Raw genomic sequence first — 576,716 nt, 5'->3', positions numbered from 1 at the left:
GAACAAGAGAGCTTGATTTAAATTCATCATTAGTGGCTATTAGGGGTGTAACGATACCCTCATGTCACGATTCGATACATATCACGATACTGAACTCACGATACAATATTATTGCGATTCTCCAAGACATTTGGTAAAAGGTTAACAAAAAATGTCCTGTTGAATAAAAAACTAAATTTGATATTACATTGTGGGTGTAAATGAATAGGTTTGGACTTGGTGCTGGAAACCCAATCCAAAGGACAATAGAGACACCAGAATAAAAATAGTCATGATTCTGAAGCTGATAATAAAAAAATTTTTTAGACGAATATTGCACTGTCACTGACTAGATATATTTAAAATAATGTAGGCCACTTTTACTGGTAACATCAGATATTTGGCATCATCAGGACACACAAATATTCCCCCATTGCATTATTATACATTATATTCAACATTATATATAGTAGTTTAATGTAGTACTAACACTAAAACTCTGAAAACGTGAATTTTTTCTCACACAGTAATTTTCATATTGGATGAACTATCCACAATACAGATTGATGCATTTTTGTATTGCTGTATATTGTGACATGATATATTGTTGCACCCCTAGTGGCTAATATGTAATTAAAACTGATTGAGTAACTGTTGCCCTTTCGTTATCTTACCGGTGGTACGGCCAGAAGCGTACAGGGACAGGACGGCCTGGATGGCCACGTACATGGCGGGGACGTTGAAGGTCTCAAACATGATCTGGGTCATCTTCTCACGGTTAGCCTTGGGGTTCAGAGGGGCCTCAGTGAGCAGGGTTGGGTGCTCCTCGGGGGCCACGCGGAGCTCGTTGTAGAAGGTGTGGTGCCAGATCTTCTCCATGTCGTCCCAGTTGGTGATGATGCCGTGCTCGATTGGGTACTTAAGGGTCAGGATACCTCTCTTGCTCTGAGCTTCGTCTCCAACGTAGGAGTCTTTCTGACCCATGCCGACCATCACACCCTGGAGGGGAACAAGAGTGACAAGATCAGAATAGCTCAAAGATAACATGTACAATTTCACCTTGTGAAGACTAGCCCAAATCCAGCAAGGATCTCTGTTTGTACCTGGTGACGTGGGCGGCCGACGATGGAAGGGAAGACAGCCCTGGGGGCGTCATCACCGGCAAAACCAGCCTTGACCAAGCCAGAGCCATTGTCGCACACCAAAGCTGTGGTCTCTTCGTCGTCGCACATTCTGATGGGTTCTAAGAATAGACCAAGTCAGTGAGAAAACAAAGTTGAAGAGGACACTACTCACTCAAAATTACATTTGGTGAGAGCTGAATGCATTATCCAAACCAACCACTGACAAATGTTCAGGTCACACGGAGAAAAGCATTAATAAATAAATAAATAAATAATATGTATTCAGTTGCCTTACACTTAAATATCTGAGTGGAATTTGAATTAAAAGATGTGAAAGACATGTAATTTTTTATTGTATTTCATTTGCACCCATGTAATCATATAACATCAACATCAATGAATTCAGCATTACTGTAAAATAGTTGCTGCGTTAAATTTTAAAAGTACAATCAACTTAGATGTTTAACTCATTTCAACTTAAATTACATTAAACTGACTTAAAAAATAGTTGAATCGTGTATAACTAAACTTAGTATAACAAAAGTTGAAAATTGGTTGACCTATTTTGACTAGTTAATGCAATGTAAAAACATGTTGTCATAACTTATTGATAATCACATTTTTACAGTGAATTTCGCGTTACGGATTAGTTACAAAATAGCTAGGTAAAATAATAAATACACTCGGAAAAATTAAGTTTACACTTAAGATACACAGTCAGAGCAAAGTTTCCATGATATCAATGCAACAAAAAAGTTTTGACTCCTCTTCAACGAAAGCAAAACCGTTGTAAAAACAAGATAAGCGTCTAATCCTTCCGTTCACATCTTAAATGTTCCAGGTCTGAATCGTGAAATAGTAAATCCGCTGCTCAATCGTATGGGTGTGTGTGTGCGTTCTGGTGTCAGCGCGCGCTTACCTGTGTCTGCTCGTGCTTAGAGTCCTCAAGTCAAACTGAACTGCCAATGGCTCCTGGTAAGTTACACAGTGAGACGCGCGAACTTATATACCCGTCCCTGGTTTTACAGCTCTTCGGACAACCATTAAGGAATGTCAATGCATTCGAATGGAATTCTTCCCGATCCTCGTCCATATTTGGGTGTCGTTGGGTCGAGCGGTGGGTCTCAACGCCTCGCCGGTGAGCCGCACAGCGACGCGCTCCGGGCGCGCGGGACGGTCCATATATGGCGCTCTAGACCCTAAACCACAGCGCGCGGGGGCAGGCCCGTGTAAGGCCAGTCCGAGGCCAGCGCCACCAATTAAACCAGTGGACACTGAGAACAGCAGCACTGTGTGTTTGTGGTGGGCTATATACCAATATAAGGTCATGGCAGTGGGTTATGATTGTTTACCATTTTCTTTCGTGGGGCATTAATTCTCATATAATTATTTTAATTTCAGATATTATAGTTAAGTTAAAAACAAAAACAGCAAAGCCAGGAATAAGTCTTAGGTGCAATATATTTAATAGGGTGAAATCAAGTAAGTTTGGCCAGTTTTCAAAAGTCATCTTAATGTCAAAATGCATCTCAGTTTGCATGAATTAACCAATATATAAATGTGTGTGTGTGTGTGTGTGTGTGATTAGTATAGCAGCATCTATTTCAACTTCCATCATACATTCCTAAAATGTATGAAGGGGTAGGAGAAAACAAAGTTAACACTTTACAATAAGGTTCATTAGTTAACATTAAATACAATAGTTAGCATAATGAACTGTACTTGTACAACATTTATTAATCTTTGTTAATTTTAACATATACAAACACTTTATTAAAATCTTGTTAACATTAGTTAATGCACTGTGTACTAACATGAACAAATAATGAACAGCTGTATTTTTATTAACTAACATTAACAAAGATTAACAAATACATCAACAAATGTATTGCTCATGGTTAGTAAATACATGAACTATTTTTAAGTAATGAACCTTATTGTAAAGTGTTACATAAACACCTTGGAGAATCTCCTACTTGAGTCGGTTTAAATAAACAATGTAGTCACCATAATGGTCATCAACTGGAATTATAATAGTAAAGCTGTGAAGTCATGGCAAATATATCACCAATGACCAATAATATCAAAATATCCACTTAGCAAAGCCTTTCAGAGAACAGGATTACTAATGATGTTTCCGTTTTTTTACTTGGAGACTATTATAAAATTATTAGACAATCAATTGACGGCCATTAGACAATCACAGCCCTTTGGGCATCTCAATGATATTCAGTGCCATGGCTAAATGCCACATCACAAACAATGAGGATCATATTTCCTAGACAGTTTATCTAGTGTGGTTAGAGCTTCCCGAGGCTCCCAGTCCCACCCCATATAGGGTGTCAGAGAACCCCCATAAAGTCCAGCATATTTACTGTGGACAGCGCTAACTTTACCCTCCCTTCACTATTTTTAGGAGCTCAGGGGGACATTTGCTTCTCCATCAGTTCAGCTGCTCTCTTCACACCAGCTGCGGGAGGAAGAAGAGGAGGAAGACTGAGTGGGAACGACAGATGAGAAACAAGGAGTAAAAGAAAAACAAAATGATGTCAAAAAGGTCACATAAAGCCTTTTGTGTTTGGACACTCTGAATGTCTGTATTTCACTGCATTAGATACCTAACCAAGCTGTCTCTGCATACAAATCCTGCTAAAATACATTTTTACATTTGATAAACGGATGTTTTGGTGATTTTTAGCTAAACATGGTCCACTAATGAGAAACACAATGCTTTATTTTGAACACTAAGGCCTGGTTTCACAGACATGGTTTAGATTAAGCCAGGATTAGGCCAATTGGTGCATTTAAGTAGCTTTTATAAACTTGCCTTAGAAAAAACTTTGCTGGTGTGCATCTTGAGACAAAATAATGACATTGATATATTTTTGGCAAGTTGCTTTCAGTTAAACCAGCTCAAACATGCATTTTAGTCTGGGACAAGCCGTAGTCCCGTCTGTGAAACCGGGGGTATGTCTATAATTTTAAGGCCTAGTTTCACAAACTGGGTTTAGATTAAGCTAGGATAAGGCCTTAGTTCAAATTAGGACATTTAAGTAGTTTTTATAAATGTGCCTTAAAAAAACAAAACATTACTGGTGTGTATCTTGAGACAAAACATTTTAAGATAAATCACTGCAACGAAAACAGCTCAAACATGCATTTTAGTCTGGGACTAGGCTTAAACCTTGTCTGTGAAACCACAAACCAGGGGTAAATGTTTTGCTCTAAAAACGTGCATGTGCTTCTTTAAAATAGTCACTTACACGGCTGAGTTAAGGCTGCTCTATGCCTGCTGAAAATTCAGTGTAAAGACGTACTGCTGTGTAAAAGCCAGACTAAACTATGCCAGCTCTGACCTGCCTCAGCCCCTAAAACAAAAGGATACTATTATAATTGCTGTGTAAAAGCCACTTTTGAAACGCTTCAAACAGTCTGTGTTAAGTGCCACTTCAGAAGCGCTTCTGAGCCACCTTTACAGCCATTTCTTTTGCCAAATTTACACAGCAAAGTGATGCCTTTTGTCTTGCAGCAGAAGAACACCATTAAAAATGATCTGCCTGTAAATTACAGAAATACAGTTTATTCAGAAAATGTAAGTGTTGGATCATGTAATTTATTTTATTTTATGAAACAATACAAAAAGTTGTAATATTAACAAGGAAACACAGTAGAAACGTGATGTCATATCTGAGCTTTCAGGTAGTGCTCATAATTGGCCCGCAGGAGGAACTCAAAGTACGGCTTTGATTTCAGACTCTCCAGCTCGTCTTCCTGCAGGAGATCCTTCACGTCAGGCAGGTACGACTGCAGAGAAACACCTGTGTGCACAAACACCAAACACACTCGCACTGTAACATGTAGTAAAGCAGGGCTCTTCAAGCTTCGTATGTCAGATACTTCATATCTGCTATAATCAAACCCTAAATAAGCCCTAAACCGTTACAGATTTGCACAAAACTTTTGCGAGATTTTCTATATGTCGATAGAAAACTATTGTGAAATGAAGGCGTTTCCATTAACCGATGTTATGCGACTAAAGCGTAATGTTTTCCTCTCGCGATAAGTCATTCCAAACATCATGGCAATGGATGCTCGTAGGTTTACGTATATTCCAGCCACCGCACTAGCCATTATTTTTAAAGGATACTTTTTAAACTATCCAAGCTTTAATGGCAAGGAAAGTCCCTTATACTTGGGAGCGGCACATATGAGGTGTTTCTGGGTGTTTCTCCATCATATCTGCTTCAAGGTCTTGATAAATTGTGACATTTCTTTTGTGGTTTAGAATCCTGTATTCCTGTGATACTCTTGTCTACTCTTTATGAGTTTAATGAAGAACTCTCTTGTCTTCTGTCCAAACACAAAAATTGGTCGACTGTTATGTACAGTGACCTGTAAATGTGAAAAAAACCATTGCAGTTTTGGGAAATATTCCTTTTTCGAATTGCCTGAAAAACCACCTCATGCGGGCGTAAAAAAAGTAAGGGAGTTTTTGCGAAATTGATGTGTTTCCATTGGGCGTATTTTCGATTCGCAATTTCAATTTGCGCAATTTGAAGGGTAATAGAAACGTGGCTACTGATATAACAGTCGTCACCATACCTTCTTGAATGAGTTTCTGAAGGATCTTGATGAAAGTGCTGTCTCTGGCTGCTTCTAGAGGATCGTCATTATCATCAGAAGATGACCAACTGCAATCAAGAAATTGATCAGTTAGTCAATGCAAGACCATTAGGCGGCGTTCACACTGCAAGCCTTAGTGCTCAGTTCTGATTTATTGCTCATATAAGATCTTTTGTCAGCTTGTGATCACATATTCTTGAAAATGTGGGAAATATCAGATTCGAGTGTGAACAGATCACGATCCCGAACTGACCCACATGGCAAGAAGTAAACACAGAGGTTACTGGATTTAGTCAGAATTTATGTGTTGACTTATAAGGGAATGTGACACGGAAGCCAGGGAATTAGGAGGATGGAGATGAGGATGAGGAGGAAGAGAGCAACGTTTTTCTCATACGGTTTTTCCTCAAGGTTTCATCGTAATACTGAGTGTAACAGCTCACCGTCCCTCCACTGGCTGACTTCGCTGACATCTTCTATATTCACCAAGTGACCAAAGAACTACCGGTATGTAAAATCTTTGGAGGAGTGTAAAACATCTGACCTGTCTCGGATTTAGTACCACATATGGAAGTGGCCCAAATCAAGAGTCGAAAATGTGGTTTGTGCAGTTAAAACGCTCATAAAAAAACAGATCTGAGTCTCAAATGAGCAAAAAAAGCAAACAAAGTGGGATTTAGGCAACTTTAGGATGAGTCAAGTAAAATCAAACATTCACCCACACGCATCTCATTTCAGTGAGTTTTATGATGCTCACCTCTCCTTCCAGTCTTTCTTTAAGGCTTTACTGAAGATCTCTCGTTTCAGGGCGTCAATATCAACCAGATCCTTCTACAGATGATGAAAGCAAATAAGAAACACAGGCTTCTGAAAGTAACTTCTATTTAAATGCTGTCTGTTATGTATTTACAGATACCTCCTCCAAGTACTCCAGCAGATCCAGAGCTTTCTTAAAGTCGTACTCGTTGGCGCCGCGGTTCTCGTCACAGATGTACAGCTGGAGGAAGAGAGCAATGAGGTTGAGGAAGCCTGAAGGAATTACAGCGTGGTACAGCGTGTGTTTTACTCACAGTAATGAGGTTATGAGGGCTCAGCAGAGGCATGCTGTCTGGGTTCAGCTGCTTCTCGTCCAGCAGCTGTTTAGGAAGAGTCTCCTGATGAAGCAGAAACCGCTCCTGCTCCACTATATCTACACCAACACAACACAGTCATTTCAGAAAAGGTTTTTGCCGATGAAATAACGGGGGGCTCAGGAGATTATTTGGAGAGGGAAATGCAGGTCAGATTGGTACCCAGCCGAATATGCTAACCATTAGGCTAGAAGTACTAAGCAAAAACTACATGTCTGTCTCTACACAAGGAGGAGAAAATACAAAGAGCCGTGCATCATTTACTCCTCGTTTTGTTGATGTACTAACACTAAAAATGCATATCAAGAAGAGAATATATATATATGCAATCAATTTTATATGGACTAAAGCAGGTTTAAAAGTCACCATGAAATCAAAATTATTTTATTTTATTAATGGAATATTGCAGTATTTATTATAAATGAATTATTTGTGCACATTCATTTTTTTTAAAATTCATGTGCCTTATAATCTTTCATCAAAATAACTTCCCCTTCCTCTCACAGCATCTTCTCTCCTCTGATGATGCGTTTAGTGGCGTGAGGGCGGGGCAACTTGTCACTCACATGAGATCCACCAATAGCAAACCACAACCATCCAATCAATTCCCCATGTACAAAATCAAGCCCCGCCCTACATTTGTTCTTGTTCGAGAAGCCGTTTCACTCAGATATACGTCACAATAGTGAAGAACAGACTCTCAACTTCTGTTTCATGCAGTTTTCCGAATGCATATGAAGGCACATGACTGACCGGTGAGCTGTCTGCGGTGAACGGCTTCAGGCATGTCTGACGCGAGAGCCGTGAGTTTGCTGAGGGCCAGCAGGGTCTTCTTCTTGCTGAAGTATCGTGTCTCTGTGTTGGCCTGACTGTACAGGGTACGATGGGCCTGTCGTGAAGAAAAAGCATTTTTAACACTTCAAGTTAAGCCCATGGAGGCACACATTAAAGTGAACCCTCTGAAGAAAACGTAATATATATTTATATATACAGTCAAACTGTTGTCACTGTAAGTAGAATATTTGGGTATAATGTATAATATTTACTTTATTTTGCTATCCTCGCTTACATAAATGAACTATAGTGTCCTGCATCCATATATATATAAAAAAATAAAGAGGTGCTCTTACTCTCTGATAGTCTTGCACATGTATGTCATGCAGCCAGCTGAGGTGATCGTGAGCCTGCAGGAAACTGGCCAGCTGATGGTGTGTTGCGATTGGCTGAGACAGCAGCTTCCCTCTCTTGCCTTTCTCCATGTACCATCGGAACAGGAAGTCAGCGAAGTTCTACAGGGAACAGAGAGGACTGTGGGTGAAGGCATTTGGCACAGGCTCTTTAATATAACACAAGGACAGTTCTACAAATATTTTAATATTGTGCACTAGTCAAAAGCTACTTCAACTATACTATATAAACACATCTTCTGATAATACACTAATGTTCAAAAGTTTGTTCAGTGTTCACCAAGGCTGCATTCATTTGATCAAAAACACAGTAAAAATCATAATATAGTGAAATTTATAAAGTTTGTTGAATATATTGCTTAATCAAACGTAATACATTTTTCAGACACTTCAGTGTCACATGATCCTTCAGAAATCATTCTAATATGATGATTTGATGCTCAAGAAATATTTATTATTATTATTATTATCAGTATTGAAAACAGTTTCATATTTCTGTGGAAACCATGATACCATTTTTCCAGGATTCTTTGATGAATAGAAAGTTCAAAAGAACAGCATTTATTTGGAATAGAAATCTTTTGTAACATCATAAATGCATGGGCGTCGGAACCATTGTATACGGGTGGGACAAGACCCACCCACTTTTTAAGACCAATGATATTGGACCCATTTACTTTTACCGTCTCTGATTCAGCGCATTTGTCTGTTCGCTCTTCAGAGCGCCGTCAGTCAAATCCATTCCACTTGAGGAATTCCCTAATAAATTAAACTCCATTTCCGCTGAATCGCTACATTACATTTCTCAATGAGCCGCAACTGACGAAAGTAACCGCCCGTTGTACCCTTCCAGTCAAATATTGCGTTGCAAACATCAATAACAGCTTTAAGTTGTCATTGCTGCTGGCAAATGTCCATGGTATTAGCCGGATAATCCACGGATAGCTGTGCATTTAATGTACGACGTGGAGGCAAAGAACCGCCCGACGTGAAGTGGAGTTTAGTTTACTTGTTTTAATTAAAAGGCACCAGAATACATGAAATGGTATTTACTCCAGTAAAATTTTTCTGGGGGAGGACCCACCCACTTTTTTTTTTCTTCCGACGCCCATGCATAAACAGGGTGTCTACAGATATAAACAAGTTAAATTTAAGACTTTTTAAGACCTTTTTAATGCCACTTTGAATGAAATTTAAGACCAAACCTGTGATGGAAATGCACATTATATTACATGCGTATATGTAATATTTAACCTAAGTAATTGAAATAATTTAATATTCACTCAGGGCCTGAATTTCATTTTGGAAAATGGGGGGGGGGGGGGGGGGGGGGGGGGTTTAGACTTTTTTTTTATTACATGTATCTCGCCTAAATGTATGCTAACTCATTGCATTTTTACAATGGGGTAATTTTGGACTAAAGAATTTACACAACACAGGGAAGCTTGATTTCAATCTTTGAATTATATTGAAAAAAAGTAGCACAAATAAATACAATAGAATAAAGATACCAATAAATAGAAATAAAGAGAAAAGTTTTTGTTTAGGTCTAACACTAGTATTCAGAAATACTACAGAGACTGAATAAAGTAATCAAATGTAAAATAACACTGGGTAGTATTTTAGTCCTGACTAAATTAAATACATAGGCTATTAATCCTGATTCCTTAAAATGAAAGCTATGTTTTGTTGTTTTGACAACCAAATTAATGACAGACACGTATGGCTGCTGTCCCTTTAAGAGCTAGTGCACGGATTCTGTTTTCATTATAAGGTCACGTGCGATTTATGCTTATTTAAGACATAACCGACTGTGTTTAGAGGATACTCACCAAGACCGAAATTGACATCATTTTCGCATGTTTTTGACTGTTAAAGCGATAAAATCCACGAAAAATAACTTTTGTTACCCGCGAGCTGTGTGTGAGGCGGCTTTACTCTATGTATGTGTGCAGAGAGAAAAAAACATCTCTCAGACAGCGCGCAAGTACCGAATAGTTTCAAATCGCGTGAATGTTTAAACTGGTAAAACTTTAAAAGACGTGCAAATGGTAAACTTTAGTTACTCATGATGCAATGCTGGCCCGATTATGCAAGTGACAATTCCGTCTATCCCAACTCCCGAAACGCAAGAGTATTATCGCCGCCTGCAGCTCTTAACGAGCTGATAGAAGACGCAATTAAAACTAGATGCGAAAGTTCGTCGCAATCCCGCGCCGAAATTCGAGCCCTGTCACTACTTGTTTATTGAACTAAAATCAATGTAACATTTGCAATCGTGAGAATATTCAGCAAAATAGCTCCCGTCATGTTATATTACTTAACTATATCACGTTATAAATAAAAAAACTCAACATTTTGAATTTTTACCTCAGTATGTTTCTTCTGGGAGTTTTTTTATGTTTGCCGTTATGCTCATTTGTTTTGATTTCTTCCTATAAAATCTCACAGAGACAAGCAGCGCGAGCCTCAACAGCATTACCAGAAAAAGCCTACATTATCATTATCAATAGCTGTTTACGTAATAAAATCTGAATAATTCTCGCGATTCGATGCTTCACTGGTTATTTGACAGATATTAGGTCCGTCAGACTGGAGAAATTTTAGCGGTAACGTGACCAGAAATATTTAAGACCTATCGAATCTGAATTTAAGACATTTTAAGACTTTTTAAGGCCTTTTATTAGGAAAACTTTATTTAAGACATTTTAAGACTTTTTAAGGACCCGCGGCCACCCTGATAAATGTCTTCACTGCTCAGAAGTTTGGGATCATCAAGTGACAGTAATGCATGTGTTTGGGTTTGTTACCTGATCAGCGAATTTGACCATGTACTGCTGCAGTCGACTCTGGTTGTCCGTCCGCTCGCACAACTGCACCAATATGTCAAAGTCACAGTATTTCTCCGCCAGCGCTGCGACCCACTGATGCTGACCCAACTCCACTGAGAGAATCACACAACAACACACACACATGCATTAATCATACAGTCTGGCTCTTATTCTGGCCATTTAAACAGGAAAAGACCATCTGACCGACAGGTGAACTGACCGATCCCAGAATCACTCACAGAGAGGTGCGAGCAGCTCGGAGCGCTTCTGCGTGTACTCGTTCTCCAGCGCGTCGTAGCGCTCCTGTTGTCCGGCGCGGCGGAGAGACGTCAGCTGAGCCACGTACCCGCTCAACAGAGAGTCCAGCAGCGCCACCAGCTGCTCGCTTAGGACGGCGCGCAGCTCTGCGTCAGCGTGAGGATACGCCGCGTGCAGGATCAGCTCGTGCTGCCGAGTGATGACACCCCGAACCCCACCGACTCCTCCCGAGGCTGAGGGGATAATTATAATCATTTGTTACATTTATATCGCGCTTTTCAAGGTACTCTTGAATGCTTTGAATGATGGGACGGCAGCCATACTGCGCCAGAACGCCCACCACACACCAACTTACTGGTGGAGAGGAGACAGTGATGAAGCCAATCAGTAAATATGGGGATGATTAGGAGGCCATGATGGACAGAGGCCACTGGGCAAATTTGGACATCCTGGGATTTTTAATGACCACAGAGAGGAAGATGGACAAGCTATGACATCCATGTTGATGGAGAGCTGCTTTAGTATTTGTAACATAAAAAGCACAGGAAGTGCTTTTAGTGGTGTGTGTGTGTGTGTGTGTGTGTACCTGTCCATGGGATGTACTCGGGCTCAGGGCTGCAGTTCTCTGGTCCTCTGTACAGAGATGCTTTGGATTCTCGGTACTGTGCTGCTGCTTGAAGCATTTCCTACCACACAAAACACGATGATTACTCATTTAAACAAACTCAGGAACCGGGAAGATGATGTGCAAAATATTCTCTTGGACCTCGTAAGTGTTTGTAGCTTTAAGTTCATGTATATAATGTTTTCAACATCATTTTTGCAGCATCATAATGTTTGAAAACACCTGTGGCTTCCAAGCGCTCACATAAAACATTTAGTGCAAATGTATGCGACATGAATCCGGACAGATTTGAAAACGTTTTCGTTTCAAAATGCTCTCAGTCCACATTAGCGTTTTCCAAAGGTTTCTCATCCACACTGAGACGTCGGAAAACGCTCAATTCTCACAGCGCATGCGTAAACCCTTATAAACGCTCACTGAGATGATATAGACAGAAAGAAAACAATCAAGTTCTCACGCAATTCTTCTGACAGGATCATTTTATTTAGCTGATATCTCATTCACTGATGTGTCATTATATGCAAATGCAAGTGAATTTTCTGTCATCTTTACCGGACTGTGAAATGAAGAGTGTGCAAAGTAACTTATTTTAGCAACTGTGTGAAAGTGAACAGCACTTAACAGGCACAATACCGGTATAAACATGAATATCTATGGGCTCAATATGCGTCACATGACTAAACATGCGTAATCGTTTTCAAATACCTCTGTTTTCACAGTCCACAGTACAACGCGAAAACTGCGTTTTCAAAAAGCTTTGTTTTCGTGGCTAAAAACGCCGTATCAGTGTGGACAGAAGGCCAAAATGGAGAGAAAAATATGCATTTACTTATATATGTTGGACCTGGCACACTGATTTGACTGCATGATTTAATGAAGAGGTGAAAAAATCTGGGCACCTTGACAATGTCATTGACGTTGAGAACGACCTCGGCCCACCTGGCGGCATCCGGGTGCTCTTTTAAAGCTTTTTCCTCCTCATCCAACAGACACTCAAAGATGGAGGAGATCTGAGACACCTGGAGGGACACATATGAGATAAATACGTGTTCTTCATTGGAGTTTCGATGAACGTGGGGCTGAAGTCTCGCACCTCTCTGAAGAACACGTCTGCGGGCGTGAGGTTGGCTGATATCTCGGTGTTGTTCTTCTTCAGGGCTGATAGGATGGCTGTGTTCAACAGCTCGGGATGCTTGGCATGATGGTTCTTCAGCACGATGGCGGCCGAGAGCTTCTCTGCATGTTCGCATAGCAAGAGTCGCGTGGCCATCGGGGACAAGCGCACTGTTGTGGAAGTGAGGCGGTCTAGAAGACCTGTCTGTAGAGCAGACGGAGAGAAAAAAACACTGCTGAAAGCTGTGTGAGGGATGGAAGGTGTCTCACAGATTGTGTGTGTGTGTGTGTGTTGAGGAACCTGAAGCAGGAAGTCCATGAGGCAGCGGTGAGCTTTCATCTTATCCTCCAACTGATGCAACAGGATCAGTGACGTCAGTGTAAATCCAGCGCCCTCTACAGGACAAAACACACCATCGTTTACACATTGACCAGGGTCCAAAATTAACAAATGTAACCCTTGGATTTACCTTCTTAAATTTAACTTAGAAGTTTGTCTTTTAAAATCCATGTGACAACACATGTGAGCAATACCCTCCACAAAAAGACAAAAGAAAAATACAAGTTTTCCTGATTTTGTGACAGGTGTATTTTGACCAGAAAAAAAAAGCCAAATAGTTAATAAATAAATAATTAATTCCGCAAAAAAAATAATAATATATATATAATGTACTTTTTGTATTATTATTTAACTCATAATAAATAATATATAATATATATAATTTTGGACTTATTTATACTTGTATTCTATTTTAAAAAAGTAATAATAATATGAATTATTATGCATGCATTTGTTGTTTAATTCATGCAATTAATGATGCATTAAAATATTTAATGAAAAAAATACTTTCAAGGTTGGCAAGAATTATTTATGGTTTGGACGGTATAGATTTCCGGACGGTTGCAGTGAACTTATTTATCAGGCCAAACTGAAAGGCTTTGTGCCCATCTCTCACCGTCAGGAACAGACTCAGCCCAGCGGGGGTCACACGCAGGGTAGTCGTCCACTAGATCCAGATCAATCTGGGTCACAATCGCATCCAGCTCGGCAGCTCCCTCTCCATCGCTGGGGAAGAGCTCGTCCACCATGCTCTGAGCACCAATCAGATCGTGCCTGCAGATCAAACCACAGCGAATGATCTGTGAGCTACAGTCACTGGACAGAAGCGTCTGTGACATCATGAAGGAAACTCACCGGCAGAACTGGAGGAAAGCTTGCTTCAGCAGTTTAGTTTTGTCCTCCTGTGCCACCATGTCTATTTTGGGTGGCGTCTCTAACGGAGTGCCCTGAAAAGATGAAAAATATACATATATTTAATTTAATGTATAATACATTTTGAATACACACACTAGAGCTGCACGATTCTGGTTAAATTGAGAATCATGATTTTTTTGTTTCAAATAAAGATCACGATTCTCCCACTATTCTGAACAGAACAGACAACTAAACAAAATAGCATGTAATTTCCTAGAGGTTCTGACAAAATGATAATTGCTGCGGTCTATTTAAAATGTTTAATTAATCTGAATTAATAAAAAAAATAGGTTGAATGAATGATTCAATGACTCACTCATATATACTTCACTTGTTTCATTACTGAATGAATCTGCAATTTTGAACGAATCTCCTGAATCAATGATTCAATGAGAAATAAATGTAACAGTCACTTGTCGCCACCTACTGGTGTAACGATGTAATTAATACAATTGTTATTTGAAGCATCAAGTTACTTTCAAAAGTTGATTTACTCTATTTTGTTCGCTACCGTAGACATCAGTGTTTATATCCGAACTATAAACTTATATCCCAGTAATTCTGTGATACTTCGAGTCATTTAGGAATAAGATTCTGTGAGCGTTTGAATTGAGGTTGTGATCTTTTAACGACTAATCGTGCAGCTCACACACACACACACAAAACACACACACACACATATATAATATTATGCCCGCTTTAAGTAAACTGACTCCAGACCTCAGGTCCAGGTCCAGCCACTGAGGTGCAGAGCGAATCCTCCATGGTCTCAGGCAGGATGGAAGCGCTTTCTCTGGCTAAAATGGCAACCAGTCCACTGTTCTGAGAGAAAAACACCGGCAGACCGGCACACACCCCGCCGCCACGGATCCGGTCACCTGGAGAACAGAGCGAGATCAACTACAGGAGGAAGACTAGCTTCTTCGTTTGGTCTGGCAGTCCGACGGATGTACCTGGAGAGTTGAAGGAGATCTTCTCCTCTGCAAGACCTCCGCGTCCCGTTCCAGTGCTGCAGGCGAACACCAGCTCCTCGTTATAGAGGTACGCAGCGGGACTCGACGGCTCAGGCAACACCAAACGTGTCTTCTGCAGCTCGTCTTCGCTCTGACGGACAAAACCGGTACAGAATTCATTCAGTTGTATTCCGTTCTCATGACTTTAAAGGAGTAGTTCACTTCAGAATTAAAATTTCCTGATAATTTACTCACCCCCACATCATCCAAGATGTTCATGTCTTTCTTTCTGCAGTCGAAAAGAAATGAAGGTTTTTGAGGAAAACATTCCAGGATTTTTCTCCACATAGTGGACTTATATGGGGTCCAACAGTTTGAAGGTCCAAATTACAGTTTCAGGGCAGCTTCAAAGTCTCTACATGATCCCAGCCGAGGAATAAGGGTCTAATCTAGCCAAACCATTGGCCATTAAAAAAAAAAACGTTTATATACTTTTTAACCACAAATGCTCGTCTTGCACTAGCTGTGATGCGGCACATATTACGTAATCACGTTGAACGATCACGTGTGACGCAGGTGGAAGTACCGACCTAGTGTTTACAAAGCGAATGTGCAAAGACTAGGTCAAATGCCATTTACAAAATAAATAAATAAAAGGTAAAACAACAATGTCAGACCATTTTGGAGTTGGAGGAGAAAATGAGATGGAGTTGTTCGCCCTACCCTACATTTTTTAACCGGAACACGCGTGACCTTTCAAGGTGATTACGTAATATGTGGCGCATCACAGCAAGTGCAAGACGAGCATTTGTGGTTAAAAAGTATATAAATGTTTATTTTTTTAAGAAAACGGCTGATTAGACACTTATTCCTCGGCTCGGATCGTGTCTAGAGGACTTTGAAACAGCAATTTGGACCTTCAACCCGTTGGACCCCATATAAGCCAACTATATGGAGAAAAATCCTGGAATGTTTTCCTCCTTTCAAAAACCTTCATTTCTTTTTGACTGCAGAAAGAAAGACACGAACATCTTGGATGACGTGGGGGTGAGTAAATTATCATGGAATTTTAATTCTGAAGTGAACTACTCCTTTAATTCAAGATGCTCACAGTCTACATATTCAGATGATTTAACTATGGTTGAACGTGTACCTGGAAGGGCGGGTTGTATCTGGTGACCTCCACAGTGAGCAGGTCTGGGGAGGGCGCTGCGTTTTCTGCAAGAGTGACCAGACAGAAATACGCCACGCAAGGAGTGTCGCCCGGATGCCATGCTGCCGCCAACACCACCGGCCCCGCGCTGAGAAACACAGAGCATCAGCTGTTGACGTACTATATGTGTACATTAGTTTCATTTGAACATTATATTCAGCACTCACTTGCTGTACTGCATGTCCAGATAAGAGACATTCACTCCTTTCTTGATCTCGGAGTAGTTGCTTTCTGAGTCCTAGAAGAGAAGTAAATAATATTATTACACCTATATATGTCATATGTCATGTCACTAAATTGATCAAAAGTGACAGTAAAGACATTTATAATAAAATAAATTCTATTTCAAATAAATTCTGTTCTTTATAACTTTCTATTTTCAAAGAATCCTGAAAAAATTGATCAGTTTCAACAAAAATATGAAACTAAATGTGATGACTATATTCAACATTGATAATAAAATGTTTCTTGAGCATCAAATCATTATTAGAGTGATTTCTGAAGGATCATGTGACACTGAAGACTGGAGTAATGATGCTGAAGATTCAGCTTTGATCACTTATTTTATCATATATTCACACATAGAAAACAGTAATTCGAAACTGTGATAATATTTCACAAAATACAATATCATCAGTCATCACATATAGCACATTTCTATAGAATTCTAAAAGCTTCCAATAAATGTCTCTGACCCAGATGGCGTCGGTGATGCTGTCTGAGATGATCTGATTGGTGGTCCAGCTCAACACCTGCGTCTCACTGTTCTCATCCACCTCCCATTTACTGAGGCCACACGAGCTGAGGGAGTACAGACCGCCGGTCTCCTTCGCCCACAACACACTGAACACCTGAGCAGAGAAACATCCCGTCACCGCTTGAGCAAATCAAAAGCAGGATCTGGATCTAGCGGATCTGGTACTGACGGTGAGGTCGGCTGGCTGGCCGCGGATGCCGAACAGGCTGGAGACTCTGCGCCCGATCCCCGACAGCATCCCCTGGCCCTGCTGAACCGGCCTCTGGTGCAGTTTACCGGAGGAGTCCGGGGAGAGCCGGAGCAGGTGCCCGCGGTACGATGACACGATGAAACTACCGCCCTGAAAGAGCAAGAGGAACAGTTAATGGAAGAAGAGAAACGAAAATAAAAGTCCTATAATACAAGTAAAGGATATTATACAAGCACGATCCCCACATACAAGTGCATATATATATATATATATAAACTAGGGGTGTCACAATATATCACAATACAAAAATGCATCAATATGTATTGTGTACAGTTTTTAGTGTCAGTACTACATTAAACTACTATATATAATGTTGAATATAATGTATAATAATGCAATGGGGGAATATTTGTGTGTCCTGATGATGCCAAATCTCTTATGATACCAGTAAAAAGTGGCCAACATTATTTTAAATATATCTAGTCAGTGACAGAGTGCAAGCATAATAGTCTAAATAATTCTGTATTTTCAGCTTCAGAATCATGAATATTTTCATTCTGGTGTCTCTATTGTCCTGTGCATTGGGTTTCCAGCACCAAGTCCAAGACTATTCATTTACACCCACAATGTAATATCAAATTTAGTTTTTTATTCAACAGGACATTTTTTGTTAACCTTTTACCAAATGTCTTGGAGTGTCACAATAATATCGTATCATGAGTTCAGTATCATGATATGAGGGTATCGTTACACCCCTACTATATATATGTGTGTGAGTGTGTGTGTGCACACTTTGAGATCACACAAAATATTTTGATTGTATTTATGAACAATATGGACCTCTTACAGGACTCTTACACTGCCTGATTGCCCACCTTAACAGCTGCGGTGTAGTTGCACAAGTGTCCACCCAGGTCCAGTGAGATCTCAGTGTAAGTCCCCTCGTGAGCCAGACTGGGCCAGAACCGGGCCGAGCCGTCCGGAGACACCGCCAAAGCGCTGACGGACTGTGAAAAACACATTAGCATAGAGTTGCATCATAGGGTTTAAAACACACTTTATATTCAGTAATATTATGTATTTGACTGCACTGACACTATCAATTAAGAACAAACCTTGAAGTCACCATGAAATCAAAATGGACAATTCTTGCCATTTTATGGAATATTGCAGTATTATGTGCCTCGTTATCTATAATCAAAATAATTCCCCTCCCTCTTGCATCTTCTCTCCTCTGATGATGCGTTTACTGGCATGAGGGCGGGGCAACCTGTCACTCACATGAGATCAGCCAATAGCAAACCACAACCATCCAATCAATTCCCCATGAACAAAATCAAGCCCCGCCCTACATTTGTTCTTGTTCGAGAGGCCGTTTCACTCGGATATACGTCACAATAGGGAAGAAAAGACTATTGCAACCCTGACACAATTATTAAACTAAACTAACACTGAACTGACATGATCTAAATAAAGGCACTATTTTGTTCTTTAGAGCTGCTTTACAGCTGAAATTGAATTGATCTCATATTTAATGAAGTTTGCATTATTGATTCTGTTATTGTCCTGTATTGTATAAAGCGCTATATAAATAACGGTGACTTGACTCTAAATCTCCTGTGGTAACGTTCAGAGATGCGAGATCTCACCTGTATGGTTGCATGATCGAGCGGACCGGAGGAATTGATGGAGATGAGATCAGCGCTGTATGCAAACTCACTGGACGGCAGCTGGAGGTCTTTACACACTGACAACTGCAATCACAGCAAACACATAAAGTTCATGCAAACTGTCATGGCAGCAAATTCAGCACCAAACAAAACGTGTCTCTTTCTGACCTTTGCCACAGACGTCTGAGACACTTTCCAGACGACCAGATGCTCTCCACAAACCATCCACGCCCAACCGGACGCCTCCACCTTCACAGAGATCTGATCGTCCACTGCAACAGACACAATATCATACATCAAGAAGCCTCTGAACCAATATTAACAATGAATCTGCTTTCAAAACCTAGTGATCTGCCTTGGTCCAGTGCCTAAAATGCCACCCAAGCAGACAGATAGCCAGGTTTTGTGTAATGTAAATTTAAAGATAAATTTAAAGACACCAATCTTTACCATCAGCCATGGTCAACGCCTCCATGACTTTGACAGGTAGAGATGATCCGAAAGTCTGAACGTCAAAATTACACGAATCAACAACGGCATGACTCTGAACTCGCGTGGGAGTAGATCTGGAGAAAGAAGAGAGATGCTCTCACAAATCAGCTCGAAAACAAATGCAAACTTTTTTTTGTACATTATGGAAACTGCTGGTCATATTCAGTATTAATCGAAGAAAAAAACTATCGCAACTGGATATTGAATTGTATTTATGTATTTTTACATGTTTCGCAATCATAAAAGTGCAGAGAAACCAGATTAATTTGCTAGTTGCTGGTCACTGTGTAGTTTCTAAAAAACAGACTGAAACTTGAATATGAATAATAATTAAATTATATATATATATGAATAATACTAAGCAAATAATTACTAATAATTGAAAGAATTTAATTATTTGCATAATTTAAAGATTTAATGCATTACAAAACTCTGTTATAACAAAAAAAGTGCAGTGATGGTATCACATGATAATACCATGGTAACTCGAAATATACATACATACATACACACACACACACACACACACACACACACACACACACACACACACACACACATACACACATACACACATACACACATACATACATACATGATTACATACATGATTACCATATTTATGTACTACAGTGTTTACATGATCATCCAACATGTCACACGAGAATATAGATACCTTTTTGTGGGAGAATATTTTCAGAGAAATGGTTTCTCAAGGTTCTTGTTCAGATTTACACGTACACAACGCAATCACTCAGTGTGTTTACTGTGTTTTACCTGGCCGTGACAGCGGAGCGGCGTGGAGAGAACAGATGCCCGGTCTGGACGGCGCTCACACTTCTCCGACCCCCGGTGCGAGGCGGCTGTCTACGGCCTGAGCTCGGTGTGCCGCGGGGAGTGAACATACTGGACCCACGATCTGTTTACCAGGGACAGAAACTCATTCAAAGGCAACGAAACACGATAAAGTTTGGAAAAACCTTTTACCGCGCGCTCACTACAGTCAAGCGCACACAATATGCGTCACTCAAACGCGCATGCGCTCCTGCTGCTGCTACTGAGTGTGTGTGTGGTTGAGACATTAAACTGATCCTGGGTCAGCGTTTCAGGACAAGCGCTTGAAAATCTCACATTAAATGTGAGGTTGTGTAGTTTCACTTCACTCTAAAACAGTTTTAGCTTTTTATTGAAATTCAAATATGCAAAATATTAATCTGGAGCATATTATAATAACTCATATGTGTCTGCACCAAAATGAGTCAATCTCAGCATGGTATTAAATATAATTTCTCATTTATGTACTTTATACTACAGTGAAACATATCTCTCCTTTTTCAATCTCCATGGATGCGCATGTGTCTCTAGTTGGAGATTAATATTTTGTAAATAAAGTGGTAAATTGTGTATTTTTTGTCAAACAAAGCACTCGAGTTGTTTCATAAAATTGAGGTTAAACCTAAACCACTGGAGTCACAGAGATACTTTAATGATGTCTTTACTACCTATCTGGGGCTTGAAAGTGGTAACGTTAGTTGCGTAGCCTGTCAATGGAGGGACAGAAAGCTCTCAGATTTCATCAGAAATATCTTCATTTGTGTTCCGAGGATGAACGAAAGTCCTACAGGTTTGGAACGACATGAAGGCGAGTAATTAATGACAGCATTTTCATTTTTGGGTGAACTATCCCTTTAAAAAAAACCTTTCAGTTCCTTACAGTAGTTTTTATCGGATCGACGCGCTAGAGGGCGCTGTGCAGCGCGTGCGATCTCCGCGCGCAGTCAGTGCACGCGCAGAAGAAGAGGGCGCGCGACCAATGGAGCAGCGGTGGAGAGTTGCGGTCTTCTCCTGATCACCTCATCTATGGCTTAAACGAGGACTTTTCTCTAGGACTGTCGTATAAGGAATATGCAGTAGGTGTTGACAATCTTTACCAAACTGTAAAGCAGATATAAACCGGAATGACTTAGGTGTATTTGAGATTAGACTGAGTGTGCAGAAGTGTGATGATGTGCTCAGTGATTGAGGCCGCGCGTAAATTTGGACCTGCAGGATTTATTACATTTATAAATCTTATCTAAGGATAACTAATGAATTGATATGTGGTTTGGCTTGTCCGCTCACCTCCCATTGAGTTACCAGTAAAGTAACCAGCTGTGAATGGCTGTGTCACAACATCTTAACGAGCTGTCTTTCGACACTCTGATAATTTTTTTATAATTTTTTTATTAAATAGAATGTTCGAATATGCCTATGATACGCAGACATTCGATCGAAAGATTGATTCGAATGTATGAACGCGCCGCGCAAAGTAACCGAATGTTCGAACGCGCTTATGATGATCAAAAATGAATCGAACGTTCACATCGAATGTTAAAACACGTATGATGCATTCAAATCGAATCAAATATTCACGCATACTTATGATTCTCTAAAATTCAGTAAAATATTCGATAATGTTTATGATTCTCTAACATCAAATCAAATATTCAAACAAGGTTATGATTCCCTAGAATCATATCAAATGTTCGAGCATGCTCATGATTCCCTAAAATTAAATCAGATATTTGAGAGTGTAATGTATGATGCTCTTACTGTACATCGAGTCAAATATTCAAGCGTGCTTATGTTTCTCTAAAATTAAATCATATATTTGAGCATGCATGTTTGTGATTAATTAAAATTGAACTAATTATTCGAGCATGCTCATGATTCCCTAAAATTTTATCAGATATTTGAGTGTGTATGATGCTCTTAAATCAAGTCAAATATTCAAGCGTGCTTATGATTCTCTAAAATCAAATCATATTTGAACATGCATGTTTATGATTCATTCAAATTTAACCAAATATTCAAGCATGTTTATGATGCCCTGAAATCGAATCAAACATTAAAATTGATATGATTCCCACTGATGTGTTTTGTGAATAATGTGAATTCATGCATTACTCTGCATGTTGTCATTTTTCTCATTGTATGGCCTGCAGTGAGTGGCTGTTGTGACTGCAGATGCATGATTGTATGTGTTATGATCTCTCTTCAGGAGATGAAGCGGGTCCGGACGGAGCAGATCCAGTACGCGGTGACCCAGTACCTGAAGAGGAGACAGTACACAGACACTGATGGCTCTCTGAAGGGGGCCAAACTCTCCCAGTCCGCGGAGGAGATGGCTGCCAGTCTGACGGGTGACTGAACTTAAACCCTGAATAATAGTAATAGCTAGTGGCGGGCAGATCGAGGCTTCGAAACAATCACCCCTAGTGGTCAGAACAGTGTAAATGCAGCAAAAACTAAGGCCAAACATGCATAAAATACCTTTTACAAATCAAATGCATTTATCTAATCATCTAAAGATTATCAAGTGTCTGTTCTTTTATCAACTGTCAGGGTTTGTTTTATTTGTTCTATGAATGGCTCTGCTAAACTGGCCAATTAGAGACTTTTAACTACCATTATTATAATAATGTCTAATTAAAACGTCTACAACTGTATAAAACTGATCAGAGATCAGGTAAAACCCACATACACTTGTTCATTGGTTCTCAGTGACTCCTCATAGTTCATGGTTTGACAGATATAATAATCGGCCCTTAAAATTTCGAAGTGTTTTGAAACATTTATGAAGCCTCATCATGTGACTCTGGCAATTTGATACACGCTTCGGACCATTGATTCGGAACAAAAGATTCGTAAAGGTTTCGAAGCTTCATGAAGCAGTGTTTTGAATTTGCCATCACTAGTAATAGCGATGCACATCTTCACCGTTTCTCTCTCTTCCTGTCGTGTGCAGTTCAGACGGAGTCGAGCTGTGCGAATGTGGTGTCCGCCGCCCCGTGTCAGTCAGACCCGCAGCAGTATGAGACCCAGTTCTCCAGACTGCGCTCCTTCCTGCTGGGTGAGACATGATGAGACGCACACAATGCTTTAATCCACAGGGGGAGGCGCTCTGGTTTAACAACCATTCTCTGTGTCTCAGAGGCCGAAGCACCGTTAGTGAAGGAGGTGAGCGGCGTCTTGTTTCCGCTCTTCCTCTACCTGCACTTGGACATGGCGCGATGTGGCCTGAAGGGGGCGGTAGACTCGTTCTACGGGCGCTTCCACTCGCTCTTCCAGCAGGACCCTGAGCAGAAAGCCATCGTGGACCTGCTACGAGGAGCCCTCACACTGCAGGTCCGTTGGTTTTACAATTAAAAAGTGTGTTTTAGTTGTTAAAGTCCCTCTGCAGTCAATCATTTTATCCCTTAAAACTTATCTTTGTTCACCAAAATTACACTTTTAGATGTTTTTTTCCTTCTTCATTCCTTAAAATAGCTTGAATGTAACTCTACACCCTTGCCTCATTTAGTATACGTGGTTCTATGAATATGCAAATGAGCCCCGCCTCCACTCACTCACTCCAGCTCAGAGATCCACTCGTTGACGATCACACGTTGATCTGATTGGTTACAAGGTAGTTTGTGACGTCAGAAACACCAGCCATTTCAAACCGTGTTTTTGAGACTGTCTTTGGTTCACTGCAGTTTTAAGGAGAAAATACTCAGCAATGATGTCGACTTGTGAATTTACACATGATTTGTCTTAAAGCATATTAAAAACTCCACATAGACATATAAACATCATTAAAAGCTTGATTTTCACCACAGGGGGACTTTAACAGTTCACTTAGTTTGCAAGCATTTTGTTTTGTTGCTTTCTACACTTTCTGTGTTTTGCTGCTAAATTATAAACAAACAAAAAAATTCATTAGACAATCCACATTGGAAATGTGTCAGATAAGAGCACATTGCATGCAGTGTTCCGATCCAGAAGGGAAGTTGTCATGCTGGAACCTTTTCTTTTGTCTTCCAGGATGTGACCTCAAACCCTAAACTCTGCTCCCTCCTGGATCACAAGTACGTGGTGCACCTGACGGATCAAGCGTACAGTTACCTTCTGCGATACCTGCAGAGCGACGACAACAGCGCCATCTGCTGGGTGCTCAGCACACATGTGAAGGTATGAGCAGCACAAAACACTGCCTGACAGGAAGTGCTCAAAGCACCTGACCTACAGTCAAACCAAGATGTATTCAGACACCTTCAACATTTCTCACATTATCAAAGTTTATTCGCTAAAGTTTAGAAAATGGTAATAAAATATGACAAGAACTCAGAGTTATTAAATAAGTTGATATTTCACTGGTTTTGTCCATCCTTCTGTTAGACTGTCTCACAAATGAATTATGTTGAATATCTGCCAGCTGTTAAATTTAAGATAATACCAATTAGATAATACCAATTTAGGTCAACCAATTACCAAGCGATGCTTAATTGTGTTCAGTCTGTGTGTAAAAAGGTTGCATTAGCAATTAAAGAAAAAACACTTCAGCAAAACATGATCAGGTCAAAGTGTCTGAATAATATTTGGTCCTACATTTTTATAAATTTTACAGGTATAAAGAATTTTTTGGTATAATATGTCACAGTTTATTTTGCTATCCTCACTTACATAAACGAACTATAGTGTCCTGCACACACTAGTAAAACAAAATCAAAAATGAAATCTGGTGTGTGAATAATTTTTGGTTTGACTGTACAGTATTTGGGCTCATGCCTGTGTTTTCTCAGGTGGAGGTGACGGCATCACGCCGAACCGACTACCAGCTGTACGGCGCAGGGATCGGAGCGGGAAACACCACCTCCACTCCCTCTTCCTCCACGACATGGGCCGCCCTGGATGGGTCTGAGGGGGCGGAGCCTGTGGAGGTCACTGCGGGGTTACCGCAGAACGAGGCGGCGCTGGAAACGCTGCAGGACTGCATAAAGCGCGTGCGAGAAGGTCCGCCTTCGCTCACCACCGTCTGCTTCTACGCGTTCCAGCACACGGATCAGCTGCTCAACACGGCCGAGGTGTCGGCGGACAGCCGTCTGCTAGCGGCGGGCTTCGATAACTCTGCCGTCAAGCTGTGGAGTCTGCGGGCCAGGAAGCTGAAGGCCGGGCCTCACTGGGCCGATGTGTCCCGAATAAGACTCGCCTGTGATGTGCTGGAGGAGGAGGTGAGTGACAGCTGTCAATCTCTCTTGTTTTGGCTAGCTGATGGTGTGTTCATTCATAGCATCAGTATGTGCACATCTAATCAAGTTCAAGTTGGTTTGCTTTTTGAACACAATTAAAAACCAAAGACAACAATGTACAACAATAGAAATAAAAATACCCAGATTGCAGATTCTACACAACCTAAAACAAGCCTTGATATCCATCAAAACATCTCTATGAACGAGAGCATTGTAAAAGCGGATAAATTAACTCATTAACTTACTTGTAAGTCTCCTTGGCTTTTGTTGCGTGTCTCAAACTGGCAGTCTGAGGAGGAGGGGAAACAACGATCTCTGGTATTTTGAAACTGGACTGCAGTACCTATTTCCACCACTAGCTGTCATTCTTACAGACTGCACCTTTAATTTTATTAATGGAAACCCTCGTTTTGACCAGACTAGTAGATTAAAAACGTTTAAATAAAACACAGGTGTAATATACAGTTTAATTTACAATAACGTTTTTGTTTAATTAAATGAGCAGTGATATTTTATTGAATTATTTTTTACTAATATTAACATGAATGCTAATAAATTAAATAGCAATATTTACATACATAAATGTAAGACATTAAAGCTTTCTTTATTTGCATGAATAAAAAAAAGGCCATTAAGATTCTCTGCGTTGTGATGTTTTATTTCATTCTCAAGGCCTCATTTCTTTAGTGAAAAAGAAATTACAACGAGATATCAAAATGGTAAAGAGTTTATCCTGTTAGTATTTGTGTACAGCTTTTAATTTGTTGGTTTAAATAAAGTACCCCCACCCCCATTTATACTTTATTTTATCCAAAGAAATTTTAAATCAAAAACTCTTTGTCAAGTAGATTAAAATGTTAAAGTAAAATAAAGAGGTAAAATACAGTATAATTTAAAATCAACTTCAACACAGTTTGCTAACTATATGAACGGTGATATTTTATTGATTTATAAATTTTTAAACCTTGTATTCAAACAAATATTTAATATTAATTTGATGTTTTTTATTTCATTAACATAATAATAAAACACAAATATTTTGTAATGTTGTAAATATATAAGGCTCTCGTTCTTCCTTTACAATATTTGCTATTATATCAATTATTTGAATGTTTACATCCACATTAAGTAGGGATGCATCAATATGAACATTTTGGCCAATACCTATAATTCTTAATATTTGAAAGCCGATAACCAATAAATCTAAATCAAAAGTTTTATATAATTTTGAGAGCCTGATTACAAAAATAAGTCTCATCATTAAAAGCCATATCCAAAAACACTTATGATGTTCTCTTAATTTTCTTATCAGGCCAATAACGATAACATTAAAAATGACCGTATATTGTCCGATACCGATATGGTGGCCAATATATTGTGCGTCCCTAACTTTAAGTCATTGACATGTATTTTCGTTTCCAATCAGGCAGATGACGAGGACGCCTCGGGCAGCGAGATAAAGACCCTGCGCGCTCACAGCGGCCCGGTGTATCGCACGGCGTTCCTGACGGACGGCTCCGGCCTGCTGTCCTGCTCGGAGGACTCCACCGTGCGCTTCTGGGATCTGACCAGCTTCACGAACACCGTCCTGTACCGCGGCCACGTGTACCCCGTGTGGGACGTGGACGTCAGTCCCTGCAGCCTGTACTTCTCCACGGCGTCCCACGACCGCACCGCGCGCCTCTGGAGCTTTGCGCGCACGTACCCGCTCCGCGTGTATGCCGGACACCTCTCCGGCGTCGACTGCGTCAAATTCCACCCCAACTCCAATTACGTGGCGACGGGTTCAACGGATAAAACCGTGCGCCTGTGGAGCACCCAGCAGGGGGCGTCAGTGAGGCTGTTCACCGGGCACCGCGGACCCGTGCTCTCGCTAGCGTTCTCGCCCAACGGGAAGTACCTGGCGTCGGCCGGAGAGGACCAGAGACTGAAGCTGTGGGACCTGGCGTCCGGGAGCCTGTTTAAAGACCTGCGCGGTCACACCGACAGCATCACCAGCCTGTCCTTCAGTCAGGACAGCAGTTTGGTGGCCTCCGCCTCCATGGACAACTCTGTGCGCGTGTGGGACATCCGTAACGCACACGGCTCCGCCCCCACCGACGGCTCCAGCAACGAGCTGATTGGACAATACACCGGGAGCACTAGCAATATCCTCAATGTGCAGTTCATGGCATGCAACCTGCTGCTGGTGACGGGCACTGCGCTGGAGAAACAGGAGCAATGAGGGAGCATCACTGTCAGCTAAACATGTCCAGGGCATATTTCACCCCAAAATCACATCAATTATATTTTATGCAAGTAAAATGACACCTTTTAGCACCATTTAAACATCGCACCATGACAAACTCATTCCCAAGTTATCATAGTTGTAATACAAGATGAGATATTCAAATGGTCAAGTGTTTATGATGGTGTAATTTGATTTAAGTAATCGAGCTCATAGCCCTCATTACTTTTATATATATATATGTATAATACAATAATTGTGAATTAATTTTTACTGAAATTCTGCTATTATTTATAAGTTCATAACAATTCACTGTATTTTTCTAATCTTTAAGGCACAAAAAATACTACCTTGATGTGTAAATATTTATTATTATTAATAATATTAGAATGAGAATTTGGTTGGCAAATGTGTTTGAATAGTCACAATCTTAATGATACTACGAGGCTTCAAAATGTATTTTCTTTTTCTTGTGAAATATGTCCCGGACAGGTTTAGTGAGATTCTCCCTTGTGTGTTTTGTAAAGCCGGAGTGTTTTCCTTCATTTTTGGTTCTGATGTCTGTTAATGCCTCTTGAGGTCAGAGGTGCATCCTGCTGTTTTCATATAGATGTAAATATTAGATAAGTTAGGTCATTATTTCCATGTCTGGATTTTTCAGCTCAGCTAATCTCCGTTGTGATATTGCTGTTTTGTTGATGGCCCATGTTTATAAAGGTAATTCTGGAAGAACATTCAACACTTTTTCTAGATCTTCACCATGAAGCCAGACAAACAGGATTCATTCTACTTGATCAATCCCTATATCCTTGTTTTGTTTCACATGGCATTTGTTTCACTTGTTATAGTTTAACATGGCATCTACCCAGAGTATGTTCCCTACAGATTGAGTTTACCAAGTTTTCTCATTAAAGGCAAGTTGAGATTAGTTTTGCTACAACAAAATAAAAACTTCCCTATGAAGGTTAAAAAAAACAAGATTAATTGACACGCCAGTTTTGTCTGTTGTTGCCTGTTGAACAGAGTAACTCATGGATGAATGATGTATTGAATCTGATTTAGCAGTTATGCAGTTGGTTTTGTATGAAGTCGAGTTCCTCCGCCTCCTGCACTATCTTTTTGTGTCCCTGGTGGTCAACAACACAATCATGGGATGTTTGTCTGGAACTGCGAAGACAAACAAAAAAAGACTTTTGTATCTTATTTGTATTGCTTCCTTGAAAAGAAATGATTTTGCATCATTCTGATTCTTGTAAATATATTTTTGTAACATTTCTCAGCTGTCCGGATCTCATTTCTGATGTTGCAAATCTGATCATTACCATTCTAGTACAGTAACACCATAGTGAAGTCCCGGATCCGCCTCCTCACAAACAGGCGTGGTTGCTTTCACCCTAACCAGTTTCTGCTCTGGATGGGTGTGACGCCAACCTGACAAGCCTGTCCACCGGCCGGTGTGGCTGAATATCTCACACACACACACACACACACACTTCCAGCTCCAGTAGAGCTAGTGTCCTCTCTGGTTTTGGAGTTGATTTGAAGATGCCCTACGTTGTGAATCAGGCGAGTGGCTCTGGGCAGGCGACCCTAGTGGAGAGCACGCAGGCGGACGGGAAGACCTTCGAACAGCTCCGGCAGGAGTGTTTGAAGAAGGGGAAGTTGTTTGAGGATCCCGATTTCCCTGCCGTGGAAGACTCGCTCTTCTTCAGCCAGAGGGTCCCGGTTAACTTTGAATGGAAGAGGCCGTTGGTAAGTGAGCACTTCATGACACTTGGATAAGGTTCCTGCAGAAATCTGAGTTGGTGCATCTTGGGAATGATGAAATGGGGTAGTCTGGGATATCTGAAGCACTTCAATAATTCACTGCAATATCGAACAAGAATTGTTCATGCACACAAAAGGAGACTCCAATCACATTACAAACTAAATGGATTTGATGGAGCAAGATGTCCCAATGAAGCAATTACCCTAAATGGGTTTTTACTATAATATCCTCCATGTCATTACATTATAGAGCATAAGAAACAAATGGAGAGAAAAAAAGAAGCATTTTTTAGAAAATGATATTTTATTCATGTGTTGTGCTCTGTAGTGGACACCAGGACTCAGTTGTTTAAAAATAAGGAGACAAGAAATGACATGTATAGGCAAAAACAATGGGTTTTTATTCACCAATCAATTTTTAAGTTTCAGGGTTTTTTTTAACCAAACTTTGTTATGAAATATATAATAGAATGAATTGTATACTTCATGCAATATGTGGGTAAAATGGCCATAAATGTCATTCCAAGTTTGCATATTAATGTGTTCATTAATGTAATGAAAAGGCAACATTTTCATAATATCTAAAATTTCATAGGAATATTGATATATAATTTCTTTCCCTATTCACTTGTGTTTCCCAAAATGCCTGATAAACATGATTTAAGTCCGGGTGTTTCTACAGTGGACATGTATGAAATCAAGGCCCTCTTTTTTAACAGAAAGTCATATTTTGATTGGAAACCCCATAACATTTCCCTGAAATGTTGATTTATGACAAATAATTTGAAAATGAGTCAGATTTAAATGATAATGACAAAATACTATCATATTTCCATAAGAGTGCGAAATGTGATCACTAAATTAATGTCAGCCATTTTTAAAGACCAAGGAGGAGGAGTTGTTGTCCTGGTGAAACCTCCATAAATTTGGAATCTCTAAAACTTAAATATAATGTCCACTACAGTGGACAAAAGTCTGTTCATGGGTCCCAGGAGGATATATATGATCACTGCAGAGGGAATTGTGAGTGAATTTGAGGGTATACCCTGAAATCTATAGGATAAAGCTGAGCATAACCCTTAAAGGTGGACACAAATGTGTGGAACTGTCAAATCGTAAAATTTTCCTCAATACTAAAGTAGAGGATGAAATGCTGAATTTAGTCACTTTAGTGGCTGATAAAGGCACTAAATAGTTTTTGAATGGGGTTGAAGCATTTCCTTCTTCCAGTTCATGTATACATGTTAGATGAATGAATGGGAGTGGTTTTTACAGTTAGTAATTACTAACTGAATTGCTAATTGAAAACGTTGTCATGATTTTTGATTATGGCAGACGACTGATTAAATGTTGCATGGACTTTACATGTTTTAGAATGTGAGTATGAACATTTTAAAACCTGTGGTGCAAGTTTGCAGAGTAATTCCAGGCCTCGAATCAATCAGAGCTGCGTTTCCCAAAAGCACACTGTAACAAGCCTTAAGTTTGTCGTACAACAATTGCCAAAAATCACTCTTAAAAATAAAGATTCTTTATTGCCATTGATGGTTCCATAAAGAATCTTTGACATCCATGGAACCTTTCCATTGCACACAAGATTCTTTAGATTTTTCAAATGTTCTTCACACTAAGAAAATATGGTTCTTTTAAGAACCGTTCACTGAAATGTTCTTTGATTAACCTAAAATGGTTCTTCTATGGCATTACTGTGAAAACCCCCTTTTGGAACCTTTATTTTTAAGAGTGCAATCATGATGCTTTTGGGAAACGCAGCCCAGGTTGTCAATTTTATGAACACACCAGTGCTATATTTCCTGACATTTCACTTTCCTTTGAGAGTAACACAACAAAAAGTCATATTTGTGCATTAAATACATTTAGGTCAGGAATGTAAGCATGCATGGAATACACATAATTTATTTGGTGTTGATTGTTGGAATATGAAGTGGATCCTGGTTTTATTTAGTTGGAAATGGACTATTGGGCTGAGTTTAAGAACAGTTATAAGTGGTTATGACAAATGATGGGTGAAATGCAGAGCACAAATTCTGAGTGTGGGACACCATTCTTGGCTATACATCACTTCACATTTGATATAAGATTATCCACACCCCTCACGCTTGAGAGACTTAAAATGACCTCTGAATGAAACTACAACTGCATTTCATTCCAGGGTGTTCCCGCAGAGCGACCTTAGATATGCACCGAGTGAAGAGTGAGGGCTTGAGTTATGTGAACACACCTCACGCAGGCATCATGGGCGTTCACACATCTCCCTCAGTCTTCAATCAAACGATTCATTAGTAACTGCTGGTCATGTGATGTGTTGTAACTTCTGGAAATGTCTGTAAAAAAGTAGCTTAAAGTTTAACAACAGCCAGAATTGATGGGAGCAAAGTTCACTGTTGTGAATACAACCTACACTAACCTTTTTTTCTTTCAAAAATACTTAAAAAAAATGTTTTATGGATGGATGGACGGGTAGATAGACAGACAGACAGACAGACGGATGGATGGACGGACGGGTAGATAGACAGACAGAAGGAATGGATGGATGGATGGATGGATGGATGGGTAGATAGACAAACAGACGGATTGATGGATGGATGGATGGATGGGTAGACAGACATATGGATGGGTAGATAGACGAATGGATGGATGGAAGGGTAGATAGACAGACGGATGTATGGATGGAAGGGTAGATAGACAGACGGATGGATGTGTAGACAGACGGATGGATGGATGGAAGGGTAGATAGACAGACGGATGGATGGATGGAAGGGTAGATAGACAGACGGATGGATGGATGGATGGAAGGGTAGACAGACGGATGGATGGATGGAAGGGTAGATAGACAGACAGATGGATGTGTAGACAGACGGATGGATGGATGGAAGGGTAGATAGACAGACAGATGGATGTGTAGACAGACGGATGGATGGATGGAAGGGTAGATAGACAGACGGATGTATGGATGGAAGGGTAGATAGACAGACGGATGGATGTGTAGACAGACGGATGGATGGATGGAAGGGTAGATAGACAGACGGATGTATGGATGGAAGGGTAGATAGACAGACGGATGGATGTGTAGACAGACGGATGGATGGATGGAAGGGTAGATAGACAGACGGATGGATGGATGGAAGGGTAGATAGGCAGACGGATGGATGGATGGATGGAAGGGTAGACAGACGGATGGATGGATGGAAGGGTAGATAGACAGACAGATGGATGTGTAGACAGACGGATGGATGGATGGAAGGGTAGATAGACAGACAGATGGATGTGTAGACAGACGGATGGATGGATGGAAGGGTAGATAGACAGACGGATGGATGGATGGAAGGGTAGATAGACAGACGGATGGATGTGTAGACAGACGGATGGATGGATGGAAGGGTAGATAGACAGACGGATGTATGGATGGAAGGGTAGATAGACAGACAGATGGATGTGTAGACAGACGAATGGATGGATGGAAGGGTAGATAGACAGACGGATGTATGGATGGAAGGGTAGATAGACAGACGGATGGATGTGTAGACAGACGGATGGATGGATGGAAGGGTAGATAGACAGACGGATGGATGGATGGAAGGGTAGATAGACAGACGGATGGATGGATGGAAGGGTAGATAGACAGACGGATGGATGGATGGATGGAAGGGTAGACAGACGGATGGATGGATGGAAGGGTAGATAGACAGACAGATGGATGTGTAGACAGACGGATGGATGGATGGAAGGGTAGATAGACAGACAGATGGATGTGTAGACAGACGGATGGATGGATGGAAGGGTAGATAGACAGACGGATGGATGGATGGAAGGGTAGATAGACAGATGGATGGATGTGTAGACAGATGGATGGATGGATGGAAGGGTAGATAGACAGACAGATGGATGTGTAGACAGACGGATGGATGGATGGAAGGGTAGATAGACAGACGGATGGATGTGTAGACAGATGGATGGATGGAAGGGTAGATAGACAGACAGATGGATGGATGTGTAGACAGACGGATGGATGGATGGAAGGGTAGATAGACGGATGGATGGATGGGTAGACACAGATGGATGGACGAGTAGATATAGAGAGATGGATAGACAGAAGGATGGATGGATGGGTAGACAGACAGATGGAAAGCTGGATGAAGGGATGGATAAACATAGATAGATAGATAGATAGATAGATAGACAGATGGATGGGTGTTATTAGATTTGATAAATTGATTGATATTTTTTTTCTGATCTGTTCAAATTCAGGAAATCTGCCAAAACCCACAATTCATCACAGGAGGAGCCACCAGGACAGACATCTGTCAGGGGCAGCTGGGTATGTTTTCTTCTTGTTTCTTCAAAACACCTTCAATGACCAAAGAATGTCCATGCAGTATGCATAATATATGAGTATATATTCAGTCATATATTATATCCTTCATATATGGCCGCACAGGAGACTGCTGGCTGTTGGCAGCGATCGCCTCCCTGACCCTCCATGAGGAGACGCTGAAGAGGGTCGTCCCACATGACCAGGGCTTTGACAGCGGATATGCCGGTATCTTCCATTTCCAGGTGAGTCTCACTCGCTGATAAGAGGAGTAACAATATATCGTATAAGCATATTCCTCTAAAATAATTCTGTATTTTCAGCTTCAGAATCATGAATATTTTTATTCTGGTGTCTATATTAGGACAATAGAGACACCAGAATAAAAATATTATAAAAATATTATAAAAACAGGACGTGCACTGGGTTTCCAGCACCAAGTTCAAACCTAATCATTTTCAATGTAATACCAAATTTAGCATTTTAATCAACAGTGCATTTTTTGGTAACCTTTTGTCACATGTCTTGGAGTATCACAATAATATCATACCGTGAGTTCAGTATCGTGATATGTATCGAATTGTGACATGAGGGTATCGTTACACCCCTGGTCCCCTACTCGGCGACGGCCTACAGGTTCACAATGGCCAGTGTTGCCAGACGTCCGATAATTATCGTATTTGTACAATAATTTTGACCTCTGTAAGATGAATAATGAAAAAATCCTATAATGTACGATAATTTCAGAATTTTGTGACATGTCAAATGATGGTCGTTATAATCATAGGGCTTCTATACTCATAATCTAGCTGTGGATTATACGTCTACCGTCATGATCGTGAGGAGAACGTGAACGTGGTGATACGCATGTCTTCCATCTCTTCTCATTTATTTCTTCTCGGCCAATCATCGTGGAGAATGACTCTCTCACACAAGCAAAAGTTAACGTTCCTTTTGTATATTGTATACAAAGTTTTATATCATAAACATGTCATCTCTGTACGTTTTGCAAAAAAAAAAAAAAAAACGTTGTTTCCAAGCTGAGGTCCATAGTTTAGCAATAAAGTAATTTGCAGGTTGTGTAAAAAAGTTCTAGATAGATCGCTGTATTCTGTACGTTTGACTCGTGTACGATAATTTTCTTCCAAATACGATAATTTTGAGCTTCTGATACAATACTTGTAAATTTCCAATCTGGCAACACTGACAATGGCCTTGAACCCTAATCAAACTCGCCTTGTTCACAGTTCTGGCAGCATAATAAATGGATGGATGTGGTGGTGGATGACAGACTCCCATGTGTGAGGAGCAAGCTGATGTTCCTCCACTCCGCCGACCAAACTGAGTTCTGGAGTGCGCTTCTGGAGAAGGCCTACGCCAAGTATGTACTTTAGTTCACAAAAACAAAATGTAAAATCTTAGTTTTGAGATGTCAAACTCATTCCTGTGTGTCTCTCTCAGACTGAACGGCAGCTATGAATCCCTGAAAGGTGGAAGCACCATGGAGGCCATGGAGGACTTCACCGGTGGTGTGGGCGAGATGTACGAGACGAAGAGCGCCCCGAACAACCTCTTCATCATCCTCAAGAAAGCCGTGGAGAGAGGGTCCATGCTCGGATGCTCCATCGATGTAAGCCAAGCTTTGCTGGATTCATAGTGAGATCAATAACCCAATCTTCCGTTCCCGATTTCCACATGTTTGTGTTTTCATGTCGCTAGATCACAAGTTCTGCTGAATCCGAAGCCCAAACCACTACTGGTCTGGTTAAAGGACACGCTTACTCCATCACTGGAGTGGATGAGGTAAACACAGCAACGCTCATTCAAACGAGATGTTAGTACTGGGCAGATTAATCGCATCCAAAATAAAAGTTTGTGTTTATGCAATATATGTGTGTACTGTGTATAATTAGTTTGTAAATATAAATACACAAACATGCATGTATATATATAAAAAAAAAAAGATTTGTTATATATAAAATATTTCTTAAATATATACATACATGTGTGTGTATTTATATATACAAACTAATTATAGACAGTACACACACATATACGTATTATGTAAACACAAACTTTTATTTTGGATGCGATTAATCGTTGCCCACCACTTGTTATCTTCTCTTCTTTTTTTTGGGCTCAGATTCACTGTTTTCCTCTCTCTATTTTGTCTTGTTTCTTCAGGTCAACTACAGAGGAGCGAAGGTCCAGCTGATTCGTGTCCGTAACCCCTGGGGTCAGGTGGAGTGGAACGGGCCCTGGAGTGACAAGTAAGCAACCATGATGACATAGTTTGTTTATGAAATAATATTACAAAAAACATCTTCGAGATCAGACAGTCTTGTGTCATATATCGTTGCAAAGGTCTAGTAGAATGCGATGTGAAAAATGCACAGGATGAGTTATTGCATGCAAAAAAAGATGGAGCAGAATGCAGACATCTTATTATTCAACAGAGCACTTTTGTGTTACTTTACTGAGGAACATACACTTACGACACGGGTCTCAGGACGCAAAGCTGAACAGGCAGTGAACGAACAACGCTGAACCAAGTTTTTGTTGTTTACATGGAACCCGATTTTAAAAGTTTGCATTTGCAGGCACTCAAAACAATGGTTGTGTAAACGAACGACCAAAACACATTAAGATTTACGTTTTTATTTTAAAACGGTGTTGTGTAAAAAAAAATCTAAAATGGCTGGTGTTTCTGACGTCACAAACTACCTTGTAACCAATCAGATCAACGTGTGATCGTCAACGAGTTGATCTCTGAGCTGGTGTGAGTGAGTGGAGGCGGGGTCATTTGCATATTCATAGAACCATGTATACTAAATGAGGCAAGGGTGTAGAGTTACAAGCTATTTTAAGGCACTTTTTTAAATATGTAATTTTGGTGATCAAAGATGAGTTTTAAAGGATAAAATTATTGACTACAGGGGGACTGTGTTTTAGGGTTTCATGACCCTTTAAAATTAAAAATGTAGTTCGTTAGACTAGTTAGGTTTTACATGCACATTACAAAAAAGCCCTGTAAAACAATGGTATTAGCAAATATACCACGAAAAAATTTGCAGTTAAAGGTTTCACTATAAATAATAATTTAATTTGACCATTTATCAGTAAATAAATAATTAAGTGTCTGTCAATAAATGGTGCACCTCTAATATTTATCAGTTATTTAGTATTATTTGCAGCTTGTTGATAAATATATATAATGTGCATTTAAATTCTTCTTAAATACACTTATAATGAATAATTATTACATTTATAAATAAATACATCACATTTGTTCTTGGGATGTCACTGTAAATGCTCCAAATCTTGTATTTTCAGCGCTAGGGAATGGAGCATCATTGACAGTGCAGAGAAGAATCGATTGCTGCACAATTCCCTGGATGACGGAGAGTTCTGGTACGTACGACCCATCGGTCCAGTTCACATCAGGCTGATTCCTCTTAAACAGCTTCACTAAAAATCCTCTGAGAAGCTTCTGCTGACCAAGCGTCCAATATCAGACCTGCGATACTAACTTGTATGACTTGTTGTGTTGCAGGATGGAGTTTGAAGACTTCAAATCCAACTACGATAAGATCGAGATCTGTAACCTGACTGCAGACGCTCTCTCTGATGACATCACGAAGAAGTGGGAGGTGAACCTGTTTGAGGGAAACTGGATCAGGGGCTCCACTGCTGGCGGCTGCAGGAACTTCATCGGTCAGTATCATGAAGCCAAATTAGTGTAGATTTCATCATAAAAGCATGCATGTTTATTAGGGGTGTAACGATACCCTCGTGTCACGATTCGATACATATCACGATACTGCACTCACAATACGATATTATTGCGATACACCAAGACATATGGTAAAAAGTTAACAAAAAATGGACTGTTGATTAAAATGCTAATTTTGATATTACATTGTGGGTGTAAATGAATAGGCTTGGACTTGGTGCTGGAAACCCAATGCACAGGACAATAGAGACACCAGAATAAAAATATTCATGATTCTGAAGATGAAAATACTGAATTATTTTAGACTCTGTCACTGACTAGATATATTTAAAATAATGTTGGCCACTTTTTACTGGTAACATAAGAGATTTGGTATTATCAGAACACACAAATATTCCCCCATTGCATTATTATACATTATATTCAACATTATATATAGTAGTTTAATGTAGTACTGACACCAAAACTCTGTAAACTTGAATTTTTTCTTACACACAAATTTCCATTTTGAACTATCCACAATACAGATTGATGCATTTTTGTATTGCCATATATTGTGACACGATATATTATTTGTTACACCCCTAATGTTTATTCATGCTATCATTTATACATGAGGCTACAGTAATTTCAATCTTTAGCGTTACATAGTCCTACATTTGTGTTCCTCTCGATCTTGATCTTCTCAGACACATTCTGGACAAACCCGCAGTTTAAGCTTCGTCTGAAAGATCCAGATGATGGCGATAAGCTGTGTAGCGTCATCGTGGCCCTGTTGCAGAAGAACCGGCGTCGGCTAAGGAAGGAAGGGCTTGACATGGAAACCGTCGGCTTTGCCATTTACGAGGTAAAAGAGAGATAAAATGCTGTAGACAAGTTTGGAGAACTTCTTGTAGTGCTTCTAACTCACCTGGTCACTTACTGTACCCATAGGCTCCTGATGATCAAGACCACCAGGGGAAGGACTTTTTCCGCTACAATGGCTCTAAAGCGCGGAGTCGTAGTTACGTCAACATGAGGGAGGTGTCCGAGCGCTTCCGACTCCCACCAGGGAATTACCTGGTGGTTCCCACCACCTTCCAGCCACACAAGGAGGCCGACTTCCTAATCCGGATCTTCTCTGAGAAGAAAGCTGGAGCTGTGTAAGTCTATCCAACCTACTCTTCAGTTTTATCAGCCAAATTTTGTATATAATGATAATAAACTAAAAAATATTGTATGTAACTATAACAGGGTTCGTACAAAGTGCTTTAAGTGCTTGAATTTGACGTTTTGAAATTTAAGTCTTGGAAAAGCCTTGAAAATAGCCATATTTATGAAAAGGTACTTGAAAGTGCTTAAATTATTATTAGGCAATATATGTGAAAATAGTGTTTCATTTTATTGATTAAACACAGAGGTGGACAGTAACAAAGTACATTTACTTGAGTACTGTACTTAAGTACACTTTTTGAGTATCTGTACTTTAAACTTTTACCTTTAACTTCACTACATTTAAAAGACAAATATCGTACTTTTTACTCCACTACATGTCTGTCAAGGTCCTTGAGTAGAAAGTTTTTGAAAGATTTTGGTTGCAGGGGTTGCATTTTGGTTGGAAATGAAAGTCGGGATGACGTCAGAACCAGACATCAGATTGACATCAGATTGACGTCAGAACCCGACTGATGTTGGTTTCTAACATCAACCCGATTTAAATTTTTAACCACAATACAACGTCTGTCCAACGTTGGAGATTAACGTCAATCTGACGTTGGATTCTGACAGCAACCTGATTTTCATTTTCAACGTTGGGTTTGGTCTTCTAAATGTGAATTGTCATTGTTTTGGAGCACACTAGCTTATAGATAACAGTAAGGCTAACGTATTCATACTAAAAGCCAAAAAAAATTAAATAGGGAACTATTTGAGGGAACAGCCATTTAGGTGTTCGAAACCATTGTGGACGTTATTGAGTGCACTTATTCAATCTCACATTCAATCCCACCACTACTGGAACTGTGTTCTAGACGTTTGAATAAGGAATATCTTTGTCATAGTATCCTTTCAATGGATAAAGTTACCACAGTCATTGCTTGTGCTGCACTTTATTTGTACCGTTTTGTTTTATTAGTTTATTTTTGTTTATCTGTTTACCTTAGATTTAGAATTTGTTTCTTAGGCAAAAAAACAACAACTAACATTTATCATTATTTTTGGTAAGATGGTGGACAGTGAGGACAGTGAGGTAGTTCCTCAAAGCAAATTTTATCAGTAATGTATTTTTACAGCACATAATTGCATAATGGAATATGTTTTGTGTTTGCAGTGAGATGGGAAACACCATTCAAGCAGATTTGCCAGATGTGAGTAAAAAAACCAACTCATTGGTTCATGTGTGTTTTGTGTGTTTGTGCGCTGGGAAAGACTCAAATACAGTAGTTTAGGTGTAAATAGTTTGACATGAACTGATGTTGTATGTTAAAAGTGTATGTTTCTCTTTTTTTTGTGAAGCCACCGAAGCCAAACCCCCCTGCTGAAGAGACAGATGAGGAGAAGGGCCTGAGGAGACTTTTTGAACAGATCGCTGGATCGGTAAGACACGGAAAACTGCGGAAGCTTGTTTTCTTTCCCCTACAGAATAATACTAATAATAAACAAATAAAAAAGTGAATTGTGATTTTACATATTACGGAGCCCCTGAAGTGACATGATGAAGGAAAAAAAATATGAAGTTGTTATTTCGTTTGCGAGAGAACGCAAAAGCATTTACTGTTCCTCCCATGATCTCATATTGTTTTCCACCACCATGTCCCTTTAGGGGCTCCATAGATCTCAAAAGGTTTTGTTTCTCGGGGGAACGCAAAGTTTCTCTGGGTAAGCAAAAGTTTGGCGAGCGAACGCAAAGTTTCTCGGGGAACGCTAAACGTTTAACGCAAAGTTTCCCGGGGGAAGCGCAAAAGCATTTACTTATTATCCCCCCTCCCGATTTTTTTCAAACCACCTTGCCGCTTTAGGGCTCCTTACCTCACAATTTTGAGAAAAAAGTAATATCGGGATATAAACGTCAATAAATTCATATAAATGTAGATAATCCGATATACTCTCGCAATTGTGAGATAAAAAGTCTTAATTAATTACCTTCCATAGAAGCGTCCATCGAAAAATCCAGTCAAGTCAACCGTCTATCTACCGTAAGGGTTTCCCAAAGAGAAATATGCGAGATACGTGAGATGATGAAAAACGAATAATTACATCATATTTTTTTATTTTATTAAACCAAATAATTACTTTTTTTAAATAAAAAACTATACAAAACTAAAAGATTAATAAAAGAAGATAAAATATTTTATTTGTTTACCTGTATGTCACGTGACCAATATAACCGCGAACACGCTAATGAGTTGTTAGATTTTTGTAATATTAATTAAAAATCTTACAACAAGTATGTATTTTAGGTCAATGATTTTCGGCTGAGAAACAAATTTGTGAATCCCTGGTTTATGCGGAGTTCTGTGGCGATACAGTGTTGGCATAAGATACTTATGAGCGCGCGCCCTCGCCTGGTTACAGTAAGTTTTACACTCTTCCCAATGTGTCTGTAGGATAAAGCCATCAGCGCCAGAGAACTGCAGCACGTGCTGAACAGTGTTCTGAGCAGAAGTGAGTCTGTCACCATATTTAAGCATTTTAATCCAGGAATATTGTTTTTGTATTCAGTGATAAACATGAATGCTAACCACATGTCATATCACCCTGTCTCTCTGCAGGGAAAGAGGTGAAGTTTGATGGTCTGACTCTCAACACTTGCCACAGCATCATAAACCTGATGGATGTATCCTCTCAAGGGCTGTACATGTGTTATTATTAGTATAAAAATAAAACTTAACTAACCCACTGGTGTCCCAAGCTTAATTTTAAAAAACTAACACGTAAACTTGTGAAATATAATAAACTGTTGTCAAGTTTGGTATGTAGGGATTATGACTATAATACTTTGAGGTGTAGGCCTATAATTTTGTGGCTCAGTTTTCCTGAACCGAGTACAGGTGGATGGCTCAGGAATGCTGGAATTCGAGGAGTTCAAAGTTTTCTGGGATAAGCTGAAGAAATGGATCGTGAGTTACAGAATCATGCATTCACTCGTCTGTTTATCATGAGTCAGCATAGTTCTCAGAATGAAGTTTCACCAGAGAAAGTTGTGTCTTGTGCTGTTGTAGATGCTGTTCTTGTCTTATGACACGGATCGTTCAGGACGCATGTCTTCCTACGAGCTCCGCAGTGCTCTGACCGCTGCAGGTAAACACACCTGATGATCAACTATAGCAGTGCAATCTTAGAAATAATTAGTACTAGAGTAATTACTGGTATATGATTTAGATCTTTTAGATGCAACAGATCCCCAAAATATGTTCATTCAAATTATATATATATTATTAGGAAATTAGTTGAATATTTACCCTTTTTTTTTCTACTCATTATAGCACTCTACTGTTAGATGCCTTATTTATTTGCATTATTTGCTCATTTTATTAACTTATTTTCTTATGTTAATCAAATTTTTATTTATCTCTTAATTTCTATTTTTTAATCGATTATTAATTCTTATAATTAATTCTTATAATTAATTGTTTATATATATATATATTTTACTCTCTTTTTTTTCTCTAATTACCATGGACCCCTAGCACTCCCTTTTTGGCCCCTGGACCCCACATTGAAAACCCCTGATTTAGATCTTGTTTGTGTTTTCTTCATTCAGGTATGCAGTTGAACAATAAGATCTTGCAGTTGGTGTGTCTCCGGTTCGCAGACGATAATTATGAGATTGATTTCGACGATTACCTGACGCTCATCGTGCGTCTGGAGAACATGTTCCGTAAGTGACAGCGGTGCATTAACATGCAGGCCATTAACCTGAAGGTCTTAGTCTTAGACTCAATAATACTGGAAGTTTCATTACTGATGTTTCACTGTAATGTCTGCTTTGTCAAGCATTTGTTCTGTGCCTGTGTGATTTATTAATAATATTTAATCTTCTATAACATGTGGGTGTTGATAAAACCTGAGCGCTTAAACACAGATTTTGGCATTTGTTACAGGAGTTTTCCAGGCCTTTGATAGCAAAAAGACAGGAGAGATCAGTATGAACATGCAACAGGTAACACACCATTTTATATTTACACTAGTAAATGTAAAAAATGCAAAACAGCATTCATTTATTTATTTCGCAATAGTCTCTATACATTGACTTGAAAATAAGAACGTAAAGCATGTAAACTCACATACGTCTTATATGTGTCAGTTGTGCCGTTGACAATTCCAGTATTTCTAACATGCAGTCAGGTCAAAATTATAAACAAATCTTAATTTCTTCACAGTTCCTGATGTTATCCATGAACGTCTGAGGATTCAGCAGGAACAGTGTGATGGATGGAGTCACTGTTATTCTGAACAGTTCTTCGCACACACACAAAAACACTCACTCTAACACACACACACGCACTCACTCACTCACTCACTCATGCACACACACACACACTCACACTCAAACAGGGTCTTTCCCATTGCTACTGACTATGGATTCATGTGAAAGTTTTACTCTTGATTGTTTTGTGAACAAAGTCTATAATGTTGTGTTCTTCTTGGCACATGTTTACTGTTATTTTTCTGTGATTTGAGGCATATTCTCTCTTTATGGATTTTGCAAGAAATTGTGATAATTGCAAGATTTTGTATTCTTCACAGAGCTGCTAAACCACCAAGTTTTCATCTCGAAAGGTGCATGCGTAATGAACAAAATCAGGGCTTTAAATTAATAAAAAATTTCAATAAAAAAAAAATGACTCTGGCTTTTGTTATTGACAAGCTGTGACAGAGAAACCAATAATTAAATATGTTAATTGTACAAATAATAATTTGTTAAATTTTAAACAAGGTCTATGCATTCTGTCAGCGAATCATCCCTATGGAAAAAAAAGAAGAGAAAAGCTAAATGCATTCATGGTTAACCCTTGTGTAATGCTGCGGGTCAATTGCAGGGAATTTTTAAATACCGCTCAACCTGTGTTTTTTTTTCTTGACATTTTGTGACTTTTTCTTATTTATGGTCAGGAACATGCATACAAAGTTTGAATGCGGTGATGAGTTTTGATGCACACACATAATTTATATTACATATCTGATGTTCATGGGTAATTTTGACCCAATTATTTAATATTTGAAGGCAACTGTACAGACCCAAAATAATAACATTGCTTGGTTATATTTTGTTATTTAGTTTGTTACTACTTTTGTTAAGGAGCTTTTACCCACTTATTTCAAAACGGAAAAAATATATTTTGTCAGCACAGATGGTAAAAATGAACTATCATTTATTTTTTCAAGATATCTGAAATACTGTTTAACCTGTTGTTTTTCATGAAATGTTGTGACTTTTTCTTATTTAGGGTCATGAACATGCATGCAAAGTTTCAACACGCCGATGTGAAATGTGCATACGTACATTTTTGTACGAATTTGATGGTCATGGGCCAATCTGACCCATATAGGCAGTATTCAAAATTAACTTTACTGACACAAAATTCTTTGTTGTATATCAGAGCTCTTCAAATCTAGTCCTTGAGTGCCAGTGTCTTGCTGAGTTTGGCAACTTTTTATTTTCAAAGTTAGTGAAAACAAAACTGTTTAACCAAATTAAATATGTTATAAATATTGAATAGCCTACTTCGCAGCACAGACTTAAGTTTGATATCTTTTTAAAGGCGAAACGTCACATATTATTGTAGAAGTAAAAAACGTTAAGTATTCAAAGTTCATAGAAGTTCAATATATATATATAATATATATTTTACAAAGCAACAATGGGCATATTCATTCATATAATAAGAAAACTATTTGGTAAATTACTAAATAAAAATACAAAAAAGCCGATGTAATGTATGTTAAACATACAAGTTTGCCATTTATTTTCAACGAAATGCAAAGTTTGCACAGGGCAGCGTCGAGCGTCATCATCATCATCATCACCATCACGTGACGTCCCCCTAGACTAAACCAAAAGTGAATCAGGGGTGTTTCTGGAACTACAATGGTTGCGTCTGTATTTCCTGCCATTTATCCGCTCACTTCAGTATTTGATTCCAATCTTTATATATAAAAAAATAGCCTTATATATGAATATTAACTTGTTGTTCTTTAAGGCAAAATTATCGCATAGACTGTGCTGCTCCCCTTCACTCCGTCGAGATGGTCGCGTCTCAGAAATGGCCGCTGTTGTCCATGTGTTTTGAGCTGATACAAGAATCTCTAAGATTTGATTTCACGTTGTTTACTTTTGACAACATTAATGCTATTTAGATCTAAAAAATACTAACGACCAGATAATACATTAACTTGCAAGAATGGTGAGTAATGTTATTCGTATTCACATTTTTAGCTGTCATGCTAGTAAATCCATGTGTATAAGTTACTTGTAACGTTAAATCCCGTTTCACTTTTAATTGTTTATAACGGTGTAATTTAAACACCAAGTACAGTGACTATGCTCTAAAAAAAGACTTGTTGATGGGTTCAGGTTAGTTCTGATCACAAATCTTTTTGTGTTGCGTTATCAAGCTTTGTTATCATAATAATAATAATGAATGTGTTTATTTTAAAACAGTTGGTCCAAACACCCTAAAGATTCACTAACATTCATCCTAAAGTAACTAAAATGATCCTGCAGTCACCGAATATGGCAGATCTGTGTGTTGGCTGTATTTGAGTTGTGATCTGTGTGTCTCCAGCCTCACAGAAAGAAGAAAGCCTTCATCAATAAGAAGAATGCTGTGTCCTTCCACCTGGTGCACAGAAGTCAGAAAGACCCGCTGGCAGCAGACGAGAAGGCACCTCAACATGTCCTTCTGCCTGCTGCCAAGGTAAAACAAACTGATTAAACTGGTTTTGTGCCGTTAAACAGTCACATCATCCATACATCGGCCTCTGGAGCGTGTCACTGAAGTCGCCGTCTGTTCCTGCAGGTGGAGGTGGAGAAGAGGAGGGAGGAACAGCGCAAGTTTGGAGTGTTTTTCGATGACGACTACAATTACCTGCAGCACCTGAGGGAGGCGCCCCAGCCCGTGGAGCTCGTCTCCACCCCTCGCGTCCACAGAGACGCTCGCCCGAAGCCTGCTGAGGATGAAGAGGACATGGAGGAAGAGGACGTCCGTGTAAGGCTGAATGGCAACAGTTCCTCCCTGCAGCTGCCAGATTTACACATCTGATAATGTTCTCACACTGATTAAATCACTAATGTAAAGTGTATCGCACCTTCTGTGTACATATTGCGGAAGGATATGAATCAGGGTTCATTACTTGTTATTACTAGTCACAAAGAGATGATATAAGGCCATGTTTACAGCTGGTATTAAGATGCGTTTTGGTCGATCGGATCACAAGTGGATCGGATCACAAGTGGACACATACTGCTAAAGGTGTAAATGGGGACTAAAGAGTTTTGAGCTTGTCCACTTTCCGCCACTTCCAGAGGAAGTTGAAAACACATTCGACCGGATTGCTTTAGTAGTGTAAAAGCTCATGTGGTCGATTATGTTCAAACAGCCACAAAAGACAGTCTTCTCTCCGTCTACTGATCTAATGTGTGAAGATTATGGGAAGAGCTCTAGCCAGACGGGGTTTAAACTGTCAGCTGGAGACTCGAGTTTGGTCTGAAGATGAAAAACGTATTAAGCACAATGTTCTCTCATCATTCCTGATTTCTAACACATACTCGCAGCGTTCGGCTGATCTTGCGTCTGTCAGAGCAGAAACTAAAGCTGATGATCTCCGTGTGTTTTTCCGTCTCTCCGGTCGTGTTCATATGTTAATAGCGTGAGCTTATTTCGTCCATTAGATCGAAAGATCTGAAAAAACATAAATGTACCCGCCCATAGACCCTCCCCTTGAAGAAATCAGGACAGAAGTGGCTGAAAGTGGACAAAAGAGACGGATTAAAACACCAGGTGTGAACGGGAATGTGTCTCCCTCGTCTACTTGTGATCCGATCGACCAAAACGCATCTTAATACCAGGAGTAAACAGGGCCTATAAGGACAAAACACGTACCTGTAGACTTTCATTCCTGTCAAATATGAAATATGGCGCTAACCCCTTGATTAGGGTTCATTTTCCTTGAAGAACAAGGTTTTAAATGTTAAATGTTCACTGAAGTGTTTAGTAGTGTTTGACAACAAACAGTGTTGCGCTTCAGTTGTGTCTCTTGCGGATGATAAGCATCATTACGCTCGTGTGTTTGATGATCTGCTGAAGTTTTTTGTTGATTTTATGTTGTGCAGGTGGTTTCCATCAACCTGCCCTCGTCTGTGTTCGCGTCAGAGTTCGAAGAGGAAGTGGGTTTGTTAAACAAAGCAGCTCCTGTTTCAGGTGAGGCGGACAGAGATCAGTATCAGTCCTGCTCATGTGGCTGCAGAAAACACTTCTCATTTACTTTATTTAAAATCATACCTCATTAAATTGATCAAAAGTGACAGCAAAGACATTTATGATGTTACTAAAGATTCTATTTCATATATATGCTGGTCTTTTGAACTTTCTATACATCAAAAAATCCTGAATAAAAGTATCTTCCATTCAAATATGAAGCAGCACAACTGCTTTCAACATTAATAATAATCATAATGTTTCTTGAGCATCAAATCATCATATTAAAATGATTTCTGAAGGATCATGTGACTACGAACTGTAGTTTTAGTGTGATTATTTTTTGCAGAAGTGAATGTTGTTGAAGAAACTGGCAAATCCAAATGAGACTATGCTAATCTGTAGTTTTGCATCATGTTTTACAGGGCCGCGGCTGGATTTGGATCCTGACATTGTTGCTGCGCTGGATGAGGACTTTGATTTTGACGACCCCGAGAACATGCTGGAAGATGACTTCATCATCAAGGCCAATGACTTCACGGGCGACACGGGGTAAAACTGACAAATGACAGAAAATGTGTAACGGGAATAAATGAGCCAGATCGTTGTTAACTGGACTGAATATGTTAAATGTCATAATTTACTCACCCTCATGTCGTTCCAAACCCATAAGACTTCCGTTCATCTTCAGAACACAAATGAAGATCTTTTTGATGAAATCTGAGAGATTTGTGTCCCTCCATTGACAGCTACGCAACTACCACTTTGACGCTTTAGAAAGTTCATGAAGCGATCTTAAAACTAATCCATATGAATTGAGCGGTTTAGTCCAAATTTTCTGAAGAGACACGATCACTTTATATGAAGAACAGATTGAATTTAGGCTTTTATTTACATATAAATATAAAAATCACAAACTCTTTATTCACTTTCTGAAGCGTTAAAGTGGTAGTTGCGTAGCCTGTCAATGGAGGGACAGAAAGCTCTCAGATTTCATCAAAAAGATCTCCATTTGATTTCTGAAGGTGAACGAAAGTCTTACAGGTCTGGAAAAAAAATTGAGGATGAGTAATTAATGGCCGAATTTTCCTTTTTGGGTGAACTAACCCTTTAAAATGTTGAGTATGTTTGGATTTGTGCTGGTACTTTGTAAATGAATTTGAGTCAGTCAATGAGTTGAATGCTTGAATCTGCATAACCACGCCTACATCAGATGGCATCACCAATTTCCTTTATTTTTGACCTCAGTGGTGCTGATGGTGATGATGATGATGATGAGTGGGAGGACACGGATGAGGAAGATGATGAGGAAGATTATAACTCAGCTGGTCTGTCGGATGAGGAAGGCGCCCGGAGAGAGTTCATGTTTGCCGACTGCGAGACGAAGAGTCGTTTTACAGAGTACTCGCTCACATCCTCCGTCATGAGGAGGAACGATCAGCTCACGCTGCTGGACGACCGCTTCGAGAAGGTCAGTATGAAGATCTTCCACACAGATAGTGAGGAACATGAGGGCCTGTTCACATTCAGCGCATATCTCTGTCATAGTACTCCTTACAACACAGCAAAAAATAAATAAAAAATAAGCAAAAAAACGTCACCAACCAATGTGATAGTATGGTTTTTCTTTTCTATTAAATGTAGTATTTTTTATCTCTTAGTTTGTATATTGCACTAAACCATGTAAAAGTGATACTAAAGTGTTTATTTGTGCTGAGCTTGATTAAAATTCATGTCAACATGTAACAAGCAAAAAATATATTCCTTTTTCAGTTGTACAAGCAAAAACTGAAACCATAAACTTGATTTATTAATGTAATAGGAATTTCTGAAGGATCATGTGACACTGAAGATGCTGAAAATTCAGCTTTGATCACAGGAATAAATTACATTTTGCAATATATTCACATAGAAAACAGTTACCTGAAATTGTAATAATATTTCACAATATTACTGTTTTTACTGTATTTTTGATCAAATAGTTGCAGCCTTGGTGAGGCTTTCAAAAACATGATACACAGATTTCTTTCTCAATCGTACAAACCAAAACACTGAATGACTTAAACCATAAACCGGATTTATTTTTAATGTACACTTGTATTATAAAGCATGATTGCGATGATCTAAAAACAGTGATTAAGTGTTTGTTGTGTTGTTGAATAGTTTTTCGAGCAGTTTGACGATGACGAGATCGGAGCGCTGGATAACGCGGAGCTGGAGGGATACATTGAACCGGACAGCAACCGACTGGAGGAGATCATCAAAGACTACTTCATGCAGAAGGAGAAAGAGTGAGTGTGTGGGACTGTCACTGTGTGTGTGTGTGTGTGTGTGTGTGTGTGTGTGTGTGTGACTGTCACAGCATGTGTGTGTGTGTGTGTGAGACTGTCACAGCATCTGTGTGTGAGACTGTCACAGCATCTGTGTGAGTGACTGTCACAGCATGTGTGTGTGTGTGTGAGATCACTCCTCTCATCATTTAATGTGTGTGTGTAGATGTCAGAAACTAGATCAGCTGGGTCCTGCAGAGATGCCCTCTGTGAGAGAGGAAGATGAAGATGATGAAGAGGCAGCGATTGATAAGATGGTCGTAGAGCCGTCTGCAGAGCGCTGGGACTGTGAGACCATCATCAGTGAGTCCATACGCTTTATTAGTGCACTACACTTTCTGATGCCTTTTAGATATATTTAATGGCCATACATCGCATATTGTAATACATAATGTATATATACAAATTCAACAGTTACATACAATTAAAAAATTTGGGGTCGTTAAGATAAAAATAAATAAATAAAAAAAGATTTTAAAAGAAGTCGTTTATGTTTTAAGGCTGCATTAATTTGATCAAAAATACAGTAAAAACAGTACAAATTTGAAATATTATTACAATTTAAAATAATTTTTTCATAAATGTCATACTGTAATTTATTCCTGTGATCAAAGCTGAATTTTCAGCATCATTACTCTTTACAGTCTTCAGGTCACATGATCCTTCAGAAATCATTCTAATATGATTTGATGCTCAAGAAACATTTCTGATTATCAATTTTGAAAACAGTTGTGCAGCTTAAAGTCCCCCTGTAGTCAAAAATTGGATCCCTTAAAACTCATCTTTGATCACCAAAAGTACATGTTTAAAGTCTTTTCCTTAAAAATAATTCTCCATGCCGTAAAAGCTTCAAAGCTTGAATGTAACTCTACACCCTTGCCTCATTTAGTATATGCAGGTCTATGAATATGCAAATGAGCCCCGCCTCCACTCACTCACTCCAGCTCAGAGATCCGCTCGTTGACGATCACACGTTGATCTGATTGGTTACAAGGTAGTTTGTGACGTCAGAAACACCAGCGATTTCAAACCGTGCTTTTGAGACTGTCTTTGGTTCACTGCAGTTTTAAGGAGAAAATACTCAGCAATGGTGTCGACTTATGAATTTACACATAGTTTGTCTTAAAGCATATTAAAAACACCACATAGACACATAAACAATATTAAAAACTTCATTTTCACCACAGGGGGATTTTAATATTTGTGTGTAAACAGTGATACATTTTATTTTTCATGATTCTTTATTGAAAGTTCAAAAGAACAGTATTTATTTGAAATAGAATTCTTTTGTAACATTCTAAATGTCTTTACTGCCATTTTTGATCAATATAGGCTTGGTTTCACAGACAGGGCTGAGATTAAACCAGGATAAGGCCTTAGTTCAATTAGGATATTTAAGTAGCTTTTATAAACATGCTTTTGGAAAACAACATTACTGATGTGCATCTTGAGACAAAATAATGGCACTGATATATTTTAAGATGCAAGTTGCTTTCAGTTGAAACGGCTCAAACATGTATTTTAGTCTGGAACTTTAGTCTTAATCCTCGTCTGTAAAACTGGGGGCTAATGTCACTTTATTTTCATGATCATCCAATTCTGATTCTATTCATCTGCCATATTAAGATATCGTGTCCTCATAGTTCAGAGCCTGAATACCGAGAGATGCTGGAGTTTGAATGAAGCTGTAGATCAGGTGATTGATCATGCTCATCTTTCTCTCTCAGGCACTTACTCCAACCTCTACAACCGGCCCAAACTCATCCAGGACCCTCCAAAGGTGAAGAAACCTGCCTCACGTGTCTCATTCGGGCCAAGGATACTTCAGAAACTGTTATTTCTTTACACAGATAAAGAAGGCTAGGGTGAAATTCAGTGGAAATTAAATTTCCAATTCAAATCCACACACATTTTGCATGCGAACCAAATTAAAGATGTGGTTGGAGTTACATGTCAATGTCTTCACCTACAGCAAAGACACGGAAGCAAACACTATATTTGTACTGAGATTGTGAAGTTTGATCTGTGATTTGATCTTTTATTAATCTATTGATATAAATCTTAACAAATATTACCCCGCCATATGAATTCATGTAGTTAATGCATTTTTAATGCATTAATTCATCTAGCTCATTCATAGTATATGCGAATAATAATGCTATTATTATGGGTCACACGCAAACCTATGCTGTTTATTCTCTCTTTACAATAGTTTGCATGCAATGTATCGTAGCCAAAACACATTTCAGAGGTCATTAGGACAAAATATGTTTGTTCACAGGGATGGACAGGGTTACAAAAGGATTTATAGAGATTTAAAAACGCATTAGCTGATAAACACTGAAAGACGTGACACGCAATGCAAACAGTAGACCAGTGCATGCCGCTTGCAACGCCAAGGTTATGGGTTTGATTCCAAGGGAATGCATGAACTGAGACCATGTATTTTTTTTACAAAATGCATGTTGGTTTGGATAAAAGCATTTGCCAAATGCATTAATTGTTAATATGTGTTTGCAGCCCAAGCCGATCCAAGTGTCTGATAAGACGGGGATTCCTCTGGACGTTCTGGCGAAACGAGGCCCGACGGCCAAACAGGTGGAGAGGATGGAGAGGATAAACGACACGGACCTTCCCAGAGCCTCAACGCAGCCCCGCTCGCGGGACGAGAGCATAGAGGAGAAGAGAGCCAGGAAACAGGCCATCAAGAGCGAGAGGAAGGTGTGTACGGCAGCGTCTCGTTAGTCGAATCTGAGGCGTCATTCTTTTAAAGTCCCCCTGGATTCAGTTTTATCCCTTAAAACTCATCTCTGATCACCAAAATGACATACTAAAACAAGTCTTTATGCCTTAAAATAGCTTGAATGTAACTCTACACCCTTGCCTCATTTAGTATACGCGGTTTCATGAATATGCAAATTAGTCCCGCCTCCATTCACTCACACCAGCTCATTCATTCACTCGGCCAACTTACTGAGGTGAACGCTGCACAATGGTGTCGCTCTTTAAAACATCGGACACAGAACAGTAATTAATATGATTAGCCTTTTGCTTGACTATGTTATCAAACAGCTGATAATGTGTTGCTAATGTTACACAAACCATGTTCCCGTTCGCCATCTCAGTCTGCCTTCTAACAATCTTAGGAAACGCTTTGAACAACTCAGAACGTCAGTAGAGAAAGGCATATAGTTCATCATAACATTGTAATATACATCATACACCTGCTATATTGCTAAATCTACCTGATTTTTCATATCAACAAAACAATATACCGGGAAAATCTGGTTTCTCTCCAGACTCCCTTGCTAGTTCGCTGTTAATGATATGCTAAATCCCTCCGGCACAAATATTTCTTCATGCCTAAAAATAGCTTGAATGTAACTCGACACCAGAGATGGCAAAAGAACTCACTTCCCGTACCCAAGTAGAAATACAGATACTTGTTAAAAAATACTCTGGTAAAAGTAGAAGTACTGATTTAACTTCTTTACTCAAGTAAAAGTAACAAAGTACAGGCTTGGAAATTTACTTAAAGTATAAAAGTAAAAGTAGCCTTGCAATTGACAACCATTTTTTTATGCAAAGCTACTTGGACCACACAAATGTTACTAGAGTGTAAGCTGAGAAACTTAAGTGGATTTGGAAAAAAGGTTCTTTATATGCCATTGCCTACATTTTAAATGGATGTCTGCCAATAGGCCTAAAACATCACATAGCCTATATGATTATTGTGACAGACAGGGATTCCAGGTTAATACGATTCTGACTGAGTAGCAAGATATGAATTCAATTGTGAATCTGTGAGAATTCACAGGTCCAGTTTCTCTTTTTTAACCTTCCCCTTAACATTTAAAGGAATCTACATATATGTAATGATTTGCCGCGAATGAATGCCGCAGAATCTGTCGAGTCGTCTTGTGGTGCATCAAGTGCAACGTATATTCCCATCCAATCGACTGTTCGCAAAGACCCGCCCCCTTTAGTTACCGTTGCTATGTCCGACAAGCGACGCCGCTCTCACGCCACACCATGTTCTCACGCAGTGAAAAATACATCGCGGAGCAGAGAGGACACTGACAACACACTGACAGACAGGACAGACCAGGTTATTTTTTATATGAAACACAGTCTCACCTTTCAAATTAAGTCATTTTTTCAAGAAATTTAACAATAAATACCATTTTGTCTCTTTAATGTGTCGTGACAGATCGCTCAGTTAAAGCTGCTCGTGAACCGATCATCTCTTCCTTCTAGTTAATTTATAGTATCAAATAAACATGAATGAACATCAGAAGGAATGTTGTTTTAACCGCGGAAAGACGTCGGTACACTTCGTTTTTCAAGTTTAAATCCTCCAATGTTAATCTACTAACTCTCCTGACTGCTTTGTTGGACAAAATGGCGGATTCGGCGGATTATGTTTGGTCAGATCGCCTGTCAATCAAACTCCCTGCGAAGGGTTGATGACGTGAAAAATAATAACGGTAACTCCACTGAAATTATTTGAAACTAAAGTAACGAGCCAATTTTGTAAAATGTAAGGAGTAGAAAGAACCGATATTCGTGTTAAAAATGTAAGGAGTAAAAGTAAAAAGTCGGAACAAAAATAAATAGTAAAGTGAAAAATCTACTTAAGTACAGTAACGAAGTATTTCTACTACCCATCTCTGCTCTACACCCTTGCCTCATTTAGTATACGCGGTTCTATGAATATGCAAATTAGCCCCGCCTCCACTCACTCACTCCAGCTCAGAGATCCACTCGTTGACGATCACACGTTGATCTGATTGGTTACAAGGTATTTTGTGACGTCAGAAACCGTGTTTTTGAGACTGTCTTTGGTTCACTGCTAGCCAGCTGAACTTAGCCACGCCCACAACATTTTTAGGTCGAGAAGTTCGGTCTGGACTTGATCCGTTGTGGAGCTATTATGCTCGAACCAGAGCTGTTCGGACCAATTAAATTGTCAGTGCGGGCTTTATACGATGATGGACAGATGATCAACAGTAACGTAATCATCCACGTCACCAAAGAGCGCTTAGGTTGAATTCGTTTACAACAAAGATGACTGCCGCTAGAGAATTGAGATTTCATGAGTTCACTCTTACAAACAAGTCAGATAGAATAAATGCATATTTGGCGTGCTGTCTGAGGAGAGGCTCATGGCTCAGTATTCGGCCCGAACCCAAAGTACTCCCCCCGTATTCCTGGCTGTGGAAGAATAAGCCAAGAGTGAGTAGAGGGATGCTGAAAACTGTCAAGGAATGTTAGGTGAGTTGACAGAGTGAATAAATATGCTTCCTCTCATGCTGATAGGGTAGACATGGTAATTGTTTGATGACAAGTTGATTGGATTGATTATTTGAACGTGCTCCTCCCAAACTTTGTTTATAAAACATCATGTGTAGATTCCGCCATCGCGTCTGTTATAGAAGATATCGACAGCGCATCAATTTTAAAAGAGGAACAGAGAACCGCGATCAAGGCATTTGTCGATCGGAAAGATGAATGAAGAACATACGCCACTTACTCCGTTGCTCTGATTGGTTGTAGGTCTATCCGATTGAGTGCAGAGGCATTTTCTTTCCTGGTTCGGTTGAAACGCGCCCCATTATCACAGCCTAATGGAGCAGTATCATACTCACATTCTGACTAGAATCGGAGTATGACGACATCAGGCTAGTTCACTGCAGTTTTAAGGAGAAAATACTCAGCAATGGTGTCAACTTGTGAATTTACACATGGTTTGTCTTAAAGCACATAGACATATAAACAACATTTAAAAGCTTTATTTTCACCACAGGGGGACTTTAAAATATGAATCTGTTGCAGTTTATGTTGTATTTAACAGTGATTATCCACCTTGTGTAATCGCCTGTCAAGCATTATTAGCTTAAGGAGACTTGGGATTTATTTTTCTTGTTTTACAATGAAACGGGTGGGAATAATCTGTCAGAACTACATTGGAGGAGGAAATGGGCTTGTATTTAACCACTTAGCAGCATATATAGCTAAAAAGCACCAAACATTCACAGTTTTTCCTTCATCGTTTCAGGAGAGGAGGACAGAGAAGAAGGCAAACAAACTGGCGTTCATGCATGAGAAACAGATGCAGGAGAAACAGATGGTTAATTTAAGAGCAAACGTTCAGGGCATGAAGCTCTCGTAGGACGGCAGAGACTGTTCCCGACACCAGCAGAGACTATAGGACCTTACTGAAGACTTGTCTGTTGCAGTACATGATAACATCATTTACCTTACCAGGACTTCCATGTTTTATTTTACTCATGCAGTGTATAAGCAGTTCTAAATGATACTTATGAATGGTGTTGCCATGGATACATCACAATGAATGGAATGTATAGAACTGTTATTTATCAGGCGTGACTGTTTAAAGGTAAATATGTATGTACAAAAATTGAATTAAACCTATTCATCACATTAAAAAAAGAAAGAAAGTCCAACCATTTTTAAAAACAAAAATCCCAATCCCACTTTTAATAAAAACACTCCATCGCTTTTTCACCAGTGGCACAATGTTGACCTCAATGCAAACTATCAGATGCCTGTAAGCTGGACACGATGGCTTCTCAATTCATTATAGCAAAAAAGCTCATGATACAGTATGTGCATAAATGTCATTCACAACATTGAAAAATAAACAACTTTGACCTGAAATAAACGTTCCTGTTTTCATCTGGATGTGCGCTTGAAGATCTGCTACATGACGGTCTGCTCTAAAGTTCCCATCATGTCAGAATTACAGTAATTATGATCAGTGATTATGATCTATGACCCGGTTGTGTGTTCACATTTTTGTTGGAAATTGTAATTTGCAAGCTGGAAGTATTTTATAGGAGCTCTAGCATGCAAAAACAGAAGTTAACTTATACATACACAACCAACCAAAAGTTTGTCGTCTCTCCTGCTCACCATGGCTGCATTTATTTGATAAAAAATACAGTAAAATTGTGAAATATTATTACAATTTAAAATAACTGTTTTCTACAGGAATGTTAAAATGTAATTTATTCCAGTGATCAAAGCATGAATTTTCAGCATCATTACTCCAGTCTTCAGTGTCACATGATCCTTCAGAAATCACTCTAATATGATGATTTGATGCTCAAGAAACATTATCAATGACGAAAACAGTTGTGCTGCTTCATATTTGCGTGGAAAATATGATGCATTTATTTTTTTCAGGATTAAATGTGTCCTTGCTGAATAAAAACAAACTGACCACAAACATTTGAACGGTGTGTGTACATTTGATGTGCCATTTTATTACAGCTCATGATACCTGGTGTATTTCTAATATTTTTAAAAAGAATAAATAATGAGGTGAATTAATGTTGTATTATTTTTCTGTCAGCCTCAACAGAACTGCTTAATGAAGGATCCGTTTTGTGCTGTGAGTGAGTGTTGCCATAGAAACAAACAAAAAACAACAGTTATTCAGCCATGGCGGTCGTTCTGACGAGACGTGTGAGAATGACACGAGTCACATGACCTGAGCAGAACTTGTACATGATGTTGAAAGTCTTTGTTCAAAGACCAAAGGAAATGATTCTGGCCGACCTGAAGATAAAACGACCGCACGTAGCAACAAATGCCAAAGGGGGTTCGATTCAAATAAAAGGAGTGTCATTGTAATGAAGACAAAAGCCAAACACGTTTTTCCATTCTGCCACAAACCGGAAAAACTCGGGAAATTCCTTTTCATAATGTCATGTGAGGGCTTGTATTTGTATGAACAGTCATAGCCTATGTCATGTTCCCAGAACTTCCCGGAGACAGGTGCTTTTGCTGTCTGTGTGGGACTTTCCTTCACTTCTAGACCTCGGGAAGCAATACAAAGAGTACCTTAGGGAGTCTCTAGGGTCCGTAACCTTTCACTATATCTCCAGGCAGTGTGCTTGTGGCCGGTGTGGGAAGTCGTAGCCTTCCCCCGAGTCGCTCTGATCGGCTTCATCAAGGCCATTATTCCTGTACAGACTTTCACTGTTCGAGTCTTTGCTTCCCACATACTCGTCACCGGAGTTCAGCTCCTCATCGCTCCACATCTCTATTAACGTGGTTTGCTCTTTGGGTTCGATGTGCAGATCAGTGGTCACAGCGTCCGGGTGAAGTCTCAGTGGTTCGCACAGGTGTGTTTGTGTTAGCTTGAAAACCTACCAAACCAGAAGGAGACCAGTTACAGTCACAGTGCACTATGTGGGAATGCTGTCGGGCAACATGTTCACACCAAAGACATAAGGACTAATCTGATTAAAAACAGACTAGTTAAAGGGATAGTTCACCTAAAAAAGATGTTTGGGAGAACACTGGGAAGCAAACTACATTGGACCCCATTGAGTTTTGTCGTAAGGACATAAAAACATAAAAAAAAATGTTTTATTGACAGAAAGTCACGTGAGGTCGAGTAAATGATGACAAAAAATTCTTTTTTTGGGTGAACCGTCCCTTTAAATCAAAGATGCGTGTGGTTTACTAGCTCAGGTTTGCCAGCCCATATTGGAATGGAGATTAGTGGGGGGGGGGGGGGGGGGGGGGTTTAGCATCATTTATATACTATACTAGTATTTAGTAATTCTTTGAAATAGCTTTTATTTTTATATTTTCAGTTTTCATTAGAATTTTAGTAGTTTGGCTATAGTTTCACAAACAGATTAGCATGATCTGCTATATTTGATTTGAACTTTTATATCAGTTAGTTGCTAAGGCAACATGTCTAGTTTTAATATATAATAATATTTTATTATATACTATTTTGAAATAGTGTTTATTTTTATATTTTCAGTTTTCAATTAATTTGAGTCATTTTGTTATGCCCTATTTATATTTTATTAGCTTTCTTGTATTTCTATTTAGTTTTAATTTATGTTTTATTTTAGTTTTAGTAATTAATTACTTCAGCTTATTTTATTTCAGTTAGTTGCCAAGGTAACATGTCTAGTTTTCTTAAGTTTTTTTAAGTTACATTTTTCGTAAAATGTTTATATTTTACCAAAACTTTATTTAAATTACCAATTTTTTGTATCTTTTTTCTCTTTTGTATCTTTTTATATTTCTATATAGATTTAATTTATTTTCATTTAAGTTTCAGTCATTTTAGTACCTCAACTTAAAACTTTATTTCAACATTTCTCATTTAATTTTTCATCTAACATTTATACTTTATTTGATTTCAGATTTTTTAAAGTATAAAAAAAAAAAAAAAAAAAACTTTAATGGTTTTAGTTTAAGTTAATAATAACAACAACGCTGATGTTGATCGGTTGCTTGTTTATAGTCGTCTGGAATATTAGACTGATAGTAGTCAACTTTCTATCCATTCTTTATCAATTTTACACCAAATGTACAAATTATACAGTCAACATTCAGAATTATAACTTTATTTTGACCGCTCCACTATCACTTTACTGTGCTTTAAAACTTCTGCCTTGATTTTTTAACTGACACGTCCAAATTTGTAAAGTCTGAACATTCATTTCATCAATATTTATGTCTTTTAACGTCTTGCATAAACTGGATTGTGCACCAGTGATGTAAATACACAGATAAAGAATAATTATCCTTATCCTAATCCTAATTAAAGGATTATTTGTGAAAATTGTTTGTGCAACTATTCTTACACAATTTGGTGCATTCAATTTAATCCAGCAATTACGTGAGAATGTTTTACTGAACAATTTACTCATAAATATTGAGAACAGGTCAAACAGCAACTTACCGATAACTTGGAAAACGCATCGATAGCTTTCTTCTTACTTTCCGAGTTGATTTTCGTCACTAGCAGCATAATGATGCCGGTTATGAAAAGCAACGATAAGACGACTCCCAGCACTGGATACAGGTACACGGTGAACGGTGGATCTGTGTGGAAGAACGAAAACATCATCCTCAGCTATGCATCTATTTATTGTTGGGTTTGTCTATCTATTAATATTGCTGGGTTTCAGTTTCATGCCTAGTACCCGTGAGCTTGTACAGTGTCTGTTTTGTCTCATGTGTAAAAAATAATTTGCCTTGGTAAAATCTGCTTTAATTGGAAATCTAATTTGTTGTAAGTCAAAACAAAAGTATGGATGCATCTACTAATGTCTAGTTAGTTATGACTAGTTTCTATATTTTGTAATAGGGCTGGGCATTGACAAATTTCAAAATTCGATTTCGATTCACAAGCTTGCAATTGGATTCAATTCCGATTTAAATTCTATTAGATTTGATATGGATTCATTTGGATATATATCAGGTACAGTGCATGTGTATTTTTCTCAAGAAAAAAAATACTTTTTTTAAATGTTTTTTTTTTTTTGTGTGCAAATTTTAACAAACATAAGCTACAAAAACAGACAAACTTTCAGACAATAAACAAGCTATGGCTCAATAGTCAACAAGAAAAAGTATATAAAGAAGCCTATTTAACTTATTTAAAAGTATTTGCTAAGAAATGTAAAAGAAAGAAAAGTGACAAATAAAATTAGTAAAAACATATTATGAAAGAATATTAAACGTCACAAATTCTAGATGTTTTTATAAGGAAAAAAACGTACAAACATTTAAATTGCACACAAGACTACTACAACTCTTTTTAAAAAAAAATATAAACATTTAAGCAGTTTAAACAGTTGATAAAAACATGTATTTTTGTGTGACGTATTTTCGTGATGGATTTATACAAAGATATTAAATATCGAAGAACAGGTTATATAATATAGTGCATATATTTAGCAAAATGCTCCTCGATAGAGTTAATGTTTCTAGCTGTCTATCAAGCTTTTCTGAAATGTGACGTTACGTGACATTGTTTACAAGCTGATTTATTGACATTGATTTATTGAAGTAATTACATGAGACATGAAACATGTACTGGATCTTTCAACATAGGCCTATACCTTCTGATGTTCATTCTTGTTTCTCTGGTGCTATAACTAGTAGTAAAGCAGAAGAGATGATCGGTTCACGTGCAGCTACAGCGATCTGTCACGCCACATTAAAGAGCGCCAAAATGGCATTTATTGTTTGAATTTCATAATAAAAATTGACAAAATTTGAAAGCTGGGCCTCTGCTTAATATCAAAAGTAACAAAGCTCAAAGCTTAATGTGATTTATTGGATAAGTGATAATGTTTTGTTTACGTATCACCTGAAAACAGCTTAGACTAAAAATCAATTCTTGGGATTTAAGGATCAAAATCGGTTTACAAAAATGAGAATCGCTTAAAATCCAGAAAACAATATTTATTGAATACTTTGAAATAATAGTAGTCAACATAGATATGATAAATAATAAAATATATGTAAATGAAAAACTCTTGTATCTGTCTATATTTCAAGCACTGTTTACATGGATGCTGCATTTCTTCTATTATCTGCTGTTGAAATGAGTGGAAGTTTGTTTGGTTTACTTACAGATTCTTATGTCTCCTGTGGAACAGCTTCTTCTTAGATTGAGTTTTCTGCCCCATTCGATTTCTCCAGTCAGATTGACGCAGTAAACTCCTCTGTGCTCGGAAAACTCAATGGACGTCTCGCATGTTTTAGCCTTCGCATCACAGGTTGTATTATTGACACGCTGCGGGGAAATAAAACAAACAATTCACTGAGACTGTAAAGATATTCACAGGAATAGTTGAATATATTCACTCGCACAGGATTGACAGAAGACGCGTTTGGATGCGTTCAAACTAAGTTTTAAATTAGAGTAATTCACACAATAGAACAATTCACACAAAAGATTTGTATTTAAATTTATTAACTGTATCTCACTATCGTTAAAAGGTTTTTAAGGAAATTAATACTTTTATTCAGAATGGATGCATTAAATTGATCAAAGTGACAGTAAAGATATTCTGTTCTCAAAGGATACTGGAAAAATTGATCAATATTAATAATTAGCAGCACAACTGTTTTTAACATTGATAACAGTAATAAATGTTTCTTGAGCATCAAATCATCATATTAGAGTGATTTCTGAAGGATCATGTGACACTGAAGACTGGAGTAATGATGCTGAAAATTCAGCTTTGATCACAGGAATAAATTACATTTCACAATATATTCACATAGAAAACTGCTTAAAACATTCAAAAAATTTACTTTTTAAATAGTAGTGCACATAAATAGCTTTCTTTTTTTGAGTGTGTTACTAGGGATGCACCGATATGAAAATTTTGGACGATACCGATAACCGATAATTCTTTATATTTGAAAGCCGATAACTAAATTTTAATGTAATTTTTGATACTGCGCATCTGAAGTGTCTCAGCGGAAGGAAATAAACGGCTTTAATATATCAGCCAAATGTTCTTATCGGGCCAATAACGATAACATTAAAAATGAACATATTTCGACCAATACCGATATATCATGCATGCCTAAATGTTACCTCTTTCGTTTTAACAGTGTATTCCAGATCATCTTGAATATGGAGGTTCCTCAGAGCCGGCGTGTTTCTGTACAGTTCCAGAGGGTTGATGAACTGGATGTGAAGTTTGCCGTCTTTGGGAGAAAGTTCAACCTCGGGAAAATCCAAATAACCTGAAGGCACAATAGTACTGTTAGATCATACTGCATGTGTTTGTTATATGACAGATTATATTTCAGAGTTCAACCAATAATACAGGCTAAACATACACTTGATGTCGGCAGTGGCGTCTTCATTGAAGCTGAAAGTATCTGATTTGCATGAATCTGACTTCTGTCCTCCCCGCACGGCAGTCACAGTGACAAAGTGGACCTTGGTTGGTGATGGAACCAGCATACTGGATATGTTTAAACTTAGATTAGGTGTGGTATAATTTTTCCTGGAACACAAATAAATAATAACAGTAAGCTGACAAAACTACAACTGAACAGCCTTATGGGTTGACTAATACTTCAGCAGTCATTAAATCAAGTTCAAATTAACATTTAAAGACTATAAAAGGCTCTTAGTTGCTGTGAAAGAATGAAGCTGTTGCTGTCTGGCGGGTTTTTTAATTCAGATTGTTTACCTTTCTTCGGGAATGCGATCTTCCACCTCCACAAAGAAGCGTACGTCCTTACTGAGATCCGGATATTCCCATCGCACTTCAACTCCATAGTTGTCACACTGTATGGACACGTTGACAGGAGGAGACGGCCGACTCACGGCTAAAAGAGAGTTAATCATATTAGAGTCTGACCACCTGATTTTCATGCATGTTACATTTCTTATTATGCTTATTATGCCTATTCAGAGTAGGGACAAAATCCTATGAATACTGTCACATATGAGGGTAAAATTTCAGAAAAAATAAGGATTCATTTTTTTTTGTGTGTAAAATTTTGTCCGTTCGCAAAGACCCGCCCCCTTTAGTTACTGTTGATATGTCTGACAAGCCACGCCGCTCTCACGCCACACAACATGTTCTCACGCAGTGAAAAATACATTGCGGACTGAAGAGGACACTGACAACACGTTGACAGACAGGACAGAGCTGGTTACTTTTGATTTGAAACAAAGTATCAGCTTTCAAATTTGGTCATTTTTTTTACGAAATTTAAACAATAAATACCGATTTGTGTCTCTTTAATGTGTCGTGACAGATCACTCAGTTAAAGCTGCTTGTGAACCGATCATCTCTTCCTTCTAATTAATTTATAGCATCAAATAAACATGAATGAACATCAGAAGGAATGTTGTTTTAACCGTGGAAAGACGTCAGTACACACCGCTTTTCAAGTTCAAATCCTCCATCGTTAATCTACTAACTCTCCTGACTGCTTTGTCGGACAAAAATGGCGGATTTGGCGGATTATGATTGGTCAGATTGCCTGTCAATCAAACTCCCTGCGAAGGGTCAATTGTCTATTAAGTATAAATAATGGTAGTATTTGTTTTACTGAATAAATATACACTACCGTTCAAAAGTTTGGGGTTGGTACAGTAAAAAAAAAAAAAAAAAAAAAAAAATAATACAGTAAAAACAGTAACATTATGGAACAATTTTCAGCATCATTACTCCAGTCTTCAGTGTCACATGATCCTTCAGAAATGATAATATGATGATTTGATGCCCAAGAAACATTTATTATTATTAATGATTAACATTAAATTGAAAAATTGATCAATTTAATGCGTCCTTGCTGAATAAAACTGTTCATTTGTCTAAAAAATTATAATCTGGACCCCAAACTTTTGAATGGTAGTTTTTTATCTAATTATTTTTTGTCCATAAAAATATTCTTTTCATTACTGTTTTACAGTACAAAGAAGGCTGATTTTTGAATAAAAAAAATAAAAAAGTAAAGTGAATTGAATTGATAGGAAATGTACTTAATTTTCATGAAAATAATGCTGGAACAAAAAAAAAACGTAATAGTCTTAAAACAGGCTTATTTTCCTTCTTTTTTAATTTTTTATGTAAACAGCCACAGTTTCAGTAGTTTCTGTTGTATTGTTTCAGACTGAGCCGACACACCAACAAACAACGACTTTCAGCAGTTAGTGCTGGATGATTGTTGGTGTTTGTTGGGATAGTTTGAACAAGTCTTTACAGGCTCCACGTCCCCAGTTGACCTTCCCCAGCGTTCACTGTCTTCAGGGTCTCATGATAAACCGTCATACCTCTTCCCGCTGGCTCTACAAGCTAAACACCCACTCACACACACGCTCACACTTGCTGCGTGACACGCACACTATTATTCCCGTCAATCAGGCCAGTTTCTGTCTGCATGTGTGTGTGTGATGTTAAAATCATATCCAGTCTTTCATATATATATACCTCAAATGCCTTCAGATATGTTTTAAAAACCTATAAAGTCATTTGATTGTGGTAATGTGACATTTTTATGAGTATTTAGCACTGAAAAAATTGCGGGGCAGCCGTTTTATTCTCCTGACTTGGTTTGCCCTCATATTTTTCTCCTCACTCTTAATTTGTCTTTTATGTCAGATGTAATGAGAACACAGAAAAATGAAGTGGAGTAAAGATGCTGAAAAATCAGCTTTGCATCACAGAAATAAATTACATTTTACAATATATTCACAAAGAAAACAGTTATTTTAAATTGCAATAATATTTCACATTTTTACTGTTTTCACAGCAGAAGCGAGCAGAAGAGATTCTTTCAAAAACATTTTAACGACCCCAAACATTTAAAATGTCTATCGGATACATGTTTCTAAAATTGGACGGAGGGCCAAAATGGAGAGAAAAAGAGTTGAGTTAAGTGCTGTTCACTTTCACACGGTTGTTAAAATAAGTTACTTTGCACACTCTTCATATCACAGTCCGGTAAAGATGACAGAAATTCACTCGCATTTACTGTCCTGCGGTAAAACATGAGAACAGTCGCGATTTAGACCAAACATATAATGATGAGTGAGAGCGACCTGAACACATCAGTGAATGAGGAGATATTTTGCTAAATAAAATGATCCTGTCAGAAGAATTGCGTGAGAACTTGATTATATCTTGTTCTGTCTGTATATCATCTCAGTGAGCGTTTATAAGGGTTTACACATGCGCTGTAAGGAGAGTTTAGCGTTTTCCGACATTTTAGTGTTGTTGAGAAACTTTAGAAAATGCCTGAAAATGCAAGTGTGGACGGAGAGCGTTTTTAAACGAAAACACCGTTTTCAAATCTATCCGGATTAATGTAGACGTGTACCCTGGTAATCCAGAATTCTCGCGAGAGCACAAGTTAAATATGCTTATTAAATATGCCCCTCGCTCTGAGCTGCACCAATCACATCGGGTTATCTGATATAGGCGGGCCAGAGGCGAGCTAAACAGATGACGACAGCGCTGTGATGTCGAAGTCATCAGTAAACATTGCAAGATGGCTATGGATGAACACCAGTTGTTTGAAACGGCTTTGGCCGCTACAATGAACGAGTTAAGGCCAATTTATACTTCTGCGTCGGGTGCGCGTAGAAGGTACGGCGTAGCATACGCATTGACGTGTACCATACGTCGTACCCTTCGCCGTACCCTGACGCGCACCTCCTCAAAAATGTAACTACGCGTCGCGGCGACGCGAACCGCAAGATCTGTGATTGGTCGGCTGGATAGCATCGCGTTTCCTCCTACGCATTTCCGGAATGATCTTCTGCACTCTGCAGCGCCCGCCCGCCATTTTTAAATTCCGAAGATCAGTGAAGAGCCATGGAAATAGACCAAGTGACCGAGAGATTGCTTGAAGAAGTGCGGAAATACAGCCATCTGTATGACTCCTTCAGTCGCCATTGCTCGTAGAATCTCAAACTCAAAACAGCCGTGAGGAATGTAAACACAGTGGAACTGGAACATTAAAACCCACCCGCGCCAACTAGCGTTTCGGCGGTGTAACTGCAGAGCAACACAGACATTCGCAGAAGTATAAATGCTCACGACGGCGTCGCCTACGTGCGTAGCCTACGACGTACACTACGGCGTACACTCGACGCAGAAGTATAAATTGGCCTTTAGACTTGGCTTTTTATCTAAAACAGGAACAGAAGACGGCGCTCGAATCCTTCCTTTGCAAGAAGGAAATTTTTGCTGTTTTGCCGACCAGATACGGCAAGAGTATAATCTACCAGTTAGCTCCGCTGATAGCTAAACGTATGGGGTTTGTTGTTGTGATTGGTCGTAGTGTTATCCAATTGCGTGCAGTGAGATTTTCAAATGCATGCTTGGTGCCGCCCCTCGAGCTGGCCGATTTTCATTAGTCGACGCCAGGCCATTAATCTTTTAGATTTAGGTCTGGATTTCCAGGCTAGTAGACGTGGCCTGAGTGTGGACAAAGCCCTGATCAGCCTCATCAGTCAGTCGCTTGTCACATGTGCTATTTTTGTGGTGCTTTTTTTTTTTGGGTGTAATGACGCTCTCAAACATGTTTTCCCAGTTTTGACAATTGAACAATAACCACGACTAGCCTTTCCATCACTGAAAAGGAAATGTGACGAAAACACCAACACACACACATCCGCCCACTTCTCTCTTCGCTGACATTATTTTCTGAGAAATCACAGAATAGAACAAGATCCCTGGTGTCAATCAGTGTTAATGCTCTTTTCATGAGAAAGACTTCAACTTCCTTAAAACTGCCAGAACTTCTGAGAACTCTACAAGCTCCCACCCAAAACATCTCACATTACAACATTACAAAACATGTGTTTTACTTCCGGGACCAAGGTTTTTTTTTTTTTTTATAGAGTTGAAATTGGGTTCAAACTGAGTTATGACTGAAATCAGATCTATTTGTGTAGCACAATCATTTACTCAGTCTACATGGAGGCTTTTTACACCTGCCATTTATCACATCTGCAACTTCTAATCAGATTCATTTATTGAGTCTAATCAGGTTTATTTGCAAGTCAGCTACTTGAACTTTTACCTGTTTTATGGATTTAGTTCAGTATGTCTGTCATGGCTGTACTTCAGGCCAGATGTCTCATTTTTAACCATGCATTACAGGAATGTGTGAAAGGTTTCAAATTTGAATGACAGGACTGACAGTAAAGAGAGAAAGGTTTGCGTCCCTCTCGGATGAGTTTTTCAAACTCTTGAGTTTGGGATTAATCTCAAGTGTGAGTACAATAAAAAAAAAAATAGCCCTTTGGACCACATAAAACCATGCTCTTATTCGTATCATGTTAAACAACACTGTAAAAACAGCTCTAAGAGCAAAGACCTTTAGAAATCCAGATATGATAAGATTCAATGTGGGTTTTTCCAATGAATGATTCATATTCAATCCTGAATATGTGCATGATGCCATTTAAAGGCAACTGGAAGAAAACATATAATGTCACTGTAAAAAGATTTTACATTGCTTTAAATCATAAAAATAAGTAAAGCAATTTTCCTTTTTTTTTTATAAGTTATACAATATTCAACTATTTTTTAAAAAAGTCAGTTAATGCAGTTTACGTTGAAATGACTTAAACATCCAAGTTGATTGTACTTAAAGTTAAAGGCAGCAACTTTTTTTCACAGTGGGTTTAGTGATTAGAATATGTCTGAATATACATTATACATTTGGAATTCACTTTTAGCAACCTACACTGCATTACCATAAATGTATATCAGTTCTTGCATCGTCTGGGAATCGAACCCATTGACCTTTGAACTAATTTAAAGTAAAATAAAGATTTCTAATATTTTACGGATAAATATTTTACAAAGTAAATAATAATTGTAGCCATTCCAATATTTATTATTAAAATGTAATAAATAATAACACTTCAAGCTAATACATAATAATATTAGGCTATATGAATACGGCTACTTATAAAATAAAATCCTCTTACCCTCTGAGGTGGATTTCTGGATTAATATCAAGATGACACTGATATAGATCCGTATCCGCATTATTGCCTGCGAGTTTTAATCCAATATTCACATATTATATCTTCGAGTAAAAAAAAAGAAGTAAATCCTGTCGAAATTATTGTTCTTCAAGTGTTGTAAACCCCATATCAGAATAATTTCATTGCGACTTGAGACATTGACGAAGCGTGCGGTAACAACGAAACGTCGTTGCTTCTTCAGGGAAATGACGTGTGTGTGTGTGTGTTGCGCTCACTCCCTCGGGCACGACAAAGGTGTTTACAGGTATCCACAGGTAACTCACTTAATCACTCCACGGAGTGTCACTTGTTAAGGCTTGACTCAAGCTCAACTGAATTCATTACAGTAATTAATGAGAATAATTTCGTTCATTCATTTACGCGCGTTTAATTTTAAAAGTGTAGGACTGTAGGCTATATGTAGTTTATGTGGGATGGGATCAGATTTAATCTCTCGGTTTAAAAGAGATGGTGCCCTCTAATGTTATACTACTAAATTACATTAGGTTACATGTGAGACACACAGTCACTGTCAGATGATTCTACTTCACTGATTTATTGTGCCTGTTCTATGGGAGTGAGAACGATTATTTACTTGGATCTGTGTGTTATTGGTTTCTCATCTCTTTACTGGGGCGACCTGTCACTCATATGAGATCGGCCAATAGCAAACCAACAACCATCCAATCATCCAATCAATCCCCATGGACCAAATCAAGTCCCGCCCTACATTTGTTCTATTTTGAGAATCTCTTTCTTTGTTTCTTTCTATAATATCGTCTCTCTTTTTATATATCTTTTTTAAAAGATGCTTTATTTAGTAACAAATAACACAAAAATGAAATACAAAATAACAAAAGAGCAAGAAAATCTGTAAAATTATCATAAAATATTTAATAATAATACTAAATAAATAAATAAACTAAATAAACAAAACTGAAGAACTATATATAGGGGTATTGAAATCAAATCCATATCTCTGATTACAAAATAAACACAAAGGTCCATAAAAATCTACAATAATCTATAGTCTTTTTTTCTTTTTTTTCTTGGTGGTCCTTCACCCTTCAATGCTTTAAGATACTGACAAAGCTCAAACTTAAATCGTACAAAACTGTATTTTTTGACCTCGAGAAGCCGTTTCACTAGGCTATACATACGCCATAATATGGAAGAAAAGACTATTGCAACTTCCGTTTCATGCCGACTTTGTCACTCTTAAAAATGCATCAAAATGTACCAATTGGCAAACATTTGATTGCAAACACTGTTATAAAATGTTGATAAATATCCAAGAAATGATGTTGAGAAGCACTAAAGCACTGAACGCAAGGCTCCTACTTTAACCTGTAATATCGTCTGGCGTTCATGAGAGCTGTACATCAGACATGGAGAGAGATTACTCTGGAGCGAGTGACCCTTCCCCTCTGGATTTGAAGTTTTCTGCGTCACTTATAATACAGCTGGATCTGGAACAGGCTACAACTGAACAGAAAATCACTTGAAGGTGATTTTGTTATATATATATATATATATATATATATATATATATATATATATATATATATATATATATATAATTTTTATATGGCTCAACGTTAAAAGTTTGGGTCTGTACACATTTTCAAACTTTTTGAAAGTGGTGTTCACCAAGGCTGCATTTATTTGATCAAAAACACAGTAAAAACAGTAATATTGTGAAATAATATTTCAATTTAAAATGTTTTATATTTGAATATATTTTAAAATATAATTTTTTCCTGTGATCAAAGCTGAATTTTCAGCATCATTACTCCAGTCTTCAGTGTCACATGATCCTTCAGAAATCGTTCTAATATGATGATTTGCTGCTCAAGAAACATTTCTGATCATTATCAATGTTAAAAACAGTTGTGCTGCGTCATATTTTTGTGGAAACTGACATATTTTTTCAGCATTCTTTGATGAATATAAAAAGTTCAAAAGAACAGCATTATTTGAAACAGAAATCTTTTGTAATGTCTTTACTTTCACTTTTGATCAATTGAATGTGTCCTTGCTGAAGAAAAAAAAAGTATTAATTTCTTTAAAAACATCTTAAAGATCATATCAAGCATCAACAGTGCAACGACAGTGACAACACGTCAGCTACAATGAGTAAGATTGTCAGTCATCTCTTTCAGTTTCTTCTTACGTGTGTTTATGTGTGTTCGATGTATTGGCACTTTAGGGTTTCGTCTTAATCCCAGACAGCAACATATCGGCCCAGATCCGGCCCACATCTGTGTGTGGATTCAATGCGTTGCATACCAGATGGGCCGTATCTGGGCCGATATGTTGCTGTCTGGGATTAAGATGAAACCCTAAAGTGCCAATACATCGAACACACATAAACACTCGCAAGAAGAAACAGAAAGAGGTGAGTTAAGCCTCTTAAAGGATTACAGCTGCTGTGCTTTGTGGAAGCAGATGTGGAGCGAGTGATCACTGAACAAACAAGGTGGCGTGCATGAGGAGACACTCATGTGACTGGATGTTTATGATTAAAGTGTGTTGTTTTTGTGCCAATACTGTCACTAAATGTCATTGGGTGAGGCAAATACAATAGATTTTAATTCGCCACTTCATCTCATATGTATACACAGACGCAGAGTTTTCAAACTATTAACTTCTTTATTAACTGAGTGCACCTTTATGAATAGGCTATAACTGTGAAGTATCAGGTAAATATCAGGTAAAGACTTAAGGACACTCCATACAAGGGTTTTTATTTGTACTCTCACATTTAAGTACACAAAATACATTTTTACATTTTCTCTCTAATAGCTGAAACATGCACTCCGCCCCATTAACTTACTATAATACCCTTACAGAAAAGCCATTACAGATCTTCAAATAGCTGCAATATGTTGAGAGCTCAGCGGTTGGTCTAACCTCCAGCAGAAACATGGGTCAAGGGCACATAAACACACACAACGCTAAATCATCAAATCCCTGGCCAATGTCTCATCCTCCCTTAATGCCCTTCATATAAGCATCACACAGACACACCAAAAGGGTTTTTTTTCCGCAGTGTTGCAATAGAAGAACCATTGTTGCTTCTCCAAGAACCTTTTAGTGGACAATGTAAAAAAAAAATTTTTTTTGAACAATTGTGGAAACTGACAATTAGGCCTTTACATATTGGATCAATAAATGACTTCCAAATATTTTTCCATGCAAAAAGATGCACTGTAGCCTACTAATCATAGCCTCAATCCATCCTAGGTGTATGACATTCTTCTTTCAGTCGAATACAATCGGAGTTAAAAAATGTCCTGGCTCTTCCAAGCTTTATAATGGCAGTGAATGGCCGTTTATGTTTTGAAGTCCATAAAAGCGCATCCATCCATGATAAAAGTAATCCACACGGCACTGAAGCAAAGCAATGCGTTCGTGTAAGAAAAATATCCATATTTAAAACTTTATCGACTAAAATGGCAGACGGCCTATAGTAGGTGTCCCACATTAGGCAGTGTCCCACATTAGGGCAATTCACCCCCTATGTGAAACGGGCGTGACACTGACGCTTTTTCTGTCAGTGGTAGAGTACCGGCTACATGCGAGAAGTAGCGGTACGCAAGAAAAAGTGTAGGTACGCTTAACGCCGCCTTTCACACTGGCAGTTGAAATCAGCTCCGTAATACGCGGACAGCGGACGTCGTACTACACCACTGAAAAGCGTCGGAAGCGAGTAGAACAAAAATGGCAGCGAGATTAGAACGGTTGATTTTGTCAGTGTCAGAATGTACAATATAATTGTATTAACTGCCCTAATAACGTTAGAAAATCATGAAAATAAAAAAACGACATGACAACTTATCGTTAGAAAATCATTATTTATTTTATTAGAAGTTAAAGGGTTAGTTCACCCAAAAATGAAAATTATGTCATTAATGACGCAAAAAGTAAACAAAAATAAAGACTTTATTCCACTATTCATTTCCTTCTCTCTGGGCCTTGAGTGAGTTCACGTAGTGTAATAGCGTAGCGCTTCTGTGTTGTGCTTCACACGCATCACACACATGACCAGCGTCGGCCAATAGTGAGCCTACGTGTGACGTACAACACAGACGCGCTACGCTATTACACTACGTGAACTCACTCGAGGCCCAGAGAGAAGGAAATGAATAGTGGAATAAAGTCGTTATTTTTGTTTACTTTTTGCGCACAAAAAGTATTCTCGTCGCTTGATAAACTTAAGATTGAGCCACTGTAGTCACATGGACTATACTTTGATTATGTCTTTATTACCTTTCTGGACAGGGACAGAATAACGTACATACATTTTCAATGGAGGGACAGAAAGCTCTCGGACTAAATCTAAAATATCTTAAACTGTGTTCCGAAGATGAATGGAGGTCTTACGGGCTTGGAACGACATGAGGGTGAGTCATTAATGACATAATTTTCATTTTTGGGTGAACTAACCCTTTAAGAATTCAGGTTTGTTTATCAGTACCATAGCAACGCTAACTTCTGCTGGAATTGTCGGATAGGAACCGTCCTTTCGCAAGAGTTCAATTTTTTGAACGCATCCGGATGACCAACTGACGTGATTTTTTTCGCACCACACTCGTTCGGACCCGGTTCGGACCCATTCGCGTGCGGTCTTCGAATCTCCATTGGAAATGAATGACTTCCAGTCGTTTCGGAGCCGTATCGGAGCTGATTTCAACTGCCAGTGTGAAGGCGGCGTAAGTGTAAAATGCAGAAGAAGTACCGCCCCACTTCGAGCACTGCCACTGAGTCTTTTCCCATTTACCAGTAGGCCTAATGCTTATTCAACTTCCCGTGTCTACTACCTGCGCAGATATCGACGGCACAACTGGGTTGTAGGTTGCCAGGTTGAGCTCACAAATGGGTTGAAATGTGTATGATGTGTTGATTGTGCGAGTAGGATGGGTTTCATACAAGATCTGGCAACTGGACAACCTTGGAATAATATATTGATGTGATTATTCATACGTTTGGGCCATACAAATTACGGGACTTTCACGGGAGAAATAACAAAACGGGAGGGGGGCGGGAGATGGGTGTGAAATACGGGAGACTCTGGGGAAAACTAGCCTAGAAATCTAGACGCACCCTAGCGGCAGCAAAATGTATTTGTACAGTATGTAGGTCTGGCTTGCCAGGCTAGGGGAAAACGGGAGTGTTGTCAGGTGACTGAGGTATGTCGTATATTCCACCCCATACCCGCTACAATTGAGAATCACTTTTGATGTATTTTGACACAACAATTTGATGTATTCTACTAAATACACAATTATAAAACAATATACAAGAAGATTCGTTAACGTAGGCTACCTCCTGGTGTTCTTCTAAAATGAGGGCGAGCCACAAATCCGTGAGTACAGTTTACAAACCCGTGGGAACGGATTGCGAAAGCGTGATCACGTTTTATGAATTTGTGGGTAATGTTACAGATTGCAAAAACTGAAGGCACGGTTTACAAATCTGAGAGCGCGGATTAGAAACTCGTGGGTACGGTTTATTAATCCGTGGGCACGATTTGTTAAACCGAGGGAACAGTTTGAGAATTCCTGAGTACGGTTTATAAACTGAGCGGACGGATTGCTTTTTTCTGTCCAACAGGTGACTTCCCGGGCTCCGTAATCATATAGATATTCACACAAACTGCCAGCGTCTGTTCTACATTATAACCCTCCCAGCTAACACAGTACGTTGTGACGACGTCGTCAGTTAGTCGTCATTTGGTCAGCGTGACATTACTTTATGACAACGTTGTGAGGACGTCGTGGTAAAGTTCCATTTTTTTAGAATCTTGGCTAACGTTCCAGAAACGTTGTGGGCACGTCCTCAAAAGACGTCGCTAGTTTATCCCATGGAGAACGTTGTAGAGACGTGGTCCACTGGTCACCAGATAACTTAATAAAATCTTTGATGAATTAAGTAAATGTTCCATATAATATCCAATTGGCATATTATCACTAGGATAATATTTGTAATGCATTTATTTATATAATTGAAATTATCTGGAAAGTTATCTGGTGACCAGTGGACCACGTCTTTACAACGTTCTCTATGGGATAAACTAGCGACGTCTTTTGAGGACGTGCCCACAACGTTTCTGGAACGTTAGCCAAGATTCTAAAAAAAATGGAACTTTACCACGACGTCCTCACAACCTTGTCATAAATATAAACGTTTGTATATAATTATTATTATTATTATTTGTATTATTATTAAGGAGGTTGGGTGTTCGTAAAAGCAACAATTAAAAAAATCTTCAAACTGAACTTCAAACTTGAAGAACTTAAAAATGAGTTTTAAATTCATGAGATTTGTATTTATGTAATGTGTTAATTCTACATGTTTATTTATGTAAATAATGCGTGACTGTCACTGACGTGTTTTATGAGCGTGCGGGCTGAACATTTGAGTAGCTTTCAAACCCTGGAGCGGCGCAGAGTTGCCATGGAAACGGCGCCGCAACAAAACGGATATCAGCAAAGCTCCCTCTCTTGCTTTTGTTTTCACTGCTTTCAGGTGAGTTTAGTCTCTAAAATCACACACATAATATACACAACTGTTCCTGACACTTTTCTTACGTGTTATTACATCTGTTGAATATTTAGGCTACTTTGTAGAAATGGTTTAGTGTCTTCGAAAAAGTCCGTTAGCATCTCAACCGTTTTCAGAAGAGAGGCTAACCTAATCTTATTTACAAAAGTTTGGGCTTATAATCACATCTTTGTGTAGATAAGAGGTTATGATGTGCAGTTGAATGTGTGATTGGAAGTTGACTAATTTATTTAACAAACTGATATAACATAAATGTAGCAGCTGTGCTGTTAATCGATGACGTCACTTACACTGAGCTAAAATTGTCTGAAACTAGTTTAGATGCGTTTTGATCTTTCACGGTAAAGAAATATTGATACATGTTATGTTATTTTAGCAGCGACAAAATAACCCCTCTACAACAGAGGGGAAGCTCTACGATTTCAACATTTCTTAAGGAAGTTGCTGACAGAGAAGTGGGAAATTCAGGGAGAACTGAGGAAGCTTATCCATTTTCCCCCACCATTTTTTTACCTATATTACTGACTCATTTATTTGATTAAAAATACAGTAAAACAATAATATTGTGAAATAATATTAACATTTAAAATAACATATGTGAATATATTGTAAAATGCAATTTATTCCTGTGATCAAAGCTGAATTTTTAGCATCATTACTCCAGTCTTCAGTGTCACATGATCCTTCAGAAATCATTATAATATGATGATTTGATGCTCAATGAATTTTTTCTGATTATTATCTAATATGTTGAAAACAGTTATGCTGCTTCATGTTTTTGTGTACACAATTCAAATGTTAGGGGTCAGTAAGATTTTGGAAAACAATAATAGCAAGAATGGATTAAATTGATCAAAAGTGACAGTAAAGACTTTTATAATGTTATAAGATTTAACTTTCAAACTTTTCTTTGAACTTTATATTGATCAAAGAATCCTGAAAAGGGCATCATGGTTTACACAAAAATCTTAAGCAGCAGCTCAACTGTTTTCAACACTGATAATAATCATAAATGTTTCTTGAGCATCAAATCATCATATTAGAATGATTTCTGAAGGATCATGTGACACTGAAGACTGGAGTAATGATGCTGAAAATTCAGCTTTGATCACAGGAATAAATTACATTTTAAAATACATTAAAATAGAAAACAGCTATTTTACATTTTAATGATAGTCACAATATTACTGTTTTTACAGTATTTTCGAAAAACTGCATTATATTAGCAACATTAATAAAGTACTCCTCTGTTTTAGCTGCCTAAGAAGGACGATGAGGTGACAGTGCAGCTCGGGATAAGGAAGAGGAGGAGGAGGAGGAATACGTAAGTTAGACAATTTTCTTATTCCTTTCTAACAAAAAACTATAAACCTGACTACAATAGTATGGTACATTTTATTTTTATTTTCCAGCAATATATAGAGAGAGACCATCCTCCTCTCCTCTGCCCTCCACTGGTGGGGTAAGAAAGAAACTCATCCTCTTCTCCCACAGCTCTCCATCATATCCTTCTGCCTCCTCAACACTGTCTGAAAGAGTGGTTTCCACAGCTGGGACGCAGTCATCATGCTCATTTTCTTGAACAAAAAACTCTTTATGTATATTTTGGTGGGCGAAATAATACAGGAGAAATGCTAGAAATCTATATTGTTCCTTTTACATATCTTTACTCTTTATGAGCAATATTTGTATTTTATTTGTTAGCTTCAGAGAAGCTCAAGGACTGTAGATCTTTGGTAATATTCGCATTGTTCAGGTTTAGCTACTGGTAGTGAAGCAATGAAGCACATCACCACCAGACATTTGTAGCAGGAGCCTCATAGGACACTACAGGAAACAACTGAACCTATTTCTGCAAATAAAATTAATAATAAAGAAAATGCTGAATCTTTTCATTTCTTTTTTTTAAGGTCTTTATTGTTTATCCGCCAAATTATAGAGAGTATATCAATAAGAATATCAAACACTTTTTTTTTTCAGTAAAAAGAATAAAACATTTTAATAGTTGGTTACATTATTCATTGATTATGTTTTTTGATTAATTAATTGATGTTACATTTCTGTACTCATTACTTGTTAACATGGTTAAAAAGTCGTTAATGTTAAAAATTTATTGGTTTAGTTTGTACAAAGAAACACTGAATAAATGCTGATTAATAAATTAATGCAGTGTGGTTTTGGGCCATTTTCTATTTAGAATTTAATACAAGTTTGTATTGGTTTCCATTACATATCTGTATTGATCCCTAAACGTATTAACAGAAAACAATACACAATTCCCTATTAGAATGTATAAGGTTTTACAGCAGAGAATGAAATGTTTGAGTTTATCAGTTCTATGTGGATTTCAATGTTATGGATCAAGCACATCTTAATTCCCAGGACTAAAGGTGAGAAGTATATTTAAAATAAATGCGGACGAGGTATTTTGGTCGTTAGGAAGTACCTGCCACGTTCCAGCGACGTACCACTATAACGTCGCCACGACGAATACAGGAATCACAAAGTTACGTCGCTGGAACGTTATGTGGAACGTCGCAATGACTAATATGGTCCTTTGATGTTACATCCTCGCAACGTGCCAGTTTGGTTATTAAGACGTACTCATCACGTTCTTGCGACGTACCACTATAACGTCGCCACGACGATTATGGGAATCACAAAGTTACGTCACTGGAACGTTATGTGGCACGTCGCTACGACGAATATGGTCCGGTCCGGTTACGTCTTCACAACGTAACTGTGTTAGCTGGGCTATGGAGTGAACCGTTTTTTCAAAAAAGTCCTGAGCGCTTTTTTAGACGCCACCACCGGCGTCTTTTTCTGCAGCTCAGAGCGTCTTTTTAAGTTGAAAAAAGTTCAACTTTTCTGAAAAGAACGCCCTACGTCAAGCGCCTTTTTGACAGCTGACCAATGACAAGCGAGTAGCGAGACCTGTCGTTTCCATAACAACAAGAACAACTGTCTGTCGTGCACCCACAAACGTCTTTGTGAACCGCTCCCCGGTAACTTCAAAAGCCAACGCAAGAGCCAACTTTCTCTTTCTCGACATTTTTTGCATCACACAGCACTAGGCTACTGTTGCAGCTGTTGTTATAGCAACAAAAGACGCGCTCGGCTGATATTTGTAACCGAACGCTGCCAGCGTTTTTTTTTTTGCTAAAAAAACGCCGTTGTCAACTTTTTCTTGTCAAAAAAGACGCTAAGTGTGAACATGTTCACACTTAGGCTATGTCTTTTTTCAAACTGCCAGCGTCTGTTCTACATTATAACCCTATGGAGTAAACCGTTTTTTCAAAAAAGTCCTGAGCGCTTTTTTAGACGCCACCGCCGGCGTCTTTTTCTGTTGCTCAGAGCGTCTTTTTAAGTTGAAAAAAGTTCAACTTTTCTGAAAAGAACGCCCTACGTCAAGCGCCTTTTTGACAGCTGACCAATGACAAGCGAGTAGCGAGACCTGTCGTTTCCATAACAACAAGAACAACTGTCTGTCGTGCACCCACAAATGCCTTTGTGAACCGACATTCTCCTCCCCGGTAACTTCAAAAGCCAACGCAAGAGCCAACTTTCTCTTTCTCGACATTTTTTGCATCACACAGCACTAGGCTACTGTTGCAGCTGTTGTTATAGCAACAAAAGACGCGCTCGGCTGCTATTTGTGTGAACATAACCTAATACGCAGTACACGCATGCGCAAAATGCGCTTGAGAAAAACCGTGCTTGAGAACGAGCGGAGCTGAAGATCGAAATAAACATTCCTAATACAGATATTCATCGTCACAAGTTTTAAAACGTTAGGGTGAGTAGGCCTACTGAAAACCGAACTTATTGTGCAAAGTTTTGCTTTAGGACCCCGGTATAAGGATTAAAAGGCATTTTGTAGAATCGCGAGTTCATGCATTCATTGGTTTTGTCGTGTTTTCACCACAGAATTATCTGATGGTAGCCAATAGTTTTCTTTTCTTCGTATCATATATGTCTAAAATACTGTTTGATCGATTTGTGTGATATAGATGTGCGCAATGCGAATGCTGAAAGTTCTGCCGTTAGATTGCAGTTGGCGTCGGCCTCTATCGGGCCTTATTTCCTTTTAATGTACGTCAAGCTTGTGGTTTTCTTATTCATCCATTCATTTTCCTTATCGCTCGTGTCAGTAATTTTAAGCAGTCCTGAAAACCTGGATATTTTTACATACCACGAAATAAACGATAAAGCAAACTCTTCATCGGCTGACAAAAAGTCTCATCCTCATTAGGCTATATAGTTAAATAAATAACTTAAGTCCTGTCACTTGTGATGCAGGGGATCTTTGTCATTAAAGGGATAGTTCACTTTGAAATTAATTTTTGGTATGTTTTAGCTTACCTCAAAGGCATCCAAGATGTAGGTGTCTTTTTTTCCGGAGTAGTTTCAATTTTGATATTTTTAGGTCAAACCGTTCTTGTCTGTCAGTCATATAATGCAGGTCTATGGTCACTGTCTCAAAACAGCATGCACAAAGTCCAAATTAAACAATTCCCCATCGTCCAAATTAAACAATTCCCCGTCGTAAGTACACATTGATGGCTTAAGACACGAAACGAGCGGTTTGTGTGAGAAAACGAACAGTATTTATATAGTTTTTGTCCTCTTGTAAACACACACACCCAAATGATCAGAGGACGCGGGTGCTTCGGTCTGCGCAAGCGCCGGAAAGCGCCGGAAAAGGTCAGAGGGCGCGGGCGCTTCGATCTGCGCAAGCGCCGGAAATAATCTCTCGCGCGTGTACGTCACTCATTGTTTACACAGAACAGAGATTGTAGGTAAGACGGCTAATCGAAATGGTTCTAATTTGCGCTTATCCAGGATGTTTAAACCGACGTAAAAGAAAACAATTTCGTATGCTCGCGCAAACTCATCCGGGAGTGGTGAGTTTTCACGAATTCCCAATTTATAATCCTTCCCTCTTGAAGTTATGGTTGATCGCTCTTCGGCTGGATATCAACACACCCATAAACGTACTAAAGTTGAGGAGGGTCTGCAGCGATCATTTTTCCCCTGATGATTTTATAAACCAAGGAGAGGATCGCATAGTACTGACATCATCAGCTGTGCCTATGGTGTTTTCTCATCCAACGGAGGTATGTGAACAACGTCTTTGTATGTGTCCTTTGTATTTGTAAAGCTGGCATTACATGAAATGAGCAATAAAATGTATTTCTGCACCATATAGTTGGTAAGAATGGTTTTACATGAGAGAGTTATAAGATATGTTATAAGAAGAGAAGATATGTGTAGCCTATACTAAGCAGCTGCTAGTCAAACCAATGTGAAACTATGTGTACTACTCATAAGGGTGCAGTCAATGATACTACTACTACTACTAGCCTAATAATAATAATAATAGTAATAGACAGTGTGGATTCACGAGAGATAATTTCCGGCGCTTGCGCAGATCGAAGCTCCCGCGCCCTCTGACCTTTTCCGTCGCTTTCCGGCGCTTGCGCAGACCGAAGCACCCGCGTCCTCTGATCATTTGGGTGTGTGTGTTTACAAGAGGACAAAAACTATATAAATACTGTTCGTTTTCTCACACAAACCGCTCGTTTCGTGTCTTAAGCCATCAATGTGTACTTACGATGGGGAATTGTTTAATTTGGACGATGGGGAATTGTTTAATTTGGACTTTGTGCATGCTGTTTTGAGACAGTGACCATAGACCTGCATTATATGACTGACAGACAAGAACGGTTTGACCTAAAAATATCAAAATTGAAACTACTCCGAAAAAAAAGACCCCTACATCTTGGATGCCTTTGAGGTAAGCTAAAACATACCAAAAATTAATTTCAAAGTGAACTATCCCTTTAATGTAAGTTTTTTATTTGCAGGTTTTTAAACTATAGGCTACAGTGTCGCTTTTGAAAGTTTTCTTCACCACATCAAGACATCCTGTTATGCAGAAGACTTCTTGAATGTATTAAGTGTTTTTCCTTATTTTAAATAAGGTATTTTCACCAAATATTCTGAGTTAGAATAGGGGTTATGCGGAACGCCCAACGTTCGAACCCGGAAAACGGGTATAAGCATTTCCGGTTTGCACTACCGTACGCATCTGCAGCAGTAGGTGATCTCTGAGGTAACTTATTTTTCGCTTTTTTAGAAAACAAATCTTATTTCTGTTTTAATTAAAATGTCACGAATGCTTAAAGGTATAGCGGAGGATCTTTCCAAATTTTAGATAAGACCCGCCCTCTCCACTTTTTGAAAAGTTTGATTGATTCACCAGAATATTTGACAATTAGGAGGACCAATAGTTTAGACTACCCACCAGGAAGTAAAACATCCTCCGCTATACCTTTAAGTATCAGAAAAAATTTTTTTTATAAAAAAAATAAAATGCAGTCTTCATTTGATTGTTTTAATCGTCTGCAAGCAAATAGCCTATAAAAGGTTAAACTACTATGATAGCATACAAGTCTAAACTAACTTGCTGATAGTTAGCTAACTCTACATCGGGTGCCATTAGCAAAAGCTACATACTAACTTACATACCTTCATAATCATGAATAAATGAGGAGGTGTAAAACTTAAATCCTTTATCTAACGGAGTACTCGGGGCTCTGGAAGTCCGTTTAGCAATACGATGTACATCTGAAATGGATAGAATGGGTAGCTCCTGTAAACACCGGCTATAAAAGGTCGCCATTCCTACGCTGTGTTTACCACAGTAGCTGACGACCGGAAGTAGTTATATCTGTTTTGTAGAACCCGGAAGTAAGTTGCGCATAACCCCTATTGATTTGTTAATAAAGTGATGTGATAAAATGTCAACCCTGTTGTCTGTGTTCTGTATTTTGCTGAATGTATTTACATTTTTCATAAATTGTTTCTTTTGGGACAGTGAGAAATAAAATTGCTACTACAATTTAAAATATTGAATGGGACCAACAGTTTGGTAAACTATATTTTCCATTGGTTCAACATATTATTTCTGATTGAGCCCATGTTAACAGACTGTTGCCACAATTGAACAAATTAAATTCACAGAAATTCAATTTAACCAACTGAAAAATTTAAATTTGACCAGTCACTAGAACATTTTCAGTGTAAAAGAACCATTTACATTCTTAATGGAACCATAGATGCCAATAAAGAACCTTTATTTTTAGGAGTTTAGCTGGATCAGTGATAAAAAGATGAGTTTTAAATGTTTTTCGTTTTTGTTTTTTATTTCCAGGGCTTGCTTCTGCTGTTGTGTCAGGAGCAGAAAGAATCAACATGATGCTGTTTCATTCACAGAGACTTGCAGTGGACTAAATGCAGTGTTTTTCTCAAGGGGAAACTCTACGTTATCATCCCAGCTCCCTCACAACTAGGCAACCAGCATCCCAAATGTGTCCTCGGATCACCTCCACCTCCACAACACCAGTTGAACCAAACTGTGGCCTATCAAGAATCTACATTAAAACGGTAATGAAAACAAGATTTATACCTTTGCTGAATGTTTTCCTGTCTTTATCCCTTTCTTTCACATATTCCATTTCCTTGCCCTGCACTGCTCACAATCATTCTCTCCACTACACACACAAACACTTACAAACACACACACACACACACACACACACACACACACACACACACACACACTCATACTGAAATGCTGAGGCATGTCGTGTGAGATGTCCTGCATGGCTCAGACGGTCACCACTCACTGACTGACACGTGAGAATAAAAGTACAGCTGTTCGGCTCTATGCGTCTTAGTTTTAAATCCCAAACACACACACACACACACACACACACACACACATGCTCACAAAGGTCTCATAGAAGTGTTGTCTCTGACTTGTGAATTTAGACAGTCTAAGTTGAATAAAAATGTATATGCATGCATGTATGTATGTGTGTGTGTGTGTGTGTGTGTGTGTGTGTATGTATATTAGTGCTGTCAATTGATTAAAAAAACTAACTAGATTAATCACAAATTTTTTTCTGTGAATAATCGCAATTAAAAACAACAACCATTAAATATATTTTAGAATATAATAGTTTCACAGTTAATTACATAAATTAACCTAATTTTCCATAAGTATAACTAGGTAAACACAGACACACACACAAATGTTGCTGAGACAGATGTCCAGTCTAACAGCTGTTTTGTGAATGTTTATCCTGATTGAAAGAGAGAAAATAAAGCTCTACTGAATTTTAATTAACAGAAAGAAATAACATGAGATCTGATCATTTTAGATTGCCACAAATACAGATCAAATACTTTTTAACTGTAGCATTTGAAAAGAATCTGATAAAAAGATAAAAATTATATATATATTAGTAATTAGCTAATTTATTGTATTAATTATTTTGAATAACCATTAAAATGATCATAAGTCACTTCTCTATCCAGTTATTTTATTTTTGTACATTTTATTAATAATATAAAATTATATTAATAATGTAATTGAAAACAGCTTGAAACATGGAGGGACAAAGATATTATTGTAGAATTAAGGACAGTGTCTGTAAATCTTCAATAAAAGTGGTTGCGTAACGAAACTTATAGAAATAAGGCCACGAGAGTGAAAACACAAATGAAGACTTTATATTATGGCTTAAAAACTGAAACAAAGGCATCCTTGAACTGACCCCGACGGATTCGATTTTGATATTTGAAGAATAAACTGTGGGATATCATATTAACTTTTCACTGACAGCAGAAAATGAAAGTGGTGTCAGTGTAGGAGATTCTCCGAATTCTTTTATTACCAGATTGGGTCACTTCCCATCTGAATGTAGTTTAGGAGATGATCAGTGTCCTCTTATTCAGACTCTGGTCTAGACGTGGTCTCTGCTAAAGTGAGGAGGAGAGCGTTCGCTGACCCCATTTTGTGTCTGACATGGCAAAGCCTCATGCCATGTGTGTGTGATTAAGTTTGTGTGAAGGGCTAACGTGACCATGCATTAGCATTAATATAAGGCTGGCTGACACATGACATTCATGTTATTTTAGGTTATTATACTTTTTACATTTATTATAGTGATTAATTTTGTTTTGCATTTCATTTATTTTTCATTCTGTTAGTTTAGTTTTTATTAGATTGAGTTTAGTTTAATATTTTCTGTAAATTATTATTTATTTTTTATAATAGTTTTTTTTATATATTATTATTTATTAATAATCTTATTTTTAGGAAAGGGTTTTTCTAGTTTGAGTTAGTTTTAGATTTTCAGCATATTTTTATTTTATTTTATATATTCTATATATACATATATATATTATGGGGTGGAACGGATCACAGTTGATCCGTGATCTGTACGGACCAGGCCCCACGGTTCGGCACGCATGTGATTCGTGGATTAACTGCTAAATTGAACCATCATAGAGTTAAAGTTTATGATTTGGACATGTTTTGTCTTGCCAATTTACACATTCAAACTATTTTAAACGCGGAAGAAGAGGCGAAAATCGGGATTTGTGCGTTATCTGTGCGCACACACTCGAAGCGTTTACACACTCGAAGCGCACGCAGAGAGAGAGAGAGAGAGAGAGAGAGAGAGAGAGAGAGAACTAGACAAATACAGACTCAAGACTTGGGTACAGAACAACCAAACGTAACACGACAACGACAGACAAGGAACAGACTAAAACACAGGGCTTAAATACACATAGAACAGATCAGAGAAACGAGACACAGCTGGGACAAATGAACTCAATGACAATTTAACAAGACAACAGGTGACAGGGATAACATCAATGAAACACATGGGACAAACTGGGTGTGCCACAGGCAAACACAACATGAACACAGACACTAAACGTGACAAACGGACACATAAACACAAAATTATGTCAAAATACCCGTCTAAATGCCCGTCTCGTTAAGTATTCTCTTGACGAGACCCAGGGAAACTAACATCGACTGTAGACGTTCGGGGACGGCGAATTTAGACGAGACCCAGAGAAACTAACGTCGACTGTAGACGAGACCCAGAGAAATAACGTTGACTGTAGACATTCGGGGACGTCTACTGTAGACGAGACCCATAGAAACTATCGTCGACTGTAGACGAGACCCAGAGAAACTAACGTCGACTGTTGACGTTCAGGGACATCGACTGTAGACGAGACCCAGAGAAAACTAACGTCTACTGTAGACGAGACCCATAGAAACTATCGTCGACTGTAGACGAGACCCAGAGAAACTAACGTCGATTGTTGACGTTCAGGGACATCGACTGTAGACGAGACCCAGAGAAAACTAACGTCGACTGTAGACGAGATCCAGAGAAACTAACGTCGACTGTAGACGAGACCCAGAGAAATAACGTTGACTGTAGACATTCGGGGACGTCGACTGTAGACGAGACCCAGAGAAACTAACGTCGACTGTAGACGAGACCGAGAGAAATAACGTTGACTGTAGACATTCGGGGACGTCGACTGTAGACGAGACCCATAGAAACTATCGTCAACTGTAGACGAGACCCATAGAAACTATCGTCGACTGTAGACGAGACCCAGAGAAACTATTGTCGACTGTAGACGAGACCCAGAGAAACCAACGTCGACTGTTGACGTTCAGGGACATCGACTGTAGACGAGACCCAGAGAAAACTAACGTCTACTGTAGACGAGACCCATAGAAACTATCGTCGACTGTAGACGAGACCCAGAGAAACTAACGTCGATTGTTGACGTTCAGGGACATCGACTGTAGACGAGATCCAGAGAAACTAACGTCGACTGTAGACGAGACCCAGAGAAATAACGTTGACTGTAGACATTCGGGGACGTCGACTGTAGACGAGACCCAGAGAAACTAACGTCGACTGTAGACGAGACCCAGAGAAATAACGTTGACTGTAGACATTCGGGGACGTCGACTGTAGACGAGACCCAGAGAAACTATCGTCGACTGTAGACGAGACCCAGAGAAACTAACGTCGACTGTTGACGTTCAGGGACATCGACTGTAGACGAGACCCAGAGAAACTAACGTCGACTGTTGACGTTTGGGGACGTTGACTGTAGACGAGACCCAGAGAAACTAACATCGACTGTTGACGTTCAGGGACATCGACTGTAGACAAGACCCATAGAAAACTAACATCGACTGTAGACGAGATCCAGAGAAATATGTAGACATTCGGGGACGTCGACTGTAGACGAGACCCAGAGAAACTAACGTCGACTATAGACGAGACCCAGAGAGACTATCGTTGACTGTAGACGAGACCCAGAGAAACTAACGTCAACTGTAGACGAGACTAGAGCTGCACGATTAATCGTTAAAAGATCGCGATCTCGATTCAACCCCCACGCGATCTTAATCCTGCATTTCTACGATTCTGCCAATGATATTCAACGAGATAACGCGCTAGGGGTGGAACGGATCGCACTAGATTCGGTTCGGCACACATGTGATTCGCGGATTAAATGCTAAATTTAACCATCATAGAGTGAAAGGTCATAATTTGGACGTGTATTGACTTGCCAATTTACACATTCAAACAATTTTAATCGCGGAAGAAGAGCCGAAAGCCGGGACTCGCGCGTTATATGTGCGCACAGCCACACACACTCGAAGCGCAGTGAAAGAGAGGCGCGTTTGACAGCGCTCGAATGCAGAATTGATTCCTCTTTCGCGTTTCCTTGCCCTTGAACGGACACATAAACACAAAATTGTCAACATACCGGTCTAAATGACCATCTCGACAAGTATTCTCTCGTATATGTCATATGTGAACAGCTGAGAAAGAAACGGCTATTTGTCCGTTTTTTTTTCGGTCCGTGCAGTCTGCTTTAAAGTGACAGCACACACTTAATATTATGTATACTGTTTTCTGTGTCATTGATTTAAATAAAACAATAAAATACAGCTTTAACAAAGATTAAACTATATTCAATTTATACAATGACAAATGGTGTTATTTTACATTTAGGCTTAATTATTTATTTATGTACCTGAATATACTGTTAGACTTTGTAAACTTTGTTATTTAGTATTCATGTTATGTAATTTTTGTATTTGTTCTTATTTTATTACTGACTGTTCACTTGTTTTAAATAATGTGTGAACTTTATCAGTTAGGCTAGTAGTTTTTTAATGTAGTAGCTATCGAAAAACTTCAACTGAGCTTTAAGTAATAAATGAAAAGCAAAGTTATTATAAACTTATCTCAATTAAACTACAGTATGAGATGGTTAAAAACAAAACTGCTCAATCACAAAGTACCAGCGGCCAGACGAAACAAACGTCTATAAAAGCAACGCTATTCAACGCAACGCCATACCCAAAAATGTTGATAGTGTTTCTTGCTAAGAATCTTTAATAGGTCTAGCCTGGCGTAATACCTTTGAATGATGTCAATGTTTAATTGTCATTTTTTATTTATTTAAATATTACATTCTTTTTGTTTACTGCATTTATTTAAATTTGACTGAAGCAAGCGTTTTTTTATCTATCTTGTTTGGTAACCTAATGTTCAGGATTTGTAGATCTTTAAAATAATAAAGCTTTTCAGAATCGTGAGAGAATCGTGATCTTGATTCCAAGCAAAAAAATCGCGATTCTCATTTTAGCCAGAATCGTGCAGCTCTAGACGAGACCCAGAGAAACTAACGTCGACTGTAGACGAGACCCAGAGAAACTAACGTCGACTGTTGACGTTCGGGGACGTCGACTGTAGACGAGACCCAGAGAAACTAACGTCGACTGTAGACGAGACCCATAGAAACTATCGTCGACTGTAGACGAGACCCAGAGAAAATAACGTCGACTGTAGACCAGTGGTTTTCAAACCCTGGGTCGCGACCCACCCGAGGGTATTAAAAAATGGGTTGCCAGGATGATTTAAGGAAAATATAATTAAATTAAAAAACAAAATTTGTTTTCATAAAATCATAGTCTATAGGCCTATATAAAAGAAACACGCGAAATATGGCTATTTAAACAATTAATAGATTAATAAAATGAAAGAAAAAACTGACAGCATGCTGCTGAGTTTGGTTCATTTTTGTGAGGCGCGGCGCCTCACAAACAAGTTGACGGAAAGGAAACCGAGACGGCAGTTTGTTTGTTTTCTTTATTTTACAAAAGCACAATGTTGTGCTTTATTGCGAGTGTCCACAAATATAAATAAATACTTTGCAGATTCGAATGATGTCCATTGCGCCGGTGGCGCCTCACACGCACACAACATATTCCAGCATTGCAATCTTTACATCGCAGCCGATTCATTATCAAAATAAAATAGTCAACCTCACATAAAAATTACACTGCTCTGTTTAAATAGTCAGTAGCCTACAATTCGTGCCATTCAGCGTAAGCACTGCTCCACTGTGATGTTTCCAAGCACATTTTGCGCATGTGAAGAGGGTGATTTTTTTTGAAGAGGGATCGATATTGGAACGTGAGTGAAGTACAAAGAAGTGTACTTTCCTCCGTAATTTCCTATGGGGACGGGGGGACATGTCCCCCCCCCCCCCCCCCACACTTTTCAAAATCCCGTTTGCTATTTATTTATATAGTGTGCACGCGATGTTCCCGGACGCGGACGCGGACACGCGCGCATCGACATAGGCTAGGTCCTGCTCCTCCGTGGTATCGCGGTTGCGGCACAGGCAATGAAACGTCAGAAACAACAACAGGTGACTAAGCTATCGTTATATGATCCCGCTCTTATTCATGCAAATGCTTTTAAACCATTCGTGCGCGACAAGACAAAAGAGAACGCGCTGTCAGTAAATGTCCTCCTGACACACACACACGACACGACACGACCCACAGATAGACGTGCGCCAGTATCAAGTTCTCTTTCGCGCTAGAACGAACAACACACATGTATGCCAAAATGTCCGTTTTGTCGAGTATCCTCACAAGAACAGTCTTAAATTAGTTAAATAAAATCTTAAATGAAAGTAAAGAGTAGTGAGAGAATGGGATGCGTGAGATCGTCAGCTGTGGCTGGTCCTAAAGTGGCAGCAGCTAATTCTCTGAGAAAATTACTAACTGCTCTTGACTAAAGAATGCGTGTAGCTTTAATACGGATTTCTCTATATTTAGTTTATAATTTATGCAGTGCGGAATGTTTTGATAACCTTATCCAATTTCTGTATATTTCATATCTGTTAGACAGGAAAGGCACAGGTAAATATGACATTTATAATGGGTTTATGTAAGGTTTGTTTTAAGTTAACTTAAATTAAAAGTTTTAATATTTTTGGAAGCCTAATAAATATTTAAAATTTGGGGGGATAATCATTTTCATTTTTTCTTAGAAGCCTATAATAAATAATAGTTCAGCATCCAAATAAATCGGATTTGTGCGTTATCTGTGCGCACACACTCGAAGCGTTTACACACTCGAAGCGCACGCGGAGAGAGAGAGAGAGAGAGAGAGAGAGAGAGAGAGAACTAGACAAATACAGACTCAAGACTTGGGTACAGAACAACCAAACGTAACACGACAACGACAGACAAGGAACAGACTAAAACACAGGGCTTAAATACACATAGAACAGATCAGAGAAACGAGACACAGCTGGGACAAATGAACTCAATGACAATTTAACAAGACAACAGGTGACAGGGATAACATCAATGAAACACATGGGACAAACTGGGTGTGCCACAGGCAAACACAACATGAACACAGACACTAAACGTGACAAACGGACACATAAACACAAAATTATGTCAAAATACCCGTCTAAATGCCCGTCTCGTTAAGTATTCTCTTGACGAGACCCAGGGAAACTAACATCGACTGTAGACGTTCGGGGACGGCGAATGTAGACGAGACCCAGAGAAACTAACGTCGACTGTAGACGAGACCCAGAGAAATAACGTTGACTGTAGACATTCGGGGACGTCTACTGTAGACGAGACCCATAGAAACTATCGTCGACTGTAGACGAGACCCAGAGAAACTAACGTCGACTGTTGACGTTCAGGGACATCGACTGTAGACGAGACCCAGAGAAAACTAACGTCTACTGTAGACGAGACCCATAGAAACTATCGTCGACTGTAGACGAGACCCAGAGAAACTAACGTCGATTGTTGACGTTCAGGGACATCGACTGTAGACGAGACCCAGAGAAAACTAACGTCGACTGTAGACGAGATCCAGAGAAACTAACGTCGACTGTAGACGAGACCCAGAGAAATAACGTTGACTGTAGACATTCGGGGACGTCGACTGTAGACGAGACCCAGAGAAACTAACGTCGACTGTAGACGAGACCCAGAGAAATAACGTTGACTGTAGACATTCGGGGACGTCGACTGTAGACGAGACCCATAGAAACTATCGTCGACTGTAGACGAGACCCAGAGAAACTATTGTCGACTGTAGACGAGACCCAGAGAAACTAACGTTGACTGTTGACGTTCAGGGACATCGACTGTAGACGAGACCCAGAGAAAACGAACGTCTACTGTAGACGAGACCCATAGAAACTATCGTCGACTGTAGACGAGACCCAGAGAAACTAACGTCGATTGTTGACGTTCAGGGACATCGACTGTAGACGAGATCCAGAGAAACTAACGTCGACTGTAGACGAGACCCAGAGAAATAACGTTGACTGTAGACATTCGGGGACGTAACCTGTAGACGAGACCCAGAGAAACTAACGTCGACTGTAGACGAGACCCAGAGAAATAACGTTGACTGTAGACATTCGGGGACGTCGACTGTAGACGAGACCCAGAGAAACTATCGTCGACTGTTGACGTTTGGGGACGTTGACTGTAGACGAGACCTAGAGAAACTAACATCGACTGTTGACGTTCAGGGACATCGACTGTAGACAAGACCCATAGAAAACTAACATCGACTGTAGACGAGATCCAGAGAAATATGTAGACATTCGGGGACGTCGACTGTAGACGAGACCCAGAGAAACTAACGTTGACTATAGACGAGACCCAGAGAAACTATCGTTGACTGTAGACGAGACCCAGAGAAACTAACGTCGACTGTAGACGAGACCCAGAGAAACTAACGTCGACTGTAGACGAGACCCAGAGAAACTAACGTCGACTGTTGACGTTCGGGGACGTCGACTGTAGACGAGACCCAGAGAAACTAACGTCGACTGTAGACGAGACCCATAGAAACTATCGTCGACTGTAGACGAGACCCAGAGAAACTAACGTCGACTGTTGACGTTTGGGGACGTTGACTGTAGACGAGACCCAGAGAAACTAACATCGACTGTTGACGTTCAGGGACATCGACTGTAGACAAGACCCATAGAAAACTAACATCGACTGTAGACGAGATCCAGAGAAATATGTAGACATTCGGGGACGTCGACTGTAGACGAGACCCAGAGAAACTAACGTCGACTATAGACGAGACCCAGAGAAACTATCGTTGACTGTAGACGAGACCCAGAGAAACTAACGTCGACTGTAGACGAGACCCAGAGAAACTAACGTCGACTGTAGACGAGACCCAGAGAAACTAACGTCGACTGTTGACGTTCGGGGACGTCGACTGTAGACGAGACCCAGAGAAACTAACGTCGACTGTTGACGTTCGGGGACGTCGACTGTAGACGAGACCCAGAGAAACTAACGTCGACTGTAGACGAGACCCATAGAAACTATCGTCGACTGTAGACGAGACCCAGAGAAAATAACGTCGACTGTAGACCAGTGGTTTTCAAACCCTGGGTCGCGACCCACCCGAGGGTATTAAAAAATGGGTTGCCAGGATGATTTAAGGAAAATATAATTAAATTAAAAAACAAAATTTGTTTTCATAAAATCATAGTCTATAGGCCTATATAAAAGAAACACGCGAAATATGGCAATAAATTTGCTATTTATTTATATAGTGTGCACGCGATGTTCCCGGATGCGGACACGCGCGCATCGACATATGCTAGGTCCTGCTCCTCCGTGGTATCGCGGTTGCGGCACAGGCAATGAAACGTCAGAAACAACAACAGGTGACTAAGCTATCGTTATATGATCCCGCTCTTATTCATGCAAATGCTTTTAAACCATTCGTGCGCGACAAGACAAAAGAGAACGCGCTGTCAGTAAATGTCCTCCTGACACACACACACGACACGACACGACCCACAGATAGACGTGCGCCAGTATCAAGTTCTCTTTCGCGTTAGAACGAACAACACACAAGTTATGCCAAAATGTCCGTTTTGTCGAGTATCCTCACAAGAACAGTCTTAAATTAGTTAAATAAAATCTTAAATGAAAGTAAAGAGTAGTGAGAGAATGGGATGCGTGAGATCGTCAGCTGTGGCTGGTCCTAAAGTGGCAGCAGCTAATTCTCGGAGAAAATTACTAACTGCTCTTGACTAAAGAATGCGTGTAGCTTTAATACGGATTTCTCTATATTTAGTTTATAATTTATGCAGTGCGGAATGTTTTGATAACCTTATCCAATTTCTGTATATTTCATATCTGTTAGACAGGAAAGGCACAGGTAAATATGACATTTATAATGGGTTTATGTAAGGTTTGTTTTAAGTTAACTTAAATTAAAAGTTTTAATATTTTTGGAAGCCTAATAAATATTTAAAATTTGGGGGGATAATCATTTTCATTTTTTCTTAGAAGCCTATAATAAATAATAGTTCAGCATTCAAATAAATCGCGAATATGGAAAAAAATTGATTCGAATGAGAGAGTTACGTGAGCCCAAAGAAATTATTTCGTTTTGGCTTGTTTATAGATATTTTTTTTCATTCTTGTTCTGTTCTGAATATCATTAAATTTAATGGATTTGTTGTGGAATATTTTTTAGTGAATTTTTTAAGCATACATCAAACGATAGTAGGCTATATTAATTGGTTAAAATTCTTACAATGGTTAATGGTTAACTGGTTAATTAGCATCCCTGTAGCTTTAGCTAGATCAAAAGAGTGCAGAATCAACTTTGCGTTGCGATCGCGTCACGGATAAGCCACTGCACGTGCATCATCAAAAGCGGTTGTTAAGAAAAGGCTTAAGAATAGGCCTATAAAGGCCTATGGGTCGCGTCAATAAAAAAACATTAAAAAAAGGGTCGCTCTTGAAAAAGTTTGAAAACCACTGCTGTAGACGAGACCCAGAGAAACTATCGTCGACTGTAGACGAGACCCAGAGAAACTATCGTCGACTGTAGACGAGACCCAGAGAAACTAACGTTGACTGTAGACGAGACCCAGAGAAACTAACGTCGACTGTAGACGAGACCCAGAGAAACTAACGTCGACTGTAGACGAGACCCAGAGAAACTAACGTCGACTGTAGACGAGACCCTGAGAAACTAACGTCGACTGTAGACGAGACCCAGAGAAACTAACGTCGACTGTAGACGAGACCCAGAGAAACTAACGTCGACTGTAGACGAGACCCAGAGAAACTAACGTCGACTGTAGACGAGACCCAGAGAAACTATCGTCGACTGTAGACGAGACCCAGAGAAACTAACGTCGACTGTAGACGAGACCCAGAGAAACTATCGTCGACTGTAGACGAGACCCAGAGAAACTATCGTCGACTGTAGACGAGACCCAGAGAAACTAACGTCGACTGTAGACGAGACCCAGAGAAACTATCGTCGACTGTAGACGAGACCCAGAGAAACTAACGTCGACTGTAGACGAGACCCAGAGAAACTATCGTCGACTGTAGACGAGACCCAGAGAAACTAACGTTGACTGTAGACGAGACCCAGAGAAACTAACGTCGACTGTAGACGAGACCCAGAGAAACTAACGTCGACTGTAGACGAGACCCAGAGAAACTAACGTCGACTGTAGACTAGACCCAGACTGTAGACTAGACCCAGACTGTAGACTAGACCCAGAGAAACTAACGTCGACTGTAGACGAGACCCAGAGAAACTAACGTCGACTGTAGACGAGACCCTGAGAAACTAACGTCGACTGTAGACGAGACCCAGAGAAACTAACGTCGACTGTAGACGAGACCCAGAGAAACTAACGTCGACTGTAGACGAGACCCAGAGAAACTAACGTCGACTGTAGACGAGACCCAGAGAAACTAACGTCGACTGTAGACGAGACCCAGAGAAACTAACGTCGACTGTAGACTAGACCCAGACTGTAGACTAGACCCAGACTGTAGACTAGACCCAGAGAAACTAACGTCGACTGTAGACGAGACCCAGAGAAACTAACGTCTACTGTAGACGAGACCCAGATAAACTAACGTCGACTGTAGATGTTCGGGGACGTCGACTGTAGACGAGACCCAGGCAGACTTAGGTCAGGTGCGAAATAAGGAGAAAATATCGACCACAGCCCCCTTGGTAAATATGATCAAAGATGGCTGTAAAAAATTAATCTGCATTGTTTATCCGTTTGATAATTTTTTTTTTTTAAATGCAAAAATTTAACCTTTTATTGAAGTAAAAGAATTGAAAGTGGGGGGGAAATCACATTATGAAATAAATGTTTTTCTCCAAAACAAGTTGGGAAAAATTATTTGCCCCCTTTTATTAATAGTTTTTGCAACCTCCTTTTTCCAAGATAACAGCACCAACATGGATCTGGGAATCTGAAGGATCTGGAGAGATTCTGTTTGGAGGAATGGTCTCTGATCTCTTGTCAGGTGTTTTCCAAACTCATCAGGCATTATAGGAGAAGACTCAGAGCTATTATCTAATTTTAATAAAATATCAAAAGGATTAACAATGCAGATTTATTTTTTACAGCCATCTTTGATCATATTTACCAAGGGGGCAAATAATTCTTACCAGCACTGTGTGTGTGTGTATATATATATATATATATATATATATATATATATATATATATATATATATGTATAATTATTGTTTTTTTGCTGATCCGATCCGTGGCTCAAAAACCTTATATGGTCTGAACCGTGCGTTTTGTGATCCGTTCCACCACTATTATTAATTTGTAGTCGGTTTGTTGTTTTTGTACTTTCAGTTTAGCTTTATATTTTCAGTGTATTTTTATTTTTTTATATATTTTATTAAAAAAATATTCTTATTTTTAGTATTATTAATTTGTAGTCAAATGTTTTTGTAGTTTCAGTTTTATAATTTAAGTATATTTGTACTTATTTTTTTATATTTTAGAAATTTTATATAATATGTATATATTGTTTTTTTAAACTAATTTTCTTATTTTTAGTAGTTTTAATTTGTAGTCAGATGTCTTTCTACTTTCCGTTTAGTTTTATATTTTCAGTAGATTTTTATATATTACATAAATATAGTAAAATATAAAACAATTATTTACTAAACATTTTATATAGGCCTATTTTTTTATTTAGAAATGTTTGTATTTTTGATTTGATTTTTAGTCCAAATAAATTGTGGTCATTTTAAAAGTTCATTTCTGCAACATTAAAATGTATTTTAGTTCAGGCTCAGTTTTTTTGCCGTTCTTTTTGTTTTTGAGCAATAGTGTGTGTTCATTTAAATGAATGTGGTGTTCACGCTCTGCTGTCATCATCCCTCTGGTTTGTTTTGTCTGGTCATGTGATTAAAGTGTCTCGATAATAAACCTCTTTTTGCATGATTGCTTTATCCACGGCTTCACAGGACGTCCAGGAAACTCTCATTAATGGTCAGTGAATTTCTTTGGAAAACCTTCACGTGTGCGTCACAGATTTCGACTCAATTGCACAGAAATGTCCATATCTCTTATTAAAAACATGGCATCTGCTAAACCTGAAATGCTCAATCCCAGCTGTCCCCTACAAACCCAGATATTAGGATTGTTCTGCTTCTGAAATTCATCCGTAAAAACAGTTTGCATTCATATTAAGCATCAGTGCACACAATTTTATGTTTCAAAGGAAAAAATCATGCAGACAAATGTGCTTCAGGTTACACCAACAAAAGTAGGTCAGATAAGGTAGTAGCTCCTTAAGATCACAATTGCACATTTTCACGTTTTGAACCTTCTAACGTTATAATATTGGGGATATAATAAGTCGATGAGTAGAGATTAAATTTCAAGTCATTTTAATGCCAATATAGTAAAAACCAAACTCTAGTGTTCACGTGAAAATGTTGAGAAATCAGAATCCGTGTTTATTTTGTTGTTTTGGAGCAGGATCACAGACATTAATAAAGCAAATGTACTGACAGTGATCCACGGCATATCAGTAATGAGCTTTAGTCCTAATGAGACTATCGCATTGATGCCGCTTTGGCTTGTACAGAGTTTTATCTCTTACTGACTGTGGTTCAGCTCATTTCACACAACCAGACTTCACATCTGCATGTTTCTGTTGAGTTTCTCCTACTTTTTTCTGAACCCTATACTGTATCATATTTGATATGCACATTTATTTGCATATTTGATACATAAATATTACATTCAAATGATCAAAACTTTGCTGAAAAGCCTTCTGTCATCTGAACATATCCTTCTGTCATCTTATTAATAGTTTATACGTTTTATTTTAAAGACTTTTTAGTGTCATTGTAAAATGTCCATCTTTAAATTGTGTCTTTTTTCTGTGAAATCTTTAATCATTTTTATAAACACAAAAATAACTTTCATTTTGTTAGGACCATTTCAGTATGAACACTTCCCGGACTGAAGCAACTTAGGTTTACTTGATTATCCATCATTTATTTTTTATTATCCAATATGATCCATCAGGCTTTTGAGTAACATTTATTTGTTCATCTCTCAATCATCATTTTATTGCAATTACATTATATATTTTACCCCCACGATTAAAACTATAGAGCTTTAATCATAAAACTAAGTATTTAAATATCATCTTACTAATACATATTATTGGGAGATATGCAGTGACAAATGATATTTATATGCACTTTATTCAAGTAATATATATAAAATAACTACTGTTATAATTTTCTTTACATTTTCTTTAAAGCTGCTTTGAAATTATGTGTATTGTGAAAAGTGCTATACAAATAAATGTAAATTAAATTGAATTGAATAAAGAATCTCATTGATTTACATTACAAACTCTCAGAATTTCATCTTGGACATGCAAATGCACCAAATTGCATATTTTTATTCCTCGAGTGTGAGCTCTATATTCACTATAGGACATAAAAGTCTGATGAATCAAATATCATACAAAACATAACACATATGCAAACTTTTTTCCGTTATGTTTTGCCTAAGGCTCAATAAACTGCTACGTTTAAATTTTTTTATTTTTTTTATTTGCTATATCAGGCCTTGCAGGGTTAAGTTCCTCCAAAGCAAAAAGTATATCTTAAAGCAACAGCTGCCTCTTCTGAACCATTCCTAGATGTTCATGTTAACGTGCATCTCACACACACACACACACACACACACACACACACACACTTCATCGCACGCGCCTGCTGCCCTAGCAGCTCTGAAACTTGTTTGATTGACAGCTCTCTGCTGTTTATTAAATATAGGCCAGCTGCGCACAGCACAAATCTCCGAATGATTGCCTTTCGGGTGTTCTTTCGCCCCGCGCCATTGGCTGACCGCTGGCCTGATTTCCACTGATCTGCATGTGCGAGCATGTGAGATAGTACTTAACACACACAAACTCCATCTCTCTCTCTCACACACACACACACACACACACACACACACACACACACTCTCTGAGTTCAGACAGACACAAGATGCAGCTGTTATCCCGCTGCGCTCTTTAGACAGCTGCTGGATTGTCTCTCATCCGCGCTCTCCATCATCAGCCGAAGCTCTTCTGTCAACGGCAGAATGCGACGATTGTTGGACAGCAGCTGGATAAAGTTTGGACCAGCTGGAAGAGATGACTGGGTTTCGGGGTCTCCTTCACCGCCTACGGTGGAACAACGGCTACAGGTATGTGAGCAATCCCATTAGAGAAGTAGCACAGAAATGTTCTTTGAGACACAGAAAAACTCAAATTACACTCTTAAAAATAAAGGTTCTTTATTGGCATAACCGGTTCCATGAAGAACCATTCCATTGGACAAAAGGTTCTAGATAGTGGAAAAAGGTTATTTAGATTATAAAAATTTTGTCCACACTAAGAAAATTTTTTATTTTAAAGAGAGAATTCAAACAAAAATGAAAATTCTGTCATTTACTCGCCCTCAGGTTGTTCCAAACCTGTATACATTTCTTTGTTCTGCTGAACCCAAAGGAAGATATTTTGAACAATGTAACCAAAGCGTTGTGGGGCACCATTGACTTCCATAGTATGGGGGGGGGGAAAAATACTATGGTAGTCAATGGTGCCTCACAACTGTTTGATGACAGAATTTTCAATTTTGGGTGAACTATCCCTTTAAGAACAGTTCACTGAAAGGTTATTTGCATGGGAACCAAAAAAATGGTACTTCTGTGACATCGCTGTAAAAAACCCAATGGGATCCTTTATTTTTAAGAAAGTAAGCGTGAAAAATGATGAAAGCTAAAAGGACAAATTGAAAATAATAATTTTAAAAATTATAATAACTCTGCCCTGCAGTACTTCTGGCTTCAGTCATTCAGTTCATGTGAGAATCAACTCAAGACATTTGTTTTGTGTTGAATTTCTGGTGAGGATGTTTTGAAGTTTCAGTTGTGATCTCCATAGGGGTTTATTTGAGGTGACGGTGCTCTGGCATAAACTAAGGGGTTTAAAGCACCAGAATATCTAATCTGGCTGAAAAGCAGCATTATGTGATTAGCATTGGTAAAACGGTGGAAGAAGGAACAGATTTTGGGATGCAGTCCAGTTATGGTGGACACACTGATTCTGGATTAGAAAAGCAAGTTACCCTTGTGTTTTTTGGGTGCTGTTTACAGATTTGGCCAAGAGATGAGTTGAAGAAACTTTCATTGAAAGAGGTTGTGGAATGAGGCCATTAGAGAAGTTACTGGATCCATTCGTAGATATCTTCTTATCTGGAAAACTTTCCAAGACCACTTTTCACTGTAGTCTTGATATTGCTCTGTTAAGGCTTAAAATGCTCTGATTATGCGTTGTAGCTTCTTCAAATCATTGATTTCTTGGTTCTAGCATCAGTACATATATAGTTCTCTTTTTTTATGGAACCAGAGAATAAAATGTTTGGTTTGGAATTCTTTAAGTTTCTTATATGAAATGTGTGAAAAGATCAGTCTTCACTTTCATCATATTTCATGTCTTTCTGGTTTTATATATTCAGATGTTATCTCCCTACTGAAAACTGCTGGTTAAAGCTTTTCTCCCAGTCTGGCCTTATCTGGTTTTAGAGGGTTTTGGACACTTTTCAGCTGGTCAGGCTTTGAAACCAGCCTTCCATGCAGTAAAGTAAAGGAAATACAAACCCAGTCTAATGAAAAAAATGTAACTTACCTTTGTGATTTCATATGAAGTTTGATTTGTATGAAAATGTATGATTTTAAAGAGAGTTCACCCATAAATGAAAATTCTGTCATTAATTACTCATGTTGTTCCAAGACTTTTGTTCATCTGCAGGACACAAATGAAGATAATTTTTGACATAATCTGAGAGATTTCTGTCCCTCCGTTGACAACCTATGCAACCACCACTTTGATGCTTCAAAAAGTTCATAAAGAGATTGTAAAACTTGGATTAGTGGTTTAGTCCAAATTTTCTGAAGAGACACAATCACTTTATATAACGAAGAGATTTAATTTAGTCTTGTATTCACATTTAAGCATTCATCAACTCACACATCAATTGTGGTAAACGAAAGCTCAAGCATGTTCGGATGACATGATGCGAGAACCAATGAGGTTCATTCTCATGTTACGCAGCACGTTTGAGCTTCAGCAAGAGATGTTCTCGTGCGTCAAGCATGTTCGTTTGAGGTTCTGTTTATGTTTGCTGAATAATGTTTATATGCGAATAAAAAGCCTAAATTCAATTTGTTCATCATATAAATTGATCGAGTCTCTTTAGAAAATTTGGTCTAAACCGCTCGATTCAAATGAATTAGTTTTACGATCTCTTTATGAAATTATGAAGCATTAAAATGGTAGTTGCGAAGCCTGTCAACGGAGGGACAGAAATCTCTTAGATTTCATTAAATATATCTTAATTTTTGTTTCCGAAGATGAACGAAAGTCTTACAGGTTTGAAACAACATGACGGTGAGTAAATGATGACTGCATTTTAATTTTGGGGTGAACTATCCCTTTTAAGGGTTTTTAGGACTATGCAGGCCTTCAAATACAAATGTTCAAAATCATGTCCTTTATGCCCCTTTAGGGTTACCACTGGAATGAGCTTTCGATGGAAAACAACGGGAAATCAGAGCTCATCCTGTACGTCGTTCTCCCGCTTGTCACTCTCATCGTGTTCGGCATCGCGTTTGTCCTTCTTTACCGAAGATTTAGACAGAACAAGCTCGGACTGAGCAACATCATCGCACTTGACCTGCAGGACCCGGAGCGCAACGCCGAGATTCTGTCGTCACTCACCGGGAATGCGGAGCGGCTAAACAGCATGAGCTCGGACATGTCTGACGGGGTCTTCCTCATGGTCTACCTCCCGCCGCCCTACGAGGACACGCTGACGAAGATCACGCGGGCCGCCAGCCTCACTAGCGGCAAAGACGTCGAGTCCATCAAGATCGAAGACCTCGAGGCCAAACTGTGTCCGGAGCTCAAGGCGAGGGGGGAGTTTGTCTGAGAGAAGTCTATTGTAGAGACACTGGGGCTAGTTGTCACGGATGATCTCAGTTACACACATGCTTATTTTCTCCAGAACTGGTTCAACTGTCTGTTGAACAACGGTGAAAAACGTTAAAGGGGTGGTTGATTACGATAACACTATTCTAACTTTAGTTTGTGTGTAATGTTGCTGTTTGAGCATAAACAACATCTGCAAAGTTACAATGCTCAAAGTTCAAAGCAAAGGGAGATATTTTATTTTAAAGAAATAGCTTTTTAAGGACTACAACAAACTGCGCGTTTTTGCTCACCTTCAAAAAGTGACAATTTTAACATGCTATATATAAATATCTGTGGGGTATTTTGAGCTAAAACTTCACATACACACTCTGGGGACATCAAAGACTTATTTTACATCTTGTGAAAAGGGCATTATACACCCCTTTAAGGTATGTGCCCGAGTTAACAGACGTTTTTCACAGACTGTGATGACGCGTTTTAACGGTCATCAGCATCTTAAATCCTGCAGTTTTTTTATATTTAAATTTTTTGATGTATGTATATTTATTACACTATACTTTGTATTATATTACCTTTGCATCAAATCACTGCTGTGAGCGTGACAGTAACGTAAAACAGTAAAATCTTCTGACTGCTGGTATCAATCTTTTTTTTTTTTTACCCTTTTTTTTTAAGTTGTGAAAACACTATTATGGAGTTTTTCTTTTGCTATTTGAGCAAAAATATATTTAATTTAGTCTTTTTTTCACCGCTATAGAAGTTTACCCAACCTTGACGACTTCCGCTTCTGAGAAACCCGGAAATGTGAAAAGGGTCTATTTTCTAAAAATATGCCTAGAGTGAGAAATATTTACTTTAGTAAAAATGTGACAATTAGCCCCGGTCCTCCCTTAAAGTGAGGACCTCATCTAAACTGGATTTGGTCTTTTATACGGCAATGTACTAAAACCATACATAGAATAAAAAGATATCTCGATATTCATATTAGTTTTGAATTTAAACAATGTATTATACATTGTCATGAGAGTAAATCTTTGTGCTTGTACAGTATTTACAGATGTAGGCTATGTGTTATCAGGAAGTAATCACCATGTGTTTTACTTTGAAATACTGCCTAGTTAGACACACTTTATGTTGTAGCACAATTAGTAGAGATCAGTCAGTTAACATGTTACTTTTTTTATATCTGCATGACTGCATCAGTCCTTGTTTGTATTCAGACATAAATCACAGTCCCGACAGGTTTTGCATTATCATCATCAGTCATGTAGTCTTCTAAAGTATTTCTAATAAAGACCACATTAAAGACCACTAAGTGTCACTGGACTTTTTTTTGTTTACATATTCCCATTGCCTACAATACACAGAAAAAAATACTAAAGGTCCTCTTTTAATATTTCAACAACAACATTTGTTGAAAAAGTTGTATATACTAGTATGTGTGTGTTGTATGATAGTATAGTTATGGTTGTATGACATTTTGACTTGAGCTGAAAACCAGTTTGAAACCATCCTGTTTAAAATGTATTCATTCTTTGAAGTGAAGGCTGGATTTGTCAGTATCAATAATAAATATCTGACACAACTAATGGTGTTGATATATGCTGACATGCATTCTGTGATGAATGTGGAACAGATTTTTGTAAAATATTTGTATTATCCCAGTACTACTCAAAAATCAAGGGTGCCATTTATTTAATAAAAACAAGCACGCCATCTAGTGGATGTTCTATGTTATATTCTATTGCCCATTAAATCTTTAACAGGAGGGGAAAAAAATTGCGTGTACAAATATCGTAACTTACTCATCTTAACCACTGATAAGAAAATTAGAGAACCACCAATCCGTCATTTCACTAAACCAACCATCAACCTACACACCTTCTCAAAAGCCATGTGTTTTACATCTGATTTGGGTTGTCCACAATGTACATGACTGAAGGAATGAATTAAATTCATTAGAACATCACTGCGTTTCAAAAGGATTTAATGACTCATACAGAATAAGACACACAAGCTGTGCCAGGATTTGATGTTTAAAGCTAAGTTAATAAATGTGAATAAATGTAAAAGTAAAGCAGGGGAAATCAAGGTTCGGGATTCAAATCAAGAGGTCTAAAACTCAGGATTATGGACAGTCAGCGAAGTATGTAGAAGCCTTTGCATTGACACACTCTGGCTGGTAGATCAAAGAGATCCTGTCAAAGGAAAGTATTAAACATTAAAGACTGTATGCGTTTTAGAAAATAAATTATCCACAGCTATTGCTATTGTAGAGACCGTTATATCAGTTTCTAATATTCTTACATGCAAACACAGTAATGCATCCATGTTTTCCATTAATTGCTGTATTGAATTGGTTGTTGTATATTAAACGTGTTTTAAGTTTCGTTCACTTACATTTTACGGATGTGTTTAGCAGTTTTGTGGTCGGGAATCACTGCAGTCCTGTGATAGTCAGATGAACACAGTTTCAGGACACTTGCATTTGCCTGCCTTATAAGGATTCACTACTTATATAATTTCTATGTGGAATAAATGTTGACACTAGGCCTACAGTCTGCAAAATTAACAATAATTCAAAACGTCTGCAAGCACATTTCAGGAATAATGTATTTTTTTTGTATTATAGCTCAGATAATTAAAGTGTACAACACTAGAAATTAAGATGTAGTGTGAAAATAGCTTTATACGATAATAGCATTTTCCTGATATTTGTATGTACTATTAAAATACATTTTACTCACATTTTATTTATAAGGACCTGGACACAGGCCAAGTCATCACTGATGTTATCGTCAAGCAGCTCTGAAAAAGAAAAAAATCACATTGATTTAAGAGCACACACACACACACACACACACACACACACACACACACACACACACACACACACACACACACACACACACACACACACACACACACACACACAGACACACACACACACACACACACATAGATTCTATTCTGCTCATCAAGGCTGCATCAAGTTCATCAAAAATACAGTAAAAACAGTAATATTGTGAAATATTACAATTTAAAATGCCTATTAAAATACCTATTTATTAAAATACCTAAAATCACATTTTCTCTAGTCTTCAGTGTCACATGATATTTTTAACATGCTGATTTGCTGCTCAAGAAACATTGCTGATTATTATCAGTGTTGTAAACAGTTGTGCTGCTTCATATTTTTGTGAAAACCGTGATCATTATTTTTCACGATTCTTCGTTGAGCTGCACGATTCTAGATAAATTGAGATTTTTTTTTGTTGTTGTTTCTAACAGATCACAATTATCCCACGATTCTGAACAGACAAACTAATCAAAATAACGTAATTTACTAGAGGATCTGACAAAATTTTAATTGCTGCATTCTATTTAAAATGTTTAATTAATCTGAATGAATTATTTAAAAAAATTTGGTTGAATGAATAATTCAATGACTCGGTCAGATACTTCACTTTATTAATTACTAGATGAATCAGTGTCTTTCTCTTGAATGAATGATTAATTGACAAATATACTTTTTTACAGTCACTTGTCGCCACCTACTGGTGTAACAATGTATTCAATACAATTGTTATTTGAAGTGCCAAGTTTACTTTCAAAAATTGATTTGAAGTGTTTATATGTGAACCAATTTTTTCTTTTTGTACCAGTACTTCTGTAATTATTTTAATATATTTGAAAATAACATTCGTGCTGCTCTAATTCTTTGATGAATAGAAAGTTAAAAAGAACAGCATTTAATTTAAATATAAACCTTTTGTAACATTATAAATGTCTCTACTGTCACTGGACACTTTTGATTAATTTAAAGCATCCGTGTTGAGTAAAAGTGAATATACTCACTGTTGCAGGTCAATCCGCAGAGGTTTAGTGAATGACTTTGGGTGGAGTTGCACACCACATGGTCACTAAGTTGGAACAAGCCGTACAAGGTCCAGACCTCATTTTTGTCCTCGGCACTTTCCAAGTGGGGTGGAGAGGTGACTTTACTGGAGGGGCGGCCTTTATTTTTTCCTTGGCTCTTGGCAGACCTGCCCTTACGAGGACCGTGACTTTCACCTGAATTTTGTGGCTCAGTGATCGTCTTTATGGCGCTGGTATTGAAGTTAGAGGTCAGCTGGACATGGCACACGACTGTAAAGAAAGTTTCAGATAAGGCAAGTTCACAACAAGAAAAATAAACGATAACGATGACTAGCATCCACACCAACGCACAATGTTGTTCTGTTTATTCTAAGCATGCGCTGCAGTTTTGTCTCCTGCCGCTTCAAAAGCTCAACCATTTCTGTTTGGCTGTTAGTGCTTTAATCATTTTTGAGCTAAAAATAATTGTCCTTGAAAGAGATTCCAACGATATCGTTCCTCAGCCGTTATCGTTATAGCTGTGGAGTGGACTTTAAAGGTCCTTAATTGGAATCTATGGTTCCATAAAGAACCTTTAACATCCATGGAATCTTTCCATTCCACAAAAAGTTCTTTATTGAGGAAAAGGTTCTTTAGATTTTTTAATTGTTCGAAAAAAATTATTCTTTTAAGAACGGTTCACTGAAAGGTTCTTTTTGGAAACTTAATTTTTAAAAACTATATCTTCATCATTATTGTTATAATTATCATCCTTGGTGTTTATAGCCTAAGCCTTTATTCTGTGAACCTGAAGGGTCATTTTTGAAGAATATCACCGGCACTTTTTTCCATATAAGTGACCAAAAAATCGATATGCTCACCTGCAAACTGTGAAACAGTAACTATATTAATACACACAGAAGCATCAGCGTTCGGTATCTCAAGTCAGATATTAAGCTCTGGATTTAGAGATGGACACTTACTCTGCGCCAGCACGTCGGTCATATTCGGAGGCAGGGTAAGGCCTGTCTGAAGCTGCTGCTTCAGCTCACATTTATTCAGAATCACGCTGTCACTCATGCCGACCGCCAGGAATAAAACAACCACAGCTGCCAACATCTTCATGCCTGGATGGATACTCATGATCTCTCTTTGTTTCTCTTACCGGGAGTATTTGCAAGGAGAGGATGAGCCGAATGTGTAGATATAGCCCCACATGTTCCCCTGAGATGGTCCGTCTATTACACCTCAAATGCGTCAGTGGCTTGTGTGAAGTAAGAGTTTGAAGGGTTTTGTGTCAGTGTGTAGGTGGTTTTATGCCACTTTATGTTCTGTATGTAGTGTTACGGTTTGGTTTCAGTGCACAGATTCAAGAAATGAAGACAATGAAGTTTTTTGTGCAGACAGTAATATCTGAAAACGTTTTTTGTCTCAGAAGGGATCAAATGTCATGTACAGGTTATGTGACGCCTCTAGACTACAGCTTAAAGAGATCTGGACAGACTGACTGGTACACGGGACAATGCTGGGAGGAGAACTGAGTTTGTCACGTAGGAAACATAGGCCTATATTAGAGGTCGTCATGGGTCCACTTCGATACGAAAACCCAAACAGAATGATGTAAGCTAAATTTTGCTTTACTCTGGATCAAAAAAACAACTAGTCTGGTTAGTTTGTTACCATGCAGGGTGGAAAGTGTGGCAATGCATTTCAGGTCAAATAGGTTGGGATTAAAATTAGTACACGTTATAGTACATAGTACACACATGCAGACTTTCCTTTTTTTTTTTGCGCATTAAGATCTTCCTGTTAAAGTGTGTTTCTCACAAATGGTTAAAACTCAAGAAACAGTTAAATACAGCCCTAGACTATATGCGATCCTGTCTTGGACCTCCCGTTTGTCCGGTATTTGCATACAAATAGACAGGCTGCATTTTGTTATGTAATTAATTGTTTCTTATAGCCTTAATAGTTTAATTGAGCCACTTCCTCCAACCTACATTTAGAAGAAGTTTTAGTGCACAATTATTTATGCATCAACAATTCTGCATGAATACAGATTTTACTAACAAATAAGCTATGTGTGAATCAATGCACTATTAGACCCACCCTCCTCATGTTGTGCAGAAATGGGTTTTTGTGTTTCATTTTATTGTTATCAATTGTGAAAATTGTATAGTTTTATAGAAAAAGGCAAATGTTTTGATGTTGCTTTGCATTTATTGAAATGGAATTAATTTAAACATGAAACATTCCATTTATACATTCAGAAGATTTGAACAAACTGTATAATTATGTCAGAGAAGAACCCAAAACAAACAAGAAAAGTTTACTAACATTAAGTTGATGTCAGAGAAAAAATACAATACAGTGTATGACATGAGCCGGAGCCCTATAACCATTCATAAATTACTAGGCTATTTGTTCATTTTATTTTCCTGCAGGTGATTGTAAATTGTGATGGAGCCTGTGGTGGAGCTTAAAGATGGATGTTAAGGTGGGGCTTGGGATAGGGCTTGTGAGGAGGCTTGTGGGGTCTGGTGGTAGAGGTTTTGGTGGGTATTGGGGTGGACGTTATGGTGCGTGTTGAGGTGGAAGTTGCGGTGGGACTTGAGGTGGAGCTTGTGGTGGGAGTCGAAGTGGAGGTTGCAATGGGGCTTGAAGTGGAGGTTTCAGTGGGGCTTGAGGTAGAGGTCTCTGTGGGGCTTGAGGTGAAGGTTTCGGTGGAAGTTGCAGTGGGGATTTCAGTAGAGTTTTGAGTTTTTTAGAGTTGCCATCAAAACAAAAATACTCTAAATGTATGATTTTTGAGTGCAATCAAAGCCAAAAGTAATTGATAATACCAAACTATTTGGATTATTTGAATTTGTAATTTAGTAAGGCAACTTTAAAAGTTGAAAATATTATATATGATTAAATATTCAATTATTATAATTTATTTTTAAATCTTAAATCGTATCTATATTAACAAACTAAATATGAACTAGACTTTTATGCATGTAAACAGTCAGAATATTCTGGACGAACAATAGTTATAGAAATAATACCCCTTTAAATTAATACATTTGCTTTTATTTCTTTTAATGATTCTTTATTAATTTATGTTCTAAAATATAGTTTTGGAAGCATACTGTAATTTAAAAAATAATTGTATTTGTGTATGATACTGAAAACCACTACACCAACTCATTACAAGAAACTGGGAAACCCTTATTTGATTTTATTATTTACTATATAAAATGTATTTAGTTAGAAATTACACGTCTAATCTGGTTCTCTGTGGTGTCACATAACCTGTACATGACATCGGATCCCAGCTGAGACAAAAAGGACTCTTTAGATGTGCTCTCGACTGTCTAAAAGATGCACAAAGTCACTATTGTAATTTACTCAGAACTTGCTGTCACCCAGTTCCACGAAAACCAAACCGCAACGTTTCATACTCAACACACAGTGTCATAAAACCGCCTTCATACAATAACCTCAAACTCTTTTATTTCACACAAAGATGCGCCTCTCAGGGGAACACAAGTCAGTCTATAAGAGTGACCAAACGTCCCGCATTCCAGGGACAGGTCCTGTTTTTGGTGGCTTGTACCTGTCTGGAAATGTCACCTGAAATGTCCCAGTGTTTTTTAATTATACGTTCAAAAGTAAAACAATACCGATTTGAAAGAAGCAGAGCACAGGTTCACTCCACCAACAGAGGGCGCTGCGAAATACACGACGTCTCAACAATCATACTAAAATATGTTTGAGTGTGTTGAAAGTTGTTATAATGTTACTCTGTGCGTTCGGTGGCTGTATGAGACACTTGTTGCTCACTGCAGTATCGTAGATCGAAAATACAAGATCATATTAACTCTTTCCCCGCCGGCTTTTAAAAAAAAATTTTCCAGCCACCGCCAGCATTTCTGATCATTTTTACAAAAGTTTCATGGCCACCAGAATGTTTTGTCGTATGAATATGTGAACATGCAGGAAGGGGACACTTGTGCTTTATAGGGAGCACACTTTAACATTTATCTTAAAGTTATAGTTCACCTAAAAATGAAAGTTCAGGCATCATTCATTCTTATGCCATTACAAATATGACTTTCTTTTGTTGAACATCAAAGAAGATATTCTGAGAAATGTTTTTTTCATCCATACAATTGAAGTCAAGGGGCACCGAAACGGTCTGGTTACCAACATTGTTTAAAATATCTTCTTTTGTGTTCAACAGAAGAAAGAAACTCATACAGGTTTGGAGAGTGAGTAAATAATGACAAAATGGATTTTTGGAAGTCATTTTTACTGGGTCAAGTATCACTCTGCAATCTATACACATGAATTAAAATGATTTCAAGTTCTTTATTTTTTCAATTAATCTTGTATTGTAGGGTGATATTTAGCAGTGACTTTAGATACTTTTAATATCTTGGTACTTTTTTCTGCAAACTTGTCACACTGTATTACACAAAATAAAATCTGTTGCATAATCTTACAGATGGGCATAATACAAACCATAAACATAAATAATAATGTATCTGTGATATTATCATGCATGCTCCATTTATAATAGCAAAACTAAACCAATTATTTTACATGTTATTTTGTTCTCTGATTGCAGACTCTATGTAAAGTTTGCATAGTCATGATTGTTTCATGTATTGTTTAAAAACAAACATTTAATACTATATTAACAACACTGGACAATTTGATAGATTAATAGTAAATATCTCACTAAATGTGAATGAAATGAAATATTTTCTTTTACTGGTGTCTTTTCTCTGGCATCTCTGTGGTGAAATCTCTGTGATAGTGATAGGTCGCTCATGAACAGTTTGTTCATTGCGTTGGTCATAATTTATCTTTGGCTGCATTATAATTTCTTCCTAATTTGGAAAATTATCAAAGATTGTGTATGTGGACGTGTTAGAAGACATTAGCAGAAAGCTTACATGTATAATCAAGTTCCTAGTGTGGTGGAAATTTCCCTACGCACCTGATTTAAGTTAGCCTGTCTCCAGTCGTCACTTAAAGTGTATACTCTAGTCTAGCGTGTCTCCTAATTGACGGCATCTGAGTCGGATGACGTCTCGTCCCCTAAATGAACACTAGCACTTGGGATTAAGATCTCTAGTGTTTAACCTGCTGTGCATCAGTAACCAGACAGACTCCAGACAATGCCTTTCAATAGGCTTTAATCACGGCCGGAGGATCTCAGACCAATTTCAGAGAGAATAAAGAGTACAACAGATTTTATAGAATAAGAGCATGGCAAAGGTGACATGATTCATTGCATGATTTTCTACAGTATGATTGGTTCTTCATATGTATAATTCAGCAAACCCCTCTGTTACTAGGTAGAAGTAAATCTGGATTTCTTGATTACTTCACTCAGTCTTTACTCAGTCACGAGTTTATATATTTAGACATCTGTCTAGTTTAATTTCCCCTTTTGTTATGTTCAGACATGATTGAGACACACTTTGGACCAAGTGTTGGGACATTTAGTTTTCAGAAGCATATACATTTTAATTCTGCAAGAAAATAATCAAGTAATTTATTCTTCTCAGAGTTTAAAAGGTTTTGGCACAGTAACTTACTATTTTCATCACTACCACCAGAGAATAAACTGCACATTGCACCGTTTCAGAAAATTGTTTGGTGTGATACGATTCCAAATTTAGGGGAACCGCCCCTTATGCTTATGCTATCGCTTGTTTCTGCTGCTTCTTCGCCTGTGTTTAGATCCGGAGAATCTGCTCTCTTTCAGAAGATGTGTAGCACCCCCTACCATATAACAGTGAAAACACAGAAAGCCAGAAATTTATGTCAATGGTGATGAAAGAGTTAATAAAAGCTGGATGCCTTGTGTTGCTTTATGGAATGCAATTAATTTAAATATATATTGTATGGTGGAGAAATTACTATAAATAGCTAAAGCTCTTTCTGATTATGCTGTTAGCCAATGACGAATAGTGTTATCTCTGAGGTACAAACATGTCACTCGCGGTAAATCAAGAAAACAAGAGATTTAAACAATAAGAATAACTGTGTTGAGCTTTATAACAATGATTAGTTTCTGTCGATAAATGTATCCAAACAGTTGCGTCTGGTGACGTCACTGACAGGTGACCCAAGGACACGGTCCGTAACACTGGTTAAAATAGCTAATTTCTCTGTATTTAAACATTGTTGGAAACATTTGGGAAAATGTAAGTACACAAGTGTTATAAACCCAGTATGGGTTATATTTGTGGGTTGTTTGTTTTTTCCTTTGTTTGGATTGCAGGATGGAGTTAGGGTGAGTGACGTCATGATGACTGAGGAATTACACCTGTGTTGGAGCTGATGCCGGCAATTAAAGCAGTTCCCTTCAGCTGTGACAGGGCCCGTTCTCCCATCCTCGTACCGTTTTCGTATTCGATTCAGTTTTTTGTTTTCGTCTCGTCTTTTTCCCATTTAATTATTCTTACTTTAATAAATGTGATTCCTTTTGAGCATTATCCAACGTGTTATCTCCTTCTTTGTCGCGGCTTGCGAGCCGGCCGCATGTGTATTATGTGTAGCTGCTCATTCCCTTTTGGAACAAGTGGGTGGAATGTAACTTTTTTATTTTTGTGTGGTGACCGTGAGTAGAGTTGTTTTGGGTGCATATACGTGGTATGAGTGAGTCGCCAGGGTGCTGGTTGCTTTTCTTCGTACTAGCGGGAGTTGGTGCTTAAATACCCCTCATCAGTAACCACATGAAGATTAGGGGTGAGTTAGTTAGATTTATTTATTTTAAATAAATAGACAGGGAGAGGGAACTATTTTATTCCTCCTGCTGGGGTTTGTAAAACACCTTCTATTTGTAACGTGTATTTAAGGTCGAAATATGTCTAATCTAGTCGAAGATTTTATTATTTCTCCTTCTGAAGTTTAGCTTGATTCGTTTACAAAAGATCAGTTATTCTAAATTGTGGATCATTATGGAATTGAACTTGGAGAGATAAGAGGTTAAAGGATAGTACAGTTAGAGAGACCCTTAAAACAAGACTGATAGAACAGGCCGTAATGTTTGAAATGTCATATACAGCTACTACCGGTCAAGTTAAACCTCATGTCGGCTCTTTAACTTTTGAGCAACAGGAACGATTATTGTTGTTACAGCTTGAACAGGAATGTTTGAAATTGTAAGTAGAGCGTGAAAACTAGAAATGAACGGACTAATGTTGAAATGCCGAAATACCGGCATCAATCTCTACTGCAGAAATACCGCTTGGAGATAATAAGAGACGGCAGGCTAAATGGTTCAGCTGATGCTTTGCAGGGTGCTTCTCAAATGTTTGACACTGCTGGAAATTTGAGGTTAGTGCCTAAGTTTAATGAGCGAGACCCAGATACTTTTTTTTATATTGTTTTAGCAAATAGCAGAGGCAAGAGATTCGCCTAGTAAGGAACATACACTGTTTTTACAATGCATGCTCACTGGCAGGGCTTAAGAAGCTTATTCGGCCCTTTCACTCTTTGACTGCAACGATTACTATACCGTTAAAGCGGCAGTTTTAAAATAGCACGAGTTAGTACCAGAAGCGTACCGACAAAAATGTAAAACGTTTTCCAAGGGTGTTAAAGGAACACGCCGACTTTTTGGGACTTTAGCTTATTCACCATATCCCCCAAAGTTAGATAAGTCCATACATACCCTTTTCATCTCCGTGCGTGCCGTAACTCTGTCTGACGCACCCACCGCTAGCGTAGCTTAGCACAAAGACTGGATGTAAATGGCTACAGCTAGCATACTGCTCCCAATAAGTGACAAAATAACGGCACCATTTTCCTATTTACATGTTATGATTTGTATAGTCACAGCGTGTACAAATAACAAGGTCACATGAGACACAGCCATCTTCTAACCGTATACATACTGGGAACTATATATTCTCAGAAGGCGAAGCACTGCTACTTGGGTGGAGTGATTAGCACAACACTCTGAGCGAACTCTCTGCTAGTGTTGTCAAAAATATCGATATTTCGATAAATATCAATACTGAAATATCTGAACGGTACCAATACTCATTTCCTGAAGTATCGATACTAGCCGAGCTGTCACTTTCACTTCTCTCCAAAGGCGCGTTGACAAACACCACACACGCACTCGTCTCATTCGCTCTGATTAAATAGCAAAAGTGAAGTAAATGGGGCCGATCACACCTGACGCGTTTTTTGCAGTGAGAGGCGCCTATTTTAAACTGGTTTCCAGCGAGCGTTCTGCACCGTTTTAATGATGAAAGCTAGTTGCTTGAACGCCCGGAGAGTGCGATGATGGAGGATAAACTTGTGGTGCTCTCGCGGGTTACCAGGAGCTTAACGACTTCACGAACCGTAACTACCACAATGTTAACAGAAAGTAAATAAAGTTAATAAAAGGCTGATTTGACGTTTACTTGACTGACAGGACAGCTGTTTCAGTGGTTGCCGAGCAACATAACAAACGCAGCGCACTGCTCGTCCTGTGTGATGGTAAGTGCAGCTGTGTGCCTCGCGTTTTCGAACCTGAAAAACGCGTTAGGTGTGATCGGGGCCTAATATAGCAAAGCACCTGAAAGACCGACACCGGGATCTATATAAATAATTTCGAGAGGTTGGTAACTCTTCTCATTTTAACATTTCTGAAACATTAACCAAGATGGCCTAGTATTGTTGTTGATATGAGTGTGTGTTGTCTCGTTTTTACACCGTAATTCTTAAAGTTAATATAATCGGACTGAGAAATCTTAGAAATCTTAGACAAGTAACGTTAAATATTTTAACTGTGGTCAAATGTAAATTAACTTGTGCTTATTTAACTTTATTCAAAAATTTGTATTTAATTCTGCAATTTGCCTTCATATCTTATCATCAATTTGATTACACAGATACTAATTAAACTAAACTGAGCTATTGAATGACATCTTTGAATTCAATAATGCAATGCCTTTAACTGAAAATGTAATGTTTTATCTTATTATTATACATTACTGACACTCTATCCTCCGATTTGATACTGTTAAGTGCTTTGACACAATCTGTATTGTTAAAAGCACTAATAGCATTGTTTTCGCGTGTAATGCACACACGTTTGCATTTAAATCTGTTCATCAAAAAACGTTAATGTATTAACCAGCATTAATGCTTTTGAACCAGTGCACTACTTCAGGACATTTTTGTTCATGTAAAATATACCTCATTGTCATGTTCTAGACTTGTTATATTTAGCTTTAAATAAAAAAATAAAAACGTAATATTGTGGCAGTTTTTTTCTCCGTGGTATCGAAAATGGTATCGAATATCGATATTTTTCAAGGTATCGTATCGAAGTTAGAAATTCTAGTATCGTGACAACACTACTCTCTGCTCCTCACCATGGCGCTTCTCAGGTGCTGCGAGCAAATCACTCCGCCCAAGTAGCAGTGTTTCGCCTTCTGAGAATATAGTTACCAGTATGTATACGGTTAGAAGATGGCTTTGAAGAAGGATGTGTCAAAGTATATCAAGACGTCATACCTGTCAACTAACAGGCAAGCCAAATCAGAAGATCAAACCTGCTCCACTGTTTCCTATTCCTGCTGTTAGTCCACCTTTTCAGCACTTGATTATTGATTGTGTTGGCTCGTTACCTAGATCAAAGTCAGGTAGTATTTATTTGCTCACTGTAATGTGTGCATCGACTCACAAAATCAGTGGTGAAGGCCTTGAGTCAGTTCATTTCTACTTTTGGCATTCCGAAGATTGTGCAAAGTGATCAAGGTTCTAATTTGATGTCTCATTTGTTTTCTCAGGTTTTGAAACTGTTGCACATAAAGCACAATAAAGCTTGCGCTTATCATGCTTAAAGCCGGGGTGCTTTGGAGCGTTTCCATCAGACGGTAGAGTCCCTACTGCGTGCTTATTGTACAGAGCTGGAGGGTGATTGGGAGCAGGGATTGCAGTGGTTGATGTTGTCAGTAGGGCTGCAACAAACAATTATTTTGATAATCGATTAATCTAACGATTATTAGAACGATTAATCGACAAATCGTCGATTATTTCACCGGCTAATCAGTAAGTTTGGAACGATTATTCAGCCTTTTCAATTAGTTAAAACACTGAGTTATACATATTCTAACTATAATATAAAAAGAGAAAATCACTTCAGCTTTTGAAATGGTTGTTTTAATGAACTTTGAGACAACTAAACAGGTCATTCTCTTTAAAGTAACACTATGTAACTTTTCAACCTTCATAATATATTTCCAAGATCCTTGTGATGGTACATCGACTTACAATAGGTTGAATGACACGTCTGCCATAGCCTGACAGGGTCTGTATCGCTTTTACTGGCACTATGTAACTTTAGGCTTCGGGTAGTAACCAGAGCACAAAAAGAACTACAAAATTCGACTGCTTTACGGCATACGTCACTTCCCCCACCACTTCGTCAAATTTGGACGTGAGAGGCCAACCAGCATTTGTTTTCAGCTTTCGTGCGTATGTTTTTGTCATGGGGGTTGTTTACACCTGGCCACTTAATGCATTTTCTCAGATCGGATAGCTATCCGATCGTGAAAAGTCCAGGTTTAAATGCCCTCCGAAACGCATTTGAGACGGATTTGAATCCGATCCCTCAAACCACTTCAGGAGGAGGTCTGAGACGCATTCCAGACGAAACTGGACAAGTGTAAATGCATATGGTTTTTGAAACCACATGTGTAAATTGTACTCCTCCCAAAAATGCTAAAAAAATTAATAAAAATAAAAACGTGTGAGAGCGTTGTATAGGCTATATGTTATATCCAGATATGACGACGCGCTGGAACACGCATCACCGCAGATGAGCAACTGCATCAAGCCAACGTGCAAACTATAGCAAATCAAAGTGAAAGTAAGTCGCAGACGCTTAACACACAATCTTCATCATTAAAAGTAAAGAAACGAAATGATCTTACCAGGGCTGTTACTGCTCTCTCTTATTGCGGTCTTTGATTTTGAAATTTTAGCTGATGATCTATAAAATGCAGCTCATATCTGTTGCATATCTGTCCATTAAATCTGCATTTAGCGCGAGAATTGAAGATCGAATATAAATCCGTTTCGCAAAAATACATTTATGTGATCAGGTGTAAATGGAATCGTTTTGATAAATCAGATAGCTATGCCTCACGAATTAGTTTGCCAGCTGAACTCAGGTGTTGTGAGGTGTATTTATCACGTAGTCCTCCTGAGGGATATCAGACGACGCTTTTGACGTTGATTCCTGCGATTATCATGAGAACAGCTTTCAATATCTCACATAATTATCATAAATAAGCCTAACGTAGAGGTTGTAAATAGTGTAAACGAGCACAATTTGCAAACTATTATGATAAATTGCAATAATCATGTCTAATGACATCATAACGGCCAATGTTATGAAATAATGCGACGTACATTTAACTTAATTGATGTTATCTGGCATTTTGTAATGTTTACATTCCAATAAAAACAACACAAATTAAATTATACAGTAGGCCTAGACTATAGACTATTTACTTGTGATTTAGCTGCAATCATGTAAAAACGTTAATATATTTACGACAGTGCAAGTATTCCACAGCGACTCTAGGGGTCACTGTTTGACAAAAACACAATTTCTACTTAGTGTGGCTTTAAGTTTTCAGATTTCTGTCCAACTCAAATCACACACAAATGCTCTCTAAGCATTGTTTAAATATTCTGTTCTCTTTCAATAGAAAAAAATAAACAAAAAATTATCAGCTGCATTACAGACAAACTTAATCTGCAAACAATTATTATAAGAATACATTTTTTTTTTAAATTGACATGACAATTGAGCTGAGCTGACAGATATTCACCTTTTAATTTACAGTATAAAAAAAATAATTGACATGATATTCTTCATAACATCTCCTTTTGTAAGTCTTCAGGAACAAAATACAGGCAAGTGATAAGACCGTTATACCTAATAGTGTTACAATAATAAAAACAGCCCTGACTCCTAAGCTCGATCAAGCTTTATTCTATGCAAAAATAAATCATCACATTACTGTAATTATTATATTATTATTGTTAACATTATTGCTATTATTAGTAGTATTGCATTATCTAATAAAGAGATTTACTGGTAGTTATTTAGCTCCAGCTGGAGAACATTCACCTCTCACCGTCTCCTCTTGTTTCCTCTTTAAAGGGGACATATCATGCTAAATGCACTTTTTTAGCCCTTAAATGCATTTTGTTGTATATTTGGAGTGTTTAGAAGTACAGAAAAGATGAAATTATTCTCTTCAGGTGCTTCGTTGATATCTTTATATTCTGTTTTGGTCATATTTTTCAACCGGTTCAGATTTTTCTGTTATCTATGACGTTTTTTGAACTATCACGTCACAGTATTTGCAGCGGAACTGCCAAATAAGGACATTGACTTCTGGCCCAACACTTCGAGCAATCCGCCATTATTATTTCTCGCTGCAATTTTGTAGTCCAAGCTAAAGGATGCAGAAGTTACGAGAGGGTAAGTTAAAATGTTCGGTTGTTGGATGTAGTAACCCACACGCTTCATTACACCGTCTAATTTAGATGAACTGCCGCGCTTGTGACAGGAGCATGTTTAACTGAAAGAACGAGCAGAGAGAGAGACCCGGTCGCGCGCGCGCTCACTCTCTCTCTTCAGAGCCAGGCGAAAGTGTAAACAAGACATCACCGTCTCCAAACTAGACGCTGTCTTGCTCTCTCTCCCTCGGACATATTAATCAAAATAAATCGACACGGTGGTAAAAGGTCGGAAGACCAAAGTTTCATGTGTAAATACAGTACACACCATTGCGATACATCCATATGAAGACGTTGTTCTGCAGGTTCGTCGTCTTCATTTTCATCTCGCTCCGGCTCCGACTCTGGCTCGAACATGTAAGGCTGGCTGGACAAGTCTTCTGTTGTTGACATTTTGTTAATAACGTGTGTATAAAAGTTTCTGTGCGCTAGATAATCCTATCTCTGCTACCAGACTACAAAAATGGCCGAACGGGGTGGAGTTGAACCGAGTGTCACCGCTACAACCTGGAGAGGGGGCGGGGTATGAAGTGTCTCAATATTATTTAAAGAGACCGCACCAAAACGAGTTGCTTTCAGAAGCACATTAGAAAAGGGGTAAAAAAGGGGCCTGTGGAGCTATAATAATGAGGAATTCAGACCCAAGCATTGCAGTTCCGCTTTATATAGACTACAAATGTATGATTTATATGTAAAAAGGAACAATTTAAAAGCATGATATGTCTCCTTTAAGTGCTTTTACATGCATGTTGTGCTCCCGTGAAAAGCAAGTTCCGCCTTGCATGTATTGCACACGACAGTAGTCTTGGTTTGAAGTTTTGTGAAACTTACACACACCTTGCTAGTTCGGATTCGTTTGCACTCCGTCATAATTCGCGCTGTGTTTTCTTCTACCGCAATGCATTTGTAATGGCTGCATTACTCTCTAGCGCTACAGCGCCGTAGCGGTCAAATCGCGATATTGCAGGCTCTTACATTAGGTCACGTGAGATCAAACGACTACTCGACAACAAAGATATTTGTCGACAATTTTTTATTGTCGACGTTGTCGACAATGACGACTAATCGTTTCAGCCCTAGTTGTCAGCGTGTGAGGTAAGCCAGGAGAGTACTGGTTTCAGTCCCAATGATTTGGTGTTTGGGCACACTGTTCGGGGACCACTGGCTGTGCTCCGTGATAACTGGACTGAAGAAACACCACCTCAGAATTTGCTAAGTTATGTGAACGACTTTAAGCGCAGATTGTATGAAGCAGGTAAGATGCAAAAGAACAATTGCATTCTTCGCAGAGACGTATGAAGTCACTTTACGATTGGCAAACTGAGAAACAACTATTTGTGATGGGCGATCAAGTGTTGGCTCTGTTACCTGTGGAGGGCACACCATTTCAAGCTCAGTTTACTGGTCTGTATGTAGTGGTGAAACAAGTTACTGACTTAAACTATCTGATTGCCACCCCAGAGAGAAGGAAGTCAACACAGTTGTGTCATATTAATTTGTTAAAGCCCAATTATTGCCAATGTGAAACCTGCATTGGTAGTGGAGAGTACTTCACCTGTTCCTTTGGAAGAGGGAATTGATGAAGGAGTTTCTTTCCCCGAGGATACAGAGCTGTTTGGACGTCATACAAATTCAGAGACTCTTAAAATTTGCATAAAATGTTGACCCATTTAACAGAGAAAACGTGCCAACTTGATTTATCTTATTAATCACCATGTCTCTTTATTTGGTCATGTACCTTCATGTACACATTGGGTGGAGCACGATATTGATGTTGGGGATGCTGAGCCCTTTCGCCAACATTTTTATCAGCATCTACATCTTGTTGCTGAAGTTCAGTATATGCTGGATCACGACATCGCACGGCCATCATTTTCCAGCTGGGCATCCCCCTGTTTGCTTGTTAATAAATCTGATGGAACTTATTGGTTTTGCACCGATTATAGGAAACTAAATAAAGTGACAAAACCAGATTCATTTCCACTCCCTCGTATTGAGGATTATGTTGATCGGGTGTGGGCGGTGAAATTTGTAAGTAAGTTCAATCTGCTCAAGGGCTACTGGCAGGTTCCGTTGACCTCAAGGGCTCAAGAGATCTCTTCCTTTATTACATCTGAGGGGTTATTTTCTTATGTTATGAGTTTTGGCCTCAGAAATGCACATGCAATCTTTCAGTGACTTGTGAATTAGGTTGTTTCTGGATTGGAGGGAGTCGCAGTTTATTTAGACGATGTGGTGGTTTTTAATGATTCATGGGAGCAGCACTTGAGTTGGATTGCAGACCTGTTTTCTTGTTTTGGGGAGGCTGGCCTGACAGTTCATTTGGCCAAATGTGAGTTTACCAAGGCCACCGTGACTTACTTGGGTAAGGTCGTTGGACGGGGTTGTGTGCGTCCAGTTCGGGCCAAGGTTGAGGCCATTGATCAATTTCCTTCTCCTTTTACCAAGAAGGAGTTGATGTGTTTTTTGGGGTTAGTGGGTTACTATCTGGGATTTTGCAGGAATTTTTCCACCGTGGTAGCCCCACTCACTGATTTGCTGAAAGCAAAAGCAGCTTTTGTCTGGACGTCTGACAGGAAGCTTTTGAGGCAGCTAAATCACTGCTCACTTCCGCTCCTGTGTTAGCAGCTCCCAGATTTGATCGGCCTTTTAGGTTGTGTGTAGATGCTAGTAACGTGGGGGCGGGAGCTGTACTGTTACAAGCCGATGATGGGGGCATTCACCGTTCCGTGTGTGATTGAGAAGGTGTTAGCGTTGATTTGTGCCCTGCAACATTTTGAGGTGTATGTGGATATCAGTGTCAGATTCATTGGTTGTGTATACCGACCACAATCCGCTCATTTATTTACACTCTTTGCGGTGCCCAAACCAACGATTGGCTCGTTGGTGCCTCTTCCTGCAATCATATGCCCTTGAAATTTGACATATTAAAGGTAATGACAATGTGGTGGCAGAGCCATTATCTAGAGCTCCTTACTCTTCTAAAACTGTTTACTAACCATGTTTTGTTTTGCTCTCCTTTACTCTCTTAACCCTTGTGCGGTCTTCGTATAGGGGTATACATACACTCATAATCTTGGGGTCTCCAGAGACCTCAGTCAACAAAATGTAATTTTGTAACAAAATAATAGTTTTTATCTAAACAAATGTAATTTTACTCTGTTTATTACTGTTTTTACTCCACATTTGTCCACATTTTCTATAGCATGTTTAGGCCCTCAAAAGCGATTCACTTTGGAGAATAATAATAATAATAATAATAAATGGAGCAAATCCAATAGGGTCCTCTCACCATCGGTGCTCGGGCCCTAATAATACATGATACATAACAAATAATTTATTATTATTAATTATTCGCAGTCAAAAATTACAGATTTAATATTTTGTATTTTTAGGGGATTTTATTGTACTAAATTATATTTACGCTGTATATTATGTTATAATCCATTTATTCACTTTTTGAGCATAGACCTAAAAATTTAATTTCCAACTTAAACTGTCATAAATATTGAATGCTTTAGAGCACAGACTTAAGTTTGGTCTCTTTTCAAAGACGACAATTGGCAGATCATTGGTGAAGTGAAAAGACAGAATTGTACTTTTATTATGAAAAAATATGTTCAAAAACACTTTTTTACTTTAAAACTGCAAGAAAATCAAAGCAATAAATCTAGACAAGCTGTGTTTCAAATTTGAGGTTGATATCTCATAAAATGAGCTTTCAGTAAGATTTTGTTTTGCCGCAGTACCAAACGTTTCCACTAGATGAAATTCGTCTCCCATTCATGTCATGAGTTAGGTTTGACTCTTTCTCACTCTTCCCACTCCATTCCCACCTGTTTGCTATCACAATTAGCGCAATCTCTGATTGAGACCGCACCTGTTCCTCTTTGTGTTCGTCTTTCGTGTGGCATAGAAATTTTAAACTGTATATTAAACTAACCATGTTTCTAACATCTAAACTTATTTATTAACATCTAACAATGGAACAGGATGTACTGTACCAAACCAATGGAAAACTTGTGTCTTTGACTGTATGTGTATGTAAAAATAACATAGTTTGGGAAATTAAACTAGACAGTTTGTTAGAATCTTGTGATTAACAAATGAAGTCATCATTAAATCAGAGTTTGCTTGTGCCAGTGACAGAGGAAAAAGGTTGGGGCTTTTGAACCAATTGAACCAATCATATTGAAGGTGACATGTTAGTCTTATTTGTTTTCTCGATTCTATAAAAACTGTTGTATCTGTGTTTTACGGTGGGATTCTCAATGGAATTTGTCTGAGATCCTCCGGCCTTGCTTCTTGGGAGAGATTCCCTGAGAACTGCTCGGGAAGATCTCCTGGCCATGAATAAAGCATTTAGAGGACATTTGCTAAGGTCTGTTTGTCAATTATTACTGCTGCGCAGCAGATCAGTTTAGGGAAGTAAGTTAGTTAGAAACTCGGCCAGTTGTCGACTGAAGACGCAAGAGCTAGAGTATAAAGGTTATTAAGTGTCGATTTGTAGACGCTCTGTGTCGATCAGTAGACGCAACAGTTTTATTTATTAAGTGTCGATTTGTAGACGCTAGATAGTCGGGTTTAGGGGAAAAAATCCACTACACGTGCTATTTAGTGCCTTCTTGTTTTTGGCTTCTTTGCCAGATTATTGTTGAATGCTTCTCGCTCATGTTCACATCTCTCGTCTGTCCTACACATTTTCTAGAAGCCGTTTTGCCTTGTCGGATCTGTATTGTCGTGTTGTTCTCACCTGTTTTTCTGTCCAGTCTCCTGCTGCACGTGAGTTGACCTTCTGGACACTTTCTGTGGTGCTGAATGTATTGACTGGAGCTGCTTCGCTCATCGCTGCGATCACAAGATGTTTGCCTGTAAATGAAGACTTTCTTTGATACCTGTGTTTTGCTCCAGATCTGCATCACCTTTTCCGGTGATCGGCAGTCTGCCTTAGTTCCTTTTGTGACTGAATAAACATTACTGATCTGCACCTTTGTTTTTGGGTCCTCTTTACGTTTCGTGACAATTCATTTCCTATGCGGTCATTATTGACAATGCAAGTGTGACTATTTTTTTATGGAATATGTTCAAGATTTTTTTTTTTTTTTACACAGCAAGTGCCAAAACATTTCCAAGTTTCGTTCCATTCCGATGAAGTAAAAAAAAAGAAGGAGAATTTAATAAAAAAAGTATAAAAAAAATTGGCAAAAAATGACCAAAGAGAACCAGAGTGTTTTCGTGGTGAAAATAGTTGTTTAATGCTATCTCAGGTTAACTTTATTAGGTTAATCAGTGAAGATGTCTGATGTTCTGTGTTGTTTAAGTACATTAAGTATATTTCCAATTTTTATATACAGTGAGGAAAATAAGTATTTGAACACCCTGCTATTTTGCAAGTTCTCCCACTTAGAAATCATGGAGGGGTCTGAAATTGTCATCGTAGGTGCATGTCCACTGTGAGAGACATAATCAAAAAAATAAAATCCAGAAATCACAATGTATGATTTTTTAACTATTTATTTGTATGATACAGCTGCAAATAAGTATTTGAACACCTGAGAAAATCAATGTTAATATTTGGTACAGTAGCCTTTGTTTGCAATTACAGAGGTCAAACGTTTCCTGTAGTTTTCCACCAGGTTTGCACACACTGCAGGAGGGATTTTGGCCCACTCCTCCACACAGATCTTCTCTAGATCAGTCAGGTTTCTGGGTTGTCGCTGAGAAACACGGAGTTTGAGCTCCCTCCAAAGATTCTCTATTGGGTTTAGGTCTGGAGACTGGCTAGGCCACGCCAGAACCTTGATATGCTTCTTACAGAGCCACTCCTTGGTTATCCTGGCTGTGTGCTTCGGGTCATTGTCATGTTGGAAGACCCAGCCTCGACTCATCTTCAATGCTCTAACTGAGGGAAGGAGGTTGTTCCCCAAAATCTCACAATACATGGCCCCGGTCATCCTCTCCTTAATACAGTGCAGTCGCCCTGTCCCATGTGCATAAAAACACCCCCAAAGCATGATGCTACCACCCCCATGCTTCACAGTAGGGATGGTGTTCTTGGGATGGTACTCATCATTCTTCTTCCTCCAAACACGGTTAGTGGAATTATGACCAAAAAGTTCTATTTTGGTCTCATCTGACCACATGACTTTCTCCCATGACTCCTCTGGATCATTGGCAAACTTAAGACGGACCTTGACATGTGCTGGTTTAAGCAGGGGAACCTTCCGTGCCATGCATGATTTCAAACCATGACGTCTTAGTGTATTACCAACAGTAACCTTGGAAACGGTGGTCCCAGCTCTTTTCAGGTCATTGACCAGCTCCTCCAGTGTAGTTCTGGGCTGATTTCTCACCTTTCTTAGGATCACTGAGACCCCACGAGGTGAGATCTTGCATGGAGCCCCAGTCCGAGGGAGATTGACAGTCATGTTTAGCTTCTTCCATTTTCTAATGATTGCTCCAACAGTGGACCTTTTTTCACCAAGATGCTTGGCAATTTCCCCGTAGCCCTTTCCAGCCTTGTGGAGGTGTACAATTTTGTCTCTAGTGTCTTTGGACAGCTCTTTGGTCTTGGCCATGTTAGTAGTTGGATTCTTACTGATTGTATGGGGTGGACAGGTGTCTTTATGCAGCTAACGACCTCAAACAGGTGCATCTAATTTAGGATAATAAATGGAGTGGAGGTGGACATTTTAAAGGCAGACTAACAGGTCTTTGAGGGTCAGAATTCTAGCTGATAGACAGGTGTTCAAATACTTATTTGTAGCTGTATCAGACAAATAAATAGTTAAAAAATCATATATTGTGATTTCTGGATTTTTTCTTTTTAGATTATGTCTCTCACAGTGGACATGCACCTACGATGACAATTTCAGACCCCTCCATGATTTCCAAGTGGGAGAACTTGCAAAATAGCAGGGTGTTCAAATACTTATTTTCCTCACTGTATATGACTAAAAATGTCCCCTATTATAATTAAGTGGCTTTTTGACTGGGGTGAGACTGATGGACAGTGACGGATGATCATACTGCTTGTCGTCATGTTGTACTTCAGCACACTATCACAGTGTTTGCAATAAACAACTTGAACCGTTCGTGCCCATCATTTTTAAAAGCATGCTCTTGATTGTCTTTATCATATACCATAACCGCACTCAGCATCAGCACAGTGTGATTCAAGGAACGGAGACAGTTTTATTTCAATTGTCGACAGAAATGTAAAACACCACCAAACATTTACAGTATTACAGCGATAATATAAAGTTTGTTAATGCACAAGCACCCTCTGTTCAGAGCCTTAATATGTTTAAACTCACACTGGTCCCACCACCATCATAGTGACCTCATTACCATTCAATCAAAGCAGTTGCCATGGGAACATCAGACTGTTGTGTTTTTAGATTGATAGAAATCATGTAGCTGATCAGAAGTGCTATTGTTAGGAAACGGTAGTCAGTTAATATATTGATTCTGTAAATCACTGGTACAAATCTACAGTTTAACAGCAGGTCTGAAGAGTAAAATCACACTGTTGTTTCACCAGCTGATACCAATACACACTTGTTTAGTCATTTTTGCAGTCAGACACTCAGCGAAATAAGGAGAGGGAACCACAGAGTCACACTCCTTCACCAAAATAGTGTTCAACCTGTAACGCACAAAAACAGCCGGATTTTACTTCTTAAGCCTTTATATTTGAGGTAAATAATTATATATAAGTAAATCTATCCATCTATATTATCTATCTATCTATCTATCTATCTATCTATCTGTGTGTGTATGCTATACAGTATATATATATATATATATATGTGTATATATATATATATATATATGTGTGTGTGTGTGTGTGTATATATATATATATATATATATATATGTGTGTGTGTGTGTGTGTGTGTGTGTGTATATATATATATATATATATATATATATATATATATATATATATATATATACACACACACACACACACACACTTATTTATATATATTTCCAAATTTAAATGTGACAAATTTAAACAGCACTGGGTTTACATGATTGCAAAATTATAAATAATATAAATATGCAAAAATAATCTCACACACTATTGTGATTATTAAAGAGACAGACAATAGTGTGCAAACTTCTTTTTGGATATATAAAGGATCATACATTTTATTATTTTCAAATTACGCTGCAAGTGTAAGAGTGATATCAGAGGAGTTTTTGGGTTTAGGTTTACTGATTTTTTTTTTTATGAATGTAATAATACTTCTATTGAATGTTTATATATTGTGCACATTTTTATAGACTTAACTTTCCCTTCGCATGCGCTTTTGCCCAAATGCCATCCAGTAACTACACTGTCAAAAATGCTTTTTATTTGTAGTTGTAAATCAAACAGAAATACCATTTCAGTCTTTCTACTTCAGAATGTGTTAGTTGCCATTTCTTTCTAATTATGTGTGAAATTTAGCATTTTCGGAGTGAAATCAGTTTGAAAGTAAATCCTACATAAAATGTTTTTCAGCGTATGAAATGACATCTAGATCATTCAATGCAGTGTCAATAGTGTGTGTAGTACTTACATGCTGTCAATCATGGTCTTCAGACAGGCGATGTCATCTGTGATGTCATCATCAATCAAAGCTATTGGAGGAAACAGAAAAGAGTCAAAATCTTCTTCAAACTGGCTCACTGTGAATGCTTAGAGAGCCATAGGAATCTGGAAGTTTTTGAGTCCAGAAATTCACAAATCATTGTTTAGGATATAGTGTTATGATTGGTGTGGCATTTTCTCACCAGAGCAGCTCATTTTGCAGACATTGAGCGACGGCATCATGCCAGAATCACAGGCCAGCTGATCACTGAGCTGAAACATGCCGTACAGCTGCCTGACGGGCCGCTGAATTTCAGGCTCAAAAGAGTTGGGATTAAAGGGCTTCATCTTAGGCCTGGCGCCGATGGCTTTGACAAAGCTGGTGTTGAAGCCTGAGGCATTGGCCTTGCAGACAACTGCCACAGAACAAAGGAATAAAGGGTGTGAGGCTGATCAACCTTTTATCTGCACATCATGTGACATAAATATATGGATCGAGAATCTGTTACTCACGTCTAGCGATGAGATCATCCACGGTCATTTTGTCTCCCATGGCTTCAGTCACCTTAATCTGAGCCGCCTCGAGTTCAGCCTTCAGCTCACATTTACTGAGAATCCGTCCCTCAGTTGCACTGGACACCAGCAGAACCAGAGCCAACGCCGCCAACATCTTCACTGGGAGAACGCTCTTCATCTCTGATATCTGGAGGTTAAAGACAGACAAGTGAAAGCAGAGATAAATGGGAATTTATTTTTAGTTAGAGTTTAGTTATATTAATTTGGTTGCACATGTATGTAATGCAAAGTAGCCCATTTAAAATGGCTCATTATTTTAGTCTGATTATGCAAACAAACAAACTATTTTATTTTATTTGATATACACTTCATCAAGGATGTTTTGATTGATCAAAAGTGCAACTGTTTGTGCAGTGCAGAAATGTTGTCATATTAGAGTGATTTCTAAAGGATCATGTGACACTGCAGACTGTAGTAATGATGCTGAAAATTCAGCTTTGATCACAGGAATAAATTACATTTCAAAAATATATTCACATTGAAAACACGCATTTCAATATTTCACAAAATTACTGATTTTACTGTATTTTTGATTAAATAAATGTAGCCTTGTGAGCAGAAGAGACTTCTTTCAAAAACATTAAAACATCTTACCAACCCCAAATTAACTATACAGTATATTTGTTGCAGTCACAATGACCAGCAAGGCATTCCCTACCAGTTTGAACACAACATGCAATCAAACTGCTGGAAGAACCATATTAAAATGTCTCTTACCAGATGTTTTGTTGTTGGATGTTTTGTTGTCTTCAGATCTTCCTCAGTCTTCACTGTCCTGTACTGTGACCTATCAGTCTTATATATGTTAGAGTCGTCTCCACCTCAGCTGCACCTGTGCTTTTGGTTCATCCCAGCATTAATACTGAGATTAATTTAACAATAAGCATAATTTTTTTTGGTCTGAATGTGTGCCAGGGGAAGATGGTCTCGCCCTGTTGAGTTTTTGTTCCTCCTAAGGTTTCTCCATCCACCCAAACCAACTGTCTTGAGAAAGATGTCTTGTGCCTAAGACACCCTTGTTCCTATATTAATTAAGAAAACTGGCTCGTGTTTAGTGTGACGTAACTTGCAGGTCATTTTAGTCTGTATCTTTCATATAATTTCCAGTAGGGATGGGCGATATATTATCGTTTGCGATATACCGGTAAAAATTCTCCTCACGATAAGAATTAGTCTTCCCGCGATAATAACGGTAAAGCCTAGTTGATGACGTATTTCTGTTTATGACCCATTCGCAGCTCACGTGCAGAGGGAAAACAACTATGGCGGAAGGCGGACGTGAAGCTGAGGTGGAGTTTATTGCTAAACGACAGATATAAACACATATATTTTCACTCGCCGAACACTGACTGAGCGCTTAAGACTTTCGCTCTCCGTCAAATGATCCGTAAAGCGCACTGTTTCTGTTCATCCCAATGAATTCACAGTGTATTTGACGCACAGTAAACACTAGTGTGAGGCAGAGATGCTCACAAGTCTCTGAGCTAGAGTCCAAGTCAAGTCTCAAGTCTTTGAGCTAGAGTCCAAGTCAAGTCTCAAGTCTCTGAGCTAGAGTCCAAGTCAAGTCTCAAGTCTTTGAGCTAGAGTCCAAGTCAAGTCTCAAGTCTATTGTGGTTATAATAAGTGTTGCATCACGTACAGCGACCCATCCAGGCTTAGAACACTGCATAGCTATAAGGAATTCAAAGCATGTAATATGTTATTATGACTCCTTTATTTATTACAGTATCAGCTTTGATATTGGTATATACTCAATGTAAACAGGCTATTGCAACATGACAAAAACACAAAGGGGACATTCTACCAGAAACGTACATTTCCACTTTAAAAAATCTTGGGGGAAAAAATATATTTTTCTTAAATCTGAACGTTGAGACATATGGAGGACATGTTAAACTATGAGAAACACATATCATCCCATCTCAGCATGTTTTTATGATTAAATAAAATACATTTTTATACGCATTTCACCCCTAAAATGTCAGGCCCTGTCACAGACAAATTTGTATATGTTAGAATGGTTTCCTAATGAATTTCTTTGATACAGATAGCATTTTCTTATTGATCACATGTCCCTGATTGTATCTAACATGGTTTTATAATTCCTTTAAGAAATATAAGTAACTTTTCGGTCAACTGTAGTACACAAAATCACAGAATACCCGCAGGCACTCATATAGTTGTAAAATAACTACCTTTACATAGGAGATTTTTATAAAAACATAGTAGTGGATATATACCCCCACCTTCATCTACACAGTTAAAGAGATTAATTAATTAATATTTCCTCAAATAGTACACTTTTATCATAATTTCCTGTGTGACAGGACTGACCATGGCGTGACAGGACTGACGGTACTGTGACAGGACTGACTTTATGGATTTTGATGATGCAGAAAAAGTTATGTTTTGTGTTCTTTATTTAAGTTTTGATTGGCATTTCTTTTTTAAATTATTATTATAATTTTAATGTTAAAGTAATATTAGACTATGGTAAAATTCAGCCAAGGACATACATAATATTGCCAAAAGTATTGGGACAGCCCTCCAAATAATTGAATTTAGGTGTTTAAATCACTTCCATGGCCACAGTTGTATAAAAATCAAGCACCTTGGCCTTCATTTTACTATTGCATGCGTTAAATACATAACATATGCAATAAATGTAATAAAAAAGAACAATAACATTAATTTGTAAGGCCGTGTCACACAGGAATGTGACAGGGCCTGATGTGACAGGGCCTGACGGTTGGCCATTGTAAACTGCCATTACTCAGCCTGCTAGCATGCTAGCATAAAAACTGTTAACATGCAAGCAAGGAATTTCAATAACCTTTTTAGACATGTTTTGGATTTAAAACATTTTCATTATTTTCTGGAATGTTTAACCGTGACAGGGCCTGACCCTTTAGCTCGTCTTCCTAAAAAAAACATACAAAAACAAGCTTAAAATCATACAATTCAATGAAACAATTCAGCCTTAATCAATGTAAGCTTCACCTGGGTCAAATGATGTCACTTCCTCTGAGTGATACCCTTAAAGGTGTATTTCACACATTTTATGTAGAGTTTTATGTAAACGTGACAGGACTGACCAAAACATGGGGACAGTTGTAAAATAGAATTTATTTGTAGAATTTATATATAATTTTATGTTTTTGATCAGTTGATGTGAATGATAACAGCTTAAACTTGTTATTGATGAGTTTTTTTTTTTTTAATAACAGTTTGTAGCATAACAAAACTATGAAAGCTGTAGCTCCAATTTGGCTGAGGACAAGGGCATGGACAGGATTTGTAATTTTCAAAAGTGTTTTTAATAAAGAAAAAAATATCTGAGAACCTAATGAATGACATATTCCTTTACAGAACAACTCACAGAAATCAACTATGAGCCAGTTTTAGAAATTTTTGGATGAAATACTTTTTTATTCACTGTAACAATTCAAGGACAGATAATGTACGTTTCTGGTAGAATGTCCCAAAGAATGCTTTACTTTTAAGTTAATATCTGTATTTTGCCTTGTAGCATGAACATACAGTACAGACCAAAAATTGAGTTTCTGAAGAAAAAGGACTCCCTTGTCTGTCGCTGAATTATAATGAAAGGCCTTGGCTCCCTCCTATTGTGCTGGCTCTGTGGGGCTATAAGACCAAATATATAAAAATGTTATACCTTACACTTACAGCACAAAAATTGACATAGGCTACTCCTATTTAGTGCAAAACTGCAAAACATCACATTGTAGCTAAATGCAAAACACTATTGCAACGAACCAAATGATTGAAATATACTATTATAAAAATATACTTTTATTGACCCATTCCGTGGATGAAAAACACTGAAAAACACTGATTGATCGATATCATGTATGAGGAATATACATTTCGGCAAGTTGTACTGTATCTTTCAACAGCGTCGTGTTTATTTACTATTAGCTAATAGAAAGGGTCGGTTCACGTGCCGTTAGGGATCTGTTTATATACTGTCTATGGATCTGTCACGTCACATTTACAAGCGCCAAAACGGTATTTATTGTTTGAATTTCGTAATAGAATTGACAGAATTTGAGAGCTGAGATTTTTTTTAATATCATAAGTACCTGCTCTGTATAGTCTGTCGGTCTCCGTGTCCTCTTTGCTTCGCGATTTTTCTGTGCGTGAGAAAATGGATGTGTGTCGTGAGAGCGTGTGAAAAGTGTCAATCGCGTGAGACTCGCGGTGAATGCGTGACAGTTGGCAGCTCTGTTGAAGTTTTTAAACCCAAAGCTTACGATGAATGGCACAGCAGCCAGCAGCCGGTGCAGTCGAAATGTTTGTCGTCCTCTCATGTGTGGCCGGCTGGCCGCGCGCCGCAGTTACGTAGGCAGGTTATAGGTAACGGAGGGAGGGGAATAACGAGCGAGCTCGTCAGACGTTTCCTAATAATAAACATTGTTCACGAGTCCCGCAGCTCGAGTCCGAGTCGAGTCTGAAGTCTTTCGAGGACGAGTCTCAAGTCAAGTCTGAAGTCACGCTGTGTGCGACTTAAGTCGCACTCGAGTCCGAGTCTCAAACTCGAGTCCCCATCTCTGGTGTGAGGCGCCCTACTCACCGTCGCTTTGCTGAGAGCGCTTGGTGTTTCTCTGTGTTATTTGTTGTATTTTTCTGTAAAAATAATTTGGTAAAGTTCATTTGGAATTATGTAAGGGATAATGTATTGCGAGGCGGTTGTTATAGCGAATAACAACCCCGACAGGCTGAACTGGTCTTGAATCAGCCTGAAGGGGTTGTTATTCACTATAACAACCGCCTCGCAATACATTATCTCGCTTATTACATGGCTACCTACAAAATAAATCAATAATTTGACACAACATATTGATTTAAAAACGATTGTATTGCTTCCGCTAAAGAAAATAGTCCGTTCCGCGTCCATAGCAACACTCTGTTTTTCATGGCAACGGTGTGTTATACTTCGCAGCGGTCTGTTATCAAGAAATAACAGACCGCATTCTACATTGGAATTCAACCAAGCCATGTGAATAATCAGCCTTAATGAGCAAGCAGAAACTAGTTCGCAAACGCAGATGTGATTAATATTCATCAACCTTGCAGCTCATCCATCCTTAGTTCGGTTTATATTCATATTAGTAGTAGAATCCGTAGTAGTATTATTATCTTATCAGTATTATTGTTAGTCTTTTACATTTCAAACTTGTAATTGATATGAAATATTATTGTGTGTAATTATTATTGTGTGATGTTTTTCAGTACAGTTGCACTATTTAAACATTATCTGCACTTTTACAGAATAAACGTATATCTGCAACTTTTCCATTTCTGCAAGGGCTGGTGTTTGAATTTTCACAGTTTTTTTAATATTTTATGTAAATAGTATATTATAGCCTATTTGATGGTGGGTACGTTTTACTTTAGATCAATGTTTGTTTCTGAGGCTCTCAAGAATGCATGCAGCTTTCAGTTTGTAGCCAAAAACAGTTGTGAATGGTACTATATTTATATCGTCATTGATATCGTTATCGCAATAAATACCAGAGAATATTGTGATATAGTTTTAAGTCCATATCGCCCATCCCTAATTTGCAGCTGTGAGAGTTTCTGGAGCTGATGTTTGTATGACTGCAACAGACATATAATTGTCACACAATAGATGTCACTTTTTAAAGCTTTAAATCCTCACTGTCTTTTTATTGGGTGTATCTGTTGTTGGCGTGAACCTGACGATTCTTTGTGAAGACTTAATGCTTTTGTGCAAAAATGCTTCATGGGCAAGGCGCTGTCATTTAAATAGCCGTTTCTAAAACTCACAATGGCTTAAGTCAAGAAATTGTTTCAACCAACCTAATTCAAGGATAATTTAGGACTTAATGAATTATCCGATTCAAATCAGACTTGTTCTTCAGCATTGGCACACTAAATGATTTGCAGCTTACGTTAAAGTGTCAAAGGCTCATGCAACTTGGAAATTTATGTAGGAACAGTGATGCTTTACTTGGAGAGATTGCCCAGTATATAGTAATTCAGTTCGTTTTTGGGTGTATTTATACCTGTCTTGTTTGGTTCGAGTGAATCGAACTCAAATTCGTTTCCCCCCTTGCTGCGGATCTTTTGGGCAGGTGTGAATACAGAAACGCACTCGGGTGCGGACCAAACAGCCAAACCGAGACCCAGCTGAAGAGGTGGTCTCGGTCCGGTTCCAAACTGGTATAAGTCTGATGGGTCACAGACAGTGAAGACTGAGGAACATTTAAAGACTCTCATTCATCTGTATCTCCAACAACAGAATGTCTGGTAAGAAATAAAATGTTTCACAAAATGCATTGTGGAACACAGACGGAGTAGATCGAATCCACCAACACCCACAATGCTTCACAGTCCTGTAGCTCGTCCTGGGTCGACATATGCAGATCCGTGGCGGTTCTAGACCATGATAACGGGGGCCCAGGAAGAGGACACTTGTGCTTTTAGGGGCACACTTTTAACATTTATCTTAAAGTTATAGTTCACCTAAAAATTTTTATTCTGCCATCATTCACTCTTATGCCATTACAAATAAGACTTTCTGTTGTTGAACATCAAAGATGAATAATTTTTTTATCCATACAATTGAAGTCAATGGGCACTGAAACGGTCTGGTTACCAACTTTGTTGAAAATATCTTCTTTTGTGTTCAACAGTAGAAAGAAACTCATACAGGTTTGAAACAACATGAGGGTGAGTAAATGATGACAAAAAAAATCATTTTTGGGTGAACTATTCCTTTAACCTATTTTTTAGGATTATTTGAAGTAATTTTTGGTCAAGTAATAATAATAATAATAATACATTTTATTTATATAGTGCCTTTCAAGAACCCAAGGATACTTTGCATAATATTGACAGTTACAAATATACAATCAGGATATAACAACATGAACAGGCAGACAGACAGTGGTCATATTACATACGAAAGAAAACCAAACTAAGGCATGCATGGATCTGAAATTTAAACTATACAATCAGTTAACAGAGCGTAGTTCAGTTTTAAAGGTCTGGAGGGAGGAAACAGCGCTGAGGCGTTGTGGTAGTTTGTTCCAAAGCTTAGGCTGAATGCCCACAGTAGAAAGTTTAAACTTAGGTAGGCTACTGCGAGCAAGTGTTTAGAACTTGATCTCAGCCTAAGGGCAGGGACATATGGGTGTATTAATTCGGAAAGGTAACAAGGTTTTAACAATTATTGCAAGCCTTGAAAACTAGGACAAGTATTTTAAAGTGAATGCGATAGATAACAGGAAGTCAATGCAATTGCTGTTGGATGAGTGTGATTTGACCTGATTTTTTGTTCAATGTGAGGGCACGAGCTGCTGCATTTTAAACTAGTTGAAGGCGATTAATGGTTTTAGTGGGTAGGCCATAGAACAAAGGGTTACAATAGTCCAGATGTAAGGTTATAAAAGAATGGACAACAGTTTCAGCATCTTTGAGATTTAACGAAGGTTGTACACAGGCGATATTACGGAGATGGAAAAAACAAGACTTAACAAGTTGATTGATGTGGGGTTCAAGACATCATTTGGAATCAAATAGTATCCCAAGATTGCGTATAGAAGGTGAAGGATAAACTTTGACTCCATCAATATTAATGGAGAATTCATGTTGGGAGGAGACAAGGGATTTAGAGCCAAGTAGCCAACTAACAGGATTTCAGTTTTTTCAGTATTCAGTTTTAAGACGTTTTGAGCAATCCATGCTTTGAGATCAAATAAGCAGGATATAATGGAGGGTGGAGGAAAAATAGAATTGGGCTGAGCAGAAAGATATATTTGTGTATCATCAGCATAACTGTGGAAATTAAGACCATGGTGCCGGATCATCTGACCCAGAGGAAGCATGTAGATTAAAAACAACAGTGGACCAAGAACAGATCCTTGAGGTATGCCACAGAAAACAGCAACTGAATAAGATTGGAGTTTATTAATGCTAATGATTCATTGCCTGTCTGAGAGATATGAGCTGAGCCACTGAAGGACAGTTCCATTAATAGCAATATCAGTTAGATGAGATTGGAGTATAGAATGGCAAACGGTGTCAAAAGCTGAACTCAGATCTAAAAGGATCAAAAGGCTGAGGGCGCCAGTATCAGAGGCAAGGAGGAGTTCGTTCTCTCGTCTACTCTAGAGCAGTCTCTGTACTGTGGTGTGGAGAGGAAGAAAGCCAGACTGAAAAGGCTCATGCAGGTTACATTTGTTCAAATGGGATTGTAGTTGTGTGGCAACCACCTTTTCTGAAACTTTATACAATCAAGTATCACACTGCAATCTCTACACGTCAATTAAAATGATTTATTTTAATTGTAGTGTGATAATTAGCAGTGATGACATAACACTTTTAATATTTAGGCACTTTTATGCATCTTTAAACTTGACACACTATATTACACAAAACAAATTGATCAAAAAAAAAGACTAAAAAAATCTGCTGCATGATCTTACAGATGGGCCTAACACAAATCAACTTAGGAAAATTATTTATCTGTAATATTATCATGCATGCTCAATTTATAATAGCAAAACTAAACCATTTATTTTACAAGTTATTTTGTTCTCTGATTGCGGACTCTATGCAAAGTTTGCATAGTCATGATTATTTCATATATTGTTAAAAAACAAACATCTGTACTGTATAAGCAACACTGGACAATTTGATAGATTAATATTATTTCTCACTATGTGAACATGACTGAAATGAAATATTTTCTTTTAACAGTATCTTTTCTCTGGTATCCCAGATAGCATGTAATCATTGAAACAATGTTGAGTCAGTGTTGATGCGTCAATGCTGATTACATTGAAATGACGTTAGAAAGTGATGTTGCTTTAGCATCACTCTTGCACCCTTGGTTAATATTGAAATAATGTTCAGATTTCAACCACAAATCAATGGTGTTAATATTGCTTCAACATTACAAAGTGATATTGTTTCAACGTCACTTTTGCACCCACATTTGTTGAAACATTATTAATACTGGAGACAAAAACATGCAAACATAACATTGAATCAATATTCAACCAACTATATTAATACAAAATTAAAAACACTGTTTCAATCACATTCCTCTTTATTTTCCAGTCTTTGTCCTTTTAATTCATTCAACTCAAAGCACTCAATTCCATGCCAAGGGAATAAAAACATCATACAGACTCAAAAGTAAACCAATGAACAAATAAACCAATGAACAAAAAAACAAATTAATTTGTATCTGGAGGCACCGACGGAACAGTGCAGTTCCACCCACACGGTACGGAGCATATCAGAGCCATTACTGGACTGCCTGAGTATATTCATACTGGGAAACTTTTCCCACACCCATCTGCAAAGTCATAGCATCAAACAGAAGAAAAACAACAGGATATGAAATGTATGTACATTAATCGAGGAACTGGAACAGGGAAATATTGGATGAAGTAAGGTCAATTTCTGGGAACACAAAAGGCAGAATGACAATTAAAATCATTGATAGTAATAACTCACCAAATATACACATATTAAAGAACGTATCCTTGAATGCCCTCTTTTGCCTTGACTGCTTTTTAACCATCTTCCCAGCCCAATTTAGTGATGATGCCTGCTCATTGGTCAGTGCATAAGAAAGCATGCGACGGACCCTAACTTCCAATGAGGTTCCTCCAATTATGCTGAAGTGTTTTACCGGCCATACAAAATGTGTACACAAAGCAGAGAGAACATGTAAAATGTAAAAAAAAAAAAACTGGGTTAACAACAAAATGGTCTACATAGAACCACGAACCATTATTGTCCTTGCTTCACTGGATGCTAATATCTCCTCTGCACTCTCAAGGTCATATTGTGCAGAGGGACTGAGACAGGCAACGGTTGCAGCGGTTTCTTTGAGGGCAAGGACTGTCTGAAGAATTCCTGACATTCCTCACGCAGTTCCTTGACTTCTTTTACAAGTTCAGTTACAGTTCCGATCAACTTTTGTAAAGCAACATCTTGTGGAGAATAAAAAAGATTACTGGTCAAAACATATTTAACATGTATACTGTATAAGGAAAGTAGGAAAACTTCTCTGCACTTGCCTTTCATTAACTGTCTTGCAGAATCCCTTGCATCTGCAACAAGAAAAACTATTGCTAGTGAACAGACTCGCACATTAGAAACCAAATTATATTTTAGGATTAAGTAACAGTATTGTATATTGGTGTAAACTGCCTGAAATTAGGAAGCTGGACATTAAAATCAAAGCAAATATTGGTCTCATTGCAAAACTGCCAAAGCACTTCTGGAATTGATACCCTCATGATCCTTGGAAGATGGTTCCTGGCAGGGGTACATGGCAGGCAGGGCTGATGAGTCACTTGACTCAGTCAAGTATGGAGAACTGCTGCACATCTGGTCAGAGGACTCAGAGGGATGGTTAGGCACAATTTGAATAGAGGGCTGGACAAAGGTCTGGACTCTGGAAGCTGATTGAACAGGAGCCTGCATTTTATTGGGGACTGCAGTGCAACAGATTTTACACGTTAGCAAAATTTGGGACAAATTTACACATTTTCGGACGTCCACGTAAATGGAACAATTGCATATACTGTGCCACTCAGTCTTGGTTACATAACATCACTGTTATACCTGGAAATAGAAGTCTGGGAGCTGGGCAGAGTTTTCTTTTTTAACTTCCTCTTCTGTATCAGATGTTGTGTTGTAAATTGGATTGGGTCTAATAGAAAAATAAAACTTCAGATACATCTAGGAATTTCATGTTATAATCATTCTTTCCCCTTGCCATTCATTAATTGCGTTACCTGGATTTTCTTTTTTCAAACTTCGCAGTTTTTACTTCAGACTGAATGTCACTTGTGTCGCAGTTTTCCTGTAGATATCTTTTCAAACCCTTCTCAGCTTCTTCATATGTGGCTGCAAGTTATATGTTGAGTGTAATAAAGTCCACAATAATTTGAATTCCAACTCATATTAATTTATACACTTAGCCCGACTTGCAAGGTGTCTAACATGTTCAAATAGGACAACCATTCCTCAGAAGGCAGCTCATATTTTTTCACTGCAGCCTGTATCCTGGCTGTGTCTTTGGGTGGATATGGTGGCCAAAGAAGCTTATTTCCAATCAGCCAGCTGTGTGGCACAATTTCTGTGCCACCATTTTGAAATTGAAAGATGCATGTTTTTTTTTTTAAACAAAATAACTCCCCTACAATACAAGATTAGTAATGTAAACTTTCCCTTGGAGATGGAAAAGCAGGAACTAATTATGTTAAGAACAAGCTTTTCTTACAACAGCAAAATCATGTTTTAATCTACAAACAATTAATTATGTCATATGGATGAGTGGCATGGCAATGAAAACATTCTTGTCAAGACAGAGGAAATATTTCAGCTTAATATCTTGGAGCCTGGCCATATCAAGATTGTCATGCAACTCCCAAACTTTATAACAACCTATGCTGGTTGACTCAAATGGGTAGGAGAAGAATGACTCTTGATTGTGAAACTTTTGAAACAGGACAAAAATCCCTACTCCATCTACCTTAATGATATTTCTTAAAATAGCAATGTGGCCAACTATTTGCACACAATTATCTCCTTGCACTATTGACAGAGTGTACTTTTCAGTGACAGCTTTTCTTAACTGTTTGGTAAGACTTAGGCTATGGAGCACTGGACCGTCAAAATGTGTCTGACTTAAGTTGCACTTGTGAGGCTTTGGTGACTCTGGACTTGGCATCTCAGATAACCTTTTCACAACTTGCTGTAAGGGTAAGTGAGGCTTAAACAAAAGACGTTTTATTTGTCCTAAATAATTCTCAAAAGGAAATGCTGACACATTATCCAAAGGTCCAAAGAGACGATACTCTTCAGCCAGATGAGTGAGTTGGTGTATATTGTAGACTATTTCATGTTTATACAGTTGTCCAAAGTGGCATACAAATGAGACAAGAAATTCATGGGCACAATCGATCATTGCCTCTGGGGTTCCAGAGGATAAAAGCAAATGCATTGCAACAGAAAACAGCATAAAGTTCTCATACATCGGCATTTGAATGCTATTCTGAAGCACAACAGGGCCCGTGTACAACATAAAATGGCGCAGCTCAGTCGCTTTCCAGCGGTCAATTTCTGATAACCCTCTTGGTTTCCGACTAAACTCAACCGGCGTGTAGGAACTCAGCAGCTTTAACTTTTCAGAAATTTCAGCTACAGTTTGAGTGGACAACCTAGTAGTATGTGCTTTACCTCTGATCCATAATTTCAAAAGTTTCCTTGTGACGCCTAGACAGCACAAGTGCATATAATCTAATGGAAACATGGTAACCCTTTTTTACCAAGCCAGCTAAAGGAGAACGTTTTTGGTTCAAGTGGTGGTCTTCATTAATCATAATTAAAATCAGAATCCGTCCTCAACTTTGCATCAGTTTCTGGGTATGTCATTTTATTTTGCCACTTAACCACTTGAACACATTTGTCACAGCCTGAGTAGCCATTGTGAGATTTTATATTTTTAACAAAGGCTCTGGCAGGGGCATCACACACAAAATAGCTTACTTCTACCAATATGTTTTGACCATTGTAAACAATACAACCCATAAGAACATCAGCTAAATCATCAATAAATGGCTTTAAGAACTCAAATATGCACTTGGGCTTTTTCATACCACAGTAAAGGCCAGTTAGGAAGGGATGTTTAGTATAGTCACAATTGACAATGGCAAGAATTTGCCAGAACTGAAGTGTACAGATTTTGAAAAGTGAAAGGCCATCTAAATGGAACTGTAATTTAACTATTTTCAATTGTTCAGGCAGGATTAGGCTTTTCAAACACGACAATATCCCCTTTGCCAAGCCAAAATGATGATACTCCCCACCTTCCATCTTTATGGTAGATACATGGATTTGGGTCTTAAGAATTGTCCTGGCATCTGTGGGCAATTCTGGATGAAACATTTGCAAAATACTTAAAAGTGCACTGAGTGCAGCAAGTGAGACTGAGAAGGCTGAGGCCCAGTATCGCAAACTCCTTAAAAGAAACTCACTCGTTGGAGCTTCTGATTCAGTATCAGAGTCAACGTCTGATGATGTCATTATTAACATTGTGTATATTGGTTGGATGCCACAGAACCTCATCAGACACCCCACCAGGGAACTCATCTGTGACTGAATCATTACAATCTGAACCAGCTGAGTCTATAACAACTTTAGGGTATTCAACATAATCCTTTACTGCTTCAACATGATTTTCTTCTGACATAGAATTCTGTACACTGGTTTCATTGAATTGTTGTAGTATTTCTGACTCTGTGGACTTAATCATTCATTTCAATTTACGCCTCTTTGACCACCGTGAAGTCATTATGGCTGCAAGTGGTGCAACTGTTCAATTTGATCAAAACTGGCTTTTTTCCAACCGTCTCTTTGGATAAAAGGGAAGTGGAAATTAAAATCAATAATCGGCTGAACTTTACCATTATAATATGTCCGTAACATTAGATGTCCGTAGATGACCTACCCATAACTGTTACATTAGAGTTAGGGGATCACACAGTTTGTACAGTATTAAAATCATTATGTCTACAGTTCATATTAAACATGAAAACCCAACAACCCAATGGGAATATATCCTTGTTTTCAGCCACAATACAACGTCTGTCCAATGTTGGAGATCAATGTCAATCTGGCGTTGGATTCTGACATCAACCTGAATTTAATTTTCAACGTTGGGTTTGGTCTTCTAAATGCTAATTTTGTCATTGTTTTGGAGCACACTAGCTTATAGATAACAGTAAGGCTAACATATTCATACTAAAAGCCAAAAAACTTTAAATAGGGCACTATTTGAGGGAACAGCCATTTGGGTGTCCGAAACCATTGTGGACGTTATTGAGTGCACTTATTCAATCTCACATTCAATCCCACCACTACTGGAACTGTGTTCTAGAAATAAATTTGATATTGATATGAGGGTAGGAAGGCAGGGATAGATTCAGAGGCATAAGGTACACTAAGTATTACACACAACAATGCAACAATAATAAAACAATACATTGACATTTACTTTTGATACTTAAGTACTTTTAAAAAACAAGTACCTCTGTATTTTTACTCAAGTAAAAATCGGTCTTTACAACTTTTACTTGTAACAGAGTAATATTTGACCAGTAGTATCTGTACTTTCACTCAAGTAAGGAAGTTGTGTACTTTGTCCACCTCTGAAAACATGATTACACAATTCCAATACGAATAGCACCGGGAGGAGTCTGGAAAAACTCTGCACTGATCAATCCGCATTTTTAAGCCAGCTAATTTTACAGTAGGCTCATATACAGAATGCCCTTCTTGTATAACGCCAACGACCACACAAATGGGCTTCCTTTGTGAAATATAGCAGACCACCGTTTTAAATAACAGTTTAAAAAAGGTGGTCTGCTATTTTTCACAAAGGAAGCTCAGTCAGTCAGTTAGTCAGATAGATAGATAGATAGATAGATAGATAGATAGATAGATAGATAGATAGATAGACAGACAGACAGACAGACAGACAGACAGATAGATAGATAGATAGATAGATAGATAGATAGATAGATAGATAGATAGATAGATAGATAGATAGATAGATAGATAGATAGATAGATAGATAGATAGATAGATAGATAGATAGATAGATAGATAGATAGATAGATAGATAGATGTTTAAATGTGTTAGGCCTATACAAATTTCGGAACATAACAAGCATTACAAAGTACAATAGCAACCACACTAGAACTACAATAGAAAGAGTAGAAAACACTATTTATTTACCATTATCCTGTCGCCCCCTCTAGTGGACAGCATTAAGTAGTATGGCCTTCATTGCTCAGATAACACAAGTCAATGGATTTTTGGGGAAAGTAAGTCTGACCAGTTAGAAAAGATATAAGCGAGTCAGACCAGTCTGAAGGTCTGAGCTGAATTTGGTGAAGCATTAAAGTTCTAGGCGGAGTCAATTTATTCATAATAATAATAATAATAATAAATAATAATAATAATAACCTAATGTTTAAATATATGCTGGCTTTCTTAAGCCAACATAATAAAGAAAACTCAGAGAAACATCAACCAATTCAGTATGTAATAAAATTGCATTAGTCTTATAATGAAACTAATAACATTTTAAAGGTATGCCGTGCTCTTCAACCGAAATTTAAAAGTCGCATTTAGAAGACCAAACCCAACATTGAAAATGAAAATCAGGTTGATGTCAGAATCCAACGCCAGATTGACATTAATCTCCAACATTGGACAGACGGTGTATTGTGGCTGAAAACAAGGATATATTCCCATTGGGTTGTTGGGTTTTCATGTTTAATAGAAACTTTAGGCATAATGATTTTTATACTGTACAAACTGTGTGATTCCCTAACCCTAATGTAACAGTTATGGGTAGGTGTTACGTCCCTAAAATGGCTAAGGGCATGAGGGAACACAACATAAAATAATAGAAATAATTCCCGGATTAATTAACCCGGTTAACGTGATTAAGGTGCTGGTGCAAAAAGGACACAAGGACAAAACCAGGATTTGAGTTATGAAAGTGCATATATTTATTTGTCGCACCAGCGTGCACACAAAAAAAAGAGAGAGAGACAAAATACCGTACCTAGGGAGTAGGAGCCTGAGCGGGGCTAAATTAAAGAAATAAACAAAACAAAACCCACACTCTAACTACATTCCCATCCCCACTAAACTGCTACAACAGGAAAATAATACAAAACAAAGTTGACGGCACTCAGCACGTCCTACCTAACCTACACTACGTAAAAACGAAAACATACAACAATAGCACCCGCTCCTTACCTGATGTACTAACACGGATTTCCCTAGGTGTTGCATGAATGGAAGTCACGTGACATACTATCCTACTCACTACTCCCTGGCCGGTTATAAAGCAACATACAAAAAGAAACGTATGGACTCAAGTCCAACGTAAATCAAAAATAACCAACACTGAGAGAAAATAACCAAGTAACTCAAAATATAAACAACAAAACAACAAAACAGGACACGCCGCCGCGTGAACCAAAACGAAAATCAAACAAAGCTCCTTCTCTCTCTCCCGCTTCCGGTCTACGTCAGCCTCTTATAGTAAGGAATTCAGGTGTACGTCGTAATGATGATGATGATGGACGGCCGGCAGCACCGCCCTGAGAGATGACAGCGAAGAGAGAGTGACAGCAAAAACAACAACACAAACACATATCCTCTGAACACGTAATCCATCCATCCATCCATCCATCCATCCATCCATCTTCTTCCGCTTATCCGGGGCCAGGTCGCGGGGCAGCAGTCTAAGCAGGGATGCCCAGACTTCCCTCTCCCTAGACACTTCCTCCAGCTCTCCCGGGGGGACACTGAGGCGTTCCCAGGCCAGCTGGGAGACATAGTCCCTCCAGCATGTCCTAGGTCTTCCCCGGGGTCTCCTCCCGGTGGGACATGCCCGGAACACCTTTCCGGGAAGGCGTCCAGGAGGCATCCGGAAAAGATCCACCCGAGCCACCTCAGCTGACCCCTCTCGATGTGGAGGAGCAGCGGCTCTACTCTGAGCTCCGCCTGAGTGACCGAGCTTCTCACCCTATCTCTAAGGGATCGCCCATCCACCCTGCAGAGAAAGCTCATTTCGGCCGCCTGTATCCGGGATCTTGTCCTTTTGGTCATGATCCTCAGCTCATGACCATAGGTGAGAGTAGGAACGTAGATTGACCGGTTAATCCACGACAGACCGGTACATCGACTTCATTACTGCAGAAGCTGCACCGATCCGTCTGTCAATCTCCCGTTCCATCCTTCCCTCACTCGTGAATAAAACACCAAGATACTTGAACTCCTCCACTTGAGGCAGGAACTCTTCACCAATCTGACCACCCTTTTCCGACTGAGAACCATGGCCTCGGATTTGGAGGCGCTGATTCTCATCCCAGCCACTTCACACTCGGCTGCAAACCGTCCCAGTGCATGCTAAAGGTCCTGGTCTGATGGGGCCAGCATGACAACATCATACGCAAAGAGCAGAGATGAAATAGGTAGGTCATCTACGGACATCTAATGTTATGGACATATTATCATGGTATAGTTCAGCCTATTATTGATTTTTATTTCCACTTCCCTTTTATCCAAAGAGACGGAACTATTTGCACTGTATTTATCAATGGGAAATACATCATGCTAAAATAATCTGTCATAGGCTATACTGTGGCTCATATTAATGGGGTCACTTGCAAGTAGCAGCAGCACGAATTACGTGACCAGCAACATATTTCTGCTTCAAATATTGTGCGTAGTTAACAGTGAGTGGTGGTTTTAGACATTATTTTATTAAAGTGCATTTGTCAGTGCCACACTCGTACTGACTCTTATTCTGCCTGACAGAAAGAAAAGCTTGTAGCCTACTGAAGGCGGAGCGTTTTGACCAATCAGATGAAAGGGGCGTTTCAGCGCTGCCCACGTGTGCAAATGAAATATCGAACCCATAAACCGATTTTTAGTAACAATAAATAAAATGCAAGTAAAAAGCATGCTAAAAACAGAAATATATTATATGCACCATTGTTTGAAACTCAGAGAGTTCATGCATGTCAAACACACAAGACTTCTGTATAGGACGCACCTTGTGTTTTCTCTCTAATAAGGAAGCATCAATTAACTACTGAGAAGCCCACATGCAAAACCAAAATGGGCGTATACCAGTTAGTGCCAATTTTTTTCAACCATTTTTCAAAAGACTTGCAAAAATCATGAGGGCCCACCCCTAAACCAAACCCCCAGTGAAACACATAAATTTCTCAAAAATTACACACCTGACTTAAGTTAGCCTCTCTCCAGTTGACACTTAAAATGTATACTCTAGCGTGTCTCTTAATCGACGTCATCTGAGTCGGACAACGTCTCGTCCCCTAAATGAACACTAGAACTTAGGGTTGCCAACTGTCCTGAAATAGCCGGGACGTCCCGTATTTTGGGTCTAAGTTATTTGGCCCGTACGGGACCTCCCTTGTCCCGATTAAATAGACAGTTACGCTGATCTAACCACTGACTGATACAACAGCAACATGACACTTGAGAATGATCACGACACCGCATCATCCAATCACAGCCCACACTTATCAGACCATACGAATAACAAACTCTAAATTGAGAATTAATTATTCTTCTGGGACAAACATCCAGCCACGCAAGAAAACATGAAATCCTTCTGAGGGAAAAGTATTTACTACATATGCTATTACTTTCTTTAATTTCTTTAAAATGTAGTGTATGATGTTACAAAAGCTTTCTATTTCAGATAAATGCTATTATTTTGAACTATGGTTTGTGTGTAATGTGACTTTTTTGTGTGACCTTAAAATTCGTTTTAGAATTAAATTGTAAATAAATAGGTTAAGCAAAACAAATGTGTTATATCTGAGAAAATTTTAAACACATACGAACCTGAAATGACATAGGCTATGTGTGTGATACAGTACAAATATTTTGAGTGTCCCTTATTTTCCTGTAAAGAACCACGATTGTCCCGCATTTTTCTTTTCTGAAGTTGGCAACCAGCACTTGGGATTAAGTTCTACCAGAAAGACTCGGGAGAATTATTTCAACAAATCGTACATTTATTGACAGCTCAGCAAGCTGATAATATACAAAGTCATTTGGCGTAGGCCCCGTCCGTAGTGCATAATCCGAGGGTATCGGATCTGCAATTCCTGCCTGAAGACGAAGGCAGGGGCGCAGCCGACCCCCCCGGGAGGTATGGACAGGACCATCCTGGTGGTGGTGGGGAGGATGGGGGTAATCGTCGCTTCAGTATCTGCGAACTCAACATGTGTAAGTACCAAGCTTTTATACAGTGAGCATAAGAATAAGATTGGATAGAAGTGAAGGCAATAGGTGACGTAGTAATTGAGTCTTCCCGGCAGAACTTATGCTAAAGCTTTCATATCTCTAGTGTTTAACCTGTTACGCATCAGAAACCAGACAGACTCCAGACAATGCCTTTCAATATGCTTTAATCACGGCCGGAGGATCTCAGACCAATTTCAGAGAGAATCCCTCCGACATAAAGAGTACAACAGTTTTTATAGAATAAGAGCATGGCGGTGACATGATTCATTGCATGATTTTCTACGGTATGATTGGTTCTTCATATGTATAATTCAGCAAACCCTTCTGTTACTAGGTAGAAGTAAATCTGGATTTCTTAATTACTTCACTTTGTTACTCAGTCACGGGTTTAAATATTTAGACATCTGTCTAGTTTCATTTCCCCTTTTTGTTATGTTCAGACACAAAAGCATATAAATGTTAATCCTGCAAGAAAAATAAAAGTTAGTTTTTCAACCATAATAGTCTGAGTTCTACAACTCTTTGAGCGAACACAGACAGCTGCTTCTTCGCCTGTGTTTAGATCCGGAGAATCTGCTCTCTTTCAGAAGATGTATAATAGCGCCCCCTACTGCATAACAGCGAAAACACAGAAAGCCAGAAATTTCTGTCAATGGCGAGGAAAGAGTTAATAACAGCTGGATGCCTTGTGTTGCTTTATGGAATGCAATTAATTGGGGGCCAAGCACAGAATGTGCGTAGGCACCTATTGTATCTGTTGGCGTACCAAAAATAATTCTTCTTTTTCTTCCGACTGGGCTTATATGGCAGCCCATAGAACCGCTTGCGCTATGAACAGTCACCATAGCAAATTTGGAGTCTCCAGCTCATTCCCTCTAGCGCCACCAACTGTCCAAAGTTGCACTCATGTTTATGCTAATAACTTTTGAACCACATGGGCTAGAAACAAAATTCTTTTTTTCCTCTGATTCCCTAGCTCAAGACGATTCGATTGCACCCTATAACGTCATTTTCCGTCATGGAAAGTTTTCCGCCATTTTGAATTTTCCAAAAAACATACTTTTTCGAACTCCTCCTAGGCCGTTGCTCCGATTTTCACGAAAATTGAACCAGATCATCTCCAGACCGCGCCGACAAAAAGTTATGGAATTCGCGTTGATTCGTCAAACCGTTCTCAAGTACCGTGCAAACAAATTTTACGTTGTGCTACAGCTACAGATCATTTAGTGCAAAAGCACTAAATCGCTCATAACTCCTAGACCGTTTGTTCTAGACTCAAGTGTCGCACATCACTGCGATCGTTGGCTAAAGACGGACAAAACGTGTATCTCCGATTTCGCAAAATGTTCAGTTATGTCCAATTTTGTCCAAAACCTACTTTTGCGAACTACCCAGCTAACACAGTTACGTAACCGGACCGGACCATATTCGTCGTAGCGACGTGCCACATAACGTTCCAGTGACGTAACTTTGTGATTCCCATAATCGTCGTGGCGACGTTATAGTGGTACGTCGCAAGAACGTGATGAGTACGTCTTAATAACCAAACTGGCACGTTGCGAGGATGTAACATCAAAGGACCATATTAGTCATTGTGACGTTCCACATAACGTTCCAGCGACGTAACTTTGTGATTCCCATAATCGTCGTGGCGACGTTATAGTGGTACGTCGCTGGAACGTGGCAGGTACTTCCTAACGACCAAAATACCACGTCCGCATTTATTTTTAATATACTTCTCACCTTTAGTCCTGGGAATTAAGATGTGCTTGATCCATAACATTGAAATCCACATAGAACTGATAAACTCAAACATTTCATTCTCTGCTGTAAAACCTTATACATTCTAATAGGGAATTGTGTATTGTTTTCTGTTAAAGGTGAACTAAGTAACTTTTTTTTACCTTAACTGAACAGCTTCGGAGTCATTGGAATGGTTATATTACTTATTTCGGGTTGAATGGTGGTTGTTTCGCACCCCCCTGGTGCCCGTGAGCGGAAAATACGCACTTGCAACTTTGAGCCGGCGGGCCGCCGGCCGCTGCGTCAGGAAGTCTCGCGTGATATCAGGTCTCGCGATGTAAACAATTGCTTTACGGCCAAAAGAAATCTGCTAAAATGCTGTCATTATTGCGCTCCCTCACGCTGTCCGAACCCGAATGAAGAAGACGTTTTAAAGAATGTCCCATCTGCTTTGATGTCGTTGATCTATAGGGATCTCCCAGTCACGTGACCCCTAGCCGCGTGTCAGCCATTTTGACGGATTACTATACACAAGCGCACATACATGAGAATGCGGATTATCACGTTTTATGGCTGCGAATTGATTAAAATAATGAATAATGGTCACTGTATAATTATCTTGAGCCTGCTGAAATGTTCCTATAAATATATTTTCTTTCCAACTGTGCAATCTTAATAATAAATAGGCTAAATATATTTATCCACTAAGCTGCAGCAGTCTATGCTCGTCTTCCCATTAAGTTTTTTTTCTCTTTCTGACATTTCATACCTGTTGTTACATTTTTTTTAATTAAATTGACTATAAAAAAGATTGCTTGTGTGTGCTGGTGTTCATTCCAGTCTTTTAAAATAGTTGAATGAATGAATGCTCGCGAGGTGCCTGTAACGATTTAAATAGGCTAACGTTAGGCTATTTAATCAATAATGTACACCGGGTAGAGGAGAACGACAGTCAACTACTTTGAATATTATAGCATTTGGGGCATAAACATGTAAATAGTGAAAAGACTGACATTGAAAAATGACACAGAATGATTAAGATTTAAATATTTAATCAAAATAAATAAATGTTCGTGGTTCGCACTGATGTTATTCATTTGTTCTCACACACTTCAGCGTCGCGGTCACTGGCCAATCTATTATTAGCGCAGCGGCCGTCAGCTAACTCTTCACGTCACGTCATCATAAAAAGAAATATACAAGAGGAAGATAAAATAATTAGGAATCATAGATCCATATGAAGCACCACGAGTTCTTTTTACAGGCATTAAATGTGTAGAAAAACTTCCTGACATTGAGTTCGGTGACATTTACAGCTACCTTATTCACTTCCCATCACGCTACACCGGAGCTTCATTAAAAGCATACAAAAGCTTAGCAGGCTATCGGTATCACGAGTCCGGATGGGTCAGCAACTCTTTGATTTGGACGCCAGCGGGGAAAGATTTTTCAATCATCACCGCAAAGGTTGGTAAATAGATGAATATTTCGCGACGAGCTGTATTATCACCAGCGGTTTAGCATTTTCTATTCCGTCAAGATGGCTGCTCCAAATGGCGTGACGTCACGCGGGACGTCCCTATAGCCTCTGGTGTCTGAGAATCACCAACGAGTTTTTACAACAGTGTTGTCAAATATCTATTCCGAAGCTGTGGGGGGAGCTCTAGAGAGAAACCTGCGAGCAAAAAGCGAGAATACAGCGAAGAAATCCCGAAGCTACTGAGTGCTGCTTTAATACGTTTAGGGATCAATACAGATATGTAATGGAAACCAATACAAACTTGTATTAAATTCTAAATAGAAAATGGCCCAAAACCACACTGCATTAATTTATTAATCAGCATTTATTCAGTGTTTCTTTGTACAAACTAAACCAATACATTTTTAACATTAACGATTTTTTAACCATGTTAACAAGTAATGAGTACAGAAATGTAACATCAATTAATTAATCAAAAAACATAATCAATGAATAATGTAACCAACTATTAAAATGTTTTATTCTTTTTTACTGAAAAAAAAAGTGTTTGATATTCTTATTGATATACTCTCTATAATTTGGCGGATAAACAATAAAGACCTTAAAAAAAAGAAATGAAAAGATTCAGCATTTTCTTTATTATTAATTTTATTTGCAGAAATAGGTTCAGTTGTTTCCTGTAGTGTCCTATGAGGCTCCTGCTACAAATGTCTGGTGGTGATGTGCTTCATTGCTTCACTACCAGTAGCTAAACCTGAACAATGCGACAATTACCAAAGATCTATAGTCCTTGAGCTTCTCTGAAGCTAACAAATAAAATACAAATATTGCTCATAAAGAGTAAAGATATGTAAAAGGAACAATATAGATTTCTAGCATTTCTCCTGTATTATTTCGCCCACCAAAATATACATAAAGAGTTTTTTGTTCAAGAAAATGAGCATGATGACTGCGTCCCAGCTGTGGAAACCACTCTTTCAGACAGTGTTGAGGAGGCAGAAGGATATGATGGAGAGCTGTGGGAGAAGAGGATGAGTTTCTTTCTTACCCCACCAGTGGAGGGCAGGGTCTTCTGAGGCAAGGAGAGGAGGATGGTCTCTCTCTATATATTGCTGGAAAATAAAAATAAAATGTACCATACTATTGTAGTCAGGTTTATAGTTTTTTGTTAAGGAATAAGAAAATTGTCTAACTTACGTATTCCTCCTCCTCCTCCTCCTCTTCCTTATCCCGAGCTGCACTGTCACCTCATCGTCCTTCTTAGGCAGCTAAAACAGAGGAGTACTTTATTAATGTTGCTAATATAATGCAGTTTTTCGAAAATACTGTAAAAACAGTAATATTGTGACTATCATTAAAATGTAAAATAGCTGTTTTCTATTTTAATGTATTTTAAAATGTAATTTATTCCTGTGATCAAAGCTGAATTTTCAGCATCATTACTCCAGTCTTCAGTGTCACATGATCCTTCAGAAATCATTCTAATATGATGATTTGATGCTCAAGAAACATTTATGATTATTATCAGTGTTGAAAACAGTTGAGCTGCTGCTTAAGATTTTTGTGTAAACCATGATGCCCTTTTCAGGATTCTTTGATCAATATAAAGTTCAAAGAAAAGTTTGAAAGTTAAATCTTATAACATTATAAAAGTCTTTACTTTCACTTTTGATCAATTTAATCCATTCTTGCTATTATTGTTTTCCAAAATCTTACTGACCCCTAACATTTGAATTGTGTACACAAAAACATGAAGCAGCATAACTGTTTTCAACATATTAGAAGACTGGAGTAATGATGCTGAAAATTCAGCTTTGATCACAGGAATAAATTGCATTTTACAATATATTCACATATGTTATTTTAAATGTTAATATTATTTCACAATATTATTGTTTTACTGTATTTTTAATCAAATAAATGAGTCAGTAATATAGGTAAAAAAAAGGGTGGGGGAAAATGGATAAGCTTCCTCAGTTCTCCCTGAATTTCCCACTTCTCTGTCAGCAACTTCCTTAAGAAATATTGAAATCGTAGAGCTTCCCCTCTGTTGTAGAGGGGTTATTTTGTCGCTGCTAAAATAACATAACATGTATCAATATTTCTTTACCGTGAAAGATCAAAACGCATCTAAACTAGTTTCAGACAATTTTAGCTCAGTGTAAGTGACGTCATCGATTAACAGCACAGCTGCTACATTTATGTTATATCAGTTTGTTAAATAAATTAGTCAACTTCCAATCACACATTCAACTGCACATCATAACCTCTTATCTACACAAAGATGTGATTATAATAAGCCCAAACTTTTGTAAATAAGAGCTTTAGGTTTGTCACAGTGTCTGTTGTGTTTCCACTGGGTGTCCACTAGAGGTCCCTTCCTTCCTTTCTGTCTCCATTCATCCTGGAACCACATTTCCCATAATCCTTGTTTGTTCCCATCACTTGTAATTACACCCAGCTGTTCCCATTTATGTTGTTAGTGTCTGTGCATAAATACCCTGTTTGTGTTAGTTCATGTTACGGAGTCATTGTTGTATGTCACTTACACTTCTTCAAGTCGGTTTCCTAGTTTGAGTTTGTTTTGTTCCTTGTTTGTTTATTTTGTTATATTGGACTGCTAACATGGATTTGGACCCCTGCATGGATGACGACGAATTGGATTGCCCTAATAAAGAAAGTGTTGTATTTGGATCCACCGGTTTCTCTCCCTTTCCTTGGTGTGTGGAACGTGACAGACAACAATGACTCTGTAACATGAACTAACACAAACAGCTAGTGATGGCAAAATGAGGCTTCCTGAACCACTGATACCTCGCAGGCCATTGCTTCAGCCAAAGGTTCATTACTCGAAGCTTCATTCAGCATTGCTCACTAGTGACACCTAGCTACTGTGCAAAGAAATAGCAGACAAATTCATTCATTCTGAACCAGTGTGTCCCCCCCCCCCAAATTTTATACGATATATATATATTTTTTAGAAAAATATTTGTATGAATAAAAATATGTATTTATTTATTTTGTACTCGCTGTAGATGTATTGTATGTAACCTTTCATTTGCAATAATAAAAAGACATGAGCAGACATTTGTCCATTACTGTGTATAATATAAAATATGTATCTTTCTCTGTCTGAATTTACTTGTGCAGAGTCACACACACAGTTAATTAAATATGCATTAATTGTTTGGATAGTGACAGTATGAACAACAACAGTGACACTGTGTTGAGTGCAGTGCTTATGTTGGAGGGAGTGTAATAAAGTAAACTGCAACAGAATAGTCTGGAAGGAAGGATTACAATCGATTTTTATTGAGAAACAGAATAATTTCAAGTGTGTTGGGGTAACACACTTATTTAAAAAATGCCAGTGCCAGCTGGTATAAATGAGGATACTGATGCTTCTGTTGAGCCCAGACAGGGGAGGATTCCCTCTTTCTTGCTGGCTCCATTACCAGGAAAAAGGAAGAGTCACAAAAAGCAAACAAATCCAAAAGGACAATCCAAATAAAAAAATCCAGAGCAATCCAAATAATCGTATCTAATTAATATCACAAGACTATAATATAGCTAAGCCTACTATAATTAATAATAACAATATACTATAACTATTCTAACCTGATAATGTAATAATATACAGCCCTAACACATATGACACAATAACGACAACGACAATGACAATGATAGTTATTTAACTCTCTATGACTCTTTAACACTACTACATCTGCTTTTACTACTGCTGACAACACCCACAAGGTGGCGCGAGTTTCGAACCGCCTTTTATCCAGAAGCGACACTCAGACCGAACCGATGACGTATCCACACAAACCGAGGCCTCGTTTGTCATCAGTCACGTGATTTTCACGTTAACAACACAAGCCTCGAATCGCGGCTTCATCTGGCACGCCCATTTTTTCTCGACACAAGCTCCGACGCCTCGGTTCAAATGTCACATCACTACAAACAGGGTATTTATGCACAGACACTAACAACATAAATGGGAACAGCTGGGTGTAATCACAAGTGATGGGAACAAACAAGGATTATGGGAAATGTGGTTCCAGGATGAATGGAGACAGAAAGGAAGGAAGGGACCTCTAGTGGACACCCAGTGGAAACACAACAGACACTGTGACAAGGTTAGCCTCTCTTCTGAAAACGGTTGAGATGCTAACGGACTTTTTCGAAGACACTAAACCATTTCTACAAAGTAGCCTAAATATTCAACAGATGTAATAACACGTAAGAAAAGTGTCAGGAACAGTTGTGTATATTATGTGTGTGATTTTAGAGACTAAACTCACCTGAAAGCAGTGAAAACAACAGCAAGAGAGGGAGCTTTGCTGATATCCGTTTTGTTGCGGCGCCGTTTCCATGGCAACTCTGCGCCGCTCCAGGGTTTGAAAGCTACTCAAATGTTCAGCCCGCACGCTCATAAAACACGTCAGTGACAGTCACGCATTATTTACATAAATAAACATGTAGAATTAACACATACATGGATTTCTCGGCGACGTCATCACTGCTTGCGCGCGCAACCTGGAGGCAAAAGACCCGCGGTTTTCGTACCGGAGTAAAGGTAGCATAGTGGTGGTGTTGTCGCTTGTCAAAATGCCAAGGAGTTGTTGCGTGGTCAATTGTACCAACCGAGCCAGTGCTGGGTGCCAGATGTTCAACGTTCCTAGGGGGAAGCATGGTTTTGCCAAAAACCGGCGGAGGTTATGGCTTCAAGCCATAAAAAGGGCAGATTGGGGTCCGGATGGTGCGAAAGGAGGTGAGAGTGTCTGCAGCGCACACTTCATAACTGGTAAGTGTTTTGTTTTATAGCTATCTTAATTCTCTATCTATGAGTTTGAGTTAGCACTGCATGCTCGTCCATGTTCACGTTCATAAATCAATTATCATTAAACAAAAGACGTTGCTTTGTTCAGTGAATCTGGTAGTAGTAGCAGATAGCTAGCTAGCTAGCAGCGCGATATATTTCTCTGTCATTGAGTAAATGTTAATATAAAACATTAAGAAAGTAATTATTGCTAATCTGTCATGTTTTGTTTTTTTTCTACCAGGGGAGCCATCCTTTGACTGTGATAGTCCAGACTTTGTTCCCTCCATATTCCCTCATAGCAGCATCACCATAGACAGTGGTGGAAAAGTGGCAAGGGCTGTCCGTATTTTTTAACCTTTTGAGTCATTTAAAATATTTTGACCTCATTTATTTGACAGTTTTTCTAACAGTTTCTGTGTCCTGTCTGTATATGAAGAGATCAGATGCTAAAGCCTCTAAGTGCCATCTGAAATTTTGTTCTAGAATGATCATTTTTATCAAGCTTGTATATTTAAGTTCAGTAATTTCACTTAAATGGCAATGAAAATTACCTATTAATTGTCATTTAAGTGAAATTATTGAACTTAAACAAGCTTGATAAAAATGATCATTCTAGAACAAAATTTCAGATGGCACTTAGAGGCTTTTGCATCTGAACTATTCATATATTGTTTTGTTTGCTCTCGAAAACAGCCTAGATTGTTTGCTGATATTTTTTTGTTGATATGCCTTCCTCTGCTGTTGTCGTAGGTATGAACGAAAGAGAAGACGGGAGTCAAGGGCTCCTGATGAGAGACCTGGTGTCATGCCTGATCTGGAATCAGCTGCAGGTATGCCAAACTCCTAATTTTGATTAATTAATAAACTGACACTTTTAGTTTGTTACACAATGTGTTTGCCTTTCCTTAGTAAAATGTGTGTGTGTGTGTGTGTGTGTGTGTGTCTCTCTCTCCCTCTCTCTCTCTTTCGTAGATGAGCTTTCCCCTGAGAGTGCACTCGAAACGAAATATAGAGAGCTGCGTGAGGACTACTCTTCACTGAAAAGAGAGCTGGAGGCTGTACAAGAAGAAAACCAGCAGCTGAAAGAGAAACTGAAGAAATCCAAATTCGGGTTCAATTCTATTTCAGACTCTGCGCTTTGCTTCTTCACCGGTCTCCAAAATGTACAGGCTTTTTTATGGCTTTTGAGCATTCTCAAAAGAAGCTCAGCGATCACACTGAAGGGTGGATTAACATGGGAGAACCACCTCCTGTTAGTGCTCATGAAATTAAGGCTTGCCCTCTCCAACAAGGACATAGCATATCGATTCGGCCTTCCCTTCTCCACTGTTTCCAAAATTTTAAGGGAGTGGGTACCCCTGCTGTCCTCCGTCCTAAAACCACTAGTAATTTGGCCCAGTAAGGAAGCAGTGAGAGCAAACTTGCCTAAATCATTTAAACCCAAATTCAAAAACTGTAGATGCATAATTGACTGTACTGAAATTTGTATACAAAGGACATACAATTTGAAAGCCAGAGCTGAAACTTGGTCCAATTACAAACACCAGAACACAATCAAATATTTAATTGGCATAACACCTGCAGGCTCCATTTCCTTTCTGTCCGATGGGTGGGGTGGTCGGGCCTCAGACAAACTAATTACATTAGATTCAAACTTTGTAAACAAACTTGACCATGGTGATGTCATACTTGCAGACAGAGGGTTCCTAGTGAGAGAAGAGTTGGCGAGTGTGGGAGCAACTTTAAAAATCCCTAGTTTCACTAAGGGTAAGTCACAGTTGTCTGGTTTGTGCGTTGACACGTCCCGACAGTTATCAAGGGTTCGTATACATGTAGAACGTGTAATTGGTCAGCTGAAGAATTTCCAAATATTGAACAGCGTCATACCAATAAGCCAGGTTGACATGCTAGATCACATTGTCACCATTTGTGCCGGTCTCACAAATCTGAAGAGGTCTGTGGTCCCCCGGAAATAGACAGCAGCCTGTGTATGTATATATGTATCATTTAAATTATACATGTTGCAAGTAATTCCAAATCTAGGCAAATGGAAGAGTGGGACAGAAGGAGGAAGTTGTATGTTATATTCTTTCTATTCATAATGGTTGCGCCTCTATGATGCAGATGGCTCAGTGTGTAGGCTACCTGGAACGTTTTGGAGTGTTGGTACACAACGAGATTGGGGTAACTCGGTTAGATGCCTTTTTGGACGGCTGAAGTTAATCATTTTTAATTTCTGTGGCTGAACTTTTGACCGAGACATATCCTTCCACTGATTGGGTTTGGAGGTGCAGGCAACCTCCTCCTCAGTAGCATATTTCCGTCCCGACAGTTCAACTTGACACATGATGGCAGCAGCATGACTACAACAAGAGGCTAGGCTGGAGTGATGGACAGAGTAATGTGAGTAAAAGCAGAATTAGCATACATTATTTTTGTGTGATGGCAGATACATTTTGATAGACATACCCTGCTATGCATTTGCAGTTAGCCGTAAGGATGTAACCAAGGCCCTTATGGACATACACCCAGGCATCATAAGGCTTGGCTTTAATGCCTTGCCTTTGACTAGGGAGCACATCTGACCTCAACACGCAAAAATCCGGTGCAGCATCAAAGTATTTGACGAGCTGCACATGACCACATAACACGTAGTTGTATGCATCAAGGGATTTGTACGCTCTAATCATTTCTCTTGTATACACACTTGGAGTCTGAATTAGATAATTATATATATCAGGCCATACAATTGCAGGCCACTTCTTGTCATCCACAATCCAAAGAACGTCAGGTATTGCGTAGGGATCCGGCAAGATCTCACCATTGCTGAGAGTAAGTTTTTTTAATATAATCGCCACGGTCGGAGGTACTAAGGCTTCCCACATAATCCATCGTCAAATCTTTGATTTACAGTAAAGTAACGTTATATGTGTGCAGTCATGATATGTTGCAGGTCGTAAAGTAACGTAAACAAGGTTAACTTATATAAAAGCAAATTCGGGCTCTATAGAGGCTATTACATTACTAACTTAGTCTAACGTGATAATTCATACATGCATCACAGTATGTCCGGATTTTGATTCGTAAACAATTGGACGTTTTACATAATGTTATATTAATATGAAACACAAACAAACAGATCCAACTCTGAAATTGCAGTTTATTATTGAGTCAACAAGAAATTACAAACAATGCGAAATCTACGTTAATTACGATGTTCTTTTACATAACTCGGCATAACAGATAGCGGTTTTCTGCCTCCTGGATGCGCGCGCATCCGGTATTGTTTGTAAACAAGAAACCCGTGTATTACATAAATACAAATCTCATGAATTTAAAACTCATTTTTAAGTTCTTCAAGTTTGAAGTTCAGTTTGAAGATTTTTTTAATTGTTGCTTTTACGAACACCCAACCTCCTTAATAATAATACAAATAATAATAATAATAATTATATACAAACGTTTATATTTATGACAAGGTTGTGAGGACGTCGTGGTAAAGTTCCATTTTTTTTTAGAATCTTGGCTAACGTTCCAGAAACATTGTGGGCACGTCCTCAAAAGACGTCGCTAGTTTATCCCATGGAGAACGTTGTAAAGACGTGGTCCACTGGTGGTCACCATATAACTTTCCAGATCATTTCAATTATATAAATAAATGCATTACAAATATTATCCTAGTGATAATATGCCATTTGGATATTATATGGAACATTTACTTAATTCATCAAAGATTTTATTAAGTTATCTGGTGACCAGTGGACCACGTCTCTACAACGTTCTCCATGGAATAACTAGCGACGTCTTTTGAGGACGTGCCCACAACGTTTCTGGAACGTTAGCCAAGATTCTAAAAAAATGGAACTTTACCACGACGTCCTCACAATGTTGTCATAAAGTAATGTCACGCTGACCAAATGACGACTAACTGACGACGTCGTCACAACGTACTGTGTTAGCTGGGCTTACGTTCCCGCGTAAGGAATTTTTTTTCGAAGCGAGCTCGTCAAGCTCGTTCACATGCTCGTTCACATGTCGTGTCTTCTGCGCGCTCAAGTTCGTTATTTCCATAGACAGTTATTTCAAATGTAGACGCGCGGCAAGCGCGCTCATAACTGAAGCGACGCGCTCGTTTTTTCCAGGCGCAGCGAGATGAAAACACCTCAACTTTTCAGAATGCCGCAAGCGCACCGCAGTTCATGTGACAAGAAGCAACATGTCATCAACTTCACCCTTTCCGTAACAACATTGAAAGCTCAGTCAACATAAAGGATGGGGGTGCACCACAAACACTACGGGTGTTTTTCTCTTCTCCGTAAATAAATCTTGTAGCAGAGCAAGCGTTTTTCGGTGGTGGAAATCTATTAGCAGCTACCTACTAAAACTTCTTTGTCGTTGTGGAGAGCGCGTGCATGGTTGCATAGCAACGACAGACGCCACGGGAAAATCGGACCGAATTTTACTATTAATAATAAAAGATAAGCTAATGTGCATTGTTTTTGAAAATGTCAATAATTTATATTTTTTTGCTTACATGGAGGGGTCACTGATGATGATGGGTTAACTCTGTACTTTTAGACTGTAATATGTCATTGTGTTGGCTTTCTGTCAGGCACATATCGTTGTTTCAGTGTTTCTGTCTCCCTGCAGCAAGGCTGCATTTAATCTTTAATTTAATATTCATCAATCCTACCTTTTAACTGTTACCTTCATGTTACTGTTATTTTTGGCCAGAGATTTGTTGAAGGTTTGGCTGAATTTTGAATGTGCTTTGCTGAATATATTAACAGTTTAAATAAAAAAGCTGAATTGTGAGTTTGTGTAACTGAATTTTTAAAGGTCAATACTGCTTAGAAGTGAAAAGAAAACAAGCAAATCCGAAAAATCCGAAAGGGCTAAAAATGAATCCAAAAAAACGGAATTTGAAAAAAAATAACACGGAATTTGAGAAAAAATAAAACGGATTTCATAGGGCCCTAATTCACGAGTTCACATATTAATGAAATCTGATGTAATATTATAATGCGTATTTGGCTTGCTGTCCGGGGGGAGGGCTCCGAGCTCGGAATTCGGCCCGACCCCAGAGTACTCCCCCCTATGAATGTATAGCTCGTAGGTATCTATGAGTAGACCCAGCCGAAAGTGAGGTGATGGGGAGGCGGCGGGATGCTGAGAAATGAGATCATGAGACGGGAGATAAGGGAAGGCTTTATTTATACTGGCTTCTTCTTGTGCTGATTGGATGATTACCTGAACATGCTCCTCCCGAACTTTGTTACATAAAACTTCATTTATGTTTGGAAACAAAGATGAAGTTCTCAAGGTGAATGCATACCTTCAAAGCTCTAGGGGTCAAACAACTAAACATCAACTCAGGAATCTTGGTGTGACACTAGAGTCAGACCTTAGTTTCAGTAGTCATGTCAAAGCAATAACTAAATCAGCATACTATCATCTAAAAAATATTGCAAGAATTAGATGCTTTGTTTCCAGACAAGACTTAGAGAAACTTGTGCATGCTTTCATCACCAGCAGGGTGGATTATTGTAATGGACTCCTCACTGGCCTTCCCAAAAAGACCATAAGACAGTTGCAGCTCATACAGAACGCTGCCGCCAGGATTCTGAGCAGAACCAGGAAATATGAACATATCACACCAGTCCTCAGGTCTTTACACTGGCTCCCAGTTAGATTTAGGATTGATTTTAAAGTATTATTACTGGTATATAAATCATTCAATGGCCTAGGACCTCAATACATTGCAGATATGCTCACTGAATATAAACCCAACAGATCACTCAGATCATTAGGATCATATCAGCTAGAAATACCAAGGGTTCACTCTAAACATGGTGAGTCTGCTTTTAGCTATTATGCCAGCCGCAGCTGGAACCAGCTTCCAGAAGAGATCAGATGTGCTCCTACAGTGGTCACATTCAAATCCAGACTCAAAACACTTCTGTTTAGCTGTGCATTTACTGAATGAGCACTGTGCCGCTGTTCGTCCGACTGTTTGTACTGTACTGTACTGTATTTTATTTTTCTAAACTGTTTTAATTATTCTTATTTCTTTTATTATTTTAATTTCTTCTATGTAAAGCACTTTGAATTGCCATTGTGTATGAAATGTGCTATATAAATAAACTTGCCTTGCCTTGCATTGCTCATTGTTGCAGTTGGTCTGACACCTTCAGCCATGTTGGCATATCCTGTCATCTGCTTGCGCTTGGCCCCGATAATTGCTGCTTGCAGCTATATTTTAAATATATATTGTATGATGGAGAAAATTGCTATAAATAACTAAAGCTCTTTCTGATTATGTTGTTGTTATCCACTTGACAGAACTATTGTCTCTGAGGTACAAACATGTGACTCGCGGTAAATCAAGAAAACGAGATTCAAACAATGTGTTGAGCTTTAAAACAATAAGACTAACTGTGTTGAGCTTTAAAACAATAAGACTAACTGTGTTGAGCTTTAAAACAATAAGACTAACTTTGTTGAGCTTTATAACAATGATTCGTTTCTGTCGATAAATGTATCCAAACAGTTGCGTCTGGTGACGTCACTGACAGGCGATGCAAGGACACGGTCCGTAACACTGGTTAAAATAGCTGATTTCTGTTTTTAAACATTGTTTGAAAGATTTGGGGAAATGTAAGTACACAAGTCAACAAAATATATAACACTGTTTTAGTGGTTTTTGGATATTTCAATTAAAAAATCATACATATTGTGCCTTTAATCATCAAAATAATCGACCGATTGCTCGATTACCACAGTAATCGTTTGTGACAGCTCTAGTTATGTCCCCTATAATTAAGTGGCTTTTTGACTGGGGTGAGACTGATGGACAGTGACGGATGATCATAGTGCTTGTCGTCATGTTGTACTTCAGCACACTATCACAATGTTTGCAATAAACATAACTTGAACCGTTTGCGCCCATCATTTTTACAAGCATGCTTGCTCTTCACAAATATTATCATAACCGCACTCAGCATCAGCACAGTGTGATTCAAGGAACGGAGACAGTTAATTGTGACAGAAATTTAAAACGCCACCAAACATTTACAGTATTACAGCGATAATATAAAGTTTATTCATGCACAAGCACCCTCTGTTCAGAGCCTTAATATGTTTAAACTCACACTGGTCCCACCACCATCATAGTGACCTCATTACCATTCAATCAAAGCAGTTGCCATGGGAACATCAGACTGTTGTGTTTTTAGATTGACAGAAATCATGCAGCGATATTGTTAGGTAATGGTAGTCAGTATATACATATTTTGATTCTGTAAATCACTGGTACAAATCTACAGTTTTACAGCAGGTCAGAAACGTAAAATCACGCTGTTGTTTCTCTCAGTAAAATCAATCAATTAAAGTAATTGGTGTTGTTGCAGTCAGACACTCAGCGAAATAACGCGAAGGAACCACAAAGCGACACTCCTTCACCAAAATAGTGTTCAATCTGTAACACACAAACAACAGTCACACTTTGAACGTTCAGGCCGTATTTTACTTAAAGGGATACTTCACCTCTGGGAAGATGAATGTGTATTTAAAATAGGTCATTTAAGTAGAAGAAATGTGAAGAAATTTTTGAATTTGTAGCTTTCTAGACTGAGAAAAGCCAGAAAATGTATTTTTGGCTTATGTGGATGAAAGACAACAACTCCCAGAATGCACTTGCTTCGCTGCCTTAGGAGGCCACGCCTACCGGTAAGAGTGCGCAGTTGAAAACAACAAGGCTAGTCTCCGTGATGAGTTTGCCAGGGATTTAGAGATGTCCGGGATTCGGCTTTTGCGTTCTACAGTCGCCATTCATTCATTATTTTTACTGTGGCGAGCAGGACGAGGCTGACGGCCGCGGGAGAACGGCCCGAGGCCGGTGGCGTCATTACTAAGACGCGCCGGGTCTCTCCATAGACATATATAAGGGTCTAGCATCTCTCACGGAGGAGCGGGAATTTTCTTAGCAATGGTAAAACGCACATCAACCGAGCGTTCATGTAAGCACTACATTCAGATTCACCAATCGGAATGAATTCAGTTAGATTGAAACAAAAGGTGTGCATGTAATCAATGAATGGCGACTGCAGAAAGCAAAAGATGAATCCCGTACATTCTGAACGATCTCGCCCGCCGGACAAGTCCGGGAAAAGGAGGATGGTAATCCCTACTTACTCAGCTTTCTCCTACTATTCAGCTTTCTTCACAGAACAAGAGCCTGCTAGCTTAGCTTCCAAAGAAAGACTGTGTACATTCTGTGAGTGAGATCCAGTGTTGCCAGATTAGAAATGTCGAAGTATCGTACCAAAACCTCAAAATTATCGTTTTTTGAGAAAAATTATCGTACACGAACCAAACACATAAAATATAGCTATTTTCCAACAATGTTATTTTCCAAATAATTTTCCAGCCAATTTAAACAAGCTGTGTAATACGCTCACACTAACTGGAGGAAGTCTGGCTACTTAACTTTTTTTTTGCCAAAGTGCAAAAGATATGCCGACAGTCCACATTTTGAACTAGACCATAATTAAACTATGATACAGAGAGAAAAAAGTGCACAATTAACACTAGAAAGATTCAAATTCGATCTCTAAGTCGCTGTCATCATCGGATGCCACATCCACTTGTGCTGTGTTGGCAGATGTTGTTGGTTGGGGAATCCTTTTACGGTACAGATTGGATGCCGTCATGGAACTGATCTAAACTGAACTGTCTTCTTCGGCAAAACTGTAGTGTAGCGTTGACGTGCGGTCGACACCGTGTGGTGTGTGTGTGTGTGTGTATACGTGCTTGGGTGCAGGCAGGCGAGCCTGCGAAATGATTCGGGGTCAGAGAGAGAAGCGGTTGGATGTGTGTTTGGACGAACGACTGAAAACTCTGAAATTATCGTACATTATGGGATTTTTTTCATTATTGATCGTACATCGTACAGAGGTCAAAATTATCGTACAAATACGATAATTATCGTACATCTGGCAACACTGGTGAGATCCCTCTATGGGCGGGTTGAAAACATGCGGAACAGCTCCTCCTACTGGCTGTAGTCTTTAGACTCTGGCCAGAAAATCCTCCGATGACGCAAAATGACGATTTTTGCGTCATCGGAGGATTTTTTCCAGACAAAAAATACATAAATCTCTTGTCTCAGGGGGATATGAGGGTGGAAAGCATGGTAATTCGAAAATACTACAGGTTTTCTACTAATACAAAGCTTAATGCTAAATCCTGAAGTATCCCTTTAAGCCTTTATACTTGAGGTAAATCATTTGATTAATAATATATATATCTCTGTGTGTACATATATATACATACATACACACACACACACACACACACACACACATATATATATATATATATACACAAATATACATTTACAAATTTGCACATATATATTTACTAATTTAAATGCGATTAATCGATTAAACAGCACTGGGTTTACATGCTTGCAAAATTATAAATAATATATATATATATATATATATATATATATATTATATATGCAAAAATAATCTCACTATTGTGAAAAAAAGAGACTTCTGCAGACTTCTTTTTGCATATATAAAGGATCATACATTTTATTATTTTCAACTTACGTTGCGAGTGGAAGAGTGATATCAGAGGAGTTTTTGGGTTTAGGTTTACTGTGAAGAAAGAAAACATGTTATGAATGTAATAAGACTTACATTGAGTGTTTATATATTGTGCACATTTTCATAGAGGCCTTTTAGACTTAACTTTCCCTTCGCATGCGCTTTTGCCCAAATGCCATCCAGCCATCCAAATGCTTTCTTTTTGTAGTTGTAAGTAAAACAAAGATAATTGGGGTAGTTTTACCTGAAAATACCATTTCAGTTTTTCTACTGCAAAATGTGTTAGTTGCCATTTCTTTCCAATTATGTGTGAAATTGAGCAATTTCTGAGTGAAATCAGTTTCAAAGTGAATCCTATACAAAAAGTTATATGCATATGAAATGACATCTACGGTAGATCATAGTAGTGTGTGTGCTACTTACATGCTGCCAATCACAGTCTTCAAGCAGGCGATGTCATCTGTGATGTCATCATCAATCAAAGCTATGGGAGGAAACAGAAAAAACAATCAAACCCTTCTTCAAACTGGCTCACTGTGAGTGCTTGAGAGCCATAGGAATCTGGCAGTTTTTGAGTCCAGAAATTCACAAATCATTGTTTAGGATATAGTGTTATGATTGGTGTGGAATTTTCTCACCAGAGCAGCTCATTTTGCAGACATTGAGCGACGGCATCATGCCAGAATCACAGGCCAGCTGATCACTGAGCTGAAACACGCCGTACATCTGCCTGACGGGCCGCTGCTTTTCATGCCCAAAAGAGTGGGTATTAAAGGGCACATTCTCCTTAGGCTTGGCGGCGATGGCTTTGACAAAGCTGGTGTTGAAGCCCGAGGCATTGGCCTTGCAGACAACTGCCACAGAACAAAGGAATAAAGGTTGTGAGGCTGATCAACCTTTTATCTGCACATCATGTGACATAAATATGGATAGAGAATCTGTTACTCACGTCTAGCGATAAGATCATCCACGGTCATTTTGTCTCCCATGGCTCTAATCATCTTAATCTGAGCCGCCTCGAGTTCAGCCTTCAGCTCACATTTACTAAGAATCCGTCCCTCAGTCGCACTGGACACCAGCAGAACCAGAGCCAACGCCGACAACATCTTCACTGGGAGAACGCTCTTCATCTGGAGGTTAAACAGAGACAAGTGAAAGCAGAGATAAATGGGAAGCTTCTTTTCAGTCAGTTGTGTTAATTCGGTTGCGCAGAAGCGCATTACAGCTGATTATATTGATTAAAGCAACAGTAAAGGCATTTATTATGTGAAAAAAAAATCATCTACTTTAAATAAATACTGTTCTTTTGGGCTATCTATGCATCAAAGAATTCTGAGAATTCAGTTTCCATAAAAAAGTACAACAGTTTCCATAAGAATATGCAACACTGATAATAATCAAACACTTGAGCATAAAATCATCATATTAGAATGATTTCTGAAGGATCATGTGACACTGAAGACTGGAGTAATGATGCTGAAAATTCAGCTTTGATCACAGGAATAAATTACATTTTACAATATATTCACATAGAAAACAATTATTCAAATTGTAATAATATTTCACAATATTACTGTTTTTACTGTATTTTTGATCAAATAAATGCAGCCTTCTTTCAAAAACATTAAAACATCTTACCAACCCCAAATGTACTATACTGTACATGTGTTGCAGTCACAATGACCAGCAAGGCATTCTCTACCAGTTTGAACACAACATGCAATCAAAACTGCAGGAAGAACCATATTAAAATGACTCTTACCAGATGTTTTGTTGTTGGATGTTTTGTTGTCTTCAGATGTTCCTCAGTCTTCACTGTCCTGTACTGTGACCTATCAGTCTTATATATGTTAGAGTCGTCTCCACCTCAGCTGCACCTGTGCTTTTGGTTCATCCCAACATTAATACTGAGATTAATATTGTTTGGTCTGAATGTGTGTCAGGGGAAGATGGTCTCGCCCTGTTGAGTTTTGGTTCCTCCCAAAGTTTCTCCATCCACCCAAACCACCTGTCTTGAGAAAGCACAGTCTTGTGCCATCATTGTTCCTGTAAGTGAAGAAAATTGGCTCGTGTTTGCTCTGTCAAACACGTTCATTTTAGTTTGTATCTTTCATATAATTTCCAGCTGTGAGTGTTTCAGGAGCTGATGTTGCATGACCGCAGCAGACATATAATCGAGGACAGAAGTCACTTTTTAAAGCTTTAAATCCTCACTGTCTTTTTCTTGGGTGTATCTGTTGGTGGCGTGAACCTGACGATTCCCTGTGTGAAGAACTCACGGGTCCTTGAAATCCTTGAAAGTTTGTGAATCTGAAAAAAAATTAAAAATGTAAGGCCCTGGAAAGTTCTTGGAAATAAACATACAGGTCCTTGAAAGTGCTTGAATTTATTTTGTGCAAGAAGTTTTCTGGGAAAAAATCCATATTATTCTCTCCGGTCCGCTAATGTGTTATTTCACCAACACTTCGTGGCCTATGCATACTAGCTTGCTTGATTTACCTTAGTTACGCACATTTACCATTTAACATTTAAGTGTTTCCCGCGTGAGGTACTTTGTGTTGTACGTTGCCATGACGTTCACGCGCGCACAGACACACCGTGAAACATTGCAAAAATAGGCTGAAACCGCTGAAATGTGATGCCAGGAAAATGCAAGTTTCAAGATATTTGGCTCACCAAAGAAGATTACAAAGAATTTTTCTTCTTTTTCTTTTTTTTGTCCCGTATTTTTAGGTAAAATGATGCTTTCCGTATCAAATCAATGCGGGATGTGATTTGTCCCGTATTTTAGAAGTAAATAAATGCTTAAGGCACACCAACATATGAAGAGTTCAGATGCAAAAGCCTCTAAGTGCCATCTGAAATTTTCTTATAGAATGATCATTTTTATCAAGCTCGTATATTTAAATTCGATAATTTCACTTAAATGGCAATGAAGATTACCTATTAATTGTAATTTAAGTGAAATTACTGAACTTAAATACACAAGCTTGATAAAAATGATCATTCTATAAGAAAATTTCAGATGGCATTTAGAGGCTTTTGCATCTGAACTCTTCATATATACTTGTAACGGTCACCAGCTGGAGTGCCCATGAGAGCCACCAGAGGGCACTCCACACCAGACTATTGTCACTCTCACAAACTACATTTCCCATAACTCACTGCCCGGACTCATCATCACTGATTGCATTCACCTGTATCTCATTACCCTGTTAGTCTCAGCCTATTTATACCATGTGCACTCATTCATTCCCTGCGAAGTCTTGTTTTAGTGTCACACTGCAATTCTGAGCATTCTCCCGGTTTTCATGTCTCTTGGTTTTGGATTTTTTGCCCTGTTCCCTGGATTATTCTTTTGCTTCTGACCCCTGCCTGGTTTGTTTGTTTGTTTGTTTGTTTGTTTGTTTGTTTGGACTGCCTTCCTGTGCTTGACCCTCTGCTTGTGTCTGATTACGATTCTGGATTACGCCTTTGGATAACCCTTTTAATAAACTGCATTTGGATCCTCTACCTTTGAGTCTCAGAGCAGTTCATGACAATACTGAAGAGTTATGTAGAAATAAATTAATAAAATGTAAAATAATGTGTTCTGTTGCAAGTTGATTGCAAGTTGATCTCATGGTTTATTGTTGAGCTGTCATGTTGAAATAATCAGTTCCAAGATCTTGACACATTTTTATTTGATTATTATCATTATTATTTTTTATAGGATGTACCAAATATTCTTACGTTTTATGCAAAACATAAATATGACAAATAGAATATCAGATCTCTGTCAAATGGCCAAAAATAAATGCAAAAAAAAAAGCTTTTTTGCATAGTAGTTTGACAGATGAAAACTGTAACGATGTATCTTACAAGGTAACAAGATGTAACCTTGCTCTCACTTGAAATGTGTCGCCACATAAAGTCCTTGAATTTGAGGGTATTGGACCTGGAAAGTCCTTGAAAGGTCCTTGAATTTGAAGTTAACCAAGGTGTGGGAACCCTGCTTAATGCTTTTGTGCAAAAAGTGCTTTATGGGCAAGGCGCTGTCATTTAAACAGCCGTTTCTAGAAACTCACAATGACTTTAGTCAAGAATTTTTTTCAACCAACCTAATTTAAGGATCATTTATGAATTAATTATCCATGTCAAATCAGACTTGTTCTTCAGCATTGTCACAGTAAATAATTTGCAGCTTACATTAGTGTGTCAAAAGTTCATGCAACTTGCAAATTTATGTGGGAACAGTGATGCTTTACTTGGAAAGATTACCCAGTATATATAGTAATACAGTTCTTTTTTTAAGTTTTATTGGCATAATGCTTTTAACAATACATTTTGATCCAAAGCTGCTTTGCAGAATATAGTGCCTAAAAGATGGTTGTTTGGTTTAAGTGGATAAAGAAGAAACCTTGGGAGGAACCAAAACTCTCCAGGGAGAGACAGTCTTTCTCTGAGACGAGCATAAAATATTAATCTCAGTATTAATGTTGGGTTGAACCAAAAGCACAGGTGCGGGTGCAGGTGGAGGCGACTCTAACATAGTCTGATGGGTCACAGACAGTGAAGACTGAGGAACATTTAAAGACTCTCAATCATCTGTATCTCCAACAACAGAACGTCTGGTAAGAGATTACATTTTTCACAAAATGCATTGTGCATTGACAAAATGAAAATATTTATATTGTTTAAATAAAATGTATATTGAAACTAATAATGTTGAAGACATTTATTATAAAATCTATGCAATTTGCAATGTTCAAAATTTTTATTCTGTCTAAAATAAAAATTTAGTTATTTGATTATTAGTTTGGTTGTTTGCATGATCTAAAATAATGAAATTTATATGCTTATTATATTTCTTCATTCCACTCCATTTCAATGTATCAGCAACTAGATTTACAAAAACAAAAAAATTCCCACCATAATTATGTTCATAAGTATTGTAAAGTATTCTGGAATCCTTAAAGGGACATGGTGATGGAAAAAATATATATGTGATGGTAGGAAAAATTATGTAAATGATTTTGCATTCTCTCCCAAAAGTTTTGTGTTCCCCCGAGAAACTTTGCATTTGCTCACAAAACATTTGCATTCCCTTGCAAAATGTTTGTCTTACCCCAAGAAACTTTGCGTTCACTTGCAAAGCTTTTGAGTTCTTTGCAAGTTACTTGGGCGAGTGCAAAAGTACATGCAAAGATAGATCAAATAAAATATTTTTTTTCTCCCATCTCATATTTTTCCATCACCATGTCCCTAAGCGTAAAATGCACAATGCAGATTCCAATAGATTTCAGACCACAGGAAGAGCTGGTGATGACGAAGCCAAAACTTTACCACTTGATAAGTCCAGTTATTTAAGCTTTTTGAGTTAATGTAATAAGGAAAAGAAAAGCACTCCAGTTTTTTATTTTATTGTTTATGATAAAGTGACAGTATTTAAAAGCCCTCAGCAGCAGCAACACAATGATATTATGGCACAGTAGTATATATTTAGACAGAAATGTAAACATTCACAGTATTACAGCAATAAACTAAAGTGTCTTAATGCACAAACTCCCTCTATTAAAAGTCATTAGACATTTAATAAACTCACAGATACCGCCACCATCATATTGACCTCATTACCAGAGGTATGGAAACCATTAGACTGTTGTGTTTGTAAGTAATGCAGTTGGAGGAAGCTAGAGCGAGTCTGTTGTTCCGTGTGTGTTTTTAAGCACAGTCTGCGAAGTACTTTGAGGGAACGACAGAGTGACACTCCTTCACCATCAGCGTCTCCAAACTGTAACACACCAAAGACAATCACACATTGAACATTCAGGCCTGATTATATTGTTCAAGCCTCAAACACATTTGTATTTTGTATTATTCTGTATTGTTGAATTTGATAGTTTTGTGGTAATTATTTAGAATTTTTTATATTATATTGTTGAATGTTGAATATGGATCTGCCATGTAATCGCTTGTGAAGCTGAATAACTAAATTTATGATTTCACATGATTTGTACAACTATACTTGAACCAGTGAAACTACAAACTTACATATTATTAACATCAGTGGGCTTCTCTTTGGGTTTAGGTTGCCTGTTGAGAAATAACACGCGTAATATTTACAGTTTCAGTTCTTTTAAAATTTGTTAATGTTTGGTTGTACCAAACTAACAAAGAAATGCCTGCTTTGAATTAATATTTTAAACACCATTGCTTGTGTGAACTTACATGCTGTTCATCAGGGTCTTCAGGCAGGCGATGTCATTGCTGATGTCGTCATCAGTCAAAGCTTTTGTGCATTAAAAGAAGAAAAAGAATACAAAACCAGAATTCAAAAACTGAAAAACGTTCACATTTTCAATTCAGAAATTAAAAACACGATGTGGTTCATGATAAATGCAGGTCTTAAGTGCTACATTTGATATGCAGTTTTGCCTCTTTGGCTCTGTTTACACCTGGTAATAAGATGCACTTTGGTTGATCGGATCACAAGTGGAAGACACTAAATCCAGGTGTAACGCCGCCTTCACACTGGCAGTTGAAATCAGCTCCGTAATACGCAATACGCCCCCAGCGGACGTCGTACTACACCGTTGAAAAGCTTCGGAAGCTTCGGAAGCGAGTAGAACAAAAATGGCAGAGAGATTAGAACGGTTGATTTTGTCAGTGTCAGAATGTACAATTCTGTATGATCTCTCTGATGAGGGTTATAGAGACATTAATCGGAAGGCTGCTGCGTGGAGGAAAGTTGCCCAGGACGTTGACATGTCAGGTCGGCTAAATGTGATATAGTGGTATATAGAGCTTTTAATTGTATTAACTGCCCTAATAACGTTAGAAAATCATGAAAATAAAAAAAATGACATGACAACTTATCGTTATAAAATCATTATTTATTTTATTAAAAGTTAAGAATTCAGGTTTGTTTATCAGTACCATAGCAACGCTAACTTCCGCTGGAATTGTCGGATAGGAACCGTCCGTAGAATTTCGCAAGAGTTAAATTTTTTGAACGCATCCGGATGACCAACTGACACGATTTTTTTCGCACCGCACTCGTTGGACCCATTCGCATGCGGTCTGCGAATCTCCACAGGAAATGAATGACTTCCGGTCGTTTCGAAGCCGTATCCGATCTGGTTTCAACTGCCAGTGTGAAGCCGGCGTAAACGGTGTCTGAAACGTTTTGAGCTTGTCCACTTTCCACCACTTCCAGAGGAAGTTGAAAACAAAGTCAACCGGATTGCTTTCATCACAAACAGCCACAAAACACCGTCTTCTCTCCATCTACTGATCTAATGTGTGAACATTATGAGAAGAGCTCTAGACAGACGGGATTTGAACTATCGGCTGGAGACTCGAGTTTGGTTTGAAGATGAACAACGTATCAAGCACAATGTTCTCTCATCATTCCTGATTTCTAACACACACTCACAGTGTTCAGCTGATCTTGCGTCTGTCAGAGCAGAATCTAAAGCTGATGATCTCCGTGTGTTTTTTTCCGTCTCTCTGGTCGTGTTCTGTAAATTGCGAGAGCTAATTTCGTCCATTAGATCGAAAGATCTGAAAAAGCCCCTACATTTACCCGCCCATAGACCCTCCCCTCGAAGAAATCAGGACAGAAGTGGCTGAAAGTGGACAAAAGAGACGGATTAAAACACCAGGTGTGAACGGGAATCTCCCTCGTCTACTTGTGATCCGATTGACCAAAACACATCTTAATGTCAGGAGTAAACAGGGCCTTAAACTCACCAGAGCAGCTCATGTTGCAGACATTGAGCGACGGGATCATGCCGGAATCACAGGCCAGCTGATCACTGAGCTGAAACACGCCGTAAAGCTGCCCGAAAACTTTGGCAGTAGCGTTCAGGTGTGGAGGCTTGGTCTCATGGCCAGACCCCTGTGGTCCTTCATTGGGGGCCTGTAAGTGAGGCTTGAGTGGGGCTTGTGTGTGAGGCTTGGGTGGGGCTTGTGGTGGGGCTTGTGCGTGAGGCTTGGGTGGGGCTTGTGCATGAGGCTTGGGTGGGGCTTGTGGTGGGGCTTGTGCGTGAGGCTTGGGTGGGGCTTGTGCATGAGGCTTGGGTGGGGCTTGTGTGTGAGGCTTAGGTGGGCTTCCAGATTTAGCTTGAGGTGGAGCTTGAGCTGGTTTATTCTCCTTATTGTTGACCGTGATGGCTTTGACAGAGCTGGTGTTGAAGGCTGAGCTGTTGGCCTTGCAGACAACTGCCACCGAAAGGAAGAAAGAAAGACATAATTGAAATAAAACATGGCAGTTTGGCATTCTGAAGACGGAGAGAAAACCTGAAAGAAAAATGTCTCACGTCTAGCGATGAGATTGTCCACGGTTATTTTCTCTCCCATGGCCGCAATCTGCTGAAACTGAGCAGCGTCCAGCTGTGCCTTCAGCTCACATTTACTGAGAATCCGTCCCTCAGTCGCACTGGACACCAGCAGAACCAGAGCCAACGCCGACAACATCTTCACTGGGAGAACGCTCTTCATCTCTGATATCTGGAGGTTAAACACATTAGATAAATACAGATAACTGTGATTACATCTTCAAGTAAAGACAAGAACAGATCAATAGTATTCAATTCTTTTTGATTTGCAAGTTTATAGCTGAATTGGGGGTAATATTAATATTTTTTATAATTTAGGTCTTATCATGCACAAAAAACATCTTTATTTATATAGATTTCATAGATTAAAACTCAAATATGAGCTAGTTTTAGACATATAATAATTCAGCAGAAGCTTTCATCAAAGGTGACAATTTTTTCCCTCAATGTATTTATATTTTTAATTATTTTAAATATTATCACCAAAGTCAGTCACAACAATATATATATTTTTTTTACAATAATCAGCTGGGAACATCTAATTATTAATTTGAGCAAAAAACATGAAATAAAGTATCATGAAGAACCGAATTGTCAACTGTCTTACCAGACGTTCTGTTGAAATGATGCTTGTTTGAGGATCTTCTTCTCAAGCGTCAGTGTTTTTCTGTACTGTGGTCCATCTTATATATGTTCGGGTGACCTCCACCTGTGTGGTTGGTCCATCCCATCATCACGAGGAGATCGTATTACTGTGATGTCATTCTTAAACAGATTGGAAGAAAATCACAAATGCTTGCCAGGGTGTTCAAGTTGTTATCTTTGTCATTTTTATTTATATGTTTGCTCTGTTTTCCCCCTGTGATTTCAGTGGAGTTTTGAAGCTGATGTTTTGTTGCTTGAGCCTTTGAGCTGTTTGTCTTTGGTTTATGACAACACACACACACACACACACACACACACACACACACACACACACACACACACACAGACACAGAGCAGCATTTCCCATTCAAATAGATGAATGCTGCAGTGTCACATCTCATAGAGGACAGCGTGTCTCTTTACTCTGTTTTGTTTGGGTGGATCTAAAGTGCTGACAATGGTTTTGGTCTAATTAGAGGATCATTTAATTTCAAATTATTTAAACGTTTTAAATCAAACATGATCTTCTGCATTGTCACACCAGATGGGTTTCGAGTTTGTTCTCAGGAAACTTCGATAATTTTGTCGCGTTTTCCATGCAACTTTGCTTATGGCATGCTGATCATTACATTTCAAACACTTGTGTTTAAGATAGAATAAGCTAACTGTTTTATAAAAGCTTTATTTTTTATCTTCAGATGCTTTACTGGTTCAGTATGACAAACTTTAGGTGGAAATTGTCACCATTTCAGTCAGTATCTTAATCTAAATCTCTGAGCTGCGCTGTGAGGGTTATTTGAGTGTATTCAAATAGTGCACAAATACTGTGGGGAAAAGGCTTGCTTTGACCTTTTTCCTGTTGTTTTCCAGCATGTAAATATGAATTCCACGTGGCACAGGACAAACAGTAAACGTGATAAAAGAATAAACAATTTTGTAAGTATAATTTTATCGATTATTTCTCATATTTTTTGTGAATATGCAATCCCCTCCTTTTAAAATGTTATTTTATTATATAAAGTCAAGTCAAGTCACATTTATTTATATTGCGCTTTTTACAATACAGATTGTTTCAAAGCAGCTTTACAGAGATAACAGGAAAATAATGCAAAAAAGTTTGTTTCCAGAAGAAAATAGTGTCATAGTCCAGCTAAAGTAAGTTCAGTGATGTTTCCTTTTTTGTTTTTAAAAAGTTCTTAATTTAGTTCATATTTATATATATAGAGAGAGCCGCTCTGGAGTAAACCTAAATGTCATCGTCCAGCTCAGTTCAGTTCTTGTATAATAGTGTCAAGACAGGCGGATCAATATTAATGTTGAATATTAAATTAAATGTTAAATTTAATGTCCCCAACTAAGCAAGCCAAGCCAATGGCAACAAAGGTGAACACAGAATAAACACAGAATTTATTTAATTGCACCTGATGACTGTGTTATTCAGCTCTGATCTGAGCAGGGTTGCCAAGTCTGCATAACAACACTAGCCCTATGACCAATCAAATACAGCCCAATGCGATTTTCCCTGTCAGGAGCCGAATTCACTGCCGAAATTGTATATTCGGGGGTTGGGTTTTTAGGGGAAATCGAGCCACAGGAATAAAAATAGGCTAAACCTGCGGCAACAATTTAAAAGTAGTCCATGGCATGGACTTGGCAACACTGGAATTGAGAATGATCCAAGTCAAGTCACCTTTATTTATATAGCGCTTTTTACTATACAGATTGTGTCAAAGCAGCTTTACAGAGAGAGCAGGAAAATATTGCAACAAAGTTTGTTTCTAGAAGAAAATAGCGTCACAGTCCAGCTTAAAGGTACAATATGTAGTTTTTTTGCTTTAAAAATAGCAAAAATCACTATATCTATGTTATATATATTTTTTGGGTGGACTTACATTATCCCGACTGTTTCCAACAACTTTCAAACCAGGAGAAATTTGTAATTTAATTCGAAGACACATACCGTTTCTTTATTTCCGTTTTGTCGCCGTCAATGGCGTCATATCCGCGTTATCCTTGGTTTCCGCTCGTACTGCCATAGTAACCAGAGCCCTCTGATAGTAACCAAGGCGACAGATGTGGACAACTGTGTAGTTCGCAATGTCCATTTGCATGCTGTTGTTGTTTTGTTCAAACATTATGGACCATGGCAAGCAGACTTTGGATAAAAAAGGAGAACTAAAACGAGAATCAATATCAGCGCGGTGTTTTCGAGATGCCTAGAGCTCCCATAGACAGTATATAAACGAGAGCTCCACGTCCGAGACTTCGACCGCTTCTACATGTACTTTATTAAACAGGTGAGCACATTTACATAAAACTAATCAATGTTATATAGTTGAACAATGATAAAATGTTAGAATATGATCTGTATGTTATTCTAATGTTGATATACCTTACTGCTAGTCTCATACAGACAAACTAACACGTAAATTTCAACACATTCAAATGCAGTTTAGTATGATAGTGTAATGTTAGACCAAGTGAAACAGTGTAATGTTAGACCAAGTGAAACAGCGCTGCGTTACCTCACAAGTTTAATGTGTCTAATAAACTGACCTGTGAGTTGTAATTCTGCACTTGCGTGTAGTTCGGTAGAATGAAATGTCCATATTTCTTTTATATCCGCGGGACTCGCGTCGCGTGTGGAGCTGATAGCTGTCTCTTAGCAATCCCGACCTGGTTCATATCACAGTCATGATAAAAACATCGATTTATTTACTCATCCATAAACATTATTAGATCGGTCGGCTTGACATTGACGACAAGATCCATAATTCTTAGCAAATGTTGCGTCATCAAACTACGCCTTTGTTATTATAAGAGGTTAGCGACCCCTAGCGGCGAAAAAATTACATACTGTACGTTTAAGTAAGTTCAGTGATGGTTAATTTTTGTTGTAAAAAAAGTTATTAATTTAGTTCATTTATATATATAGCCGCTCTGGAGAAAATGTCATTGTCCAGCTCAGTTCAGTTCTCATATAATAGTGTCAATGCAGGCAGATCAATAATATTGTTGAATATTAAAGGTGCTCTAAGCGATGTCACGTGTTTTTCAGGCCAAAACATTTTTTGTCACATACAGCACACATCTCCTCACTATCCGTTAGCTGCCTGTCCCCTGAACACACTGTAAAGAAAACGTGTGTAGACAGCCCAGGCTTCACAAACGGCAAGAAAAACAAACTCACCCAGCCTGGACCACGAAACATAACAAACAGGGTTCCAGCCAATAGTGATTTGGGGGTGGGGGGTTAGTGCGCGTGCACATGAAGGGGGGTGTGGGGAGTGGAGGAGAGAAGCATGAAGAGGGAAGTTAGCTAGAGGAGAGTTGTCCTAGACAACGACTAACGTTAAAAAATTATATCCTTTTGATACGGCCGACACACGACCAAAGAGACGACGTTCCGATGAACAAATGACAAAGAAGAGGGAAAAGGAGAAGGAACGCACAAAGTCCCGAATTTACATTGGAAAATCGTTCAAAAGGTGGCGAGAACTCCGCCGGCAGAAGGGCTTCCAATCCGACATTCAGGTGCTCTGTTTTTGCTGGACGGGGGGTAAATCCAGTTTGGTTTTTCTAAATGGTTCATGACTGTTTCAGGAAGCACGGAAGGGAGGGGGAGGGGGGAGGGTCGAGCTAGCCTACGTTTTGTTTGACAATACTTTGAACGTCAACAAGAAGTGACGTCACCCAACATCGCTTAGACCACCTTAAAATGTCCCCAACTAAGCAAGCCAAAGGCAAAAAAGGCAACAGTGGCAAGAAACCAAAACTCACTCAGGTGACAGAATGGAGAAAAAAAACCTTGGGAGAAACCAGGCTCAGTCGGGGGGCCAGTTCTCCTCTAGCCAACGAACAAACAGTGAATGATTATGATTTAGGCAGCATTACAGGTCAGAAGTAAGATAATGCTGCCTGAATCCAAAGAGCATACTGTGTACAAAGCAGTTAACATGATCAATGCCACTAATTTGCTTATGTAATATAAGTAATGTAATATGTCTCTGATAATGAGAGGAACGGGCGTTGCACAATGGATTTGGTTAAATAGAGTTTATTTTTTATTGTGAGTCATTATGAAGCTTGAGGCAGGTGCTCAGACACAGGGGGAAAATCAGACAAAAGAACATAAAACAGAGGCAACACGAAAATAAATGTTTTGCGCCCTCCAAAAAAGAATGAAACATCCACTAACAACATTTTTGGGGGGATTTAAATGCTGTAAAAAAAATAATAGAGAAAGATGGTGTAGCTGCGACGTCCACCAGTTAACTACTAGACCATGTAAAACTAAATCCTGACTTCTTGGATGGTATACACTTGCTTTGTGATGAACAAAACGTTTGTGTAAAACTCCAATGAGAAATTTGTATCTGTGTGACGTTTACTGCACAAGATTTGCAGCATGGTTGTTTGGGTTAGGACACAAATATTCATTCCAGAAAGGCTTTCAACCTTTCACTCATGCAAACTTTGATTTATTGATGTTTTTATTGTGAAGACAGAATTAGACAAGGAACTCTTTTATGAATATCGTTTTATTTGCATTCTGAGGTATACTATTGTACATGTAGAAGCAACTAAATTGTAGCTATTTTGAGAACTTTTTCCGGGCGCATTTTGACAAGTGCAACTGAAGACATGTAGAAGTCTGAGAACATGATGTATATGCATGTGAACAGCAGTTCCTCTGTGAAAGACTTTTCAGATTAACAAACGCCAAAGAGGGTTTGAAGCACTGCTGTCATGCTTGCAACCCTCAAATGTTGGGTTTATTACAGTCATGCATTAGGATGAAGCTGAACAGAAGAAACACTGAATGTGTTAGACACACTCAGCAAAGTACAGCAACGGATTGACATTGCGGCACTCCTTCACGTACAACATGTGCTTCCTGAAAGACAATAAACACAAACTTGTAAAACAAGCTTGACATCTTGTATACTTTATTGCTGTAGCTTATCTTATTTTTGTAGATGCTACTGTTAACACAGGAGCACCTAGTTTATGTAATTTACATAAGCAATTGTGACTAACAATTGACTCCAGTTCAGTTTGACTTTATCATGCTTCTTAATGAGATACTCTTATAAATATTAGAAACTATATAACAAAAATGCATATTTTTAGATATATGTTTTGATATATATTTCCAAAAGGTCTAAATATATTGCTAATATTGATGAAAATTACCTTGAAGTTTTAGGTACTTTCACCATACATTTATTTTGTCCAGAAGATATTTATTTAATATTTATGCTAAATGTATTTTTACTTTGAAAAATGTGCTTCCCTAAACCTCTAAGCTTTCAGGTATTGAATAAAATATAAATATATTAATAATCAGTTTTTCTCTTGACTCGTGTAATCTTTCAGTTGTTTGACTTACTTCTTGGGCCGAGGAGCGAAGACTGGAGCAGGGCTGTAAGAAAACAGGACCAGGAATATTACTCATTTTGAATATACTTCTATTACTTGTTAAATTATTTGTAAAAATACATTTGTTTAGTTTATTTTAGTTATATTAGAATGTTCCACAATGAAAACGTTTGGCGATTTGCAATTGAAATGCATTGCTATTCAGATTCATTTAGCAGATTTGAAGCAACAGCGACCTTGCTCTAAAATTGAGCTTAGTCATGCAAATGAGTGGTGCCTACTAATGGGAGCCTAGACTGTGATCATGTGATTAGCAAGACCCTGCAACTGTTATAATTGACTACTGATTTGTAGATGTGAGAAGTTGACAACTTACGCATTGGTCACGCTGTCCAACAGTTTCTTCAGGCAGGTGATGTCATCCCTGATGTCATCATCAATCAGAGCTGTAGAAGACAAAATTTACGAGACGTCACTCAAAGTTGATCTTCAATGATTCTGAAATTGTGATTAAACTGGGCTATTGTGTAAATCAACACAAGCTGACAGCAATTTATAACTATTTTAGGTTTTGGTGTATTGTTTGTATTGTATGAATTCGTACAATCACATTCTTACATTTTTCTACAATCTGCCTACGCCCTAGTTAGGTTTAGGGTGGAGCTTTCATGTGCACTTTTGTCTAAAATTTTTGTTTTTGTACAAATCACATTGTACAAGTGTACATACAAGACTGAATCTAATTGGTTTTCAATTACATTTGTGACCAGTCACATGAGACGTCACTCAAACTTGACGTACTGAAATTGTGATGAAACTATAGGCTAGCTGATTTTCCACTATCGGGCCGTACGGTAAGGAAAGGTTCCAGTTATATTTCCACTTGAGCTTGGTTACAAACTGTTCTCGGCACGGAATTCTCACCGTTCTGATAGAATGAGTGATGTCGCCACTCATGATTGGTCACTTCTTGTCTGTTGCTCGGCTAACAGTTTAGATGGCTCTGTAGATGGCCAAATGCGCTATTTGAGCGAAGTTAACGTTGCACGCAAGTTAATAATAAAATGAAAAGAAAGATCTGATCATCCTCAATAAAGCAGTTATTTACATCTCATATCGTCTGTAAACTCTTGCGTCACCAATGCAATGACTGACGCATTTGTATTACATTACAAATAGCTCTGTTATCAGCTCCACAGTGGAAAATTAAACCATATCCGTACCCGCTGGACCGGATCGGCACAGAATAGAACTGTTTGGAAAAGCAGCTTATGCTAATTTCTATATAGAATCTATCAACCCAGTCTTATGGCAATTCACTATTTTACATTTTTATGCGAACTGGTGGCTAATTTCTATGAATTTGTACAATCTCACCTGTATGTTTTCATACAGTCTGCTTATTACCTACATAAGGTTTAGGGGTGGAGCGTCATGCTTACTTTTAAAGTACCCCTGTAGTCAACAACATTAAAAGCTTGATTTTCCCCACAGGTGGTGCAAATCGTGCGAATTCATACAAAATCACTACCTTCGCTACGTTTTCTCATGAGAAAGAATGTATCATGTGACTCACCACTGCAGTTCATGCGGCAGATGTTCAGACTCTGTCCGGATCCGGAATCGCACGCTACGCGATCGCTCAGCTGGAAGATCCCAAACAGTTTTGTGGAAACTTTGTTGTTTTCGCTGGAATCCTCCTCTGAACTGTCGCCAAACAGGCTAGGGGGATTCCTGTCTCGCCCCCCACCGGGGGATCTCTTTCCTCTTCCACCGGGACGGCCCTGACCAGGTCTTCCCCCTGGTCTTTCATTGGGTCGTTGTGCTGGTCTGGGACGGGAATCTGCTGGAGATCCGATGGCGTTGACCAGGTTGGTGTTGAACTTTGACACACGTTCAACAGAACAGACGACTGAAAGAGAGAAGGAAAACACCCTTTGCTTACATTTGTACCATTGCTAGAATTCAACTCACAGTGTTTACTCTCATAAACTTACTTTTGGCGATGAGGCCCAAGTCTACAGTTGCATTTCCAGGTGCAGGCCCATTTCCAGGCGCAGGCCCATTTCCAGGTACAATTCCAGGCAAACTTCCATTTCCAACAACACCTCCGGTCACATCTCCAACCCCAGAAGTGACACTTCCAGTCCCATTTCCAACAACACCTCCGGTCACGTCTCCAACCCCAGAAGTGACACTTCCAGTCCCATTTCCAACAACACCTCCGGTCACGTCTCCAACCCCAGAAGTGACACTTCCAGGCCCACTTCCTCCCTGATTTCCTCCCAGACCCACCTCGAGTTGAGCCTTCAGCTCACATTTACTGAGAATCCGTCCCTCAGTCGCACTGGACACCAGCAGAACCAGAGCCAACGCCGCCAACATCTTCACTGGGAGAACGCTCTTCATCTCTGATATCTGGAGGTTAAACACAGATGAATAAGTCCAAAGAAACAATCCTAATCTGCAGTTTAACTTAGTCTATTCTCTTCAAACTGTGTCAATCAAATGCTTGCAATGAAGGAACCTAACAATCAATCATTAGCAACCTTCTGGGTTCAGAAAAAAATTGCAAAAATTTTACCCTTAGGTTGTCACTGGGGCAGTATCCTAAGGGTACAGTTTTTGCACATTTTTTCTGACAGTGTTTCAAGCTTGGTTGGTCAAGCCCATCAGGCTATTTAAACTTTGTTTTTTAAATAATTCTGCTCTTTAGCAAGGCAATTGGTTGGTCTAGACTAGAGGAACACTCATGCAACTAAACACTTTGCATTAGATCTTCTACAACCTTATTACTGTTGCATATTTTAACATAGTTATAAAACATGAAGCATTTGTATAGCCTAGCAGATAAATGAGAGCAATATTTGTTGGTAAAGTCGTTTTATTGTAAAGAGAGTTCAGAAGTGATTTTTACCAGAGAGCCTATTGTCTGTTGTAGAAGTAGATCTAGTCTTCACTCTTGCTTCAGTCTGGTGTTTGTTTCCACCGTCCGCTGTGTACTGAGTGCATGAGTGTGGGGATTTTTATACTAAACTGACGTGATGAGCTCACTACTTTGAAAACTCACTTAACCTGTTGAAAACCACTACATTACTTGGATTCCAAAGACAAATGGCATGTATTGCTTCATAATTTTGAAATCCGACCGTGATGTAACATTACACTCAGGTGAAGGTGAGTCAGGTTTTGCCTCGTCACTTTTTCCTCCCACCATTTCAACTAATTTTAAACTGTGACCATGTGATTATGAGGTCTTTGTTGTGCTATATACACACGTGTTCCTTCAGCCTTTGACCAGCAGCCCTGCAAATAAATAAGCAATTTCAATATTTTATATTTTACTTTTTAATTTGAAAAGGTTATCATTGAACCCAAAATATCTTATTTTAATTATTCAGGTCCAAAGTATCAGAGCTGTTACCATTATATATATAACCTCCAGTGTATTATTAATGTTTATCATCACTAACCCTAATACCCATACACTATTTCAACCTTCACTCTTAAAAAACTATTTCAGCTCAATTGGGTTCTAAGTAGAACTCTTGGGTTCTTGACTCGATTTTAAAGAACCCTTCATGCTTGAAGGGAATTTGAATTGAAAAAAGAAATTAACCCATGACACTTCTCTTGCATTACATGTTTTTTGCGATGATATTAAATGTTTCAGTGTTAAATTTGTAGGTTGAATATCAATGCAAAAAATGTCTAATGGTGTAAAATAACTTACATTTAACTTAAACTTAACACATTATTCACAGTCCATATCTTTGTACTTCACAAGACAAAAATCTGTAAAAAAAAAAAAAAACTGATTTTATTTAATTATTTTAAATAACTAAAATTATAAACAATAAAGATGCTATCCAAAAGAAACGTAGTCAAAAATACTTTTATGATTATACACTCTTAAATATGATGTCAGAAAGACATAATAAATTCACAACATAAATTCATTTATCTTTTCTAATTTACTAAAATGTACTTGAGTGGTAATGAACTGGGAAAGTCCAGAAATGTATGGTGGGTGGACTGGTATCACACACACCTGTGGTTGGATTACTATTATGTAATTTCAGCTGGACTGCCACATAGTTTCGGCAGTAATTAATAACTGAACAGATGCTTCTTGTGTTGTTACAGAGCAGTTTTGTCTGGAGTATTCAAATACGCAATACTATGATTCATTTCTCTGTAAAGACTGTCAATCAATGTTCAGTTGTGTGAAATGCATGTATATGTAGACCATGTAAATGTCCCAAAAAATATATTTTTGAAGTGAAAAGTATTTTAAACTGTGTACAAAGTGGCCCAAAAAGTATCTGGACCCTTAAATGATCAAAACCTAACTTTTCACTGCATTAGATACAAAAGGTCACGTATTACCAGGTGATACTAGGTCATCATATTAGCATATAAATGTTTCACAAAACTTATGTTAATTTTATATAAATTGTACAACATTTTTGTTTTATATTTTGAGATCTTACAAAAAAAATGTAATTGTAAAAATTATACTTGTGCTATATTTCTTATATATATATATATATATATATATATATATATATGATAACTTGTGTGATCAGTCTGCGAGTATCCTAGCAAACACAGTAGGTTATGTTTTGTCTTAAGTGAACGTAAAGAGTTGAGAAAGTAAACGCATGTGTACAGTATCAGTATATTACATCCGTGCATTCGCTCTTAAAGTGACAGCAGCCTAATATTCCTGCTGCTGTCTGTGTTTTTCATTTTAACTAAACAAAAGACAAGAAAATCTCTCACTGCTCTTGACTGAATAGCTTTTGTAACTTTAATATTGATTAATCTTTATTTAATTTATACAGTTAAGATATCCAATGTTGTTTTACATTTGATTATTTAATTTCTGTACCTGAAAACTACTGTTAGATGCCTAAATAACCTGAAAAGCACTGTTTATTTCATTAGTATTTTTGCTCTATTGTATTTATTTGTGCTGTTGCTTGTTGTTAGAATATTTGTTCTTATTTTTATTTTTTTTATTTGACAGTAGTCCTTTTTACCCTGAAAAGAGCACATACAGTGGGGAGAAAAAGTATTTGATACACTGCCGATTTTGCAGGTTTTACAGATCATGTAGAGGTCTGTAATTTTTATCATAGGTACACTTCAACTGTGAGAGACGGAATCTAAAAAAAAAACCCCAGAAAATCACATTGTATGATTTTTAAATAATTAATGTGCATTTTATTGCATGACATAAGTATTTGATCACCTACCAACCAGTAAGAATTCCGGCTCTCACAGACCTGTTAGTTTTTCTTTAAGAAGCCCTCCTGTTCTCCACTCATTACCTGTATTAACTGCACCTGTTTGAACTCGTTACCTGTATAAAAGACACCTGTCCACTCACTCAATCAAACAGACTCCAACCTCTCCACAATGGCCAAGACCAGAGAGCTGTGTAAGGACATCAGGGATAAAATTGTAGACCTGCACAAGGCTGGGATGGGCTACAGGACAATAGGCAAGCAGCTTGGTGAGAAGGCAACAACTGTTGGCGCAATTATTAGAAAATGGAAGAAGTTCAAGATGACGGTCAATCTCCCTCGGTCTGAGGCACCTCGTGGGGCATCAATGATCATGAGGAAGGTGAGGGATCAGTCCAGAACTACACGGCAGGGCCTGGTCAATGACCTGAAGAGAGCTGGGACCACAGTCTCAAAGAAAACCATTAGTAACACACTACGCCGTCATGGATTAAAATCCTGCAGCGCACGCAAGGTCCCCCTGCCCAAGCCAGCGCATGTCCCCCTGCTCAAGCCAGCGCATGTCCCCCTGCTCAAGCCAGCGCATGTCCAAGCCCGTCTGAAGTTTGCCAATGACCATCTGGATGATCCAGAGGAGGAATGGGAGAAGGTCATGTGGTCTGATGAGACAAAAATAGAGCTTTTTTGTCTAAACTCCACTCGCCGTGTTTGGAGGAAGAAGAAGGATGAGCTGAAAGTCTGTATTGCCCAGCCCCGAAACCTGATCTGGAGAAGGTCTGTATGGAGGAGTGGGCCAAAATCCCTGCTGCAGTGTGTGCAAACCTGGTCAAGAACTACAGGAAACGTATGATCTCTGTAATTGCAAACAAAGGTTTATTTTCCAAATATTAAGTTCTGCTTTTCTGATGTATCAAATACTTATGTCATGCAATAAAATGAAAATTAATTACTTAAAAATCATACAATGTGATTTTCTGGATTTTTGTTTTAGATTCCGTCACTCACAGTTGAAGAGTACCTATGATACAAATGACAGACTTCTACATGCTTTGTAAGGGGGAAAACCTGCAAAATCGGCAGTGTATCAAATACTTGTTCTCCCAACTGTACAAAACCGTACTGAAACCGTGACCCTTAAAACCGTGATACAAACCGAACCATGAATAATTTGTACCAAACATATATATATATGAGAGTTTTCCTTGAAAACGTGCTTGTGCTTCTTTAAAATAAATGACACTTTTATCTTGACATTCCCACATTTTGAGTGACTTAAGTGTCCAAATACTTTTGCATCCACTTTATTTTCATTTGGATCAGTTATTAAATTGCTTAAATATATTTAATTATGCAGAAATTATCCAGGTTCAGCATCACGCACACCCTCATTGCACCATGTCAAATCTGGTGACGAACAATGAACCTATCAGTTGAGGAACACGATCACGAGTTATGACGCAAGTATCGGATATCAGAGAAGACTGGAGCTGTTTGACAATAGTCTGAAACCGATAAACGTGAATTGTTCAGTGTCTCTATAGCGTGGGATCATTTTACAGGAAGTGAACTCAGTTCAGAAGAGTTTGAGCTATTTTTGATGTGAACACAAGATGAATGTCAGCATGACTCAGACATTTAGATGTTGACACACATGCCAACAAGGACGTCAGTCTCTCACTGCTGTGATTATCTGATAGTTAAATATGATTAGATATGTTTCCCACACAACATCCTTTGTCAAATAAAGGTTCAAATGCAGGTGGAGATTATTGCTCATTTGTTAGTCCTCATTTGTTTGATCATCTAATGAATTGCATTGGGATATATACATATTAAAATAGTTTCTGTATTTAACCAATGTATGATTGAGATAATGCCATATAATGTCATACTTTGAAGTAAATCTAAACAAACAACAGCTCGGATTAGTCACCTTAACGTAGTCACACAAATCTTCACAAAACAAAACTCTTTTATATCATTCACATTTTATTCTATGATTCTGTGTACTACTTTCACTGTTTTAAGGCTGATCATTGCAGACATGCATGAAGTAATGTCTTTGTGGCTTTCAGGTTCTGGTTGCATGCCAGTGGAAAAGTACTCAAACGCATGTTTTACATGACGGCCCTGACAGATCTGCTGTGTCATTGTGTGATCACATTCCACCAGGAAGATTTGTTCCTCAAACGAAAGGTTTTGATTATGGTTTTGATAGCAGCTTCATGTGTTTTGGGTCAGACAGAGGTGCTGATCATCTCCTCTGTGTGTCTCCAGTGGGCCTGGATGTGAACTCAGCGTGAACTTCTGGACATCAGTGCCTGTGTAAAAACAGCACAAAATATCACCTTAAAGTTCACAGACTGCCATTTATAATGGTATGAGTTGGTTTGTCATTTCATCTGCTTTAAGCAGCTAAAATCCTTTATGTTTCAGAGCATTTCATGCATTGTGAGTGCATTGTTGGCTTGTCATGTTGATGGAGATCGGCACACTTGCAGGTACAGTGATTTTATGGCATGTGTGTTTCCTAAGCATAATCAACTCTATCAGTGTCTGTGAAAACAAACAATTTATTAAAGAAATAATTCACCCCAAAATAAAATATCATCATTTACCTGCCATCATGTTTTTCCATATATGCTACTATTTTATTCTGGGTTACACAAAAGGAGAGTTTTCCTTATCCTTAAAGCTGTTCATAGTGACTAAAGGCCGTCTAGCTCAATAAAGGAAGAAAAAACAGTAACAGAAAATTACCTTTTTAAAATTCTAAGTCGGAAGACATTGCTGAAGAAAAATCAACTTGGTATTAACTCTAAAATCAAATCATTCATGCAAAATTATTATGCAGCTTTCAAATCAGTGTTATTTAAGTATCACAGAGATACTATTATAGTTTCATTAAAATTTCAAATTATTATTTTATATATATTTTTTATAGTTAAAAGTTTTAGTAATTTTGTTGTACGTTTTTATCCTTTTTATTAATATTTTTTTGTAAATATGTTTACAAGTTTTTGTTGTTTTAGAGTTTATTAATCATCAGGTTAAACCTAAAAAAAAAAAGAAAAGAGAAATGAAGCCTTGATGACTAGCTAAAATAAAATAAGTTTTACGTTTTTAATATTTTAGTTAATTTCAGAAGTAAATGTTATTTTTAGTTGTAGTTCACTAGAATAGCCTAATCCTGTTTCAAATGGTTGACATTATTTAAAATTATTCCTTCGTGTTCCTCAAAGAATAATAGCTTTCGTATGTGGAATGACATATAGACCTACCATACAGTATATGACAAATACCACTCACTCACATTAATTTTCTTATGAAACTGAAAACATTTAGTTGAGATTACTAAAGGTGAAGAAATATGTGACGATAACAAACAGGCCTAAAATAGCTCTTACTCGACGAGAATAGCGGAGTCCACACCACAGCTATAAGTTAATGACACGACATATAGCGCTTTTTCCAGATGATGAACGATATAAGAAACAAAATGACAAACAATCAGAATCCACCTAACTTTAAATTTGCGCGACTCGATTCAGCAGAACGTTATCGAATCACGTGATTCGATTCAGCAGAACGTTATCGTCTGTTCGTGTGTACGCTAATATAGTTATCGCGCTAATATAAGTTACCGTGTGAACGGGCCTTTGTAATATTTACATTTACCATTACTGATAACAAATCATCTGTAGCCTATGTATGAAACCGGTAACGCTATATGACTGATTGACTGTTTTGATGTGGTGATGAAGGCATTATTTAATTGAGTGAATGATTCTTTTCACATTAGTGGTACAATGCTGGTCCAATAGTATGCGTGAGATATGTGAACATGCATGCTAGTGACAGCACTTTTATGGATTCAGAATATTCTCTGCTGTTTTTAATACAATGTAAATTCATATACCAGTTCCATTTGATGTTTACGCAGATTAATGGATGTGGAACAGAGTTTACGTTAATTCCCTGTTTCTACATTTACAGGTCAAGAACATCCCAAATTCTGAAGGTCAAGTCTGTAATTGCTCAGGCTGTGTCTACATATACATAACATTTGCAAAACATGATTTTGTAAGGTGCCAGAAAAAAAAAAAAAACAATGAAGAAATAAGCCTTCCAACAACAGCACTCCTGATTATCCAGGGTGGGAGACCAAGTTTAAGAGCTTAAGAGACAGAATCTTTTGTAAGACTAGAAGGTGAGTGTTGCCAAATATCAAGAAAATGGGACTTAATCATAATCTTCTATTAAGGACTCTGAAGAAAAGACTTTTAAGCTTTTGTTTCATTCCTCTACAGAGGTTTACATGCAAGTGAAGACACTGAAGGCAGGTAAAACAGAGACGGATCTTCTCTAACACAGACCTATAGACAGCTGAGAGGAGCTGTGACCGGACAGAAGCGAGGCCTGCAGACTCAGCTGATCGAACGCTCTTCTCTGATAACACTGCTCTGCTCTAGATTCATTACGCAGCAGGTCTGGAGTCTTCGGTGTCGACCTGAGGAAGAAAAAGCTGTTGAGTTTGGTGTAGCCTAGTGGATAAAAATCTGGACTACATTTTTATTTTTACTCACCTGTGCACATACGAGCTGACGGTGTGAACCCTCGCGATCTGACCGGGATACACTCCCAGAACATCTCGGCCCTGACGACGAGCGCTGGAGAAACACAGTGAACAGAGGAACCTGATCAAACAAACATGATGCACACAGTAAAACATACCAACATGCTTCAAATCTATGTGTATTAAAGCAACAAACTGGCCAAATTTAATCTGAAACATATACACAACATTAACATTTTGAAGTTGAAATGAAAGCAATATCACAGCAAATGTGAACTGCTTAATTTAAAGATGTCCAGCACACTTTATTACCCGTTTAACATCCATAACTGGAGCTAAACACTTTTAATTTGAGTTATTAGGAGTCAAAGGCTTTTAAAAATCATTTATACTTACACTTGTGCTGGTTGATGTTTGGTGTCCTGACTTTCCTTAAACTCATGTAACCTCAGAGCAATTCCTGACCCGGCCATCCTGCACATAACCTAATTAAAACTGGGTTTCGGTTGAATCTTACATGCTCATTAATGGCAAACGTACATAAATATAATGGAGCCTATATATGGAACATAAAGACATAGAACAGATTATCCAAGCCTAAGCTGGTTTGCTCGTCTGATTCAGAGAGGTTTTGGGTAGTTAGCTAGCTAGTCAGGCAGGTGGACCAATTGAACGGTTGTTTTCTTTTTGAACAGGATAGCATTGAAACAAAATGTTAATCATGAACACTGTTATAAAGCTCCAAAAATAGACTTAAAACCGGATCTCCAGAAATTGTTTATAGTCATTCCGTGATTCTTGCCATTGCAGTTTCAGCTGCGGCTCATTGTGTCTTGTGTTTGTAGAGTGAGTCACTGCTGAGAGTCTTGCTTACAGGTCACAACCAAATCACACATTCAAAAGCGAAATCTTCAACTGAAAACCAAACGAAACCTGCTTTGAAAGACAAACGCGGGCCACCTTACCTGCTTGTTTTCAGTCAGCGTGTAGATTCATTTGCACTTTGCATGGCTGAAAGTCAGCGTCCTCGAATGGACAGCAGCGCTTCTGTTACCTGAGCACAGAAATCTGACACAGGCCAGAGACAGAGACACTGATATCCATTCTAGACAGATCAGGATCTGATGGATTCTGGGTCTAGTTTTAAAGCGAACGGGGCATTGCATTGCAACCAGACAGCACATAGTGTCGGCTCAGATCCGGGCCACATCTGGTACATGTGGATTCGACGCGTAACAGATGTGTGCCGGATCTGGTCCGACACTGTGTTGCTGTACAATGAACACTTCAATACAAAATCATCATGCACTCGTTCAGAAAGACAAATGCTCTAGTTTATAAAGTTTCATTGGATGTGTCCAGTGTGAACAGCCTCAAATAGTAGTGGCACGTCATGTCAAAAAATGCTCCCGGTGCAGATATGTTGAATGGATTTATTATAAGCGAGGCGCTCGCGGTGGGCAAACTACGGCCCGCGGGCCACATAGGCTGTTTAATCCGGCCCGTCGAGTATTTAAAAAATTGTCTTAAGATCGCATTCATTTAGCCTTTTTCTTGCAATACTTTGCGTTTTATATATATATATATATATATATATATATATATATATATATATATATATATATATATATATATATATATATATAGCGTTGCATATATTTGACAATCGGAATATCAGATATTTCATGCCATAGCTAACAAATGTAAAAAAGGAAAAATGACATAAAAGCAGATCATCATTCATTCAGCGCTGTTGTGGCTGCGGTGTGTCACGTAACAAGCAATGACGCGTCACCATGGAAACCAAACAGACAGCGACTTAAGCGCATAGACTTGTTGCACGTTAATGTTTTTTCCTTTTTTGGAAACACACAGAGAAAAAAAATGTTTGGTAACCGCTTGCACACCCGTTTAGTTTTTCCTTTGATTTGTCTGCTATTTAGTTTCTTTGCTCCTCTGGATTTGTGGATGTATCCTGACTGATTTCGTTTACCGACCTTTATCGCCCGGCTTTCGACCGCGCTCCCCTGTCTGCCATGTAGCTGCTACAGAACCCGGTTTTGTTCATGAAATGTTCTGATCTGCCTTTGCTTTTTATGTTTTATTTTAGTATACTTAAAAATAAATTTGTATATTCGTTTATTTCGTTTTTTCCACAAATGTATGACTTTTGGAAGTGCAAATTGATTGCCATATGCAGTTTTAATAAAGTTGAATTAATTTCTGTCATTTTTACTCTTCTAAGTGTACACTTGCAGGTGTTTTGTTTCTAATTTACTGTTAGGCCCATTAAATAATAATAAGGATAAACAATATTTTGAAAGTATAGGCTATAATTATCTAACATCTAACTAATTAAAAATTAACCTCAAAACATAACATGCTAAATGGGGGATATCTAGCATAAAAAATGTATTGTCAGAATGTCGTCTCTCAGTTGTTGAATTTCGCGCAGACGTTGCCACAACGTAAATGTGTTTGCTCAGCCCAAGCGGGATGGAAGTCGACCGGAAGTTGAAGCCGGCCGCGTGCCACCATCTTGTAGCAGAACTTCACCTGCTGTTAGCATCCCATTGACTCCCATTCATTTTGGCGTCACTTTGACAGCGAATAACTTCACATCTGATGCGTTTAAAGACTCCATTTGTCCATTATTTATTTCTAAAGAAACACGACAATGTATAAAATGCTCCATTACCTTGTAGCTAAATGTTATGGCCCCGTAGAAGCAGTTTTTGTAAAAGTAGGCTAACGATTGCGTCATAACCACGCGACTCTCTGTCGCACAGTAGAGAGATTACCGTATGGACAGGAGGAGAAGCTCGCGGGCAATCGGGGAGACGTGGAAGCAAAATGACAAAATAATTAATCAGAATACCTAGCAAAAGTCGCTCCTGCTCCTAGCTCGTGGATACCTCCTACTCACGCTCTCCGTCTCTGCAAGATTCGGAAGGGAATGATTCAGATTTCTCATGCCACAGCCACTAGAAGACAGACAGGTTGCTCACGTCACATCTACGTCGTCAAGCTCGGTTTGAGTCTGCGCGTCAGGAACGGAAGTCCTAAAAAATCGCTAAAAAGGGGCTTCACTTGTCTCAATTGAGTTCCAATGAGATGGCTCTGTCCACTTCTTATACTGTCTATGGCTCAGCCCGATCTCATGAAAGTGCGAATACCTGGAATTGTATTTGTAGTGCTTATGATACGCAGTTTTCGCATGCATATATGATACGCACTTTATGGCGTGTAATAGGCACGCAATCCGCACCCCTAATCCTAACCAAGGGGTTTACAGTGCGTAGCATATGCACGCAAAAAACATTCTTGGCGTACAAATGGCACGAGAAATAAAATTTGTGGTATAGATAGCCCTCTCTCCTCCAGGCCAGCACGCGCTACTCCCTCTAACCCCTGGTTATCTGAGGTTCTTCGGGAACACCGGACCGAACTCAGGGCAGCGGAGAGGAAATGGCACAAATCAAAAGACGCATCTGACCTGAGTATGTATCAATCTCTCCTCTCCTCCTTTTCTGTTGATGTTCATGCTGCAAAATCTTCATACTTCCACAACAAGATCAACAGCTCCTCCAACACACGATTACTCTTCAAGACATTCAACTCTCTCCTCTGTCCACCTCCACCACCACCCGCCTCCTCAACTGCTGACGATTTTGCGCACTTCTTCACCAACAAAACAACAGCTATCAGCAGTCAGTTCTCAGCTCCACACACACAGGAACCCAGACCGACCCCTTCCACAGCCAATACCCCTCTGTCCTCCTTTTCTTCGCTAACCGAGGAAGAAGTATCTACACTTCTCCTCTCCAGTCACCCTACCACCTGCCCGCTTGACCCCATCCCCTCACACCTTCTACAAGCCATCTCTCCCACACTTCTACCATCACTCACACACATCATCAACTCATCCCTCCATACTGGCACCTTCCCTACAGCATTCAAGCAGGCTCGGGTTACTCCACTGCTCAAAAAACCCACGCTAAACACATCATTTGTAGAGAATTACAGACCTATCTCTCTCCTACCATTCATTGCGAAGACACTTGAAAGAGCTGTCTTCAACCAACTAACATCCTTCTTGTCTCTAAACAACCAGCTGGATGTCAACCAATCTGGCTTCAAGAAAGGACATTCAACTGAGACTGCATTACTGTCAGTCACAGAAGCCCTACGGATCGCAAAAGCTGCTTCTAAATCTTCAGTCCTCATTCTCCTGGATCTGTCTGCTGCCTTCGACACGGTGAATCATCAGATCCTTATGTCCACCCTCTCATCACTGGGCATCACAGGAACTTCACTCCACTGGTTTGAGTCCTATCTCACAGGTAGGTCCTTCAAGGTCGCATGGAGAGGTGAGGTATCCAGAGCACATCAGCTGACCACAGGTGTTCCCCAGGGTTCAGTTCTTGGTCCCCTCCTCTTCTCCATCTACACCACATCACTGGGACACATCATACAGGCACACGGTTTTTCCTACCACTGCTATGCTGATGACACGCAGCTCTTCCTCTCCTTTCAACCAGATGATCCCACAGTAGCTGCACGGGTCTCAAGCTGTCTGGCGGACATCTCCACATGGATGAAGGAACATCACCTGCAGCTCAACCTGGCAAAGACTGAGCTTCTCGTCCTCCCTGCCAATCCGTCTCTACAGCACGACTTCACCATCCAGCTAGAGTCATCATTAATCACCCCATCAAGATCGGTCAGAAATCTTGGAGTAACGTTTGATGACCAGCTGACCTTCACAGATCACATTTCAAAGACAGCTCGATCATGCAGGTTTGCACTGCACAACATCAGGAAAATCAGGCCTTTCCTAACTGAGCATGCAACACAACTTATCGTCCAGGCCCTGGTCATCTCTAGGCTTGACTACTGCAATGCTCTTCTGGCTGGACTTCCAGCATGTGCAACCAAACCCCTACAGATGATCCAGAATGCTGCAGCTCGTCTTGTCTTCAACGAGCCCAAGAGGGCCCACGTCACTCCTCTGTTCATCTCTCTGCACTGGCTACCTCTCGCTGCTCGCATCAAGTTCAAGGCACTGACGCTTGCTTACAGAACTATCACAGGCTCAGCTCCCTCCTACTTTCACTCACTCCTACGAGTCTACATCCCTACCAGACACCTACGATCGGTCAACGAGCGACGTCTCGTGGTTCCATCACAGAAAGCCACAAAATCACTTTCCAGAACATTCTCATTCACAGTTCCATGCTGGTGGAACGCTCTCCCCACCCTCATCCGGAATGCAGAATCCCTGACAACATTCAAAAGACAGCTGAAAACCAATCTCTTCCGTGAGCACTTAACCTTATAGAAAAAAAATAAAAAATAAATAATAATAATAATTCCTTTCCCTTTGAAACATCACTTATCAGGCTTATGCTACTCTGAATAATACCTGAACTTCGTATTTTGAGCACTTCCTGCGTTGTTGTTGCTTTTGCCTCTTTATGATGACTCGCTGAATTTTGTCCTAATTTGTAAGTCGCTTTGGACAAAGGCGTCTGCTAAATGACTAAATGTAAATGTAAATGTAGATAGGCAATTTCATGAGATTGTGTTTCATAATCTGCTACTGGGCCGGCCCTCTGTCAAATTTTAAAACCCAGTGTGGCCCTTGAGCCAAAAAGTTTGCCCACCCCTGCTCTAGTCTAGACAGTGTTGACTACTCAATTCAATTGCTTGCAATGCTTACTTATGACACTTAGCAACACAGCTAAAAGTATTCCTCATATTTCGGACCTTTTATTGTCTACTGTCTTTAAGAAGCTCTTGGTCTGCAATTTAACAAGTTGTCTGATCTGGAAGCGAACAAATGCAACTGCTAAGAGCAAACGGATTAAGAGCAGTTAAAGTCCCCCTGTGGTGAAAATGAAGCTTTTAATGTTGTTTATATGTCTATGTGGTGTTTTTAATATGCTTTAAGACTAACCAGGTAAATTCATAAGTCGACACCATTGCTGAGTATTTTCTCCTTAAAACTGCAGTGAACCAAAGACAGTCTCAAAAACACGGTTGTAACCAATCAGATCAACGTGTGATCGTCAACGAGTGGATCTCTGAGCTGGAGTGAGTGAGTGGAGGCGGGGCTCATTTGCATATTCATAGAACCGCGTATAGCCTACTAAATGAGGCAAGGGTGTCGAGTTACATTCAAGCTGTTTTAACAGCATGAAGAATTTTTTAAGTAAGTAAAAATCGCTTAAATATGTCATTTAGGCACAAAGATGAGTTTTAAGGGATAAAATTATTGTCTACAGGGGGGCTTTAAGTTTGACAGAATTATCCTTTGCAAAGGAATAATATAAAAATACGTTTGCATGTACTTTTACAATTTATAGCGCATTTATTACTAGGCTACCTGGAAATAAACAATGTGTGGTAGTTTTTCAATAACTTCAGAGACTATACCAATATATCTTAAAATCCTTTCATTGTAACATAACTGATACATATGATTGTGAATTTCAGTGCTAAGCTTTTAAACTATTATTAATAATAACAACAATTTGGAGTGATTTTAATAATTGAATATCATTTAAACGTATTTTTAAAAATTGTATGTAAACGTGTGAACTATTATTACCGAAACAAATTAAAAGTTTCTGTTTTTGGAAAAGCAGACTTGAACTTTCTGTTTAATCATGAGGCTTCAGATTTATGTGTTGAACACTAGAGGGAGACATCCTGCAACTATATGTGAAGTCCTCATAAACTATGCACTACACGTGTAGTTCAAAGCAAAAGATGTATGGAATAGTTTATGGAAATCAATCCCCAAGTTTGTGACTTCAATCGATTATTCAAAGAGTAGTTTTGGTCTCACTAATATTATTATTATTCATCCGTGTCCTTTGTTTACTGTATATTATGCATTCATTAAATAAGACAAAGGGTCCCAAATGTTCACTCTGTCCCGGGAAAGAAGCTGGGAAACTCATTGTTGGTGCATTTATTGTTGTCTTCATCATTTGGTGTATAATAAGTGAGTTCTGGCGCTGTCTGTTTATATGAGGTCTCTTTTCGGTAGGCAACATTTAAGCATTTATCATGCATATGTAGCGAGACCAACAAAAGCCTGAAGAACGACAAAGCCAGGAAGAGGAGGAGGAGGAGGAGGAGGAGGACGGGGGGGTGTCCGGTAAAAACGGGTCCCGGTGTGACGTCGAGAGGTTTCCTCCTCCGTCCCACTGGCAACGGCTGAACGGCTGGTGCTGGAGACCAAATTACTAATCCTACTATTGCAAAGGTTCAGCTCATTGATGATAAGCTCAGGCTGACGTTGCTTTCCAACCACCCAATGGCAAAGGTTTTGGTTCTGAATATTAATTAGCACCGACATTAACATGTCAATAGCGAAATCCTAGGCTTTTAAAATTAATGAGCCGTACCGTTCAGAAGCTTGTGTTCCTGTTATGATATATTTCAATGACCATGGGGTAGAAAAAGAAAACGTATATATTATACAATAATTCATATTTTAAACATGTTTCTTTTGCATAAAAACAAATGTTTTTAGCTACAAATCATTTATTTTTATTTTTCATGTTTATCATATTTATTTATCATGTGTTATTATTTGTATTATTAATACAATATTGACAGGTAAGTGAAGCACCACCTTTTCCTTTTTTTTAATGGCACCTTTTCTATTTCTACATTTCTATGAGCTCATTGTTTCTGCCTTTAATTATTTAAATTAATACATTTTTAGCTAACTGCGTAATTTGTATATGTACATTTCTGAAATACATAACTTAGACAGTTACCTCTCATAACAGATCACTCTAATTTGTCGCCAAAGTTGTTTAGTATTCTTCCCATGATGAAGGCTTATAATCTGAATATTCATGAGCTCTCGCTGACGTTGCCTGCCTAACCATCCAATAGCGACGCTTATCTCATGAATATTAAGAAGCAGGCCTTCGCCGTGCTAGGATTCGGGGAAATTCGAGTGCTGGAGACGGGGTGCGCCGTCACCGCGCTTTCTGCATCGGGTTACGCCATTCATCCAGGGTCATTCAGTTCACCGGTGTAACGAACATGATGGCCACTTCACGGGCGCGCGTGCCTCCGTTTTCCTCATGACCGACCAGCGGCGGCAGCATCATCTGCTTGCGGGTTTGGGTTTGTCTCATACCGGGCTGGCGCGGAACCGATCCCACCGTCTGGCGGAGCGTCTGCCAGGTATTGCGTGCTTCGTGTTGTTTATTTTTCCTCCATCACCGAGCAGCATCACGGGCCAGGCCGAGCATCCGCGCTGGAGCATCACTGGCCGCCGGGCGGGGATGTTTCCTCGGCCTTAACGTTACCCGTGATGCTGCTGGACACACGAAGCGCTTATTTATATATATATATATCGCGCACTGTTTTGATATAAATCTTTCAGATATTCCATTACAAGCACATTTAAACTGCATTCTGCGTGTTATTATTGATGCGCGTCCACCATTTTACGCATTTCGGCCAAATGGAAAACAAGAACGCGCACATTTCTCATCCTCCTGCCTAAATGCTTGTGTGTTTGTATTGTTATCACACAGCAGTGTTTGTGTGCACACACACTCATATATGTTCATATGCACGCTTGTTCTGGTTCGTGGCGAGCTGTCAGTCTGCTGTATTTATTATCATGCCGATATGGATTATATAATAGCAGCTCAATATGACACAAAAGTAGATGCTTCATTGTGTTTATTATGGTTCGTCATGTTAATTGCTGTCACATCCGTGTGTGTGTGTGTGTGTGTGATGCCCAACCGTGTCCGCCATTGTTTTTGTTGACATTGGTTTGGATGGCTTCTGTTGTTTAGACCTCTCATTTTTCCTAACAACGTGAATTAGGCATTACTTGCATTTAAATGCATATCAAAACGAGCCTCTTCTATGAAGAATATGTTTTTATTTTCAGATTTTAAAGTCGTTTGATGTTTTTTTTGGTAAAATTAGAAGAAAAAAAGATGAAACTGCAAACGAGGCTTAGAAAAAAACAATATTTTTATTGTAATATTTTATTGTCACTTATTAATCACTTCTGTTTTCTTTCAAAATGTAACATTTGGAAGAAAACTACATTTATGTGATGTGATCAATGTGCAGGAAGCCATTTTGTTGTCATGTGACAATAAAAACATAAAACAGAGGGCCACTCATAAATATCACATTTGATCTTTTTATGAAATGCTTTAAGACAAACAATATGAATACGTCTTGATATTTTAAATAAAAAATAATTTATGTTTGTAAAGAATATTCATTACCTTGAAAATGTAGTACTTATGAAAATAATGATCAAGCAGAATAGCCTTAAAATATTTTGGGTGCAAGGAAAGTATTTTAGTGATTAAAACCTGAACCTCAGAGAACATCAAAACCTTTATAGAAAAATAATTTGAAATGTATTTAGAGATGAATCCAAATTCTATTTTTAAACATGCATCATGTCTGAACTTCATGCATTTAGTTTCATGAGTGAGTTATTCTGTTCTTGGCATCCTGAATGGATGTGTAAAGTTACTTGGGCTGATGATGCTGTGCCTGTTTCTTCGTGGTACAGTGTGATTTAATAAAGGGGAGTTTATGGAGGATTATGGGAAGTGCATGAATTTACAGCATCAACTATGCAGAGATGTGGAAATCCAAAAAGAGTGTGAGGTGCCTGTGTTCCCATATGTGGCAGATTTACTTTGTTGTAGATTAGCTGAGGTGCAGATGAGAACAAACAGAAGTGTGAGACATTGTAAGGATTGGTTGTAATGTTCGAAGATTTATTGTCTGAGATTCTGAGGTTGATTCCAAGGTCCATATGTTGATTATAAGGCTGATCCGAGTTTGTAAAGGCGATTCTGAGATTTTGACGGTTCTATGTTTGATTCTAAAATGATGCTAAATAATGAAAAAGTCCCCCTGTAGTCAATCATTTCATCCTTTAAAAATCATCTTTGATTACCAATATGACATATTTAAAAAAAATGTCTTAAAATAGCTTGAATGTAACTCTACATCCTTGCCTCATTTAGTATACGTGGTTCTATGAATATGCAAATGAGCCCCGCCTCCACTCACTCACACCAGCTCAGAGATCCACTCGTTGACGATCACACGTTGATCTGATTGGTTAGTTTGTGACGTCAGAAACACCAGCGATTTCAAACCGTGTTTTTGAGAGAAAATACTCAGCAATGGTGTTGACTTATGAATTTACACATTGTTTGTCTTAAAGCATATTAAAAACACCACATAAACATATTAAAAAAAAGCTTGATTTTCACCACAGGGGGACTTTAAGTCTATTGGCTGTTTCTTTACAAAGTGATAGAGCTGCATGATTCTGGATGAATTGATTTTCTTGTTTCAAATAAAGATCACGATTCTCCCACGATTCTAAACAGAAAACTAAACAAAATAACATGTAATTTACTAGTGTTTCTGACAAAATGTTAACGGCTGCAGTCTATTTAAAATGTTTAATTAATTTCAATGAATTAAAAAAAAAATCAGGTTGAATGAATGATGCAATGACTCACTCATAAAGACTTCACTTGTTTCATTACTGGATGAATCAGCTTTTTGAACAAATCTCTTGAATGAATGATGCATACATTTTAACGGTCACTTGTCGCCACCTACTGGTGTAACGATGTAATTGAAATAATCGATGTAATAAAAAGACGTTTCATTACATCAAAGAAGTTTTTGTAGCCGTTTCGTACCTATACATAAACTGGCTTTCGGGATCAGCTGAAGCACCAATGCAGTTTTGAATGTTCACTGTGATTTTTATCGAAGGTTTATCGGACACCGGAGAATCGTGGTCATATAGGAATGAGATCGTGTGGGTGTATGAATCAAGATCACGGTCTTTTTGCGATTAATTGTGCAGCTCTACAAAGTGACATCGCCATCTACTGGCCTGGGATGCATAATACAGTGTTTTTAGTAGGGATCGTTTTAACAACGTTAATTGTCGTCAGTACATAAAACACGCAAAGCAAAGCTTTACTTGTAAAAGTACCATTAGTTGCTATGTTGATTTGAAAGTGAAATGACTGATTTATAGTTTAGTTTGATTCTAAGATGATTTTACAGTTGATTGTTTAAGTGAGTTCTGTTTATTGTAAAATTCTAATTATATTGTTGAATTATAGAATTGTCTAGTTCTAGTTTGATTCTATGGTTTCCATTTCAAATAGTGTTCTGATTTATTTGATCACTCTGAGGTTCAACAGTTGAGTTCAATCTTCGAACTGTTGAACCTCAGAATGATGAAATAAATTAGAAGTTCGGATGTTGATTAAAATGTCCTGTTATTCATTATGGCTTTCTGAAATTGATTGTAAAATTCGGCATGTTCTTAGGTTGGTTCTTTGAGGGTTCTAAGATTCTGAGGTTATGATGTTGATTTTAAGGTTCTAAGATTAATTGTAGAAATCCAAGGTTGATTCTGAGGTTGTAATGGTGATTCTGAGATTTTAAGGATGATTTTAAAGGTTCAATGTTCGATTCCAAGATGATAAAAAAATAAAAAAAAAAATAAAAAAAAAGGTTTAAGATTAAGTTCCAAGTTTTAATGTTAAGATAATTGTCAGGTTGATTTCCAAGATTATTTCCAAGAATCTCAGATTATTTTAATGTTGACTCTATTTGAATGTGAGTTCTGTTTATTGTAAAATTCAAATTGTGATTTAGATCTATTGCTAATTGGGTTCTATTATTTATTTTATCATTCCAAGGTTCAACAACAGATGATTCTGAGATGATTCTAACATTCATTCTGAGGTAGTGATATTAATTTACTATGGGGTTCTACAGTGAGTTTGCTTATAAAATTCTAAATGTCTTACATTGATTCTCAGAGGGTTCTAAGACAGATTGTGAGGTTTCAGTGTTGATTCTAATGTCATTGGGTTCATTATAGGGTTATTTTATTGGTTGTAACATTTCTGAGCTGGTTCCAAGATTAATTCTAAGGTTCTAAAGCGTCACAATTCAGAGAAGAAGCACGTATCGCATCAGCATCCAGAGTGAGAGAGGAAGAGAAGGCCACGGGAAGGGGCGGGAAATGTTTCCCTGCTCTTAACAATGACTTTATTTCACATGGAAGTGTGTGTGTGGGAGAGGGGGAGAAGCGGAAGAGAATGACCCTTGTGTGTGTGTGTGTTTTCTCTATTTTGTTGTTTCCTTCCAGGCTGAGTCACCGTTGGAGTGTCTGAAGGGTCGCGAGAGAGAGAGAGAGAGTGAGTGAAAGTGAAGGAGGAGGCTGAGACGTTACATCACAACGTGGCAGAGAAAGTGAGAGGAAGAGTGTGAGAGAACAGGAGGGCAGAACGAGACGGGCGTAAGGGAGAGTGAGGGAACAGGACAGATCCACGAGCAGGAAGTCGAGCACTGGACTGACCCTTGAACTCTGACCTCGGACCCAAAATGAACGACCAGAACGTAGTGAAAGAGGGATGGGTGCAAAAGAGAGGTGAGAAATGCATCGCTGTCGTATATTATGTAAAATATATGTGTATATGGGCATGCTTGATGATTTTTATTGGCTCGACAGGTGAATACATTAAGAACTGGAGACCGCGGTACTTCCTGTTAAAGACGGATGGCTCGTTTATTGGATATAAAGAGAAGCCGCAAGATGCTGATTTGGCGTATCCACTCAACAACTTCTCCGTCGCCAGTGAGTCTCTCTCATTAGCAAAATTATTTAAATGAAATCAAAATGTTTTATGTCTTCTAGACCATGCGTATGCTAGTGCAGGTGTTTTCCAGTGTTTAACACGAGGATCCGCTTGCTAGGGACACACTTCTTAAAATATGAAATAAATACTATATAAATGACCCATTTGTACGGTGATAGATAAAAAATATGATAAAGATGTGTAATATACTGTCTGGAAAGTATTTATTTTAGTTGTCATTTTGTGGATTCTGTCAGAATAAATAAATGACATAATGTATGATTAATCTCTTGATTAATTTCCAACAAGAAATGTATTTATTTTTTTATGCATTTTATTTATTTTTTATGTTTATTTTACCCGTGCTATTTTTAATTTGTGATATCAGTGTGTCATATTTCTGGCAAACCCTTCAAGATCAATTTACTGTTCTCCAGATGCATGACTCAGTTCATTCAAAGCAAACTGATTCAATGAAGAGCGTCACGTGCTGACGTCATCAACGTGACATGAGTCCGTGTTTTGAGATGATGACATCATTAGTCCACATGTAAACATCTTTCCTCCTGTCTCTGGTCAGAGTGTCAGCTGATGAAGACGGAGAGGCCGAAGCCCAACACCTTCATCATCAGGTGTCTGCAGTGGACCACTGTGATCGAGCGCACCTTCCATGTGGACTCGCCCGACGAGAGGTATCACATCACATCTAACATGCGCTACCGGTTAAAAGTTTGGGGTCGGCAAGACTTTTTTTTTTTTGCAAATAAAGGCATTTATATGTTACAAAAGATTTCTATTTCAAATAAACTTTCTTTTTCACAAAAATGTAGTAAATTAAAGGTTTACACAAAAATATGAAGCAGCACAACTTTTTTCAACATTAGCTGTATTTACATCCACCTATTTTTATGTGCATTTTGGGATATTGCGTAAAAAAATGCTAGATGAAGATGCTCGTACATTTTAAAAATGTTCATAAAAAACGCTCAATTAAGGCTGAGACTTATTGTATTTTTTTTTTTTTTTTTGCAATGGAAACACATTTACTGAATAAATCCCTTGATGCGCAACAAAAAAAAAACCTCTTTGACTTTGCCTCAACAGAGGATGTGATTGGAAGAACTGGACTAACCAGCGGACCAATAGCATCACAGCATCTCAGATGTTGGCTTGATCGTTCTGAATCACCGGAGTCAAAGTCTGTCATCAGAATAATTTGGTATAATGACACGATTGCTTTCCGTACGAAAGCAAGATAACATGACAGCGTTTATTGCGTTTCGTCTGCGCCTGAGTCGAAAGTAATTTATGATGGAGGATAAAAGAGTCTAATTTCAGCAACTTCCCTTTTTATTACAGATGTTTTGCACCAATTTCCCAGGAAGTAGCAATTTTGGACACATGGGATGGAAACGGTGCTCTATTTGCAAATGTGCACAAGTTAAATTAAATTATTAGAAAACTATTGATAATAATCAGAAATGTTTCTTGATCATCAATTATTAGATTATTCATCATTAGAGTGATTTCTGAAGGATCATGTGACACTAAAGATGATGCTGAAAATTCAGCTTTGATCACTGGAATAAATTTAATTTGAACATGTATTCACATAGAAAACAGTTATTTTAAACCGTAATGGGTTTAATATTACACTATTACCTTTTTTTTTCTGTATTTTTAATCAAATAAATGCAGCTTTGGTGAACATAAGACTTCTTTCAAAAACAATACAAAATCTTAATGACCCCAAACTCAAGCGAATGAAGACTTAAAGGTGTAGTTCATCCAAAAATGAAAACTGTTATTATCTTAAAAAAATAATTATTTACCAATAAAATTGCATTTGAAAAGTAAAATAAATTCCAAGTGATTCTCTGAAACCAAGGCTAAACTCAATTTCTCAAGGAAATTGATCTCGTTTTATGGATGTTAAAAATATTTGCAATGTAGGAAACCAACACTTCTTCGTATAATCATCAAACCGGTCACAGTTAATGTCAGTACAGTCAGAAATCAGCTGATTAATCGGCCTGGCCAATATATGGCTTTATCACGACTGACTGCTCATTTGTTTCCTTGCTAACAAGGGATGAGTGGGTCGAGGCCATTCAGATGGTGGCAGACAAGCTGGCCAAACAGGAAGAGGAAGGAATCCTGTGTAGCCCCATCTCTCAGATCGAGAACGTCAACGAGGAGGAGATGGACACGTCAACCAGTCATCACAAACGAAAGGTTAGAGATGGTGCCGGGCCGGTGGATCCTCGTGCATGTGCTCAGACTAACCCTCTCTCTCTTCTTGGACAGACAATGAATGACTTTGACTATCTGAAGCTGCTGGGGAAAGGCACGTTCGGGAAGGTGATTCTAGTGCGAGAGAAAGCCAGCGGCACATATTATGCAATGAAGATCCTGAAAAAGGAGGTTATTATTGCCAAGGTACGAAACCTGGCGCTCTGAGAACACACTGAACTGAGAAGTGATGGGCGTCAGCTGAAATCAACATCTCTCTCTCTCTCTCTCTCTCTCTCAGGATGAAGTGGCGCACACACTCACGGAGAGCAGAGTTCTGAAGAACACTAGGCATCCGTTTCTAACTGTGAGTGATGCCATAATATAAATATATAAAATCCCACTCTCCTCAGACAGTCCTCATGTTATTAATTGTAATTAACACACACAAGATGAGTTATTAATTGTTTTGTCTTGCCTGCAGTCGCTGAAGTACTCATTTCAGACGAAGGATCGTTTATGTTTTGTTATGGAGTATGTGAATGGAGGAGAGGTAAATGTTTTCAGTTATTTTAAATGTTCTTTTAAATTGTTTTACAACTTCAAAGGCTAGAGAGAAAGTTCAAAAGTGAACTGCCTGTGAACTTGTTTTGTACTTTCTCTCTAGCCTTTGAACTTTGCATTTTCTTTTTATCTTTCCCTCCAAATTTAAAACTCCCTTTGGAACATTTTCAAACTTTTGCTCTTTCTGTCAAACTTCTGACCTTCTAATCTTCTTCTGAACTTTTGGATCATTCTTGTAAACCTTCTTTTCAAACTTTCTCTCTAATCTTTGAACTTTTTCCCAAAAATTTTCAAACAATTTACAAAAGAAAAATTAATTTTTTTTTCAAAATTGTTTTTCATAGTCCTTCTTTAAAAATTGTAGTGTTTCTCTGTACATTTCGAACTTCCTGTAGAACATTTTTTAACTTTTGTCTTTCCAACTTTTGATGTTTCCAAAATAAACCACCTTTCGAACTTTCTCTGTGATGTCTGAACTTTTATTTTGAAGATTTTCAAATGTAAAGTAAAAAAAAAAAATTCTACATCCTTTTTTCTTTTGAATTGTCATCTTTCTTTCTTTATTTCAAATGTTAATTCTCTATATGTATGTCAATGTGATGCACTGAATATTGAAATATTCTGAATATTTTTTTCTTTATTGTTGCAGTTGTTTTTTCATTTGTCGAGAGAACGCGTGTTTTCGGAGGACAGAACCCGTTTCTACGGCGCTGAGATCGTTTCTGCGTTGGATTACTTGCACTCTGCCAAGATTGTTTACCGTGACCTAAAGGTGAACAAAACACAGACTAATTTTCATCCTGTAAACCTCAGCATTATCAGCTTGAACGTAAGATATAACAGAACCACGTGTTTGTGTTTTTCCAGCTGGAAAACTTGATGTTGGATAAGGACGGTCACATAAAGATCACTGATTTCGGCCTGTGTAAGGAGGGCATCACAGACGCTGCTACCATGAAGACCTTCTGCGGGACCCCGGAGTATCTGGCCCCTGAGGTACGGGACACAAACCTGTTGTTTTATCTCTTTAAAGGTGCATTGTGTAATATTTAGGAGGATCTGTTGACAGAAATGCAATATCATATACATATTAACTATGTTTTCAGTGGTGTATAAAGACCTTACATAATGAACCGTTATGTTATTATTACATTAGAATGAGCCATTTCTGTCCTGGCTGCTCTCTGCCGTCTCAGACGACGACATCTTTTCCTGTCGTCCACCGTAACTTCTGTTGGTTGCAGTTCGCAACCTCACCACTAGATGCCGCTAAAAATGACACACTGTACCTTTAAACTCTGCACAGGAATCCCTCTGTACTTTGGTAAATTTAATATAGATGACTGTTTAATCTCAGTCTGTCACAGCCGGAACAGGGCCACACTTTAGCTGTGTTCTTTAACGTCCGTACAGAAATAGACACACACAGCAGGCTGTAGACAAGACTGAGCAGCTCATGGGTAAAAATAGAGTGATCAGACAGGAATCGTAACAGTGACATGCTGGCCGTTTTCAAGCTCCACTTTAATAATGAAAGAAGAGTACAGCATTTTTAATAAACAATGCTGTTGCATATGGATGCTGTAACACAGATGACTCATTCTAAAGCTGATGTCATGATCAGAACTGTATGATGTAATCATATGTCAGGCTGTTTTTCCATCTTTTGAGTCATTTATCTGGGTTGGATGACCTCAATAATGATTGATTATTGATATTAATATGATTTCAAATGACTGCCAGTAGTAATTAATCAAGTATATTAAGGCAATTTGACATTATTGATTTTGTTGTTGTTGTTGAAAGATTATATAATTGTTTCTGGATCAGCCATTGGAGAGTAATATAACTTGATTATTGATCAGGAATCTGAGGATAATGTGATTGATTATTGATCAGATGTCAGAGGATAATATGACTGGTCATGGATCAGATATTAGGATAATGTCCATAATTGATTTTTGCTCTGATATTGAAGCATAACATAATTATTGATGAAGAATTGACCTTTCGCCGAGCCCCGCCCCCCTTAGTTACTGTTGCTACGTCCGACAAACAAATGGTCAAACACGACCAGCGCGACAGATTGCCATGACGGGAAGAGGTATACCCGTGCGTGTCAGTGACCTTTTTTTGGAGTAATACCTCCGCGATATCCTCCAGATCGAGGCAAAAGGGGTTACAGTATGCCGTGGAGGGATATATTCGAAATATAAAAATACACAATGAAGGAGACACGACAACTATCGAGGCTAATGCTTACCGGTCTCAAGCGAAATCTGAGAAACCCCGTGACAATCGCAGAAAAATCTCTAATACCCACGCAATCGACATAAAAACACTTGCATCTTGGAAGTTTGATGAACCAGCATCCCCAGGCATCGTAGACCTCTTCTTCTGTCTTGATTTTATCCGATTTGTTGCAGACAATCGCAGTTATCTGAGCTGTTAGCTATATTTTGCTCATTTTTATTAGCAAATTAGATTTTTATTGTTTTGTTCCAGTTCAGCCCTGCTAACGTTATGTGCTTTGTTATTGGGGAAGGGAAACAACTAACGTTAGGGTTGCCAAATGTCCCGTATTTTGGGCATCATTTATTTGTCATAATTAATAATGCATAATTTATATCTCCCTTGTCCTGTTTTTTTTTTTACTGCAAAGCTGATCTAACCACTGACTGATACAGCAGCAGTGCTGATCACGACACCTGTTATCATCCTATCAATAATAATAATATATAATATATTATGATTTAATATATCATTATTTAGGGACAAATCATTGTTTGGTTTATCGCTCCGAGCGGGACTTTCAATGTCAGCATTTTGATTTCGGCAAATCATAGGCGAATGCAAACAACGTGATTATTGATTCCAACATCCACTCACGCAAGAAAACGTGCAACCTAACGTTACCTGAGGGAATAATACGCTGATTTACTGCTCAATAAATATTTCTGATTGTTATCAATGTAGAAAACTGTTTTTTGTTTTGTTTTGTTTTTCAGGATTCTTTGATTAATAGAAAGTTTCAGAGTTTTCTGAAATAGAAAGCTTTTCTAACGTTATAAATGTCTATACTGTCACTTTTGATAAATTGAATGCATCCTTGCCTATTACTTTTCTTAATTTCTTAAAAAATCGTACTGACCCCAAATTACTTTTACTGGTTCTTTGTGGCAAGCTTTATGCGCGCGATCGTGCGCTTGAGTGCGGCTATATTACGTAAACGCTCATTATCCTGTAGTAGGCTATATTTAAGTAATTCAATCAATATAAAGGGGCGATTTGTCCACTAATGGCTTAAATGAATAACTATAGTCGATTAGAAAATGTTTTTTGTCGGAGGCAGCCCTTATTCCACATATTTACAAACGCCGTAGGCTTCACCATCTTGCTTGGAGAATGTTTGTCGGACATGCTCACATAGTAACGGTTGCTATGATGTGTGATTGGACAATGGCCGTTTTGGGGGAGGGGCCGGCGAAAGGTCAATTGGGAGATATTAATGAGTTTTTGATGGTTATTGGTGGCTAACATAATAATTATTAAAGAATTGGGAGATATTAATGTGATTTTTGATCATTATTAGAGACTAATATAATTATTAAAGAAGAATTGGACGATATTCGTTTTTGATCAATTATTTGAGGATAATATAATTATTTGTGAAGAACTGGGAGATATTAATGAGTTTTTGATCCGTTATTGAGGATAATATAATTATTGATCAAGAACTGTAAGATATTAATGAGGTTTTTTTCCTTTCCTCTTCCTGTTTGATTTTTGATTGGTTACTAGTGACTAATATAATTATTAAAGAAGAATTGGAAAATATGAATGTATGAGTTTTTGATCAGTGATTGAGGATAATATAATTATTATTGAAGAATTAGGAGATATTAATGTGATTTTTGATCGTTATTAGGGACTAATATAATTATTAAAGAAAAATTTGGAGATATCAATGAGTTTTTGATAGATTATTGAGGCTAATATAATTATTAATGAAGATTGGAAGATATTAATGTGTTTTTGATGGGAAGATATGAATTTGATTATTGTTGAGGTATTCGATTATAATGTGATGTGATTGTTAATCAGGGATGTTATTGAGTATGAATCATGTGTGGAAGGACAAATTATAATGATTATAGTTATTCAATCACTTTTATTGTTGCACCACTTGACACGAGTGTGCAGAGGACTGGAGATATTAAAGTATCTTGTAATATTAAAGTGTTTTTTCCCCCCCATTATTGAACATAATGAGACTGTTTAAGGTTGAGGTGTTGTTGTTCGTCTGATTGATCATGTGATGTTATTGATCAGGTATTGGAGGACAATGATTACGGGCGAGCGGTGGACTGGTGGGGTCTGGGAGTCGTCATGTATGAGATGATGTGTGGACGCCTTCCCTTTTATAATCAGGTACAGTACGACTCACTGTAACCGTAACGACACACATCACATAATTGCTCTAGTTTATGCTGACGTGCGTCTTTCTTCAGGACCATGAGAAGCTGTTTGAACTGATTCTGATGGAGGAGATCAAGTTTCCCAGAACCCTCTCTGCAGACGCCAAGTCTTTACTGTCTGGATTACTCATCAAAGACCCCAATAAGAGGTCAGTGTGTGTGTGTGTGCCTTTCCGAATGCCTTCTGAATTCCGAATGCCAATAATTGTTGGCATTCAGATGTAAAATCATAATTTCCACATGAGCGCACCAGGCTTAATCTGTATCACGTGAGAGCTGCATGAATATTAATCTGCGGTTTATTCTCCGAAGGCTCGGAGGAGGTCCTGATGATGCGAAGGAAATCATGAGACACAGTTTCTTCACGTCGCTGGACTGGCAGGACGTCTATGACAAAAAGGTACAAGTGCATTCGCAACATATTAGAGGGTTTAAAAGCAGTCACGTGACTTAAAGATTTCTTTGAAAGAATGAAATACTTTTATTAGTAACACTTTATTTTACAGTGTCCTTGTTACATGGACTTACCATAGTAATAACAGTAAATTATGCATAATTACATGCAACTAACCCTCAACCAAACCCTAATCCTACCCTAACCCTATAGTAAGTACATGTAGTTACTTAATATTACTCAGTACTTAAATGTATAATTACACTGTAACAATGACACCTTTAAATAAAGTGTAACTCTTTTACTCAGCAAGGATGCATTACATTGATCAAAAGTGAAATTGAAAGACATTTACAATGTTGCAAATGACTTCTATTTCAAACCAATGCTATTCTTTTGAACTTCCTATTCATTCATCCGTGATTTATGTACAATAATCTGCTTTCTCTCGTCCAGCTGGTCCCGCCGTTCATGCCACAGGTATCATCTGAAACCGACACCAGGTATTTCGACGAGGAGTTCACGGCGCAGACCATCACCATCACCCCTCCAGAGAAGTGTGAGTGTTTTCCCAACCTCTCTCTTTTCCTGTAGCTTTTCCTCGGCTCCTCACGGCACAGGAAGAGGAAGTTACATTCGGTACACAATGAAAGAGCCGTGCTTTTCCATCAAGCGTATCACTGTGAAAATCTGCATGGCGCTTATCGCTTCCACTCGGAGCCGAGGTGGAAAATCGAGTCGGGCGTGAAGTGTGTAACGTTTCTCTCTTGCTCTCCTGCAGATGACGAGGACGGGATGGACTCGGCCGATAGCGAACGGAGACCACATTTCCCACAATTCTCGTACTCGGCCAGCGGGCGGGAGTGATGTCATCAAAAACCGCCGTTTAAGGAGTCCTGCGTAGCCATGCTAGAAAGAGCCCCCCTCTCTCTCCCCCTCCGTTTAATTACTGATAGTCATAGCGAGTCGTTTTTGTTGCTTTCTGTTTTTTTTCCGTTTTTTTTTTCATGTGGGACTTAAAAGGGGTTTTGCACAGTTGGGTGAGACTTGAGCTAGTCGACCCACATTTAAAGTCTTGTACACTTTCAGCTTGTTGTTTACAGATCATGGACAGTGTTTTTTGGGAAATATGATCAGTATTGTTGAAGACCTACAGCATTTCTTTCTTTTCATTTTTTTTTTGCACTTGTTTAAAAGAGCCGTTGTGGGGAACAAACCAAAAATGTTGCCTTATGTGTGTGGATCTCATCAGACAGACAGACAGACCGACAGACAGACATGTAGTCGGGGTTATATTAGACGCAGCAGTAGATCTGTTCCTGTGAGGCTCACAAATGTAAGTTTGTTCCTGATTTTTAACACACACACACACACACACACACACACACACACACACACACACACACACACACACACACACACACACACACACACACACACACACACACACACACACACACACACACACACACACACACACACACACACACACTCTGTCTGAGGCGTTGAAGAGTCTTGTTCCTCGTTCATGCTTTCTGTAAAAATGAAATCTAAGGGGATGTGTCATAGGACACTAGTGTTAATATTTGCATTTCTTTTTTAGTTTTTATCCTCACGCTCTGATATGAAGGTTTCAGTTCAAACACTCAACCATACAACAGACTGCCGTTACTGTAAGGTCTCTCAGGCAATTCAGAGCACAAGTGTGAATCTCACGAAACCCGTCAAGAACATGTCTGCGTCATATTTCACTGCAAAATCATAGACAAAAAATATATATTTTGCATGAAGAAAATTAAGCATATTTTAGCATCACTTGGATGTTTTGCATTGAAACGTTATTTTCATGACAAGTTCCTCCCAAATTCTCATTACCGTAATGCAAAGAAAATCTCATTTTCATTACTATAATACAGAAAGATTATAGTATGATATTTTAACACTTTAAAATAAGGTTTAATTTGTAAACATTAATAACTACATTAGTTACCATGAACTAACAATGTACAACAATTCTACAGCATTTATTAGTCTTAATGTTTATACATTTTTCAAATTTAAAGTTGTATTTGTTAACATTAGTTAATGCACTGTGAACTAACATGAATGAACAATTGCATTTTTATTAAGTAACATTGACAAAGATTATTAAATGTTGTAAAAAATAAATTGCTCAGTTAGTTCGTGTTAACTAATGCAGTAATGTTAACAAATTGTAAAGTGTTGTTGGTATTTATTTTACTGACTTTGCTAATTCAAAAAAAAATATGAGTATTTTTATAGTAGTGCAGTAAAAAAAAAAAAAATCCATAATTACCCTAATAATAAAATCAACCAAAGTAATGGGAATTACAAACAACTGCAAAGTAAAACATTTGATTTTTTTTTTTGCTTTATGGTTAGGCTATGAGATTTTGCTGGTGCGTAATTACCATACAAATAATGTCCCGATGCAAAAAATCATAATAGTCCCCAAAAAATAAAACATAAATAAAAATAGACTTGCTATTAGAATTAATTTCTTATTTTTGTATTTTGATTTTCGGGGTGATCTATGAGCTGCGCATGTTTTCGTGAGATTCACCCATAAATCTACCCACCGACGGGGTGAAATCTGCCCAAATGTGCTTTTTATCCCTTTGTCCTTCACTGCTCACCTCTGACAAGCTGAACGGGCCGCTTTTAAACGTTCTGCGCTCTCCTAAACCGAGAAGCGTCGAGGACAAACGTGTAAAGACTCCTTTTGGGTGGCGTTTCCCCTTTACTGTACAGAGCAAACAGGTGTGTGTCTCTCTCACCAGCACAGAGAGAGACCGATCAACCACTGACCCTCACTTCTCACCACAGAGAGAGAAAAGCCTAATGTTGGACTATTCCTGAAGATGTAAATACAAACCTCGCGCTCTCTTTTTACCGTTATTGTTGCATCATTCTTTATTTTAATATTTTTTGTTTTGCATCGAGAGCTGTCTCCATAGCTGTGGAAATCTTATGGACGTGTGATGTCTGCGTTTGGAATCAATACCAAGTCAGAACACAGACTCATTAAATGTGCAACTGAGCCATGCAATACCAGTGTGAATGACCCTTGACCCCGGAGCCCTTCTCTGTGTGATGTACATATGCAATGCCTTCTGTTTGTGACGACAGGCGCGTGACGGTGATCGTGTGTGACAAAATATGAGTTGAAAAAAAATATTTCCTGAAATGACACAAAATCATTGGAGGAACGACGAGTTGACGACGAGTTGCTATGGTTTCAATCCCATCCTGTTTGTACTCAATCCAGTGAACGTTTTGGAAACTGCCGGTGTTTGTTGCGGTTCTTCATGGCGAATGATATGAGTGTGAGTGATTTGTTCGTTGAAGTTTCAGTTGTTATTTTCACGCTGTGACGCATTCGGTCAGGCTGACGAGAAATCCTCATTAGGTTTTCTAATGTTGTTCCGATGACGGAGTTTTTTTTTTTTTTTTTTTTTTGGTTGGTTGGTTTCAGCGTATTTTTGTACTATAGATGTAATTTAGTTGTATTTATTTTCGTATGTTGGGATGAAGGACGCTGTCGGCCGCGTTTATTAAGTGCTCTCTCTCCCTCATTATTTTTTATACCTTTCCTTTAGTCGTTTGCCTGTTTTGTTTCATACCAAAACATTAGGGCAAGTGCCATGTAGAGGACTTGCATTGCCATTTGGTAGTATTTATTTTAAGTTATATTAAAATGTTCAAATTTCCCAGTATGTCCATGTGGTATTTTTTCCTGTAATTAAGTTGTGATGTTTTAATGCTGCATCATCTCTATGTGTGTGTGTGCATTTTTATTTATATATATATATATATAATATAATATAATTTTTATCAGAGGTTAATAGTAAAAAAAATTTAAGGGAAGCATAAATGATTAAAATTACTCATTTTAAATTGAACAAAATATAGAGTAAAACAGAAACATGACAATACCAAACAAAATTAGCCTGTTTTATTAAGGAAAATGCATATAGCACAGTGCATAAGGGTTTGCTTTAATTCAACCAAATGACTATCAAACTAACAAAAAAATTTATGACAGAAATATATTGTCCTGACATACAAAACCTATTCTCAAAATCCCCAATGTCAATCCGGAATAGCAGGAGGCCAGTCGACGTCTACGGACTGAAACACACAGACACAGGAAGGAGGAATATTAGAGATTTTGGCGATAACGTGCATCTAAACCACATGAGCGGTGATTCGTGATATTGCATATTTCATGAAACGCACCTCGACGTCCAGCTCCAGAATATCAGCGTCGGTTTTCATGAGGTCACAGAGGTTGGGTTTAGTGCGGCCGAAGTCTCCGTGCACAAACTCTTTAATGTAACTGCAGTGACGTCCGTGAAGGGAAACCACGACAATTAAAAGTACACTGAAGGACACTATTAATATTAATAATATTACTGTTTTTACTAGGGATGCACGATATATCGGCCACCATATCGGTATCGGACGATATATGATCATTTTTGATGTTATCGGTATCGGCCTGATAAGAAAATTTGGCTGATATATAAAAGCCGATAAATAATGGTTTATTTCCTTCAGCTGAGACGGCTCAGATTCACACTGTTCAACATGAGGGTTTTTAATTGCTTGAAATATGATTGAAATCACTTCAAAAAAGGAAAATACAGTAAAGTGCAACATGTGCAGCACAAGTCTGTCATATCAGCTACATAAATCATAATGAGAACATTATAATGGTGTACATTACTTTTAATGGTGAGACTAAACATTTAGATTTATCAGCCAATATATCTGTTATCGGCTTTCAAATATAAAGAATTATCGGTATCGGCCAAAATGTTAATATCGGTGCATCCGTTGTATTTTTATTATCAGTCTTGGTGAGCAGAAGAGACTAAAAAATCTGTGAAGCAGTAGTGTAGATGTTTGTGTAGTAATTGTCAGTACCTCACACATAAGAACTACAGATGTGAATGTGTATTTGGGAAGGATACGTCCCGGCCTGTGTGCACAGCTTCAAGGTGAAGTGGTGTGTGTCCAGGTGAACGGCGCTCATGGAGTGGACGAGTCTCTGTCGGACCGCCAGCGGCCGGCGATGCAGGACTCTCAGCGGAGTCTTCTGAGCGATCTTCAGATCCTAAACACACACACACACTCACTCATCAGGACGTCTCTTCTCAAGCCTCCTGCTCAAACAGATCACACAGCGCATAAAGACCTTGATGTTTCTTAGGAAGTCCAGATCCGTGTCGTCGATGGCTTTCTGAGTCCAGATGAGGGCGCTGTAGGTTTTGGTCTTCTCCTCTTCGCCCTCTTTCATGCGGCTTGTTGCATCCCTGCAGAAATACACTAGAAATTACTAGGGCTGGATCGAAAAGGTTGATCTCTCGATTCTCATTTTGATTAACGGATATTGATTCATAAATCCAAATAATCAATGAGTTGTTAATTTTAGCACTCAATATTAAAGTTTGGTATAGCTGTATAGTTTACAGTATGCTCAAATTTCCTCAAGAATAATTGCCATGTACTGTACCTGATATATATCCAAATGCATCGATATTGAATGGAAACCGGAATAGAATCGACTTCATATCTTTACATCTTATATTTGTGCTTATAGACAACACATACATATACACACTCACCTGGTAACAATCTGTAGGTGTCGTACTCTAATTTTGTCAGACGACTGGTTGATCGTCTGCAGGACAGGAGAGAACAGAAATCAAAATTCACATTTTCCATTCCCAGAAATGATATAAAGCCAGCCAATCAGATTGCGAGTTTTGAAAAAGATCTTGACATTTTTATCAGCAATATGCATTTGACTGACAATAAATGATCTCATTTTGGGACCACTTATGCTTTCCAAAAAATACTTTAATATATTGCAAGTATAAATGCACGAGTAATCATGACTGTTACTGATACTAAAGATTCCCTCAGATTCCTGAAGAGCAGTAAAACTACACCTCCTGTATTTGTTTGATCTCAGTTCTGCTGAATTTGGTTCGATGTGGGTTCAGAAGCTCCAGAGCGAACGGTCGACCTGAGAAACAACACGTGAATTAAAGCAAACACATGACCGCTTCGACACAAACCTCAATTGTGGCGCATATAAGGCAAAATTAGTGTGGAAAAAATGTAGAGTGTGTTTTACCGTTTCCCAGAGTCCTCACATCCACGTCTTCTCGTCCGGAAGATGAGAAGTTAAAACCTACACGGATGAGACAGGAAAAAAGACTCACCGGTAAATCTCGCAGGTCTGAAATCAATCTGTGCATCATATACGTCGTGCCGACACACACTCACCGTCAGCTCTGAAGGAGGACAGGAGCGGAGCGGCGATCAGCTCCTCCACGGATCCATCCATCCGCCTCTCTCCATCGATCACCCACGGCGTCTGCGGGAGCTCCCGGGAAAACTTATTGTACCGACCTGCGGAGACGGAGATTTGTTTTGGTTTTTTTTCTAAAGAAAATAATACTTTTATTCAGCAAGGATGCATTCAATTAATTAAAAGTGACAATAAAAACATTTATAATGCAAAAAAATATATATATATTTCAAACAAATGCTGTTCTTTTTAACTTTCTATTCATCAAAAAATCCCCCAAAAATATATATCAATAATAATATGAAGCAGCATAACTGTTTTCAACACTGATAATAATCAGAAATGTTTCTTCATATCAGAGTAATTTCTGAAGGATCATGTGACACTGAAGAGTGGAGTAATGATGCTGAAAATTCAGCTTTGATTAAATTACATTTGAACATAATTACAATAGAAAACAGTTATTTTAAATGGAAATAATATTTCCCAATATTACTGTATTTTAATCAAATAAACAAAGCCTTGGTGAGCAGAAGAGACTTCAAAAACATTTTTACAAAAATCGTACCAACCCCATATATATAAATATATAAATATAAATAACACTAAAATGGACAATTCAATTGACAGTCCTACTAACAACATGTAAATCTGATGTTTAGTAAGTATTTGGACGTACCTGCTATAAAGACAGACGTGTGGAGACACGAGGTGTCCAGCGCTGTACATCTAGTGTTTGGCTTCTTCGGTGGACATGGGTAATTCCTGCACACAACATCCAACATTTAAAGGGAAGCACCAAAAGCTGTCTCATGCGAGCATGAACACCACAGACACTGACCGGCTGAACTTCTCATCAGAGATCTTCTCCAGAGCTTTGACCACCGCCATCCTGGTGAAGATGGACTGAGGGACAGACACCCAGAGGATTACAACTACACTACTTTTATATTTCAAACAGGCATTTTTGAACTTTTATTTGAATTTTAAAGAGGACCTATTATGCTTTTTTACACGTTCATCTTTCTTTAGTGTGTGATGTTGCTGTTTGAGCATGAAAAAGCTCTGAAAAGTTACAAAGTCACTCCGACAGGAGTTATTCTCTATATCAGTGTCACTGTTTCTGAACTCTCTGAAATGCTTGAGCTTCCTTTCGGGAACAAACACGTCACAATATTCCTCATTTAAATATTTCCCACCCAAGGCATGCTAAATAAAGGGGCGGGACCTGGTTGAGTTAGTTAGTAGTGTGTTAAACTCGTGGTTATGGTAAGGGGCGGGACATTTCCCAAACACGCTCTAAACGCTTGACCAATCACAACACACGGGGTCCAGCCGACCAATCAGAGCACAGTGTGTTTTTCAGAAGGAGGGGCTTCATAGAGACGGGAACTAAACAGAGCGTTACTGACAGACTGGGAAGAGAGGAGCTGCAACAATGGAGAATATGTGAAAAACAATGTGTTTCAAGCAAGAAAACCCTATTTTAGTAGAGACAAAAAATTGAGTGCATAATAGGTCCTGTTTAAAGGATAGTGGAGAGAAACAGGAACGCGGATTGAGGACTGCAATCACAATATGGGAAAAACAGGAAAGCTTACCGCTTTGTTTTTGGTGGGTTTGAAACAGTCTGGACAGGTGTTCGCTCTGCCCAAAGAAAGACACAAACGTGTTAATCAGAAAGTGACATCATTTGGACCCATTCTACATGATGACAAGACAATTATATTTACATTTATGCGTTTATTTATGCATAAAAGCGTCCTCTAAATGCATAAATGTAAATACTCTAATTCCATATTCACAATTGTTCAGCAAGTTGCAGTATCGCCAGCATTAGTCAAGCTCAACCATTCGAACCTGCCACTAAAGTTAATGCAGTGCATGAAAAACCATCAAACCAACACTTTTGGTCATTGACCCACTTACAAGAAATGACAGTCCTCCTCGGTTTCTGGGTGTATAAACCCGACGCTCACTTCACACGGACTCTGCGGATCACAGAACGAAGATCAGAGATTAAATAACAGCCAATTCCTCAGAAAGCCAGCAGTTTCCCAGCAGGAGGAGGACTCACATTGGCCAGGACAGCAGCTCCCAGTTCCTGGCCAATCTTTCCCTGTACGGCCCACTTGAACGCGTCCTTCACCTGGATGACATCATCTTTCCCTAAACACATGCTCTTCTCCCTGGAAACACAAAAGTGGAGTTAAACGCAGCCCAGGACAGAGGAGAACCCCTGCTTTAAACAGATGCGGTTGCTAGGAATGATGGGAAATGTGTGCTGCTTACATACCTGACTTCCTTTCTGACGTGCAACCAGCAGGAATGCTTTAAAAATGCACAGAGAAACACATTTTGTCCAGATTTGTATCATGAAAGTAGATGATAAACGGATCATCTGTGGAGGCAGGACTCACCTCTCTGACGGACAGCTGAGCAGGGAGAGATACGGTCAGCACTAGACTGTCAAACTCAAACTGCTGCTTTTTCACAGCATCTGACACCTGTGGATGAAAACACTACACATAACAGCCACACAGCAGCACAATATAGATATAAAAACATAACATAAAGAATATAAGTAACACTCTACAATAAGATATCGCTAGTTAATGCATTAACTAACAACGAGCAATACATTTCTACAGCTTTTATTAACCTTTGCTAATGTTAGTTAATAAAAATGTTCCCGTTTGTGTTTCTTCACAGTGCCTTCATTTGATCTTAAAAATGTTTTAGTAATTGTTGAGATTAACATTAGCTATGAAGATTAGTAAATGCTTACGAAGTGTCATTTATTGTTAGTTCATGTTAACTAACGTTACCAAAAGAAAGCTTATCATAAAGTGTTGCCAGAATATATTTTTGCATGAAGAATACATTTGTTTATTATATATATTATAGTATAGTATAGTATATATATTATTTATATATACACATACAGTGGGGAGAACAAGTATTTGATACACTGCCGATTTTGCAGGTTTTCCCACTTACAAAGCTTGTAGAAGTCTGTAATTTGTATCATAGGTACTCTTCAACTGTGAGTGACAGAATCTAAAACAAAAATCCAGAAAATCACTTTGTACGATTTTTAGGTAATTAATTTGCATTTTATTGCATGACATAAGTATTTGATACATCAGAAAAGCAGAACTTAATATCTGGTACAGAAACCTTTGTTTGCAATTACAGAGATCATACGTTTCCTGTAGTTCTTGACCAGGTTTGCACACACTGCAGCAGGGATTTTGGCCCACTCCTCCATACAGACCTTCTCCAGATCCTTCAGGTTTCGGAGCTGTCGCTGGACAATACGGACTTTCAGCTCCCTCCAAAGATTTTCTATTGGGTTCAGGTCTGGAGACTGGCTAGGCCACTCCAGGACCTTGAGATGCTTCTTACAGAGCCACTCCTTAGTTGTCCTGGCTGTGTGTTTCAGCTCGTTGTCATGCTGGAAGACCCAGCCACGACCCATTTTCAATGCTCTTACTGAGGGAAGGAGGTTGTTGGCCAAGATCTCGCGATACGTGGCCCCATCCATCCTCCTGTCCCCTTTGCAGAAAAGCATCCTCAAAGAATGATGTTTCCACCTCCATGCTTCACAGTTGGGATGGTGTTCTTGGGGTTGTACTCATCCTTCTTCTTCCTCCAAACACAGCGAGTGGAGTTTAGACCAAAAAGCTCTATTTTTGTCTCATCAGACCACATGACCTTCTCCCATTCCTCCTCTGGATCATCCAGATGGTCATTGGCAAACTTCAGACGGGCCTGGACATGCGCTGGCTTGAGCAGGGGGACCTTGCGTGCGCTGCAGGATTTTAATCCATGACGGCGTAGTTGTTTTCTTTGAGACTGTGGTCCCAGCTCTCTTCAGGTCATTGACCAGGTCCTGCCGTGTAGTTCTGGGCTGATCCCTCACCTTCCTCATGATCACTGATGCCCCACGAGGTGAGATCTTGCATGGTGCCCCAGACCGAGGGAGATTAACCGTCATCTTGAACTTCTTCCATTTTCTAATAATTGCGCCAACAGTTGTTGCCTTCTCACCAAGCTGCTTGCCTATTGTCCTGTAGCCCATCCCAGCCTTGTGCAGGTCTACAATTTTATATCTCTGGTCTTGGCCATTGTGGAGAGGTTAGAGTCTGTTTGACTGAGTGTGTGGACAGGTGTCTTTTATACTGGTAACGAGTTCAAACAGGTGCAGTTAATACAGGTAATGAGTGGAGAACAGGAGGGCTTCTTAAAGAAAAAATAACAGGTCTGTGAGAGCCGGAATTCTTACTGTTTGGTAGGTGATCAAATACAAATACTGGTCATGCAATAAAATGCAAATTAATTATTTAAAAATCATACAATGTGATTTTCTGGAGTTTTGTTTTAGATTCCGTCTCTCACAGTTGAAGTGTACCTATGATAGAAATTACAGACCTCTACATGCTTTGTAAGTAGGAAAACCTGCAAAATCTGCAGTGTATCAAATACTTGTTCTCCCTACTGTATATATTATACAGTAGTGGCCAAAAGTGATGTCCAGCCTAGGAAAATTGCCATCTTCACCCTTTATTCACATATAAAAAGGTGTTAACGGTTTTGTAAAAATATTTTGTAGTTGTCAATTGTTTTACTTGTGATAACGCAATGAAACATGCCAAATTGTGCAGACATAACATTGGCCAGGCTGTCATACAAAGAAATTAAAGAATACATGCAAAAACAAGAGAGAACCAACAAAATATCAATAACTGATTATGGTGTGGTGATTCAAAGTATCATTTTGTTTTTCTACGCATTTCTTTGCATAGTAAAATAAAACCTGTAGCTGTATAATAATACAATTATTTGCAAAATAATTTTGTCAGATAAATACATTAAGTTTAGTGTTTTGTTCTTCCCTCATATTTAACATGTTTAAAAAACATCAAATATTTACCTTATATTTTTGATTGTTTAATTGAACTTGTAGAGCCATTAAAAACAAATATCCCCTCCAAACATCACTACTGTATGTGCATATGAGACATTTGAATTTTTTTGTATTATTGTATTTTTATTGGAAACGTTCTGTGTGATGGGATTCTTTGTAGGTATTACCAAAATGATAAAAACACACACCTGTTTAGCAAAAGTGGGATGACAGAAGTCCTGTAGGACTCCCAAACAGACGGGACAGATGTCTGAGTCCGGCTCGGCGGGCGTAACGCAATCCTCATCCACTCTCATGCGTTTATTGGGCGGGTCGTCAGTCTTGCCCTCACCAGAGGCATCGTGGGACTGCGGGCTGTTTTCCTCACTGACGAAGGCGAGAAGCTCCTTGTGCATGTCCTACAAACAGAAATGCTCATTAAAGGGGTGGTTGATTATGATTTCACTTTTCTAACTTTAGTTAGTGTGTAATGTTGCTGTTTGAGCATAAACAACATCAAGTTTCAACGCTCAAAGTTCAAAGCAAAGGGAGATATTTGCTTTTAAAGAAATTCCTTTTTAAGGACTACAACAAACGGCTGGTAGGGACTACACCACATTCCTCCCGGGTTAGTGACATCACAAACCATAAAATGTACATAAACCCCGCCCCCCGGAACACAATTTATAGATTATCATGACAGAATATGCTAATCAATGACTAGAAGATAACTACACATAAGCTACATAAATTCATCAACTAAACATTCAGAAATGTCCTGTTGCATTCTACATGTTGTCACTTCTTTTTGAGTCTCTCCATCATTGTCTGACTCCGTTTTGAACATAAAAGGCTAAAAGTTGTTGAAATTTTCAGTGCATGTCTGTGTGAGGTAAAAGGACACGAGCTGTTGAAGCTCCGCCCTCTGTGCCGGGAGCAGCAGCTCATTTGCATTTAAAGGAACAGACACAAAAAACAGTGCGTTTTTGCTCACCCTTGTGGTGGATTTTTAATAGATAAAATAGTAAACTGTATATTAAACTAACCATGTCTCTAACATCTAACCTTACTTCCTTTTTCAGGCCTAACATAACACTTTAAAACACAATGTACTAAAACGTTCTGTCCTGTGTTTTTGCAGCATGACATTTTTGCCATACCTCCTTATTCTATAAAAACTGTTGTATTCATTTAGCTGGTGGGATTCTCAATGGAATTTGTATGAGATCCTCCGGCCTTGCTTCTTGGGAGAGATTCCCTGAGAACTGCTCGGGAAGATCTCCCGGCCGTGATTAAAGCATTTAAAGGACATTTGCTGAGGTCTGTTTGTCAATTATTCCTGTGCAGGAAGAAAGCTAGTTAGGGAAGCAAGTTAGTTAGGTAGACTATATATTAAGCGTCGATTGGAGACGTTAGGGATCGTCGATTGGAGACGGCCCAGGGGGATCGTCGATTGGAGACGACCCAGGTATTTATTAATCGTCGATTGGAGACGTTAGGGATCGTCGATTGGAGACGGCCCAGGGGGATCGTCGATTGGAGACGGCCCAGGGAGAGCGTCGATTGGAGACGACCCAGGTATTTATTACATTTACATGTAGTCATTTAGCAGACGCTTTTATCCCAAGCGACTTACAAATTAGGACTAAATTAAGCGAGTCATCATGAAGAGGCAAAAACAACGCAAGAAGTGCTCAAAATACGAAGTTCAGGCATTATTCAGAGTAGCATAAGCCCGATAAGTGAGGATTTAAAGGGAAAGGGAATTTAAAAAAAAAAAAATGTATGAGGTTAAGTGCTCACGGAAGAGATGGGTTTTCAGCTGTCTTTTGAATGTTGTCAGGGATTCTGCATTCCGGATGAGGGTGGGGAGAGCGTTCCACCAGCATGGAACTGTGAATGAGAATGTTCTGGAAAGTGATTTTGTGACTTTCTGTGATGGAACCACGAGACGTTGCTCTTTGACCGATCGTAGGCTTCTGGTAGGGATGTAGACTCGTAGGAGTGAGTGAAAGTAGGAGGGAGCTGAGCCTGTGATAGATCTGTAAGCAAGCGTCAATGCCTTGAACTTGATGCGAGCAGCGAGAGGTAGCCAGTGCAGTGAGATGAACAGAGGAGTGACGTGGGCCCTCTTGGGCTCGTTGAAGACAAGACGAGCTGCAGCATTCTGAATCATTTGTAGAGGTTTAGTTGCACATGATGGAAGTCCGGCCAGAAGAGCATTGCAGTAGTCAAGCCTAGAAATGACCAGGGCCTGGACGAGAAGTTGTGTTGCATGCTCAGTAAGGAAAGGCCTGATCTTCCTGATGTTGTGCAGTGCAAACCTGCATGATCGAGCTGTCTTTGAAATGTGATCTGTGAAGGTCAGCTGGTCATCAAACGTTACTCCAAGATTTCTGAGCGACCTTGATGGGGTGATTGATGATGATTCTAGCTGGATAGTGAAGTTGTGCTGTAGAGACGGATTGGCAGGGAGGACGAGAAGCTCAGTCTTTGCCAGGTTGAGCTGCAGGTGATGTTCCTTCATCCATGTCGAGATGTCCGCCAGACAGCTTGAGATCCGTGCAGCTACTGTGGGATCATCTGGTTGAAATGAGAGGAAGAGCTGTGTGTCATCAGCATAGCAGTGGTAGGAGAAACCGTATGCCTGTATGATGTGTTCCAGTGATGTGGTGTAGATGGAGAAGAGGAGGGGACCAAGAACTGAACCCTGGGGAACCCCTGTGGTCAGTTGATGTGCTCTGGATACCTCGCCTCTCCATGCGACCCTGAAGGACCTACCTGTGAGATAGGACTCAAACCAGTGGAGGGAAGTTCCTGTGATGCCCAGTGCTGAGAGGCTGGACATAAGGATCTGATGATTCACAGTGTCGAAGGCAGCAGACAGATCAAGGAGAATGAGGACTGAAGATTTGGAAGCAGCTTTTGCGATCCGTAGGGCTTCTGTGACCGACAGTAATGCAGTCTCAGTTGAATGCCCTTTTTTGAAGCCAGATTGGTTGGCATCCAGCTGGTTGTTCAGAGACAAGAAGGATGTTACTTGGTTGAAAACAGCTCTTTCAAGTGTTTTCGCAATGAATGGTAGGAGAGAGATAGGTCTGTAATTCTCTACAGATGATGTGTTTAGTGTTGGTTTTTTAAGCAGTAGAGTAACCCGAGCCTGCTTGAATGCTGTAGGGAAAGTGCCAGTATGTAGGGATGAGTTGATGATGTGTGTGAGTGCTGGTAGAAGTGTGGGAGAGATGGCTTGTAGAAGGTGTGAGGGGAAGGGATGGGGTCTAGAGGGCAGGTGGTAGGATGACTGGAGAGGAGAAGTGTAGATACTTCTTCCTCGGTTACCGGAGAAAAGGAGGACAGAGGGATATTGGCTATGGAAGGGGTCAGACTGGGTTCCTGTGTGTGTGGAGCTGAGAACTGACTGCTGATAGTTGTTGGTTTTGTTGGTAAGCGTTGATTGGAGACGTTAGGGATCGTCGATTGGAGACGGCCCAGGTATTTATTAAGCGTCGACTGGAGACGGCCCAGGTATTTATTAAGCATCGACTGGAGACGGCCCAGGTATTTATTAAGCGTCGACTGGAGACGGCCCAGGTATTTATTAAGCGTCGACTGGAGACGGCCCAGGTATTTATTAAGCGTCGACTGGAGGCGTTAGGGATCGTCGATTGGAGACGGCCCAGGTATTTATTAAGCGTCGACTGGAGGCGTTAGGGATCGTCGATTGGAGACGGCCCAGGTATTTATTAAGCGTCGACTGGAGGCGTTAGGGATCGTCGATTGGAGACGGCCCAGGTATTTATTAAGCATCGACTGGAGACGGCCCAGGTATTTAAGCGTCGATTGGAGACGTTAGGGATCGTCGATTGGAGACGGCCCAGGTATTTATTAAGCGTCGACTGGAGGCGTTAGGGATTGTCGATGGGAGACGGCCCAGGTATTTATTAAGCATCGACTGGAGACGGCCCAGGTATTTAAGCGTCGATTGGAGACGTTAGGGATCGTCGATTGGAGACGGCCCAGGTATTTATTAAGCGTCGACTGGAGGCGTTAGGGATCGTCGATTGGAGACGGCCCAGGTATTTATTAAGCGTCGAGTGGAGACGGCCCAGGTATTTATTAAGCGTCGACTGGAGGCGTTAGGGATCATCGATTGGAGACGGCCCAGGTATTTAAGCGTCGATTGGAGACGTTAGGGATCGTCGATTGGAGACGGCCCAGGGAGAGCGTCGATTGGAGACGTCCCCGGTAGACTTAGGTCAGATGAGATAGGGCTTAGTTAGGTTTAGGAAAAAATCTACGACACCCTCAAAAGGTGACAATTTTAATATGCTGTATAAAAATATCTATGGGGTATTTTGAGCTAAATCTTCACATACACTCTCTGCGGACATCAAAGACTTATTTTACATCTTGTGAAAAGGGCATTATACACCCCTTTAATGCCTGATACATAAACAGTGATTTTGGGGAAGCGGTTGAATGTGAATTTATTTGTTTATGATTAAACACCAAATCAGCAGCAATGGCTATATTCATGGCAATCAAAAGTTTCAATCCAAAATAATTATGATTACAATCAATTCAAAACATAGTTTACAATAATGTAAGAATTTTGGGTTGAGTGTGAAAGACCTCGTATGAGCGCCTGTAAGCGGAGCTGCTTCCCACACAGCAGAAGCGCAGGACACATCTCACACAGCAGCCGGCGCTCAGCAGCTTCCTCACCACGGGACGGTCCTTCTCTTTCAGGGACAGCATACTGAGGGGAACACGGCAAAACATGTCACAGAGTGTAAGGATAGGATGATGACAAATGTGTAATTGGTTTATATACAGGGTTTGTACAAGGTGCTTAAAGTGCTTTTATTACAAACAACTTTAATGAGAATCATAATTTCAAAAATTCAGAGTAGCTCCGTGATGAAGATTAAATGCATAATTTAACATATTAAATGATGTAGCATCTGTCCAAAACAATTCATATACACTATGGAAACATTATAGTTAATCTAAAAATATTATTATTTTTTATTATACAACACATATCGTTTTCTTTTTCAGTCATTTATTTATATTGCAACACACCCAAAATGCAATCTGGAACAGTTAAGAAAAATAAATGCATAAAAATAAATTGTCCTAGTTGTTATTTATTTTGAGAGACAAAGTCCTATCTAACGCTTCGCTCAACTACATCATGTCATTAATGTTCTTTTTGCTTTTAAATATTTTTAATAAAGACAAAATTGTACCTTGTACTTCCATAAATGTATGTTTACGACGCTTTTATTAACGTTAGATGTGTTGCATATTTGCTTACATAAAGTGGAAGTTCAAAGGACAAGGATGGGGGCAAAAACATCATCTTGAAGGACAAAATATTTGGGGATATTATCGAAAAAACATTTATAAAAATGGACGTATTATAAAAGCTTGCATCAGTTGCACCACACATGATTTATATGACAAACACAAACAAGTGTTTGTGCATTTCATAGAATGACCCCTCTCTAAACATGCTCATCCTCCTGCTTACCTTCACTGGATCACTTCAATCCTCAGAGGAAAACAGTGAAGTTGAGCCGGTGCTGCTTCCACGCGCGAACGCGCACAATACCACATGTGTTTATGAACGCTGTGTCACTGAACTACGCGCTTTATATTAAACTCATTTCATCCTAAAGCATAGAAACCGCGCGAATCATATATCACAAAATTACAATACACAAAATACTCTGACATGTGTATAAGGGGGCGTTGCAGACCCACTACAGCGTATTTCCTCACTGCATCTTCGCGAGGCATGTTTTAAGACACCCCTGAACGTCATCCTCACGCGCCGCACTGTCACGCTCGGGGTCCTTTCTCTGCTACCGTCGCGACCGGTGGATCTGGAAGGTTCTGTTTGGGGAATCCGAGCCGAACGTTATCTGAACCCATCCGAACCGCAGAGACGGCCTAGAGACACCGGGACACGTCCATCTGCGTCTGTGAATTCCGTGGGATAAAACGGCATAAATATTAGCCATCATGCCTGAAGTCGGAGCGTTTCCAAGCGGGTATAAAAACAAAGGAGGTGCGTATGTGGACCGGGACAAACCCGCGCAGATCCGCTACAGCAACATCAGCGCCGGGAAAGGTGAGGAGATCCGCATTAAATCTGACAGAAACACTGACAGGGATTTGTTTTATTATATTGCTGCACCTCATGATGTGCACTGGAAGCGTGAGTCAGGAAAAGTCGCGTACCGTTATAAACATGACAATATCTGCACGAACGCTTTCATTTCTGCAAACGTGACCATGTTTAAAAGCATTAACGTTAGATGAGGAAAATGTCGCCATGTATGGTCATCATAATCACAATAACGCACATTCACTCTCACACACACACACACTCACTGGCGTCCATATAAGGTGTGGTCCTCATTTTGACAACACATGATGACTTTTACAGTCATGGACACTAAATGAGTTTTCATGAATATGTACGTATGAATATAATCAAAGTATAAATATTGTTATTTTTGTGAAAATAAAAAATGACGTCACACACATTTCATTCATTAAGAAAGTCTTCATTGTTGCTAGAAATTAGAACATTATTTAAAATAGTTGCTTTTATATATTATAAAATATTAGGTAACTAAAATGCAAAGTAATAAGTTCTATATATTTTTTTTAATTACTTTTACATTTTAGTTATCACATATATATCAGTTTTTAAACTTTTATTTATATATTTAATTTTATATTATATGCATGCATATATAATTAATTTTGTATATATATATAATTTTTTTATAATGTAGATTTTAGTTACCATATTTATATATGTGTGCGGGGGAATATATATATATATATATATATATATATATATATATATATATATATAATTTTTTTATTAATATTTAAAATAATTTTATATATATTAGATTTTAAATTCTTTATAAATTTCCCATTTAAATATGGCAGCATTAGGTGTAATGATTAATGTTTGATCTTGCATTTTGATTGACAGCTGTCGCAGATGCCATCAGAACAAGTCTGGGCCCTAAGGGCATGGACAAAATGGTACTTTTTTTCATTGATATAAATCTCATCATATGATATGAAAGCTTTATGCTTCACTTGACTTGGCTGTGTATCAATAACTGTGTTTTCTGTGCACTTAATGAATGTTTTGTTCTCTGCAGATTCAGGATGGGAAGGGAGACGTGACCATCACCAATGATGGAGCCACAATCCTCAAACAGATGCAGGTGCTTCATCCTGCGGCCAAAATGGTACGTACATCATTCATTTCTATAAGCTGAAGGTGCTGAATGAAAGTTTTTGTTTTAGATTGATATGATTTGCTAATATAAGGGTTTGGGGGGAAATTCACACATGAATTGCGATTCTATTTTCTTCCAATTTTAATTTAAAAAAATCTTCTAAATCTTGATGTTATGTTGTTATTACAAAAAAGGCGGACATCAATAGAGCAGCACATCAACATTTTGAATTGAACATCTAAATGATTCCCACCCAAATGATTGCATGTCCAAGGTCACGTCTGGGGTATCATGTGGTGTATTTGTGTGTGTGTTTCAGATGGTGGAGCTGTCTAAAGCTCAGGATATTGAGGCTGGTGACGGCACTACATCAGTGGTGGTGATCGCTGGAGCTCTTCTTGATGCTTGCTCTAAACTGCTACAGAAAGGTAAGCTTTAGTTACAATAAGTGTGCTTTTTTTATACATGCAACATGTTGGACATAAAATTAAATGAATTATAACCCTCTGATGCATGATGTCATTCAGTGGACAGAGCTTTAAGTCTCCCTGTAGTCATCATGAGCTATAGGTATCATTTTATACCTTAAATCTCATCTTTGATCACCAAAATGACATATTTAAACGGTTTACCTTAAAATATATTTAATGTAACTCTACACCCTTGCCTCATTTAGTATATGCGGTTCTATGAATATGCAAGTGAGCCCCGCCTCCACTCACTCACAGCAGCTCAGAGATTTCACACGTTGATCTGATTGGTTACAAGGTAGTTTGTGACGTCAGAAACACCAGCGATTTCAAACTGTGTTTTTGAGACTGTCTTTGGTTCACTGCAGTTTTAAGGAGAAAATACTCAGCAATGGTGTCGACTTATGAATTTACACATGGTTTGTCTTAAAGCATATTAAAAACACCACATAGACATATAAACAACATTTAAAACTTGATTTTCACCACAGGGGGATTTTAAAAGCCATTTTGGGGTGTCCTTTGACCTTCATTATTCTGTCGTATTGGTGTTATTTATGATAACAAAAACATTGTCTGTTTTTCCTGCCAGGAATCCACCCGACTATCATTTCCGAGTCCTTCCAGAAGGCCGTGGATAAAGGTGTGGAGATCTTGACCTCCATCAGTCAGCCGGTGCTGCTCAGTGACAAAGAGACGCTTCTGAACAGCGCCACCACCTCGCTCTGCTCTAAGGTTGTGTCTCAGTACTCCAGCCTGCTCGCGCCCATGAGCGTCGACGCCGTCATGAAGGTCATCGACCCCGCCACCGCCACGAGCGTTGATCTCCGCAACATCCACATTGTAAAGAAACTCGGGTGAGACGCAGTATAAGTGTAAAACCTGGCAGATACGGTTAACTTTGAGAATGAATGGGATTGAATCTCTTTTGGAGCCTGTCTCTAGTGGCCAGTCAATGAATTACAGTTTAAGTCACTTCTGTTGGTTTCAAGAAAGAGACAGGAAGGTTGTCGCTTGAGACGCATGGGGAGGGATACAAATATTCCCCAGTCTTTTTCATATGTTTGCAGGTTACAGACAGTAAATCCATGGGTGTGTTTGTGTTTGCAGAGGAACCATTGATGACTGTGAGCTCGTGGATGGTCTGGTGTTGACTCAGAGGGTGAGCACTGCGGTGTCCCGTGTGGAGAAGGCCAAAATCGGCCTCATCCAGTTCTGCCTGTCTCCTCCCAAAACTGATGTACGTGGTCATATGCAAATGCTTTTTAAAATAAAGAACTTGCTAAAAAGTGAAATGTATCTTCTTGCATCTATAGCACGCATTGGTCGAGATCGTAGTCATTGTTTTAACGTGTTTGTGTGATGCTTTTGTTGGGACAGATGGACAATCAGATTGTGGTGTCGGACTACGCTCAGATGGACCGTGTGCTCCGTGAGGAGAGAGCTTACATCCTCAACCTGATCAAACAGATTAAGAAAGCCGGCTGCACTGTGTTGCTCATCCAGAAATCCATCCTGAGGTACAAAATCACCACAGACCTCCATCACACAGTCACTCACAGGGAGGAAACCTGAAACACTAACCTTTCTATGTACAGTAGTGGCCGGAAATGATGTCCAGAGAGGATAATTAAACAACCAAAATATGGGGAGAATATTATATTGGGAAGAATACACTAAACTTAGGCCTGGTTTCACAGACAGGTTTTAGATTGGGTGGTAGTGGCGCAATGGATAAGACACATGCCTTTGGTGTGAGAGACCCGGGTTCGAATCCACTGTGAGACACCAATGTGTCCCTGAGCAAGACACTTAACCCCTAGTTGCTCCAGAGGCGTGCGACCTCTGACATATATAGCAATTGTAAGTCGCTTTGGATAGAAGCGTCAGCTAAATGAATAAATGTAAATGTAAATGTAGATTAAGCCAGGATTAGGCCTTAGTACAATTTGGACATTTAAAGGAATGGTTCACTTTAAAATTAAAATCCTGTCATCATTTTACTCGAGCTCTCAAGCTTGTTGGTCAGTGCATACGAAGAGCTCCAGTGGAGTGTATCAGCCTCTGTCTCAATGGGTTTGTGAATCCCTGTGTGTTTCAGAGATGCCTTGAGTGATCTGGCCCTTCACTTCCTGAATAAGATGAAGATCATGGTGATCAAAGACATTGAGAGAGAGGAAATTGAATTCATCTGTAAGGTAAGACCAGCAGATCCAGCACTGTCATGAAACCATTGAATGCTTGCTAACACTTGATTTTAAGGTGATGTAGTTACACGTTACTACTTACTATAGTAATTAGGGGTGGGGGAAAAAATCGATTCTTCGATGCATCGCGATGCGGCCGTGGACGATTCTGAATCGATTCACAAATGTCAAAAAATCGATTTTCCCCCCAAAAAAAAAAAACTATAAGCGGACGTGCAGTGCGCGGACAGTCTGTGGCGTGCACATAACAGAGACGCGCACATAACAGAGTCGCGCACATACATAACAGACTCATGATGGCTGAGCGCCAAATTCGAACGGCACCTTCTTCGTTAAAAGCTAACGTATGTAAAATTGGCAATTTCATTGTTACCTATTTAGTATTTTTGTATGAGAGCTGCTTTCTGTATTGTTTAGTTTTCACATCAGTACACTGTGTAAACTGATCTGTTATACGTACGTTATACTGCAATATGTGCAATTTCAGTCAGTTACATTTTAACTGTGCTCTCTGCAGATGTTCATTCACTTTTTTTGTATAAGCTGTTTTTGATTGTAGTATACAGCAAACATTTCAAGTCATAACTCTTTATTATTTAGGCCTAGTTGTGTATAAGAGTGGCTTTGTATGTTACTAATTGAAGCTACAGTAAGTTGTTCAAAAATGTTCATTTTGTCTTCTTAATGATTAAATTGGACAATTTTCTTCTAGAAAGACAAGGTGTTCAGGTGGAGAAAAAAACTTTTTCTTTACCTTGACATGTTTCGACTGCAACCTGCAGTCTTCTTCCACCTGAACACCTTGTCTTTCTAGAAGAAAATTGTCCAATTTCTACAGTATGTTGGTTCTGATCTACTTCCTAAAGGAAATAAGCCTTTCATTTATTTGTTATTGTTTAGTTCAACTTGATGAGTCACAACACAATGTGATGTATTCATTTCTGTGTTCTACAGAACATAAGCTACATACAAATAATTCTGAAGTTATAACTACACGACACAGAAAGTGCTTTGAGTTGTTGTTACTCAATAAAAGAGTTAAGTAATTCAGCAGCTGACTTTTTTTAATACTGCAATCACTTTGTAGTGTATTTTCGTTTACTGTTGTGAAATGGAAAATCAATAATCGCTAACCGAGAATCGTTAATAATCGAAAATCGACTGTAATCGTAATCGAATCGAATCAGGAAATCAGACAGATTAACCACCCCTAGCATTAATAAATGCATAAAATTTCCTTATTTCCTTATTCCTTCTTTTTCTTTTCAGTCACATATATCGTGATATATCGTTGATGAAATTTCTTCCAATATATTGAATATCGTAGATATCGCGAATCGTGATATTATCATATCGTGGACCACATATCGCCACAGAATTGAATCGTGAGGTACCTGTATCGTCCCACCCCTAATAGTAATAACAGTAAATTATGCGCAATTACATGCAACTAACCCTAAACCAAACCCTATTTAGTTCATTAATATTGCTCTGTACTTACACAAATAAGTACTATGTAACTAAATCACCAACCAAATGCTTTTTAGTGTCTGATATCTAATACACATTCTGAAGTGGACATGCCTCTTCTTTCCCATCAGACTATTGGCACCAAACCTATAGCTCATATTGACCAGTTCACTCCAGAGATGCTGGGAACCGCCGAGCTAGCAGAAGAGGTTAGCCTGGACGGATCTGGCAAACTAGTGAAGGTAACCCACCTTTTATAGCATAGATGCATCTCCAACTGAACATGTTTTGTTTTTCTCATGCATACAGGATGAGAAACAGAATTCATATTTAGTTAAACATTTATTCATACACACGTACTCAATGCAGAGATTCAGATGTTTTCGTTCTCTCCGTGCTGGATAATGACAGCGGTGTGGTGTTTGTGTTTGTAGATCACAGGATGTGTAAATCCCGGAAAGACGGTCAGTATTGTCGTCCGTGGTTCCAACAAACTGGTGATTGAGGAGGCCGAACGATCCATCCACGATGCCCTCTGCGTCATCCGCTGTCTGGTCAAGAAGAGGTAACAGAGACTCTGATGGTTTTATGCGTTTCTCAACACATAACCTACTAGCAGTTTTAGTTTCATATTTAAAGTATTACTTAATTATTAGTAGGTTTATATTTAAATACTCAATTTAAAAACAAAAAACAATCTCATAGCATTATTTATACAGTGTAACTGTGTTCATGCCACTTCTGAGCTGCTTTAAGCATCTAAATGCTACTTCAGATGAAGGTTCTGTTAAGATTTTGTTAGTACTAACCAATTTCATTTGATTGATAACTATTGTCTTATTCTAATCGAATTTGATTAAATGTTAAAAAGTTTCAATGAGGTCACATTAGATAATGAATTAACTAACATGAACTAACAACAAGCAATATATTTTTACAGTATTTAATAACCCTTGTTAACTATTTACTAATGTAAACAAATCAAACCTTATTGTAAAGTGTTACTGAATGCACTCACTTTCGCAGATTTAATTATGTAGTGGAGGGGCTATCATGGCATAATATCCTTATAAAACTCATCCACTACATGGTTAAGGACCGAGTGTATAAGTGCTTTACTTTTGAGTCAGCAGAAGCTGTTTGCTAACTCTTCTCCCTGTGTGTCTGCAGATATCTGATTGCTGGCGGTGGCGCTCCAGAGATTGAGCTGGCTCTGAGGTTGGCAGAATATTCCCGCAGTCTGGCCGGCATGGAGGCGTACTGTGTGCGCGCGTACGCCGACGCCCTCGAGGTCATTCCCTCCACTCTGGCAGAGAACGCTGGTCTTAATCCCATCTCCACTGTCACGGAGCTGCGCAACAGACACGCTCAGGGAGAGAAGACAGCTGGGATTAACGTCCGCAAGGTGTGGCTTTCAAGCATCCGCTCAGTAGTGCCATCTAAGGACTGAAAGCTGTAATGGCAATCAGAAAATGAATGCCTAACATGTGTTTTGGTCTCTCAGGGTGGGATCTCCAACATCCTGGAGGAGCTGGTAGTTCAGCCTCTGCTGGTCTCTGTCAGCGCACTCACCCTGGCCACGGAAACGGTCCGCAGCATCCTCAAGATTGATGATCTCGTGAGTGATTCATGTCTAATGAGCTCTTAAAGGGACATTCACCCAAAAATGTACTTTCTTTTATCCATTACTCACCCTCATGTTGTTCATCTGCTGAACACAAAAGAAGATATTTTGAAGAATATTGGTAACCAGACAGTTGATGGAGCGTTTTTCCATAGTGGGAAATAGTCAGTAAGGACCATTAACTGTCTGGTTACTGATATTCTTCAAAATATCTTCTTCTGTGTTCAGCAGACGAACAACATGAGGGTGAGTAAATGATGACAGGATTTTCCCTATCCCTTTAAGTATTTAACAATACGCCACAAGTGAATAGGGGTAAAAAAAAAAGTAATTAATATATATCATCATACTTCCCTAGTTGATTGATGTACATTAAGAATAAAAATTAAAAAAATGATTACAAGTTTTCTGAAAAGTTATGTTTTAATTTGCAGATGATATATTATCTAATCACATATGTATACCAATTTGCATAAATGTGCAAAACGTTGGATAAAGCAAGGTTAAAATTCCTGTTTCCTTTTGTACACATACTAGAAAATACTGTCAACATTTTCACTTTTTTTTTATTAAATAAAGGACATATGATGAACCTTCAGAATATAAATGGGAATAAGAGTGTTAAGTTTGGTGTATGTGGAGATGTCCTGCTCAGTGAAGGAGTAAAAACAATTTTTTAGAAAACGGCCTTTAAAAAAATATGTATTGTGATCAAAATGACAGGCTCAAATAGATAAAGTGCAATAAAATGGGTTTTCTTTCTAGTCTAAAACAAGTTATAAAAACTTAAAATTGACCAGTGCATGAAAAACAACGCTTTTCCTTAAAGGACCATAATTAGTGCTGATGTTGACTGTGAACGCTCAAACATTAATGACGTCTCATTTGTTCTGCAGGTGAACACACGATAAAGTGATTGTGTCTAGTGAAGGAAGATCCAAGTCCTCGCAAGAACCCTGTTAAAACCAACTGATCTGTCGCTGTCTGTAGCTGTTACCTGGAGTAATTTAATAAAGCATGTTTTTTGACACGGTAACTGGTTTTTGTTGGGGTTTTTTGTCTTTGATATGAGGTGCATATAATAATTTATTTACATGGTGGTTGGTTGTCATGGCCAGTGCATTACTGCATGTCAGGAAGTTTAATCTTATTAGCTAATCTGCTTATGTGATCAGAGACAGGGCTCTGCTGTGAGGCCTGAGAAAGTCTGAGATCAACGGCTGACCATCCTTATTTCTAATCAACAACCTCAGAGTTAAAACCCAGTATTGTAGCACACAAAAAAATACACCAGAATGAGACACTGGGTCACTTAAATTAAATTGAGTGATAAACTTGTATTTCCCATCAACTAAAAAGAAGACCAACAACTTATGGTATCAGTGTTGTCGAATGCACCTGCTGCAATGATCCAAAGTGTGTTAAAATTTATTAAAAATACAATATTATTCTGCAAATCTGTAAGTGGTGTAATTTCCTTGGCGTCAATTTTATGGAATGTTCCATTCGATTAATGGGATGAAATCATGCCATTAAAACTGCATGCTAACGTTTTGGGGAATATTCAATTACGCTTTTGGTTATTAAACAAATTGTGTTAATAAAAATGGTATTGTTTTTACAACCAACATTGTCAACATTTGACATTATATATTATGATTTTGCTTAACTTAAACGCATACCTCGGGTCTTTAGTGACCCACCTCACTACCCTCCTCGTCATTCATTTTTTAAAGTAAGACATCAACCTATAACAAGAAAAAATTAAAAGAATGCATGTTTTCCCATAAATTTTTTGTACAAATTGTATAGGGTCACTAACAACTTGAGGTCTGTAACAGCGTAAGTATATTTTTTTCTGCACAACAATAATTGAATCTATGACAACTGAATAAGTGCAATTCACCTTTATTCCTTAAGGTGGCGATGTCTGATACACAATGATGAAGTAACGTTTCAGTTTCACTCATAATCACGGCAGGCAGAAAACAAAAGAATAGGAAGAATCATCAGCAAAACTTGAAATGTCTCAGCGATTTACTGCAGAGCAAGTACTGAACGCAATCAAATATTAGAGTAACTGTCACTTGATGGATCTGGTGAAGAAGCTGTCAGCGATCAAAATATTGATTTTGGAGATGTTGAGAGTGATAGTTTTGAGAATATGTTGGAGATGGTGAATATAAGCCAGATGCTGAATGTATTGAGGAAATGAGCTCTGACGAGGACAGTGATGATGGTATAAAACATCTGCTCAAACTGAACCCTTACAAGCACCAAAAGGTAACAAAATATGCTTTATTTTATTCTTCTGTAATTGTTACTCTAATATCAGGAGAGTTTTATATTATCGTGACAGGTATAGATCCATCCGTGTTAGATATAGATCCAGGTCGATAAAGACCAGAATATGTAAAAATGATTGGTGAAACATTCATGTATTTAAGGACTGAAACAGTCATGAGCAGGGGCGTCAGGCAGGGGGTAATTGTGGAACTGAGTAACAGGGGCCCTTGGCGAAGGGGGGGCCCCACAAAGATACATTGATATATATTGGTGTTGTGAGGGGCCCACCTCTTGGTTCTGTGACCGGGGCCCAACATTTGGTGCTACGCCCCTGGTCATGAGTGTCAGGACCTTTGAGCTGGAACAGGCCAAAAAAAAAAAAAGTGTATTTATTTTTATTTTGCTTATATTGCTTAAAAAGGAACTGAAAATGAATGTGTACACTAGTAATGGAAAATACCATCTGCCTTTTTAGATGCATGTAAACAGACGTATAACTCAAACATATCCCTGTTTTGAAGCCTCAGAAATAAACTGCTTTTCTAGATGCGCGCTCCCGCGGCTCAGTGACGTCACTGCGGCTTCCCGACGCTACGCGGTCGTCAAGGAGACGCGCACCTGTTACAGTCAGAGAAGCAATCAGTCTTTACGTGTTAAAATTACACTGTTATTAAATCTACCAGTCTGGGAAGAGAGGCAGATATGGAGAAGTCCCACCGAACGAATGTCCTGGTGACGTCCTGTCTGAAGACGCCGGTGGACCCGCACACTAAAGTTCCGTTAGCCCAGTATGAGAGGGAGCGAGCACTGGACAACAGGCACTATGAGAAAGAGGTGACTAACTGCATATTGAACAGCATTTATTATTGACTAAAGTATGAAAGAAAGTCCTTTTTCAATTATATTTTGGGTTTTGCTTTAGGGCCAATATTGCATAACATACATTAGAGATATTTCACAAAGCGAAACACGCTAATTCAGATGTTTTCAGTCAATTTCTTCCAGGCAATGTCCATCGTTTGGGCTTAAACATGATTTTTTACACAATGGTAAAAGTAATAGTTGTGTAACAGACTAGGGGGTGGTTAAACATCTCACTAATGATGAAGAAGAAAGATTAACCTTCTTTAGTTGTATCGAGATTCAGTAAGCATGTTATGCTAATTTTGTAAGTAAGGACATCAGTAGGAAAAATGAATTGACCTGATGTGGTTGTTATGATTGTTTACTTGTATAAGTATTCTAAATAAGTAAACATCAAAGGTTACAATTATTCACAATTAAATGTTTTATTTAAAAAAAAAATTTTTTGCAATAAAGCCTACATACATAACATGTGTAATATGCTGTAGGTTTCTTCTCAAATATGGTGAAGAACCGTGAGACAATATAATACATGAATGAAGAACAATCTGCCATCTGGCCCTAAAGACGACAGACCTGCAGATTAACAGCTTACACACACACACACACACACACACACACACACACACACACACACACACACACACACACACACACACACACACACAATTATACCAACCGCACACAACTGTTTTCCAGACAAGAATTTCATGAAAAAGAGTCTGACGTATGAAAAAACACTTGAATCTCAACCTACACTCCTTGATTTCAAAGCATACACTTTTATTTGTCAGTCAAAGGATCAAAATCTTAAAGAATTTTACTAAGAATTGGCGAGATGTACTTACATTAACTCTATGTAAGAGCAAGGCATATAGTAGGCCTACCAAAAAGTATTTTTTGCACCAAATATCAATGCAATAGGTATGTATTTACATTTATTCTTAACCTGCTATATGGACTTCAGTGAGAAGTATGTAAACAAATCAGCCTGTTGTCATTGTGTGTATCTTAATAGATGGAGTATGACTCTGGATCTGAGCTGTTGGCTGATGATGCTCCAGCTAAAGACAGCAATGCTCTGCTGATCAAAGACTACCGTGTAACGGGCGATCACATCGACCTCAGGGAGTTCTACTTCTCAAACCAGGAGTACTACCGTAAACTAGAGCTGCTGAAGACGGCTCATCTCCAAACCATGGCTGAACTCGAACACATGTATCGCAAGAAACTGGACCTCAAAGGGGTGAGCGATGCGGACAACACTGATCGGATCAATCTGTGAGTTTATACATATTTTCATAAATACATTTGTAGTGACCCCAAACTTTTGAACAGTAGTGTATAACGCAGAACATTCCTTCAGCTTATTAACAGAATGAAAATTAGATATTTATTCAGATTTTTTTTTATACAGTTCCCCAGATAGAACCGGTGGTCTGAAAAAAGCCCAGTCTGCTCTAGAGCTGCGGAGGACTTCAGACTCCTCTGACCTTTCTGATGAAGAGTGCATTGATGAAAACGGCCAAAGAGATGGCAACACAGAGAAAGGCCTTCTTGTCTCGCCCAAAGAGCACATTAAGAACATGTGGCATGACTTCAGTGTCAAAAATCTTTCTCAGCCTCAATGCCAGCCGTTTTCATCATCCCTGCGGAGCTTGCCCGCTGACTACCAGACTGACTGCAAACCCAAAAGAACGATTAGGGGTCAACGGCTAAAGAAACGCAAGCAAAACGCAGACGATTATTCGCATCCGAGAGTCACGGTTCCCAAGCCTTTCCAGATGACCCTTCGAGAGCTTGAACTGCGCAAGAAGGGCGTGAAATCCCGCTCTGAGATTGAACGAGAGAACGAGGATCTCCGACGCCAGTTAGACGAGCTTACCGAGTGCCAGAGAAAGTTTCGTGCCAGTCCGATGCCTGCGCACGTGCGTCTCGCGCTCTACGAGGAACAGCAGGAGCGCGACGAGGAGCGCCGGCGGCTCCATCGGGACATGGAGCAGAAACGCCTACACGCCTCGCAGAGACCCTTCAGCTTCCTGGAGCGTGAGCGCCTGAAGAAAGAGCGAAAGGAGGCCAAGCTCCGCGAGCAAACGCTCAAGCACATCAAAGACGAAGAGGAGAGGAAAAAGTGCCCGTTTAAGGCTAAACCCGTCCCGCGGGCGGTCAGGGAAGCAGCGTCGGGTGACCAGCAGAAAGAGGAGGAGCTCTACAGGGCGATAAAGATGCAGATGCGGGCGAGAGAACTGCTTCACAACGCATCCATGCCTCCTAGCATGCTAGCACGGCATCTCAGCGAGAAACAGACACCGAAGGCCGTCCAGGACAACGAACCGGCCCACCAACCCAAAATCAACACTGAAGTTCCAGACTTTGACGCCAGCTACAGGAGGTTTCGTAAGCAGCTGGAGAAGAGCAGAGAAGTGCGGCCCGTGACGGCATGCGAACCCTTCCAGCTGCGCACGGCTGACATTGCCTCGCACAAAGAACGCATCGTGGCAGAAATTGAAGCAGAGATACAGAGTCCGAAACTGTCACGCTGGCCGTTTGTGAGCCCACGCGTCCTCTCGCCTTCCTCATCCCGTTGCTCCTCGCTGTCTGGAAGCCAGGAGTGCTTGACCGCTAAGATCACGGATACAGCCAAGAAACGGCAAGAAGCTGTGAGGTAACTGTGATGCCCAACCCTGCTTTACACCCGAATCCTGCTAGAGCTTTCCAAGTGAAATCCTGTGTCTCCGGCTTTTGGGAATTCCAAAGCTGGAATATGACTTTCCCTGCCAGTGTGTGTCCCGTTAATAACCCCATGAACAGTAAAAGACTTTACTGAGATGTAGATACCCCTGAATCCTTTCGCTGCTTTCAAGTCGTCCTAGGAGGTTCAATAGGATTGATTTTGGTCCAAAGTGTAGAAATCACAAAGACTTTTTTAAAATCCCTATTGGAGAAATACTTCTGGAACCAAGGCTGCTGAAAAAGTGGACGGCCACTGTCAGACTCTATTGCATATGGCAAAACATTTTTTTATAATAATAGTAACATGATTTTCTGAATTTAGCCAAAATGAAGCGCAAATGATATGATGGAAATGCGAGAACGTGTAGTTTTGTCATGCAAGCTCATCAATTCATAATCCAGGTCAATAAGTAGTACTTTCTAGCAAGCTTTAGTGCAATTCTTCATCAATAGTACAGAACTAATCAGTAAATCGACTGTTTACAATGTCCAATTATGTCCAATTTATTTTACACCTCCAACTTGTTTGGCACTTAATTTGGCACTATAAAGTATTACATAATGGTGGCACAGGTGTGTGTGCATGTTAAAAAAAACACAGTCATTGTGACGTGACTTGAAGGCAGCATTTAGCCCAAACCCTGTGCCTTCCCATAGCGCCGTCATACCATGAGTGGAGTCCCTCCTTCAAAAGTTCAGCTCTGACAGCTCTTTACTCCTACGAGTAGAAAAGTTCTCGAGCAAAGAAAGCAGACCGAAGACGAAGAGGAGAAATGGAAGGAGAAGCAAAAACAAAGAGAGAGGAGACTGCAAAAAGTGATCACAAAGCGAGCCCAGGCAAACGACCCGCATGTGGCCCTGGCTCAGACCTGCCCGTCCAAACTAAAAGAGTTCAGGTAAACGCAGCTGCAATTACATTCAGGTATTCATGTCTGTACACAATAAGTGCATTGCATCAAATTATTCATTTAAATGGTAGCACTTTATATTACAGTCCTGTTCCCCATGTACATACTGTGTACTTATTATAATAATTGCAATAACTGGGTATAGTACTGGGTATAATAACCTATTAACCTACCCCTAACCTTAACCCATGAAGCTACCTTATATTACCAAGTACTTTCTTAGGTAAGTGCATGTACTGTAAAATAAAGTGCAATTTCAAAACAGATTTTGCTCAGAATTCTGCATTTATATACCCATACTGATTGACCACTTGAACATTCGTCCACAGGATGAAAACTACCTAAATTGACAGAAACCACTTTATTTTTTATGAAGTATATTCATAAAAAAATACTTTTGAATCTTTGGAAAAAAATTTTTTGAAATGTAATTGGATGTTTTTTTTGTTGGTCTCCCATTGAATTACATGGAGAGGGTGGGGTTTAAGACCTATACCGCAGCCAGCCACCATGGGGCTTTGGCTTCACTTTTCAGGACTTGAAATTTGCATTTATTCATATCAATGCTTATACTGTACATGTGCTCATGGGACCAGGAAACAAGATCTCCAGAGGCAGAGAGAGTTCCAGCAAGAGATGAGAGGAATCCAGGAAAGAGTGAAGGGAAGACCTCTGCTACTGGAGCAGGTTGCACAGGTGAGAGCTGTTTATTTTATTATTATTTACATTTAATTTTTTTATGGATTTTTTTGTGCAGATTTGTTTTCATTTGATTAATAAAAAATAAAAAAATACGTTTTTTTTTTTTTTTTTGACATTTTTTTGAAATGTTTTGTGCAGCACTATAAGTCAAGTCACCTTTATTTATATAAGCACTTTATACAATGCAGATGGTTTCAAAGCAGCTTTACAGGGATAAACTGGTAAAGGATGCATTTTGGCTGTTGCTCAGCTGAAGTCAGTTCAGTGTTGATTCAGTTCCTTTGTAAAGATCATCAAACATCAAATTAGTTCATTTCATCTATAAAGCAGTTCTGCAAAAAATATGCCATCGTCCAGCTCAGATTCAGTACAGTCAGATCAATAATACTGTTGAATATTAAGTGAGAGGACAAGCATCTCAAAGATATCTACAAATTATGTTGATGAAAATGATAATGTAAAGCTCTCTCTCTCTTTCTCTCTCTCAGATGAATGCTAAGAGAGCAGCAGAAAAGCTCTATTCTGCCACTTTGCATGGATGTGGTCTGAGTGAGTCCTTCATCAGCAGTAAAGCTCCTAAAGCCTCGACACACAGACAGACTCCAAGCCCCGCCCACTCTGACAGCCAGACTCCTCCCACATACAGGTATGACAGGTGTGATATCACTCACACACAGGTATGAGGTGTGACACATACAGGAATGTGCAATGAACTTCTGTATTCTGTTAAACAGTTTGCATCACTTCCAGTCTTTGTTGTATGTGCTTTGTTATATATAGAGCTGTTTTACTCAAGATATAAGGAGCGAGCAAAGATGAGCTTAACCGATGTCCATCACATATGCAGACTGATATCTGACTATCTTAAATGTCCATAGATATCACCATCAGTTTGTACTGCCGTTAACACTTTCTCCCTCAAGCGGATGCAATGAGACCTGTTTTCCTGTTTGTTCATTGATGTTTGACATAAAGCCTATTCTGTGATGCATTTTAAGAGCATATTAAAAGGAATTATTATCTTCTCAGAGTCTCTGAATTGTTTTCATTCATTTTTCCATAGTAAAAGCAGACACGAAGATCATGAGGACCTTCCAAACTCGCGGGATTCTCTTCTTGATGATTATCCAGATGATTATGAGGAGTATGACCATGACATGGAGGCAGGACACATAGACAGAGATGGGGATGAGAAACTCAATGTGTATCATGACAGTGATGAGGAAAAGGGCAATGATGAAGGACACTCACATGATGACGAGTTGGATTTTGATGATGATGATGATGAACAGGATGAACGTCATGAGGACGATGATATCATCAGTAAGCACAGCCAGAGCAGAAGGGGTAGTGAAAGTAATAGCAGTCAGCATAGCAATAGGAGCAGAACAGGTAGTGTTAATTAGTTAATTCACTAAGAAAAATGAAAAGATCAGAAAAGTGATGAGAAACAGAAATGACCCTAGTGGAGAAGACTGGTATTTTCCTAAGATATGTCATTTTGCTTCTGGGTATTTGATGTGTTTTTGAACTGAGCAAACCTTCTTAGTAAATTGTTTTTGGATACATGTATATTTAGATTTAATCTTAAAAACCTCGTTAAGAACATGTCCTGGTCACATTTCACCTTAAAATAATAATACAAAATAAGTAAAATATAAATTAAACTATTATGTATATATATATATTATTTTTTATTATTTTTATTAGGTATTCATACATCATGGGAGTCTTTAAGTAGCCTACATTAAATAATAAAACCAAAAAACATATTACAATTGTATAAAAAAAAAACCCAAAAAACATTAGTAGGCCTACTGAGAATCACCATTGACAACAAAGAGATTTAGCGAAAAACAAAAGAAAAACCCTCAAAAATATAATATATGCATTATAGAAATGGGAATTTTCTGAATTATCTTGAAAATAATCATGCAATGCAACAAATCTTAATGATGAGCTTAATTTGATAAATGTATAATTTCTTATTGTTTATATTGGGAAGAGTGTGACCTGGACATGTTTACATGACATTTATTCAATAAGCAGTAAATGAATGTTGCATACATGTGGACATATGTCTATCCCCTAGTCAGACATATTTAACAAAGGGCCCAAAACACTAAATTATTGAATATGTTACAAATTAAATGACTGTGTTTGTATGTGTGTGATTATTAATGGGCGAAAATGAAAATTAATATGTGAAAATAAACTTTATTATTACAATTGTAATATTTATGTGTTTGTTTTTTTACTTTTTAACTATAAATACGAGCATAAAGAGCATTTCAAACATGAGCCACAGCCTAAAACCGCACAGCATGGTCAGTTACCGTTTGTAGATCACGGGCAACATCTCAGTAATTTTCCATGCTCCACGCGGTCCAGCCCACCTCACGCTCACGCTGTGATGCAAAACCCGCCTCATACATGAGACCAAGGGCAAAATACGCGCTGGGAGGGGGCAATCCTGACGGACAGCAACTCTAGCCAATCACATGCGAGCAAGGTGTCCACCCTGCTCTCCCTCCAGCCAATCAGCTGCAGCACAGGGCGTGTCCACAGTCCGAATTTTACGCGGCGCTACGGGCTGAAAACTAAACCGAGATGGAATATGCCAGTCTGAACCGGTTTCAACCGGTCTTGCGTGTGATGCATGAGACTGGAGAGGAGCTGGGTCACAGTCTCTCGCAGATATTTGATATAAAACAACGTTTTTTTCTGCAATAGACAAAAGAATAAACTAACGATTGCTTTGATGCTGTTGTTATAAAACGGACTGAGTTGTTAAAGCGAGCTGTAAACCGTCATACAGAGAGACAGATGAACTAACACGAGCTGCTGACTGAAAGAGGACCCGGACTCAATTACTGAAGACAATAATTAAAAATAACACCGAAATTGTGTGTTTCGGGGGGGTTTTCATGTATCGTTTTCTCTGCACTGTAGTGTGTATGGCTATACATTGAGGTAACCAGCTAGTTAGCATTTAAAGTGAACTTGCTTTATACTCAGATTGCCTTTTGAATATTTGTACACACGCTATCGTTTAAAATGAGATAGATCAAACATACTTTTTTTTTCTTTTTTTTTACCTGACGTCTTGATCTTGTTTTGACGCGACGCATATTTCCACGACACTAAACCCAGTTCCAGGTTCCCGAACCACGTTAGCATTGTTTTGTTTTGTTTTGAGCAAAAAGAGGAGTTTTGATTAAAACAGGTAAGTTAAAGGTGTTCGGTGAGATGGTTATGTGTTATAAATATTAACAACTAAGATAAGCGAGTTGAATGAAGTGCTAGTTTGCTGACATTGCTGATGTGAAACAGAAACAAAAACGCGTTTTGTTCCTTCTCGCTGCCCATAGCTGCAGAAGCTCAGCTTGAATCCATGTGGGCTGATTTCTAAAAAGTTTAATGAGTCTATATTAAGATATTTTAATTTGAATTGTAAATTTTTTTCATTTTTATAGCTGTACACAGTTAATATGTTGATCTGCCATGTTATCACTTCTTTTGCATGGGGAACTATTATCAGTGATCTCAGCAAAACTGCACTCGGTGTCATTATAGGTTGTATTTCAGTGTAAATGCATGTTTTGTGGACACACGTGGTGTGAGCCACTGGTTTAGTGTCTAACTTTTAATATCAGAAATCAACTAGTACTCATTTTGTACCAGTGTATCATTTAACAAACTATATTAGTTTTTGTTAATATTTAAAACTTTAGTCTTTTCATTTTAGTTAAAATTGTAGTAATTTTGTTGTGTTTTTGCCATTTTTATTAGTTATTTTTTTCATATTATGTTCAGTTTTAGTAGTTGAAGTAGTACTTCAGTTTAAACAAACGAAAATTAGCAACATGGCATTGACAACTAACTGAAATAAAATAATTTTTTATTTCAATTAACTAACCAATTTCAGTCAATTGAAGCTAAAACTATAAAAAAAAAACATTTTCATTAACTGCAATGATCAACTTGATAATGGGATGAGGAGTCAAAGAAGTGTCACTCGACGTTTGATATCTAAAAGATGTGGCCCGTCTTGTTCCCCGGTCTCCTTCAGCTCTATGCCGGCAGACATGACCATGTTGGCGGATCACACAGCACGACAGTTGCTGGACTTCAGTCAGAAGCTAGACATCAACCTGCTGGACAATGTCGTCAACTCCATGTACTATGATGTGGGATCTCAGGTATGTGTTAATTTGCAAAATCCAAGACAATTCTGAAGTTTTGAACACTTCAGGTCGTGGTTTGGTGTTTGCCAGACACGTACAATGCATCAAAAGTGCTTTCTCGTCGTTATTTTAGCAAAGGCTTGCACAAGAAGTTCTCACCAACCTGAAGGACCACCCAGATGCCTGGACCAGAGTGGACACCATACTGGAGTTCTCACAGAACATGAAGACAAAAGTATGTGTACGCTAATGCCTTTCTACATTTTGCCAGGCAAATGTTTGAGTCCTGCTACTGAATGTCAACCATAGGGTGGCACTTTTGGTGCACGCACAGGTTTGATTGATGTCAGAGTTCAGCTTGTTTGGATGATGTGAACGCTGTTTTCTGAACTCGGGTGCGCATTTGCGAACATTACCCAAGTCTACATATGGTGTGAACTCTAGTACTGTTCGCTGCTGATTTCCTGAGACTGTATGTCAAACAATATGTGCATTAATTCTTGGAGTGCATATGCAAAATAATAGACCTGCCACTTTTTTTATGTAATGTGTTACTTTGTTCATTATATTACTAACTTTTCAAATCCGTCCCTCACCAACCTTTTTTACATACAGATATATACATTTTTGGATTTATTGTCAGTACTGGGCTCGCAGTTCACATGGGGAATGTGTGTGTGTGTGTGTATGAGTGGATGACTGTGTTTGTCAAAAATGGTCACATTTTTTCTGCCACAAACTGATGTTTAATCCTTTTGTTATCTGTATTGCAGTACTACGCCCTTCAGATACTGGAGACAGTGATCAAAACACGCTGGAAGATTCTTCCACGAAACCAATGTGAAGGTGAGGGAATGTGTGATGACACTGATCTTTGTCTCTATGTCAGGGGATCCCAACTCTGGCCCTCAAGATCCACTTTCCTGCAGAGTTTTACTCCAACCTGAATCAAACACGCCTGAACAAGCTAATCAAGGTCTTCTGGAAGTTATAGGCTGGTGTGTTTGATCCAGGTTGGGGCTAAACTTTGCAGGACAACAGATTTCGAGGGTCAGAGTTGAGGACAGTTGCTCTGTGGAGAATCTGCTACACCCCTCCACATTATATAACTATACTGTCATATGAAAACGTAATGACTCTTTGCACAATGACTGCACAAAAAACTGACAGCTCTGTCTGTTCACAGGAATTAAGAAGTATGTCGTCGGGCTGATTATCAAGACTTCCTCTGATGCCAACAGCGTAGAGGTAATGAAGATGATATCAGATATTCAGATGTTTTATCTTCTACCAATTGCACAAGTATTAGAATATTATAAATATTTAAAAAAAATTTTTTTTTTTTTTAAATATTCCATTTTCATTTTACTAAAGATTTGTGTTTTTGTCAAAAAAAAAAAAAAGTTAACTTTTTTTAGTAGTTCAGTTTTTCAATTGAAGTAGTACTTCAACTTAATCTAAACAAAAATGAGAAATGTTGCTTTGACAAACTGACTGAAATAATATAGTAGGGATGCACTGATATGAAAATTTTGGCCGATACCGATAATTCTTCATATTTGAAAGCCGATAAGCGATATATTGGCCGATAAATCTAAATCCAAAATGTAATATTTGAGAGGCTGGTTACAAAAACAAAAGTCATACTATTAAAATCCATGTCCCAAGCACACAATTATAATGTTCTCATTAGGATTTTATGTAGCCTATATGACAGACTTGCGCTGCACATGTTGCACTGAACTGTATTTTCAAGTGATTTGAATCATATTTCAAGCAATTCAAAACTGAATTGAAGGAAATAATTCATTATTTATCTGCTTTAATATATCCGCCAAATTTTCTTATAAAAAATTTACATATATCAGCTGATACCGATGTTGGCCGATATATCGTGCATCCCTATAATATAGGTTTAAGTTTTTTCAATACATTTTTTCATTTCAGTTCAGTTTTTTTATTTAAATTAATTTGTCAATTTCAATTGATTCAATGAAATGAGCAACTTGAAGAAATATGAACAACTTTAAAACTCATATTAAACTTATTAGTTTTACTTAACTGTAATAACCCTGATTTGTACTTGTCACGTCACTGACCGCATCCTTACCGACTCGTGTTTTTGCTCTTACAGAAAGAGGGGGTTTACATAGCAAAGCTCAACATGATCCTGGTGCAGGTGAGCATCATTTCAGGAATTTTTGTCGTCATGATTTTGTGACGGTGTATGGCTCACTGTGTTCCTGTTTGTGTGTAGATCCTGAAGCAGGAGTGGCCGAAGCACTGGCCCACGTTCATCAGTGACATCGTGGGAGCGAGTCGCACCAGTGAGAGCCTGTGTCAGAACAACATGATCATCCTGAAGCTCCTCAGTGAGGAGGTGTTTGACTTCTCCAGCGGCCAGATGACTCAGGTCAAAGCCAAACACCTGAAGGACAGGTACGCATGTGACCGTTACAGACCGTGTCAGTAGAGCTGTAGCTGTAGTTGGGACAATGATTACAGTAATATTTACTCAACCTCTCTCTCTTACCTCTTGCAGTATGTGCAACGAATTTTCCCAAATATTCCAGCTCTGCCAGTTTGTCATGGTGCGTACGAAGCAGAATATCACAGTAGTGACAGTCAGTATTTAGATAAGTTCAGTTCTGTATTCTTCGGCCTGTCATTTTTAACTTGGATATCATTTTGTTTTTTTCAGGAAAATTCCCAGAATGCCCCTCTGGTCCACGCCACATTAGAGACACTCCTTCGTTTCCTGAACTGGATTCCTCTGGGCTACATATTTGAGACCAAACTCATCAGCACACTGGTGTACAAGGTAACAAGACACGAGGGGTTTCTTATGTAGCAGCTAAATAAATAAACAATAAATGTGAGATCCCAAGAATTTATCTCAGGTTTTGCTGTTAAAATTGTAATTATTTGATTGTGTGATACGCTCACTCCTCTCACAAAGGCGCACTGTCATTGGTTCAGCTTGCCAGTGCGTAAGAAAGAGAGGAAGATTGATTGGAGCGCTGGCTGTTCTCATGGGCGCTCTGCCTTAAGGCTTTGTGTCCGAGCTGGTGCTCCTACATTTATGCTCTTTCACATGTTTTGTGTTCCAGAAAGTTTATCATTTGTGTTCCGACTTATTCCACAGTTTCTGAATGTTCCGATGTTCCGGAACGTCACTCTGAAGTGTCTGACGGAGATCGCGGGCGTCAGTGTCAGTCAGTACGAGGAGCAGTTTGTCAACCTGTTCACTCTCACCATGATGCAGCTCAAACAGGTACAGCTCGCACGCATATACTAGTCTTCAAATGTTCAGGGGTCAGGAAGATTTTTTATTTTTTTAAAGAAATTAATACTTTTATTCAGCAAGGATTGATTAAAAGGGACCGTAAAGACATTTATAATGTTGCAAAGTATTGCTTTTTCAAATAAGTGCTGTTTTCAGCATTGATGATAATCAGAAATGTTTCTTGAGCATCAAATCATCATATTAGAGTGATTTCTGAAGGATCATGTGACACTGAAGATTGGAGTAATGATGCTTTGCCAACACAGGAATAAATTGCATTACAAAACAGTTGTTTTACATTTTATTAATATTCCACTATTACTGTTTTTACTGTATTTTTGGTTAAGTAAATATAGCCAAATGTTTGAATGGTAGCGTATGACCACGTTACTAGATCTGGTTGGATGACCTCTTGATGTCAACGGCGTCTATGCAAAAGTCTGCAGTATTATGTGCCTTGAATTTCACTAATTAAACTTGTGATTATTTTGTGAACAGTGCAGTTTCTGCTTGAGTGTTACAAATAATGAAAACAAAAACTATAACAAACCTACAATTATTAGTTTTTAAACTAAACCCTCATTATTCTACTGGACAGATGCTTCCACTGAACACAAATATCCGTCTGGCGTATGCAAATGGGAAAGACGATGAGCAGAACTTCATCCAGAACCTCAGTCTGTTCCTCTGCACCTTCCTCAAAGAGCACGGACAACTGATAGAGAAGAGACTGAACCTCAGAGAGACACTCATGGAGGTACACACACAGTGAAAGGTATAGAGATGATGTGATCGTGACACACACACACACACTCACTCATGCATTGACTCCCATGTGCTCAGGCTCTTCATTACATGCTGCTGGTGTCTGAGGTGGAGGAGACGGAGATCTTCAAGATCTGCCTGGAGTACTGGAACCATCTGGCCGCCGAGCTCTACAGAGAGAGTCCCTTCTCTACCTCTACCTCTCCAATGCTCTCAACCAGCCAACACTTTGACGTGCCGCCCCGCCGACACCTTTACCTGCCTGTGCTCTCCAAGGTCAGTCAGTCTCAAGTGTACAGCAAGTCCACCTCAAAATGTTGGTAGCAGGAGAAAAAACGTCTGTGTTCTTGACCGGTCTCAGGTGCGTCTGCTGATGGTGAGTCGCATGGCCAAACCGGAGGAGGTTCTGGTGGTGGAGAACGATCAGGGCGAGGTGGTGAGAGAATTCATGAAGGACACAGACTCCATTAACCTCTACAAAAACATGAGAGAGACTCTGGGTAATCACGACGGGCTTATAATGCATTTAAAAAAAAATCTAGGGCTGCATATGAAATCACATACTCTCTCGAGTTGGTACTTATTTTGAATAAGTACGTACTTTGCGAGCGCTAAAAAAAGTATGTTCTGTGTAGTATGAATGTGTGTAGAATGAAAGCAATCAACACGTACTTCTTTCACCATGTTGTCATCATCATGTGATCAACCAGCGTCAGTCGCGTCACTTCACGGCCATTCACAAATCCTCTCCCGTTGCCTCATGGGATAGTAAAGTGTCCATCGTACGCACTCTTCAGAAGGCATCCGGGTTCTTTTTGCCTACTCTTGTCCTAATGAGTGCTGTGAATTCAGACATACTTGTTTTGTCTCATACTTTTTTTCGCCTAGTAGGGAAGTGTGCGATTCCACATGCAGCTTCTGTCAACAGCACGCGGCTTATCTTTCTGGAGAAAGCTTCATAATGATCTCTTTTTCTCGTCCAGTCTACTTGACTCATCTGGACTATGCTGATACGGAGCGGATCATGACCGAGAAGCTTCATAATCAGGTGAACGGTACCGAGTGGTCCTGGAGGAACCTGAACACGCTATGCTGGGCCATCGGCTCCATCAGTGGGGCCATGCATGAGGAGGACGAGAAGAGATTCCTCGTCACCGTCATTAAGGTGTTTATTCAGCATGTGTTTGTTTGAGTGTATCTGGAAATGTTTACTTGGAAAAAGATTGCAAATCGCTTAGTGTATGATGGGCACAGATTCCGATTTTATGTATTTTTTTTTTTTAGCTTCAGACTATGATTCCGTCCAATCAGAGGATATCAAAACGTGTTTGATAATTTGAGCCGATTTTAGAACTCTTATCATAGTGTATGATGGGTCACTACTGAAACCAAGGCTGTCCTCTCTCTGTCAGTGTTGCAATGAAATGCACAAATACAGTAACAATACAGAAGTAAATTAACAACATGAGATACAAATTAGCCTCAATATCTGACTCATCAGCACAGATAAAACTTACTCTGGCACTCGCCTCTTAACTCCATACTGACCGCGTCTACCCACCCAAGACCCATCCAAATGCACTTAGCTCCTTTTTCTTTTGCGACAGCACAGTCGCAGCAACAACTTCTGTGGTCATCTCCTGCACATCCATGTTTGTTTAATCTGTAATGCGTCTCCTAGCAATGAGCAATGCATGAGTTTGTGTTCGGAATGATTTAAGGTCTGGTAGTGTATGAATATTTCTCTGCAACCAATAGATCCGCACGATTAATCGTAAAAAAACAACAACAACACGATCTTATTCCTAAATAACATCGATTTGCCAATCTCTATTATACCTTTTTCAACCACACAATATAGTTTCTGTGTAACAAATATTCACATTATCGCAGAAGTACTGGATAAGTTTATATTTCAGATATAAGCACTGTTGTCAACGGAAGCGATTAAAAGAACAAATCACCTTTTGAAAGTAGCATTGTTACACCACCAGGTGGCGACAAGTGACTGTAAAAAGTTTATTTGTCATTTAAATCATTCATTCAACAATTCGTTCAAAAATGCTGATTCATTCAGTAATGAAACAAGTGAAGTCTTTATGAGTGAGTCATTTAATCATTCATTCATTCATAAAAAAAAAATAAAAAAAATATTCATTCAGGTTAATTAAACGTTTTAAATAGACTGCAATTGTCTGTTCAGAATCGTGGGAGAAATGTGATGTCTATTTGAAACTTAAAAAAAAGTGTGATTCTCAATTTATCCAGAATCGTGCAGGTGTATGAACCATTTACAAAGTCAGCAATTGTGTGATGCCTAGTGTTTGTCTACGTAAATGTTTGTCAGTAAAATTCATATATTTCTGTCACAGGATCTGCTGGGTCTGTGCGAACAGAAAAGAGGGAAAGACAACAAGGCCATCATTGCCTCCAACATCATGTACATCGTCGGCCAATACCCACGGTTCCTCAGGGCCCACTGGAAGTTCCTCAAGACCGTCGTCAACAAGCTCTTTGAGTTCATGCATGGTGAGGAACTCATTTTGTTTGTCCTTTTGTCTAGTCATGCATGTTTTTTGCTAAAGTGCAAATTTTGTCTGAAGCTTTATGTTAATTGGAAAGTCTCTCTCTCTCTCTCTCTCTGTCTTTTCAGAGACCCATGATGGCGTGCAGGACATGGCCTGTGATACGTTTATCAAGATCGCTCAGAAGTGCAGGAGGCATTTTGTGCAGGTGCAGGTGGGCGAGGTGATGCCCTTCATCGACGAGATCCTCAACAACATCAACACCATCATCTGTGACCTGCAGCCGCAGCAGGTGCACACGTTCTACGAGGCCGTGGGCTACATGATCGGAGCACAGACGGACCAGACCGTCCAGGAGCGGCTCATTGAGAAATACATGCTCCTTCCCAACCAGGTGTGGGACAGCATCATCCAACAGGCCACCAAGGTGAGAATCAGTGCTATTCTAGCCTCACTGAGAAACTATTATAGTGAATAGTTTGTTTATTTTATCTTTCCAAACCAAAAGGGATCCGATTTTTCTTGCACTTTACATTAAAACATCCAAAAACCACTAAAACCATGTTATATTTTTTGTTGACTTGTGTACTTGCATTATCCCAAATGTTTCCAACAATATTTAAATACAGAGAAATCAGCTGTTTTAACCAGTGTAACAGACCGCGTCACACGTCGCCTGTCAATGATGTCATATCCACGCTACCCTCGATTTCCGTTTTTTCAGTAGAAATCATGGAAACACCAAAGATGCTTTAATATATATTATGCTTTTTATTAGACTGGTTATTTGAACTGTTTGGACACTTTTATCGACCGAAAATGAATCGTTATTTAGCTCAACACAGTTAGTCTTATTGTTTGAATCTCTTGTTTCCTTGATTTTACTGTATTGACCAATGCCTCAGACAACACTATTTTGTCACTATTTAACATTTGTCAAGTAGCAAAATCAGAAAGACCTTTGTTTGTTGTGACAGTAATACAGCATTTTCTCTACCATACAATATATTTAAAAATGTATTCATTCACTAGTCATTCAGGTTTTATTTATATGATATTGTATTTTCGATCTACCATATTGCAGTGTGCAACAAATGTCTCATACCAGAACACACACAGTAACATTATAACAAATTTTAATTCGTCAGACAAACTGACCAGTATGAGTAGTAATTCAGCACTTGTGACTGTTTCATTAGAATTAAATCAAATGTGAATTTAAGTGATCAAATGTAACTGTACCAAAGTTTAAGTTCATGGAAGGAGGAGCTTGGATGTTAAACTTAACTTTAATCCCAAATAAACAAAAACATGAAAGGAGTGGCACTAGCGGCCGACTGGGGCTTTCAGGCAATAATAAAAGAGCAATGTAAAATGTCCCAGGCTCTCGACCCCGCCCTGATCATACCACAATAACGTCAGGAAAACGTCCCCGTCGGATTGCTTTCCATTGACTGTGGAGGTGAAGACAATAACTCCCATGATTCCACACTCATTCACTGCGTCATCAAGATACGCATTAATTGTTTTGAAAAAAATGACCTCTAGCAACGAAACTTGCATACTGTGCCTTTAAGGGTTTATGCTCCAATGTTAAGAATGAAACAGAATGGCACCTCAACTCAAAGCACATGATGTCTCTCTTCAATCAGAACGTGGACATCCTGAAGGACCCGGAGACGGTGCGTCAGCTAGGCAGCATCTTGAAGACCAACGTGAGGGCGTGTAAAGCCGTGGGTCACCCCTTCGTCTTGCAGCTGGGCCGCATTTACCTGGACATGCTCAACGTCTACAAGTGCCTGAGCGAGAACATCTCTTCTGCCATCCAGAGCAACGGTGAGCCAAGCACACCTGGCATGAAGCACGTGACCCACGTAATTGTTGCTCGAAATAAACGCAACGTTTATATAGTTGACACACTTTATTTAGTGCACAGCAACGTTTCGCATAACCACCATTACGACACACACGATCAGAACAGCACCCTGCGAATGCACTCACCATCCAGCCCAACATGCCGTATTGAATAGTGTAGAAATACCTTGTGCCGAAGTCCAGAGGGGAAATAACATGTTAACAGTAATAGCTCACGTTTAGCTCTTTGCTGTTTCTCTGCAGGTGAGATGGTGACGAAGCAGCCTCTGATACGTAGCATGCGGACCGTGAAGAGAGAGACTCTGAAGCTCATCTCAGGATGGGTCAGCCGCTCCAACGACCCACAGATGGTTAGTTCTGCTGATCCTGGATCAGTCTGAGCTCATGCCACAATAATACGCCGGGTTTGACAGCAGTACAAAGCATTGTTGTTGTCTGTTTAGGTTGGAGAAAACTTCGTTCCACCTTTGCTGGAGGCGGTTCTCATCGACTACCAAAGGAACGTCCCGGCCGCTCGAGAACCAGAGGTGCTCAGCACTATGGCAACCATTGTCAACAAGCTTGGCGCCCACATAACAGGAGAGATCCCGAAGATATTCGATGCTGTGTTCGAGTGCACCCTCGACATGATCAACAAGGTTAGTCCACGTCTTTTGTTTAACATCTCAGATTTTCAGCATCAACCCAATGCAAGTCTGATAGTGTGAATACTAGGGCTGGGACAATACATCGATGCATCGTCAATCGAGAAATTATTCTGGATCGCTTCCGAGATTTTCCGAATGCAATTCTGAGCTTTAGTTTTTAACAGCAGATGGCACTGCGTGCTCTAGAAACAGCCATACTCTGCTTGCTTCCAATGCCTTACACACACCACTTGAACCTTCTATACAATAATCATTCATAAAATTCTAAAAGGTTGAAGCGAATTACAAGGGTGTTTGCAGTGGGCTGTTTACATTAATCTCGTGCCATAAAAGCATTCTGAGGTGCAAGTACATTCTCAGACTCAGCCGAACGCACGAGCGCTCTTCTTCGTGAGCATTTGAGCATGCGGTTAAAAACTAGCCTAGAACGCCATATGCTGTTAAAAACTAGCCTAGAACGCCATATGCTGTTAAAAACTAGCCTAGAACGCCATATGCTGTTAAAAATAGCCTAGAACGCCATATGCTGTTAAAAACTAGCCTAGAACGCCATATGCTGTTAAAAACTAGCCTAGAACGCCATATGCTGTTAAAAACTAGCCTAGAACGCCATATGCTGTTAAAAATAGCCTAGAACGCCATATGCTGTTAAAAACTAGCCTAGAACGCCATATGCTGTTAAAAACTAGCCTAGAACGCCATATGCTGTTAAAAACTAAGCTCAGAATCTATTCGAGAGAGAATGGCGATGCATTCGGAAACTATTGGAATCGATCAACGAATCGCGATGCATCGATTTATTGTCCCAGCCCTAGTGAATACACTCACCAAGTAATGTAGGGCTGATTTCATCGAAATTGCGATAATGGCTTAGTGCACTTGTCAAATCGCAAAGGCTGTGATTTCATGACATAAATATATGTGCTGCACTGTGTTCTTTTACATTCGAGCAGCTCATGATCCGCCAGTGTTTTCAGTGTCTCAGAGTGGCACGATTCACTGAACCCAACTCCATCTGCTCTGAGTTCAGGTTGCTAACGTGCACAAACCCTCTTCTTGTCATGAGAAGCACTCTCCAACAAAGTTTTTTAATTCTGTCATCATTTACTCACCCTATTGTCGTTCCAAACCTGTATGAGTTTCTTCTGCTGAACACAAAATAATTTTTTTTGAAGAATCTGGGTAACCAAACAGTTGATTGACCCCTTGACTGAAAAACCCTACTATGGAAGTCATTGGGGCCCATAGAATCCTGAAATCATGCAGCCCTACTTTAATGATCGTTATTTCTCCGTCTCAGAACTTTGAGGAGTATCCCGAGCACAGGACGCATTTCTTCTACCTGCTGCAAGCCGTCAACTCCCAGTGTTTCCCAGCATTCCTGTCCATCCCTCCGGCACAGTTCAAACTGGTTCTGGACTCCATCATCTGGGCCTTCAAACACACCATGAGGAATGTGGCCGACACAGGTGGGTGGAGGACTAGAGTTAGGGCTACAGTTGCATTTAGCTAATTTGTGCTTGAACAAATATACCAACTCTACACTGTGAATGCAAAAGGCTTCTAGCTACTCTTAATTCATAAATGTTTCTGAATGCAATTTGTGATTTGTGCCCTGGATTTGTGTGGTTGCTCAGTATGTTTCTGACATTAGGTTTACTCATGTCACATGCAACATAAATGAAAAAGGCGTCTGTGTGTGTTTGTGCGTCTCCAGGGCTTCAGGTCCTGTTCACGATGCTGCAGAACATCGCACAGGAGGAGGGAGCAGCTCAAAGCTTCTATCAAACCTACTTCTGTGACATCCTGCAGCACATTTTCTCCGTTGTCACGGATACTTCTCATACGGCTGGTCAGTTGCTAGGCAGAGACATAGTGACATGTTTACAGTGTAACTAATGGAACTGTTATTTTGCACAAAAAGGCTTCACATCTCGCAAACACTGTCGAAAACACAATCGGCTCATTTTCACCGAAAATTAAAAGGGGAAAAAATTGAGCAAAATATTAAGGGAAAAGTTTTTCTTTTCCTTTCATTTTGCCAATAATTTTTACAATTATCATTATAATTGCACATATTTTGCTCCCAAATTCTCATTACCATAATGCAAAAAAAGGAGAAAAGTTTATAACATTTAAAGCAAGGTTTACTGCCTTTATTTATGCTAATTTAAATTAAACACTAAAAATGTTGTACTGCTGTAATGCTAATGCTAATTATTGATTCATTGTGTGTGTGTATTTGATGACTGATCTGTGTGGTTTGTGATGGGCAGGTCTGACGATGCACGCCTCCATCCTCGCCTACATGTTCAACCTGGTGGAAGAGGGTAAAATCAGCGTAGCTCTGAACGCAGGCAACGCGGGCAACAATCAAGGCTACGTGCAGGAGTACGTGGCCAACCTGCTGAAGACGGCCTTCCCACACCTGCAAGAGTAAGAAGAGCCCACAACATGGTGTATGTGTCCTCAGGTTGTGTTCGTGTCATGTGTTAATCTCCATGGTGTTTTTCAGCGCCCAGGTGAAGGTGTTTGTCACGGGTCTGTTCAGCTTGAATCAGGACATTGCTGCCTTTAAAGAGCACCTCAGGGACTTCCTGGTCCAGATCAAGGTACGTCACTTCCTTCCTGCTAGGTTTTTACTTCCTATTTCTCTAGTCGTGAACCAAGGCTGCAGCGTTCCACTCCCAATTTGTATGCCCTTCACTCACTAACTTCCCTTGTTCACTCGGATGTGCATTATTGCTTACGTTGCATGAGTGGCCACTACTGGCGGAACTATTGCATGAGGTTTAAATGAGATGCACTAAGCCCTTAATTCATTTCACATTAATTTGTATAGTGCTTTTCACAATACACATCGTTTCAAAGCAGCTTTACAGAAAATGCATGAGTCCACATTACATCCTATTGGTATATGAGCTGTTGGAGGAAAATAACATGCACAAACGAAAAAAAATCAATAGTATAAACTTTGACTGTGAACATAAGTTAGCTACAAGTATTATGCGATTAAATCTCAATGCAATTAATATATCCTGCACTTCAGTTAATCACGATCTGCTGTGACGTCACAATCAAGTTGAATTGTGGGATATAGAGCTGCTTGAAGAGTACATCAGAGTAGACTCCCTCGATCAAAATCGAGGGGTCGAGGGTCTGTCCATACAAACTTGTTGACTTCATGAAGGGGGAAGTGCTTAGGGAAGTTCACGAGTGTGTGTCTGAAAGTGGAGTGGAACGCAGCCACAGGTAGAAGTTCACAGTAGAAGTGGATACACATGAGCAGTGTGGGAAATAAACTTTCCCCAACAGCTGCAGTGTTTGTTGAACACCCACTTTTACCAGCCATTACTTGACAACAGCATTGGAGTCTCTGGTGGGGGTGTTCGTTCACACTCACACACACATACACACAATCACTCACTTACACATAAACACTCACTCACACATATATAGATGCACACAACACACGCACGCACTCGTGCACACATACACACATGTTCACACACACACACACACACACACACACACACACACACATGCACACAATCACTCACTTACACATAAACACTCACTCAAACATACATAGATGCACGCACGCACTCGTGCACACATACACACATGTTCACACACACACACACACACACACACACACACATGCACACAATCACTCACTTACACATAAACACTCACTCAAACATACATAGATGCACGCACGCACTCGTGCACACACATACACACACTCCCTCACACATACACACCTGCTCACTCACTCACACATACACACACATGTTCACACACTCACACTCACTCAATTACACACTCAATCTCACTCTCTCACACACTCTCACTCTCTCACACACAATCACTCTCACATTCTCAATCACACTCACACACAATCACTCTCAAACACTCACACTCACTCACGCGCACACACATACACGCACTCCCTCACACATACACATATACACACTCCCTCACACATACTCTCACACCTGCTCACTCACTCACACATACATAGATGCACACACTCACTCACACACACTCACTCGCTCACTCAACTCTCTCTTGTTTTTGCAGGAGTTTGCAGGCGAGGACTCCACAGATCTGTTTCTGGAGGAGAGGGAAGCGGCTCTGCGTCAGGCTCAGGAGGAGAAACACAAGCTCCAGATGTCTGTCCCAGGAATCCTCAATCCTCACGAGCTCCCGGAGGAAATGTGTGAATGAGATCCTGTGCAGTTTCACACTCATGAAGATTTCACACTCGTTCCGGGGCACCTCGAGCTCCTCTGTCAAATGTGTGCGTGTGTATAGAGAGGCGGCAGTCAAATGAGGACAAATAGGAAAATTAATCCAGATGTTGGTTGTTTGTCAGCCCAATCCATGCCAATATGTAAATTAAAGACATGTTTGTTATTAGTTTTCTGGCTCCTCCCACTTCTCCCAAAATCCTTGGTTTTACATAACAGAACATTTTATATAAAGGAAACTGTTGCTGTCTTTCTCCTGTATCAATTCACTGTATATGCATCAATTTATTCTGTTCGGCATGTTTGCTTTCTTATTTCGAAGCACATGACTAATCATTTTAATGTTTTCTCAGCCTCATCTATTTGTGAATATGTAATATACAGTATGACAGGCCGATGAAGACGGACAGTTACTGTGCAGGAAGTGAGGTTTGCTCACAGGGACGTGTCGTTGTGGCTTGTGTACCACAGCAAGTGAATGTGACGGTTTTGGATCAGCCCTGGTGCTGTTCCTGCGTTCTTTATTGGGGGGTTGAGCGTGTTTATATATACATATATATATTTTCCATTTGATTGCAATGTATGGGAAAGACTGATGTCTTTTTCATGCTACAGACTTGAGGAGTGTTGTTTTTTTTTTGTTTTTTTTTGCATAGGGATGTCATAATGGAAGGGGTTGTTCATATCATCCTATTTGTAAAGCTGTGCATTAGTATTATGGAAACATAAAGTTGGTTATTTTTACAAAGCATAGTGTGTGTGTTTCATTTGGCTCATAAGACTAATACTGGTTTACTGGAGTATCTCATCAATTCTGATATTAGGATCAAGCTGTTTTGTGAAGAAACTGCCAGTGGAAAACAAAATGCTTAGGATTTATCAAAAATCTATGTATTTGGTGTAATGTACACTACAAGTTTGTGCAAGAGCTTGTCCCAGAAAAAGCGTTTTTCTTGTTTTCATTGTTTTTAAATGGCGTATCACTCACCAAGACTGCTGTTATTTGATCAAAATAACAGTAAAAACAGCAACATTGAAATATTACAATCTAAAATAACTTCTATTTGTAACATTTTAAAGTGTAATTTATTGCTGTGATCAAAGCTGAATTTTCAGCATCATTACTCCAGTCTTCAGTGTCACATGATCCTTCAGAAATCACTCTAATATGATGATTTGATGCTCGAGAAACATTTATGATTATTATCAATGTTGGAAACAGCTGCTTAATATTTTTGGAGAAACTCTTACTTTTGACAGAATTCTTTGATGAAGATGAGGTTGAAAAAGAACAGCATTTATTTAAAATATAAATGTTATAAATATATTCAATCGCACCTTTGATCAATTGAATGTGTCCTTGCTGAATGATTTATTCTTTTACTGACCCCAAACTTTTGAACGGTAGTACCCAATTTGCATGGCAAGGGAATGAAGATGAATATATTCTGTCTAATCTACTATGACCCATAACTGTTATACAATCAATTAATTACACAAAAATGGGACCTGTGTGCTTTAGTAGATATATCAAAATTAAACCATCACACGTACACGTGCTCGACTGCGTTTCTCGCGAGATTTCTAAGACCGGAACCAGGCGGTGCTTACGAAAACACCCGATGTGTAACAACGGTCGCCCCTCCCTTTCTCTTTGCTAGTTTTCCGAAAAAGGCCGAACGAGCTGCGAGATGACTCGGCGGAAACAGACGACGTCTCGCCCAACGTCATCCGCCTGCCTCCGAACGACCGCGAACGTTCCCGGAAACCCCCGAACATCTCCGGGGTCGCCGGCGGAAACCACCGAAGTGTAACTCCCGTCCCTGTTCATCATGGCTGCCGTATGTGCTAGTCTGCACAGTAACGCTCTGCTCGGAGACTGACTCTCCGCTCCTTTAGTGCCTCACATTTACTGTCTTTACCCTCGACATTTCGGCAAATAATCCCGCTTGCATGAGCCCAAACCTCCCTGGTTGTGTTGTCTCAAAATAACGAGCATTCATCAAGCATTTCGTCGGGCCTTAAACACCCCCTTAAAAAGACAGAGAGAAAAACAGGCAACATTTTATTTCTCCAATGGTCTGAATACACTTTCCGCCTTTATGAACCATGTGTGAGAACTGCGCCGAGCTGCTGGAGGTGCTCAATGAGAGTAAGTCAACTGCATTTTTATTTTTGTGTGATTGTGTGTTTGTTGTGTTTTTGTAGTTGTTTGCAGCAAGTTGTTAGCATGACTGTTCGAGCATGCGTCTCACTGCCTCACATCAGTGCAGATTTTCATGTTTAATATTGAATCTTCCACACGTTTGTCAACATGTGCAATCATAAGAGCTCTCAAACACCCTTTGGCTGTCATTATTTGTGTTTTGTTTGATTTCGAGATCTGTTTTTATTAACGCAATGCTATCAGAACGTGTTAGCCTCTCATCATTTCAGCATTAAATCGCCAATCGAGATTAGCGACAAAATCTGTTGTTTACGTAAAACGGAAGCACCAGAAAGCATTGACGTGTTTGTTGAACATCGGTTTGTTTTCATATGTTTGGAGGCTGATGGGAAGTTGAACTGACATTAGCATTAGCATTAGCAGAAGTGTTTTTGACATTGTCATCCTTTAAAATGCACACAGATCAACATCTGATCACCCAAAACAATCCCAATCGCGCTGTAATTCTGCTCGACCGAGTGGTTTATGATGGATGGAGTGATCTGACACTCGGGATGAGTGTGTTTTTGCAGTCTTTGGCCCGCTGATGGCTGCCGGACAGGAATCGGACAGTTTTTGTGTTTGTGGGCTTTGTTGGATGGGAGAGAGTGTGTGATGTGGATCAATGCGCTTTCTTTGCTTCAGTACTGATGTCTTGGTGTGTAAAAACAGTGACTGATGATATAGCTGATGTGCAGGGATGATAATACCATAGTTCTTTGATGTATACTATTGTACTGAAGGTTTACCATGGTATTGGTATGCCATCTTAAATCATTAAGCCATCTTAAATCATTAAGGTACTATGAAAAATTAAGAAAAAAACATGGCCTGTCGGTGTAGTTATGATATCAGATGGTACTTTGGTGTAAAACATTGTACTATTGCAAGATTGCCACAGTATTTGCATGGTAATCCAGTGGAATTACTACATTACATGCCAAAAACATGGTATTCTGGTGGTAATGGTGGCACTCCTGATATATACCATGGTACTGAATGATTTCCACATTGATTTAGGCTACCAATACTACTCCAACGAATACAGTAAAAATTCACATGATAATGTAAAAAAACAAAACATGTTGCCATGTTATAAACAGTAGACTATGTCCAAAAACATGGTATTATAACGATACCGTGACCAAAATGCTAAATCACTGTGGTAACATGTCCAAACCCAGAATCATCAGCATGGTGTTTTTGGTGCTGTTTTGTTAGATTATAAGTGAGTTTGCTTTATTAACTCTATCATATTGAATCTCACAGGTGTTGTTCGGCTGTCATCACTTACTGAAGTGTCAGATTGTCATATTTGCAGCAAAGCCTGAAAGTGTTGCTTCTCTGTTAGGATGGATGTCATGGTTCGTCTCAAACAACGAGGATGGATTTTGCAGTGTGATTTTTGTGCAAATCTGTTGTGAAGCTGCAGTTATACACACTTTTGAAGCGTTATACACACTTCCCTCCTATAGGGAGAGACGGTTGCTACATGTTCTGGTGCGGTCATGTGATCTGTTTAATATTCGTTCGTTTTCCACCGTTTGGAATGAATTGTTTTTGATGGTGGTGGTGGATAATAAAGTCTAAAAACGTGTTAAACGTTGATGCTGCTGCAGTTTGTGAATGATTTGATGGTGTGTTTTGTGAGTTCTCAGGAGTGTGTTTGACATTCAGGCATGTCTCGTGTCTTAGTGAGTGGCAGCCCCATATGTGCATGTGCAGCTTAACCTTTGACCTCTCAAACGCGGTGCTGTGTGTGTAGATAGACAACATAAACACGCTTTATTTGTGTGGGCTGGAGACGGTGTTAATCTGACAGTCTGCTGTGTGTGTGTGTTCAGGAGAGATGTTTTCCAGCTTAATGCAGTCTTAAGTGTGTGTGTGTGAGTCTCTGTGTGTGTGTGTGTGTGTGTGTGTGTGTCTGTCTGTGTGTTTGTCTGTGTGTCTGTTTGTTTGTCTGTCTGTGTGTTTGTCTGTCTGTCTGTCTGTCTGTTTGTGTGTTTGTCTGTTTGTCTGTCTGTGTTGTGTGTGTGTGTGTGTGTGTGTGTGTTTGTCTGTTTGTCTGTTTGTCTGTCTGTGTTGTGTGTGTGTGTGTGTGTGTGTCTGTTTGTTTGTCTGTCTGTGTGTTTGTCTGTCTGTGTGTCTGTGTGTTTGTTTGTCTGTCTGTGTGTTTGTCTGTCTGTCTGTCTGTTTGTGTGTTTGTGTGTTTGTCTGTTTGTCTGTCTGTCTGTCTGTCTGTTTGTGTGTTTGTCTGTTTGTCTGTGTTGTGTGTGTGTGTGTGTGTGTGTGTGTGTGTTTGTCTGTTTGTCTGTTTGTCTGTCTGTGTTGTGTGTGTGTGTGTGTGTGTGTGTGTGTGTGTGTGTGTGTGTGTGTGTGTCTGTTTGTTTGTCTGTCTGTGTGTTTGTCTGTCTGTCTGTGTGTTTGTCTGTCTGTGTGTCTGTGTGTTTGTTTGTCTGTCTGTGTGTTTGTCTGTCTGTCTGTCTGTCTGTCTGTCTGTCTGTTTGTGTGTTTGTCTGTGTGTGTGTGTGTGTGTGTGTGTGTGTGTGTGTGTGTGTGTTTGTCTGTTTGTCTGTCTGTGTTGTGTGTGTGTGTGTGTGTGTGTGTGTCTGTTTGTTTGTCTGTCTGTGTGTCTGTGTGTTTGTCTGTCTGTGTGTTTGTCTGTCTGTCTGTCTGTCTGTCTGTCTGTCTGTTTGTGTGTTTGTCTGTCTGTGTTGTGTGTGTGTGTGTGTGTGTTTGTCTGTTTGTCTGTGTTGTGTGTGTGTGTGTGTGTGTGTGTCTGTTTGTTTGTATGTCTGTGTGTTTGTCTGTCTGTGTGTTTGTCTGTCTGTGTGTTTGTCTGTCTGTGTGTTTGTCTGTCTGTGTGTTTGTCTGTCTGTCTGTCTGTTTGTGTGTTTGTCTGTTTGTCTGTCTGTGTTGTGTGTGTGTGTGTCTGTTTGTCTGTTTGTCTGTCTGTGTTGTGTGTGTGTGTGTGTGTGTGTGTGTGTGTGTGTCTGTTTGTTTGTCTGTCTGTGTGTCTGTTTGTTTGTCTGTCTGTGTGTTTGTCTGTCTGTGTGTTTGTCTCTGTCTGTGTTTGTCTCTCTCTGTGTGTGTGTGTGTGTATCTGTTTCTGTACATACGTGCGTGTCTGTGTGATGTGAGTGTGTGTTTGTCTGTCTGTGTTTGTGTGTGTGTGTGTGTGTTTGTCTGTCTGTTTGTGTGTGTGTGTGTGTGTGTTTGTCTGTCTGTTTGTTTGTGTGTGTGTGTGTGTGTGTGTGTGTCTGTTTGTACGTACGTACATACGTGTGTGTGTCTGTCTGTCTGTCTGTGTGTGTTTGTGTGTGTGTGTGTCTCTCTCTGTCTTTTTTGTGTCTCTTTCTTTGTGTGTCTCTCTTTCTGTGTGTGTGTCTCTTTCTCTCTCTGTGTGTGTGTGTGTGTGTGTGTGTGTGTGTGTGTGTGTGTGGGCGCGCACTCCCTGTATTTGTCAGCAGACATCTGTTTATGCACACTCTGTAATTTCACATTTTCTGAAAGGTCAGAAGCAGTCAGACGGTCACTAAACCAGTTTTGCCAGACATCATAAAAAGTCATGAATCACATCACATTTTAATGATATATTTTAAAGGCATAGCTCTTGTCCTTCAATATAAAACAGTTCTCCGTCATCATTTACTCGCACTCATGACGCTCCAAACCCGTTAGACCTTGATTTAAGATGATTTTAACTGTTCACACTGGTTTTACTGTGCAACATACGGTGACCTTTGAATGTTCAAAAAGGTCAAAAATGCACCATAAATGTAGTCAATACGGCTTGTATGCTGTATTTGAAGTCTTCAGAAGTCATGTGATAGATTTGTGTGAGGAACAGCCCAAATTTAAGTTGTCATTTCCTGAAAATCTTCCTCTCTATCCAAGCTCTTGTAACCTGTTTTTGTTTCGCATATTTAAACTTGCTTCATTTCAATTGGTCAAAAGACAGGCAGGAATTGACTTACAAAAAGGGAGTTAAATCCAGTCTTTTCTCACATAACTTGTTTTTGTAATCTAGCACACAGAGCTATTTTGGAGCTGTATGGAAAAGAGCAGCATGAACATTCTTCAAAATATTTTCTTTTAATTTCCACAGACCATATATCATATGACAGAACATTCATTTTTGAGTGATTTATTCTTATAAGTCAATAAGGTCAGACTGTTTTTTTTTTTGTTGTTTTTTTTTTAAGCACCAAATAATGTAATTCATTCAGTCAGTCAGTGTGTTGTTTTTCTTTCTTTTTTTCTGTGCTTTTGAGCTTTCAGAATAACGGCTTTGATAACGGATCCTTATATCAAACTGTTTCTCAGCCGGCATCAACACAATGCCCTGAATTGTTACTCTAGAGCTGTGTGGAAGCGGCAGAGGAAAAAAAAGACAGGAAAGCCGTTTTATAGAAAGAAAGAAAGAAAGAAAGGAATAAAATCTCATGTAGGTCAAGGCTAACCAGCTGCTCGAGTGAACTTTACTACCCCAAGGTAGCGTTCCCAAGTCCAGCAACTCCCTTGTCGCCATGGAAACCAATAATTGTGCTGTGTGTGTGGGTGGCAGGGAGGGACAGGGCACCTAAATGGGTATTAAGGTAATGCAAATCAGAATGTCATGTGATCGTCTGTAATGATCACGCTGGGTACGTTGTTACTGTGTAAAAAAAAAAAAAATTCTACCATAAAGTGTGTATTCTGTGTAAGTTGTGTTTTAGGTTTTGTGCTTGTGTTTGTTGTGCGTCTCTAACACTGATCTGATCTCAGACAGTCCCAGGACCCTGTAGCCACTTCATTAACGGTTTTCTTCTATCTCTCTCTCTCTGTGTGTGTGTGTGTGTGTCAGTCTCGGATGCAGACAGCTCAGACGGCCTGCAGCTGAAGAAGGAACATGCCTTAAGAGTCTTCGCTTACATCAGCACATGGACACAGAGGTCAGCACTCGCTTCAAACACTCATTCGTTTCTTTTCCACCTTATTAAGTCAACATTTTTTACCCAAAGTTACTTATATTGCATTCAAGATTTTTTTAAATACTAATTTATTTTATTTTATGGTGAAAAATTAAAGTAGTAATATTTCTGGCTTTGTTTTATTTAGTGATTTTTATTTTGTAGCAGTAATAAAATTGTGCAGCTCTACAAAAAAAGCACAGCAAACCTGGATTTTTCTTTTTAATTGCATTGCCCCCCCCCCCCCCACACACACACACAAACTGTGCAGCCCTACATTCACTTATTCAATCTCTCACACATTCATTCACTCAATCATTAATTCATTCAAACAATCATTCCCACTTTCATTCACTGATTCACTTACTGATTCGTTTATTCATTCTCATTCACTCAATGATTTGCTCGCTGACTCGCTCATTCATTTATTCTCTTGTTCACTCACATACTGTCTTAATTTATTCATTCATTCACTTTATTTCTCATTCACACACTGATTCATATGTTTTCAACTTCATCCTGCATCATGTTGTTGTTTACTTTGTCATCATGGCATGTTTTATTCATAGAAGAATGTATGATCGGTGTTATTTGACCTTTGACCTGCTGTAGATCAGTGTGTTGAGCACATTAAGAACTTTGGCCCTGTCCCAAATGGCACCCTAAGCCCTGGCGGTTATCCTCCGAGTCCACACTTAACATAGCGCTGCTTTGACTGTCAGGTAGTACAGTCTTCAGCGCAAGCTCGTCAAACGTGCACATTGACTCTCGAGCACCCTTCAGAAACCTAAAATGACAAATTGGACACCCTACGGATTTGTGGACTTGCACATGCGGTAGCCATTATAATTGCACATGAAGTGTGCCATTCGGGACAGGACCTTTCCCTGTGCTGGTTTTGGGAGGAATCTGTGGAACACGTGTGTTAAACCATCCTTACAGTCTATCTTCTTGGTAGCTGAAAGCGCCTTTATTTTAGCCAAACTATTATTGAAGGTAGAACTTCAAAATGATGACGGTTGATTCTCTCTGTGTTCGTTTGCAGGCAGTGTCTGTGCTGTTTTAAAGAATACAAGCACCTCGAGGTGTTCAGCCAACTGGTTTATGCCCTCATTAACTTGGTCATCGCCCAAGTAACCAACCTTCGGGACCGCCTTCGCAGTGGCCATGGCAACAGTAGGACTGAGGGGGTGGAGCCTGAATGGGGCTCCGCCCAGCCACAGCCGTCGCCCAATGAGGACGAGCCTCTGAATGTGGAACGGGACTCTGCTGATGAGGACGGTGCAGCAGAGGATGGTGATCAGCACAAGAACCAAAAGCAGGGGGTCAAACCGGACCCTCAGCCCAGGCTCGGTGATCCCGCGGCGGGCGAAAGCGGGAACGAGAGCGGCCTGGACCTGTTTGCATCCTGGAGCACAGAAGACCAGGAGAAACTGCTGCTGTGTGCTGCCAAGATCTTCCAGATCCAGTTCCCCCTGTACACGGCCTACAAACACAACACACACCCCACTATAGAGGTAATACATACTCGTGTATATACAACGCTCTGTGTTTCAGAAGTGTTTTCCCGAGGCATTTAAAGTCCGCATTAACCGGAATATTAAATGAGGAAAATAAGGGGCGTGGCTTGTTTTTACTCTCAACTCCTAGAGTTTGGAATTGATTGGATATAGAAAAGTAGGTGTTCCATTTGCTGTCAAAGATCTAGAGATTATGAAGATTACGAATAAATTTGAGATTACGAATTGGGAATTGATTGGATATAGAAAAGTAGGTGTTCCACTTGCTGTCAAAGATCTAGAGATTATGAAGATTACGAATAAATTTGAGATTACGAAGACAAAAATTTTTTGCGTGTGGGGATCAGAGCTGCATGATTAATTGTTTAAAGATTGCGATCTCGATTCAAACACACATTCGATCTCATTCCTAAATGACAACGATTCGCCTGTGTCTATTAAACCTTTGACAAAATCACACCGAACATTCAAATCTGCGTTTGCCGCTGAGCCAGAGAGAGCAGTTATTATGTTTAGGTATAAAACAGCTTCACAGTCTTTTCAACCACACAATATCATTATTTCTGTGTTACAAATATTCGGATGTAAACACTGATGTCTACGGAAGTTATCAAAATAGAGTAAATCACCTTTTTAAAGTAACTTGGTGATTCAAATAACGGTTGTATCAATTACATCGTTTCACCAGTAGGTGGCGACAGGTGACTGTTACATTTATTTCTCATAGAATCATTTATTCAATAGATTCGTTCAAAAACGCTGATTCATTCACTAATGAAACAAGTGAAGTATTTATGAGCGAGTCATTCATTGAATCAATCATTTAACCTGATTTAAAAAAAAAAAATGTATTCAAATTAATTTAACATTTTAAATAGACTGCAGCAATTAATATTTTGTCAGAAACTCTAGAGTCTAGGAAATGACATGCTATTTTGTTTAGTTTCTCTTTTCGCGAGTGAATCGTGTTCTCTGTTTGAAACCCCAAAAATTGTGATTCTCGAGTCTGCATCCAGAATCGTGCAGCTCTAGTGTGGATTAACTTGCATGGGTGAATTGTTTAGCACTAGACTAGTACTGTGCGCTAACAAAGTAATTAGGGCCCATTTTTGATATTATGCTGACTTTAAACTTGCAATGAAACACAAGTAAGGTCAGATGTTTTCTTTTGTATTGTGAAAAATGTTCTGTGCATCAGTTGTTGAGATGTGGGCGTTGCACTCAAGTGAACGCGAGCTTGCAGTGGATTGTGGAGGGACGTGGTTTAAGTGGGATAAATTATTAATTTTGATGAAACAATACAGGGTCAAAAAAAGGTTAAAAAAATAAATGCGTACATGGATGAATCGATGACAATAATCTAGTACATGCATTACCAAAAATGATTTTTTTTTTTTTTAAATGTTTGTACATGATGCAAAGTTTCATTGAATATTTGAAGGATTGAAGGATCAAGTACACATCGTGTGCCACTTTTGTCTTTCTGATCAAGCTCACGGTGTCACGGCCAAATGTAGTGCGATTAACTAAGCCGTATTTACACCACATTTTAAAAAGACAAATTATGTCTTTATTCTGACTGAAATCAAACAGTGTTTTTCCTGATCCATCACTGTTGTCAGTGCCAAGTACTTGTGCCTATTAATTCTAGTTTATCAGAAAAAAATTCACTATGGATGTTTTTAATGGCATTTTTTACCTTCTGTTAGACTCAATCGAGGTAAAATACACACACAACACAAGCATTATACACTTTATAAACCACTTTATACTCTTCCAGTTAGTGCTTTGTTATTCCTGAATGATTTGGATGAACCGAATAACCTCAACACACAAAAAAACTGTTCAGTGGTTTTTGTAGTTGCTCACTACTGTATTTATTTGGATCGCTCTCTTTTTTTTAATATCTGTTTGTTGTTTTTGCCCTCAGGATATTTCGGCACAAGAGAGCAATATCCTCGGCTCTTTCTGTGATATGAATGTAAGTGTCTCTCTCTCTCTCACACACACACACGTGCACACACACACACACACACACACACGTCTGGTTTACTATCTTTGTGGGGACTTTCCAATGGTTTTTATACTGTACAAACTGTATATTCTATCCCCTTACACTAACCCGACCCCTAAACCTACCCATCACAGAAAACCTTCTGCATTTTTACATTTCCAAAAAAACTAATTCTGTATGATTTATAAGCTTGTTTACCCATGGGGACCTCTATTTAGGTCCCCACGGTGACACGAGTCCCCATGAGTCTGTGTGCATTCAGGTTGAAGTCCCCACCGGGATAGAAAAACATGAACACGTGCACACACACACACACACACACACACACACACACACGTGCACACACACGCGCACACTCTCAGGATGATGGGCTTGATTACACCATTTAGAGATAATTTCTGAGCTCAATAGATGTGGAGTGGACGCTGCAGGACTAGACTTAACTGACTTTGAGACAACTAGGTGTGGCTTGTGTGTGAAAGTACGGGATGTTCTTTGTTTAGATGTTGCTTGGCGTGATTCATCCGCTCCCATGAATCATCACAGGTTTTAGTGATTAAATTTAAGCTATTCATCATTCAAACGCTATGTAAGAACGCTTTGAAGTCTAATAAATGAGGAATAATTTCGGCATGTCTTTGCGGTCTGTAAATAGCGCTGCCTGCGACTGCTTTGACAATCAGTTCATCTGTGGATTATTTCTTATAAGTTTGTGTTAATGTTACACGTTGTGTGCAAAAAAAATATATTTATGAAATAATAATTTTTAATCAAACATTTAATGATAAATATATGCACACAAATTTCACCATTCACAGTACAGATTTGGCTAATAATAATTAAGCGTTACATAAAATATTTAATGTATAATAATAATGTTTTATTATTAAGCATTACATATTATATTATTAATAATTATGATTAATGGCATTGTTATTTATAATTATAGTAATAATAATATATTTGAAATATAGAATTATAATTATATATTTAAACTATATAATATATATTAAAATGTATTATAATATATTGTATTAATAGTAATAATTTTAATAGGTCATGTCTGGTTTTCATACACATATATTATATTATATTATATTATATTATATTATTATTATTAATTGAGATTAATTACATTATTAATAATAATAATTATATTATAATTTTAATAAGTAGTAGGTCATGTCTGGTTTTCATACCTATAATAATTATTATATTAATTATATTATTATTAATTTTATATTATTATTAATTAAATTGCTCTTAATACTAATTATATTGTAATAGGTCATGTCTGGTTTTCATACTTATTATATTATATTACATTATTATTATTAATTATGATTAATTACATTATTAATAATAATTATATTATAATTTTAACAGGTAATAGGTTTCATCTGGTTTTCATACATATATTATTGTCATAATTTTGATTACTTGCATCATTTATTAATAGTAATTATTATATTTAATAGGTTATATGTTGTGTCTGGTTGTCATACCTCATATTTTCTGTATTTAATGTTATAGTTATTTAATAATTTATGTTTAGTCATAAGAATAACTGACACAAGATCCTTTGGGCTTATGAATCACGAGCTAAATAGATTTTTGTGCGAATAATTAGTAAAATCTATGCGTTTATTTGAATAAAACTGTTTTAATGATTTGATTGAAACCCATTTTAAAGCAGGATCATGCTGTTGATGAAGTGTTGTCACGTGTGTGTGTGTGTGTGTGTGTGTGTGTGTGTGTGTGTGTGTGTGTGTGTGTGTGTTTCAGGACGTGGAGGTTCCTCTGCACCTGCTGCGATACGTGTGTATGTTCTGCGGGAAGCACGGCCTCTCTCTGATGAAGGACTGCTTTGAGTTCGGCGCTCCTGACACTCTCCCCTTCCCCATCGCACATGCCTTCATCACCATCGTCTCTAACGTGAGTCCGACCTCTGCGTCGCCCCATCGAACCCGAGTCTGCCGTGTGTTTGACCTGTAACCAATCAGGTGTTTTTCCTGTGCACACAGATCAGAATATGGTTGCACATTCCCGCTGTGATGCAGCATATCATCCCTTTTCGCACTTACGTTATCAGGTAAGAACGCTTTTTTAAATTGCTCCTAAAGGTGTACAATTATTAAATCTATTTCATCTAATCAATCTTGACTGAGTCGCTCAAAGACAAGCGAGACCGAGGCAGAGCAGAATCTAAGTACTCTTAGAAAGAGTGCTGCCGCCCGCCAAGAGTCTACACTCGGTTGAGTTGCTAGGAAGAGCATCCCTCACCATAGCAACAGTCGCCACGGCTCTCCTCACATGACCTTGGGGGAGCCAGACGGCTGAGAGAGCCGGTCATGTGACTCGAGCCAGACCGGATTAGAGCAGCACAGAGAGAGAGAGAGAGAGAGAGAGAGTAGAAGTGTGTTCAGATGGAGAGATTTTTTTCAGATGGAGATTTTTTTTCTGCTGGCCAAATGTTATGTTGTCCCACCTCAAATTACTATTATATTTTAAGATTTATCATACACACACACACACGTCTGGTTTACTATCTTTGTCTTTGTATAAATATATATTATATTATATTATATTATATTATATTATATTATATTATATTATATTATATTATTTTATATTATATATTCATCCACCTTGAAAAGTAATCCCACCTCAAAATTATTATATTTTTATATTATATTATATTATATAGATTATATTACATCTTCATACCATATAAATATTCATCCACCTTGAAAAATACTATCATCCCAAAATTATAATATTATATGAAATTTGTGATATATTATAATTTTTGTATTATATTTTTAATATATATATATAATATTATTTTAATTATATTTATTCATCCACCTTGAAAAGTAGTCCCACCTTAAAATAATTTTAATATTATATTATATAGATTATATTAAATATTCATACCATATAAATATTAATCCACCTAGACAAATACTATCATCCCTATATTATATTATATTATATTATATTATATTATATTATATTCAAATCTACACATTTATATATAATTAAATTTTCCATTAATATAATAAAATGCATAATATTTTTTATTGAAAGTACATTTTTGTTTCTTTACAAAAGACAAACAGACTGAAAATCATACAGCTATTATGTATTCCATTACATTATTAAACTATTAAACTGACACAACATACGATATAAAATAGTTGATATGTAAATGTAATGATTAAGCCTCTGAAATGCTCTGTCATTTGTACTTTTTTTAAAATTTATTTTTTACTTTTACTAGCTTTATCATGCGGCCTGATATCCTTTATGACTAGAAAGGTTTTTTTTTTTTTTATACCGAACCTTAAAAGAATGTTTAGTCAGGTTTAATACAAGTTAAATCTCTGAGTAAAAAAACAAACAAAAAACATGCAAATTACAGCAATGCTCTTATAATAGACGTCTAGAAGTGTTCTGTGTTGTTTGAGCTGTAAAGCTGCCGTTTTGAAGGGAGTCTACTGGACAAATATTTGTGATTAGTTGTTTTTATGTGCCAAGCATCTGGTTGTATGTGAATATCTCTCACTCACTCACACTCTCTCTCTCTCTCTCTCTCTCTCTCTCTCTCTCTCTCTCTCTCTCTCTCTCTCTCTCTCTCTAGGTATCTGTGCAAGCTGTCGGATCAGGAGTTGCGTCAGAGCGCGGCGCGTAACATGGCCGATCTGATGTGGAGCACGGTGAAGGAGCCGTTGGACAGCGCGCTGTGTTTCGACAGAGAGAGTTTGGATCTGGCCTTCAAGTACTTCATGAGTCCGACGCTCACCATGAGACTGGCCGGACTGAGCCAGATCACGGTACGAGACGCACAAAACACACAAACGCCCTTTTTCCATTGTATCCCGTCTGTGCTTAGTTGGTCATTTGTCAGAGCTCAAGTAAAAATCAGATTGAGCTTGCTCTTAATGGGGTTTTTCCAAATATTAAGCAGGTAGTAAGAAATGTGGGTGTTTATTTCTTGTCAAGAAGTTGGTTCAGTCTTGTTTTTATCAGTTAAGAAACATTTCCAAGTTGAGGTGGTTTTTGAATTTTAACGATACAGAGAAGCTTATTCATGCTTTTATTTCTTCCCGCCTTGATCATTGTAATGCTTTGTTCTCTTCTTTGAACCATCGCACTTTATCGCGTTTACTATTACAAATAGCCAGATTACTGACCAGAACAAAGTTATTTCATCGTATTACACCTGTTTTAGCTTCTTTACATTGGTTACCTGTTTATTTATTGCTGACATATAAAGCTTTAAATGGTTTGGCACCTATATATTCTATGTTCACTTTTCCATAAAAGCATGAAAATTGGCACTCTTGTACAGTTTGGCCGCCACAAGGTGTTTTTGCAATGGCTCCATTTCTGAAAATGTTCAGGGCCGCAAACTGTACGTGTATCAAGTTTCATGCTTTTATGAAAAAGTGAACATAATTTTCACATATCACCTGGACTAATAGAGCTTTAAAGGGATGGTTCGGAGTAATTTCAACCTAGGGTCCTTTGCACCATGACCTCGAGCCAAACACCCCCCCCAGAAGCCTTTTTTCCCTTGGTCGAACATTATTAAAGTTATGTTTTATAATAAAGTTATGATGTATCTCGTAAATTACCCCACTAATAATGCCCAGAATGGTACCAAACTTCTACAGTAGTACAAATAGGTTCTGTACTCATAAAACGAGGCATTGGAAAGTTTGTAAGTACATCAGGAGTTTATTTAAATAACACTTGCCTGACGGCTCATGCTACCGCTAACCCGGACGTCAAGGTCACTTCAGGGGTTTGGGAAAAGCCCGTAAAAGTCCTGGCAGAAAGTGATGCATAAGGATGTAGTGTAATGACACCCAGTTCCAGGAATGCACTAATATTTTGTTGGTAGTACCAGTAACAATTATTAGTTAACACTAAGTTGTCAACACTGGAAAAAAATTATAAAAAATGGGCGTCGTTACTACATCCTTATGGATATCACCTGGACTAATAGAGCATTGACTATGGAATAGTTTGCCTGTTGATATTAGATCATCTGAATGTGTGTTTGTTTTTAAATGTCGTCTGAAAACGTACTTGTATAGACGTGCTTTTAATATTTTGTTGAGGTCTTCTGTGTATTTTGGGTTTCGATATTCTTTGTTTCTTTATGGACTGTGTATAGCTCTTCATTAATGTATTTTAATGGTTGTGTTTTTATATTGTGTAAAGCACTTTGTGCATTGTTGCATTAAAAGTGCTATATAAATAAAATTGTACTTACTTCCCAACCTGTGCTTGTGTTTCTGTAGAATCAGCTGCACACCTTCAATGACGTGTGTAATAACGAGTCCCTGGTGTCTGACACCGAGACGTGAGTGTTTCGACTCCACTGCTATTAGTAGTTCGGTCAAGCTGGACCTCTATTGACATCTTTGTTTCATCTCGCAGGTCGATAGCGAAGGAACTCGCGGACTGGCTCATCAACAACAATGTTGTGGAGCACATATTTGGACCAAATTTGCACATTGAGGTGAGGAGACATCGCTCATATTTATCCTTGTAGTTTTTTGGTTGCGTGTCTAGTTCTCTCTTGTTGCTGAGGTTTATTACTTCTGATTGTGCTTGTATTGTTTCTGCTGTAGATCATTAAACAGTGCCAAGTGATCCTGAACTTCCTGGCAGCCGAGGGCAGACTGAGCACTCAACATGTGGACTGTATATGGGCCGCCGCTCAGGTACACACTCACTCACTCACTCACATACATACTCACTCACTCACTCACTCACTCACTCACTCACTCACTCACTCACTCACTCACTCACTCATACTCACTCAATCACGCACTCACATACATACTTATCACTCACTCACTCACTCACCACACACACACACTCACTCACTCACTCACTCACTCACTCACTCACTCACTCACTCACTCACTCACTCACTCACTCACTCACTCACTCACTCACCACACACACACTCACTCACACACACTCACACACACACACACACACACACACACACACACACACACACACACACACACACACACACACACACACACACACACACACACACACACACACACACACTCACTCACTCAGAATTATAATAATAATTGATTACTGACTATATAATAACAGCAATATAACTAATAAATGCAAAATAACTTATTTTTTATTTAATTACTGAATGTTTATAAATGTTTCCTTTTGTAAATGTTGCATATTATGTTCTAAACTTTTAAAACATTTTTATTTTTGTATTTCTTTTAGTGAAAAACATGCAAAAGAACAGAACAGAACAGTCAGGTCATCAGTGGTATCACATACAATTATGATTTTCATATGCAGTTAGCTTCATATATCGGGGGTTACTTTCCCAATAATTCCAGAAGAAAGAGAGACATAAAAAATACAGGGCAGGTAAGAACAAAAATCGGCAGGCAAATATTTAGTAAGTCCTTAAAAGGATCAAGTCCATTCAGTCCCCTCAAAAAAAACACACAAATCCAGTATATTTTCATTGATCAAATAATTCACATACAGAAATGTAGGAAATGACCATCAATATGATAATACGGAAATATTGCTAAAGTGTGGAGAGGAAGAAGAAAAAAACAGTTAAACAAATATAAAAAAACTACTTAAGATGACACAAAAACAACAAAATTACCAAAACTTAACATAAAAACCAACAATATAAACACAGGCTTTCAATTCAAAATATTCATTGATAATATAATAGTACATAAACACTAAAATAACACTGCATACTATGTATTGAGTAATAGACGCTTTCCTTTAGAGCTGTCATTTTTAAGAGGTTTTACTATATTTTCGAGTAGATTCTGCCCTCTTGATACAAGTCAATGACAACAAGAACACACACACACACTCTCTCTTTCTCTATTCGGCCTTTGTGACTCATTTATTTGTCTCATTAACTCTGTGTCTCTGTGTGTTTTCTGTAGCTGAAACACTGCAGTCGCTACATCCACGACCTGTTCCCCTCGCTCATAAAGAACCTGGACCCGGTTCCTCTGCGGCATGTGCTCAGCCTGGTGTCAGGGTTACACCCCAGCGCACACACCGAACAGGTACGCAGTTCAGTCACATGCTCAGATGATTTGTGATTAACATTAACACACTCGTTTGAGCTCTCACTCTCGTTGGTGAATTTTGAGACAAACTAAAGTAAACGTATTTGAGGTTGCTGAGTTGTTTCTCTGTGTGCAGACGCTGTATTTGGCATCCATGTTGATCAAGGCCTTGTGGAATAACGCCCTGGCTGCCAAAACTCAGCTGTCCAAACAGAGCTCCTTCGCCTCCCTGCTCAACACTAACATTCCCATGGGCAACAAGAAAGGTGCGTGGCTTCTGCTTTTTAATGTTCATACCACAGATTTAAGATTTATCTCAATTTGAAGTTGGCGTCGATGAACGCTAAATGTGGATTCTGACACTTCTTATTGTATTCTTACAGGTTCTCCTGCAGGAAGCCCAGAGAGCAGTGACAACAGCGACACGCATCACAGTGGAGGAAGTGACATGGAGATGGACGAGCCAATCATGAGCAGCGGAAAACGAGGGCAGCAGAGGCTGTCGGACACAGAGGTAACGTTCGCGCATATTCCAAAATATTTCATGAAAACGAGTGTCATTCAGCTTAATTTAGATTAGGGCTCCACGATTAATCGCAATGAATCCGCACGCGATTTGGCAAAGGCTGCGATTATTTTATGCGCAGCTTGTCAGTGCAGCGGCTGATCGGTAGTAAATGCTGCTTCATCTGAACACCAGAGGGCGTCTCACACACACACGCCAAATATGCCCCGTAGAAGTACAATAACACTATAACAGCTCTAATTTAGGTGTTTTTTTGCTAGTCAAGTAATTCAGGTGTTTTTTGCTAGTCAAGTAATTCAGGTGTTTTTTGCTAGTCAAGTAATTCAGGTGTTTTTTGCTAGTCAAGTAATTCAGGTGTTTTTTGCTAGTCAAGTAATTCAGGTGTTTTTTGCTAGTCAAGTAATTTAGGTGTTTTTTGCTGTTCTAGGAGTCTCTGCAGGGCAGCTCGGACGAGACGGCTAACAGTGGCGAGGAGGGCAGCAGCAGCGGACGCAGCGAAGCCTCGAGCAACGAGGCCGGATCCAGTCGAGCCAGCCAATCAGCAGGCAGCCCTGGCAGCGAGATGCACTCCGACGACATGGCTGACAGTGAGGCCCTGAAAGAGGAGGAAGAGGAGGAGGAAGAAGAGGAGGATGACGATGAGGATGATGACGAGGATGATGAGGACGATGAAGACGACAGACCCGCCGTCACATCCGAGAGCAGCCCGCAAAAAGAAACCCGCGAGCCTTCTACATCAGAGATGCGCAAACGCAAAGCCGGCGAAGCCCTCGGAGAGGTTCAAGGTCCTCCAGAGCGTCCCGGCATTCCCGGACTTTCCAAAACAAAATCCATCCCTTTCAATCCAGAAACAGCCGCTGCCATGGTTGCCTCGTCTTCCTCCCTTAGGATCCTTGAACCCTGCTCTTCTTCATCGTTGTGCCTGGAGGGAACGTCGGGAGAACAGGCTGATCCCTCCTCACATTCCCAATCCCAGGATCCCCAGCACCCGCAGCAGGGCGGCCCAGAGATGGACTCCTCCGGTTCCCAGGAGCCATCATGTATGCCTCGACCGACGGACTTCCTGACGGAGGCCATGGGCAACGAGTTCTTCAACTGCAGGCGTTTCATCAGCCCTCAGCATCACCATCATCATCACCACCATCATCATCACCACCAACATGATGGGTGAGGCTACCTTTCAAATGTGTTGTTGACGTTTCTCTGCCAACACCTAGTGAGCTCCCTTACTGTCTAAAACTGTGCATTATGGGATTGGGCTCTTACAGAGGACCTATTAAGTCTTGATTTTGTTTTTAGGGTCTATTAGAATGGGTTTACATGCTTGAATGTTCAAAAAACACATTGTTTTTCACATGTTTGACATTGTTGCAGCTCCTCTCTTCCCAGTCTGTCAGTAACGCTCTGTTTAGTTCCTGTCTCTATGAAGCCCCTCCTTCTGAAATGCACACTGTGCTCTGATTGGTCGGCTGGACCAGTGTGTTGTGATTGGTCAACTGCTTCAGACTTGTTTGGGAACCTCTAATACAACTATATTGTGACGTGCTTGTTCCCGAAAGCAAACTCAAGACTACATTAGAGGTGTTTCAGGGAGTTCAGAAACAGTGACACTGATATAGAGAATAACTCCCATCAGAGGGACTTTGTGCTTTTGTAACTTTGCAGACCTTTTTCATGCTCAAACAGCAACATTACACACTAAAGAAAGTTGAAAAAGTTGCCTTAAATCGTTGTCCATGTAGGCGGCTCACTAGGTTTTGACTCAGAGTAGAAGTCTGCAATCCTGCGGCACAACGCAGGATCTCTGGGACACGTCGCAACAGTGCAGCGCGGGACTAGTTTTTGCCAGATTAATGGGTGCGGGAGGGAAGATACTGATATGCGTTCAGGAAACGGGAGAAAGAAATGACTCATGGGCTCCTGTAGTAATGATAATAATAACAATAACAGCACCGCCCAAGTCTGTCACTGGAGATCTGAAGCGTTGTGTGTTTGGGAATTGGAATTGGAATAGAATTTAACCGGAATAGGATGGAAAAATCCGCATAGACCTCTTCCCACAGGCTTTTGTGGGTGGGAAGGGGACAAAAACGTTAAAGTGTCGGTCGGGTGCGGGATAAAATATAACGTCGTTTTGGTGGGAGCAGCACAGAATCACAAAGCCATTGTTTTCTGGTAACATACTCTTAACACACACTCTCTCTCTCCGCAGTCACATGGTAGAGGACATGCTGAGCGCCGATGACGTAAGCTGCAGCAGTTCCCAAGTCAGCGCCAAATCCGAGAAGAACATGGCGGATTTTGACGGAGAAGAGTCCGGATGTGAGGAAGAGCTGGTCCAGATCAACTCTCACGCTGAGCTCAGCTCACACCTGCAGCAACACCTGCCCAACCTGGCCTCCATATACCACGAACACCTGGTGCAAGGTACACACACACCTCTGTGAATATATAATCAATGAACTCTTCAACCAATTCTGAGTTTGTCAAAAAAAACAAAAAAAAACTTTCTATATTAGTTGTCAAAATAAATAATTGCAACAGTTCTATCATACCTACATTAAAAAGGAAAAAATCCCCATGTGCAAGAATGTGAACAAGGCGGAAGTCAACAGCACATAATGTAAAATGTTATGTTTTTCATAATGTAATGTTGCCAGAATGTAAAATTAGTTATTTTATGGATTTAAAAATTATCCATTTTTGTTTGTCCTTTACAAATTAACGCAAAATGAATGCCTATCGTCTAGTACAAATGCACAGTGCTCACATTTATTTGGACATTAAAACATTACATATCAGTTTGTGCCTTATATTGTGATCTCACATAGCAGAATATTTTAATCCAGACGCATAACAAATACATGCATGCAGTTTTGACAGCTTTAATCGCCTTTTTGATTCTTACATGAGTTAATTGACGACAGAACTACGGCTACAGCACGCCGCATTTGTGCATGATGTGCGTACTCAAGCACAGTACAACGGCTGTCAGCCGTATGACAGGAAAGTTAGTTAGTTTTACTGACATTTGGCCTGACAACATCTCATCTTACTGAAGATAGCCAACTGAATATGGACAACGCCCTTTTCTCAGCATCTGACAGAAGTGTCACAAGCTTTCACACGCATCTTCTAAAATAAAAGTAGCATCAGAAAAAAAGAGAATTACGTTTGTTGTTGACTGCACACTATTCGACTTACTCAAAACGGTCTTGCAACCCACCAGTTGAGAAAGATTGACTCTCTTACTATGTGCATATCACTGTCTGATGTTCTGCTGAAGCTCATTCGGCACTTGCACATTTCTGCACTCGTTTGACTTGCGCCTGGCGCTGAGGTGAAGTTGGAGTGTGCGTCTGAAAAGTCTCAAGTTTTTTGTGGTTTTAAAAAACGCAATAAAAAAAGAGACAGAAACAGCAGTTGTGAGAGGGGTGGCCAAGCTTAGACCAAGGGTGGCCACGGCCACCCCTGACCACCCCCTAGCTCCGCCAGTGGACAAAAGTCACATGATCATTTTAGTCCGATGTTTCATTTTTCGAAATGTCCGCTCCAGGTCCGTCGGTGCACAAACATCAGTACTCAACCCATGCTGTGACTGACATCAACCTGGACAACGTCTGCAAGAACGGAAACACTCTCCTGTGGGACCTAGTACAGGACGATAATGCGGTATGTTCACTTCACCGCAGACTATCTGAAGCATTTCGTGTGTAGATTGCGATTCTCATGTTGTCATTGTGACCAGATCCACCTATCGGAGGGCTTGATCAATGAGGCGGAGAAGCTGTTGTGCTCTCTGGTCTGCTGGTTCACTGACCGTCAGATCCGCATGCGTTTCATCGAGGGCTGTCTGGAGAACCTCGCCAACCACCGGTGAGGCCATTACAGAGCTGTGTGAAACTGCTGAAGAGGTTTGGTCTTCTCTCAGGTCCTGTAGGAGATATTTGACCGTTGTGTTTCTGTGTGTGTTCATCAGGTCGGTGGTGGTGTCCTTGCGTTTGCTGCCGAAGCTCTTTGGGACATTCCAGCAGTTTGGCTCCAGTTATGACACTCATTGGATTACCATGTAAGAGAAATGTTCAATTAATAATTGACTGTTCACAAAGAACTAAAGTGTAAAAAAAAAAAAAAACATTAGTTAGTTACCATTAGTTACTCTTGCTATGTCCGACAAGCCACGCCGCTCTCACGCCACACATGTTCTCACGCAGTGAAAAATATTGCGCAGCAGAGTGGAAACTGACAACGCATCGACAGGCAGGACAGAGCTGGTTACTTTTGATATGAAACAAAGTATCAGCTTTCAAATTTGGTCATTTTTTTTAACGAAATTTAAACAATAAATACCGTTTTGTGTCTCTTTAATGTGTCGTGACAGATCGCTCAGTTAAAGCTGCTTGTGAACCGATCATCTCTTCCTTCTAGTTAATTTATAGCATCAAATAAACATGAATGAACATCATAAGGAATGTTGTTTCAACCGCGGAAAGACGTCAGTACACACTTTTTTTCAAAAGTTTTTTTCTCCTGACTGCTTTGTCGGACAAAATGGCGGATTCGCCAGATGGCGGATTATGATTGGGCAGATCGCCTGTCACTCAAACTTCCTGTGAAGGGTGAATTGGAACTTGGATTAGTTTACAGATGTTTTTGAATGAGTAAATGTTCAAATTTTCCCTGTGTGTGTGTGTGTGCTGCAGGTGGGCGGAGAAGGAGCTGCACATGATGAAGCTCTTCTTTGATGATCTGTTACACTATATCCAGGACGTGAGAGAGCAGCGCCACAAATTCGCTCTGTAAGTCTGGGTGTTTGTCTATATTTCTGTACTACCGTTCAAAGGTTTAGAGTCGGTAGATTCTGTTGTTGCTGAAGTCTCTTCTGCTCACCAAGACTGCATTTAATTTATCAAAAATTCTGTAATATTGTGAAATATTATTACAATTTCACACAATTGTTATCTATTTGATTATATTTTAAAATGTAATTTATTCCTGTGATCAAAGCTGAATTTACAGCATCATTACTCCAGTCTTCAGTGTCAATTGATCCTTACGAAATCATTCTAATATGTTCAATTATCAATATTGAAAACAGTTGTGCTGCTTAATATTTCTGTGGAAACCATGATATATTTTTCTCAGGATTCTTAGATGAATAGAAAGTTCAAAAGAACATCATTTATTTGAAATAGAAATCTTTCGTAACATCACAAATGTCTTTACTGTCACTTTTGATCAACTAAATGTGTCCTTTCTGAATAAACGTGAGTTTTGACATCAATCCCATGTGTCTCAGGTACAGTCACAGCGCGGAGGTGCAGGTGCGTCTTCAGTTCCTCACCTGTGTGTTCTCAACGCTCGGATCACCTGACCACTTCAGTGAGCGTCTCTCTTTATCTTTCACACATCGCTGCCTGTGTGCATGTGAGAACTGCTCTGTAACAATATGAATATCCTGTGTGTGTGTGTCAGGGTTGAGTCTGGAGCAGGTGGACATCCTGTGGCACTGTTTAGTGGAGGACTCTGAGTGTTACGACGACGCCTTGCACTGGTTCCTTAACCAGGTCCGCAGTAAAGACCAGCACGCGATGGGCATGGAGACGTATAAACATCTCTTCCTGGAGAAGGTCTGGCTAGCGTTTAGTTAAACCCTAACCTTTACACAGTATGTGCCATGAGAATGAATCTTTCATCACCTGATCCTCGCCGTCTCTCTCTTTCTCAGATGCCTCAGCTGAAGCCGGAGACGATCAGCATGACGGGACTTAACTTGTTTCAGCATCTGTGTAATCTGGCTCGTCTGGCCACCAGCGCTTATGACAGCAGCTCCAACTGCGAGGTTTGATGCAGCAAATCTCGAAACCTCTCTGGTTTGTCTCGATATGTTCTTCTTTCTGACCTCTCTCTCTCTCTCTCTCTCTCTCTCTCTCTCTCTCTCTCTCTCTCTCTCTCTCTCTCTCTCTCTCTCTCTCTCTCTCTCTCTCTCTCTCTCTCTCTCTCTCTCTCTCTCTCTCTCTCTCTCTCTCTCTCTCTCTCTCTCTCTCTCTCTCTCTCTCTCTAGTTGTGTGGTATGGATCAGTTGTGGGGAATTGCATTGAGGGCTCAGTCTGCAGACATCAGTCGAGCTGCGATCCAGTACATCAACTCCTATTACATCAGCGGTCAGTTAACAACAAACTCTTACATGTATCGTAGAATTCATAACCATTAAATGTTTACAGTTTTATAACCTCTCAGGTCTAGAATAAATGCAGGAAGAAACATTATTGTTCTCAATTGTTTTACTAAAGAGATGTTTGGATTGGTGATTGTGTATTGGATGGATGGATGGATGGATGGATAAATAGATAGGATGGATGGTAAATAAATCGATGGATAGAAATGCAGATGGATGGATACCAGATACCTAGATGGATGGATGGATAGATGGATGATAAATATTGAATTGTATTCTGAATAGATGTGAGTGTGTAATGTGATATATTGATGAGTGTGTGTAACCGCAGGTAAAACGGGTCTGGAGAAGGAGCAGGAGTTCATCAGTAAGTGTATGGAGAGCTTGATGATGGCGTCTGCTAACCTGGAGAAAGACGCCCACTCCAGCCTCACCATCATCGAGAGAGGACTTCTGCTGCTCAAAACACACCTGGAGGCCTTCAGACGCAGGTATGTACACACACACACACACACACAAACAAACTCACATCCCCTCACTTGCACTGCAAGAAAACATGCTTGCATGAGAAATTCTCTGGGGTTTTTTTGTATCAAAATGTAAACAGTCATGTGCACATTGAATAAGTTTGATTGCTGGGAACATTTAGGACCTTCACCCTGTAAAATAGCACAGTTATGGCATTTACTTTTGTCTAAACTCGCTGTGTGTGTGTGTGTTTTCAGGTTTGCGTATCACCTGCGTCAGTGGCAGATCGAGGGGACGGGCATCAGCAGTCATCTGAAAGCTCTCAGTGATAAACAGTCTCTCCCGCTCAGAATCGTGTGTCAACCGGCAGGACTCCCTGACAAGGTTCATCATCATCTTCATCATCATCATCATCATCACTACTATTTGCTCAGACTTCAAGCTGAGTTTAAAAAAGCTTTCTTCATGAACGAGCAGTGTTTCCTCCGTCTTCTCTCGTGCTCATTCTCATGTTGTGTGTGTGTGTAGATGACGATCGAGATGTACCCCAGTGATCAGGTGGCTGATCTGAGGGCAGAGGTCACGCACTGGTACGAGAACCTTCAGAAGGATCAGCTCAGCCAGCAGGCGCAGCTGCAGGAGTTCGGCCAAACCAGCCGGCAGCAGGACTTCCCAGGTACGCGCGCACACACACAAAACAGATGCGCTCTATTGACTCACATCTGAACCATTAGTATATTGAACACAAATGCACATAAGCAACAAAATTATCCATCTGTACTATCCTTCTATCGAACTATGTCTATCTATCTGTTTGTCTATGTTTTTCTGTCTGTTTTTCTGTCTATCTGTCTATCCATCTATTTGTCTGACTGTCTATCCTTCTATCGATCTGTCAGTCCATCAATTTTTTTAAGAATCAGTCAAACAGAAAAAAATATATTCCTATAAAATATAAAACGTGTATATATAGTAATCAATCATATATAAAGGTAAAACTTAAATTAGTCAATTTACAAGTACAAATGATTGTTCATATGGCAACATGCTGCAGTTAGATTGATGTGTGTGTGTGTGTGTGTGTGTGTGTTTCTGTGCAGGTGGTCTGATGGGTCCGGTGCGCATGATCTCATCAGGACACGAGCTGACCACCGACTACGATGAGAAGACTCTTCATGAGCTCGGCTTCAAGGACATGCAGGTAAACGACAACAAACCCACATCCGGCCGCACACCCACAACCCTAGAACCTAAAACACTGAGAGTCTCTCCTGTGTGCCGTCAGATGGTGTTTGTGTCTCTGGGCGCTCCGCGGAGAGAGAGGAAGGGCGAGGGCGTCCAGCTGCCGGCGTCGTGTCTGCCGCCTCCTCAGAAGGAGCACATCCCCATGCTTCTGCTGCTTCAGGAGCCCCACCTCACCACCCTCTTCGACCTGCTGGAGATGCTGGCCTGCTTCAAACCGCCCAGCCCCGACAGACCCCAGCACAGCACTGAGGTAACGTCCCGCTCCACACCTCTGACCCGCTCCAGCCTGAGTGAAACCAGCGTCCAATCCAGTGTTATTCCTCCAAGCGGCAACCTTCCTGTCTCTCTCTGTTGAATCTAACACGGAAGTAACTTAAACTGCAATTCATCGACTGGCCACTAGAGACATGCTGCAAAAGAGTCAATCCCATAAACCCCACATGTTAAAATGCCCAACTTTACAGCAGAACATTTTTTTTACAGCCTGGTACAAAAAGTGGTTCTGGTCTATATAGCTAATTTTGCCCTTCATGACAACTGTTGATGAAGGGGGGGTGAATTTTTTTATAACTCATCCGTTTAAATGATATTAAGCCTTAAAGTTCTGCATAATTAAGGGCGTGGCCACTTGAGTGACAGGTGGATTACCACTGCTTCACTACTAGCTGTTTGTCTGCTGTCTGTTAGTGTCACGTCACCTCAGCTAATCCCGCCTCTTTGCCCATTTTCATTTATCCGGGAGTGATGCGCAGCCAAGATGGCGACGGCCGGCCCTGCTAAAACTGCTCTTCAGAAACCTACGGGTGATGTCACGGACACTACGTCCACATTTTTTTTAACAGTCTATGGTTTCTTCCTGCAGAGCGTTCGCTGTGAGGAGCTGCACCTCCACGCGGAGAATCTGTCCCGCCGAGTGTGGGAGCTGCTCATGCTGCTGCCCACGTGTCCCAGCATGCTCCAGGCCTTCCAGAACATCTCCGATGACACGGTCAGTCACATCATCCATGTTTACCATTGATTTAAGGCCAGACACCCCAGGTAATTAGGGTAAAAAATTTACACTATACTTCCCGAGTTGATAATAACATTAAGAATTAAAAAAAAAAAATGTGTATTACAAGTTTCCAGAAATGTTATGTTTACATATAAAAATCTGTTTCAGAAGAGCAATCTGAACAATGAATAAAGCCAGGTTCAACCTTTTTGTTTCATTTTGTTGACATAGTAAAGTTTGTTTTCATCACATAAATCAAAAAATACGGTCAACTGCCAGAAAAAAATACATTATCACCATGTATTTTATTAAATTATTTTTATCAATTCAGGCAAATGAAGTTTAAGAATATTAATAGGAATAAAACTGTAAAGTTTGGTGTATGTAAGGGCCACTGAAGAGGGGATTTCTTGCTCTGTGAAGGAGAATACATTTTTTTTTTTAGGAAATAAACATGTATTGTTTATTTTACTGCACTTCATCTGTTTGCATCAGGAGATTTCAATTACAATTAAAGGTAAAGCTCACCCAAAGATGAAAATCCTGTCATCATTTACTCATCCTCAAGTTGTTAAAAACCTGTATGAGTTTCTTTCTTCTGCTGAACACAGAAGAAGATATTTAGATATTTTGAAGAATATGGGTAACCAAACAGCTGATGTAACCCATTGACTTCCATAGCATGGAAAAAAATATACAATGGAAGTCAATGGAGTCCATCAACTGTTTTGATGGACCCTGTCTTTTGTGTTCAGCAGAAGAAAGAAACTCATAGAGGTTTGGAACAACATGACGGTGAGTAAATGATGACAGGATTTAAATTTCTGGGTGAGCTATCCCTTTAGTGTCTGAAATAATGTGTTATGAAAAGCCAAATAGCCCAAAATCCCCTGCATAAAAAACATAATTTGAACTTATGCACTGCATGAAAGTTTATTCATGTTCATTGTGGCTTTAGGGATCTGACGGGTTGTGCTGGAAGGACCTGCTGAGGATCAAGAGCCCCCATAAGCTGCTTTACGCTTTAGAAATCATAGAAGCCCTGGGCAAACCCAACCGCAGGATTCACCGCGAGTCTACGGTACACACACACACACACACACACACTCCGTCACACATGCAGCCCTGCAGGTCTGTTAATGAAAGCTGCTCACGAGACGTGTGTGTTTGTGTATTTCAGGGCAGTTACAGTGATCTGTATCCAGACTCTGACGACTCCAGTGAGGAACAGATTGAGAACAGCAAGAACACCTGGAGCTGCAAGGTACAAACGCCTCTCCTCACACTTCCACTGAAAAGGATCTGTTGTTATCGTTCCTTGACTTGTGAACTAGTTGGAACTCCAGATGTAGAGGTTTTAGTAAAATGATTTTGCCATTTGTAATTGTACAGCTCTGTTCCAGCTCTGACTGTATGGTGTGTGTATATACGAGCTGGACGCACGTCTCTGTATAACACATTCACACACGTGTGTCTCTCTCCTGTAGTTTGTGTCGTCTGGAGGCCTTCAGCTTCTGCTGGACATTTTTAACTCTGCGATTTTAGAGCCGAAAGAACAAGAATCCTGGACAGTGGTGAGTGTTAAGAACCAAAAGGAAGCAATAAAACAATTAAGCCTGAGTTTATTTTTATTTTTTTTGAATTGGCATTATGATATGATTTTTTACTATAATATGAAAAATGTTATACTGCGATGCAAAACAAATATATATTGTGATATGATTTAATTTTGTAATCGTACAGTGTAAATATAAATAATGCTTGAATTAGTTGTACTGAATGTCTGCTTATTTTAATTAAAACAAATCCAATTATATTCAGGATAGTTCTGAATAAATTATAATAATGCAAAAAAAAAGTTGCCTTACAAAAGGGTTCTTTGTGGAGAAGTGCATAATTGTTATAAAATAAATTTGCTCATATCATAAATATTACAAAATACTTTTTTTGTAAATTTAAATTATTTTAAAATGTTTATTTTTGCATTACCAAAGAGTTAATGAGGGAATGTGCATAATTGTCTTAAAGATCATTTATAAAATGTCACTGGCAATATAAAATTTGCTCTTATCAAAAGGGTTTATTTTTTATTATTATTATTATTAATATTATAATTTTTATTATTTTTGAATTACAAAAATATGTATAAAGTCTTATCGTTCATATAAAATTTGCTCTTATCAAAAGGGTTTATTTATTATTATTATTATTAATTATTAATATTATTATTATTAATATTATTATTATTTTTATTATTTTTGTATAACAAAATATGTATAAAGTCTTATCGTTCATATAACATTTGCTCATATCAAAAAGGCTTATTTTCTCATCTTTTCGAATGACTTTGATGTGAATCAAGCCCTGGGCCTTTTCTCTGTGAGATGAATGAACAGCTGTGAACATCATCTTTCTGTTGTTTTCTTGTCTCTGTAGTGGTTGTTGGACTGTCTGGCGTGTCTGCTGAAACTCATTTGTCAGTTTGCGGTGGATCCGGCCGATCTGGACCTGGCTTATCATGATGTTTTTGCCTGGTCTGGTCTCACAGACACTCAGAGAAAGAGGGCGTGGCCAGGGAAGTCCCGTAAATCCACCGGGGATCATGGGAAGGGCCTGCATATACCCCGTCTTACAGAGGTGTGAGCCTGCTTCTGAATTCTCTTTTCTCTCCGTGTATGTTTGCTGTCACTAAGATATTGTCCTACTCTGTCAGGTTTTTCTAAGTCTTGTTCAAGGCACCAACCTCATCCAGCGGCTCATCAATGTGGCCTACACATACGACAATCTGGCGCACAGGTGAACAGCACACACACACACACACACACACACACTCAGAAGTCTCAGTTTATAATTGATTGAGTTTAACATTGGCATTTTGCTAGGCTAACAAAGTAATACTCTTGATAAACTTACAAATACAGTCTACACAAAATATCGTATTTTTTATTTACTCTTTTTAGTGATACTTATCAGAATAAAAAAAATGATTTCATATATATTTATTATTTATATATTATGCTATTATTATATAATTATATTTAACAATATTATATGTTATTAATAAAAAATCTATTATTATATAATAATTATGATATATATATATATATATATATATATATATATATATATATATATATATATATATATATATATATATATATATATATATATATATATGTTCTTTAGAGTTTTTCCAATCAATTTTTTTTACCTTCTGTCTTCTGATTGTCCTGCAGGGTTTTGAAGGCCCAATCAGATCACAGATCCAGGCACGAGGGTAAGCACATGATTGGTTATATATCTTTGAAGGTTTTTAATTTTCTCTACTCATTACTCATTGCTGGTGATGTGTTTGTGCAGTGACTCATTACTCCATGTGGCTGCTGGTGAGCTGGGCTCACTGCTGTTCTCTGGTGAAGTCCAGCCTGGCCGACAGCGAACATCTCCACGACTGGCTGAAGAAGCTCACGCTGCTCATACCTGAGGTAAACCAACACATCTGGAATGACTTTCCTCTGCCACTGTTGTAATTAAGGCCATTTAGGTGGGGAACAGTTACATTTAACCAATCAAATCATAGCTATTCAGCCCAGTTCAAATAATTAAGCTCCACCCTACATCTCACAAAATAATTTGTGGATTGCAACATATTCTGAAAATTGAATGCTTTGTTTTATTTTACTTTATTTTACTTAAATATATATTTTTTATTCACTTAAGTTTTTTCATTAATTTATTTTATCCCTGGGAATTAAACACATGACCATGATTTTGCTAATGCCATTCTCTGCTGTTTGAGTCTTTCCTCTGATACTGTTGTAATTAAGGTCATGTGGGCAGATAACAATCACATTTAACCAATCAAATCACAGCTTTTCAGCCCAGTCATTGAAAGCATGTTCCACCTACATCCTTCAAAATAATTTATGATGCATCATATTCAGAAAGTTAAATACATTGTAAATGCCATTGATATTCATTTTTATTTAAAAAAATGTATGCATTTGATAGACTAAATTCTTTAATTCTTTATAAAAAAAATTATGAAATAAAAATGAATATCAATGGTATTACATTGCATTCAAGGTAAACATGTTTTCTGAGGTCATGCATTCCCTGTGAATTGAACCCATGACCTTGCTGTTTCTATCACCATGCTCTACTGCTAATGCTCCTGTGCTGACAGAGCTGTGTTGTGTGTGTGTGTGTGTGTGTGTGTGTGTGTGTGTGTGTGTGTGTGTGTTGTGTGTGTGCAGACGGCGGTGCGTCAGGAGGCGTGCAGTGGTCTGTATAAGCTCTCTCTGTCGGGTCTGGAGGGAGGAGAATCCATCAACAGATCCTTCCTGCTGCTCGCCGCGTCCACGCTGCTCAAGTTCCTGCCCGACGCACAGGCCCTTAAACCCCTCAGGGTCAGTACACACACTGACAATGTCTTCAAACTCTTTATGTGCCAGTGTTAATTATGGAATGTTATAGTTTATATATATATATGCTTTTATTTTTATATTTTCATTTTAGTAAATTTTTTGTTAATTTTATTATTTGCTTTTATTATTATTATTATTAGTTTGTGTATTTCTAAATAGTTTTATTTCACTTTTAGTTTAAGTAACATTAAGTGACATTGGCAACTTCAGCATTTTTAGACGTTTTCGTGGATCCATGTGAACAGGGATGGTTTTGACTACGTAAGCGGAAAAACGTTTCGTGTTTTAGTACGTTGTTGTCGTGTAAACGTACCCTAAGATTAAGTTAATGATAACAACACAGGTGCTTGCGCAGTGTTATTTACCCATTGCATTTTTGGGTGCTTTATTCCTTTAATTGAGTGTATTTGTGTGTGTTTTGGTGCAGGTGGAGGATTTTGAGGAGGAAGCCATGTTTCGCACCGGCTGTAAGGAATACTTCTGGCTGCTCTGTAAACTCATCGACAACATCCACGTGAAGGACGCCAGTCAGACCACCCTGCTGGACCTGGACGCCCTGGCCCGACACCTCGCCGACTGCATCCGCAGGTCAAACACGCTCCTTCTGCTCCCATTACTTTATGAGTTTCGGTCTAAACGCATAATTTACCCCTCCAGAGCACAACCTCTAGCAAACAAATGTTATTAGTTAGACTAGAGTGATATTTTACTGTTAGCATTATGCTTGGACACCTTAAAATAAAACTGAAATAATAGTAATTAAAGGGGTGGTTGATTATGATTTCACTTTTTTAACTTTAGTTAATGTGTAATGTCGCTGTTTGAGCATAAACAACATCTGCAAAGTTACACCGCTCAAAGTTCAAAACAAAGGGAGATATTTGCTTTTAAAGAAATCGTTTTTTAAGGACTACAACAAACAACTGATAGGGACTACATGAGCTTCCTCCCAGGTTAGTGACATCACGAACCCTAAAATTTACATAAACCTCGCCCCCGACACCAGTTTAAACATAAAAGGCAAAACAGTTTCTGACATTTCAGTGGGTGTCTGTGTGACACACAACCTGTTAAAGCTCCGCCCGCTGTGCCGGGAGCAGCAGCTCATTTGCATTTAAAGGGACACACACAAAACAACGTGTTTTTGCTCACCCTCAAAAAGGGACAATTTTAACATGCTATAAAAAATGATCAGTTGGGGTATTTTGGTATACACACTCTGGGGACATCAGAGACTTATTTTACATCTTGTAAAAAGGGACATTATACACCCCTTTAAACGATCTTTTATGTGTCCTAATACTTTTCAAGCACACTGTATTGGACAGTTTTGTACAGCATGTCGTTGTTTTTCCACTTGCAGTCGTGAGATTTTGGACCAGCAGGACGGGGCGATCGAGGACGACGGTCTGACGGGTCTCCTGCGTCTGGCCACCAGCGTCCTGAAGCACAAGCCCCCGTTTAAGTTCTCGCGGGAGGGTCAGGAGTTCCTCAGGGACACGTATGACCTGCTGTTCCTGCTGCCCAGCCTGAAGGACCGTCAGCAGCCCAAATGCAAGAGTCCCGCGGCCCGCGCCGCCGCCTACGACCTGCTGGTGGAGGTGGTCAAGGGTTCGGTGGAGAACTACAGACTCCTGCACAACTGGGTCATGTCGCAGCACATGCAGGGTGAGCAGGACATCTCATTGACTTGTGTTGTTTTAAATTAAGTGATTCGATTTTTTTTTTTTTTTGATTAAGATAACATTAGAGACAACTAATAAAGCTTTTTTATTAGCATGGATGTCCTCATAAATTGGTTTTGCTATGTTTTTTTTTTAGCTCTCATAAGCATTAAAAGACATGCAGGAAGTTGACATGAAATACTTTAGGAAATTCACATTCTGCCCTCAATTTACTCCATATTGCTTTAAACTACTTTAAAGGGCTGGGAATCGATTCCATCAAGGGGAACCAACTCCTCATTTAAAACCTTTTTCATGTCAACAAAGCTTATTCTTAATTTGCCTCTCATTCGTGATTAGATGTCCAATTAATTTCCACGAAAAGGTTATTTCGGCTAGATTGTTTCACAGTGATTTTACAGTGAAACTGGCTATGTTGTCCACAATTTTGAGCGTGTAATAGATACGCTATAATAATAGATATCACAATAATAGATCATGATGTAATCGAGGGGTCTTGATCTTATTTCCATTTTAAATAAAATGCTTTTTTTTCTTTCTTTTTTTCTTTCTATTAGCCAATTATAATTCTTAAAGAAAACAAGTCGAGAGCACAGATCAGTGGCCGAGAGCCTACTTGCTATAGTAAAAAACGCAACTTCCACATGCATCTGATTGACAGATAAACCACACGTTGTTTTTATGAATGTTCTGGTTATTTTATTTCAGTGTAGAAATAAAAGCTGAGCTATGACCCATTTCAGGGGCAATACAGCCAAAATTACAATTTAAAATCAATCAGAGCTATAGAAATGTATCTTCATATTACAAATAAAGCTTCAGATTATGAGAGGGCAACTTTCTAAGACCTTTATCCTGTGGTCATGGCGAGATTAGGATCCTGCATGTCTAATCCAAAAAAAACTAGGGCTGGGAATCGATTAAAAAAAATTAACTAATTAATTGCACAATTTGCTGTAATTAATTGCAATTAATTGCATTTCCTCCAAGCTTGTAATCATCAATAATTAAACTTAGAATCACCGGAAAAAAAGGAACAGAAAATAGCCCTATATTAAAATAATATTAAACATCAATATATCAATGTATTATTCTTTTTCAATAATCAATCAACATAATCAATTTAAGATTTTTTTTTTCAATTTTTTCTTTTACTAATTATAAAAATAAACTATAGTCCTAAAAAAGCTATTATTACCAGAGAGCATGTGATCAGAGCAGGTAATTTTAAAGGAATAGTTCACCCAAAAATAAAAATTCCTCAAGAATTTTCAAGTTGTTCCAAACCTGTATGACTTTCTTTATTCTGCTGAACACAAAAGAAGATATTTTGAAGAAAGTCGGTAACCAAACGACTGATGGAGCCCATTGACTTCCATTGTAGGAAAAAAAAATACTATGGAAGTCAATGGGGACCAGCAACTGTTTAATTACCAACCTTCTTTAAAATATCTTCTTTTGTGTTTAGCAGAAGAAAGGAAATCATACAGGTTTGGATCAACTTGAGCGAGAGTAAATGACAGAATTTTCATTTTTGGGTGAACTATCCCTTTAACATTGTTGCCCAGCAATACTATACCAGCTCAGCAAACAGAAGTCTACAGAGAAAGTTCACCTTATTTGAGCGGACTTTGCTTTTCCAGTGCGTGATCGGTACATGATTGGAGCGTTTGGTCCGTGAACGACAGAGCAGAACATGCAGCGCAAACACGGAGTCGAACATTGAGCAGAGAGCGCAGCGCGCCGACACCTATGGCCGACACACACACGCACACGCACACGCACGCACGCACACACACACACACACACACACACACACACACACACACACACACACACACGGAACGGAGAGTGCGGCCGCGCACACGGAGGGGAAAAGACCCGCTCTCATGAAAGCTGCGCGAGAATGAAACCCGATCCCCATATTTTCGGCATTTCAATAGCAGCCGCAACAGGAAATCATTAAAACGAGGCAAAAAAAAAGTGCTGCGTTAAATGCGTTATTTTTTTTTTACGCGTTAAACATCTCAAATGAATCGCAAAGATTAACGCGTTAATTCCCCCAGCCCTAAAAAAAACGCTACAGGTCGAGCTTTTCGATTCCGAAGTTTCTGGAATCAACAGGAGTCGATTCCAAGAATCGATTCCTCACTGTTGTTTTCGACTCTTTTTCGATTCTTGGAATCGACTCCTGTTGATTCCAGAAACTTCGGAATCGAAAAGCTCTACATGTAGCGTCATTGTTTTGAATAAGCTCATTTATGAACTGTTATTAATGAAATTATTAATACAATTAATGAACATGTCGTCATTCTGTGTTGTTTTGCTGTTTTAGCGTCTCACGCTCCTTATAAGTGGGATTACTGGCCCCATGATGATGTCAGAGCCGAGTGTCGTTTCGTGGGATTGACTAACCTGGGCGCCACGTGTTACCTGGCCTCCACCATCCAACAGCTCTACATGATCCCAGAGGCCAGACAGGCCGTCTTCACTGCTAAAGTGAGTTTATAAAATGATGAAATATATGCACGTGTGCACACCTGTGACCTCGCATCAATTGCAACCATAAACTGCCCATAATTATGCAAATTAAATGTTACTTTGATGTATTATGTATTATTAGCATTGATTATTGAAAATTGGTGTCATATCATATTGCTGCCGTGATATAAAAGCGGTAATACATGAGGTCATGCCATGGTTCGACCACCATTAAAATTATTTAAATGTACATTCTCTGCTGGCCTAATAACATGCGTACGCCGTACAGTAACATATATTTTATTTTAAATGGTTTGAGATGTTTGTGCCTTGCAGTGATGCTTGTGTCTGTTTATTTACAGTATTCAGAGGACATTAAGCATAAGACCACATTGCTGGAGCTGCAAAAGATGTTCACTTATCTCATGGTACGTGACCGTCTTATTACATGCGCTAGTAATCTGATCTCATGACCTGTAGATGTGATGTCATTTCACTGTTTCTGCATGTGCAGGAGAGCGAGAGGAAAGCGTACAACCCTCGTCCCTTCTGTAAGACCTACACGATGGACAAACAGCCTCTGAACACTGGAGAGCAGAAAGACATGACCGAGTTCTTCACCGACCTCATCACCAAGATCGAGGAGATGTCTCAGGACCTGGTACGACGTGTGTGTGTGTGTGTGTGTGTGTGTGTGTGTTTAAAGTCGACATGAAACAGAAGTTGAGAGAGAGATAAACTTTAGTTCCCTATTGTGAAACGGCTTCTCGAGGAAGAACAAATGAAGGGCGGGGCTTGATTTTGTCTATGGGGAATTGATTTGATGGTTGTGGTTTGCTATTGGTCGATGTCATTTGAGTGACAGGTTGCCCCGCCCTCGTCATCAGAGAAGAGAAGATATGCAAGAGGGAGGGGAAGTTATTTTCATTTAAGATTATGAGGGCACATTAATTTAAAAAAAGATGATGTGCATGGATAAATCATTTATAATAAATACTGCAATATTTCATAAAAAACAAGAATTGTCCATTTTGATTTCATGGTGACTTTAAGAACTGTTTTGAGTGCGTTTAATGAATTAGTCAGAGATCTAATAGTTGTGTGTTTGTCGTTTCAGAAAAACACAGTAAAAACACTGTTTGGAGGCGTCATCACCAACAATGTGGTTTCACTGGTAAGATTGAGCTGTTTGATCCTGCAACTCTTATATGGATGAGCATTTTCATTGCATATGTGTGTGTCTGTGAGTTTGCATATGCACATTTGAATTAATCTCTCGTTCTGTGTGTGTATAGGACTGTGATCATGTGAGTCAGACGGCTGAGGAGTTTTACACAGTGAGATGTCAGGTGGCCGATATGAAGAACATCTATGTGAGTGTTTCTCATTTACACACACACACACACACACACACACACACACACACACACACACACTGGCTGATTTTTTAAATGTTTCCTCCAATTCTCAGTATGTGATGTTTGCTTTGCAAAGTACCAATAGTTATTTGTAGTTGCTAACCCTAAAGCGCTACATCATTTCAACCTCACCACAGCAAGTGTGGTGTTTATATACTTAATATTTGATTACTGAGACTCTAGTGGCATCACTCAGTTTTGTTTTGTTGGGTATTATAGTAAAATGCACATTGTAATTGGATTGTGCATTTTCAGAAACACTCTTTTATTCAACATGTTCCTGTATTGGTTGTAACAGGGTTGAGGGCCAGTGGGAAAAAAGACTAATAATAACCTAAACTAGCAAATGTCGTCGAAACACATACTACATTATTTACAGTCATTGTTCTTGAACTTTGTGCCAAGAAAAATATTTTATGTATAAAAATGAATTCCTATGATTTTGTCCGCCACAGCGGAGTTGAACTATTTAGCTTGATGAGGTCAAAATAAGTGTAAAACGTAATAAAATCCTGAAAAAGACCATAAAAGAAACGTATTTCTATTTGAACCTTGTTGTCAACAAGAAAATTATGTTGTCATTATATACACAGTGTATATATGTGAACAAAACAACCACCACTGTCAAACGATATCAGCCTGTAATCCTCTGACCTGTGTCTGTGTTTCAGGAGTCTCTGGATGAGGTGACCATTAAGGACACTCTGGAGGGTGATAACATGTACACCTGCTCTCAGTGCGGGAAGAAAGTGCGCGCTGAGAAACGGTACGGTTCCTTCGTTCTTCCTCTGAGAGCTGAAATCTTTCTGTCAAGGCCCCTGAATCTCATCACTCTCTTTCTGTCCCTCAGGGCGTGTTTTAAGAAGCTCCCGCGGATCTTGAGCTTCAACACCATGCGCTACACGTTCAACATGGTGACCATGATGAAGGAAAAAGTAAACACGCACTTTTCTTTCCCGCTGCGGCTCGACATGACGCCGTACACCGAGGACTTCCTCATGGCCAAGGGAGACCGGAAGGAAGGTTGTACGGTCGTTTTGCTGAAATACAAACTATTTTAAGTTCTGTTGGTCTTCTCCGTCGACTAATCATGATCTCGTTTGCAGGTTTCCGTGACGAAGGTGACGCAAAAGTGGCGGAGAGTTACGAGTACGACCTCATCGGTGTGACGGTGCACACGGGCACGGCAGACGGCGGCCATTATTACAGCTTCATCAGGGACATCGTCAACCCACACGCTTACCGCAATAACAAATGGTGATTAATCACATTATTCTGTTTAAAACACATCAATGAATTAAAATATTGTGCATTTAGAGCTATTGAATAATTGTAACCCAAAGTTGGTTATTGGTAATTGCCCTTCATACGTCACCCTGGATCACAAAACCAGTCACATGTCGCACGGGTATATTTGTGGAAATAGCCAAAAATTATTTTATGCCAAAAATCTTTGGGATATTAAGTAAAGATTAAAATTTCCTACTGTAAATATGTATATATTTTTTTATTTGTGAGTGAATGCAGCACAATTGCGAACATAAATTGACAACTTTAAAGGCGATTTTCTCAATGTTTAGATTTTTTTCCACCCTCAGATTCCAGATTTGCAATAGTTGTATCTCGGCCAAATATTGCCCTATCCTAACAAACCACACATCAATGGAAAGCTTATTTATTCAGCTTTCAGCTGATGTATAAATCTCAGTTTGACCCATGTGACTGGTTTTGTGGTCCAGGGTCACATATGTGTTTGTCATGTATTTTGAAGTGATGATGTCATTTCCTGTTGCAGGTACCTGTTTAATGACGCGGAGGTGAAGCCGTTTGATTCGGCCCAGCTGGCCTCAGAGTGTTTCGGTGGAGAGATGACAGTATGTATTTTTATATTTTTCCTACCAAATCAAGTCATCCTTTGTGCTTTTGGGATAAAGTCATTTAAATGATAATTTATGTGGTTGTAATTCAGAAATGCTTGTCTCATTTCAGACAAAAACATATGATTCTGTCACAGACAAGTTCATGGATTTCTCCTTTGAGAAGGTTGGTTTTTTTAGTAGCAACAACAATACTAATACATTTATTATTATTTTATATATTAATTGTAGTCATTAAAGTAACAAATACTGTATATGTATTATTGTTTAATATTTTATAATAAAGTAATAATAATAATAGATTATTATTATTTGTATTATATTTATATTTATAAATATATAAACAAAATGTATATATGTAAAATGCTTTGGAGCGTGAGTAATGTGTGTGTGTGTGTGTGTGTCAGACCCACAGTGCCTACATGCTGTTCTATAAGAGAGTGGAGGTGGAGGAGGAGAATGGGAAGGATTTTAACTTCGACATTTCTCCGGATCTTCTGGAGGTACAGACTTCACTGTATATGACCCTCAGTCTTCACTGCACACACTCGTCAGGCTGAGTATTTATCTGACTCTCTCTCTCTCTCTCTCTCTCTCACACAGTGGATCTGGCACGACAACATGCAGTTTCTCCAGGACAAGAACATCTTTGAACACACATACTTTGGGTGAGAGAACAGTAGAGCAGTTTCACAAAATCTCTTCCTCTTCCCTTCCTGATCCTCTTCCCTTCTTCATCCTCTTTCCTTCCTGATCCTCTTTCCTTCCTAATCCTCTTCCTCATCCCTACCTCCTTTTCCTCATCCTTTTCCCTTCCTGATATATATATATATATATTTATTTATATATATTTAATTTAATATATATTTAATGTTTTTATTTATTTATATTTATTTCACAGTTTGGTTTTTAAAATTGTTTTTACATTTTATTTGACCTGTGCGCACATTCTCATTTCTTGCTTAATTCTTTTCTTTTCTTTTGCTATTTCTCTGTAGTTTCATGTGGCAGCTGTGCAGCAGTATTCCCAGCACTTTACCAGATCCTAAATCAGTGTTGCTCATGACGGCTAAGGTTAGTCTGTCCACATAAACATCTTTATCAGAGCAGATGATGAAACTTGATCATCTATACTCTTGAGTTATTGTCCACGGGGAAATATTGAGGTTCATATTTTTGGATATTAATTAAAATAAGTCATTTTCCTCTCCTCTCCTCACAGCTCAGCACGTCGTTTGTTCTGGAGACGTTCATCCACTCCAAAGAAAAGGTGAGATGGCGTTGTTCTGTTTTCCCCTCATCTTTAGTGTAATGTACTTCTGCTGTAGCTTTACAGCACAGACCTGATGCTGTTTTCTGTGTTTGTAAGTTGTTTTTTGTTGTAAGTTCATCTTGTGCTTATTTCTCTCAGCCCACAATGCTGCAGTGGATCGAGCTCTTGACCAAACAGTTTAACAACAACCAAGCTGCCTGCGAGGTAACACACACACACACACACACAGTTTGAGGACATTGCATAGAATTCCAGTGATTTAATATCAGGTTAATGATATTTTCTATATCCTAAACCAACACCTACTCCTAAACCTACCCATCACTGAAACACTAGATTTGAATAAAAACATGTTTTAGCCAATTTATAAGCCTTTTTAACTAGTGAGAACCAGTAATATGTAATAGGACCTCACAAGAATAGCCAAACCTGTACACACAGAACTTCCAGCTTCTTGTTTCCCAGCGTCTTCTGCTCTGGAAAATCACTTTTAAGCCAAACGAATGGAGAGGGTTGGTGAAATCAGCACTGTTGAATCGATACAGTGTGTAATTTTTTTGTTGGTAATGTGTCATATCTCTGTGTGTGTGTGCAGTGGTTTTTGGATCAGATGGCAGATGATAACTGGTGGCCCATGCAGATTCTCATCAAGTGCCCCAATCAGATCGTACGACAGGTGAGTGTTACCAAAGTCCCTTTCAAGGAAAAGTCTGTTCATCGGCGGCCATATTTGCAACGCCTGTGGGCTAGTGATGGGAAGTCCGTTTCTTTTCCGCGAACCGGTTCTTTCGGACAGTTCGTTTCAATGAACCGGTTCAAAAAACCGGTTCACCAGTTCTTTTACGTCATCACGTAATGACGTCAATTCTATCACCCCGGCGGATAAATATACATTCAAATAAAGGCATTTGTAATCATAACTTCAGTTAAATAATAGTGTCATAATCATCTTGGATAGGTTTCTTACATTTACGTTTTGAAAATTAACCCTGTAGTAGGCCTAAGGCGATGCGCAAACGCGGATGTTTTACATGTCTTAAAGTGAATAAACTTCATCATTTTTATTTTATTTGTAATTAAATAAACGTACATTTCGCCGAATTCGGCCCCTCATTCAAGTCCTTGGTTCACCCGTGCTCATGTATCAGCACAGCGCATAGACAGTAACACAGCATCAGTTGGCCAAAAGAAAGTTCAGTGCGCAGTCTCTCCAGCTCGTCGGTTCTCCGTATCGAACGTGTCCGAAAGAAACAGTTCTCGGTTCTGTACTGGTGATGCTAGAACTGCTGCAACAACCAGTTCTTGACTCGAGAACCGCCTGTGTGTGAGCTGAGAACTACTGAAACCTTACTAGCCTTATTCAGTCGACAAAACAAAAAACTTGATGCATATCTATGTTTAATACGTTATGTTTTGATTAACACATTATAAACATTTACTTTGCACCCTTTAAAACCTTGGCAAGAGTTTACGTCAACAATGTATATCAACTTACTTCGAAATTAAATGATCTGTTCCAGAAAATAATGTTTTAGTATAATAATAAATGTTTAGTTTTACAATCCATTCATTGTGTTTCCAATCTTTAAAATAATACAGTGAAAAGGCAGTAGCCTATGTGATAAAAATGTTTCTAACATGTTTTATTTTGTTACACTTATTGATGTTCAGTAAAATACTTCAGATTTGCATGCATTTCGTCCCTCTGAAAAAATTGCACGCATGCTCAGCTCATCAGCTCATCGGTTCTCCGCATCGAACGTGTCCGAAAGAAACAGTTCTCGGTTCTGTACTGGTGGTCCGAGAACCGCTCTACCTGTACGTTCGGTAGTGCGCGCATGCTCAGTATCAACTGCTCGTGCTCATCACTTCTCTCAGCACGTCTCAGTTCAGTGAACTGTTGGATTTACTGGAGTAACATATATGCCTACTCCGGGATATTGGTTTATTTTGAGTAGAGGTGACTGTCAGGATTCAGGCATGTCTGAAAGTGAGTAACTTTACTAACTTGTTGTGGATCAGTGCTGACGCAAGACGCGAACTGTTTCGAACGATTCAGTCCGATTTAGTGTACTGGTTCGACCAGTTCACTAAAAAGAACCGGTTCAAAAGAACAATTCGTTCACGAACCGGACATCACTACTGTGGGCAGCAATTTCAGGCATCCAAGTCCTATTTGTTTTAATGGGGGAATCCTAAATCCTGAAATAATTCACCATCTTGGTTTATCTAAAGTATTAGGCGTAACACGTTTACCTGGCTATTTAAATGTAATTTTTATTTATTATTATTAATAATATTAACAGAAAACCCCATACCCTACCCCTAAAATAAACATTTAGTATGTTTACAGTAAAAAATCCTCTTTAATTTATTTCTATTGTTTTGTTTGATTAAAATAAACACTGCTGTGACGTTTCAGATGTTCCAGAGGTTGTGTATCCACGTGATCCAGCGCCTCAGACCGGCTCACGCTCACCTGTACCTGCAGCCGGGCATGGAGGACGGGTGTGTCTCTTTCTCTTTAATTCACTCTCTCTCTCTCTCTCTCTTCCTCTGAAGCCTGCTAACTAACCATCCTGCCCTCATGTTTCCAAACCCATATGTGTTGTTATACTGTGTGTGTTTTGGTCTGTCTACAGCTCTGATGACATGGACGGGCCGGTGGAGGACATTGGCAGCCGCTCCTGTGTGACGCGCTTCGTCAAAACACTGCTGTCAATCATGGAGCACGGAGTGAAGCCACACAGCAAACACCTGACCGAATACTTCGCCTTCCTGTACGAGTTTGCCAAAATGGGAGAAGAGGAGGTAGCCATCCCTGTATTTATTTATGTATTTATTTATTTATTTATTATAAATCTTTACTTATAAATGTTTATAAATGTTTTTATTTTACTTATTTAAATTTTTTTTTTTAATCATTTGCATATTTTTCTTTTCTTTTTTACTTATTTTATTTTTATGTATTTATTTATTTTATATTTCTATTTTATTTTACTTAATGTTTTTTAATTAATTTTTACTTATTTAATTTCATTTTTTACTTATTTAATTACTTTTATGTATTTTTTTATTATTTCATTTTATTTTAATGTATTTCTTTGTTTTATTTATTTATAATTTTATTTTACTTATTTCCTTTTATTAATAATTATTTTACTTAGTTTAATTTATTTTATTTTAATTCATTTTTTTTACTTTTTATTTTATAGTATTTTATCTATTTATTTTACTTAATTTTATTTTTATTTATTTGTTACTTATTTAAAGGTGCATTGTGTAATATTTAGGAGGATCTGTTGACAGAAATGCAATATCATATACACAACTGTTTTCAGTGGTGTTTAAAGACCTTACATCAGGGGTGCCCAATCCTGCTCCTGCCGATCAACCGTCCTGCACAGTTCATCTCCAACCCTAATCAAACACACCTGAAGCAACCACTTAAGGTCTTCAGGATCACTTGAAAATTAAAACCAGGTGTGTTTGATTAGGGTTGGAGATGAACTGTGCAGGACAGTCGATCAGCAGGAGCAGGATTGGGCACCCCTGCCTTACATTATAAACAGTTATGTTTTTATTAGCTTAGAATGACTCATTTCTATCTACATAGGCCTACACCTCGGGTCCCCTTACATTGAAATGGCCATTTTGTGCCTCCATGTTTCTACGGTAGCCCTAAACGGACAAACTGCTCTACAGAGCACGTTTCGTCACTGTTGTTTTTTATGCAAAGAAGCTAGCTAAAGTCAGCGAACAAAACACTGACACAATGATGAACAAGTAACAATAATATTCTCAATAACATATTGTTTTACTGAATAATTAAGTAAACCTACTTTCTTAATTTATCTTATTAAAGAAACCTCATTGCTTAACTGGCTACTCTCTGCAGTCTCAGACGACGACATCTTTTCCTATCGGCCACCGTAACTTCTGTTGGTTGCAATTCGTAACCTCACCACTAGATGCCGCTAAAAATTACACACTGCACCTTTAATTTATTATTTATTTATTTTAATTATGTATTCTTTTATTTTACTTATTTAATTTTATTTGTATGCATTTATAATTTTTTACAAGTTTTCTTTATTTTCTTCTTTTTCATAATTCCTTTCTTCTTTTTGTCCTCACAGAGTCAGTTCCTCTTGTCTTTGCAAGCCATCTCTATTATGGTGCATTTCTACATGGGCACTAAAGGACCTGAAAATGTGAGTACCGTTTCCTCGGGGTAGTCAATCCTGAATCCCTGGTTCCCTGATCTCAAATAATAACTTGAATCTCTCTGTCTCAGCCTCAGGTGGAGGTGTTATCTGAGGAGGAGGAGGGCGAGGAGGATGAAGAGGAGGACATCCTCTCGCTGGCGGAGGAGAAGTACCGGCCGGCCGCTCTGGAGAAGATGATCGCTCTCATAGCTCTGCTGGTGGAGCAGTCCAGATCTGAGAGGTGCGCACTGAAGTAGTAACACACAAACACTGAAGTATTTGGATTAATCTCACAAAAATATCTCATATGTCACCCATAATGGGTCATATTTCACCCCAAAAATCATTTACAGAAAATTAAGCCTATATTGGAGCTGTTAAAAGTGTAATTTCTGTGCCATTAGCATCACTAACCAGAGTTTTAAAACTGTAATCCAGTATAAATAAATGTCTTTATAACTGAGGCTTTGTCTTGGTAATATCTAATGGTCTGATCATTTGTCTCTGTCTGTGTGCAGACACTTGACTCTGTCTCAGAGTGACATGGCCGCACTGACCGGGGGAAAAGGTTTTCCCTTTCTGTTCCAGCACATCAGAGACAGCATCAACATCAGACAGACCTGCAACCTCATATTCAGCCTCTGCAGATACAACAACCGTCTGGCAGAACATGTAAGATGTCCCAATGAGGGCATACCATAGACTTCTAGTGTTTCTGTATAAAGCTAATAATAACAGCTATAGGTTTGTAACACAAACCCTACTCATAATCGATGTTTTGCACATTTAGAACTAAAAATATAACATTAGTTTGTTTATTTTAATCTTTGAGTCTCTGGATGTCCTCATAGAGAGAGGTTTCATCACATATACACTGCCGTTCAAATGTTTGAGGTCTTTAAGATTTTTTTCATGTTTTTGAATTCAGTCTTTTCTGCTCATCAAGGCTGCATTTATTTGGAAAAAAACACACAATAAAAACAATATAATTGTGAAATATTATTGCAATTTAAAATAACAGTTTTCTGTGTGAATATATTGTCAAATGTAATTTATTGCTGTGATCAAAGCTGAATTTTCAGCATCATTACTCCAGTCTTCAGTGTCACATGATCCTTCAGAAATCACTCTAATATGATGATTTGATGCGCAAGAAACATTGCTGCTTATTATCATGCTGAAAACAGTTTCAACAACTTCATATTTTTGGTTGAAACTGTGATATATATTTTTTCAGGATTTTTATTGATAAATAAAAAGTTCAAAAGAACATCATTTATTTGAAACAGAAATCTTTTGTAACATTATAAATGTCTTTACTGTCACTTTTGATCAGTTTAATGCATCTTTGCTGAATAAAAGTATTAATGTCTTTCAAAAAGAAGAAAGAAATGAATGACCTCAAACTTTTGAACTGTAGTGTAGCTTAGTTCTTGGGACAGATGTTGTCTCAGAGTGTAGCTAAGCATCAACACAATCAAAGTGTAACATGCGTTCTCATGGTTTGTGTTCTTCTGTTGGTGTAGATCGTGTCAATGCTGTTCACCTCCATCGCTAAACTGACTCCAGAGGTAAAAACAAATCTCACAACCGTTATTGTTTCATTATAATAGCTACACAACGTAACTAACTTTGTGTGTCGTGTCTGACAGGCAGCCAATCCGTTCTTCAAGCTGTTGACGATGCTGATGGAGTTCGCTGCTGGTCCTCCGGGAATGCCCTCGTTTGCGTCCTACATCCTGCAGAGGATCTGGGAGGTAAATCGGCCCATCATTCCTATACCTTCTCATAGTGCTGGGCGGTATGACCAAAAATGTATAGCACGGTATTTTTCTAAATTATACCGTGAGTATATGATGGTATTATTATTTTTCAAGCATGACTGGGTGTTAAACCCATTTTCTACTGATTGAGAGAGGAAATACTGCAGTAGATTTACTTATGGCGCTTTTCCACTACACAGTACCAGCTCGCCTCGACTCGACTTTGTTTGGTTTTCCACTGTGTAAAAGTTGTACCTGTACCTGCTTCCAGGTACTTTTTTTCGTATCACCTCCGGCGAGCTGAGGCGATACTAAAATGTGACGTGAAAACACGGCAGACTGCTGATTGGTCAGAGAGAATGGTCACTATTCACTGCGTCATCATTGCACGCGCCAGACGGAGTATCCTGAATAAAAAAACAACAAAAACATCCAAAAACAGCATACACTCGATTTCCTCCATTGTCCTGTGTGTGTGGGTAGCGGGTGTGTGTCGCGTAGAAGATTAAGTCACGGCAGTTGCGGTGTCGCTATGACGACCAGGTACTATTGTGGAGGTACTATCTGCAATGGAAAACGGAGCAAAAAGCGAGTCGAGTTGAGCTGGTACTGGTAATGGAAAAGCGCCATTAGAATGCCCTATTTTACTGTCATGAGTAAATATTGTAGAAAACAATCCACACTAGTTTTAACACAGGTTTGCAAGGCCCCACGAAATGATGCTGTTTACAAAGAGGCGCTTTAGGAGCGACAGAAATAGCGGTTTCCCTTGTAACACAAAGCGGTTTCCCCTGTAACACAAAGCGGTTTCCCCGGTAACGGCTGTACACAAAACGGTTTCCCCGGTAACGGCTGTACACAAAGCAGCGTCACGCTCATAAACGCTGCTTTATCAGGAAAGATAAAGAAAGATTAAATGAAAATAACATCGAAACTTTTCTAGAGACAGTTCCTTTCAGAGATACATTCATATAAAAACACCCGAGCCGCGTTTTGACTTTGACAGGGTTCCCGCGGGGTCTTAAAAGTCTTAAAGTCTAAAATTCAAAAATGCCCGGTTGCATAAAGCACCTTAAGTTTTTCCCTTAAGTATGATACTTAAGGGGCGATTTCCCCTTACCTAAGAGAATAACTTAAGGGTGTTGCATAATAATCTCTTAAACGGTTCTCTTAGGTAAGGGAAACATTTAAGTGTTTCACCACAGCGATCCTGGATTCACGTTATAAAAGTCTGTTGTTGCCATAGATACGCAAAACACTAACACTTTCTCAATCAAATAAAGTAGGCTAGGATATCGGAATGGATAAAGAAAACAAAAAAAAAGAGAGAGCCTAATTGGACAGAGGAGGAGAAATGCATTCTTCTTGACGAATATGGTAAAAGAAAAAGAAAATTTGACCATTGCGTTTAAATGACGGGAAAGCCCCCGCAACCCGGTGAACCTCTCTGCTGACAGACGATTTATGCACGTGGAAAACATCTCCCGCTAATATTGCGCGTCGATCAAATCGGTATTCCTGCAACAATTTTTTATCGCTAAGATGGTCCAAAGGGTTCTCCCTATCCCTTAAAATGATTCTTGGCACATAGGCTACGTTCACACTGCAGGGCTTAATGCTCAATTCCGATTTTTTGAAAAAATTCAACGGTCAACGACGTCACTTGTTGTTTGCGGAAGTAGCTAAACTTTAACTGTGATTCTATCTCACACACACACACACACACACGAGCGGGCGCAGCGACCGTTACACAAGAGCCAGACAGCAGCCGCTGACCTATCTAATATCAGATTCAGCACAAATAAGTTAACATAACGTATATATAATGGCCGTGGGCTTTTATTTATTTTTTTTAATTAACGGGCTCGTCGAGGTCGACCCGTTCGGCAGATTTACCTCAGCTCGACGAATATATATGCAGTCCGTTTTCAAACCGACGACTACTTCAACGCAGAATTATGACGTTTTTCGCGTATCAATGACGTGCGGATCGGATACATGCGACCTGTGCTGCGTTCCAGTCCACTTTTAGACACGCACTCGCGAACTTCCCTAAGCACTTCCCCTTGGGGGAATCCCTGCCGCCATTTTGAAGTGCGTTCCACTTCATGAAGTGGACGAGGGAAGTTTATATGGACAGACCCTCGTTCCCTCGATTTTGACCGAGGGAGCGAGTCTGCTTCAAATGTACACTTCAGGCACCTATATGTCCCACAATGCAGTACGACTGTGACGTCACCACATATCTCATCTAATCACCACCACAACAGACAACTCTATATATTAATAATATATATTTTTAATTTAAAACAACCCAAACACACATTTGGATGCTGCATTAAACAAATTCTTAAAAGGAAAAAAAATTTAAATAATAAAACAACTCTACAGCTGATTCCAAGTGATCAAGGGCTTAGGACGTTCCAATTCAGCCCATTACAGTTTCCGCCAGTAGTGAGCAGTCGCAATGACGTACATCCGAGTGAACGAGACGGAGGGAAGTTTGCGAGTGAAGGGCATGACAATTTTGGACTGGAACGCAGCATTGGCCGTTCAGACTGAAGTCGCATTTCAAAAGATCGGATATGTATCGGATTTGGGACCACATACCCAAGTGGCCTGGGTCGCATTTGAAAAGATCGGATCTGTGTCGTTCAGACTGTCATGAAAAGATCAGATACAGGTCAGGTCGCATAGGGGCAAAAAAATCGGAATTGGGTCGTTTCAGCCTGCAGTGTGAACATAGCCATAATGATCTTCAGCTGGTTCCATAAATTCAGCCATTTCGTCTTATTTTTGTCCGCATTACTCTTAGGTTACGATTTCCAAACCTTAAGTTATACTTAGGGAAATGACCGTTAAGGGGTTTTATGCAACACTTGACGCTTTTTAAGGGATTACTTAAGTGAAAAAACAGCGTTTAAGGGAAATTCTAAGTGTTTATGGCGTTTCACTTAAAGAAACCCTTAAGTAACATTTAAGGGTTTTTTTCTGCAACACCCTTAGGTTTAAGGGAAACATAAGGGAGAACTTAAGGGAAAATTACACTTAAGGTGCTTTATGCAACCGGGCACAGGGTTTTTTTCTGCAACACCCTTAGGTTTAAGGGAAACATAAGGGAGAACTTAAGGGAAAATTACACTTAAGGTGCTTTATGCAACCGGGCACAGTGACCTTTAAATTTAAGGCCTTAAAACGTCTTAAAAACGGCCAGATTTTCATCCGCGGTCTTAAATTGAATTTAGTCAGGTCTTAAAAACGTTTTACCCTCGTTCATTTCCAGCAACGCTGGCCGCAGAAAGTTATTACGAAGTAGCAAAAAAGTATCGAGTCGTAGCCTATAAAGCGGAGCTCTAGAGCAGGGGTCTCCAAACACGTCGCTCGCGAGCTACCAGTACCAGAGCTACCGGTACGCGTTCACATATCGCGTCTTTTGCGCGCTCAAATTGAACCGACTCGCTCCTTTCTTTCTGCAATTGCAAACGCACCTCAGGTCATGTGACAAGAACCAACCAACCGAGATATGCTATCTCATTGCATTTTTACAATGAGGTAATTTTGGTCTTAAGAATTTACACAACACAAGGAAGCTTGATTTCAATCTTTGAATTAAATTGAAAAAAGTAGCACAAATAAATACAATAGAATAAAGATACCAATAAATAGAAATAAAGAGAAAAGTTTTTGCTTAGGTCTAACACTAGTATTCAGAAATACTACAGACACTGAATAAAGTAATCAAATGTAAAATAACACTGGGTAGTATTTTAGTCCTGACTAAATTAAATACATAGGCTATTAATCCTGATTCCTTAAAATGAAAGCTATGGTTTGTTGTTTTGACAACCAAATTAATGACAGACACATATGGCTGCTGTCCCTTTAAGAGCTAGTGCACGGATCCTGTGTTCATTATACGGCCACGTGCGATTTATGCTTATTTAAGACATAACCGACTGTGTTTAGAGGATACTCACCAAGACCGAAATTAACATAATTTTCGCATGTTTTTGACTGTTAAAGCGATAAAATCCACGAAAAATAACTTTTGTTACCCGCGAGCTGTTTGTGAGGCGGCTTTACTCTATGTAGCTATGTGTGCAGAGAGAAAAAAAAACATCTCTCAGACAGTGCCAGCGCGCAAGTACTGAATAGTTTCAAATCGCGTGAATGTTTAAACTGGTAAAACTTTAAAAGACGTGCAAATGGTAAACTTTAGTTACTCATGATGCAATGCTGGCCCGATTATGCAAGTGACAATTCCGTCTATCCCGACTCCCGAAACTCGAGAGTGTATTATCGCCGCCTGGAGCTCTTAACGAGCTGATAGAAGACCGAAATTCGAGCCCTGCACTACTTGTTTATTGAACTAAAATCAATGTAACATTTGCAATCGTGAGAATATTCAGCAAAATAGCTCCCGTCATGTTATGTTACTTAATTGTACGTTATAAATAAAAAAAAACTCAACATTTTGAATTTTTACCTCAGTATGTTTCTTCTGGGAGTTTTTTTTTATGTTTGCCGTTATGCTCATTTGTTTTGATTTCTTCCTATAAAATCTATCACAGAGACAAGCAGCGCGAACCTCAACAGCGTTACCAGAAAAAGCCTACATTATCATTATCAATAGCTGTTTATGTAATAAAATCTGAATCATTCTGGCGATTCGATGCTTCACTGGTTATTTGACGGATATTAGGTCCGTCAGACTGGAGAAATTTTAGCGGTAACGTGACCAGAAATATTTAAGACCTATCGAATCTGAATTTAAGACATTTTAAGGCCTTTTATTAGGAAAACTTTATTTAAGACATTTTAAGACCTTTTAAGGACCCGCGGCCACCCTGTATGGTTTGTGTGTAATGTGACTTTTTTTGTGTGACCTTAAAATTCGTTTTAGAATTAAATTGTACATAGATATAAACACATTTGTTTTGCTTAACCTATCTGAGAACGCATACAAACCTGAAATGACATAAGTTACTGTGTGATACAGTACAAATATTTTGAGTGTCCCTTATTTTCCTGTAAAGAACCACGATTGTCCCGCATTTTTCTTTTCTGAAGATGGCAACCCTAGATAGGGGTGCACCCAAACACTACGGGTGTTTTTCTCTTCTCCGTAAATAAATCTTCTAGCAGAGCTACAGCAAGCGTTTTTCGGTTGTGGAAATCCATTAGCCACTAAAACTGCTCTGTCATTGTGGAGAGTGCAGTGCATGGTTGCATAGCAACGACAGACGCCACCTGAAAATCGGACCGAATTTTACGATTAAAAGTGCACTGTACATGTCAGTAATTTATCTTTTTTGTGACTCATTCTTTTTATAAAAAATGATTTAAAGTCTGAAATATGTGAGGTTTATCTTTTTATAAACTTTTTTGTCAAAACTTTATTTGAACATGTTGCAAGACACTTTTAAAATCTGGCTATCATTTTAATGGTATTATTTTAATGTTTATGTAAACAAAAAGTGCATATTGATGCAAATTTTATTTGTTATTTGCTGGTTATCGACATAAAACTTGGTGAATTGATTTCATTGTGTAGTATTAGTACTTTTTGAACAGGATTCTGTGATCATGAAATGTTCATGCCATTTCATCTCTAGTTATGATCAACTATGATCAACTAAAATCAACTAATTATGTGTTTTTTACAGTATAATATGCAAAGTACAATTTTCTATACAAAAATGTATATCTGATTCTGTTCTTTTCTCTGACACGTTGTTGGGTGTGGAAGGTTACTAATGTGATTGCTTTATCTGGAAATTAAATTAATGCTTTTTTAAGTACTGAATTCATTGAAATAAAATGATTTCTTTGATTTGAATTTTTTTTTTGGCAATGCGTCGTGTATGTCTTAAATTTCAATCTTTATGGTCTTAAAATGTCTTAAAAAGGTCTTAAATTTGACTTACTGAAACCTGCAAGAACACTGTTTTGAAACGTGCAGTGCTCATGTTTATTCAACGATGTCAAAGCCTTATGGAAAATCTATTTATGGCGGGCAGTGTTGATATTGTGAACCAATTTATGCGAAACACTGTAATATAATTTGACAGCTATCAATTATAGTTTTAACTCATCCATCTTCATCACACTTAGTAACACATACAGCTGTGCATCATCACAACCCACATCCCAACGCTGTGCGACATACAACAGTATTGCGGTATATTAAAAATTCATATCATTACTAAAATAAACACCGGTATTTGGTATGAACTGGTATACCGCCCAGCACTATCTTCTCACTGCTCCACTGAAACGGTGCTATATAGGAGTCATGAGATGTGTGTCAATGATGAGTTGTGGGTGTTTGGAGAACTTCAGATGTTGCGCCTGCCTCACTGATCTGAGCGTGTAATCCCTGTGTGTTTGCATCAGGTGATCGAGTATAACCCGTCTCAGTGTTTGGACTGGTTGGCCGTCCAGACTCCTCGTAATAAGCTGGCTCACAGCTGGGTCCTGCAGAACATGGAGAACTGGGTGGAGAGGTTTCTGCTGGCACACAACTACCCACGTGTCCGAACGTGTAAGAACAGACACAATCTACACAACAGTACACGCACATATTAAGTCTCTTCTGCTCACCAAGGCTGCGTTTATTTGATCATAAAAACAGTAATATTGTGAAATATTATTAGAATTGAAAAGAGAGCTGAATTTTTATCATAATTTCTCCAGTCAAATATGAAGGAGCACAACTGTTTTCAACATTGATAATAATCAGAATTGTTTCTTTAGCATCAAATCATCATATTAGAATGATTTCTGAAGGATCATGTGACACTGAAGACTGGAGTAATGATGCTGAAAATTAAGCTTTGATCACAGGAATAAATTACATTTTAATATATATTCACATAGAAAACAGCTATTTTAAATTGCAATAATATTTCACAATATTACTGTTTTTACTGTATTTTGACCAAATAAATGCAGACGTGAGCAGAAGAGACTTTTCTAAAAACAGAAAAATCTTGTATAAATAAACGCGCTACACACGTTTAAAAATGTCGGAATGTGTGTTAGTGAACATTTAAAGTTTTTAAATACACATTTAAAGCATAAACAGCTATTCTTATCTTTTTGTTTTATCTTTATTTTTCCTGGTAAAATGTCAGATTATTTTGTGATTTCTTCAATGCATTTCTCTCTCAGCCGCGGCGTATCTGCTGGTGTCTCTCATCCCGAGCAACTCCTTCCGTCAGATGTTCCGCTCCACGCGCTCGCTCCACATCCCCACGCGGGACCTCCCGCTGAGTCCCGACACCACCGTGGTTCTGCACCAGGTCTACAACCTGCTCCTGGGCCTGCTGGGCCGGGCCAAGCTCTACGTGGACGTGCCCGTGCACGGAACCACCAAACTGGTGCAGTACTTCAGCTTCATGACCTACTGCCTCATCTCCAAAACAGAGAAGCTCATGTTCTCCAGCTACTTCATGGACCTCTGGAACCTCTTCCAGGTACTTCACATGAAGATTAAGGCATTTTTTTACAGGGTTCCCGCGGGGTCTTAAAAAGTCTTAAAAAGTCTAAAATTCTGAACTTTAAATTTAAGGCCTTAAAATGTCTTAAAAACGGCCAGATTTTCATCCGTGGTCTTAAATTTAATTTAGTCAGGTCTAAAAAAGGTCTCGCCAACAGGCCGTTCACATATCACATCTTTTGCGCGCTCAAGTTCGTTCAAATGTAGGCGCGCGCGCGCTCATAATCAGCTTCGCCCCTTTCCGTAACAACATTGAAAGCTCACTCAACTGGAAGGATGCGGGTGCACCCAAACACTACGGGTGTTTTTCTCTTCTCCGTAAATAAATATTGGGGGGGGGTCGTGGTCGTGGCCAGCATTTACCCGCTATATCTCTATAGTTACCATAAACTTAGCAGCTTTAAAAAACCAATCCTCATTCCTAATGCAGAAACCTGACAGCCAATCCGAGTCAGAGTAGGGCAGAATTGTTTTCAAAGTCTTTAACACCGCGAGTCTGATGACACACTGCCGAACAAAGAACCGCACGTCGGAAAGCAAGCCTGAGTTAAGTTAGCTTACAATGTTAACTGTCCTGTCAGACACAGACAGCGATGTTGCCAATGTCATTATTTTTAATTTTGACATAGAAGAGGGCGGGATAATATCGCGAGCGGGCGCCGTGAGCGCTGAGTGAGCAGGAACGAGTAGTGAGTTGTCGTCGAAAAAGATGGATAATGCAAAAAAGCTGTCGGGGGCTAAAAATAGAAAAAGAAAGAGAGAAAAGGAGATGGCATGTCAATTGATGCAACAGCAGCTAAATAAGTGGATGGTGAAAGGCTACAGGTAGGATTTTGTTTTGTGTGACGTCCAGGCATGTAGGCTAATGCCATGCCATCGGGACTACCGGGAGATTCCCGGTGGGCCGACGTGCTTTTTGGGCCGATACATCTCATACTTTTTTGTTTCGTTTTTTGTCTTAACGGCCCATAAAACTCGTACATCGGCGGCCCATTCGTTTTGTTTTGCTTAATTGGCGGCGCTTGGTTAGTGCGTAATTAGTGTGTAATGCATTGGTCAATAAAAAGTCAGCGTTAGTTTTTTTTTTCTGACACCCCATGAAACGCGTAGATCAGCGGCCCATTTGGTTATTTTCTTGATTGGCACTGGGCTAGCCCAATCACACCTTTAATGTGAAGTATAGAAATATACTCTTTCAAGTATAGAAATTAGTACAAAACTAATTATGAAAGTTTCCTTTATTTTTCAGTGCATTTGTTTTACAATATATGGCTATTACTATCATGGGATTAATATTGTAACTATTATTATGTAGTAGTAATGTAGACAGACACTGTAACTAAAATAATTTTTCTTTGTTTAATTTGCACCAGATTGATGAATTTAACATTTAAAAAGCACTATATATATATATATATATAAGTTGATTGGATTGGATTTTTTGCTGCCGCATCCTTCTCACCTTTTTTACCCCTGACCTGTTTTCATGCCTGCATTGTGGAGAGCGCAGTGCATGGTTGCATAGCAACGACAGACGCCACGGGAAAATCCGACCGAATTTTACTATTAATAATAAAAGATAAGCTAAAGTGCATTGTAAATGTCAGTAATTTATCTTTTTATAAAAAAATATTTAAAGTCTGAAATATGTGAGGTTTATCTTTTTATAAAAACAACTTTTTTGTCTAAACTTTATTTGAACTTGTACATGTTAGTATCTATTTTTTACAGTCTATGGTTAGTATATAACATGTTGCAAGACACTTTTAAAATCTGGCTATCATTTTTAATGGTATTATTTTAATGTTTATGTAAAAGTGCATATTGATGCTAATTTTATTTGTTATTTGCTGGTTTTCGACATTGTGTAGTATTAGTACTTTTTGAACAGGATTCTGTGATAACCGTGGTCATTTTTGTCACTATAATCATTGAAATGAAATGTTCATGCCATTTCATCTCTAGTTATGATCAACTATGATCAACTAAAATCAACTAATTATGTGTTTTTTACAGTATAATATGCATGGTACAATTTTCTATAAAAAAAATAATATATCTGATTCTGATTCTGACACACGTTGTTGGGTGTGGAAGGTTACTAATGTGATTGTTTTATCTGTAAATTAAATTAATGTTTTTTCAATTACTTAATTCATTGAAATAAAATGAATTCTTTGATTTGAAATTTTTTTTTGGTAGGTCTTAAATTTCAAACTTTATGGTCGTAAAATGTCTTAAAAAGGTCTTAAATTTGACTTGCTGAAACCTGCAAGAACCCTGTTTTTAGGTGCTCGTATGATGAATCGGAAGTTGCGATAGTCTTTTCTTCCCTATTGTGACGTATATCTGAATGAAATTGACTTGAACAAGAACAAATGTAGGGCGAGGCTCGATTTTGTTTGTGGGGAATTGATTGGATGGTTGTGGTTTGCTATTGGTGGATCTCATGTGAGTGACAGGTTGCTCCGCCCTTACGCCAGTAAACGCATCATCAGAGAAGGGAAGAGATGAGGCTGCAAGATGGAGGGGAATTATTTTAATTAAAGAGTATGAGACGCATGAATTAAAAAAAAATAATGATGTAGATATTTAGTTAATTAAATCACAGCTTGCACGATTTGACGAGCCTCATCGTGATTGATTTTATTTCAATATCTTGTGCAGCCCTGCTCTTATTATGTCTCTCTCTCTCTCTCTTTTTCTCTCTTCCTCTCACAGCCCAAGTTATCAGAGCCGGCCATCGCCACTAATCACAACAAGCAGGCTCTTCTGTCCTTCTGGTATAACGTCTGCGTGGACTGCAGCGAGAACGTGCGTCTTATCGTCCAAAACCCTGTGGTCACTAAAAACATCGCCTTTAACTACATCCTGGCGGATCACGACGATCAGGAGGTGGTGCTGTTCAACCGCGGGATGCTCCCGGCGTACTACGCCATCCTGCGCATGTGCTGCGAGCAGTCGCCCGCTTTCACCCGCCAGCTGGCGTCGCACCAGAACATACAGTGGGCCTTCAAAAACCTCACGCCCCACGCCAGCCAGTACCCGGGGGTGAGTGCAGACCGTTACCAGAGATAACATAAGAAACATGTCTTTTTTTTTCATTTATGGGAAAGTTTATCAGTAACTACACTAGTGTTGAAAGGTTTGGATTTGGTCAAATTTTTTAATGTTTTTGAAAGTCTCTTCTGCTCACCAAGGCTGCATTTATTTACATTTACTTTTACATTTATTTATTCAAAAATACAACAAAAACAGTAATATTGTGAAATATTATTACAAGAACCGTTTTCTTTTTGAATATATTGTAAAATGGAGTTTATTCACATGATCCTTCAAGAAATCATTCTAATATGCTGATTTGTTGCTCAAGAAACATTTTTGATTATTATTCATGTTGAAAACAGTTGTGCTGCTCATAAAAATAATTGTATTAAGATTCTTTGAAAGTCTTTTATTTGAAAAAAAACTTTTGTAACTACATTATAAATGGTCAATTTAATGTATCCTTGCAGAATCATTATTTTTAGTTTTTATATATATATATATATATATATATATATATATATATATATATTTATATTTATATATATTTAATTTTGTTGTTTAATGGTATTGCTAGAAAATAATGAAATCAAACAAATCAGTGTAGATGTGTCCCAAATTTTGAAAACAGGGTTTCAAAGTAAAATGTAGAATAGAATAAAATAAAATAAAACTGTGTATAATTATGCTGTAAATAAATTGTACATTAATTTTCTCATTTACAATGTGTGTTAAAAACAAATTTTTAGTTTGAGCTCCTCTTTTTTTTTTTCTTTTTTTTTTGCCTATTTTAATAAAGAGTGTCTGTTTCTGTCTGAAGTTGCGCTTCATCTATTATTGAGGTTAATTCAGTTCCGTCAAGTAACTCTGTTTGTTCTTTCTCTGCAGGCGGTGGAGGAGTTGTTTAACCTGATGCAGTTGTTTGTAGCTCAGAGGCCTGATATGAGAGAGGAAGAGCTGGAGGACGTGAAGCAGTTCAAGAAGACCACCATCAGCTGTTACCTGCGCTGTCTGGACGGACGCTCCTGCTGGACCACTCTCATCAGGTACACACACACACACACACACACACACATGCGCTTTAAAGCCTCGCAGAACATTTTACACGCCATTTGTGTTCATACTTAGGGGCTGTTTACGTAAATACGTAAAACTTTTTATGCGTTTTGGCCGTTCGTTTACACAACAACAGTGTTTTGGCTGCTAAGTTTGAAAACGGTCTCCATGTAAACAACAAAAACGCAAATCTGTGAAGACGATGACGTCATGTACATGCGTATTACGTGTTCAGTCTATAGTGTTTCATCGCCATCTAATGGCCTGGCTGCAGAATTCAGCGTTTTTAGTCGTTTTCGCAGATCTGTGTGAATGGGAATCGTTTTGACAATGGTGTCGTCTGTACGCGGAAAACTCAAAGGAAAAACTTCTGCGGTTTAAGCATATCGTTGTCATGTAAACTTACCCTAAGACTCTGTGTGCTCTCAGTGCCTTCCGTATCCTGCTGGAGAACGATGAGGACAGACTGCTGGTGGTGTTCAATAGAGGACTCATCCTGATGACTGAGGTTTTCATTCATCATTCTTCTGCACTCTTCATTCATCTGCATATTTTAATGGACCGTTGTGTACAACTGAATATTTCTGTGTCTGCAGTCCTTCAACACCCTGCACATGATGTACCATGAGGCCACCGCGTGTCATGTGACTGGTGATCTAGTGGAGCTGCTGTCCATATTCCTGTCTGTTTTAAAGGCAACGCGACCCTACTTACAACGTAAAGGTAGTACGTTACCCACAATACACCATACACTTAAACTGGGGTTATAGGATTATCCTTAATGCACCTTAAATAAACAACTCCAAAGTACCCCGTTACTCACAATGCCCCTTATGGAATACAAAACTCATTTACTCCTAAACATGCAGTACAAATGTACTCATTACCCATAATGCACCTGAACGCTATTTGATGCTAAAGTACCTATTACCCATAATGCACCTCCACGTACAGTGCAGTGGTATTCCATTACCCATAATACACCTTAACCTGCAGTACAAAAGTACTCATTACCCATAATACACCTTAACGTGCAGTACAAAAGTACTCATTACCCATAATACACCTTAACGTGCAGTACAAAAGTACTCATTACCCATAATACACCTTAACGTGCAGTACAAAAGTACTCATTACCCATAATACACCTTAACGTGCAGTACAAAAGTACTCATTACCCATAATACACCTTAACGTGCAGTACAAAAGTACTCATTACCCATAATACACCTTAACCTGCAGTACAAAAGTACTCATTACCCATAATACACCTTAACGTGCAGTACAAAAGTACTCATTACCCACAATACACCTTAACGTGCAGTACAAAAGTACTCATTACCCATAATACACCTTAACCTGCAGTACAAAAGTACTCACTACCCATAATACACCTTAACCTGCAGTACAAAAGTACTCATTACCCATAATACATCTTGACATGCAATCCAAAGGTTTCGATTGCCCATAATGCACTTGTACATGTAATGTCAATAACTGATCCCTTGTGTCTGTGTGTAGATGTGAAGCAAGCTTTGATCCAGTGGCAGGAGAGGATTGATTTTGCCCATAAACTGCTGACGCTGCTGAACTCTTACAGCCCGCCAGAGCTGCGTAACGCCTGTCTGGGTGAGTCGTCACATCCACGAAATAAAAGCACTTTAGTGGTGATGGTGGTCTAGTGGGTTAAACCACTGAACAGGTAAATCGAAGGTTGCTGGTTCGATCCCAGCAGTCACCACCAGTGTGTCCTTGAGCAAGACACTTTACTCCACGTTGCTCCAGGGGGATTGTCCTGTAATAAGTGCACTGTAAGTCGCTTTGGATAAAAGCGTCTGCCAAATGCATAAATGTAAATGTAAAATGCTTTAGAAATAAACCCCGAGTGTGATCTGAACATGTGTGTTGGTCCTCAGATGTTCTGAAGGAGCTGGTGCTCTTGAGCCCTCATGACTTCCTGCACACACTCGTGCCCTTCCTGCAGCACAACCACTGCACGTACCACCACAGCAACATCCCCAGTGAGTCCCGCCTCAAGCTTCACTCACACAGCATCGCCACCTTCATGTTGGTCTGTCTGGCAACAAGACAGCAGACGTCGCTGCAAAGGAGGCTCGCAACTTGAATATTTAGATTCCACTCTCTGATATTAGACCAGCAATATTCACTCTTTTATTTATATATATATATATATATAAATAAACAAGTGGCAGATGGAATGGGACGTATGCCATAGACATACGTTACATGAAATAAATCCAAGTATAAGAATAAAGTTTTTAGTACTTTTAAATCTAGGTAGGATTAAGTTGTTTTACTAGGTTACATTTAGGCAATTCGAGATTCACACGAGTGGCTTCCCAATGCGTACTTGCACTTTTTATATACCATAACTTTTTTGTTAATTGTATGACTTTAGCCTTGTTGTTGACATGGCGTTAAAAACAATTAATAAATGATAATACTATGGTCAGGTCACCACATGGTATAACACTATCTGTGTGTTTTCTAGTGTCGTTTGGGCCGTATCTGCCCTGTAGAGAGAATATCAAGCTGATGGGCGGGAAGAACAACATTCGTCCTCCCAGACCGGAGCTCAACATGTGCCTGTTGCCCTCAATGGTGGAGACCAGTAAGGTGTGTGTGAGACCAACCAGTGGACCGCTGTACACGCTGAGCTTTAGTTCTTCATAGAGTGTGTTTGTTTGTTTCCTGTAGGGTAAAGATGAGGTGTATGACAGGATGTTGTTGGACTACTTCCTGTCGTATCATCAGTTCATTCACCTGCTCTGTCGAGTAGCCATCAACTGTGAGAAGTTCACAGAGACTCTGGTGAAACTGAGTAAGAACTCTTCTCTCTCAGCTCTCTGTGTGTGTGTGTGTGTGTGTGTGTGTGTGTGTGTGTGTTTGTGTGTTCTGATGTTGTTTGTTCACCTGTGTGCAGGTGTGTTGATCGCATATGAAGGACTTCCTCTACATCTGGCTCTCTTTCCCAAACTCTGGACAGAACTTGCTCAATCTCAGGTAAAACCTTCTCGGTCACCACACACACACATATATACACACACACACGTACTAAAGCAATAAGACACTAAAGGTGGTGTGTCAGATTTTTATGACACTCATCACACTTTTATGAGACACAACATTAATCACACATTGAAAGCATTCCTAACAAGGTATAGGTTTTAAATGTTAAAAATAATCATTATACATCATCTCAGATTGATGCGTTGGGACCCTTGATATGGGTCTCACAGAAGTGTGTGTTTCCTGACGTCTCTCTCTCTCTCTCTCTCTCTCTCTCTCTCTCTGTCAGTGTGCGATGGCTCAGTCGTGTGTGAAGCTGCTGTGTGAGGATCCAGCGTTTGGAGAATACATGAAATGCATCCTGATGGACGAGAGGAACTTCCTCAACAACAACATCGCCTACTCGTTCCTCACCTGCTTCTTACATAAAGTACTTACATATAGACATATCTACTCCTCACGCAGTTTGAGTGTGAAAATAAATATTGACATCAGAATTAGAATGTTATGATTATATAATCTAGCAAATTAGAGCATTCTGGGAAGGAATCCATGAGGAAAAATAATAACTTTATTAAATATAATTAAATGTACTTACATTAAAGGCCCATTTCTGTGTGTAGAATAAAAAAAAATGGAAGTGTTACCAAATCATCTAATGTTTGAGTGTTTGACACCTACTCCTGATATGTTTGTGACTGCGTATCAGGGTTAGTATTGCAAAGCTTCATAACCCTAGGTTCAAGTTCAAAGGTTCATGTTTAACCCAAAGTTAAGCTTACTTTGTAAAAGTTGTTCCTTTGCTCTGTGACACTGAGCCTGTCCTGCTTCGGTTTGAAACTGGATGTGTGTGTGTGTTTAGGTGCAGGTGCAGGTGTTATCAGGCCAGAGCTGCTCGAATCTCGTCAACGTGTTGGTGACCAACCTTCTGAACGAGTACCACAGCCTGCAGCCTGAGCTGACCAATCAGAGAGCAGAGATGAGCAAGACCAGCAGCCTCCTGAACGCGGTCAGTACAGCTCCCTCCTCGCGCCTGTGCCAGCGCTCCCTCGCTCTTCCCTCATGTGTGTGTGTGTGTGTGTGTGTATGTTGCAGGACCTGCGAGCGCTGCTGCTGGTGCTGTCAGTGTCCACCCCCCAGCATCTGGATCCGGCTCTGGGTCCCGCTCTACAGGAGCTGCTGTCCAAGTGCAGACTGTGTCTTCAGCACCGCGCAACACTAGAGATGGAGGCCAAGGAGCGCAAAGCCAAAGGTCTCAACATACACAAACACACTTAAATAATCAATTATTATTATATTCTAAATGAAATAATTCAAAAGCAACACATGATGATGATTTTATTTTTTATGGCACAAAAATGCATTTGACAAAATTGCATCGATAAGTATGCATTTCTTGCATCAAATAAATAGCAGCACTGAATATTTTATTAGTATATATGCAATCAATACATTTATTTTCTTTCTACCCCTCCCTTTCATTTGGTTTATTTATTTTTCTCCCCTCTCTCGCTCTCTCTCTCGCTCTCTCTCTCTCTCTCTCGCTCTCTCTCTTTCCCCTATTCTATTTAGTTATTAATTTATAAATGTATAAAGTGATTTTCAAGGTACTCAAAGACTAATCACACATTATGTTAATTTCTTTGAATTATTTTATGTGTAAAATATAATAATTATTTATTTATGAATAATTTGTTTTAACATGGTAGCAAGAGCTAGGGATACAAAAAGTAGCATTTCTTAATTTTAAAGCATCTTAAATGACCAAAAGCACATTTTAAACAATATTAATTGTAACAATTAATGATTGTAACAATTAATAACAATCATTTAAATGACAGAAAGCTGTATTTTTTTTTTTTTACATAATAGCAGTATTTTATTTAATATTAAAAATAATTTATAAAGCGATTGTCAAGGTACTCAAAGACGCTTTAAATGAGACACGGCATTAATCACACATTAAAATTGCATCATATTTAAATGTGTATTGTGGACTTGCACCTGCAGTCAATGACATGTCTTTATTGTATTCCTCAGCGGAAGAGGAGGGCGTGACTCCAGTGAAGCGTCGGAGAGTGAGCAGCAGCGCTGACGATCGTCCAGGAGACGCTCCCTCATCCTCCTCCTCCTCCTCATTGGCTCCTTGCTCCGAGCAGAAGGCGGAGCCTGGGGAGGCGTTAACGCCCACCAGCACGTCGGACACTGAAACCCGAGACTCCTCCCTCATCGACCCGGGAACGGAAAACGACCCGCCCTCTCCCGACAGCGCGTCCCTCGAGGAGAAGAAAATGGACGCTTCATCATCGTCATCATCTTCGTCTTCGTCGTCATCCTCCTCTCTTCCCGAAGCATTCGGCCGAGCGGATGAAGCTCCGCAGCAGATAGCGGGAAGAGAGGAGGAGGAAGAGGAAGATGGGAGGAAGGAACCGCAAGAGCAGGAGGCGGAGCCAGAAAGAGAGGAAGTTCCCTCCACTTCCGCCGACTCGGTGCTTTTACTGTCCAGTTTGCCGGAAGCCTCCGAGGGGCGGAGCTGCTCGCTCCAGGAGGCGGAGTCAGGCAGCTGTGGCCACGCCCACATGCAGGATTCCCTGGAAATGCTGTCACGCACAGTCGAGGCCACTATCGCGGTGGTTGCCAAACTTTCGAACGGAAAAGGAGGGACACGCCCATCGGCATTGTGACGTTACTTTTCACATCCCTCCTTTTTCGCATTTCACCATTTCCGTTCGCCATGCTGTTCAGTTTTGTCATTTTAAGAGTAATTGAAGTCCGATTTGTCAACATTTTTTTCTCTCCCTGACCTTTGGCCTTGCTCTTCACCAACTGAGCTCCGCATTAATTGAACAGAACGAAAAGCGAACGATATCAGCTGGAGCGTATTTTCGTCAAAGGCCAGTTGTTTTCTTTTTTAAGCCGTAATTGTGTTGGTTAATTTGTTTTGAAGTGGTTTGTTTTCGAGCCTGCAGTGAAACAGGGAAAAGGTTTACAACATTTTAGTCCCATCAGTGCATAATTTAATTTGCGTTTTTATTCACGTGTATTATTATTATAATTACGATTGTCTTCTGTGCCAGTTTTGTACTTACAGACGTGAGGCTGAAATGGCCTTGCTGTGGGTTTTTTTTCTCTGTGGTGGATATCAAAAACTATGTTTACTTTGTATATTGAAAAGAAAGAACGAACCACAAGAACCTTGATTCTGTAAAGAATCTTCTAGATGTTGCCTGGCTTTGTAAATGAGATGGTTAAATATATATATATATATATATATATATATATATATATATATATATATATATTTCTGTAAGGTATATGTATACAGTATATATCCATTCAAGCGCAGTATACTGTATATATAAATCTACTGTATATATATATACCTACGTTGTGTATATAGAAACTTATGGTGCTCTTTTCAGGCTCAGATCATTTGTGGCCGGAATATTGCACATTTGATGGAACAGTTGGAGCTCTATTTTATTTACCGAAATACATTCCATAATCTATTGGATGTCATTCTTGCGTTCTCTGTATTTGATTTCTCTCTCAGTCTTTCTGTTTTCATTTATTTTAATATAGGATATAACTTAATAAAATTTTAATATGATTTAATTATGAACCGAGTCCAAAAAGCAGGTTGTGGGATGATTTATTTTTTTCTTTCTGTTGTGAGTGTAACTAAGATGGCTGCGTTCGGAATAGAATATTAGCGTACGGCAAACTATATAGTGTATTCTGCATACTTCCTATTATTTTTTTTTGTAAAAACAAAACGGTATGCTGTAAATGCAATGATAAACATTTCAAGTAACAGTATGATGCATTCAGGAAAAAATGCTTGTGTTTGCCAATTCCGATCAGATGAATCTAAAAAGTTTGTATACTGCACATTTTGGCATTTAGTATGCCTTGCTAAATCATACTGTAGAAATAGTGTGCTATTCTGAACACAGACCAAATGCAGGTTTAAAGTGTGAGGGTTGTGAATTGGTCTGTAATTATTACACACACACAATAAAGAAGCATTTTAAAAAAGTTTAATCATCCTGATGGAAATTTACATCAAAGATGCAAATTAAAAGCAGTTAACAATTTTGATACACAATCATAGCTGAGATGGTTAAAGTGCAAAAGCCTACTGTTATTCGTAAACAAGTTTTAGGATATTCCTTTGTGAAAGACCATGTTAAAAAAATGAATGTGCTAAATTCAAGGCAGTTGAATGTACATATCTATACAACAGGAGAAATGTCCTCTTCCAAAACCAGGTGAGTCAGTGTCCTCCTCTAACTGAAGTGGAAAGTTCTCCATAGGCAGCAACACAAGAAGTGCTCTGAAGACTCAACTCTACTGATTTCAGTAGACTAGTGTTAGCATGTTGCTAAGCTAATGTTGGAGTACACAAACAAAAATGTTGGCTATGGAACATTTTAATTGTTGATTTTCATTTACTGAAATAAATATATTTATATTCAACATTTCTCTCCATCTTGTCACAATGCATCATGGGATTAATTTGAATCTTTTTTTCTGGAATAGCCTTGAATAGTGCAGAGTTTTACAGCAGTGTGTGTTAGCATTCATTTTGAACCTCGTGAATCTCGTGCTGAGAGGGAGGGAGGAGTTTCGATCCATCGAGGTGTTTTTTTTCAGAGGGAAGAGATGCTGTTTCCGGTTCTCAAATCTGTGTCGTTTTCGGAATCTCTTTCGGAATCGGGCATGTTATTAAACTTAACCTGAAAAACAGAACATTTGTAACGTAAAGCTTTTCAATTCCACAACCTGAATATTGTCCGAATTCAACTTCATTGATTCGTCATTAGCAAGGTTATCTGAATCGAGTGCTTTACCTCTTTGACTTCTTGTTTTTTGCTGTTAACAGAAGAAACATGTTTAGTCAAACATTTCAGAACAAAACTAAAGCACATTTTGTATTTCAGGACACGTTTAACAAGTATGAGTGTAACTATAATCGCTCTTTAACAATATATTGGCACTTGCCTGTGAAAGTGAAAACTTCTGTCAATACTGGATTTCTTGGGTCCACCAATATTGAAGCTCTCTCTGTCAGAATCCGTGTCCTTCATTTTCTTCATCCTGAAGCAGCAAAAATATAATAATTCCACATTTAAAAAAAGTTAACCACTAAAAGAATGTGTAGTCCTTTTGTAAAATGTTCATAGTCAACAAGAAAGTCACTTCTGTAATGTGAGTGTCACCGGAAATTCAGCAAGACAACATATGTAAGACGGGACTTGGGTTTATCCATTAGAAATTGCAAGTTATTACATTATCATTGTAATGTGTTAACTCTTTCCCCCCAGCTTTTACTAAAAGAGTTGCCAGTCAGCGCCAGCATTTCTGAACATATTCACAAATATTTCATTTTGTTGTATGAATATGTAATATATCAAAAGAAAAAATCAGTGGGTAAGTTTCATTAAAAAAAAAATCCAACAAAAAGCTGAGAAAATTGCATTTTTGTCAAAGACTTTGTCTTGACCGAATTCAGAATCATGATCAAAACATAGATCGAGTCCTTCAACACCCCCAAAGCTTCACAGTCGTATTCCTCTTTGTGATTTCGACGTTTTGATTTATATGCTGTTCAATGTTTGATGATGACGTTAGCGACCTTTTATTCGCTCCTTCTGGTTTAAGCAGATCTTCTTCGCTCTTTGTTTTTAGATCCAAGATGCTGTACTATTTCAGTATAGCATCTTGCCAGCGGAATCTTGTCAACGGTGGGGAAAGAGTTAAAGTAAATGGGTCGGTTGTTTCGTTTTTGACTTTGTTGGTTATTTCTCGTATAGGAATGATTTTCAGGTCACCAGGAATATGGTTATTCAGTGTGAGCCAGACAGCATGTTTGAAATCCAAAGAAAAATAACGCCTTCTAATAACTTACCTAACGAGATAGACAGTCAACAGAGCGATAAGTCCCACAATGCTTATAGCCAGCAGAACACTGAGAGCGATGACGGCTGCCTCATTGGAACCTTCAGAATCTTCAGAGATTCCAGAACTTTCCTCCACTTTGATTTCCAAATTAGAACCAAGCACCTTCTCCAGCTCCTCTTTTACATCGTTGTGATTACTCTGCAGTTTCCTGTGGGAGTCGACACAATTCAGATCCCTCAAAATCACGTCTTGTTCATTATCTACAATGGAAACCTAGTAGACATGCAGGCCAGTGGGTTTTCAAAGCAGAACTTTGAAGCTCATGTTTTTCTTAAAGAACGAGTTTTTTTCTGAATATATTGCAGATCGCACATTTCCTTATAAACTGATTTTAATTCAACTTACTCTTTGACCACCGTGGCTTGGATGACAGCACCACTGGAGTCCATGGCGATGAAACTGACGTAAGTCTTGTCTGTAGATTCTCTAAGAATGGTGCGCATCTCATTCCCATTCTCAGCTCTCACACTGAGGATTTTCACAGTCCAGCCTAAAGCTTTCCCCATGGAACTGAGGAAAAACATACCAATGAATCATTCAGTCTTATTTGGGAACTGGGACAAGAAGTTGAAAAGAACTCGCTCAAAAGAATGATTCATTAAAATATGATTGGTTCTCCAAAAAAACATAAAATAGTGCACATGCACACCATTCCAAGTCTTCTAGGCCTGGTTTCAAAGACCAGGCTTAGATTAAACCAGGATTTGGCCTTAGTTCAATTTTATATTATAAAATTGTTATATTATCTTTTATAAATGTGCCTTAGAAAAAAAAAAACATTACTGGTGTGCATCTTCAGACAAAACAATAGAACTAACAATGACAAAATGGGTGCATTCTTGGGTGAACTATTTGTGTACAAATATTTCCCCTTACTCTCTTTTCTCAAAACACATTAAATCACAATATAGTGATTACATTTCCCTTCTGTCCCAATGAAAATGGGTTGAAAAATGGTAATTCTCCTACTCACTCTTCAATCTCTGGAATCTTCTTCTCAACTGTGAACACGGGCTGGTTTAGCGAGATGACCACGATATTGTTACTTGCACTTTCTTTCACGGTGATCTATAGGCGGCAAACACAAGAGCTTGTTTTGATCTTTGAATTTTATTCTTTGCAATGAATGCTCTGTTCTACTGCTCCATTCTCAATCAAAATGCAATTGGTCTTTCAAAAGCATTCTCTTATTTTCTCTCGGTTTCTGCTCACCTCTACTTTTGTAGTCGTGAACAGTCCATGTTTATCAGTGGCTTTAACCTGAAAGGTGGAAGGATTGCCTCCAAATCGGGATGCATCCAGTACGTAGACCTGACCAGTGCTTGCCTCTACATCCAGCAGAGTTGTGGACTCCTGCAGGGAATACTGCAGTTCTGAGCTCTCGCCCACATCAGGGTCCGATGCCTGAGGGACACACCACCACATGTCAACCAGTTATGTGAATACAAAAACAATACATTTTATTAATTGCAATGAACAATTTGTCTAGTCGATTACTTGTAATATATACAATTATGTGCTTTGTTGTGTATTTCCATTTGGAAAATTAAATGGATAGTAGCTTAGATGCCAATAGCTACTATTTCAGACACCAAAAAACCTGAAGAAACTGCCATGATGCTAGGGTGTTAACTCTACTTGTAAGTAATAACAATGGCGATGCTTACCTTAGCAAACACCAGTATATTTAAAATAGATCTGACTACATCCATTGTATTTATATCTGATGAATATGCCAAGCCACACTCACCTGGACCTTCACTATAGGGAATTTGTATGGAGAGATACTGAAAATCTCTGCTTTATATATTTCATTGTCAAACACAGGAGCCTCATTCACATTCTCAACCTGAATGTTGACCTGAAGATTGTGAGAGAAAGAAAGTCAAATACAAATATAAATGAGCCCTGTGACAGCTTTCTTTTAAGAAGAGAAACTTTGACTTTAAGTGCTGGAACAGCAAGACTTATTAGGTCAGAAACACATTCTATGCAAATATGTTAACGCAAATACTTTTAGTTTCACAAACTTGAGTCATTGCATTCTGAAATGTGTCAGAACGCAATTCATAATACAACAAAAGTTTTTGGTGCATTCTCGGTTGCATCAATAAGTGCTATGGTGGCAATTGTGTTGTATTGTCTTCTAAAGGTCTACTCAACATGTATTTTAGCTAGCTTCCCATGTAATAACAAGAATAGTACCGTTGTCTCTGCAGTGTTTGGAGGAGTTCTGGAGTCTATGGCTTCTACTGTGAGGATGAACCACTCCTCTTCCTCCTTGTCCAGCGGTCTGAGAGCTTTTATGGTTCCCTCACCATCCACAGAGAAGATATCCTCATGTGACTTCATGTTATAGCTGACCATAACCCCTGGAGTTCCTGTTAATGCCTTGACCTTGCCCACTGTTGAGGCCTCAGGTTCATTCTCTTTTATTGTGAATTTGTAGGAGGAGCTTTCAAAACTCACACTCTCAGTGAGAGAGGCAATTTTGAAGTGGATCAAGACTTCGGCTATAGAGAGAAGAAAGATGTTAATCTTGACTTGGTTATCAGATAAGATTTGAATACTGAAGGGGGAATTAACCGCTCCCAATAAGAATTGCTTACATTATTTGCATTGTTTTAACACCAGATTCACTAAAGGAATTATGCAAATTAAGCCCAAACCTTCATCAGATTCTGGTGGTGTTCCATGATCTGTCGCTATAGCAGTGAGTGTTAGCAGCGTGTCTTCTGTGACCTCGCTAAGGTCAGAGGTCAAAGTGATGACTCCTGTTTCAGCATCCAATGCAACCATTGAGGAGTCTTCAGAGAAACTACAGAAAAACAACATTCATGCATCTGTCTTAAAGGAGTGATGTAGGTAAGTGTGTTCATTGTTTAGCCTTCATGTTATTGATCCTAATGAAATGGAAGTTTAGTTAGCTTAAGCTTACCTGTAGCTAATTAGCGAGTTGTTTCCAGCATCTTTATCTGTGGCCGAGAGCGTCAGCAGCACATCTCCAACTTTGGCGTCTTTAACCAGAATGCTTTTGCTGTAGGTGTCGGAGCTGAAAACTGGAGCGTTGTCATTGACATCTGTGATACTGACCCTCACTGTGGTGATGTTCTGCAGAAAATGAACCCAAGCAACCCTTTGTATTACAGACCAAAAGTTCATATTTGCAATGTGTAGTATCTAACTTAAGGATTGTAGTATCGTATATCTATAGTTTTGAATATTAACAGTTGGATCCTCAGTGCAACATCTTTGTTAAGAGTAGCCTACTTAGATAGTAGTAGATAATCTGTGTGACATTAAAAACAACTACCTGGGGTTTGCTATATATGTAATTTAGGGATAAATCTAAATATACATCTAGAATCTAGAATGAATATAACCTTTTCTGATTTCTGACCAATTCTGCTTATGCTGGGCTACCATCATGCAGAGTTTAGCCCCTCCAACCCTGCTCCAACACACCTGCCTGTAGTTTTTAAGTAATCCTGAATACCCTGGATAGCTGGTTCAGGAGAGTTTGTTTAGGGTTGGAGCTCCACTCTTAGAGCTCCACTCCACTCTTTCCAGGAGCAAGGTTGGCTACCCCTGTTTTAAAAGCAAACACGAATGTTTGTCTAATCCAAGGGCTACCATCATGCAGAGTTTAGCTCCAAACCTAATCAATCACATCTATAATCCTGAATACCTGATCAAGGTATTCAGGATTAATAGAAACATCAAATAAAGTGTGTTGGGGCAGGTTGAAGCAAAACATTGCAGAACATTAGCTCTTCATGAGCAGTTTTAGACACCCCTGCTCTAGAGCAAGGGTAGCCAACCCTGATCCTGGAGAGCAACCTTGCAACCTTTCAGCACAGTTCAGTTCCAACGCTGCTCTAACACACCTGCCTGTAGTTTTTAAGTAATCCTGAACACCCTGGATAGCTGGTTCAGGCGAGTTTGTTTAGGGTTGGAGCTCAACTCTTGTGGAAATTAGCTTTCCAGGAGCAGGGTTGGCTACCCCTATTTTAGAGCAAACTCGAATGTTTGTCTAATCCAAGGGCTACCATCAGGCAGAGTTTGGCTCCAGGATTATACGTGTGATTGATTAGGGTTGAATACCTGATCAAGGGATTCAGGATTACTAGAAAAATCAAATCAAGTGTGTTGGGGCAGGTTGAAGCTAAACATTGCAGAACATTAGCTCTCCATGGGCAGTTTTAGACACCCCTGCTTTAGAGCAAGGGTAGCCAACCCTGATCCTGGAGAGCAACCTTTCAGCAGAGTTCAGTTCCAACTCTGCTCTAACACACCTGCCTTTAGTTTTTCAATAATCCTAAACTCCCAGGATAGCTGGTTAAGGACAGTTTGTTTAGGGTTGGAGCTCAACTCTCATGAAAGTTAGCTCTCCAGGAGCAAGGTTGGCTACCCCTGCTGTAGAGCGAACTTGAATGTTTGTCTAATCCAAGGGCTACCATCATGCAGAGTTTAGCGCTAACCCTAATCAAACACACCTGAACCATCTTATTAGGATGTTCATAATAACTTGAAAACAACACTTAAATGTTTTGGAGCAGGGTTGGAACTAGAGTCTGTAGGAAGGTAGCCCTCGAGGGACAGGGTGGGCTACCCCTGTTCTATGTTCTTTAGAATGCTAGCTATATTGCTAGATATATACCTGCACTCTGGGAACTATGGCAATGCAATCAGTACAATCACAAAACTGTATTAAAGTACACATTGACATCACAAATCATACAAAGAAAAGGATATTACATTTCCCTGTGGCATCCCATGATCCATAGCAACAATGACCACATCATACACATCCTGTGTCTCTCGATCCAGCTCCTCTATAGCTAGGAGAGTCCCATCCTGAAGGAATGAAATAAAGGAATAGATTTTTTGAAAATGAATGAAGATCTGAACATCTGACAATACATTGTCATGTCAATAGGTTTATGTCCTCACATCTCTGAAGCTGAAGAATTTGATGTAAGAGGAAGTAGTGATTGTGACACGACCGTTGTCTCCAATATCAGCGTCTGTGGCTGAGATTTTGCACACCTCTCCGGGTGATGAAGCTGTGTACGCACCTTCCTGAATCTCAATAGGCTCTGGGAGAGGAAGGAATTGTGGGTTGTTGTCATTGACGTCCAGAACAGTGATGATGACCTGAGCTGTGGAGCTTAACCCATCGACAGGCTGGTCTACAGCTACTACCTGAGAAAGACAATGCAAGCATCCCATTCAGAATGAGTAGTCATCCTGAACATTTTCTAAATAGTTGGATTTAAGAAATGAATGTGATTGCTTTGTACCTCTATACTGTATTTGTCTATAGTTTCTCTATCCAAGGTGGCGTCGCTCCGGAGTGATATTACTCCTTGACTGTTGATAACGAAGGTACTGTTATCCATGATAAAGTGACCTTTAGAGAACCCACCCTAATCGGATAGAAAACCAGAAAAGGTAAGTACATCAAAACAGATTTGGAATGCTTGTTAATTTGAAGGTTATTTAGGTATTGTGTAGTCTGATTTTCTTCTCTCACCTCATCCTCATCTGTAACCTCCAAAGATACCAAAGCAGTTCCACCTGCAAGGTTTTCATAGACGGACACATCGTACTGGTCCTTACTGAACACAGGAGCTTTATCGTTAACATCCTCCACCCACACTGTTACAGTAGCATTGCCAGTGAGAATAGGGGTTCCTCCATCTTGTCCCTCCACCTCTAGAGTGTAGCGCTTAGCTTTGCCATAATCCAGCTTTTCAGAAAGGATTATGTTACCAGACTCTGCATCAATGCTAAAAACGGGTGGTGTTGAAGAAGGCTCCTGTTTGACAATGTGATAGGTCACGACAGCATTTGGACCATCGTCTTTGTCTGTTGCCATGACATTTACCACAGTTGCTCCTACTTCAGCATGCTCAGACACTGTGGTCTCATACGGTTGTTTAGAAAATATGGGAGCATTGTCATTAATGTCAGTAACGGAGATGTCCAGATTGGTGGTGGTGGAACGTGATGGGCGACCCTGATCTTGGGCAGTGATCACTAAGTGGTACGTATCTTGGGTCTCCCTGTCAAGGGGAGCAGCTAGAGTTATCACTCCTGTTTCTTGGTCAACATTAAACCTCCCAGCACCTCCCAGGAGAGTGTACCGCACTTCTCCATTAAACCCTGCATCCGCATCCGTGGCTGTTACCGATGTTACATTATCTCCCAACTTGTGATCCTCTGGTACTGAGACATTAGCAGGGTGATTTTCAAACACTGGACTGTTGTCATTGATGTCCAGCACCTCAACCAGGACTGATGCCTCGTCTCGGTTAGTTCCATCCGTTATCGACAGCTGCACAGTGTAGCTGCTCTTCTCCTCAAAGTCTAGTTTGACTTTGGTCGAGAGAACACCTGTAGCCTGGTTTATGGAGAACTTGTCAGCTTCAGTCTCAACTGCTAAGGTGACAGGAACAATAGGATCAATGGACAAAAAGTCCACCTGTGAATGGGAGAGTACACATTGGTTCATGATTAGACTGTTTACCAGATTTCCACTGTCTTTGCTACTTGTATGTGAGAACTCAAAAATGATAAACATTTAAAGGGATGCATGCTAAATTACAAGTCTTCTGAATTTTAGTACATAATCATTATTTTAGTCTGTTCCTTACACAAAGCTGTCAGATAACTTCAGAAGACTTGGAAATATAGTGAACAAGTCTTTGATGGTCCTTTTATGGTGTTTTTGGTGTGCTTTTTAAAGATTGACAGTTGTATGCAAGACAAAAAGCTTGAACACTTGTACATTTCTCCTTTTGTATTCCACAGAAAACGAATATGGGTTTGATACAACATGAAGGTGAGTAATAATGACAGCATTTTTCATGTTTTTTGAGATACGAGACTGTCCTCATAGACCCTTGTGGGAGACTATTTAAACACTTTACAAACTTTCAAGTAGATTAGACCAATGCTTCCATAGTTATAGCCAATTTCATGTTTTTCCCAGTTATAGCACCACCAAGTAGCCAGGATCTGCCAGTTTTGCATGTGTCCTCAGACTGAGCCAATACAAAAGTATACCAAGATTGGTAAATATATCTCTTTCTGTTTTTATTTCTTTAAATAAAGATCTGTTAGTTAGCTGGTTGTCATTTAGACCAGATTGTTGTCATCAAATGTTTGTATATCAGTTAAAGGGACAGTCCCTCAGGATAGAAGTGTTTTGTGCTGTAAGGACCTTGACTATGTCTGCCTCTGACTGATCCTCCTCCACTTTCCCCTGGTAGGTCTTCTGAAGGAACTGAGGATGAGAATCTCCAGGTGCCTTGACATCCACCATTGCAGAAGTCGATCTGCTTATAGCGCCCCCTAAATGTATGAAAAGGCAGTGCAGTGGTTTTTAAGCCAACAGGAAAGTATCCACAGCCAGGTATACCTCCATAAAATGATAACTTACCATCTTTTGCAGTTACATAGAGTGAAAACTGAAGGATTCTGTTGTCCACGAGTGGGATTGTTTTAACTAGCGTAATCACCCCATCATTCTCACTAATGCCGAAAAAACCATCCTCATTTCCAAACTCAATGGAGTAGCTGATTTCACCATTTGGGCCTTCATCCAGGTCTGTTGCTTCAACCTTAGATGAAAATGTATGTACAGTATGTTTAATGAATAACTTTATTCCAATGTCTATGGTATAGTAGTCATCTTATAATGACATAATGGTTCCATAATCTCCAGAAATGTACTAAAATATTGATTGTGCTGGAAAACTATTAAATGACTCAACAAAACATTGAATTGTCACCTTGACAACCTGCATTCCAGTAGTCTGATTGCCGAAAACTTTGCCCTGATACTTGGAAGTTGTAAACTGTGGACTATTATCATTCTCATCTAGCAGGACGATGGTGACGTCGGCTGTTGCTTTGTTGGTGGAAGGAGGCTTTTCTTGTGCTTCAACCTTTAGATTTTGGAGAGAAAATTGGCATATTGCTTATTACACAGTTGTGTATGAAAACACAGTGTGATTATAATTCTTAATTTCTGAAAAATCATAGTGATAATGATAATATGAGACTTATTGTTACTTGAAAACTGAAGCTGGTTGTGGTTTCTCTGTCTAGGTCCGCAGAACTTTTCACCAGAATTGTTCCATCAGGCCTAATGGAAAAAGGTACGGATTCTGGAATAATCCGGAATGTTCCTTCAAATCCTCCCTAGAAAAGAAGTCACTTAGTAAGTTCTTTTCTCATGCATTTTTTTGAATCTCACAATAATTATATTACTTTACAAACAGACAGTGATGTTTTCAGGAACAGTACCAGGTCTGGATCAGTGACTCTAGTCTGAAGCACAAACTGTTCCTGTGGTGAATTTTCCAGAATAGATACGGTGTACTCATCCTGGTCAAATTTTGGAGGGTTGTCATCCACATCCTCAATGGTGACGGACACCACAGCGTTAGCCGTTTTACTGGCATCATCCTGCTGAGTTGCCTGTTTATAAGGAAATCATGAATAGAAAATATAAACAAACACAATCCTGAAACCTCTTCAGATTCATGAATGTCTTCAGAAACGTCTGATACCTGTATGTAAACAGTTATCTGGTCGACTTCCTCTCTGTCTAGTGCCGTTGTCACAGAAATGACTCCACTGTTTTGATCGATGTTAAAGTTACTTTGATATTCATTTGGAAAGACTGGAACAGAAATGTGGATATATGCTGTGTTATTATCAGAAACGTAATATAGAATATGACTGTATTTCTTTAATTAAATAGAAGTGTGTTATTAGCAGTGTAAAGTGCTTGTTTTATCACAATTACTGTGCTTGACTATTGTTTGGTGGAATTTTCTAGATTTTAAATCAGTGTTTCACCTCTAGCTCTCACACATCTACAGAGAAACTTTAATTTGAAACAAGTGGAGGAGGTTATTTAGATTAGGACACATGTCATGTAAGTGTGTTGTAAATCTTCTGTTAACAGCACCTGCTGTTATGCTGTAAAGTACAGGCTCGTTGATGCCCGTGTCGCCATCTTGAGCTTTTATGGCCTCAGGAGTGACGTCTGAAAACTGTCCTACCTGTGCATGGACAGAAAAGACATGGAGGGTTTCATTTGTTTGATCAGACATGCGTTTAAATATTGATCATGATGTTATTTACCTGATTTTCCTCAATGGATGCCTTGTAGAGACTGTGATCAAAATAAGGGTTTAGATTGTCAAAATCTTCAACTGTTATTGTAACTGTTGTGGTGTCACTGAGATCTCCTATATCCTGCAAAAAAACATAGTGTTTTATTACTATCTACCTTCAAATTATAAATCAAAATTTGTAATTTGTTCCGGGTCCCCATCCACTTTCATTGTATGGAAAAAAGCAGACATTCTGCTAAACATCTCCTTTTGTGTTGCTCAAGATTTCATTTTTGTGTGAAGTATTCCTTTAAAGAGAATAGACTGCTAAAGCAAGTTTGAAGTTTAGTGATCAAAGTGATGTGGAGGTTAGGATGTCAGAGAGTTTGTCTTTACTTTAGCTTGCACAGTGAAGATGTACTGCTGAGCATTGTTGTAGTTCAGACGTTGTTTCAACCTGATGTTTCCGTCACCTCTCGCTTCAAATTCATCTGGTGCTGGAGGCTGTTAATGAAGATGAAGTGATTAATTAAAATGAAACACTTACAGATTAATAATATATTATTTAGTTTCCTTTCCTTTAAAAGAATCTGCAAGTATCAAAACAGTAACATGAAATTGGGCATGATTAAATGTTTAATTGATTGACAAACCTATTGTAAATTTAACTTACAATTAAATTTCATCTAGTGACTGATACATGTAGTTTTGTGTAAACCTGCTGTGTTAATATTAAATAAAATATATGAGAATCATTCATGACTTACCAGTATAGAATATATAATATTGGTGTTTTCTGGAGAAACATCTGCATCTTCAGCCTTCACCCTGAGCACATCTGAACCCACAGCTGTCGTCTGGAGCAAAAGACACAGTTTACAAAGAGATGTGAGTCTCTGAGTGACCAAACACACTTCTGCTGTATAAAGATGTGACATTACACACACCTCTGACACTGTGACACTGTATGTTTTACTCTGGAAGATCGGAGGATTGTCATTGATATCCTGAACTTCTAACGTCCTGATGTTTTTCAGCTGAAATGGAGAATGAAGACTTTATAGTGAAGGTTTATGTGATGAATACTTTGTCTTATTAAATAATTTGATAATGTTTTTGTTTAAACTTACTGGTGGGTTTTGGCAAGTGAGTGAATAATACAAAATCCCTCCTGTCTAGAAGAAATAAAACACAAAGAGACATGTGGCACTTCATTTCTTTATGAGATTAAAAAATTAAAAAGTAATACTACCAACTATGCCAGAACGGGCAACTGTCGACTGTCAGTCAGTGGATAATGTTGGTTTGTAGTTAATGATTAAATTCCATTGAAGATATAAAAATTGAGAAAATGGAATGAGATAATTACTTCTATATATACTCTCTCTCTCTCTCTCTCTCTCTCTCTCTCTAAATATATATTATATATACTATATATGTTGATCAGTGAGGAACAAACCTCCTGTAGTACATCAGCGTCCAGAGGTTTGATGGTTCGTACAGTAGCGGTTGAGTCTCCATTAGAGTAAACCAGCTCCAGAAATGTTACACCAATGGGAAAGATATGTGACTCCAGCACCAGACGATCATCAGGTCCGATATTAGTGATAATCTCTACATCTCCTGTAAACCAGATCAAATACACATTCTGACACCATCTAAACATTAATGCTAGTTAATTCCAGTATTGTTCTTGCATTACTACTCTTAATATTCACAAGCAAAGGCATTTTAAATGTTTTTGATCAAATATCAATTATTTTATGTTTCAATAAAAATCATATCATTTACAAATGTGAAAAGAAGCATCTTATATTGTTGACATTTCTCACCTTCATATCCCTCCTGGATATTCCCTACTTTTTCATTGGATCCAGCTGCACAGTTTATAGGTAAAGTACCTTAAACCGAAACAAGTTATTGGTTTGAGGACTTAACGAACAGCTTAAAGCCTGAATATGGCAGCACAAAATACACTAAATCACACAATATGTTAAACAATATGTATAACAATTTAAACAATTTAAACATGGGCATACATGTAGTTTTATGATTCATTTTCATTTCCATTATTTTTACTGATATTCTGGTGACATATAGTAGACAGTTGTCACTCTAATCTCGGATTGGATAACTAATATTACTCCAATGTTCAAACTTGTGTCATTTAATCTTAAATCATTTCACTTATATTATTGAATAAAGCGGTTTCCTATTAAATCCTGCATTTTACTCAATTAGAAGACCTTTGTCCTGTAAAACACATGCTTTTTAACAGTAGACAACAGCTAAAACTAAATATATATAACTAGATATATCTTATAAAAGTAAGTTAGGCCTCACATACAAATGTTTGAATTAAAATTTTATACTTCAGCTGGTCATGAATAAATTTGACTTACCAATAGCACTCCTAACACTGTGGACATGAAGACAAGATAAAATAAATAAAACCGAGAATAAATCCATCTTTTCCATAATTCACTGTCAGTGCCGCCTGTATTATGAAGGCTGGCAGGGAAGAGAATGAATATTCCTTGTGTAATTTCTCTCTCTGAGCTCTTCTTTATTGTATGCCATAAACAGTTATGGCCTCTGGTGTAAGCAAGTATCAAAGGTGCTTCATAAAGGCCAATAATGAGGAGAAATGTGGGAGGGATTGTATGGAAATAGTTTTATGTTACAAGTTTATTTGAGGATGTCTGAGATTTTAAACCGATAAGACTTTGCTATTGACCTTTACTAGACTTCTTGTATCACCTCACACTCTTTTTCTGTCACATAATGGAATCATTTTAACTTGAATTATTAAGTTATTTATAAGTGAAGTGGAGTAATAGGAAGGATAATGAAACTGCTCATAACAACAATTTAATGATACAAGATCATGTTGGGGAAGTGATCATCCAAGTTAGAGTTTATTTTGTAACAATGACTGTAACAGTTACATCACCCTTAATAATAAGCACTCATCCATTGCCATAAATCTAAAGACCTTTTTGCTGGACTTTGGCCTGCAATTGAACAGGCTGTAAAGATACGTGACAACAATGACTAATTCACACCCTGCTCTAGCTCAGATGAGATTATAACAAAAAAATCGATATCCTTTATTCCATGTTGCTACTGCCAACACAATCTTATCATTGCTTACTAGTTATGAGCCTTGTTTATCAGAACTAGCGTTATATTCATGCAGCAACATTTTAGTGACATCACAGAACAAATCAAAGGTCACACGCAATAATACTGTATATAAAATATTATTATATTTTATGCTGATGATATATAAAAAAGGTTAAACTTTTTTTCTTTTTTTTTTTGGTATAGAGATGATAAAAAGTGTACAAAATAAATTTGTTGTCTCTTAATCTGCTGGAAGAATGGATCAAAACTCTGCTGGATAGTGGCTCTCCATGAGCAGGATAGGATTGGACAATAAATGAATCAGTTTATGCATGAGCGCAGAGGGGGTTCCATTACATAGACAGTATATAAACGGGGGATTCAGCGAAAAATCGGCAGCTGGCAGCAGGAAGTAGCTGCCAATAAAACCGGACGTCAGCTGCCGCTAACAACCGGAAATCGGAGGTGGATGCCGCTTTTAGCCTATGCTTTTAGCCAGGCAAATAAGTATTTACAATTTTAAATAAAAGTGTAGTACTTATTTAAATAAAATACTTCTATACGTAATTATTTGATTTGATTAAAAAATGAGATCATAGACATTATAAAAAACAAAACAAAACATTAAAGCCACAATATGTAACTTTTTTGCTTTAAAAATAGCAAAAATCACTATATCTATGTTATATATTTTTTTTAGTTGTGTACTTACATTATCCTGACTGTTTCCAACAACTTTCATACCAGGAGAAATTTGTAATTTAATTCGAGAAACGTCCCGTTTCTTTATTTCCGTTTTGTCGCCGTCAATGGCGTCATATCCGCGTTGTCCCTGGTTTCCGCTCGTACTGCCATGGCAACCGGGGCTGCGTTCCAGTCCAAAATTGTCATGCCCTTCACTCGCTAACTTCCCTCCGTCTCGTTCACTCGGATGTACGTCATTGCGAGTGCTCACTACTGGCGGAAACTGCAATGGGCTGAATTGGAACTTCATAAGCCCTTGATCACTTGGAATCAGCTGTGGAGTTGATTTATTATTTACATTTTTTTTCCCTTTAAGAATTTGTTTAATGCAGCATCCAAATGTTTATAGGTGTGTTTGGGTTGTTTTAAATTAAACATATATATTATTAATATATCATAGAGTTGTCTGTTGTGGTGGTGATTAGATGATATATGTGGTGACGTCACAATCGTACTGCATTGTGGGACATATAGGTGCCTGAAGTGTACATTTGAAGTAGACTCGCTCCCTCGGTCAAAATCGAGGGAACGAGGGTCTGTCCATATAAACTTCCCTCGTCCACTTCACGAAGTGGAACGCACTTCAAAATGGCGGCAGGGATTCCCCCAAGGGGAAGTGCTTAGGGAAGTTCGCAAGTGCGTGTCTAAAAGTGGACTGGAACGCAGCCCAGAGCTATGAACCAGAGCCCTCTGATACCCCTTTTCCACCAACAAGAACCGGGTGCTGGTTCAGAGCCAGAGCTATTGCCAGTTCGGAGTTGGTTCGACTGACGAGCTTACTAAGAACCGGTTTGCGTTTCCACCTGCCAGAGAGCCACAACAGAGCTATATCTTACGTCACTGCATACGTATCATGTTGCCCAGCAACGCTATGCGGCAGCGCCAAACACAAACACACCAGACTTGTTCGAGATGCATCGGCTTCTCGCAGAACGATCAGCACATGAAATCAAATCACTGCGAAAGCGATCAAAAAGCACAAGGAGTCGTATGATCTCCAAACACTCCCGCAGCTCTGATCGGTCCACGCTGCTCCGATGCATCTCGACCAAGGCATCAACAATAATAACTTAGACGTTGCGTTACTATGGATGCTCATGGGTTTGCGAAAATAAATCGGCATCCAAACACGGCGAATCCAACGTGTTCGTGCAGCTCGCCGTAACTTACATAGACGGATATTATAATCGAGCTGCTATTAGCTCGACTAGCTGCTATTTAAAAATGGCGGTCACAAGTTTCTCTTCAGTCTTGTTGGCCACGGTAACCCCGCCCCCAGCCTCTGACGCAAGCGGTTCTTTCTTGGCTCCGTTCTAGACCCTGCAATGATTTGGTGCTACTTAAGAACCAGTTTTACTGGTTCGGAGCTGGTGCTTTGGCGGTGGAAAAACAAAGAACCGATTTGAAACTAGGCTCTGGCTCCGAACCAGCACCAGCTCTGCCTTGGTGGAAAAGGGGATACGATACTTTCTTTAAACTTAAATAATGAAAGTCCTGTCAAAAAAAAAAAAAAAAGAACATTACATTTTCTCATCAATGACCTTTATTTAAAATCATTTAAGTTCAGTTTTATATTTGCAGTTCTTGTCTTTGTTTAATAAAGCAGCTGTAACTTTTGAAACAGGCTTGTATTTGTTGTTCTGAAATCAGAATGATCGACAAGGTAAAGTTCTTAGACAAACTTTAAGTTGGCTTGAAAAAGCCTAGCCAGAAAGTTAGAAAAAGTTTTAAAATGTTCTAGCATGGTTTAACATGATTTACTATTGGTGCTTCTCAATATCCACCCTCGTCTCCTCGCTCCTCCATCCTATGACCCGGAAACCGATTGAGCTCAGCCATCTTGAAGGACATCTCAATTCTCTAATTGCACCGCGAGGAGTCGAGGATCGAGGAGGCTTCCTGAGGAGTCATGAGCGAGGATGCACAGGTGTATCCTATGCGGAAGAGCTTTATTGACTAAACGTGACGCACGTATAAATTCTCCTCCCCCTTCACATCGGTCACAGTGATTTTAATTTATACTTTACCTTTGCAGTTTATATAAACCACACATCTCACATATTTCAACAGGGTATATTGCTTTATTATTATTTATTATGAATTTCTTAAATAACCAAACTAATACAACATAAGGTCAGATCCTTTGAGTGCAGCTGATGACACCATGAAGTGACGCTCGAGTGATCAAGTATTCCAATGTATAAAAAAGCTTTCATTCGATTCCTCTGTCCTCATTTTCTTTCCTTGCGTCCTTCCCTCGCATCCTACAGGGGGTGGAGCTGAGACGCGAGGAAAGGAAACGAGGATGCACAAATAAGAATTGACAAGCACCCTATGTTTCTAGTGTGGTTTACTAGGTATCGCCGGTGCCACCATTGACATGTGGTTGGTTGCTGCTACGTTGGATGATACTGATTGGCTGCCACGAATTGGCAGGTCCCTCCTAATTTGGTAGGGCTTCCGGCTGTCAACGGCAGCTACTTCCTGCTGCCAGCTGCCGATTTTTTCGCTGAACCCAAGGGGGCTATCCATCACCCGGAAAGCGTACCTTCCCCGGGCGCCGCCATTGATTAGTAGACCATCACCTGCTGTTAGCATTCCATTGACTCCCATTCATTTTGGCGTCACTTTGACAGCGAATAACTTTACATCTGAGGCGTTTAAAGACTCCATTTGTCCATTATTTATTTCTAAAGAAACACGACAATGTATAAAAGGCTCCATTACCTTGTATCTTACGTTATAGCCCCGTAGAAGCAGTTTTTGTAAAAATAGGCTAACGATTGCGTCATAACCACGCGACTCTCGGTTGCACAGTAGAGTAATTACCGTATAGACAGGAGGAGAAGCTTGCGTGCAATCGGGGGGACGTGGAGGCATAAAGTCAAGGGAGAAGCCCATAGAGAGTCATAAAGTTGCTCCTGCTCCTAGCTCATGGACACTCATCCTACTCACGCTCTCCGTCTCTGCAAGTTTCGGAAGGGAATGATTCAGATTTCTCTTGGCACAGCTACTAGAAGACAGATGGGTTGCTCACGTCACATCTTCATCGTCAAGCTCAGTTTGAGTCTGCGCAGTACGCTCAGCCATCAGGAAATGAGTGCTTCTAATTGACTTCACTTTTCTCCGTTGAAGTCTATGGGGTCGCTGTGTCCATTTCTTTTACTGCCTATGGCTGAACCCCTGGATTTTGCTGGAGCTGTCAAGGTAGTCTATCATGCCAGTGACGTCACGGACCGTTGAAGCTCAAGATGCACCCTAGTAACAAAACAACAAACTAACATCACTGTTCCCCCCCATAACTACTTCAGCAGTTTTAAGTGTCCTACCACAAATAACAATGATAACACATCTGTTATATCACCTTTACTTCCTATTTCGTTTCAGTTCCCCTTTAAATCTGATAGCTGGACTCAATTAAATAACATATTTCAAATCAGCAACAAAATCTGATATTAACTGTCCCATAAATGTTGTTTTTAATGCTAAAATAACATTAAAAATACTTATTTTTCAGGCTAGACCAGTCAATGTGCATGTACAAGTCAGGTTTCTATGGGAACCGGAGCTTTTAATGGGAGCTGTAGTGACGCAATGACATTACTAATCAGCGATTGGCTCTTTTACTTACAAGGCGGGAGGAATTCCGCGGCATAATATGCGAAGGAGTTTCTCCCATTCGGAGGTAAATATTAGGAGTGTATCCTCTTTGTATGTCTAATTGCTACGTCCCAGTTCGCCTATTATCCGTACATTTCACTACATTTCTCCCCGAAACGGTAGGAAATTAAATTAGATGGAATGTGGAGGATTTTAAGTGTGATTAGATGGTTGAAAGGGCAGTGACAGGATGCACGTAACTAAGCGACAGAGCTGTCCATTAAAGATGCAGTTAATTAACAGACAGCTCACAGCTCCATAGGGAGCTGCCTTACTATCTACTCCTATAGGGAGCTGCCTTACTATCTACTCCTATAGGGAGCTGCCTTCTTAGGGCCGGTTTACACAGATCACGTTTTGCATTCTCCTGCACAACTTTTTAATTGTTTTTCTATATCGAGATGCTCTAGTCAAGATAAATGTCTTTTTAATGACTTTTGACCTGCAGAGGGTGCTGTTGCATGTGCTGTTTCCCTCCAGGAGTTGAGGTCTGTAGAAATGTTTTTTTTACTCTGTACTTAAAGCTACACTGTGTGATATTTCCCCCATCTAGCGGTGAAATTGTATATGACTACCCAGTGAATATTAGTTTCTGTTCCTTTCAATTTCGAGGGCGTTTTAACTCCTACGGTGGCCGTATTTTTCCAAGATTAACATGGCTTCCAGTTCGACTTCGTCCAATTGCGCCTTTAAAGGTGCAATGTGTGATATTTCTGAGGATCTATTGACAGAAATGCAATATAAGATCCATAACTATGTTTTCAGTGGTGTATAGACCTCACTTAATGAACCGTTATGTTTTTATTACCTTAGAATGAGTCATGTATATCTACATAACCGCGGCCACCCCCTTCTATGAAGGTCGACATACTGTGACGTCATGTTTCTACCGTAGCCGACAGCGAACAGAGCGCTACAGAGTGCGTTTCGTCACTAACTTGAATGAGAAGCAGCAGAAAAAGACGCAGCAGAATACTCAGGTTGTCCCTGACGCGGCAAACGTGGAGAAAAACATGCTGTCTGAACGACGCCTCGGACATCGTAACGTTAGCTATTTCCCCTTACCTAAGTTAGCTGCTTTGATGCTCTTATCTTATACTAACTAGCATGGAAACAAGCTATGGTAAAGTCAGTGAATAAAAGACTAACACAATGATAAACAAGTAAAAATAACAATCGCAATAACATGTGGTTTTACTGAATAATTAAGTAAATATAATTTTATATAAAATATAATATAGAGAAACCTCATTGCTTGACTTGCTACTCTCTGCTGACTCAGACGACGACATCTTCCGATCCTACGTCGGCCACCGTAGTTTCTCATTCGAGTTTGCAATCTGAAGGAAAGGCCGCGAGTTATTGACCGGTTGCAATTCGCAAATCTCACCACTAGATGCTGCTAAAAATCACACACTGCACCTTTAAAACTATTCATCACCTGTGATCCGTCGCAGCACAGATTACAAGGTAAAACAATACTTTTTCACCATTGACGTGAGGAAAAGTAATGCAAGTTATACTAGAGGTCGTTCTGGCGTTATGCACAACCATGCTATGGTTAGACAAGTAACTATAAAACTTCGAATTTACACAAATAGGCTAGATTACCTGCCGAGAAGAAAGCAGGCAACTTCGGCGTCCATTTTAAAATCTTTGCTCCTCATGAGCTCTTTCCATCTGGGAAAAGTTACTCCAATATTGACTTTGGTCTTGCTGATTTGCCCTTACGCGTTGACGTTTTAATTCTCTCTTTCGCTTCCTTGGCGACTCTGCTACATGTCCTCGAAAATAGGCGTGATCCTCCATCAGCAATCTTTCAAGTCTGCCGGCAGTCACGAGTAATCTCCCCCTCGCATTCGTCTCTGTGTCACGGAGTGTAAAGCGCGAAAGGCGAAGCTTGAATTTAAAGGTATGTCCCTCTTTGGCTAATGTAGTTTCAAGATGGAGGGGAAACATGGCGACCGGCATTCGAACCCCTCACCCGTATGTACTTTCAATGGCAGATTATAAACTTACGAGAATACTTTATTACTTGAAAGAAGTAAATATACATTAATGAGCACATATATTTTTGAAAGAACTAAGTGTTTTTTGCTAAGAATCAACAAAAAAAATTACACAGTGTAGCTTTAAAAAACCAACAATCTTTAGTTCTACATAGAGATGTGTGTATCTCCTACCCAAGCCTAATCAATGAAATGAGACTGTTATTGAAATTTAAATGCGATGGTCACTTAAGTAGCCTAATTGTACAATTATTAGTACAATTTATTTGATATTTTATCTGGAAATTTAACTAAATATCTGTAACATAACACATTTTTAATGTTTGTTAGCTATTACCAAATGCCAAATCAATGAGAATTAAAGACACAAAGGCTATATTTAAAAAAGAATCTACATTTATTTACATATACACATTTGGCAGTTCTTGTATTCCTTGGGAATCAATCGAAATGACTGTGGCGTATCCAGCACCACCTCTCCTGTTTGCTCTACAGGACTACAGTGCTACATGTGTCTTAACAGCTGTATTTTTCAGTATGAATTCTGTTTTAAATAACATTTCAATTCATAATAAAGTGGCAGTGACATCTGGCTTCATGTCGGGTGATTCAGACAGCCACTATGAGACAGTAATATATAATGAGTTGAGCAGAGTGATGCTTGTCTCTTTGAAGGGGCCCTGTGTTGTGTCTATTGTGACCTGAGTTTGTCATTGTGAGAGTCACATGACAGCTGATCCTGGAACTGAGGACACATGATCAAAGATGTTAACCCTGTAATGCTGAAGCCCAGAGCCTGTTTTTTGTCTTAAGAAGACCTGATACTCGTGTTGTTTCCTCCATGTTGGGAACTCAACCCTTAACAGCTGCCTAGATCTCAAGTTTAGGATTAGGGCTATATATCGTCATAATCAAGACATCAGTTCATGAAGTCTTGTACACCACTGATAAGAAGTGAGGAGCTTTGATCCATCAGGGTGTTTTCAGAGGGCAGAGATGCTGTTTCCACTGATATCACTTCCATTCTCAGATTCTCTGTCAGGATCTGTTACTAACATGAACCTAAGAAACACACAAAACATATAGGACAAAATTATAAATAAGAATTTAAATGTTTTACGAAAAAATTATACTTAATGAATTATTCTCCACGAGTTTGTCGTTAGAGCAAGATGCTTTACCTCTCTGGATTCTGGGTTTCTGTTAACAAAAGAAGAAACATGTTTAGTCAAACATCTCAGAAGAAACCAACATATATAAAAACATGGTAACTGATGCATATTTAGCATTTGAGAACAATATTTTCACAAATTAGTTTAACTGTTGGCTATATCTTAACTTTAACAATATTTTTTGCACTTACGTTTAAAAGTCAGCAGGATTGTCCATACTGATTCTTCTTTCAGGTATAAAGACGGCAGTAGTTAAACTCTGTCTTTCAGAATCTGTGCCCTTTTTAATTTTCCTGAGGCAACAAAAATATGTATTGTAACTACTTCAACAAACATATACATTTTCTTCAATGTGAAAAAAAATACCCCTAAAACATGAGCAAAGTCAACACAAAGACAACTGGCATTACATCACTGCGTTTTAGTAAAGCTACTTCTGTCAGTCCAGGTGAAACAGAACAGACAATCAATCAAATAAAAGAAAAAAATCAATTCTGATTTCAGTTTATTTATCAATTAGGAAATCTTTTCAGGTCAGTTGACCACTACTAAGTTTATTCAGTGACACACACACACACACACACACACACACACACACACACACACACACACACACACACACACACACACACCTGCAGTTACATGGCCATAACTTACTTGACAAGATGGATAATAGTCGACACTGAAGTCACACTGATTATAGCCAGCACAACACTGACAGCGATGAGAGCGATTGTGACGGCTTGAATGGATTCTCCAGAGTCTCCAGAACTGTCCTCCACTTTGATTATCAAACCAGGACCAAAAACCTTCTTCAGCTCAGATGTTAAATCTTTGTTCTCACGGTTCAGTTTCCTGTGGGAGTGAAGATATTTCAGATGCTGCCCATTATACTCTCATCCTAATTATATAGAATAGATGTAATTCAGGCAAGAGGGAGATCTGAAGAGTATTTTGTTAATGCACACATACATACATTATATATATATATATATATGCACTAATGTATCGGCCAATTGCTACACTTCTATAGTCCATTTTCGATGTTATTTTGCAGATTTCTGCTTAACGGAGATATACAACCTTGTGGCAGATCATATTCACATGCTTCTTCGTAACGACTCCGCAATGAACTTCACCACAGATATTTGGTCTTCAGATATAGACTTAAACAGATATAGATTAGAACTTGACAAAGACTTGCTTCATGCACAATAATTTACCGGTTCTCACACTTCATTGGCAATCTCACAAGCATTCACTGACATGTTAGATAGATGGAAATTTGACAGATCAAGAGTGCACACTGTTGTAAGTGCGAGTAATATGGCTAAAGCCATGACAACAGTGATATTATGAGTTTGCCCTGCATTGCTCATTCTCTCCACCTGGCTGTCAACGAAGGCATATTAAAGCCAGTGAAATGTGACAGAATTGGTCAGTATGTGCCGAAATATCGTAGGCCACTTTAAACACTCACAACTTGCGACATAAGGGACAAATAGCACCTTCTATATGATGGAAAGTCTTTTAGAACAGGAAAGAGCGCTTGCTGAGTACGCTGCAGATTTGAACAAATAACCAGAGAGATTAGCAAAGAAGATGCGTTCGTTACTGACATTATCCCTGTTAGAGACTCTAAAGGTTACACCGCAAAGAAGCCGACAGTGACCACTTATATTCAATAATTCAGAAGTCGGCTTTTAGTCATCATAAAAACACATAGGCCTAATAGTTTTTACGTCATGCTTTATTTTAAGATATCGCACAGCAATAAAAGAAGGGCTTGTATAGACAAGTGAATTAACAATAAAATCTTTCTCTGCCATGTGCAACAAAATTGTTCAAGAAAACAGGACTGTGACGGAGAGTACGAGTGCCTCAACACAAGTTGCTAGTTATCTAGCACGAGAGCGCTGGGCCGCTGATCAAACCCATGCTGCTAATGTAATGAACGAGAAAAGAAATCAACTAAGCTGCGATAAAGCATGGATACTTTTGTTTGTGAAGAAGAATTTACCCCTTACTCTTAAATATGGGAATTGAATGATGAGTGGTTGTGTGGGCCTAGGTGTTCAGAATTGCTAATGTTAATGTAATTTAAGAACATTCAAAAAAGTAAAAAATGACCAGTTTGATGTTCAATGATAAAGCAGAAGTGCTTTTGTTTGTTAAGAAAGATTAACCCCACACTTATTTGGGGGAAATGCTGATTGATTGCAGAAAATGATGCTTTTCATATCCAGTTAATGTTAATATGAGTTAATATGATCAAAGAAGTTCGATGACTCAAATTATAGAGCAGAAATGGTTTTGTTTATGGTGAGTGAATGTGAGCCTATAACAGGAGGGCTTTTTAGAACTCAGTCAATGTTAATATGAATTAATTGCATTCAATAAGTTAAGAAATCTGAATTTAATCTTCAGAATTTAGTTAATGTTGTTAGGTTTAAGTAAGGATAGTACTGACTAACACGATTAAGAGCGATCCCAGATGATGTCACACCTGTGAATGATAAGACTGTTGTGTGTGTAAGAGGCGGGGTTTCTAGACTCAAAGGAAAACACAGCTTTTATGTTCACATGTAGATTATTTTGGACAATGATTTCTTTCATTTTGGGACTATCACCACCACCATGTTTTAAAAGACAAAAATAGAAAAAAGAAGAAAACTTGAACGCAAACGGTACGCTTGTGCTTTACCGAAAACACGGGACATCCACACTGCACGTCGCCAGGTCAGACAAATGCAGGTGAGTGGTCTCTCTCTGGGTAGTTGTTAGCTGACACACGCACACATACTTGCATCCATGCATTCATGCATTTTGGACATATTTGCATCCATGCACATTATTTTGCATCTCAAAGGGAAAGTTGTTTTGGTGTTACGACGGATAACTACAAACATAAAACCCCTAGTCGGCTGTAGTAGTTATATATTACAAAAATGATACCAGAGGTTGGAGCTTGAACGTGATAGAGTAAATCAACTAAACAGACAGAGACAGAGGGAGCATGAGGTAAGATTTGATATAACAAAGTGTTTTGCACCCATGCCTCGATTTCACTTTGGAGCAACTAATGCATTTTTCGAAGCATTTGAGAGAATTGCTGCAGAAAGAGACTGGCCACAATCTGAGTGGGGTGACGTTAGTTAGGAGGGAGTTAGCTGATAAATCCCAAGAGGCGTTTGTAGCTCTTAATGCTGTGCAGCACACTGAATACGAAACTGTGAAACAGACTGTTTTGCGGACCTATGAATTGGTGCCTGAGGACTATAGGCAGCAGTTTCGGAAAGGTAGGTTGAAGCCAGGCCAGACATACTGTATGTTTACTTAGCTATGCAGCAGGAAATACTTTTTGATAAATGGCAGCGGGCAACAGAAACTTATTCCTTTCAAGAGTTGAAACAGCTAATGGTACTGGAGCAATTAAAAAAGTGTCTACCCAAACATATTGCAGTGCACCTGAATTAACAGGAGGTAACTGAGGTTCGTGCAGCAGCGGAAATGGCAGACAATTGTGTCTTAGTGCACCAGGAGCCCTGTATGACAGACAAAAAACTGGTCTCTCCAAGGCAGTTTGATGAAAGGGTTCAGAAAAAAGGAAAGAGTTAGAGAGAGGAATCGCTGAATGGCCGCAAGGCATGTAAATCCAACAGAAAGTCTCTCAGTATTCAATCCAACAGAAGAAATACTCAGCCAAAGGAAACAGAAAGTCTCTCAGTAATAATAGAACAGAAATGCGCGGTCAGGGCCGGCAACGCGGAATCCCAGAGGGTGAGAGAAAGGCTGGGTCCGTAGAGAGAGCACGGGAACGCCAAACCGTGGACCACTCACGTTAGCTGGAGGTTGAACAAAGCAGAGGCGAGGTAATAATGTTGTCAGTAAAGAACACGCACCAGACAGGACTTGACAAGACAGGGGTAGGAATAGCAGGCAAACAGGTACATAACATTCGTCAATAATCTGACAAAGAACAAAAGAAAGGAAAGCCTAGAAATAGAGAGACTAATCAGAGAAGGTGGGAAACAGGTGAGGAGGGAGAGTGAAGAGATGAATTGATGAGAAACAGCTGAGAGCGAATGAGAAAATGAATGTGAATGTGTGTGCGTAAAAGGATGTAATAATGAGTGTGACAGGAAGAGGGAGGAAGAGTGTAAGAGAAGAATACCAGGATCATGACAATCGCGAAGCCCCAGAAGTTTAATAGAGCCCCTAGAGATATAATTTGTCATTACTGTAGAAAGGCATATCAAGCCCCGGTGCCCTGCCTGACAGAGGGGGAGGGAAAATGGTCCCCAGCGTTATAGGGACAGCATACACGCTGAGTAATTTTGACCCAGCTTGTTGGGTTTTATGCATTAATCCATTTGCTGGGTTGTTTTTTCACATAGTGCAAGGTAAGTCAACCTGATTTTGAAGGTATTTCATGTTAAATAATAAAAATGCACTCTAAAATCTCATAGGACAAGAACATTATTCATATTTCAATATTTTTTATTCAATGGCATATCAGTCTTTTGCAATCATAAAATACTCAAAAACCTTTAGTAAACGTTTCAGGATGTGATAGGAGCAGCAAGCAATAGCCTCGTGGGCAGTCAAAGTTAAAGGTGGGGTATGTAATTCTCTTTCTTGGCCATTTTTTCAAAATCACTTTAAATCCTATTCCTAACCCCCTTACAGCCACTGAGTTAGAAGCACTGAAATGAAAATTAAGCAATTTAATCATCTGTGGAACGGGCAGGACTCGGAAAAACTCCAGCCAATCATTTCCAAGACCACCTAGAATCATTGGACAGTATGTGCGTCAATCAAACGGTCGTACCATCCCCCCCTCCCCCTCATGTTCTTTAAATGGGTGGAGTCAAAGGAAAGAAGGTAGGACCATTTGAGTTGTGTATTTTCAAAATCTGCTGGCCGTTTTGCAAATCACATACCCCACCTTTAAAATGGAAATGAAATGTATTCAGATCTCAGATTAATTTTATAACTGATCAAAATTAACTTAAATGACTTAAAGTCAGAGCATGACCATAAGCCATCTGGCCATCTGCTCCAACCATTATAACTGTTTATTGTAAACATGTTTGCTGTTTCCTTGCACATTTCCACATACTCAGCTTTCACATTAGAATAGTCTAAATTAACTGATATTAGTTCAACTTACTCTTTGACCTCTGTGGCTTGGATGACAGCACCACTGGAGTCCATGGCGATGAAACTGACGTAAGTCTTGTCTGTAGATTCTCTAAGAATGGTGTGCTTCTCATTCCCATCCTCAGCTCTCACACTGAGGATTTTCACAGTCCAACCTAAAACTTTCCCCATGGAACTGAGGAAAAAAACACACTATCAGATGGTGTATAGAACACAAAACAATAAGAGGAGGTATCAAGAAGTACCAATTCAGTCCAGTTTGTAAAACAGAATATATATATATATATATATTTATTAAACTGGCTTATAATGTTTTGCTCATGATCAGCGGTGAGCTCAGACCTCCACAGGTTCAGGTGTAAAATCGCTTTCCTGGGTTGGTTCCTCTCGGTGAGGCACCATAATATGACCAATTAGGGGACTTTACTTTTAGAGATTAAAGGGGCAGATGCTAAAAAATCTGCCCACCCATCACCTCAATAACACGTTTCAATAATGAACAGAGATTACTTACTCTTCCATCTCTGGTGTCTTCTTATCCACTATGTATACGGGCCGGTTTAAGGAGATTACTGAGACGCTGTCACGATGGACACTTTCTTTCAATTTGATCTGTAGGCGGCAAACACAAGAACTCACAAGAACACAATAACTCATTACATTGACTGCTCTGTTTTACTGCTTTCTTATTCAAAATGCCATTGGTGGTTTGAAAGAGTCTTTCAAAAGCTTTCCCTTTTTTCTCCCTCTGTTTCAGCTCACCTGTACTGTTGTAGTCGTGAACAGCCCATGTTTATCAGTGGCTTTAACATGAAAGGTGAACAAATTGTCTCTAAAACTGGATGCATCCAGTACGTAGACCTGACCAGTGCTTGCCTCCACATCCAGCAGAGTTGTGGACTCCAGCAGGGAATACTGCAGTTCTGAGCTCTCGCCCACATCAGGGTCCGATGCCTGAGGGACACAACACCACATTTCAACCACTTTAACTACAATAAAATCATGAAATCAATTGTAAAAAATGTTTTTAATGTCAGGCACTTCATATATAGAACCATATAGGGGATCCCATCAGGGGATTATGTTATGGATTTAGTTTTGAACATTAATTACATTTTATAAATTAAGCAGCTCGTAAACATACTTTTATAACAGAAGAATTTAAATAACCTGTTAAACATGAAAATATTTTTCTTTAAGTATAAATGAAGGGTTCTTTAAAAAAATTGTTTTTAAAACATAAACAAAAATTATGCTAGGAGAAAAAAGGCAAGTCTGATCACTTTGAAAAATACATCTCCTCAACAAGACCCATGATTTGAGGAATCATTCATGTCCGTAGTACAGATGGCATGGGATGAGTTAAGGTTTTGAACAAAATCACTGGCCATTTAGCATGAGCAATAGCAACAGTAACAGTGATGTTTGCCTTAGTGAACACCACTAATTACAAAATAGATCTGAGTACATCCACTTCATTTATATCTGATGTCAATGCCACACTTACCTGGACCTTCACTATAGGGTATTTGTATGGAGAGATATTGAAAATCTCTGCTTTATATATTTCAGCGTCAAACACAGGAGCCTCATTCACGTTCTCAACCTGAACGCTGACCTGTAGATTGTGACAAAAAGAAAGTCAAATTCTCTGTGCCAGCTTTCTTTTAAGAAGAGAAAATTTGTCTTTGACATGCTTAAAGAGTAGTTCTTCGGGCCAAAAACATACTCCAGGTAAAATAATAATCTAGGTAAGTATGTGGACGCAAACACATCTAGCGGCACAAGCTTGTGTCACTACATTCTGATATATATATACTGTATATATATATATTTATTATGTATTAACATAAATTGGAAACATAGAGTTTGTTTCTGGCCTTAATTTAAAGTAAGAATAGTACCGTTGTCTCTGCAGTGTTTGGAGGAGTTCTGGAGTCTATGGCTTCTACTGTGAGGATGAACCACTCCTCTTTCTCCTTGTCCAGCGGTCTGAGAGCTTTTATGGTTCCCTCACCATCCACAGAGAAGACATCTTCATGTGATTTCATGTTATAGCTGACCGTAACCCATGGAGTTCCTGTTAATGCCTTGACCTTGCCCACTATTGAGGCCTCAGGTTCATTCTCTTTTATTGTGAATTTGTAGGAGGAGCTTTCAAAACTCACACTCTCAGTGAGAGAGGCAATTTTGAAGTGGATCAAGACTTCAGCTACAGAGAGAAGAAAGATGTTAATCTTGACTTGTTTATCAAATCAGATTTTAATAATTAAGAAGGAAATAACTGCTCCCAATAAGAATTGCTTACATTATCTGCATTGTATTAACACCAGAATCACTAAAGGAATATTACGGTACGTAAACTAAGCCCAAACCTTCATCAGATTCTGGTGGTGTTCCATGATCTGTCGCTATAGCAGTGAGGGTTAGCAGCGTGTCTTCTGTGACCTCGCTAAGGTCAGAGGTCAAAGTGATGTCTCCTGTTTCAGCATCCAATGCGACCATTGAGGAGTCTTCAGAGAAACTACAGAAAGACAACATTCGTGCATCTGTCTTAAAGGAGTGATGTAGGTAAGTGTGTTCATTGTTTAGCCTTCATGTTATTGATCCTAATGAAATGGAAGCTTAGTTAGCTTAAGCTTACCTGTAACTAATAACCGTGTTGTTTCCAGCATCTTTATCTGTGGCCGAGAGCGTCAGCAGCACATCTCCAACTTTGGCGTCTTTAACCAGAATGCTTTTCCTGTAGGTTTCGGAGCTGAAAACTGGAGCGTTGTCATTGACATCTGTGATACTGACCCTCACTGTGGTGAAGTTCTGCAGAAAATGAACCCAAGCAACCCTTTGTAGTGCAGATCAAAAGTTCATATTTGCAATGTCTAGCATTTAACTTAAGGATTGTATTAGTACTAGAGTTGGATCCACAGCGTCAAGAGGTTCTGAACTCTGGCCTTGAGATCCACTTTCCTGCAGAGTTTAGCTTCAACCTTTATCAAACTCACCTGCCTATAACTTTCTAGTAATCCTGCAGGAAAGTGGACCTTGAGGAGGAGAGTTGAGAGCATTTAGAGCATTGATAGACAACCCTGATTCTGGAGAGCAACCATCCTGTAGAGTTTAGCTCTAACCCTCCAACCAAATACACCTGAACCAGCTAATCAAGGTATGCAGGCTTACTAGAAACGTTCAGTCAAATGTGTTGGGGCAAGTTGAAGCTAAACTCTGATTGGCTCTCCATGAGCAGTTTTAGACACCCCTGCTTTAGAGCAAGGGTAGCCAACCCTGATCCTGGAGAGCAACCTTTCAGCAGAGTTCAGTTGCAACTCTGCTCCAACACGCCTGCCTGTAGTTTTTAAGTAATCCAGAACACCCTGGATAGCTGGTTCAGGAGAGTTTGTTTAGGGTTGGAGTTCAACTCTTGTGGAAAGCAGCTCTCCAGGAGCAAACCTGTTCTATGTTGTCTATATAATGTGCAACTACGTGCCTCAAACAAAACCCTAAAAAGTCTTTCAAAGATTTGATTCCATGAAGCTCGCAAACTCTGGAAAATCAAGCGCCATCAAAATTGATGAGTCACCCATAGTGTAAGTAGAATCTAGTTGCTATTTACACTTAGTGCAAGTGGCCACAGCCTTTAATTCATAAAGCTGAGCTTACACATAATTACATATATCATTTTGATTTCTTTCCTTAATAAAGATCTGCATGTGTAACATGTTTTTGTCGGTTCATCCCGTTTAAGTTATATTTTTGCATCTGGGCCTAAATGTGAAATGAGAGCACATGTGACGAGTGTACATTTACATTTACATTTACATTTAGTCATTTAGCAGACGCCCTTATCCAAAGCGACTTACACATTAGGACTAAGTTCAGCGAGTCATCATAAAGAGGCAAAAGCAACAACAACGCAGGAAGTGCTCAAAATACGAAGTTCTGGTATTATTCAGAGTAGCATAAGCCTGATAAGTGATGTTTCAAAGGGAAAGGATTTTTTTTTTTTTTTTTTTTTTACACATCACATTTGTTTTATAGATAAAGCGAGGGCGAATCTCACTGAAGAGGCTGATTACATTTGTTTGTATATCAGGAATTAAAGATCAGTGAAAATGCCGAATGCTGTCCTGTTTTTCTCATACGCAACCAAAAACACAACGCAGACAACAGACCAGTTACACATGCATAAAAACTATAAAAAACAAACAAACATGAGATTAGGGATGATTAAATATTGTAATTGATTGACAGTCCTGTTGGAAATTTAACTATTTCTAGTGCTCAATACCAGTAATGCAGTTTTGGAAGGGTGTTAGCATTCATGACATACCAGTATAGAATATATAATATTGGCGTTTTCTGGAGAAACATCTGCATCTTCAGCCTTCACCCTGAGCACATCTGAACCCACAGCTGTCGTCTGGAGCAAAAGACACAGTTTATAAAGAGATGTGAGTCTCTGAGTGACCAAACACACTTCTGCTGTATAAAGATGTGACATTACACACACCTCTGACACTGTGGCGCTGTATGTTTTACTCTGGAAGATCGGAGGATTGTCATTGATATCCTGAACTTCTAACGTCCTGATGTTTTTCAGCTGAAATGGAGAATGAAGACTTTATAGTGAAGGTTTATGTGATGAATACTTTGTCTTATTAAATAATTTGATAATGTTTTTGTTTAAACTTACCGACAGGTTTGGGCAAGTGAGTGAATAATACAAAATCCCCCCTGACTAGAAGAAATAAAACACAAAGAGACTTCATTTCTTTATGAGATTAAAAAAAACAAAAAGTGTTTTTTTTTTTACATTTCTTAATACCACACAAACATAACTACAAGCCATGTACATTACCAGACACATACCTCCCCCCTTCCGTTATGTAAGTTTATACATTTTCTTTTTCTTTTCCCTTTTGCTTTTGCCCCTGCAGCTATCACTTCATACATACACATAGGCATACACTATCCACACTCATGCATAACATGTTTCCAAACCCATTTCCCCTTAAACACCTTAACCGTGACCAACTAATGTAAATCTCAGATCAACAAAAAGAATTTGCTCAAGATCATTCTATTCAATCAATAATAATACATTCTTGTGTTTGTCAACTGTCTTGTCCCTCTGTTGTCTGTCTGTCACCATGTCGTGTCTTATATGTTACGTATGGCCGGTTCAGATTACACGTTTTTTTTATCTTATGCGATAGTCACTGTGTCAGATTACACGATTTTGACTCCTAAAATCGTGTCGTGTCGTGGACAAGAACCATGTCAGACTACACGTTTCTTCCAGACCAGTCATCGCGTGTCGTCTTTGAAGACGCGCGTTAAGGCGAAACTAGTAGCGCCTGACTTCCGGAAACGAACGTAAACAAACAATGGATGAAGCAGCGATTTTCCTATTGGCTGTCTTGTGTTCAGAAAAAGATAAAAAAAGAAAGAAAACCCGACAATGGACACGTTCTTGGATTGCACGAAGAGGACAGTATGGACTGTCAATCCTTCAAAGAGAACTTGAGGTAAAATATGTTTTTTTATATAACGTTAGGCCTATATTTGTACTTTTAGCCAGTAGTAAAAGTAATATAAATGTTGCTAGCTTGCCACAACGATAAGATATTTCAAAAACAGACTGTTAAAACAATTATTCATTCACACACACACACACACACTCGCTCGCTCATTCACACACACTCGCTCACACACTCTCTCACTCATTCACACACACTCTCGCTCGCTCGCTCGCTCGCTCATTCACACACACTCGCTCATTCACACACACTCTCGCATTCACACACACTCTCGCTCGCTCGCTCGCTCGCTCATTCACACACACTCGCTCATTCACACACACTCTCGCTCGCTCGCTCATTCACACACACTCGCTCACACACTCTCTCACTCATTCACACACACTCTCGCTCGCTCATTCACACACACTCGCTCACACACTCTCTCACTCATTCACACACACTCTCGCTCGCTCATTCACACACACTCGCTCATTCACACACACTCTCGCATTCACACACACTCTCGCATTCACACACACTCTCGCATTCACACACACTCTCGCTCGCTCGCTCATTCACACACACTCGCTCATTCACACACACTCTCGCTCGCTCGCTCATTCACACACACTCACGCATTCTCACTCGTAACACACATACATAATCACACTCACACAAACAAGTTTCTCTATAGCGAAGTACAATTTAATGAATGATTAGTTAGCTTAATGCTAATTCCAGTCAGTTACTCACCGGGTTGCTGAAGTACTTCTGCTATTTTTCGCCAGCATTTTTCTTTTTTAATTCTGTCATGGTACTCTCTCGATGAAACATCATACAGGCAGGAGTACTGTTGCCACAGCTCCACGAACCTTTCCTCCATTTCATAATTCCACTTAGCAACACCATCGTCTCTATTTCGTTTCGGCATTTTTGAAAGCTGTGTATGGAAATGCGTCTGTGCTCCTATTGGTCAATGTCACACGTGATAGAACCCGTCGTGGAGGACCGAAAAAAAAATTAAACATGCTAGTCTTTTTGTCGTGGTGTCGTGAAGCATCGCAGACGCAACGTAGGCTGTCGCCCGCTATGACACACTATACGAGATGAAACGATCGAATCTTGCGTCCCGACGCCCGTTGTCGTATACGAATTCCCACGACACTCTAATGGCCGGTTCAGATTACACGTTTTTTTTTATCTTATGCGATAGTCACTGTGTCAGATTACACGATTTTGACTCCTAAAATCGTGTCGTGTCGTGGACAACAAGAACCATGTCAGACTACACGTTTCTTCCAGACCAGTCATCGCGTGTCGTCTTTGAAGACGCGCGTGAAGGCGAAACTAGTAGCGCCTGACTTCCGGAAACGAACGTAAACAAACAATGGATGAAGCGGCGATTTTCCTATTGGCTGTCTTGTGTTCAGAAAAAGATAAAAAAAGAAAGAAAACCCGACAATGGACACGTTCTTGGATTGCACGAAGAGGACAGACTGTCAATCCTTCAAAGAGAACTTGAGGTAAAATGTTTCACACACACTCTCGCTCGCTCGCTCATTCACACACACTCTCTCACTCATTCACACACACTCTCGCTGGTTCGCTCATTCACACACACTCGCTCACTCATTCACACACACTCTCGCTCACTCATTCACACACACACACACACACTCTCGCTCGCTCATTCACACACACTCACGCATTCTCACTCGTAACACACATACATAATCACACTCACACAAACAAGTTTCTCTATAGCGAAGTACAATTTAATGAATGATTAGTTAGCTTAATGCTAATTCCAGTCAGTTACTCACCGGGTTGCTGAAGTACTTCTGCTATTTTTCGCCAGCATTTTTCTTTTTTAATTCTGTCATGGTACTCTCTCGATGAAACATCATACAGGCAGGAGTACTGTTGCCACAGCTCCACGAACCTTTCCTCCATTTCATAATTCCACTTAGCAACACAATCGTCTCTATTTCGTTTCGGCATTTTTGAAAGCTGTGTATGGAAATGCGTCTGTGCTCCTATTGGTCAATGTCACACGTGATAGAACCCGTCGTGGAGGACCGAAAAAAAAAATTAAACATGCTAGTCTTTTTGTCGTGGTGTCGTGAAGCATCGCAGACGCAACGTAGGCTGTCGCCCGCTATGACACACTATACGAGATGAAACGATCGAATCTTGCGTCCCGACGCCCGTTGTCGTATACGAATTCCCACGACACTCTAAGTCAAACGGATCGTGGCAAAATCGGGCTAAAAACGTGTAATCTGAACCGGCCATAAAGTCAAACGGATCGTGGCAAAATCGGGCTAAAAACGTGTAATCTGAACCGGCCATAATTACACTCTGTACGTGGTGCTATAATCCCTCCTCCTTATGTACCCAGGGTCTCACTAAAGTGGGTGAATGGTTACGCACTGTATATAAATCTATTGTCTGTTATTGTAACATATTGTGTGTATATTTTTTGCTTTATTAAAAAATAAAGTTGTCCTCCGAAGAGGGGGTGTGGTGACGGGCCAAAAATAAATTAATAAAATAATAATACTTTTTTTTTTTTTTTTTATAAAGAAAAAGTTACTACCAACCATTAATGTTAATATTAATGTTAATGACTAGTAAATAATAAATTCCATTGAAGATGGAATTACTAATAATTACTTCTATATATACACTTCTCTCTCTCTCTCTCTCTCTAACACTTTTTATATATACTGTATTGATCAGTGAAGAACAAACCTCCTGTAGTACATCAGCGTCCAGTGGTTTGATGGTTCGTACAGTAGCGGTTGAGTCTCCATTAGAGTAAACCAGCTCCAGAAATGTTACACCAATGGGAAAGAGATATTCCTCCAGCACCAGACGATCATCAGGTCCAATATTAGTGATAATCTCTACATCTCCTGAAGGCCAGATCAAATACATAATCTGACACACAATCTAAACATAAATGCTAGATAATTCCAGAATTGTTCTTGCATTACTACTATTGTAATATTAACAAGCAAATGCATTTTAAATGACCACAGTGTTTTTTTGTTTTTTATGAAATATCAATTATTTTAAGTCTAAAAAAAAAATATATAATTTACATTGAAATAAAATAATCAAAATTTTTGCTTGCAAATGTGAAAAGAAGCATAATATTTTGGACATTTCTCACCTTCATATCCCTCCTGGATTTCCCCTACTTTTCTATTGCTTCCAGTTGCACAGTTTATAGGTAAAGTAACTTAAACAGAAACAAGTTATTGGTTTGAGGACTTAACAAACAGCTTTAAGCCTGAATAAGGTAGCACAGAATACACTAAATCACACAATACAGTAAAAACAAGATGTATAACAATTTAAACATGAGCATACAGTTTTACGATTCATTTTCATTTCCATTACTTTACTGATATGCTGGTGACATATAGTGAACAGACAGTTGTCACTCTAATCTCTGATTGGAAAAGGAATATTACTCCAATTTTCAAACTCGTGTCATTTTATCGTAAATCATTTCACTTATATTATTGAATAAAGTGGGTTCCTATTAAATCCTGCATTTTACTTTATTAGAAGACCTTAGTCCTGTAAAACACATGCTTTTTAACAGACAACAGCTAGAACTAAATATATAGAAGAACTAGATATATCTTATAAAAGTAAGTTAGGCCTCACATCCAAATGTGTGAATGTAAAATGTTTATTTCAGCTTGCTATGAATAAATTTTCACTTACCAATAGCACTCCTTACACTGTGGACATGAAGACAAGCTGAAATAAATAAAATAGAGAATAAATCCATCTTTTCCATAATTCACTGCACAAGAGAATGAATATTCCTTGTGTAATTTCTCTCTCTGAACTCTTCTTTATTGTATGCCATAAACAGTTATTCTCTGGTGTAAGCAAGTATCAAAGGTGCTTCATAAAGGCCAATAATGAGGAGAAATGTGGGAGGGATTGCACGGAAATGGTTTCATGTTACAAGTTTATTTGAGGAAATCTGAGATTTTAAACCGATAGACTTTGCTATTGACTTTTACTTGGTCTCTTGTATCACCCTCACACCCTGCACTAACTCAGATCAGAATACTAGGCTACTACAAAAAAATAAAAAAATAAATCTATATCCTTTATTCCATGTTGCTACTGCCAACACAATCAAAGTTTATCTTATCACTGCTTACTAGTTATGAGCCTTGTTTTTCAGAGAACCAGCGTTATATTCATTATGACAACATTTAATGAATTCACAGGACAAATCAAAAAGTTACACGCAATAACACTGTAGGCTACATAAAAGATTATTATATCTTACGCTGATGATATGTAAAAAAAATTGGCATACAGATGAAAGTGCAAAACTGTGAAAAAAAACTCACGCAGATCATGCATGCTTGTCATGTGCCTGTCTTTCAATGGGAGGAACCATGCCCTATTTTGGAGTTCCTAACCCATTTTAGAGATCTCCAGGTCTGTTTCCAAAATCACTCCCTATACCCTTAAATAGGGCACAATTCGAGGGGACAGCTATTTGTAGTGGTTATCAAGTGGACTCATTCAATCCCACAATGCACAGTAATAACGAGTGTACAACCGAACAGAGTGTTCGCTCAACAGAGCTAGAGAATACCTATAATGCACTGTAACGTCGCGTCAAATTAATTCCTGTGTCTCACCAGAAGATAATTGATTATTAAACTATTTCATTAAGGTTTATACATGCTATAGTTTTCATGACAGAGTTCAAGATAACTCTTTTCATCTTACTACTGGAGCTGATTCAAATGATTATTAAACCGCAAGCACAACTATGCAAAAGCAGCAGCCCTTCGGCGCACTCATTGTCCAAATTTACTCACTCATTCAAGTGGACTATTGTCATGAACTGCTCTGAGACACAAAGGTTGAGGATCCAAATGCAGTATTTATTGAACAGGTTAAAGACGTAACCCAGATAACAGGCAAGGGTCATACACTAACAGACAATCCAAACAATAACAGATCAAGGCTGAGGCAAAGAGAGAAATCCAAGGGAGCAGGCAGAGAATCAAGAGAACCAGGACACGCGCTCAGAAATGCAGTGAGACAACATACAAGAGTTTGCAGGGAACGAATGAGTGTACATGGTTTAAATAGGCTGAGACTAACAAGGTAATGAGACACAGGTGGATGCAATCAGGGATGATGAGTCTGGGCAGTGAGTTATGGGAAATGTAGTTTGTGAGGGAATGACAATAGTCTGATGTGGAGTGCCCTCTGGTGGCTTTCAAAGGCACTCCAGCTGGTGACCATTACAACTATATAAGTGGAGTAATGTAGGGAATAGTGAATGAGGGAATATGGGGAGATTTCGAACACAGCCCAGGCTCCAGCTATACCCTTCTCGCTGCTTCAGGTGTGTTTGATTATGGTTGGAGTTAAATTCTGCAGGACAGTGATGGCGTGTCTGAAATCGCATACTGTAGGTATGTAGCCTACTACATTTGAATTTGGACTTCGCGACTGTTAAAAAGTATGTTATAGTATAAATGTGTGTTGTGTAGTATGAATGAAATTGGAACGTACTCCATGCAACATTGTGTTACTGTCACGTGACCTACCAGCGTCAGCATTGCTTCACTGCCATTCACAAATCCTCTCCCGTGGCCTCATGGGATAGAAAAGTGTCCATAAAGTCCCTTTCAAGAACAGTCTGTTCACTCGGCGCCCATATTTGCAACGCCTCCGGGCAGCTAATTCGGGCATCCAAAGTCCTATCTATCTGAAATCTGCTTGCCGAACTCACAATTAAATCACATATTTCAAATCAGCAACAAAAATCCGACATTAATGTTGTTTCTTATGCACAAATAACTTTAAAAAGGCTTATTTTTCAGGCTAGACCAGTCAATGTCAGATTTCTATGGAAAACGGACCTTTTAAAGGCAGCTGCAGTGACGCAATGACTTTACCAATCAGCGATTGGCTCTTAAGGCGGGACGTATTCCGCGCCATAATGCGCATAACAGTTTTTCCCATTCAGAAGTAATTAGGAGTGCACCGTCTTTGTATGTCTAATTGCTGCATCCCAATTCGCATATTGTCCGTTCATTTCACTACATTTCTACCCGAAACGGCAGGAAATTTAATTAAATGGAATGTGGAGCATTTTAACTATGACAATGATTGACAGGGCAGTTTAAACTGTGACAGGATGCACATATAAGTCGACAGAGCTGTCCGTTAAAGACACAGTTATTACGAAGAAGTAATATGTATGACCCAAAGAGAAGGCCTACTCTTCTGCTACGCACTCAAAAGTATGTAGGGGTGGTGGTGGCGCAGTGGATAAGACACATGCCTTTGGTGTGAGAGACCCGGGTTCGAATCCACTGTGAGACACCAATGTGTCCCTGAGCAAGACACTTAACCCCTAGTTGCTCCAGAGGCGTGCGACCTCTGACATATATAGCAATTGTAAGTCGCTCTGGATAAAAGCGTCAGCTAAATGAATAAATGTAAATGTAAATGTAAATGTACTTTTTCTTCAAAAAACAAAACACTGTACTCCAACAACTTTAATGTTGACTATTAATTATACTGTTTTGTTACAGTTAATTTTTTTATATGAAATGGTAGGCTATATTTAAACAGACAAACATTTATTTCAAATCTTAGAATCCGTATTATATGTGTCCTTCGTTTTCGAATGGAAAAAGGTAGCAAGTCTTTTAGTATGGATCACATACACTCAGAGTTGAACTTGACGCCCGTGATTGGGAGTATTTGCTCTATTCCTAAATCTAGCAAGCTGCCTCACTGCCTACTCCTATAGGGAGCTGCCTTCTTAGGGCCGGTTTACACGGAGCACGTTTTGCTTTCTCCTGCACTGTTTTTTATTTGTTTTTCTATATCGAGATGCTCTAGTCAAGATAAATGTCTTTGCATTTTGAAGCACTCTGCTCCGCCTGACCTGCAGATGTTGCTATTGCATGTGCTGTTTCCCTCCAGGAGTTATGCTCTGTAAAAATGTCTTTGTACTGTGTACTTAAAAAACAAAAACAAAAAAAACAAACAAACAAACTTTAGTTCTACTTACAGTACATATGATGTGGGTATCTCCTACCCAAGCCTAATCAATATTAGCATACATTGTTGTGGTCTTCTCAAGTGTTTGCGTTTAATCAGCCTCACTGCTTTCATTAAAAGCTTCCAGGCTCTATTATATTCATTCTGAAGCTGAATGCAAAGCTACCGCATAATTCATCCTGACCAATCACAGTAGTTGTGGTCTGCGTAAAAATGCTTATTTTATTGTTATCTTATCATTATGTATCTTGTATAGACAGACTCAACTCACACGTTTATTTAATGAGACAAATAAGAAATCTTCCCAAAGGAACTGTGTAACATCTCCATAAAACAAATGTTGCAAACTTTTCTTCCACCATTTTACAAAATAGGCCTACTCATAGATTGAATACATTAGCAAAAGTAACAATTAGACAATTTGGTGAATATAATGTTATGTGATGGAAAATCCCAAACCAAAGTAAGCAACCAAATTCCTTCATTAAGGGCCCTTTTGTGAGACCATCATTGAAATTTAAATGCGATGGTCACTTCGTATTTTTTAGAGTTTATTTGCGATTTATCTGGAAATGTAATGAAATATCTGTAACATAACACATTTTTAATTTTTGTTATTTTTTCACCAAATGCTAAATGTGAATTAAAGACACAGAGGCTATATTAAAAAAAATCTACCTTTATTTACATTTACACATTTGGCAGTTCTTGTATTCCTTGGGAATCAATCAAAGTGACTGTGGCGTATCCAGCACCATCTCTCCTGTTTGCTCTACAGGACTGCTACATCTGTCTTAACAGCTGTATTTTTCATTATGAATTATGTTTTAAAATAATGTTCCAATTCATAATAAAGTAGCAGTGACGTCTGACTTCGTGATGGGTGATCCAGACAGCCACTTAGAGACACGAATGCTTGTCTCTTTGAAGGGAATTCACCCTGTGTTGTGTATTTTTTGAACATAGACTGTAAAAAAAAATGTGGACGTAGTATCTGTGACATCACCTGTAGGTTTCTGAAGAGCATTTTTGAAGCCCAAAGTGGGTGGAGCCGGCCGCCGCCATCTTGACAGCGCGTCACTCCCGGATAAACGACAATGGGCAGCGAGGCGTATTAGCTGAGGTGATGTGATGCTAACAGACAGCAGACAAACGGCTAGTAGTGAAGCAGCAGCAATCCACCTGTCACTCAAGTGGCCACGCCCTTAATTATGCAGAACTTTAAGGCTTAATATAATTTAAATGGATGAGTTTAATGAACAGTTATCATGAAGGGCAAAATTAGCTATATAGACCAGAACCACTTTTTATACCAGGCTGTAAACATATTATTTTCTGCTGTAAAGTTGGGCATTTTAACATGGGGGGTCTATGGGATTGAGTCTCTTTTGCAGCCTGTCTCTAGTGGCCAGTCGATGAATTGCAGTTTAAGTCACTTCTGTGTTGCATTCAAGAGAGAGACCGGAAGGTTGCCGCTTGGTTGTGACTTAAGTTTGTCATTGTGAGAGTCACATGACAGCTGATCCTGGAACTGAGGACACATAATCAAAGATGTTAACCCTGTAATGCTGAAGCCCAGAGCCTGATTTCTGTCTAAAGAAGCCCTGATACTAGTGTTGTTTCCTCCATGTAGGGCATCTCACTAAGTCTTGTACAGCACTGAGAATAAGTGATGAGCTTTGATCCATCAGGGTGTTTTCAGAGGGCAGAGATGCTGTTTCCACTGATATCACTTCCATTCTCAGATTCTCTGTCAACATTTCTCTTTAACCTCTTCCTGGGAAACACACAAAACACATGGGACAAAATTAGAAATAAGAATTTAGATTCCATTTTTAATGACAAAATGATACTTAATGAATTGCACACTCTATTAGTTTGTCTTTACAGTAAGGGGCTTTACCTCTCTGGGTTCTGGGTTTCTGTTAACAAAAGAAGAAAAATGTTTACTCAAACATCCCAGAACAAATCAATGCAGATAAAAACATGGTAACTGATACATATTTTGTATTGGAGATTTTTTTTTTTTTAACTATTTGTATAAGATCTTCAACAATATTTTGACACTTACGTGTTGAAGTTAGCAAGGGTGTCAAGACTGCTTCTCTTTTCAGTTAAATCAATGGCAGTATTTGAACTCTGTCTGTAAGAACCGGTGGCCTTTTTCCTGAGGCAGCAAAAATATGTATTATAACTAATTGACCAAACATATAAATTTTCTTCACTGTGATAAAAATTACCCCTAAAATATGAGCAATGTTCAACATGAATCAAAAATACAAAACTGGTGTGCACATCCCAAACACCCAGATTGGGCAGGACATCAAAATAACATAAACAAAAAAAGAAAAGTGAAGTCCGCACACTGCATGCTACTCAAGAAAAATTAGAGCGTTGAGAACGTTGTGCTTTTAATACATTTTTCTTGAGTAGCATGCAGTGTGCAGACTTCACTTTTCTTTTTTTGTCAATGTTCAACATGAAACATAATTTTATCACTATAAAGACAACTGGCATCACATTACGGCATTTTAGGAAAGCTGTAGTATTTATTACTGGCAGTCCAGGTGAAACAGAGCAGACCATTTAAATCAATCAAATTAAGAAAATCAGTTCTGATTTCATGATGACTTTAAGTTTATTTTTCAATTAGGAATAAGGAGACAGGTTAGTTGACCATAACTAAGTTTATTCTGTGTCAAACACACACAAAGAGAATCTTTGTGGGGACTGCATAGACATAATGGTTTTTATATTTTCAAAAATATATAATTTAGTATGTTTATTAACCTATCCTATGATAGGGGACATTTGGTAATATGTACAATGTAATATAAATCTGTACACACACACACACACACACACACACACACGTCTGGTTTACTATCTTTGTGGGGACTCTCCATAGACTTCATGGTTTTTATACTGTACAAACTGTATATTCTCTTACACTAACTCTACCCCTAAACCTACCCATCACAGAAAACTTTCTGCATTTTTGCATTTCCAAAAAAACTCATTCTGTATGATTTATAAGCTTGTTTACCCATGGGGACCTCATTTTAGGTCCCCACTGTGACACGAGTCCCCATGAGTCTGTGTGCATTCAGGTTGAAGTCCCCACCGAGATAGAAAAACATGAACACACACACACACACACACACACACACACACACACACACACACACACACACACACACACACACACACACACACACACACACACACACACACACACACACACACACACACACACACACACACACACACACACACACACACACACACACACACACACACAGCAGTTACATGGCCAGTAATAACTTACTTGACAAGATAGATAATCGTCGACGCTAAAGTCACACTGATTACAGCCAGCACAACACCTAGAGCGATTGTGGCGTCTTGACTGGGTTCTCCAGAGTCTCCTGAACTGTCCTCCACTTTGATTTCCAAACCAGGACCAAAAATCTTCTCCAGCTCAGATGTTAAAACTTTGCTCTCACTGTTCAGTTTCCTGTGGGAGTGAAGATATTTCAGATTCTGCCCATTACACTCTCATCCTAATTATTATACAGAATAGATGTAATTCAGGCAAGCAGGCCAGAGGGAATTGTGAAGAGTATATGTTTTTGTTAATAGACATACATACATTTTTTCATATAAATAGCTTATATTTTTGTCAAAGCACTTACATAAAGTATTCATAAATATGTATATTTATGATTTGTAAACCTTTATAAATCATAATTCTGAGGAGGAACACTTTTCAAGGTGGATACATATCTGCGTATTGTGATGTTAAAAGTTTGTGCAATTGTAGCACTCGCACTTGTCACATAATTCAAATCCCTTACTGGTATTCTTACACAAACATGGTTGGCAAACCAATAGCCTTGTGGACAGTCAGAGTTAAAATAAAAATAAATGTATTCAGATCTCAGATTAATTTTATAACTGATTAAAATTATAACCGATTTAAAGTCAGAGCACTGTCCACAAGGCTACAACCATTATAACTCTATTTATTGTAAAACATGTTACTTGCACATTTCCACATCAGCTTCCACATTAGATTAGTCTGAATAAACTGATATTAGTTCAACTTACTCTTTGACCTCTGTGGCTTGGATGACCGCACCACTGGAGTCCATGGCGATGAAACTGACGTAAGTCTTGTCTCTAGATTCTCTAAGAATGGTGCGCATCTCATTCCCATCCTCAGCTCTCACACTGAGGATTTTCACAGTCCAGCCTAAAACTTTCCCCATGGATCTGAGGAAGAAACACACAATCAGATGGTGTATAAACACAAAACAATAACAGGAGGTAACATGATGAAGCACCAATTCAGTCTAATTTGTAAAACAGAAAAAACAATTCATTGATAAGAACTGGCTTAAAATAACGTTTTGCTCATGATCGATCCATTTCTATAATTTGACACCCTGACTTAACTCACTTAGAACGGAAGCTTCAGTAAATAATGGTGTAAATTTCAGTCTGTTCTACAGACACTTAGACTTGGAAATGTCATATGGACAATTTTTTTATTATGCTTTTTTTGTGGGAAAGAACTATGAACATTTTCTTTGAAAACATAGCAGGACACACAGGTAAGGAATCCCATGAGGGTGAGTAAAATAATTCATTTTTAAATTTAGTTTTGGGTTAATTAATTCTTAAACATGTTTCCTCTTAGCTCAAAACACATTAGCACTTTACAAATAGAAATGCTCTTATTCTGTCTCAATAACACGTTTCAATATCAAATAGATTACTCACTCTTCCATCTCTGGTATCTTCTTCTCCACTATGTATACGGGCCGGTTTAAGGAGATTACTGAGATGCTGTCACGATGTACACTTTGTTTTACTTCGATCTGCAGGTGGCAAACACAAGAAGTACGTCTTTGTAAAGGTGTTCTCTTCTCAATCAAAATGTCATTGGTCATTTGAAACAGTCTTACAAAAGCGTTCTCTTTTTTCTCTCTCTGTTTCTGCTCACCTGCACTGTTGTAGTCGTGAACAGCCCATGTTTATCAGTGGCTTTAACCTGAAAGGTGAACAGATTGTCTCCAAATTTGGATACATCCAGTACGTAGACCTGACCAGTGCTTGCCTCCACATCCAGCAGAGTTGTGGACTCCAGCAGGGAAAACTGCAGTTCTGAGCTCTCGCCCACATCAGGGTCCGATGCCTGAGGGACACATGACCACACTTCAACCAGTTACGTGAATAAAAAAATAAAAAAAAAATAAAAAAAAAACATGAAATCAAATGTGATTAAAAAAATCAAGTTTATTAACAACTATTAACAACAATTAGCTTGGTTATATACTTTCATTTAGTAAGTTCACTGTTCAGTAATAAAAAGTTTCTGTCAGGCACTTCATATATCGAATTTTTAGGGGTTCCCATCATGGGGTCATTTTATGGATTTAATTTTAATAGATTTTTAACTTTAATTAGATTTTATGAATTAAACAGCTCGTAAACATATATTACCACTAGAAACATTTTGAATAATCCATTAAACATGAAAGTATAATTCAATCATTTGAGATATTTAAGATATATAAAACTTTTTTAGCATAAAGGGTTCTTTAACATTGAGTCAAGGGTTCTGTATAGAAGTTTTTTTGAAGAGTGGCTCAGCTGCTTTGGGGTAAAGATTTCAGACATCAACATTTTATATGCCAGGAGAAAAAAAGTAAGTCTGATCACTTTGAAAAATACCAGCACATATCTCCTCAGATGGCATGGGATGAGTTGCATGTCGAAATGTATTACTTAGGGTTAAGGGTTTGAACAAATCACTAGCCTTTTAGTATGAGCAATAACAGTAACAGTGATGTTTGCCTTAGCGAACACCACTTATTACAAAATAGATTTGACTACATCCACTGCATTTATATCTGATGTCTATGCCACACTCACCTGGACCTTCACTATAGGGAATTTGTAAGGAGAGATACTGAAAATCTCTGCTTTATATATTTCAGCGTCAAACACAGGAGCCTCATTCACGTTCTCAACCTGAACGCTGACCTGAAGATTGTGAGAGAAAAAAAGTCAAATACAAATATAAATGAGCCCTGTGGCAACTTTCTTTTAAGAAGAGAAACTTATGACTTTGACGTGCTTGAAGAGTAAGACTTTAAGAGTAAGAGTAAAAACATACTCTAGGTAAGTATGAGAACGCAAACACTTATAACTGCACAACTTGTGTCATTGCATTCTGAAATGGGGGATACAGCGGGCATTAACATACATTTTACCAAAGAACACTATGCAATAACATAAATTGTGCACTTGTGTAGAGTTTGTTTCTGGCCTTAGTTTAAAGTAAGAATAGTACCATTGTCTCTGCAGTGTTTGGAGGAGTTCTGGAGTCTATGGCTTCTACTGTGAGGATGTACCACTCCTCTTTCTCCTTGTCCAGCGGCCTGAGAGCTTTTATGGTTCCCTCATCATCCACAGAGAAGACATGCTTGTGTGACTTCATGTTATAGCTGACCGTAACCACTGGACTTCCTGTTAATGCCTTGACCTTGCCCACTGTTGAGGCCTCAGGTTCATTCTCCTTTATTGTGAATTTGTAGGAGGAGCTTTCAAAAATCACACTCTCAGTGAAAGGAGCAATTTGGAAGTAGATCAAGACTTCGGCTACAGAGAGAAGAAAGATGTTAGTTTTGACATGTTAGTTCTATTGAGGTCAGGTTGATTCTTACATGCAAACCAAGGGCACACGTTTGGGACACAAATGTACCATAACCCATTTGTGAAGAATACCATTATGATCTGGTATGAAGTTCATACATTTCTCGTAGAGGCCCCATTGTTGTCTTGCTTCTCTCCGATTTGGGGGAATGAATATTTCACTCCAGCTAAAAATGATATGGGGTTTAAACTATGGTTGAATAAGGGAATAGTTAGACTGATGGACTTATATGAAGACAATATTTTAATGTCATTTGACAATCTGGTATCAAAGTTTCATATACCCCGGAATTTTTTTTTAAAATACCTGCAGCTTAGAAGTTTTATTTTTTAGAAACTAAAGAATTCTGTGCAACTCCCTTCATTATCCACACCGGAAACCTTTTCCACACAAGACTGTTGGGCAATTCCACGCAAAACTGTCACATCCATAACGCCAACTAAATACCATGGCATTGTGTTGGCGTTATGGATGTGACAGTTTTGCGTGGAATTGCCCTGTTACAGTAAAGGGCGAATTACCCAATTATATAATATACTGGTACAGAATCATAAAGAAAATTCTGAAAATAAAAGACGAGCATGGATGCAAGATTTAAATAAAGACATTTCATTAGATGAGTGGGGTAAAATATGTTTAAAAGCACAAACTCAAACAATAAATACTCGTTTGAGACTCTTACAATATAATTGAATAATGAGAACTTGCACTCACCTAAAGGATTATTAGGAACACCATACTAATACTGTGTTTGACCCCCTTTCGCCTTCAGAACTGCCTTAATTCTACGTGGCATTGATTCAACAAGGTGCTGAAAGCATTCTTTAGAAATGTTGGCCCATATTGATAGGTTAGCATATTGCAGTTGATGGAGATTTGTGGGATGCACATCCAGAGCACGAATCTCCCGTTCCACCACATCCCAAAGATTTTCTATTGGGTTGAGATCTGGTGACTGTGGGGGCCATTTTAGTACAGTGAACTCATTGTCATGTTCAAGAAATCAATTTGAAATGATTCAAGCTTTGTGACATGGTGCATTATCCTGCTGGAAGTAGCCATCAGAGGATGGGTACATGGTGGTCATAAAGGGATGGACATGGTCAGAAACAATGCTCAGGTAGACCGTGGCATTTAAACGATGCCCAATTGGCACTAAGGGGCCTAAAGTGTGCCAAGAAAACATCCCCCACACCATTACACCACCACCACCAGCCTGCACAGTGGTAACAAGGCATGATGGATCCATGTTCTCATTCTGTTTACGCCAAATTCTGACTCTACCATCTGAATGTCTCAACAGAAATCGAGACTCATCAGACCAGGCAACATTTTTCCAGTCTTCAACTGTCCAATTTTGGTGAGCTCGTGCAAATTGTAGCCTCTTTTTCCTATTTGTAGTGGAGATGAGTGGTACCAGGTGGGGTCTTCTGCTGTTGTAGCCCATCCGCCTCAATTGTGCGTGTTGTGGCTTCACAAATGCTTTGCTGCATACCTCGGTTGTAACGAGTGGTTATTTCAGTCAAAGTTGCTCTTCTATCAGCTTGAATCAGTCGGCCCATTCTCCTCTGACCTCTAGCATCAACAAGGCATTTTTGCCCACAGGACTGCCGCATACTGGATGTTTTTCCCTTTTCACATCATTCTTTGTAAACCCTAGAAATGGTTGTGCGTGAAAATCCCAGTAACTGAGCAGATTGTGAAATACTCAGACCGGCCCGTCTGGCACCAACAACCATGCCACGCTCAAAATTGCTTAAATCACCTTTCTTTCCCATTCTGACATTCAGTTTGGAGTTCAGGAGATTGTCTTGACCAGGACCACACCCCTGAATGCATTGAAGCAACTGCCATGTGATTGGTTGATTAGATAATTGCATTAATGAGAAATTGAACAGGTGTTCCTAATAATCCTTTAGGTGAGTGTATATCAGTACGGTGAGATTAAATCTAACCCTATATTCCTGACTTATGTTTTAAATGCAATAATTTCCAAGGTACATTTTTTTCATTGCGTGTGGGAATGTGGTGAGGTACAAAAGTTTTCGAGTAAAGTGACTACTCCTATTTCTTTAAGCCCGGTAATATGTGTATTGGGTGTCTATGTGGAGAATTGCTCTCTGCCCATCAAAGAGAAAAAAACTGATGGATTTGTGCCTACTACAAGCCAGGCGTTCAATTTCCCTTTGCTGGAAGAATACAAGTTGTCCTTCCCTTGGACTTTGGCTGAAAAACTTGATATATCCAGTTTGGCCCTTGAGAAGCTTACATATGTGATCAAGGGGAAGTCTTCTTAATTTTAAGAAATTTGGGAGATGTTCTTGAGATTTGTTAAAGACGGAGATATTGAAGAGGCTATAGATGTCTGAAGTTGTAGCACAAGATGCAGGGCTCACTTTAGATTTGAATGACTGTGCAGGCAGTGTTTTAGCAGATTACAGAACAATTTGTGCTGAAATCTAAACAAAATAGACCAAAAGCCCTAAAGTGATACACACATACACATGATTTGCAAATGCAGATTCAACAATCAATTTGTACACGTAAAAACATAAGATACTTGTATTTATGAATTGCTTTTTTTATTTAGTGAATGTAAATTTAGTTGTGCATTTACATATGTTTTGTGAATAAGAATTATGAGTTTGTAAATTGTATGCATTTGTGAATCATATTTTGTTTAAAATGTTCATTTTGAGACTATTGTAGCTCTATATGTTATTTCCAATCATGTGAAATGGCCCCCCAGTTTTAACTCTATAAATGTTTTGTGCTGCCATAAACTGCATTAACACTAGTAGTACTACATTAGAACTAGCATTTTTCTGCCTCTTTGTGGACATACTTACAGTATTTAGGTGAGAACACACTGCACTAGAGAGAGAGATAGAACTCTAAGGAAGAACAACAAAGTTGTTATGAAGCCCAAACCTTCATCAGATTCTGGTGGTGTTCCATGATCTGTCGCTATAGCAGTGAGGGTTAGCAGCGTGTCTTCTGTGACCTCACTGAGGTCAGAGGTCAAAGTGATGACTCCTGTTTCAGCATCCAATGCGACCATTGAGGAGTTTTCAGAGAAACTACAGAAAAACAACATTCATGCATCTGTCTTAAAGGAGTGATGTAGATAAGGGTGTTCATGGTTTTGCCTTCATATTATTGATCTTAATGAAATGGAAGTTTAGTAAACTTAAGCTTACCTATAACTAATTAGCGCGTTGTTTCCAGCATCTTTATCTGTGGCCGAGAGCGTCAGCAGCACATCTCCAACTTTGGCGTCTTTAACCAGAATGCTTTTCCTGTAGGTGTCGGAGCTGAAAACTGGAGCGTTGTCATTGACATCTGTGATACTGACCCTCACTGTGGTGATATTCTGCAGAAAATGAAACCAAGCAAACCTTTCGTATTACAGACCAAAAGCTGATATTTGCAGTGTCTAGTATCTAACTTAATGTCTGGAAATTTACCTTAATTCACTTGTAAGGATTGAACTAGTATCAGGTAGCCAGATTTTTGAATATCTGCATAAAATCTAGAACATACTGTAGCTTCTTTTTGCATGTTTGTGTGTCATTAAGGGGTAGATAAATAAAAAATTTAACTGAAATATAACCTTTAGGACAATATTAATGTGCAGGTGTGCTCAAAGTTGTAATGCTACTTAAACAACGCCTCAAACTAAATTGGGAAAATCTTTCAAAGTTTATATTCCATGAAGCTATGGCCAATCAGTCAACTAGTTCTTTATATGCTGGCAGACAGATAAAACCCTTTTACAACCTTCCAAATGAGGAAATGCCACAGAATTTTCCAATCGCAAATTGAACTGAACTACACATATTTACATCAAATAAATAGATATTATTACTGTACATTTCTCTGTGGGATCGCATGGTCCACAGCAACAATGACCACATCATACACATCCTGTGTCTCCCGATCCAGTTCCTCAATGGCTAGGAGAGTCCCATCCTTAAGGAATGAAATAAGCGTTTTTTTTTTTCAATTTCATATTTATAAAGTTATGATATAATTTACTGTAGGCACAGTGACCGCTGCCTTTCTCATAAGTCCCCTCACCTCTCTGATTCTGAATATTTCACTGTGTGAGGAAGTGGTGATGGTGACACGTCCGTTGTCTCCAATGTCAGCGTCTGTGGCTGAGATTTTGCACACCTCTCCAGGTGATGAGGGTGTGTACGTACCTTCCTGAATCTCAATAGGCTCTGGCAGAGGAAGGAATTGTGGGTTGTTGTCGTTGACGTCCAGAACAGTGATGATGACCCGAGCTGTGGAGCTTAAACCATTGACAGGCTGGTCTACAGCTACTACCTGAGAAAGACAATGCAAGCATCCCATTCAGAATGAATAGTAAATAGTTGGATTTAAGAAATGAATGTGGTTGCTTTGTACCTGTATGGTGTAATTGTCTACAGTTTCTCTATCCAAGGTGGCGTCGCTCCGGAGTGATATTACTCCTTGACTGTTGATAACGAAGGTATCGCTAACCATGATAAAGTGACCTTTAGAGAACCCACCCTGATCAGAGAGAAAACTAGATAAGGTAAGTACATCAAATCAAACTTTGAATGTTGGCTTGACAAAACCTTAAATGGAAGTTTATATCAGCTATATCAGTTTAAGTTTGAAGACTCTGGTAGTTAGAAGAGAGTTTTAAAGGTGCAGTATGTAGTATTGACCCAGCTAATGGGTACTGTAGTCCAAATTCAAAATATTGGAGAGGGTTGTTTCTCTCGTCCACTCCTCAGACTTGATGCTCCCGGGTTGCCAGATTGAGAAGGACACGCAACAGAAATGAGCACAACTGACAATGGAAGGCGACGAGCCTTACAGTGTGAGTTGATGAGTTGATTTATCCATGTTTTAATATGCCTCTGGACATGGAGCTTTTTAGATGGATGCCGAGTTTTTTTTAGGTCGGGTAAAATCAGCTATTTCTGACCTAGTTTGCTTGCTGACTTCCATGGCTATAATACGCTGTGTTTTCTGCTAACTGATAAACCCAGGGTGTCAATATACTATTGGGTAAATCGGCAGCGAAATCACTCTCAGACCAAAACAAAAACAGTTCTGACGCGGAACGCACATTTCAAAGTAGAATAACTGGCTGTAGCTTTGTTTTTAGGAGACACAAGTATGTGATCTTAGCATGTTTCCTAAATCTCTGCAAACATATTAGGAAATTTTCGTGCTTTAGTACAGTCAAAAAGTTACATACTTCAAGTGTTATGCCTTGAATACTTGCATTTCTTAACCATTGCTAAAGTGTTCTGAGCAGTTGGGGAATTACTTGTTAAGGTGTTCAAATTTATTAATGGGTGGTTTCTAGAGTTTCACACTTACATACAATTTGAGGGGGTAAAGTTTAATGCGTATTTGGCGTGCTGTCCGGGGGGAGGGCTCGGAGTTCGGCCCGAACCCAGAGTACTCCCCCCGTATGTAAGTGTTTAGGACTAGAAGCGTGGAGAAGGGTATGCTGCAAAATTGTCAATGGATTGTGGTGAGACTGCTGAGTGTATATATACCTCTTACCATTGATTGCTGAGTGCTCTCCACTTGTGTTAATTATCTGAACGTGCTCCTCCCGAACTTTGTTAATAAAACATAATTTTGCTAAACAGTCGCTTAGTGTTTTTAAGTTGTTGGGAGCTCTGGATGATTGGATCATCATTTTAGTGTTTGCAAGTCTGTATTTTTTATTTTTGTGTTTATTTGATCTACTTTACAAACAGACAGTGATGTTTTCAGGAACAGTACCAGGTCTGGATCAGTGACTCTAGTCTGAAGCACAAACTGATCCTGTGGTGAATTTTCTAGAATAGATACGGTGTACTCATCCTGGTCAAATTTTGGAGGGTTGTCATTCACATCCTCAATGGTGACGATCACCACAGCGTTAGCAGTTTTACGGGCATCATTCTGCTGAGTTGCCTGTTTATAAGGAAATCATGAATAGAAAATATAAACAAACACAATCCTGAAACCTCTTCAGATTCATGAATGTCTTCAGAAACATCTGATACCTGTATGTAAACAGTTATCTGGTCGACTTCCTCTCTGTCTAGTGCCGTTGTCACAGATATGACTCCACTGTTTTGATCGATGTCAAAGTTACTTTGATATTCATTTGGAAAGACTGGAACAGAAATGTGGATATTTGCTTTGTTATTATCAGAAACTTAAAATAGAATATGACTATATTTCTTTATTCAAATAGAAGTGTGTTATTAGCAGTGTAAAGTGCTTGTTTTATCACAATTACTGTGCTTGACTATAGTTTGGTGGAATTTTCTATATTATCAGATTTAAAATCAGTGTTTCACATCTAGCTCTCACACATCTACAGAGAAACTTTAATTTGAAACAGGAGGAGGTTATTTAGATTAGGACACATGTCATGTAAGTGTGTTGTAAATCTTCTGTTAACAGCACCTGCTGTTATGCTGTAAAGTACAGGCTCGTTGATGCCCGTGTCGCCATCTTGAGCTTTTATGGCTTCAGGAGTGATGTCTGAAAACTGTCCTACCTGTGCATGGACAGAAAAGACAAGGAGGGTTTCATTTGTTTGATCAGACATGCGTTTAAATATTGATCATGACGTCATTTACCTGGTTTTCCTCAATGGATGCCTTGTAGAGACTGTGATCAAAATAAGGGTTTAGATTGTCAAAATCGTCAACCGTTATTGTAACTGTTGTGGTGTCACTGAATTCTTCTTTATCCTGCAAAGAAACATAGTGTTTTAATACTATCTACATTAAAATGATAGTTCATCCAAAAATGAAAATGTCAATGTATGGGAAAAAGCAGTTTGGACAATTCTACTAAACATCTGCTTTAGTTTTCCACAGAAGAAAGAAAGTCATGCACTCTCAGAAAAAAGGGCATTGGAGTGGCATCCTTTCAAAATGTATTACATATCTTTGAGGTAGTAATATGCACCCTTTAGGGGTAAAGAAGGTTCAAAGGTCTACATTTTGAAAGGGTACCGTCCCAGTTATAGCTTTTGTGGGAGAGTAAATGATGACAGAATTTTCACTCTTCCTTTAAATGTAAAGCAATGCTTAGTAAAATGGATGTGGGACTGGAAGGATGTCAAAGTTGGTCTTTACTTTGTCTTTAGCTTGCACAGTGAAGATGTACTGTTGAGCGCTGTCGTAGTTCAGAGCTTGTTTCAACCTGATGTTTCCGTCATCTTTCACTTCAAATTCATCTGGTGCTGGAGGCTGTCAGGGCATGGGATTCAAATGACACAAACTGAGCTCACACATTATTACACTCAAATATATATGTATTTTCTAAAAAAAGAACTGAATGCATTACTGTGTTAGATATGATCTATAATAAATATTTCAAAACTAAAAAATAAATTGATTAAACATATTAGAAAATTTACTTAGAAATCATAGAAACAAAAAAATTAAATCCAGAGCCTAATTGGTTTACAAGGAGTGGTATGAAAACAATGGGATTAGATTAAAAGTAACAAGGTCAGAGATGATTGGGATGTACAAGTGAAAGTTGGGATTTCTAATCATCTGTAGGATACAACAAACTCAACCAGCCTTGAAAAATATTGTTCCAACTGTTGTTTCCTTCAGATTTTTAATGCCACATGAAATAAAAATGTGTTGGTTTTCATGCGACTAACTCTGAGGTATCTATATGTAGTCTTTTAAACAAAAGTAAATGTTTAGCAGACATAAGCATTTGAACTGAAGCGTCTTACATTTTGTCTTTCTCTTTTGGGAAAATGGACCAACAATTTATGATTATTTGTGCACTCATTCATTTTGTCCAGATAAGTAGCAAATCATAGTCCAAGTTTGTTATCAGAGAAATGTAGTTCCAGGAACATGTCTACTATCACGGTCATCTATAATGTGACTTTTGTAGAAGCCTATTGTGTTAGTGTAATATATAAAATACATTAGACTCAGTTTAGACTCACCAGTATAGAATATATAATATTGCTGTTTTCTGGATAAACATCTGCATCTTCAGCTATAACCCTGAGCACATCTGAACCCACAGCTGTCGCCTGGAGCAAAAGACACAGTTTATAAAGAGATGTGAGTCTCTGAGTGACCAAACACACTTCTGCTGTATAAAGAAGTGACATTACACACACCTCTGACACTGTGACGCTGTATGTTTTACTCTGGAAGATTGGAGGATTGTCATTGATATCCTGAACTTCTAACGTCCGGATATTTTTCAGCTGAAATGCACAATGAAATTTTTGAAATGAAGATTTATGTGATGATACCTATTTCCATAATTTTTATTGAATGATTGGATTATGCTATTGTGTAAATAAACATACCCCTGTGTTTGAGCAGGTCACTGAATAATACAAATTCACTCCTGACTGGAAGAAATAAAACACACAAAGAGTCATACAGTATGTGGCACTTTCTTCCATTATTAAAGTAATATATATGTATGAATATGTAAGTATGGTTATGTTATTTTTATTTTTATATACTTTATCTAACAAATATAATAGTGAAACAAACCTCCTTAAGTTGATCTGCATCCAGTGGTTTGATGGTTCGTACAGTAGCGGTTGAGTCTCCATTAGAGTAAATCAGCTCCAGAAATGTTTCAACAATAGGATCGATATATCCCTCCAGCACCAGACGATCATCAGGTCTGATATTAGTGATAATCTCTACATCTCCTGAAGGCCAGATCAAATACATATTTAAATATTTACATATACATTGATTAAATTCTATACAGAAAACAAATAAAGAACACTCCCTTTAAAATGGCTGGAGCAGTGACCCCCCAATTGACCTCCCAGATGACTTTATATCACTCAATTCTGACTTTATATCACTCAATTCTGACTTTATAATTCGCAAATGCGACTTTATAACTCGCAATTCGGACTTTATATCACGCAATTCTGACTTTATAACTCGCAATTCTGACTTTATAACTCGCATTATTCTGAGTTTATAACTCGCAATTCTGACTTTATATCATGCAATTGCGACTTTATATCACACAATCCTGACTTTATAACGCACAATTCTGACTTTATAACTCGCAATTCTGACTTTATAACACACAATTAAGACTTTATATAATATCACGCAATTGTGATTTTATAACTCACAATTTTTACTTTATAACTTGCAATTTTTACTTTATATCATGCAATTTTGACTTTATAACTTGCAATTTTTACTTTATATCATGCAATTCTGACTTTATAACTCGCAATTGCGACTTTATATCACGCAATTCTGAGAAAACAGTCAGAACTGTGAGATGTAAATTCACAATTGTGAGAAAAAAAGTCAGAATTGTGAGCTAAAAAGTAGCAATTGCCTTTTTTATTTTTTATTCTGTGGTGGAAACAAGCTTCCGTTCAAATCAGAGGGCTAAAATCAGGGTAGGAAAAATTTTGTTTATTTCTAAATTATGTTATGTAAAAATCTGATTAACATGATAAGTGCACCCCAGGAAAAATTATAAAATAATAAATGCAGTTCATGACCCTTTTAATATTACATTAATCCCCCCCCCCCCAAAAAAAATTTTTTACTTTTAAATGTAAAATTTATATTTGCGACTAGTTATACTTAGTTTGTTAAGTCTTGTGGACATTTCTCACCTTCATAATCCTCCAGGACAGTCCCTAGATAGATATTAGTTCCAGTCACACAGTTTATCTCTGAGGTACCTTAAACAACAAGTAATTGGTTTCAGGATACATTTAGTAGTACACACTATACATTAAACCACACAATGTATTGAAAAACAAGACAAATAAAGCATTCAGTTTAAAAAAAATTCTGAAATACTGAAATTTAGCTGAAATGCTAATGACATGGCTCAACTGTGGGGATATAATTGTTGCTTTATTCCAAATTATTATGATCCACAAATAAATGTATATTTAAAATAAATGTATACGAAATGTAGGGATTCAAAATCATTAAACATTCACAAATAAATAGAATGTGATCCACAAATATATGTGAGGAGTTTCACAAAAATTAATTAAATTCACAAATAAATAAAATGAGATTTGCCCAAAAAATATCTGCTAACTCCGCATTTGTGGATTTTGAAACATTTCTAGTGTCAAGACCATAGACTGTACAAAAAAGATGTGCAAATTCACAAATAAGTGGACTCCACCCACCGTCTACTCAAGCCAATTAGATAACAGCCACATTGCGCTGACCAATCATAACATGCTCTCGCTCTAAGAAATCAGGGGCATGTTCAAGTTCAAAACGGTGCGCAACGTTTTGCTACGGTTTCCGGGTTGAACGTCATGTTTCCTGGAAACGGCGTGCACCGGTGTGCAACGGGGTTTGAGATCAGGGGGGCAGGGTTTCATATTATTTTGAAGTAGCCCCGGGCGCCGCCATTGGCTAGCGGACCATCACCTGCTGTTAGCATCCCATTGACTCCCATTCATTTTGGCGTCACTTTGACAGCGAATAACTTTACATCTGAGGCGTTTAAAGACTCCATTTGTCCATTATTTATTTCTAAAGAAACACGAAAATGTATAAAAGGCTCCATTACCTTGTATCTTACGTTATGGCCCCGTAGAAGCAGTTTTTGTAAAAATAGGCTAACGATTGCGTCATAACCACGCGACTCTCTGTCGCACAGTAGAGAGATTACCGTATGGACAGGAGGAGAAGCTCGCGCGCAATCGGGGGGACGTGGAGGCAAAATGACAAAGTAATTAATCAGAATACTTGGCAAAAGTTTCTCCTGCTTCTAGCTCATGGACAGCTCCTACTCACACTCTCCGTCTCTGCAAGTTTCGGAAGGGAATTATTCAGATTTCTCTCGGCACAGCTACTAGTAGATAGACGGGTTGCTCACGTCACATCTATGTCGTCAAGCTCAGTTTGAGTCTGCGCAGTACGCTCGACCATCAGGAAGTTGGTGCTTCTATTTGACTTCACTTGTCTCCGTTGAATCCAATGGGGTCGCTGTGTCCAGTTTATATACTTTTTTTTATTTATTTATTTATTTATTTTTTTTGCATAACACATTTGATACAATTTGCTAAAAAATAAACTGATCTTGTAATACAAAATTCATTTAAGTACAGTTCACGTTTTCAAAAGGAATAAAAAATAAAAAAATAAATAAAAAAAAAGTAACAAATACACATCAGCCAATAGAGAATTGAGACCAACATCATACAAGTAGGCTAACAAATAATCTGTATAAAAATTATAAATAACATAAAAGTACACAGCCAGAGTATCAGACAGTAAATATCAGTTAAATTAATTATAAAGTTAACTTAGATAAGTATTGCATACATTTTGATGCTGATTTACCATCTAATCCAGAGATACAGTCTATATAATTTTTTAAGTCAAGCTTAAAAACATTGAAAAGAGGTATGTTCTTCATAAATTTCGATTTATGAATAAAGAATTTTCCAAGCAAAATTAATAAGTTGACTATATATTGTACAAAGGAGTTTGAGTCAGAAAAGTAAAAGAAGACGTCAAAATTAGATAAGTGTATGTTTGAGCCAAGTTGTCCATTAATGAAACACTGTATATCATTCCACAGAGAAGAGCTATGTGAACAGCTATAGAATAAATGGTCTAACGTTTCTGTTTCCAGAGAGCAGAAGCTACATTTTTCCTCTACAGTAGGGATAAATTTAGAAATAATCTTGTTACAGGGGTAATAATGGTGAAGAATTTTAAATGATATTTCTTTTACTTTGTTTGTGATTAAAAATGTATGTGGGTTACTCCATGCTCTATTCCAGTTAATATGTTCATACAAGGGGGACCATTTGTACCTGGAGGCAGGGATAGATTTTGCACATAAAAGGTTTTTTATTACTTTGTTGTTGACTTTTCTGTCTAGAAAAGAAAGACCATTTATTGAAACACTGCTGGAGAAAGATATATTAATTTGATCCAAATCTGTCTCATCTCTAAGTAGGGTGATGATCCCATGGGGTATAGCTCTGGTTACAATATCAAATTCTTTTCTTGGAGGATGGAAATTAAATTTATGTGTGAAGTCATCATAAGTTAAAATTTGATTTGAGTTATTTAATAATTGGGATACCAGAATAATATCATGTTTAAACCAGTTTTCTATAAAGAGAGTCTTGTTTCTATATATTATGTTCATGTTGTTCCAGATAAAACATTTGTGAGGGGAGAAATTGTGTTTGTACAAAAGTGACCAACAAGTTAGAGCCTGTTTATGGAAGTTTGACAGTTTGACTGGCAGTCTGTTGATGGAGTATGGGCATTGAAGTAAGAATGTGATTTTACCAAGTTTTTCAAAGATAAAGTTTGGCACAATGTTCCACAAACTGTTTGGATTTTTTAGAAATCTTTTAATCCATTTGATTTTTAATATCTCATTGAAAAGTGAGAAGTCAATTACAGATAACCCCCCGTCCTCAATTTTATTAGTCAAGATGTTTTTCCTGATTTTATGGGGTTTCTTCCTCCATATAAAGTTATATAATAGTTTGTCTAGATTGGCACATTGGAATTTAGGTATTTCTATTGATGTAAATAAATATGCTGCTCGTGAGAGACCTTCTGCTTTAGAAAGAAGAACCCTGCCATACGTAGATATATCTCTTGCGAGCCAAGAGTCAAACTTTTTATTAATAGAGTCATGTAGTAATGAGATATTACTTTGTCATCAACTTGTGATTATGACTGATTTTTATTCCAAGATAAGTTACTACATTATTTATATTTATGCCACATATTTGACCCAAATGCTTATTTTTAAGAGAAAACAGCTCACATTTTGAAAGATTTAGATTCAAGCCTGAGCTTTCAGCAAATTGGTTTACAATATTTAGTGCAACTCCTATTTGGGATTCATTTTTTAGAAACAGGGTTGTGTCATCCGCCAGCTGTGAAATTTTTATTTCTCTTTCATTTAAAGTAATTCCTTTGAATGAACTCTTGTGGATTAAATCACAGAGAATCTGAGCCACAATCAAAAATAGAAGAGGCGAGGTGGGGCAGCCTTGGCGGATACCTTTGTTAATGTAAAATCTGGGTGAAGTTCCATTAGCCAATTTAACACAACTGTTTCCTCCTATGTACAGAGTTTTTACAGCATTAATAAAATTCTTACCAAAATTAAAAAAGTTTAAAGTATCAAAAATAAATTTGTGGCTTATCGTGTCAAAGGCTTTTTGAAAGTCTAAGAATAAAATCAGGTGTTCATCATCTAGAAAGTCTTTGTATTCAATTAGATCCAAAACTAAGCGAATGTTATTGGCTATGTGACGATCTTTCATGAAACCAGATTGGCATTCATCAATTAAAGTGTGTAGTTTAGATTTGAGACGTTTTGCTAAGATAGAAGCTAGAATCTTATAGTCATTATTTAGCAATGTAATGGGACGCCAATTTTCGATTAATAGAGAGTCTTTGTGAGGTTTTGGAATAAGTGTTATGACACCTTGCCTCAGAGAAGGAGGAAGCTCCCCTCTGTCAAGAGATTCTTTGAAGACAGCCAGAAGAAATGTACCTAGTGACTCAGAGAAACATTTATACAACTCAGAGGTCAGGCCATCACAGCCTGGTGACTTATTGTTCTTTAATTGAGCTATTCCCCAAATAATCTCCTCAAGAGTTATGCCCTGGCAGCAGATTTTATTATATTCTGCATCTACACATTTAGGCGAGTTAATCAAGCTAAAGATTTCCTCTGGATCTTTGAGATTAATATCTTTTGAGTAAAGTTTTTCATAAAAAGCACTTATATAGTTTGATATCTCTTTACTGTCCTCGCTAATCTTTTCCCCAATGTCAAGTTTTCTTATAGAATTGATTTCATTTCTTCTTTTTTCCATGTTAAAGAAATATCTGCTGTTTTTCTCACCCCGTTCCATCCAATTCCTACGTGACCTTATAAAAGCTCCTTTCGCTTTGTTCTCATATAAAATATCTAGTTGATTTTGTAATTCTAATAAGGTATTATTATCTTCTTGGCTCAAATGCTCTTTTTCAGTAAGTTTGTTAATATTATTGATTAGCGTGCAAGTTACATTTTTCTTTTTGTGTGCCAATATCTTGCCATAACCTGAGCAGACGCCTCTAATTTTATATTTGAGAAGTTCCCACGATGTCCCAAAATTATTCCCTTTTCTAGCAGCCTCCCACTGTTCTGAAATAAGAAGTTCTATTTTCATTTTTAGCTCTTCATGAGATAGTAGAGAATTATTTAATTTCCAGTAACCGCTAGAGAATCTCCCTCTTTGTTCCCTGCTGTCCTGAATAGCTAAAGAAATGGCCTTATGGTCTGTCAGAATAGCAGGAGAAACAGTGCATGACTCAATGGAGGGCTCTAAATCAGCCGAAATCAACCAGAAATCTATCCTGGACTGTAGCGTGTGGCTTTTATTGCTCCAAGTGTATGTTTTCAACAATGTATTTTTTTTTCTCCATATATCAATTAGATCCATCCTTTTCGTGAAGTCAATTAGTTTTTTGGAATTTGGAGTTAGTTTTGGTGGGCACCTGTCTAATTGGTTATCCATAACCATATTAAAGTCACCGCCCAAAATTACTTTAGCTAAAGGATATTTAGACATCAACTCATTTAATACAGAGTCCAGATCTTCCAATAATTTTGAATTTTGTGAGAGTGAGCAGTACCCATAGATGTTGACTAAAATAAAAAATGCATCTTCCAAACAGGTAATTGTAACCATCCAGTGACCATCAGTATCCCTTACAGTATTAAGAACCTTTCCTTTAAATTTATAAGTAAGAATAGCAACCCCTGCGGAGTGGTTGGATCCGTGAGTCATCCAAATGTCCTCTCCCCATTGACTCTTCCATAACTTTTCGTCTTCTTTACATGAGTGAGTTTCTTGGATGAAAATAACATCAGCATTATAGTCCTTACAAAAAATAAAGATGGCTTTTCTTTTAACAATGTTTCGTAGTCCTCTGGCATTTATAGAAAGTAATTTCATCAACCGCTAAAGAACAATTCTCTTTACGAGAGAAAAAAAACAACCTAAGCAATAACAGCTTCTGCCTCTTTAAAGTGAGTTTGGAACATTTTAAAGTAATTACAAAGTGCTAGTGTTATTCAAGAATGACTGACTGGGTTAATATAATGTATAATATAAAAATACTAATTATTGTTAATATATAATGAAACCCTGAGAGAGGATGGAATTCAACCCTATCAGCAGATATAGCCAACATAGGTATTAGAACAGTTACCTGAACAGTTTTTCTTGTCCTATAAAGCAGCAACAGAAAGAGAAGGCACGAACTCAAGAATTTACAACAAAGTTCTAGAGTGACTCCGTAGCAAACATCTTAAAGGATCTCCACATCATCTATGAAGGCTCGGGTTCCTCTGAAAAAAGCTCGCTTTCCTTGTTTCCTCGCCTCTTCGATGCGGGGCCACAGCCTTTCTCGGGTCTTCTTGTCAGCCTGAGTGAGATCCTCGCCGAAGCGGAGCCTCTTCTCCCTCAGGAAAGTGTGGTTTCGCGCATTTTTCCAAACGTCATCCCTCGCTGTGCGGAAGGCAAAGAGGATAATAACGGAGCGAGGGTGTGTGTTGCTGCCATCCCTCCTTCCAATTCGGTGCACGACATCGATGACTTGACTCATATTTTGGTTAGGGGCTATTTGCTGACAAATGTCAATCACCTTTCTTTTTACGTTTTCATCCCTTTCCTCTGGTAGCCCATACAGCCTTAAGCCTTGTTTATACTCGACGCAGCCGCAAGATCGCGAGGCGCGCGCGGCAAAAATGACGTCATTGCGGAGTGGGCGGTCTCGCGCGTTGGGTTCGCAAGACCCAATTTCGCCTGGCGGTGTGCACGGCACTTTTTGTAACATCGCGCGCGGCGCCGCATCCGAAGATGAACGATTTCGAGGCGACTTTGTCCGAGCTGGTACGTCTGTACCAGCATGTTTATGATCCTTCCATGCGGGACCATAGAGACAGTCAGATGGCACAGAATTCCTGGAGGGAAATTGCGAAGATGTTGGGGAAGGAAGACGTATTTTGTCGAAAAGTTTGGAAAAATCTTCGAGACAAATTTGTCAAAGCCAAGTTTTAGCTGACATGCTTGCAAAAGTGGACCCAAGGAAGAAGCTTGATGTAAAGTTCAAGCTGAATCAGGTCCTTTTTGATGCACTGAGGGACAACGATGCATAGACTTTGTTTGCCATTACACACATTACAAAGTACTTAGAATTTTAAATAATACACAATAGATAATTTTTTTTAAATTCATTTACAAAAGAGATTTGTATTTATAGTTTGCTGTGAAATAAAAACAAAAACTAAAGATTTTATTTTGTGTTTGCATTTATAAATGTCTTCATAAATAAAAGTGAGGCAGTACAGCTGTTACTGATGGTAACAGACAGTGATTAACCTCATTCTTTTGTCTCTATACACATAGAAACATTTACATTGATGGCGACCAATAAAAGCCTCTCATTTTGTGAATAGAAACACATTTCTATTAAGCACCCAGTTTGCACTTGTCTAAAGTAACTGCTTACATTTACAGTAGCAGAAGTTTGCCCTGCTGATAAAATTAAAGTTTAAACACTCTTCAATAAGGCTTCAGCTGTTTTATTTAGTTTGCATGCAGTGAAAGTACAATAAACCTACTGCATGTAGTTTTGTATTACAAACTCAGTTACTGTAAATGCTATATTAACAAAAAATAAAAACTTATATTTTTATTAACATTGCCAAAGAGTAAAAAGGTAACGCATGTTTTTATGTTAGTTAATGCCACATGACTACATTAGTCAACATTTTAAGTGGATCTTAAAAGTTTATCAAAGTTGTCTTAAGACAGCAACAGGTATCATTCAAAAATAATTGTAGAATTTTGATGAAAGGTTTTGATCCACGCAAACTACTTCTTCACTGCTGTTTCCCGGTGGTTTAGAGGTAAATTACTCCGAGTCGCCCCCTGTCGTTTCAAAGAATAACACAACGGCGCGCGCGTCAAGTATAAATGCCTCGTCCGTCTGGAGAGGTGCGCGCGCGGTCTGCGGTGACTCGCGCTCTTGCGGCTGCGTCGAGTATAAACAAGGCTTTAGAGCCCATCTCCGCCTGTATCTTTCAGTCTCAGTGAGCCGAATTTCCATGTTTTTTATAGTTTTTTCATGACTGTCGCAAAGCTCAGATAACTTCTTGTTTTCATTTTTCAAAGCTTCAATTTCAACGAAGGCAAAATTAAGAGAGGTTTTCAGCTCTTCAATGCCTGACTTGTTGTCTCTTACCATCAGTTCCAGGTTATCAGCTCTCTGGTTAACTGCAGCCAGAATGTTAGCCTGAAGATCCTCTAGAGACAAGTCGCTCTTTTCTTTCCTTTTTACTTTTGAGGCAGGGCTGGAAGAGGGGCTACCAACCGGTGTTACAACCTCCGAGTCCGTTGAGAAGTCGTCATCCATTTTCCCGCCGTAGTTTTCTTTTTGGCTAGCAACGTAGTTGTGGTCCGTTAGCGTCAGCGCTTGAGCTCTGCCTTTACGTTTCTGTTTCCTATTCTGTTTTTGTTCGGACATAATATGGTGTAAAAAAAGTTACAGACAACACTAATGTAGTTCCACCGTTGTTTAAAGCAAAGTTAGGAGGCCAGAAGACTGTTATTAAGCAAGCCGCTCTGTGGTTGCGACTGAGCGCTGCTCCGCCATTCCGGAAGTCCCCAGTTTATATACTGTCTATGTTTGAGATACGTTTTCTCTTGTTTGGTGGGTGTGTCAGAACTGCAGTCCAATCAGCAGCAACATGTATATAAAGCACGCGGTATTAAAGTGAACTCGCACAATGGGTTCAAGGACAGTAATTTACGAATGTGTTCGTTGCAGCTCGGTATACGCAACCACTGAGCATATTAGAAGGCATGTTTGTCGTAAGTTTTATTGTAAAAATATAGGATATCAACATAATGATGTAGTTGTTTATATTTTTTAGCTTCATTGCAAGTGTATGACATTTGGTATAGAAATAAACAATGGTAATTAAGTGCTTTTCCAAAAAATGAGAAAGAAAATACAGGGTATTAAAACAGTATGAACTACAAATAAAGTCAGTATTTGAGGCTAAATAGATGTGTTTTAGTCTGAATTAGGTAAGATGTGTGCTTCCATTTCAGTTTCAGCAATCCCTTCACTCGATTGGGATGTTCTCTTTTGTTCTGGGCGGCAAGTGCAGTAACTGTAACATCGGGCATATTTTGTAGTATTAAACACATATTTATACCGACTTCATCAGGCTCCGAAAATTCTTCATAAAGAATCGCCTTCTCAGCTGCCATAGTTGCAACTCTTGCGTCATCAGAACAGTGTGTTCAACGCATCACCGTTTCTGTTTAAAAAACGTTGTGCAACGTTTTGTCGGGGCTGAACACAGCCCAGGATTTGCTTTCAACTCACCCTGAAATAACTTGCTCATTCTGCATTGGCTCAGATAGGAAGTATAAGGCGTCCATACAAATTGGTACTGTAAAATTTCGTTAGACCATTATGTATCAAGCCACCGTGATGCAAGTGACTGCAAGAGAGCTATAAGTCTATATAATGTTCTGGCACTGAAATATGGCTTATTCATGATGTTATATTGTTGCTAAGGTGTTCTAAATGGTTGCTAGGGTGTGGTTCGCTGTGTGGACAGTGGACCAGTACAGCGCATGGTACAGCGGCAAAACTCTGCTCAATGCCGCTGGCAACAACGCCTTCGCTTAGGGGTGTGTCTGTAGTGAGTGTGTTTAATGTATGTTTATTTAATCACATGTGCAATATAATCATCACAGATGCACGCGATTACTTTTGGAAATAGGCAAGCTTTGTTTCCAAATGCCCCAAAGATATCCTGTCAATTTGATCAACTTTTGTAAACGCAGCCAGTATAATCACAATGAACACATCCAAACTGAAATTTTTAACATAAATATGCCACCTTTATTTATTTATCGCTTTTTACAATACAGATTGTTTCAAAGCAGCTTTATAGTGATGACAGGAAAATAATGCAACATAAATATAACAACTGCAAAGCGTCCAATTTGTAAACAAAAGGATCTACGCACTAAATGCAGCATATATTCCAGGCACAACCTGTATATTTCCAAATGCTCAAGACAAACTTCACTGCCTGAACAACACAGCGATTGGCTGCTGCCCGCGTTGTTCGCTTGATATTTGCATAAAGTCGAGAACTGCCCAAACTTTTGACGCTCTCAACGCTTTCTCTGGTCCACTGTGTCAATCCCACAATGCACTGCGCGAGAGTGAAGCTCAACTTCCATAGGAATGAATTGAAAACGCTCGCTCGCACCAGTAGACATGCACCGTTAATCAGCTGCGCTGTGCAACTCATAGAATAGTGAATGATCATAATTTGTGTAAACTGTATGTTTATGCTGATTCACTGATCCTGATGGAAATTTAAAGAAGCATTAAACTTCATCAATTTTGGAAACAGAGTGTTCTAACCACGCAAACAGCACTTCAGCTTAATACGAACAAAGCACCCTTAATAGTATAGTAGTTCATTTCAGGGGTGCAAATGAATCTGTTCCCACCCTGAGCAAATCGTGATTGGTTGGAGCAAGATAATGTTATGATTGGTCAGCGCAAGGTAGCTGTTATCTGATTGGCTTGAGTAGATGGTGGGTGGAGTCCACTTATTTGTGGATTTGTCTGCATATCTTGACCATAGACTGGAAAAAAATATGGACGTAGTGTCCGTGACGTCACCCGTAGGTTTCTGAAGAGCATTTTTGAAGCCTAAAGTAAGCGGAGCAAGTGTGGTGAATAAACAGGTCACTTTGGTGTGTTGAGTCTGGGCTTAGGACCCCAGTAGTACGAATTGCTGTGAATAGGGTAAGTATCAGTGCAGTATAAACTCAGGTAAAGCTCATAGCACGATCATCGGATAACGTTAGCTGCATGCTATGCTATTATCTAAGCTAACTAAAAAACACACTAACAACGAGAAATTTTTAATTTCACAATCTATAGCTTCGGTTAAATACTAGTATATGAAACGTATAATTTAAAATACATTAAATACATTAATGACTCGTTATAACGTAGTACAAATGTCTTCTATAATAAAATGATTTTGTATGATTTGTAACCAGGCACTAAATTTGTGAAAAAATTGGTGTGTTCGACATCGGCTGGATGTAACCGATCGGCGAGAGTAGCCGCGTGCAGGCGGGGAGGAGCTGCAAACGGAGACGTGAAGTCGGACACTTTCTGGTTCCCGTAGTGACCGCTCACGTGGTGTTTGCATACTTTACCACAGCTGCAGTGAAATAAATGCAATATTTGCCAAATAATACACAGATGTTTCAGAGACATTTTCATTCAATACTTTATGTACTGCTTCATACAGCGTCTGTTTGAACAAGAATAAAGTTCAACATAAGCTACTATCAATGAAGTGGAGTCTACGTTTTTTAAGCAGTTATAATTTGATAAACATGACACAATATAACATGACAACGACATGAAAAGAGTGTTCACTGTTATAATAAACTGATTTGAGAGCTTTAGAGGAACTAAAGGTGTTCGAATAAACACGAAACACACGTGATCGTGTTCATGCGGTGAATCCGGCCAATCGTGGAACAGCTGTGTCGTCATCAGCCCACGTGCAGCCCAGTGCAGCCGCTCTTGAGAAGCTGCGCTGGCTGAGTTCTCCGGCTACTCTCGAAATGCTCTCGCAGTACTTTGATGGCATACGTCGCAGTCACGTGGCGTCGGCGCTGTATCAAGTCGGACAAAATTTCTAACCGGCATGCACTGCTTTAAGTCAGCCGCCGATCGGTCTGCGCAGAGCTGCATGAAGTCGAACAAGCCTATTGTAGTGCCTGGTTACCCATAAAACGTGCTTTGAACCAATCGGATTGCTTGGGTCCTAAGCCCGGAATCATCACACCAAAGTGACCGGATTATTCACAGGGGGGCAGGGTTTCATATTATTTTGAAGTTTCCCCGGGCGCCGCCAGCCCGCCACTGGCTAGCGGACCCCCACCTGCTGTTAGCATCCCATTGACTCCCATTCATTTTGGCGTCACTTTGACAGCGAATAACTTTACATCTGAGGCGTTTAAAGACTCCATTTGTCCATTATTTATTTCTAAAGAAACACGAAAATGTATAAAAGGCTCCATTACCTTGTAGCTTACGTTATGGCCCCGTAGAAGCAATTTTTGTAAAAATCCAATGGGGTCGCTGTGTCCAGTTTATATACTGTCTATGATTATTCACTACACCGGCCGTCGCCATCTTGGCCTTGCGTCACTCCCGGATAACAGAAAATAGGCAAAGAGTGAGTGGAGCTGAGGAGACTGGCTTTCTGAAATCACCTAGCTCGACGTGATCGAGTTAGCTCAGGCTGAGGAGGTAATGCTATAATAACGTTATGCTACTGACAGTACCAAGTCTGCGACTGCACAGGGCCTCGCGCTAAAGTGACAGTTGATGATGTAAAGCCAATTAAAATAAAAGTTCCTATTTTTGCCCTTCGAAATATTATAATAGTTAAAGGGTAACTAAACCCTAAACCAACTTTTTTTAGTTAATGATCTGTAAGAATGGGGCTTTATTAGTGCTGTTCATTGATTCAAGTAGTTTTTTTGACATTTGTGTTTAAAGTGTTTTAATTTGACAAAATATGGTGTAAAAACGTCTGAGTGCTGCCCTCTTCAGGTTGAACAGTGGCTACTGCAGTTGAATTTTCCTATTGGAAGTTGTGGTACCCTCTGACGTCAGAGAGTACCAGCTAACCACGCCCTTGCCTGCAGAGAGATACGTCACAGATGCACGCCCCCTCTCCACTGGGCTCTGCCTACTTTTCCAGCATTTTTCAAATATTGCCAGTGGGTGGAGTCAGGCTCTGACCAGGGGTTTAGTTACCCTTTAAAAGACATGGCTACAAGTGAGACTGTGTATCGTGATTCTGTACTATTCTGCTAGTTGAAAATGTATTATGCAGTAACTTAATATTATACTCTTAGAGTGTGACAGTGATTTATGTGCATAACGTTACATGTCAGTCACTCTTTTTTATAGTCTATGGTCCGTCAGCGCGGCATATCGCTCGTCAAGTTCGTAGAGAGCTTATTCAGTCCATTTTAAATTCTGATTTTGCCCGCCTCTCAAATGGGTTAAACCATAGATATATTGCCTATGAAGTTCAAGTAAATGCGCTAGAAAATCCGCGTTCATTCAAGGATGTGCACTTATAGCATGGACGGAGAAAGCGCCGACACCTGCAGGATTTCATCTGACGGTACATAAGCATATTATAATCTATCTGTTCCGTGAGAGCAGAACGAACGAGCCTTTATTGACGTTTTTAAATCTGAAAACTCCAAAAAGCAACGAAATTGTCAGACATCCATTAGTACATGTTCACAGAGGAAAACAACTGAAATACAGCGCTGGTTGTTCTCTCGAACGATACTCGACGACAACGACGGAATCCTAAGCCATGGGCGAAGTAATGGGTGTATTAAATTGTATGAAATAATCCCGGAAAAAGCACAAAACACTGCAGAGATGGCAAGTTCAGCAGCTAAAATTTTCTGAGGTGAAGTGACGGCTAGTAACAGCAGACAAACGGCTAGCATTGACATCAGCGGCAATCTACCTGTCACTCAAGTGGCCACACCCTTAATTATGCAGAACTTTAAATATTAATCTACTAAACGGATGAGTTATAAAATAATTCACCCCCCTCACAGTTGTTATGAAGGGCAAAATTAGCTGTATAGACCAAAGCCACATACAGACACCAGGCTGTAAACCATGCGGGAAGGAAGTCGACCGGAAGTTGAAGCCGGCCGCGTGCCACCATCTTGTAGCAGAACTTCACCTGCTGTTAGCATCCCATTGACTCCCATTCATTTTGGCGTCACTTTGACAGCGAATAACTTTACATCTGAGGCGTTTGAAGACTCCATTTGTCCATTATTTATTTCTAAAGAAACACGACAATGTATAAAATGCTCCATTACCTTGTAGCTTACGTTATGGCCCCGTAAAAACAGTTTTTGTAAAAGTAGGCTAACGATTGCGTCATAACCACGCGACTCTCTGTCGCACAGTAGAGAGATTACCGTATGGACAGGAGGAGAAGCTCGCGGGCAATCGGGGAGACGTGGAGGCAAAATGACAAAATAATTAATCAGAATACCTAGCAAAAGTTTCTCCTGCTCCTAGCTCATGGACACCTCCTACTCACACTCTCCGTCTCTGCAAGATTCGGAAGAGAATGATTCAGATTTCTCATGCCACAGCCACTAGAAGACAGACAGGTTGCTCACGTCACATCTATGTCGTCAAGCTCAGTTTGAGTCTGCGCGTCAGGAACGGAAGTCCTAAAAAATCGCTGAAAATGGGCTTCACTTGTCTCAATTGAGTTCCAATGAGATGACTCTGTCCATTTCTTATACTGTCTATGCTGTAAACACGTGTTTTTCTGCTGAAAAATTTGGCATTTTAACATGGGGGAGATACAGATTTGACTCACTTGTGCAGCCAGCCTCAAGCGGCCAGTCAATGAATTGCAGTTTAACTCACTTCCGTGTTGGTTTCAAGAGAGAGACGGGGAGGTTGCCGCTTGGTCTTGACTCTAGACCAGTCTTGACACTAGAAATATTTCAAAATCCTCAAATGCACGGAAAGGGATTCACAAATGAATGCCAGGAAGAGTTGTGTTTGTGAAATAAAATCATATTTGTTATTATGTTTTTCTTTTTTTTATTGGCATATCTCATTTTATATATTTGTGAATTTAGTTATTTTTGTGAAACTCCTAACGTTTATTTGTGGATATCATTCTATTTACTTGCGAATATGTTTAATGTTTGTGGATCTCTTTACATTTATTTGTGGATCATAATCTATTGGCGAAATAAAGCAACAATTCTATCTCAATATTCAACTGATTTTCTCAAATCTTCTCCTTACATATTTTTTTTTGCCATTATGACAGCTGTTCAGATAATGCAAGTTGTTCAGAGAGTAAGCTAAGTTAATGAACAGTGTGTACACTTAATAGAAAACATAAATGATGTAAACAAATCAACATTATCCTGAAAAGCATTTTACTTCATTAGAAGACCTTTGTCCTGTAAAACATGTTTTTAAACAACATTATGTACCATAGATAGATAGATAGATAGATAGATAGATAGATAGATAGATATTCAAAATCTGGATGTACATTGTCACATTTCTTTTTTGGTAAATAACAGAGTCATGTAAACAAAGTTCCAGTTCTGCCTACCATCTACACATTTCAACTTCAGCTGGTTACAAATAAATCTGACTTACCAATAGCACTCCTTGCACTGTGGACATGAAAACAAGCTAAAATAAATAAAAGACAGGACAAATCCATCTTTTCCATAATTCATTGTCAACAATGCTGTCTGTATTATGAAGCCTTTGAGGAAAGAGAATGAATATTCCTGTAATCTCTGAGCTGTTCCTTATTGTGTACCATAAACAGTTATTCTCTGGTGTAAGCAAGTATCAAAGGTGCTTCATTGAGACTGCAGGAGTGATGTGGGAGGGATTTTCTGGAAAGAAGTTGATGTTACAAGTTTATTTAAGGATATTTGAGATGTCTTGAACTCAGATTTTGTTACTGATCTTGTTTTGAGTTTGTACAACCACACCTTCTCATGCAATAGTTTACATAGACCAATACAACAGTGAAAGCTAACATCCCAAATCAGAGTGTAACCAACAATTACTGTATTTCAAAACAATTAACTGCAGTTTTAAATATATTTTACTTTTCTTAGTTTATACCTTACCAATACCAGGAGTCTTCACCCTTTTTCATGTCATGGACCCTTTGATTGAGCAAGGAATCCTATATTGTATAGCTAACATGGAGTGTTGCATTTTAGTCTTGTATTTTTAATACATATTTAAAAAAAAAAAAAAATCTCAAAAGACTAGCCTTAAACTTAAATATGGCTTCTGTAAAGATACATGACAACAATGAATATTTCACACTCTGCATTGCTGGATAACTGGTAAAGTTTTTATTTATTTTCCCGTGCTCCTATTGACAACACAATCAACATGTCAAATATTAACTTATCACTGCATGAAAATGATCAGAACCAACTATAAATTTATAACACCAACATCAGCGAACAAATCAAAGGTTACACTGGACGATAAACAGGGATTATATCTTATCTTGATGGTTTTATATAACAAACTATTTGAAAGTGAAACATTAATGTTACACCAATACGGTTTACTTTAGCAATCCACACAAATAGACTTGTGCTGGTGTTGGTTTCTTATGATTTACCACACGACTGTGGAGGCACATGACATGCAGCTTGTTGAGAAGTTTGCTATTATTTTTCTTTTATGCATGTATAGCATGTTCAACTGGCAGAAAATAAAATATATTAAAAACAAATATTCCTTAGCATTTTTTCATTTAATAATTTGGCAGATCTGCTTTTTGGTTCATTTAAATTTATTGTGAATTTTAAAATGTGCTGTTTAACAAATGCATTATCTCCATTCTTTTGCTTTAGACAGGCTACAGTCTGACTCAGCTATATTTTGGGCTTTATGTGAATGTGTGTTTTACCTGATAAATAAACTCTTAAAAAAATAGCCTACTCTTTTCGCTTCATTCCCTTGTTCTGTTTCCAGTCTCATTTACTTTCTCTTTTCCATTGCCATGTATGCATGATTTATGCATGATTTTGTGTTTGTGATTTAGTTTAAACTTTTGTGCACATTTCACATGCGTATTGATTCTGTTGATTCACTGATTGTACCTTTAATGGCGCGATGCAGCTACATGCTGAGAAAGAGTTATTTTTCTGTGGCCAGGAAAAATTTCCTTTTGACAGGATATTTGACAGATGATCAATACTGAGGGTTTGCTGGACAAACAGATTCATTGATTGTAATATCAATGCAACTGAGCCAAGTTGATTCTACTAACTGATCCAAATATTTAATTAATTATAACAAGTGAAGATGTGGCTCTGGTTCTGCTGGTGTTCAGTGTGTCAGGCTTACAAATCCACCTCAAAAGACCATTTATTACTCCACTTACAGCCCAATCTCCAACTCCAGACCAACCTTAATCTCAGACCTCATCCCACCTGCAGGAAAACAGATTCAACAAATACTAAATTATGAATTGCTAAAGGAATCTTATGTTACTATTTTCCCCTGAGGTTCACATATTATGTTACTAAAGTTGACTGTTTTGAGTTCTCTCAGGCATAGGTTGGGTTGTTTCATTACAATTGTTATAAAATAAATAAATAAAAGTTATTTAAAAAAAATTATAATCATACCTGCTTTATATGGGCTTTATCGTTCTTTCATAATCTGTAACATTATTCAGTTGCTGCCTGGTATTGCTACTGCACTCTGCATGGTAAACTACATACCGAACAAAGTGGGGGGTGGGGGGGGGGGGAGACATTTAAATGAACGTTATCTCTCAATTGACAAAGTCAGATTTGTGGTGATCTTAAAACTAAACAGCTGTCCTGCTCGCGACTGAATGTGATCCCAACATTCCCCTCAGGAAATACTGATTGTAAAAGCAGATTCTTAGCGTTTTCCTGTTGCTAAAATTGATTAAACGTCTAAACAGTTTGTGCTTATTGAATTTAATATATAATTTAATATTCCACATGGTCCAGATGTGGGCCGGATCTGGGCAAATGTTGATATCTGGGTATGCAAAGCAGCCCTTCGGCGCACTCAGTGTCCAAATTGACTCGCTCGCTTTCATTCACTCATTCAAGTGTACTATATTAGTGAAGTAATGTAGGGAAAAGTGAAGGAGAAATAAAAAATTGCATACTTTAGATGAACTACATTTGAATTTGGACTTATTTCGCGACCGTTAAAAAGTATGTTAGTATGAATGTGTGTTGTGTAAAAGTGGCATAAATATACAGTAAGCTGTATCTACAGTAAAGAGTGAGATAGTGAGCAACTCTAAAAACGTGTATTTGTGACAGATTGAAAATGAACATGTACATTTAAATGCATAAGTCTGTGTACACTGTGATATATAATTATATATAATAATATATAAATATATTCACTATTTACAATACGTAGAAAAGTCTATAAAATATAAATATGTTACTTTATAGTTATACTTAGTTAATCTGTGATCAGTTTATGGGCACGATAAGTTGGACGATCGATTGTTCTGGTCTGCGTCAACACTAGGGGGAGAGCTCGCGGGTTTTTTCCACTCTACATAAAGCTTCCAGTGGAGAAACTGCGCGAGTTTTGTGTGTATTAATCTTCTCCCCCTTTTCAGGTATTAAGTGTGATTATTAGTTTAAAATACTTTAATAGGATTAATAATATGTTTGAGAGTATAGAGACGCAATTATTATATCGATTGTGTGTCCGAAATGTTTAAAATGTGTAGTTTAGAAATGCGCGAGCTCAGGACTCCTTTGTGCGCGTTGGGAATAGCGTTATGGGCCTTCACACTATGGCAAGCCAAGAGGCTCAGAAATACGCCATAGATGAATCGCGTTTAAAGCCAAACGCCGTAAAATACGGCGTTTTAAACCGTATTGGACGCCGTAAAATACGCCGTTGTAATTACAAACGCCGTAAAAGACGCGCGAAATACGTCAATGACGCCGTATTTGACGGCGTTTTAGTGTGCATGGAAAGCGCCGCTTTTTACGCCGTTCATCTCGCCATATGACGCCGTAAAAAACGCCGTTTTGGTTGCACAGAGCGCGCGCTATTTTACGGCGTTTTGCTTATAGTATAATGAGACACGCCCACTGATTTCCACAGCCAGTAAGTTTGAACTGTTCTCTCCCAATCAATGATGAACTGAGTCAGACCAGACGAATTCAGCACGGATCATTTGTGGTAATCCAATTCGAATTCTTATGCTCGTATATGAGGAGTTATTAAACAAGGAAAAGAATCCAGGTCGTATTGGCTTAACTCGGCACATTTCCATCTAAGTGCTGAATAACAACATATTGATATAACCCATAGAATGCCCTATGAATTTGTGTGTTTTAAATAGGCCTATTTGAAAAAAATAAATAAGACGAATGTATTTTTTGCTATTTCTAAAAAATGTGGCAGATTTGTTGGTAGGTATATAAGCTTCTCCTTCCAGAATTAAATAGTGTTCCGATTTTTGTAGGCTAATTAAATTCGTGTTTTATTCATATTATATTCATTAATAAAAATAACATAGCCTAGTTATTTCTTTCCCACATTTGAGTCATTATTCTTAAAAGAAATGTAAATTATGCTTGCAACAATAGCTGTAGGTTAATTGGCCTGGATGAGTGTGATTGGCCTAATATTGTGTCCCAGACCGGCATTAAATAATTCGTGAATATTTGTAAAAATTCGTGGCTTGAAAGAGTTGTAAAATTGACAGTTCTGTCGATGTTTTGCCCAGGCAGGGTTAGTTAAGTAAAACTAAAACTATTAAAAACTTTGAAATGCTAATCGAAATAAACCTGAAATAAAGGAAAATATAACTATTAGTTGAAAAACTTAAACTAAACGGAAATGAGAAATGTTTTTTTTTTTTTTTATCAACAAACTGAATTCATTTCGGGTTTTTTTTGCTTCCACCTTCAACCGACGCGATCTTCCATTCATTAACCGACAAGATTATGTTAAATTAAAATTAAATTAAATTAGAATGAACAAGTGACTGTGACCCATTAAAAATAGGCCTACCAAAAATATTTTTTTTGTTTTAGCCTGCATGTAAAATAGCAGCAACAGAATAGGGGGATTCATCATCGTATTCACCTGTAGTGCTTCTGTGAACGGAGAAAAAACAGGATAACATCCATAACTCTATACTCTATCCATAATTCTGATACAATGTCTGAACAATCCGGCGACTCAAAACGGGGGTTGGAGGTAACGAAAAAAAATAAATAAAATTTACACTGCCTACGTAGCTTCTCTGCAGGGGCGGCGCCAGAGAATTTTTAACGCATGTGCTGAGGGGGTGCTAGATCATTGACAGGGGGAGCTGCGCAAAACTTGGCCACTAAATATTTAATAATCAGTTATTTTAATGATCACAATTAAAGTTTTATTAAATTGAACAAGCGCAACATTCAGCACAATCAAATAAAGATGTAGGCTATTATTAATAATAATGTTATATCAACATAATATCTCGTTATTTCGACATAATATGTGAAATATCTCGAAATAACGAGATATTATGTCGATACTACTGCTGTGTCCACCATGGTCTCCACATTCTTGATCAGCGGAAACGATTTTTGCTTGTTTGGGATCTGACTGGCCAGCGTATTTAAAAAATTTAAGCAAACTTTGCTGTTTTTTTGACATTTTTTTCCCTGAAACGATCGAGGCAAACAGCAATCTCAACTAGCACAACAAGCGGGCAAGTCATGTGTCACCCATGTTCACATGTTCCGGCTCAAATTTTAAAATGTGAAAATCCTATTCATTTTGCTTTATTGATTTGAATGATCTTTAATATTTTCTTTAATTTCAGTTTATTATTTAGCTTGGATTAATATTAATAATTAACATAAAATTAATAATTCCTTGGAAGCATACGAATTGGATTACCACAAATGATCCGTGCTGAATTCGTCTGGTCTGACTCAGTTCATCATTGATTGGGAGAGAACAGTTCAAACTTACTGGCTGTGGAAATCAGTGGGCGTGTCTCATTATACTATAAGCAAAACGCCGTAAATAGCGCGCGCTCTGTGCAACCAAAACGGCGTTTTTTACGGCGTCATATGGCGAGATGAACGGCGTAAAAAGCGGCGCTTTCCATGCACACTAAAACGCCGTCAAATACGGCGTCATTGACGTATTTCGCGTGTCTTTTACGGCGTTTGTAATTACAACGGCGTATTTTACGGCGTCCAATACGGTTTAAAACGCCGTATTTTACGGCGTTTGGCTTTAAACGCGATTCATCTATGGCGTATTTCTGAGCCTCTTGGCTTGCCATATCACACAGGACGCGGTATGCGCGGCGCTGCGCTATAAAACCCATTCATCTCAATGGCTTGCGCCGCGCAAGGACGTTTTGTTGCTGCGTCGACCAAAGCGCAAGCGCAGCGGTGCGCATCATTGGCGAGCTCGCGCTCACGCCGCGGTCAAAGTTCAAAATAGTTCAACTTTTGCCGCTGCGCTCTGTGACGATTACCACCCAGCTAACAAAAATATGTCCTAAGAACGTTGTGGGAACGTTGACTTGAAACGTTTTAAAAATGTTGAAATGTCCAGTTTGCATAACGTTGCTGGAATGGTATCTTAATGTTAGAAAAACATTGCTGGAACGTTAGCATAATGTTGCTGGAACGTTATCTTAAGGTTAGCATAACGTTGCCGGAATGTTAGCATAACGTTGCTGGAACATTGTCTTAAGGTTTGCATAACGTTGCTGGAACGTTATCTTAAGGTTAGCATAATGTTGCCGGAACGTTAGCACAACATTGCTGGAACATTATCTTAAGGTTTGCATAACGTTGCTGGAACGTTATCTTAAGGTTAGCAAAACGTTGCTGGAATGTTAGCACAACATTGCTGGAACATTATCTTAAGGTTTGCATAACGTTGCTGGAACGTTATCTTAAGGTTAGCATAACGTTGCTGGAACGTTATCTTAAGGTTAGCATAACGTTGCTGGAACGTTAGCACAACATTGCTGGAACATTCTTAAGGTTAGCATAACGTTCATGGAATGTTATCTTAAGGTTAGCATAACGTTCATGGAACGTTATCTTAAGGTTTGCATAATGTTCATGGAACATTATCTTAAGGTTTGCATAATGTTGCCGGAACATTATCTTAAGGTTAGCATAACGTTGCTGGAACATTAGCACAACATTGCTGGAACATTCTTAAGGTTAGCATTACGTTCATGGAATGTTATCTTAAGGTTAGCATAACGTTCATGGAACGTTATCTTAAGGTTAGCATAACGTTCATGCAACGTTACCTTAATGTTAGCATAACGTTCATGCAATGCAGGGTTCCCACACCTTGGTTAACTTCAAATTCAAGGACTTTCCAGGTCCAATACCCTCAAATTCAAGGACTTAATGTGGGGACACATTTGTTGTGTCCAACAACAAACGATGAGGTATCATGGTTGTTTCATGCGCGCGTGAACGTCATGGCAACGTACAACACAAAGTACCTCATGCGGGAAACACTTAACGTAACCAGGGTTTTTCCTGGCCCGTAAGAAAATGTTGTACATTTTAAAGATAAATTCATTAATCTGGTGCACTTTGAGTCACCCAAATCCACTGTTAAAAATAAATAATCCACCCGCAAAACCGCCCATATTCTTTGATTTAGATATCTGCATCTGATCATCACATTACAATTATTCAAATTAGTGTTAAGCATGATAATATGGTAACATATCACACTATTTATTTTAAATAAAAAGTTCTTCTTTTGGCAAAATTACATAATTCCTTAATAGCCTAAACAGAGGCTTTACTCCCTTCAAACTTAAGTTGTCAATGTTTCATTACATCACTGTTTGAAAACACTAATTTTTTTGTACCTTTATAAAGGGCATTTTTCCCCTAATTTTATTATGTATGCTCCATCTTTCATTCAAATTCTTAAATTTGATCAATATATTCAATTAAAATAAGACACTAGGCTGTTACCAATCAAATTAAATAATTTACATTGAAAAATTATAACTGTATTAAATTAGATTATTTTAAATATTTTTGAATATACAAATAAGGAATGTTGAAAAGAATGATACTTCAAGAATGAAACTAAACTGCCAGTAGGAGGCGGCAGGCGACCGTCTTAATGAGCGAGTCATTGAGTCATTCATTCAAACGATTCGTTTAAACGGCTGATTTATTCAGAATGAGGCAGTTTAAGAATGGGTTATTGAATCTTTGACTCAACCGATTCGTTCAAAACGCTGAACTATTTTCGCTGCTGAAACAGAACAAAAACAGTCTAAAATGTAAGTTACTTAATTTTAACTATTTGTTCATTGAACTGTTATGAAACCAGTCTCGGTTTCAATCTTGATGGCATTCAGGAAAACAGCTCACTGGTCGCGTGTAGCCTAGGCTATATATTGTTTCTTAACTATAATATGTTATAAATAACAGCGCGAGCCTCAACAACAGCACAACATTGTTACCGTCAGTACATTAGGTAGGCCTATATTATTATCAACTATAGGCTATCAATCACCACTTACATTAAATGAAATAAAACAGAATCATCCTCACGTTTTCGGTGATTCTCTAGTTATTTTTTATTGTCGAGAGCCGGAGGCGGCACGAAATTTGACGGAGCTTCATAATTCTCTATGCAGGAAAAACCCTGATAACATAACGCGTAAATGCGCTTAACTAGTGTAAATCAAGCAAGCTAGTATGCATAGGCCATGGAGTGTTGGCGAAATAACACATTAGGGCAGTGGTTTTCAAACCCTGGGTCGCGACCCTTGGGTGGGTCGCGAGACTTAAAAAATGGGTCGCCAGGATGATTTAAGGAAAATATAATTAAATTAAAAAACAAAATTTGTTTTCATAAAATCATAGTCTATAGGCCTATATAAAAGAAACACGCGAAATATGGCTATTTAAACAACTGAGTTTGGTCCATTTCTGTGAGGCGCGGCACCTAACAAACAAGTTGACGGAAAGAAAACCGAGACGGCACGCGATGTTCCCGGACGCGGACGCGCGAGCATCGATATAGGCTCCGTCCTGCTCCTCCGTGGTATCGCGGTTGCGGCACAGGCGATGAAACGTCAGAAACAACAACAGGTGACTACGTTCACACTGCAGGGCTTAATGGTCAATTCCGATTTTTTGAAAAAATTCGATTTTTTTGCAAGGCCGTTCACATTTCCAATTAAATGCGACCTTTTGTGATCTCCTGTGTGAACGTGAAATGACCCAGAAGTGACCCGCATGCGCAGAAGAGTACTCAACGGTCAACGACGTCACTTGTTGTTTGCGGAAGTAGCTAAACTTTAACTGTGATTCTCTCACACACACACACACACACACGAGCGACAGCAGCCTCTGACCTATCTAATATCAGATTCAGCACAATTAAGTTAACATAACGTATAATGGCCGTGGGCTTTTTTTTTTTTTTTTTTTTTAATTAACGGGCTCCTCGAGGTCGACCCGTTCGGCAGATTTACCTCAGCTCGACGAATATGCAGTCCGTTTTCAAACCGACGACTACTTCAACGCAGGATTATGACGTTTTTCGCGTATCAATGACGTGCGGGTCGGATACATGCGACCTGGCCGTTCAGACTGAAGTCGCATTTGAAAAGATCGGATATGTATCGGATTTGGGACCACATACCCAAGTGGCCTGGGTCGCATTTGAAAAGATCGGATCTGTGTCGTTCAGACTGTCATGAAAAGATCAGATACAGGTCGCATAGGGGCAAAAAAATCGGAATTGGGTCGTTTCAGCCTGCAGTGTGAACGTAGCCTAAGCTATCGTTATATGATCCCGCTCTTATTGCAAATGCTTTTAAACCATTCATGCGCGACAAGACAAAAGAGAACGCGCTGTCAGTAAATGTCCTCCTGACACACACACACACACATACACACGACCCATAGATAGACGCGCGCCAGTATGGCAAGCCAAGAGGCTCAGAAATACGCCATAGATTAATCGCGTTTAAAGCCAAACGCCGTCAAATACGGCGTTTTAAACCGTATTGGACGCCGTAAAATACGCCGTTTTAATTACAAACGCCGTAAAAGACGCGCGAAATACGTCAATGACGCCGTATTTGACGGCGTTTTAGTGTGCATGGAAAGCGCCGCTTTTTACGCCGTTCATCTCGCCATATGACGCCGTAAAAAACGCCGTTTTGGTTGCACAGAGCGCGCGCTATTTTACGGCGTTTTGCTTATAGTATAATGAGACACGCCCGCTGATTTCCACAGCCAGTAAGTTTGAACTGTTCTCTCCCAATCAATGATGAACTGAGTCAGACCAGACGAATTCAGCACAGATCATTTGTGGTAATCCAATTCGTATGCTCCCAAGGAATTATTAATTTTATGTATTAAAATAATCCAAGCTAAATAATAAACTGAAATTAAAGAAAATATTAAAGAACATTCAAATCAATAAAGCAAAATGAATAGGATTTTCACATTTCGAAAGTATCCTCACCAGTGGTATCACAGTGTGGTATGGCAATACCACCCTGGCTGAGAGGAAATCACTGCAACGGGTCATTAAGACTGCTGAGAGGGTTATCGGCTCTAACCTCCCCTCCATGGACACCATATACACCCAGCGTTGTAAAAGAAAAGCACAGAGCATCCTTAAGGACAAACACCACCCAGGTTATGCTTTGTTTAAATGGGTGGACACAGGCTATAACCTGAGACATCGTAGGCCTGTGAGCATTAGCACCCACAAGGCCCGTCTGTTCAAAAGTTTTTTCCCAGCCACTGTCAGGCTAGTGGCACAGGACATTAAGGAGGGAAAAAAGTATCCTATTCCATGTTTTTAATTATTGTAATGATCAGTGTAATAGTAATTTATCCTATTAAGAGTTTTATTTTTTGAATGCACAACATTATTATTATTTATTATAATGTGTATTTATCTAAACTAGAAAGGTTATTTATACATCTGTTCTGTATCTCTTTCGTATTCCTTTCTGTCTAGTCGCTCTTTGTTCTACCTCATGATGTGTATGTGTATGTATGTATATATGTGTATGGTGTGCGTGTGTGTATGCACATATATGTGTACATGTATATATGGAAGTATGTGTACGTAGATGTATGTATGTATGTAAGCTATGTGTGGGTGTATGCATATATTTTATTTTTTATACATTATTTTTAATTTAGAACTTGACTTTGAGAAACGCATAAGAATTCCAATGTACCTGTACTGAAACGTACCTGTGCAAATGGCAATAAACTTTAAACTAAACTAAACTAAACTAAACTAACGATCATGCAATGCAGGGTTCCCACACCTTGGTTAACTTCAAATTCAAGGACCTTTCAAGGACTTTCCAGGTCCAATACCCTCAAATTCAAGGACTTAATGTGGGGACACATTTGTTGTGAGACACATAAGAAATGGCGCTCCCCTGTGTGCGACATAGCGTAGCTCTCCGAGTCAAGTTTTATTTGAATTTTGTATTGGTAGTGTCGTTATTGTCCTTTCATGTGAGGTATGTCAGAGCTCATATTAAGTATGATCGAGTGACTCTGTTACAACTAAGAGAACTGAACAACAGAGGTAATTTTGACACAAACGCTCTCAACTCCTTCCCGGAACTACATCTCCACGCTGGAGTGACGCTAGGCCGGGCCACAATAGCGGGATTTCCTGGCACCGGGAGACCGACACGGAAGCGCGGTAGGCGAGGAGGAGGGGGACGAAGACTCCGCCGACTGGTTAGCAAAGGCCGGCTAACTCTTCCGATCATACTTTTCGCCAATGTTCAGTCCTTAGTAAATAAGATGGACGATCTTCTTTGTCGGATGGCTACGAAGAGGTACATTAAGGACTGTTCTGTTTTATGTTTCTGTGAAACATGGCTTGGAGAGAGGACCCCTGATGAAGCCATAACACCGGCAGGCTACAATGTTTACAGAGCTGACCGCAGCGAAACGGAATGCGGTAAAACTCGCGGGGGTGGAACGGCTATCCTTGTCAAACAATCCTGGAGCACCGACAACACGGTAATATCACAGTCATGTTCTGAAAATGTGGAGTATATTACTGTGAAATGTAGGCCATTTTATTTGCCTAGAGAACTGCAGTGCGTTATATTAAGCACAGTGTATATTCATCCCGCGGCTAACGAGTATAATGCACTTAAAGAACTGCACGATATGATTAGTAGGCACGAAAACTCATATCCACATGCTGCTATGGTGGTTTTAGGAGATTTTAATCATTGCGATCTCCGAAAAACTGTTCCCAAATTTTATCAGTTTGTTAATTTTCACACTAGAGGAAACAGGACTTTGGATAAATGCTACAGTAACATTAAAAGTGCCTATACTGCTGTCTCCAAGCCACATTTTGGGAAATGTGATCATCTTGCAATTCTACTTCAGCCCATTTACATCAAGAGGCTTAAAGCAGACCCAGACACAGTTAGAACTGTGAATATGTGGACAGATTCCGCTTTGGAGGAACTGCAGGGCTGTTTGGAGGCTACAGATATGAACACTTTTAGAGAAGCCTCAGAAAACATCCACGAATATACAGACACTGTTAGCAGCTATATTGAATGGTGTACCTCCATCTGCATCCCTTCTAGAACTATTAGAGTTCTCCCCAATCAGAAGCCCTGGTTTAATGCGGATGTGCGCATCAAAATTAAAAACCGCAGTATAGCCTTTAAGTCAGGAGACATCATGGAGTATAAGCATGCCAGATATGAGCTCCAAAAATCCATCAGGGCCGCCAAAATGGCATATACCCAGAGACTCGAGAACTGTTACAGAGAAAATAACAGCAGAAGGATGTGGCAAGGAATACATTCAGTCACCAATTACAGGAGAGTAGCAAATAAAACTGTGATCCAAGACTCCTCTCTACTGGATAATCTCAATACGTTTTATGCGAGATTTGACCAAAATAATGGAGACATACCCTTGAAAGCTCCCCATAACTCAGAGGAGACTGCATTGCAGGTGACACACTCACAGGTCCTTAAAGCTCTGAGAAAGGTGAACCCCCGTAAGGCTGTAGGACCCGATGGTGTGGCTCCGAGAGTCCTTAAAGTCTGTGCTGAACAGCTGGCGGAGGTGTACACGGATATTTTTAATACTTCTCTCCTCCAAGAAACAGTTCCACGTATTTTTAAGTCCTCTATTATAGTGCCGGTTCCGAAAAAAACAAACACAACTGCAATGAATGATTTTAGACCAGTGGCGCTTACTTCGGTCGCTATGAAGTGCATGGAGAAGCTGGTCCTACAGCATATTAACTCTGTGGTTCCAGAAACAGCAGACCCTCTTCAGTTTGCCTACCGCTCGAACAGGTCAGTGGATGATGCGGTGGCACTGGCACTTCACTATATTCTGCAGCACCTAGACACTCCCAATACATATGTACGAGTATTGTTTCTGGACTACAGCTCCGCTTTTAACACGATCCGGCCGACGAAGCTGACCGGCAAGCTGATAGACCTGGGAGTACCAACTACCACTTGTAATTGGATAACAGACTTCCTCACAGATAGGCCACAGGTGGTGAGGATGGGAAAGAAGGTCTCAGCTGAGCTCACAGTAAGTACAGGAGCCCCACAGGGATGCTGTCTCAGCCCTATACTTTTTTCATTATATACATATGACTGTGCCACCAACTCGGATAATAACAATATCGTCATTAAATATGCAGACGACACTACTATTCTTGGCCTCATCAAAGGCGGCAATGAATCATCATATAGGGACATGGTTCACAGAGTCACTGTCTATGGGGAGGACAATGATCTTGTTCTCAATATAGACAAAACAAAGGAACTCCATCTGGACTTTAGGAAGAGTGCTTCCCCCCTACAGCCTCTAGCCATCAAGGGGATTGAGGTGGAACGAACTGACAGCTATAAGTTCTTGGGACTTCATATCTCCGAGAATCTTAGCTGGGCTAAAAACACTGTTGCAACAGTGAAAAGAGCTCAGCAGAGGCTGCACTTCGTTAGGGTATTGAAGAAGGCCGGACTTAAAAGCCAACCTCTAACCCATGTTTATAAAGGCCTTGTCGAAAGTATCCTCACCAGTGGTATCACAGTGTGGTATGGCAATACCACCCTGGCTGAGAGGAAATCACTGCAACGGGTCATTAAGACTGCTGAGAGGGTTATCGGCTCTAACCTCCCCTCCATGGACACCATATACACCCAGCGTTGTAAAAGAAAAGCACAGAGCATCCTTAAGGACAAACACCACCCAGCTTATGCTTTGTTTAAATGGGTGGACACAGGCTATAACCTGAGACATCGTAGGCCTGTGAGCATTAGCACCCACAAGGCCCGTCTGTTCAAAAGTTTTTTCCCAGCCACTGTCAGGCTAGTGGCACAGGACATTAAGGAGGGAAAAAAGTATCCTATTCCATGTTTTTAATTATTGTAATGATCAGTGTAATAGTAATTTATCCTATTAAGAGTTTTATTTTTTGAATGCACAACATTATTATTATTTATTATAATGTGTATTTATCTAAACTAGAAAGGTTATTTATACATCTGTTCTGTATCTCTTTCGTATTCCTTTCTGTCTAGTCGCTCTTTGTTCTACCTCATGATGTGTATGTGTATGTATGTATATATGTGTATGGTGTGCGTGTGTGTATGCACATATATGTGTACATGTATATATGGAAGTATGTGTACGTAGATGTATGTATGTATGTAAGCTATGTGTGGGTGTATGCATATATTTTATTTTTTATACATTATTTTTAATTTAGAACTTGACTTTGAGAAACGCATAAGAATTCCAATGTACCTGTACTGAAACGTACCTGTGCAAATGGCAATAAACTTTAAACTAAACTAACGTTCATGCAATGCAGGGTTCCCACACCTTGGTTAACTTCAAATTCAAGGACCTTTCAAGGACTTTCCAGGTCCAATACCCTCAAATTCAAGGACTTAATGTGGGGACACATTTGTTGTGTCCAACAACAAACGATGAGGTATCATGGTTGTTTCATGCGCGCGTGAACGTCATGGCAACGTACAACACAAAGTACCTCATGCGGGAAACACTTAACGTAACCAGGGTTTTTCCTGGCCCGTAAGAAAATGTTGTACATTTTAAAGATAAATTCATTAATCTGGTGCACTTTGAGTCACCCAAATCCACTGTTAAAAATAAATAATCCACCCGCAAAACCGCCCATATTCTTTGATTTAGATATCTGCATCTGATCATCACATTACAATTATTCAAATTAGTGTTAAGCATGATAATATGGTAACATATCACACTATTTATTTTAAATAAAAAGTTCTTCTTTTGGCAAAATTACATAATTCCTTAATAGCCTAAACAGAGGCTTTACTCCCTTCAAACTTAAGTTGTCAATGTTTCATTACATCACTGTTTGAAAACACTAATTTTTTTGTACCTTTATAAAGGGCATTTTTCCCCTAATTTTATTATGTATGCTCCATCTTTCATTCAAATTCTTAAATTTGATCAATATATTCAATTAAAATAAGACACTAGGCTGTTACCAATCAAATTAAATAATTTACATTGAAAAATTATAACTGTATTAAATTAGATTATTTTAAATATTTTTGAATATACAAATAAGGAATGTTGAAAAGAATGATACTTCAAGAATGAAACTAAACTGCCAGTAGGAGGCGGCAGGCGACCGTCTTAATGAGCGAGTCATTGAGTCATTCATTCAAACGATTCGTTTAAACGGCTGATTTATTCAGAATGAGGCAGTTTAAGAATGGGTTATTGAATCTTTGACTCAACCGATTCGTTCAAAACGCTGAACTATTTTCGCTGCTGAAACAGAACAAAAACAGTCTAAAATGTAAGTTACTTAATTTTAACTATTTGTTCATTGAACTGTTATGAAACCAGTCTCGGTTTCAATCTTGATGGCATTCAGGAAAACAGCTCACTGGTCGCGTGTAGCCTAGGCTATATATTGTTTCTTAACTATAATATGTTATAAATAACAGCGCGAGCCTCAACAACAGCACAACATTGTTACCGTCAGTACATTAGGTAGGCCTATATTATTATCAACTATAGGCTATCAATCACCACTTACATTAAATGAAATAAAACAGAATCATCCTCACGTTTTCGGTGATTCTCTAGTTATTTTTTATTGTCGAGAGCCGGAGGCGGCACGAAATTTGACGGAGCTTCATAATTCTCTATGCAGGAAAAACCCTGATAACATAACGCGTAAATGCGCTTAACTAGTGTAAATCAAGCAAGCTAGTATGCATAGGCCATGGAGTGTTGGCGAAATAACACATTTATAGGGGACCGGAGTGAATATGGAATTTTTTCCAGAAAACGTATTGCACAAAATAAATTCAAGCACTTTCAAGCACCTGTCTCTATGTATGTTTATTTTCAAAAACTTTCCAGGGCCTTGAACATTTTTTTTCAGATTCACAAACTTTCAACGATTTCAAGGACCCGTGGGAACCCTGGCAATGTTATCTTAAGGTTAGTATAACATTGCCGGAACATTGGCATAACGTTGCTGGAACATCATCTTAAGGTAAGCATAACATTCCTGCAATGTTCTTTCCCCCAAAATGTTATTAACAATACAACATTCAAAGAACATTAAAATGTCCACTTTCTTTCAAGTTAAAATGTTATTTTAAGGTTAGAAAAAAAATTCTGCAGAATTTGTCCAACTTTATTTGTTTATTAACACAACCATGTGAATTATAAGCGCACACTTTTACAGCACATCAAAAAGTAGAAAATTTCATATGATTATCATACATTTTAAACACTACATTATAGCTTAAAAAAACAACAACAAATATTTTCATATAAGCATTTAAATGTAATGAAAACGGTGTTTAAGGGTTAGTTCACCAAAAAATTCTGTCAGTAATCACTCACCCTCATGTTATTCCAACCCCGTAAGACTCTTCAGAACACAAATTAAGATATTTTTGATGAAATCTGAGCTCACTCCTCAATAGGCTTCTAGGCAATTTTATTCTGGCGAGTTTATCAAGTGACGACAATAATTTTTATGCACAAAAAAACAAAATAAAGACTTTATTCAACTATTCATTTTCTTCCGTATTGGCTTCTGAGTGACTTCACTAGTGCTGGGAGAAAAAATCGATTCACCTAGGTATCGTGTTGTTTTTTAAACGATCTTAAAATGGATTATTTTTTTATTACAGAATCGATATTAATTCAAATTAAATTGCTTTATTTTTGTCCGTGCTTAGAGACGAGGTTGACCGAAGTAAGTCACTTTCGTTCCAACAAAGGATGAAATGTGTTGTTAAATTTTGAGTGTCGAGTAACTTAATATCCCTTTCAAGTGGAAAAGCGACGTGAGATTGAATGCATTGATAAGCCATCACGCTACTCATATACTGGGAGAGATATAAGACAATAGAGCTGCACGATTCATCTTAAAAAAAAATTGATCTCGATTCAAACACCCACACGATCTGCTTCCATTTCGTCTGTCTATTAAACCCTTGACAAAATCATATCGCAACATTTAAAGCTGTGCTGACCCGGAGAGAGTCGTCATGAAACAGCTTCACAATCAGTCTTTTCAACCTCATAGTATCATTATTTCTGTGATACAATAGGCTAGTTCAAATTATCATAGAAGTACTAGGATAAAAGTTTAAATTTCAAATATAAACACTGATGTTTATGATAGCGATCAAGAAAGAGTAAAGCCCCAATCACACCTAACGCGTTTTTCCGGTTCGAAAACGCGAGGCGCACAGCACTGCCCCAATCACACAGAACGAGCAGTGAACTGCGTTTTTTGTTGCTAGGCAAACACAGAAACAGCTGTCCTGTCAGTCAAGTAAATGTCAAATCAGACTTTTATTAACTTTGTTTATTTTCTGTTAACATTGTGATAGTTACGATTCGTGAAGTCGTTAAGCTCCTGGTAACCCGCGAGAGCACCACAAGTTTATCCTCCATCATCGCACTCTCTGGCGTCCAAAACAACTGTAGCTTTCATCACTACAATGGAAGACCCGCCTCTCTATTCATTAAAATCAACTCCAAAAACTTGAGGCGCAGCCGGCGGTTAAACGCGAGGCACCTGGGGCGCATAAACACAAGTGACTGTTACAAAATGTATTTGTTATTGAATCATTTAATGTAGTACTAACTGTATGATGCTTCTGAAATAAGTCAGAAAGATGTGATGAATTGTTTTTGTAAATATGACTCATCTTACACATCATGTAGCCTATACAGTCTGTAAAAGTGTGATTTAACATTTTCTGATGGTCTAGTGTTAAAAATAAAATAAAAATCGCAATATCGAATCGCAATTCTTAAAAAAAAATCGTAATACCAGCAGTAGCACCCAAGTATCGTGATAGTATCGGATCGGGAGATAGTTGTATCCTCCCAGCCCTAGAGTTCACGAGAGCAGCGAGAACTGAGAAGATGACGCAGATGGGACTCGATGTAGTGCGGCACTTTTGTGAACTCACTCAGAGGCCCACACATAAGAAAATGAATAGTTGAATAAAGTTGTTATTTTTGCACACAAAAATAATTGTCGTCGCTTGATGAACTTAAGGTTGAGCCAGTCACTTGGACTATTTTAACAATGTCTTTACTAACTTTCTGGGCAGAATAAAATTGCCTGGAAAACTATGGAGGAGTGAGCCAACTCACCGAGTGGTTAGTGGTGTTCGTTGATGATTAAAAACAAGTAGCGTAGCGAAATACAGTTTCTGTTGTGTTTTATTTGCCATTTTGTAAAATCCCATTGATTTCTGTTGGAGGACTCATTGCTCGTTGATATTACTGCGCTACCGGGAATGGAAAAGATGCTTCAGACTCAAATATTGAGCGAAAGTTTATACTTTGTTGTGAGGTATCTGAAAAAATAGTATATTAGTAAATATATAGCAAATAACACGGATTGAAATCATACATTGTGCCGATATATTTGTTTTTAATCATCAACGAACACCACTAACCACTCGGTGAGTTGCACAGTTTTGAAAACGAAAGTTATTAGGGTTGTTTTAAGGACATTTTCGTGCATGCCCATAGACAGCCACTTTGAGCCAGTGCTTGTAGTCTTAACAGAAATCCCCCCCTCTTACACTTCCTCCTACAATGACGCAAAATGACGATTTTTGCGTCATTGTAGGAGGAAGTGTAAAGAGGTAAATACAGATTTCTCTCTTCTCAGGGGAAAATGAGAAAATGTTGCACGACCATTCAATAGTATGACTGGGTTTCTAACATTGCAAAGCTTAATGCAAATGGGTGGAGTGTTCCTTTAAGGGGTTGGAACAACATGAGGGTGTATAATTACTGACAGAATATACATTTTTGGGTGAACTAACTAGAGCCCGACCGATAAAGGATTTTTAAGACCGATACAAATATTTGGTGATTTAAAAATCCGATATTCCGATATATCGGCCGATATATATATATTTTTTTAAATCCAGAAACGCGTAACAAAACATGAACAGATTTCCCTAACATTAGTTATTTGTCGTTATTTAAGAGTCCTCAGCCTTACTAAAATAATATGATAATGCAGTTTAAAAATAAACTTGTTTGTTTAATTGTCACAACAGAACAGAATATATTAAAGTTCTGATAAATATAATGTATAAAAATACAAACTTAAGATATGAAACTTAAAGTCCTTTGAACAAATACAATGCAGAGACTGGAACTACAGATATGCTAGTTATAAATACAGTAATCATTACTTTATTTAGGCAGAATAAGTTCGTTGTGATTTGAAAACTAATCAGAAATCACTGGAAACAGCGTTGAAAACAAACATGATAAAAGCGGCCGTTTGCTGGCATTTTTGTTGTTTACTTGAATATTTAAAACCCAAGCATCGATGTTTTACCACAGGTTTACAATAAAAAGTGATACATTGATCATAATGAATTCATTTATGTCAAAATTGCACATTAGTCACTCAGAAATAAATTACCGTTAGGTCTATTTCACAAAAGAAAGAGGAGGTAGAGGACACACTTACTTCTTCAGTCGCGTCTGTTACTGTTTATCTGCTAGTTACAGGACATATTTACATCACATTTAGAAAGAATGATCATTTCTACAAATATATGCCACCAAAAATACGACCTGAGGAGCTTTAGCACTCTCTCGACTCCCATACAGATATTTTCAGTCAGAGAAACAGAGGAAGCTCCCGAAAAAAAAAGTTGCTTTATTTTATGATAGTCCGGTATAAAGAGACGAGACGTAGGCTACTGACAGATAAAATAAAAACATGACTGTGATAGCCTTTATGATTGGTCTGATTTCTTCAAGCGTTCACTATGTTTTTACACTATGCGTATCTTCAAGCGTTTACTATGTTTACTATGGTAATGGTTAGCGCGCATAGTCTTTTGCATCACAAACACAAGGCATTCAAACATGAACGCGAGTTAAATTATTTTAAAAGTCTTTAATGCTGACAGAATCATCCGGCGCTGCCGTCTCCCGACTCAGGTGAACTCTGGACTCTGTTCGTAACCACTCCTTTAGCCCGAGCGATCTTCCTTGTATAGTGCCCTCTGGTGGACAAACTATGCCGCGCCAACACTCATAACATGGTTGAAGGGTGTTTCGTCCGCTTTTATTTAATTTTTTTAAATATTCATTTATCGGCCATTATAAATGCCGATACCGATAGTTTGAAAAATGCCTAATATCGGCCGATAATATCGGCCCGCCGATATATCGGTCGGGCTCTAGAACTAACCCTTAAATATAAGTAGTGTGGGGGTGCCAAACTAGCACTGTGGTCCAGTCTCTTCATGCTTGGGTCCAGTCTGTGGTCCAGTCTCTTCATGCCCCGTCTGTAAAGTGAACAGATTGACTGATGTTACTAATGGTGATTTATTATTTCATAAACATTTAATAATAACAGTGTGACTACTCCATAAATGTTAACCCTTAAGTTATTTAGGCTGTGCTTTGAGTACTATACATATTAAACACACAAGATTAAAATGTAGGTTACAAATGTTATACAATGGAAAGGTTTAATAACACATTGTAAAGGATTAGCTACACCTGAAAATAAAAACTGCCATCATTGAGGGGAAAATAAGATAACGTGCATCAAATTTATGTACCTGCTAAACTTTTCTAATTTGTACTAATTTGCCATACTATGGAAGTAGGAATATAATACTTTCATTGTATGACAATAGGCCTTTTTCACGGAAGTTAGAACGCACATCCGGTTCAGCGTTTGTTGTGTAAAGCGACTTCCGGTCGAAACAACAATGGCTGAAGCAACATCGAGGTGTCACTGTAGCATCCCTCATTGCACAAATAATAAGCAGTGACAACCATATTTGAGTTAATGCTTTTCCAAGCAATGACTGTCTGACAAAGAAGTGGATGCATGGTATTTGACACGTAGAAGTCCCGACGTTTAAGATCCCTATAAGTATCACATTTGTTTGTAGCCGACGCTAATTACACTGCCGCTACTGGCAGTACACATTTTTTTTTATATAATATACTATAAGATTTATTTTTTGTTAATAGGCTATCTTCAATACCTAGAGATATAATTAAATTAATATTTACTAATTAATTAATAAGTATTAAACAAGTTAAATTAAACAAGTAGCCTAGTCAAAACACATCTAACAGAACAATGTTTATTTTTTACATTGTGTTCTTATTTTTTATTAACGAAATGTCAATTTTCGTCTTTATAAGAGACGACACAAAAATCTTCAAGATAGCCTATACAGCCTACAATCTTCAAATGTATAACGGATTGTCACCTTATAAACAATCCTTTGGAATTGTGGTGGAATAAGCAATGCTATATTGAAATACTTTATTTTATTAGTTCATTAACTATGCCAACTCAACTAATGTATGTAAAGAGCTGGATACTAATTACTAATTAATGTCAACTATTAAATGTAGGCTACTGATAAGAGTTGCCATAGACTAAAGATTTTTTAATCATTCATTTAAGCAATTACTAATCGCACATTTATATTCAATCCTTGGTATAGCCTATAGCCTATATATTCCGCGCTCAAGCGCATACATAAAACTTGCCGCAAAGCACCGGCAAAAGTAGGCTAATGATAATAGATTTGTCTGAAAAAATAACAAAGCATTTTAATTGTTTATTAATAAACGAGTGTTTTCTAAATCAGTGTCGACTGCAAACATCTCCATACATCTCCGCTGTAAAGTAGATGCACCTTTCATCGGACAGGATTACATCATCAGATAGTACCGTACGTATTGGCTTTCCATTGGATTTTTTTCGTTGGTGAACATTTCAAGTTTTATAGATATATTTCTCATGTCTGTGAGGCTAGTGATACGCTGTTTTTTCAGTTCATTTTTGAGATACGCTCCAATTCACAGAGATCATGAAAGCGCGTCCTGTTTCTTTTATTTTACAAATGCACAACGTTTTCTTGTTGTTGTGAGTTTACACAAATAAAAGTAGTTGCGACTGATGTATTATTATTTTCTGTATGACCAGAAATGATGGAGTATTTTAAGTTGTTTCCACTGTTGATAGGAAAATGCGAGTGATGGCACCGGCGCGTCCATGTCATGCAGTGCGCGCTCCACACTCCGCACAAACACCTGGATATGTGCTTAATAATAGCGAACATTTATAGGTTAACGTTAGGGCGAGCGGCCATGCCAGACGGATAAGTCCTCTTCGTGTCTAACAAATTAAATCATACATTTTCTACGGCGAGTAAGCGCTGTGCCAGTGGGCGGCTGAAACACAACACTAGAGAAAGCTGGTGTTTTTCTTTAAATAAATTCGTTTAGGCTTTAAAATAAATATTGTTTGTGGGCTAATTAATGCCACAATTATTTGTTTATTTTATAGGCTACTTATAAATTTCCATTTTTTGTTTTGCATTGAATACCATTTAAAGGATTTGTTGTGCACTGCAATTCCATCCTCCCATAAAGCCACGTTAAGATTTTTCTTTATAATAAAGGGTTTCTATGGGAGGAAAACGCTTAACGTGTGCGTTGCGTTCATATTCTGGACTCATCTGCTTTTCTGTTGGATAGTATGGTTTAGTAATAAGGTGTGTACAGAATTTGATCTTTTAACATGTCCATTGGGGGCTGCTATATCAGCTTTTTGAACGTAGATGTATGATAGACATGAAAGGCTTAGGCTATATCAATTTTATGTGGATAAAGGCATATTTTGTAGGCTACATAAAATTGATATAGCCTATAGACGACAAAATAGTTTGTGAGGTAACAGCGCTGGAGCAGATCATGACTATATGCAGTCTCCTCTTCCAGGTATGTTTATGCATTTCTGAAAACAAATTACGAAGCTACTTTCCCGTCATATTTTATTAAATCTATTATTGAAGCCTTTACATTTATGTCCTTTCTCTTTCAAGTCATAATATCATTTTAGTTAATGTTGACACAAATTAAATTAGGCTACTGTTCAAGGAAGATATCACCATACTTTATTTCTCCAAATAAGCTGCCACAACTGCAGTAATAAAATTAAGATAAACAAAGTCTTAAAATTATCTAAAATGACTATTACAATAAAGATTTGTTTTGTTTTGAGTGCGGAGAAGCTCGACAAGTCAAAAAACATCCGCTGATGTATTATAAGGAAACATGGAATTAGTTTCCATTGTTATGCTGATGACACTCAAATATATATTTCATCACGGCCGGATGAAAACGCAAAATTTTCCAAATTGACAGAGTGTGTTAAAGATATAAAAGATTGGATGACCCGTAATTTTCTTTTATTAAATCCAGACAAAACAGAGGTAATACTTATCGGTTCAAAAAACCGCCCACAAAACCTCGCACAATACAACTTTAACATCATAGGATGTCCTGTTACTTTATCCTCTACAGTAAAAGACCTGGGTGTTATACTCGATTGCAACCTGTCTTTTGAAAATCATATTTCATATGTTACAAAAACAGCATTTTTCCACCTTAGAAACATTGCTAAGCTACGTAATATGCTATCAGTTTCTGATGCAGAAAAGTTAGTTCATGCATTCATGACCTCGAGACTGGATTACTGTAATGCTTTACTAGCTGGTTGTCCTGCATCCTCAATAAACAAGCTACAGTTAGTCCAAAATGCCGCCGCTAGAGTTCTTACTAGATCAAGAAAATATGATCATATAACACCGATTTTATCATCACTGCATTGGTTACCTATAAAGTTCCGTATTAATTATAAGGTATTGCTACTGACTTATAAAGCCCTAAACGGCTTAGCTCCAGTCTATTTAACGGATCTTTTATCACCCTATAATCCATCGCGCTCTTTAAGATCACTAAATTCAAGGCTTTTGGTCATACCTAGGATATCCAGAACCACCAAAGGAGGGAGAGCATTCTCACATTTGGCTCCAAAACTCTGGAATAGTCTTCCTGATACTGTTCGTTGCTCAGACTTGCTCTCCCAGTTTAAAACTAGATTAAAGTCGCATCTCTTCAGCCAGCCATTGGCACTGTAATCCTACAGTTCAAACTACAATCCGGCCTCTAGCTCATAAATGCCAGAGGAGAACTGGCCCCCGACTGAGCCTGGGTTCTCCCAAGGTTTTTTTTTTCTCCATTAGGTCACCTGATGGAGTTTTAGGACACCATTAGGTCACTTGATGAAGTTTTTCGGTTCCTTGCCACTGTTGCCTTTGGCTTGCTCAGTTGGGGATATTTTGGGGATATTTAATTTAATTTTATCAATCAATAAATTCCTCTTGAAACAAACTTTGTTGTATTATTTTAATTTAATACTGTGAAGCTGCTTTGATACAATCTGTATTGTGAAAAGCGCTATACAAATAAACTTGACTTGACTTGACTTGATGTAATTGCCGGTAGATTCTTCAGGGAAGTTGTGTGAAGAGTAACGTTAGCGCGTCTGACTCTTTTTCACCGGAAGTCGCTTTACACAACAAACGCTGAACCGGATGTGCGTTCTAACTTACGTGAAAAAGGCCTATAGCAGCATTGAGAAATGTCTTCTGAAGCTTTTATAATACAATTATAAAAATGTATAAACCAGGGCTTGGCATTAACCCTGGTCTTGTAACTTGTCCTTTGGACAAATAAATTGTTCATTCACTTGTAAAAAAAAAAGTAGATTGTCCAGGAATATATAATTTTTTTGAAGTAAGGTTATTAATCTGTGTGTAACGTGTGTGTGCGGCTGTAAGTTATGCTGAAGTTAAAAGAGCACATTAATATAAAACGGTGATTCAACTGACTTACCTTCGAATTAAGCGGTTGCGTGACATTCATGTTAATACTAGGCATGATGGCATTATAAAACCCCAATTTGCCCTCCAGGTGGGCATTCCGTCACGTGAAAACTATGAATTAACCATCCAGAATACTTTTTAGTTTACATCCATTCACATTGAAAAATTGCCAGCCAAACTTTTACAAAACCTCAAATCAACACATAAGATTAAAAGCCTAAAGCCTAAACTTACAGCTAAAGTCTAATCAACCTAACCTTACCTCTAACGTTAGATAACGTTAGCCTAAAAGTTGAGATGCTAACGGACTCTTCCCGAAGACACTAAACCATTTCTATAAAGTAAATATTCAACGGAAGCGTGTCATTTACATGAAAGAATGTGTCAGAAACATTTTTATGTACTATTTGTGTATGTTGGTGACAAAACTCACTAAACTTACCTGAAATTAGCGAATGCAACAGTGAAAGAAGGAGTTCCTGCTTGTCGTCAGTTGAGCTCCCCGCCCGTTTCCATGGTAACTCAGTTCAAATCTGGTTCAAATGTAACTCGAGTGCGCGCGCCAATTAAAAGACGTAACGTTAGAAGTCACGCAGAATTTACATAAAAGAAGAATTGATGGAGGGAATTATTTGATAATCAGTTAAAATATCCTGAAATGTGAGGTTAACATTTTTAAGTGTATAGGCTAGTGGCCATCACCAAACTGTAAACGGAATGAGTATATGAAGCATGAGTGTATGTTTACAAAATCATAGGTTATAATAGGCTATAATATAATGTAATATGTAATAGCCTATAATATTATATAGCTTTATAAATGGTTAATGTGGTGTAGAAATAAAATTGCAAAAACATTTATTAAAAACTAAACATGATATAGGCTAAGGCATGAATATATTTTGTGAAATATATACACATATTTACAGATGTAACATGAGGAACAATTTAAAAGATGTATGTTCAATGTATTTTTGAAATAATATATTTTCAAAATGTATTTCAATATATTTAACAGTGCTTCACATATGTGAAAAGCATATCTATCTATATATCTATCTATGAATTATAGGAAGGTCTGTCTGTCTGTCTGTCTGTCTATGTGTCTGTTAACAACATTTTCAAACTTGACAGGTTTTTTGCTACGGGCACAAGTAAGTGCAGTGTAAAGTTTGACGTTGTTTGGATTAGAAATACAAAAGATATTGTTAAATATATTAGTAAAAGAAGGTAATTGTTTAAACATTCTGGCATAAACACTCTGTCAGCTACTGCTACACTGTTTACTTCTGAATATTGTATTTTATTCACAGCTTTTCTCGGAGTTCACTGTGTAGCCTGCTCCCTGAATCGTGTAGTTAAATTTTCCTTGGTGCTTTCTTCCATGCATAAATAAAAATGTCACTGAACTTTTGCTGTGTAATTGTAACAATGAGCACTCAAACACACCAAAACAAAAATTATTAAAAACACACACAAAAACGGATTTTGCACGGGCAGTTTGCCATCATTTGTAGTATCACACTGTTTTGCTCAAGCGTAGCGTTTTCTCTGAGTTCACTGTGTAGCCTGCTCCCTGAATCGTCACACTTACTCATTTGTGCATGTTAACCGAATCTGTAAGTCAGCTATGCTGTTTACTTCTGAATATTATATTTCATTCTGGTGCTTAACATTGTCACTACTGTGTAATAGTAGCATGCTATTAACCAACAAAACATATCCTATTCAATGCGTTCACAATCTCTTTCACGGGCATCATTTGTAGTAGCCTATTCACAAACTGTTTTTACTCAAGCGTAGCATTTTCTCTGAGTTCACTGTGTAGTCTGCTCCCTGCATCGTGTAGTTCAATTTTCCACATTTATTTTATGTCATTATTTCAGGATCAGTATTTGCTTTCTACTGTACACAAAATAAAAATGTCACTGAACTTTTGCTGTGTAATTGTAACAATGAGCACTCAAACACACCAAACCAACAATTACTAAAAACACACACAAAAAAAACTGATTTTGCACAGGCATTTTGCACTAGTTAATATTAATTTATTAATAGGCTATATAGTGCTGGTTTATTGGGGTGGTGTTATAAACTTGTCACGCGTAAGGAAAACAGAAGATGCAAGTGCAAGTAAAAGGTTTATTGAATGCACACGGAGACAGAGATATGAAGCACACAGTTCGAAGGTCCCTGGTAGCGCAGGAATGGCAGGTGGGCAACCCGGATCCGTGGTGTGAACAGGTGAAATGAAATCCTGAATGACAAGTAGACGGCAACACCAACTGGGTTCGCAGAGTGAAGAGACGAAACAGGATCCTCGAAGACGACAGGCAGAACGAACTCAACAGGAACACCACACCGGGAATCAGGAACACCAACGAAGACTCACTACACGAGGGAAAATCCCACAACGATCTGACAAACACAAGACGAAAGACAATGAGCTTATAAAGAGATTGCTGATCAGAATCAGCTGGCGCTGATGATAATCAGCGGCTGATTAGCGACCACGCCCACACACACACACACACACACAACACAAACACAGCGCGAGAAAGAGTCAGTGAATTCATGAACCGTGACAAAACTACTGTGATGTTTAAAATGTTTATATGGATATATATAGTCATATTATACAAATCTAGTGATTGTAAACTGTTAAGAAGCAAACAACATGTTCCCAGAACGTTTTATGATAGCCTAAATATAACATTCAGAAAATACTAATAACATTATAAAGACGTTCTGAGAATGTTGTTCTAAGAACGTTTTCTATCAACATTATGAGAACATTCATCAATCACAAATAACGTCATAAAGACATTCCAAGAACGTTGTTCTAAGAACGTTTTCTATCAACGTTATGAGAACTTTCATCAATCACAAATAATGTCATAAAGACGTTCCAAGAACCTTGTTCTAAGAACGTTTTCTATCAACGTTATGAGAACTTTCATCAATCATAAAATAACGTCAAAAAGACGTTCCAAGAACGTTGTTCTAAGAACGTTTTCTATCAACGTTATGAGAACTTTCATAAATCACAAATAACGCAATAAAGACATTCCAAGAACCTTGTTCTAAGAACGTTTTCTATCAACGTTATGAGAACTTTCATCAATCACAAATAATGTCATAAAGACGTTCCAAGAACCTTGTTCTAAGAACGTTTTCTATCAACGTTATGAGAACTTTCATCAATCACAAAATAACGCCATAAAGACGTTCCAAGAACGTTGTTCTAAGAACGTTTTCTATCAACGTTATGAGAACTTTCATCAATCACAAAATAACGTCAAAAAGACGTTCCAAGAACGTTGTTCTAAGAACGTTTTCTATCAACGTTATGAGAACTTACATCAATCACAAATAATGTCATAAAGACGTTCCAAGAACGTTGTTCTAAGAACGTTTTCTATCAACGTTATGAGAACTTTCATAAATCACAAATAACGCCATAAAGACATTCCAAGAACCTTGTTCTAAGAACGTTTTCTATCAACGTTATGAGAACTTTCATCAATCACAAAATAACGTCAAAAAGACGTTCCAAGAACGTTGTTCTAAGAACGTTTTCTATCAACGTTATGAGAACTTACATCAATCACAAATAATGTCATAAAGACGTTCCAAGAACCTTGTTCTAAGAACGTTTTCTATCAACGTTATGAGAACTTTCATCAATCACAAATAATGTCATAAAGACGTTCCAAGAACCTTGTTCTAAGAACGTTTTCTATCAACGTTATGAGAACTTTCATCAATCACAAAATAACGTCATAAAGACGTTCCAAGAATGTTGTTCTAAAAACGTTTTCTATCAACGTTATGAGAACTTTCATCAATCACAAATAACGCCATAAAGACGTTCAAAGAACCTTGTTCTAAGAACGTTTTCTATCAAAGTTAGGAGAACTTTCATCAATCAGAAATAACGTTATAAAGATGTTCCAAGAATGTTGTTCTAAGAACGTTTTCTATCAACGTTATGAGAACTTTCATCAATCACAAAATAACGTCAAAAAGACGTTCCAAGAATGTTGTTCTAAAAACGTTTTCTATCAACGTTATGAGAACTTTCATCAATCAGAAATACCGTCATAAAGACGTTCCAAGAACCTTGTTCTAAGAACGTTTTCTATCAACGTTATGAGAACTTTCATCAATCACAAATATCGTCATAAAGACGTTCCAAGAACCTTGTTCTAAGAACATTTTCTATCAACGTTATGAGAACTTTCATCAATCACAAATAACGTCATAAAGACGTTCCAAGAACCTTGTTCTAGGAACGTTTTCTATCAACGTTATGATAATCTTCAGCCATCACAAATAACGTCATAAAGACGTTCCAAGAACGTTGTTCTAAGAACGTTTTCTATCAAAGTTAGGAGAACTTTCATCAATCAGAAATAACGTTATAAAGATGTTCCAAGAATGTTGTTCTAAGAACGTTTTCTATCAACGTTATGAGAACTTTCATCAATCACAAAATAACGTCAAAAAGACGTTCCAAGAATGTTGTTCTAAAAACGTTTTCTATCAACGTTATGAGAACTTTCATCAATCAGAAATACCGTCATAAAGACGTTCCAAGAACCTTGTTCTAAGAACGTTTTCTATCAACGTTATGAGAACTTTCATCAATCACAAATATCGTCATAAAGACGTTCCAAGAACCTTGTTCTAAGAACATTTTCTATCAACGTTATGAGAACTTTCATCAATCACAAATAACGTCATAAAGACGTTCCAAGAACCTTGTTCTAGGAACGTTTTCTATCAACGTTATGATAATCTTCAGCCATCACAAATAACGTCATAAAGACGTTCCAAGAACGTTGTTCTAAGAACGTTTTCTAGCAATGTTATGAGAACTTTCATCAATCACAAATAACGTCAAAAAGACGTTCAAAGAACCTTGTTCTAAGAACGTTTTCTATCAACGTTATGAGAACTTTCATCAATCACAAATAACGTCAAAAAGACGTTCCAAGAACCTTGTTCTAAGAACGTTTTCTATCAACGTTATGAGAACGTTCATCAATCAGAAATAACGTCAAAAAGACGTTCCAAGAACCTTGTTCTAAGAACGTTTTATATCAACGTTATGAGAACGTTCATCAATCACAAATAACGTCATAAAGACGTTCCAAGAACCTTGTTCTAAGAACGTTTTCTATCAACGTTATGAGAACGTTCATCAATCAGAAATAACGTCATAAAGACGTTCCAAGAACGTTGTTCTAAGAACGTTTTTTACTCAACGTTACAAGAACGTTAATAACGTTGTATGAGCGTTCCGAAAACATTATTTTAGTAACGTTTTGTGCTAACATTTACACAACTTTTAAGGAACGTTAGTGAAAGTTCTGGGAACGTTCCCTGTTAGCTGGGCAGCGCGGCCAATAGAATCGGGGGATCCAAACAAGCACGGAAATCAAAATGGATGAACGGCTAGTACTGTGTGTGTCGGAATTTCATGAGCTGTACGATACAAGTTTGAGGTCGTATAGGGACATCGTCAGGAAAGCTGTATTCACAAATCAGTATTTTATGAGGATTTGATGCTCAAGAAACATTTATGATTATTATCACTGTTGAAAACCGTTATTTTCATTTTTATTTCAGGATTCTTTTATGAATGGAAAGTTCAAAAGAACAGCATTTATCTGAAATAGAATCTTTTGTAACATTATAAATTTAGAATGGGACAGATACATTGTTTGCTGCTGACCGAAAGGAGGAACAACAGACGTAATAGAGCTCCCGCTAAAAGTTTTTAAAACTCCGCCTACGTCATAGCGCAGCGCAAATCGCGTTGTATCTGAAGGGCAACGCAGAACTCAGCGGCAAGCGCCGCGCATACCGCGTCCTGTGTGAAAGGCCCATAAAAGGCCTATATAATGGCGCGAAGCTCGTGTGTGTGCAATTTGTGTATTTCATGTGTAATCCTGTTTATATAGTGCTGATTTGTCGACTTGTTTCAAAGATGTGTAGAGTAAAAGTGACTTGAGAATGTTAGGCTAAAACATCTAGCTGAAATTGTACATTTACATGCTTATAACTGATTGGCCATAGAGTTAATATGCATAGATGACTAAAAAGAGTAAGAGTTAAGAGTTGAGTCTCAGGTAACCGTTAAATGCTTTAAAATGCTTTATTGTATTTCTGTATGTACTTTATAGTGTCATGAGTCTCAAATAGCCTTTTATAAAAGAGTGTACTCATGTAATTATATACGGATGTAAGGCGATATATATATATCTGTGTTGTCCACAAGGTGTCCCCATAACGCTATTGAATTAAAACAGATTCAAGTGCCTTTAGCGTTGTTTGGGCCTCGTCATGTACCGTAGCGTTGATACGGGAGTATTGCGTCATCTTTTCCTCAGTTCATGTTGTCAACGCTATAGGTAAGCCATGTTAATGGTAGTGAGGAAAATCAATGTAAAATATAGTTGTTGTTTTCGCACTAAAGATCAGTTAATTAAGATAGTTTGTGTTTTAAACTGTATAAGACCTAAATGCAGATTAATAGAGAGTTGAAATGGTTTGTTTTTCCTTTAAAATGTGATTAATGCATGGTGGCTATGTATGATAAAACAAGCAGCACAAGCTTACTGTTGAATTGCATATGCATTGAAATATACTTTGCTGGTTTAAAACTTAAGCTGAGTTCATGTTGTCAACGCTATAGATGCCGTGCTGTGGAATAAACGGTCAAGCCACAATCCCGAACCACTCTGTGTCTGAGTCCCCGCTTTCTACCACCACCCACGAACATATAACACAATGCAGAGCAGCGGAGGTGCTAGAGTCCAGTGAGCGTGCGGAGAGAGAGAAAGAGGGTTACATCTTTGGTGCCGTGACCCGGATTGTGGCACTTCTAGACCGAAGAGGAAGAGAATCCTACAGCCAGTGGTTTGAATACTGAACTATATTAACAAACTGAAATTCATAACAGGACTGGTGATTTTGGGGTTACATATCTGCCCTCACAGCTATATCCTTTACAGTCTGCTGGGTAACTTAACTGTTATTTAACTGTTTTAAATATCAGCAATTTGCTGTGATGTAAAACTTATTTGATAGTTTTATTGAAAAGTGATTTATTTTTTATTTATTTTTTTTGTTTGTTTTGTTTTGTTTTTTTTCTATTGAGATTTGTGAAACTATTTACTGAAAAAGGTTACTGTGCATCTACTTAATACTCAGTGAGACTTTAGTTTAAACCGTTTAAGTTTAAACTTTTCATTTTAGTTGATGAGTCGTTAACTTTTTGGGATAAGCTGGTTACATTTTTCATTGGGCTGATCTCACTGGAACATATAGCTTATTTTAGAACGTTATTATTTCTACGATTGCATAATTTTACATAGATTCAGCACCTCCATAGACTCTAATTACACTGCCATTTAACCTGCTTGCACATAGTAGACACATTTGGATTTTAAGATGTCGCAGACCTACGCAAACCCCCCACAGGACATAGAGTGCTCCTCCACCGGTGCATCTAGCCTCCTAACGCCAGCGGAGCATGTCACCATTGGCCCACCAGCCCATACGAACTTGCCCTATGCTGACCAGTATGTGACGCCAGCCCATGCACGAAGGCTGCCAGGCCCTGGGGCCTCAGGGCAGGGACCGCCACTTTGCTTTGACAACAGCCCAGATGCAAGACCAGGTGGCCACAGAGATAGGTCGGTTGATGCCTCTGTTCGCAAACGCAGTAGACATGGGCCCTCAGAAGCTGGGCCGTGGCAAAATTCTACACATCATGTTTTCGTTGAGATGCCAGTAGTGCAGCAGTCGCTCAAACCCTATCCAGTTGCCGCGCCACATCCAGCCCCGCCCATTAGGCCCGGCCCCCAGGTTTACTCTAGTTATTCGCATCCCCCTACTGTGCCCGCGCTGAGTCTTCAAAGCCCACCAGGGCCGAATACTACAGTTAAGCATGTAGCTGCTGAGCAGGCCTTTCAAGTGCATTCCCCCGAGGCCGCATTTCTCACCACTCAAGTTTCAGGCTATGGTGGAGCCACTCCGTTACCCCCATTTGCTAATGCATGGGCTCCCAACATAACTCCACACAGCCCTCAGGTAGTGTTAGACCAGGCAGACGCTGATGCTCATCCTTCCCACCTCAACATGCATGTTGACACTCCCTCTCCAGTCCCTCCTCCGCCTGCATCTGCCAGCCAGTCTGCCCACCCACACATGACACCATTCAGGCCTCCTGCTCGTGCAGTTGCCAACCAGTGCCTTCCTATGTCAGCCTATGGAGGTTTCATGCAAACTCATCAAGTGAAAAATGTTCAAGTCTTCACGGGAAATCCAGACTGTAAGATACTGGTGGAAGACTGGATTCGCGACATGCAATATCTCTTGGAGACAATAGAGCTCCCAATGCACCTTCGCTTCTCCACTGTTGTGCGACACCTGGGAGGTGAAGCCCGAAATCTCATCCTTAACCTACCTCCACATGATCAGACCCCTGATAAAGCGTTGGAAGAACTGAGGGCCGAATACAGCGACACACGAGGCTCCCTAGACCCTCTGGCTGACTTCTATGAGCGGAGCCAGTATTCAGGGGAGTCTGCCTGTTCTTATGCTATAGCACTGGAGGCAAAGTTGAGAACCGTAGAGGAGAAGCAAAGAGGAGGTAAGCCATTCCTGGATCGAGATAGCAAACTAACACGGCAGTTCATGAGAGGCCTTTCTGACGAGGAGGTGTACAACAGAATCGCACCAATGGCGCCCAGGCTCCTGAGCTTCCGAGAGCTGCAGGCAGAGCTCCGAAGTCTAACTAGAGAAACTAGGAAGTTTCAGACACGGAGTACAGCAAAGAAAATGTATGCTCAGGTGCATGTAACATCAGGAGGGGGTGGAAACACCAAAATAGATAGGTCAAAACACACATCTGAAATATCAGAGCTGACAGAAATGGTTAAGAAGTTAGCTCTCATTCAAGAAGAACAAATGGCAAAACTGTCACAGCTAGAGTTGAGAACGACCTCTCCCCCCCTTTCCTCCCCAATAGCTGTCCAGCCAGCAAAGGGAAAAGCAAGCCAGAGTCCAAGCTTTGTCTGTTACCGTTGTGGAGAGCCAGGCCACACGGCCAGAGTGTGTCGAGCAGTGCTTCCGGATCCGAGCCTAGCTGAAGCCCAGCAGCCTAAGCTTCCTGCTGACGGACACATGCACTCCGCTCAACATTTAAACGCTTAATACCCATGGCAGCTGGGGCATCCATGGGTACACAGCAAGGGCCCCACCCACCTATCAAGAGGATTTGCACTGAAGGAGAGGAAACACCCCTTGTGGGACCCAGGAACGAAGGTGATGTAGAAGTCAACGGAAAGGCATGCAGGGCTCTAATTGACTCTGGCTCACAGATCACCAGTATTACACACAACTACTGGCAGAGCCACCCAGTGCTGCAGAAGAAGAAGCTACAGCCTTCTAAAATTCCAATAGAGGGTGCTGCAGGTCAGACCGTGCCCTATCATGGTGTCCTACACATCGACCTGAAGGTGCTGGGGAAAGAGCTCAGGGCTGTACCTACCTTTGTTGTTCCTGATTCCGACTATCGCTCTTCAGTCCCTCTGTTGGTGGGAACCAATGTCATTCGAGCCTCCCGAAGCCATCTTCAAGCAGCTTATGGCCCGCAGTTTCTGTACCAGGTCAAAGAGAAGCATCCAGAGTGGTACACAGCCTTACTGAGGGTGGGAAGCGCCGAGCAAAGTGAAATGCATGACGTTGTAGGCCCTGCTGTTTACACTGGCCGTACAATAAACATCCCTGGTGGAAAAGAGATGGATTTAATGTGTAGGATTAAAACTGGTCCCCAAAGGAAGATTTATACAGCCCTGATAGAAGGGCATCCCTCCTTGCCGCTCCCCCAGGACATCCTGGTGGCCAAAGTGCTTGCACATGTGAAAAGAGGTTGTGCTCCAGTTAGAGTGATGAATCTTTCCCAGCGAGTCATTACAATCAAAAGACACACAAATCTGGCCAGCGCAGTTCTTGTGGACAAGGTGGTGGAGTTCCCAGGTAAAAAGCATGGCAAAGCTGGGAACAGAGGGGCATGTCTAAGTCTGGACCAAGTGGTGGCTAGCTGCAGGGTTGACCTAAGTGAAGCAGCGGTTGAAAGTGAGGACCAACGTGCTCTACTCAAGGATCTGCTGGACAAAAAATGCAGATGTGTTCTCCCAGCATCCCATGGACTATGGTCACACCACAACTGTACAGCATGAGATTCCGCTGGTTGACCCGAGGCCTTTCCGACTGCCGTACCGCAAAATACCCCCCTCCCAGTGGCAAGATGTGAGGCGGTTATTGATGGACATGGAGACAGCAGGAGTCGTTCGCCCCAGTAAAAGTCCGTATGCATCCCCTGTGGTGGTGGTGACCAAGAAGGATGGATCACTTCGATTATGTATCGACTACCGGAAGCTCAACGCCTGCAGCACCCGAGACGCATTCCCTCTGCCAAGGAAAGAGGAAGCTCTAGAGGCTTTAGGGCAAGCAAAGTACTTTTCCACCCTAGACCTTACATCGGGCTACTGGCAGGTAGAGGTCGCAGAACATGATAAGTACAAGACAGCATTCAGCACTCCCATGGGTCTGTTTGAGGCCAATAGAATGCCTTTTGGGCTGCAAAACGCACCCTCCACCTTTCAAAGGCTGATGACATCCTGTTTTGGGTACTTAAATTTCACCCATCTACTTATCTACCTTGACGATATTATAATTTTCTCGAAGTCCTTTAATGAGCATCTAGAGAGGCTCCAGCTGGCGTTTGATAGACTTAGGGAGCATGGTTTAAAATTGAAACCCTCCAAGTGCCAGCTTGTAAGGAAGGAAGTGCAGTACTTGGGTCACTGGGTGTCAGCAGAGGGCATCAGGACAGACCCAGAGAAGATCAGTAAGGTCAAGGAATGGGTGAGGCCTACTAATCGTATGGAAGTGCTCCGGTTTTTGGGGTTTGCGGGGTACTATAGGAGGTATGTTAAGGGCTACTCTAACCTGGCTGCTCCATTATACCGCCTTACCTCCGGTGACCCTAGAAAGAAGAAAAGAGGGATCCAGAAAAGCCCAGGCCCTGACCTGCCATTTCTGTGGACTGCCGACTGTGAGGAGGCCTTTCAGTCTTTAAAAGATAAGCTGATAAATGCACCAGTGCTTGGCTATCCAGACTACAGTCAACCCTTTCTGCTGCAGACTGATGCCTCAGGAATGGGGCTTGGTGCTGTGCTAGCGCAGGTACAAGATGGAGTGGAAAGGGTCATTGCGTATGCGAGCAGAGGCCTAAGCCCACCTGAGACGAGGTATCCAGCACACAAGCTTGAGTTCCTCGCGCTCAAGTGGGCCGTGACGGATAAGTTCCATGACCACCTCTATGGGCGCAAGTTCTCTGTTCTGACCGACAATAACCCTCTGAAATATGTAATGACCTCAGCCAAGCTCGACGCCACAGGTCAGCGATGGGTTTCTCATCTCTCCATATTTGACTTTGACATCCAGTATCGGAGGGGGCAGGACAACTCTAACGCTGACGCCCTCTCACGTATGTCCAATCAGGAAGTGGCGGAGACCCTGCAGTCATGCCCACAACAGGTGAGGGCGGGTGAACAGAGACATGAGGAGGCACATACCACCCAGGAGCCTGGGGAGGGCTCAGGAAAGCGGTCAGTCACTGGAGCCCAGTGAGGCGTATGTGGATGTGGGGATGGAGGCTCTACCTGCTATGACCACACAGGAGCTTCGAGTGGGACAGAAGGAAGACACAGTTATCGGTCCCATCCTCCACTTTAAGAGCAAGAACCACAAACCAAGCCACAGTGAGAGGATGAAAGTGGGCACCACTGGGGGCCTCCTCTTAAAAGAGTGGAGAAGGTTAGTGGTAAAAAAAAAGGATCCTGTATCGCAGCATCAGAGACTGCCATAAAGGGGTGGTGGAGCAACTAATACTGCCAGAGAGGCTGCGTGAAACTGTCAAAACAGCCCTTCACAATGACTCAGGGCATCTGGGATTTGAGAGGACACTACAGATGATAAGGGAAAGATTTTACTGGCCAAGAATGTTTCAGGAGATCAAGGCTTGGTGCGAACAGTGTGAGAGATGCTGTCTTAGGAAAACTCCCACAGTCAATGTCAGGGCTCCCCTTGTCAGTATCCATACCAGTGCCCCCATGGAACTGGTTTGTGTTGACTTCTTAAAGCTGGAGAAGTCCAAGGGTGGTATGGAGAATGTGCTCATTGTTACGGATCACTTTTCTCGTTACGCACAGGCCTACCCCACCAGGGACCAAAAGGCAGTCACAGTGGCCAGGGTCTTGTGGAGGAATTTCTTCTGCCGTTTCGGTTTCCCTGCTAAATTACACACAGATCAAGGCCGTAACTTTGAAAGTGCAATAGTGAAGGAGCTATGCAAGTGTATTGGGACCACTAAAACCCACACAACACCCTACCACCCCCAGGGCAACGGGACCACCGAAAGATTCAACCGTACCCTAATAAACATGCTGGGAACACTGGATCTGCATCTAAAGCCCCGGTGGCATGAGCATGTAGATTCAATGACACATGCATATAACTACTTGCAACATGACTCCACTGGATATAGCCCATACTACCTTATGTTTGGTAGACACCCCAGGCTCCCAGTGGACCTCATCTTCGGGTCCACCACAACAACCCCGCCATGTGAATACAGCGAGTATGTCCAGGCCCTGCATGACACCCTGTCGCAGGCCTATGCCCTGGCTAATCAGACCTCTCTGCTGGCAAAAGGACAGCAGAAAAAGTATTATGACAAAAAGGCTAAGAGTGAAGACTTTCGTTCTGGGGATAGGGTCTTAGTCAAGGTCTGTCATGTGGAGGGGATGCAGAAGCTGGGAGATCGATGGGAGAGACAGCCATATGTTGTGGTAAAGAAGCAACCTGGTTTGCCTGTGTACGTGGTGCGACGAGAGGATGGGGGAACGGAGAGAGTGGTTCATAGGAACCTTTTGACGCAGTGTATGTTTCTCCCAGTGGAACGAGAGGAAGGAGTGATCATAGAAGGGAGCGAGTCAGATGGTGGGACATGTGGGGCAGGCATTGAATCAGAGGGTGAAGAGGAAACAAGGAGTGACGATTCAGAGGAGATGCTGGACAGAGCCCTAATTGGAACCCAAGATAAAGAGGAAGAGCAAATGGGCAAAGAGGAGGCTGACTTGTGGAGAGAAGAATCAAGTAATGGAGAAGGAGTGCTTGTGACTGGTAGTGATGCCGCCCCCACTCAAGGGCCCAACCCCCCAAGAAGAAACCCGAGAAGGAACCGGCATCCCCCAACTAAACTCTCACTTGAGACCCAAGTGGTGAAATGGGAGAAAGTTGTGGTTGAAGGCCAGAAGTAAGAGGAGCAACAGAGAACACGTAGAACCATACTGCATGCACCCTGATAACAGTTAGCTACCCACGCCTATCACACACATCAGGTGCTATTCATTCATTCATAACATGTTTTTTTCTTTATTATTGTTGTCATAGATTACACCACACTGGAGTTTTGGTTAATTAGATGGCTGGGACGCCATCAATTAAAGAAGGGGTGGATGTAAGGCGATATATATATCTGTGTTGTCCACAAGGTGTCCCCATAACGCTATTGAATTAAAACAGATTCAAGTGCCTTTAGCGTTGTTTGGGCCTCGTCATGTACCGTAGCGTTGATACGGGAGTATTGCGTCATCTTTTCCTCAGTTCATGTTGTCAACGCTATAGGTAAGCCATGTTAATGGTAGTGAGGAAAATCAATGTAAAATATAGTTGTTGTTTTCGCACTAAAGATCAGTTAATTAAGATAGTTTGTGTTTTAAACTGTATAAGACCTAAATGCAGATTAATAGAGAGTTGAAATGGTTTGTTTTTCCTTTAAAATGTGATTAATGCATGGTGGCTAATGTATGATAAAACAAGCAGCACAAGCTTACTGTTGAATTGCATATGCATTGAAATATACTTTGCTGGTTTAAAACTTAAGCTGAGTTCATGTTGTCAACGCTATAGATGCCGTGCTGTGGAATAAACGGTCAAGCCACAATCCCGAACCACTCTGTGTCTGAGTCCCCGCTTTCTACCACCACCCACGAACATATAACACAACGCAGAGCAGCGGAGGTGCTAGAGTCCAGTGAGCGTGCGGAGAGAGAGAAAGAGGGTTTACACGTATATGGTAAAAACTGCTGAATACTGATATGAAAGATGTCAATGAAGTTAATTTGTAATAGAAATGTTTAATTTTGTTTATACAAATGATTAATTTTGATTACACTCTACATAAAGCTTCCAGTGGAGAAACTGCGCGAGTTTTGTGTGTATTAATCTTCTCCCCCTTTTCAGGGGTACAACATATTATTGACTCGATGGCTCTTAATAAATATAACTAACTCTGAGAGCACATTTGAATAACTTAAATTGAAATTGAATATGGGACGACTCCTGTCCATGGCCAACACTTTTATGGAGTTAGCGATCACATCATAGGCTACTGTCTATATGGCTCAGCGTCCCAATGTGCATACTATCCACCCTATCTGCCCTAAATAGTATTGACAATTACTAATGTCACATACTATTTAGGATGGATAGTATGCACATTGGGACGCAGGCATACACTCAGATTAGTTACACTTGTTGCGCCCTTATGTAGCCCCGCCCCTTTCCAGCGCTGCGCTCGTTGTCTTTTGAGTTCCGGTCTGTATTTTCATAGTGATCTTGTATTTATGAATGAACGTCTCGTTTTAAAATCTTCCCGGTCTACTGACATTTGTTAAGACATCTGCTTTAAACATTACTATCCTCATGATAACTTTCGTTAACTTAACCTTAAGTTAATCCACTTCAAAAGCTAATTACTCCTGGACAGCAATGCCATAGAGATATACAGAGCGACTGCAAAAACGGAAGTTAAAAGACAATATTCTAAAGATGGCTGTGCCCTTTTTTCTCTGGCGCATAAGGGAACTGCCTTCTTAGGGCCGGTTTACACGGAGCACGTTTTGCATTTTCTTGCACTGCTTTTTATTTGTTTTTCTATGTACAGGTGCTCTAGTCAAGATAAATGTCTTTGAATTTTGACGCACTCTGCTCCGCCTGACCTGCAGATGTTCCTATTGCATGTGCTGTTTCCCTCCAGACTTAGCCTATGCTCTGTAAAAATGTCTTTGTACTGTGTAACCTACTTAAAAAACCAACAACCTTTAGTTCTACATAGAGATGTGGGTATCTCCTACCCAAACCTAATCAACAACATCTATTGTTGTGGTCTTCTCAAGTGTTTGTGTTTAAACTCACTGCTTTCATTAAAAGCTTCCAGGCTCTATTATATCCATTCTGAAGCTGAATGCAAAGCTACCGCAGAATTCATCCTGACCAATCACAGTAGTTGTGGTCTGGTAGATGCAATGCATCTGGTTACTTTATTGTCATCTTATCATTATATATCTTGTATAGACAGACTCAACTCACACGTTTATTTAATGAGACAAATAAGAAATCTTCCCAAAGGAAATGTGTAACATACATCTAATCTTCATCTTCATGAGAACAAATGTTGCAAACTTTTCTTCCAACATCTTACAGAATACACATACATTGAATACATCAGCAAAAGTAACAATTAGACAATTTGTTGAATATATGTTATGTGATGTAAAATGACAAACCAAATGTGGGTCATTCCAAACCAAAGTAAGTGATTGGTCCTTCATTAAGGAAATTTTTATGAGACCATTATTGAAAGGTAAATGCGATGGTCACTTCAAGGAAGTCATTTTAGAATTGATTTGTTAAGTTACCTAAAAATTTAACTAATTTAAATATCCCTAACATAATAATATTTGTTAGTATTTACCAAATGTAAAATGTGAATTAAAGACACAGAGGCTATATTTAAAATAAAAATCGACATTTATTTACATATACACATTTGGCAGTTCTTCTATTCATTGGGAATCAATCACATGACAGTGGTGTATCAAGCACCATGCATTTTTCAGTATGAATTCTGTTTTAAAATAGTGTTCCAATTCATAATAAAGTGGCAGTGACATCTGGCTTCATGTCGGGTGATCCAGACAGCCACTATGAGACAGTAATATATAATGAGTGGAGCAGAGTGATGCTTGTCTCTTTGAAGGGAATTTGCCCTGTGTTGTGTCTGTTGTGACCTGAGTTTATCATTGTGAGAGTCAGCTGATCCTGGAACTGAGGACACATGATCAAAGATGTTAACCCTGTAATGCTGAAGCCCATAGCCTGGTTTTTGTCTTAAGAAGCCCAGATACTAGTGTTGTTTCCTCCATGTTGGGAACTATTAACCCTTAACAGCTGCCTAGATCTCAAGTTTAGGATTAGGGCTATATATAGTCATAATCAAGACATCAGTTCACTAAGTCTTGTACACCACTGATAAGAAGTGATGAGCTTTGATCCATCAGGGTGTTTTCAGAGGGCAGAGATGCTGTTTCCACTGATATCACTTCCATTCTCTCATTCTCTGTCAACATTTCTCTTTAACCTCTTCCTGGGAAACACAAAACACATGGGACAAAATTACAAATAAGAATTTAGATTTCATGTCTAATGACAAAATTATACTCTCTTAGTTTGTTGTTACAGTAAAGGGCTTTACCTTTACGGGTTCTGGGTTTCTGTTAACAAAAGAAGAAACATGTTTAGTCAAACATCTCAGAACAAATCAATGCTGATAAAAAACATAGTAACTGATGCATATTTTGTATTTGAGAACACTCTTTTCAAACTATTTGTATCAGATCTATAACATTATTTTTACACTTACTTGTTAAAGTTAGAAAGGTGGTCAAGACTGCTTCTCTTTTCAGGTAAATCAATGGCAGTATTTGAACTCTGTCTCTCAGAATCGGTGGCCTTTTTCCTGAGGCAGCAAAATACTGTATGTATTATAACTAATTGAGAAAACATATACATTTTCTTCACTGTGATAAAATTACCTCTAAAACATGAGCAATGTTCAACATGAAACATCATTTTATCACTATAAAGACAACTGGCATCACATTACAGCATTTTAGGAAAGCTGTAGTACTAATCACTGGCAGTCCAGGTGAAACAGAGCAGACCATTTAAATCAATCAAATTAAAAAATCTATTCTGATTTCATGATGACTTTAAGTTTATTTTTCAATTAGGATTAGTAGACAGGTTAGTTGACCATAACTAAGTTTATTCTGTCACACACACACACACACACACACACACACACACACAGAGAGAGAGAGAGACTGCAGTTACATGGCCAGTAATAACTTACTTGACAAGATAGATAATCGTCGACAGTGAAGTCACACTGATTACAGCCAGCACAACACCTAGAGCGATTGTGGCGTCTTGACTGGGTTCTCCAGAGTCTCCTGAACTGTCCTCCACTTTGATTTCCAAACCAGGACCAAAAACCTTCTCCAGCTCAGATGTTAAAACTTTGTTCTCATTGTTCAGCTTTCTGTGGGAGTGAAGATATTATTTCAGATGCTGCCCATAACACTCTCATCCTAATTATATAGAATAGATGTAATTCAGGCAAGCAGGCCAGAGGGAATTGTGAAGAGTATATATTTTTGTTAATGCTCATACATAAATTTTTTCTTTATAAATCATAATTCTGAGGAGGAACACTTTTCAAGTTGGATACATATCTGCGTATTGTGATGTTAAAGTGCCCCTTTTATGGATTTTTGAAAATGACCTTTCATGTAGTGTGTAACACAGCTCTAAGTGAATGAAAACATCCTGCAAAGTTTTAAATATGAAAGTGCACCGTATATCAAGTTATTGTCTTTCAAAAGTAAGAGTCGACTCTGAGTCAATGAAATTGTTTTTCAAATGAGTCATAAGCCGTTTCGTTGTGACGTCAAGACGAAATATTAGCATATTGCCCGCCCACTTATTGCATGTGCAGACACCAGGGAAAACTTGAACCTCAAACCGGCAGCTGATTCCTGTGGACACTGGACAGCATCATGTCGCTGTCCTCTACAATGTGAAGGTAAAGCCAGTTTTTTTTCACTGCCCAAGGACGAGCATGTGAAGAATCAGTGGTTAAAGTTCATCTTTACCACGATATCACAGCAGTATAATACTAAACTTTTGCTGTGTTCCCTTTATTTTACTGACGACTCCTTTTCAAATCTCGGAGTTCAATGCAGGATTTGCAAACCGCTTGCTCTTGAAAGATGGTGTTCAAAATAATTAGTTTTGAGTTTTATATTGTGTAGGTCTCCTGCTAACTGGCTAACTCACGTTATCACTGTCTTACTGAAACTCTTCTGCTAATCAGCTGTGGGCCACTATTACCTATAACTGTGTCTATTAATGCAGATTGTCTGTCGTTCTCACTACTTTGAGGAAAGATTAAACATGGAGCAATATTTGTTTTACCAACGTTTATGTTACACCAGTCATTCACATCAGTCATTCATGCAGAGTTATTGATACAGTTTCCACGTGTTCACCGCAATATATTACAAAAATACTCAGTAAATAAATGAGTACAAGTAAAATAATCGGTTTGTTGATGGACATGCACTTGTTAAAGGGATAGTTCACTTTGAAATTAAATTTTGGTATGTTTTAGCTTACCTCAAGGGCATCCAAGATGTAGTTTTTTTTTTTTTTTTCGCAGTAGTTTCAATTTTGATATTTTTAGGTCAAACCGGTTTTGTCTGTCAGTCATATAATGCAGGTCTATGGTCATTATCTCAAAGAGCATGCACAGAGTCCAAATTAACACTAGATGTCGCCTTGGCTACGGTTTCTTTCCAATGAACTGCAGTAGCCAAGGCGACATCTAGTGTATATATCTATGCACCAGTCTGTGCACACGTCACACAGCAGGATGCGCGCGTGTCCTCAGATCACTTGGACGTGGCTGTGTTCAAGAGGTAAAAACGATATAAATACTGTTCGTTTTCTCACACAAACCGCTCGTTTCGTGTCTTAGGCCATCAATGTGTACTTACGATGGGGAATTGTTTAATTTGGACGATGGGGAATTGTTTAATTTGGACTCTGTGCATGCTCTTTGAGGTGGTGACCATAGACCTGCATTATATGACTGACAGACAAGAACGGTTTGACCTAAAAATATCTAAATTGAAACTACTGCGGGAAAAAAGACACCTACATCTTGGATGCCCTTGAGGTAAGCTAAAACATACCAAAATTTAATTTCAAGTGAACTATCCCTTTAATGCTGATGGTGAGGAATTAGTTGCAACATCTCAATGTACCTCAAACTGACTAGTGTATCACTGAGAAACGTCCTGCTCGAGTCGTCCTTGCGATGGAGGTTCGGGTTGAATGACAGTTCTTCCAGTGTTTCATCATCGGACTTGCACTCACATTGATATGGTAAAATCGACGTCATTGTTCATTACTGTCTTTAGTTTACGGGACAGCTGACGTTGTTATGGCAATGGCCGTTTTTGTTTTCGACGCGCACGCTGTACGTGGTAAACCAATCACAACAGACTGAGCTGTCTGGCCAATCAGAGCAGATTTAGAGAGATTGATTCATTTGACAAGTCGTTTGAGAATCATTGAAAATGATGTGATGTGCAAATGTATATTATGAGGAAATGAAACTGTTTTTTGACCTTTGATGCATGTAAACCTGTTGTAGGAGACTCCACAACAACATTAGGAAACTTTAAAATAGCATAATAGGGGCACTTTAAAAGTTTGTGCAATCATGCAATTGTAGCTCACACTTGTCACATAATTAAAATCCCTTACTGGTATTCTTACACGAACATAGTTGGCAAACCAATAGCCTTGTGGACAGTCAGAGTTAAAATAAAAATGAATGTATTCAGATCTCAGAGGAATTTTATAACTGATTAAAATTATAACCGATTTAAAGTCAGAGCACTGTCCACAAGGCTACAACCATTATAACTCTATTTATTGTAAAACATGTTACTTGCACATTTCCACATCAGCTTCCACATTAGATTAGTCTGAATAAACTGATATTAGTTCAACTTACTCTTTGACCTCTGTGGCTTGGATGACAGCACCACTGGAGTCCATGGCGATGAAACTGACGTAAGTCTTGTCTCTAGATTCTCTAAGAATGGTGCGCATCTCATTCCCATCCTCAGCTCTCACACTGAGGATTTTCACAGTCCAGCCTAAAGCTTTCCCCATGGAACTGAGAAAAAAAACACACAATCAGATGGTGTATATAACACAAAAGAATAAGAGGAGGTACATGAAGCACCAATTCAGTCTAATTTGTAAAACAGAAAAAAACAATTCATTGATAAGAACTGGCTTAAAATAACGTTTTGCTCATGATCGATCCGTTTCTATAATTTGACACCCTGACTTAACTCACTAGAAGGGAAGCTTTTTAGTAAATAATGGTGTAAATTTCAGTCTGTTCTACAGACAAGGTGACTTAGACTTGGAAATGTCATATGGACTATTTTTTTATGCTTTTTTTGTGGGAAAGAACTGTATGATCATTTTCTTTGAAAACATAGCAGGACACACAGGTTAGGAATCCCATGAGGGTGAGTAAAATAATTCATTTTTAAATTTAGTTTTGGGTTAATTAATCCTTAAACATGTTTCCTCTTAGCTCAAAACACATTAACACTTCACAAATAGAAATGCTCTTATTCTGTCTCAATAACATGTTTCAATATCAAATAGATTACTCACTCTTCCATCTCTGGTATGTTCTTCTCCACTATGTATACGGGCCGGTTTAAGGAGATTACTGAGACGCTGTCATGATGTACACTTTGTTTTACTTCGATCTGCAGGTGACAAACACAAGAAGTCCATCTTTGTAAAGGTGTTCTCTTCTCAATCAAAATGTCATTGGTCATTTGAAACAGTCTTACAAAAGCTTTCTCTTTTTTCTCTCTCTGTTTCTGCTCACCTGTACTGTTGTAGTCGTGAACAGTCCATGTTTATCAGTGGCTTTAACCTGAAAGGTGAACAGATTGTCTCCAAATTTGGATGCATCCAGTACGTAGACCTGACCAGTGCTTGCCTCCACATCCAGCAGAGTTGTGGACTCCAGCAGGGAATACTGCAGTTCTGAGCTCTCGCCCACATCAGGGTCCGATGCCTGAGGGACACAACACCACATTTCAACCAGTTACGTGAATAAAAAAATAAAAATAAAATAAAAAAATCATGAAATCAAATGTGATTAAAAAAAATCAAGTTTATTAACAACTATTAACAACAATTAGCTTGGTTATGTACTTTCATTTAGTAAGTTCACTGTTCAGTAATATTTTTACGGATAGCACTCTTCTATATAGAACCTTAAAAGTTTCTGTCAGGCACTTCATATATCGAATTTTTAGGGGTTCCCATCATGGGGTCATTTTATGGATTTAATTTTAATAGATTTTTAACCTTAATTAGATTTTATGAATTAAACAGCTCGTAAACATATATTACCACTAGAAACATTTTGAATAATCCATTAAACATGAAAGTATAATTCAATCATTTGAGATATTTAAGATATATAAAACTTTTTTAGCATAAAGGGTTCTTTAAAACTGAGTCAAGGGTTCTGTATAGAACTTTTTGTGAAGAGTGGCTCAGCTGCTTTGGGGTAAAGATTTCAGACATCAACATTTTATATGCCAGGAGAAAAAAAGTAAGTCTGATCACTTTGAAAAATACCAGCACATATCTCCTCAGATGGCATGGGATGAGTTGCATGTCGAAATGTATTACTTAAGGTTAAGGGTTTGAACAAATCACTAGCCTTTTAGTATTAGCAATAACAGTAACAGTGATGTTTGCCTTAGCAAACACCACTTATTACAAAATAGATTTGACTACATCCACTTCATTTATATCTGATGTCTATGCCACACTCACCTGGACCTTCACTATGGGGAATTTGTAAGGAGAGATACTGAAAATCTCTGCTTTATATATTTCAGCATCAAACACAGGAGCCTCATTCAGGTTCTCAACCTGAACGTTGACCTGAAGATTGTGAGAGAAAAAAAGTCAAATACAAATATAAATGAGCCCTGTGGCAACTTTCTTTTAAGAAGAGAAAATTTTGACTTTGACGTGCTTGAAGAGTAAGACTTTAAGAGTAAGAGTAAAAACATACTCTAGGTAAGTATGAGAACGCAAACACTTATAACTGCACAACTTGTGTCATTGCATTCTGAAATGGGGGATACAGCGGGCATTAACATACATTTTACCAAAGAACACTATGCAATAACATAAATTGTGCACTTGTGTAGAGTTTGTTTCTGGCCTTAGTTTAAAGTAAGAATAGTACCATTGTCTCTGCAGTGTTTGGAGGAGTTCTGGAGTCTATGGCTTCTACTGTGAGGATGAACCACTCCTCTTTCTCCTTGTCCAGCGGTCTGAGAGCTTTTATGGTTCCCTCATCATCCACAGAGAAGACATTCTTGTGTATCTTCATGTTATAGCTGACCGTAACCACTGGACTTCCTGTTAATGCCTTGACCTTGCCCACTATTGAGGCCTCAGGTTCATTCTCTTTTAATGTGAATTTGTAGGAGGAGCTTTCAAAAATCACACTCTCAGTGAAAGGAGCAATTTGGAAGTAGATCAAGACTTCAGCTACAGAGAGAAGAAAGATGTTAGTTTTGACATGTTAGTTCTATTGAGGTCAGGTTGATTCTTACATGCAAACCAGGGGCACACGTTTGGGACACAAATGTACCATAACCCATTTGTGAAGAATACCATTATGATCTGGTATGAAGTTCATACATTTCTCGGAGAGGCCCCATTGTTGTCTTGCTTCACCCCGATTTGGGGGAATGAATATTTCACTCCAGCTAAAAATGATATGGGGTTTAAACTATGGTTGAATAAGGGAATAGTTAGACTGATGGACTTATATGAAGACAATATTTTAATGTCATTTGACAATCTGGTATCAAAGTTCCATATACCCCGGAAACATTTTTTTTAAATACCTGCAGCTTAGAAGTTAAATTTTTTTCTAAACTAAAGAATTCTGTGCAATTCCCTTCATAATCCACACTGGAAACCTTTTCCACACAAGACTGTTACAGTAAAGGGCGAATTACCCAATTATATAATATACTGGTACAGAATCATAAAGAAAACTCTGAAAATAAAAGACGAGCATGGATACAGGACATTTCATTTGATGAGTGGGGTACAATATGTTTAAAAGCACAAACAATAAATACTTGTTTGAGACTCTTACAATATAACTGGATATTGAGAACTTATATCACTCTGGTGAGATGAAATAAATGTAACCCTAGACTTATGTTTTAAATGCAATAATTTCCAACGCACAATTTTTCATTGTGTGTGGGAATGTGGTGAGGTGCAAAAGTTTTGGAGAAAAAGTGACTCAGTATGTATCTCAGTTTACAACTACTCCATATTTCTTTAATATGTGTATTGGGTGTCTATGTGGACAATTGCTCTCTGCCCGTCAAAGAGAAAAAACGGGTGGATTTGTGCCTACTACAAGCCAGGCGTTCAATTGCCCTTTGCTGGAAGAATACAAGTTGTCCTTCCCTTGGACTTTGGCTGAAAAACTTGATATCCAGTTTGGCCCTTGAGAAGCTCACATATGTGATCAAGGGGAAGTCTTCTTAATTTTACGAAATTTGGGAGATGTTCTTGAGATTTGTTAAAGAAGGAGATATTGAAGAGGCTATAGATGTCTGAAGTTGTAGTATATGCTTAATGCTTAACAGGAGTGTATGATATAAAGCCCTGTATGTTTAAGGATTTTATTATTATTATTATTATTTATTGTGGAGGGGGAGGGATTTGAGTAAGTTATGTTTGTATTTAAGAAGATTATGTTTGTTCTTTTGTTAAATGTGTTGTACCATAATGTGCACAAGATGCAGGGCTCACTTTAGATTTGAATGACTGTGCAGTCAGTGTTTTAGCAGATTACAGAACAATTTGTGCTGAAATCTAAACAAAATATATCAAAAGCCCTAAAGTGAATAAATTCAAGTGCCACAGCTGTTGAATATGGAGCTGAAATAGTCTCAAAATGTATTAATTTGTAAAATATAATGTAAAAAAGTTAATTCACACGCACAAAATTTGCATACAAATCCAAAGTGATCCACAAATACACACGATTTGCAAATGCAGATTCAACAATCAATTTGTACACATAAAAACATAATATACTTGTATTTATGAATTGCGTTTTTTTTAATTTAGTGAATGTAAATTTAGTTGTTCATTTACATATCATGTTATGTGAATAAGAATTATGAGTTTGTAAATATATAATATATATTTGCTTACGCATTTGTGAATCATATTTTGTTATACATTCATTTTGGGACTATTGTAGCTCTATATGTTATTTCCAATCATGTGAAATGGCCCCCCAGTTTTAACTCTATAAATGTTTTGTGCTGGCATAAACTGCATTAACACTAGCAGTACTACATTAGAACTAGTATTTTTCTGCCTCTTTGTGGACATATTTACAGTATTTAGGTAAAAACACACTACACTAGAGAGATAGATAGAGCTCCAAAGGAAGAACAACAAAGTTGTTATGAAGCCCAAACCTTCATCTGATTCTGGTGGTGTTCCATGATCTGTCGCTATAGCAGTGAGGGTTAGCAGCGTGTCTTCTGTGACCTCGCTAAGGTCAGAGGTCAAAGTGATGACTCCTGTTTCAGCATCCAATGCGACCATTGAGGAGTCTTCAGAGAAACTACAGAAAAACAACATTCGTGCATCTGTCTTAAAGGAGTGATGTAGATAAGTGTGTTCATGGTTTTGCCTTCATATTATTGATCCTAATGAAATGGAAGCTTAGTTAGCTTAAGCTTACCTATAACTAATAACCGCGTTGCTTCCAGCATCTTTATCTGTGGCCGAGAGCGTCAGCAGCACATCTCCAACTTTGGCGTCTTTAACCAGAATGCTTTTCCTGTAGGTGTCAGAGCTGAAAACTGGAGCGTTGTCATTGACATCTGTGATACTGACCCTCACTGTGGTGATGTTCTGCAGAAAATTAAACCAAGCAAACCTTTCGTATTACAGACCAAAAGTTGATATTTGCAATGTCTAATATCTAACTTAATGTCTGGAATTAACAGTAATTAACTTGTAAGGATTGAACTAGTATCAGGTAGCCAGATTTTTAAATATCTGCATAAAATCTAGAACATACTGCAGCTTCTTTTTGCATGTTTGTGTGTCATTTAGAGATAGATAAATAAAAAAATAAACTGAGATATAACCTTTAGGACAATATAAATGTGCAGGTGTGCTCAAGGTTGTAATGCTACTTAAACAACGCCTCAAACTAAATTGGGAAAATCTTTCAAAGTTTATATTCCATGAAGCTACGGCCAATCAGTCAACTAGTTCTTCCTTGGAATCACTTTTATAAACTTTATATGCTGGCAGACAGATAAAACCCTTTACAACCTTCCAAATGAGGAAATGCCACAAAATGTTCCAATCGCAAATTTAATGGAACTACACATATTTACATCATGCAATAATACAAATAAATAGATATTGTTACTGTACATATCTCTGTGGGATTGCATGGTCCATGGCAACAATGATCACATCATACACATCCTGTGTCTCCCGATCCAGTTCCTCAATGGCTAGGAGAGTCCCATCCTTAAGGAATGAAATAAGCGTTTTTTATTTATTTATTTTTTTTACAATTTCATATTTATAAAGTTATAATATCATTTACTGTAGGCACAGTGACAGCTGCCTTTCTCATAAGTCCCCTCACCTCTCTGAATCTGAATATTTCACTGTGTGAGGAAGTAGAGATTGTGACACGTCCGTTGTCTCCAATGTCAGCGTCTGTGGCTGAGATTTTGCACACCTCTCCAGGTGATGAGGGTGTGTACGCACCTTCCTGAATCTCAATGGGCTCTGGGAGAGGAAGGAATTGTGGGTTGTTGTCATTGACGTCCAGAACAGTGATGATGACCCGAGCTGTGGAGCTTAAACCATTGACAGGCTGGTCTACAGCTACTACCTGAGAAAGACGATGCAAGCGTCCCATTCAGAATGAATAGTCATCCTGAACATTTTGTAAATAGTTGGATTTAAGAAATGAATGTGATTGCTTTGTACCTCTATATTGTAATTGTCTACAGTTTCTCTATCCAAGGTGGCGTCGCTCCGGAGTGATATTACTCCTTGACTGTTGATAACGAAGGTATCGCTATCCATGATAAAGTGACCTTTAGAGAACCCACCCTGATCAGAGAGAAAACTAGATAAGATAAGTACATCAAAACAAACTTTGTATGTTGGCTTGACAAAACCTTAAATGGAAATTGATATCAGCTATATCAGTTTAAGTTTGAAGTCTTGGCTAGTTAGAATAGAGTTTTAAAGGTGCAGTATGTAGTACTGACTGCTAGTATTGACCCAGCTAATGGGTACTGTAGTCCAAATTCAAAATATTGGAGAGGATTGTTTCTCTCGTCCACTCCTCAGACTTGATGCTCAGATTGAGAAGGACACACAACAGAAATGAGCACAACTGACAATGGAAGGCGACGAGCCTTACAGTGTGAGTTGATCAGTTGATTTATCCATGTTTTAATATGCCTCTGGACATAGAGATTTTTAGATGGATGCCGAGGTTTTTTAGGTCGGGTAAAATGTGCTATTTCTGACCTACAGTAGTTTGCTTGCTGACTTCCATGGCTCTAATACGCTGTGTTTTCTGCTAACTGATAAACCCAGGGTGTCAAAATACTATTGGGTAAATCGGCAGCTGAATCACTCTCAGACCAAAACAAAAACAGTTCTGACGTGGAACGCACATTTCAAAGTAGAATAACTGGCTGTAACATTGTTTTTAGGAGACACAAGTATGTGAACTTAGCATGTTTCCTAAATCTCTGCAAGCATATTATGGAATTTTCGTGCTTTTGTACAGTCAAAAAGTTACATACTTCAAGTGTTATGACTTGAAATATTGCATTTCTTAACAATTTCTTTTGTGTTCTGAGCAGTTGGGGAATTACTTGTTAAAGGGATACTCCACTTTTTTTGGAAATAGGCTCATTTTACAACTCCCCCAGAGTTAAACAGTTGAGTTTTACCATTTTCTAATCCATTCAGCCGATCTCTGGGTCTGGCGGTACCACTTTTAGCATAGCTTAGCATAGATCATTGAATCGGACAGGACCATTAGAATCTCTCTCAAAAAAATGACCAATGAGTTTTGATATTTTTCCTATTTAAAACTTGACTCTTCTGTAGTTACATCGTGTACTAAGACCGACGGAAAATGAAAAGTTGTGATTTTCTAGGCTGATATGGCTAGGAAGTATACTCTCATTCCGGCGTAATAATCAAGAAACTTTGCTGCCGTACCATGGGTGCAGCAGGCGTAATGATATGACGCAGCGCCTGAAAATAGTCCCCAGTAACTTCCAACGTGACTGGGACTAAGTTTGTCTAACCTATTAGACCTATTTTCAGGCTTCATTTTGACATTTTTCCTATTTTCGAATTTATTAATGGGTGGTTGCTAGGGTTTTGCTAAAGTGACAAACCCAGTTCCTGGAGGGCCACAGCCCTACAGCGTTTTGTTCCAACCCTGCTTCAACACACACACTTGCAGTTTTCAAATAAGCCTGAAGGACTTGATTAGCTGATCAGGTGTGTTTAATTAGGGTTGAAGCTAAACTCTGCAGGGCTGTGGCCCTCCAGGAACTGAGTTTGACACCCCTGTCGGTCGCTTTGTGTTTTTAAGTTGTTGGGAGCTCTGGATGATTGGATCATCATTTTTGGTGTTTAAAAATGGTTCACCATTTTAGTGTTTGCAAGTCTGTATTTTTTATTTTAGTGTTTATTTGATCTACTTTACAAACAGACAGTGATGTTTTCAGGAACAGTACCAGGTCTGGATCAGTGACTCTAGTCTGAAGCACAAACTGATCCGGTGGTGAATTTTCCAGAATAGATACGGTGTACTCATCCTGGTCAAATTTTGGAGGGTTGTTATTCACATCCTCAATGGTGATGGACACCACAGCGTTAGCCGTTTTACGGGCATCATTCTGCTGAGTTGCCTATTTATAAGGAAATCATGAATAGAAAATATAAACAAACACAATCCTGAAAACTCTTCAGATTCATGAATGTCTTCAGAAACGTCTGATACCTGTATGTAAACAGTTATCTGGTCGACTTCCTCTCTGTCTAGTGCCGTTGTCACAGAAATGACTCCACTGTTTTGATCGATGTCAAAGTTACTTTGATACTCATTTGGAAAGACTGGAACAGAAATGTGGATATATGCTGTGTTATTATCAGAAACTTAATATAGAATATGACTGTATTTCTTTAATCAAATAGAAGTGTGTTATTAGCAGTGTAAAGTGCTTGTTTTATCACAATTACTGTGCTTGACTATAGTTTGGTGGAATTTTCTATAATATCAGATTTAAAATCAGTGTTTCACCTCTAGCTCTCACACATCTACAGAGAAACTTTAATTTGAAACAGGAGGAGGTTATTTAGTTTAGGACACATGTCATGTAAGTGTGTTGTAAATCTTCTGTTAACAGCACCTGCTGTTATGCTGTAAAGTACAGGCTCGTTGATGCCCGTGTCGCCATCTTGAGCTTTTATGGCTTCAGGAGTGATGTCTGAAAACTGTCCTACCTGTGCATGGACAGAAAAGACATGGAGGGTTTCATTTGTTTGATCAGACATGCGTTTAAATATTGATCATGATGTTATTTACCTGATTTTCCTCAATGGATGCCTTGTAGAGACTGTGATCAAAATAAGGGTTTAGATTGTCAAAATCTTCAACTGTTATTGTAACTGTTGTGGTGTCACTGAGATCTCCTATATCCTGCAAAAAAACATAGTGTTTTATTACTATCTACCTTCAAATTATAAATCATCCAAAAATGTAAAATTTGTAATTTGTTCCGGGTCCCCATCCACTTTCATTGTATGGAAAAAAGCAGACATTCTGCTAAACATCTCCTTTTGTGTTGCTCAAGATTTAATTTTTGTGTGAAGTATTCCTTTAAAGAGAATAGACTGCTAAAGCAAGTTTGAAGTTTAGTGATCAAAGTAATCTGGAGGTTAGTAGGATGTCAGAGAGTTTGTCTTTACTTTAGCTTGCACAGTGAAGATGTACTGTTGAGCATGGTTGTAGTTCAGACGTTGTTTCAACCTGATGTTTCCGGCAATTCTCGCTTCAAATTCATCTGGTGCTGGAGGCTGTTAATGAAGATGAAGTGATTAATTAAAATGAAACACTTACAGATTAATAATAAATTATTTAGTTTCCTTTCCTTTAAAAGAATCTGCAAGTATCAAAACAGTAACTCAAAAAAACAAAAAACATGAAATTGGGCATGATTAAATGTTTAATTGATTGACAAACCTATTGTAAATTTAACAATTAAATTTCATCTAGTGACTGATACATGTAGTTTTGTGTAAACCTGCTGTGTTAATATTAAATAAAATATATGAGAATCATTCATGACTTACCAGTATAGAGTATATAATATTGCTGTTTTCTGGAGAAACATCTGCATCTTCAGCCTTCACCCTGAGCACATCTGAACCCACAGCTGTCGTCTGGAGCAAAAGACACAGTTTACAAAGAGATGTGAGTCTCTGAGTGACCAAACACACTTCTGCTGTATAAAGATGTGACATTACACACACCTCTGACACTGTGACACTGTATGTTTTACTCTGGAAGATCGGAGGATTGTCATTGATATCCTGAACTTCTAACGTCCTGATGTTTTTCAGCTGAAATGGAGAATGAAGACTTTATAGTGAAGATTTATGTGATGAATACTTTGTCTTATTAAATAATTTGATAATGTTATTGTTTAAACTTACTGATGGGTTTTGGCAAGTGAGTGAATAATACAAAATCCCTCCTGTCTAGAAGAAATAAAACACAAAGAGACATGTGGCACTTCATTTCTTTATGAGATTAAAAAATTAAAAAGTAATACTACCAACTATGCCAGAACGGGCAACTGTCGACTGTCAGTCAGTGGATAATGTTGGTTTGTAGTTAATGATTAAATTCCATTGAAGATATAAAAATTGAGAAAATGGAATGAGATAATTACTTCTATATATACTCTCTCTCTCTCTCTCTCTCTCTCTCTCTCTATAAATATATATTATATATACTATGTTGATCAGTGAGGGACAAACCTCCTTTAGTACATCAGCGTCCAGAGGTTTGATGGTTCGTACAGTAGCGGTTGGGTCTCCATTAGAGTAATTCAGCTCTAAAAATGTTACACCAATGGGAAAGATATGTGGCTCCAGCACCAGATGATCATCAGGTCCGATATTAGTGATAATCTCTACATCTCCTGAAGGCCAGATCAAATACACATTCTGACACACAATCTAAACATAAATGCTAGATAATGCCAGAATTGTTCTTGCATTACTACTCTTAATATTCACAAGCAAAGGCATTTTAAATGTTTTTGATCAAATATAAATTATTTTATGTTTCAATAAAAATCATATCATTTACAAATGTGAAAAGAAGCATCTTATATTGTTGACATTTCTCACCTTCATATCCCTCCTGGATATTCCCTACTTTTTCATTGGATCCAGCTGCACAGTTTATAGGTAAAGTACCTTAAACAGAAACAAGTTATTGGTTTGAGGACTTAACAAACAGCTTAAAGCCTGAATATGGTAGCACAAAATACACTAAATCACACAATATGTAAAACAATAACAATTTAAACAATTTAAACATGGGCATACATGTAGTTTTATGATTCATTTTCATTTCCATTATATTTACTGATATGCTGGTGACATATAGTAGACAGTTGTCACTCTAATCTCGGATTGGATAACTAATATTACTCCAATGTTCAAACTTGTGTCATTTAATCTTAAATCATTTCACTTATATTATTGAATAAAGCGGTTTCCTATTAAATCCTGACTTTTACTCAATTAGAAGACCTTTGTCCTGTAAAACACATGCTTTTTAACAGTAGACAACAGCTAGAACTAAATATATATAAATAGATATATCTTATAAAAGTAAGTTAGGCCTCACATACAAATGTTTGAATTTAAATGTTATACTTCAGCTGGTTATGAATAAATTTTACTTACCAATAGCACTCCTTACACTGTGGACATGAAGACAAGATAAAATAAATAAAACCGAGAATAAATCCATCTTTTCCATAATTCACTGTCAGTGCCGCCTGTATTATGAAGGCTGGCAGGGAAGAGAATGAATATTCCTTGTGTAATTTCTCCCTCTGAGCTCTTCTTTATTGTATGTCATAAACAGTTATGGTCTCTGGTGTAAGCAAGTATCAAAGGTGCTTCATAAAGCCAATAATGAGGAGAAATGTGGGAGGGATTGTACGGAAATAGTTTCATGTTACAAGTTTATTTGAGGATTTCTGAGATTTTAAACCGATAAGACTTTGCTATTGACCTTTACTTGGCTTCTTGTATCACCTCACACTCTTTTTCTGTCACATAATGGAATCATTTTAACTTGAATTATTAAGTTATTAATAAGTGAAGCAGAGTAATGAAATGAATGAATGAAACTGCTCATAACAACAATTTAATGATACAAGATCATGTTGGGGAAGTGATCATCCAAGTTAGAGTTTATTTTGTAACAATGACTGTCACACTAACATCATCCTTAATAATAAGCACTCATCCATTGCAATAAATCTAAAGACCTTTTTGCTGGACTTTGGCCTGCAATTGAACAGGCTGTAAAGATACGTGACAACAATGACTAATTCACACCCTGCTCTAACTCAGATTATATTATAACAAAAAAATCGATATCCTTTATTCCATGTTGCTACTGCCAACACAATCTTATCATTGCTTACTAGTTATGAGCCTTGTTTATCAGAACTAGCGTAATATTCATGCAGCAACATTTTAGTGACATCACAGAACAAATCAAAGGTCACACGCAATAACACTGTATATAAAAGATTATTATATTTTATTTTATGCTGATGATATATAAAAAAAGTTTATTTTATTTTATTTTTTTGGTATAGAGATGATAAAAAATTTGAAAAAAACAACTAAAAACTAAATTTGGTGTCTCTTAATCTGCTGGAAGAAGGCATCAAAACTCTGCTGGATAGTGGCTCTCCATGAGCAGGATTGGACAATAAATGGATCCGTTAGGCATGAGCGCAGAGCGGGAGGGGGTTCAGCGAAAAATCGGCAGCTGGCAGCAGGAAGTAGCTGCCAATAAAACCGGACGTCAGCTGCCGCTAATAACCGGAAGTCGGTGGATGCCGCTTTTAGCCTATGCTTTTAGCCAGGCAAATAAGTTATTATATCGAAAATATAAAATTTTAGTACTTATTTAAATAAAATACTTCTATAAGTAATTATTTTATTTGATTAAAAAAGGTTTATCAAATATAAATCAAGTAACGAAGATCATATAGACATAATACAAAAAAAAAACAAAAAACATTAAGCTACACTTTATGTAATTTATTTACATTTACATTTACATTTAGTCATTTAGCAGACGCCTTTATCCAAGGCGACTTACAAATTAGGACTAAATTCAGCGAGTCATCATAAAGAGGCAAGAGCAACAACAACGCAGGAAGTGCTCAAAATACGAAGTTCAGGTATTATTCAGAGTAGCATAAGCCTGATAAGTGGTGTTTCGATGTGTGGTGTTTTTTTTTTTTTTTTTTTTTTTTTTTTTTTCTATAAGGTTAAGTGCTCACGGAAGAGATTGGTTTTCAGCTGTTTTTTGAATGTTGTCAGGGATTCTGCATTCCGGATGAGGGTGGGGAGAGCGTTCCACTATGGAGGACCAAACCTGCAGAAATTAAAAATGAATAGATAAATAAATAAATAGATAAATAGATAAATAAATGTGATAAATAGATAAATAAATGTGATAATAGGAAAAGAAATAAAGAAATAAACGACTTGATAAAATAAATATGATTCATTTTTAATCAAATTCATTTTTGTATTATTTTTCCCCTTAATGTATTATTTTCTGCTTTTATACATTTTAAAATTTTTTAAAAATCGTTTTAACTTTTATTTATTCGTTAATTATTTATTTATTTATTTTTATATTTATTCTTACATTTATTGTTTAGATTTATTTATTTATGCATTCATTTATTTATAGATTTATTTATTTCCACATGTATTTATTTTTAGATTTATTTATTTATTGATTCATTTATTTTTACATTTCTTTGTGTAACATGGAAATGAGGAAGGCGGTCCTTGTGTAGCTTCAGTGCATCATTGGTTGAGAGCGGTTGAGAGCTCACGAATAGAATCGTCAGGCTTAGCTCATAGAGAGGAGATTTTTAAAAAAAAACACAAAAAAAATGGCGGCAAGAAATTATTCGTTGTCGTTTGCTACGGGATGTGGCAGATTAGCTGGAGAATTGTAAGTAATTTTCACCTAATCGCATTATGCCGAAATATTTTGTAGCGTCAACTATTTTTCCAGAAATAATAACACGAAGCTGAAACTACTTATGTGATCCCTCTCAGCATCGTCGTCGTCATCGAGTGTGGAACCGTCGGCGTCGACGTCAGACGCTGGGTTTATGACACCCAGACACCCAGTGGATATATATATTTCAAATGACCTGTATGTAAGCAGCACACAGTGCAGTGTTGATGTTAAAACTGTGTTGTTACAATGTTTAAAGTGGCTGACAACAATAAATATTCTTATTAAAACTGCCTGGTTTTTTGAGCTGTGCATAACTGTAGCTGAATAGTTAGGCCTACTACGCTACTATATTTTAATATTGGTCATTATGGTGGTACTTGGAGAGCCAAATATTTTCTGAGGTGGTACTTGGTGTAAAAAGTTTGAGAACCACTGCTCTAGCTATTTGTAAAACGTCCGCCATAGTACACACCTGTCACCACCACCCGACGTCACTACAAAGCCAGAGTAATCCAGCAAGCGCCTCAATCAACGATGAACCAATGGTAAGCAAGACCAACCCACCTAATTATCATACAAGACAAAGAAATGTAAAAATAAATGAATCAATAAATAAATAAATCTATAAATAAATGAATGCATAAATACATAAATCTAAACAATAAATGTAAGAATAAATATAAAAATAAATAAATAAATGAACGAATTAATAAAAGTTAAAACGATTTTTAAAAAAATGTAAAAATGTATAAAAGCAGAAAATAATACATTAAGGGGAAAAAATAATACAAAAATTAATTTGATTAAAAATTAATCATATTTATTTTATCAAGTCGTTTATTTATTTATTTCTTTTCCTATTATCACATTTATTTATCTATTTATCACATTTATTTATCTATTTATCACATTTATTTATCTATTTATTTATTTATCTATTAATTTTTAATTTCTGCAGGTTTGGTCCTCCATATTTCCACCAGCATGGAACTGTGAATGAGAATGTTCTGGAAAGTGAGTATTTATGAATGAGTATACGTATGTAATACTTTTCATACGTATGTAAACTATACATATACATATATTAAATATACATAAACATTCTTTAAACTTAAATAATAAACTTGAATAAATCCTGTCAAAAAAAAAAAAAGAACATTACATTTTCTCATCAATGACCTTTATTTAAAATCATAATTTGCTATCATTTAAGTTCAGTTTTATATTTGCAGTACTTAAATACATTCTTGTCTTTGTTTAATAAAGCAGCTGTAACTTTTGAAACAGGCTTGTATTTGTTATTCTGAAATCAGAATGATCGACAAGGTAAAGTTCGTAGACAAACTTTAAGTTAGCTTGAAAAAACCTTGCCAGAAAGTTTAAAAATGTTCTAGCATGGTTTAACATGATTTACTATTGGTGCTTCTCAATATCCATCCTCGTCTCCTCGCTCCTCCATCCTATGACCCGGAAACCGATTGAGCTCAGCCATCTTGAAGGACATCTCAATTCTCTAACTGCACCGCGAGGAGTCGAGGATCGAGGAGTGAGGAGGCTTCCTGAGGAGTCATGAGCGAGGATGCACAGGTGTATCCTATGCGGAAGAGCTTTATTGACTAAACGTGACGCACGTATAAATTCTCCTCCCCCTTCACATCGGTCACAGTGATTTTAATTTATACTTTACCTTTGCAGTTTATATAAACCACACATCTCACATATTTCAACAGGGTATATTGCTTTATTATTATTTATTATGAATTTCTTAAATAACCAAACTAATACAACATAAGGTCAGATCCTTTGAGTGCAGCTGATGACACCATGAAGTGACGCTCGAGTGATCAAGTATTCCAATGTATAAAAAAGCTTTCATTCGATTCCTCTGTCCTCATTTTCTTTCCTTGCGTCCTTCCCTCGCATCCTACAGGGGGTGGAGCTGAGACGCGAGGAAAGGAAACGAGGATGCACAAATAATAATTGACAAGCACCCTATGTTTATAGTGTGGTTGTTTATTAGGTATCGCCTGTGCCACCATTGATATGTGGTTGGTTGCTGCTACGTTGGATGATACTGATTGGCTGCCACGAATTGGCATGTCCCTCCTAATTTGGTAGGGCTTCCGGCTGTCAACGGCAGCTACTTCCTGCTGCCAGCTGCCACTTTTTTTGCTGAACCCAAGGGGGCTATCCATCACCCGGATAGCTCCCCGGGGGCCGCCATTGATTAGTAGACCATCACCTGCTGTTAGCACTCCATTGACTCCCATTCATTTTGGCGTCACTTTGACAGCGAATAACTTTACATCTGAGGCGTTTAAAGACTCCATTTGTCCATTATTTATTTCTAAAGAAACACGGCAATGTATAAAAGGCTCCATTACCTTGTATCTTACGTTATGGCCACGTAGAAGCAGTTTTTGTAAAAATAGGCTAACGATTGTGTCATAACCACGCGACTCTCGGTTGCACAGTAGAGTAATTACCGTATAGACAGGAGGAGAAGCTTGCGCGCAATCGGGGGGACGTGGAGGCATAAAGTCAAGGGAGAAGCCCATAGAGAGTCATAAAGTTGCTCCTGCTCCTAGCTCATGGACACTCATCCTACTCACGCTCTCCGTCTCTGCAAGTTTCGGAAGGGAATGATTCAGATTTCTCTTGGCACAGCTACTAGAAGACAGACGGGTTGCTCACGTCACATCTACATCGTCAAGCTCAGTTTGAGTCTGCGCAGTACGCTCAGCCATCAGGAAATGAGTGCTTCTAATTTACTTCACTTTTCTCCATTGAAGTCTATGGGGTCGCTGTGTTCATTTCTTTTACTGTCTATGGCTGAACCCCAACTGGATTTTGCTGGAGCTGTCAAGGTAGCCTATCATGCCAGTGACGTCACGGACCGTTGAAGCTCTAGATGGCTGCACCCTAGTAACAAAACAACAAACTAATATCACTGTTCCCCCCCCGTAACTGCTTCAGCAGTTTTAAATGTCCTACCACAAATAACAATGATAACACATCTGTTATATCACCTTTACTTCCTATTTCGTTTCAGTTCCCCTTTAAATCTGATAGCTGGACTCAATTAAATAACATATTTCAAATCAGCAACAAAATCTGATATTAACTGTCCCATAAATGTTGTTTTTAATGCTAAAATAACGTTAAAAATACACATTTTTCAGGCTAGAACAGTCCATGTGCATGTACAAGTCAGGTTTCTATGGGAACCGGAGCTTTTAACGGGAGCTGTAGTGACGCAATGACATTACTAATCAGCGATTGGCTCTTTTACTTAGAAGGCGTGAGGAATTCCGCGTCATAATATGCGAAGGAGTTTCTCCCATTCGGAGGTAAATATTAGGAGTGTATCCTCTTTGTATGTCTAATTGCTACGTCCCAGTTCGCCTATTATCCGTACACTTCACTACATTTCTCCCCGAAACGGTAGGAAATTAAATTAGACGGAATGTGGAGGATTTTAAGTGTGATAAGATGGTTGAAAGGGCAGTGACAGGATGCACGTAACTAAGCGACAGAGCTGTCCATTAAAGATGCAGTTAATTAACAGACAGCTCACAGCTCCATAGGGAGCTGCCTTACTATCTACTCCTATAGGGAGCTGCCTTCTTAGGGCCGGTTCACACAGATCACGTTTTGCATTCTCCTGCACGACTTTTTAATTGGTTTTCTATATCGAGATGCTCTAGTCAAGATAAATGTCTTTGAATTTTGACGCACTCTGCTCCGGCTGACCTGCAGAGGGTGCTGTTGCATGGGCTGTTTCCCTCCAGGAGTTGAGGTCTGTAGACATTTTTTTTTACTCTGTACTTAAAAAACCAACAACCTTTAGTTCTACATAGAGATGTGTGTATCTCCTACCCAAGCCTAATCAATGAAATGAGACTGTTATTGAAATTTAAATGCGATGGTCACTTAAACGTACAGTATGGAATTTTTCGCCACTAGGGGTCGCTAACCTATTTACAATAACAAAGGCGTAGTTTGATGACGCAACATTTGCTAAGAATTATGGATCTTGTCGTCAACGTCAAGCCGACCGATCTAATCTATGGATCTAATAATGTTTATGGATGACTGAATACATCGATGCTTTTATCATGACTGTGATATGAAGCAGTTCGGGATTGCTAAGAGACAGGTATCAGCTCCACACGCGACGCGATATGGACATTTCATTCTACTGAACTAACGTTACACGCGAGTGCAGAATTACTACTCACAGTCACAGGTCAGTTTATTAGACAAATTAAACTTGTGAGGTAACGCAGCGTTGTTTCAGTTGGTCCAACATTACACTATCACACTAAACTGCATTTGAATGTGTTGAAATGTATGTGTTAGTTTGTCTGTATGAGACTAGCAGTAAGCTAGATCAACATTAGAATAACATACAGATCATATTCTAACATTTCATCATGTTGAGCTATATAACATTGATTAGTTTTATGTAAATGTGCTCACCTGTTTAATAAAGTACATGTAGAAGCGGTCGAAGTCTCGGACGTGGAGCTCTCGTTTATATACTGTCTATGGGAGCTCTAGGCATCTCGAAAACACCGCGCTGATATTGATTCTCGTTTTAGTTCTCCTTTTGTATCCAAAGTCTGCTTGCCATGGTCCATAATGTTTGAATGAAACAACAACAGCGTGCAAATAGACATTGCGAACTACCGTCAGTCGCTTTGGTTACTATCAGAGGGCTCTGGTTCATAGCTCTGGTTGCCATGGCAGTACGAGCGGAAACCAGGGACAACGCGGATATGACGCCATTGACGGCGACAAAACGGAAATAAAGAAACGGGACGTTTCTCGAATTAAATTACAAATTTCTCCTGGTTTGAAAGTTGTTGGAAACAGTCGGGATAATGTAAGTACACAACAAAAAAAAAATATATAACATAGACATAATGATTTTTGCTATTTTTAAAGCAAGAAAGTTACATATTGTGGCTTTAAGAAGTAGCCTAATTGTACAATTATTAGTACAATTTATTTGATATTTTATCTGGAAATTTAACTAAATATCTGTAACATAAAACATTTGTAATGTTTGTTAGCTATTACCAAATGCCAAATCAATGAGAATTAAAGACACAAAGGCTATATTTAAAAAAAAAATCTACATTTATTTACATATACACATTTGGCAGTTCTTGTATTCCTTGGGAATCAATCGAAATGACTGTGGCGTATCCAGCACCATCTCTCCTGTTTGCTCTACAGGACTACAGTGCTACATGTGTTTTAACAGCTGTATTTTTCAGTATGAATTCTGTTTTAAATAACATTTCAATTCATAATAAAGTGGCAGTGACGTCTGGCTTCATGTCGGGTGATCCAGACAGCCACTATGAGACAGAAATATATAATGAGTGGAGCAGAGTGATGCTTGTCTCTTTGAAGGGAATTCGCCCTGTGTTGTGTCTATTGTGACCTGAGTTTGTCATTGTGAGAGTCACATGACAGCTGATCCTGGAACTGAGGACACATTATCAAAGATGTTAACCCTGTAATGCTGAAGCCCAGAGCCTGTTTTTTGTCTTAAGAAGATCTGATACTCGTGTTGTTTCCTCCATGTTGGGAACTCAACCCTTAACAGCTGCCTAGATCTCAAGTTTAGGATTAGGGCTTTATATAGTTATAATCAAGACATCAGTTCACTAAGTCTTGTACAGCACTGATAAGAAGTGAGGAGCTTTGATCCATCAGGGTGTTTTCAGAGGGCAGAGATGCTGTTTCCACTGATATCACTTCCATTCTCAGATTCTCTGTCAGGATCTGTTACTAACATGAACCTAAGAAACACACAAAACATAGGACAAAATTATAAATAAGAATTTAAATGTTTTACGACAAAATTATACTTAAAGGGATAGTTCACTTTGAAATTAATTTTTGGTATGTTTTAGCTTACCTCAAGGGCATCCAAGATGTAGGTATCTTTTTTTCCGCAGTAGTTTCAATTTTGATATTTTTAGGTCAAACCGTTCTTGTCTGTCAGTCATATAATGCAGGTCTATGGTCATTATCTCAAAACACAAGCACAGAGTCCAAATTAAAGTGAAGTGATCTGATCTGACGTGTACGCAGACTGGTGCATAGATATATACACTAGATGTCGCCTTAAAGACATTCGTTCCAATGAACTGCCGTAGACAAGGCGACATCTAGTGTGTATATATCTATACACCAGTCTGCGTACACGTCAGATCAGATCACTTGGACATGGCTGCGTATAAGTGGTAAAAACGATATAAATACTGTTCGTTTTCTCACACAAACCGCTCGTTTCGTGTCTTAGGCCATCAATGTGTACTTACGATGGAGAATTGTTTAATTTGGATGACGGGGAATTGTTTTAATTTGGACTCTGTGCATGCTCTTTGAGACAAGTGACGATAGACCTGCATTATATGACTGACAGACAAGAACGGTTTGACCTAAAAATATCAAAATTGAAACTACTGCGGAAAAAAAAAGACACCTACATCTTGGATGCACTTGAGGTAAGCTAAAACATACCAAAAATTAATTTCAAAGTGAACTATCCCTTTAATGAATTATACTCCACGAGTTTGTCGTTAGAGCAAGATGCTTTACCTCTCTGGATTCTGGGTTTCTGTTAACAAAAGAAGAAACATGTTTAGTCAAACATCTCAGAAGAAACCAACATATATAAAAACATGGTAACTGATGCATATCTAGTATTTGAGATCAATCTTTTCACAAATTAGTTTAACTGTTGGCTATATCTTAACTTTAACAATATTTTTTGCACTTACGTTTAAAAGTCAGCAGGATTGTCCATACTGATTTTTCTTTCAGGTATAAAGACGGCAGTAGTTAAACTCTGTCTTTCAGAATCTGTGCCCTTTTTAATTTTCCTGAGGCAACAAAAATATGTTTTGTAACTACTTCAACAAACATACATTTTCTTCAATGTGAAAAAAAAATACCCCTAAAACATGAGGAAAGTCAACACAAAGACAACTGTCATTACATCACTGCGTTTTAGTAAAGCTACTTCTGTCAGTCCAGGTGAAACAGAACAGACAATCAATCAAATAAAAGAAACTGATTTCAGTTTATTTATCAATTAGGAATTCTTTTCAGGTCAGTTGACCACTACTAAGTTTATTCAGTGTCACACACACACACACACACACACACACACACACACACACACACACACACACACACACACACACACACACACACACACACACACACACACACACACACACACAGACAGACCGATAGATAGATAGAAAAAAACTGCAGTTACATGGCCATAACTTACTTGACAAGATGGATAATAGTCGACACTGAAGTCACACTGATTACAGCCAGCACAACACTGACAGCGATGAGAGCGATTGTGACGGCTTGAATGGATTCTCCAGAGTCTCCAGAACTGTCCTCCACTTTGATTATCAAACCAGGACCAAAAACCTTCTTCAGCTCAGATGTTAAATCTTTGTTCTCACGGTTCAGTTTCCTGTGGGAGTGAAGATATTTCAGATGCTGCCCATTATACTCTCATCCTAATTATATAGAATAGATGTAATTCAGGCAAGAGGGAGATCTGAAGAGTATTTTGTTAATGCACACATACATACATTATATATATATATATATATATGCACTAATGTATCGGCCAATCGCTACACTTCTATAGTCCATTTTCGATGTTATTTTGCAGATTTCTGCTTAACGGAGATATACAACCTTGTGGCAGATCATATTCACATGCTTCTTCGTAACGACTCCGCAATGAACTTCACCACAGATATTTGGTCTTCAGATATAGACTTAAAAAGATATAGATATAAACTTGACAAAGACTTGCTTCATGCACAATCATTTACCGGTTCTCACACTTCATTGGCAATCTCACAAACATTCACTGACATGTTACATAGATGGAAATTTGACAGATCAAGAGTGCACACTGTTGTAAGTGACAATGCGAGTAATTTGGCTAAAGCCAGGACAACAGTGATATTATGAGTTTGCCCTGCATTGCTCATTCTCTCCACCTGGCTGTCAACGAAGGCATATTAAAGCCAGTGAAATGTGACACAATTGGTCAGTATGTGCCGAAATATCGTAGGCCACTTTAAACACTCACAACTTGCGACATAAGGGACATAAGCAGGATGTAACTACGAGGTGGAATAGCACCTTCTATATGATGGAAAGTCTTTTAGAGCAGGAAAGAGCGCTTGCTGAGTACGCTACAGATTTGAACAAATAACCAGAGAGATTAGCAAAGAAGATGAGTTCGTTACTGACATTATCCCTGTTAGAGACTCTAAAGGTTACACAGCAAAGAAGCCGACAGTGACCACTTATATTCAATAATTCAGAATTCAGCTTTTAGTCATCATAAAAACACATAGGCCTAATAGTTTTTACGTCATGCTTTATTTTTTAGATATCGCACAACAATAAAAGAAGGGCTCGTATAGACAAGTGAATTAACAACAAAATCTTTCTCTGCCATGTGCAACAAAATTGTTCAAGAAAACAGGACTGTGACGGAGAGTGCGAGTGCGTCAACACAAGTTGCTAGTTATCTAGCACGAGTGCGCACTTACGTACTAGGCCGCTGATCAAAGCCATGCTGCTAATGTAATGAACAAGAAAAGAAATCAACTAAGCTGCGATAAAGCAAGGATAGTACTGACTAACACGATTAAGAACAATCCCAGATGATGTCACTCACCTGTGAATGATAAGACTGCTGTGTGTGTAAGAGGCGGCTTTATGGAAAACGCAGCTTTTATGTTCACATGTCGATTATTTTGGACAATGATTTCTTTCCATTTTGGGACTATCATCACCACCATGTTTTAAAAGACAAAAATAGAAAAAAGAAGAAAACTTGAACGCAAACGGTACGCTTGTGCTTTACCGAAAACACGGGACATCCACGCTGCACGTCGCCAGGTCAGACAAATGCAGGTGAGTGGTCTGTCTCTGGGTAGTTGTTAGCTGAAACACGCACACATACTTGCATCCATGCATTCATGCATTTTGGACATATTTGCATCCAAGCACATTATTTTGCATCTCATAGGGAAAGTTGTTACGACGGATAACTACAAACATAAAACCCCTAGTCAGCTGTAGTAGTTATATATTACAAAAATTATACCAGAGTTTGGAGCTTGAACGTGATAAGAGTAAATCAACTAAACAGACAGAGACAAAGGGAGCATGAGGTAAGATTTGATGTGACAAAGTGTTTTGCACCCATGCCTCGATTTCACTTTGGAGCAACTAATGCATTTTTCGAAGCATTTGAGAGAATTGCTGCAGAAAGAGACTGGCCACAATCTGAGTGGGGTGACGTTAGTTAGGAGGGAGTTAGCTGATAAATCCCAAGAGGCGTTTGTAGCTCTTAATGCTGTGCAGCACACTGAATACGAAACTGTGAAACAGGCTGTTTTGCGGACCTATGAATTGGTGCCCGAGGACTATAGGCAGCAGTTTCGGAAAGGTAGGTTGAAGCCAGGCCAGACATACTGTATGTTTACTTAGCTATGCAGCAGGAAATACTTTTTGATAAATGGCAGCGGGCAACAGAAACTTATTCCTTTCAAGAGTTGAAACAGCTAATGGTACTGGAGCAATTAAAAAATAGTCTACCCAAACATATTGCAGTGCACCTGAATTAACAGGAGGTAACTGAGGTTCGCACAGCAGCGAAAATGGCAGGCAATTGTGTCTTAGTGCACCAGGAGCCCTGTATGGCAGACAAAAAACTGGTCTCTCCAAGGCAGTTTGATGAAAGGGTTCAGAAAGAAGGAAAGAGTTAGAGAGAGGAATCGCGAAGCCCAAGGAGTTTAATAGAGCCCCTAGAGATATCATTTGTCATTACTGTAAAAAGCCTAGGCATATCAAGCCCCGGTGCCCTGCCTTACAGAGGGGGAGGGAAAATGGTCCCCAGCGTTATAGGGACAGCATACACACGGAGTAATTTTGACCCAGCTTGTTGGGTTTTATGCATTAATCCATTTGCTGGGTTGTTTTTTCACATAGTGCAAGGTAAGTCAACCTGATTTTGAAGGTATTTCATGTTAAATAATAAAAATGCACTCTAAAATCTCATAGGACAAGAACATTATTCATATTCAATATTTTTTATTCAATGGCATATCAGTCTTTTGCAATCATAAAATACTCAAAAACCTTTAGTAAACGTTTCAGGATGTGATAGGAGCAGCAAGCAATAGCCTCGTGGGCAGTCAAAGTTAAAATGGAAATGAAATGTATTCAGATCTCAGATCAATTTTATAACTGATCAAAATTAACTTAATTGACTTAAAAGTCAGAGCACTGACCACAAGGCCATCTGCTCCAACCATTATAACTGTTTATTGTAAACATGTTTGCTGTTTCCTTGCACATTTCCACATAAGCTTTCACATTAGAATAGTCTAAATTAACTGATATTAGTTCAACTTACTCTTTGACCTCTGTGGCTTGGATGACAGCACCACTGGAATTCATGGCAATGAAACTGACGTAAGTCTTGTCTGTAGATTCTCTAAGAATGGTGCGCTTCTCATTCCCATCCACCGCTCTCACACTGAGGATTTTCACAGTCCAACCTAAAACTTTCCCCATGGAACTGAGGAAAAAGAACACACTATCAGATGGTGTATAGAACACAAAACAATAAGAGGAGGTATCAAGAAGTACCAATTCAGTCCAGTTTGTAAAACTGGCTTATAATGTTTTGCTCATGATCAGCGGTGAGCTCAGACCTCCACAGGTTCAGGTGTAAAATCGCTTTCCTGGGTGGGGGTGTTGGTTCCTCTCTGTGAGGCACCATAATATGACCAATAGGGGACTTTACTTTTAGAGATTAAAGGGGCAGATGCTAAAAAATCTGCCCACCCATCACCTCAATAACACGTTTCAATAATGAACAGAGATTACTTACTCTTCCATCTCTGGTGTCTTTTTATCCACTATGTATACGGGCCGGTTTAAGGAGATTACTGAGACGCTGTCACGATGGACACTTTCTTTCAATTTGATCTGTAGGCGGCAAACACAAGAACACAATAACTCATTACATTGACTGCTCTGTTTTACTGCTTTCTTATTCAAAATGCCATTGGTGGTTTGAAAGAGTCTTTCAAAGGCTTTCCCTTTTTTCTCCCTCTGTTTCAGCTCACCTGTACTGTTGTAGTCGTGAACAGCCCATGTTTATCAGTGGCTTTAACATGAAAGGTGAACAAATTGTCTCTAAAACTGGATGCATCCAGTACGTAGACCTGACCAGTGCTTGCCTCCACATCCAGCAGAGTTGTGGACTCCAGCAGGGAATACTGCAGTTCTGAGCTCTCGCCCACATCAGGGTCCGATGCCTGAGGGACACACCACTACATTTCAACCACTTTAACTACGATAAAATCATGAAATCAATTGTAAAAATTTTTTTTAATGTCAGGCACTTCATATATAGAACCATTTAGGGGATCCCATCAGGGGATTATGTTATGGATTTAGTTTTGAACATTAATTACATTTTATAAATTAAGCAGCTCGTAAACATACTTTTATAACAGAAGAATTTAAATAACCTGTTAAACATGAAAATATTTTTCTTTAAATATAAATGAAGGGTTGTTTAAAAAAATTTTTTTTTAAACTTAAACAAAAATTATGCTAGGAGAAAAAAGGCAAGTCTGATCACTTTGGAAAATACATCTCCTCAACAAGACCCATGATTTGAGGAATCATTCATGTCCGTAGTACAGATGGCATGGGATGAGTTAAGGTTTTGAACAAAATCACTGGCCATTTAGTATGAGCAATAGCAACAGTAACAGTGATGTTTGCCTTAGCGAACACCACTAATTACAAAATAGATCTGAGTACATCCACTGCATTTATATCTGATGTCTATGCCACACTTACCTGGACCTTCACTATAGGGTATTTGTATGGAAAGATATTGAAAATCTCTGCTTTATATATTTCAGCGTCAAACACAGCAGCCTCATTCACGTTCTCAACCTGAACGCTGACCTGTAGATTGTGACAAAAAGAAAGTCAAATTCTCTGTGACAGCTTTCTTTTAAGAAGAGAAAATTTGTCTTTGACATGCTTAAAGAGTAGTTCTTAGGCCAAAAACATACTCCAGGTAAAATAATAATCTAGGTAAGTATGTGGACGCAAACACATCTAGCGGCACAAGCTTGTGTCACTACATTCTGATATATATATATATATATATATATATATATATATATATATATATATACACACATATTATGTATTAACATAAATTGGAAACATAGAGTTTGTTTCTGGCCTTAATTTAAAGTAAGAATAGTACCGTTGTCTCTGCAGTGTTTGGAGGAGTTCTGGAGTCTATGGCTTCTACTGTGAGGATGTACCACTCCTCTTCCTCCTTGTCCAGCGGTCTGAGAGCTTTTATGGTTCCCTCACCATCCACAGAGAAGACATCCTCATTTGACTTCATGTTATAGCTGACCGTAACCCCTGGAGTTCCTGTTAATGCCTTGACCTTGCCCACTATTGAGGCCTCAGGTTCATTCTCTTTTATTGTGAATTTGTAGGAGGAGCTTTCAAAACTCACACTCTCAGTGAGAGAGGCAATTTTGAAGTGGATCAAGACTTCGGCTATAGAGAGAAGAAAGATGTTAATCTTGACTTGTTTATCAAATCAGATTTTAATAATTAAGAAGGAAATAACTGCTCCCAATAAAAATTGCTTACATAATCTGCATTGTATTAACACCAGAATCACTAAAGGAATATTACGTAAACTAAGCCCAAACCTTCATCAGATTCTGGTGGTGTTCCATGATCTGTCGCTATAGCAGTGATCTGTCGCTATAGCGGTTTAGCAGCGTGTCTTCTGTGACCTCGCTAAGGTCAGAGGTCAAAGTGATGACTCCTGTTTCAGCATCCAATGCGACCATTGAGGAGTTTTCAGAGAAACTACAGAAAGACAACATTCGTGCATCTGTCTTAAAGGAGTGATGTAGGTAAGTGTGTTAATTGTTTAGCCTTCATGTTATTGATCCTAATGAAATGGAAGTTTAGTTAGCTTAAGCTTACCTGTAACTAATAACCGTGTTGTTTCCAGCATCTTTATCTGTGGCCGAGAGCGTCAGCAGCACATCTCCAACCTTGGCGTCTTTAACCAGAATGCTTTTCCTGTAGGTGTCAGAGCTGAAAACTGGAGCGTTGTCATTGACATCTGTGATACTGACCCTCACTGTGGTGATGTTCTGCAGAAAATTTACCGAAGCAAACCTTTGTAGTGCAGATCAAAAGTTCATATTTGCAATGTCTAGCATTTAACTTAAGGATTGTACTAGTACTAGAGTTGGATCCACAGCGTCAAGAGGTTCTCAACTCTGGCCATGAGATCCACTTTCCTGCAGAGTTTAGCTTCAACCTTTATCAAACTCACCTGCCTATAACTTGCTAGTAATCCTGCAGGAAAGTGGACCTTGAGGAGGAGAGTTGAGAGCATTTAGAGCATTGATAGCCAACCCTGATTCTGGAGAGCAACCATCCTGTAGAGTTTAGCTCTAACCCTCCAACCAAATAAACCTGAACCAGCTAATCAAGGTATTCAGGCTTACTAGAAACGTTCAGTCAAATGTGTTGGGGCAAGTTGAAGCTAAACTCTGATTGGCTCTCCATGAGCAGTTTTAGACACCCCTGCTTTAGAGCAAGGGTAGCCAACCCTGATCCTGGAGAGCAAACTTTCAGCAGAGTTCAGTTGCAACTCTGCTCCAACACGCCTGCCTGTAGTTTTTAAGTAATCCAGAACACCCCGGACAGCTGGTTCAGGAGAGTTTGTTTAGGGTTGGAGTTCAACTCTTGTGGAAAGCAGCTCTCCAGGAGCAAACCTGTTCTATGTTGTCTATATAATGTGCAACTACGTGCCTCAAACAAAACCCTAAAAAGTCTTTCAAAGATTTGATTCCATGAAGCTCGCAAACTCTGGAAAATCAAGTGCCATCAAAAGTGATGAGTCACCCATAGTGTAAGTAGAATCTAGTTGCTATTTACACTTAGTGCAAATGGCCACAGCCTTTAATTCATAAAGCTGAGCTTACACATAATTACATATATCATTTCGATTTCTTTCCTCGTAAAGATCTGCATGTGTAACATGTTTTTGTCGGTTCATCCCGTTTAAGTTATATTTTTGCATCTGGGCCTAAATGTGAAATGAGAGCACATGTGACGAGTGTACATCACATTTGTTTTATAGATAAAGCGAGGGCGAATCTCACTAAGAGGCTGATTACATTTGTTTGTATATCAGGAATTAAAGATCAGTGAAAATGCCGAATGCTGTCCTGTTCTTCTCATACGCAACCAAAAACACAACGCAGACAACAGACCAGTTACACATGCATAAAAACTATAAAAAACAAACAAACATGAGATTAGGGATGATTAAATATTGTAATTGATTGACAGTCCTGTTGGAAATGTAACTATTTCTAGTGCTCAATACCAGTAATGCAGTTTTGGAAGGGTGTTAGCATTCATGACTCACCAGTATAGAATATATAATATTGGTGTTTTCTGGAGAAACATCTGCATCTTCAGCCTTCACCCTGAGCACATCTGAACCCACAGCTGTCGTCTGGAGCAAAAGACACAGTTTACAAAGAGATGTGAGTCTCTGAGTGACCAAACACACTTCTGCTGTATAAAGATGTGACTTTACACACACCTCTGACACTGTGGCACTGTATGTTTTACTCTGGAAGATCGGAGGATTGTCATTGATATCCTGAACTTCTAACGTCCTGATGTTTTTCAGCTGAAATGGAGAATGAAGACTTTATAGTGAAGGTTTATGTGATGAATACTTTGTCTTATTAAATAATTTGATAATGTTTTTGTTTAAACTTACCGACGGGTTTGGGCAAGTGAGTGAATAATACAAAATCCCCCCTGACTAGAAGAAATAAAACACAAAGAGACATGTGGCACTTCATTTCTTTATGAGATTAAAAAAACAAATTTTTTTTTTTGACATTTCTTAATACCACACAAACATAACTACAAGCCGTGTACATTACCAGACACATACCTCCCCCCTTCCGTTATGTAAGTTTATACATTTTCTTTTTCTTTTCCCTTTTGCTTTTGCCCCTGCAGCTATCACTTCATACATACACATAGGCATACACTATCCACACTCATGCATAACATGTTTCCAAACCCATTTCCCCTTAAACACCTTTACCGTGACCAACTAATGTAAATCTCAGATCAACAAAAAGAATTTGCTCAAGATCATTCTATTCAATCAATAATAATACGTTCTTGTGTTTGTCAACTGTCTTGTCCCTCTGTTGTCTGTCTGTCACCATGTCGTGTCTTATATGTTACGTGTTACACTCTGTACGTGGTGCTATAATCCCCCCTCCCCTTATGTACCCAGGGTCTCACTAAACTGGGTGAATGGTTACGCACTGTATATAAATCTATTGTCTGTTATTGTAACATATTGTGTGTATATTTTTTGACGGGCCAAAAAAAATAAAAAAATAAAAATTAAAAAAGTTACTACCAACTATTAATGTTAATTTTAATGTTAATGACCAGTAAATAATAAATTCCATTGAAGATGGAATTACTAATAATTACTTCTATATATACTTCTCTCTCTCTCTAACACTTATATATATATATATATATATATACAGTATATATATATACAGTATATATATATACTGTATATGTTGATCAGTGAAGAACAAACCTCCTTAAGTTTATCAGCGTCCAGTGGTTTGATGGTTCGTACAGTAGCGGTTGAGTCTCCATTAGAGTAAACCAGCTCCAGAAATGTCACACCAATGGGAAAGCGATATTCCTCCAGCACCAGACGATCATCAGGTCCGATATTAGTGATAATCTCTACATCTCCTGAAGGCCAGATCAAATACATACTCTGACACACAATCTAAACATAAATGCTAGATAATTCCAGAATTGTTATTGCATTACTACTATTGTAATATTAACAAGCAAATGCATTTTAAATGACCACAGTGTTTTTTTTTTTTTTTAATATCAATTATTTTAAGTCTAAAAAAAAATCATATAATTTACATTGAAATAAAATAATCAAAATTTTTGCTTGCAAATGTGAAAAGAAGCATCTAATATTGTGGACATTTCTCACCTTCATATCCCTCCTGGATATTCCCTACTTTTTCATTGGATCCAGCTGCACAGTTTATAGGTAAAGTACCTTAAACAGAAACAAGTTATTGGTTTGAGGACTTAACAAACAGCTTTAAGCCTGAATAAGGTAGCACAAAATACACTAAATCACACAATACAGTAAAACAATATGTATAACAATTTAAACATGAGCATACGATTCATTTTCATTTCCATTACTTTACTGATATGCTGGTGACATATAGTAGACAGTTGTCATTCTAATCTCGGATTGGATAACTAATATTACTCCAATTTTCAAAATCGTGTCATTTTATCGTAAATCATTTCACTTATATTATTGAATAAAGTGGGTTCCTATTAAATCCTGCATTTTACTTTATTAGAAGACCTTTGTCCTGTAAAACAGGCTTTTTAACAGACAACAGCTAGAACTAAATATATAGAAGAACTAGATATATCTTATAAAAGTAAGTTAGGCCTCACATCCAAATGTGTGAATTTAAAATGTTTATTTCAGCTGGTTATGAATGAATTTTCACTTACCAATAGCACTCCTTACACTGTGGACATGAAGACAAGCTGAAATAAATAAAATAGAGAATAAATCCATCTTTTCCATAATTCACTGCACAAGAGAATGCATTTCTCTCTCTGAGCTGTTCCTTTTTGTATGCCATAAACAGTTATCTGTTGTCTGTTTCTGGTGTAAGCAAGTATCAAAGGTGCTTCATAAAGGCCAATAATGAGGAGAAATGTGGGAGGGATTGTACGGAAATAGTTTCATGTTACAAGTTTATTTGAGGAAATCTGAGATTTTAAACCGATAGACTTTGCTATTGACTTTTACTTGGTCTCTTGTATCACCCTCACACCCTGCACTTACTCAGATCAGATTACTACTACTACTTTAAAAAAAAGTATATATATCCTATATCCTTTATTCCATGTTGCTACTGCCAACACAATCAAAGTTTATCTTATCACTGCTTACTATGAGACTTGTTTTTCAGAGAACCAGCGTTATATTCATTACGACAACATTTAATGACATCACAGAATATGCTGTCTTTAAAGTTAAATGAATGGGTTAAATAAGTTATTCGTTGGAAAAGTTAAAACATTAAATACATTAAGTAAAATTTCAGAAGTTCATGCTGTGTGCTGCCCTCTACTGGTCAGAGTTAATAATTCAGTGAAGCACTCTCTACAGTAGAACTCTGTCAGGCAAGAAAGTCAGTGCTGGATTCATGTTGCTGAATTTATTTCTGATACGCTTCTGCCTTGGAGACTATGTGCCTGTAAGTAATGTGTAAATCAGTTTCAATCACTTGCATTGGTAAGGAATGTCATGTTAGAAACGTTTTTATGTTTGTAAAACATGTGCTCTGTTAGCTAGCAGCACAGCTGTAGCTAGCTCTGTTTTTTAATTGCTTTGTGGCTTGTAGGTGAACTGTGTTTTCATACAGTAGGCTACATTGCTTGTTGTATTCAGTTGGCTACAGTGCTTGTTTTACACTTTGATAGGAATTTTGTAGTTACGTAGTTATATGTATGCAAATGTTCATGTTTTGTGTACTGATTTATATTCTTATTTTGTAATGTTTCAGTTTTACAAAACAAAATAACAAGAGGAAACAACTTCAGTAAAATACAAGAAAAGTCAAGCCGTGTGTTTATTGGTGGACTTTTGAATGTTCACTGGCTGTCTAGCTTTGCACAAGAGATCGCATTGCAAGGGCACCACACAGAACAAATCAATAGTCACACGCAATAACACTGTAGGCTACATAAAAGATTATTATATCTTATGCTGATGATATGTAAAAAAAAAAAAAAAAAAAATCATTGGCATACAGATGAAAGTGCAATGCAAAACTGTGAAAAAAACCCCCTCAATTTGGTGTCTCTTAATCTGCTGGAAGAAGGGATCAAAACTTTGCTGGATAGTGGCTCTCCGGGAGCAGAATTGGACAATAAATGATGTTTTATTAACGTAGTTCGGGAGGAACACGTCAAAATAAGCTACTCTATTGCCACCTGCTGTCTACAATCAGTAATCACAAATACTCTAGTATCATCAGCTGTCTACAATCAGTAATCAACAAATACTCTAGTATCACCAGCTGTCTACAATCAGTAATCAACAAATACTCTAGTATCACCAGCTGTCTACAATCAGTAATCAACATATCTACCCAATCAGCACGAAGGCAAACCATATATAATCACAGTCAAACTCACCTAAGGATTTTCTACAGTCTTCAGAATCCCTCCACCACCCCGTCTCCTCTTCACGCATGCTTGTCATGTGCCTGTCTTTCAAAGGGAGGAACAACGCCCTATTTTGGAGTTCCTAACCCGTTTTAGAGATCTCCAGGTCTGTTTCCAAAATCACCCCCTATACCCTTAAATAGGGCAAAATTTGAGGGGACAGCTATTTGTAGTGGTAATCAAGTGCACTCATTCAATCCCACAATGCAAAGTAATAACGAGTGTACAACCGAACAGAGTGTACGCTCAACAGAGCTAGAAAATACCATGTAACTTCACGTCAAATTAATTCCTGTGTCTCACCAGAAGATAATTGATTATTAAACTATTTCATTAAGGTTTATACATGCTATAGTTTTCATGACAGAGTTCAAGATAACCCTCTTCATCTTACTACTGGAGCTGATTCAAATGATTATTAAACAGCAAGCACAACTATGCAAAAGCGGCAGCCCTTCGGCGCACTCATTGTCCAAATTTACTCACTCATTCAAGTGGACTATTGTCATGAACTGCTCTGAGACACAAAGGTTGAGGATCCAAATGCAGTATTTATTGAACAGGTTAATACAAAGACAACAGGCAAGGGTCATACACAAACAGACAATCCAAACAATAACAGATCAAGGCTGAGGCAAAGAGAGAAATCCAAGGGAGCAGGCAGAGAATCAAGAGAACCAGGACACGCACTCAGGGCGCTTTCACACTGGCAGTTTAGTGCGGACCGGGGCACGGTTCGCATGAAAAATCGTTAATGTGAACGCTGTCATCGGACCCGGGTGCGCACTAAAGTACCGAACCCGAGACTAGCTGGAGGAGGTGGTCTGAGCTCGGTTGCTCCCGAACCGTGGTGCGGTTCGCGTTAATGTGCAAGCAACACGGACTCGGGTGCGCGCTTGTTCAGGAAGTATAGTATCCCGCGCATGCGTATCACTGTCGATATCATTGTTTGATTGCGTTTGCGATGACGTAAGATCACTGCAAACGCACCTGGGTTCGATACAATTAATTGAGTGTGAAACCAGACCAACGCTGCGGGAGGCGCCGGGAACTAGCGCACTCGGGTTCGGACCGCAGCAAACGAACCCAGTGGAAAAACGCCCTTAGAAATGCAGTGAGACAACATACAAGACTTCGCAGGGAATGAATAAGTGTACATGGTTTAAATAGGCTGAGACTAACAAGGTAATGAGACACAGGTGGATGCAATCAGGGATGATGAGTCTGGGCAGTGAGTTATGGGAAATGTAGTTTGTGAGGGAATGACAATAGTCTGATGTGGAGTGCCCTCTGGTGGCTCTCAAAGGCACTCCAGCTGGTGACCATTACAACTATAAGTGGAGTAATGTAGGGAATAGTGAATGAGGGAATATGGGGAGATTTCGAACACAGCCCAGGCTCCAGCTATACCCTTCTCGCTGCTTCAGGTGTGTTTGATTATGGTTGGAGCTAAATTCTGCAGGACAGTGATGGCGTGTCTGAAATCGCATACTGTAGGTATGTAGCCTACTACATTTGAATTTGGACTTCGCGACTGTTAAAAAGTATGTTATAGTATAAATGTGTGTTGTGTAGTATGAATGAAATTGGAACGTACTCCATGCAACATTGTGTTACTGTCACGTGACCTACCAGCGTCAGCATTGCTTCACTGCCATTCACAAATCCTCTCCCGTGGCCTCATGGGATAGAAAAGTGTCCATAAAGTCCCTTTCAAGAACAGTCTGTTCACTCGGCGCCCATATTTGCAATGCCTCCGGGCAGCTAATTCGGGCATCCAAAGTCCTATCTATCTGAAATCTGCTTGCCGAACTCACAATTAAATCACATATTTCAAATCAGCAACAAAAATCCGACATTAATGTTGTTTCTTATGCACAAATAACTTTAAAAAGGCTTATTTTTCAGGCTAGACCAGTCAATGTCAGGTTTCTATGGAAAACGGACCTTTTAACGGCAACTGCAGTGACGCAATGACTTTACCAATCAGCAATTGGCTCTTAAAGCAGCACTCAGTAGCTTCGGGATTTCTTCGCTGTATTCTTGCTTTTTGCTCGCAGGTTTCTCTCTAGAGCTCCCCCCACAGCTTCGGAATAGATATTTGACAACACTGTTGTAAAAACTCGTTGGTGATTTTCAGACACCAGAGGCTATAGATCAACGACATCAAAGCAGATGGGACATTCTTTCAAACGTCTTCTTCATTCGGGTTCAAACAGCGTGAGGGAGCGCAATAATGACAGCATTTTAGCAGATTTCTTTTGGCCGTAAAGCAATTGTTTACATCGCGAGACCTATCACGCGAGACTTCCTGACGCAGCGGCCGGCGGCCCGCCGGCTCAAAGTTGCAAGTGCGTATTTTCCGCTCACGGGCACCAGGGGGGTGCGAAACGACCACCATTCAACCCGAAATAAGTAATATAACCATTCCAATGACTCCGAAGCTGTTCAGTTAAGGTAAAAAAACGTTACTTAGTTCACCTTTAAGGCGGGACGTATTCCGCGCCATAATGCGCGTAACAGTTTTTCCCCATTCAGAAGTAATTAGGAGTGCACCGTCTTTGTATGTCTAATTGCTGCATCCCAATTCGCATATTGTCCGTCCATTTCACTACATTTCTACCCGAAACGGCAGGAAATTTAATTAAATGGAATGTGGAGCATTTTAACTATGACAATGATTGACAGGGCAGTTTAAACTGTGACAGGATGCACATATAAGTCGACAGAGCTGTCTGTTAAAGACACAGTTATTACGAAGAAGTAATATGTATGACCCAAAGAGAAGGCCTACTCTTCGGCTACGTAACAACTTTAATGTTGACTATTAATTATACTGTTTTGTTACAGTTTATTTTTTTTATATGAAATGGTAGGCTATATTTAAACAGACAAACATTTATTTCAAATCTTAGAAATCCGTATTATATGTGTCCTTCGTTTTCGAATGGAAAAAGGTAGCAAGTCTTTTAGTATGGATCACATACACTCAGACGAGTTGAACTTGACGCCCGTGATTGGGAGTATTTGCTCTATTCCTAAATCTAGCAAGCTGCCTCACTGCCTACTTATATAGGGAGCTGCCTTCTTAGGGCCGGTTTACACGGAGCACGTTTTTCTTTCTCCTGCATTGTTTTTTATTTGTTTTTCTATATCGAGATGCTCTAGTCAAGATAAATGTCTTTGAATTTTGACGCACTCTGCTCCGCCTGACCTGCAGATGTTCCTATTGCGTGTGCTGTTTCCCTCCAGGAGTTATGCTCTGTAAAAATGTCTTTATACTGTGTACTTAAAAAAATAAATAAAAAAAAACTTTAGTTCTACTTACAGTACATATGATGTGGGTATCTCCTACCCAAGCCTAATCAATATTAGCATACATTGTTGTGGTCTTCTCAAGTGTTTGCGTTTAATCAGCCTCACTGCTTTCATTAAAAGCTTCCAGGCTCTATTATATTCATTCTGAAGCTGAATGCAAAGCTACCGCATAATTCATCCTGACCAATCACAGTATTTGTGGTCTGCGTAAAAATGCTTATTTTATTGTCATCTTATCATTATGTATCTTGTATAGACAGACTCAACTCACACGTTTATTTAATGAGACAAATAAGAAATCTTCCCAAAGGAACTGTGTAACATACATCTTCATAAAACAAATGTTGCAAACTTTTCTTCCACCATTTTACAAAATACTCATAGATTGAATACATTAGCAAAAGTAACAATTAGACAATTTGGTGAATATATGTTATGTGATGGAAAATCCCAAACCAAAGTAAGCAACCAAATTCCTTCATTAAGGGCCCTTTTGTGAGACCATCATTGAAATTTAAATGCGATGGTCACTTCGTATTTTTTAGAATTTATTTGCGATTCAGATTTATCTGGAAATGTAATGAAATATCTGTAACATAACACATTTTAAATTTTTGTTATTTTTTCACCAAATGCTAAATGTGAATTAAAGACACAGAGGCTATATTAAAAAAAATCTACATTTATTTACATTTACACATTTGGCAGTTCTTGTATTCCTTGGGAATCAATCAAAGTGACTGTGGCGTATCCAGCACCATCTCTCCTGTTTGCTCTACAGGACTGCTACATCTGTCTTAACAGCTGTATTTTTCATTATGAATTATGTTTTAAAATAATGTTCCAATTCATAATAAAGTAGCAGTGACATCTGGCTTCATGATGGGTGATCCAGACAGCCACTATGAGACACGAATGCTTGTCTCTTTGAAGGGAATTCGCCCTGTGTTGTGTATGTTTTGAAAATTGGACGTAGTATCTGTGACATCACCTGTAGGTTTCTGAAGAGCATTTTTGAAGCCCAAAGTGGGTGGAGCCGGCCGCCGCCATCTTGACAGCGCGTCACTCCCGGATAAACGACAATGGGCTGTGAGGCGTATTAGCTGAGGTGATGTGATGCTAACAGACAGCAGACAAACGGCTAGTAGTGAAGCAGCAGCAAGCCACCTGTCACTCAAGTGGCCACGCTCTTAATTATGCAGAACTTTAAGGCTTAATATAATTTAAATGGATGAGTTATAAAAAAATTCACCCCCCTCACAGTTATCATGAAGGGCAAAATTAGCTATATAGACCAGAACCACTTTTTATACCAGGCTGTAAACATATTATTTTCTGCTGTAAAGTTGGGCATTTTAACATGGGGGGTCTATGGGATTGACTCTCTTTTGCAGCCTGTCTCTAGTGGCCAGTCGATGAATTGCAGTTTAAGTCACTTCTGTGTTGCATTCAAGAGAGAGACCGGAAGGTTGCCGCTTGGTTGTGACTTAAGTTTGTCATTGTGAGAGTCACATGACATCTGATCCTGGAACTGAGGACACGTGATCAAAGATGTTAACCCTGTAATGCTGAAGCCCGGAGTCTGATTTCTGTCTAAAGAAGCCCTCATACTAGTGTTGTTTCCTCCATGTAGGGCATCTCACTAAGTCTTGTACACCACTGAGAAGAACTGATGAGCTTTGATCCATCAGGGTGTTTTCAGAGGGCAGAGATGCTGTTTCCACTGATATAACTTCCATTCTCAGATTCTCTGTCAAAATTTCTCTTTAACCTCTTCCTGGGAAACACACAAAACACACGGGACAAAATTACAAATAAGAATTTAGATTCCATTTTTAATGACAAAATGATACTTAATGAATTATACTCTATTAGTTTGTCGTTACAGTAAGGGGCTTTACCTTTCCGGGTTCTGGGTTTCTGTTAACAAAAGAAGAAACATGTTTACTCAAACATCTCAGAACAAATCAATGCAGATAAAAACATGGTAACTGATGCATATTTTGTATTTGAGAATTTTTTTTTCAAACTATTTGTATCAGATCTTCAACAATATTTTGACACTTACGTGTTGAAGTTAGCAAGGGTGTCAATACTGTTTCTCCTTTCAGGTAAATCAATGGCAGTATTTGAACTCTGTCTGTCAGAATCGGTGCCCTTTTTCCTGAGGCAGCAAAAATATGTATTATAACTAATTGACCAAACATATTAATTTTCTTCACTGTGATAAAAATTACCCCTAAAATATGAGCAATGTTCAACATGAATCAAAAATACAAAACTGGTGTGCACATTCCAAACACCCAGATTGGGCTCAGGGGCAGGACATCAAAAAAACATAAACAAAAAAAGAAAAGTGAAGTCTGCACACTGCATGCTACTCAAGAAAAATTTGAGCGTTGAGAACGTTGTGCTTTTAATACATTTTTCTTGAGTAGCATGCAGTGTGCAGACTTCACTTTTCTTTTTTTGTCAATGTTCAACATGAAACATAATTTTATCACTATAAAGACAACTGGCATCACATTACGGCATTTTAGGAAAGCTGTAGTATTTATTACTGGTAGTCCAGGTGAAACAGAGCAGACCATTTAAATCAATCAAATTAAAAAATCAATTCTGATTTCATGATGACTTTAAGTTTATTTTTCAAATAGGAATAAGGAGACAGGTTAGTTGACCACAACTAAGTTTATTCTGTGTCAAACACACACAAAGAGAATCTTTGTGGGGACTGCATAGACATAATGTTTTTTATACTGTACAAACTGTATATTCCCCTTACACTAACCCTACGCCTAAACCTACCCATCACAGAAAACTTTCTGCATTTTTACATTTTCAAAAATATATAATTTAGTATGTTTATTAACCTATCCTATGATAGGGGACATTTGGTAATATGTACAATGTAATATAAATCTGTATACACACACACACACGCACACACACACGCACGCACGCACGCACACACACACACACACACACAGACTGCAGTTACATGGCCAGTAATAACTTACTTGACAAGATGGATAATCGTCGACAGTAAAGCCACACTGACTGCTCCCAGCAGAACACCAAGAGCGATTGTGACGGCTTGACTGGGTTCTCCAGAGTCTCCTGAACTGTCCTCCACTTTGATTACCAAACCAGGACCAAAAACCTTCTCCAGCTCAGATGTTAAAACTTTGTTCTCACTGTTCAGCTTTCTGTGAGAGTGAAGATATTATTTCAGATGATGCCCATTACACTCTCATCCTAATTATAGAATAGATGTAATTCAGGCAAGCAGGACAGAGGGAATTGTGAAGAGTATATGTTTTTGTTAATGCTCATACATAATTTTTTTTTTTTTTTAATAGCTTATATTTTTGTTAGCACTTACACAAAGTATTCATAAATATGTATATTTATGGTTTGTAAACCTTTATAAATCATAATTCTGAGGAGGAACACTTTTCAAGGTGGATACATATCTGCGTATTGTGATGTTAAAAGTTTTTACAATTGTAGCACTCGCACTTGTCACATAATTCGCACTTGTCACATAATTCAAATCCCTTACTGGTATTCTTACACAAACATGGTTGGCAAACCAATAGCCTTGTGGACAATCAGAGTTAAAATAAAAATGAATGTATTCAGATCTCAGAGGAATTTTATAACTGATTAAAATTATAACCGATTTTAAAGTCAGAGCACTGTCCACAAGGCTACAACCATGATAACTCTATTTATTGTAAAACATGTTACTTGCACATTTCCACATCAGCTTTCACATTAGATTAGTCTGAATAAACTGCTATTAGTTCAACTTACTCTTTGACCTCTGTGGCTTGGATGACCGCACCACTTGAGTCCATGGCAATGAAACTGACGTAAGTCTTGTCTGTAGATTCTCTAAGAATGGTGCGCATCTCATTCCCATCCTCAGCTCTCACACTGAGGATTTTCACAGTCCAGCCTAAAACTTTCCCCATGGATCTGAGGAAGAAACACACAATCAGATGGTGTATAGAACACAAAACAATAACAGGAGGTAACATGAAGCACCAATTCAGTCTAATTTGTAACACAGAAAAAACAATTCATTGATAAGAACTGGCTTAAAATAACGTTTTGCTCATGATCGATCCGTTTCTATAATTTGACACCCTGACATAACTCACTAGAAGGGAAGCTTTTCAGTAAATAATGGTGTAAATTTCAGTCTGTTCTACAGACAAGGTGACTTAGACTTGGAAATGTCATATGGACTATTTTTTTATTATGCTTTTTTTTGTGGGAAAGAACTGTATGAACATTTTCTTTGAAAACATAGCAGGACACACAGGTTAGGAATCTCATGAGGGTGAGTAAAATAATTCATTTTTAAATTTAGTTTTGGGTTAATTAATCCTTAAACATGTTTCCTCTATAGCTCAAAACACATTAGCACTTCACAAATAGAAATGCACTTATTCTGTCTCAATAATAACATGTTTCAATAACGAACAGAGATTACTCACTCTTCCATCTCTGGTATCATCTTCTCCACTATGTATACGGGCCGGTTTAAGGAGATTACTGAGACGCTGTCATGATGTACACTTTGTTTTACTTCGATCTGCAGGCGGCAAACACAAAAAGCCTGTCTTTGTAAAGGTGTTCTCTTCTCAATCAAAATGTCATTGGTCATTTGAAAGAGTCTTACAAAAGCGTTCTCTTTTTCTCTCTCTCTGTTTCTGCTCACCTGTACTGTTGTAGTCGTGAACAGCCCATGTTTATCAGTGGCTTTAACCTGAAAGGTGAACAGATTGTCTCCAAATTTGGATACATCCAGTACGTAGATCTGACCAGTGCTTGCCTCCACATCCAGCAGAGTTGTGGACTCCAGCAGGGAATACTGCAGTTCTGAGCTCTCGCCCACATCAGGGTCCGATGCCTGAGGGACACACCACCACATTTCAACCAGTTACGTGAATACAAAAAAAAAACAAAAAAAAACATGAAATCAAATGTGATTAAAAAAATTTAGTTTATTAACAACTATTAACAACAATTAGCTTGGTTATGTACTTTCATTTAGTAAGTTCACTGTTCAGTAATATTTTTACGGATAGCACTCTTCTATATAGAACCTTAAAAGTTTCTGTCAGGCACTTCATATATCGAATTTTTAGGGGTTCCCATCATGGGGTCATTTTATGGATTTAATTTTAATTGATTTTTAACCTTAATTAGATTTTATGAATTAAACAGCTCGTAAACATATATTACCACTAGAAACATTTTGAATAATCCATTAAACATGAAAGTATAATTCAATAATTTGAGATATTTAAGATATATAAAACTTTTTTAGCATAAAGGGTTCTTTAAAACTGAGTCAAGGGTTCTGTATAGAACTTTTTTCTAAGAGTGGCTCAGCTGCTTTGGGGTAAACATTTCAGACATCAGCATTTTATATGCCAGGAGAAAAAAAGTAAGTCTGATCACTTTGAAAAATACCAGCACATATCTCCTCAGACGGCACTGGATGAGTTGCATGTCGAAATGTATTACTTAGGGTTATGGGTTTGAACAAATCACTAGCCCTTTAGTATGAGCAATAACAGTAACAGTGATGTTTGCCTTAGCGAACACCACTAATTACAAAATAGATCTGAGTACATCCACTGCATTTATATCTGATGTCTATGCCACACTCACCTGGACCTTCACTATGGGGAATTTGTATGGAGAGATACTGAAAATCTCTGCTTTATATATTTCAGCGTCAAACACAGGAGCCTCATTCATGTTCTCAACCTGAACGCTGACCTGAAGATTGTGAGAGAAAAAAAGTCAAATACAAATATAAATGAGCCCTGTGGCAACTTTCTTTTAAGAAGAGAAACTTTTGACTTTGACGTGCTTGAAGAGTACGATTTTAAGAGTAAGAGTAAAAACATACTCTAGGTAAGTATGAGAACGCAAACACTTATAACTGCACAACTTGTGTCATTGCATTCTGAAATGGGGGATACAGCGGGCATTAACATACATTTTACCAAAGAACACTATGCATTAACATAAATTGTGCACTTGTGTAGAGTTTGTTTCTGGCCTTAGTTTAAAGTGAGAATAGTACCATTGCCTCTGCAGTGTTTGGAGGAGTTCTGGAGTCTATGGCTTCTACTGTGAGGATGTACCACTCCTCTTTCTCCTTATCCAGCGGTCTGAGAGCTTTTATGGTTCCCTCATCATCCACAGAGAAGACATGCTTGTGTGATTTCAAGTTATAGCTGACCGTAACCACTGGACTTCCTGTTAATGCCTTGACCTTGCCCACTGTTGAGGCCTCAGGTTCATTCTCCTTTATTGTGAATTTGTAGGAGGAGCTTTCAAAACTCACACTCTCAGTGAAAGGAGCAATTTGGAAGTAGATCAAGACTTCGGCTACAGAGAGAAGAAAGATGTTAGTTTTGACATGTTAGTTCTATTGAGGTCAGGTTGATTCTTACATACAAACCAAGGGCACAAGTTTGGGACACAAATGTACCATAACCCATTTGTGAAGAATACCATTATGATCTGGTATGAAGTTCATAAATTTCTCGGAGAGGCCCCATTGTTGTCTTGCTTCTCCCCGATTTGGGGGAATTCATATTTCACTCCAGCTAAAAATGATATGGGGTTTAAACCATGGTTGAATAAGGGAATAGTTAGATTGATGGACTTAAATGAAGACAATATTTGAATGTCATTTGACAATCTGGTATCAAAGTTTCATATACCCCGGAAAATTTTTTTTTAAATACCTGCAGCTTAGAAGTTTTATTTTTTTAAACTAAAGAATTCTGTGCAATTCCCTTCATTATCCACACTGGAAACCTTTTCCACACAAGACACAAGTAAAGGGCGAATTACTCAATTATATAATATACTGGTACAGAATCATAAAGAAAATTCTGAAAATAAAAGACGAGCATGGATGCAAGATTTAAATAAAGACATTTCATTAGATGAGTGGGGTACAATATGTTTAAAAGCACAAACTCAAACAATAAATACTCGTTTGAGACTCTTACAATATAATTGAATAATGAGAACTTACAGTATATCAGTACGGTGAGATTAAATGTAACCCTATATTCCTGACTTATGTTTTAAATGCAATAATTTCCAAGGTACATTTTTCATTGTGTGTGGGAATGTGGTGAGGTACAAAAGTTTTAGAGTAAAGTGACTACTCCTATTTCTTTAAGCCCGGTAATATGTGTATTGGGTGTCTATGTGGAGAATTGCTCTCTGCTCGTCAAAGAGAAAACACTGATGGATTTGTGCCTACTACAAGCCAGGCGTTCAGTTGCCCTTTGCTGGAAGAATACAAGTTGTCCTTCCCTTGGACTTTGGCTGAAAAACTTGATATATCCAGTTTGGCCCTTGAGAAGCTTACATATGTGATCAAGGGGAAGTCTTCTTAATTTTAAGAAATTTGGGAGATGTTCTTGAGATTTGTTAAAGACGGAGATATTGAAGAGGCTATAGATGTCTGAAGTTGTAGCACAAGATGCAGGGCTCACTTTAGATTTGAATGACTGTGCAGGCAGTGTTTTAGCAGATTACAGAACAATTTGTGCTGAAATCTAAACAAAATAGACCAAAAGCCCTAAAGTGATACACACATACACATGATTTGCAAATGCAGATTCAACAATCAATTTGTACACGTAAAAACATAAGATACTTGTATTTATGAATTGCTTTTTTTATTTAGTGAATGTAAATTTAGTTGTGCATTTACATATGTTTTGTGAATAAGAATTATGAGTTTGTAAATTGTATGCATTTGTGAATCATATTTTGTTTAAAATGTTCATTTTGAGACTATTGTAGCTCTATATGTTATTTCCAATCATGAGTAATGGACCCCCAGTTTTAATGTTTTGTGCTGGCATAAACTGCATTGACACTAGTAGTACTACATTAGAACTAGTATTTTTCTGCCTCTTTGTGGACATATTTACAGTATTTAGGTGGGATCACACTGAACTAGAGAGAGAGATAGAACTCTAAGGAAGAACAACAAAGTTATGAAGCCCAAACCTTCATCAGATTCTGGTGGTGTTCCATGATCTGTCGCTATAGCAGTGAGGGTTAGCAGCGTGTCTTCTGTGACCTCACTGAGGTCAGAGGTCAAAGTGATGTCTCCTGTTTCAGCATCCAATACAACCATTGAGGAGTTTTCAGAGAAACTACAGAAAAACAACATTCATGCATCTGTCTTAGAGTGATGTAGGTAAGTGTGTTCATGGTTTTGCCTTCATGTTATTGATCCTAATGAAATGGAAGTTTAGTTAGCTTAAGCTTACCTATAACTAATTAGCGTGTTGCTTCCAGCATCTTTATCTGTGGCCGAGAGCGTCAGCAGCACATCTCCAACTTTGGCGTCTTTAACCAGAATGCTTTTCCTGTAGGTGTCGGAGCTGAAAACTGGAGCGTTGTCATTGACATCTGTGATACTGACCCTCACTGTGGTGATATTCTGCAGAAAATGAAACCAAGCAAACCTTTCGTATTACAGACCAAAAGCTGATATTTGCAGCAGGGACGTGGGAACTATATTGTGAGAGGGGGGGCGGGATTCTTGAGGGAGGGGGGGGGGGGGGGGGTGTGTTAGTGTAGGCCTATAGTAGCCTGTGTTACGTATCCTGATTGACTTTATGATTAGTTAAACCTGTTTTGCACATGCATCGCCACAGAGTTAACCATTTCAGACACTAGGCTACCGGACAGCCTCTGTCTCGTTCACTTCAAGTCTGTGGGCGTTACGCACAGCTCAGTGTGGCCGCTCCAATTTACCTTCAATGAAATCTATGTCAAAACGCGTCAAAAGAGGCAATGCATTTACGCAGAGCAGGGTCATAAACGCGCAGAAAACGTGGCCATGTGTGTCTGGAGTTCAGCGAGCTCCACGGACCACTCCTTCAGTCTATCCACGGAGCGCTCTAAAGTCAACAGCGCTGAATGAATGATGATCTGCTTTTATGTCATTTTTCCTTTTTTATTCAGAATATTCACAAATGTGTTAGCTATGGCATGAAATATCTGATATTCCGATTGTCAAATATATGCAAGTGGAAGTGTATTGTTGTTTAAACACCTTTATAACGATCGCGTTAGTTGAGCTGTATGCGCGATGGGCGCCGCCGTGTTAGTTTGTGCCGCAGACGCAGTTCAGAGAATCGGATCTGTTGGATTTACAACACGTGTAAATTTCACATTCATCCACTTCTCCCGAAATACATAAAAGTAAGTGGCTGGTGAACTGGGAGAAGAATAGAGTAAACATTAAAGTTACTTACACAATGTGTATCTGATGAATAAAACGTGTCGAATTATAATGGAAAGGATTATTATTACCTCCGAAAACAATACATTTAGAATTTGTAAAATACACACTGATGTCTATGCATAGACATCAGTGTGTATTTTACAAATTCTAAATGTATTGTTTTTTTAGTAGCCTACTTATGTGAATTTATATGTCTGAAACCTAAAATAAACAGTATGTGGTTGAAAACACTGAAAAGTTGTGATATATGACAGCTCTGAGCGCGCCTGTCTCTGGCTAAATTCAACATTTGAATTTAGCAGTTGATCATGTGATGCACTGACCGTTCTGATCACACCGGTGTGAAACGCTCCAGGGACCAGCCTAGACTGATCACAACGGTGTGACCGTACGTGCGAAAGGCTTAAAAACAAGAAATTTTATGACACAAAATGTTGAAATGTAGGCTTAAATCAAACACATTTAATTCAGATTCTGTATATATAAAACGGAAACCAAAAACAACGAAAAAAACAGCTGGCTGACCCCTAGAGGGGTGGGGAAAAGGGGTGGTGGGGGGGGGGGCGGCCGACCCCCCCGCCCCCCCTGTTCCAACGTCTATGATTTGCAGTGTCTAGTATCTAACTTAATGTCTGGAATTAACAGTAATTCACTTGTAAGGATTGAACTAGTATCAGGTAGCCAGATTTTTTAATATCTGCATAAAATCTAGAACTTACTGTAGCTTCTTTTTGCATGTTTGTGTGTCATTAAGGGGTAGATAAATAAAAAATTTAACTGAAATATAACCTTTAGGACAATATTAATGTGCAGGTGTGCTCAAAGTTGTAATGCTACTTAAACAACGCCTCAAACTAAATTGGGAAAATCTTTCAAAGTTTATATTCCATGAAGCTATGGCCAATCAGTCAACTAGTTCTTTATATGCTGGCAGACAGATAAAACCCTTTACAACCTTCCATATTAGGAAATGCCACAGAATGTTCCAATTGCAAATTGAACTGAACTACACATATTTACATCAAATAAATAGATATTATTACTGTACATTTCTCTGTGGGATCGCATGGTCCACAGCAACAATGACCACATCATACACATCCTGTGTCTCCCGATCCAGTTCCTCAATGGCTAGGAGAGTCCCATCCTTAAGGAATGAAATAAGCGTTTTTTTTTTTACAATTTCATATTTATAAAGTTATGATATAATTTACTGTAGGCACAGTGACAGCTGCCTTTCTCATAAGTCCCCTCACCTCTCTGAATCTGAATATTTCACTGTGTGAGGAAGTAGAGATGGTGACACGTCCGTTGTCTCCAATGTCAGCGTCTGTGGCTGAGATTTTGCACACCTCTCCAGGTGATGAGGGTGTGTACGCACCTTCCTGAATCTCAATGGGCTCTGGCAGAGGAAGGAATTGTGGGTTGTTGTCGTTGACGTCCAGAACAGTGATGATGACCTGAGCTGTGGAGCTTAAACTATCGACAGGCTGGTAAATAGTTGGATTTAAGAAATGAATGTGGTTGCTTTGTACCTGTATGGTGTAATTGTCTACAGTTTCTCTATCCAAGGTGGCGTCGCTCCGGAGTGATATTACTCCTTGACTGTTGATAACGAAGGTATCGCTAACCATGATAAAGTGACCTTTAGAGAACCCACCCTGATCAGAGAGAAAACTAGATAAGGTAAGTTCATCAAATCAAACTTTGAATGTTGGCTTGACAAAACCTTAAATGGAAGTTTATATCAGCTATATCAGTTTAAGTTTGAAGACTCTGGTAGTTAGAAGAGAGTTTTAAAGGTGCAGTATGTAGTATTGACCCAGCTAATGGGTACTGTAGTCCAAATTCAAAATATTGGAGAGGGTTGTTTCTCTCGTCCGCTCCTCAGACTTGATGCTCCCGGGTTGCCAGATTGAGAAGGACACGCAACAGAAATGAGCACAACTGACAATGGAAGGCGACGAGCCTTACAGTGTGAGTTGATGAGTTGATTTATCCATGTTTTAATATGCCTCTGGACATAGAGCTTTTTAGATGGATGCCGAGGCTTTTTAGGTCGGGTCAAATCTGCTATTTCTGACCTAGTTTGTTGCTGACTTCCATGGCTATAATACGCTGTGTTTTCTGCTAACTGATAAACCCAGGGTGTCAATATACTATTGGGTAAATCGGCAGCGAAATCACTCTCAGACCAAAACAAAAACAGTTCTGATGCGGAACGCACATTTCAAAGTAGAATAACTGGCTGTAGCTTTGTTTTTAGGAGACACAAGTATGTGAACTTAGCATGTTTCCTAAATCTCTGCAAGCATATTAGGACATTTTCGTGCTTTAGTACAGTCAAAAAGTTACATACTTCAAGTGTTATGCCTTGAATACTTGCATTTCTTAACCATTGCTAAAGTGTTCTGAGCAGTTGGGGAATTACTTGTTAAGGTGTTCAAATTTATTAATGGGTGGTTGCTAGAGTTTCACGAGTTCACACTTACATACAATTTGAGGGGGTAAAGTTTAATGCGTATTTGGCGTGCTGTCCGGGGGGAGGGATCGGAGTTCGGCCCGAACCCAGAGTACTCCCCCCGTATGTAAGTGTTTAGGACTAGAAGCGTGGAGAAGGGTATGCTGCAAAATTGTCAATGGATTGTGGTGAGACTCCTGAGTGTATATATACCTCTTACCATTGATTGCTGAGTGCTCTCCACTTGTGTTAATTATCTGAACGTGCTCCTCCCGAACTTTGTTAATAAAACATCATTTTGCTAAACAGTCGCTTAGTGTTTTTAAGTTGTTGGGAGCTCTGGATGATTGGATCATCATTTTAGTGTTTGCAAGTCTGTATTTTTTATTTTTGTGTTTATTTGATCTACTTTGCAAACAGACATTGATGTTTTCAGGAACAGTACCAGGTCTGGATCAGTGACTCTAGTCTGAAGCACAAACTGATCCTGTGGTGAATTTTCCAGAATAGATACGGTGTACTCATCCTGGTCAAATTTTGGAGGGTTGTCATTCACATCCTCAATGGTGACGGACACCACAGCGTTAGCCGTTTTACGGGCATCATTCTGCTGAGTTGCCTATTTATAAGGAAATCATGAATAGAAAATATAAACAAACACAATCCTGAAACCTCTTCAGATTCATGAATGTCTTCAGAAACGTCTGATACCTGTATGTGAACAGTTATCTGGTCGACTTCCTCTCTGTCTAGTGCCGTTGTCACAGAAATGACTCCACTGTTTTGATTTATGTCAAAGTTGCTCTGATATTCATTTGGAAAGGCTGGAACAGAAATGTGGATATTTGCTTTGTTATTATCAGAAACTTAAAATAGAATATGACTATATTTCTTTCTTCAAATAGAAGTGTGTTATTAGTAGTGTAAAGTGCTTGTTTTATCAAAATTTGCTGTGCTTGACTATAGTTTGGTGGAATTTTCTATATTATCAGATTTAAAATCAGTGTTTCACATCTAGCTCTCACACATCTACAGAGAAACTTTATTTGAAACAGGAGGAGGTTATTTAGATTAGGACACATGTCATGTAAGTGTGTTGTAAATCTTCTGTTAACAGCACCTGCTGTTATGCTGTAAAGTACAGGCTCGTTGATGCCCGTGTCGCCATCTTGAGCTTTTATGGCCTCAGGAGTGATGTCTGAAAACTGTCCTACCTGTGCATGGACAGAAAAGACATGGAGGGTTTCATTTGTTTGATCAGACATGCGTTTAAATATTGATCATGATGTTATTTACCTGGTTTTCCTCAATGGATGCCTTGTAGAGACTGTGATCAAAATAAGGGTTTAGATTGTCAAAATCGTCAACCGTTATTGTAACTGTTGTGGTGTCACTGAATTCTTCTTTATCCTGCAAAGAAACATAGTGTTTTAATACTATCTACCTTAAAATGATAGTTCATCCAAAAATGAAAATGTCAATGTATGGGAAAAAGCAGTTTGGACAATTCTACTAAACATCTGCTTTAGTTTTCCACAGAAGAAAGAAAGTCATGCACTCTCAGAAAAAAGGGCACTGGAGTGGTACCCTTACCAAATGTATTATCTTTGAGGTAGTAATATGCACCTTTTAGGGGTAAAGAAGGTTCAAAGGTCTACATTTTGAAAGGGTACCGTCCCAGTTACAGCTTTTGTGGGTGAGTAAATGATGACAGAATTTTCACTCTTGGGAAACTATTCCTTTAAATGTAAAGCAATGCTTAGTAAAATGGATGTGTGACTGGTAGGATGTCAAAGTTTGTCTTTACTTTGTCTTTAGCTTGCACAGTGAAGATGTACTGTTGAGCACTGTCGTAGTTCAGAGCTTGTTTCAACCTGATGTTTCCGTCATCTTTCACTTCAAATTCATCTGGTGCTGGAGGCTGTCAGGGCATGGGATTCAAATGACTCAAACTGAGCTCACACATTATTGCACTCAAATATATATGTATTTTCTAAAAAAAAGAACTGAATGCATTACTGTGTTAGATATAATCTATATTAAATATTTCAAAAATAAAAAATAAATTGATTAAACATATTAGAAAATTTACTTAGAAATCATAGAAACTAAAAAATTAAATCCAGAGCCTAATTGGTTTACAAGGAATGGTATGAAAACAATGGGATTAGATTAAAAGTAACAAGGTCAGAGATGATTGGGATGTACAAGTGAAAGTTGGGATTTCTAATTATCTGTAGGATACAACAAACTCAACCAGCCTTGAAAAATATTGTTCCAACTGTTGTTTCCTTCAGATTTTTAATGCCACATGAAATAAAAATTTGTTGGTTTTCATGCTACTAACTTTGAGGTATCTATATGGTAGTCTTTTAAACAAAAGTAAATGTTTAGCAGACATAAGCATTTCAACTGAAACGTCTTACATTTTGTCTTTCTCTTTTGGGAAAATGGAACAACAATTTATGATTATTTTTGAACTCACTCAAGTTTGTTATCAGAGAAATGTAGTTTCAGGAACATGTCTACTGTCACGGTCATCTATAATGTGACTTTTGTAGAAGCCTATTGTGTTAGTGTAATATATAAAATACATGAGACTCAGTTGAGACTTACCAGTATAGAATATATAATATTGCTGTTTTCTGGATAAACATCTGCATCTTCAGCTATAACCCTGAGCACATCTGAACCCACAGCTGTCGTCTGGAGCAAAAGACACAGTTTACAAAGAGATGTGAGTCTCTGAGTGACCAAACACACTTCTGCTGTATAAAGATGTGACATTACACACACCTCTGACACGGTGACGCTGTATGTTTTACTCTGGAAGATCGGAGGATTGTCATTGATATCCTGAACTTCTAACGTCCGGATATTTTTCAGCTGAAATGCACAATGACATTTTTGAAATGAAGATTTATGTGATGATACCAATTTCCATAATTTTTATTGAATGATTGGATTATGCTATTGTGTAAATAAACATACCCCTGTGTTTGAGCAGGTCACTGAATAATAGAAATTCACTCCTGACTGGAAGAAATAAAACACACAAAGAGACATACAGTATATGGCACTTTCTTCCATTATTAAAGTAATATATATGTATGCATATGTAAGTATGGTTATGTTATTTTTATTTTTATATACTTTATCTAACAAATATAATAGTGAAACAAACCTCCTTTAGTACATCAGCGTCCAGTGGTTTGACGGTTCGTACAGTAGCGGCTGAGTCTCCATTAGAGTAAACCAGCTCCAGAAATGTTACAACAATAGGATTGCTATATCCCTCCAGCACCAGACGATCATCAGGTCCGATATTAGTGATAATCTCTACATCTCCTGAAGGCCAGATCAAATACATATTTAAATATTTACATATACATTGATTAAATTCCATACAGAAAACAAATAAAGAACACTCCCTTTAAAATGGCTGGAGCAGTGACAGGCAGTGACCTCCCAGATGACTTTATATCACTCAATTCTGACTTTATAATTCGCAAATGCGACTTTATATCACACAATCCTGACTTTATAACTCGCAATTCTGACTTTATATCACGCAATTCTGACTTTATAACTCGCAATTGTGATTTTATAACTCACAATTTTACTTTATAACTTGCAATTTTTACTTTATATCATGCAATTTTTACTAACTTGCAATTTTTACTTTATATCATGCAATTTTTACTAACTTGCAATTTTTACTTTATATCATGCAATTTTGACTTTATAACTTGCAATTTTTACTTTATATCATGCAATTTTTACTAACTTGCAATTTTTACTTTATATCATGCAATTCTGACTTTATAACTCGCAATTGCGACTTTCTATCACGCAATTCTGAGAAAACAGTCAGAACTGTGAGATGTAAATTCACAATTGTGAGAAAAAAAGTCAGAATTGTGAGATAAAAAGTAGCAATTGCCTTTTTTATTTTTTATTCTGTGGTGGAAACAAGCTTCCGTTCAAATCAGAGGGCTAAAATCAGGGTAGGAAAAATGTTGTTTATTTCTAAATTATGTTATGTAAAAATCTGATTAACATGATAAGTGTACCCCAGGAAACATTATAAAATAATAAATGCAGTTCATGACCCTTTTAATATTACATTAATGCAAAACAAATAAAAAAATAATAATTGTTACTTTTAAATGTAAAATTAATATTTGCGACTAGTTATACTTAGTTTGTTAAGTCTTAATCATTTCTCACCTTCATAATCCTCCAGGACAGTCCCTAGATAGATATTAGTTCCAGTCACACAGTTTATCTCTGAGGTACCTTAAACAACAAGTAATTGGTTTCAGGATAAATTTAGTAGTACACACTATACATTAAACCACACAATATATTGAAAAACAAGACAAATAAAGCATTCAGTTTAAAAATTGTTCTGAAATACTGAAATTTAACTGAAATGCTAATGACATGGCTCAACTATGGGGATAGAATTGTTGCTTTATTCCAAATTATTATGATCCACAAATAAATGTATATTTAAAATAAATGTATAATAAATGTAGGGATTCAAAATCATTAAACACTCACAAATAAATAGAATGTGATCCACAAATATATGTGAGGAGTTTCACAAAAATTAATTAAATTCACAAATAAATAAAATGAGATTTGCCAAAAAATATCTGCTAACTCCGCATTTGTGGATTTTGAAACATTTCTAGTGTCAAGACCATAGACTGTAAAAAAAAGACGTGCAAATTCACAAATAAGTGGACTCCACCCACCGTCTACTCAAGCCAATTAGATAACAGCCACATTGCGCTGACCAATCATAACATGCTCTCGCTCTAAGAAATCACGATTTGCTTTCAACTCACCCTGAAATAACTTGCTCATTCTCCATTGGCTCAGATAGGAAGTATGTGATGCAAGTGACTGCAAGAGAGCCAAACTATAAGTCTATATAATGTTCTGGCACTGAAATATGGCTTATTCATGATGTTATATTGTTGCTAAGGTGTTCTAAATGGTTGCTAGGGTATGGTTCGCTGTGTGGACAGTGGACCAGTACAGCGCATGGTACAGCGGCAAAACTCTGCTCAATGCCGCTGGCAACAACGCCTTCGCTTAGGGGTGTGTCTGTAGTGAGTGTGTTTAATGTATGTTTATTTAATCACACGGGCAATATAATCATCACAGATGCACGTGATTACTTTTGGAAATAGGCAAGCTTTGTTTCCAAATGCCCCAAAGATATCCTGTCAATTTGATCAACTTTTGTAAACGCAGCCAGTATAATCACAATGAACACATCCAAACTGAAATTTTTAACATAAATATGTCACCTTTATTTATTTATCGCTTTTTACAATACAGATTGTTTCAAAGCAGCTTTATAGTGATGACAGGAAAATAATGCAACATAAATATAACAACTGCAAAGCGTCCAATTTGTAAACAAAAGGATCTACGTACTAAATGCAGCATATATTCCAGGCACAACCTGTATATTTCCAAATGCTTGAGACAAACTTCACTGCCTGAACAACACAGCGATTGGCTGCTGCCCGCGTTGTTCGCTTGATATTTGCATAAAGTCGAGAACTGCCCAAACTTTTGACGCTCTCAATGCTTTCTCAGAGTGAAGCTCAACTTCCATAGGAATGAATTGAAAACGCTCGCTCGCATCAGTAGACATGCACCGTTAATCAGCTGCGCTGTGCAACTCATAGAATAGTGAATGATCATAATTTGTGTAAACTGTATGTTTATGCTGATTCACTGATCCTGATGGAAATATAAAGAAGCATTAAACTTCATCAATTTTGGAAACAGAGTGTTCTAACCACGCAAACAGCACTTCAACTTAATACGAACAAAGCACCCTTAATAGTATAGTAGCCTACCCTACAGAGTTCATTTCAGGGGTGCAAATGAATCTGTTCCCACCCTGAGCAAATCGTGATTGGTTGGAGCAAGAGAATGTTATGATTGGTCAGCGCAAGGTAGCTGTTATCTGATTGGCTTGAGTAGATGGTGGGTGGAGTCCACTTATTTGTGGATTTGTCTGCATGTCTTGACCATAGACTGTAAAAAAATATGGACGTAGTGTCCGTGACGTCACCCGTAGGTTTCTGAAGAGCATTTTTGAAGCCTAAAGTAGCAAGTGTGGTGAATAATCAGGCCACTTTGGTGTGTTGAGTCCGGGCTTAGGACCCCAGTAGTACGAATTGCTGTGAATACTGTAAGGCAGTATCAGTGCAGTATAAACTCAGGTAAAGCTCATAGCACGATCATCGGATAACGTTAGCTGTATGCTATGCTATTATCTAAGCTAACTAAAAAACACTAACAACGAGAAATTTTTAATTTCAGAATCTATAGCTTCGGTTAAATACTAGTATATGAAACGTATAATTTAAAATACATTAAATACATGAATGACTCGTTATAACGTAGTACAAATGTCTTCTATAATAAAATGATTTTGTATGATTTGTAACCAGGCACTAAATTTGTGAAAAAATTTAGTGCCTGGTTACCCATAAAACGTGCTTTGAACCAATCGGATTGCTTGGGTCCTAAGCCCGGACTCATCACACCAAAGTGACCGGATTATTCACAGGGCAGGGGGGCAGGGTTTCATATTATTTTGAAGTTTCCCCGGGCGCCGCCAGCCCGCCACTGGCTAGCGGACCCCCACCTGCTGTTAGCATCCCATTGACTCCCATTCATTTTGGCGTCACTTTGACAGCGAATAACTTTACATCTGAGGCGTTTAAAGACTCCATTTGTCCATTATTTATTTCTAAAGAAACACGAAAATGTATAAAAGGCTCCATTACCTTGTAGCTTACGTTATGGCCCCGTAGAAGCAATTTTTGTAAAAATCCAATGGGGTCGCTGTGTCCAGTTTATATACTGTCTATGATTATTCACTACACCGGCCGTCGCCATATTGGCCTTGCGTCACTCCCGGATAACAGAAAATAGGCAAAGAGTGAGTGGAGCTGAGGAGACTGGCTATCTGAAATCACCTAGCTCGACGTGATCGAGTTAGCTCAGGCTGGGGAGGCAATGCTATAACGTTATGCTACTGACAGTACCAAGTCTGCAACTGCACAGGGCCTCGCGCTAAAGTGACAGTTGATGATGTAAAGCCAATTAAAAGTTCCTATTTTTGCCCTTCGAAATATTATAATAGTTAAAAGACATGGCTACAAGTGAGACTGTGTATCGTGATTCTGTACTATTCTGCTAGTTGAAAATGTATTATGCACTAACTTAATATTACTCTGAGAGTGTGTGTGTGACAGTGATTTATGTGCATAACGTTACATGTCAGTCACTCTTTTTTATAGTCTATGGTCCGTCAGCGCGGCATCGCTCGTCAAGTTCGTAGAGAGCTTATTCAGTCCATTTTAAATTCTGATTTTGGCCGCCTCTCAAATGGGTTAAACCATAGATATATTGCCTATGAAGTTCAAGTATGCGCTAGAAAATCCGCGTTCATTCAAGGATGTGCATTTATAGCATGGACGGAGAAAGCGCCGACACCTGCAGGATTTCATCTGACGGTACATAAGCATATTATCTCATCTGTTCCATGAGAGCAGAACGAACGAGCCTTTATCGACGTTTTTAAATCTGAAAACTCCAAAAAGCAACGAAATTGTCAGACATCCATTAGTGCATGTTCACAGAGGAAAACAACTGAAATACAGCGCTGGTTGTTTTCTCGAACGATACTCGACGACAACGACGGAATCCTAAGCCGTGGGCGAAGTAACGTTAATGGGTGTATTAAATTGTATGAAATAATTCCGTAAAAAGCACAAAACACTGCAGAGATGGCAAGTTCAGCAGCTAACATATGCTGAGGTGAAGTGACGGCTAGTAACAGCAGACAAACGGCTAGCATTGACATCAGCGGCAATCTACCTGTCACTCAAGTGGCCACACCCTTAATTATGTAGAACTTTAAATATTAATCAACTAAACGGATGAGTTATAAAATAATTCACCCCCCTCACAGTTGTTATGAAGGGCAAAATTAGCTGTATAGACCAAAGCCACATACAGACACCAGGCTGTAAACATGTTTTTTTTCTGCTGTAAAGTTGGTAATTTTAACATGGGAGAGATACAGATTTGACTCACTTGTGCAGCCAGCCTCAAGCGGCCAGTCAATGAATTGCAGTTTAACTCACTTCCGTGTTGGTTTCAAGAGAGAGACGGGGAGGTTGCCGCTTGGTCTTGACTCTTGACCAGTCTTGACACTAGAAATATTTCAAAATCCTCAAATGCACGGAAAGGGATTCACAAATGAATGCCAGGAAGAGTTGTGTTTGTGAAATAAAATCATATTTGTTATTATGTTTTTAATTTTTTTTATCATTTTATATATTTGTGAATTTAGTTATTTTTGTGAAACTCCTAACGTTTATTTGTGGATATCATTCTATTTACTTGCGAATATGTTTAATGTTTGTGGATCTCTTTACATTTATTTGTGGATCATAATCTATTGGCGAAATAAAGCAACAATTCTATCTCAATACTCAACTGATTTTCTCAAATCTTCTCCTTACATAATTTTTTTGCCATTATGACAGCTGTTCAGATAATGTAAGTTGTTCAGAGAGTAAGCTAAGTTAATGAACAGTGTGTACACTTAATAGAAAACATAAATGATGTAAACAAATCAACATTATCCTGAAAAGCATTTTACTTCATTAGAAGACCTTTGTCCTGTAAAACACGTTTTTAAACAACATTATGTACCATAGATAGATAGATAGATAGATAGATAGATAGATAGATATTCAAAATCTGGATGTACATTGTCACATTTCTTTTTTGGTAAATAACAGAGTCCTGTAAACAAAGTTCCAGTTCTGCCTACCATCTACACATTTCAACTTCAGCTGGTTACGAATAAATTTGACTTACCAACAGCACTCCTAACACTGTGGACATGAAAACAAGCTAAAATAAATAAAAGACAGGACAAATCCATCATTTCCATAATTCATTGTCAACAATGCCGTCTGTATTATGAAGCCTTTGAGGAAAGAGAATGAATATTCCTGTAATTTCTCCCTCTGAGCTGTTCCTTATTGTATACCATAAACAGTTACTCTCTGAGTAAGCAAGTATCAAAGGTTGAGGCCAATAATAAGGAGTGATGTGGGAGGGATTTTCTGGAAAGAAGTTGATGTTACAAGTTTATTTAAGGATATTTGAGATGTCTTGAACTCAGATTTTGTTACTGATCTTGTTTTGAGTTTGTACAACCACACCTTCTCATGCAATAGTTTACATAGACCAATACAACAGTGAAAGCTAACATCCCAAATCAGAGTGTAACCAACAACAATTACTGTATTTCAAAACAATTAACTGCAGTTTTAAATATATATTACTTTTTCTTAGTTTATACCTTACTAATATCAGGAGTCTTCACCCTTTTTCAGGCCATGGACCCTTTGATTGAGCAAGGAATCCTATATTGTTTAGCTAACACGGAGAGTTGCATTTTAGACTTGTATTTTAAATGCATATTTAAAAAAAATCTCAAAGACTAGCCCTAAACTCAAATATGGCTTCTGTGAAGATACATGACAACAATGAAAATTTCACACTCTGTATTGCTGGATAACTGGTAAAGTTTTTTTTTATTTTCCCGTGCTCCTATTGCCAACACAATCAACATGTCAAATATTAACTTATCACTGCATGAAAATGATCAGAACCAACTATAAATTTATAACACCAACATCAAACAAATCAAAGGTTACACTGGATGATAAACAGGGATTATATCTTATCTTGATGGTTTTATATAACAAACTATTTGAAAGTGAAACATTAATGTTAAACTAATACGGTTTACTTTAGCAATCCACACAAATAGACTTGTGCTGGTGTTGGTTTCTTATGATTTACCACACGACTGTGGAGGCACATGACATGCAGCTTGTTGAGAAGTGTGCTATAAGACATTTAAATGAACGTTATCTCTCAGTTGACAAAGTCAGATTTGTGGTGATCTTGTGGCCTTGAAAACTAAACAGCTGTCCTGCTCGCGACTGAATGTGATCCCAACTTCCCCCTCAGGAAATACTGATTGTAAAAGCAGATTCCTAGCATTTTCCTGTTGCTAAAATTGATTAAACGCCTAAACAGTTATTGAATTTTATATATATATATATATAATTTAATATTCCACAAGGTCCAGATGTGGGCCGGATCTGGGCCAATGTTGATATCTGGGTATGCAAAGCAGCAGCCCTTCGGCGCACTCAGTGTCCAAATTTACTGGCTCGTTTTCATTCACTCATTCAAGTGTAGTCTAGGCTACTATATTAGTGAAGTAATGTAGGGAAAAGTGAATGAGAAATCAGAAATCGCATACTGTAGACGTGTAGATAAACTAAATTTTAATTTGGACTTACTTCGCGACCGTTAAAAAGTATGTTATCAGTATGAATGTGTGTTGTGTAAAAGTGGCATAAATATACAGTAAGTTGTATCTACAGTAAAGAGTGAGATAGTGAGCAACTCTAAAAACGTGTATTATTACACATGTGGTGGTGGGAGATGACTCGATGGCTCTTAATAAATATGACTAACTCTAAGAGCACAGTTGAACAACTTGAATTGAAATTGAATATGGGACGACTCCATGGTCAAGGACTGGCCTAACCAGACATCTGCAACTTTTACACCGTCCAGACTGCACTCACTCGTTCCTGACAGCTGCTGAGAAAGGTTTGAATCAATTAATCAGTTTTGACTGCTAAATTCTGTGTTATGTTCTGCAATGTGTACATCTGAGGGTTAAAGTCATTCAAATTAAAGTCATAAAGTCATTCTTGATTGCCGTTTTGACAGTGGACCTGGGGTGCGTTTCCCGTACAACGATGCAACTCGCTGGTTTAACCATCATAGTACGATGCATCTTTAAAGAAATCAACTAGCTAGTCACTACTGTTTCCCGAAACCATGGTACCTGTGTCGCAGATCCATGGTTTGAACCACATTGGTTGGAGCTGTCGTTATGACGTTCTTCTTCTTCTTCTTCGTTCTAATGGCGGACTGGTGCTATGGGCACATATCGCCACCTGCTGTAAATTTGGTTCTTTTCTCTTTTCGACTGCGCTTTCTTAGTGACGATGTGGACTAATTACGTTAACAACTCAACATTCATTCTTTGCACAATAAAATATATGCATATATAAACACAATGTTGTCTTCTCTGATCCCAAAATCTATAACTATTAATTTCACAATTTCATATTTATTAATTTCTAATTGAATATTGATAGATCAGCACAATTAAAATGAAAATAAATGATGGGTTTTAAAAACACTGTGATTGTTATACTATTGTGTACACCTGTTGCATATTTTGCTTAAGATCATTAGCCTTCCTATTTAAGTCCCCTTGCCATACAGCTATGTGTTCATATGACCTGTCTGAAAATGACGCGAAAACCACAATTTTCAAAAAATGAAGTCACAGTTCTTTTGGAGGAGGTGGAGAGTAAAAAAATACTGCTATTTTCAAAGCTGAAAAATTGTGTTACAAATGCTGATAAAAAAAAATCCTGGGCAGAAATCACCCAAAAAATAAATGCTGCTGGCTATGGTTATGAGCGAAGCCCAGAAGAAGTTCGAAAAAAGTGGGCGGATTTCGCAAGTGTGACCAAACGGAGGGCTGCAGCACGTAGAAGGGAAGCAAAAAAGACTGGTGGGGGTATCAACTCCGTTCCTCCTCTGACTGCAGAGGAAGAGAGAGTTTTGGCCATCCTGGGGCCTGAGGCCTTGGAAGGGATCCCTGGAGGCATAGATGTATGTGCGTCAACCAGGCCTTTGAATTCAAAGCTGAGCCCTGGAACATCAGGCCCCCTCCACCCTGGCCCTGGAACATCAGGCCCCCTCCACCCTGGCCCCCTCCACCCTGGCCCTGGAACATCAGGCCCCGGAACATCAGGCCCCCTCCACCCTGGCCCTGGAACATCAGAACCCCTTCCACCTGCCCCTGGAACATCAGAACCCCTTCCACCTGCCCCTGGAACATCAGCAATGAGTCCTGGTCTTGGGCTATTGCTCCCTTCTTCTGACTCCCCTCAGTCTGAGGCCTCCTCATGTGCTGGGCAACGTCGTTCTGGCATTCCAGAAACCCAGCCATTAATCTCCCGCCAAAGGAGAAACAGGGGACGTTGTGGCTGCAGTGAGAAGCTGCTTCAGTCGGAGAAGAAGAAGATATCTGAACTCCAGGGAATCAGGAGAGAACTGAGAGCCCTGAAGGAGCAGCAAGACCAACACCATCAGGAGGTTATGGCCTATAGGAGGGCTAAATTGGAACTCCTGCAACAACAAGCCAGCAAGCCCTCTTTAACCATGTTTCTACCAACCGACAGTAAGTGAAAATTGTGTTATTTACTCAGTATGGAAAGTCAAATCATGTGTGGATGACAGCCATGTAATCTTTTTTTCTTTTTTTTCAGATCCACAGATGTAACCCCCTTTTTTTTTTTTTTTTTTTTTTGGCTACATTGTTGGCCATCATGCCTCCCTTCTGGCAAATGGGGCTCTGGTGAAGCTGTGTGGTGCATGACATTCAATTTGTTTTTCAGTGAGTTAAAAACCTTCACCAGTTGAACTGAAATACAAATAAAAGTTTTTTTTCAGTTTAATATGAGGAAAAGAGCATACTATTGTGACTTGACTCAAAGTAGTATATTAATGCCATATAAAAATGCAGGCATTACTGAGTAAAGCTGAAGCATGTTTACCATGCCATGTCATCCTTTATTAAATACCTGAATAATGTGACCAAGCCTGATAATGAAACATATGGAATGGAACTTTTATTTTGAAGTGGTGAGCCACCATCACATAAACCATAAAGTAAATGAAAATTTTGTTAATTCACAACATTAATATCATCAATGGCAATATAAGCCAAACATAACACAAAACACTCTTAAGTGCTTTCTTAAGAGAAGAATGAAAAATATGAAATAACAGAATGACAACAGCCTATTTTAGATGGTAGAAGATGGTAATAATTAATAGTAATTCAATTAATTTAGAATGATTATTAGCTAAGGTGTTTCTATTAACTCAAAAGCAGGTGTACTAATGCCTCTCCTAATAAAACAGTGTGTATGTGTGTTTCAAGTGCTCAACAATGGCAGCTTTACAAAGATTCTTACAGCTGGAGCACAGAAGGCGACTGAGAAGTCAATCAGTTTATATAAATGCCCACATAAGGACAAATTTTACCCCTCTTGACTCACTATCTGATGATGCAATTTTAAGAAAATTCCGTCTTCCAAGGACCAAGATCCTTGAATTATTTCAGATAGTGAAACCACACCTTCAGAGGGCAACAAGAAGAAACTACGCCTTAAGTCCAGAGGTGCAGTTGTTAGCTACACTGCGTTATTTTGCTGTTGGAAGTTTTATGGAGGTGGTGGGTGATGGCCTGGGGCTCAGCAAGTCTTCAGTCAGCAAAACTGTGACAACAGTAACACCTTTGCTATTACAGCTGATGAAGAGCATCCTGGTTTTCCCCAAAACTCCTGAGGAAATACAGCTGGCCAATCAACAATTCTATGATATTGACAACATCCCCAGAGTGATTGGCATCATTGATGGCACCCTAATCCCAGTATTAAGCCCTAAGGTAAATGAGCCCTTGTACATTTGCAGGAAGGGCTATCCAGCCATTAATGTTCAAGTAGTGTGTGATCACCAGGGAATGTTCACTGACATTGTGGCAAAATGGCCTGGAAGCACAGATGACTCTTTTGCATGGGCCAATTCTGCAATTTGCCAGATGGCTGAAGAAGGTGGCTTTGGTGATAGCTGGCTCCTGGGAGACAGTGGATATCCTCTTCGCCCCTACCTCTTGACACCTGTGCAGCATCCAGCCACCATTGCAGAGGAAAGGTTTAATCAGGCCCATGGAAGGACACGCTCTATAGTGGAGAGGACTATAGGACTGTGGAAACAACGTTTTCGCTGCATCAGCAAGTCCAGTGGTGGCCTGAAGCTAAACCCCACCAAAAGCTGTTCTGTTATTGTGGTTACTGCAATTCTCCACAACATTGCAGTAAGGGAAAATGTCCAGCTTCCTGAGGAGAAAGTTGGTGCTGTTGGAGCCGATGGTGAGGAAGATGCTGTTTCTGATGATGATGATGATGATGATCCTTTGAACCCACATCAAGGCAGAATGCATCCTGCAGGAGCAGAAGTCAGAGAACTTTTAATTCAGAATATGTTTGGATGGTAGGCTAATATTTTACAGTTTGGATACAGACACAGTATACTGTGTTTTCTATTATTTGTTTAATTTAATCTGACATAACTTGTGTTAATAAATAATGTTGTTTATTTGCCTATGTTTCCCCCCAGCAGACTTCACAAAAATACTTTTGCAAACAATAAATATGTATTTGTTTCTTATAACGCCATGAGAATATTATATTCTACTACACAAAACTGCTTATTTATAAAATTTTACTTCATTCTTTAACTATATATAAAAAATACTGTGGTTTGAGTGTGTAATATTTTAAATAGCCTATGTTATCGTATGTAAATTAGCCTACGTTTCCATATGTTGCGTATGTGTAGGCTACAGTAGGCCTACAGATACAATTTAATATTTAAGGGTAAACCCCTAAAATAATTTTTGTAAAATATTGTTATATGATTATTTGTCTTTGGGAATTTAACAAAGCTACTCACTTGCACACTCACAGTTTCTTCGCACAAACGAAACCAAGACTGCGTCCCAACCGGCATTAATAATCCTTTCGGAGGGCACTTCGAAGGGAGAATAATTGCAATTGTCACTCTATTATATCGTTTCAAATCATTTGTAATGAAGAAATCAAATTGTGTAAAACCTGAGCACCTCGACTTTAAGTCATCCAAATCACTTAAAGTGAATGGTGAAAGCTTCGAAAGAAATAGGCTATAGGGTCGATAGCTCTGAATAGAACACATCCCAGCTGCTGCGAAATCAATGACGTCGACACAACAAACTAACAAGGAACTATGCTTCTAACGACAGCTCGAGAGCTGTCGTTCCAACCACACAAGTTTGCGATGCTGTTTGCGAACGTTCATTGGAACGATGGTTTCGGGAAACACCAAATCGTTGAACTATGCTGATAACGACGGAACTTGCGACCATAGTTGGCTAACGATGCTTTCGGGAAACGCACCCCTGGACATTTTAGTCATAGCTTTGCTAATTCTCCTTTATTATTGCCCTGTTTTGATCCGTTTTCCTGAGAAATATTTTTATTTTTTATTTTATTTTATGATCATTATTTTATTTTAAGGAGATAAAAATGGTGCTTGTCAACCTTAAAGGGTAACTCTCGCCAAAATGCAACCTAGGGTCTTTCTGTTAATCTACCCGAGGCGAACTTTAGTTTAAATCATAATTAGAATGGAAACTCCACTTTTAAGTTTGACAGTATTTTCGTTTTCGTTCAAATTGCCTTTTGAATGGGAGTGCTTGGGGCACTTCTGTGATAGCATCAAAAATCGCTATTTATAAAACACTAAGAAGGCTCGACACAACATGAAACTTTGCTCGAAGTATCATCAGGGGCTCTACACATGAACTTGAGCATTGAGAACATTGTTTGTGTACACAGAGTTTACTAAAAAGAAAGATTTTGAACAACTTACTGTAGCTGTGTCCGCCGGCATTTTGACAGTCAAAAATAGTCGATCTCCGAATGTGAATGAACTGACTCTGAATTTTAGTATATCTTCTTATATATGAGCATCCTTTTTCAAATACAAGGTCAATATTGATTTTCACTAATGACAAAACAACAAATTATCCGTGAATTTATATAGAACTAAGCTTTAGGAGCTTTCCATCTTTACTCTCCTCCCTGTTATGTTGCATTCAGAGATCGACTATTTTTGACGGTCAAAATGCCGGCGAACACAGCTTCAGTGAGTTGTTCAAAATCTTTATTTTTAGTAAACTCTGTTGCTTTATTATGGTTACATTACATATCTTAACTTCTATAATGCATACTGACTGAACATCGTATATTAACATTTAATCAAGTAAAAAATACAATTACAATACTTGCCGTAAATTAAATCAATCGATTAAAAATGTATTTAGAAATCAGTCATCTAAAAGTGAAATTGTGAAAAAAATTTTTTATTGTAGTTTAAAAAAATTTTTTTTTGATATTTTACCTGGAAATGTAACTAAATATCTCGTCTAACATAACACAATTTTAATGTTAGTTTACCAAATGCCAAATGTGAATTAAAGACACAGAGGCTATATTTAAAAAAATATATTTATCTATATACACATTTGACAGTTCTTGTATTCCTTGGGAATCAATATGTAAGCTCGCGCTCGATCGGCCCAAAACCGGCATCCGACCAGCGCAGAAGGTCTTTACGTGTTACTGTCCTTTTCTCGAGGCAAAGTATTTTTTGATTAAATGCAATACATTTGAATCAGAATCAGAATCAGAATCAGAAAGAGCTTTATTGCCAAGTATGCTTGCGCATACAAGGAATTTGTCTTGGTGACAGTAGCTTCCAGTACACATACAATATAAAGTGACAAGACAAGTGACAAGTAACATAGGTATAAATAAAAAAATAAAAAAATAGAAAAAATAAAATAAAAATAAAAGATTATAAATTATAAATATATATAAAGTTATAAGGTGCTATAATGAAATGTCTGAGGGAAGTATTGCACATGTTTGTTCCACAGTAGGGGAACATTTAAGTGTTCATGAGGTAGATGGCCTGGGGAAAGAAACTTTTCCTGTGTCTGGTTGTTTTTGTGCTCGGTGCTCTGTAGCGTCGACCAGACGGTAACAGTTCAAACAGAAAGTGTGCTGGGTGTGACGGGTCCAGAGTGATTTTGCGAGCCCTTTTACTCACTCTGGATGAGTGCAGTACTTTGAGTGTGGGAAGGGTAGTGCCAGTGATTCGCTCAGCAGTCCGAACTATCCGCTGTAGTCTACGGAGGTCGGTTTTGGTAGCAGAGCCGAACCAGACGGTGATGGAAGTGCAGAGGATGGACTGGATGACAGCTGAGTAGAACTGTACGAGCAGCTCCTGTGGCAGGTTGAATTTCCTCAGCTGACGCAGGAAGTACAGTCTCTGTTGGGCTTTCTTCACAATAGAGTCTATGTGAGTGTCCCACTTCAGATCCTGAGAGATGGTGGTGCCCAGGAACCTGAATGACTCTACTGCAGTCACAGTGCTGTCCATGATGGTGAGTGAAGGGAGTGCAGGGGGTTTCTCCTGAAGTCCACGATCATCTCCACTGTTTTGAGCGTGTTCAGCTCCAGGTTGTTATAACTGCACCAAAGAGCCAGCTGCTCCACCTCCTGTCTGTACGCAGACTCGTCACCGTTCCGGATGAGTCCGATAACAGTAGTGTCGTCCGCAAACTTCAGGAGCTTGACAGAGGTGTCTTTAGAGGTGCAGTCATTTGTGTACAGGGAGAAGAGCAGTGGTGAGAGAACACATCCCTGTGGAGCACCGGTGCTGATGGTGCGGCTGTCGGACGTGATTTTGCCCATTCTGACTAGCTGTTGTCTGTCTGTCAGAAAGCTGGTGATCCATTGACAGATGGAGCTAGGGACAGAGAGCTGGGTCAGTTTGGTCTGGAGCAGTGATGGGACGATGGTGTTGAAGGCAGAACTAAAGTCCACGAACAGAATCCTTGCATAGGTCCCTGGTTTGTCCAGATGTTGTAGGGTGTAATGCAGTCCCATATTGACCACATCATCCACAGACCGGTTTGCTCTGTAGGCAAACTGCAGGGGGTCCAGCAAGGGTCCAGTGATGTCCTTCAGATATGCTAACACCAGTCTTTCGAATGACTTCATGGCCACAGATGTTAAGGCAACAGGTCTGTAGTCATTGAGTCCTGTGATCTTTGGTTTCTTCGGGATTGGGATGATGGTGGAGCGTTTAAAGCAGAAAGGGACTTTGCACTGCTCCAGTGATCTGTTGAAGATCAGTGAGAAGATAGAGGCCAGCTGGTCAGCGCAGGTTTTCAGACAGGCTGGTGAAACACCGTCTGGGCCTGGTGCTTTCCTTCTCTTCTGTTTCCTGAAGATCTGACGCACATTATCCTCACTGATCTGAAGTGCAGGGGGGGAGGGGAGGGGGATGGCTGGAGGTGTTGATGGCTGTGTAGAGAGATGGTCAGGGCGGGTATGGGGTGTCTGATCGGGGGTCTCAAATCTACAGTAAAAGACATTCAGCTCGTTCGCAAGATGCTTGTTGCTGTCGATGCTGGGGGATGGTGTCTTGTAGTTGGTAATGTCTTTCAGGCCTTTCCACACTGATGCAGGGTCGTTGGAGGAAAACTGGTTTTCCAGCTTTTTGGCATAGCTCTTCTTAGCCACTTCAATCTCCTTTGTCAATGTGTTCCTGGCCTGATTATACAAGATCCTATCCCCACCACTCCTGTAGGCATCTTCTTTGACCTGACGAAGCTGTCTGAGTTTTGGTGTGAACCATGGTTTATCATTGTTGAATGATAAGTAAGTCCTGGTAGGGATGCATAAATCCTCACAGAAACTGATGTATGATGTTACAGTCTCTGTGAGCTCGTCCAGATCGCTGGCAGCAGCTTCAAAAACACTCCAGTCAGTGCATTCAAAACAGGCTTGTAAGACCTGCTCTGTGTCGTTGGTCCATCTCTTTACAGTCCTTATTACTGGCTTAGCAGTTTTAAGTTTTTGCCTGTAAGTTGGTAGAAGATGAACCAGGCAGTGATCGGAAAGTCCTAGAGCTGCTCTGGCGACGGAGCGATATGCATCCTTTGTTGTGGTGTAGCAATGGTCCAAAATATTATTGTCTCTGGTGGGGCATGTAATGTGCTGTTTGAATTTAGGCAGTTCACGTGTGAGTTTTGCCTGATTAAAGTCTCCGAGAATGATAAGAACAGAGTCCGGGTGTTGTTGTTCTGTTTCTGTGATCAGATCAGCCAGCTGTTGCAGCGCCGTACTCACGTGTGCTTGCGGTGGAATGTAAACACTGATGAGAACGAGCGAGGAAAACTCCCGCGGCGAGTAGAACGGCTTACAGTTAATGAAAAGCACTTCCACATCAGGACAGCACATCTTCCTTAACACAGTTACATCAGTACACCACCTTCTGTTGATGTAAAAGCATGTCCCACCACCGCGCGTTTTCCCCGTTGACTCCATATCGCGATCCGCTCTGAACAGCTGAAAGTCCGGTAGATGTAACGCGCTGTCCGGAATGGCTTCGTTCAGCCAGGTTTCCGTGAAACACAGAGCAGCAGAGTTGGTAAAGTCCTTGTTTTTGCGTGAGAGCAGAAGTAGTTCGTCCATTTTGTTAGGGAGAGAGCGGACATTCGCCAGATGGATGCTAGGCAGCGCCGTTCTGAATCCGCGCTGCCTGAGCTTCACGAGTGTGCCGGCTCGCTTCCCACGCCTGCGCGTCTTATACTGTTTCCACAGTGCAGCGGCGCAACCGACGACAATGTTCCGCAAAACGCCAGAAGAATCAAAAACTGGTTGGTGATCAGTTGGTGTGCACTGCCGAATGTTCAGCAGTTCGTCCCTGGTATAACTGATAGCGAATGACAAACATAAAACAGGACAAACTAACAAAAACAGTGTAACAACTGGAGAGCTCAACACCGAGGCAGCCATCCGCGGCGCCATCTTGGATCATGCAATTTGAATATGTATTCTCTAGTTATTTCATCTGACTCCATAAATGAAAAGGCTTTAATGATATCTGTGCATCATTAAATGAGCGAATGTTTGACTATTCCTTTTAACTCTTCAATGAAAATAATGTCAAAGTTAGAATAATCAAATGTAACAATTTATTATGTCAGGTAAATGTATCATGCCAATTTTATAATCAATTCAAAGATAATCGATACAAAACATCAAATGTTCTGGAATAAAGAGAAGAGATGCAACCCAACATTAAGAAATACATGAGGCTGAGAGCTCTCACTCTCAGCCTCACGGGCCAATCTGAGATACAGAAAATGCCCCGAACCCTTTGCTCCATACCATTATATAGACAGACCTCTTTCACATGGAAACATGTACTAACAAAAGAAATTTGCATTCAGAGGTTACACCTTTTGGGGGTGTGTGACCATTTGCCAGGAGACCACCTTCCTTTGTGTGCCAGTTATCTCTAAACTCTTAAAAACCATATTACCTTTTGTTTTACTTATTTGGAAATGAGACATTTGTGCAGTCACCCTGAGACATTTCAAATGATACTAAACATGTATAATACTCGATGTTATATCATTCACATTCAACCATATATTCTTTGGTGAATTCAGGTAATCTGAGCATGAGAGAGAGGGGGTGAGAGAAGGGGGAATGAAATGTAGATTAGGATGACTCGGAGGTGAGACTTTCGTCTCGATAGTTCAAATGTTAATTTCCAGAGAGGTCCTTTGTTCTCTCAGGGTCTGGTCGCTCTTCAACGACTGTCCGGGATCTCCTAATTTCTCAATTCTTACAAATACAATGACAGTGGCGTATCCAGCACTATCTCTCCTGTTTGCTCTACAGGACTGCTACATCTGTCTGTCTTAACAGCTGTATTTTTCAGTATGAATTCTGTTTTTAAATAACATTTCAATTCATAAAAATGTGGCAGTGACATCTGGCTTCATGATGGGTGATCCAGACAGCCACTATGAGACAGTAATACATAATGAGTGGAGCAGAGTGATGCTTGTCTCTTTGAAGGGAATTCACCCTGTGTTGTGTCTGTTGTGACCTGAGTTTATCATTGTGAGAGTCACATGACAGCTGATCCTGGAACTGAGGACACATGATCAAAGATGTTAACCCTGTAATGCTGAAGCCCAGAGCCTGATTTCTGTCTTAAGAAGATCTGATACTCGTGTTGTTTCCTCCATGTAGGGAACTTTAAAATGCTGCCTACAAAGTCATCTCACTATGTCTTGTACACCATTGAGAAGAAGTGAGGAGCTTTGATGTAAGCTTTTTCAGAGGTCAGAGATGTTGTTTCCACTGATATCACTTCCATTCCCAGATTCTCTGTCAAAATTTCTCATTAACCTCTTCCTGGGAAACACACAAAACACATGAGACAAAATAACAATTATTTTACAAAAAAACTTGTGGTACAAAAACTCTCTGGGTTTGTTGTTACAGTAAGGGGCTTTACCTTTCCGGGTTCTGGGTTTCTGTTAACAAAAGAAGAAACATGTTTTGTCAAACATCTCAGAACAAATCAATGCAGATAAAAACATGGTAACTGATGCATATTTTGTATTTGAGAACAATCTTTTCAAACTATTTGTATCAGATCTTTAACAATATTTTGACACTTACGTGATAAAGTTAGTAAGGTTGTCAATACTGCTTCTCTTTTCAGTTAAATCAATGTCTGTATTTGAACTCTGTCTCTCAGAATTGGTGCCCTTTTTCCTGAGGCAGCAAAAATATGTATTATAACTAATTGACCAAACATATACATTTTCTTCACTGTATAAAAAATACTCCTAAAACATGAGCAATGTTCAACATGAAACATAATTGTATCACTATAAAGACAACTAGCATCCCATTACAGCATTTTAGGAAAGCTGTATAGAACAGGTAAAACAGAACAGACAATTTAATCAATCCTGATTTTATGTTGACTTTAAGCTTATTTTTCAACTAGTAATTCTTTTCAAGATAGATAGATAGATAGATAGATTCAGTTACATTGCCAGTAATAACTTACTTGACAAGATGGATAATAGTCGACACTGAAGTCACACTGATTACAGCCAGCACAACACTGACAGCGATGAGAGCGATTGTGACGTCTTGACTGGATTCTTCAGAGTCTCCAGAACTGTCCTCCACTTTGATTATCAAACCAGGACCAAAAACCTTCTCCAGCTCAGATGTTAAATCTTTGCTCTCACTGTTCAGTTTCCTGTGGGAGTGAAGATATTAATTCAGATGCTGCCCATTACACTCTCATCCTAATTATATAGAATAGATGTAATTCAGGCAAGCAGGAAAGAGGGAAATGTGAAGACTGAGGAGTATATGTTTTTATTAATGCACATACATACATTTTTTCATATTTATAGCTTATACTTTTGTTAAAGCACTTATATATATATATATATATATATATATATACTGTATATATGATTTGTAAACCTTTATAAATCATAATTCTGAGGAGGAATACTTTTCAAGATGGATACATATCTGTGTATTGTGATGTTACAAGTTTGTGCAATCATGCAATTGTCACATAATTCAGATCCCTTACTGGTATTCTTACACGAACATAGTTGGCAAACCAATAGCCTTGTAAGCTGGAGAAACTACATTCTAAAACTGGTTGAGGAATGACCACTCCTCGAGAAAACAAAGGACCTTTCTGGAAATTAACATTTGAACTCTCTCTTGTGAAGTTAGCATCACCATTTGAGATGCAAAGTCTCACCTCAGAATACATCTCTTCCCCTCTTCCCCCACTCTCATGAGTCATGCTGAGATCACATGAAAATCACCCAAAAATCCATATGGTTTAATGTGAATAATTATCGTTGAGTATAATACATGTTTGGTATCGTTTGAAATGTCTCAGTGCAACTGGCACAAATGTCTCATTCCCAAATAAGTAAAACAAAAGGTAATAAGGTTTTGAAGAGTTTATAGATAACTGGCACACAAAGGAAGGTGGTCTCTAGGCAAATGGTCTCATATCCCCAAATGGTGTCAACTCTGAATGTAAATTCCCATTGTTAGCAGATGTGTCCATGTGAAAGAAGTTTCTGTCTATATAATGAAATGCAACTAGAGGATCGGCGCGATTCTGTACCTCAGATCAGCCCATGATGTTGAAGGATCTCAAAGACTTCAGCATGTACAGAGCATTTGATGCTTTGTACTGATTATCTCTGAACTGATTACGAAATTGACATGATGTATTGACCTGACATAATAAATATCTCATTATTTGCAGTAAAGAGTTAAAAGGAATAGTCAAACATTCGCTCACATTTAATGATACACAGATATCATTCAAACCTTTTCATTTATGGAGTCAGATGAAATAACGAGAAAATACATATGAGAAAATGTATTGCATTTAATCAAAAATACTTTGCCTCGAGAAAAGACAGTAACTGTCACGGTTCATGGGTTCACTGTCTCGCCCTCGCTGTCTGTCAGTGTTGTGTGTATTAGTGTTGTGGGCGTGTATCGTTATCCCGGCTGATCAGCGCCAGCTGATCCTCATCGAGCACCCTATTTATTGTCTGTGATTTCGTCCTGTCTTTGTCAGATCGTTGTGAGGCTTCACTAGAGCACTGAGCACCGTCACTCCTGTTTCCACTGGTTTTCCTCGAGTGTATCGCCTTCCCGGATCTACCGCTTCCTGTCTGGATTCTGCCTGGAATTATCTGCCCATTGCGTCCCTGCGTTGCCAGTGCCTCATCTACTCTGTTCGATCAACGCTGACCAGCTTCACTGCTTTTCCTGTTTATAATAAACATTGCGGTTTTCTCGCAATTGGATTCTACTCTCGTTCTTTCTATACAGAGTGTGACAGTAACACGCATAGACCTTCCCCGCTGACCGGTTGCCTCCATTGGGCCGATTGAGCTCAGCCCGCTGTAAGCCCGCTGATTGAGCGCGGGCTTGCAGCCTTTTGGGCAGCCAGAGTTCAAATAAAAATGAATGTATTCAGATGCCAGATGAATTTTATAACTGATTAAAATTATAACCAATTTAAAGTCAGAGCACTGTCCACAAGGCTACAATCATTATAACTGCATTTGTTGTAAACATGTTACTTGCACATTTCCACATCAGCTTCCACATTAGATTAGTCTGAATTAACTGATATTAGTTCAACTTACTCTTTGACCTCTGTGGCTTGGATGACCGCACCACTGGAGTCCATGGCGATGAAACTGACGTAAGTCTTGTCTGTAGATTCTCTAAGAATGGTGCGCATCTCATTCCCATCCTCAGCTCTCACACTGAGGATTTTCACAGTCCAACCTAAAACTTTCTTCATGGATCTGAGAAAAAAAAGAAAAAAAACACAGTGGTGTATAGAACACGAAATACCCTGATGTAACTGCTCAGTAGAGAAGAAGCTTTTCTATACTGGCGTATATTTCAGTCTGTTATTTACACAAAGTAAATCATGCGGAAGACTTGGAAATACAGCCCAAAAGTCATATGCACTACTTTTTTATTATGCTTTTTTGGTCTTATTGAGATATAAAAAAAATTCTGTGTGTTTCAATGAAAACATAGCAGCACACAGGTTAGGAATGGAGTAAAATAATTCATGTTTATATTTATTTTGGGTTAATTAATCCTTAAACATGTTTCCACTTACACTCGTCTTATCTCATAACACATTAACACTTCACAACTGGAAATGCTCTTATTTTGTCTCAATAACATGTTTCAATAACGAACATAGATTACTCACTCTTCCATCTCTGGTATCTTTTTCTCCACTATGTATACAGGCTGGTTTAGGGAGATTACGCTGTCACGTTGTGCACTTTCTTTCACTTCGATCTGCAGGTTGCAAACATAAGAACACAATCTTTGGATTGACTGCTCTGTTTCACTGCTCATCAAAATGCAATTGGTCATTTGAAATAGTCTTTCAAAAGCGTTCTCTTTTTTCTCCCTCTGTTTCTGCTCACCTGTACTGTTGTAGTCGTGAACAGCCCATGTTTATCAGTGGCTTTAGCATGAAAGGTGAACAGATTGTCTCTAAAACTGGATGCATCCAGTACATAGATCTGACCAGTGCTTGCCTCCACATCCAGCAGAGTTGTGGACTCCAGCAGGGAATACTGCAGTTCTGAGCTCTCGCCCACATCAGGGTCCGATGCCTGAGGGACACACCACCACATTTCAACCACATTTACACATCCACATCTACAAAAAATCATGGTCTGATCAGTTTGAAAAATACCAGCACACATCTCCTCAATAAGACATGTGATTTGAGGGATTATTCATGTCCATAGCACAGATGGCATGGGATGAGTTACATGTCAAAATGTATTACTTACGGTCAAGGGTCTTAACAAATCACTAGCCCTTTAAGCATGAGCAATAACAAGAGTAACAGTGATGTTTGCCTTAGTGAACACCACTAATTACAAAATAGATCTGAGTACATCCACTGCATTTACAGTATATCTGATGTCTATGCCACACTTACCTGGACCTGCACTATAGGGAATTTGTATGGAGAGATACTGAAAACTTCGGCTTTATATATTTCAGCGTTAAACACAGGAGCCTCATTCACATTCTCAACCTGAACGTTGACCTGAAGATTTTGAGAAAAAGAATGTCAAATTCTCCATGCCAGCTTTCTTTAAGAAGAGAAACTTTGCCTTTGACATGCTTGAAGAGTAAGACTTATAGGCCAGAAACATACTCTATGTAAGTATGTGAACACAAACCCCTCTAGCAGCGCAAGCTTGTGTCATTGCATTTTGAAATGTGTCAGAATGCAAATGCGATGCAAATTGCATTGCCAGTGTTGCTTTAATGGGGGATATAGAAAGCATTAACACAGTTTATACTTAAAACAAAGTACATTATGCATGAACATAAATTGCGTACTTGTGTAGAGTTTGTTTCTGGCCTTAGTTTAAAGTAAGAATAGTACCGTTGTCTCAGCAGTGTTTTGAGGAGTTCTGGAGTCTATGGCTTCTACTGTGAGGATGTACCACTCCTCTTTCTCCTTGTCCAGCGGTCTGAGAGCTTTTATGGTTCCCTCACCATCCACAGAGAAGACATCCTCATGTGATTTCATGTTATAGCTGACTGTAGCCACTGGACTTCCTGTTAATGCCTTGACCTTGCCCACTGTTGAGGCCTCAGGTTCATTCTCCTTTATTGTGAATTTGTAGAAAGAGCTTTCAAAACTCACACTCTCAGTGAGAGAGGCAATTTTGAAGTAGATCAAGACTTCGGCTACAGAGAGAAGAAAGATGTTAATCTTGACATTGAAGGGGGAATTAACTGCTCCCAATAAGATTTGTTTATTTGCTCAAATTATCTGCATTGTTTTAACATCAGATTCACTAAAGGAATTACGCAAACCAAGCCCAAACCTTCATCAGATTCTGGTGGTGTTCCATGATCTGTCGCTATAGCAGTGAGGTTTAGCAGCATGTCTTCTGTGACCTCGCTAAGGTCAGAGGTCAAATTGATGTTTCCTGTTTTAGCATCCAGTACGACCATTGAGGAGTCTTCAGAGAAACTACAGAAAGACAACATTCATGCATCTGTCTTAAAGGTGTGATGTAGGTAAGTGTGTCCATGGTTTAGCCTTCATATTATTGATGCTAAAGAAATGGAAGTTTAGTCTTAAGCTTACCTGTAGCTAATAACTGCGTTGCTTCCAGCATCTTTATCTGTGGCCGAGAGCGTCAGCAGCACATCTCCAACCTTGGCGTCTTTAACCAGAATGCTTTTGCTGTAGGTGTCGGAGCTGAAAACTGGAGCATTGTCATTGACATCTGTGATATTGACACTCACTGTGGTGATGTTCTGCAGAAAATGAACCCAAACAACCCTTTGTATTACAGACCAAAAGTTAATATTTGCAATGTCTAGTATCTAGCCTAAGGATTGTACTAGTATCAGATATCCAGAGCTTTGAATATTGACAAAGCGTTGGATCCACAGTGCAACATGTTTGTCAAGAGTAGCCCACTTAGATCATCTGCGCAAAATAATAATAATGAAAAAAACATCTGCCTGGGGTTTGCTATGTGTCATTTTGGTATGTAACCTTTTTAGCTGGGCTTCTCAACTCTGGCCTTGAGATCCACTTTCCTGCAGAGTTTAGCTCCAACCTTTATCAAACTCACCTGCCTTTAACTTTCTACTAATCCTGCAGGAAAGTGGACCTTGAGGAGGAGAGTTGATAATCCCTGCTTTAGAGCTTTGGTAACCAATGCTCCTGGAGAGCAACCATCCTGTAGAGTAGCTCTAACCCTCCAACCAAATACATCTGAGTCACCTATTCAAGGTATTCAGGATTACTAGAAACATTTCAGTCAAGTGTGTTGAGGCTGGTAGAATCTAAACTCTAAAGAACATTGGCTCTCTATGAGCAGGTTTGGACACCCCTGCTTTAGAGCAAGGTTATCCAGCCCTGATCCTGGAGAGCAACCTTTCAGCAGAGTTTAGTTCCCACTCTGCTCCGACACACCTCCCAGTCAGCAACATAGTGTTGGCCCAGATCTGGCCCACATCTGCTACACGTGGATTCCACATGTACCAGATGTGGGCCGGATCTGGGTCGACACTATGTTGCTGTCTGAGCTGACTGTAGTTTTTAAGTAATCCTGAACACCCCAGACAGCTGATTCAGGAGAGTTTGATTTGTATTGATTTAGATGGAGCTCAACTCTTGTGGAATGTAGCTCTCAAGGGATTGGGTTTGCCTACCCCTGTTCTATGTCATCTACTTTGTGCCTTAAACAAAACCCTAAAAAGTATTTTAAAAGGTTGGTTCCATGAAACTTGCAAACTCTGGAAAACCAAGCAACTTGTACTTTCTTGGAACAAGATTTGTATCCTGGCAGATATTTACACTCTGACTTCCATCCCTTACGAAAAAAGTAGTTTATTCAAATGTTCTATTAGTATACTTCTTTTAGACTAAAATAAGAAAGTATCCTTTCAGTCTACATTTTATATACTTCTCAAAAATATACTTTATGTACTTCTCAGAAATATACTTTAAATTACACTTAAGTGTACTTATACTGAGAGAAAAGTCCAAGTATATTTGGCCTGTACTTGTGCTCAATCTTTTGATCGAGATATACTTAAAAGTATAATTAAGTATTCAAAGTATACTTGGCTTGTAGTTGTGTTAACTCTGTTGATCAAGTAGCTTGTTAAATATACTCTTTTTTACATAGTTTTTCATACAGTCTTATGAAACTTACATTGTTTGGGACAATTACATTGACTGGGATATTGATATAAAACAGATAGGCTATGTTTCTAATTCTGCGTATCTGAATTTTGTGTAGGCTAATCCACTGGTCGTGTATAGAAATTTACTTTAATTCTACTTTACTCTTTCCCCACCATTGATTGAATTTTCCAGCAATCCATGTTTTCACTGTTATACGGTAGGGGGCGCTATGAAACATCTTCTAGTACAGAATCTCTGGATCAAAACACAGGAGAAGAAGAAGCTGAAACAAGTGATAGAAGATTGCTCACTCAAATGTAAAATAACTGATCATCAAACATTAAACAGCGTGTAAATCAAAACTGCTTAAAGGGATACTCCACTTTAAAATGAAAATTATGTCATCATATACTCACCCTCATGTTATTTCAAACCTGTATGAATTTCTTTCTTCTGCTGAACAGAAAGGAAGATATTTAGAAGAATGTCAGTAACCAGACAGTTTCTGGTCTCATTGACTTCCATAGTATATTTTTTTCCTACTATGGAAGTCAATGAGACCAGAAACTGTCTGGTTACTGACATTCTTCTAAATATCTTCCTTTTTGTTCAGCAAAAGAAAGAAATTCATACAGGTTTGAAATAACATGAGGGTGAGTATATGATGAAAGAATTTTCATTTTAAAGTGGAGTATCCCTTTAATATTAACAAATGAAATGAAGCGTAACCCATGAAGAGAAAACGACTGTGAAGCTTTGGGGGTGTTGGACTCGATCTACTCCATCTGTGTTTTGATCATTGTTCTGAATCAGATCAAGGCGTAGTCTTTGACAAAAATGCGATTTTCTCAACTTTTTGTTTAAAATGTTGCCTTTCTTTATGAAACTTACCGACATTAAAGTGTTGTTTTTAAAATTAGTTAAAGTACAGTTAAAGGTATTTTTCCAAGTACAAAAAAACAACATATGAACATAATAGTATACTGCAAGTGCAAAAATAATATAGAAATAGTAAACTATAAGTATGTTATGTTCACTTAAAGAAAACTTACAAGTATACTTGCAGTATAAACTACTAGTAGTTTACTGAGAGTATATTTCAGTGTGTACTTTCATAAACTAAAAAATGTACAACTTGTATTAGAATAGCAAACTACTAGTATACTTGTAAGTTCACTTTTAGTACAGATGCATTACAAATGAGAAACCTAGTTGTGTACTTAAAGTTTACTACTCTTACACTTATAGTACACTTAAACGTATACTTTTATATACTAAAAGTGGGCCAATTTAGTCCCAAGCAGTATTGAAATAGTACACTTACAAGTTTACTACAAGTACACATTGATATTAGTATACTTACTACATAAAGTATACTTAAAAATATACTTGAACATTACTTAAGCACACTTCATAAAATTAACTTGAAGTATACTTCTTTTTCGTAAGGGATATGTTACATGAAGCCTGATGAACAGATTGGAGCATTTCGAGATAGTTCTTGTGATTTTTTTCTACACTTGCAATATGAACTTGAAGTCCATGAACAGACTCAAAACTGTATTGAAGTACAAGGTCGCATCATGGAAATCATAAAAAGAAAAAGAAATTACATTTCCCTGTGGCATCCCATGATCCATAGCAACAATGACCACATCATACACATCCTGTGTTTCCCGATCCAGCTCCTCAATAGCTAGGAGAGTCCCATCCTGAAGGAATGAAATAAAGTAATAGATTTTTAGAAAATTAATGAAGATCTGAACATCTGACAATACATTGTCATGTCAATAGGTTTATGTCCTCACATCTCTGAAGCTGAAGAACTTGTTGTAAGAGAAAGTAGTGATTGTGACACGACCGTTGTCTCCAATGTCAGCGTCTGTGGCTGAGATTTTGCACACTTCTCCAGGTGATGAGGGTGTGTACGCACCTTCCTGAATCTCAATAGGCCCTGGGAGAGGAAGGAATTGTGGGTTGTTGTCATTGACGTCCAGAACAGTGATGATGACCCGAGCTGTGGAGCTTAAACCATCGACAGGCTGGTCTACAGCTACTACCTGAGAAAGACAATGCAAGCATCCCATTCAAAATGAATAGTCATCCTGAACATTTTGTAAATAGCTGGATTTAAGAAATGAATGTGATTGCTTTGTACCTGTATGGTGTAATTGTCTACAGTTTCTCTATCCAAGGTAGCGTCGCTCCGGAGTGATATTATTCCTTGATTGTTGATAACGAAGGTACCGTTATCCATAATAAAGTGACCCTTAGAGAACCCACCCTAATCGGAGAGAAAACTAGAAAAGGTAAGTACATTAAAAAAAAACTTTGAATGTTGGCTTGACAAAACCTTACAAGGAACTTTACAGGATTAATTTGAAGGTTATTTAGATCTTATGTAGTTTACATACTTGAGCAGTTAGAAGAAATATTCCTTGTATACTTCCATGACTAATCTCCTGCTAAACTGTTCTGAGTAGTTGGTAGGGAATTCTACCAATTTGTTGCTGGGGTAGCTAAGATGTTACTAAGTTTTAAGTTGTTGTGAGTGTTCTGGGAAGTAGCTGAGGGTTCCTAAGAAAATGCAAATGTGTTCTGAGTGGTTGCTGTGTGGTCACCATGCAAGAGTGATGAGTCACCTGTGCATGGACACGACATTGCAACAACCTAGAACACCTTTGCAACTGCTTAGCAGGGCATATATATTGTTGCTATGTGGTTGTTAGTGTTTTCTGGTGGTTGTTAGGTTGTTCCAAAATTATTTTGAGAGGTTGCAAAGGCATTTCTAGAGACAGACTTTGGCGGATGTTGCTTGAATTCTATAAGAGTTACATTTGGAAATGCTTAAGTTTTCACAGCACTTCAGAGAGGATGTGCCTTCAAAGAGTTGTGAGAGCACACAGCGGGCTGCACTATTCCCTTGTTGTGTGCTGCGGCCATCTCCCCTGTGAGCTTCAGCACTATAGAGAGCAAATTTCTAAAAGAGCAAGCACGGGTGTGATTTCTGTGTCTTTTTAAAGATGTCATTCATGCCGTGTGTTTCTGGATGCGGTCATCATCTGGCTCCTGTTGATGGTCACGATCACTGCCTCTTGTGTCTGGGTCTTAAGCACACTGAGGCAGCGTTTGTGAATGCGTCATGTTCTCATTGCGGGAGTTGAAATCGAGACTCGAATACATCCTTCAGGGTGGAGTCCCTTTGCCTATTCCCCGTTCTAGTTCTGGATCTGTTGACCACCCGTACTTCACTGTAACCAAGAAACGTGGTGGGTTATGACCGATCTTGGACCTGTGAGTTTTGAATTGGGCCCTTCACAAGCTCCCGTTCAAAATGTTGACACAGATACACATTTTCTAATGCCCACGTTCCCGAGATTGGTTTAGATCGACCTGAAGGACACGTACTTTCATGTCTTGATTCTACCTCGGCACAGACCGTTTCTACGTTTTGTGTTCGAAGGATGGGCATTTCAGTACAAAGTCCTCCCCTTTCGGGAGATTCGTTTTCACTGATGCCTCTGCAACCGACTGGTGGGCCACGTTCAACGGGCATGCAGTCTCAGGTCTGTGGATGGGTCCTCAACTGCATTGGCACATCAACTGCCTTGAGTTGCTAGCAGTACGTCTTGCGCTGCGCCAGCTCAAAGGGCCGCTCCATGGCAAGCATGTACTGGTCCGTACGGACAGCACTGCGACCGTTGCATACATCTACTGCCAGGGTGGTCTACGTTCCCCTCGCATGATGCAACTCGCCCGCCATCTCCTCCTTTGGAGTCAGAAGCATCTGAGGTCGCTTTGTGCCATTCACATCCCAGGCGTGCTCAATCGTGCCCCTCTACGAGGCGCTAGTGAAGTGGAACCTATTTGTTGAGTGGTGTTCTTCCCAATGAGGAGACCACCGGAGATGCCCAATCAGGGCTGTGCTTTCCTTTCTGCAGCATGAGTTGGAGCGAAGGCTGCCTCACTCCACCCTGAAAGTGTATGTTGCCGTGATTGCCGCACATCACAATCACCTCCGACTGCAAGCCTGTGTACGGATCTAATTCCATCGTCAAGTTTGCGGACGACACTACGGTGATTGGTCTCATCAGCAACAACGATGAGACTGCCTATAGGGAGGAGATCAAGCACCTGGCCACATGGTGCACTGAAAATAACCAGCTCCTCAACACCACCAAAACGAAGGAGCTCATCGTGGACTTCAGGAAAGTGTCAAGAGGCACACACGACACCATCCACATCAATGGAATGGCTGTTGAGCGTGTCTCCAGTTTCAAGTTCCTGGGGACCCACATCTCGGCGGACATGACCTGGACAACCAACACCTCCAGCCTGGTCAAGAAGGCTCACCAGCGCCTTTTCTTCCTGAGGACACTGAGGAAGAATCAGCTTTCCTCCACTATCCTGGTGAACTTCTATCGCTGTGCAATAGAAAGCATCCTGACCAACTGTGCTACAGTGTGGTATGGGAGCTGTTCTGTTGCAGAGCGCAAGGCACTGCAGCGGGTGGTGAAAACCGCCCAGCGCATCACTGGGACTCCACTACCTGCCATCGAGCACATCCAGAGGAAACGCTGTCTGCATCGAGCTCGCAGCATCCTTAAGGACTCCTCTCACCCAGCCCACAGACTGTTTTCTCTCCTGCCCTCCGGCAGGCGTTTCAGGTGCCTACGGACCAGGACCAGCAGACTAAAGAACAGTTTTTTCCCCAGAGCTGTCTCTTTATTAAACTCTAACCCTCATTGATCCCACTCCCCTCATATACTGATTGACTCTCCTCTCCCTCCTCACACCTGCCTCCATTTTGTTATTTGCAATACTATAATGTTCATTTGCACTGCTGACTGTTATTATAGAAACAACTGTTTACATATGCATCTTGCACTACTACCTTGACTGGAATATGCTCAATTTGCACTGCCGACTGTTTATTTACAGTACCGACTGTTTACATATACATTTGCAATACCGTACTTTAACTGTAATATGCAATTACTTCCACTGCACTTTCACTCGGATAGCTTCTGTCCAAACTTTATTTGCACTACTTTAAATCCATTGTTATACTGCTCATTTTAGCCTAACTTATACATATATCTATTTGTAAAATTCTGTTTATAGTAATAGCCATCTGTATATTATGCTCACATTCTGTTTATAGCAACACCCATCTGTATATATATTCATAGTACATATCTATCTGTAAAATTCTGTTTATAGTAATAGCCATCTGTATATTATGCTCACATTCTGTTTATAGTAACAGCCATCTGTATATATATTCATAGTACATATCTATCTGTAAAATTCTGTTTATAGTAACAGTCATCTGTATATTATATTCAGTACATATCTATCTGTAAAAATTCTGTTTATAGTAATAGCCATCTGTATATTATATTCAGTACATATCTAGCTGTAAATTCTGTTCACAGTAATAGTTATCTGTATATTATATTCATAGGACAAATCTATCTGTAAATTTTTGTTTATAATAGTATTCAACTCTATATTTATTCAGTACATATCCATGTTCTGCACTTATGGAACCACTGTATATCCTGCACTTGCTGCTATTGCACTTCTGGTTAGACCTAAACTGCATTTCGTTGCCTTGTACCTGTACTTGTGTAATGACAATAAAGTTGAATCTAATCTAATCTAATCTAAACAATGCAGTTGATTCCTCGCCCCACCTCTATACCCTCTTGGGACTTGTCTCGGGTGCTCGGGAACGAAGGTTACATGCATAACCGAGACATTTCACCTGCAACCATTCTCAGCAAAATGAACATTCAATATAGTTCCATGTATTATGTATTTCAGCTAAATTAACTGTTTATTATTTATGTAATGAATTATGAGGGACCTCTGCTGGCGTTATGTTACCTTTCATTTTGAGGCCACACCCTTCCTGCTGTCAAAGAGTCTTCTCTTATGGGAGATACGTTGATGTCTGTGTGGAAGCCCACAGTTTCCGAAGTGCAGAGGGAATATGACTGTATTTAATAGTTCTCTTACGAGAGGTACTCTCGTACTGCGTAATATCTTACGCTAGGGGAAATCTCTTTTCCGCGAGATACTGAAGCCAAAAAATTATCCTTAATTTTGAAATAATGTAAAACGCGTTGCGGCAGCATGCAGACATAGGCGAGACAGCTCGCGCGCCTATTGGCTGCCCTGCGGCAACTGCAGCAGCCTATCGATAAGGCCCTATCGTGACGTCATCACCAATGGGGGCGCTTCGCGCCCCATACGTCACGTCCCGCCGAAACGGGCGTGGCCTGGGGCTATAAATATAGCATCGAAAGGCTAGCTTACCGATTTTTTCATCTCTTCAGCGGAGCTCACGCATCGCTGGATCCAGAGAGAAGAAGCCGCGCCGTGGAAACAGCATTTCAGCGGGACGAGTTCGGTACCTGGAGTCGCTGGCCGCGCCGCCTTCAACCACCGTTCCTGCTACGCTATCCGGCGTTATATCCTTTTATTGCTTTGTGTGTGTTCGCCGCCGCGACTCACACTCCTTCTCTAAAAGAGCAGAGCGTCTTTTTCAAGATGTCTCGTCCATCCTGTGGCTCGTGCCGAGCCCCACTCAGCGACGGGGACCGCCATGTCATCTGCGTTTCCTGCCTGGGTGAAGGACATGCGGCTCTAGCGCTCGCTGACGGCGGATACCCTCACTGCGAGCTTATGCCTATGGCGACTCTGAGGACTCGCATGGCAACTTTGCACGAGCCTGCACCTCCCGCTTCGACGCCGCGCCGTAAAAAGCGCCGTGCTCAGCGGATCCCTGAGCCTCCCACCGAGAAAAGCTCGCCGGTGCGCCTGCCAGCTTCGCCGTCTGCTTCTCTCGAGTCTCTCACTCCCGGACAGTGGCCGCCGCTGGCCGCCGCTTCCGCCGGAGATGACAAGGAAGAAGCGGCAGTTTTCGAGGAGGACAACTGCTCTATCCTGGCTTCGGACAGCGAGGATTGGGCGAGCTCTGTGGACCTCGCCCCTTCTTCTGCCCGCGTGTCGTCAGGAAAACGGGCCAGCATTGAAGCTGAGCTGATGCGTCTGCTCACACAGGCCACAGAGAGCCTCGGCCTCGAGTGGTCCGCGCCCGCCGAGCCTACACGCAACCGTCTGGACGGCTGTTTTCTACAAGGGGACCGCGTTTCCACGCCCTCAAGACCCGCCCCGTTTCTTCCTGAGCTTCATGAAGAACTGGCAAAGTCTTGGAGCGCCCCTTTTTCAGCCAGGCTACGTTCCTCTGCTTCGGCGGCATTCTCCGTGGTGGACGGTGCCAAAGACAGAGGATACCTCGCTCTCCCTCTTGTGGAGGAGGCAGTAGCAGCCCATCTTTGCCCGCCCTCTGCTGGACGGCGGACTAAGACGGCGCTACCTTCAAAAGCCTGCCGCGCTACTTCCACCCTGCACAGTCGCGCTTACACCGCCGCTGGGCAGGCTGCATCAGCGCTACACACTATGGCCACTCTCCAGATCTTCCAAGCTAACCTTCTCCGAAAGCTGGACGAGGAAGGCACGGAAGCAGTCAACGTGGCGGATTTAAGGAGCGCTACGGACCTCGCTCTCCGCGCTACGAAATCCGCTGCACAGGCCATAGGGCGGAACATGGCCTCTCTCACCATTGCTGAGAGACACCTCTGGCTGACGCTTTCAGAAATGCCGGACTCGGAGCGCTCTGTGTTCCTCGACGCCCCCGTTTCTGCTACTGGCCTCTTTGGATCGTCCGTCAAAGATTTCGCGGACAGATTCGCTGAGGTACAAAAGACGTCGCAGGCCATGAAGCACTTTCTGCCAAAGCGCTCTAGCTCCGCATCAGGCCGCTCTAAACAGCCGTCTGCTCGCAGCTCGCAGCCACCGCCCCCCGCCGCCGCTTCACAGCGTCGACAGGCCCGGGACCAGAGACCACGCTCTCGCTCTGCCGGCCGCCGCCCCCCACAGCGTGGGACTCGGCCGAAGGTTGAGATGAAGCCCGAGGCCTCAAAGTCTTCCTAGCCAGCTTAGGAAAACGACGGTGTTCAAGCCCCGCTGCGGCCGGGTTTCCACCAAAACTTCCCGCTCGTCCAGTTCCATTACATGCGACTGTTCCAGTGTACTCTGCAGTAAACAAGTCGGTTACATTACCCGCTTGCCTGTACACAAACGCCGTTTTCACGGCGACCCAGATAAATCCTATAAAGAGTGTATTTTCTGGTATTCCGGCCACGGCCGACGGTGTTATGAGTGTAGTAAAAATGCCCACTGCCCAGTGCCCATTCCTACACACAGACACAGCCCACCCCACAGGGCTCGCGCACATAAAATCGACTCATGTCGATTGCGCACAGAATGTAGTGAACGTGCCCACGTCCCAGTGCCCACAAACACTACACGCTGCATGTCTCTCGGTTTCTGTAAAAACGAAACCAACACACATACAACCGACTCAGGTCGATGGTGTTTTCAGTGCAAATGTGCCCGCTGTCCTGCGCCCACATTCACTCACAGACATGACGAATCCCTCGGTTTCCCCCACGCTCGCCGTCTCTCAGCTACCTGCCGTGAGAGAGCCGAGCGCGGGCGAACCGCCCGCTGTGATCAAAACACTCCCCGCCTCGAGCGCTGCAAATGCGGTGTCTATAATACAGCATACCGAAGCTCCCCGGTCGCCACTATGTCACGACCAGGGCTCCGATCTCATTCAACCCTTAGCTATGCACGCACATGCGTGGGCAAAGCTTCCCGGTGTATCAGAATGGGTGCTGAACATTATAGAAAGAGGCTATTCGCTACAGTTCGCTCGACGTCCCCGCCGTTGTGCGGTGCGAGTCGAAACCACGGTAGAAAAGGAAGTAGCAAGTGTACTTCGTACCGAAATTGCGAAACTGTTGAGCAAAGGGGCAATAGAGCCTTTATCTCAAGCTCAGAGCGAAGGGGGGCTATACAGCAGATATTTTCTGGTTCCGAAAAAAGACGGGGGTCTCAGACCCATTCTAGATCTAAGACAACTGAACGTAGCGCTTTCAAAACGCCGGTTCAGAATGCTCACAACCAAGAAAATCCTCGCGCAAATTCGCCACGGGGACTGGTTTGTGTCAATAGATCTGAAAGACGCGTATTTCCAAATACAAATAGCGTCACGTCACAGGCGATTTTTGAGATTCGCCTTCGAGGGCCAGGCTTATCAATACACAGTCCTACCGTTTGGCCTGTCCCTAGCACCCCGTACATTCACGAAGTGCATGGACGCAGCCCTCGCTCCCCTGAAACTTCGGGGAATGCGAGTTTTGAACTACTTGGACGATTGGCTGGTTCTAGCTCAGTCACATACGGAGCTCATAGAACACAGAACCATTTTACTCGAACATCTCGAGAATCTGGGTCTCAAAGTCAACTGGGCGAAAAGTTCACTGTCTCCCAGTCAGAGAATATCTTTTCTGGGCACAGAACTGGACTCGCTGTCAATGACAGCTCAAATATCGCTACAGCGCAGATTGACTATTCAGCGCATGACAGAATCCTTCCGCCGCGGCACTATAGTCCCGCTAAAGAAGTTTCAAAGGATGCTCGGTCTCATGGCAGCAGCATCCACAGTTCTCCAGCTGGGTCTGCTTCGCATGCGCCCACTGCAGTTCTGGCTACAAGCACGAGTACCGCGTCGAGCATGGACTTCAGGTCTCTTTCGTCTCAAGGTCGATCAGGAATGCGTCTCAGCACTGATACCCTGGAGAGCGACCGACTGGTACCAGTCAGGTGTAAGCCTGGGGACTTCCTCGAGTGTGAAGGTGGTGTCCACGGACGCCTCCACCTCGGGATGGGGAGCACTGCTCGAGGGCAGACCGTTTTTCGGCCAGTGGTCAGAACGGGAAAAGCTTCTGCACATAAACTGCCTGGAAATGATGGCAGTCGACAACGCGCTGAGGCGCTTTCGTCCCCAAATAGCAGGACACCACGTCTTGGTCCGCTCGGACAACATGTCAGTGGTAGCCTACATAAATCGCCAGGGAGGCATCACATCCCGAAACCTATACAGGTTAGCGAAACGCCTCCTGGTATGGGCTCAGCACAATTTGCGCTCGCTCAGAGCAGCGCATGTGCCTGGCCACCTGAATGTGGGACCAGACAGACTGTCGAGGAACAATGTTCCAGCAGGAGAATGGTCACTGCATCCGCAGACAGTCCAACTGCTGTGGCAGACATTCGGCAGAGCAAAGATAGACCTGTTTGCGTCTCAAGAAAACGCTCACTGCCCGGAATTTTTCTCAAAGAGCAGGGATGCGCTGGCCCACGTCTGGCCCCGCTGCCCGCTCTATGCCTTTCCCCCCATCACGCTCCTACCTCAGGTATTAGAGCGGATCAGGGAAAGCAGATGCTCAGTGTTACTGGTTGCTCCGTTCTGGAAGAACCAGGCTTGGTTCCCAGTTCTTATGCAGCTGACGAGCACTGCCCCATGGCCAATACCAGTGAGGAGGGACCTCCTCTCTCAAGCCAGGGGCTCGATCTGGCATCCTCGCCCGGAGCTTTGGTCCCTACATGCGTGGGCCATCAACGGGTACCCTCTGATATCCCAGAGGGAGTGTTAAACACGATCATGCAGGCTAGAGCTCCCTCTACGAGACGGCTCTATTCCTCAAAATGGTCAGTGTTCTCCAGCTGGTGCACAGCACGCGGCTTTTCACCCCTGGACTGTGGAGTGACGGAGGTTCTCTCCTTCCTACAAGAGCTACTGGATGAAGGCAGAGCCCCATCCACGCTCAAAGTCTATGTGGCGGCTATAGCAGCTTTTTCCAAACCAACGCTTGGTCAGTCACTAGGAAGGAACGATCTGGTCATTCGGTTCCTTAGAGGAGCTAAGAGGTTAAATCCTCCCAGACCTCCCTCAGTCCCCATATGGGACCTTTCTACGGTCTTGGAGGCCATGAAAGGTGCCCCATTTGAGCCTATCCAGTCAGTAGATATCAAACACTTGTCTTTCAAAACGGTGTTTCTTCTGGCTCTCGCTTCAGTGAAGTGCATAGGGGACTTACAAGCGCTCTCAGTGAGCGCGACGTGTATGGAGTTTGGGCCAAATGACTCGAAAGTCATACTCAAACCAAGGCACGGGTACGTCCCTAAATCCCTCAATACACCGTTCAGGGCCCAGGTAATTTCCCTGTCTGCCCTGCCGGTCTCTAACGAGGAGAAGGACGCCAGCTTCCTTTGCCCAGTCAGGGCGCTAAGGGCTTATGTGTCCCGCACGTCTGTTTTCAGACAGACGGAGCAGCTCTTTGTTTCACTCTACGGACGTTCTAAGGGACTCGCCGTTTCGAAACAGAGCCTATCCAGATGGATAGTCGATGCTATAGCGCTGGCTTACACCTCTAAGGGCTTGCAGTGCCCATTAGGTGTCAGAGCGCACTCCACGAGAGGCGTGGCCTCGTCGTGGGCTTGGTCTAGTGGGATTGCCTTGCAAGATATCTGTATGGCGGCAGGCTGGGCCTCCCCGTCTACATTTATAAGGTTTTATAACCTAGAGGTTCCCGCTCTGCAAGCTAAGCTGCTTTCAGTCTAAAAAACGGTACTGTCTGCCCCGAGTACGTCCGGCCCAGAATACCGAAATAGCGCGAGCAACGCTCGTTTAGATCGCGCAGCTCTATGGGCAATGTGTAAGACCCACTATATTCATCAGTCCAGGCCGGGGTCGCCCTGACTGAGTAAATACCATCACTATAACTGTTCTTATAGGATGCTGCATTACAGGAATGATGCTATTCTAGCCACTCTTCCTGGGCTCTCTGTGAGTCACTTATGATCATGTACTACATGAGCCCGGGCACCTGCCCTTGGGACTTTGGTGCTGGATCATAGCATGCACGGCGTTTTACACTGTTTCCCCTAGCGTAAGATATTACGCAGTACGAGAGTACCTCTCGTAAGAGAACGTACTCGGTTACTAACGTAACCTCGGTTCTCTCTAGAGAGGAAACGAGTACTGCGTATCTTGCCGTGCCTGCGCACGCTCCGGTTCGCTCCGGCGATGAAAAACCGGTAAGCTAGCCTTTCGATGCTATATTTATAGCCCCAGGCCACGCCCGTTTCGGTAGGGCCTTATCGATAGGCTGCTGCAGTTGCCGCAGGGCAGCCAATAGGCGCGCGAGCTGTCTCGCCTATGTCTGCATGCTGCCGCAACGCGTTTTACATTATTTCAAAATTAAGGATAATTTTTTGGCTTCAGTATCTCGCGGAAAAGAGATTTCCCCTAGCGTAAGATATTACGCAGTACTCGTTTCCTCTCTAGAGAGAACCGAGGTTACGTTAGTAACCGAGTACGTTTTCTGTTTCAGGTATGGTACTGTATGTCCATCAATTTACACTGTTATGATATCTGAAAACTCACACTGTGCAGCGAATCGGTCTGTTTTAAACTAAAAGACAGAAAACAGATGTTTTCTCATGCTGAGAGATAAGCATGATGTGTTTGAGAAGATATTATATATGGTGTTTAAAAATGACAGCGGATGAGAACAGTTCCTATTTTCAGTTTATATTCGAGCTCCACAAGATGAGGCATTTTACAACATTCTCTTGCCTTTTACTGTCACTGTCAGGAACTGTTTTTTAGCGGAAGGATAGCATTTAATGAATTTACTTCAATTTTTTTTACATTAATATATGCATTTTTGTTTTTTAATACTTCTATTGTGTGGTAACCTTTTTAAAAAAGCAATAAGGTACTCGAGACGGGCTGTATTGTGAATAAGGACGCCTTCAGCTGTGACTTATTCACAATACAGCACACCTTGAATCTCACAATAATTATATTACTTTAAAAAAAGACAGAGATATTTTCAGGAACAGTACCAGGTCTAGATCAGTGACTCTAGTCTGAAGCACCAACTGATCCGGTGGTGAATTTTCCAGAATAGATACGGTGTACTCATCCTGGTCAAATTTCGGAGGGTTGTCATTCACATCCTCAGTGGTGACGACCACCACAGCGTTAGCCGTCTTACTGGCATCATCCTTCTGAGTTGCCTATTTATAAGGAAATCATGAATAGAAAATAAAATCTCTTCCGATTCATAACATCAGCCTAATGGTTTTCATGAAAGTCTTCAGAAACGTCTGATACCTGTATGTGAACAGTTATCTGGTCGATTTTCTCTCTGTCTAGTGCCGTTGTCACAGAAATGACTCCACTGTTTTGATTAATTTCAAAGTAGCTCTGATATTCATTTGGAAAGACTAGAACAGAAATGTGGATATATGCTGTGTTATTATCAGAAATTTAATATAGAATATGAGTACTTTTCTTTATTCAAATAGAAGTGTGTTATTAGCAGTGTAAAGTGCTTGTTTTATCACAATTACTGTGCTTGACTATAGTTTGGTGGAATTTTCTATATTATCAGATTTTAAATCAGTGTTTCACCTCTAGCTCTCGCACATCTACAGAGAAACTTTATTTGAAACAGGAGGAGGAGGTTATTTAGATTAGGACACATGTCATGTAAGTGTGTTGTAAATCTTCTGTTTACAGCACCTGCTGTTATGCTGTAAAGTACAGGCTCGTTGATGCCTGCGTCGCCATCTTGAGCTTTTATGGCCTCAGGAGTGATGTCTGAAAACTGTCCTACCTGTGCATGGACAGAAAAGACATGGAGGGTTTCATTTGTTTGATCAGACATGCGTTTAAATATTGATCATGATGTTATTTACCTGATTTTCCTCAATGGATGCCTTGTAGAGACTGTGATCAAAATAAGGGTTAAGATTGTCAAAATCTTCAACTGTTATTGTAACTGTTGTGGTGTCATTGAGATCTCCTATATCCTGCAAAAAAAAAAATCAAAAAAATCAACAACAAAAAAAATCAACATATTACAAATGTTTATTCAAAAGTGAAAATTATGTCATTTGTTTTTGGTCCTCATCTACTTTTATGGAAAAAGCAGCTTGGGCATTCTGCTAAATATTTTGTGTTCCACGAGTGAGTACACGATGACAGAGTTGGTGTGAATTATTCCTTTAAAGAATAAACTAACAAAGCAATTCATTGAAGTTTATTGATCAAAGTGATGTGGAGGTTAGTAGGATGTCAGAGAGTTTGTCTTTACTTTAGCTTGCACAGTGAAGATGTACTGTTGAGCATTGTTGTAGTTCAGACGTTGTTTCAACCTGATGTTACCGTCACCTCTTACTTCAAAATCATCTGGTGCTGGAGGCTGTTTAAAGAAGGAAAGTGATGAATTAGAATGAAATTCATGGACACAAGCTGTGCTACTGACTAATTATATATTATTTAGTTTCCTTTCCTTTAAAAGAATCTGTATGAATAAAAACTATTAACAAACCCATGAGAGTAGGTACGATTAAATACTATAATTGATTGAAAGTCCTGTTGAAACTAGTGCCTGATACCAGTAATGCAGTTTTGTGGAAGCCTAGTATGATATTATATAAAAAATATGAGAATCATTCATGACTCACCAGTATAGAATATATAATATTGCTGTTTTCTGGAGAAACATCTGCATCTTCAGCCTTCACCATGAGCACATCTGAACCCACAGCTGTCGTCTGGAGCAAAAGACACAGTTTACAAAGAGATGTGAGTCTCTGAGTGACCAAACACACTTCTGCTGTATAAAGATGTGACTTTACACACACCTCTAACACTGTGGCGCTGTATGTTTTACTCTGGAAGATCGGAGGATTGTCATTGATATCCTGAACTTCTAACGTCCTGATGTTTTTCAGCTGAAATGGAGAATGAAGACTTTATAGTGAAGGTTTATGTGATGAATATTTTGTCTTATTAAATAATTTGATAATGTTTTTGTTTAAACTTACCGACGGGTTTGGGCAAGTGAGTGAATAATACAAAATCCCTCCTGACTAGAAGAAATAAAACACAAAGAGACATGTGGCACTTCGTTTCTTTATGAAATTAAAAAAATAAATGTAATACAATTAACTATGCCTAGTTTCCTATTGTTTTTTTTATTTTTTATTTTTTATTGATAAGCTTAAATTCCATTAAAGGTATTAAAATGGAGAAAATAGAATTATATACTGTATATATACTATGAAAAGTGAACGTGCAGTTGTTGCTTTAAGGAGGTATTTCTACAGATTCTACCTATAAATTCTAATTCTGTTGTTGTAACTTAATTCAATCAGGTTTATGTAACATAAAACCAGGGAATACTGTTTTAACTTAATTGAGTTACATTGACCAAATATACAATCTCCAATAAAGCTCAGGATGGACACATTCGACACGCATGCGCACTGCGACTACACCCGACCTATAGAGGGCAGTATAGAGTCGTGACTCGTGTCAGCTACAGGACATCTGCTTTGAAGGACAAAGAAGAAATTTAGGGATTAAGTGTTATTTTATGTGCTTTTCAGTAAAGGGGAAGATGTTGGTAGTTTATGTTAATGTTTAATGTTCAGTTATGATGGACATTTCGAGGAGTTTCTGTTTTTGAATGTTGCAGTTACCATTGTGCTGAAGAGTAGTGCTTGTGGGAACTCATTGAGCTTTGTATAGCACTGTCAGACTCAGTAGCCTACTGAGTGAGCCCTGTCTTTACTTAGTGGTTCATTATATACATTGTGTATAATGATGAATGGCACGACTTCATTGAAAATTAAGCTTCAGTAAATTAATTTTTAAATTAGGTTGGACAAACAAAAATGTAATAAATAATGTAAATTAAACTAAATTAAATTGTGTGTAAAGAAAGGGTAATGAATACATGTTTGGAGTGTATTTACATCAAGGTGGAAAAGGACATTCATCATAAAACAAAAAAGATTACATCAAACGAATTCAGTTATAATCAGTAATCTTAAATAATTTATTTCAATAAAACCAGTTATTTTAGATGTTACCACATGAAGTACATTTTCTAACCTGAACTGATAAATTCTTTTTTTTCAGTGTGTATATATACATATATGTGGATCAGTGAGGGACAAACCTCCTTTAGTACATCAGCATCCAGAGGTTTGATGGTTCGTACAGTAGCGGTTGAGTCTCCATTAGAGTAAACCAGCTCCAGAAATGTTACACCAATGGGAAAGATATATGACTCCAGCACCAGATGATCATCAGGTCCAATATTAGTGATAATCTCTACATCTCCTGTAGGCCAGATCAAATACACATTCTGACACACAATCTAAACATAAATGCTAGATAATGCCAGAATTGTTCTTGCATTATTGTAATATTCACAAGCAAAGGCATTTTAAATGACCACTGTTTTTTTTTTTTTATATCAAATATCAATTATTTTTACTGTTGGGGAGTAACTAGTTACATGTAACTGAGTTATGTAATTTAATTACAAAATAAATGTAACTAACCGGTTTCAGTTACAGTTGAAAAATGTGTAATTAAATTACAGTTACATGAGAAAATGTTAACGATTTCAAAGAGGGTTACATCTGAATATGTTCTGTAAAAAGCTAGCATACAGACCCTTTCCAAAAAATTTGAATATCATGGAAAAGTTTATTTATTTCCATAATTCCATTCAAAACGTTAAACTTCCATAGATTATAGATTCAGGGCCCACAACTTAAACGATTTCAAGTATTTAGTTGTTTATTTGTACATAATTTGGGCTTCCAGCTCATAAAACCCACGAAAACAGGATTTCAAAAAATTTGAATATTACATGAAATCACACAGTAATTACACAGTAATGGTCATTGAACCAGGTTTTGGTTATTTTGGCAGTGTGGGCAGGTGCAAATCCTGCTGGAAAATGAAGGAAGCATGAAGTGCTCTGAAAATGTCCTGGTAGACGGCTGCGTTGACTCTGGAGTTAATAAAGCACAGTGGACCAAAGTCCTCTTTTCTGATGAGAGCAAATTTTGCATCTCATTTGGAAACCAAGGTCCCAGAGTCTGGAGGAAGAATGGAGAGGCACACAATCCAAGATGCTTGAAGTCCAGTGTGAAGTTTCCACAGTCTGTGTTGGTTTTGGGAGCCATGTCATCGGCTGGTGTTGGTCCACTGTGCTGTCCACTCAACGCAGCCGTCTACCAGGACATTTTCAGAGCACTTCAGCAGACAAGCTTTATGGAGATGCTGACTTCATTTTCCAGCAGGATTTGCACCTGCCCACACTGCCAAAATAACCAAAACCTGGTTCAATGACCATGGTATCACTGTGTAATTACTGTGTGATTTCATGTAATATTCTAATTTTATGAAATCCTGTTTTCGTGGGTTTTATGAGCTGGAAGCACAAACTATGTACAAATAAACAACTAAATACTTGAAATCGTTTAAGTTGTGGGCCCTGAATCTATAATCTATGGAAGTTTAAAGTTTTGAATGGAAATATGGAAAGAAAAAAACTTTTCCATGATATTACAATTTTTTGGAAAGGGTCTGTATGTTGAATTATATTAATTTGTTGCGTTGCCTGTTTTTGATGTGCACAATGTCTCCTGCTATTTAAAGGCCGTTTAGTAAAGCGATACTATTCTGATGCTTTTGATTGGTTCTTTAGGCTCTGTCACCATGGTGAGTGATGAAAATGCATACCAGTGCTGGAAATTAGAAAAGTAATCAAATGTAATCCGTTACATTACTTTAATAAAGTAATTTAAATAGTTACACTACTTATTACATTTTAAATAGGGTAACTTGTTACATTTCCAAAGTAACCTTCCCAACACTGATTATTTTATTTGAGCTGTTTCAATACAAATCAATACCAATATCATTTACATTGAAATAAAGTAATTACATTTTTGCTCCTGATTTTTTTTTTTTTTTGTTGCTTGCAAATGTGAAAATACGCATCTAATATTGTGGACATTTCTCACCTTCATATCCCTCCTGGATTTCCCCTACTCTGCTATTGCTTCCAGTTGCACAGTTTATAGGTGAAGTACCTTAAACAGAAACAAGTCATTGGTTTGAGGACTTAACAAACAGCTTTAAGATTGAATATGGCAGCACAAAATACACTAAATCACACAATATGTAAAAACAATATGTATAACAATTTAAACGAGCTTACAGTTTTAAGATGAATTTAAAATGTTCTTTATTATTTTCATTATGCTGGTGACAAAGTGAACAGACAGTTGTCATTCTGATTTATGATTGGAAAATGAACATTACTCCAATGTTCAAACTTTTTGCACTTCTTAACTGCACTTAACTGCACATCTAAAATCATTTCACTTGAATATTAAACGCATATTACTGAATAAAGTGGTTTCCTATTAAATCCTGATAAGCATTTTACTTCATACTGTTGTCCTGTAAAAAAAAATTTTTTTAACGGTAGATAAAATAGATAATAGATAAAACTAAATATATATATAGTAAATATATCTTATTAAAGTAAGTTAGGCCTCACATCCACATGTTTGAATTTAAAATTTATACTTCAGCTGGTTATGAATGCATTTTGACTTACCAATAGCACTCCTAGCACTGTGGACATGAAGACAAGCTAAAATAAATAAAATAGAGAATAAATCCATCTTTTCCGTAATTCACTGTCAGTCCTGTATTATGAAGGCTGGCAGGGAAGAGAATGAATATTCCTTGATGAATTTCTCTTCTTTGTTGTATATCATAAACAGTTATGGTCTCTGGTGTAAGTATCAAAGGTGCTTCATTGGGGCCAATAATAAGGAGTGATGTGGGAGGGATTTTCTGGAAGTAGTTTCATGTTATGAGTTCATCAGAGGATATCTGAGATTTTAAACCGATATACGTTGTTATTACCTTTACTAGATCTTGTTCTACCATTCCTCCTCATGAAAAGGTTTCAGTCATCCAGGTCTATTCTTGTTTATTATGATATGTCTCTCTGGAATACTTGATTCTGATTGGTCAGTCACAACATTCTGAGCTGTATATTTGGCTGTTGCTTCTGGCAACCGATCTCATACACTGTACTCATGCCTCTTGTATCACTTCACACTCTTTCCTGTCACATAACGGAATAATTTCAACTCAAATCAATATTTCACATTCATTTATTTACTTATGTAGTAAGTGGGTGCAGGTAATGAGAAGAATATTGAACAGTCAATCGCTCGTTAAAACAAAAAAATATGATACAAGATCATGTTGAGGAAGTGATCATCCTGTCAAAGTTTATTTTTCAATAATGACTGTAACATTATTCCTTCCTTAATAACCCCTTATCCATTGCCATTTTCTAAATACCTTAATGCTGGACTTTGGCCTGCAAGTCAACATACTTGACAATAATGAATAATTCACACCCTGCACTGCTCGGTAACTCCTATTATTAAAAAACAAACAAATCTGATTTCACAAATGAAAAAAAAAGACAACACAGAACATAACCCTGACACTTATCACTGCTTATAGTTATATGAGCCTTGTTTAACAGAACCAGCGTTATATTTATTACAGAAGCATTTTAGTGACATTACAGAACAAATCAAAGAACACACACAAAAAACACTGTACATAAATTTATGAAAGATTATCATTAGGGGTTCAAGCATGAAATGCTGAAACCCTATTGTAATTGTAAGGATTCGTAAAACGCATCGTGCAGGACAAACCGTAAGGCCTAGAGACGTGAAACCTGGCCAGATGGTAGGCCTCAATTTGGGGACAACCTATCAGAGTATGACCCCAATTGGCCCATAGGTGGCGCTACAGCAACCAAAAGTACTAAATCGCTCATAACTCTTAGACCGTTTGTCCCAGGATCAAGTGTCTTATATCGTTGGAATCCTTGGCTCAAGGCGGACAAAATGGCTATCTCCGATTTGGATGTAGGCAGGGAAAATTTTCTGCTATGTCGGATTTTGTCCAAAACCTACTTTTGCGAACTAGTCCCTGGTTTTTGGCCCGATCGGAACCAAACCAGTCTAGGACAATTCTCTGGACTCTCTAGATCAATAATTATCGAAAAAAAGTTGAACTTTTGCATTTGGGTGGCTGTAACAGGGTCATTTAGAAAAGGGGCGTGGCAAAATACACTAAAAAGCCTATAAATCCCAAATGAAAACTCAGAACTTCACAAAAATTGATGAGCATATGTGTCAGAACATGGTGAGGAAGCATGCAGAGTTTCATGGAGATCGGACCATAGGTGGCGCTATAACTGGCAAAAAGCCTTCATTCTTATTAGGGGTTCAAGCATGAAATGCTGAAACCCTATTGTAATTGTAAGGATTCGTAAAACGCATCGTGCAGGACAAACCGTAAGGCCTAGGGACGTGAAACCTGGCCAGATGGTAGGCCTCAATTTGGGGACAACCTATCAGAGTATGACCCCAATTGGCCCATAGGTGGCGCTACAGCAACCAAAAGTACTAAATCGCTCATAACTCTTAGACCGTTTGTCCCAGGATCAAGTGTCTTATATCGTTGGAATCCTTGGCTCAAGGCGGACAAAATGGCTATCTCCGATTTGCTCGCCCGGCGCCAATTTCGAGTAAATTGCATTTTTTTGAAAAACCTATTTTTGCGAACTTCTCCTAGGTTTTTGGCCCGATCGGAACCAAACCACTGCAAGAATATTCTCTGGAGTCTGACAATCAATAATCATCCAAAAAATTCTAAATTTCAATTAACGGTCGATAAGGGGAACCAAAATATTTGATGGCACCAGGGCCACTTTTACTAAAACGGTTATAAATTGTGAACGGAAAGAGATTTTTTTGCTAAACTTGGGACACTTCTTCCTGAGCTCAATCTGAGATCACTTGAAAAAAATCGCAACAATTGGCCACTAGGTGGCACTATAAAACGGTTATAACTTGTGAATGGAAAGAGATATTTTCGCAAAACTTGGGACACATGTTCATGAGCTCATTCTGAGGTCACGTGAAAAAAAATCACGACAATTGGCCACTTGGTGGCGCTATAAAATGGTTATAACTTGTGAGCGGAAAGAGATATTTTTGCTAAACTTGGGACACATGTTCATAAGCTCAATCTGAGTTGACATGAAAAAAATCGTGACAATTGGCCATTTGGTAGCGCTATAATAGTGAAAAAATCATGAAAATAGCTATAAGCGCACCCAACCGTTAGTCTACTGAAAATTGGCACGCAGTGTCTTTGTCCAGGGTGCCATGATAGTCGATGAGAACATTGGTGTATCTCAAAAAACTCAGTATACGTCATTGGCACAATGCCTTGAAGGAGCCTTAGAAGTTTCCAGCCCGTGTTTTATTCACAGGAGTGACCTCCTAAGACTCCTGAATCCTTGCCGAGTCCAACAATACCAACAATACCAAACCGCTATACTGCAGGAGCGCGCACTCTTCAACTGCACGCGCAAATGCGCCAGCGCGCGCTGTATCACTTCACTAAAGCGCAAAAGACACGAGAATGCAACGTCGTAAATTAGTAAGTTAAGAAATAAAAGTAAAATACCCATAAATTACGTTATTGGTACGTCATGTGTGTTGCTATTTATCAGGAGCAGTTTCCATGTTTCTTTACCAGTTCTTCTAAGTATTGTGTATCACCTTGGTAGCCTAACTGTTGTTGTTAACATAACAAAATGCCACTTAATGGTTATTTTGTATATTTTTATATGACTGTGGTGGCTCATACCAAGATTGTATTAACAAAAACTAGTTTGGGACTGCTATATAGCTTAACCTCGCAGTGCCTACTGTTTATCAGTATTTGAAATATTCTTAAAATTTTATTTTGTATGTTAAGTAAAGGGGGACATAACTTGTGAGTCAACAATTTTTGTGTAAACAAATGTATTATAATAGGCTTATATAATTCCTAAAAAGGTGGGTCGCGGCTTGATGACCATGGGGAAATGTGGGTCCCATGGCCAAACTATTCAAAACATCATTCAATGTTGTGATAATCGTAATTAATAATCACAATTACAAATTCAAGGGAATAATCGACAGTTATAATTTTTGTCATAATCGTGCAGTCCTACTTTATTCCTTATACCTGATTCCCTTACAAGAATTTTTGGCAAAAAAGTCACTGAATCGATCTCAAGTCACTGAATCGTTTCGGATCGGATCGTTCTAAATGATCCAATATCGTCCTTGAATCGCATCGACAACCACGAATCGCGATACAAATCGAATCGTTGTTAAAACGAATCGTTACACCCCTAGTAAATGTCACAGGTCGGGGTGGAGCGCCAGCGGGCCGCCCACCCCTCCGCCCGCGTGCCGCCCCTGAGGAGCTGACCGTGGACACAAAGGAGGCAGACACAGAATTAAAAATAAATATTCTTTATTAAATAATAAAAACAATATAAAGTCCCTTCCACATCCTCTTTTCTTCGGGAGCAGGTTCTTCCAGCATCAGCAGGCTCTTCCAGCATCAGCCGGCTCTTCACTAGCCTCAGGCTCTTCCAGCATTAACAGGCTCTTCCAGCATCAGCAGGCTCTTCCAGCATTAGCAGGCCCTTCCGGCATTAGCCGGCTCTAGCATCAGCAGGCTCTTCCAGTATCAGCAGGCCCTTCCAGCGTTAGCCGGCTCTTCACTAGCCTCAGGCTCTTCCAGCATTAACAGGCTCTTCCAGCATCAGCAGGCTCTTCCAGCATTAACGGGCTCTTCCAGCATCAGCAGGCTCCTCCAGCATTAGCAGGCCCTTCCGGCATTAGCCGGTTCTTCACTAGCCTCAGGCTCTTCCAACACTAACGGGCTCTTCCAGCATCAGCAGGCTCCTCCAGCATCAGCAGGCCCCTCCGGCATCAGCCGGCTCCCCACCAGCCCCAGGCTCTTCCAGCATTAACGGGCTCTTCCAGCATCAGCAGGCTCTTCCAGCATTAGCAGGCCCTTCCGGCATTAGCCGGTTCTTCAAGCATTAGCAGGCTCTTCTCTGGACTCAGACAGAGGGAGGAATAGACACGTGTAACTCACAGCATTAGCAGGCTCTTCAAGCATTAGCAGGCTCTTCAAGCATTAGCAGGCTCTTCACTGGACTCAGACAGAGAGAGGAATAGACACGGGTAACTCACAGCATTAGCAGGCTCTTCACTGGACTCAGACAGAGGGAGGAATGGACACGTGTAACTCACAGCATTAGCAGGCTCTTCAAGCATTAGCAGGCTCTTCACTGGACTCAGACAGAGGGAGGAATGGACACGTGTAACTCACAGCATTAGCAGGCTCTTCACTGGACTCAGACAGAGAGAGGAATAGACACGGGTAACTCACAGCATTAGCAGGCTCTTCACTGGACTCAGACAGAGGGAGGAATGGACACGTGTAACTCACAGCATTAGCAGGCTCTTCAAGCATTAGCAGGCTCTTCACTGGACTCAGACAGAGGGAGGAATGGACACGTGTAACTCACAGCATTAGCAGGCTCTTCACTGGACTCAGACAGAGAGAGGAATGGACAGCTGTGATTGCGAGTGAACAGCAGAAATAATTCCCAACTCACATTTCCACCACACACTGTAAGGTTTCACTCGTGCTCATTTCCACAATAAAACTGCAATTCAACAGACTCAGTGTACCAAGGCTTCCACCCGCAATCCAGCCGAAGTTTTCTCTGGCTCTCTCATCTGTCTCTCTCATCTGTCTCTCTCGTCCTCTCTCTCCCGCGGCCTCCCGCCGCGACCGCGGCCACGGCCGCTCACGTGCTGCCCGTCTCACCTCTCATTCTCGTCGTGTCCCCCTCTGCTCGTGCCTCTCTCTCTCACAACCCCCGCGGGGAAGAACCAACCCTCACTTTCTCTTCCTCTGACTTTTTATACTCTCATGAGCTAGTGTGGCCCCATTCAAACGCTCAGCGCAAATTACCCACACCTGCCGTCAATCCGCCACTAGGTTACCATAGCGACAGGCACTCACCCAGGCTTTGGGACGGTGTTTCGCTTCCCAAATCTCAGCGGGGACATTTCTCTAGCAGGGATAGTCCCGGGCTTATTTGTCACCCCGTGACATACCCCCCCACCAATCCGCTCCAGTCCCTGGAGCGGGACGCCGAAGAAAAGGGAAGAGAAAAACAAAAAAAAAGAAACAAAACAAAAATAAACAACAAAAAAAAGGAAAAAAAACTGGTCGCCATACCTTCGGCCCACGGTTGCTCAACTCAGGGCGGCATCCTGCCGACTACGCCATTTTATGTCACAGGTCGGGGTGGAGCGCCAGCGGGCCGCCCACCCCTCCGCCCGCGTGCCGCCCCTGAGGAGCTGACCGTGGACACAAAGGAGGCAGACACAGAATTAAAAATAAATATTCTTTATTAAATAATAAAAACAATATAAAGTCCCTTCCACATCCTCTTTTCTTCGGGAGCAGGTTCTTCCAGCATCAGCAGGCTCTTCCAGCATCAGCCGGCTCTTCACTAGCCTCAGGCTCTTCCAGCATTAACAGGCTCTTCCAGCATCAGCAGGCTCTTCCAGCATTAGCAGGCCCTTCCGGCATTAGCCGGCTCTAGCATCAGCAGGCTCTTCCAGTATCAGCAGGCCCTTCCAGCGTTAGCCGGCTCTTCACTAGCCTCAGGCTCTTCCAGCATTAACAGGCTCTTCCAGCATCAGCAGGCTCTTCCAGCATTAACGGGCTCTTCCAGCATCAGCAGGCTCCTTCAGCATTAGCAGGCCCTTCCGGCATTAGCCGGTTCTTCACTAGCCTCAGGCTCTTCCAACACTAACGGGCTCTTCCAGCATCAGCAGGCTCCTCCAGCATCAGCAGGCCCCTCCGGCATCAGCCGGCTCCCCACCAGCCCCAGGCTCTTCCAGCATTAACGGGCTCTTCCAGCATCAGCAGGCTCTTCCAGCATTAGCAGGCCCTTCCGGCATTAGCCGGTTCTTCAAGCATTAGCAGGCTCTTCTCTGGACTCAGACAGAGGGAGGAATAGACACGTGTAACTCACAGCATTAGCAGGCTCTTCAAGCATTAGCAGGCTCTTCAAGCATTAGCAGGCTCTTCACTGGACTCAGACAGAGAGAGGAATAGACACGGGTAACTCACAGCATTAGCAGGCTCTTCACTGGACTCAGACAGAGGGAGGAATGGACACGTGTAACTCACAGCATTAGCAGGCTCTTCAAGCATTAGCAGGCTCTTCACTGGACTCAGACAGAGGGAGGAATGGACACGTGTAACTCACAGCATTAGCAGGCTCTTCACTGGACTCAGACGGAGAGAGGAATAGACACGGGTAACTCACAGCATTAGCAGGCTCTTCACTGGACTCAGACAGAGGGAGGAATGGACACGTGTAACTCACAGCATTAGCAGGCTCTTCAAGCATTAGCAGGCTCTTCACTGGACTCAGACAGAGGGAGGAATGGACACGTGTAACTCACAGCATTAGCAGGCTCTTCACTGGACTCAGACAGAGAGAGGAATGGACAGCTGTGATTGCGAGTGAACAGCAGAAATAATTCCCAACTCACATTTCCACCACACACTGTAAGGTTTCACTCGTGCTCATTTCCACAATAAAACTGCAATTCAACAGACTCAGTGTACCAAGGCTTCCACCCGCAATCCAGCCGAAGTTTTCTCTGGCTCTCTCATCTGTCTCTCTCATCTGTCTCTCTCGTCCTCTCTCTCCCGCGGCCTCCCGCCGCGACCGCGGCCACGGCCGCTCACGTGCTGCCCGTCTCACCTCTCATTCTCGTCGTGTCCCCCTCTGCTCGTGCCTCTCTCTCTCACAACCCCCGCGGGGAAGAACCAACCCTCACTTTCTCTTCCTCTGACTTTTTATACTCTCATGAGCTAGTGTGGCCCCATTCAAACGCTCAGCGCAAATTACCCACACCTGCCGTCAATCCGCCACTAGGTTACCATAGCGACAGGCACTCACCCAGGCTTTGGGACGGTGTTTCGCTTCCCAAATCTCAGCGGGGACATTTCTCTAGCAGGGATAGTCCCGGGCTTATTTGTCACCCCGTGACAAATAGCTAAACAATAACGGCAAAATGTTAAAATTATGATAGGAACTGACAAAAAAATAAATTAAATCCAGTCAATTTCACCCATGGATCATTTTGATGCTCTCACATGTTTGAAACGAACAATGATGGATTGTGATGAAATTTGTTTTGAATTGGGACTGGCGAATCCCCGTCCATACTGTCAATGACCGTTCGCAAAGACCCGCCCACTTTAGTTACTGTTGCTATGTCTGACAAGCGACGCCACTCTCACACCACACCAAGTTCTCACGCAGTGAAAAATACATTGCGGATCAGAGAAAAGTAATTTTTTAGAGACATTTAAACAATAAATACCGTTTTGTGACTCTTTAATGTGTCTGACAGATCGCTGTAGACTCGAGGCTCAGTTAAAGCTGCTTGTGAACTGATCATCTCTTCCTTCTAGTTAATTTATAGCATTAAAATAAACATGAATGAACATAAAAGGAATGTTGTTTTAAAGTGCTAAGACATCAGTACACTTTGTTTTTCAAATTTAAATCCTCCAATGTTAATCTACTAACTCTCCTGACTGCTTTGTTGGACAAAATGGCGGATTATGATTAGTCAGATCGCCTGTCAATCAAAACTCCCTGCGAAGGGTCAATTGAGAATGCCTGTGCGCACAATCTTAATCTAATCGACAACTTTGCAGTTGCACAAAGGAAAGCTTGGAAAATCCCGCTATAATTTAAGAGAGCATCTTTTTTATGTATTTGGACCTAGGCCTAACAATGTGTTATGGTGCGCTGTCACCAGTGTTTTTTGTTGTTGTTTTTTTTGTTTTGTTTTTGGTGAGCGTAGGCTACTCCTGATTTTGTTAGTCATCTCATCTCTTATATGCTGTGTATGATCATATCCTGCCCTATTCATGGTAGCCTACTCGTGGACATTGCGTCATCAATGTCATCAATTGCGTCATCAAGGAGCCCGCCTTGTTAATCATACTTAAGGATCCGGTGTTGGCTCGTTACGCCACTGAATTTAATTGTCTAAACTCCTTATCAAAATTACATATTTACAACAAATCTGACACATATATATGGGCACACTTTGAGTACTACTAATATAAGTGGTGGAGATCAGGCAAGACTATAAGAAGACTTATAGCAAAAAGGTGCTATAACTGTAAAAACGCTTTAAAACCATATATTTCCTATGGTAAACTGCCTGTATTGGCTGTAAATTGACTTTTTCATCTATGATGGCAGTTGTTAAATGCTTGCTTAATAAAACTTAATGTCTTTTGATACTTGTGTGCTTAAAGGCCTTAAAGGCCTTAACTGCTTGAACCCCGATAAATGCTGCTTGCAGCTTTAATTATTATTATTATTATGTTATGCTGATTATTTTATATAATTAAAGATTAGAACATGGGAATTGTTATTCATATACTCATTAGTCCCGAGAATGTTCAGCAAATGTTTTGTATTAGCTCAGACACTGCTGAGAAAAGTGGGTCTCAGAGTGTCAGCTTATATGGACGATATGCTGCTCTGTGCTCCGTCGTGGCAGCAAGCAGAGAGAGAAATACAAAAGTGCTTGTGTTTCATGAATGGAAATGGAATGTGTTTGAGCAATGGAGTGCGTCTGGTTGTGGATGTCTTATGCTTTCTGCAGGAGTTTTCAGACAAGGGCAGATCCTTTTCTACAATAAAGGTATATCTTGCCGCGATTTCTGTGTGCCGTGTGGGGATTGACAGAGACACTTTAAGGCTACGTTCACACTGCAGGGCTTAATGCTCAATTCCAATTTTTTGAAAAAATTCGAATTTTTTGCAAGGCCGTTCACATTTCCAATTAAATGCGACCATTTGTGATCTCCTGTGTGAATGTGAAATGACCCAGAAGTGACCCGCATGCGCAGAAGACTACTCAACGGTCAACGACGTCACTTGTTGTTTGCGGAAGTAGCTAAACTTTAACTGTGATTTTCTCACACACACACACACACACGAGCGCGCGCAGCGACCGTTACACAAGAGCCAGACAGCAGCCGCTGACCTATCTAATATCAGATTCAGCACAAATAAGTTAACATAACGTATATATAATGGCCGTGGGCTTTTATTTATTTATTTTTAATTAACGGGCTCGTCGAGGTCGACCCGTTCGGCAGATTTACCTCAGCTCGACGAATATGCAGTCCATTTTCAAACCGACGACTACTTCAACGCAGAATTATGACGTTTTTCGCGTATCAATGACGTGCGGGTCGGATACATGCGACCTGGCCGTTCAGACTGAAGTCGCATTTCAAAAGATCGGATATGTATCGGATTTGGGACCACATACCCAAGTGGCCTGGGTCGCATTTGAAAAGATCAGATACAGGTCGCATAGGGGCAAAAAAATCGGAATTGGGTCGTTTCAGCCTGCAGTGTGAACGTAGCCTAAGGCTACGTTCACACTGCAGGGCTTAATGCTCAATTCCGATTTTTTGAAAAAAATCGATTTTTTTGCAAGGCCGTTCACATTTCCAATTAAATGCGACCTTTTGTGATCTCCTGTGTGAACGTGAAATGACCCAGAAGTGACCCGCATGCGCAGAAGAGTACTCAACGGTCAACGACGTCACTTGTTGTTTGCGGAAGTAGCTAAACTGTGATTCTCTCTCTCACACACACACACACACACACGAGCGCGCGCAGCGACCGTTACACAAGAGCCAGACAGCAGCCGCTGACCTATCTAATATCAGATTCAGCACAAATAAGTTAACATAACGTATATATAATGGCCGTGGGCTTTTATTATTTTTTTTTTAATTAACGGGCTCGTCGAGGTCGACCCGTTCGGCAGATTTACCTCAGCTCGACGAATATGCAGTCCGTTTTCAAACCGACGACTACTTCAACGCAGAATGATGACGTTTTTCGTGTATCAATGACGTGCGGGTCGGATACATGCGACCTGGCCGTTCAGACTGAAGTCGCATTTCAAAAGATCGGATATGTATCGGATTTGGGACCACATACCCAAGTGGCCTGGGTCGCATTTGAAAAGATCGGATCTGTGTCGTTCAGACTGCCATGAAAAGATCAGATACAGGTCGCATAGGGGCAAAAAAATCGGAATTGGGTCATTTCAGCCTGCAGTGTGAACGTAGCCTATGTCAACATCCTCTCGTATGCAGGTTTATGAGAGGTATGCGGCCTCTGAACAGGGTTTTAAACAGTGGTTCTTAGACCCCTTTTGAGCCCATCTGAGTATTGATTTAAAGCTCCTTTCGCTAAAGGTTGCTTTATTATTGGCTCTTTTGTCCATGAAGCGGGTTAGTGAAGTTCATGCTTTGTTGGTTCATTTATATTAGGTTATAATAGAATGAGTCTCGGTCCTCCGGAAGGGTACATTTACATCTTCCTCATGGACACTACTTAAGGGAATTCAGTTCAAGACATTTGTGCGGCAACAAGTTAGGCTTCGCTTCACATTTTTGTTCGATTTTATAATCTGGACATTACAGAGCCATCGTTGGCTCATTCCGTCATGATAGTGTAAAAAAAGAGAAGAAAGAAAGGAAGAAAAACAGCAAAACAAAACGCTCATTCATGAGGTGATTTTGTTTTTAGTTTTCACATTATGTTCCCATTCTATTCAGGGAATAGTTGCGAGCTGTGTTTATATTACATAAATCACTGAGTTGGTTGACATGCTTGCTTCGGACAGCATATCTGCAATACAGGAGTTGTCTATATCCATGGATGCACATAACTGGCGCGCATGTGTGGTAAAAATTAACGATGCTCACCAGAAAACGTGGAAGGAAGCGCTTTTGAGTCCCAACATTTTTGGGGACACAGACACATTTACTTACTGGAGTAGGATTTTTCTCCATCTCTAGTAATATAGTAGTCATGATTAGGGCAGCACGATATAACGTTTTAGCATCGATATCGCGATGTGTGTATCCGCAAAATAGTCACATCGCTGGATGTGCGATGTCATGCACATATAGATAAGGGCTATAAATATGTCATAATCAAGACTAGAACTGCCCCCTATAGTCGACTAATCGTTAGTCGACTAGAAGAGGCTTAGTCAACGAAGATTGTATTAGTCAGTTCGGCGGAAAAAAAACTCCACAGGAAGTGGTGAAATCACGCAGCTCTAAAGGACAGATCGTTAATGGCAGGAAATCCAAACATTCGCCTCTCATTAATCGACCTCAAATATGGCTTATTACTTGAAACATGTAAGTAGTAGAAACTTTACAAGTCTGCTTGCTCTAATGCTAACCTAGATAAATGTGCGCTATCCAAGTGCACAGCAAAATATCCAGTGTAGTTTAGAGTTGTTTTATGGTGTTAATTTATCAGAGTTAAAAAGTGTTGATTCTGGTGTTGATTTGAATGGCATCAACACCCTTGTTTTGTATAGTTCTAGGGTAAGTTTAATATTAAAGTAATGGTGCAGATAAACCTAACTTCAGCCAAAGTTATCAACAAAGAAATAAAATACAAATTTAAAAGCATAGTAGAAAGACCTTAATTTAACCCAAAACAAGTTTATTTAAAACAAAAATATTTATCCGAACAATTTTAAAAGAACAACAAGAAACTGTAAAAACAACAAACAACGAACGAACAATTCAACAAAAGAACATCAATTTAAGGATTAAGTATTTAATAAAAACAATTAACACCTACATTTATTTTTTAAAGGTAACAGCTTGTTTGCTGCCTTCATTTTTTCAATTTTAATTTTGAGCTGGGGGCAGGAAGAAAGGAATTGCTGCAAATATTTTCCATAAGACTGCAAGGTTGTCCCTGCAGTATAGGGAGGCACAGTCAGGGCTTCTCCCTCTGATGCTATTGCCACCTGTAATCACACAAGTAGAGAAATATATATATATTTAGCAGAATGTCAAAACAATTTTTTATTGAACTTTAATGTTAAGTTCTCTCACGTGGATTGCACTAATCTGCCTTCAAAAATAAATAATTGGAAAAAGAGGTGAAAAGGGCCAATTGTCAAAATATTATAATTTAATAATGTCTAACTCTAAAGAGTCTGCTGTAGACAAATTAAACGCATGGAGGAAAGACATTCAAGAAGAAATAGAGGAATTTGAATGGACTGAAGCATGTTTAAAGGCACAAAAACAAATCATAAACACGCGGCTTAAATTATTACAGTATAAATGGTTGACAAGGGTTTATATAACACCTGAAAAACTCAATCATATGTCTAGCAATATTCCTGATATATGTACAAAATGCCAAAATTATAAAGGAACTCTAATTCACTGTCTATGGGAATGTTCTGATATACAGAAGTTCTGGAAGGATGTCATAAACTGTTTGTCAGAACTGTTTAATCTTAAAATACCACTTTGTGCCAAACTTTGTGTACTGGGAATATATCCTACAGGTTTCTCACAAACAAAGAAACACACTAGACTATTGGACTTTGGATTGTTACATGCCAGAAGAGCCATTGCTTTGAACTGGAAGAGCATGGAAGCACCTTCTATAAAACATTGGATAAAAGAACTTTCAGAGTGCATTGGACTGGAAAGGCTGACTTATATCTCCAAGGGTAAAATAAAGGACTTTGTACAATTATGGGAGCCATACATGATTATTATATTATATGTAAAGTAGGGCCATGCCATTATTCTTTTATTTTTTTATTTATTTTTTTACATTTGGTTTTTACATTTGTTTTTATCTTTTATTATCATTTTGAATTAGATTTTCTTGTAACTTAAAACTTGACACGGAAATGTTGTTTTACTTTATCTCTGATAGGTGCAGGTCTCTGATTATGTGAATGTGTGTGTGAGTGATACATGTTTCGTTTTTTTTTGTTATGTTTGTTATTATTTGAAAATTAATAAAAATATTTGAAAAAAAAAATGAAAAAAAATAAATAAAATAAAACCAGCAACACTTACTAAGGAAACCATTTAGCATGCTCCACTCAGGGATAATCTTCAGCCTTCCAGCATCACAGGCCTCCATCACAGCAGAAACACGTCTTGACGGCATCATCACAATCTTGTGGAGAAATAATAAAATGTATACATAAGACAGCTGTTTGAGATTTGAATATACTTGGTTTGTTTCTCATATTTCATTTCATTATAGTAGAAAGTATAGCCCTATATTATCAATTTAATTTATATGCATCTTACATTTGATTTTAATATTCACTTTACTTATTCAGATTTAGATGTTTAAATGGAAAACTTACATTTACAGATGCTTTCTCCTGAGTTTTGATGAGGTGAAGTCCTCGATGATGTCTTCAAAATCCAGGGCAGTTGTGAATCCATTTTCAATTGCCAACAGGGCAAAGGCATTCAGTTTTTTTTTCTGTTACTGTTGCTCTCCGGTATGTTTTTACTCGTTTCAACAAAGAAAATTATCTTTCTCCTGAACAGTTTGCAATCGGTAATGTCAGATACATGCGAAGGCAAATGTCCACATTAGGGAAAGCATCCCTCAAGCCTAGCTCTAGGAACTTCTTGTACATGGCCATGACTGATTCTTCATCTTTTACCATTGAGATGAACTGGCAAAACTCTGCTGTAAAGTCCTCCTCAAGATCCTGGGGGTATATTTTCTTCAGCTTTTCTGTGGCTGCACGGATTTGTTCAATGTTCATTGATTTCGTTTTAGATTTCGTTTTAGTAAGGAAACCAAATTTCTCCTCCACGTTTTTGTATGCGTCTTTGCGTTGTTTCAATTCTTGTGACAAGCAGTCACAGATGACATAGGCCCCATTTACACTGCATGGTTCAAGTGACCCAATTCCGATTTTTTCCTCTCATGTGGCACAGATCGGATATGACCGGTTGAACGTGTAAGCAAGAAAAAAACGCATGGATTCCGATTTTCTCAGATCAGATTCAGGCCTCACTCATATGTGGTAATAAATCGGATATGAATCGGATACGTGCATTTGCGTGTGCCATGTAAGCAGAAAAATCGGATATTCCCCAGTAAATGTGAGTCGTACGTCATTAAAAAAGTGACGTCAACTCAGGTGGACACCACCAACTGAGATCACATGACTTATTATATCCAACAACGCGATCCCACCAGTCTTGAGTCCTTTGCCGCATCCAAACCTCCCTTTGAACCGATGTTACAGCGATCATCGCTAAATTCGCCCAGGCTGCAACAAGGGCTCTCCTCTTTTTTCTCCGCCGTACGAGACCAATGTTTTGCTGACTTTTTTGCTGACTTTTCAAAATATTGTGGAAAGCAAAACACTGGATAATTTTATTTGCATCTGCATCCATTGCATTTCGTGCTGTTTTACTTACTTTTCCGGGTCAGAACGTCTACATTTGGTAGTTTTGGCAGTGTATAGTGTAAATGCAAAAATCGGATACGGGTCACTTTTAAAAGATGATGTAAGCTGGACGTCAAAAAAATCGTATATAGTCAGCAAATCGGATTTGGGCATCAAGACCTGCAGTGTAAATGAAGCCATAATATGTGTCAATCAAGAATGCTTCACGGTCTGAGCGCCGCACCTCTGGACCTGCAGACTCATCAAACATAACTTTCTTCACTCGTCTCCTTGGGCTATCTGCTTTGTATCCCTCTGTCGCTGTGGGAGTCTTGGCCTCTGCTTCATAGACATCGAAATCATTTCTGGCCTGTCCTATGTATTCTATGAGTGAACTGTACAGAATAGGAACAGTACATACATCAATTTGTACCTGTTGCAATGCTTTGCTGGTTAAATTGATTCTTCTCAGCAGTTCATCCCACAGTACTGTCATAACTGCAGTTTCAAGGGTTTCCATCACTGTTATTTATTGACTCGCCTCATACTGAGCAGCTCTGGGGGTTCCATGGTCAACTTTGATTTCGTTCAAAGCATCCTGTATAGCTTTGTAGCCAAATCTCAGAGCTTTTGTTGCATCAGCTCTTGCAGACCACCTTGTGCCGGAAAGGCTCTTCAGTGTCAGACCTCGCTCACATTTTGTGAGATGGGCTGTTAAAATCTCCCACCGCCGAGTTGAAGCTGAGAAGAAGTTGTAGAGATTTTGAATGAAGCCAAAAAATGAAACTGCTTCTAGGCAACATTCTGCTGCACATGCACCAACTAAATTAAGAGAATGTGCAGAACATGGTATGAAGTCAGCATTAGGATTTTTATTTTTATTCTTGCTTGGAGTCCAGAATATTTCCCTGCCATGTTACTAGCATTGTCGTAGCTCTGCCCACGACAGTCCATCAAATCAATGTCCAGTTCTTTTAACTCAGATTTGAGTGTTTCCTCCATGTGTTCTGTAGTATGACCATGTAGTGGTATGAACTCCAAAAATCTCTCGACAGGCTCACCACTTTTCTTCAGGACATAGCGAATTATCAAAGCAAGCTGATCAACATGTGTGACGTCAGGTTTTGAGTCCACAATGATGGAGAAATACTTGCCATCTTTAACTTCTTTTACAATGGCACGCAGAACTTTCTCAGCCATCAGCTGAATAAACTCATCACAAACTGTAGAGGACAGGTAACTGGTATATCCCCTGCCCTTGTTTCCATATCTGGCTAGATGCTCTGACAGAAGTGGATCAAAGCGACTAATTAACTCCAAGCAGCCCAAAAAGTTCCCATTGTGGGGTGATCCTACTAACTCATCGTCCCCACGGAAGGGCAGTCCTCGTGAAGAAAGAAACTGAATAGTTGCCACTATACGTTTCAAAATGTTGAGCCAGTATGCTCTCTCAGACTCCTGTTGCTGTACTATGTTTGAATCTATGCGTGCATTTTTATTTCCAAGTGATGATAGACTCAGCACAGCAGTACGATGATCCATACTATTCTCATGTTCATGCAAGCGATTAGCACAGTTTTTCCAGTCATTAAATCCAGTGACAAATTGTTTGTCTCTTATACTGAACAACTTGCAGCAGTAACAGAATACAGTGCCAGTAGACGGTGAGTACACTAACCATTTTCTTGACAGGGTTTCTCCATTTAGCTTTTTTCTAAAGAAATGTTCCTTGGTTAAGCTTCGGTTAATGTCTCCATATTTCCTCTGTGATGCAGAGAAATCTCCAATATTTTGACAGGGATGGTTTAGTGCAAAGTACTCACGCATCCTGTCATTAATTTGGTCCCACTTTGCAGGATCAGATGGGTAGCTTGTTAATAACCTTTCTGGGTCTAGAGGCTCCTGCTGCAAAACGATATTGGGCTCACTTCTGGCTGGCTGCTGTTCTTCCATCAGTTTGTCCTTCTGTGACGGCGCTGATGTTGACGGCGCCACAGCGTCTTCCGCCGCATTTCCCGCCGCATCTTCCACCGCGTCTTCGGGCCGTGTCTCCGGGCCTGGCTCGGCCTCTGGCTCTGCTGACTCGAGTAGGTTCACAGCTGTCGGACGGCTGCCCGACAGAAACTTCTGTAAAGCCCCCCGCTGTCTCTTCTTTTGTTCCTCTTAATTTTTTTTCTTTTTACGTTTTGCCGCACCCGAAAGCATCTTGAATGTTAGCCTACTCAAAACACACCTGCCTGCTAGCTTTGTTGTCCCGCTCTGACCTCTGACCGCCTCTGACCGCCGCTGACGTCCCCTCGGACTTAACTGGCTGGCGCCTCTATATATATACAGTCATGGGCTGGCGTTAATGTGACGTAATGTAACAGTCTATGGTTAAGATAAACATCGTCACTATTTTTAGTTAATTAATAAATACTGAAATAAATTGTAGATAGGACATTTGTACATTTTATTTTATTTATTTATTTATTTATTTTTTTTATTCCCTGTCTGGGCCCCATCCCGCCAATCGGGCCCTAGGCACGTGCCTAGTTTGCCTTTGCGTTAATCCGGCTCTGCCTACAAGGATCTTCTCTAAGTGTCCCGGCCCTGGAACGAGATTTCTACTGCCCCCAAAAACAACAGGGAAGCCTTTTAGCATAACACTATAATTTAACGAGTGTTTTGTGTACTTCGCTGTGTAACGTTATGTTCCATGATAATGAAAGGGAGAGAGAGAGAGAGAGTTTATGAATAAGACTTTAATGCGCACTTCTTATACTGTGCTTATTCAGTTCTTAGTGATTTTCTGCAGTAAAACTAACGCTTCATCTTTTATGTGATGTACAATAAACTTAATTGAACTCATCAGTATATTTTGGTCATTATTCAGACGGGGTCTGCTACAGCAGGCTTGTATTTGTAACGGTCACCAGCTGGAGTGCCCTTGAGAGCCACCAGAGGGCACTCCACATCAGACACTCACGTTCACTCTCATGGTGCGTTCACACCGGACGCGAATAGTGCGTCAGGCGCGAGTGATTTCAATGTTAAGTCAATGCAAAGACGCGTTACGCGCGTAAAAAATTCCTGCGGCGCGAATGAGGCGTAGAGCGCGGCGCGGTAGACGCGAATACGCCTCATTCGCGCGTCAAGTTCGCGCGATGGCGCGAATTGAGCGTCTGGCGCGTTAAGCGCGTTACGCGCGAATGTTTTATGTAGTGCTTTTTGTGCATTCTCGCGTTTGACGAATTCACGTCTGCCGCCCGAGTTGAAAAATCTGAACTTCTGCGTCAATTCGCGCCACGTTAACCAATCAGGAGCCTGCTTGCTGCTGTCACGTGGTGAAGTGACAGTTTATAATGTTATTTTATGTTTGGTCTCGATAAATTATTTTGTAATATGACTAAAATGCTTGGTGTGCAAAGCAAATCTTTCACATAACTCGATTTCAGATACTCATTTTGTATTGAATGCTATTTATTCCATATCTATTCTAGATTATATGAAACATTATTATTCTAATGTTTTATTTATTTATTTATTTTATTTTATTTGTTTATTTGACAGGGACATTGCACAACAAATGTGTTGCACAGACCAGAAATAGCTACAAGCTAATTTTCATCTGTAGTCCCTGGACAGAGGCAAAGTGACAGCAGGTTAATACAGTGGACAATGCGCATTCCCACTAATGAGTCCATTCACAATACAAAATACAGATAAAACACATACAAAAGGATCATCTCAACAACCATGCAATTGCAATACATGCAGTATTTACAACTATTTACAGTTCCCTTTTAAATTTACCTTCTTACATTTTTAACAATACCATAAATAACCAATTTTGTGCTAATGATCACAAATCTGACCGTCTTTCAACCACTTCTTCAGGTTAAGTTTAAACTGATGCAAGGTGCTAATCTCTCGCATAGTTAAAGGCAACGAGTTCCACATCCCTGCAGCTTTCACAGAGAAGCAGTTCTGTCCAAAGGTAGAGGACCTAAAGTTGACATAACAGTCTCCTCTGGAGGAGGCTCGCGTTGTTCTAAGTCCTACCTCTTCAAACGATTTCACAAACATTCTCAGTGACTGTGGTGCCAAACCATGAAAAATTTTATACACTAAACTGACATTCGAAAACAAAATGAAGTTTTCAAAAGTTAACAATTTATATTTCTTCACAATATTACAGTAGTGGTATGAAACATGTTTTTTATCTAAAATTTTGAGTGCCTGTTTGTACAAGCTTTGGAGCGGCTGTAACGAAGAGTTGGTTGATAGAGACCAACTTGTAATGCAATATGTAAAATGTGACAATAACATCGCATGCATGTAAAGCTTGGCTGCATCTGTGCTCATTTGCGGGCGAATATATCTAAACTGCGATAAATTAAATTTGACAGTTTTTATCAATTTTGAAACATGCTTTTTGAATGACAGTGTCCTGTCCAACACTACGCCTAAATACTTCACAGACTCTGCTTCGTGAATCCTTGTTCCTTTTACAATAATTTCCGGCGCAGAGTGAGAAGTATTCCTTTTTGAAAAAAATGTGCAGAGAGTTTTGTTATAATTTAGTGTCAAGCATGATTGCACCATCCAATCTGAAATTTTTTCCATCGCTCCCTGGAGCACAGTTGCTGCTTCGTGACTTGATTTTGCATAGACGTATATCACAGCGTCATCGGCGTACATTTGTACGTGAACTTCAGGACAAATAGCTGGAAGATCATTTATATAAACACTGAACAAGAGAGGGCCCAAAATGGAGCCTTGTGGCACCCCAACTGAGCAATCCAAATAAGAAGACATAGTACTCTTAATTCTTGTGCAGTGCTTCCTATTCTCTAAATATGATTTAAACCATTGTAATGTCTCATCAGAAATATTGTGAGTGGACAATTTAGATAACAGGATGTTATGGTTTACCGTGTCGAATGCTCTTTTCAGATCTAAAAATATGGCACCCACCACCCCCCCTTTATCCAACATGACTTTGAGTTGTTCAACAAAATAACACAGTGCCGTTTCAGTCGAATGGTGTTTTCTGAAACCGAACTGAAGTGGATTCAGGGGGTGCTCTCCATAATTCAAATGATCCATCAGTTGCATGGCCACTGCTTTCTCGACTACCTTCGATATTACAGGTAGGATACTCACTGGTCTATAGTTGGCCAGCTCAGCTTTATCTCCTCCCTTATATAAAGGTGTAACCACTGCCTTTTTTAGACAATCGGGGAAGACCGCTTCTCTGATGGATCGATTGATTAGCTGAGTAGTAGGGCGACAGAGGGTAGCAGCATTCCTTCTAATCATACACGAATCTAAACCATAACCATCCTGTGACTTTGAAATTTTAAGTCCTTGTAAAATTTTAAGGACTTCTTGCTCCGAGACCTCACTTAAGTGAAACACTGGTTTAGTTGAATCTACATATCTAATTTCCCTTGTTCTGTTACCAAATACAACAACCAAATCATTAACAGAATCTTTAAAAAAACTGTTAAAAGCACTAGCTACCTTTGATTCTTCTTGCGTTAAAGCATTGTTTATTTTAATTTCATAACATTTTTGAGACGTTTTTTTCCGAGAAATAGTATTAATGTGCTTCCAGACTAAGTGATTGTTTCCTTTAGCATTTGTTATCAAATCAATAAAAAAGTTTGCTTTCGAGGTCCTTAGTTCTTTCACTACTTTATTCCGATAATCCTTAAATAGACGCATATCATTTTCAATGTTCGATTTTAAAGCCTTTTTAAGCAGAAAATCTCTTCTCCTCATCAATTTCCAAATATCTACTGTCAACCAGGGTAAATGTGCCTTATTGTTCAAATTAACACACTTTTTAATAAATTTCACCCTAACGTTATTTATTAGATCTAAAAAGCTCCCACAAAATGAGCCTATTTCATCATTAGAGTTCAAAATATTCCAGTCTACCTTCTCCAACTCTTGGTCAAAATGTGCCAAATCTTTATTGGGTATTTTATAAAAGACCTCTTTCTTATTTGTTCTAAATGTAAATCTATTTTTGTTTAATTTCCTTGCTATAAGAACTAAATTATGATCTGACATACCTGTGATAAAATTAAAAGATTTTATTATTCTGTCAGATTTATTTGAAAAGACCAGGTCGATTTGTGTTTTAGATGTTTTGGTTATCCTTGTCGGTCCTTTTATTAGCTGTTCAAAATTATAAAGACCTACTATTTCCTTTAACCTTTTCCTACTGTTTTTATCAATCCAATTTACATTGAAATCCCCTAGTACAATTACTTCTTTACCAAGAGTACACTGTAAAAAAAATAATCGTAAAAAAACGGTCAAATGACTGGCAGCTACGGCTGCCAAACAAAAACCGTAAAATTAAAGTAAAATATCTTAATTCCAATAAAGTGCAAAAACTATAATTTTACAGAATTTTTCATTAAAAGTTTTAGAAAAAAACACTGTTATTTTACAGGTTTTTCCTTGTTTGAATGAAGATATTTTACCTTAATTTTACGGTTTTTGTTTGGCAGCCGTAGCTGCCAGTCATTTGACCGTTTTTTTATGATTATTTTTTTAGTGTAAAACTTTTATTTTATGGATTTTTCCAAGATTATAATGACCAAACACCTTTAATAAAGTTATGGCACTAAAAGTTCTACTGAGAAACACTGTTATTTTACAGGTATTTCCTAAATTATTACAATCAAACACCTTTAATAAAGTGACGGCACTAAAAGTTCTACTGAAAAACACTGTTATTTTACAGGTATTTCCTAAATTATTACAATCAAACTCCTTTAATAAAGTGACGGCACTAAAAGTTCTACTGAAAAACACTGTTATTTTACAGGTATTTCCTAAATTATAACGATCAAACACATTCAATAAATTGTCAAGACATGCTCAAGAATGTAATAAAAGTTTTATTTTAGAAGACAAAATAAGTTTGTAAAAAAACTGTATAAAACTGATTAAAATCATCTCAAACTTTAATTTGCAGCACTTGTGTTTACATATAATTTAATAGTATTTAAACAATGTAAACTTGTAATCTAAATAAAATGGAATTATTCAGACCCCTGGGGGTCACATAGTTCTGATATTAAATATTATATGGTCTTTACATTCAGAATCCTTACTATACAAGTTTATTAATAAGTTAAATCAAAACATACAACAAAAGTGTACCAAAAGTGACAGATACAGCAAATAAACAGCACTCCAGCAAACGGCCAGTAATCAGCTTGGTGCATCTGGGAAGAAGAAAAAAAGGACACACTATGATTCTCTCAAAATGATTTCAATTATTTTTGTTTCCTTTAAACATGCTTAATACATTTTTATTTAAATTGTCTGTTTGTCTTCTGATTTGTCTGGTATCTAAAACTTATGTCTGATTGAAAAATGTGCATCACCAAAAGGAGGAACATGTAGATTCACAACAATGAACATTCTTTTCCAGAGGTATCATTGCAAGGTAAACGCCTAAAAATGCCAATTTGTATTACAAAATAAAACCAACAATATTTGTATTAACTGGAGGTGTTTTCAGACTGCTGTGATATGGGTAATGAGGGTCTTTCTCTCATTCTCCAGGGAATTAAATATATGATATGCGTTTAAAAAAAAAAGGTATATTCTCATTGTGTGAGATTATTAAAGTACTTGAGATAGTTCACCCAAAAATGAGAATTCTGTCATCATTTACTCACCATCATGTCTTTTCAAACCTGAAATGTCTCTCTTTTGTCAAGCATTAAAATTAGATATTTTTGAAGAATGTTGGCAACCAAAAAATGCATAAAGGTTTGGAACAACATGAGGGTGAGTAAATTATTTGGGAGAATTTTCTTGTTTGCCTGACTGTGAACTATCCCTTCAGTTCATGTGTGCCAAACTCCTGGAGGGCCAGTGTCCTGCAGAGTGTACTGTAGTTCCAAACTGTGTCTGGTTATCCTGAAGATCTTGATTAGCTGGTTCAGGTCAGTTTAATTAGGGTTTGAGCTAAAATCTGCATGACAGTGGGCAAATTCCAATCAAAAGTGAGCATCCCTATGCCCTGGGGTTTTTAATATATGCTTAGTAAGGGGTCGTTTACACGACTCAGTTTCCAACTAAAATGGTCTCGGTCTAAACTACTGAAATGTGAATCTGTGAAACCGGTAAAGGCATGCATATGCGTATTATGTGTTTAGTCTATAGGCATGCGTGTGTGAATGCGAATGTGCACAGGCGTGGTCTTTCTTTACAGAGTGACATCACCAGTTACTTTGTGGCATGGATAAAACAGCGATTTAGACGTTTTCGCCGATCTGTGTGAACGGGAATCGTTTTAATAACGTTGTCATCTGTACAAAGAAAAAACGTTTCTGTTTTTAGTACATCGTTGTTGTGTAAAGTTCCTAAGTTTGTGTGTTCTTGACGTCTTTTCTTTGAACCCTGCAGGTAGTTACATTTAACGTATCTATTAATATTTTTACCTATGGAACTTTATATGAAATGTATGATGAAAATGTGTGTAATAGAGCAAACCCAAACAAACAACTCAAATGATTCTGTTAAATTGAACTCTTCCACCATATCTAGTTTTAAAATGAATCACTGGGACTTGCCATCCTAGGTCACATTACCATAAATATAAAATAAAATTACAACAAGATAAAATTACTTCAGTTAATTTACCATCGCATGTACCCTTTGCTAACTCATTTGTGGAAGGGGATTCTCCCCTCATTTACTCTCCCTTACGCCGTCCGAAAGGTATATGATTTTCTTTCTTCAGATGAACACAAATTTTAGAAAAAATAAACTAGACTTTTAGAAAAATTATCCATCTCTTGTGTTCGTGTGTCGAATAATGCAAGTGAATAGACAACAAAATGCTGAAGGTCAAAAAAGTCCAAACACACATCCTGACAATAATCCAAGAGCATTGTAAAGCTCATATGATAAGTGCAGAAAACTTCCTGTGTGAACAACACAGCAGCTGTTTGTAGGCTGTATGTAGTTTCTGGAGCATGCACTTGCATTAGGCTATATCGGCTTACAATAATGGATAATTTGTCAAAAAATCTCTGTGGGAAGAAAGTCAGATATACATCTGGGATGGCACGAGGGAGAAAAAAAATGGATAATTTTTGTTTTGTTTTATATACTGCAGTGGATACTTACTAGTGATGGGCTTGTTTCTCTGTTGGTGCCTGTTCTGCTCCGTAAACATTGTTCCAAGGCTTGATCTAAAAAATATATTTTTTAAAAAGTTAAAAAGTGTGTTAATTATTACCTGTGTGTTAACAGACTATTGATCTGGGTGACATAAGACCCTTTTTTAACGTGTTCCTTAAGTGTTACATAAATCTGGAGAACCCTTACTAACATTAACCATGGTTTTGCTACACTAACTAAATGGTAACAAAGTATTGTAATCAATCCACCATAAAAACATGGTTTATAAACTTTTACTATAATAAAAACCATGGTTAATTTATCAAAGGACCCTGGGAACACGTCCTTAAAAGAACAGCTCATCCAAAAAATAGAGTTCTCTCATTATTTACTCCATGTTGTTCCAAAACTGTATGAATTTATTTTGTATAACCTTAATTAAGATATCTTGAGAAATGCCTTCATTGTTTTGTTTTGTTTTCCCATACAATGGGTTCCAATGTTGTTTTATTCCCAACATTCTTGTGTTTCACAGAAGTCATACAGGTTTGAAAATACTTTCATTTTGAAAGGACATTTATTTTTGGGTCAGCTAGGCCTGTAAACTCAAGAAGATAGGTAAAATATTGTCTGGAGGGTTTGAATCAGTGTGCCTTTGAGCAGAGTTTACATGTTCTGCCTCTATTTCACGTTTATTTTAATATAACAATACTCACCGCATCTGAAGATCATGTGGCTGGATCATTCCAAATGATTTCTGGATCACGAGGGAAACACACACATACACAGCAATATTAGCTATTTGTATATTAGCATTTTACTAACAGAGACATTTGCGAAAGCTTGCAAAATTTTACTCCCCAACTCATATAACGTTACTCAAAACATATTATGATGACTGATCGGTGACGTTAGGCCTAGCAGCTAACATTATATCCCGCGATCAACAACTATTCAAAAGCCTAGTTTGCATAGCCTATTCTTCTAGAGTCAAAGAGTGTGGTTCGAGTTCCTCTCTGTCTAAAGAGACAATGTTCTCAGTCATTGTAAAGCTCCTATGCTGAGGGGTTTTTTTTTAACCTAAGTTAGCTGACAATACACATGCTAGCAACACATAACATTAGCCTAATACATTGAAACATGTACTAATATCGATATTGCTCTAATCGCGTTTAGATTATCAATTTAACACACTATATTTTGATGTTAGTTAGCAGAATTGTTTTTATAAAATAAAAAGTTATTTACCTTCCGCAGATTGCAATATGTCCGTTACACGTTGTTAAAATCCGTTGTCCATATATATTCCTTGTTTGTTCTTCATTTACATCCTGCAACTCGCACAAAATAAAAATGTAGCTGTCCGATGTAAAATAATCCATGTTTTAAACAGTATAACGTAAAAAGCCACAGATCCCAAGCAGCAGCAACACACACACACACACTCACACACTCACTCCAACAGACGAATATTCAAACATGACGAGTAAAAGGCGCGCATAGCTGTCATAGGCCAGATTCCTGGATGACAGTCTGAATAACCAATCATGCTCAAAACAACTCGGAGAGACAGCCAATAGTGTGGTAACATTGCAACTACAAGAAAAGATGACATGTTTTAAAAGAAAGAATAGGAAAAAATATACACGTTCTATTTATTTAGCTGTATTTGTAGGCTGGCTGTTATATTTATTCAATTGGTTAAATGGTGTTTTCATTGCAGTGTATGATTAAAAATTATATATATAAAACAACATATATAAACAACATATATTTACCACTGCTCTGCTAAACAGCAATTTAACACAGCAAACAGATTATATATTAAACAGAGCAAACACTGCATAATGTATTCATGTAAAATTCTGTATAGACATATGAAAAACTAATGGATTGGTATACTCTGGGTGACATTAGTTACATCCATGTGACCCATAATGACCCTTTTGCACTTTAACAAATTATTGTCCTTTCCTTTAGAAACACTCTAATGCCTAATAATGTCTTGCTTTTCACCTTGTGTGGCACTGTTACACAACCTGTTGGTTTAGGGTTAATCCTCTGTCCAACACAACACTTTGCTAACATTGGCATAATTCTATACAAGTTGCAACATACCCCGGGTTTCACAAGCAAGGCTTAAGCCTGTAGTCCCAGACTAAAATGCACATTTCAGCTGTTTTACATGAAAGCAACTTCCACTGACTTATCTTAAAATATGTCAGTGCCATTGTTTTGTCTCAAGATGCACACCAGTAATGTGAAACCGGGTCTGGGTTAGGGTTAAGGTTAACCCTAACTCTAACCCTAACCCTTGTCTACAGACCTTTTATTTAACAGCATGGATAGGCTACTCCAAGGTGTTGACTGCAGTGGTTAGGCCTTTAGCATTGATACAGGACAAAGAACTTCTCGCTGTGACAGTCTGTAATGTAATTTAAGAGTATTTGTGTGGATTGTCCCTAAGCTAGAGCTATTGGTGCATTCAAGTCATGTCATAAAGATCGTATTTACGAGTTGAACGCACATAAACACCACCACAATGATGAAAACATGAGTAGGAAGCTCAGAATTTTCTTTAACCCAGATCTTGAAGAGTTAGGGGTGTGTCAGTGCGAAACATTGAGGAATACCACAATACTTATACTGTTGCAGTGACATTGTCAGGCTTTTCTATTTGCAATGAAGTAAGCTAATGCCTGCACAAAATATGAGCATTATAATATAGCAATATAATATGTAATGATACAGTGGCTTCATAAATTAATTTAAAACATAAAAAAATAAATAGTAAAACCTCATGAATACAAACTTCCCAGGAGGACCTAATTCCACCATGTTCCACCATGATCCCTGTTGGCCTGCTGTCTGACCAGCAAGCTCAATTTAACAATAATTGTGCAGTTTGCTTGCATTAAATTTGTATCCAGAATTACAGTTTAAATGTAAAAATACACTTAAATGTAAAACTAACATTTACTTTAAAATGACAAGGAAATATGTTAAAGTGTTAGTATGGATATAAACCTTTAATATAATGAGCTACATATTTAATTACACAATTTTATTGCCATTTTACACAACTTTATATGTAATTTAAAAAAACTGAAAAATACTGTATAAATAATACAGTAATTGTCCTGTGAAAAAAATAAGAATTACTGTAATTTGTCATTAATGATATAATCCTTAAATTAACAGTCAATTAATTAATTTACAGATATTGTTTGTAATTTTACAGAGTTGTGTATGTAATTAAAAAAAAACTGAAAAATACTGTATAAATAATACAGTAATTGTCCTGTGAAAAAAATAAGAATTACTGTAATTTGTCATTAATGATATAATCCTTAAATTAACAGTCAATTAATTAATTTACAGATATTGTTTGTAATTTTACAGAGTTTTGTATGTAATTTAAAAAAACTGAAAAATACTGTATAAATAATACAGTAATTGTCCTGTGAAAAAAATAAGAATTACTGTAATTTGTCATTAATGATATAATCCTTAAATTAACAGTCAATTAATTAATTTACAGATATTGTTTGTAATTTTACAGAGTTTTGAATATAATTTAAAATAACAGAAAAATACTCTAAAAAATTTAGTTATTCTCTGTAAAATTAGGATTTTTTTTTACAGTGTATTTAATTGTTTTAAAATCTCCTTAAATGATGTATAAAATTTAGCATCTGCAGAAGGTGGTCTATAAAAACCAGCTAAAATGAATGACATCTGAGGTGACACATTTATAGTTAAAGCAATACATTCAATCTCTGTATCAAATTTATCTTGCACATTTATCTGATGGCATTGTAAATGCTCTTTAACATATACAAGCAGTCCACCACCTCTTCCAGTAGGCCTATCCCTTCTAAATATGCTGTAACCTGGAATGCAGTAGGCTGCCTGAGGAGATATCTTTGTTAACCAGGTCTCCGATAAACAAATAAAGTCCAAGTTCGAGTCAGTAAGCAGTTTTTCCACCTGGTCGGTTTTAGAGGAAATACTCCTAACATTTAAATGTCCCCCCAGCAGACCTCTAGGTTTCGATTTCGCGTCCCAGATAACTTTAGCGTGGTTGAGTGTATGAAAGAGTGTCAAGTCATACCTCCGTGCCTGTGGTTTTGAGTGAGGTAGATTACTTCTCTTTTGTCGTAGATTGATCCGTTCTGTGGCGTTCCTCCGCCGCGTGCTCCCCACAGCTCCACTTCGCTCTCCCTCGGCATCTCGGCTGTATCCCAGCTGATCCGACTCAAAGCCAGGCTGATCATTCATCGCTCCTTCGCACCGTTTATCCTCGTGTAGTGCACTTTCCGTTGTACGCATATCCTGCCTAGTGCACCCAAAACACAAATCTCCATGTCCCGATTGGCTAGGTAAATCCAGGTGAAAATGCTCGGAGACACTCGCAGCGTTGGATCCAGCCGGGTGGGCGCACACAGCGTCGCCGCGGCCCGTCATTTTGTCCGAATCGACGCTATTGGAGATAGGGCCTGGGCATTGATGAACGTCTCCCGATAATAGGAGACACAGGATAATGATCAGCGTTTCGCCTTGCGAACTGCGCTCAGGCTGTTTTTTGAGTCTTTTTTTGAATGAGCTCATGAGGCCAGGAAACACGAATGTAGTAGCCACAATGGTCTTTCCGAAGCCAAAATGCTTTCCCCCAAACTTGAGGGAAACATTTGCCTCCACCAGGTTACTATATCCATTTTGATTCAAGTGCCATACTCGTTCTCCAAACTTTGGAGCTGATAGTGTTAAAATAAACACATAAAGCAGAAATGCAACTAGCACACCAAACCCGCTGCACCTGCCTGCCGCCATCTTGCCGTCAATATGATTTTAATGTAAAGACAACAAACACAATTTAGTGTATTAAAACTTTTTTTTTAAATCACAGGACAGGTTTCACTTTTGGAGGCTGGCTCCATTTATTATCAAAACAAAAATAAATGACAGATTAGGTGGGTGCGGGCGAGGGTGAACCTCGCGCCGGGCTGTAGAGCGCGGGCTCGACAGGCATAGACCACTCGAGGCCGAGGCCTTATACGGCCTACGCTGTCCTCACCGTTAGGTCCACCAAACCTTAGCTCCTGGAGCAAATTGTGAAACTCCTGAAACCCTCCGGAGGGTCTGGTGGACCCGAGTACAGCGACGATGTCCCCTACGCAGCTGTTTCTGCTCTCCAGAGCATATACGAGCGGTGACTCTCTCGATTAATGCTAATGCTAATGCTCGATAAACATCTAAAAAAGATGGCCGCCAAAACTTTCACCTCTGACGCGCGAATTAACACAAAGTGGTCAAGCGTCAAACTAGACGCGGCAGGCGCGAATTTGACGCGCTATTCGCGTCCGGTGTGAACGCAGCATCAGACTACATTTCCCATACTCACTGCCCGGACTCATCATCTCTGATCACTCATCACAGTCACCTGTACCTCATTATCACTGATTGCATTCACCTGTGTCCCATCACCTTGTTAGTCTCAGTCTATTTATACCATGTTCATTCATTCACTCACCGCAAAGTCTTGTTTAGTGTTACACTGCAATTCCGAGCGTTTTCACTGGTTTCTTGTCTTCTGGTTTATTTGGATTTCTTGCCCTGTTCCCTGGATTACTCTTTTGCCTCTGGTCCCTACCTGTTTTGTTTGTTTCTTTGTTGGTTTGTTTGGACTGCCTACCTGTGTTTTGACCTTTTGCCTGTACTCTGGATTACGCCTCTGGATTACCCACAATAAAGCTGCGTTTGGATCTTAACCCTCGTGTCTCGGAGCGGTTCGTAACAGTATTAATAGTGGAGCAGATGGCATATAAGTTATAGACGTTATTAAAATAAACATACCTGTTCTATCTCCATACAGCATATATTCTCTAGCTCTGTGGGCATTATTGTCCGACTCCGAGTCGAAATAAACACTGTTATACTGTGAGTTTCTGTTTTGTTATTATCATCTTTTCGTGAGATGATTGTTCTGGCTCTGAGCGTGAGCTGGTTAGGCTCCGCCCCCTGTGCGTGGAACCGCATCTCATTATCATTTAAAGGAGAAGCAATAAAACGGTGCGTTTTTCTCAGCCCCCCAAAAATGACAATTTAAACATGCTGTAAAAAATTATCTGTGAGGTATTTTGAGCTAAAACTTCACATACACACTCTGGGGACATCAGAGACTTATTTTACATCTTGTGAAGAGGGGCATAATTGGTGCCCTTTAAATCAAGATATCTCAAAAATGATCTGATCAAAAACTAAATTTTTTTTTTTTTTTGACCGCATTAGTTTTTACTAAGTGTAACTAATATTAACATTGTAATAGTAGTAGCCTAAGTGGTCACACTAATACATGACAGCAAGCTGTGTAACAATAACAGAAGTTACAGAACGATTATGATTACATATTTACTGATACATACAACACAAAACAATGGTATATTTACACAGTAACTGTGAAAATAGTTCTAGTTTTGCTTGCCTTGTTTTCACCATAGTTTCCTTGCCTATTTTTAATTTTGCTTGATGACCCAACAAAATCTTGTATTCCTGTTTTTATTTCTTAAGGTAAGTAACCTATATTGAAAATTCTAAATAAAACCATAGCAGAAACTCATTAACTCATTCCCCTGAATTTCAAGTTTTGTTGTTCAGTAATCTCCATCATGCATCATGAAATGATAGAATATGTACCCCGTGGTTAAAAAAATACCTAGTCCTAAATATATTTTAGTCCTATGTATTATTCCAAAAAGATATGGTGTATGATTATGATTGTTGTTTTGCATGCATGTAATATTTGAATAGTTAGCCCGAAGTTATGAATTACTTACTGTATAAATCATTTGTAATTTTCCACGTTTTTAGCATATAGGTCATACATACCATGTAATATTAAAATAGTTAGCCCTTAGTTATGAAATACTGCATATTATTTGTATTTTTCCTGGTTGTTACCCCTTTATTCCCCAAATATTATAAATTGTTCCCTTATAATTACACATAGGCTACGTACTTTATAAGTACACTATAATTACCGAAAGGTACACTGTAAATTCGGTGTACTTACGCAGTATTTTTCCTGGTTGTTACCCCTTTATTCTCCAAATATTATAAATTGTTCCCTTATAATTACACATACATACTTTATAAGTACACTATATTTACCGAAAGGTACACTGTAATTTTGGTGTACTTACGCAGTACTTTTCTTGGTTGTTACCCCTTTATTCCCCTAATATTATAAATTGAGTGCCACTTTAATTTACAGCCCGCATATGTTGTAATTACTCTGTAACTACGTGAAACAAGGGGGTAACAAGTGCCACTTTAATTTACAGCCCGCATATGTTGTAATTACTCTGTAACTACGTGAAACAAGGGGGTAACAAGTGCCACTTTAATTTACAGCCCGCATATGTTGTAATTACTCTGTAACTACGTGAAACAAGGGGGTAACAAGTGCCACTTTAATTTACAGCCCGCATGTGTTGTAACTACTCTGTGACTACGTGAAACAAGGGGGTAACAAGTGCCACTTTAAATTACAGCCCGCATATGTTGTAATTACTCTGTAACTACGTGAAACAAGGGTGTAACAAGTGCCACTTTAATTTACAGCCCGCAGATGTTGTAACTACTCTGTAACTATGTGAAACAAGGGGGTAACAAGTGCCACTTTAATTTACAGCCCGCAGATGTTGTAACTACTCTGTAACTACGTGAAACAAGGGTGTAACAAGTGCCACTTTAATTTACAGCCCGCAGATGTTGTAACTACTCTGTAACTACGTGAAACAAGGGGGTAACAAGTGCCACTTTAATTTACAGCCCGTATATGTTGTAATTACTCTGTAACTACGTGAAACAAGGGGGTAACAAGTGCCACTTTAATTTACAGCCCGAGGATGTCGTAATTATTCTGTAACTACGTGAAACAAGGGGGTAACAAGTGCCACTTTAATTAATAGCCCGCAGATGTTGTAATTACTCTGTAACTACGTGAAACAAGGGGGTAACAAGTGCCACTTTAAATTACAGCCCGCATATGTTGTAATTACTCTGTAACTACGTGAAACAAGGGTGTAACAAGTGCCACTTTAATTTACAGCCCGCAGATGTTGTAACTACTCTGTAACTACGTGAAACAAGGGGGTAACAAGTGCCACTTTAATTTACAGCCCGCAGATGTTGTAACTACTCTGTAACTACGTGAAACAAGGATGTAACAAGTGCCACTTTAATTTACAGCTCGTATATGTTGTAATTACTCTGTAACTACGTGAAACAAGGGGGTAACAAGTGCCACTTTAATTTACAGCCCGCAGATGTTGTAACTACTCTGTAACTACGTGAAACAAGGATGTAACAAGTGCCACTTTAATTTACAGCCCGCAGATGTTGTAACTACTCTGTAACTACGTGAAACAAGGATGTAACAAGTGCCACTTTAATTTACAGCCCGTATATGTTGTAATTACTCTGTAACTACGTGAAACAAGGGGGTAACAAGTGCCACTTTAATTTACAGCCCGAGGATGTCGTAATTATTCTGTAACTACGTGAAACAAGGGGGTAACAAGTGCCACTTTAATTTATAGCCCGCAGATGTTGTAATTACTCTGTAACTACGTGAAACAAGGGGGTAACAAGTGCCACTTTAATTTATAGCCCGCAGATGTTGTAATTACTCTGTAACTACGTGAAACAAGGGGGTAACAAGTGCCAATGAAACCTTTAGCATTAAGTTCTGCCAGGAAGACTTAATTGTTACGTCACTCTACCTTTTCATCTATCCAATCACATTCCAACACTTGTGGTATAAAAGATCGGTACTTACTCATGTTTGAGTTCGCAGATGCTGACGCTTCAATTCACCACCATCCTCCCCACCTCCTCCAAATTGAATCCTTCCCTCCATCCTCCTCACCACCATCACCAGGATGGTCCCTTCCATACCTCACAGGGGTCGGCTGCGCCCCTGCCTTGATCTTCAGGCAGGATATGCAGAGTCCGGACCCTCAGATTGCGAGCTACGGACGGGGCCTAAGCCAAAGAACTTTATTGCTTGCTGGGTCGCTAATAAATGGATAATTGTCACAGTATTTATTCTCCCGAGTCTTTCTGGTAGAACTTTAATTTACAGCCCGCAGATGTTGTAATTACTCTGTAACTACGTGAAACAAGGGGGTAACAAGTGTGACTTACACTGTAACAACACAAAACAATGGTATATTTACACAGTAACTGTGAAAATAGTTCTAGTTTTGCTTGCCTTGTTTTCACTATAGTTGCCTTGCCTATTTTTAATTTTGCTTGATGACCCAATAAAATCCTGTACTCCTGTTTTTATTTCTTAAGGTAAGTAACCTATATTGAAAATTCTAAATAAAACCATAGCAGAAACTCATTAACTCATTCCCCTGAATTTCAAGTTTTGTTGTTCAGTAATCTCCATCATGCATCATGAAATGATAGAATATGTACCCCGTGGTTAAAAAAATACCTAGTCCTAAATATATTTTAATACCTATGTATTATTCCAAAAAGATATGGTGTATGATTATGATTGAATGAAGACCCAGCGCACTTTACAACCATTTCAGAGGTCTCTTCTGAATCACCACAGTTTGCAGAATCCACTTGGATGATGCGACGGCAGCCATGGTACTACGAAGCCAGTGCGATCACCACACACCAGCTATATGTGGAGAGGAGTGTGATCGAGGCAATTCAGTGAATGTGTTTTCTCGCTAAATTGCTCTCAAACATAAGATTGTTGTTTTGCATGTAGCTTATAGGCCATATCATGTAATATTTGAATAGTTAGCCCGAAGTTATGAATTACTTACTGTATAAATCATTTGTAATTTTCCACGTTTTTAGCATATAGGCCATACATACCATGTAATATTGAAATAGTAAGCCCTTAGTCATGAAATACTGCATATTATTTGTATTTTTCCCGGTTGTTACCCCTTTATTCCCCAAATATTATAAATTGTTCCCTTATAATTACACATAGGCTACGTACTTTATAAGTACACTATAATTACCGAAAGGTACACTGTAAATTCGGTGTACTTACGCAGTACTTTTCCTGGTTGTTACCCCTTTATTCCCCTAATATTATAAATTGTTCCCTTATAATTACACATAGGCTACGTACTTTATAAGTACACTATAATTACCGAAAGGTACACTGTAAATCCTGTGTACTTACACAGTACTTTTCCTGGTTGTTACCCCTTTATTCCCCTAATATTATAAATTGTTCCCTTATAATTACATGTATGTACTTTATAAGTACACTATAATTACCGAAAGGTATGCTGTAATTTCGGCGTAATTACGCAGTACTTTCCGGGCTGTAATCTAAAGCGTTACCACGCGCAGCTTCGGATGGTCAGGAATTTACATATAGTGATTACTCTTGTCTGCAAGGTAAAAGGCAGCGGATATAAATATCAGATAATTAAGCAAGAAGCGTTTTGCTGAATTTTCTGCCAGCGTATGACTATGAACTAATGTTTGCTCATCATATGAGACACGTGTTTGACGTGCACGCTTCATCTGCAATCGGATACAATTACATGATAGTAGATACGAATTAATTTGCTGCAATTTCACTTTAATGTAACATTTGTGGGGTGACAAATGGAGCTTCTTACAACAGCAGCTCGCTGGAACTTCTTTAAAATTAACAACGTCATAATTGCATTTTTCTTGACAAACAGTGGTTTTCATGCTGGTTAAAGTTCAGTATCAAGGTGTAAAGAAATTTGTGAAATTGCTCAGCGATTGTACATTCCAAGATTTTCTCAGTGAAGGTTAAGTTTGTTAAGTTAAGAAGCTTGTGCTACTTCTTAGAAATGTACTTAATTGCATATAAATGCATTGCATATATTGCATAGCAATATGCTTGAGGTATAAGCCCACTCAAGTCCACAGGGCTTGTGTATGTTAACACTTTACAATAAGGTCTCATTTGTTAACATTAATGTGTTAACTAACATTAACTAACTTTACTATTGGTTAATAAAAGTAGAACTGTTTGTTTGTTCATTTTAGTTCTACCAGAAAGACTCAGGAGAATTAATACTGTGACAATGAACATTTATTTAAGAGCTCAGCAAACAATCAAATTCTTTGGCGTAGGCCCCGTCCGTTACTCGCATTCCGAGGGTACGGAATCTGCATATCCTGCCTGAAGACGAAGGCAGGGGCGCAGCCCACCCCCTGCGAAGTAAGGAAGGGGGCCATCTGGTGGTGGTGGGGTGGAAGGAGGAAGAGGACATCCTGGCGTTCAGATCCTTTATATGCATGACTCACTAACTGATAAAATTCGGTGCACTGCTCTCATTGCGACCGCAACTACGTCTGTGCCTATCGAGCTTACTGTGGATTCTGGGTCATCTGTTTCTATATTGCCTAAAATTGTGTATGATACACACTTCAAGAAAGATGCTCTGCTGCCTCCTTCATTGAAACTGGTGACGTATTCTCGTGCTCAGATTCCTGTACTTGGCTGCTTACCTGCCACTGTCTCTATGGATGACATAACCTGCTCCATGTCATTCTTCGTGGTGGAATCTGGCACAGCTCTGCTTGGGATGGATCTTATTAATGGCTTACATCTTCGTTTTGGAGGCAATTAAATTTTGCCAGCGCAGTCATCAACGCCTGTGCTGCGATTGTCTGCGTTGACGCCTTCAGCTGCTTTGGGATGTGCAAAAGGCTTTGTGCACAGAGTAAAGACTTCTCCAGCTGTTGCTCCTGTGTGCCAGAAACTCTGCCACTTACCGTTGTCTGTTAGAGCCGCAGTCAATGAGGAAATTCATCGCCTTCTCGAGTCTGACATTATAGAGAGAGTGGACGCTTCGCCGTGGGTCTCCCCGATAGTAGTAGTACAGAAAAAGTCGGGTGCCATTCGAATGTGCGTGGATCTGCGAGAACCCAACAAGGCTGTAGTTAAGGATAGCTACCCACTACCACACATTGAGGAACTGTTGTCTTTGTTAAGGGGAGCGGCTGTATTTTCCACTATCGATTTGGAGAGTGCTTATTTTTAGTTGCCCTTACATGAGGAGAGCCGCGATCTGACCGCCTTCATTACTCACAAAGGACTTTTCAGATTTTGCCACGCACCGTACGGACTTGCTTCAGCACCTTCTGCTTTTCAGAAAATGTTGGTAACAGTTTTGCAGGGACTTCCAAATGTTGCCAATTACCTTGATGGTATCATTCCCTGGGGACGTACGCAAACTTAAAGGGATAGTTCACTTTGAAATTCATTTTTGGTATGTTTTAGCTTACCTCAAGGGCATCCAAGATGTAGGTGTCTTTTTTTCCGCAGTAGTTTCAATTTTGATATTTTTAGGTCAAACCGTTCTTGTCTGTCAGTCATTTAATGCAGGTCTATGGTCATGGTCTCAAAACAGAAGCACAGAGTCCAAATTAAAACAATTCCCCGTCGTCCAAATTAAACAATTCCCCATCGTAAGTACACATTGATGGCCTAAGACACGAAACGAGCGGTTTGTGTGAGAAAACGAACAGTATTTATATCGTTTTTACCTCTTATACGCAGACATGTCCGAGTGATCTGATCTGACGTGTACGCAGACTGGTGCATAGATATATACACACTAGATGTCACCTTGTCTACGGCAGTTCATTGGAACGAATGTCTTTAAGGCGACATCTAGTGTATATATCTATGCACCAGTCTGCGTACACGTCAGATCAGATCACTCGGACATGTCTGCGTATAAGAGGTAAAAACTATATAAATACTGTTCGTTTTCTCACACAAACCGCTCGTTTCGTGTCTTAGGCCATCAATGTGTACTTACGATGGGGAATTGTTTAATTTGGACGACGGGGAATTGTTTTAATTTGGACTCTGTGCTTGTGTTTTGAGACCGTGACCATAGACCTGCATTAAATGACTGACAGACAAGAACGGTTTGACCTAAAAATATCTAAATTGAAACTACTGCGGAAAAAAAGACACCTACATCTTGGATGCCCTTGAGGTAAGCTAAAACATACCAAAAATGAATTTCAAAGTGAACTATCCCTTTAACATGATCACACGCTCTAAGCCGTTGTTCAGCACTTACAGGATGCTGGACTGAAGCTGAATCAATCGAAATGTCAGTTCAACATAACCAGTCTGCGCTTCCTGGGCCAGCTTCCATGCGCAAGGAATTCAACCTGATGAGGATCACCTTTCTGCCATTCTTCATGCACCCGCTCCAAAAGATGCACCTCAACTCCGCTCTTTCATCAGGCTACTATCGTGGTACAGTAAGTTTATTCCTAACTTTGCCACGGTAGTTGAAACTCTGCGTGCGTGCATCAGGCAGGGCTCAGATTTCATCTGGTCGGAGGAAGCTTAGCAATGCTTTGATGCTGTAAAAAAGTTGCTCATTGACAGTCCTGCACTTTCATTGTTCGACCCCGATTTGCCTACGGTGGTATCTACAGATGCCTCTGATTATGGTCTTGGCGCTTTTCTTGCTCAAGTTCACGAGAATAAGACTGAGCGCGTCGTCGCTTTTGCATCCTGGACATTGTCACCTGCTGAACGCAAGTACTCGACCATTGAAAAGGAAGCACTTGCGTGTGTCTGGGCAGTTGAAAAGTGGCAAACCTACTTCTGGGGTCGTAAATTCCTTCTGCGGACGGACCACCAGGCATTAACTGTGCTCTTCTCATCCAAAGGTACTGAATGCCGGAATGCGCATTGCGCGCTGGGCAGCACGGTTACTGTGCTTTAACTATGATGTGATTTACCGGCCTGGGGCTCAAAATTGCACCCAGTCTTTCTCGTCTGCCTTTGCCTGCTTCGGATGAAGACTGCATGGACGCTGAACCTGAGTTTGTGGCGTTTATGTCTCCTGCAATGTCAGCTCTGTCACCTACTGAGTTTGCTTCTGCCTCCGCAACGTGCTCTGAACTGAGTGCATTATGCACACAAATAGCTCACGGTTGTGTTACGTTCCCACTTTAGTCTAGGGGGTTTAAAGAGGGAGTAACAAATGATGTAACAAAAAGTAAATAAATAACCGTGAGAAATCTCCTCTCCATCTATCCCAGCTCTAATTCCTGTTCACCTTTTTATCCAAAAGGCTACACAACACCCATTGATTCGCACCTTGCAACAAAAAGGAAACTGAAAGAGTATACTTAATGAGTTTCTTTTATTAAAAAGGTTTAACCAATATATTTATAAAGCAAACAAAAATCAACAAACAGACAAACAAACTTAAATAACCAGATCGTCAGGAGAGGGCCAGGCCAAAATAACAAACAAAACAAGGATTTCCTAAAGTTTAAACCCAAATAAATTGCCTAACAAAAAAAAAAAAAAAAAAATTAAAGACAGTTATCTTACCTCTCTCCCTGACTAGAAATAAACAGGAGAAAAGTTTAGGGATGGATCATCCAAATAAATTGGCGCCCATCTCCCTACACGGTTTTAACTATTTAAACTCACACTGTCATGATAGATTACTGGAAGCAATAGCGGGTGAAAACAGTGTTTATTTGAACAGCACACTCAAAGGTAATATGTCAAAAGAGTCAATGAAGTTGAATCTCTCAGAGGGGAAGCAGCAATCAGGCTCTCTCGCAGGGACTTCGATGGTCAGGTGAAGTGGTGCTCAGATGAGGTGAAATCGGTGGTGATATCCCGTGCGCGGTGCTCGATCCAGTGAACCAGAGAAGACAAATCCACAGACAAGACAGGATCCGGTAGACACGGCACGACACACTCAACAGGACTGCAAACAACGGATGGACACTGGAATGGAGAGATGAGTGAGTATTTATGGAGAGTGGGGATTGATAGCAGCTGGAGCGGGGAGTGAGTGTGATTAATATCAGCTGGAGCACTGAACAACCACGCGAGCGGGACAACGCCCACTCGCGCACACTCACAGACATGAAAACAAACAGTGACACGCGACACAGAGGAAACAGTGCATAACTCAACCGTGACAGTACCCCCTCCCCTAGGAATGCCTCACGGCATTCCCAGGCCTCCTTACCTGTCGATTGTAATCATCGATCAGGGAGTGATCCAGGATGTCACGAGCAGGAACCCAACTTCTCTCCTCTGGACCGTAACCTTCCCAATCCACCAAATACTGAAATCCGCGTCCCCTCCGCCTAGAATCCAGAATGCGATGAACCGAATAAGATGGTTCCCCGTCTACGAGTCGCGGCGGTGGGGGAACCGGGACTGGCGGATTAATACGTGCAAAAAACACGGGCTTTATCTTTGAAACGTGGAAAACCGGATGAATTCTTCTGTACGCCGGAGGAAGGTTGAGGCGGACAGCCACCGGACTAACGATCTTGGTGACGTACGTTGGCCGATCCGAGACAAACGAGCGTCCACCCTCAGGGCCAGATCCATTAGAGCGTTAAGAGACGAGGGTAGGTCCAGGGCGTAGATCTCTCTTTGGACGCGTTCGGCCAACCCATGCAGGAATAGGTCCCACTGCGCCTCCTCGTTCCAGCGACACTCGGCCGCCAGGGTCTTGAACTCAATGGAATAGTTCGAGACGGAGCGATCTCCCTGGCGCAGATCTGCCAGAACCCTGGCAGCCTCTCTTCCCGCGACGGCACGATCAAAGACCCTCCGCATCTCCGCCGAGAGTGCCTGGAACGAGGAGCAGCACTGGTCTTGATTCTCCCAGACCGCCGTTCCCCAAAGCGCCGCTCTCCCCGTTAGTAACGTTAACACGAATGCCACTTTCGATTCCTCCTTCTCGAAGGTTTTAGGCTGTAGGGAGAAATGCATGCTGCAACGTGTTAGAAACGGGCGGCAGTAGTTGGGCTCACCAGAGTATGACTCGGGGGTCGGAAGTCTGGGTTCTGATTGGGAGAGCGGCACAGCTGGTGTGGGGGGAACGACCGGTGGGTCTGGGGGTGCTGGCGCAGTGGGAGGTTGAAGTTGATGGAATCGCTGGGTGAGCTCGGACACCTGCGAGACAAGAGCCTGAATTGCTCGTCCAGTCTCCCCCTGGCTGCGTTCTTGTGCATCCATCCGGCTGATGCACACTTGAATAAAATCCTCTAACGAGGCCGAAGCACCACCCGCTGCTTCCATGGATTGGTCCATCCGTTCTGTCATGATAGATTACTGGAAGCAATAGCGGGTGAAAACAGTGTTTATTTGAACAGCACACTCAAAGGTAATATGTCAAAAGAGTCAATGAAGTTGAATCTCTCAGAGGGGAAGCAGCAATCAGGCTCTCTCGCAGGGACTTCGATGGTCAGGTGAAGTGGTGCTCAGATGAGGTGAAATCGGTGGTGATATCCCGTGCGCGGTGCTCGATCCAGTGAACCAGAGAAGACAAATCCACAGACAAGACAGGATCCGGTAGACACGGCACGACACACTCAACAGGACTGCAAACAACGGATGGACACTGGAATGGAGAGATGAGTGAGTATTTATGGAGAGCGGGGATTGATAGCAGCTGGAGCGGGGAGTGAGTGTGATTAATATCAGCTGGAGCACTGAACAACCACGCGAGCGGGACAACGCCCACTCGCGCACACTCACAGACATGAAAACAAACAGTGACACGCGACACAGAGGAAACAGTGCATAACTCAACCGTGACACACACAGTCTAAATAGTCATTGAACTCAGACAACAGGTTTCACAAAAGAATATAAGTTCTCTTTTCAACAGCAAATCACACAATAGTGTCTGGGATAGCTGGAGAGGGATCCTCACGATCACAGTCTCTTTGCGGTTTTATACAGGCTGCAAACAGAAAAGCGACGCTCCTGCTAATTAACATCAGCTGCGGATGATTTGGAGTGCTGCATGAGAGAAAGAGAGAGAGATAAAGAAAAAAAAAGAGAAAACAATCACCAACATAATATAAACAAGACTACGTCACAGGACGTAACACCCCCACCGTTAAGATTATAAATAGAGTTATTTATAATAAACAGTCACCAATTCACTTTCACTATTAAACATTCACATGTTATTGTAATAACCATTAAACCAGTTATGATCTAGACAACGCATCCGCAACAACATTTTCTGAGCCTTTTTTGTAACGGATGTCAAGATTAAACTCTTGTACCGCAAGAGACCACCGCATAAGTCGCTGACTCGCATTGGACATGCGCTCAAGAAAAATTAACGGGTTATGGTCTGTGTACACTACTATTGGAGCAACACTACCACCCAAGTACACTTCAAAGTGCTGTAGTGCCATCAACATTGCTAGTGCTTCCTTCTCAATAACACTATAGTTCTGCTGACACCTTGAGAACTTTTTAGAAAAGAATGAAACCGGATGCTCTACACAAAAATTGTCTTCCTGCAACAGGACCGCACCAGCTCCTGTAGCGGAGGCATCAACCTCTAATTTAAACGGGGCATCAAATTGAGGGGCTTTGAGTATCGGAGCATTACAGAGCAAGTCTTTTGCTGCCTTAAAAGCATACTCACAACTGGGTGTCCAGATAAACCTCTTTGTAGTGCTTAGCAGATCAGTTAGTGGCGAGACAACTGAGGAAAAGTTTGGGCAGAAAGCTCGATAGTACCCGCACATCCCGAGGAACCTGCGCAGTTCACGTTTATTAGAGGGAATCTTGTATTCGAGGATAGCTGCAACTTTGGCCTCGACAGGCTTCACCATTCCCTGTCCCACTTGCTTACCCAAATAGCTGATCATTGCTTTTGCAAACTCGCACTTGGAAAGGTTCAAGGTCAACGAGGCATCGGCAAAACGCTTAAAAACATTCTCCAGGGTGGAAAGATGTTCTGTCCAGGTATGTGAATGGATAACCACATCATCCAAGTACACTTCACAGTTTTTCACACCTGCCAACACATTATACATTAAACGTTGGAATGTGGCGGGAGCGTTTCGCATCCCAAAAGCTAAAACCGAATACTGCAGAAAATTGTCTGGAGTGACAAAAGCTGAGATTTCTGATGCACGTGGAGTCAGAGGCACCTGCCAGTATCCTTTCAGGAGGTCTAGCTTTGTTACAAACTTCGCATTACCCACCCTGTCCACACAATCTTCCATTCTAGGAAGCGGGAAGGAATCAGCTTTAGTTATGTTATTGACTTTACGAAAGTCAGTGCAGAAGCGATAGGTGGAGTCAGGTTTTGGCACCAGGAGGCAGGGCGAACTCCAGGGACTTTGACTGGGCACAGCAAATCCGTTCTTCAGCATATACTCCACTTCAGCCTTCATTATATTACGCTTTTGGGGATTGACTCGATAAGGATGCTGTTTGATCGGGGATGCATTTCCAACATCAATGTCATGAGAACACATTGTAGTTTTTCCAGGCACATCTGAGAACAGACTAGGAAATTTGTGCAGTAAATCAGTCAGTTCTTTAGCTTGACTTTCACCCAGATGAGCAAGGTAACTCTTGAGGTCGTTTAGAATGGCAGAGTTCTGTAAACGTGTGGAGGAAATTTGAACTTCTCTGCTACACAACCCGTCTTCTTCCATGGTATAGTTGGTAATCATAGCAACAGTGGAGGTTGGCACACTTGCCGTCACACAGTTCGTTTCATCTGTGGGTTTATCACACTTCGTTTCACTTTTGCAATGTGCAGTCACATACCTTTTCAGCATGTTGATGTGGCACAAACGGCTTTTACGCCTACGGTCAGGTGTGTTAATGACGTAATTTGTGTCACTCACTTTCTTCTTGACAATGTAGGGACCATTAAACTTTGCCTGGAACACAGAACCAGGAGTGGGTAGCAGAGCCAGAACCGAATCACCAGGCTGGAAAGATCTTTTAACAGACTTCTGGTCAAAGCGTGTTTTCATCTTGCCTTGTGCGGTTTCAAGATGTTTTGCTGCCACTTCACGAGCACTCTGAAGTCTCTGGCGGAGAGACTGGACATAGTCAGGGATAGCCACAGGTGTTGGATGTTCAGTCAACAGCTGCTCGCTCAACAACTTTAACGGTCCTCGCACCACATGACCGAAGACAAGCTCAGCTGGACTATATCCTAGAGACTCTTGTACTGTCTCTCTCACAGCGAACAGAAGAAAGGGGAGACCCTCGTCCCAATCTTTTCCCGTCTCAACACAATAGCTGCGCAGCATCGTTTTAAGAGTTTGATGAAACCTTTCAATCGCACCTTGTGACTCTGGGGGGTAGGCACTGGATAACTGATGATTTATGTCAAGCTCCTTCAGAATCTGTTCAAACATTCTTGACGTGAAATTTGTGCCACGGTCTGTCTGGATTACTTTTGGCAGGCCGAAAGTGGAACAGAACTTGATCAGCTCTTTCACCACTGCTTTGGCCTTCAGGTTGCGTAATGGAACTGCTTCGGGAAAGCGTGTTGCAGCACACATGATAGTCAACATATATTGATGTCCTGCCTTAGACTTGGGCAACGGGCCCACACAATCGATGATCAGACGTTCAAATGGCTCACACATCACAGGGATTGGCGAAAGTGGAGCGACAGGAACTCTTTGGTTCGGTTTTCCTGCGAGTTGGCAAACTTTACAAGCTTTGCAAAAGGCAGACACAGCAGACTTTATACCAGGCCAGTAGAAGTATCTGGAAACTCGATAGTATGTCTTCGTGACTCCTAGATGACCGGACATTACGTGTTCATGAGCGAGCTTCAACACATGCGTGCGATAGCCAGAAGGCAAAACAATTTGCTGCACCACCTGACAGTTCTCATCATCTTCGTCTGGTTTCCATCTACGCATCAGCAGTCCCTGATCCCAGAAATACATAACCCCAGAATTAGATGCTTGCCCAAAATCTGTAGCTTTAACACAGTTAGCTAGAGTTGGGTCCTCTCTCTGCGCAGTTATCAAATGTTCTCGACTCACTTTCAAGGGGGTTGTTGACTCTGAACTAGGATCAGGCATAAGCTCAAGCTCTGTGGTCAGTGTATACTCACATGGGGTAGTATCAGGGACTAAAAAAGAATCAGCAAGATCCACCACTTCCTTGAATTTATGTGCTTGTGCACGGGTCACTGCGCATGCAGGGAATGCTGAAGGATACAAGGTAACAAGATTAGACTTCTCCTCCACACTTGGGGTATGTGTCACAATTGGAAAAGGAAAAACTTCACCTCCTGCTAAATCATTCCCTATGATTAAGTCTATACCTTCTACAGGTAACTGTCTACGGACACCCAGCTTAACAGCTCCACTGACAAGACCTGACTTTAAGTGAACCGTATGCAAAGGTACATTAGCACAGCGCATCTCAATACCACGGACCAACACATCATGTCCTGTGTACGTGTCAGCAGAAAATGGTAGGCTACGCTCAAGAATGAAGGACTGCGCAGCTCCAGCATCCCTAAGCATGACTACTGGCTTAAACTCAGCATCAGGGAATATAGAAACCATGCCCTCTAGAAGAAATGGTTGGTAACTTTCTACATCAGCTGGGCTTAATTTTGGTAAGGTCTGAGCAAGTGCTACACTCTTAGTTTTCGACCCCTTCTGCTTCCATTGGTGACAGTCCGCAATCAAATGTTCAGGACTTAGACAGTAAAAACATTCGCGTCTCAAACTATCTGCCGACTTAAATTTACGAGCACTCTTTGGGAAACTTTCGGCTCTAGCAGGGCGGGTTACATGAGGAATTACGTTCAACGTATCGACTGCATATGGCGTGGCAAATTTTGGCTGCCGTGGTGCAGCAAAAACAGTGCGATGTGTTAATACAAACTCGTCAGCCAAAACAGCAGCGTCAGACAAGCAAGCAACTTTTTGTTCGTTCAAATGAACCACCACATTCTCTGGTACACAATTCTTAAAGTCTTCTAACATGAACAACTCCTGCAATTGTTCCAGAGTCGTTATCTTGCTAGAGAGACACCATTTATCAAAGAGGATTTTTTTCTCCCTTGCAAACTCTACGTAAGACTGTCTGGCTGTTTTCACGTGTCGCCGAAATTTTTGCCGGTATGCTTCAGGGACAAGTTCATACGCGCGTAAAACCGCTGCCTTAATTATATCATAATCAAGAGAAGACTCGATTGGCAGAGCAGAACAGACCTCCTGCGCTTTTCCAGTGAGGCTACACTGCAATAATAGAGCCCACATCTCTTTCGGCCATGCTAACTTTCCTGCGATTCGCTCGAATGTAACAAAGTAGGAATCTACTTCTGCTTCTCTGAACGGCGGTACCAGTTTAATATATCTACTGGGGTCAAAAGGAACGGCAGGAGATACATGGCTATGCCCCCCAGACAAAGGACTAGTTGCTGTCAATGTAGGAGAGGAAACTGAAGAAGTTTCAGTACGCGGAAATGGCATTGGTTGTACAGCAGTACGCTGAGCTTCTAAAGCCAATTTTCGTAACTGAATATCCCGGACGAGCCCCCAATTGTTACGTTCCCACTTTAGTCTAGGGGGTTTAAAGAGGGAGTAACAAATGATGTAACAAAAAGTAAATAAATAACCGTGAGAAATCTCCTCTCCATCTATCCCAGCTCTAATTCCTGTTCACCTTTTTATCCAAAAGGCTACACAACACCCATTGATTCGCACCTTGCAACAAAAAGGAAACTGAAAGAGTATACTTAATGAGTTTCTTTTATTAAAAAGGTTTAACCAATATATTTATAAAGCAAACAAAAATCAACAAACAGACAAACAAACTTAAATAACCAGATCGTCAGGAGAGGGCCAGGCCAAAATAACAAACAAAACAAGGATTTCCTAAAGTTTAAACCCAAATAAATTGCCTAACAAAAGAAACAAAAAAAAATTAAAGACAGTTATCTTACCTCTCTCCCTGACTAGAAATAAACAGGAGAAAAGTTTAGGGATGGATCATCCAAATAAATTGGCGCCCATCTCCCTACACGGTTTTAACTATTTAAACTCACACAGTCTAAATAGTCATTGAACTCAGACAACAGGTTTCACAAAAGAATATAAGTTCTCTTTTCAACAGCAAATCACACAATAGTGTCTGGGATAGCTGGAGAGGGATCCTCACGATCACAGTCTCTTTGCGGTTTTATACAGGCTGCAAACAGAAAAGCGACGCTCCTGCTAATTAACATCAGCTGCGGATGATTTGGAGTGCTGCATGAGAGAAAGAGAGAGAGATAAAGAAAAAAAAAGAGAAAACAATCACCAACATAATATAAACAAGACTACGTCACAGGACGTAACAGTTGGCTTTCCTCTTCAACTTCTGTGGATAATATTCTACGTCCATACTTCAAACTATGTGACGAACTGAGTGTGCAGCACGATTATGTGTTCAGAGGATCACGTCTGGTTGTGCCTGTCGCGCTGAGGCACACATTGGTGAAGTTAGCTCATGAAAGCCACCAGGGAATTGTGCGCACAAAACAACGCCTTCATGAACTGTACTGGTGACCAGGCATAGATTGTCTGGTTAAAGAGCACATACAGGTCTGTCAAATGTGTCTGTCCTCTGACAAAACTGCCAACACCTCTGTTGCGCCGCTGCAGCCAGTGCCTTTTCTGTCTGTACCGTGGGACAAGGTAGCTATAGATGTGGTGGGTCCATTTGAAATTGCTGTGTGGGACTGTCGTTATGCGCTGACATTGATTGATTATCACAGTAAGTGGCCTGAAGTCGCTTTCACCGCTTCCATCACTACTCAAAATGTTATCGCCTTCTTGTCATCTGTGTTTAGTAGATACGGCAATCCATGTTCTATCGTGTCTGATAAGGGAACCCAATTCACGTCAGCAGAATTTGCTACATTCCTAAAAGAGAGAAACATTCAACACATACGTACTTCTGTCTACCACCCTGGCGCGAATGGAGCTGTAGAACGCTTTCATCGCGTGCTGAAAGGCTGCATTCAGTCTGCTGTTCTGGAAACGAAGCCGTGGAAACCTACCAGGGTTTCCCATATGTTCATTAATTTGTGGCGGCCCGCCACAATATCGACGCGGCCGCCACGGATTGATTTTCAGATTTTTTTACTATTTAATATGGGTAAAGTTGTATTTTATTGTAGAGCTGCGCGCAGCTTGCTCCCTTCTCCCTCTCTCACAAACTGACAACGGAGGAGCAGCGAATAGCCCCTCCTCTTCGAGCACGATGATCTGAATCAAAACACGAGCGTCCAAAGAAGAAGAAGCATGCGTTGGAGGACGGATTGTTTCCGGTGCTCGAAGATTCCAGAATCAATCCGGAGTTGAATGGTTAGTAATAAACACTTTTGCACAACATAACTCTGAGAAGTTAGTCTATGTAGTTGTCGCGTTTCCATTACAGAATGAGATTCTCGCAACATTTTGATAAAAAACTATTACGAAATGACG

At 39.1% G+C, this 576,716-nt stretch overlaps 24 protein-coding genes and 3 long non-coding RNA genes across 43 annotated transcripts in view; 12 read left to right on the top strand and 15 right to left on the bottom strand.

Moving 5' to 3' along the window:
* acta1a (actin alpha 1, skeletal muscle a) overlaps positions 1 to 2,249 on the bottom strand; it is a 5,077-nt gene extending 2,828 nt beyond the window's left edge. Inside the window, exons 1-3 of the mRNA XM_082163441.1 lie at positions 2,023 to 2,249; positions 1,083 to 1,222; positions 654 to 978 (exon numbers count right to left, since the gene is read on the bottom strand). Of these exons, the coding sequence (XP_082019567.1) occupies positions 654 to 978; positions 1,083 to 1,211 (454 nt within the window). The 5' untranslated portion in view covers positions 1,212 to 1,222; positions 2,023 to 2,249. The remainder of the gene's footprint in view (positions 1 to 653; positions 979 to 1,082; positions 1,223 to 2,022) is intronic.
* A 2,447-nt stretch (positions 2,250 to 4,696) lies between these two features.
* Positions 4,697 to 20,439, bottom strand: nup133 (nucleoporin 133). The gene is made up of 26 exons (XM_082163439.1): positions 20,178 to 20,439; positions 19,359 to 19,474; positions 19,077 to 19,180; positions 18,888 to 18,992; positions 18,114 to 18,245; positions 17,218 to 17,388; positions 16,987 to 17,142; positions 16,459 to 16,529; positions 16,232 to 16,379; positions 15,079 to 15,229; positions 14,846 to 15,003; positions 14,066 to 14,157; positions 13,827 to 13,984; positions 13,172 to 13,266; positions 12,851 to 13,075; positions 12,657 to 12,776; positions 11,719 to 11,818; positions 11,114 to 11,365; positions 10,854 to 10,987; positions 7,987 to 8,145; positions 7,610 to 7,745; positions 6,797 to 6,915; positions 6,643 to 6,723; positions 6,484 to 6,557; positions 5,706 to 5,794; positions 4,697 to 4,921 (listed from the first exon to the last, which is right to left on the bottom strand). The coding sequence occupies exons 1-26, from the start codon at positions 20,303 to 20,305 to the stop codon at positions 4,785 to 4,787; spliced, it is 3,411 nt and encodes a 1,136-aa protein (XP_082019565.1). The 5' UTR covers positions 20,306 to 20,439; the 3' UTR covers positions 4,697 to 4,784.
* Positions 20,440 to 21,179: 740 nt separating this feature from the next.
* Positions 21,180 to 28,952, top strand: taf5l (TAF5-like RNA polymerase II, p300/CBP-associated factor (PCAF)-associated factor). Its single transcript, XM_082165591.1, has 7 exons — positions 21,180 to 21,310; positions 22,441 to 22,582; positions 23,188 to 23,292; positions 23,374 to 23,567; positions 24,246 to 24,392; positions 25,004 to 25,432; positions 26,877 to 28,952. The coding sequence occupies exons 2-7, from the start codon at positions 22,444 to 22,446 to the stop codon at positions 27,672 to 27,674; spliced, it is 1,812 nt and encodes a 603-aa protein (XP_082021717.1). The 5' UTR covers positions 21,180 to 21,310; positions 22,441 to 22,443; the 3' UTR covers positions 27,675 to 28,952.
* Positions 28,953 to 29,125: 173 nt separating this feature from the next.
* Positions 29,126 to 43,332, top strand: capn9 (calpain 9). Its single transcript, XM_082165589.1, has 20 exons — positions 29,126 to 29,429; positions 33,714 to 33,783; positions 33,904 to 34,022; positions 35,025 to 35,158; positions 35,239 to 35,407; positions 35,497 to 35,580; positions 35,962 to 36,047; positions 37,111 to 37,188; positions 37,331 to 37,491; positions 38,200 to 38,357; positions 38,444 to 38,652; positions 39,819 to 39,855; positions 40,004 to 40,084; positions 41,095 to 41,152; positions 41,260 to 41,324; positions 41,539 to 41,607; positions 41,710 to 41,788; positions 42,252 to 42,368; positions 42,592 to 42,650; positions 42,871 to 43,332. Exons 1-20 carry the CDS (start codon positions 29,223 to 29,225, stop codon positions 42,895 to 42,897), a joined length of 2,067 nt encoding a protein of 688 aa, XP_082021715.1. The 5' UTR covers positions 29,126 to 29,222; the 3' UTR covers positions 42,898 to 43,332.
* A 1,293-nt stretch (positions 43,333 to 44,625) lies between these two features.
* Positions 44,626 to 56,490, top strand: ltv1 (LTV1 ribosome biogenesis factor). Its single transcript, XM_082165596.1, has 11 exons — positions 44,626 to 44,895; positions 45,277 to 45,408; positions 45,511 to 45,699; positions 46,824 to 46,911; positions 47,334 to 47,460; positions 48,157 to 48,379; positions 49,072 to 49,199; positions 49,405 to 49,541; positions 50,966 to 51,018; positions 51,759 to 51,959; positions 55,297 to 56,490. The coding sequence occupies exons 1-11, from the start codon at positions 44,893 to 44,895 to the stop codon at positions 55,408 to 55,410; spliced, it is 1,395 nt and encodes a 464-aa protein (XP_082021722.1). The 5' UTR covers positions 44,626 to 44,892; the 3' UTR covers positions 55,411 to 56,490.
* ifngr1 (interferon gamma receptor 1) lies at positions 56,161 to 67,735 on the bottom strand. The gene is made up of 7 exons (XM_082165606.1): positions 67,510 to 67,735; positions 62,243 to 62,381; positions 61,884 to 62,053; positions 61,636 to 61,787; positions 60,660 to 60,822; positions 58,978 to 59,120; positions 56,161 to 57,415 (listed from the first exon to the last, which is right to left on the bottom strand). The coding sequence occupies exons 1-7, from the start codon at positions 67,568 to 67,570 to the stop codon at positions 57,140 to 57,142; spliced, it is 1,104 nt and encodes a 367-aa protein (XP_082021732.1). The 5' UTR covers positions 67,571 to 67,735; the 3' UTR covers positions 56,161 to 57,139.
* Positions 67,736 to 74,085: 6,350 nt separating this feature from the next.
* LOC309494410 lies at positions 74,086 to 76,516 on the top strand. Its single transcript, XR_014204318.1, has 2 exons — positions 74,086 to 75,439; positions 75,528 to 76,516. It is a non-coding gene; the product is annotated as an uncharacterized lncRNA (long non-coding RNA).
* Positions 76,517 to 96,807: 20,291 nt separating this feature from the next.
* Positions 96,808 to 100,320, top strand: smim28 (small integral membrane protein 28; the record flags this gene model as incomplete). The annotated part of the gene is made up of 2 exons (XM_082164966.1): positions 96,808 to 96,912; positions 99,276 to 100,320. 2 exons carry the CDS (start codon positions 96,808 to 96,810, stop codon positions 99,696 to 99,698), a joined length of 528 nt encoding a protein of 175 aa, XP_082021092.1. The 3' UTR covers positions 99,699 to 100,320.
* A 1,119-nt stretch (positions 100,321 to 101,439) lies between these two features.
* LOC309495362 (uncharacterized protein) lies at positions 101,440 to 107,247 on the bottom strand. 2 transcript variants are annotated; one of them, XM_082165039.1, is made up of 6 exons: positions 107,224 to 107,247; positions 104,542 to 104,685; positions 103,559 to 103,849; positions 102,448 to 102,508; positions 102,101 to 102,148; positions 101,440 to 101,898 (listed from the first exon to the last, which is right to left on the bottom strand). In XM_082165039.1, exons 2-6 carry the CDS (start codon positions 104,681 to 104,683, stop codon positions 101,829 to 101,831), a joined length of 612 nt encoding a protein of 203 aa, XP_082021165.1. In that variant the 5' UTR covers positions 104,684 to 104,685; positions 107,224 to 107,247; the 3' UTR covers positions 101,440 to 101,828. The 2 variants fall into 2 exon arrangements, with proteins under 2 accessions (XP_082021165.1, XP_082021164.1); XM_082165038.1 differs by lacking the exon at positions 107,224 to 107,247 and having other exon boundaries at positions 104,542 to 104,877.
* Positions 107,248 to 113,763: 6,516 nt separating this feature from the next.
* Positions 113,764 to 115,198, top strand: LOC309495973. Its single transcript, XR_014204914.1, has 2 exons — positions 113,764 to 113,874; positions 113,907 to 115,198. It is a non-coding gene; the product is annotated as an uncharacterized lncRNA (long non-coding RNA).
* A 32,788-nt stretch (positions 115,199 to 147,986) lies between these two features.
* LOC309495767 lies at positions 147,987 to 151,800 on the bottom strand. Its single transcript, XR_014204817.1, has 3 exons — positions 151,663 to 151,800; positions 148,556 to 148,626; positions 147,987 to 148,470 (listed from the first exon to the last, which is right to left on the bottom strand). It is a non-coding gene; the product is annotated as an uncharacterized lncRNA (long non-coding RNA).
* Positions 151,801 to 159,560: 7,760 nt separating this feature from the next.
* On the bottom strand, positions 159,561 to 167,399 carry LOC309495529 (sperm acrosome-associated protein 5-like; the record flags this gene model as incomplete). The annotated part of the gene is made up of 5 exons (XM_082165310.1): positions 159,561 to 159,660; positions 162,221 to 162,281; positions 162,436 to 162,651; positions 162,747 to 162,927; positions 167,382 to 167,399. 5 exons carry the CDS (start codon positions 167,397 to 167,399, stop codon positions 159,561 to 159,563), a joined length of 576 nt encoding a protein of 191 aa, XP_082021436.1.
* LOC309495762 (uncharacterized protein) lies at positions 167,184 to 179,219 on the bottom strand. Of its 6 annotated transcripts, none has more exons than XM_082165612.1 (7): positions 179,063 to 179,190; positions 170,101 to 170,290; positions 169,836 to 170,002; positions 169,532 to 169,787; positions 168,008 to 168,068; positions 167,831 to 167,872; positions 167,184 to 167,570 (listed from the first exon to the last, which is right to left on the bottom strand). In XM_082165612.1, exons 2-7 carry the CDS (start codon positions 170,279 to 170,281, stop codon positions 167,501 to 167,503), a joined length of 777 nt encoding a protein of 258 aa, XP_082021738.1. In that variant the 5' UTR covers positions 170,282 to 170,290; positions 179,063 to 179,190; the 3' UTR covers positions 167,184 to 167,500. The 6 variants fall into 6 exon arrangements, with proteins under 6 accessions (XP_082021738.1, XP_082021736.1, XP_082021734.1 ...); XM_082165608.1 differs by lacking the exons at positions 167,184 to 167,570; positions 167,831 to 167,872; positions 168,008 to 168,068; ... (1 more) ...; positions 169,836 to 170,002; positions 170,101 to 170,290 and adding exons at positions 175,287 to 175,660; positions 176,156 to 176,188; positions 176,522 to 176,591; ... (1 more) ...; positions 178,143 to 178,253; positions 178,311 to 178,563 and having other exon boundaries at positions 179,063 to 179,219; XM_082165609.1 differs by lacking the exons at positions 167,184 to 167,570; positions 167,831 to 167,872; positions 168,008 to 168,068; ... (1 more) ...; positions 169,836 to 170,002; positions 170,101 to 170,290 and adding exons at positions 175,287 to 175,660; positions 176,156 to 176,188; positions 176,522 to 176,591; ... (1 more) ...; positions 178,143 to 178,310; positions 178,368 to 178,563 and having other exon boundaries at positions 179,063 to 179,219.
* A 4,103-nt stretch (positions 179,220 to 183,322) lies between these two features.
* Positions 183,323 to 187,415, bottom strand: LOC309494884 (uncharacterized protein). 3 transcript variants are annotated; one of them, XM_082164344.1, is made up of 5 exons: positions 186,939 to 187,415; positions 186,370 to 186,447; positions 185,984 to 186,067; positions 185,774 to 185,907; positions 183,323 to 183,718 (listed from the first exon to the last, which is right to left on the bottom strand). In XM_082164344.1, the coding sequence occupies exons 2-5, from the start codon at positions 186,444 to 186,446 to the stop codon at positions 183,621 to 183,623; spliced, it is 393 nt and encodes a 130-aa protein (XP_082020470.1). In that variant the 5' UTR covers position 186,447; positions 186,939 to 187,415; the 3' UTR covers positions 183,323 to 183,620. The 3 variants fall into 3 exon arrangements, with proteins under 3 accessions (XP_082020470.1, XP_082020468.1, XP_082020469.1); XM_082164342.1 differs by having other exon boundaries at positions 185,984 to 186,094; positions 186,370 to 187,415; XM_082164343.1 differs by having other exon boundaries at positions 186,370 to 187,415.
* Positions 187,416 to 193,929: 6,514 nt separating this feature from the next.
* On the top strand, positions 193,930 to 210,076 carry akt3b (v-akt murine thymoma viral oncogene homolog 3b). 2 transcript variants are annotated; one of them, XM_082165595.1, is made up of 16 exons: positions 193,930 to 194,187; positions 197,733 to 197,778; positions 198,188 to 198,469; positions 198,551 to 198,676; positions 199,258 to 199,369; positions 200,768 to 200,912; positions 200,985 to 201,116; positions 201,211 to 201,276; positions 201,394 to 201,462; positions 202,123 to 202,245; positions 202,341 to 202,469; positions 205,806 to 205,904; positions 205,985 to 206,100; positions 206,264 to 206,351; positions 206,802 to 206,904; positions 207,127 to 210,076. In XM_082165595.1, the coding sequence occupies exons 3-16, from the start codon at positions 198,424 to 198,426 to the stop codon at positions 207,210 to 207,212; spliced, it is 1,440 nt and encodes a 479-aa protein (XP_082021721.1). In that variant the 5' UTR covers positions 193,930 to 194,187; positions 197,733 to 197,778; positions 198,188 to 198,423; the 3' UTR covers positions 207,213 to 210,076. The 2 variants fall into 2 exon arrangements, with proteins under 2 accessions (XP_082021721.1, XP_082021720.1); XM_082165594.1 differs by lacking the exon at positions 197,733 to 197,778.
* A 230-nt stretch (positions 210,077 to 210,306) lies between these two features.
* On the bottom strand, positions 210,307 to 223,387 carry pus10 (pseudouridine synthase 10). Its single transcript, XM_082165593.1, has 18 exons — positions 223,134 to 223,387; positions 222,230 to 222,356; positions 217,807 to 218,016; positions 215,109 to 215,195; positions 214,985 to 215,019; positions 214,766 to 214,877; positions 214,618 to 214,679; positions 214,290 to 214,335; positions 213,530 to 213,594; positions 213,368 to 213,453; positions 212,664 to 212,789; positions 212,512 to 212,568; positions 212,324 to 212,400; positions 211,997 to 212,052; positions 211,567 to 211,684; positions 211,343 to 211,485; positions 210,606 to 210,705; positions 210,307 to 210,497 (listed from the first exon to the last, which is right to left on the bottom strand). Exons 2-18 carry the CDS (start codon positions 222,353 to 222,355, stop codon positions 210,459 to 210,461), a joined length of 1,545 nt encoding a protein of 514 aa, XP_082021719.1. The 5' UTR covers position 222,356; positions 223,134 to 223,387; the 3' UTR covers positions 210,307 to 210,458.
* An 87-nt stretch (positions 223,388 to 223,474) lies between these two features.
* On the top strand, positions 223,475 to 231,681 carry cct4 (chaperonin containing TCP1, subunit 4 (delta)). The gene is made up of 13 exons (XM_082165592.1): positions 223,475 to 223,736; positions 224,619 to 224,671; positions 224,794 to 224,883; positions 225,194 to 225,302; positions 225,937 to 226,201; positions 226,455 to 226,584; positions 226,725 to 226,864; positions 227,446 to 227,542; positions 229,153 to 229,263; positions 229,456 to 229,586; positions 230,192 to 230,426; positions 230,526 to 230,639; positions 231,542 to 231,681. The coding sequence occupies exons 1-13, from the start codon at positions 223,628 to 223,630 to the stop codon at positions 231,554 to 231,556; spliced, it is 1,599 nt and encodes a 532-aa protein (XP_082021718.1). The 5' UTR covers positions 223,475 to 223,627; the 3' UTR covers positions 231,557 to 231,681.
* A 1,915-nt stretch (positions 231,682 to 233,596) lies between these two features.
* Positions 233,597 to 240,588, top strand: fam161a (FAM161 centrosomal protein A). Its single transcript, XM_082165615.1, has 7 exons — positions 233,597 to 233,765; positions 234,814 to 235,076; positions 235,213 to 236,460; positions 237,257 to 237,424; positions 238,033 to 238,132; positions 238,627 to 238,784; positions 239,202 to 240,588. Exons 1-7 carry the CDS (start codon positions 233,634 to 233,636, stop codon positions 239,542 to 239,544), a joined length of 2,412 nt encoding a protein of 803 aa, XP_082021741.1. The 5' UTR covers positions 233,597 to 233,633; the 3' UTR covers positions 239,545 to 240,588.
* A 197-nt stretch (positions 240,589 to 240,785) lies between these two features.
* On the top strand, positions 240,786 to 256,427 carry xpo1a (exportin 1 a). Its single transcript, XM_082165583.1, has 24 exons — positions 240,786 to 241,364; positions 242,211 to 242,340; positions 242,459 to 242,560; positions 243,099 to 243,171; positions 243,512 to 243,573; positions 244,460 to 244,504; positions 244,583 to 244,764; positions 244,868 to 244,916; positions 245,027 to 245,146; positions 245,471 to 245,599; positions 246,210 to 246,368; positions 246,455 to 246,652; positions 246,738 to 246,876; positions 247,360 to 247,541; positions 248,749 to 248,905; positions 249,030 to 249,328; positions 250,554 to 250,737; positions 251,020 to 251,126; positions 251,220 to 251,414; positions 252,724 to 252,892; positions 253,141 to 253,275; positions 253,700 to 253,859; positions 253,939 to 254,035; positions 255,507 to 256,427. The coding sequence occupies exons 2-24, from the start codon at positions 242,215 to 242,217 to the stop codon at positions 255,651 to 255,653; spliced, it is 3,216 nt and encodes a 1,071-aa protein (XP_082021709.1). The 5' UTR covers positions 240,786 to 241,364; positions 242,211 to 242,214; the 3' UTR covers positions 255,654 to 256,427.
* A 1,059-nt stretch (positions 256,428 to 257,486) lies between these two features.
* On the top strand, positions 257,487 to 320,274 carry usp34 (ubiquitin specific peptidase 34). Of its 2 annotated transcripts, none has more exons than XM_082165575.1 (77): positions 257,487 to 257,828; positions 262,729 to 262,816; positions 263,880 to 264,351; positions 266,285 to 266,335; positions 268,154 to 268,303; positions 268,393 to 268,460; positions 270,012 to 270,204; positions 271,681 to 271,742; positions 271,820 to 271,901; positions 272,014 to 272,106; positions 273,349 to 273,474; positions 273,614 to 273,743; positions 273,861 to 273,991; positions 274,431 to 275,170; positions 276,216 to 276,430; positions 277,560 to 277,675; positions 277,752 to 277,879; positions 277,983 to 278,072; positions 278,707 to 278,802; positions 279,303 to 279,385; positions 279,479 to 279,633; positions 279,732 to 279,845; positions 280,068 to 280,167; positions 280,513 to 280,672; positions 280,907 to 281,033; positions 281,178 to 281,325; positions 281,750 to 281,850; positions 281,935 to 282,144; positions 282,757 to 282,882; positions 283,847 to 283,969; positions 284,069 to 284,152; positions 284,376 to 284,462; positions 285,325 to 285,525; positions 285,602 to 285,684; positions 286,125 to 286,165; positions 286,249 to 286,373; positions 287,145 to 287,297; positions 287,743 to 287,903; positions 288,679 to 288,983; positions 291,336 to 291,499; positions 291,844 to 291,909; positions 291,996 to 292,142; positions 292,599 to 292,655; positions 292,777 to 292,854; positions 293,571 to 293,665; positions 293,750 to 293,922; positions 294,006 to 294,156; positions 294,695 to 294,773; positions 294,889 to 294,942; positions 295,184 to 295,279; positions 295,380 to 295,444; positions 295,775 to 295,850; positions 295,999 to 296,046; positions 296,188 to 296,253; positions 296,645 to 296,725; positions 298,472 to 298,557; positions 298,692 to 298,860; positions 300,189 to 300,263; positions 300,347 to 300,498; positions 300,776 to 300,929; positions 301,784 to 301,828; positions 301,910 to 302,014; positions 308,417 to 308,564; positions 309,194 to 309,498; positions 312,243 to 312,572; positions 313,455 to 313,612; positions 314,052 to 314,130; positions 314,219 to 314,345; positions 315,144 to 315,251; positions 315,539 to 315,643; positions 316,135 to 316,259; positions 316,341 to 316,464; positions 316,567 to 316,646; positions 316,942 to 317,082; positions 317,515 to 317,661; positions 317,748 to 317,904; positions 318,693 to 320,274. In XM_082165575.1, the coding sequence occupies exons 1-77, from the start codon at positions 257,786 to 257,788 to the stop codon at positions 319,334 to 319,336; spliced, it is 10,821 nt and encodes a 3,606-aa protein (XP_082021701.1). In that variant the 5' UTR covers positions 257,487 to 257,785; the 3' UTR covers positions 319,337 to 320,274. The 2 variants fall into 2 exon arrangements, with proteins under 2 accessions (XP_082021701.1, XP_082021700.1); XM_082165574.1 differs by having other exon boundaries at positions 298,692 to 298,884.
* A 130-nt stretch (positions 320,275 to 320,404) lies between these two features.
* On the bottom strand, positions 320,405 to 447,347 carry LOC309495746 (protein dachsous-like). Of its 7 annotated transcripts, none has more exons than XM_082165578.1 (30): positions 447,213 to 447,347; positions 446,649 to 446,717; positions 446,274 to 446,437; positions 445,947 to 445,991; positions 375,097 to 375,186; positions 374,917 to 375,006; positions 374,078 to 374,191; positions 373,574 to 373,687; positions 373,398 to 373,491; positions 372,989 to 373,101; positions 372,723 to 372,896; positions 330,699 to 330,827; positions 330,416 to 330,571; positions 330,064 to 330,244; positions 329,845 to 329,975; positions 328,153 to 329,103; positions 327,920 to 328,045; positions 327,570 to 327,821; positions 327,375 to 327,473; positions 325,555 to 325,727; positions 325,286 to 325,434; positions 324,822 to 325,129; positions 324,367 to 324,477; positions 323,829 to 324,020; positions 323,590 to 323,684; positions 322,962 to 323,126; positions 322,564 to 322,764; positions 321,657 to 321,752; positions 321,506 to 321,527; positions 320,405 to 321,391 (listed from the first exon to the last, which is right to left on the bottom strand). In XM_082165578.1, the coding sequence occupies exons 1-30, from the start codon at positions 447,286 to 447,288 to the stop codon at positions 321,305 to 321,307; spliced, it is 4,767 nt and encodes a 1,588-aa protein (XP_082021704.1). In that variant the 5' UTR covers positions 447,289 to 447,347; the 3' UTR covers positions 320,405 to 321,304. The 7 variants fall into 7 exon arrangements, with proteins under 7 accessions (XP_082021704.1, XP_082021702.1, XP_082021703.1 ...); XM_082165576.1 differs by lacking the exons at positions 445,947 to 445,991; positions 446,274 to 446,437; positions 446,649 to 446,717; positions 447,213 to 447,347 and adding exons at positions 375,292 to 375,336; positions 375,485 to 375,648; positions 376,594 to 376,662; positions 391,304 to 391,473; XM_082165577.1 differs by lacking the exons at positions 372,723 to 372,896; positions 445,947 to 445,991; positions 446,274 to 446,437; positions 446,649 to 446,717; positions 447,213 to 447,347 and adding exons at positions 330,933 to 331,106; positions 375,292 to 375,336; positions 375,485 to 375,648; positions 376,594 to 376,662; positions 391,304 to 391,473.
* On the bottom strand, positions 341,668 to 357,017 carry LOC309495753 (cadherin EGF LAG seven-pass G-type receptor 3-like). The gene is made up of 17 exons (XM_082165590.1): positions 356,885 to 357,017; positions 356,322 to 356,390; positions 355,898 to 356,061; positions 352,315 to 352,359; positions 352,132 to 352,221; positions 351,952 to 352,041; positions 350,269 to 350,441; positions 350,000 to 350,148; positions 349,529 to 349,836; positions 349,132 to 349,242; positions 348,387 to 348,578; positions 348,139 to 348,236; positions 347,635 to 347,799; positions 343,119 to 343,316; positions 342,653 to 342,754; positions 342,471 to 342,489; positions 341,668 to 342,351 (listed from the first exon to the last, which is right to left on the bottom strand). Exons 1-15 carry the CDS (start codon positions 356,958 to 356,960, stop codon positions 342,655 to 342,657), a joined length of 2,028 nt encoding a protein of 675 aa, XP_082021716.1. The 5' UTR covers positions 356,961 to 357,017; the 3' UTR covers positions 341,668 to 342,351; positions 342,471 to 342,489; positions 342,653 to 342,654.
* Positions 428,629 to 430,193, top strand: LOC309493622 (uncharacterized protein). The gene is made up of 2 exons (XM_082162760.1): positions 428,629 to 429,764; positions 430,050 to 430,193. Exon 1 carries the CDS (start codon positions 428,636 to 428,638, stop codon positions 429,395 to 429,397), a length of 762 nt encoding a protein of 253 aa, XP_082018886.1. The 5' UTR covers positions 428,629 to 428,635; the 3' UTR covers positions 429,398 to 429,764; positions 430,050 to 430,193.
* A 16,846-nt stretch (positions 447,348 to 464,193) lies between the features above and the next one.
* On the bottom strand, positions 464,194 to 466,417 carry LOC309495764 (uncharacterized protein). The gene is made up of 6 exons (XM_082165614.1): positions 466,318 to 466,417; positions 465,770 to 465,838; positions 465,347 to 465,510; positions 464,488 to 464,536; positions 464,309 to 464,398; positions 464,194 to 464,218 (listed from the first exon to the last, which is right to left on the bottom strand). The coding sequence occupies exons 1-5, from the start codon at positions 466,391 to 466,393 to the stop codon at positions 464,358 to 464,360; spliced, it is 399 nt and encodes a 132-aa protein (XP_082021740.1). The 5' UTR covers positions 466,394 to 466,417; the 3' UTR covers positions 464,194 to 464,218; positions 464,309 to 464,357.
* Positions 466,418 to 472,029: 5,612 nt separating this feature from the next.
* LOC309495751 (cadherin EGF LAG seven-pass G-type receptor 1-like) lies at positions 472,030 to 529,722 on the bottom strand. The gene is made up of 25 exons (XM_082165588.1): positions 529,562 to 529,722; positions 528,960 to 529,028; positions 527,096 to 527,259; positions 525,957 to 526,001; positions 525,774 to 525,863; positions 525,594 to 525,683; positions 525,221 to 525,328; positions 524,823 to 524,936; positions 524,647 to 524,740; positions 524,236 to 524,348; positions 523,965 to 524,138; positions 513,295 to 513,420; positions 512,945 to 513,196; positions 512,750 to 512,848; positions 509,580 to 509,752; positions 509,314 to 509,462; positions 508,866 to 509,173; positions 508,410 to 508,520; positions 507,883 to 508,074; positions 507,660 to 507,751; positions 507,073 to 507,237; positions 504,930 to 505,127; positions 473,432 to 473,527; positions 473,265 to 473,283; positions 472,030 to 473,140 (listed from the first exon to the last, which is right to left on the bottom strand). The coding sequence occupies exons 1-25, from the start codon at positions 529,626 to 529,628 to the stop codon at positions 473,117 to 473,119; spliced, it is 3,132 nt and encodes a 1,043-aa protein (XP_082021714.1). The 5' UTR covers positions 529,629 to 529,722; the 3' UTR covers positions 472,030 to 473,116.
* Positions 474,437 to 482,316, bottom strand: LOC309494697 (protocadherin-18-like; the record flags this gene model as incomplete). The annotated part of the gene is made up of 10 exons (XM_082164111.1): positions 474,437 to 474,568; positions 475,179 to 475,347; positions 475,872 to 475,969; positions 476,096 to 476,287; positions 477,055 to 477,165; positions 477,476 to 477,783; positions 479,434 to 479,582; positions 479,700 to 479,872; positions 481,731 to 481,829; positions 481,939 to 482,316. 9 exons carry the CDS (start codon positions 482,314 to 482,316, stop codon positions 475,179 to 475,181), a joined length of 1,677 nt encoding a protein of 558 aa, XP_082020237.1. The 3' UTR covers positions 474,437 to 474,568.
* LOC309495760 (protocadherin alpha-2-like) lies at positions 482,683 to 492,253 on the bottom strand. The gene is made up of 11 exons (XM_082165605.1): positions 492,075 to 492,253; positions 487,374 to 487,442; positions 486,328 to 486,491; positions 486,135 to 486,179; positions 485,940 to 486,029; positions 485,760 to 485,849; positions 484,951 to 485,064; positions 484,440 to 484,553; positions 484,264 to 484,357; positions 483,855 to 483,967; positions 482,683 to 483,762 (listed from the first exon to the last, which is right to left on the bottom strand). The coding sequence occupies exons 1-11, from the start codon at positions 492,148 to 492,150 to the stop codon at positions 483,499 to 483,501; spliced, it is 1,233 nt and encodes a 410-aa protein (XP_082021731.1). The 5' UTR covers positions 492,151 to 492,253; the 3' UTR covers positions 482,683 to 483,498.
* Positions 529,723 to 576,716: the final 46,994 nt, after the last annotated feature.

This window comes from Leuciscus leuciscus (genome assembly GCF_965113295.1).
Source record: "Leuciscus leuciscus genome assembly, chromosome: 3".
Classification (NCBI taxonomy): Eukaryota; Metazoa; Chordata; class Actinopteri; order Cypriniformes; family Leuciscidae; genus Leuciscus; species Leuciscus leuciscus.
This window is presented reverse-complemented; position numbering and strand designations above follow the sequence as displayed.

Excerpts from the sequence above, each read along its gene's own strand:
- LOC309495746 (XM_082165578.1), bottom strand. The coding sequence starts at position 447,288 with ATGGAAAAGATGGATTTATTCTCGGTTTTATTTATTTTATCTTGTCTT. Across the intron at positions 446,718-447,212 it reads CAGTGTAAGGAGTGCTATTG|GTACTTTACCTATAAACTGT; the intron begins GTAAGTAAAATT and ends TTTCTGTTTAAG. Across the intron at positions 373,102-373,397 it reads ACTTTACAGCATAACAGCAG|TCTTTCCAAATGAATATCAA; the intron begins GTGCTGTTAACA and ends TTTCTGTTCCAG.
- nup133 (XM_082163439.1), bottom strand. The coding sequence starts at position 20,305 with ATGTTCACTCCCCGCGGCACACCGAGCTCAGGCCGTAGACAGCCGCCT. Across the intron at positions 17,143-17,217 it reads GCCAGCCAGCCGACCTCACC|GTGTTCAGTGTGTTGTGGGC; the intron begins GTCAGTACCAGA and ends TTCTCTGCTCAG. Across the intron at positions 5,795-6,483 it reads AAGAAAGACTGGAAGGAGAG|TTGGTCATCTTCTGATGATA; the intron begins GTGAGCATCATA and ends TCTTGATTGCAG.
- LOC309495751 (XM_082165588.1), bottom strand. The coding sequence starts at position 529,628 with ATGGATTTATTCTCTATTTTATTTATTTTAGCTTGTCTTCATGTCCAC. Across the intron at positions 529,029-529,561 it reads CAGTGCTAGGAGTGCTATTG|GTACTTCACCTATAAACTGT; the intron begins GTAAGTCAAAAT and ends TTTCTGTTTAAG. Across the intron at positions 507,238-507,659 it reads AAGATACCAGAGATGGAAGA|ATCCATGAAGAAAGTTTTAG; the intron begins GTGAGTAATCTA and ends TTTTTTTCTCAG.
- fam161a (XM_082165615.1), top strand. The coding sequence starts at position 233,634 with ATGGAGAAGTCCCACCGAACGAATGTCCTGGTGACGTCCTGTCTGAAG. Across the intron at positions 236,461-237,256 it reads AAACGGCAAGAAGCTGTGAG|AAAAGTTCTCGAGCAAAGAA; the intron begins GTAACTGTGATG and ends TCCTACGAGTAG. Across the intron at positions 238,785-239,201 it reads CAGACTCCTCCCACATACAG|TAAAAGCAGACACGAAGATC; the intron begins GTATGACAGGTG and ends ATTTTTCCATAG.
- pus10 (XM_082165593.1), bottom strand. The coding sequence starts at position 222,355 with ATGCTGTCCCTGAAAGAGAAGGACCGTCCCGTGGTGAGGAAGCTGCTG. Across the intron at positions 218,017-222,229 it reads CTTACAGGCGCTCATACGAG|GACATGCACAAGGAGCTTCT; the intron begins GTCTTTCACACT and ends TTCTGTTTGTAG. Across the intron at positions 213,454-213,529 it reads TCTGATGAGAAGTTCAGCCG|GAATTACCCATGTCCACCGA; the intron begins GTCAGTGTCTGT and ends TGTTGTGTGCAG.
- ltv1 (XM_082165596.1), top strand. Across the intron at positions 49,542-50,965 it reads GGACTGTGAGACCATCATCA|GCACTTACTCCAACCTCTAC; the intron begins GTGAGTCCATAC and ends TTTCTCTCTCAG. Across the intron at positions 51,019-51,758 it reads TCATCCAGGACCCTCCAAAG|CCCAAGCCGATCCAAGTGTC; the intron begins GTGAAGAAACCT and ends ATGTGTTTGCAG.
- LOC309495764 (XM_082165614.1), bottom strand. The coding sequence starts at position 466,393 with ATGGAAAAGATGGATTTATTCTCTATTTTATTTATTTCAGCTTGTCTT. Across the intron at positions 464,537-465,346 it reads ACGCTGATAAACTTAAGGAG|TCAGGGGGGATTTTGTATTA; the intron begins GTTTGTTCTTCA and ends TATTTCTTCTAG. Across the intron at positions 464,399-464,487 it reads TTGCCCAAACCCGTCGGTAA|CTGAAAAACATCAGGACGTT; the intron begins GTTTAAACAAAA and ends TCTCCATTTCAG.
- LOC309495760 (XM_082165605.1), bottom strand. The coding sequence starts at position 492,150 with ATGGAAATGATGGATTTGTCCTGTCTTTTATTTATTTTAGCTTGTTTT. Across the intron at positions 486,492-487,373 it reads TGTCCTGGAGGATTATGAAG|GAGATGTAGAGATTATCACT; the intron begins GTGAGAAATGAT and ends TCTGGCCTTCAG. Across the intron at positions 486,030-486,134 it reads TGACCTGCTCAAACACAGGG|CTGAAAAATATCCGGACGTT; the intron begins GTATGTTTATTT and ends TGTGCATTTCAG.
- usp34 (XM_082165574.1), top strand. The coding sequence starts at position 257,786 with ATGTGTGAGAACTGCGCCGAGCTGCTGGAGGTGCTCAATGAGA. Across the intron at positions 291,910-291,995 it reads AGATGTTCACTTATCTCATG|GAGAGCGAGAGGAAAGCGTA; the intron begins GTACGTGACCGT and ends CTGCATGTGCAG. Across the intron at positions 300,264-300,346 it reads GCACTAAAGGACCTGAAAAT|CCTCAGGTGGAGGTGTTATC; the intron begins GTGAGTACCGTT and ends TCTCTGTCTCAG.
- ifngr1 (XM_082165606.1), bottom strand. The coding sequence starts at position 67,570 with ATGCGGATACGGATCTATATCAGTGTCATCTTGATATTAATCCAGAAA. Across the intron at positions 61,788-61,883 it reads CGCCACTGCCGACATCAAGT|GTTATTTGGATTTTCCCGAG; the intron begins GTATGTTTAGCC and ends TTGTGCCTTCAG. Across the intron at positions 57,416-58,977 it reads ATGCGTTTTCCAAGTTATCG|GTTTTCAAGCTAACACAAAC; the intron begins GTAAGTTGCTGT and ends CTGGTTTGGTAG.
- LOC309495362 (XM_082165038.1), bottom strand. The coding sequence starts at position 104,701 with ATGAGTATCCATCCAGGCATGAAGATGTTGGCAGCTGTGGTTGTTTTA. Across the intron at positions 102,509-103,558 it reads CTGCGGATTGACCTGCAACA|AGCTGCTTGACGATAACATC; the intron begins GTGAGTATATTC and ends TTTCTTTTTCAG. Across the intron at positions 101,899-102,100 it reads GCTAAACACATCCGTAAAAT|GATCTCTTTGATCTACCAGC; the intron begins GTAAGTGAACGA and ends TTCCTTTGACAG.
- xpo1a (XM_082165583.1), top strand. The coding sequence starts at position 242,215 with ATGCCGGCAGACATGACCATGTTGGCGGATCACACAGCACGACAGTTG. Across the intron at positions 246,369-246,454 it reads TCAGAGAGACACTCATGGAG|GCTCTTCATTACATGCTGCT; the intron begins GTACACACACAG and ends CCATGTGCTCAG. Across the intron at positions 253,860-253,938 it reads GCCTTCCCACACCTGCAAGA|CGCCCAGGTGAAGGTGTTTG; the intron begins GTAAGAAGAGCC and ends GGTGTTTTTCAG.
- cct4 (XM_082165592.1), top strand. The coding sequence starts at position 223,628 with ATGCCTGAAGTCGGAGCGTTTCCAAGCGGGTATAAAAACAAAGGAGGT. Across the intron at positions 226,585-226,724 it reads TGTCTCCTCCCAAAACTGAT|ATGGACAATCAGATTGTGGT; the intron begins GTACGTGGTCAT and ends TTGTTGGGACAG. Across the intron at positions 230,427-230,525 it reads CTGGGATTAACGTCCGCAAG|GGTGGGATCTCCAACATCCT; the intron begins GTGTGGCTTTCA and ends TTGGTCTCTCAG.
- LOC309494884 (XM_082164342.1), bottom strand. The coding sequence starts at position 186,455 with ATGTGCAGGATGGCCGGGTCAGGAATTGCTCTGAGGTTACATGAGTTT. Across the intron at positions 185,908-185,983 it reads GTCAGCTCGTATGTGCACAG|GTCGACACCGAAGACTCCAG; the intron begins GTGAGTAAAAAT and ends TTTCTTCCTCAG. Across the intron at positions 183,719-185,773 it reads CTCCTCTCAGCTGTCTATAG|GCACTGATGTCCAGAAGTTC; the intron begins GTCTGTGTTAGA and ends GTTTTTACACAG.
- LOC309495762 (XM_082165607.1), bottom strand. The coding sequence starts at position 178,554 with ATGAAGAGCGTTCTCCCAGTGAAGATGTTGGCGGCGTTGGCTCTGGTT. Across the intron at positions 176,592-177,721 it reads CTGCCGCATGAACTGCAGTG|CTCTGATTGATGATGACATC; the intron begins GTGAGTCACATG and ends TGTCTTCTACAG. Across the intron at positions 176,189-176,521 it reads TTGGACAGCGTGACCAATGC|CCCTGCTCCAGTCTTCGCTC; the intron begins GTAAGTTGTCAA and ends GTTTTCTTACAG.
- taf5l (XM_082165591.1), top strand. The coding sequence starts at position 22,444 with ATGAAGCGGGTCCGGACGGAGCAGATCCAGTACGCGGTGACCCAGTAC. Across the intron at positions 23,293-23,373 it reads ACTGCGCTCCTTCCTGCTGG|AGGCCGAAGCACCGTTAGTG; the intron begins GTGAGACATGAT and ends TCTGTGTCTCAG. Across the intron at positions 25,433-26,876 it reads GTGATGTGCTGGAGGAGGAG|GCAGATGACGAGGACGCCTC; the intron begins GTGAGTGACAGC and ends GTTTCCAATCAG.
- akt3b (XM_082165594.1), top strand. The coding sequence starts at position 198,424 with ATGAACGACCAGAACGTAGTGAAAGAGGGATGGGTGCAAAAGAGAG. Across the intron at positions 201,463-202,122 it reads AGTATGTGAATGGAGGAGAG|TTGTTTTTTCATTTGTCGAG; the intron begins GTAAATGTTTTC and ends TTATTGTTGCAG. Across the intron at positions 202,470-205,805 it reads CGGAGTATCTGGCCCCTGAG|GTATTGGAGGACAATGATTA; the intron begins GTACGGGACACA and ends GTTATTGATCAG.
- LOC309495753 (XM_082165590.1), bottom strand. The coding sequence starts at position 356,960 with ATGGAAAAGATGGATTTATTCTCTATTTTATTTATTTCAGCTTGTCTT. Across the intron at positions 356,391-356,884 it reads CAGTGTAAGGAGTGCTATTG|TTACTTTACCTATAAACTGT; the intron begins GTAAGTGAAAAT and ends TTTCTGTTTAAG. Across the intron at positions 356,062-356,321 it reads AATCCAGGAGGGATATGAAG|GAGATGTAGAGATTATCACT; the intron begins GTGAGAAATGTC and ends TCTGGCCTTCAG.
- capn9 (XM_082165589.1), top strand. The coding sequence starts at position 29,223 with ATGCCCTACGTTGTGAATCAGGCGAGTGGCTCTGGGCAGGCGACCCTA. Across the intron at positions 36,048-37,110 it reads AACGGGCCCTGGAGTGACAA|CGCTAGGGAATGGAGCATCA; the intron begins GTAAGCAACCAT and ends TTGTATTTTCAG. Across the intron at positions 42,369-42,591 it reads GCGTCTGGAGAACATGTTCC|GAGTTTTCCAGGCCTTTGAT; the intron begins GTAAGTGACAGC and ends CATTTGTTACAG.
- LOC309493622 (XM_082162760.1), top strand. The coding sequence starts at position 428,636 with ATGTTTGGTAGACACCCCAGGCTCCCAGTGGACCTCATCTTCGGGTCC.